The sequence below is a fragment of the Homo sapiens genome, chromosome 5 (assembly GCF_000001405.40).
Source record: "Homo sapiens chromosome 5, GRCh38.p14 Primary Assembly".
In the NCBI taxonomy this organism is placed as follows: domain Eukaryota; kingdom Metazoa; phylum Chordata; class Mammalia; order Primates; family Hominidae; genus Homo; species Homo sapiens.
Window position 1 is genome coordinate 13,584,052 of NC_000005.10, and position 500,124 is coordinate 14,084,175.

At 40.0% G+C, this 500,124-nt stretch overlaps 1 protein-coding gene, 2 long non-coding RNA genes and 1 pseudogene across 17 annotated transcripts, besides 11 other annotated features; 2 read left to right on the forward strand and 2 right to left on the reverse strand.

Moving 5' to 3' along the window:
- Positions 1–21,130: 21,130 nt before the first annotated feature.
- LOC124900942 (uncharacterized) lies at positions 21,131–23,700 on the forward strand. The gene is made up of 2 exons (XR_007058697.1): positions 21,131–21,268; positions 22,694–23,700. It is a non-coding gene; the product is annotated as an uncharacterized LOC124900942 (long non-coding RNA).
- Positions 53,750–54,336, reverse strand: RPL29P13 (ribosomal protein L29 pseudogene 13; annotated as a pseudogene).
- Positions 106,277–427,767, reverse strand: DNAH5 (dynein axonemal heavy chain 5). Of its 15 annotated transcripts, none has more exons than XM_005248262.4 (79): positions 427,597–427,767; positions 347,059–347,193; positions 344,043–344,127; positions 339,229–339,389; positions 338,056–338,277; positions 336,429–336,566; positions 335,125–335,301; positions 333,092–333,205; positions 332,297–332,404; positions 330,469–330,591; positions 329,692–329,907; positions 327,335–327,442; positions 318,002–318,087; positions 317,201–317,522; positions 316,155–316,361; positions 310,599–310,770; positions 306,925–307,070; positions 301,913–302,078; positions 300,938–301,177; positions 298,853–299,043; positions 298,677–298,764; positions 292,633–292,766; positions 287,513–287,714; positions 286,716–286,951; positions 283,723–283,941; positions 282,169–282,231; positions 281,617–281,855; positions 280,346–280,586; positions 278,497–278,696; positions 275,401–275,554; positions 266,601–266,764; positions 260,786–260,942; positions 257,641–257,853; positions 256,855–257,079; positions 255,305–255,477; positions 246,546–246,724; positions 245,975–246,162; positions 245,459–245,653; positions 240,148–240,282; positions 239,212–239,319; positions 236,295–236,448; positions 233,497–233,643; positions 230,554–230,795; positions 227,596–227,772; positions 226,008–226,209; positions 224,993–225,135; positions 223,540–223,674; positions 209,885–210,007; positions 209,464–209,677; positions 207,943–208,166; positions 204,665–204,863; positions 202,128–202,300; positions 196,778–196,908; positions 193,151–193,304; positions 192,388–192,655; positions 186,698–186,929; positions 185,450–185,564; positions 184,909–185,085; positions 181,925–182,128; positions 178,671–178,850; positions 174,795–174,932; positions 170,152–170,287; positions 169,182–169,498; positions 168,083–168,238; positions 167,027–167,209; positions 153,201–153,444; positions 151,767–151,881; positions 151,080–151,270; positions 145,388–145,509; positions 143,456–143,605; positions 136,949–137,194; positions 134,831–135,050; positions 133,264–133,469; positions 132,436–132,639; positions 130,354–130,569; positions 124,072–124,284; positions 117,233–117,385; positions 116,589–116,820; positions 106,277–108,084 (listed from the first exon to the last, which is right to left on the reverse strand). In XM_005248262.4, exons 1-79 carry the CDS (start codon positions 427,759–427,761, stop codon positions 107,933–107,935), a joined length of 13,983 nt encoding a protein of 4,660 aa, XP_005248319.2. In that variant the 5' UTR covers positions 427,762–427,767; the 3' UTR covers positions 106,277–107,932. The 15 variants fall into 15 exon arrangements, 13 of the variants coding, with proteins under 13 accessions (XP_005248319.2, XP_047272842.1, NP_001360.1 ...); XM_047416886.1 differs by lacking the exon at positions 427,597–427,767 and adding an exon at positions 365,366–366,301; NM_001369.3 differs by lacking the exon at positions 427,597–427,767 and adding an exon at positions 360,331–360,637.
- Positions 153,284–157,001: a meiotic recombination region, noted in NCBI's record as "this region was identified as a recombination hotspot within the HapMap YRI population". NCBI's record gives the evidence for it as "EXISTENCE:nucleotide sequencing assay evidence [ECO:0000219][PMID:20981099]".
- Positions 153,284–157,061: a meiotic recombination region, noted in NCBI's record as "this region was identified as a recombination hotspot within the HapMap CEU population". NCBI's record gives the evidence for it as "EXISTENCE:nucleotide sequencing assay evidence [ECO:0000219][PMID:20981099]".
- Positions 153,284–157,874: a biological region, named in NCBI's record as "meiotic recombination hotspot J".
- Positions 153,847–157,874: a meiotic recombination region, noted in NCBI's record as "meiotic double-strand break mapped by DNA meiotic recombinase 1 chromatin immunoprecipitation followed by single-stranded DNA enrichment and sequencing in the germ cells of some male individuals with the PRDM9 A/A, PRDM9 A/B and PRDM9 A/C genotypes". NCBI's record gives the evidence for it as "EXISTENCE:chromatin immunoprecipitation-seq evidence [ECO:0000229][PMID:25395542]".
- Positions 154,026–155,325: a meiotic recombination region, noted in NCBI's record as "hotspot J1 sub-region, crossovers mapped in sperm cells of males of European ancestry". NCBI's record gives the evidence for it as "EXISTENCE:DNA detection assay evidence [ECO:0005519][PMID:18650392]".
- Positions 155,763–157,262: a meiotic recombination region, noted in NCBI's record as "hotspot J2 sub-region crossovers mapped in sperm cells of males of European ancestry". NCBI's record gives the evidence for it as "EXISTENCE:DNA detection assay evidence [ECO:0005519][PMID:18650392]".
- Positions 274,816–276,015: an enhancer, noted in NCBI's record as "MED14-independent group 3 enhancer chr5:13858976-13860175 (GRCh37/hg19 assembly coordinates)". NCBI's record gives its function as "activates an origin of replication core promoter dependent on BRD2, BRD4, P300/CBP and CDK7 cofactors, and independent of MED14, by STARR-seq in HCT116 cells {active_cell/tissue: HCT116}" and the evidence as "EXISTENCE:reporter gene assay evidence [ECO:0000049][PMID:35650434]".
- DNAH5-AS1 (DNAH5 antisense RNA 1) lies at positions 276,388–317,001 on the forward strand. The gene is made up of 3 exons (NR_199035.1): positions 276,388–276,504; positions 312,538–312,694; positions 313,484–317,001. It is a non-coding gene; the product is annotated as a DNAH5 antisense RNA 1 (long non-coding RNA).
- Positions 427,463–427,912: a silencer, noted in NCBI's record as "silent region_15932". NCBI's record gives its function as "represses an Ori minimal core promoter by ATAC-STARR-seq in GM12878 lymphoblastoid cells {active_cell/tissue: GM12878}" and the evidence as "EXISTENCE:reporter gene assay evidence [ECO:0000049][PMID:35858748]".
- Positions 450,805–451,332: an enhancer, noted in NCBI's record as "H3K27ac hESC enhancer chr5:14034965-14035492 (GRCh37/hg19 assembly coordinates)". NCBI's record gives its function as "activates a minimal SCP1, AML or CMV promoter by ChIP-STARR-seq in naive H9 embryonic stem cells {active_cell/tissue: H9 hESC(naive)}" and the evidence as "EXISTENCE:reporter gene assay evidence [ECO:0000049][PMID:30033119]".
- Positions 451,716–452,915: an enhancer, noted in NCBI's record as "P300/CBP strongly-dependent group 1 enhancer chr5:14035876-14037075 (GRCh37/hg19 assembly coordinates)". NCBI's record gives its function as "activates an origin of replication core promoter dependent on BRD2, BRD4, P300/CBP, MED14 and CDK7 cofactors, with strong dependence on P300/CBP, by STARR-seq in HCT116 cells {active_cell/tissue: HCT116}" and the evidence as "EXISTENCE:reporter gene assay evidence [ECO:0000049][PMID:35650434]".
- Positions 471,223–471,723: an enhancer, noted in NCBI's record as "H3K4me1 hESC enhancer chr5:14055383-14055883 (GRCh37/hg19 assembly coordinates)". NCBI's record gives its function as "activates a minimal SCP1, AML or CMV promoter by ChIP-STARR-seq in primed H9 embryonic stem cells {active_cell/tissue: H9 hESC(primed)}" and the evidence as "EXISTENCE:reporter gene assay evidence [ECO:0000049][PMID:30033119]".

The window sequence follows — 500,124 nt, forward strand, 5'->3', positions numbered from 1 at the left end:
TGTTACTGTCGACTTTATTGAAGATCAAGTGGTTGTAAGTGTGAGGCTTTATTTCTGAGTTTTCTGTTCTGTTCCCTTGGTCTATGAGTCTGTTTTTGTACCAGTACCGTGCTGTTTTGGTTACTGTAGCCTTACAGTAGAGTTTAAATTCAGATAATATGATGCCTCTGGCTTTGCTTTTTACTTAGGATTGCTTTGGCTATTCAGGATCTTTATTGGTTCCATGTGAAATTTAGAATTTTTTTTTCTAATTCTGTTAAGAATGGCATTGATAGTTTGATAGGAATAGCTTTGAATCTGTAAATTGCTTTGGGCAGTATAAGCATTTTAATGATACAGATTCCTTCAATCCATGAGCATGGAATGTTTTTCCATTTATTTATGTCATCTCTGATTTCTTTCAGCAGTGTTTTGTAGTTCTCCTTGTAGAGATTTTTCACCCCTGTGGTTAGCTGTATTCTAAGGTGTTTTGTTTTCTTTGTGGGTGACAGGATCTGCACCCCAAACCAGAGCATTATGCAACATTTCCATGTAGCAAACCTGCAAGTGTGCCACCTGTGTGTGTACCTCTGTATCTAAAAGAAAAGTCGAAATCACACAGCTCAAAGTGCTTACCAGTGACTTCCTAATTACTTCTAGCCACTTGTGGAGACAAAAGTGACTCCATCTTGGATGCTAGTCTGCCATGTTGACTTCTGATTAGCCTCAGTCCCTACAATACCTCCTGATTTCTACTTTATTTAGTGTGCGTAGTGTGAGAACATGTACTCCTGTTTTGGATCAAAGCAACCCAACCTTGATATTATTGCACAAACTGTAGGCTATGACACACAGCATTCTTGCCTGTTCTAGAGAGTTGTCTTTAATTGCCTTGTACAGACCATGTACTCCTTTCCCTGTGGTATACAAGCCCTGGGTGTGGTGGGGTTGCTGTGCAGAGATCTGTCCTGCAAATGCCCAAGACCAAGCTTCTGTCTGTAAGTTCCCCAATAAGACATCCTTTACTGATAAAATAAAATAAGGTTGAAAAATTTAAGTATTCCCTAGGTGGCCAGGCACAGTGGCTCACGCCTGTAATCCTAGCACTTTGGGAGGCCAAGGCGGGTGGATCACCTGAGGTCAGTGGTTCAAGACCAGCCTGGCCAACATGGTGAAACCCCATCTCTACTAAAAATACAAAAATTAGCCAGGCCTGGTGGTGCATGCCTGTAATCCCAGCTACCCGGGAGGCTGAGGCAGGAGAATCGCTTGAACCCGGGAGGCGGAGGTTGCAGTGAGCCAAGATCACAGCACTGCACTCCAGCCTCAGTAACAGAGTGAGACTCTGTCTCAAAAAAATAAAAAATAAAATAAAATAAATAAAAAAGTCCCTAGGCTAATGCCAAAGCACAAATGGAGTTTACCCCCAAGGAAGGATAGAGCTCGAGTTCTGACCTTTCCCTGGAGGCAGAACTGCTTGGGGTCAGCTGTGGCTCGTCTACTTGCTAACTTCCTGACTTTGGGCAAGCTACTTAAATTCTGCTTGACTAAAGTTTACTCATCTGATTATGGTTACAGTATTGTTATGACAAGACAGTATACAACATGTTTTCATGTTGGGCAGACTATATAATGTTATAGGGAAAGATGCTCTCATGTTAAATTTAAAAAAATGTTAAACAGATCCCAGATTTACAAAACTGTATATACTGCGTGTGTTTATAAACTTCCTTTAAAATATTTGTTTAAAAAATACCAAAAATTTGTGCGGCTTATGTTGAGGTAGTGGGAGTTGCAAATGAGGGAGAGAGGCATTTAGAGAGGTAGCGGACTTTTCATGTAGGAAGGAGAAATGAGCTGATGAAAAAAAAAGAGAGAGAGAGGAAAACACTGCATAGAAAAGAGAGAAAATCCTAAAGATATAAAAATGACCTTGGCGAGCTGAACTTCAGAGGGTTCGAAGGAACCCTGGAGGAGAAAAAATTAGAAAGTTACTGCAACATTAGGTGAAAATGGGGTAGATAAAGGATGATGGGAATTTCCAAAGTTTTGATGCATTATTTACCGAATGCTATGAATGCATCCTAAGTTACCTCATCTCCACCTAATCTTGTGTTTTGCTTTGCTTTGTTTCCTCCAACAAACATGGTAAAAGTATACATAGTTCCTTAATTGTATGCTGGGTTTCGTCTTTCTTCAAATCAACACCCATCCTAAGTAGTCCTCTGAATAATCCTGATTTTATATAAATCACATACAAAACATTGTATAGAAATTGCATTTTATTTTTTGTATAAGTTGGATTCTACTATACACACATATATTCTTTTAGCTTGATAACAAATGATGGAAATCTTCCCATATCAATAACCCCACAATTACCCCATTGTGTATTTTTTTCTTACTCCATAGTATTCCATAATGTAAGTGGACCAGGATCTATTTACATTGTTTCTATGCTCCCTTTATTACAAGCAACACTCTAGTGAATGTCCTAATAAATGTCTCTCTGAGTTTACATGCAAGTATAATGAAGAGTCTTTATCGATTTCTGGATGTTTGACTGCTGACAGCTTTCAAGCCTCATGCCACCACCCTCTTCCCCTCTTGCCCCACATCTGGGGAAGCTGAAAGAAAAGCCCATGCTTTCTCTTCCCTTGTGCCAGTGGGAAATTCAATTCATGCAAGCCCTGGCCCCACACAAGAACCTGCTAACTACAATTAAATTCCAAGACACTCACTCCTCTTTTTAATTTTAATTTTTATTTTAAGTCCCGGGGTACATGTGTAGAATGTGCAGGTTTGTTACATAGGTAAACGTGTGCCATGGTGGTTTGCCGCACCTGTCAACCCACCACCGAGGTATTAAGCCCAGCATGCATGCATTAGCTACATTTCCTAATGCTCTCCCTCCCTCCACCCCACCCCCTGACAGGCCCCAGCGTGTATTGTTCCCCATTGCCACTCACTCCCCTTTGCTCTCTCAAGCTATGTCACACTGCTTGGGAGCCTGCTCTGCTCTCCTCAAAAAGCTTCATTATGTAATAATTTTTTTTCATATTCTCTTGTCACATGCGTGGCATCTAGATATCTGCACCAAATTTGAGTAGGTACCGATCCCATGCTTCTACAGGGGAACCACAGGACAGCAAGTATTTATGTGGAACTTAGTTCTCAAGGTAGATATTCTTTTATTATTATTATTATTATTATTATTATTATTATTATACTTTAAGTTCTAGGGTACTTAGACGTGCAGGTTTCTTACATATGTATACATGTGCCATGTTGGTTTGCTGCACCCATTAAATGCAAGAAAGGCAGCCAAAGACACCCCCAAAGCTATTTATATAGCCATTTATATTGGCTATATAAATTTATAACACCAACAAACAGTATAATGGCCCGTTTTGCTACAGCATTACCAACTAGATATAATAGTTTTTTTAATAAACTTTTATACCCTGATAAGCCAAAAGGGAGAATAAATATAGAATTCAATTGCCTTAATTTCTAATTCTCTGATTGATAATGTCTGATGTTCTTTTCATTTATTTGCTGGCCATTTGTAATTCTTTCTCTATGCATTTTTGCATATTGTCCTTATTTTTCATATGTAGGAACCCTTGATTTGTCAGTACTGTTGGTCTTCTTTTGTAGTACGTATTGCATATATTTTACTCATTCTAATTTTAGTCTTTTAACTTTGTTTATGGTGTCTTTTTCTATAGGCAAGCATTTAATCTTTATATAATCCAATCATTCAGCTATTTTCATTTTATCTTTTTGGTGTTCAGTCATGCTTAGGAAGGACTTTCACACCCTAAGATTATAAATTTGTCTTCCCATATCTTCTTTTAGAGTGTTTATAATTTCATATAATTTTCTTACAATTATATATTTAATCCATTTGCAATTAATATTGAAATATGTCATTATATAGTCATTGTTTTTTTTCCAGATGAATGCTTAGCTATCTTACTATCACTTATTAAATAATTTGACTTTTCTAGCCTGGCTTGAACTACAAATTTTATCACCTACAAAATTTTCTCATTCCATATATATGGATATATACAGTTGTCATTTGTGTGCATAAGTACATATAATATTTCTGTACTTTGTTTTGTTTCATTGACCTGTGTGACCACTCATTATTTTTAGAAATGAAAGAAATCTATTTTTATAATCATAACCCATTAAAAAACATTACCTCCACTTCAGCAGGAATTTTTTTCAAACTTCCAAATTTTTTGGCTACTGTTTGTAGTAAACTTAAGCATTAATTTGTTCCCTACAAATTTCTTGTCTTTATTTCAACATCATTTTTAGATTAATTTTAAAAAACATGATATCATTATTTTATTTAGTCTTTCCCTCCAGGATATAGCATATTTCTCCATTTCTTTAAGTTTTCTACAATTCCTGAAGTTAATTTACAAGTACTAAGGTTTTAATAAGCACATAGTTACACACGTTACATTTCTGAATGCAGCACTTACATCATAATGTATATGTTCATAGTAGTATTTCTCTTTTTTCAAACTGCCATAATTAACAGCATGTCTATGTAGATAGTATTTTAATGTCAAGAAAATATTGTGCCTTTGCAATAGAAAAACGCAGCATTTCTTAATGTATTTTCTAAATGTAGTTAGATATTTTGGGTACTTTCTGACATTGTTTTGATTATCTTTGACTGTCTTCACAGGAATTAGAGGTTATTTTAATGTAGAAAACTCTACAAAAGAAACAATTTTTGAATTATATTTTTAAATATATTTTGGTAATCAATATTTAAAATATGGAGAATTTTCTTATAATCAAACCATTATTTAGTAATCAGTTTTATAAATTCAGTGTGTATAAATCCCATTTTCTTAAGTAAAAAAATCTCTACTCTTCTGTTAATGTTTTCTATCAACAGTTTGCACACAAATTGATTTGTGTAAATCAATGGACTCATTTGAATGTTATTAACCCTCAATACTGCAATTAGTGGCATTAGTGTGTTAGAAAACAACAACTATTTAAGGAAAGCAGATGCTAAGGCAAGAACTTCAGGGATTTAATGACGAGAACCATCCTCATTAACAATGCTGTTTGTCCCAGATCAATGAGGCCAAAGTAAATAGGAAGCCAAGATTCTATAATTAAGAGCAAATAGTCCAGTCAATACCAATATGTAGTAACAATATTAATCTCTTCATAACCTAGGTTTACCCTGCTGTTTAAAATAAAAATCTCATACGCCTTTTGAAAGTTTCTCTGAATAAATAAATAAAGGGAGGTCCAGCACCTAGGAAGTCGAAATAAAAAGCCTATTATGAAGTATCAGGAAGTTTCTGTACATTACACAGTCCACGAGTAGAAAGGAATTGTGTTAATAGCAATAACCCAGATATCTCAGATTCTTGCCTCACATAAAACACCAACCATTAACAGTTAAACCCTTAAAAGTTCATCCATCTCAGCTGGGCGTGGTAACTCACGCCTGTAATTCCAGCACTTTGGGAGACTGAGGCGGGCGGATAACTTGAGGTCAGGAGTATGAGACCAGCCTGGACAACATGGTGAAACTTCTTCTCTACTAAAAATACAAAAATTAGCCGGGCGTAGTGGCAGGCACCTGTAATCCCAGCTACTTGGGAGGCTGAGGCAGGAGAATTGCATGAACCCGAGAGATGGAGGTTGCAGTGAGCCAAGATTGTGACACTGCACTCCAGCCTGGGTGATAGAGTAAGACTCCATCTCAAAAAAAAAAAAAAAAAAGTTCATCCATCTCTAAGAATGTCTGGAATTTCAAGTCTCACACATAAAGACACGAGTAAATCTACCCAGTTTCATATGATCTCCAAAGTTTCTGACATCTGCTTTTGTGGGATTTTGTCTACCCTCTTCCTCCAGGACTGCCCTAGGTGCACCTGAGTCCCTGAAAACCAAACCTGCATGCCTGAGGCTAAGTTGTGGAGACTATCTTACTCTCTGGTGGGGAGATTATCTTTTCAGGAAGCTGAAGTCTTAGGTGTGAACAAGAATGTATTGTGAGTCCCTCAGTTCCATCTGGAGGCCTCCTCTTCTATAGGACCCAGGCATGAGTTTTATACAATAATTGTCTTCAGTATACACATGTGCCAGGGATTGTGCTAAGAATTGCAGATGCATAAATGCATAAGATATAGGCTGTGACTTCAAAAGGCTCGTGATCTAATAAAGGTGACGCATATTTTAGAAAACAGATAAAATACAGAAATAGACCAAAATTACCTGATTGCTCTTAAAACATGTTTGCAGAACTTCACTTCATTGTTAGTCACTACTGCCTTATATTCTCTTGAAAATGATATTGCTACCCTATCAATAGGTGTACTTTGCACCTTTGGGAGCCTCTACAAACACAGTACAATTCATCTTGAGATGCAAATCTTTACTCTGTTAATGAAGACAGGAAAAGCAAGACCATTCTATTTGTCCAAAACTCACCTCTTTATTGGCTTGCCTAACAGTCGGGAGTTGTCCAGAGAAAAAAATAATCATAGTTTGACAATTCCAATACCCCCATATTCTGATGTATGTTTCTATTCTAAAATAACCCCTTGATTTTCACTCATATCAAATACTGTATAGGAAAACACAGTAATATAATGCAAATGAAGAATGTAGCTTTTTTGTAGTAACTTATTTTCTCTCTTTTATGAATACTGTTGATAATAAAGTAGGGGGAAGAAAAGACAATCTTCTAGCATTCTAACTTTCACAGGTAAGGAGAGTAATAGGGTGGTCTTGGACTCAATTTTTACCACTCTACAAACCAAGTTTAAGTGCGGACACCAAATCTGTTAACATATTCAAAAATCAGGTCTTTAGGGTTTAGGTTCTTAGCATATGGCCTCTTCCACATTCCCTGGAAGTTAATTCCTAATCTACAATGCAGCCACTGAGGAAAAATTGTCAAAGCTTTAAACATATTGGAGAAGAGAGGTTTTCTATCCACTGCCAAAAGAAAAATTAAATACCTATTGAAAGGCATAACAAAATACTTTATCATCAGAGGGCAAAAGTAGCTTTCAGTACTTTATTTAAACTTACATATGTTATTACTGTCTGGCAAGTAAAGTAGCTGAAAAGCTTTCTAGATGTTTCCTTCACTTCATAGAAAAAAAATGATTTGTTAATATTTTCTTTCTTCCACAACAGCACTAGACTATAATTATACAAAATCTCCTTATGCCATAACTAGGAAAAAAGAATGGGGGTGCTTACATGTTTAAGTTAAATTCTTATTTCCCTCAAATTCTGCCACAATTTTTAAAATATGTTTTTTAATTTCATATTCTGAAGTCCCCCATGGCATATGCTACCTATGAATAATATTTTTAAACCCACATACACCAAAATGTTGCTACTGTTCTCACATTATTAGTCAAGTAAAGTTCCTAATTCCACATAACAAAATGTTCCCAACACTTAAAAACACTTACAAAATTTTGCATTTTTCCTGAGTTCCTTTTTACCCTGAAGCTCACAAAATTAATTTTAATTTCCTTGAGAAAACCATGAAACTAAAAGCAGATTTCATAACACCCATTAGGCTTTAAACAATAGCCCAAATTGACAGTTTTTATTTAATCTTCGTTCACCACTGCCTTCAACTTCTATTCTAATAAATAGTTTTGCCTGCTGGCCCCATCTATGTAACATTCAACAGTTTTTAGCCCAACCCATTTAGTCTCTAATATTCAGTTAAAACCACAGAAGCATGACCAGGCAAAGCCAAGATACAGAATAGGAGAAGACTGAATCACTTCCTCTTTCTACTGGGCAGTTTTCCAACATATCACTGCCCTTCCAACCTCTCTCCACCATATTTGAGAAACACTAATGGACAATCTCACCTCTTTCTGGCTCTCAGTTTTTGTTTTCTCATTTCTCCAATTCTATCTTCCTGACTTGCTATTCTATATCATCTTTCCCCTGTTAGCTCAAATCCTCTCTAATTTTCTTCTCTCTTTTGAAATGGAGCCCCCGCCCCGCAACACACACACACACACACACACACACACACACGTAAGAACTAAGAGGGAGAAATTCAAATGTCTGTCCTTGGGCTATCATCTGAATTTTCATTGACTTTTTTTGTTGTTGTTGTTTGAGACAGAGTCTCACTCTGTTGCCCAGGCTGGAGTGCAGTGGCGTGATCTTGGCACCCTGTAACCTCTGCCTACCGCATTCCAGTGATTCTCCTGCCTCAACCTCCCGAGTAGCTGAGATTACAGGTACCCACCGTCACACCAGGCTAATTTTTGTATTTTTGGTAGAGACAGGGTTTCACCATGTTGGCCAGGCTGGTCCACTGACTTTTTCTATTGCACATTTTGTTCCTTATTGTCCTCAAATATCTCCAGGGCTGTTTCCCAACCTATCCCACCCCCACAATCCAGATAGCTAAAACCTGTCATATATTTTACCTGAGGGTCACTCTTCATTCTTTATCTAGCAGATCCATCTATTCTGGTGTATCAGATGTGCTTCAGCAGATAGTTAGCCTTCCTTCAACTTTAAGGTAAATGTGTTTCAATAATGTCCCCTTGCTTTTGTTCTGTATCAAAGGAATTCTTTTATTTTGGGAAATTGAATCCTTTGATGCTGTAGCACATCCTCTGAAGTAACACTGCACATGTATGTTACCTGTACCTAGAGCATTGGGGATTTAGTATCCCTTCTCCCCTCCAGAAGTAAATATTGTATGCAAAAAAGCTAAAGACTCAATAATTCAGAGTATTCATTCATTGTTCAACAATGAATAGTGCGTGGAGCCTTCCATATGCCAGCTGGGGAGCTAGGCCTGGGGGATAAAAAGATAAATAAAAAGCAATCTTTGCCCTCAAACACAGTCCAGTGAGAAAGGCACACAGCACCATGCAGTTAGTTCTGTGACTGTGACTGTCAAATTACGTTGTGTGAATTTGGAGAAAGGTGCCTAACCCAGATTGGATGCATGAGGTCCTGGAACATTTCCAGGTGGAAGTGACACTGTAGCTGAACTGAGTTTTGAAAGACCAAAATCAGATGGTGAGAGGTGAAAACTGAATTGAAAGGGTACCACGAAAATGTGCAACATTTACAAACATCCTGAAATGTGAAAACTGAGTGGATGGGGAGTAAGGAAATGTGAAGAGGTTCAGATGTTGGGAGGTCGACACATGAGTTGAAGAGGAAAAGGGGCCAGATACCGACAGGTTTTTCATGCTAAACTACAAAGTCTGATATTATCTCAAAGATAACAGAGAATTACTGAATAATTTACAGCATAAAAGTAGCATGATCCTGTGTTAAAATATATTAAAGCCAGTGTTACATAAAGTATAAAAACATCATCTTCGAGGACATTCAAGTGCATTCCAGCTCCACTGTTGCTTCCCTGTTGGACGTTAGACAGATGTAAGGGGTCTGAAGTCTACTTTCTTCATTTATAAATGGCAACACAGCCTGTCAGCTTGCTGTTATGAGGATAAATGACAAAGGGACCCTATTTAAAACATCTAATCTATTACCTGTGTGCAGCTTACACTCTGCTTGCCCTCCCCTCCCCCATCTCCCATCCCTTTCTACTCTTTTGTGACCATTCTGTGTCCTAGAAATCTGATTCTTAAATACTGGATTTTTCCTGGCTCCTTGGGTCTCTGCTTCATAGTCAGTGGGAGGACCCAAATTTCCAACTCTGCGACTCCCAGGGTGGATCCACATCCTCTGTTTTTTTTTCCCCTCTATCTTGCTACATCTCTAGAGTTTTCCATTAGAGTCTCTTTAGTTGATAGGTCTGATCTGAGTAGAATTCTTTTTCCCGACAGAACTCCATCTATGCACCCAGCCTATAAACAGCCATTGACCACAAATGTATAGAGACGACTCAAGCACCAAAGAGTGTTACCATGCCAGCACTGTATAATATGGGCTATCCCAAGGGAAAGCAACATTATCATGTATTAATAGCAGTCTTAAATGGAGTACTAATTCTTTTTCATTAGGATTATAAAGAATAAAGAATGGTGAGTTGTTGCTAAGCAGCTGGTATGAGGCTCATTCTTCAAAACCCATTGCTTCTTTAATTTTGAATCCTAGAACTTTCCTCATGAAATAAGTGCTACATGTGGGAGAGGTGAGAGTACATCTGCCATCATAGCTCTTTTTGGTGCCAAAGTCCCTGCTGTGGGAAGACAGCAATCTGTTGTAACTATTAATATTGTAGAAGGAAAATCCACAGTAGAAGAAATTTGCAGAGTCAAACACCCTATAGTCAGAACATTAAAAAGTTAAGAATTCTTTAGCCAGAATGGTGTATCCATATTTTGCTAGTAGCTTAGCAACATACTAGTCTAGACTTAAATTATTTTCACTGGTTTTGACAGGAAAGAAAATTTTTTTGTGGGAAAGGAGGCAAAAAAAAAAACTCTAAATCATTTAAGAGCTTTAAATTCAAGGGAAATTCTCCTTATTTACTGAAATGTGTTTAGCCAGATCTTAGTGTAATAGATAATTTCGTAAACTCAAGTATTCTTGTTAAACGATGGACACAGGAAGCATAAGACCTTCTTCTTGTATATGAAAGCCATCCCATGGGAAAGAATGAACAAGAATGGCAATTAAAAATTCTTCATGGTACTGGAAGATGAAAAAAATGTGGACAATTAGTTAATCATCAAGTAAGCCTGTTAAAGTATAAAAGTATAGCTATAGATCAAGTAGGAGAGTATTTTGTCTGTCATGTCAAGTTTGTATCTTGTAAGTAGAAAACACTCAGTATCAAACAAATATGCCGTGTTAAAAAAAAAAAAAGGATGATCCAGATTGAGCAAAAGATTTTTTAAAAACAATGAAATTTTCTTCCTAATCCAAAGGATTTGCCACTCTCCAGGATGTGCTTTCTAGAATGTGTTTTATTCAGGCATAAAAGTGTTTTCTACATCACTAATCACTTCAGAAATGAGTTTTGGGCTTGAGATGAACGTTGACAGGACAGAAACTGAAAACTGAACTTTTGCAAATTACAAACAATAATAAGAAATTAGAAATAAAATATAACCCTTGGAATTTCATTACAATTTTGGGGAAATAGATTTCAAAACAACACATAGAGAAAATTGTCTGCACAAAGGGAGTCTGATTCAGATATTTTGAAGAAAAAATAGGGAAACTTCCAACTGAAGATAGCCAAGAGATCACATACTTTTGCCTTTTTTGGAAACCAATGTCCCACTGATGTGACCAGAATATAATACAACAGAGGATAAATTACAGCAGAATCAGAAAAGGTCTTCACCAGCAAACAAGATGAAGAGAAATTTCTCAAAGGTATAGAACTGATGGAATCAAACTGATGATAAAGCCCAACAAAGGGAACCCAAAATATAGGCATCAGATTGGACTAAGGCAAAGGATGTTTCTACAGAAAAAACACCATCAGGGTTGAGAGTAAAGGAGGAGTCCGAAGTGCCTGAATTCAAATCCAGACTCCACCACCTCCTACCAGTCTTGGTATCTTTAACCAAGACAGGTAGGTTATTATTATGGGAATAATAATAGTATTAACCTCACAAACTATTGTGAGGATTACAGGAGATAATGGATTTAAAGTGCTTAGCAGAATGCCTGGCTAATGGGCTGTGCTCAGGCACTTAGAAATCAACAAAAATGAGAATAACAAATATTCTGTTATGCTTCCCAACAGAACTGGGTGGGTTTAAAAAAATCTAACCAACCAATGACTAGTAACAATTCAATTGGATTAGGGCACTTCTATTCTACTTAAAAAAGACTCTAAAACCAGAAGATAAGGAGGAAAAATAAGAAAATAAAGACATGTTTGCTCAGTTGTGGAAGAACAAACCAGAAACTGATGTGATTGGTGGGTGAGCAAAAACAAGGTGGAAAGAACAGTGGAATAGAAATGATGTAAAATGGTTCAGTGGGAGAGGTGTTCTCTGAGAATACCGTTTGTTTTATACACCTCTGACTTTCAGAACCATGTTCCTGTTTTTCGTGCTCAAAAATAAAGTAACCCAAATCAGGCAGAATGTGTGTAGGGTGGAGAGAGTCCACAGAGCTCTGTTCTGCAGTCTCAGAGCCCGTGGGAGGGGAGGAACATACGTCTGCTGGCTGCTGTTTACTCTGTAGTGGGGAGAGGCCACAGGGCTCCCTCCCGTAGCATCCCAAGCTGAAGCTGGGGTGGAAGGTGGGGCAAAGGATGTGGTATTTCTTTGGTGTTGTTTGCCTTGAGTAGGGCAGGTAAGATCAGAAAGGTTCTGTCCCACGGGACTTCCTTTACTTGGTCCTCTGGCTGGAGAGAGTAGGCTCTTCTGGGGCTCTTAATGCCTTATTTATTGGCAGTTCTTTTTTCAGGCTGTTTGTATTGGTCTGTTTTCAGGCTACTAATAAAGACATATTGGAGACTGAGCAATTTACAAAAGAAAGAGGTTTAATGGACTTACAGTTCCACGTGACTGGGGAGGCCTCATAATCAATCATGGCAAAAGGCAAGGAGAAGCAAGTCACGTCTTACATGGATGGCAGCAGGCAAAAAGAGAGCTTGTGCAGAGAAACTCCCCCTTATATAACCATCAGATCTTGTGAGACTTATTCACTATCACGAGAACAGCACAGGAAAGACCTGCCCCTATGATTCAATTACCTCCCACTGAGTCCCTCCCACAACACATGGGAATTCAAGATGACATGTGGGTGGGGACAGAGCCAAACCATATTACCGTTCTAGCATCCAGACAGAAATAAATGGTAGGCAAAAAGACAAAAAAGTCAAGGAATTCACTGCTGGGTCATACTTGAGGCCTACAGGTCCTTACTCAGTAGACCCATATTTTCCCAACTTTTGATGTCTTCTGATAGTTGCTTTATGCATTTTAGTCCAGGGTTATTAGTTGTTGCTAGTGAGAGAGAGACGAAGAGATGGGATAAGGTGTGCTTACCACATATTAGCTAGAACCAGAAGTCCAAAATTCCTACACCTGTTCTTCCACAACATCAGGTAGAAACTTTACCCGTTTGGCTTTTATTTGATTCTGTCTGGCTCTTCTATGTCCTCTGAATTAACTTCTCTACTTCTGTTCTTTTCTTTCAATGGAGGCTGCAACGAGTGATATTTAAATTCTGCTATTCCCTTCTCCTATACGAAATGCAATTCTTCTCTAAAAAGACTTCTTTTCCCCAACTATTTGGTTTCCCTGAAATACAATACTTTTAGGAAATGCCAATGAATACTTGATTTGTTCCTTTTATTTACTAACTTGAAGAATAACAAGTTGTTGCCTTAATAACCTCCAACAATGACCAATGAGGCAGTTTTTTTGGAGTCATTCTTTTCTGTGTTCACATTGTTAAACTTCTGACTACTAGATATTTCTTCAAGATGGCTTCTTTATCCTTTTAACAGAGCCCTCAGCAGTCTTTGATACCTCCCTTGCTATATATATATATACATTGCATATTATATATATTTAGAGATGGGGTCTCACTCTGTCAGGCTAGAGTACAGTACAGTGGCGTGATCATAACTCACTGCAGCCTCAACATCCCGGGCTTAATGAGTTCTCCCTCTTCAGCCACCCAATTAGCTAGGATTACAGGCATACCATCATGCCTGGCTAATTTTTTTTTTCTGTTTTGTCAAGACAGGGTCTCAGTATGTTGCCCAGGCTGGTCTTGAACTCCTGGCCTCAAGTGATCCTCCTGCCTTAGCCTCCCAAAGCACTGGAATTACGGGTGTGAACCACCACACCCCATCTTTTGCTTTTTAATGCAATATGATGTTTGAAGCATACCTTGTACATTTCCTGCTCCCAAATTTTCGACTATATATTTTTCTCCCAAGGGGTCTTGATTAATTTTAGTATAAGGTGGTATTTAGAAAACACAATGTAGGCATTAAGAGGTGCTCATTACTATTGGGCTCTTAACAAAATCTATTTCTTTTCTCTAGAAACATACACATTGACAGACATAAATAAATCATGTTTTCATAGGAACCTTTTTAAGATTGTATTCTTTTTACTTATGCTGAAATTATTGGTTGCTAGTGACATTAATATAATTATGTATTTACTTTGTCATTATATACATGTTTCAAAATAACAAGACATTTATTTATTTAAGGGATGGCCTTCTGAATTTTTTTTTAATTTTGGTTTATAATTGCATAAAACATTTTTATGCTCCCAAAGTAAAAACTATTTTTAAAAAGACACATGCAGAGAACTCTAGTTTCCATCAATGTCCTCTTTTCTCCCTATCTTCCAATATGTAACCAGCATCCTTATGGGTTTTTGGTCTATGTGTATGTCTGTCCTCTTCCCCAAAACAAAAGTCAATAAACTCTATATAGTTTGTTATTCATGTAATTTTTTTCTCTGGACTATATATCCTGTAGAGTAGACCATGCCTATCTATGTATGATGATATATGAAGATAGGTATGATGATACATACCTATGTATGATGATATATGACCATACCTATCTATGTATGATGATACATCGTGCATGATACATGTATGATGATACATGAAGATATCACTCATTCTTTCTTATGGCTGCATCACGTTTATTCAGTTACTCCCTTGGTAATAAAGATTTGGATTGTCTTCAGCTTTTGCTCATGAATATTGCTGCAATGAATAGCTTTGTTCAAATGTAAATTTGCATTATTTCCAATAGACCTTTTGAGACACTGAAGTGAAATTTTACAGATTTGAAATTGCTGGGTCAAAGGTTAAGTGCGCTTTTACTAAATATTGACAAATTGCTCTCCATAGATTTTCTATAGTTTTATTCCCACTAGCAATAAAACAGGCATGTGAACATGCCTGTTTCTCACTTGTTCACCAACAGAGGATGTGTCAAACTTGTAGTATTTGGTCAATCTGACAAACGAGAAATGGTTTCACAATGTAGATTTATAATTTTAACCACCTTAAAGTGAGTGAGGTTGATCACATTTTCATGTTTAATGACTATTTGCACATCCTTTTCTGTAAAATGTATGTTCACATTTCTTGCTTATTTTTAAATGGCTGTTAATATTTTCTTCTCAAGTTTTAGAAAGCTTTAGTATGTACTAAGTGATATTAAAACATTTTCTGTGACATAAACCATAGCATTTTTCCCAGTTTTTCAATTGTTCATGGCATTCTTGAATGAAATAAAAGCAAATTGTACAGGTGTGTACAAATATGGTATTCTTTTATATAAGAACATTTGTATGTATAAGCATATTCTATTTATACGTAATATGTCATACAGTATATAACCCATACTGTATACTATGTATAATATAACATATGGTGCATTGTATATTCTGTACCTAGAAGGGTATATACAGAGTTGATATTAGTGATTACCCTGGTAACTGGGAAGGATAGTCATAGGGAACTTCCACTTTTTATCATGTTCGTTCTGTTTGGCTTAAATTTTTTCAATAACGAATATGTCCCTCTTTTCTGTTTTTTAAACAAACAAAAAAATGAGAGTTAACCGTTAGTTTCGAAGTTTTCTTAAAATACTTTTCCAATATCTAGGCTATTTATGTGATTTCAGGAGAGAACTCTGCAAGTGAACTCTCAGCTTCTATAGTCCAAAGTAAAGAGATGATGTAAGAATTTCAAAAGACTAGAGCTTTCTTCTTGACCTTGATTCAATTGCTTGAAGAAATAAGCATTATATTAATTGCTTTCCTGGCACATTTGACTTGTTCCTGTCTCTGCAGCACTTTGTTAGCACCATTTCTTTTCTGTGTATCAGCTCTGATAGTTGCCTTCAGCAGTGAGCTTGGAATAAATTTTAATACAAGAGACCCATTTCCTCCGTGCTAATTTGGTTTCATAAGCCACAGTGGGGACAAGTCATTGTTCTAGTGATTATACGAGGCTATGATGTGTTTTCTCAAATATGTAATTAAAATATTTCCCTTTTATCTCGGTAAACAAGCCAGGCTAACCAATTCAATCCAAAGAATCAGGAATCCTTACATATATTTGAGGAACGCTAACATTAGTATTCTAAGACTTCATTTAGTATCTCTCCATGGAGACATAATAAATGGGAATTACATCATACAATTTAATCTCTTAATGATTTAGAGAGAACTTTCAAGTATTTCAAAACTATAAGAGAATGATGAATATGCAACTTGAGCCATCATATCTAGACAAATGAATTGTCAATTCCTACAGCATTTATTTCAGAGGTTATCAACACTGCCTTCTGTATTTTCTGAGCTGCTTTGCAGAGTCAGAATTGTCTTCGACCACGATTAACAATAATGACCAGGTCTTGATCATATATCAGTTTGCACTACACCACTTTTGAAATCACAAAAACTCTGTGAGAGATTTCCCTAAGTTCTGCCACTTTGGCGGTGTTTGCTGCAATGATGGGAGTATAAAGACACATCAGCACTTCTAGTATTACCTTTATATTAGGATGCTTACATTAAATGGAAGCTCCCTAACCATAGCTGAGAAACTTTTGTTTCTGTAAGCATCCAACTTCCCCCTCACTAATTCACAAAGATCACCTGTGAGTCAGCATTCACTGCAGACAACTATGGGTTCCACACCTGTGTAAATTAAATTAACATCAGCTGCTTTAACTGAGGAACCCAAAATCTCAGTGGCTTAATACAACAGAAATTTATTTCTTGCTCATATATCAGTTCAATTTATGTGTTTGCAGGGGAGTTCCACAGGTTGTTCAGGCACAGACTCTTCCATCCCAACTTTCTGCAAACTAGATGTTGACATCCACGTAGCAGAGGGAAGAACAGAGATAGTGGAGAAGTCATCTCTGCCTTTTAGTCACATGGGCCCCAAAGTGACAAATGACATTTCTGCCCACACTTCATTGACGAGAATAGCTGTATGGCTTCACTTTCATGCAAGGGAAGTTAGTAAATGTAGTCCTTGGCTACTCAGCTGCTCCCAGGAATTGGAACAATGGAAGAAACTACACAAATCTGGTAGCCATGTCTACTACAGGATCACAGAGTCTCACTGCAGAGATCCATGCTTAGTATAACTCAGCTTCCTAGGGCCACATATCTGAGCTGGATGTGTGTACCCTGGAGAATTAAAGAAACAACTCTCTGAGGATGCATACAAACCATGAATCAAACCATGCAGCCCTGAGCTTTACCAGGAAATATGTGTAGTTGACAGAAACACAAAGCTTCCGGCTAGAACTCCAGTTTTGTGAATATGATGAACAAGATACTAGGATGGTTCTGCCTACTGCCCAAAGAATTCTCCACATGACTCATGCATAATGCCTGTGGCTCCGCCACTGTTCATTATTTCCTACAGCTTAGGACATGGTGCAAACACTCCTGGAAAAGAAAACAGGATAGGCACTTATCATCTCTTAAAGATTGGTATGAAACTCTGGCCTAAAGGCAAGGAGTACATGCAGTTGATGCTATTGGTGCTCTGCCCTGACCCCTTTACACTCAGATTGACCTACTGCCCAAGTTACTGACCCCCCAACTCCTTTGAGTGTTGGCTGCTCATGGCCCACAACTGTCCATTCTGCAGACAACTGTCCTCAGCCTAAAGGCATCAGCCTTTCCTGAGAGGTTAGGCAACCTTCACCCCAACCTGGGACAGCCCACAGCCAATCACTGACTGATAAGGGGCACAAAAAGCAAACTCCCATATCTCAAAAAAAGCTGACTCTGTGGTACAGATCATGTGCTCCAGAGCATTCACTGGGACCAGGATGACACTGGTCCCCTGCCAAGACCCCATCCATCAGCATTGCCCCATGTCCTATCCTGCTTCTTCACTCCCCTTCTCCCAAGAGCCCTCCTTCAGTATGTCACATGCATCTGAATCCCTGGCTGTGCTTCTACAAACCCTGACTTAAGATACAGGGGCTAGTTTTGAAGGAAGGAGAATAGAAAGGTACACTCATGGGAACGGGAGACATGACTGACTTACAGAGCTGCCAAACAGCCTGTGCTAACCAGAGGACTATAGAAAGGTACTGAAAGGGTGGACCTTGAAAGATGGTATAGAAGAGGACAAGAACAAAATGCTGCCTGCTTTTCTCTCCAGGGTTCGGCACACACTGATTCATAGGAAGAACCATGTTGTAACAAAAGACATCAACAGCCAAGAAGGTGCAGAGCTATAGATGCTGAGAGGCTTTGCAAATGCTTTCAGGGCAGCAAGGCAGTGATGCACAGTCCAAGCAAGACCAAGTGAATGTCTTTGTCTTTTCATACAAAGCCCAACACATTTTATTTCTATTGGATTTCGAGGCTTTCTCCCCAAACTCATAATTCTGTCTCCCAGGGAAATTGCTTAGTGGCCTTCACCTCCCTAACAAACTCTTTTTTGATGAATTGGCCCCTCTGGGAGCATAGTTACTGTAGAGAAAGTAGATTTGTTGACTTGCCATTCAAATCTGTACTTCTCATAATCCTGAATCTCTTTCATGCTCTCCTGCCCCCACTGTATCTCCAGAGAGAAAAGGACCAGCTAGAGGCCAGGTCCATGATGCAGAGGGATGATAACACACCTGTGGCTTATGACTTATCTATCTCTTTCCTTTGCCTTATTAAGAATATGTCATGAAGGCCAAGAAACAAGGGAAAGGGAAAATTTGAGAAAAACCTGAGTAAAGTGCAATATATAATTAGAGGGAAGGGATGCAGGAAAGGGGGTCTCTGAATTGGGCTCTTTCCCTCGAGAATTTGAGCAGGAGAATTGCTTCACAAAGAGAGCAATAAATGGTTACCCCAAAGGAAATTTTATTTGAAGTAGAATAACTGTAGAATAAGAAAAATAATTTAAGTGTGGTCATCCCAGGGATCCCTTCCTAGGTTTTTCCTCAGGGTTCCTTCTAAAATACTTGCATATATATTACTAACCTGGTTGTATCCAACTTAGAGGAAGGGAGGCAGGAGGTGTTCTAAAAATGTGACTAAATTCTCTTTTGCTACCTGAAAATCATGTGATTCAAATTAGTCAAGAGGAGGAGTTCTTTTACACTGCAAATAATCATTCCATTTTAATTTATATAGGTTTATGTTTCATCTGTTGTTTTGTTTTGTTGTCCAGGTGATGAACACTTGTACATACACTGCTTCCATGAGAAAATTGGAGCAGAGGTATTCTAACTTGGTTCATGTTGACTGGATTTTTTTTATTTCACCTCCCAGCCACACTATCTTTCTTCAGTTCAGATATCACTGAGTGTCTCTGGTACTTAAAAATCTTCCAGTGGCTCCCTAGTGCTCACAGACCAATGATCAGTAGCAGGAAGACAGTTCCCAAATCTTGTTTCCTCTCTAAATCCCTACTTCCCCAAGCCTTACTTATCTAATTCCCCAGACACTAAAGAGCACCAATGTCGAGCCCCTCCTTAAATGTCTCCTTTCCATACCTTCTAAACCTTTTCTAACCACTCCATTGCTTATACCCAGTGGTACTGTTATACCAGCTGACAGACAGCCTTGCGAAGACTTTCTCCTGCACACCAGCCTCTTCTAGACTGCAAGCGCCTTGAAGAGTAAATTGATTTTTGAAAACTTGCACCTATCACAGCATCTGGCATTAGCTAAGTGTACAATCAACTTTTGTAGACTTAATAAATTTCACATTAAGTTTGCAAAGTATCCTCCTGCTTCAGCATATCACCAGTAATACGGGATTAAATTTTATTTAATTAAAAGCAAAATTCAGAGGGCCAGTTTTTCTCCATGTAATTATTACACACTAGAGCCAGAATCAATACATGTTTGTGTCAAATTTTCACACCAAAAAAATGTAAAAACAACATTCTGGAATGATACATTGTTTGATGTTCAATATCTCCCTGGAAAAAACAGAAACAAAAACAAAAACAGAATAGACCTGTAGCACCAAAGCTGCAGTTCTTTAATTCCTAGCAAATCACTGCGTTTCCGTGACTTTGTCTTCATGGCAGTGTTTATCTCATTTAAATTTTATATCATAGTCTTAAAGGTCAATTCTCAAGTGGTTCAAGTTAGAAGAAAATTTGGGCTATTTTGTTGTTAATACCAGGAAACTCCAGGACTTGATATTAGTGTTTCTATCCTATTTTAGGTTCTGTCATGTTTTGTTGTAGGAATTTTGGGTGCATTTAGCTCTCTGGTTTTGGACTCAATAAATATTTATGAAGGATCTGCTGATATGGTTTAGCTGTGTGTCACCACCCAAATCTCATCTCAAATTATAATCCCCATATGTCGAAGGAGGGACCTGTAATCCCTATGCGTTGAGTGAGGGAGGTGACTGGATCATGGGGGAGGTTTCCCCCATGCTGTCCTCACAATAGTGAGTGAGTTCTCATGAGATCTGATGGTTTTATAAGTGTTTGGAATTCCTTCTTTGCTCTTCTCTCTCCTGTCACCTTGTGAGGAAGGTGCCTGCTTCCCCTTCTGCCATAATTGTAAGTTTCCTGAGGCCTCCCTAGCCATGCAGAACTGTGAGTCAATTAAGCCTCTTTCCTTTATAAATTACTCAGTCTCAGGGAAGTTCTTTATAGCAGCATGAAAACAGACTAAGACAATGACATTGTCTGCCTTTGTTGGCTCAATGTAATATATTCTGACAAAAACAGGGACCACGTAAAAAGAAAGCTGGATCATGTGTTAAACCTATTTTCAAGTACTAACATTCATTTCAATATACACCAGGAAATTTGGATGTTAGCAATGTTAAGCATTGCTTTTGAAGATTCTAGAGAGTCGCATATCGGTGGGCCAGCTGCCGAAGATTCATGATACTGATTCTAGCTTGGAGACTTTAAGCAGAAGCCTGTTATTATGTACCTTGGTGTCTGTGGAACCTAAACATGAATTTCCCACCACCTGTGACTGACCTCATATCGGGGTTTTCTAGAGCTTGTGGAAATATAAAAACCCACTTTGTACCATTATCATCAATAACTATGACTTTATGGAGACAAGCGCTCTAGGAATAAGATCAGAATGATGGCAGCTAAGATTTCCCCATCGCTGTACTGAGTGCTTCACAGACTTTATCCCATTTAATCTCCTTGGAAATCCTAGACAGTGGTACTTTTATATGCTGTTTCTTTTTCTTTATTTTTTTGACACAGGGTCTCACTCTGTCACCCAGACTGGAGTGCAATGATGCAATCACAGGTCACTGCAGCCTTGACCTGCTGAACTCAAGCAATCCTCCCATCTCAGCCTCCTGAGTAGCTGGGACTTTAGGCATGCGCCACCACACCCAGGTAATTTTTTTGTATGTTTTGTGAGTGGCCCAGGCTGGTCTCAAACTCCTAGGTTCAAGCAATCCATCTGCCCTGGCTGCCCAAAGTGTTGGAATTACAGGCATGAGCCACTGCCATTTTGAATCCATACCTTACCAATGAGAGAGCAAAGCCACAAAAATAAAAACTAGGAAATCTTACATTTTGGAAAGCTATGTATTTGAGGAAAGAAGAATGAGAGTAAGGAGGGAAACAAAGGCAGGCTTCCCAGTATTCCCTTTGACTGACTCTTGAAAGCTGCTGGTATTCACCTCACTCAATATGAGGTATACACAATCTACTATGGACATCCACCCAGAGGCTGCTGTGTTTCTGGGAGATGCTCAATGTTGGCTGCAAAAAATTCTGAACAGCAATCATGTTCTTGTTTGAGAATCTGCGAAAAGCAATGTGCTCCACTAAGCACTGACAATACAGTAGTAAATACGGTAGGCAAAGTCCCTATTCCCAAGTCACCTGCATTCCAAAGGGGTTAGGCCAGTAGTTGTTCAGATTGTCCAGGTTGTGTGGTCCTCTAGGTAATTCAATTTGGAGAAACTTCTTTCAAATAAGAACACCAGAAGTTATGAATATAAAATTAGGCACAAACGTGAATATTTAAAATAAAAAAATTTTCAACAAATAAATTTGAAACCCAACAAATACCATAAATACCAAACTGCAGAAAAATAACATAACATTTTAATTAATTACCTGCTTAACCCAGCAGTCAGCATGGTTCCTCTCACACATGAGGCACTAATAAATAAGTCTAAAGTGCTGATCGCTAAGATTACCTATGCACTACATTTTTATCCTATGGGTGCATTATAGGAGTCTCTTTCAAGGGCTTGTGATTATGATAAAGACCAGGAAACAAATACTGCCTACCTATATCCTGAAATATCTACAATGACTCATCCCAGACTCCTCTACTGAAGCAGTGACTTAAGCAAACAACTTAAGGCTAATTAAATTCCATTACCATTCATAATATTAAACTGAGTAAAAAGGTGACCAATAAAGAAGCCAACAGCACACCTATAATCCCAGCACTTTGGAGGCCAAGGCAAGAGAATTGTTGAGGCCAGGAGTTCAAGACCAGCCTAGGCAACATAATGAGACCCCTCCCCCCAGCAATATCTACAAAAAAAATTAAAAAATTAAAATTAGCCATACACAGTAGCATGTGCCTGTCAGCTTACTTGGGAGGCTGATGTGGGAGGATCGCTTGAACTTGGAGAGGTCGAGGCTGCAGTGAGCCATGATTGGGCCACTGAGCTCCAGCCTGAGTGAAAAAGCAAGACCACAAAAAAAAAAAAAAAAAAAGAATGGCTTGCAAACTGTAAATTACAGCTCTTACCCATGAATGGTGCCTTTGTGAAATATGGCATCGCTTTTCCACAGGTAAATCATCATGTTACCTCCAGAATTCTACTCCTCCATGCAGCTTCTCTGTGCATAAAATCCTTGGATAGAAGAAATGTCTGCTGGCCTAGAACTGATTTTAACACTGAAAATATTAAGGCCACATAACACAAGGCTGGGCAGGTGCATATCTCACCCAAAGCATCTGCTTTTCTGTAAGTAGCCAACCCATGTTATCAAGGGCCCATACAATCTTTACAGACCACTTTCAGGTAAAAGCATATTGTTTTCAAAGGCTACTTAGAACTGAAACTACTTGGTTCTATTCCAAGGTACAACCTCAGCCAAGTGATTTGCTTAATGGGAATTGCCAAACATAAAAAGATCAAATAACAAATTTCATTAAGTTCAAGAATCTATGACTCCTACAACTCAGTAGTTAAAGAAATAACAAATAATTCAATTTAAAAATGGGTTAAGAAGTTGAATGGACATTTCTCCAAAGAAAACGTACATATGATTAATGGGTAAACATATATATTTTTAAATGGTCAATGTCACTAATCATCAGGGAAACACAAATTGAAATCACAATAAGATATTACATCATACCTGTCAGGATGCCTATTATCAATGGAACCAAAACAACAAGTGTTGATATGGATATAGAGAAACTAAAACCTTTGTACACTGTTAGTGTGGGTGCAAAATGATGCAGCCACTGTATTAAACAGTGTAGAGATTCCTCAAAAAATTGAAACTAGAACTACCATAGGATACAGCAATCACACTTCTGATATTTCTCCAAAGGAATGTAAATCAGGATCTTAAAGAGATATTAGCACTCCCATGTTCACTGTGATACTGTTCACAATAGACAAGATGTGAAGCCAACCTATTGACAGATGAATAAAGAAAATGTGGTATATGCAAACAATGGAATATTATTCAGCCTTTAGAAAGAAGGAAATCCTGCAACATATGACAATATGGATGAACCTGGAGGGCGTGAAACTAACTAAATAAACCAGTCACAGAAAAACAAATACTGTATGACTCCATTTATATGAGCAAATCAAAACTACAATGAGATATCATCTCACCCATTTTGGATAAAATCGCTTTTATCCAAAAGACAGGCAATCATGAATGCTGCCAAGGATGTGGAGAAAATGGCACCCTGTTGGTGGGAATGTAACTTAATACAACCACTGTGAAAAACTGTATGGAGGTCCTCAAAAGACTAAAAATAGAATTCCCATATGATCCAGCAATCCCACTGCTAGGGATATTCCCAAAAGAGAGGAAATCAGCATACTGAGGAGATATCTGCACTCCCATAATTTCATTGCAGCACTATTTACAATAGCCAAGATTTGGAAGCAATCTAGGTGTCCATCAACAGATGAAGGGATAAAGAAAATGTGTTATGTATACACAATGGAGAACTATTCAGCCACAGAAAAGAATGAGAGCCTGTCATTTACCAGTGTGGATGAAACTGGAGATCATTACGTTAAGTGAAATAAGTCAGACACAGAAAGACAACCTTCACAGGTTCTCATCCAATTGTGGGACTTAAAAACTAAAAGAATTGAACTCATGGAGATAGAGAATAGAAGGATGGTTACCAGAGGCTAGGAAGGGTAGTTGGGGCTGAGGTGCAGTGGGAATGGTTAATGAGTACAAAAATATAGTTAGATAGAATACGTAAGATCTAGTATTTGGTAGCACAACAGGGTGACTACAGTCAACAATAATTCAGGACACAGTTTAAAATAACTAAAAGAGTATAATTGGATTGTGTGTAACACAAGGGAAGGATGAATGCTTGAGGCGATAGGTACCTCATTTACCTGGAGTGCATTTTACTCATTGTATGACTGTATCAAAATATTTATTGTACCCCATAAATATATGCACTTACTATGGACCCATAAAATTATTTTTAAAATAAAGAAAAGAAACTTAGAAACTTTAAACATAGAATCAATATCTAAGTTACCTCCCCAAGTTATAATACCTGACTAAAAGAACAGAGGAAATAGAGGAGAAGAAAGTATCAAATGAATTATAAAATTAAGTTTTCCAGTTGAAACAGCACAGCAAATTCCAGCCAAATAAAAGAAAAAGGACTCACCAAGACTCATTCCTATAAGGTCCATAAAACCAAGGATAAAGAAAAGATCCTACAAGGTTCTGAGGGTTAGAGAGGTGGGAGAATAGTTGCAGGAAAAAAAAAAAAATGAAATCAGAATGAAACCTGGAACAGGAGACCTAAAAATTCTAAACAAAGATGACATCCAGCACAAAAGTTTAACTCCTAAATTAATACTGAGATACTAGAAAACACATTTTTAATATGTGAGATCTCAAAAAAGTACCTCCCACATTTTTATCTTCTATAATAAAAAGACAATAGATAATGACTAAAGTGGATAAATCAAGAAACAGCAAGCATATGCAATTTCTTTAGAAATACAGAAATAAATACCAGGGTGAATAAAGCACTACTAATTTGGAAATAGTTGGCTTTTTGGAGTGGAACTGAGGGGTGAGAAAGGGTGAAACAGGAGATAACTGTTTATTATTAAATCCCCTCCAGTACTACTTGACTTGTGAATCTTTGTACTTGTATTATATCAACAAATTTTTTAATTTGAGAAAGAGAACGACAGATATACTTGCTGTATTAGTAATCACCCAAAATGTGCTTTCCTAACAAAGTCAATTCTGACAAACTGCTGATGAAATTAAGTTTTTAATACTGGACTAAAACCACCCAGACACGTTTCACACACAGAACATGACCTGTCCGGCCTGCCTAAGTTCCCGGGTATTTGTACTACAGAAATAAGTCTCTGCTGAGAACTGAGGCAGGGGCCACTCTAAATAAGGCCTCCAGACCAATGTCATTCCAGATTCTGATACAGAGGAGCCTCTGTTATCTTTTTTTGATCCATGGTGACAAGGCTCTGCCCAGCACAGCATGATGGCAAAAATGTCAACTATGTCCCCTGAAATCATGAATGGAAATTCGGCCTCACTGACGACTCCAGAGAATCCTCCTCTATCCAGTGAAATGGACAACAGTTCTGTAACTCCTGAAAATTCTAATGTGGATATTACCCATATTTCTGCACCCAACACAGCTACAATCTCAAAAGAGAACTACTTGCCCATTGTTCACACAGCTCATGGGTTAACAAGAGGTAAGAAGGCATCGGTCGCTACGTTTCGGAAAGAACAGCTTCACTTCATCTGAGTCTCTGTGTTTCTGCACCAGGTGAGGAGGTGGAGGGATGTGAGGAGGGGTACTTGAGTGCTTCAGCATCTATTAATGGCTTTTGTTGAAGATCTGTTGCTTGTTTACTGTCACCCCAATAGCCACCCAAGGAGAAGGTGACAATTTCTAAGACCCTAGTGGGCCAGAATATGCTCTTTCCTTTGATTCTAAGAATCGTCTGAGAAAATGTATAGCTTTCGTGGATATTAAAAATAGAGACCGTTTTGTCAGGAGCTCTCCTGGGAGATGAGCTTTGCCCCACCCTCCCATCTCTTTTGAGAGGGAGAGAGGGAGGAGGTCCTGCTGCTCTGATTGCTGGCTGTGATAATAAGAGAGAAAACGGTCGCACTACCTGCCTGCCCTTGTAGAAAAGCTGCTGTGGATATGCAGAAAGAAACCCTTTCATCAGAATACAGTTGAAGGGTTTTAATATGCTTTTCACTCTAAATTTATTTCTCTTTCAAAATGGTTGTAATCAAATCAAAATTATTATTTTATGAATTCATTTCAAATTAAGATGGTTTTAAAGAAAGATATCATTGATCAAACTCCTACCAAGAGTGAAACATTTTAACATCATTGTTGCTCTGATTCTGCACAAACACGGCATATTTAGAAATGAAGAAATGGACAATGGGAAAAGGATCATTAGTCCACTAAGTCTCTCTAGATAGCACCATCTGAGGATAACTGGGGCAATGGAACTCTACCACTCTAAATAAGGTCCCTAGGTCAATGTCATTCTAGATTCCAGTAAATGGTACAAGCTTGCCTGTGAGATACTCAGAATACAAGTTTATTTTTGTTTCTTCTGTTCCTTGAAATGTACTCAGCTGGATAAAAAGTCAGGCAAACTCAAGACTTTTTTGATCACTATGAGAAAATTAAAGCCTTATGGCCAGTTCATAGTCACAATTTAGAAATTACATCTGATTGCTTCCTCCAGCAAGAAGCACAGAAGGAAATCCTCAGCCTTCTGTTTCCAAGTTGCTATGTCACCTTCTCCTTGACCTACCCTCCCACATCATGGCTGCCTCTAGGTTTCTTCTGGATCAGATATAGAGAAGGAGGAGGCAGAAAGGCACAGAGACTTCCTACCTGCTGTCCTGTGCTGACTACCTATGAAACTGGCTTATGAAAAAGCCAAATCCATCTCTAGTGGGCACCTTCATGAACTCTCTGGCAACAACTCCCAAGGCCAGGAGACGCAGTTTTCCTCTAGGTGTCCCTTGGCCCTCCACCCTGGGTTTCTCATGGTCCATTCCATAGAAACAACCTCTCCACTGGACCTCCAAGGAGGTCCTCTCAGGAAAAATGTAAAATGACTGCAGATCAGCTCTTTCACATGTGGCCCACAGGAAAGACCCGGGAAGGACCCACAACAGCCCTTCTTTGCTACTGTAGCCCTCAGAACACTTTAGCAGCCACCCTGTGGACTGAGAGATTTCTAAAAGATACTGTGCTCCATCGTCAGAACTTCATACTATTTAAGAAGTCCTGTTAAAGCTCAAAGCTATCTCATTAGTAGCTCAGGGAGGAATATGAGACTCACAGAACTCCATAAGCTCTCAAAAAACATCCCACCTTCTTTCAAGTCTTCTCTCTACATTCTTTTTGAATCTTTTAATATCCTCCCTACATGTGATGAACTTGGGAATTTGTGAAATTGATTCCCACGTACTTCCTTTAAAAATCAGCATCTCCATCTGAAAACTTTCTTGTATCTTGATGACTCACTCAATAGTTACAATGAACCTTCTGATACACCGGTAAAGACCAAAACCAAGATTCAAATCCAGGCCTGCTAACTTCAAACCCATCCTCTTTGCTGCAAGACCATACTGATCCCAGGAACGCTACTGCCACTGACAGAACCACAATGACTCCCTGTAACTGGCACAAGATTTACCAGTACAGCCTCTATAGAGATGAGCAACCATTCAAGCTATTTTAGATACAAAGGTCAAAATAAAGTTGACATTTTAAGAAATATGCATTGTTTGTAGACATAGAGATTGATAATCTGTAGGGAAGCCTCTCAAAACGGTAAGACATCAAGACAGCAAACATTCTCAGTAGTGAATATACAAAACACAGCTCATCTAATACAATTGGCTCACCAGTGGGACCTCAGCAATTCTGCTGTGTCACTCCATGAATTATCAGAATTGGAATATCCATGAGAGATCCTCTGTCTGGCACCCTCACCTTCTAATTAGGCAACCAAGGCCCAGAGAAGTGAATGACTAGTCCAACTAGCTAAGGGGGGAACAAGAACAAGGAGTCAGGACTCAGGATACCTTTTTTTTTTTTTTGAGATGGAGTCTCACTCTGTCACCCAGGCTGGAGTGCAGTGGCATGATTCCGGCTCACTGCAACCTCCACTTCCCAGATTCAAGCGATTCTCCTGCCTCAGCCTCCCAAGTAGCTGGGACTACAGGTATGCCACCATGCCCAGCTAATTTTTGTATTTTTAGTAGAGACAGTGTTTTGCCATGTTGGTCAGGCTGGTCTTGAACTCCTGGCCTCAAGTGATCTGCCCACCTCGGCCTCCCAAAGTGGTGGGATTACAGGTGTGAGCCTCTGCGCACAGGCCACTCAGGATACTTATGCCATGTCTTCATCCTTTCACTTGATATTTGGAGTGGTTTCCCAAAAATTTAAAGGAAGAAAAAGCATTAAGAGATAGAAGACATATTTTGAGAAATTACATTCTCAGTGATGAGGCTCAATGAAGTCATAAAATGGCACCTAGATTTCATTTAGTTTTGCCTTATTAACACTGTACCACTTTCTTAAGACTAGGGTACAAAACAAGACCAGAGGTAATGCTTGTTAGATTTTATTCATATGTCATCTCTCCATTTTTATGCAAAAGCATAGCAAACTATGTATTTTGCTGTAAAGATAATTTCCCTAAAGGTACTGAAAAATGAAGCTAAATGAGTCAAAGTATCATTTATGCTCAGCATGACACACCAATATTGCACCTCGCTTATTTAAAAAGTAAAACTCTGTTGCAGATTTTATATTTTGAGCCTCATTTACATATTTGTTTCCAATCGTTGGAATATTTGCCTTATTATCATTGACATTTTCTTATTAGACAACTTATTCTGATAGCTAGACTAAAACATACAGATGGGGTTGGGCACAGTGGCTCATACCTATAATCCCAGCACTATGGGAGGCCAAAGCAAGAGGATCACTTGAGCCCTGGGCAACATAGGGAAACCTCACCTGTATGGAAAGAAAAAAAACAAAACTTAGCTGGACGTGTGATATGCACCTGTGGTCCTAGCTACATGGGAGGCTGAAGTGGGAAGATCGCCTGAACCTGGGAGATCAAGGTTGCAGTGAGCTGTGATCATGCCACTTCACTCCAGCCTAGATGACAGAGGAGACCTTGTCTCAGAAAAAATAAAAAATAAAAAAATTAATAAAACCTATCAGTGGGTCAAAATATGTTTCGAATGATTATTTATAAACAGGTGTCATTTCTAATGAATATGCTGAAATACTTAATATCTTGCTGCCAAACTACTTCAAACTCATTTGATATCTTTATTTCCATAATTGTTAAAGAAGCCACACATAGAAAAATAACTCAAGAAGTATAGTTGAAGATGGCCGAATAGAAACAGCTCCAGTCTGCAGCTCCCAGTGAGACCAATGCAGAAGGCTGGTGATTTCTGCACTTCCAACTGAGGTACCCAGTTCATCTCATCGGGACTGGTTAGGCAGGGCATCTCCGAAGGAAATGCAGCAAACCCAGTCAGGGGCTTACAGATGAAACTCTCTTCTCCCTCAGACTGAGCACCTAGGCGGAGGGACGGCTATGGGCAAAGCTTCAGCGGACTTAATCTTTCCTGCCTGCTGGCTGTGGAGACAGCAGCTGATCCTGACAAGGGGTATTCTTCCAGCACAGCACAGCAGCTCTGCTAAGAGACAGGTTGCCTCCTCAAGTGGGTCCCTGACACCCGTGCCTCCTGACTGGGAGAAACCTCCAAACAGGGGTCGACAGACACCTCATGCAGGAAAGCTCAGGCTGGCATTAGGCCAGTGCCCCTGTGGGACAAAGCTTCCAGAGGAAGGAGCAGGCAGCAATCTTTGCTGTTTTGCAGCCTCCACTGCTGATACCCAGGTAAACAGGATCTGGGATGGACCTCCAGGAAACTACAGCAGATCTGCAGAAGAAAGCCCTGACTACTAGAAGAAAAACTAACAAACAGAAAGCAACAACAACAACATCAACAAAAACTCAAAACCCAAATCCACACAAAAACTCAATCCAAAGGTCGCCATTCTCAAAGATCAAAAGTAGATAAATCCACGAAAGTGAGGAAAAAACAGCACAAAAACCCTGAAAATTCCAAAACCCAGAATGCCTCTTCTCCTCCAAATGATTGCAACTCCTCTCCAGCAAGGGCACAAAACTGGATGGAGAATGAGATTGACAAATTGACAGAAGTAGGCTTCAGAAGGTGGGTAATAACAAACTCCTCTAAGCTAAATAAGCATGTTCTATTCCAATATAAGGAAGTTAAGAACCTTGATAAAAGGTTACAGGAACAGCTAACTAGAATAACCAGTTTAGAGGGGAAAATAAATGACCTGTTGGAGCTGAAAAACATAGCATGAGAACTTCATGAAGCATACACAAGTACCAATAGCCAAATAAATCAAGCAGAAGAAAGGATATCAGAGATTGAAGATTACCTTGCTAAAATAAGGCGTGAAGACAAGATTAGAGAAAAAAGAATGAAAAGGACTGAACAAAGCCTCCAAGAAATATGGGAATATGTGAACAGACCAAACTTATGATTAATTGATGTACCTGAAAGTGATGGGGAGAATGGAACCAAGTTGGAAAACACACTTCAGGATATTATCCAGGAGAACTTCCCCAACCTAGCAAGACAGGCCAGCATTCAAATTCAGGAAATACAGAGAATACCACTAAGATACTCCTCGAGAAGATCAACCCCAAGACACATTATCGTCAGATTCTCCAAGGTTCAAACAAAGGAAAAAGTGTTAAGGGCAGCCAGAGAGAAAGGTCAGATCACCTACAAAGGGAAGCTCATCAGACTAACAGTGAATCTCTCTGCAGAAACCCTCCAAGCCAGAAGAGAGTGAGGGCCAATATTAAACATTTTTAAATAAAAGAATTTTCAACCCAGAATTTCATATGCAGCCAAACTAAGCTTCATAAGTGAAGAAGGAATAAAATCCTTTCCAGACAAGCAAATCTTGAGGGATTTTGTCTACACCAGGCCTGCCTTATAAGAGCTCCTGAAGGAAGCACTAAATATGGGAAAAAAAACAGTACCAGCCACTGCAAAAACACACCAAAATATAAAGACCAATGACACTGTGAAGAAACTGCATCAACTAATGTGCAAAATAACCAGCTAGCATCATGATGACAGGATCATATTCACACATAACAATATTAACCTTAAACATAAATGGGATAAATTCCCCCAGTTAAAAGACACAGACTGGCAAATTGGATAAGGAGTCAAGACTCATCAGTGTGTTGTATTCAGGATACCCATCTCACATGCAAAGACACATATAGGCTCAAAATAAAGGGATGAAGGACTGTTTACCAAACAAATAGAAAGCAAAAAAAGAGAAGGGGTTGCAATCCTAGTCTCTGATAAAACAGATTTTAAACCAAAAAAGATCAAAAAAGACAAAGAGGGCATTACATAATGGTAAAGGGATCAATGCAACAAGAAGAGCTAACTGTCTTAAATATATAAGCACCCAATACAGGAGAACACAGATTCATGTAGAGACATACAAAGAGACTTATACTCCCAAACAATCATAGTGGGAGATGTTAACACACCACTGTCAATATTAGATCAACAAGACAGAAAATTAAAAAGGATATTCAGGATTTGAACTCAACTCTGGATCAAGTGGACCTAGTAGGCAACTACTGAACTCTCCACCCCAAGTCAACAGAACATACATACTTCTCAGCACACCATCACACTGATTCTAAAATTGACCACATAATTGGAAGTAAAACACTCCTCAGCAAATGCAAAAGAACAGAAATCATAACCAACAGCCTCTCAGACCATAGTGCAATCAAATTAGAGCTCAGGATTAAGAAACTCACTCAAAATCATACAACTACATGGAAATTAAACAACACACTCCTGAAGGACTCCTGGGTAGATAATAAAATTAAGGTAGAAATAAAGAAGTTCTTTGAAACCAATGAGAACAAAGAGACAATGTACCAGAATCTCTGGGACACAGCTAAAGTAGTGTTAAGAGGGAAATTTATAGCACTAAATGGCCACATCAGAAAGCTGGAAAGATGTGAAATTGACACCCTAATATCACAATTAAAAGAACCAGAGAAGCAAGAGCAAACAAATTCAAAAGCTAGCAGAATACAAGAAATAACTAAGATCAGAGAACTGAAGGAGATAGTGGCACAAAAAACCCTTCAAAAAGTCAATGAATCCAGGAGCTGTTTTTTTTTTTGAAAAAATTAACAAAACAGATAGATTGCTAGCTAAACTAATAAAAAAGAAAAGAGAGAAGAATCAAATAGACACAATAAAAAATGATAAAGGGGATATCACCACTGATCCCACAGAAATACAAACTACCATCAGAGAATACTATAAACACCTCTATGCAAATAAACGAGAAAATCTAGACAAAATGGATAAATTCCTGGATACATACAACCTCCCAGGAAGAATTAAAATTGCTGAATAGACCAATAACAAGTTCTGAAAGGCAGTAATTAATAGCCTACCAACCAAGAAAAGCCCAGGACCAGATGGATTCACAGCTGAATTCTACCAGAGGTGCAAAGAGAAACTGATATAACTCCATCTGAACATATTCTAAACAATAGAAAAAGAGAGTCTCCTCCCTAACTCATTTTATGAGGCCAGCATCATCCTGATACCAAAACCTGGCAGAGACACAATAAAAAAAGAAAATTTCAGGCCAATATCCCTGATGAAAATTGATGTGAAAATCCTAAATAAAATACTGGTAAATCAAATCCAGCAGCACATCAAAGAGCTTATCCACCATGATCAAGTCGGCTTCATCCCTGGAATGCAAGGCTGGTTCAACATATGCAAATCAGTAAATGTAATCCATCATATTAACAGAACCAATGACAAAAACCACGATTGTCTCAACAGATGCAGAAAAGGCCTTCAATAAAATTCAACATCACTTCATGTTAAAAACTCTCAATAAACTAGGTATTGATGGAACATATCTCAAAATAATAAGAGGTATTTATGGCAAACCCATAGCCAATATCATACTGAATGAGCAAAAGCTGGAAGCATTCTCTTTGAAAACTGGCAAAAGACAAGGATGCCCTCTCTCACCACTCCTATTCAACATAGTATTGGAAGTTCTGGCCAGGGCAATCAGGCAAGAGAAAGAAATAAAGGATAATCAAATAGAAAGAAAGGAAGTCAAATTGTCTCTGTTTGCAAATGACATGATTGTATATTTAGAAAACCTCATCATCTCAGCCCCAAAACTCCTTAAGCTGATAAGCAACTTCAGCAAAGTCTCAGGATACAAAATCAATGTGCAAAAATCACAGGCATTCCTATACACCAATAATAGACAAGCAGAGAACCAAATCATGAGTGGACTCCTATTCACAATTGCTACAAAGAAAATATATTATCTAGGAATACAACTTACAAGGGATGTGAAAAACTTCTTCAAGGAAAACTACAAACCACTGCTTAAGGAAATAAGAGAGGACACATACAAATGGAAAACAATTCCATGCTCACTGATAGGAAGAATCAATATCATGAAAATGACCATACTGCCCAAAGTAATTTATTGATTCAAGGGTATTCCCATAAAGACACCATTGACTTTCTTTGCAGAATTTGAAAGAAGTACTTTAAATTTCATATGGAACCAGAAAAGAGCATGTATAGCCAAGACAATCCTAAGCAAAAAGAACAAAGCTGGAGGCATCATGCTACCTGACTTCACACTAGGCTACAGTAACCAAAACAGCATGGTACTGGTTCCAAAACAGATATATAGACCAATGGAACAGAACAAAACCTGACAAAAATGAGAAATAGGGAAAGGATTCCCTATTTAATAAATGGTGCTTGGAAAACTGGCTAGCCTTATGCAGAAAAAAGAAACTACACCCCTTCCTTACACCTTATACAAAAATTAACTCATGATGGATTAAAGACTTAAATGTAAAACCCAAAACCATAAAAACTCTAGAAGAAAACCTAGGCAATACCATTCAGGACATAGTCATGGGCAAAGACTTCATGACTAAAACACCAGAAGCAATTGCAACAAACGCCAAAATTGACAAATGTGACCTAATTAAACTAAAGAGCTTCTGCACAGCAAAAGAAACTATCATCAGGATGAATAGGCAAGCTACAGAATGGGAGAAAATTTTTGCAATCTATCCATCTGACAAAGGTCTAATATCCAGAATCTAAAAAGAACTTAAATTTACAAGAAAAAAACAAACAACCCCATCAAAAAGTGGGTGAACAATATGAACAGACACTTCTCAAAAGGCGACATTTATGTGGCCAACAAACATATGAAAAAAAGCTCATCATCATTGGTCATTAGAGAAATGCAAATCAAAACCACGATGAGATACCATCTCACACCAGTCAGAATTCTGATTATTAAAAAGTCAGGAAACAACAGATGCTGGTGAGGCTGTGAAGAAATAGGAACGCTTTTACACTGTTGGTGGGTGTGTAAATTAGTTCAACCATTGTGGAAGACAGTGTGGCAGTTCCTGAAGGATCTATAACCAGAAATACCATTTGACCCAGCAATCCCATTACTGGGTATATACCCAAAGGATTATAAATCATTCTACTATAAAGACATGTGCACACATATGTTTATTGCAGCACTATTTACAATAGCAAAGACTTGGAACCAACCCAAATGCCCATCAATGATAGACTGAATAAAGAAAACGTGGCCATATACACCATGGAATAGTATGCATTCATAAAAAAGAATGAGTTCGTGTCCTTTGCAGAGACATGGATGAAGCTGGAAATCATCATTCTCAGCAAACTAACAGAGGAATGAAAAAACAAACTGCATGTTCCCACTCATAAGTGTGAGTTGAACAATGAGAACACATGGACACAGTGAGAAGAACATCACACACTGGGGCCTGTCGGGGGGCGGAGGGCAAGGGGAGGGAGAGCATTAGGACAAATACCTAATGCATCCAATGCTTAAAACCTAGATGATGGGTTGATGGGTGTGCCAAACCACCATGGCACATGTATACCTATGTAATAAACCTGCATGTTCTGCACATGTATACCAGAACTTAAAGTAAATTTTTAAAAAAGTATTAAAAAAAAGAAACCACACATAAAAATGGTCATGGTATTGATAATTATGTAAGATATACATATGTATCACCATCTTATAAATGAGAATAAGAAAGTAACAAAACTAGGGAAGATTTTTTTCCATGAAAGAGATAATGGTCCAGTGCTGGATGCACCCCCTCTGCTTAGCAGGTGTGTGATAACTCTTCTAAGACAAATGACTGATGATGATTGATTATATAAATTAGATTAGGACGCCACTTATTTAACCCAGTAACACTGTTTTACAGATGTGGAAGACAGGATCTGAAGGTATTAAAGAACTTGGTCTAAGGACACACAGTTAGAGCCAACAGTAGTCTTTTTCCTTTAACTTCCACCCTTTATGATTTGGTCCCTGCACACCTTTTATGTTTATTCTAATGTTTCCCACTTCTACCCATTATCCTGTTGTTGTCCACCACATCTCCAGATAAATCAGACTTCTACTTTTTGGAGCCCTGTGATTTCCATACCCATGTCTTCCTAACTGTAGCAGATACCTTCACCTAGAAAACATCTGCCCTCACTTTTCCTTTTGGAAACCTAACCCTGAAGCTGATCAGATCCCAACATCTATGGCTGGTTGGCTGTGGTGCTCAGCTCCTTGCTCTGGTCTCTGTTCGCATTTACCATGGAGGCATTGTCCATGTTTGTGTTTTACCTCCCCCACCAACCTGAGAACAGTTTTTAGGTTAATTCTGGACCTTGTTCTACTCATCTTTGTATTTCAGGCAATTAATGTCAACAGACAATTTACAAAAAACAAATAATAATAACAATGACTAAATACCTCTAAATGCTTATTGACTAGATAAGCACTCTGCTAGTAGAAATCACTCTTCCTATTTGATGATAAAGCTTTCCATGAAATGCAGTTTATGGTCCAAAGCACCTTCCTTTGGCTCCCTGAGTGCCCTTTGGTGCCTCTGTATTACTTTTTTATCCTCCTCCCACCTCTCCTGTCCCAAAGCCCTCTTGGTATTTTTCTTAAACCCCTTTGTCTTCCCTCCCTGTTTTAACTTTTTTTCTTAGCCTCTTCACTTCTCTGTCCTTGTGCTACACAACCACTTAGCAGCACTTAACATTGCTGACCACTCTTTCTTTCTTAGAAACTCTTTGTATTCCTTAGCAATACCAACAGAACAAAATTCTAGGAATTCATCTTAGAGTCTTCTTTTCCCCTTTGTGTTGCACATCCCATCTATCAGGAAGTTTGATCAACTCCAAAAATATATATATCTCATTTTGTCATATCCTATCTATTCTAGCCTAGTCTAGACTAGCTTAGCCAAGACTATTCTCCATACCTGATCCCTTCTTGCCATTTCCACTTCTACCTCTCTGGTGCGATTCTAGTTTATTTCATAGGAGTAACAGGTGGCCTCCATATGGGTTTCCTTCTTTCCCCGAGCGCACCTTAGATTCCATTTTGTACACAGCAAACAGAATTTAATTTTAAAATGGAGATCAGATCACATCATGCCCCTGCTTAACTTCCCCCATTCGGATTTCTGCCTGGCCTCTTCACCCCAGGCCAGGGGTGCTGGTAATATAAACATCAGAAGGGTCTCAAAATCTGACTAACAGAGGAGATCCTATTTCCAAGGACAGCTTGGGACTTGTCAAGACCCATAATCTTGGGGATATCTTGGTGCTAGAACAATAGCCTAGACATGGTTATGTGGCACTGGGACAGAAGGACCTTAGAAGCTTGAATCAAATTATCAAAGAGACATGGAAGCAGTCTAATATTTTTCTTGCATGAAAGAGGGACCTGTGAGCCGGTGGGAGAGTCTTCAGTCAGGAGGAACAGCAGTGACTGATAAGGGCCAATGACAAGAAGGATATTTTAGTGCTTGCCCGTGTGGGTGGATGATGAAGACCAAGAGCCATGACCTCACACTGCACACACTCATGTTTAGCACTGTACAAGTGCTAGATAACACAGACGCAACTCTATGGATTTGGGGAAGTGAGCAAGGCCCAGAATCAGCTTCAATTTAGTTTCTACTGTTGGATACAGTGGGGATTTAACATAGAAATAAGATTTTAGGGCATTACAGGGAAGTTCTGCAATCCTTCATGTTATTTTCAGAACATTATTTTCTACTGCTTTGGATTTTTTTCCATTTCTAATCATTTTTTATTCTTTTTCTGTAAGATGTATATTAAAAACACCATAATTTTTAAAGCCACAAGAAGGGATAAACATACAGTATAAGAAACTATTGATTGACAACATTTCATTTTCCTCAAATTTTCACAATTTAAAAAGTTATACTACTTTTCCAATATTGTGTTTGGTATGCATGGTGCTTTGGTATGCTGAGTGCTTTGAATAAGAGGAAACTGAAAGGCCTCAGAAATAAACCTCGGGACCAAGCTCCCTCTCTGAGCTTCTCCACTCCCTGTCTCTCTTGTCCCCTTTCTTTCCAGAAGTACCAGGAGGGGCTTTCTCTGAAGTTCCCTTATCTGATTAAAGGAAGTTCTTGCAGAAGAATTGCAGTTGTCTTAAAACCCCTCCCTAGGAATCTCATTAAATAACTCACCAGGAATGGTTGATGGAAAGAGACTAAAAGTCGTCACCTCACCCAGATAGACTTTTCATATATTCTTCTCAGGGAAACTCTGGGAGATTGCCAGGGAGACTTTCGGGAGACTTTATCTGCATAATAAGACAAACTTTGTTTACAGTGAAGTTCCACCCCTCACCTTCCCACCACATCTCTTGGAGCTCCAAGGAGCTTTGTTCCAGGCCATTGTTCTTCAGGCTTATTCATTTCATCTGAGAGTCATGTACTACCCCTCACAATTGCCCACATTTCCCCAATCTCCCTTCCCCTCTCTCCTATGAAGAGGATATATAAGCTTCAACCATCTGACTTTTCTTTGAGTCTCATAATGTTACATGGCTACTGTGCTTATACACATTAATAAATTTATATACCTTTTTCTCCTATTAATCTGTCTATTGTCATTCATTTCAGCAAAACTTAAGAGGGAACATAAGAGAAGTTTTCCTTCTGCCCCTACAGTAAATGTAACAGGAATAATTGACAAAAAAATTTTTAATTAAACTTTCCAACTGCTTTTATTTCATATTTTAAAATATTACTTTCTCTCATTAAAAAATGTGATCTCATTACAGAATATGAAGATCAACAACAACAAAAAAGAACACTTATAACCGCAGCCACTCAGAGGCATTTAACAGTGTCTTAAAATCCTAAGGTTTCTACCAAAAATATATATATTTTTACCAGATCACCTGGATCTCTAGCCATTTGTGTTTAATAATGTCAGCAACAATTTGGTCAATTACATGGACATATTATTTTCTGACTTCCTCAATTTATAATTTCATGTCATTTCTGGAAGCACTCACAAGTTCTGATATCTATCCAGAGAGCCTGTTTTCCTAGGATGCACAGCCGCCAGTGGAGCTAACCAGTGCTAGGCTGGCAGGCACGAGTTCATGAACCACACTCTATCTAGGGTTGCTACTATAGTTGCTTTACCTCTAGCAAGTTTTAAACTTTCACTTTACTAGTTATCTGTGCTCTTTATGCAGTTAAAGGTGGTTTCTAATAGCAAAGACTCTTTGGGAGACAAAAAAAAAAAAAAAAGAAAACCAACAACTCATGATTTGTTTTTGTACTGGAGACAAACAAAAGGCATTCTACCATTGATCCAAGAACCAATAATGTAAAAAATGCAGAGGTGGGCAGCTGAAAATATAGCCAGGAATAGAAGCAGAGACAAAGAAAGTAAGGATAAAAAAGGAAATCATCCAATGAATGCCAAACTGTGCTTTGAATAGCATGTACTGACAGAAGACCCTAAGTAATCCCTAGAGACCTTAAGTTCCCTGTAAGGAAAAACACAGCTAGTAAAACTAAAAGAATAGCAAAAACTATCACTAAAGGTGGCTTGTGAAGAAACACTAGTGCATTTTGCAGAACTAAGCTAAAGGCATTGACTTAAAGAGAGTTTTCCAACATTCAAGGCTCTAGGTAAGTTTTAGAACTCCTGATTTTAAGAAATAAATATTAATTAATTATTTACTTATTCATTCATTCATTTACTATAATTTCTATTTTTTCAAATACTTTATGAGACAATTCTGAGAGTACTTATTCCCAATCAAGACAGTGATTTACTATTTTATGATATGACTTTAGCCAAGCAAGTAACAATCAGTGGAGAATCCTCTTAGACCTAAATTAGGTCAATGCAATGTCTGTTAGCAATTGCTATATTGTACAAGCCTGTTCAACTCTAATGATACAAGTCATCTTTATATCATCCACATATTCTCTCCCACACAGGAATATAACCCCTTTAGGGCAAATACCAAGTCCCTGTATCTCCCACAGTTCTTAACAAAGCACCTGCCAAAAAAACAGATCAATATAATAAAAGGAATATCCAATAAAATTAAACTACTTACTCTTTTATGAAGGTTAACAGCCTAGTACAATTTCCAGCTATTCCTTGTTAGAGGTGGCCAAAATCTCCAAGATAAAGCCATGAACTAACCCAGATTGAAACACCCTAACACATTTTTAAATCAGCAAAGCCATCCTATTTTATTTTTCTTTCAAGACAGAGCTTGCAAAGCACTTGCACAATTGAATAGACTTTTATTTATTTGCCTTTTCACGTTGTTGGGTGAAATGTGAATTTCCACTAGTGGATTTCATTGATTTCTGTCAAGCTGGATAACGATTTGGAGAGTTAGTCTGTCCTTTCAGGAAGAAGGGAAAGAAAGATACTATATCAAGCCTTCTCCATTGTCAGCAAAATATTGGGAAAAACTACTCTGCATTGACTTTAAAAATGATAAGATGTACATCTCAGAATTCAAGCCATTTGGCTTAGGCCACTAGTGATATAACTCGTACAAAACAGGAAAATAAAAAGAACACTCATTTATTGGCCATTTCCAAGTAGTTCGGGATGCCAGTGGTCTGGAATGCATGGGCTGTCCACCAACTAGCCCCAGGGAACTGTTCCAGTTCACAAATGATCATTTGGCATTCTAGGTGAGAGATATCTAAAAGCAAACACTGAAGGGCAGCAACAGGTCAGGAACTGACTGGGAGCAGCCACCAAAGGGACATAAGCTGCCCAGCAGAGGACAGGACTCCCAGCCCAACTCCACAGACGCAGGTTTTGATACCACTCCTTTCAGTTAAATAACAGAAGAAGCACAATTCAGAGAAGAGGGCTCAAAGATAATAAACTATTAGAATATGTGTATTATAATGCTTTGGGGATTTAACAAATGTAGTTAAGGATTACTCTTGGGCATTGTGTAAAATTTTTCAAAAAATATTCGGGTAATCCGCAACTGACCTCAAAAGAAGGGTGTTGTAAGGAGTGCCAACTCCTGATTGGTCATATTGAGGACTGGAGTCAACGTCCAAAGCCCTGCATAGGGAAGAGACCTGGACACATGTTTCTAGCCAGAGCTTTGATTACTGATTTCTGGAGGCACATTTAGAACCAGCTGACTTTGCATGCCCTTGGGGAAAATTGTTCATGGTCTGGCTGGGTCCTAAAACATCCATTGAAGGTAAAACATCCTGCAACTCTATTTCCTAACCAAAGAAAAAGTGAAAATCTGAAATGCAATTAGAGCCAGGACATACCTTTCTCTGGAAATAATGCTTCAAGTTCAGCAAAAAACGTCGTCGGAATAATGCTTCTCCATAGGTGAGTCTTATCCCTGGAAAACTGTAGGTCACTAATTTTTCCAGTTTTTTTTTAACATTTATTTTAGCAGAAGGCAGGGGCAAGAAAGCTAGATTCTCTTTAAAAACCATGGGAAAAGGAAAGCAGACCAGAAAGCTTCTTCAGAAGAGTCACTAAGTGTGTCCCATGCAGTCATCCTACAGCAAGAGACAATGCAGACTTCTCCAAGGGTGATACACAGAATCAAGAAAGGATTACGCGAGCATTTTAGCTTTCAATGCTTTTGTTTCTGTTTTCCAGTTCAAAATTCTGTGATGATTTATTCATGGCAACTTGGTCATCTTGATGCAACTTCTGGGCAGAAATATTCTGCTCTCCTTCCCTCTCTGTAAACTTGCCAGGTAACCCTGGAAGAGGAGAATTTGAGTTAACACCTCTATTAGATGCTAATTTTATGCACTTCTTTGGGTTATGTGTGACTCTTTTGCCTCCTGGACCCTGCTTAGGGCAAGAAAATCCCTTGCTCTCAGCTACCACCATGCAGCCTGGCCCATCTGCCATGTGTGTGTGGCCCCTACCTCTGCTACCAGAATTCAAGCAACAGAGCTTAGCCATTGGTGAACTGTAGCTTGTACAAAACAGGGAAATAAAAATAACACTGCCCACACAGAATGGAATTTAACATACTTAATGACCATAAGCAGAGCTAAATGATGTGTATTAGTCAGCGTTCTCCAGAGAGACAGAACCAACAGGATATATGTATGTATGAAAGGGCATTTATTAGGAAGAATTGGCTCACACTATTACAAGAAGTCCCACAATACTCTGTCTGCAGGCTGGGGAAAGAGAGAAGCCAGCAGTGGCTCAGTCCAAGTCCAAAAGCCCAAAAACCACAAAAGCCAACAGTACAGCCTTTGATCTACAGTCAGAGGCCTGAAGGCCCCCAGGTAGCTGCCAATGCAAATCCCAGAGTTCAAAGGCCAAAGAACTGGAGTTTGATGTCCAAGGCCAGGAGGAGCAGAAGCAAGCATCCAGCACAAGAAGAAGAAGAAAGAGGGCCAGAAGACTCATCAAGCAAACTTATCCCACCTTCTGCCACCTACTTTGTTCTAGCTGTGCTGGCAGCTGATTGGATGGTGCCCACCCACACTGAAGATGGGTCTTCCTCTCCCAGTCCATGGACTCAAATATCAATCTCCTGTGGAAACACCCTCACAAACACACCCAGAAACAATACTTCACCAGCCATGTAGGCATCCCTCAAACCAATCAAGTTGACGCGTAAAACTAACCATCACATGATGTGACCTATAAGTATTATACTTCTGCACAGCAAAAGAATCAACAGAGTGAACAGAGAATATGGCAGAATGGGAGGAAATGTTTGCAAACTATGCATCTAACAGGGGACTAATATCCAGAGTCTACAAGGAACTCAAACAACTCAACAAAAACAAAAAACAAATAATCCCATTATAAGTGGACAAAGGACATGAATAGACATTTTCCAAAACAAGAAAAATAAATGGCCAACAGGTATATTTTTTTTAGTGTTCAACATCACTAGTCATCAGAGAAAACATTTTGTAGGTAGAGATTCTCTACTTACCCATTTATACGTCCTTTTGTAGAAAGTTTAACATAAAAGACAATAAAAAACAAATGAGATTTATCCAGGAAAATTAAAATAAAAAGTAAACATAAAGCCACAATGAGATATCATTTTACCCCATGTAAGATGGCTATTATTAAAAAGTCAAAAAATAACAAATGTTCCCAAGGATGTAGAGAAAAGGGAATACTTATGCACTGTTTGTAGGAATGTAAATTATTACAAGCTTTATGGAAAACAGTATGGAGATTTTTCAGAGAACTAAAAATAAAACTACCATTCAAACCAGAAATCCCAGTCCAAGGTATCTACCCAAAGGAAAAAAAATCATATCATGTGTTTATTACAGCACTGTTCAGCATAGAACAGAATAAGCAAAGATACAGAATCAACCTAAGTGAACATCAGTGGAAAATCAGATAAAGAAAAATGTGATATAGATACACAGTCGAATACTATTCCACTATAAAAAAGAATGAAATTATGTCTTTTGCAACAACATAAATAGAACTGGAAGTCTTTATTTTAAGTGAAAGAAGTCAGACACAGAAAGACAAATATCACATGTGGAATTATAAGTGGAAGCTAAATAATGTGCACAATGGATGTAGAGAGTGGAATGATAGGCATCGGAGACTCAGAAGGGTGAGGTAGTAGGAGAGGATGAATGATGAGAAACTACTTAATGGATACACTGTATATTATTCAGGTGAATAAAAACCCAGACTTGACCGCTACTCAATCTATGCATGTAACAAAATTGCCCTTTTACCCCATACATTTGTACCAAAAAAAAAAAGGACTCAGAAGGCTGAGGTGGAAGGATTGCTTGAGGCGAGGAGTTTGACACCAGCCTGGGCAGCATAGCAAGTCCTAATCTCTACAGAAAATAAAATAAACAAAGTAACCAGACATGGTGGTGTGCACCTGTTGTCCTAGCTACTTGGGAAGCTGAGGTGGGAGGATCATTTGAGCCCAGGAGTGTGAGTCTGCAGTGAGCTATTATCATGCCACTGCACTCCAGCCTGGGTGACAGAGGGAGACCCCCACTCTAAAATAAAAAGAAGTGCAGGAGAGTTAACTCCCTGTGAAGCATACTTTGAACAATGGCAACAGGAAGAAGGAGGAAGTCAACCCCTACCACCCACATGGGCTGCTCTGTGGGCACAGCTTTTCCATGCAGGAGTCTTTGTCAGTGCCCTGTGCTGAGGAGGTGCCCCTGTGGGGCCCAGCAGTGTCTTTTCATAGCTCATTGTGATAAAGCAGTGGTTGGGGAATGCATCTCTTCACATCTTTCTTTCTTGGTGCACTTTTTCTTCACTTTTCTGCTGCTGCCTGGGGTTGCATTGCCCAAGTAAAGCATCAATATTTCACATCTTTGCATCAGATTCTGTTTTCTAAGAGACCAAGTCTCAGACTGAATTTATAAAGTTTCACCTAAACTTGATTTTTGAATTATGTCATTCATCCAAATTCTAGAATTGAGACACAACTAAAAGTAAGTTCTAGATCCTTGGTAGAATACTAAGATATATGCAAACTCATCAATTTTAAAATAGAGAAAATCAGCCAGGCACGGTGGCTCATGCCTGTAATCCCAGCACACTGGGAGGCTGAGGCTGGTGGATTACAACATCAAGAGATCAAGACCATCCTGGCCAACATGGTGAAACCCGGTCTCTACTAAAAATACAAAAATTAGCTGGGCGTGGTGGCACATGCCTGTAGTCCCAGCTACTCAGGAGGCTGAGGCAGGAGAATCGCTTGAACCCGGGAGGCAGAGGTTGCAGTGAGCCAAGATCACGCCACTGCACTCCAATCTGGTGACAGGGCGAGACTTCTTTTTGTTTGTTTGTTTGTTTGTTTTAAAAATAGAGAAAATCTAGAAATTTTTATAAGTAAGTACCTTCTTTCAAGTACAGTAAAAATGTTACTGTAAAAAAATAAGGTTACAGTCAAAATCTATAGAACTCTATGATGAACAACAACAAAATAATTATCAAAGATTCTCATTTTTCCTCTTCATCCACATTATAAAAATAAATATGGTATAGGAGACAAGTAAAATTTCCACTGCAATGAACTTCATGCTCTAGACAAATTGATTTCTTGTGGTTCAAAACATGTATATTTCTTGGCTGGGAGCAGTGGCTCATGCCTGTAATCCCAGCACTTTGGAAGGCCGAGGCAGGTGGATCACCTGAGGTCGGGAGTTTGAGACCAGCCTGGCCATCATGGTGAAACCCTGTTTCTACTAAAAATACAAAATTTAGCCAGGTGTGGTGGCACACACCTGTAATCCCTGCTACCTGGGAAGCTGAGGTGGGAGAATTGCCTGAACCGGGGAGGCAGATGTTGCAGTGAGCCATGATCATGCCACTGCACTCCAGCCCGAGTGACAGAGTGAGACTCTATCTCAAAAAAACAAAAACAAACAAAAAATGTGTATTTCTCAAATTGCTGGAATTCATATTCTCAGGCAAGTGAAAATAAAATAGGTATGTCCAACCTCTAAAATAATTAGAAAATGTAAGCAACTGAAGTAAAAACAGTTAAGAAAATAAAAGACACCATGAATTCTCCAAATGTGTAAACAGATGTACACATTGTCATTTTCTTTTGAAGGGTAATCAGGATCTGAGAAGGAAGGGGATAATGAGAATAAGGCGTGCAGTGAGTCAGGCCCTGGGAATTCAGAGATAAATAAGATACAGTCCCTGCTCTTGATGAAGTCACAATCTATAAACTACAGGCAAATAAAAACTTAGCACAAAAAAAAATATGAGAGTACCTTAGTATGCTCAGGCCGATACAAGAAAAAAACATAAACTGGGTGGTTTATAAACAACAGAAAGTTATTTCTCACAGTTTGGAGGCTGGAAGTCCAAGATCAAGGCACTGGCAGGTTTGGTGTCTGGTTAGGGCCTGTCTCCTGGTTCTCATAGATGGCTCCTGGTCACTGTGTCTGCACAGGGCAGGAAAGGATAAGGGCGCTCTCTTGGACCTCTTTTGTAAGGGCGCTAATCTCATTCATTAGACCTCTATCCTCATTACTTAATTATGTCCAAACTGCACCACCTCCACATACCATTGCATTGGTGAGTAGGTTTCAGCATTTGGATTTGGGGGAGAACAAACATTCAGACCATAGCGGAAAGTAATAAATTATATGTCCTGAAAGCACAGATGACAGTTGCTAATTCACCTCGGAGGAGGTCAGAGAGATTAGTAGGTTTTTCTAGTTAATATGCTACTGTTAACTGAGATATGAATTGGTTTAAAGAGAGAAAATAATCGTTTTGGTTTTGAACATGCTGAATTTGAGGTAATACTTGCCCATGAAGGTGATCTGTAGACAACTGAAATGCCAACCTAAAGTTTAGGAGATACTTCCCGTGTAAAAAGAAGGTATGACATTTGAAAGGACATAGGTTATATTGATTTCATAGTATGAGACAGTCCAGGGAACACACATCAGTAAAACGGGAGTGGGCTGGGAGAAGGCAAAAAGCCCAATTTTGGAGTCCTTGAGAACACACATATTTAGAATTAAAAGGGAATTAGAGAAAGAAAAGAAAACAGGCTGAAGAATTAATAATGTTAAAATGTCCATACTACCCAAAGCAATTTGCAGATTCAACTCTATTCCTATCAAACTACCAATGACATTTTTCACAGAATTAGAAAAAAAAATAACTATTTTAAAATTCATATGGAACCAAAAAAGAATCTGAATAGAAAAAGCAATTCTAAGCAAACAGAACAAATCTGGAAGCATCACATTATCTGACTTCAAACTAACCTGCAACTTTACAGTAATCAAAACACAGGGTACTGGTACAAAAACAGACACATAAACCAATGGAATAAAATAGAGCACCCAGAAATAAAGTCACACACCTACAACCATATGATCTTTAAAAAAGTCGACAGAAACAAGCAGTGGGAAAGAACTCCCCATTCAACAAATGGTGCTGGGATAACTGGCTCACCATATGCAGATTGAAACTGGACCCCTTCCTTGTACCATATATGAGAATTAACTCAGGATGGATTAAAGACTTAAATGTAAAACCTAAAACTATAAAATAAAACCTAGGAAATAACATTCCAGAAATAGGCCCTGGCAGATTTCATAATGTAGACACCAAAAGTGATTGCAACAAAAACAAAAATTGACAAAAGGAACCTAATTAAACTAAAAAGCTTTTGCACAGCAAAAGAAACTATCAATGCAGTAAACAACCTACAGAATGGGAGGAAATATTTGCAAACTATGCATCTGACAAAGATGCACTTAGAAAACTTAAACAAAAAACAAACTACCTCATTAAAAAGTGTGCAAAGGACATGAACAGACACTTTTCAAAAAGGAAACATGCACACAGCCAACAAGCATATTTAAATAAAAACTGCTTAACGTCACTGATTGTTACAGAAATGCACAGAAAACCACAATGATACCCCATCTCACACCATTCAGAATGGCTATTCATAAAAAGTAAAAAAAAAAAAAAAAAAAAAAAAAAAAAATCAATAGAAACAATAGTTGCAGAGAAAAGGAAATGCTTATACATTGCTGATGGGAATGTAAATTAGTTCAGCCATTGTGGAAAGCAGTTTGGTGATTTCTCAAGGAACTTAAAATAGAACTACAATTTGACCCAGCAATTTCATTACTGAATATTTACTCAAAGGAATATAAATCATCATTTCATAAAAACACATATAAATTAATCTCTGCACTATTCACAATAGCAAAGACATGGAATCAACCTAAATGCCCATGAACAGTGGACTGGAAAAAGAAAATGTGGTATATATACACCATGGAATACTACACAGCCATTAAAAAATAATGAGGTCATGACCCTGGCAGTAACATGGATGGAGTTGAAGGCCATTATCCTAAGTGAACTAACTCAAGAATAGAAAACCAAAAAATGTGTGTTCTCATTTATAAGTGGAAGCTAAACATTGTGTACACGTGGACACAAACAAGGGAACAGTAGAAACCAGGGTCTACTTGAAGGTAGGGGATTGGAGGAGGAGGTTGTTCCAAAAACTACCCATCATGTACTATGCTTATTACCTAGATGACAAAATAATCTGTACACCAAACCCCTATGACACAAAACTTCCCTTCATAACAGACCTGCACATGTACCCCTGAACCTAAAAATTAAAAATTAAAAACAGAAGAAAGAGCAGTCAAAATTAGGAAGAAAAACAATACAAATATTATCTTAAATGAAGTCTGTAAAGTTTTAAAGAGGAAGAAGGTACTCCACAGTTTTCAATGCTACCAAATAGCCAACTGAAATACCCAAGAAAAGTTACCACTGGATTTGGCAGTCAGTAGGTCATACTAAGAGAACATTTTCAGAGGAGGAATTAACCAAATCAGATTGAAATGATCTAAACACAGAATGATAGGCAAGGAAGTAGAAAAGGTGAAGAGACACCAGCATACAACACAGAAGTTCTATCATTACACTGGGTCGTAAAAACTAAACAGCATAAAACACAATTGTTAGGTACAGTCTGTTGCAGCTCTTTCTTGGGTCTGCACCATCTAACTTCATCTGCTCCCATACACAGTTTGATGTTCTTTGGTGTCATTTGTTGGCTCCAGCTTAAGGATCTTTTGAGGACCCTTCTGGGTTCTGTGGCTAGCTGGGATGTAAATACTTAGTAACTCCCTATGGGGAGTAATTCCTGCTTGGATAAAAAAGGCAGACTCCATATGTCACATGAGCTCGTGCTTGTATAGAAACTGTGCCAGTCATGTGTCTTTTTCTCTTAAATTCATTTTCCGCTCTTCCTTTAAGGAACTACATTTTCAAGGATCCCTTTTCTGGATTCCACATAGCTTTAACCATTGGATAGTACTGGCAGAAGACTGGAGGGCAAGAAGAAAGAAGTCAGATATTGGGAAGGAGTAGGGGCATTTCTCCCTCTTGCTCTGTTTCACACAGCACACCCAGCAGTGGTGTCTTACATGGAACTCTAGATTTCACCACGTCCCTGTCATGATTCTCACTCCCTGAAGGAGACCCTGGTTCCTGTGTTCTGGTAACACCACCAACACCACTGTCTCCCAATGTCTCTCCAGTCTTAAGAGTGAGCATAGCTTCTGGCTGTGTTACTAATCTCTTGAGTATTTCAACCATCCCATTTGGCTTCTCAGCTCTTCCCTTCCCTAAGGACAAATTCCCTGAATGAAGCTGCCTCTGTTGAAAGGCTCAAGTGGTTTCTGTCTTCTGATTGGACCATAACAGAGAAATCACCATAATCAGATATCATAATCAGATCTAGGAAGCACAGTTTTTGGATTATTAGCAAAGACCTGTGTGTGTGTGTGAGTGAGTGTGTCTGTGTGTGTAGTGTGTGTACAATTGTCCCTTGATACATGCAGGGAATTCATCTCAGGGCCATCACAGAAAACAAAATCTGCACACACTCAAGTCCTGTAGTCACCCCTGAGGAACGTGCATGTACAAAAAGTGGGCTCTCCATATTCTCAAGTTTGGCATCCCTCGAATACTGTATTTTCCACTCACATCTGGTTGTGAATGTGGAATTCACCCCTAAGCGGGGACCAACTTTTATTGAAAAAAATCCATATATAAATGGACCCCTGCAGCTCAAAGCCATGCTGCTCAAGGATCATATTCAGCCCTCATCATCACACTCTCCTACCCAACCCTCAACCAAAAGTGATAGAAGTTTAACAATGTCTTTCCTAATAAAAAAATTAAATATGTTAAAAAAGCAGTAAATTATGAATACAAAGAAAAACAATACCCTGAAGAACAGAAATGTTATTGTAAGGGCTCCCAGACAATGTAGGCTGATATCCCTGAAGAGTACATTAGTTGAAGAAAAAGGGAGAATATTGGGGGTTAAGAGGTATTAAAAAGAAAAGGTACACCAAGATAAGATGCATACAAAATGTGCTACACAAAATCTGAAAAACTGGGGTTATTATCCTACTTAGCCAAGTATAGATCTATAGGGTGAGGGGAGGTAGGACTCAAGGGGAGGGGAGAGAGAGGGAAAGAACTGTACTAGAAAACAGGGGAAAAGAAGAGTATTTTTTAATTTAAGAGAAACAAGTATATTAAATATAAGTCTCCACTGAAATAATTGGGCAAATAAAGCCTGTGTAGATATGACTTTTCTCAAGGGCTAAGAACTTAAGAAAGTTTGCCATGTTTCTCATTGGGTTCACCTGGGGTGATTCATTAGAGTCGTTTATGGTGCCTTAAAAATGAAATAAAATAAAAACAAATTCCTGGACCCACCACTCTACAATTATTAAAACAGACTCTCTAGAGGATGATGCTTTCAAATCTTTTTTTAAAGAAAACAATAGAGGAAATTTAGAGCTCTCAAAGTTAGAGAACCCCAGGTGAGAAAAAAACCTGTAAGACTTCCAAGGGAGGACAAATACTAGCAGAGCTGAATGATCTCCTGATATCCAACCTGTAGTAGAGCCAATCTTCATTAAGAAAAATGGGAAAATTTTTATCATTTTAGAGATCTCAAGATCTAGAAGAAACATTTCACAATAAATATTTTGGGATAGTTTGCACACTGAGAGTGGAAAGTTGCTTCCAACAGACCTGGGTAAGCCTTCTGTTTGAGGACTGATATGGTTTGGCTGTGTCCCCACCCAAATCTCATCTCGCATTGTAGCTCTCATAATTCTCACGTGTTGTGGGAGGGACCTGGTGGGAGGTAATTTAATCATGGGTGCAGTTTCTCCCATACTGCTCTCATGGTAGTGAATAAGTCTCACGAGATCTGATGGCTTTATAAGGGGTTTCCCTTTTTGCTTGCTCATTTTCTCTCTTACCTGCCCCCAGGTAAGATGTGCCTTTCACCTTCCACCACGATTGTGAGGCCTCCCTAACCACGTGTAACTGTGAGACCATTAAACCTCTTTTCCTTTAATTTTACCCAGTCTCAGGTATATCATTATCAGCAGTGTGAAAAATGGACTAATACAAGGACCATCTGGGAGGACCCTGTCTCGTACTAGTCCAGAATGAAATTTTTATTTCTATGTATGTTTTATTGTTTAGGATGTAAATGTACATCTGAATTTCCCGCAACCCCTTTTCTTTTTTCTGCATTTGTGGTTTTGTTCTGAATTTTAACCAACTTTATTCACTATAGTAGTTTCTTTTAACTCTCAATTGGAAGGTTCTGGGACATTAAACAAAACAAAACAAAATGAAAAAGTCTCTTTTAAAAATATTATTTTATTGAGCTATTTGCTGCACTTATTTTACACACAGCATGATGATTACTTTCTCAGGCTTTTTTTCTTTCCTTTCTTTCTTTTTTTCTTTTTTGTTTGTTTAGCAATAACTAGATAAGATATCTTTAGGAGACAGGCATAGACACCCAATACTAAATGCCTAGCATGTTTGAGGGAGTTTCCAGACCATTTGTGACACCACATAATAATAAAACGTTTTCAATAACTGGCACAATTTTGAAATGAAAATTGAGATTGGTGTTAAATTTTAAAAGCAATTTTGTTTGGAAATATTAGTTTAGTCTGCAAAGAAACATCAAAACATACAGCTAAAGGGACTAACAGGCTTTGAAGTTTTAGCAATAGACTGTGAACATGTCTCATTCTTTTATTTTTCTTTCCTCCCTTTTCTTTCTTCCTTCCTTTTTTCCTTCCTTCCTTCTTTCATTGCTTCCTTCTGATATATATGAAAGATAGAATAGTTAGCCAAACAGTCATATTCTCTGCCCTCATTGGTCTATAGTCCAATGAGGCAATCAGAGATTAAGCAAATAATTGCACAAATAAATGTAAAATTTTAAAGGAGATATAAATATAAGAGCATCTGACAAGGAATTTGATGTAGTCAGAGGGTCAAATGACAGGTTTCAGTGCCTTTTAGACATCCAAGAAGAAAGGTTACATAGGTGATTGGTTATATGGTTAAAGTCAAAAAATGGGTTGTTGCACATTACTGCTGGGAATGTAAATTGGTAAACCCTTATGAAAAACAGTATGCAGGTTGCTCAAAGAAATAAAAATAGAACAACCATATGATCCAGCAATCCCACTACTAGGTATATATCCAAAGGAAATAAAATCAGTACGACAAAGAGATACCTGCAACCCCATGTTCACTGCAGCATTATTCACAATAACCAAGATGTGGAGCCCACCTAAGTGTGCACCAATGGATGAATGGATCAAGAAGATGTTGTATACCTACAATAGAAAACTATGCCCATTTTATTTTATTTATTTATTTATTTTGCTCAGAGCTTTGTATGTATTGCTCATTTTTTTTTATTTTTTATTATACTTTAAGTTTTAGGGTACATGTGTACAACGTGCAGGTTTGTTACATATGTATACATATGCCATGTTGGTGTGCTGCACCCATTAACTCGTCGTTTAACAGTAGGTGTATCTCCTAATGCTATCCCTCCCCCCTCCCCCCACCCCACAACAGGCCCCGGTGTGTGATATTCCCATTTTAAAAAGAAGGAAATCCTGTCATTTGTGATAATATAGATGAACTTTGGGGACAATATGTTATGTGAAATAAGCCAGGCACAGAAAGACAAATACCACATGATCCCACTTATATGTGGAATTTTTTTAAGTTGAACTTATAAAAGTAAAGTATAATGGTGATTATCGGGGATTTTTCAGAGGGAGGTGAGGGTGTTGGAATGATATTGGTCAAAGCTTACAATATTTTAGTTAGATAAGAATAAGTTCAAGAGGTCTACTGTACAAGATGGTAATTATCATTAATAACAATGCAGTGTATTCTTGAAAATTGCCAAAAGTAAGTATTAGGTGTTCTCATCACAAAAAAAAGTTTATGAAGTAATGCATGTGTTGATAAGCTCAATGTAGCCCCTCCACAAAGTATACATTTTCAAAACATCATGTTTTACATAATAAATACATATAATTTTTATTCATCAATTTAAAATTTTAACTAATTAGTTTTAAAATAGATGAGTTGTAGGTAATGATTGTGGTTAATAGATTGATTACAGCCTAAAACTATTCTGATCGACAGGTGTTTCCTTTAAACTATGAATGTGGATAGCCTGGATGAAGTTCATTCCTTCAAGTAATGATTACTAAGCATGTGGCACTATGGTAGATATATATGTAGTTCTGGGCATTAGAAAAAAATAAAGATAAAAGAAATATCTTTCTCTTGTATTTAATTAGACCAACCTGGTCATTAGTCTAATTGAAAAGGCAAGATAGATATGCTTGGAACAGTTAAGTAGAAAGCCCTACATAATTCAAAGCCAAAATGAGAATTGAGGTAAAAGCTGATGGGAAGTCCAAAGGCAATCAAAGGCTCCACGCAGAGGGTTAGGAATGGAGAAGAGAGAAAGGGAAGAGAAAGAGCTTCCAGTGAGGGAATAGCTATACCAAAGCACATATCTGCATAGAAAGTAGAGAGCCTGGAAAGACAGTGGTAGCTAAGCCAATTCGGTTAGAGAGTTAGTAGAGATGTTGATTGGAGCCAACATCAAAGGGTAGGGTCTGTGTATGCATATAGGTGTCTAGGTGTATGGGCATATACATGTATATGTGTGTATTAGGCTGATTTTTGTGTTAGGCTGTGGTTTTTGCCATACTTTTAATGGCAAAACTGCAATAACCTTTGCACCAACCTAATAAATATATATGTACATCATGTATACGTATTATCTGTTAATTAGTACATAAGACTCCAAATACTTTAAAAATGTAGCCAAGACTGAGACTCATAGGTTGAGAATAGGTAAGAATTTGAGCCAAACTTTATAGAATTTAGAAATTGAGAAGATAAATAAAACTGAATAGCTCACCACACAAACACACCTTCTCTCTTGGTGTTCTCCATCACCCTTTGCCCAGCACTGTGGGTAAAGAGAAGAAAGCTATTGCTTATTATCACTGACTGTCATTCAAGTCACCTCAAAGGCTTAGAAAAAGCTGCCAGTAGTTCGAATGTCCTAATATCTGCTATTTAGTTGTTTTTTGTTGTTGTTTTTTGGTTTGTTTAGTTGGTTTTTTTTTTTCCTGCCTCAGGTTTATTTGTACAAATAGCACAGGAGAATCCCAGCCCCATGCAGACGGTAGCCCGGGGGGGTCACACCAGTCCTTCTGTCCTCACGTTGGCAGACAGAGATCTCTACTCTGAAGCCTTTGTAGGGCCCTGGGCACCTCTGGGAGCCTGAGCTGGAACTGAAGCTGGAGCTGCAGCCAGGGCCTTGGTTTGATCCTTGGCCTTGGCCTTTGGCTGGCATAGCCTGAGCCCCTTGGCAATGCGGGCACGAGCACGCTTCCCAAGCTTGGGGTGGGCAATGTAGGCAAGTCGATCTAGCTTGCAGCTGACACCCTTTGGGGTCTTAGGCTCAACCTCTTTGGGCTTTACGAGGATCTTGATAGCCTCAGCGCGTGCACTCATGGCCTTGGCATTGTTGGCCTGCATCTTCTTTAGGCCCTTCTTGTGCTTCTTGGCAAAGTGCATGTTGCTCAGGAACTTGGGGTCCACCCTCTTAAGAGAGTCATATCTTTGTGATCGGGGTTTCTTGATACCGTTTCTGTGCCATTTTCAGGACTGGTTGTGTGTGGTGTGATTCTTGGTCTCCGCCATGTCTGCACATTTGAGACAGGGTCTTGCTCTGTCGTCCAGGCTGGAGTGCAATGGTGTGATCTGGGCTCACTACAACCTCCACCGTCTGGTTCAAGCAATTCTCCCACCTCAGCCTCCCAAGTAGCTGGCATTACAGGTGCGCCACAACGCCTGGCTAACTTTTGTATTTTTTGGTGGAGATGGGGTTTCACCATGTTGCCCAGGCTGGTCTCGAACTCATGACCTCAAGTGATCTGCCCAACTCAGCCTCCCAAAGTGCTGGGATTACAGGTGTGAGCCACCATGCCAGGACTGCTGTTTAGTTTTAACTTAACCCTATAAAGAAGAGGGAAATCTCATCACTCTCTATGTATGCCTGAATAAACTTGGAAAAAAAATATATGTAGGCAGTACATATGAGCAACACCATCCAGCCACTGCCAAATGAAGAATAAAATCTTGGAAATGCTTCTAGTTGTATTAAAATGCCTTTGTCATCATAGAAATAATCTATCATTAGGGAAAGTCTTTTGATATCATAAGTAGAAAATGAAAATGCATTTGCTTTGTTGATAGCTCTTAAAATATGGGCTTTTTTGTTATTGTATTGCCCGTCACCACCCCTCTCAGGCTATAACCAACTCAAATTATCACAGAAGTAAACAAGGTAGAAGGCTTTTCTTAAACAAATGATTCTTGAAAATACACTTAAGTAATTGTACTTAAGTACAATTTCTTAATTTTTTTTCTTTTTCTTTGTTGCATTAACCAGCCCCTTTCCCTTTGTTTCACAAAAATAGAGCCAACCTTACAAAAAGGAAAAGATGCAAATGCTTAGAAAAAGCAGTATATAATCTCTCTGAGCATGGGCTCTTCCTCTGCAAGACAAGGCAGTGTGTCTTAATACTGGTCCAGTGTCTATCATAACCAGGTGGGGCTCCAAGCATCTCATGTCTAGCACCTCAGTCACCCCTTACCACTATGAAGTGGCCATCCTCCTGTTCCAGTTTGGACCACTGGCCCCCAGTCAGATGGTCCCAAAGCTCCTGAGGACAAAACAAAGGTTCAAAGGCAGGCACTTTGGCACCAGCATCTGTGCTGTTAACCACTATGCTACACTGTCCTATAAAACATGCCAAGCCTAGCTCCTAGGATTCTCCTGCAGACCAAATGGGACAAATTATATAAAGCACTTAATACTTTGTAAGGAGATATAAAAAGTAAGTTAATAATTTGATGATCCCGGGGGAAATGAAACATCCTAGGCTAATATTACTGATGACTTACTATCCCAAGATTTTCACTAAAGTGTTGCCTGATTTGGCACATCAGATAATTGTGCAGAAAACAGGAGGGTTTTGCATGTTTCATGGTACCATAAAATATTATTACTGACCTTGTGTCTCAACATGAGTAAAGTCAAGTCTTGATAATATGCAATACCTTATAGCTGTGGTGTTCTAGTTATAATTACACATAAAAACTATAACTTATTTTGAAATGTTGTCATACAAGCTCAGAATATAAAATTGTTATTTAAAGTCATTCTATATTTTAGGTTAGGTATGTATTATATTTAGTGCACTGTCATTTCCTGAAAAATTCTGAAATATTTTTGAATATAATTCATTTGAAAAACTATACTGTTGGGATTATCAAAACTAATTGTTTAATCTTAAACCTAGGCTTACTCTATCAGTTAAGAAACATAGGCATTCAAATGTGTACTTTTATCATTACTCCTTTCCCAATGTTTTTCCTCATTTGCTTATAAATCACAAGAATATTATAGAATCATATGACAATATAAATGTTAGAAATTGTTCTGTATTAATATAAAGCATCACAATTTTCATTATCACTATTATTAACATAATTATATATAATATATAATTTGATACCCATGAAATTGTCATTCTTGGATTTCAGAAGCTTTTTATTTTTTTCATTTATGTAATGTTTTAGAAAAATATTTTATTTTCTTCTCTTGCTAGAACCTCGTTAAATCCATCAAAGTGACTTGTACTTGGTTAATCATTAGTTTAGTAAGCAAGAACTTTGTGTGAAAAGTTGTGGAATGCCTAATGGTATGCAATCGAAAGGCCACCTCATGCAATGTGGCAACACTGACAAAAATCTTAAAGGTACACTGTCCTAAATCCCCTCCTGGGAGGTTCTTACCTAGGTCCTTTCCCTCCATCAGTGGGTGATCCTTGGGTAATCACAAACATCTAAGAAAATGAATAACCCAAAATTCTAACACACTGATGATTTGAAAGGATATGGTATATCATAATTGTTTCAAGAGTTGAATATTGATATTTATATTTAGATAAATAACATGATAAATATAAATAAATATTGATATGCTAATATTTATTGTATTTAAGATATTTAAAAGGATGAAGTAGTACTTAAAACAAATTGATTAAGTACTAACAATGTGTCAGCTACTCTGCTGAGGGTTTTGTGTACATTACAGTTAGAAAGAAAGGAAACGTATTCAGCTGAACATACAAGGTGTTTATGTGGAGCCAGGGATTAGATGGTGATATCATTTGGATGTGTGCCCCTGCCCAAAACCATGTTAAGCTGTAATCCGCAGTGTGGGAGGTGGGGCCTGGTGGGAGGTAATTGGATCCTAGGGGTGGAGTTCTCCTGAATGATTTAGCGCCATCCCTTCGGTACTGTCCTCGGGTAGAGAGTGAGTTCTCTCAAGATCTAGTTGTTTAAAAGTGTGTGGCACCTCCCTTCTATTCCCCCCAACCCCTGCCCTGCTGTCTCACTCCTGCTCTGGCCATGTAATGTGTCTGCTCCTCCTTCGCCTTCTGCCATGATTGTAAGTTTCCTGAGGCCTCCCCAGAAGCTGAGCAGATGCCAGCATCAAGCTTCCTGTACAGCCTGCAGAACCAGGAGCCAATTAAACCTCTTTTCTCTATAAATTACCCAATCTCAGGTATTTATGTATAGCAGTGTGAGAACAGGTTAATACGGATGTGATATTAGGAACCTGGGTCAAATTTTATAGTATTCAATGATAGTTCATTCTAGGAAGCTAAGAATGCTCTGTTTGGCTTTTCCCCCTGAGGTTAATGATAAGTAATAGGGTAGAAATGGAAGTCACTTTATTAATAGCAGGCCACCATCTGATACACTCCCAGAGTAGAATTCCTGGTGAGGTTGGACAGGAGCCCATAGCTCAGGCTAGAAGTCTAACAAAGCCACAGTTTCCCCCTAGATTTCTGGATTGCTGTAATGACAGGTACAGTAAGGCACAGATATGAAAAAAGGAGAGAGAAGAGAGGGAACAGGCTCCAAGGGAAATAGCCCAGTCACCAGTATCACAGAGTATCAGCCAAAGACACACAGATGAGCCACTCCTACATGAAGCACTAAAGGATAACATTTATAAAAATATAAATGTATGACATATAGTAAAAAAAGGCAAAATTTTCCAGATATCCCTGGTTATTTGCATCTATTCATGACTATATGTAGACAGTGGGATTATGGATATTTTTAATTTTCTTAATTATTTGCTAATCTTCTTATAATGAAATTGTAGTGATTTGAATTGAGAATCAATATTTTTAACCTGAATCTTTTTTTAGAAAGCCATTGAACAATTTAGATGTCTCTTGGAAGTTTATGTTTGTTTTATCTAAATATGCTCTGTGGGAAGCCCTAGGCCAGATATTTAATTCATGTAGTACTCACGATAATTTGTGCTGTTATAATCTTAATTATTAATTTTACCCTGCCTATGTTCACAAGGCACATATCTCATTTACCCCACCTTAGAGGAATGATGGATATATTTTTTTTTGCAGGCTCCATTGAATTCTTATAGTTATCACATTAATACCAACATCATCATCATTATTATCATAAGTAATTAAGTGTACTTATGCACTGATCCCTTTCTAGATATTTTACACAGATCTCATCAATCCTTGAAATAATCCTATGCAGTATGTTCCAGCATCACCCCCATTTCAAAGATAAGAAAATTGAATCGGAGAGAGGTTAAATGCCTTGTTTTTCTAGATCACATAGCTAGAAAATGGTGGAACCGGGATTTGATCCCAGATAGCAGATTTCAGAGCCCAAGTTCCCAACCTCTTTGTTTTGCTTCTCCGAAGCACATGGACAAAAAGGAGAGCTGGGAATAATGCGAGTTAATATGAAGTTCACACACCTAGAACCAAGCAGAAATGAGCAGTGTTTCTCCTCCAGCTGCATGCTAGAATTCTTATTGGATGAGCTGTATGTCTTTCCCGGCATGAGTATCTGAGAGTATGCACCGTAAATCTTGTCCTAGAGGTTTTCTACTGGGTCACATTTATCCATCAGTCCAAATGGCAAATGGGTTAAAGAATACTTTGAGTCCTTGAATATAAACTTTATGTATGGTATAAGAAGAAGTATAATGGAAAGTCCAAATCTACTTTCAGTTGAGGACAGAGGTAGAGTCCACAGTCACTGAGACTTTAGGACATGTCCTGTCTTCACAGCTCAGATTCTATCCTTCTCGGTCTAGCTCCACTTACCTTTCCCAACTTGGATGCCATTTTAACAGTCTACTCAACCACTACCACCCAGACATTCTGCCATGTCTACCTTACTATTTACCAACTGTGGGAAAAGCTGACCACCTGTTCCTGCTAATTTCCCGCTTCTGCCTATGAGCTGCTAATAATTATAAGAAATAAAACCATGACAATTGGCTTGACTATAAATGTTCATTGTCTGTTTCAATTCAGCCTTTCTCTACCACTCAGTAGCAATTTTCATTTAGTTCTGCTTTATTCCTCTTTCCTACAGTGGCGGATATTGCAAAACTTTTCCCCCTCACTCCATCCTTCCATCTCTATTCTTCCCTCACAATCATCAGATTGTCTGCATCTTGATCTTCTTACAAGATTAAGACTGTCAGATTTGAGTTTCCTCCATTTCCACCCCAGATTATGAAAATCTCTCTTATCTTCAATCTCTAGGTATTCTCATTCCTACTCTTAAGAGAAGCATATCTCCACCCTTGACGACAGCAACCCCTTCTCGTTGAGCTCATTGGCCCTCATCTTCCTGCATTTTCTTGCTTCATTCTTTATACTTTTCATCAGGGAAATATGCATTATCTCCTTCTTCACTTATGCATTTGAAATTTGGTCATGATTTCCTGCTATTTAAACAAAATAAGTGTGTTACCAGCTTTCCAGCTTTCCAAATCAGAGTCTCAATATTTTTTTCTCCTCATCTCCCTTGGTCAACCAATTCCTTATCACATTCATTCATTCAACAAATATGTATGTGCAGTCCTAGTATATGGCTCTATCCTAGTAAATGAAATAGGCAAAAATCTCTGTCTCTTGGAGCTTACATTCTGAAGAAAAACAGGCAATAAAATAGATTAAAAAGTAAAATATGCTCAATGTTAGATCATGCAAGAGAGAAAATTAAATTGGGGAAGGGAGATATAAAATGTCAGGGGATAACAAGTTGAAGCAATAGAGAGAGTGAAAGAGAAGTGCAACAGTCTGGAGGACATGAAAGAATTTGCTGAGTAAACATTTGGGGCAATCGTACACCAGGTAGAGGGAACAGCAGGTACAAAATACTGAAGGCTGGATTATACCTGATGTATACCAAGAATACCAAAGAGGCCATGTAGCTGGAATAGAATGTACAAAGGAGAGACCAGCAAGAGATAGTGTCAGAAAGGTATCATGGAATCATATCTAGTAGGGATTTTGTAGGTCACTATACAAACCCACTTCCACTATGAAAATATGTTTCAGTTAGGTTAGAGAATTGATCCAAGATAAGAGTGCATTCTGCAAAATAGGGGATTATTTTTTGTACATATAACATAAAGTTCAAATAAAAGCAGTCCAGAACTGGTATGACCATCATGATCCAAGCTCCATTTAAGTATCTGTTCTGCTTTCATCAGCTTGTGACTTCTATTCTCAAGATTACTTCATAGTAAGAAAATGGATGCTGGAACACCAGTCATATGCCTGCATTCCAGCTGAGTAAACCCCTTTAAAGGGAATTCTTAAAAACCACCACCTAATATATGGTCTTTTATTTTATTGTCTATTCCTGATTATAATAGGGGTTACAAATCATAAATTTTAGCTAAACACATTGCCATCTCCTATTTAGGGAGAGAGGAGGTTGAATGGGCAACTAGCTGCCATAGATAATTAAAATTGTTATAGCTTGTAACCAGAAAACAAAGAAATTGGATACATTTAAAGGTGTAAGTCTAAATTTGGAAGGCACTTTGTCCACAAAAATAAATACTATAAAAATGCTATTAAAAGTAAATAAGTAAACTAACTTTTCAAACTGTTTTAATGAGTATTCCATCAGTGGGAAATTTTTAAGAACACTGGAAAAGCTCTTTTAATTATGATATGTGAATACAGTAAAAACATTACTCTCAAAGAGAATTATAAACAAAGAGACACTCAAGAGAGGCATGGGTCTACTCCATTCTTATTACGGCACAGAAATTCAATTATGATAAACCATTCCACAAATTATCTACCAAATTTATATTCTCTCAGGAAGACTGATTAGGCTTGAGAGTCACTTTACCAACTTTAAATGTTACCCACATATATGTTTGGGAGTGCCATACAGACCTCAGGGGAGAGAGAATAGATACAAAATACACACTAAACAATCATAACATTTAAAAAATATAAAGGCAAAATTAAAAGAAGGGGAAATCATTCAGTATATCTGCTGGCATGTTAAGTAGAGAAAGGAGGGAGATAGATTTGTAATTTTAAATTCTTCTTAAATAAGAAAAATCATAGATTTTAGGCTTTATCCCTAAAATTCTTCTGTGAAGGTCTCAAAATTTATTGAGGTCCTTGACATTCCCATTTCCAGGGATGATTTATTCTACAAAATTATTTCAGACCCTGTAAGGTGGTTTTTCAGCAACCAGATGGTACGATCTTCCAATGCAGAAGTTTCATCTCTACCTTCAGGAAACAGTAACCCAGAGTCATTCTCTATGGGTGCTAAATGAACATTAATTAATGATGAATGGGGGATGCTTTACCATCTGTTGAGTACTGATTCAAAATATACTGTTGTCACTTAATTGGATTATTTTTAGTCTTGTAGTTTCAACTGGGTGAACACTAATGGCTGGAACTGTGAGATGCCTTGGCAAATCATAACTCCCATTTTGAATTCCTTGTCTGGAGGGGTGGCTAATTATTGAATGATAAGTAATCCAAATAGAAATGAAAGGTCCTTTCTAACACTTGGTTTTCTTAAAATGATAAAGCATCCTTCAGTAGAATAATTCAAGTCATGGATAACAAGTGATATCCAGGAAGACTAGGAGTTAATGCAATGAATTACAATAAAAAAATTTTTTTAAAGGGAAAATAAAACAAATGGGATTCACATATATAATAACTAGCACATCATTTTTGTTGTCAGTAAACAAACCCTCAGCACTTCCCAGCACATATCAAAGTTGCTGTGCTCTGCTACTCTCTGGAGAGAGGTACTGTGATATGCTTTGCCAAGTCAGTCATTTCAAATTAATAATATGATAGCCATTTCTTTATAAAGGAGAAATTGAGATGTTTAAAAAATTACTTAAGGCAACAGATTTCTGAGAGGTTACATTAGATTTTTTCAAACTTTCAAATTAGACTTAAAAAATAAGTAGTTGGCTATGGCAGGGAGAGTTGTGGTTCAATTTTAGTATATTTTCTTGAGTCCCTGGATTTCATGCTAGAATGACTTACTGATAGCCCAAATAAAGTGTTGCACTTCATGTGATTTTCCTAGTCTGCTTTCAGCTGCTCCAATACAATGTAACCATTTCAGATATTTGATGACATCAGATTTAAAAGACAATTTAAATCGTGCATTTGAGAAGCATGTTCAGATTAGCGGAGTACACTGCAGAGGCCAATTGCCAACCTTCAAATCCCAATTTCACCACGTACCTGGTGTGTTCACTTGGCACACCTGCTTGGCCTCTACAAACCTCAGTTCTAGAAGAAAGTTAAATATTTTTTAAAAATCTATACCATAAAGTTGTTTTGAATATCACATTAAATAATGCATGTAAGGTGGGATGGTTTGGCTCTGTGTCCCCACTCAAATGTCACCTTGAATTGTAATAATCCTCACATGTCAAGGGTGAGGCCAGGTAGAGATAATTGAATCAGAGGGGCAGTTTCTTCCGTACTGTTCTCATGGCAGTGAATAAATCTCATGAGATCTGATGATTTTATAAATGGGAGTCACCCTGCACACACTCTCTTGCCAGACGCCATGTAAGATGAGCCTTTGCTCCTCCTTTGCCTTCTACCATGATTGAGGCCTCCCTGGCGACATGGAACTTTGAGTCCATTGAACCTCTTTTTCTTTAAAATTACTCAGTCTCGGGTACGTCTTTATCAGCACCATGAGAGCAGACAAATAAATAAGGTTTTTGTATGGACCTGAGTATATTAGGGTTCTCCAGAGAAACAGAACCACTAGGATACATATAGCAAGAGATTTAGTATGAAGGATTGGATCACATGACTATGGAAGTTAAGAAGCCTCACTCTGCTGTCTGCAAGCTGCTGAAGCCCCAGAAAAGCCAATGTTGTGGGTCGTCCAAGTCCAAAGACCTGAGAAACAGAGGAGCCAGTGGTGTAAGTCTCAGTCCAAGTCTGAAAGTTCGAGAACCAGGACAACTGATACCCAAGTACAGGAGAAGATGGATATTCCTGCTCAAAAAGAGAAAGTTAATTTGTCATTTCATTGCCTTTGTGTTTTATTCAGCCCTCAACAAATTGGATGGTGTCCACATACACTGGTGAAGATCATCGTTGATCAGTCTACCCCTGCAAATGCTCTTCTTTCCCAGAAACACCCTCAAGAACACACCCAGAAACCATGCTTTACTAGTTTTCTGTGCATCTCTTAATCCAGTCTAGCTGACACATAACATTAGCCATCACACTAGGACTTGACATATTTTCAATAAATGTACATCGTGTATATTATATAGAAATTTCCAACTATACCACTTGTCCTATGGGAGGCATCCTCCCAAGGGTCACTTGTACATGGTCCCCATGACATGGACCCAGGCCAAGGAGGATTTAACCAGGGGAGAAAGAATGAATGAGGAGAGAACTGGTAGAAGTATGGAATAATTTACCTTCTTTTGACCACAGTGGGGAGGTAGAAATTTGGCTGCACCACAGGCTCTGAAGTCAGATGCCTGGTTTGAATTTCAGTGCCATCACTTATTGGCTTTGTGATGTTGAACCGATTGATCTAGAGTTTCTGTCCTTCAGTTTCTTCATCTATAGATTGGAAATAATTACAATACTAATCCTAACTGATCGAGTTGTTATGCAGAGTTCTCAAACCAGTGTCTGGTATAAGATGAGCACTAAAAACTCTCCATATTAGCTCTTTGAATTATTATGAATTAGAGTTAGATGTCAGTCAGGAAAACAGAGTCACTAAAATACTATGGTAATAAGAGGCTCGCTATAGCAATTAGAGCACAAACAAATGTAGGAAAAGTTGGGGAAGTGAAGGTCTGGAAGATGGAGATGGAGAATCCGAATAAGTCACTAACCATAATGGTCAGAAGGAATGTTATCTAGTGCTTGGTTTTGGCATTGGAGCTGTTTGTTGGTGGGGCCAGGAGTTGGAATCTAGAAGCTGAGGCCTGCTAGGCACAGCTGCATTGGTCTGTCACTATGTTGGCTGACATGGCCTTCTGAGAGTAATGCTTTCTGGTCACTTCCATTTTCCAAATGTCCATCCTAAAATCATACATGGAAGGGGATTCTGGGAAACATAGTTCACAGACTTAGATGGGTTCAGTAACTCCAAGTTGACAATGTGCAATCAAGCAGAGAGGTCTTGTTTTGGCTTGGGTTCCCTTAAAAACAGATCCTCATGTAAGGGTCTGAGTGTGAATAGCTTATTTTAGAAGTGATCCCAGAAGCACTAGTAGAGGAGGAAATAGAGAGACAGGAAGGAAAGGAGGCCAATACAGAGTGTGTGCGTGCAGGCTAAGCCCACTGGCAACTCGAGCTCAACCCTGCTGGGGTCATCTGGGGAGCTATGTAGAGTACATTTGGAAGGGTAAGAAAAGCCACACCCAAATCTAGAAAACTCCCAAGTCCACATTCTTTCTTAAATATCTACATTTTAAACGCTGTGATCTACATTTTAAATATCTACATTTTAAACACTGTGGAGTTCTCTCAAGGCCTGGGGTTGGGAGGAGTAATAAACCGAAGAAAGTTGGAAAATTCTTCCTTCCTTCATGACGCGGTTAGAAGTTAGCTGAATAGTCCCAGAAAATGATGGTCTACTATTCAATAACTGCGATAAACAAATTCAAACATCTCCAAATCCCTATTTCTTCCTGAAACCACTACAGATCCTTCAAACTCTGGTATAAATGACTCCTCACCGAGCACCCCTCCCCTGACAGAACGAATGCCCCTCTCACAATATTCAAAACCTGTATCTATTTTACTACTTACTTTATGTATCACAATTATTTCTATTTCTGGATGTCTCCCCCCCAATCTTGGAGCATCTTGATGGCGGATGTTGTGTCTTAGTCAGTTCTGTATCTTCAGCACCTAGGACAGTGCATTTTGAGCCTAAAGGATGCTTAGGAACTGTTTGTTGAATGAAATGGACAGATGAATAAATGAATGAATGAACAAACAAGTGAACAACTGAAATATTTTATGACCCATCACTATCACTATTGTTACAATAATATAATGTCAGGGATGGAATTCTCCAAGATGGAAATCTTTTCTGCTCAGTTAAAATTAAACAGTCAACAGCTCAAAATATACATTCCAATTTGCATCCTAGAATATGTATAGCTTTAAAAAATAAATAATAGCAGCTTTTATTTACAGAATAAATGTTTACTCTGTGCTAAACACTATGCTATGCTATACCCTTTGGGTACATCATCAGTGTTAATCCTGATAAAAGTGTAAAGAAGTGTAAAGAATATTGTTATTCCCATTTCCATATGTACTGTCACTTAGACTAAACATTATGGAAAAAAATTATGCCATTAGCACATTGCACAGCTAGGATTTAAACCTCAGCCTGCCTGATTCTAAAGTTTATGCTCTTCACCTCTACTCTGTAATACCTTTAAAAATGTTACAAATAAATCAAGGTATGTGGTTATTCATTGTGGAAGAAAATAATAAAACAGCTCCAAAAGCTTATTGTTTTGCTTTAGTTTCTACCTGTATTTGTTCAGGGCTTCAGGATGTATGTAACTTTGATAACTATTTTATTGGGGGACCTTTAAAGTGACTCTATAAAGAAGCCCTTTTATCACTGCAGCATCTAGGTTTGGCAGTGGTTCCAGTTTCTCTGATGAAGCTGTTTCATCTGTGATTTCTTTGCATTTAATGTGCATGTGTGTTTTACACTGTGTCCAACCATTCTGGTGGTAGCATATGGTTAGTTTTGTTAATTGGGCTTTTTGTTATGCTGTGTCTGCAAAGCTCCTTTTAATTTATATTCAAATGTTTGTCATTCTCTAGCAGTCTGTTTTGTGATGTCTGTGTTTGTTTTGTGACCTATGACTATAGCATGTTTTTCAATCTACATTCTGACAGATTATTCAAATATGCCCACCATGTGCTGGCTATATACTACAATATAATTCCTGCTCTATTTCCTTAATTAGGTAACAAAGTTGGAGGAGGATGGTTTTGGCTTCTTCTAGGTAACTACATTGTTAGGAATGATATAGATGGGATGAAAGTTGGTTTCTTTGTCAAAGACAGAATGCTAGATGATTCAGGTAGCATCAAACATTCATAAAAGCCTACTGATATGGTTTGGCTGTTTGTCCCCACCCAAGTCTCATCTTGCATTGTAATTCCCACAATTCCCATGTGTTGTGGGAGAAACCTGGTGGGACGTGATTGAATTATGGGGGTGGGTCTTTCCTGCACTGTTCTCGTGATAGTGAAAGAGTCTCATGAGATCTGATGGTTTAAAAAAAAAATGGGAGTTTGCCTGCACAGTCTCTTTCTTTGTCTGCTGCCATCCACATAAGATGTGATTTGCTTCTGCTTGCCTTCTGCCATGATTGTGAGGCTTCCCCAGCCATGTGGAACTGTAAGTCCAATTAAACCTCTTTCTTTTGTAAATTGCTAAGTCCAGGTATGTCTTTATCAGCAGTGTGAAAATATATTAATACAGTAAATTAGTTCCAGTAGAGTGGGGTGCTGCTGAAAAGATACCCAAAATGGGAACCAGGTAACAGGCAGAAGTTGGAACAGTTTGGAGGGCTCAGAAGACAAGGAAATGTGAGAAAGTTTGGAACTTCCTAGAGACCTGTTGAATGGCTGTGAACAGAAGTCTGATAGTGATATGGACAATAAGGTCCAGGCTGAGGTGGTCTCAAATGGAGATGAGGAACTTGCTGGGAACTGGAACAAATGTGGCTGACTCTCGTTATGTTTTAGCAAAGAGACTGGTGGCAATTTGCCCTGTCCTAGAGATTTGTGCGACTTTAAACTTGAGAGAGATGATTTAGGTTATCTGGCAGAAGAAATTTCTAAGCAGCAAAGCATCCAAGAGGTGACTTGGGTGCTGTTAAAGGCATTCAGTTTTAAAACAGAAGCAGAGCATAAAAATTTGAAAAATTTGCAGCCTGACAACGTGGTAGAAAAGAAAAACCCATTTCCAAGAAGAAATTCAAGCCAGCTGCAGAAATTTGCATAAGTAACAAGGAGCAGAACGTTAATCCCCAAGACAATAGGGAAAATGTCTCCAGGGCATGTCAGAGGCCTTTACAGCAGTCCCACCCATCACAGGCCTGGAGGCCTAGGAGAAAATAGCTTTGTGGGCCAGGTCCATGGTCCCTGTGCTGTGTGCAGCCTAGGGACTTGGTGCCCTGCATTCCAGCTGCTCCAGCCATGGCTGAAAGGGTCCAGTGGAGAGCTTGGGCTGTGGCTTCAGAGGGTGCAAGCCCCAAACCTTGGCAGCTTCCATGTGGTGTTGAACCTGCGAGTGCACAGAAGTCAAGAATTGGGGTTTGGGAATCTCCACCTAGATTTCAGAGGACATATGGAAATGCCTGGATGCTCAGGCAAGTTTGCTGCAGGGGCAGGGCGCTAATGGAGAACCTCTGCTAGGGCAGTGCTGAAGGGAATTGTGGGGTCAGAGCTCCCACACAGAGTCCCTACTGGGGCACTGCCTAGTGGAGCTGTAAGAGGGCCACCACCCTCCAGACCCCAGAATGGTAGATCCACTGACAGCTTGCACTGTTTGATTCGAAAAGCTGCAGACACTCAATGTTAGCCCATGAAAGCTGCCAGGAAGGAGGCTGTACCCTCCAAAGCCACAGGGGTGGAACTTCCCAAGACCATGGGAACCCACCTCTTGCATCAGCATAACCTGGATATGAGATATGAAGCCAAAGGAGATCATTTTGGAGCTTTAAGATTTGCCTGCCCCACTGGACTTTGGACTTGCATGGGGACTGTACCCTCTTTGTTCTGGCAAATTTCTCCCATTTGAAATGGATGTACTTACCCAATGCCTGTGCCCCCATTGTATCTAGGATGTAACTAACTTGCTTTGGATTTTACAGGCTCATAGACAGAAGGGACTTGCCTTGTCCCAGATGAGACTTTGGACTGTGGACTTTTGAGTTAGTGCTGAAATGATTTGAAACTTTGGGGGGTTGTTGGGAAGGCATGATTGGTTTTGAAATGTGAGGACATGATATTTGGGAGGGGCCAGGGATGGAATGATATGGTTTGGCTCTGTGTCCCCACCCAAATCTCATCTTGAATTGTAACTCCCACAATCCCCATGTGTCATGGGAGGAACCCAGTGGGATGTGATTGAATTATAGGGCAGGTCTTCCCTGTGCTGTTCTCTTGATAATGAATGAGTCTCACAAGATCTGATGGTTTTAAAAAAACAGGAGTTGTGCCTTCACAAGCTCTCTCTTTGCCTGCTGCCATCCATGTAAGATGTGACTTGTTCCTCCTTGTCTTTCACCATGATTGTGAGGCTTCCCCAGCCACTTGGAACTGTACCTCCCATTAAGTCTGTTTCTTTTATAAATTGCTCAGTCTCAGGTATGTCTTTATCAGCAACGTGAAAATGGACTAATACACCTACCATTTGAAAGGTACTGTGCAGGATCCAGGATAGTAAAAGGAAATAAGGTTAGATAAGTCACCAGAAATGATACTAAGCCCATATTCTTAAATCTAACTGCCTGGGTTCAAATCCTAGCTCCACTACTCAACAGCTATGTGATCTTGGACAAAATACTTCACCTCTTTGTGCCTAAGTTTTCTTGTCTATATAAGGTGGATGATGATGATAATATCTACCTCATAGGATAGGTGGAAAGATTAATGAGCTAATACCTATAAAGTACTTAGAATAATGGACACAGTAACACTCAATAAATATTAACTACTGTCACTATTATTATTTTATACAGTTGCTAATAAAGGTAGGAATCTGGTTAGCACAGGGAGTGCTACAAGGCAGAAATAAGAAGCCAAAATCAATTTATTTAAACTACATTCTTCAGCAAATTAATAAATTTACAGAAAAAAGGATTTTATGATTGAAAATGGACTGGAGATGCTGAGATGACTGCACACATCACAGAGCCTGCATTAGGCTGATGTGTATTGTGACTTGCTGAAAGAAAAGAGGACATATAGCTCCCAAACTTATTAAATACAGGACTGTTGTCTAGATGAGCAGCTTAAGGGACTAGTTTCCACAGAAAATCCTTTGGGAAGTTCTTGCTTGTGTAAAAGTTCTGGACAATCACAATTAGCAATTAAAGCGCTATAATTAGAGGAAAGTTAAAATTAAGGATATTAGCCATATTTCTAAATGTTTATGGTTGAATTCCTGGAAATATGTAGAAATTACAAGTATGCAATTATGTGATGCCACACACAGCTTATCCACAAAGCAATTTTTGGTGTCAACATCAGAGACCAGATCCTGTGGCATTTTTTGTATTGTGTCCTTTGATGGAATGACAGAACATAGAGAATTTTGTCTCCAATTTTGCTCCTTGCAGAGAATGCAAAAATATATTGGTTTGTTTGTTTGTCCTACAATTTATCACATGATTCTCTAATTGCAGGAGAATTGGGAAATAAAGACAGAGGATTAAGAGGAGACCTACAGGAATGAAATAACAATAGCCAGAAAGTAACAGTGTCTGGGAGACATCACTATAGAAGCATTACCCCTCAGTTCAGGAACTCTTGCATTTGGCTTTTTTTTTAAAAAAAAAAAAAAAAGTTTATGTGGAAATATTTGAGGAGTTTTTATGTACATATAATCCTTAAACATTCTTTCTACACTGTTCTAGATGCTAGGGGGAAATAAGGAGCCTGATAAACACGGTCCTATGGCTGCCTTCACAGGTAATCACACTGTGAATTTTAAGTCATAGCTCTGAGCAGAATTAATTAGGAGCTGTGAGAACATATGGATGAGTCACTTAATTCAAGCTGGCTGGGAGAAAAGGGGGAATTCTTTCTAGAGAAATGGGAGCTAAGATGAGAAGTGAGGATGAATAAAAGTGAGTAAGATCATGGGGTGTGGAAGGAAGAAGCAAGGGTTACAAAAGAGAAAAGCCCCCGTGCAAAAGAAAGAGTAGGGCTGAAAAAAAGATAAATAGGATCACTATGATTTCAGGGAAGAATAAGGAGAGATGGGGCCAGACATGATGGATCACACCTAAAATCCCAGCACTTTGGGAAGCCAAGGGAGTTGGATTACTTGAGGCCAAGAGTTCGAGACCAGTCTGGCCAACATGGCAAAACCCCGTCTATACTAAAAATAAAAAGAAAATTAGCCGGGCATGGTGGCACATGCCTGTAGTCCCAGCTACTTGGGAGGCTGAGGCACAAGAATCATTTGAGCCTGGAAGGCCAAGGTTGCAGTGAGCTGAGATCACAACACTGCACTCCAGCCTGGGTGACAGAGTGAGACTCTGTTTCAAAAGAAAGAAAATGAGAGGAGACAGGACAGAGGGGCAAGCCATGTAAGCCAGATATAGATAAGAAATGGTTTCACAAGTCAAGATAAAGGGCTTACAATTGCTCCTGAGGATTATAAAGCTTTTGGAGTGTTCTAAACATAGCAGGGACATGACCAACTTGCCCTTTAGGACACAAATTTCCAGCTGGTGCAAGAAAATTAGTTTTGGTGGGAACAATATTGGTGGCCAGAAGAACATTTAGGAAGCGTGTTAGTACAGGAGTCTCCACCATACAATGGTGGAGAGGTAGGGAGAAAATTCAGGAGGTAAAATTTGCAACTGGTTTGATTTGGGGGATAAAAGGAAAGAAAAGATTCCAGGATAATTCACAACTTCTTAGATATAGGTGCTACTCACTGATTTAGGGAACAGAGTAAACAGAACAAAGGGTGCAGATAATGAATTTAACTTGGAATATGTGATGTTTGAGGTGTCCTGTCAGATGTCTACATGGAGATATCCAGTGGACAGTTGGACATTTGGGACTGAATCTCAGTTGTGAGTCATAGATGCTGAAGATAGAGACTTGATGGTGTCATCCTGGAGTGAGATGATGCCTATGGAGAGTATGTTGAGAGAGAAGAACTTCTAGGATAGTATCCTGAGAGACCAACTGAAAACAAAAAAACCCAGGAAGACTGAGAAGTCATGGGAAGAACTGGAGAAGAAAAATTGGCAAGAAGAATGAAGGCATGTCCAGCTAAGTCATGAGATGCTGAGAAATGAGGAAGGTGGAGCCTGAGGAACATGCTTTCAATGCAGCACCACTGCTGTTGTCTCAGAAAACTAGCAGCACCCACAGGGGTAGGCTGATCGCATTGAAGACCAAGGGACCATGAGGAATTGGGATGAGATGTGCTCTCCAGAGGCTTAGGCAGGAAATACTTACACATCCAAGTTTATCCCTCTTTCAAACACAACAATACCAAAGAGAAAGCCTCCTTCCATGACCCTGCACCCTCCTTCCATGACCCTACACACACTCCTTCCATGATCCTACACACACTCCTTCCATGACCCTACACACACTCCTTCCATGACCCTACACACACTCCTTCCATGACCCTACACACACTCCTTCCATGACCCTACACACACTCCTTCCATGACCCTACACCCTCCTTCCATGACCCTACACCCTCCTTGCATTATCGTACGCCCTCCTTCCATGACCCTGCACCCTCCTTCCATGACCCTGCACCCTCCTTCCATGACCCTACACACACTCCTTCCATGATCCTACACACACTCCTTCCATGACCCTACACACACTCCTTCCATGACCCTACACACACTCCTTCCATGACCCTACACACACTCCTTCCATGACCCTACACACACTCCTTCTATGACCCTACACACACTCCTTCCATGACCCTACACCCTCCTTCCATGACCCTACACCCTCCTTGCATTATCCTACGCCCTCCTTCCATGACCCTGCACCCTCCTTCCAAGACCCTTTACCCTCCTTCCATGACCCTACACCTTCCTTCCATGACCCTGCACTCTCCTTCCATTAACTTGCACCCTCCTTCCATAACCCTACACCCTCCTTCCATCACCCTGCACCCTCCTTCCATGACCCTACACTCTCCTTCCATGAACCCTGCACCCTTCTTCCATGACACTGCTCCCCATTACCTCACCTCCCCTGCCCTCCAGTGGGAGTGTGCAGGGTCATGGAAGGAGGTTTTGTCATTGGTACTGTTTTGTTTTAAAGAGGGGAGAAACTGGGCCGCTTAAATAATGATGAGAAAAAGTCAGGTGGAAGAAAAATTTTGAAACAGTAGATCAAGTAAGGCCTGAGAAGAGGCAAGGAGGGGTAGAACCCTGAGTTCAATAGTCCTTCATTTTGTACTTATGCAAAACACACACACACACACACACACACACACACAAATAACACACAGATATGTATCTATTCTAATACCTTTCTATGGGCCTTCTAAACCTCTTTTGAAATAGTTGTTTGTAGTGAGCTCCATGTGGGGAGGAATTATGTGTATCTTATTCATTATTGTATTTATCATGCCTATAATATATGCTTAGTAAATGTGCAGTTAGGCATATCAGGTGATTGTAAATATTTACATAATGCACGTCGTAGGAAGGAGAACATAGTACAAGGACTACAGTCTATAGCATGGTATTTCAATGCCCAAATGTGTCTCACACTTAGCAGTCGCTCAACGAAATCCTTTCCAACTCAAACCTTGGGGCTCTATCAAGAGGCAGCATGGTCTAGTGCATAGTCAGTCTACTCTCTCGGACCCAGCAGGCCTGAGTTGAATACCATACACTACCACTTTCTAAGAGCAGTGGGTCTCAACCAGATTGTTCCACTTCTCCAATCCCCAGTTTCCTGATCACAGAAGACAGGAGGAAAATAGGCCTAAGGGAGGGGTGACTCCATGGAGCAAAAAGCCTTCTAAGGGTTGTCAGGAAACAAAAAATTTGAACCATGAGCTGTACATCTTAGCACCCAAAGATTTTCAGAATTCAGGAAAGCAAAATCTAACAGAGCCTTGTCAAATAGAGATTTTTAGAAACCAAGGCAGGTTATATATTATATATTATGTATATATATGAAATGATTTTGGATTAACATTGAAATTGCACATAAACTGTTGTAAAATTTGTTCTCTTAAATGCTTCTCTAATAGACTGATGGTCCCAGCTCCAACTAATATCACACAGCTAGTAAGCAACAAATCTAGGGCTCAAATCCAGATCTAACATTCAAACTAAATCCCAAAGCCTTCCTACAAATCCGCAATTCATCAAAAAAAGTATCTGGGGCCATGCGCGGTGGCTCGAGCCTGTAATCCCAGCACTCTGGGAGGCTGAGGTTGGCAGATCAAGAGGTCAGGAGATAGAGAACATCCTGGTTAACACGGTGAAACCCCGTCTCTACTAAAAAAATACAAAAAGTTAGCCGGGCATGGTGGCACACGCCTGTAGTCCCAGCTACTCTGGAGGCTGAGGCAGGAGAATGCTTGAACCCAGGAGGCAGAGGTTGCAGTGAGCGGAGATCACACCACTGCACTCCAGCCTGGGTGACAGAGCAAGACTCCGTCTCAAAACAGAAAAAAAAAGATATCAATAGGTAACAAATATGTGAAGTGGTGCTCAATATCATTGATTATCAGGAAAATGCAAAGTAAATCCTCAGGAGATACCATCACACCATCACAGAATGGCTAAAACTACTGAAGAAAGTTAGAGAAAATAGGGATCAGCCTGAACTATGAAGAATATATCTAAAAGAATCCTTTGTAGAAATGTAACTCCATTTAGATTATAAGGCATCTCTTTCTCCAAATGATTCACTAATAGCTTGTGAGTAGAATTACCAATCTTTGTTTCTGATGTAAAATTTCTAGTCTGAAGTACTATTTAATTTATCAGAGTTGATTAAGTGAAAAAGCTTCCCTTTTAGAGCTAGTATGCTAAACTTACATCATTCACCAAGCACAGAAAGAATACCTACCCTGGGCTTGCTTTAGATAAGTGGCTGTCAAAGTGTGACCCCTGTACCGGCACATAGATCCTACGCACATAGATCCTACTCAACTCAGTTCATGTTGGGTGTTTCTGAGGCATTAGGAAGCCCAGGGTTGGAGGCCTTTTGAGTATCTAAATCCCTTCTCCATAAGGTAGACTTTCCCATTGTGGTACAGTGCTACTGATCCTGGGACCTCTTTACATCAGTGGTTATGAACCCTATTTGCACATTAGAATTTCCTAGGAGTCACCTAAAAACTAGGAGTCTCTAGCCCCACCCACAAAGATTCTAATTTAATTGCTGTAGGACAGGCCTCAGGCATCTGGAATGTTAATAGGATGAGAGTGATGAAAACTACTGCCTCATACAGTGCTCATGGAAGTATCCATTGGGATAAATACCTCGGAAACTGTTTTCCAGTAACCATGAACTAAACAAATGGAGATCCTATGATTCTACCCCCAGGCACACAACTAAAGTAGTGCATGCATATATGCACAAAAAGTCATGTACAAGAATGTTCAGAGCAGTATTATTTGACCTAGCATCAAATGGAAACAACCCAAATGGCCAACAGTGAATGGCTAAATAAATGGTGGTATATTCATATGCTGGCATACTATACATCAATGAGAATAATGTGCTAATGCTACACACACAAGTTGAGGAATTTCAAAAACATAATACTGAACAAAATAAGACAGACACAAAAAGGTACATGTGTTTGATTTTATTTTTGTAAAAAAAAATCCATAATGATAGAAGTCAGAATACTGGTTATTACAGGGAATGGTAATAACTGCAAGGGGCCAAAAAAGCCTCGGGGGTGCTGGCAATGTTGTTTCTCAATCTGAGTGAGCTTTACACAGGAGCGTTGATGTATGTTGGTGCCTCTGAGTCAGAGATTACCAGGAACACACCTGTAGAGAACAGTTACTTTTCTTACTTGCTGCAGCAAGAGAGATCAACACTATGGTAAATTGTGGTATGTCTCCGAAGAGAAGAATTAGTCAAGCCGTGTTCTTAATGTTTTTGATGTTGAAATTAACCACAGGACAGGACAGGCAGGGAATGGTCTGAATTTGTAAACTGGGGAGTGTCTGGAACAGTCAGGCATCTTATCTTTAGAACACAGGATCCCTTTGGAGTCACTGTTGGGTCAGTTTACCCCATTGTCTTGAAATACACAGATCTGAATAGGCTGCAGTTCAAGGAGTTTGAATCTAGTCTACAACACACCGGATGGTTTGGTTTGGTTTGGTTTGGCCCAACTTTTCTACTTTTGCAAGTTATAGTGTAACCTCTTTTGAAAAGTTGATTTTCTGTTTCAATTCTCCATTCTTCTTCCTTCAGAGTTCTTCTGCCAGTAGGGCAAATTTTATCTTTATTAGTACGTATTTGTAGACTATGTATTAATATATATACATTTTATTGAATTTTACACTTAAGATACATGCACTTTCTTGACCTATATTATACTTGAATTAAAATTCGATAAAACCAAAAAAAGAAATAAATTTCCTCATTTCTACTCTGCTTCTCTTCTCTTTATGTTCCATGGTTGTTAGTCCATCTTCCCCACTGTAATGTAATTCCTTTTCAGTCCTGTGATCAGGCTGGATACTTTCCAAGTCCTCCTTGGGAATGTGGCCGCCTCTGAGCCTACACATCTTTCCTGAGAAACAAGCTCTCCTTTCCTCTCTAAGACCTATTCTCTCCTCTTCCCACAGGACACCCTCTGGTTGTGCTAGGATTTCTCACAACCCCTTACCACGGCCTCTCTCAGAGGAAGGGAAGAAGGAACACACATTCCACCTTAGGTTAGCATTATACTTATCTGTTCTATTTTCCTCTTAAGTTCCATATATTTCAAAATGATGTTGTTAATGTGGCTGTGCTGTTTATTTCAGAAACTTTCCAGCTCAGATTTTACCATCTGGGCTTCTCCGACTATGAGAGATAGATATGCACATACCCAACACCCACATACGTCTTAACACCTTTTCGCAACATCATAATATCTTCTGTGAGTGCTACCCAGGTACACATGATCTCCTGTTTTATTACGATATCCGAAACCAGGAGGCTCTTTCTCTCTATGATATCTCAGAATGCACTTTTTGTTACGTGGGGCCAAAAAAGAAGAGAAGAAAGCAGATTTTTTTTCTATCAGGAAATTTATTTCTTTCTTTCTTCATTCTTTTCTTTAATTGTAGATACACTGATGTAACATATTTCCCGGTAGAAAGAAAAGTTCTTATAATTTACTTAGCAGTGGTTATAAAGCTAATAGGAGAAGCCCCTTGTGAGGATTTGTAAGACTACTTTGCTGACACCTACTGGATAGGCTCTTTTACACGAACTATAAACTGCAAGTAAGGCAACAAAGATTCCCTACTCTAATTGGGATGCACAAAATATTTTTTAAATAATAAAATAAATAAAATTATTTTTATTCTTTGTGTAATCCAAATAGATTGATCTTCTTTTTTTTTGTTTTGTTTTTCTTTTGTTCTTTCTTTCTTTTTTAATTTTTTTCTTGGACAGGAAATGTATAAAGGCCAAAACATTTCACATTTTTCAGCTTGGAAAGAAGTTCCTCTTTTCTTTAATATGGTAATGAATGGAGAAAATCTATTTATACTTAACAGGCTGTACCTAAATTGTCATATTCCTGCTGATAGATCTCCCAGCTTAAAAAAAAAAAGATGAGATTTTAAAAATATTATGTAAATTAAACAGCTGGTTTCTACTGAGAAGTTAATGTGCTCTCTTCAGTCATTAAGTAAGGCCCTTTTATTCCCAACCAGACACTTATGAGCATCAGGAATTCCAAAACAAACAAGAGATTTATTTAACAGTTAACTAGAGCTAACAAAGTTCTAGTTCTTAGAGCTGTAAATTTAAACCCTGTAATACAATTTACAACTACAGTGGAGCTTAAGATTTGCCTGATTCAAAATTTTCATTTTTAAGTTAAGAAATAGAAAGGTCTAAGATGAGAATGACATAAGATGTTAGAGTTAAGCCTGGAACCTAGAACATGAATCTCAGGCCAGTGCTTTTCACACACTTTTTAATATATCATTGGCCCATAAATGCTGACTTATTTATCCCTTTATAGCAAACTTTTGCATACATATGGATTAAGAGAATTTCCTACTTCAACTCATTGGCTTATCAGATGCTAACTAACAACAGGGCATTTGATCTGGTGAAAAATATGGGGGAAAATGTATTAGTTATCTATTGATACATAAGCAAAAACCACAAACTTAGCAGTTTAAAACACCACCTATTTATTATCTAAGGGTTCTGTAGATAGTCCTGTAATTCCTGTGTGTCAGGAGTCTAAACATGGCTTAGCTGAGGCCTCTGCCTTAGGGTCCCAAACAGCTAAAATCAAGGTGTTGCCTGGGTCTGTGTTCTCATCAGAGGCTGAACTGGGTAGGACCTGCTTCAAAGCTCTGTCGGATTGTTGGCAGAGTTCATTCCCTTGTCACTGTGGAAACAAGGGCCTCATTTTCCTGCTGTTTGTAGGACAGGGACTGCCCTCAGCAACTAGTGATTGCCTAGAATTCCTTGCAATGTGAGCTTCCCCAACCAGGCTGCTCAATTCATGGAAGCTTGCTTGTTCAAAGCCAACAAGGAAGAAAGAGATCCCAGCTAACCAGTGCTGAAATTTTATGTAATATATATAATCATAGAACCACATACATAAAAATCACATAGATTTTTTCCATATTCTATTGGCTAGAAGCAAGTTACAGACCACACCCACACTTGAGGGAAGGGGATCACTTGTGAGACTGAACACCAGGAGGTGGGGATCTTAGGAGCCACTCTCAAGTCTGTCTGCACAAAAGAGATCCAAAAATACCAGACTCCCACTCATATTCAGCTTGCATTTAAAAAATATGACAGTGCCCACATATATAATTTTGCTTGGAAAATGCTAACTGGTGTATATTTAATTTAACCCGACAACACCTAAGTGCAGCCGGTGCCCTAACACATGGACACAGGAAGGGGAACATCACACACCGGGGCCTGTTGTGGGGTGGGGGGAGCGGGGAGGGATGGTATTAGGAGATATACCTAATGTTAAATGAAGAGTTAATGGGTGCAGCACACCAACACGGCACATGTATACATATGTAACAAACCTGCACATTGTGCACATGTACCCTAAAACTTAAAGTATAATAAAAAAAAATAAAATTAAAAAAAAAAAGAAATAGCTCCAAGGAAGAGCCCTGAGAATGGAGGCAACCACTGCCCATTCGCCATCACAAACTGCAGGACCCCACACTTCTTTTGGCATGTTCACACACTCCCACCACTCAGAAGAGTGTGCATGCCCTTCAGGAAGAGAAGGGAAATGTGGCAGAGGAAAGCTAGTTTCAAGAAGCTACAAAATAGGTAACATGAATAACATAAGCCCATGTGCATGAGCATTACAGACACATAACTATTTAAAGTTTTAAAACTAATTCTTCCACGGGGAGTATGGCCAGAATATTTACTGCCGATAGTATGCCACATGTTTTGAACACCTATTTCAATTGTCTTGATTACATTTTAAAATAACACCCATTTGAGAAACTTCTACCATGAGCCAGGCAGTTATAATCTTATCAACTTATTTGTCCTCCATTCATTTTTTAAATTCAAGGACCTGGATTTGAATAGCACTATAAATAGTGCTAGAACAGACATAGAGAATACTTTACTAACATGAGCAAGCTATGCTAAACTGTTTCCTATACTGTTTCCTACATTTATAAAGAATTTGGCAATGATGGATACATGAGAGGAATTTTGAGGCTTTGAAGATGAGTTACATCTACTTGAGCATTGACTCATCAATGTGAACACACTGCCAGATTGATAATGATATTCAAGAAGTCTCATTTAATCTTTAAAATAACCTTGCAAGTCACAGTATTACTCTCACTTTGTGGATGAGGAAACTGATGCTTAGAAGTTAGGCAACAAGCCCAAGGTCAAGCAGATTATTATCAAGCAGAATAAATAAGAGTATTCTGACTTGATATCTACTGCTATTTCCATCATGGAATACTTAATTAATGTTCTTATTTTAAATTAATTTCTTATGCCTTAAAATATGTGCAGGAAAGTCTCTGCTCCCATCTTATTTCCTAAAGATGGCCAAGAAAACCTATATACTTGTCGATTTTAAGTTGATTTGAAGTGGGTAAAGAAATGGATATATGTAAAACAAAAAGTTCTTGGTTATCCAAATGCTGCCATGACAGTGGTCTTCAGAGAAGGGCAAGCTAAAGTTGGGCTTATGGCTATTGGGATCCCCTGATACCTTAGGGGCTATAAGAACCCAACTAGGGAGTCACCTAAGATGTTACTAGGCCCCCTTCACACCCCTACAGCTGGCTGCAGCTCCATGCTAGGTGCTCTGCATTTGAGCAGACCATGGCTAGGTCCCCATGCAACCCAGGATCCTGGTGGCCATCCTGGTCCTGGCCATGGCCATGAGCCCCTCAGGCACTGCAGGACCCAGCAATCCACTGTGCTTGCCAAAGAGGACCCTGCGCTCAGCAAGTACAAGAAAGTGAGCAATGACACATAGGACAGCCACACTGCAGGTGGTGCATGCCCACAAGCAGATCACATCTGGGCAAACTACCTTCTGGAAGAGCAGATCAGCCAAACCACATGTGCCAAGTCCATAACCAACCACATCTGAAGAGGAAAGCCCTCTGCCCTTTCCAGATCCACACTGTTTCCTGGGGGTCCACGATCCTCATGTCAAAATCCAGCGGCCAGAATGCAAGAGTACTTTGTGACACAAGGAGCTGCACTGACCACCTCTTACTTGTAGTCCCGCATCCCTGGTAGAGCACCCCTACTCCTTTGGGCATTGGCTTCTAACCCTTAGATCTGTGACCCCCACACCCCCCATTGCTGGAAGTCTCTCCAGTGTGCCGACACGCAGCAACAGATGGAGAAAACTTCTCTGGGCATTTTTTTTTTTTAACAACTAAGTGGCTCTAACCTTGTTCCTTTCTTTTCTTTGCTTTTCAAATACACTCATGTCTATGCCCATGTTCAGCTCCCATTTTACTCAATAGGAAAGTAACATCAGCCAAAATCAAAAACAAAAACAAAACAAGAAGTTTGGGTGGAAGGAAGAAAGGAACTGTGAACTTTCCTGACAGGAAGGGCAGTGTAGCAAATCATGCAAAGACCAGTCCTCTATTGGTTCTGGGTGTGTGTAGGGCAGTTTAACTTAAAAAACAAAAAACAAAAAACAAACTCTTACAATCAGTTGAGAAATTATGAATTATTTAAGAAACCATCTTCAGAAATTGGCCACTTTAAAAAAATGGATTCAAAAGATACCACTACTTAACCCCAGAACAAATTCTTATCACATTAAATATAATTGCAAAAACATAAAAATATTATACACTTGTACTGGGAAAGGGCTTTCTTAGCATAGCCCTTGGGTTAAACACACACGAGTGCATGTGCGCACACACACACACACACACACACACACACACAGATGACAGCTGTAGAAGTACTCCACTGTTCTTTCTTGCCAGCATCCATTCCCCACTTTGTTTGGCAAAAGAATATTTCTGATGCTTCTGTGAACCACCCCTTCCTGTTGCTCATGCCTTGTGACTCACCACGTTTCCCACTCTCCAGATTTACATCATAACCATGTCCTGACCCATCAGAGTCACATCCTTCAGGCCATTTCATATACATTGGATGGGACCTGAGCCAGGCCAAGCAAAGCCCTCCAAGGGCCTTGCTGGGATTCCCAGGAAAAGGACACTCTCCCTTCAGGGTCTTGGAACCTAAGGACCTTGCAAGTCTAAATCTGTTGAAGGTATGAAGAAGGAGGATGAGAAGGAGGGAAGAGTTGGAGAGAGGAAGGAGAATGGGGGAAAGACAAGGAAGGAAATGAAACATGAGGGAGAAAATGGAAAAGAAGACAGTGATTAAGAATACTCCTTCTGCAAGTTATCTTTAAAATAAATTGTTTTAGCTTTAGGATGCTCTTTGAGCCCCAGATTACTTTGAGTTATGGAATGGAAGGGAGTCACCAATTTTCAAGATTTGAATTCCTTTAAATAACTACATTCAATCTTGCTGTTTTGGGAAGTGCCTCAAAATTAAGACAGAAAAAATGATCTACTAATGGGAATGAAACATACTTTCATTAAGAAAGGAAGCCGTGAGTGTGTGTGTTTTCTATTTTGTTGTATTCCATACAGGAATCTAGCTAAGAATGATCTTTGTTTTCCTCTATCACTCTCCAATGAAATTCATGGATTTTAAAGGAACCTAAAGGATAATGAGAAAGATGTGATTTATTATTATTCAGAAAATGTTAATGATCAAAGAAACCAAGAGCTTATGTTAGCATAAAATACTTAATGTCACATTCTGTATTTACCAAAATGAATGCACAATTATGTCAACTAATTTATACTTAATCCATTGTTGGAATAATTTATTTATGAAAATTAACTTGAATAACATTGCAATCAGTGGGAGAACTGGGAAGGAGGAAAGCATAAATAAAATAAATAAATAATGAAGTGAAATAAGTAAGTGAAGAGAGACCATCCTTCACACTTAGAAACAAGTTAGGGCTGTGTGTTCTCTCCCTACATGGAAGATGGGTACAAATAATCTCTGCAAACTGAAATGTGAAATGTGAAATGGGCCAAACTCCTAGGTTTTAGGGAAAGACTTTATGCCAACCGATGACTGCCTTCAAACATGCTCTCTCCAGTGTCTTGTCCCTACTTTTGCCAATATTTCTGGAGAAGTTCATTGTTTTCTTGTCACTTTCAGACTCCAGTTAATTTCAGGTTCTATCACTTTCCAATCACATATTCACTACTCCTTACATATCCAAGTAGAAAATGTCCTTTGGAGGAAGCCCTTGTCTCTCTTCTACCTCCCTCACTACTTCTTGAACAGTTGTTCAACATTGCCTGTAAGTGGATGGGCAAATGAATTCTGGGATAAGGTTTTAGCAGTCATGTGCAATACAACAGAAGCCTCATTCTTCAACCAGCTTTATCTGCAAAGTTAAAACAATGCTGTATCTTCCTCTGTCTAACTTCTGAATCTATCAGTTGATTCAAACAGAAATCAGGCACGAAATATGTATATTAAGTGTTGCCTCCTGGAATCCCAATAATAATTGGGATGCACTGTCAGTCATTAAAGTTATGATCTATTTCTATCTATACTTCAGAACTTTACCCCTGCCTTGATACAGGTCACACCCATCATCCATGTACCTAGAGTAAAGAAAGGAGTGTGGTCCATTCTTCCTCTCTTCCACTCTTCTGTCCCCTATTCACTAGGCAATGACCTCCCTTCCTGACCTCTTGTGATGGCCCTACTCAGCTTTGCTTCCTCACAGCCCAGTGTTCCCTCAACCCAGCAAACTGCTGTCTAGGGTGGGCTCTTCCAAGATGGCCTGATCCCATCCACTCACAGCAAAAGGCAGCATGGCAGCCAGACTCACAGACTCAAACCCTGGGTCTTTTGTTTACCATCTACATGACCTTGAGCAAGTCTCAGGGCCCCATATGTAAAATTGAAAAACCAAAATACCAATATTTTGTGGCTGCTCTAAGGATTAAATAACTTTAGATACATATAAGTGTATCCTATATTGTCTGGCACATAGTAAGTGTCAGGCAAGGAGTAAGATACCAGGATCCCCCTCTGGGAAGTACTCCCAATCTTTCCAGATGGTTCTCTTGGTGCCCCTCACTTTCCTGGGATGAGAAACAGATCCTCACCGCCATCCCTAAGCTGACATCTCCCCTCTATTAGGGACTCTGCCCACGAACTCTCCTTAAGGATCTAGTCTTTTGGTTAAACGGGCTGGATGAAAAATCAGATGAGCTTCAGAGGACCAGCTTAGCTATCTCTTAGCAAGTCCTGGGATGCGGGTGTCTGCCTACTATCTTTTTGATGTGAGATTCTAATTGTCAACTTAAAAACAGCCAGTATTCCAGATAATAGTTAAGCAATTACCTATGGAAAGCTTTTACTATTTCCAGCAGAGTCTAGTTCATTAACTGAATAGCAGGAGGTCTCAATATGAGTCAGTCCTTGTTAAACCACATCTAATTAGGGTGCTAGAATTGGAACTACCAAGTTAACACAGGTAGCAAGTCTCTGTCTGCCTTTCTTGTTTCTCACATCTGCACATCTCTACACTCGTCCCCTCTGCTCTCAGTGAACGATTTGTAATGACTCAAACCTCACCATTTTACACCTTTTGGCCTGGCCTCCCTGTAGTTCCTCTGATTGAGATGCCCTTGCCTCCTTCTCTGAAACTTTGTCTGGGTTACCAGACAGCAAGTGGTCCCCAGAGCCCTTGCACATCCTCCTGTTTCAGCCTTTGCACACAGTCGCCATGGGTTATTCCCATGTCTGTATCCCCTAGAAGACTGAGAGCCTCTCGGATGCAGAAGCCTCTTCCTTTATTGGCTCCAGCATAGTGCCTGGCTCTTCACAGCCATTTAGGATTTGAGAAAATAAGAAATAAAAAATAATGTATCAAGGGATAAATTTTTCTTAATTTGAGGCCTGGATTTCAGAACTAGTCCAGGGAGACAGGAACTGACTTTCTTTACTACACCTCTCAATGGGTCATTTTTGTTTGGAAAGGAGGATTAAGAAGAGTAAAGTGAGATCGATGAATTATTCTGCATTCAAAAAAGCAAGAGTTGTTTAGTATGGGATAGAAAACAAGGAAGGAAAAGAAAAGTGGTTGGGCAAGAGAGAGAATGGCCAGCTGCATGGTGGGAAGCTGAGTAATGAATAAGAGACAAGAAGTAAAAATTAAGTGGGCATGCTGGACTTCTAGAATGGCTGTATGACAGACCCAGTATAGTCTCAGTACCAAAACCACTTAACTGGTTAAAATTTTTTTTTTTAATCATATAAAGTCTCTGGAAGTGTCACAAGCATATGCAGCAAATGGAGGAACACATATTCAATAAAATCTACTGAATCTCAGTAAGAACAGAAAATCTGTGGCATTTGAACCATGATCAGCTTCCACCCCAAGCCCCACTCATTATGGGATCTCTGCATGAGGGAGGTGTAGCCAAGAAGATGGGGCTATCTCCACCCCCAGCTTGCAGTCCAATGCTGTGCTTTCCAGATCAGGCTGCTTCTATCTCTCAACACTCCATTTCTTTATTGTAGACGCTCTCCTCCCAGTGGGAATGGTGGAGGGGACTCAGGTTTCCTTCACCCACCCAATTCCCACTTTGGGGCAGAAGCTGTATTCCAGGAATGGCAAGTCAGGAATATTGAGGACCCATTAACCCCACCCAAACAAGCTAATAGGGCAGAGGATCTATGCTTGAAGAAGGAAAACAAGAAGATCAAAGGCTATCAAAACCTCCCTCTGTCTCCGTCCTGTAGAGCAGGGAGTGTCATTCGGGTTCTGTCCAGAGAGAGGCAGACCAAGAAGGTAGGCCGTAAGGACAAAGAACTCCACAAATCTGCCTGAGAAAACTACCTTTATTTGGAACAGAGTATAGAAAATTGCACACTTAAGCATTAGAAACAATGGCAAATTGGTGAAGATCAATTAAGAGGGGTTGGTAGTTCCATAATACTAGTAGCAACAAATGCAATGGAAAAGCAGAAGTTTCAAAGAGAAAGACAGGTACAGAAACAGCCAAGGAGAACTTTCCAGAGGTCACAGTCAACCCTGGAGGGTGGGAAGACTGACTGTACAAGCTGCAGACTGTGTGCAAGAGCAGGCATTTCACAGCCATTTAGGATTTGTGTAAATAAGCAGTAAATAATAATATATCAAGGGATAAATTTTTGTTAATTTGAGGCCTGGATTTCAGAACTAGTCCTGGGAGAGAGAAACTAACTTTGTTTACCACCTCTCAATGGGTCATTTTTGCACCAAACACTGGTGCAAGAGGCTTGGTAGGCCCATCTGACTACACACTGACTAGAAAATAAGCAATTCTGACCCAGGGGCTGTTCCTAGGAAGCCAGGCTTAAAAATAAAATCACACTCATCCCTACAGGTCTGGAAGACTGCGTGCATGTTCAAAACTGCATCTTTTCAGGGGTGACTAAAAAAGAAACTTCCAAGCCACTAGTCCCTGGTGGAATGTGGAACAAAAGCATAAAATCCCCAAACTATAAAACCAGCCCCTATGCCATACATGTATCCAATGATAAAAGATGAAATGTGCACGGGCTAAGGAGCTAAAGCACAACCTTTTGATGAAAAGTGGCTTTTGCTGACTTGAGACCTACCCCTGCACAGCTGAACTAAATGACAAAAACAAGGGGAAAATAATCTAAGCTGGGACATCAGAGCCTACACTGCCAGGGAAATAGAGTTCACAGAACTAGTTCAGCCGAGTCGCTAAACAAACAGATGAAACAAACAGAGAGCAAAAACAAGCCCCAGTCGGGGGAGAGGGGTAGAGTCAGTACACAGATTAGCTACAATACATTGTCTAAAATCGTCAAGATTTTAACAACAACAAAAAAATACAGAACATGCGGAGACATAGGAAAGATGACCCATATTCAAGGGTTTAAAGAGGAAGCAAAAGAAATTGTCTTTGAGGTGATATAGATGTTAGACTCAGCAGGCAGGCTTCAAAGCAGCTATTATAAATATGTTCGTATAACTAAAGGAAAGCCTGTTTAAAGACTTAAAAGAAAATATAGTTTTAGCTCTTTGAGGAATTGCCACACTGATTTCCACAATGGTTGAACTAACTCACCCTCCTGCCAACAGTGATAAGCACTCCCTTTTCTTGGCAACCTCTCCAGCACCTGTTATTTTTTGACTTTTTAGTAAATGGCCATTCTGAATGGTGCGAGGTGGTATCTCATTGTGGTTTTGATTTGCACTTCTCTAATAATCAATGATATTGATGGTTTTTTCATGTGATTCTTGGTCACATGTATGTCTTTTTTTGAAAAGTGTCTGTTCTCATCCTTTGCCCACATTTTTTTCCTTTTATTTTATTTTATTATTATTATACTTTAAGTTTTAGGGTACATGTGCACAATGTGCAGGTTTGTTACATATGTATACATGTGCCATGTTGGTGTGCTGCACCCTTTAACTCGTCATTTAGCATTAGGTATATCTCCTAATGCTATCCCTCCCCCCTCCCCCCACCCCACAACCATCCCCGGTGTTGTGATGTTCCCCTTCCTGTGTCCATGTGTTCTCATTGTTTAATTCCCACCTATGAGTGAGAACATAATGGGGTTATTTTTTCTTGTAAATTTGTTTAAGTTACTTGTAGATGCTGGATATTAGACCTTCATCAAATGCATAGTTTGCAAATATTTTCTCCCATTCTGGAGATTATGTGTTTAGTCCATTGATAGTTTCTTTTGCTATGCAGAAGCTCTTAAGATGAATTACATCCTGTCAGTTTGTGCTTTTGTTATGATTGCTTTTGGCACCTTTGTTATGAAATCTTTGCTCATTCCTATGTCCAGAATGGTATTGCCCAGATTGTCTTCTAGAGTTTTTATAGTTGTGGGTTTTACACATAAGTCTTTAATCCATCTTGAGTTAATTTTTGTATATGGTGTAAGGAATGTTTCAATCTTCTGCATATGTATAGCCAGTTATCCCAGCACAGTTTATTGAATAGGGAGTCCTTTCCCCATTGTTTGTTTTTGTCAGCTTTGTCGGCAATCAGAGAACACATGGACACAAAAAGGGAAACAACAGACACCTGGGCCTACCTGAGGGTGGAGTGTGGGAGGAGGGAGAGGAGCAGAAAAAAATAAGTATTGGGTACTAGGCTTAGTACCTGGGTGATGAAATAATCTGTACAGCGAACCCCTATGACACAAGTTTGCCTATATAGCAAACCTGCTGCTCATGTACCCCTGAACCTAAAATATAAGTAAAAAAAAAAAAGCAAAAGAAAGTAGGATCATAAAGAGTCATCAAATAGAGAACATTAATAAAAGAAATTATATGAAGAATCACATGAAAATTCTGGAGTTGAAAAGTACAATACTGAAATGGAAAAAAAATCACTAAAGGAATGTGTATTAGTTTGCTAGAGATTTCATAACGAGATATCACAAACTGGCCGGCTTTAACAACAGAAATTTATTTTTGCATAGTGCTGGAGGCTAGAAGTCTTAGATCAAATTGTCCACGGTCTTGTTTCCTTCTAAAGGAGCAATTTGTTCCGTGCCTGTCTCCTAGCTTCTTTTGGTTTGCTGGAAATCTTTGGTGATCCTTCACTTCTCCAGCATCACCTCAATCTCTTCCTTTATCTTTACATGGGATTCTTCTTGTGTGTGTCTCTGGCTCCAAATATCTATATTAGTCAGGGTTCTCTAGAGGGACAGAACTAACTGGATAAATACATATAAAGGGGAGTTTATTAAGTAGTATTAACTCACACAATCACAAGGTCCTACAATAGGCCATCTGCAAGCTGAGGAGCAAGGAGAGCCAGTCCAAGTCCCAAACCTGAAGAACTTGGAGTCCAATGTTTGAGGGCAGGAAGCATCCAGCACAGGAGAAAGATGTAGGCTGGGAGGCTAAGCCAGTCTAGCCTTTTCACATTTTTTTCTGCCTGCTTTATGTTCTGGCCATGCCAGCAGCTGATTAGATGGTGCCCGCCCAGATTAAAGGTGGGTCTGCCTTTCCCAGCCCACTGACTCAAATGTTAATCTCCTTTGGCAACACCCTCACAGGCATATCCAGGAAAAATGCTTTGCATCCTTCAATCCAATCAAGTTGACACTCAGTATGACCATCACAGTTCCCTTTTTATAGAGGCACCAGTCTTTTTAGATTAAGGGCCCACTTTATTCTAGTATGACTTTATATTAACCAATTACACCTGCAACAACCCTATTTCCAAGTAAGGTCACATGCTGTTGTATTAGCGGTTAGGACTTCATTATATAAATCTGGAGGGCCACAGCTCAACCCATAACAGGTGTGAAAGTAGATCTGCATTGACAGAAGAAAGAATCAGCAAACTTGAGGATAGATCAATGGAGATTACAAAATCTGAAGCAACAGATGAAGTGGAAGATAGATCAGTATAGAAGATAGATCATAAAGATAGAAGATAAACTTTGTATGATTCCATTCTCATGCTGCTATGAAGAAATAATCAAGACTGGGTAATTTATAAAGAAAAGAGGTTTAAGTAACTCACAGTTCCTCATGTCTGGGGAGTCCTCAGGAAACTTAATATTACGGTGGATGGTACCTCTTCATTGGGCGGCAGAAGAGGGAATGACTGTCCAGCGAAGAGGGAAGCCCCATAAAAACCATCAGATCTCACGAGAACTCACTCACAATCATGAGAACAGCATGGGGGAAACCACCCCCAAGATTTAATTATCTCCACCTGGTCCCACCCTTGACATATGGGGATTGTTACAACTCAAGGTGAGATTTAGGTGGAGACACAGAGCCAAACCATATCAAACTTGAAGGTAGATCAACAGACATTATGAAATCTGAAGAACAAAAACAAAAATGAATTTTAAAAGATGAACAGAGCCTCAAGAAATGTGGGATATCATTAAGCACAACAACATATGCATAATAGATGGAAAGACCAGAAGAGGAGCAAAAAAATATCTTCGAAGTCATGGATGAAAACCAGCTGCAGTTGGAGAGCTGAGGTAGGGAGCAAGAAAAGAGATCGGAACTAGGAAAATAGGTAGGGTAAAGAAATGACAGAAAACTATTTTATAACAGCATTCTCTGTTCAATTTTACTTTCTATTATTTACTGTGTTTTGTAATCCTATCACCACATTAGCCAACTCTGCAATAAAAAGTCTACTACACACAATGGCCATATGTGATTATTGTTGGAGAAAATTCAGGAAAAGAACCACTGAGGCCAGGCGCAGTGGCTCACGCCTGTAATCCCAGCACTTTGAGAGGCCGAGGCGGGCGGATCACAAGGTCAGGAGATCGAGACCATCCTGGCTAACATGGTGAAACCCCGTCTCTACTAAAAAATACAAAAAAATTAGCCGGGCGTGGTGGTGGGCTCCTGTAGTCCCAGCTACTCGGGAGGCTGAGGTAGGAGGATGGCGTGAACTCGGGAGGCGGAGCTTGCAGTGAGCCGAGATAGCGCCACTGCACTCCAGACTGGGCGACAGAGTGAGACTCTGTCTCAAAAATAAATAAATAAATAAATAAATAAATAAATAAATAAATAAATAAATAAAAGAAACACTGAGATGGAGGAGAAAGCAATGGGCACAAGTAGTAAAATAAAAGAAAGATTGAAAGAGCAAAACCAGAGTGGACTGTATCAGAAGGAGCCAGGAATCCTCTGACAAACTGTAGGAAATGTTGGGCTTCACACTGCACTTAAGACAGGGACTGAACTGAATATCCAGGGACAAGGAAAAACCAGCCAGATTGTGATTTTTATAAAGTGGAGACAACTATTTTTCAGATGATACAGAATGAAGGCTTTATGGAAAAAGAAGAACTTTGTCTTAATTGCTTTTTCCTAAATTGCCACATGGCTTCAAACTAATGTTTAAACAGTGAGCTGCAGAGTATATGAATTCATGTTGCTTCTTCCTTATTTCTCAGATAAATATGTGTGTTCTTCTTTTAGGGACTGTTTAATTCCCATCGCATTTTTGCATACCTAGGAGAATAGGAGTAAGTCAAACTTACAACTGTGAACTCTGCTATGAGATCATTTCCTCATCTTTCAATATCAATCTTCTCACCAGGGGGAAAGAATTGCAAACGTCTTGGCTGCAGGCTCACTTCACACTACATAAAAACCTCAGCTATATCCAAGCAGCAAGCATTCCAAAAGGAACCTGCCATTCTCACCATCTTAAATCTCTTCAAAAATAGCGTACTTATTTTGTTCAAGATGAAGACTTCTTTGTAAAATGTAAAAACTATTTAATAAAGACTCTGTAAATCTTACTCTGAGGTAAACTGTGAATAGTCAATAGGTATGCGAATCCAAAGAGTGAGGTGCACCTGCAGAAGTCTTTCTCTCTTTCTTTGATGAGAATGTCATCATGGGGGCGGTGGGGGGCTTATATTCTCAACTGCACAAACCACTACAGCTGCCCTCTTGTTCTCCGTCACACTGTAAGAACAGCCTTTCTTTTGAATAAGAAATGCTAACTATGATATCATACTTCTCCTTCAAACAGAAAATTATTTTTCACAGAACACACTGTCCCTGAGACCCAGCACAGCGAATGGGCAGTTGAGAAATGAGCAGTACAGGCTCCAGCCCCTGAGTGCACCTGCAGGTCAGAGCATCACTGATAGGGCAGGTGTTTATCTCCAGGCTGAGTTCCAGAGTGTGCTGATAAAGACTAGTTAAGATGAATGTCAGGGATACTGAACTGAATCTTGGGCATTTAAAGGACTGAAAATATGAAAATAAGCACAGCAGCCAGGCACAATATACAACTTACTTGCTCTGTAACCTTGGCCCCTAACCAAATTAATTTTATCAAGCTTTCTCAGATGTAAAATGAAGATAATTTTTACCTCACAAGGTTGTTCTGGGACATAAGTGAGACACTGTGGATATTCCACCTAAGTTGATGAATGTTGGCTCTTTTTCCTACTGTCTGCTCCAGCTTGTAAAATAGATCCAAAATGAAGTCTTTACAGAAAGAGATGAAATATTATATGAATATTATATGAATCTTTACAGAAAGAGATGAAATATTTTACAGAAATATTTTTATAAATATCTCTTTCAAAAAATTTTTTTTTGTTTTTGTTTGTTTTAGATTGGAGGGGTTGATCATTTGTTTGTTTGAGACAGGGTCTCCCTCTGTCACCCACCCAATCTGGAGTGCAGTGGCAGCATAATCATGGCTCACTATAACCTGGGACTCTTGGGCAGTGTTTTTCCACCTCAGACCACTGAATGGTTGGAACTACAGGTATGTACCACCAAGCCTGGTCAATATTTTTCATAATTTTTTTTTTGTAGACACAAGGTTTCACTAGTTGCCCAGAGGGATCTCGAACTCCTGGGCTCAAGCAATCTGCCTGCCTTGGCCTCCCAAGGTGCTGGGATTACAGATGTGAAACATAAAGATATGGTTTGGCTGTGTCCCCATCCAAATCTCATCTTGAATTGCCATGTGTGGTGGGAGGGACTCGGTGGGAAGTAATTTAATGATGGGGGCAGGTCTTTCCTGTGCTGTTCTCCTGAAAGTGAATAAGTCTTACAAGATCTGAGGGTTTTAAAAACGGGAGTTTTCCTGTACAAGTTATCTGTCTCTCTTTGCCTGCTGCCATCCATGTAAGACATGACTTGCTCCTCCTTGCCTTCTGCCATGATTGTGAGGCCTCCCCAGCCATATGGAACTTTAAATCCATTAAACCTCTTTCTTTTGTAAATTGCCCAGTCTTGGGTATATCTTTATCAGCAGCGTGAAAACAGACTAATACACACCGCACCTGGCCTATTTTTGGTTTTCAATAAACACAGTGTGGAGAATTCATGACTATAATTTAGAACAGAAGGAGGTTTGAGCGGAAAACAATTTTCAATGCTCAGATAAAGAAGAGTGATGAGAATACTCATTTCACATACAGACATCACACTTAATATCACTTTCTGAGAAATTATTAATCATAAACATAAAGTCATTATGAGACAGAAAATACCACAGGGCCCTTGTATCCCCTTTTATAGATAGTGAGTAGGGAGCCTGTACATAGAGAAAAGAACCATATCCTACCAATTCCATTAAGCCTGTTGCGTTTCCAGAAATATGCCAGCAGTTGGCAAATGCTCGTTGGTTGATAAACTGATGGACTGGTTCATTATAAAATGACAGACAGTATGTGAGATTGCTACACGGAAAAACATTTCTAACCCTGGCTAAACATTCCTACCCTGAGTAGTGAGTAGTTCTCCACCCTTTTGCAATATAGTGTCTGCTTCTCAGTTTTTGCATCTATGTGGATGAACAGGAGGCAGGTGGCAGGAGTTACACTCATGTTTTGGTTCTAATTGGCACTTTTTAAATTTTCTGCAAAATAAAAGTAATTTTGTTAGCCAACCCTCAAGCAATTGACTAACTGATCCTTTTAGCAAGTTGGCAGAATTTTTCTAGGATGGTTGCAGTTTAGAAATGCTGTTTTTAAGGAGACCCATAGGGCTGATATTGAATGACTGAATAGCTTGGAGAAGCTTAAACTAGAACCTCCTGGGATTTACTAGAGCTGCTGGAAAGTGTATTTCCCTGTGCTTTCTAATGAGTCAACGTCCACTGTTTGCTATGTGAAGAGGCAGGGCATCATAAATGGTTAATAGCACATTCTGGGAAACAACAGATCTGGACTGAATTATGGCATCCAATCCCTGCTAACTAAGTGGCTTTGGGCAAGTTATTCAAACTCTCTGAGTCTTGTGATCCTCATCTATAAAATAGGCATGGACCACAATATTTGTGAGGTTTAAATAAGTTAATACTGCAAAAGAGCTTTCTCAAACTTTAATGTTTAGGCAAATCAGTAGACATCTTGATCAAATGCACTCTGGTTGAATAGGTGTGGTGTGGAACCCAAGAGTCTGTGTTTCTAACAGACTCCCAGGCAATTGCAGTATTGCTGGCCCTCAGACCATCTTTTCGATAGTAAAGCTTTCAGGAAGTCACCTCAGTCCTGGCACATTGGAAATACTCAGTAAATACTAGATGATGATGATGATGATGATTATGACGATGATGATGATGATGATGATGATGGATTGCTTAAATGCCTAGAATAAAAGAACTCTGCAAGCCAGCCTTCCCTTTACCTACAGAATGTCTCAATAACTCTCTACCAACCCTCAAGACCAGTGTTTTTCAAGAGAAGTTTGCGTATAGGAAAAATATGGTAACATTAACGCCATAGACTGAATAATGGCCACTCAAAAATATCATGTTCTAATCCCTGGAACCTGTAAATGTTACTTTACCAGAAAAAAAGAATCTTTGCAGATGTGTTCATGAAGTTTAGAATTTTGAGATAAGATCATCCTGTACTATCTCAGTGGGCCCTAAATGCCATCACAGGTGTCTTTGTAAGAGAGAGAAGGAAACTAGACTCATATATGGAAGATGAAGTGATGAGAAGAGGCAGAGAAGAGTTAGATTACAACAAGCCAAGGAATGCCAGAAGCTTCCAGAAGCTGGAAAAGATCAGAAAGCATCCTCCCCTAGAACTTCCAGAGGGAGGACAGCTCTGCTGACACCTTGATTTTGGACTTCTGGCCTCCAGAACTCTGAGAGAATATGTTTCTATTGTTCTAAGCTACTAAGTTTGTGGAAATTTGTTACAGCATTTATAGGAAAGGAATACAATGGTTTAATTATTTAATAAAACACTTATATGTATACAAGCTAAATTACTAATATCTCAAAGTTGTGCACTTTACAGAGTAAATTATTTCTCTTTATTTAAATAAGGATTCTGACCTTCATGAAAAGCATAAAGATACTAATGGTATACTAACAATGAGATTTTATTTTTAGGAAATTAGAAAAATCATATACAGTCATCCTTTGGTATCCATGGAGGATTGGTTCCAGGACATCCTTCAAATACCAAAATCTTGCAGATGCTCAAGTTTATTATATAAAATGGTGTAGTATTTGTATATAATCTATGCACATCCTGCTGTATGCATAATACTTGGCACACAGCAAAATTCAAGTTTTGCTTTGTGAAACTTTGTGGAATTTTATTTTCTGGCTATTTTTGATTCATAGTTGGTTGAATCCATGGATGTGGAACCCACCAATATGGAAGGCCAATGGTACTATGTTTCTGTGTAAAATGTGGAAGGTGTCAAAGAAAGTTATCCCCCTTCTAACAGGAGAAAAGGTCATATGAACTATGAATTATAACTTAGAGATCTGGAATTGAAGGGAACTTTGTTTTCTATGCTTCACTGGCCTACATTATTCTTTCACACTTCAAGAAACACCCTTGGAATCTTGAAACAAGCATCTTTGCAGTTGGAGTACTGGGGGAGTTTACCCAGAAAATGTCTAATGCCATCCTTGCCCTTGGGTGCTCAGGATTCACCTCTCTGCAAACCCTCACATCTGAGGGTACTTGGTTGCATCAGCAAGCATCCTACCTGCTGTCCCTGAAAGAAACTGGAAACAAAATGAGCACAGTTTGTCTTTTCAAAGGTAACCACATGTTAAAAAGAATTTTAATGAGAAAAACTTACAACCCAGAATTCTATGCCCACCAATTATATCTTGCAAAAAGGAAGAGGTAATAAAGACTTTTCCAGACAACAAATGCTGAAAAATGCCAGCAGAAATGCTCTTCGAGAATGTTCAAAGAAAGTCTTAAAGCAAAAATCAGATGGTAGCAGATGCAAACTTAGATCTACACAAAGTAATGAAGAGTGAAGAAAATGAAAATAGTAAGATAAATATAAAAAACATTTCCCTTATTTTTAATCAGTCTAAAATGTAATTTACTATCACAAAAAGTAGTTTTACTGTATTATGGGGTTTATAATGCATGTAAGAGTGAAATGTATGACAAAAATAGCACAAAGGATGAGAGAGGGGAAATTGTAAGATTCTTATACATGAAGGGATACAATTTGAATGTAGACTGTGATAAGGAAAGATGTATATTGTAAACCTTTGTAAAAGAAAAACTGCACTGGACACTTATTAAAAATGGCAAGGAAGACTTTATTCAAGACTACTGAAATGCGGGGGGGAGGGGGGGAGATTGAACTTAACTCCATTGAAGGATTTTTAAATGCTGGTGTGAGTTAATGGCCTCTACTGGATGACAGTGGAAAAGAGGTTAGTCAATGTGATTAGGGCACTTGTGTTTGCTAATTGTCACTTATCAAAGGGAGGCTCCCTACCCTCCCGTAGATACTGGGAGATAGAGGCTCTATCTATCTTTCTTGATTACATTTCAAAGGGATGGCTCCCAGATTCTTGAGAAAGATTTATATTTTAAAAGGGGAGAGAAAGAATTTACCATTGCAACTTTTCTAGAGTAAATGCCCTTAAGAAAAGAGAATCAAGAGTCTATGGTCAGAAAAAAGACTATCTAAGGTTCAGTCAATCTGAGGGGAACATTAGAGCTGTCTTGGTCACCTTAGGACATCCATCAAAAATAAGTAAAAATAAGTGAGCTGTAATTACTAGGTAAATATTGGAGATAAAATGGAATCATAAACAACATCCAACTCAAAAGCAGGCAGAATAAAATGAACAGAGAAGAGATGGGACAAGTGGAAAACAACTAGTTAGACAGCACATTTAAATCAAACCTTATTTATAATTATATGAAATATAAATGGTCATTAAAAAAACAGAGGTTGTCTGACTTCATTAAAAAGCAAGACCTAACTAACTATATAAGAAACTCACTTTAAATATGAAGGCATGGGTAGTTTAAAACGCTAGAAAATAAAAGGGTACATAGATAGGATCAAAATACATCTGTAGTGGCTATATTAATATCAAACCAAGAAACATCAGAAAAATAAATATTGCCAATGATAAACAGGAATAACATTACATAATAACAAAGAGGTCAAGTCACCATGAAGATGTAATAATTCTTAATTTGTGAATTATCTGGCAGCAGAGCGTCAAAATCCATGAAGAAATATGCAGCATCTTCTCAGCAGCATTTGGACCATCTGGGAGCTTGCTAGAGATGCAGAGTCTCAGGCCCTACCCCTGACCTTAAGGTTAAGGTCAGATGAATTAAGAATCTGCATTTATAACAAGATCTCCACATAATTAAACTGCATCAGAAAATCTAAGAATACTGATATACATTATGCCACATTTCTAATAAAGAACAAACACTCAGGTGGTATGTTTGCATAGCAGTTTAAGAGAATGTGGCAGTTTCATGGTTTCATAGAGTAACAGCATTCAGCATTCAGCAACAATAGTATATAATAGAGATTTGAAAATCGAGGAATACTTAAAAGAGGCTTTATATGAGAAGCATTGCAGTATAACATTCTAAAAAGTAGTTTTCACCACCTCAACTCTCTTTAGTTATAAATTGCTCGAAGGATTTTTAACCACAAATGTGTATTTTCCAGTTGTTTTATTGGTGGGTGTTTTTGTTTTTAATGGTACCAACTAGTTCCAACATTATTCCTGCCTTATCCTTGGGGGATACATTCCAAGACTATCAGTGGATGCCTGAAACCATAGATAGTGTCAAACCCTATATATACTCTGTTTTTTCCTATACACACACACCTGGGATAAAGTTTAGTTTATAAATTACATACAACTGTGATAAAGTTTAGTTTATAAATACACACACACCTGTGATAAAGTATAATTTATAAATTAGGCACAGTAAGAGAGAATAATAACTAATAAGATGGAACAATTAAAACTATATACTGTAATGGAGGTTATGTGAATGTGGTCTCTCACTCTCTGAAAATATTTTATTATACTGTACTCACCTATTTTTGGACCTTGGTTGACTACAAGTAATTGAAACTTTGGAAAGCAAAACAGTGGATAAGAGAGGACTACTGTATTCAAAACAGTGGTTCTCAACCCTGGCCACTTTAACAGGATGCCCTGGCCCCTCCCCCTAGTTATTTTTATTTAGTTAGACTGGGCTATGGCCTTATTATCAACATTTTTACAAATCTCTCTAAGTGATTCTCAAGTACAGCCAAGGTTAAATGCCATTATTTTAATAAATGAAAGGTTTTTATAGTAAACAAAAGCAGTAACTTTGATTGTGACCCAGTATCTGTTTATTTTACATCTCCCTTTTGTCATCTCACATGGATGGTCACTAGTTAGTAAATGAAATACATGACAGGCTTTGTTAGTCTGAACAGGCACAAAGGAAAAAGCAGCATCATTTAATAACTTATGGTGTGAATATCAGCATTAGACATCAGCATTAAATGGCATATTACACAAACAGTGTATTTATGCATATCATGCAGAGAGAAATTGGAGACGTTTTAGGGCTTTACTTTGGAATTGACTCACAAGCATGTTCCCATCAAAACAACAAGAACAAAAGAAACTCCAGGAAATCACTTTGCTTCTAAATTGAAAACAAGGAGAGAATGGCATTGATGGAGATGAAGCTGGGCTTAATACCCTTATGAGGAGGAGTAAAAGGACTGTACCTACCTGTCATAGTCTGTTCAGGCTGCCTTAGCAAAGTACCATACAGTGGGTAGCTTAAGCAATATACACTGATTTCTCACAGCAGTTCTGGAGCTGGGAAATCCAAGACCAAGGCACAGATGGATTCAGTGTCTGGTGAGGGTTCTTTTCCAGTTCATGGATGGTGCCTTCTCTCTGTGTCCTCACATGGCAGAAGAAGCAAAGGGTCTCTCTTGGGCCTCTATTATAAGCCCACTAATCCCATTTATTTAAGGCCCTGCCCATGACCTAACTATCTCCCAAAAGCCCCATCTCCAACTACCATCACACTGGGAATTTCATCATATGAATTTTGGGTGGACCCACATATTCAGACCACAGCACCACTGGTCCTTAAGCATTCCTCCTAAAACATGTTGTCACATCAGGTGGTGGCTGTTCACTGTCTCTCCTCTGTACCTGAATTGACCTGTAACAGGAGAAAGAAACTCACCGTGGGTGAGCCCTCCTTTGTCCTGGGTACTTTCAACTTGTTTGTCTTTATTGTTCATCCCAACAACCTCACAAGGAAGGTACCATATCGTGCACCCATTTTGCAGATAAGGAAACAAGGCCTCAGAAATGCTAACCAACTTTCCAAATAAACCCAGCTAGTAAATGGTGCATACAGGGTTTGAACCAGTCTCAAGTTCCAAATGCCCCTTTTTCCCTGTCACCCTGCCACCTCCCTGGCATGATACTAATCAAGAAAGGATGTGACCAGGAAGCCAGTTGATGAGAAGTATCTCTGAGAGGAGGAAGTTTTCCAGGTGGGACACTCCAAAGCCTAGGGTTACTCACACTCCTATTCCCGTGCGTTCCAGATGATACAAGCCACCACAAGGTGATTTGAGCTAGGCAAGGAGTTGGTAGGCATACTAGAACCCCTAATAGAGCAAGGCAGGAAGTAGGGGCTTGAGATGACAGTGGCGATGGCGGGGGTTGCATATTAGCATCTGAGTCTAGAACTCTGAATCACTTTTTCCCATGGACATTTAATTACAGGGTAGCCTGTGTGCTTATGATGAGTGGCATGATTATTTATAAAGGTGCTCATGGTTAACAGACCCTTTAGTGAGCTAGCTGGGGCCTAAACAATATGACTAAATAGGAGTGACTGATTAGGCCAGGAGATTCCAGGTTTGGGGCATTCCTAAACTTTTTATTTGTGGCAAAATATTATTAATAATAGTTCTATTAGGCCAGGATTAATTTGAACCTGCAGCTTATGACATAGTCTCATGTATGAGATGCAGACCTTTCAACGTGTGGTTAAATTTGAAAGACAATCTGTGGTGCTCTCTAGGTCAACCATTGCCCACATTGCAAAGATAAGCTTCAGTGAAAATGATGGCTGTGTTTTCTGAAGGGCAAAGGAAGAGTCTAGGCCAGCAAAGAATAGCAAGCAAAGATCTCTTTGAGTCCAGCTCTCTATCTAAATACAAGGAGTCCTCCAAGGGGCTCTCATCTTAAACAATTAGCAGTTTAATCTGGGAGGTGTCAAGATTACGGCTGAAGGTGGCAGCAAGGTAGAGGAAAGGGTCTTTTTACAAAGACACAATCTGAGGGTGTTACAACTAGGCAAAGGTCTGTCGCAGTCTGTATAAACTGAAAACAACCTTGGAATTTTTATGAGAGACTGCAGACCTCATTCTGAAGCTCACCACTAGCAGGGACTGCCTGCCACGGACTCTATCCCAGTAGAACCATGAAGACATCATTGCAGCATGATACAGACATACATCATAGGCAACTGTATAAGGCTCTGGTGTAATATTTCTTCTATGAGATGTATTTATATCAATTGTGAAGAGGCTGGCATGAAATTATATTGCTAAGGTCTATTTAATTTCTAGACAATGCTGCATTCTCTTTTATCATTCATCTAAAGACCCACTCATTTTATTAAAGAGATGTAAATTTTCCCAAAATAAGCTAGTTGATTTTGTTCATGCAGAAGCATTGATTTTAGAAGATATTTTCTATTAACAATAATCTACTTACATCTAAATGCAAACAGGCTAGCATCAGAGAACAAAAAAATTAAATTTGCAAAAACTCTATATTTCTAACATTAACTTAGAAAGTTTCTCTCAGTATTCCACACTCAGCTCTAATTTATCAGTGAATTTTTCATCCTTATAAGGTACCAATACGGGTCAAATAATGTGTTCTGCTCTTTTCTGCTGAAGACTATTGATAGACTTTTAGCATGAGAAAAACAGATTAGGGAAACCAACAACAAGCAATACAAACCAAAATAAGCTAAAGCAAATATAGATATATTCATTCAATATAAGCCAAAATAAGCTAAAGCAAATATGGATATATTCTCCAGCCAATGCTCAATTTTCTGATTTCTAATACAACTAAAATATCTAGAAAAAAATTGTTTTTTAGTAATATGGTTCAACTTATAACAATCATCTTTTTAAAAGCCCCTCATTTGTACCATTTATAAATCTTTGTTACCTGGGTTACCAGGTATCAGGGGATATCATATGTGAATTTCAATGTATTATGTCCCAGAAACACTAAAAACATTTTCACTATTGCTAGAATAGCAAAAAGTTTCATTGCTGCATGCAAATGACCACTTTTCAAATGATAAAACACTAAAATGTTTTATAAGCTCTTTTCCTAGAGGTCTCTGGGGATTTGCCTTAAGTATTTGCATAAATAAATTATAAATGGATCCATCACAGCTGACTGCATTGAGTGAGGTGAAACTCAAGAGTGAATTTTAAACTGTGCTCAGCAATAAAGAGGAGTGTTCAATATCAGCTGCAGCACAGGTTTTGATTCATAATCCTTCACAGGTCTCTCCATTCCGTGACTTTCCAGGTAGTCTCTTCGGTGTCCTTCATCACATTTAATCTTTCTCTCTTCTCAACTACTCAGAATGAACACTCTATGTGGTCTTATTAAAATCGACTCCTGCACAAAGTATTGGGGAAAACTTAATTGGCCTTCCAGGGTAGCGTGTTTGTGATTACGTTTGATATGAATTCTGTGCATATTAGCCTAAGTGAAGAAATAAATGAAGAAAGGTATTCCAGTGATCATAAAACATTACTAGAACAGGGGCAAAGCATCACGCTGCACAATGTGTCTTGGCTCTGCCCACAAGATGCACAGCAAGGAGCAATAATGTATTGCCCAATGAAAAATACCATTTGGTATGCAAATTAAAGAGAGGACAAAGCTTCTGATCTTGGCCCTGCATCCACCCAACATAAACGCAGACTTGGAAACAATTAGTATGCCTATTTGCCAATAGAGCCTTGGAAAACTAAATGGAGTCCTAAATCAGAGACAGACACTAAGAAGGCAGAGAAAGAATACTCATTAGCCAGGTCCACACAGTGGTTTTATGGGTGTTCCTAAGAGAAAAGAGCTGATAGGACTTTCAGAAGACCTCAGATAAAATCCTTTAAGCCATTGACATTATAATATTAGATCTAATACTGTTGGCACTTTGCAAGAAAATTCTGAAATCCGGGGGATGAAGAAGCCATTTTTAAAAGGCTCATTTGAGGAGTTTTGAGTTTAATTCATTGTCTTGATCAAGTGTTATTGCTAATAAACAAATTCTAACAGCGTCTGAGGAAAAGAAACATGAGGCCATTTATCCGCCACTGCATCCCACTCTTGATACTTCATTCTTCACTTCAAGTTCCTTCCCTCCCACCTGCTCTCTATATTTTCTTTTTTATGCAAATGAAAGGAGAGAGTAGAATTCTGTCTATAAATACTACTTACCTGGCTGCTCAGATTTATGGTTTTCCAGGCTGAAGACCAGAACCAGAAAAGCCCCTCAGGGTGCAGATCAGACAAGCAACACATTCTATTCTTGCATAGATAACATTAATTTTGTTTAAAGTGCAGCACAGAATAAGTCTCATCATTTAAGACAACTAAGAACATGTTTGTAAATTCAGTTTCTTAGCCAAATCTCATATCTGATTCTAAAACTGACCTTGAATCCTTCTTATCCTCCTTCACGGGGGATATTTACGGAAACTTGATATGCACATGTTGGACGTAGCAGATGCCACTCAATTGACCAGAGCACATAAACCTCAAGAATACCACTAGATTTCCTCCTCGTGTTTTCAAAACCGACTGGTTTATTGGTTTTCCAAAGGATTCAGACTATGGAGAGCCATATTGTGAATATAAGTGTACCACTTGTTTGTCCTTAAGAGGCATTATTTTGATGTGCTGACAGGGGCTACTAATCAAGAGTGATCAGTTGCGTAGTTTTTAAAAATCACTCCTAATACTTGCAAGAGAAAATTATTTAAAATGTAAAAGCAATTATGCATGTCATCAGAGCCATTTTAGGAAAAAAAAGGTGTACTGCAGATTTTGGGGAGAGGATTGTCTTTCAGACAAAATTACTCATACATATGTTTTATTATTTATATCATTACTAAAAATCTTCATACTGAAAAAAATTCAGAAACTATATTATCAGTATGCACTCACATACCTAGGTTTTTTTAAATTTTTGGGGGGTACATAGTAGGTGTATATGTATTTATGGAGTACATGAGATATTTTGATACACGCATACAAGGTGTAATAATCACATCAGGATAAATGGGGTGTCCATCACCTCAAGCATTTATCCTTTGTGTTACAAACAATCCAGTTATACTCTTCTAGTTATTTTAAATGTGCAGTTAAATTATTATTAACTATAGTCATCCTGCTTTGCTATCAAATACTAGATCTTATTGATTCTATTTTTTGTACTCACTAACCATGCCCACTTCCCCTAGTTTCATATAACGCTTCATCTTTGAACAAAAATTTATCACTAATAATGACATTGATGCTGTATATTTTGTCTAAACTATAGAATCCTACAAGCTACTTAAGTATAAAATTTGTGGCTGTCTCATCAGGTCTCTTAATACTGAATTCTTTATAATGAGATTTTTCCATTGCAAATGGTATTTAACAAAAAGTACTCCTCATTCCAATGACTTAGAAACACATGATTTCCATCCACCACTACTCCAAACTGGCAGCCATCATCATAAGGTGTGAAATTTCATTTTAAAAGCAGCCCTCCACATCCCTCCATATCCCTCCACTCCAAGTCAGGCTTTCCTGTCACCCGTCCTGCAGATACTGTGCCCACTTTCTCCCTTTAGGGAGCAAGAGGCCAGTCCCCAGCGCTTGGGGGTCTGAGATGTTTTCCTTTACTCCTTTAAATCTAAATTTAGATGTCACCTTCTCAGAGCTGCTTTTCCTTATGGTCCAATCAAATTAAGTCTCTCCAGGCAAAGAGTATCCTGAGTAGAGATGTTGTTCGAGGACACTGGACCCTGGCTAGGCTTTTTCCACTGATGGTGACATGGCCTCACTAATGCTGAGGTGGTTCAATGTTTGCCAGCATTCCGTTAAAGATGCTCAGAGAAGCCAAGGTATGCTTCTATGGAATGGTGAAATAAGCCCCATACATAAAAAGACAGTTCTTTATGAGACAAGACTTTCCTTTTAGACTCAGTCAATTCTGGAAGGACCTTACCTGCCCAGAGAGGGTCACCAGAAGCTGTGAGTTGCACAAGGGAACAAGGGAGCCAGAAAACCAGAGAAAAGCCAGGCAAGGATGTGCAGCAGCTGCTCTGGCTCCGGGGAGTGCCTCCCTGCTATTGCATGTATGTCCTCCGTAAAAATAAATGTCATCTAGGAAGAAGAGAAGTCTTTGAATGTTCTCACCACAAAGAAATGATAAATGCATGAGATGCTGGATATACACATTACTCTAATTGGATCATTACACAACACAAATATGTATCAAAACATCAAATTTTACTCCATAAATATGTACAATTACAATGTGTCAATTAAAAACATCAATTTAAATTTAAAAAGTAATAAATGTCGAGAGATTATGAATATGTAAATTAGCTTCGTTTAATCACTCCACATTGTATACATATATCAAAACACCACATTTTACTCCATAAATGCAATATGATCAGTTAATCAATTAAAAATATCAATAAAACAGTAAAAATAAATGGTGACATTGTAACATGGCTTCTGCCTGATAGTGGTGACACAACTGATGTGCTGCAGTCTCCTCTGTTATTCTCATTCACGACGTCCAGTATTTTCCTTCATAGCACTTAATGCACAATCTTTATATTATCTTCTAGACACCTAATGTACATCATGTTATATAACCATAAATTTAGATTATAGATAACTACTGATATGGTTTGGGCTCTGTGTCCCCACCCAAATCTCATCTTGAATTGTAATCCCCATGTGTCAAGGGAGAGACCTGGGGGGAGGGATTGAATCCTGGAGACAGTTTCCCCCTTGCTGTTCACAGGATAGTGAGCTCTCACGAGATATGATGGTTTAAAAGTGTGACAGCCCCCACCCCTTCCACCATGTAAGACGTGCCTTGCTTCCCCTTGGCCTTCCACCATGATTGTAAGTTTCCTGAGGCCTCCTAAGCCTTGTGAAACTGTGAGTCAATTAAACCTCTTTTCTTTATCAATTACCCAGTCTCACGTAGTTCATTATAATGTATATATGAACTAATAAAGAAAATTGGTACCAGGAGTTTGGGTCACTGCTGTAAAGATACCTGAAAATGTGGAAGCAACTTTGAAACTGGGTAATGGGCAGAGGTTGGTACAGTTTGGAGAGCTCAGAAGAAGACAGGAAGAGGTGGGAAACTTTGGAACTTCCTAGAAATGTGTTGAATAGTTTTGACCAAAATGCTGATAGTGATGGGGCAATGAAGTCCAGGTTGAGATGCTCTCAGATGGAGATGAACTTATTGGGAACTGGAGCTAAGGTCACTCTTGCTGTGCTTTAGCAAACAGACTAACAGCATTTTTCCCCTGCCTTAGAGATCTGTGAAACTTTGAACTTGAGATGATTTAAGGTATCTGGCAGAAGAAATTTCTAAGCAGCAAAGCATTTAAGATGTGACCTGGGTGCTCTTAACAGCATACGGCCATATGCATTCACAAAGAGATGGTTTGAAATTAAAACTTATGTTTAAAGAGGAAGCAGAGCATAAAAATTTGACCAATTGCAGCCTGACCAAGTGATAGAAGAAAAAAAAATCTATTTTCTGGGGAGAAATTCAAGCTGCCTGCAGAAACTTGCATAAGTAAAGAGATGCCGAATATTAATAGCCAAGATAATGGGGAAAATGTCTCCAGGGCATTTCATAGATCTTCATGGCAGCCCCTCCCATCACAGGTCCGGAGGCCTAGAAGGGAAAAATTGTTTCCTGGGCTGGGCCCAGGGCTCCACTGCTCTGTGCAGCCTTGGGACATGACACCCTGCATCCCAGCTGCTCCAGCTCTAGCCATGGCTAAAAGTGGCCAAGGTACAGCTCAGGACACAGCTTCAGAGGGTACAAGCCCCAAGCCTTGGCAGGTTTCACATGGTGTTGGGCCTACAGGTATGCAGAAAACAAGACTTGAGGTTTCGGAACCTCCACTTAGATTTCAGAGGATGTATGGAAATGCCTGGATGTCCAGGCAGAAGTCTGGTGCAGTAGCAGAGTCCTCATGGAGAACCTCTACTAAGGCAGTGCAGAGGGGAAATGTAGAGTTAGAGCCTCCACACAGAGTCCCCACTGGAGCACTGCCTAGTGGAGCCATGAGAAATGCACCACCATCCTGTAGCTCCCAGAATGGTAGATCCACTGACAGCTTGCACTGTGCACCTGGAAAAGCTGCAGGCAATCAATGCCAGCCCGTGAAAGCAGCCACAGGGGCTGTACCCTATGGAGCTTCAGAGGTAGAGCTGCCCAAGAACTTGGGAGGCCACTTCTTGCATCAATGTGCCCTGGATATGAGATATGGAGTCAAAGGAGATTGTTTTGAAACTTTAAGGTTTAATGATTACCCTCTTGGGTTTTGGACTTGCATGGAGCCTGTAGCCCCTTTGTTTTGGCCAATTTTCCCATTTGGTGCTTTTGATTTTACAGGCTCACAGGTGGAAGGGACTTCTCTTGTCTCAGATGAGACTTTGGACTTGGACTTTTAGGTTAATGCTGGAATGAGTTAAGACTTTTGGGGACTGTTGGGAAGGTATGATTGTGTTTTAAAATATAAGGACATGAGAGTTGGGAAGGGCTGGGGTGGAACAATATGGTTTGGCTCTGTGTCCCCACCCAAATCTCATCTTAAATTGTAATCCCCACATGTCGAGGGAGGAACCTGGTGGTATGTTATTGGATCATGGGGGCAGTTTCCCCTGTGTGGTTCTCATGATAGAGAGTGAGTTCCCACAAGATCTGAAGGTTTAAAAGTGTGTGGCTGTTCCCTTCACGTTCTCTCTCTCCTGCTCCACCATTGTGAAGATATGCCTGGTTCCTCTTCATCTTCCACCATGATTACGTTTCCTGAGGCCTCCCCAGCCATACAGAACTGTGAGTCAATTTTAAACCTCTTCTCTTTATAAATTCACCAGTCTCAGGTAGTTCTTTATAGCAGTGTGAAAACGGACTAATACAACTACATGTGTACCTGAATAATTGCTATATTCTGCATCTATTCTTCTCAGGTGAATTCTATGAGATTAAGCACTGTGACTGTTTTTTTTTCTTTCACCATTGCATCACCAATTCAGCAGAGAGTCTTCATAGGAGGTGCAAAATAAATATTTTTTAGTAAATCAATATTGGGACAGTTGAAAAAGACTGTTATATGATTCTGCAATGGTAGCAAGCCCCTGGCTGTTTTTTCTCCATGTCTAAGACCATCAGAAAGCCTCTCCATTGCAGGAGAGATTCATTCAATCGGTCCTCCCTTGCCTACCTGACTGTGGAATGCCCAGCACCTTTTGGTGGGAGGAGCCCCGGTAGGGGTAGGTGGCTATGCAGAAAGGGGCCTCATTGACTCATCACTGCTTCAGGGGCCAGCCATGTTGAATTAGTTCCTAAAAGTTCTTAGTTGTTTTCATGGTCTTTTTCTACTTTGGGTCTCCAAGACTTATGCATGCATACTAACAGATGTGTATCACAAAATCATATGAATGACACATTTTCAAATTATTTGATAAAAAATCCAGTCTTGAAAGCTTATTTCTAGATACTTAGTGCCAATTACCCCCTTTTCTGATAAACAACAATTATGAATGAGGCATTTAGTAAAAACATTTTATTAATTCCTATGATGTTGACATTTTCATTACTTGCTTTTCAAAATGAAATGATTGTTTCACCACAATTCACACAAATCAACTGATATACTAATCCACACCAAAAGAAAGAACTCACAAGAAAACAGTATCATCTAAGATGGTGGGAGTCACAGGAGCCACTCAGTCCTAACTCTCATGATCATGAGCATGAAATAATGATCCTGGTCCACAGAATGAAGCCCAGTGAGAGGGACCCACACTTGTCTCCCGGTATCCACCTACCAAAAACTGTTTATCCAAAAAAATGCAGTTATACAGATCCAGAGCTAACCAAAAGTTTATAAACCACAATTCTAATTTAGTACTGACTATATTTTCTAGTCAGTAGGTTAGATGAAGAATTATTAATAACATCTAACCAGAATTTAAAGAAAAATACGTGAAAAGTTCCTTTGATAATGTTTCCTAATTAATAAAAGTCCATAGAAAGTCCCTACGCACCGTCTAATATTTCTACCCTTTTTTTATTTTTTCTCCTGATCATCACATTTTTTCAAGCCAACTATAATTCTTGCTATCACATCTGTTCTTATTTTTCTATCTTGCCATCTAATCTTTGTCCACATGCAAATATATTTGCTGTTATAATCACAGTGTGCTCAATATTTTGTAAACTAAATCTTTCACTTAACAGTCTGGGTCTACCATTTCATATTATGGAATCTTCAAAATTGTTTTTTATGGTTGCCAAATATCTCTTAATTTCCTTAACCATAGCCTGACTATTGAATATTTATGATTTTTCCATTTTTTTCTGTTATTAAATGCAATTTTATATAGACTGTTTTCAGTCTTTTAAATTGTTTCCTTGATGTAGAGAAAACAAAGATCCAAGGGTGTGAATATTTTTATGGCTCTTTCTGTATTTAATCATTTTACAAAAAGGTTGGGTTGATTTACATTGCTCCAGCAATTTGTGAGTGGATCAGTTTTACTGAGAGCATGCTATCATTTACTTTTAGCTTTAATTTTTATTATAAGAATTATCAATTAGTATTTCATTATTAATTATAAGTAGGCTTAAGCATTGTTCTACGTTTATTCTCTATGTTTACATAAATTTTCTATTTACATTCTTAATCCATTCTTCTATTTCCTTCTATTTTTTAAAAGGTATTTTTAATTGGCTGCTTGAAACCCTGAAAATAAGTCTCTTAACTTGACCTAAATACGAAAGGCAATAGAAGCAAAATCAGCACAGACTTGCCCTGTTACCTTCAAGAACTTGGCTGTTACCAGGCCACGTTAACAGAAGAATAATTCCTCCCAGAGAAATACTGTCTGCTTACCCTAGTCAGTCTTCGGAGCGAAGTAAGAAGAAAATATACTACTGTGGATTTGAGGGCCACACTTCATTAGGATGCTGTAAATTTACTTTTATATCACTAAATAACATTTTCAACAAACTCAGACATTGGTCACTAATGATGAAACAAGTAAAATATAAGCATCCAATTAAGGAGTGGGGAAAACCTATGCAGCTCATTAATTGCATAAACGACCTAACATACACTGTCCAGCAGTCATACAGAAATAAAGGTTACAATAATTTAGATCTTGCATTTTCCAAAGCATTGGGTGGGGACACTCCCCACATGTTACTTGACATCACACAGAAGGGCAACCCCACGGAGCACCCAGTGTTCAGGGGTCTGGGCTGTCCTGAGATCCACAGCGGCAATGTAGTTCAAGTCCGTTCGAACTGGCTTCTTATAGATGGGACAGGAGTAAAACCGAGGATCTCGTAAAGCTACAAAAAACATAAAAGAAAAGAACTTGGTGAAATTTCCACTTTAGAGCCCAAGGAGAATGCAGAGCCATGCTTCTGCATTCTGTAGGTCATTTCAAAAACAGATGGGTTTGGCTGAATGAGGGACATTCTTTCTGAGGTCAGGCAATTCCTAGATGTGAGGCAGATGCTCCCACATGGTGCCAGCAGATGTGGCAAGACACCCAGACAGCCTCTGGTGGCCTCTGCTGGCCCCTTGCCCTGAACCATGGACAGTAACTCATGCCCACATGCTTCCTCTCTCTCCTTTGCACCTGTCCACTCAACATCCCCTCCACCTGTTCTCCTTCACCTCCTCACCAAACCTTGAGCACACACACATCTACTTTTACTCAGGCATCCAGCACCAGTGGGCATTACTTTATTATTTCAAAATCTTCAACCCTGCAGGCCATAGTCTACATCACATTTTAAATCCCAGGACAGAGGGTGCCTCCCCACCCCCCAGCTAAATCAGGTATTGTGAATTCTCCATATATGTAGAGAAATAAAATTGCTGGGACGCAGAGAGTAATGGCCCAATTCACCTCCCTGAGACTCAGTCTACCTTTCTGGAGTAGAAGAATGGATGCAGTTTCCAAAATGACACTGCAATGAAAGGCAATCTATGTATGTCCATCCTTCAGAGATCCTTTCTAACACATCCATCTCCACCCACATGCTCCCTTTCTCTCCAGCCTTGGAAACCCCATACTCAGAGACAGGTCCAGGTCTGTGGGGACTTAAACTTATACAATTCATGAGGGCCCTCTTTAAGAAAAGGAGTAAAATTTATAAATAAAAAAGTAGGCTTTGGAAGGAGACTCTGCCTGTGAGCAGCCTGGGAGTTTAAGCCTCATTAGCTTCTTATGAAACCCACTCTGCCCACAGTAGTTTATCTGCACATCTCCTAACATGCATCTCAGGAAATAGTATATTATTTAATATTCTCTTCCAGATTATACATTTTTTGAGGACAAGAGTGTGTCTACACCCATCCCTGTACTCTTCCGGGAAGTCAATATTACAAAAAAATTAAAAAACCCTCACTTAACTATTCAGGTGAAATTACATTTAACTAAGAGGATGCTCTGCTTTTGTGAATTAATGTTACAAACATGGGCACTGAAACACATCAGAGTTATTGAATTTATTTCTCAAAACTGACATGCTCAAAAATTTACCTTTTCCAGAAAATTACAAAAGCAAGGCACTATCAGAAACTAAAGTCTCATTATTTGATCCAATAGAACTTGTAACCTGCTGTGCCCTGTGTTTTTACATATCCACTATAAATTTAATTAATTGTATTAGAAGAAGTGAAACGTTTGAATACAATAATGTTACACATAAGTTTCAATATAAAATAAATAATCCTAAAGCCGTGATTCTTAACCAGGGACAATTCTACTTACGGAGGACATTTGCCAATATCTGAAGACATTTTTGGTTAACACAGCCGTAGGCTTGCTGCTGACATCTTCAGGAATAGAGGTCAGGGATAATGCTAACATCCTATGATGCACAGGACAGCTCCCCCAAAACAAAGCGTTACCCAGACCAAATATGTCAATAGTACCAAGAGAATGAGAAACCTTCTTCTAAAACAACAAAGATATTTTATAGTATTTTAAAACCCTGTGTTTCCCTAATCTCATGAAAGTAATCATTAGGAACAACCTAAAACAACGTGATACCTAATTTTTAAGTCTGAGTGTAATTTTTCCAATTTCTATGCATATATCACTAGTGATAATCATTAGGCAAATATATATGAAAAATTCTGAACAAGTAAATGAATGACAATGAATCATGCAATACGGTTAACGCTAACTATACTCACTGATATAGTTAAATCCTTTAATCCTAGGATCTTTAAACATGTAAAACATATAAAAGTCATTCTTCTTGCTGCAGATTTGATTAACCATTTTATAAACCTTGAAGTAAGCCTTTGGTGCCTTACATCTGAATCTCCTGATAATTACAAAAATTACAACTTGAGAAGTATTTGACTACTTGGATTTTAATCCCAACAGAAAAATGGAGGGAAAAAATAGCATTCTCTTCAATAAGCAGGTAAAAATAATTTTCTGAAATATTTATCCAATTCTATTTATTTTTAATTGCTTCAGAGCTGAAGGTGCTCATGCCAAGTCACAGCGTGCAGCAAATTTCTGCGGCAGGATTAGAAGCCACTGAAGATATAATTTCATAGTGAAAACGTTGATAGATGCTAAACAACTACATAAGCAGATGATTCGAAACCATCCCCCTGCTTAGACAAATAACTTTGAAGACAAAAATAGGCATGCTAGGTAGGTAGAACAAATCACCTAAGTATGTTTAAAGCCTTAGGGTTCCAGAAGGAGGAGGAGAGAGAAGAGGTTGTGCAAATTGGCAAGCCATACCCTTTAGGATCTTAAAGGTTTTAACAAAACACCTTGGGGGAATTTCATTTTCTGACTATTTAACTTCCCTATCTTGCATTTTTCATCTACATGTGAGTATACATTCCATATATTCCTTCCAACATCCAAAATAATCGTTACATAGAGAGTCTCTATAGAATCGTTAAGTCATTCCTTTATTTAACCACCCTTTTGCTAACAACATTTAAATTACTAGACAGTTCACTCTTAACATACACTATTTCTTTCAATCCTTTAAAAACCATGTGAGCTAAGCATGTTAATAAAAGTAACAATTGAAAAAAATATTTATTATATGCTTCCTATGTACATAACAGTGTCAGTTTAATTCTCTCAATAATCCTATATGATGGGTACTAATATTTAATCATTTTACAGATTCAAAAACTGGAACAGAAGGAGGTGAGTTGTCCAAGATTAGAGAGCTATAGTGATAACTGAGAATGAAACCTAGTCAGAATGGATCCGTGGCCTCTCCGCTTCATCTCTGCAATACTTTGGAAGCACTATGCATGTATACCTCTGCCTTTGCAGAAAACATGAAAATGAAATGGACAGAACTAGAAACCTGAGTTCAATTTGTGGCATATTTGAGATGCCTCCAAAGCCACGTGACTAATGACTAGGATGATAAAAGCCAGGAGAACAACCCGAGTATCCTGGCCCTCGGCTCACAGTCCTCTACCGGTGAACAGGGGCACGAGCACTTTTCAGCCTGTAGCATGATGGAGGGAGGTATACGGAGGGAGAGCACCATCCGCAGAGGGCTCTCCCTGTGCCCTCCCACTGCCTACAGTCTACCTTAGCAGGTACCTGAGAAAAATTAACTCAGGACTTCGATATTCAAGGGAGCTGTCCTCATTTTGAGTTTAGCTGTCCTCATTTTCAAGTTTCATCCCAGGAACTACGAGGACATGTAAACACAGAATCTCAAGTAGAAGATTAACCATGGGAATTCCCAGAGGTTTGCATATACCTCATGACAAACAAATGTGATTCTCATACCAGCTTTCCCTGTCAGTAGCCAGGAATCATGGGCAAATTACCCAGTGTCTCCAAGCCTTAATTTCTCCATCTGCAAAATGAGGATGACAAATTTGACAGAGTTGTTGTAAAGATTAAATAAGTTAACACATGTATGTGCCTGGTATAGTATGATGCCTGGAATGTAGAAGGTGCCTAAGATAGAGATGTTATTCGACACTTCTTTATCTCTCAGTCTCCACACACACATACACAGGCACACATACATACCCACACATGCACATGCACATACACACACATGCACACGCACATACACACACATGCATCTACTTACGCATGGACCTTTTCACTAAAACAATTTCCCAGACTCATGTTTCCCATGACTTTAACAGACTTCCAGGTTGACAAGCTGACAGTGGATTAAATCCTGTGGGCTCAGGAGCCAGGAGGTCTCTACCCCTGGTCACCACATACGGCTATCCCCACCCCAGGCCCAAATCTGCACAGTCTCAGGTCAGAATGGGTCAGACGGTGTTCTTAGATACACTTTTTCCTTAGCAGGAAATAACCGTTGAGACCCCTCTTGCACCTGCTTAGTGACCAGAGGTATGTAGAAGGCTTGCCTCGTCCCTCGCAAATGTTCCAATCACGGTTTTCCATCACAGCAGCTACAGCTCTGAAGTTCATTGAGAATCATCAATCTGCTCATATAATAAATCTGTGAAGACACATATCTTTCTTCTATCTGTCCTTTTCAGCTTCCTTTGAGAATAGAGGATCTAGACAGTGTGTGTGTGGCTTTACCGTCTTGGTGAATTTAGTACTATTTGAATGACTTTCCCGTGATTTTCTAGCAAGAAACATGATTTCTTTTTCAAGTTTCAGGGTATATCACTCAATTTTTAGAATTAAAATAAATATCTAGATTTCTTCTTGTAGAAAACAAACCAGTCCTATATCTATATTTTAATGATTATTTAAATCAAAAAATTTCCTTCATATTAATGTAAAAACTGTTAACTATAAGAATTCCAATTTTTAAATGCTGCACTTTGGTCATTAATGATGCTACACACCCCTTTAAGTCAATTAGAGCCCTGCTCAATTATCAAAATTGAGTAAAAATTAAATATATCGCATGAAAGGGGTAACAGAATGTTAGTTTTCCATCACTAAAGAAACACCTCTTCAACAACAAAGCTATTTGGCAAACCAAGTTTCCACCAACTCTTACTGAAATCAAAAAAAGAATAAAGAACTAAAGTTTTCTTTTAATACTTTGAAATTAGCCCTTTTTCCTTTGCTTATTTTATTTTCTCCCTTACCTGCTGCTAATGAGCATCACCACTGGGCTAATACCCAGCAGGGTGGGTATAGTTCTTCTATAAAAATCTGTTCTTAAATCATAAAGAATTGCCAGTATTATAAAATTATTACTTTATTACTACCATGCTGAGATGTTCAATGTCAAATTGCCGTGGATTTTTATAGTTTAGTCACAAGAAAAAACAGGAACATGTAACTCAACTGGAAAAAGGTTTTTATTTCATTTTATATGGGAAACATTTTTACAATATGTTGACTAGATGCAATGATATGACAAAGCAATTTTTCTAAAATACTATTTTTGGCTAAAGGAACACTTGATTATTATTTCTATAAAATAATTACTGTCCCAAGATGTCACACTACCCTAAGAACCAGTAAATACAAAGCCATAGGCAGTATGCTTGCCTAAGCCCAGGTAGACACATTTATCATTTTAGATTCAACTAATAAATATTGAACTACACCATGTGCCAAGCAGTGTGCTGAGAACCTTCGTGTTCCTAATCTGATGCTCAACTCTCCCCTTCACAGGCTCTTCTTCCTTCATGTTTTAAACACTGGTCCCCTCCCAAGGTAATCCTTATTCCCTTCAACAAATCACAGCCTCTCTAGCTTGTTGTCCTCAAAGCAGAATCATTTCTCTAGCAAACTTTTGTAAAGACTAAATGAGACATGGTGTGAAATCCACCTTTAAACATTCTCCATAAATATCATTTCTCTCTTCCAACTCCCCCATTTCCACGTCTACCTGAAGAACCTCCTTCATGTGGAAACTTTGTTATCCACCTACACACTGCTAACATCCAGCTAACCTGGACTGGGTCTGTCTTCTAAATCCCAGAACTAAACTCTTCATCAAACCCAGCACATCCATTACCACCTCATGACTTTCCACTCTTGCCTCTGTTCCAGGATATTAGCATAGCCTCTTTCTATCACTTGGATCTCAGCTCAATATTTCTCACAGAACTCCTAAATTATCTTACACTCAAACCATGTGTATGGCTTGAATTTGTCCCCTAAAATTTCATGTGTTGAAAACTTAATCACTGGTGCAACCATATTTGGAGGTAGAGTCTGATAAAAGGTGATTGGGTCAAAAGGGTGAATCCCTTATGAATGAATTAATGTCATCATCATGCCAGTGAGATAGTTATTGCAAGAGTGGGTTGCTATAAACCAAGTCCAGCTCCTGGTGCCCCTCTCTGTCTCACATGCTTACTTCTACCTTCTGTCTGTGACCATGGAATGACCCTCACCAGATGGTGGCATCATGCCCTTGGACTTCCCAGCCTCCAGAACCAGGAGCAAAATAAACTTCTATTGTCTATCACATGCCCAGTCTGTAGTATTTTGTTATAGCAACAGAAAATGGACTAAGACACCATGCATGTGTTTTTTGCAGAGAAACAAGAAGTATCTGAAATCAGTATGTTCATTTCTAGTCAACTCTCATTATACACAGTAGTTATGTCCTATAAAGTCACCATGAATATTGAATTAACAAACGCCAAGCCATTTCTCCTAGGGGAAATACAGGGTTAGTTTCCTGCAAGCCTCCGGTCACAACATTTCCATCAAGCAGTCAATACATAATCTTGCTTTATGTGTGTTTCTGTTTAAGGATATCTTTTTAATATATATGGTTGATTACCATTGCACTGAAGGCCCACAGCACTATAACTAATGCCTGAAGTCAGTTTGTCCAACACATGTGTTTTCTCCATAAGGCACAGCCTTCTTGTGCTCAGAAACAGCAGACTTAAACACTACACTTGGGGGCCATTTTAAATAGGAAAAAGTACCCCCCAAAAATTGAAAAACATAGTACTAAAGAGACAACAAACAGGACACTTAGTTGTAATATGAAAGCTGGAACAAGAAGGCACAGCCTCACCTTGTTTGGCCCCAGCTAGAAATATGTACGTCTGGCAACTCCAATTGTTTGCTGCTTTGCACATATTTGTGAATGACCATAAAAGTGGCATTAGTATTGATTTGGGGGCTACAGAGAAATTTTAGCAGGTAGGCAAATTCACAAATACAAATCTGTGAGTAACAAGGCCCAACTATATTTGTTTCTTTTATGGCTATCACCCCTGTTTGCGACTCAGCTCCACGAGAATGGGAAGCCTGTTTGGTCTTTTCTCAGTGCTGCAACCCCAGCACTAGGGCAGTGTTTGGCAGATGGTCAGTAAGTAGTTACTGAATGACCAAGCAAGCTAATGCTATTTCCCTCTGCCACGAAAAGTCTAACTCCCCATAACTCTCATTCTTGTCCTCCAAAGCACATCTCAAAAGCAATCACCCCTAAACTCCTAGACACCTTTATGTTTTCTTTCTGAGCACCTCTTTTGTAACATGTATCAATTTGTATTTTCATTATTTACTTACTACGGGTCTCCTTCACTAGACTGTGAGTCTCTGGGAGCTGGATCTGGTTCATAATGATCTTTGCATCCCTAGCACCTAAGGTTATGGCTGGTAACTATTAGACATCCAGCAAATGTTTGCTTAAAAAATAAATACTTGGGGCCGGGCATGGTGGCTCACGCCTATAATCCTAGCACTTTGGGAGGCCAAGGCGGGGGCAGATCATGAGGTCAGGAGTTCGAGACCAGCCTAATCAACATGGTGAAGCCCTGTCTCTAGTAAAAATACAAAAATTAGCTGGATGTGGTGGTGCACGCCTGTAATCCCAGCTACTCAGGAGGCTGAGGCAGGAGAATCGCTTGAACTCAGGAGTTGGAGGTTGCAGTGAGCTGAGATTGTGCCACTGCACTCCAGCCTGGGTGACAGAACAAGACTCTGTCTCATATAAATAAATAAATAAATACTTGTAGTTCATAAATTATTTTATCCCTTTACTTGTTAGAATCTTTTGTGCTTCTATCATAAAATCAGTACTTCCTTGGGATCCACTATCATGGCTAGAGTTTATGGTTTATGCTTCTAAGACGAACAGGGAATTCCCTCGTGTGCTGAAATGTGGTTATTGCTGTAGAGATGTTAGCTGAGTGAAAGGTGACAAAAAAAGCCTCCAGAAAACATCAATCCAATAACGGAAAATAGTTTAGGCATTTTTAGACTTGTCAAGTACAGCTTTGATAATTTTGTTTAATTAGAATCACGTGTGTACTTCACAGAAGTGTTATTACATTCAAAGACTGAAGTAAGAACCCAGTATTTTACCATTAGCTACAGGATTAAACCAAATGCCTCTGAATTCAATCTAGAATTCACTGCCTGGTTCAAACCTCCAAGCTGGTAGAACCACAGCCTTCAACTGAGCCCTGTGCAGTCTTATCTAGAAAGTCTCCTTACCACAGCCTACCCCACCACATTGTATATATTCTTCAAAGCTCAGTCCAGGCCCAAATGCTCCTGAGACTCAGGCCCTGCTCACTTCATCCCGCTGTTATCTCACTCTCCTTTCCCATGCCTATTAATTATGCCAAACATTTCTTTCTTATCTCATCAGCTAATATTTCATGAGTATCCACACATGTTAATCTGCTTTATTAGATAAGCAAGTACTATCTAGAACTATTGCCTCCTCAATATACTCAAGAAAGTGCCTAGAAGTCAGTAAGTCCCCATTAAACATGGGTGTGAATGTAAAGCTAATAGATAAGAGAGCAAAATCTCTACTACATGATAACAAAAATAATGAAATCCTGTGTTGATAATGTCATCCAAACGAACAATGCGAGCCCTTACTGAAGGTACAAGACAACTTACTATTGTTTTCTGCATAAATCCTTATGACAGGCATCAACTCAAAGAGCACTTTTGGCTTTGATTCAATGAGTTTCATGTTCCTCTTGTCCCAGCCAGCACCTTCAAGATATAAGCCATAGACATAGACACCCTCTGTGGGAGGGGCAGAAATGTCGTCCTTCATCCATTTGGTGACTTCATTGCAAAGCACCATATTGTCCAGAGCCCAGCCTTTGTTGGCCCGAGTTATTTCCTATTCAGGGCAGCAAAAGATGAATGGAGCGGTTAGAGGTTTGTCTTAATAGAAAGAGCATAACAATAATGAAAGCTTGGCTCCGAATCACTCTAACTCGAAGGACGTACAATAGTATTTAAAGAATTAGCAAGATTCCCTCATTAAAAAAACCACATCCTAATTGAGCTAGGTCTACTTTAAAAAAAAATAGAAAATCAAATCAAATACAAAAATAAGAAATAAATATTTTGAAAGTCGAGCTAGCAGCCTGAGAACAACTGGCTGGGATTTATGTACATGACAATGTAACTGCTAGTACCAAAAAGAGACAGTCATTCTCTGTCTTATTATAGTCTTTAAAACTATAATGATGGAAAATCCTGTGGAGGAAAATTATAATAACGCAACGGGTGCAAATCAGAGCTCTTACCTGTCGCATTGCAGTTAAAAATCCCTGGGGGTTAAAAAAACCCGTCATCCAAAAGCAGTGAGGTCGGCCATTGAAAACCCACGAGGTAAACTGGCTGTTTCTTTCTATAAGTTCAGTAAACCAGAAACCCAGTGTACTAGAAATCCAAGAAGCCTGCAATGAAGACATTAAAACAATTAATTGATGTAAGTTTAATACTGCAGTGTAAACCAGCTATGTTCACTGAAAAAAAAAAAAGATGAAATATCAATTTCACTTTTATAATGAAAAAAGTCCCTAAGTCATGAATTTTCCCTGGATTCTGGCGTAAGTGTTTCAAATTATTCTTTCTCCTTAATAATAGTAATGCTACTAAGATATGATAGAATATACTAGTCATCACATGAACATCTGATAAATTCACAGAGCTGTTCAAGATATCTAACGTCAATTGAATCACTTTCCATGTACCAATATATTCATCACTGACTCTGCTGTAAAGGAATCAAAACAATTTATTGGATTAAATTTAAAGGCTTTCCTCATTTTTCCTTAGGTTACAATTTCAATCTATAACACATAAAAAAGGATTTTTATTCACCTAAATATGCTCATGGCCTTATCAAGATAAATCAACACTTTAAAACAGATCCCATGGATAAGTTGTAGAAGACTTGCTACACTTAATTTTAACGGGGTAAACAACAGTTATTTTCCAGAATGTTTATCCCTTTAGAATACATTTTTATTTCCTCTCTTGAAGGAGCAAAAAATGGAAACCCAAGACTCTTTATCATCCACAAACTATTTGCATTTATTGCTTCTGACTTTCTCCCTGAATTCACCTGTGGAACTTCCATTATGACAACTGGCATGAATATGTCATTAATGTCATCAGCAGCAGCAGTGTAAGGTATCTTCAAATCATAGATTATAACATTTTACTGTAATTGCAATATTTTATGTATGAATAAATGTAGTAATCAACCTGGGTATAACACTTGAATTTCAAATACCTTAAGAATTAATTTGCCTATTTTTCAAGAGTTATTGAGATTCCAAAGTCTGATAATAAGCTGAGAAGAATAAAAACCTGAATAAAATGATCATAATTTAAGAATTAAATCACTCATTGTCTGCTATCTTTATAGGTCTGTTAACTAAAAGAGATGTGTGTTTATACTACGTTCGGTCTGAGGGCAGAGGGAGCCGCTAATGAGAGAGTGCCCCTGACAGGGATTCCTGTTCCAGAGCCTCCTGGGTCCTACCGAGGTGGGTGATCTGGTTTGGTAGGGAAGGAACTCCCAATGGCCACTGATCTGGAAGAATCTCCCTCTGTCCTTGGCAATGAGAGGAGGCAATTCAGATACAAAACTCTCTGGCATGGACAATGGATTTATTAAAGATGAGAAGGAAATAAAGGGGTCTGGTCAAAGCTGATTCTGAGTCTCTCAGCTATGTGATGAGAGGGATGGAGGGTGGTGTCATCAAATAACATGGAGAAGACAAGAAGCAGCAGTCCTACTCACTATATGCTGCCTGCAGAACTCACTGCCTTGTAATCTGCTGAAGCCCGGGATGACATACCTGAGGCTCAGCACCAAACAAGTCCTATCACCTTCCCATTTAGCCAAGTAACCTACAGAGGCCAACCCTCTATCCTCCCACCCACCAACCTCACGTCTGTAGGCTGCCCTCTCTGTGCAGCCCCCAACCTGACGCAATCCCCCTCTGTCCTTGGCAATAAGAAGGGACAAGCCTCCCTCCCAAGCCTTTCCACTCTACCTTCAGCATCTTTAGTGCCATGATCAGAAAACTCTTCTAGATCCTCCACCTCATTCTGGAACATTCTCTCCATCCCTTCTCTTAACTGAAGTCTGCCCCCCACCCCACACCCTCTACCCAGGACAGACTGCTTCCCTCACAGCCTTCTCCAAATGTAGGCTACTGCTTTCCTCATACTCAACAACCCTCAGGGCCAGGAGAAGAGGAGGTGACCTCATGCCAGGCACTGTTCTAAGCACTTCACACACATCAACTCATTTAATCCTCACAATAATGCTAGGAATTATATAATGCTATTATTTCCCTTTTACAGATAAGGAAACTGAGGCACAACAAGGCAACTAGTGTACCCCAAGTTAGCCCATAAGAGACATGATTTGAACCTGGGTATTCTGGCCAAGTAAGTGCATACTCAAAACCCATAGACTACCTTTATTTACTTTCATTAATCATTCTAGGTGAATTCAGCATCCATGTGAATGATGCATTTAACATCTTATTATCTTATCTCATGACCCTCTGCTCTCTAATGACCCTGATGTCCATTCCATTTCATTCCTCTGCTCCCATGCTCTCATGTTAAATTTTGTCATCCTCAAACAGTAGCCTGTTGGGAGGTGCCTTTTTTCCACTCCTATATTTCCTTCTATGGGGAGAGAGCTCCTTTCATATAACATTCCAAGATCCTTGACCCTCTCATTCTCCCCACTCCCAGGAGATAAAGAAATTCATCTGGTTTCTGGCTGTTTCAGAGACACATTCTGCTCATCAGATGTCCCATGTGCCCCCTATACTTCTCAGCCTCACATGCAGTTAGGTTGGGTCCAAGGCTCTAGTTCTGATCTACAGACTGTGAATGAAAGTGGCATGGGTCACTTCCTAATCCAGAAAGTCTAGACCTGGGGTGCCTTGTCCATCTCCCTTCCCTCTGCTGTGATGACTTCAGAGGCCACATGCTCCAGGTGGTACAGCTCCCAGATGACAAGGCCTCCACAATGAGGGTCCCAGAGTAACTGTCTGGACCCAAGGATGCACCCAGCTGGTGAGGGGCATAAGGAAGTAGGGTGCAGCTATAACAGCAGCTCCTGAAGTATGATCAGTGACTTGGCACTAGGGCAGCAGCAGGTTGGAGAAGCCACAGCAGCGGTGGAAAGACAGAGATACAGTTAGGAAGCCCAGCCAGCCAGCCCCTTCTGCTTTTATTACTGGGGGTAGCAGGGGGAAAGGGACCACACACTCTCTTCTGCTCCCACACTCTCTTCTGCTCCCACACTCTCTTGTGCTCCTGCACACTCTCGCTTCACAGGGAAGTCTCTGTAGAGGAAGCTGTCTAGTGTAGTGCTGCTGGTGGGTAAGTCTGTCTGATACCAAATACCGTTTTAAAACCCCAAAACTCACCTTCCAGCAGATGGAAGCCACTTTGTTCAATATCAGCTTTATCAGTAAATGTTCTCTAATCTGCACCACTCCTTTTCTGCCATTTAATTGCTTTGGAATTCAGGCGGAGAAAAGAGCTAGTTATTTAGCCGCCTTAAGAAATCCAACATGCACCACCCCCATTCCACATTCCATTCTTCAACCACAACCTCCACTTCTAGTTCACTTGTTCAAGGACAGTCCTTTGACCTAAGCATAGTATCCGGTTCTTTGGTTCCATGATTTTCACCTCATCCATAAATTTTGTCCCATCTCCATTATGCTAGGTGAAATAAGCCAGGCACAGAAAGGCAAACACTACATCATCTTACCTATATGTGGAGCCTGAAAGAGTTGAACTCATAGAAATAGAGAGTAGAATGGTGGTTACCAGAGACTAGAGGGTGGAGTGAGGAGGGAGGGAATAGGAAGTTGTTGATCAAAGGGTATAAAATTTCAGTTAGATAGGAGAAGTATGTTCAAAAGATCTATTTTACAACAAGGTGACTATAGTTTATACCAATAGACAATTTTTTTTTTTTTTCTGAGAGGGAGTCTCGCTCTGTCACCCAGGCTGGAGGGCAGTGGTGCGACCTTGGCTCACTGCAGGTTCCGCCTCCCAGGTTCACGCCATTCTCCTGCCACAGCCTCCCGAGTAGCTGGGACTACAGATGCATGCTGCCACACCCAGCTAATTTTTTGTAGTTTTTTTAGTAGAGACGGGGTTTCACCGTGCTAGCCAGGATGGTCTTGATCTCCTGACCTTGTGATCCGCCTGCCTTGGCCTCCCAAAGTGCTGGATTACAGGCATGAGCCACTGCGCCCGGCTGCAATGGACTGTATTCTTGAAAATTGCTGAGAGTGGCTTTTAGGCCTGAACCACAAGAAAATGTTAATTAAGTATGTGAGGTAATGCCTATGTTAATTAGCCCAGCTTAGCCATTCTACAGCATACATATCTTTCAAAACAACATGTAGCACACCATAAATATATATAATTTTTGTCAAGTAAAATAAATTTTAAAATAAGTCTTTAACAGTTTTTGTCCCATCTCCTCTCCTCTCGTCTTCACCTTCCATCATTATAATCTCCCTGTTGAGAATGGCTTCCATGACCTAGCTACCTCTCCCACTATGGGTTGAATTGTGTCCCCTCAAAACCATACATTGAAGTCCTAACCCCCAGCACCTAACAACGTGATCTTATGCGGGAACAGGGTCTTTACAGAGGAAATCAAGTGAAAATGAAGGCATAAGCGTGACCCTAATCCAGTATGTTGCTGTCCTTATAAAAGGGAAATTTGGACACAGAGACAGATGTGCATAGAGGGAAGATGATGTGAATGTACACAAGGCAAAGAAAATCATATCTTCACAAGACAAAGGGAGAGACTGGACTAGGACTGCCACAAGCCAAGGAGCTCCTGGGGCCACCAGAAAGTAGAATGAAGCAAAGAAGGATGCTCTTCTAGACACTCTGAAGGGAGCACGGCTGGCCAACAGTTCTATTTTGGACTTGCCACCTCCAGAATTGCAAGAAAACAAACTTCTGTTGCTTAAGCCACCCAGTCGGTGGTACTTTGTTATGGCAGTCAAAAAATCCTACCACACCTGCCACTGCACTCTCCAGGTGGGTGTCCAACACGGAAGCTCCTCAAGTGTCTACCTTCCCAGGCCTACTCCTGGCAATTGAAGCCAGTTGGAGGCGATGCACACCAGTGAAAGCCGGTTTCATTCACATGCATAACTTGAGATCTCAAAGGGGTGAATCCTGTTGCCTTTCCATGCCTGCATTTCTGTCTTGATTTCCCCCTCCTTCCAACCTTTAGGTGTAGCAGGGCAAGTGAATGAGGAAGTGGAGCAGAAGTGAAAATCTAGGGAGCAGGACATTGGGAGTGATCTGTCAGGTCAGCCCTGCTTGGGTTCATGCTGTGGGTGTGGAGTCCCCCAGACAATGGCAGGAGTCAGATGGAAAGGAAGCCATGGGGCAGATCCAGATTTTCCCAAGAAATAGGTTATAGAAGACAGCTACACCTCCCACTCTTTTCCTACGTATTTTTTCACCATAATTAATCTTAGCAAGTTCACTTACATCTCCCCATAACATGGGTGTGCATGCACATCACACACAGACACATGCACACACAAATACAGAACAAAGAGAAGAATACCATTTAGGCTCCATCCCTTCAAATGTCCTCTACTAAAATACACTTATTTTCCTACTTACAAAGACACTCAGGAACTCACTTTACTTTTCCAAGTGAAAAATTATTCCTTAAAACCGTATCTGTCTTTAGCACAATTACTAACAAGTAACCAGTGAGCATGCTGTTAAATTCTTATCCTTTTATTTTGATATATACATACTACATACTGTATTTACAGATATAGTGATACCAGAGCAGGGCAGGGAAGTGCTGGGTAGAGAAGGGCAGGGTCCCTGGCGAAGGCTCCACCCTCAGGCTTATGCCCAAAGACCTACCTAAGTGAGAACAGGCACTCTTGTTTTCGTGCCCAAATGTTGCATTTTCCAAGACCACTCTGGCCCACCATGCCCCGCATCCTGTGCCCATATAAACCCAAGGGACCATAGCGGGCACACACACAAGTGGCTGGATGTTGAGAGGAGTAGAAGCGCAGAAGGGCACACTGACAGACACCAGCATATACTGGCAGGACCAACAGACACCGCTGACAGCGGGACGACGTGGAATTTGCTCAGGCATGGTCAGAGAAGAGTCCGGTCACTGGGCGGCCCAACTCCAGGGGAAGACCACCTTCCCACTCCATCCCCCTTCTGGCTCCCCATCCACCTTGCTGAGAGCAACTTCCACCACTCAATAAAACCTTGCACCCGACCTCTAAGCCCACATGTGAGGCAATTTTTCCAGTACACTAGAGCAAGAACCCAGGAAACAGAAAGCCCTCTGTCCTTGCGATAAAGAGGGTCTAATTGAGCTGATTAACGCGAGCCATCTGCAGATGGCAAAACTGAAAGAGTACACTGTAACACATGCCCATTCGGGAGCTGTAAACACTAACCCTAGACACTGCCATGGGGTTGGAGCCCCAGAACAGTCCCTACAACCTGCCCCTCTGCATGCTCCCCCTAGGGATTTCAGCAGCAGGGCACAGAAAACCCAGCCACACCCCTGTCACACGCCCTGTGAGGGGGATAAGGGAACTCCTCCGATTTCGACAGCATGTAGCAGAAACTTTATTTTTTTTTTCCTTTTGGTGTGACTTTTGATGTTAGGGTGAGGCATGTTTCCTTCTATGAAACCAACATCATGGACTTTGGAGTCCAGGAGCTTGGGTTTAAATTCTGATTCTTGGACTACTTAGATGTGTAATCTGAGAAAAGACTTAACCTGTCCCAAACTTAAGTTTCTCATCTGTAAAATAAGAGCAGTAAAATACAAAATTTAAGTAAAATAACGCATGTAAATGCCCTAGCAGAGAACCTGATTCGTGGGATTTGCTAAAAAAAAACTTCCTTCCCTACCTATGGTCTAAAAATACAGGGCTACAGGGGGCTTCGTCCCTGTGCAAAAGAATCATGTTGAGTAAATTATCCTTTCATGCTTTCCACTTGCCAATTACAACTCTTCACAATCATAAGTGAACAGGCAGAATAACAGCAGGCTTATACGTACTTTTTTCCACCAAGCAGGGATTCTAGCATCAAACATGCAATCCAATGCATCTCGCAGATTTTCGCTCATGATGATGGTGCCATCAATAGCAAGTTTCAGCTCAGTGAGGGTGCTGCGGACAAGGCTGAGTACCCTTTGCATTCTGTCTATTTCCTGCCTGAGGAAAATGTTCATAGGCTGGAATGGCCCCATCTTCTGCAGCCTCTCTTTTACCTGCCATGGAGACATTCAAAGCACATGTTAACAATTAGCTACTAAGGATTTTATAGACCTGGTGCCCTGGGGCCTCTGAACAGGCCCAAATTCTTACTATTCCATAAATAATAAGCTTCTAATTTATTGCATGGCAAAAAGAAAAAAAAAAAGAAAAGAAAACAGAAAAAAGTATCTGTTAGATGACCAGCCCGAATTTTCATGCCATGTGGGAAGGAACAGGCAGCCATGAATTCACAGAAGAATGTAAAATGCATGACCACAACCATGCAGTCTTCCAAACAGCAAATGCACTTATTGGGAAACTCCCTTTCTGAGAATCCGAGCTCTTTCAAACCCACATGTGGACACACACAAGCAAACATGTACACACACACACAACCATTCTGCTGGCTATTTCAAAAAACTAGAATTCTCTTTTAAGAGCTTTCTGTTTTTTCCATCAAAGCATCCATCCATCCCCCCAACCATTCATTATCATCCTACAAGTATTTATTGAGAGTCTTCTATGTATCAGATATTGTGTTAGGCTGAGTTGCTATAACCTAAGGTAGCACTGACAAATTCAGCAAAAGGCTGGAGACTCTTCTAACTCCTGCTACTTACCATGTTTATTTATGTAGTTATCATTCTATTTTTAGACATTTTTATCACTTCCTAACTATTTCAACCCCTGTTAGACACGAATGACGCCTTTCCTGATCCTATAATGAAGAGTGCTTATGAAAGCTGATAACAGTATTGATTTTTCTCCAAGCAAGTGATCAGAGGTTATTCCAGGGACATTATCCCCTTGACTAAAGGTCCTTAAGTTCAGTCTGTAGTATTAGCAGCCAAAATTGCCTGCTTAGTAGAAAACAGTGGGGTACAAAAGACACAAAATGCTACAGGATTCCTCTTGAAAATGAGATACAAAAGGGAAAAATACAAAGAAATAGGGTGGCTCATGTTAGAAGCACCAAATGATTGTCCAGGTCATCTCTTAAAACTATATGGAAAATCAGCTACCTCTTAGTCTTGGTTTAATCAAAGATTTTTATTTTTTTATTTTTTATTTTGTAATTTAAAAAAAAAAATTTGTGAGTGCATATGTAATTGAATTGTTTGTAACTCAAAGGATAATTGAAGATTTAAAAAAATACTATCAGGGTAACTCTTTCCACAATACTCATTAAGATGTTAAAAAAGAAAACACCTGGGGGACAGAGGCAAGACTAGATTGCAGCTTTGACTCGGATGGGCAGAGCAGTGTTCAGAGGCTTGCATTGTGAACATTAGCTCCGGATCTACTCCAAGAACAAAGCAGCAATCCCTAGAGGACCCACAGACTCTGTGAAGGAGGCGGTCTGCTCCTGCAGGACTCAGGAGACACCCCAAATACTGTGAGTGCCCCAACTGCAGAAGTGGGAAAGGGAGAGCCTCCTCTCCTGAACACACACCCCCACTGAAGAAACTGAAGTAGCCACAGCAAGACAAGCCTAAGGAGAGGCTGAGATCAGACACACCTAGCCTTGCCCCTACTTGGTGGTCCTTCCCTACCCACCCTGGTAGTGGAAGACAAACGGCATATAATCTTGGGAGTTCTAGGGCCCTGCCTATTGCCGGTTTCTCTTCATACTACCACAGCTGATGCTCTCTGGAAAGCACCACCTCCTGACAGGAGGTCAACCAGCACAAAAACAGAGCATTAAACCACCAAAGCTAAGAACCCTCACGGAGTCCATTGCACCCCACCGCCAACTCCGCCAGAACAAATGCTGCTATCTGCAGCTGCGAGACCCACAGACAAGGTTCACATCACAAGACTGTGCAGAAAACCCCCAGTACCAGCCCAGAGCCAGGTAGACTTGCTGGGTGGCTAGACCCAGAAGAGAGACAACAATCACTGCAGCTCGGCTCACAGGAAGCCACATCCATAGGAAAAGGGGGAGACTACTACATCAAGGGAACACCCTGTGGGACAAAAGAATCTGAACAACAGCCTTCAGCCTAAGACCTTCTCTCTGACAGAGCCTACTCAAATGAGAAGGAACCAGAAAACCAACTCTGGTAATATGACAAAAATTGACATTCTAATGTCACACCTCAAGGAACTAGAGAAACAAGAAGAAACCAAACTCAAACCCAGCAGAAGAAAGGAAATAACCAAGATCAGAGCAGAACTAAATGAAATTGAAACAAAACAAAGCAATACAAAAGGTAAATGAAACAAAAAGCTGGTTCTTTGAAAAGAAACAAAAAGCTGGTTCTTTGAAAAGATAAATAAAATAGATAGACCATTAGCAAGATTCACCAAGAAAAGAAGAGAGAAAATCCAAATAACCTCACTGAGAAACAAAACAGGCGATATTACAACTGACACCACTGAAATACAAAAGGTCATTCAAGGCTATTATGAACACCTTTACACACATAAACCAGAACACCTAGAAGAGATAGGTAAATTCCTGGAAAAATACAGCCCTCCTAGCTTTTATCAGGAAGAATTAGATAACCCTGAAGAGACCAATAACAGGCAGTGAGATTGAAATGGTAATTTAAAAATTACCAACATAAAAAAATCTAAGACCAGAAGGATTCACAGCAGAATTCTGCTAGACATTCAAAGAAGAATTGGTACCAATCCTTTTGACACTATTCTACAAGATAGAGAAAGAAGAAACCCTCCTTAATTCATTCTATGAAGCCAGCATCACCCTAATACCAAAATCAGGAAAGGACATACCCAAAAATGAAAACTACAGACTGATATCCTCGATGGACATAGATGCTAAAATCCTTAACAAAATACTAGCTAACTGAATCCAACAACATATCAAAAAGATAACCCAGCATGATCAAGTGGCTTTCATACCAGGGATGCAGGGATGGTTTAACATACGCAAGTCAATAAATGTGATACACCACATAAACAGAATTAAAAACAAAAATCACATGATCATCCCAATAGATGCAGAAAAAGCATTCAACAAAATCCAGCATCGCTCTATGATTAAAAGTCTCAACAAAATCGGCATACAAGGGATATACCTCAATGTAATAAAAGCCATCTATGACAAACCCACAACCAACATAATATTGAATGGGGAAAACTTGAAAGCATTCCCTCTGAGAACCAGAACAAGACAAGGATGCCCACTCTCATCACTCCTCTTCAATACAGCACTGGAAGTCCTGGCCAGAGCAATCAGTCAAGAGAAATAAATAAAGAGCATCCAAATCAGTAAAGAGGAAGTCAAACTGTCACTGCTTGCTGACGATATGATCGCTTGCCTTGAAAACCCTAAAGACTCCTCCAGAAAGCTCTTGGAACTGATACAAGAAATCAGCAAAGTTTCTAGATACAAGATTAATGTACACAAATCACAAATCAGTAGCTCTTCTATACCAACAGTGACCAAGTGGAGAATCAAATCAAGAACGCAACCCCTTTTACAATAGCTGCAAAAAAATAAAATACTTAGGAATATATGTAACCAAGAAGTCAAAAGACCTCTACAAGGAAAACTACAAAACAATGCTGAAAGAAATCACAGACAACACAAACAAATGGAAATACATTTCATGGTCATGGATGGGTAGAATCAAAATGACCACACTGCCAAAAGCAATCTACAAATTCAATGCAATCCCTATCAAAATACCACCATCATTCTTCAAAGAATGAGAAACAACAATTCTAAACTTCATATGTAACCAAAAAAGAGCCTGCCTAGCCAAAGCAAGACTAACTACAAAGAACAAATCAGGAGGCATCATACAACATGGTACTGGTATAAAAATAGGCACATAGACCAACTGAATAGAACAGAGAACCCAGAAATAAACCCAAATACTTACAGCCAACTGATTTCGACAAAGCAAACAAAAACCTAAAGTGGGGAAAGGACACCCTTTTCAAAAAATGGTGATGGGATAATTGGCTAACCACATGTATAAGAATAAAACTGGACCCTCATCTCTCACCTTATACAAAAATCAACTCAAGATGGATTAAGGACTTAAATCTAAGACCTGAAACTACAAAAATTCTCGACAATAACATTGGAAAAACCCTTCTAGACATCAGCTTAGGCAAGGATTTCATGACCAAGAACTCAAAAGCAAATGCAATAACAACAAAGATATATAGTTGGGACCTAATTAAACTAAAGAGCCTTTGCATGGCAAAAGGAACAGTCAGCAGAGTGAACAAACAACCCACAGAGTGGGAGAAAAATCTTCACAATCTATACATCTGACAAAGAACTAATATCCAGAATCACAACGAACTCAAACAAATCAGTAAGAAAAAAACAAACAATCCCATCCAAAAGTGGGCTAAGCATATGAATAGGCAATTCTCAAAAGAAGATATACAAGTAGCCAACAAGCATATGAAAAAAATGCTCAACATCACTAATGATCAGGGAAATGCAAATCAAAACCACAACGCGACAACAACTTACTCCTGCAAGAATGGCCATAATCGAAAAATCAAAAAACAGTAGATGTTGGCATGGATGCAGTGATCAAGGAACACTTCCACACTGCTGGTGGGAATGTAAACTAGAACAGCCACTATGGAAAACAGTGTGAAGATTCCTTTAAAAAGTAGAACTACCATTTGATCCAGCAATCCCACTACTGGGTATCTACCCAGAAGAAAATAAGTCATTCTACAAAAAAGATACTTGCACATGCATGTTTACAGCAGCACAATTCACAACTGCAAAATCGTGGAACCAACCCATCAATTAACGAATGTATAAAGAAACTGTGGTGTGTGTGTGTATATATATATATATATACACACACACTGACATATATATACCGACATATATATATACCGACATATATATATATATACGGACATATATATGTATATACCGACATATATATATACCGACATATATATGTATATACCAACATATATATATACCGACATATATATACCGACATATATATACCAACATATATATACCGACATATATATATACCGACATATATATACCGACATATATATATACCGACATATATATACTGACATATATATATACCGACATATATATATACACTGACATATATATATACACCGACATATATATATATACATCGACATATATATATATATATATATATATATATATATACACACACCGATATATATATATATATGATGGAATACTACTCAGCCATAAAAAGGAATGAATTAACAGCATTTGGAGCGATCTGGATGAGATTGAAGACTATTATCCTAAGTGAAGTAACTCAGGAATGGAAAGCCAATCATATGTTCTCACTGATATGTGGGAGCTAAGCTATGAGGACGCAAAGGCATAAGAATGATACAATGGACTTTGGGGACTTGGGGGGAAGAGTGTGAGGGGGGCGAGGAATAAAAGATTACAAATATGGTGCATCGCATACTGCTTAGGTGATGGGTTCACCAATATCTCACAAATCACCACTAAAGAACTTACTCATGTAACCAAATACCACCTGTACCCCAATAACTCATGAAAAAAAACTTTTGAAAATTAATTCAATTTAAAAAGATGTCAAAAAATTAACTTTCATCATCATAAATTTGCTTAGAAACTACTTACATACTAAAAATATCAATTTTCAAAACTAATGAGATGAAGAAGCTGCAGAGGTAATGATATAAATGTAGACTCTCTGAAATAAAGAAGGTCTGAATTTTAAGGTGTGCATTAAACTACATAAAATGTATTTTTGAATAATCAGGTGTTTTAATAATACTTCGCTTTATTTTGAACAAATGGCAATGTAAAGTACCTCAGGGAAGGTTCAGAAAAGCAGTCCTAATCCATCAGTACACACCTGTAAATCAATCATAAGTATTAACATTCTCAACAGGTTTCCTTATGGTTTATATATTGAAAAGATTATGTTACATTCATGGAGGCAAAAACTTCTTTTTCTGGTTCTTTAAGAAGCTGGTTTTTAAAAGAATGTTTTTTAATTTCAGGAAAATCATTTTTTGCCCTCCTTTCTTCTTCCTCACTCTCCCAACCGAAGATATGCAACCCCAGCTGACATTTTGTCAGGATTTCATCAACTCACTTCAAAGGGGACATAGTCTGGGGGCAGCTTCTCCAGCATATCATCAGCCAGCCGGGCCACCACCGCCTCCCGGGTCTCATCCCCTCCACCAGAGGTGTCCTTGGGTTGGATGCCTAGGATGGTGTCCAGCACGTCCTTGGCCAGCTTGCTCTGGTAGGTGATGTCAGCATTGGGGTGCAGCCCAAACACCTCAGGGCTGTCATAGGCAGGCAAACTCTGAACAACAGACACCCCAGATAAGCACAGACTGCCAACATAAGCACCGTCTAAATTACACTATTTTAGGAAACAAAAATGCTTCTATGAGGGTATGCATTTACTTAAGTCTTATTGGTGTCAAGCTACAAACTCAATAATTTCTCCAGAAAAGAATCAAATTTCCTTTAAAAAAACAATTAACATTGAGAAACAGACAGTAGGCTCATGGCTCTTTACAGTCTGCACCTCAAACAAAATTTAATCAAGAGAGACTGTCTTGTTATAAAATATGTGAGATAGAAAGGGAGCTGTGGATTGGTGTTTTGCTTTATGACAGTCTAATAGACTTCAAACCAGTTGTCCAAATCAATGTTGTATAACTAATGGTTATTATGTTTAGAAGATACCAGGAAATGACAGCTTTAGTAATCGTGGTCCAAATAAAGGCAGCACGTGGGAGTCATACCCACCCAGGGAAAAATACAGAGACTAGGAAAAGAGAGAAACTGAGAAAGCAACAGAGTCAGAGAGAAAAACAGAGACAGAGATGGTGTGGGACACAGGCAGAAGCAGGAGAAGCAGGCAAAAAGATCCCCCAACGGTTTGAAAAAAAAGAAAATTTACGGACAATTTGACACATATTTCTATGTATGAATCTTATCCTTAACTTAATTATTTGAGTCATACTCGTATTTCCCTCCCTTCTTCTCCCTCATTTTATTCCCTCTTGCATAATATCTTCTTATGAGCTACCTCAAATAAACTGTGAGATGGGGTATATATAAAAATATATGTACAGGCACCCCCAAATTTATACCTTCATGGCCACTTTTCTTATTCAGTGCTGATGATTTAAAGATACATGCAGTACAGTAAAACAAATATATTTGCTGATTTGAATTAATAAAAGTGCAGAGGCGGTAATATATGATAAACTCATTACATTTGTATATCAAAGCAACATGTAAATATACTGATAAATTTAGCCCTCTGGGGCTGTTATGTTTTAGTTTGTTTACTCTGAGATAAATCTTCGATAGAGACCAAAGAGACTGCTAAATAATGATATAATGAATTTTAGGTATAGAGAAAGGAGACGCAGTCACCTTGAAAATCAGAATTTTTTCCCCACCTATTCCCAAACTGCCTGTAGAAATCTACCTATTCCTTCTTATGTCAGTGCTTCTCAACAAGCGACAATTTTGCCCCCCAGAGGACATTTGGCAATTTCAGGAGACATTTTTGGTTCTTACAATTGGGTATGGGGTTGTTATTGGCATCCCGTGGATAGAGGCCTGGGATGCTGCTCAACAGCACAGGCCAGCCCCCTACAACACAGAGTGATCCAACCCTGAATGTCAATAGTGCCAAGGTTGAGAAACCCTGTCCTAGAGGAGGTTCTTACACAAAGCAGCTTCCTGGACATATCCATAGGCTGTCCATTAGGCCAGGGTTAAGGAACAGATGTCATGGGATTTGTCAAATGGATTGGAAAACAGAACAAATTGGGTCTAGAAGCTGCCTTTGCTCTACTGCTGTGGCAGCCGAAGTTTCACAGACAGAGAACTCCAGGTGATTTGTGTAGGTCTCCTAGTTCTAAATCTGCCTAATCTATCATCTTCCTCAAAGAAAATTCCTCCCTGGGGCATTAAAAAAGAGGGGGGATGGAAACACGATTCACACAAAACACACACTCAGAACAAATATAAACATTTTAATCATCCATTGAGTATAAAAATATGAAGAAAGCCTTCACAGCAAAAGCATTAGTATATATCACCATTAAAATGTATTGTAAAAGCAATATAGACAGTGTAATTAATACCCAAAACTCAAGTGGCTACAGATATTTGCTCTATGCATAAAATTCTGAAGTTGACAAACCTGGATATACTGAAGATAGTTATCCACTGTGCTGCATTTTGGAATATTGTATCCTTGGTAAAAACTGAAATCTGGTCCAAACATATTTTCACTGAACCAAACCTTAGCAAATGTGTTCAACAATCTCTTATCATAGTCGTCAGTGACTCTGCCTCCATATTGAATCTCTCCTATCATGTAGCGGATGGTGGTCCAGGAGACACCCTGGGAAATTTTATAGAATAATTATGTAGAACTGACTACCGTTGCATTATTATTTCCCTGCCAAGTCACACCCATGTATTCACTTTCAACATCATTCAGTCAGTCACTCTTCATCAGTACTGCAAAGAGAAAGTGCAGAAAGAAAAGTAAAAAGGTAAAGAAGAGTAGTTACTCAGTGCTCAGGTCCATGATTTGAAATAGACTTCCTTGATGCATTCGTATGTTTTCATACTTCAATATAAATAGAAAATAGTGTTTGCTTTTTGAGGGTATTGAGGCAGTTCTTTAGAAAGCACACACTTCCAACTGATCTGGACTCCCATTTTCATTTTCCAGGATTTTGAAGAACAAGCTTCCCCACCCACACCCCCTGAGAACAGGCCCCTTGAGGCTGTCTTCTTTGGAATGTCAACTCACTTTTGAGAAATAAAATAATAATCAAAATTTGATCAATTTTTCCTGAAATCAAGAGGCAAGTGTGACCCAAATTGCTATGACTTAAAGATGACTTTGCAAGCACAGCAAATTCTCTTATATAATTTACGCCAAAGCTAGGAGGTCCCGTGAGCTTGATGGCCCAAGCCCACAGCCACTAGAGGCATGAGGCAGCATGCGCGGCAGTACCTTTTTGACATCCATGTCATCCAAGTGGTTTTGGATGAACTGCACAGTGGCATTAAAGTCCGCTTGGTTAAATTCGTAGGGGATATTCCACCCCAGGGCACCGAACTTGCGCCTCTCCTGGACAGTGGAGTGCAGGAAAGCCACTGCGTACAGCATGGGCTTCCACTGGGACCCAGAGCTCACGTCCAGCAGGTCTTGGCTGACACCTGTTGTGGTCAGTTGGGTGAAAAATGTATCATCTCTCAAATGTCTTTATTTTCTACTACTTTTATAAGTAATCATTTTTGTAAATCCCTGATATTAAAATTCACTTACTTTGGATTGTTTTTATGACACTCATGTGACAATAATAATTTAACTTTTGGGTGTCCAGAGGCCATTTCTCTCTGAAAAATCTTCAAAGAGACTTTGGGGAGGGGAGGAGCTTGCTAACATGGGTCAACTTCCTGCCAATCTAACAAGATCATGTGGGGGTAAAATCAAGCTGGAAGGGTAACGACAGTTAAATAAATTCTGCCACTATTACTATAACTACTACTCTATTATTATTACTGTTGTTTTGAGCATATACTTGGGGCATATACTTTTAACTAATTTTATATTAATTAAGATAGTATATATAGAAGCCCTTTGCACCTGAGTACATGCTCCAAATAATAATGATTGATACATATGCATATACTATATTGTATATATAATTAGATTTATTTATTTATTTTTTACTGCCATTATCCTTCCACCTCTCTTTTATCCCCACATTATCTTATAGATTGGCAGGAATTTGGGCCTTGTTAGCAACTCCCCAAAAGTCTCTTTGCAGGTTTTCCAGATTGAAATACAATAATTATATTTATTATGGTTATCAAATACATGATTTTAGTTACAATTTATTTCAATTCTCCTAGAGAGATTCTCTTGTCCCTATTTTATATATGAGAAAATTGAAACTCAGATTGAATGACTCACACCCAAAAGAACAAAGTAATTGTCAACAGCAAGGGCCAGAATCAGGATTTCTGACTGAAAGTTCCATGTTCTTTTCATGACCACAAGCCCCATACATAAAGCTATGAAGCAGAGGAAGCAATGGCCAAGAGAGCGACCTCAGCCCCAGTCATGATGGGGGCATTTGGGCCTGAGTTTGCTGCCACTGGATTTTTAACTTAGCTACCTTCTGACATATGGCCCTAATGAAAGGCAGGCAGGCATGACTTTAATTCAGACTCTCCTCTTGGAAGAGACTACTGTACTACTTTAAGTATGGAGCATAAAGACCATAAATGACAAAATTGTTCATTTTTGATATTAATTATGTCTAGCTGGAGAACAGCATGGGCTTAAATAGGGCAGTACTGGGAAAATAGGAAACTAGAAGGTGGGAATCATGAGCTCTGATTCTTTCACACTGCCGGGACATATTCACAAAAGAGGACCATCACCTCCCCATCAGGTTAAACAGTAGTACTATTTGCTATAACTGTATCCTAGCTAATCCTTTTATAATTTTTTTAGGAAAACAATTTAAGTAAGGAAACTCCTGTAGACTCGCAAGTATTTCTGGACTCACCACTATATGTTCTTTTCAGTCCTGCCCGGAGTCCTTGTGGAGGATCGTTGGCAAATTTAATGGACATCTGAAGGAGTGTAATGGGAAACTGCTTATGAGCCTCGGTGGTCATCCAGAGGCGGAACGCATCATGTACAAGCTCAGTTTCTATGATTATGTCCATCAGCTCATCCATGAAATCAAGTCCCAGATGGCAGTTCTGCAGAAGTGCCCATCCTCCCTGTCAATAGCAGTAAACGGAAATTAGGTAGTTTTGTATTTCACCCAAATTCTAAATTATTACATTCTTTAGAAATTAAGTAATTAAAATTTAATAGGAAAACACTAACCATTTTAAATTAATCCAGGTCAAATCTAAGAAAACAAAAATGTTTAATTGCGATAAGCTATTTTATTTTTAGTCCATGCATTTGTTCCAGTATACACTAGTATGCAATTGTACCAATACTATATGGTCGCAATCATGAATATAATCAAAGTTAAACATAAAAGGACTTCCAAGTAAAGATGGCTGATTGAAAACATCCATTTAACTCAGATCCCTCCCCAAATTCCATTAAAACTACAATGAAGAAAATTTTTAAAGGCATGAACTCTTAAGGACAATGACAGAGAGAGTGAAGGCATTATCATTAACATTTAAAAGAGGTTCAGGAAAGTTGAATCCTAAGCTAGCATTTAGGGAAATCTGAGATGCAACCTGATTTATACCACATAACTCCCCAAATTCTGCCTGCCTTAATGAAAAATGAGAAGTTGATTTTCTACAGAAGGCAAAACAGGGTCTAGATTGGAGGATACCAGCACATTGAGGGAATAGGTACCACACTGAAACCAGGTGAAAGAATGATTGCCTGCTGAATTTTGAGACCTGCTACTTCCTGCCTCCCACTAGTTCTCAGAATCCTGGCAACTGAGCATACACCCTTTAGCATGTGGAAGAACCTTCCCTGGGAATCTGACCACACTAAGAAGAGAAAGAGCCTTAGAAAATAATAAGCCATATATTTTGCCTGAATTATACCATAAGGATAGGAAGGTCTTCGTGTAATGCAACTCAGGCAAAATTGGGGGTCATGTAACAATAATTTCCTCAATATCTAATCTATAAAATATTTTTGCTAAAATCATCTACAAGATCCAGATCATAATCTTGAGGTGTTTTTCTATAACCCATCTTAGATCACTGACTAGAGCTGCATGAGTTGTCTTTCAAAAAGAAAAAACACCAAAAAAAAAAAAAAAACAAGCACTAGATCTAAAGTCTTAGCAGAGTTACACGTAAAACTGATAATTTAGAGATTTCACATTTTCCTTATATTTTCTTCAGAAATTTACAGTACTGCTGAATAAGTTATCTAAACATTACCGTTTGAAAATTTCAACTGACACCGTCCACAATTCAAAACAAAAAGGAAATTCAATATAAAACACAGCAACTACAAAAAGACTTCAGTTCTTCTCTTTTACCCAGCATAGAAGTGAACCCTGACCTGAGTTTCCTTCTTTTGTATTTTGCTTTGTTTTGGTTTTTGAGAAAGTGTCTTGTTCTGTCACCCAGGCTGGACTGCAGTGACTGCAGCCTCTACCTTCCCAGATCAAGTGATCCTCCCACCTCAGACTCCAAAGTAGATGGGCCCACAGGCACAGGCCACCACGTCCAGTTAATTTTTTTTTGTAAAGATGGGGTCTATGTTGCCCAAGCTGGTCTTGAACTCCTGAGCTCAAGCAATCCTTAGCCTCGGCCTCCCAAAGTGCTGAGATTACAGTTGTGAGGCATTGCACCCAGGTGATCTAAACTTCTTAGGTGAGAACTCTGATATTCCATCTTCACCCACAGAATCCCATTTCTTTGGGATTCCATTCTCTGCATTAAATGTTTTGTTTTCATCTAACTGAGTAGACCATCCACTTTGCTATCCTTGGGTAGTTGATTTATTTGCCACATTGCCTCAAAAGTTTCAATGTTAGCTTAAATTTAAAAAAAAAACGCTGTTTAGTAAACAGCAGGCAGCATGTAAATTTAAACTCCTAATGATTTATATTTTTCTTCTGCATTGCTATTCTATAACCTGTAATATGAACAGCATGGCACAAAAGTAGACTATTCAGCCTTACGTTCGCCATGGTCTGCTGCAAGAGCTTCCGAGCATGGACTTCCTGGCCCTGGCCCATGGACACATAACGGGTTTCTATTTTTAATCTCTTCCCCAAGGCAATGATGGAATCTGTGGGGTCTGAGCCCATAGACAGGAGACAGATGAGTGGCGTCCGTGGATCAGATTCCTCCCACGTCTTCTCCAAGTCTAAAATAACACCTTCGGCATATTTTTCTCCCATGGAGTCCACGATGTACTTGCGGGCCTGCCAAAAACAGTATACAAGTCAGTAAAAGTCATTCCAACTCTTTCATGTAGATAATGTAGTGTGGTTTCCAAAATTCATTTTTGTAATTATCTCAGTGATGTCCACAGTAACCCTGTCAGGCAAACAGGGTAGAGACTGTTTTTCATATTTGTTTGTTTATATCTCCATTCTATAGGTGGGAAAACTGTGTTGCTTACCCAGTACAAAATCAGAGTGTCAAAAGAACCAAAGTTGTATGACTCCTGGTTTGAAACCCATTTCAATATACTGCTTGCTTCCTGCTAGACCAGAAAATAAAAATACTGGGAAACTATTGTTTAGGATGCTCTAAGGCAAATATATTTGCATTTAAATAATCAAGTAAGCAACACAATACCTAGAATGTAATGGGTACTGATTAAATAGATAATTATTGAGTGACTATTTTTATGAAATATATTGGATATTTGTTGAATGAATGAATTAGTTTTTAAAGATTTAATCCATAATCTCTCTCCTCATCATTGTCGTCATTCCTTCCCACATTTGGCTCATCCCTTTACTGTTAATTTTGTTTTGAATGAAATCCATACTCGAAATATCACAGATTTTGTCAACTTTATTACAACCATAGAAAAAAATTATGGTAACAACAAAGTCCTTTTTCAAATGAGGTAAAAGAGTTATAATTTATTTTTCAACAAATGGTATTGTGAATATGATCCTTAGTCTATATTCTCCACCTTCTAAATAATTAAATTCCCTCAAAAACATTTTTCCTCCTATTCTGGTGGTCTTCTTCCACCTTAGATGGGTAAAACCCAAGTTTCTCTCCCCAGCAGCATTCTCCACAATAATCATTTTCACATAACTTAGGCGTGGGTGCAACATGACCTGCAACTCTCCCAAGGGCTAGGCAGGTGAGCCTCCCCACTCCAATTCCCGGAGAAACACAAAACAGCTTCAGATGGAGCTTCCCTTGAATCAGACAGATTTCAGATAGACCCGGATCAAAGGGGAGCCAGAGCTGGTTCAGTCATTATCCTTGACTTTAAAACATCAGAGTTTGATTTACAGCCAGTAATCTGGGCTCATCCCTCATCTTCGATATCTTGCTATCCCCTATTCATCCTCAAAATGTACCCCAAGCATCTGAGCTTACAAATTGGTGCGATGTTTCCCACTTGTGTTTGCCCTCTTTTGTGGGTTACAATGAGAGAGAAGTGGCCACCACAGAGGAATCTCCTGGCTTACTACGTCCTCTCATAGCTTGGTAAGAGAGGTACAATGGGTGCCACATGAGTCTAGACTGTTGAACGACTGGCTTGGTCCTACTTTCTGATTCCACCTGGTGTGTGGAGACTTCTCAAACAAGCTTCATCATTCATATAGCCAGGTAAAGAGTGTCTGAAAATTGGTCATCAGGGAACGTCCATCTTCCTCATGAGAGTGCAAAACACAAAAAGAGGAGCATTTACATTCCCTAACTCATACCAGCTAATTCAGAAACAGCTGGACCATTTTACTGTGGATCTCTTCTCCTTCTTCTAAAGTCATAATCCTCCTCATAATGTCCATTCCCCCATACCAATGGCAGATTAAGAGGCATGCCAACTTTGTAGAATACACAGGATTTCTGCCTTGGCAACTATTTCTAGATGGCTTTGGGGAAAGACCTCTACCTGGTTTCCCAAAGGAACAAGAAATGGTGGTCAGGCCCTCTTTGACAGGACTAGGCCACTGGCAATGAAATGACCAAACAGCACCTTGGCCCCTCACTCACAGAGAGGCTCACCCCTTCTGACCTTCCTCTCTATTAGTTCAGTGCCTGGGAAGTTTTGAGGAGGTGAATTTCAGTCCAGTTGAATTTGAGGCACAGGATGCTATTTATTTTCATACCTCTCAATACTTTTTCTAGGTTGGACAGATCCAATATCTAAATCTCTAACTTGCATATAAAAGCCTACATATTTTTCTACAGCCTCTGGCAGGTGTTTAATAAGTTTGCCTGATATGTTCTTTGACTTCCCCAAATGTCTACTCCATGTACACATTCAGTCACAGTCACTGAAGCAGGGAGTCCTGTGATCAGGAAGGACTTCAAAGGCTGGACACTGAGGCATTCCACAGTTGCAGCTGTTTCTCAGCCACATGTTCCGCCATCACTGCATCTCTATAGTGCAACTCATCAAGATTCAAGTACTTTCTACCCCAAGATAGCAAGGGGCTCAACATGGCCAGTTCTGCCATATAACTCAGCATTGACCCAGTTCAGGTATTACCATCCAAGCCATGAGCTAACATGTTAGAATACTATGGGGCCAGATGGTAAATATTTTAGACTTTGGTGGCCAAATCATCTCTATTGCAACTATTCAACTCCGCCATTGTTGCACAAAAGCAGTCATAGGCACACAAATAAAAAGCATGGCTATGTTCCAATAAATTGTTAGAGACACTGAAATGTGAAAGTTATACAATCTTCACTTATCACAAAATATTAGTCTTCTGGTGATTTTTTTCAGGCATTTAAAAATATAATTCTTAAGTCACCAGCTGAGCATAAACAGACAGTTGGCCAAATGTTGTTGGCAGGCCCTAGTTTGCCAACCTCTGGAATAGATAACCACAGGGAAGGCTGCTTCACTTATATCTGGAGAAGGGACCTTTGGTCATAATTCCAGTTCCTGGGCGGGGACATTCTTAAATAGGGTCACAGTCATGGTTCAAATTGGCTCCAAGCCTAAGGGTTGTAATGAGTCTGTGGGGCAAATGTGTAATATGCAAGGATGCTCAGCAATCCCAGGGAAGGCCCCACTGCGGTAGGCATGGATCTGAAACCAGATATGCATGCATTAGAAAGAGTACATTTCTTCATCTTCTTTTCTCCAACTTCAACCCAACACCCTGCATTATCTCACCAGCCAGCAGGACAATAATTCCAGGCATTACTCGGTCTCCCCATCTTCTCAAAGTTTTGGGAGCCCATCCCTTGCACCAGTGTGCCTTGGATGCAGGACACGGGGTCAAAGGAAATTATTTTGGAGATTCAAGATTTAAGGACTGCCCTGCTGTGTTTCAGACTTGCATAGGGCCTACTATTCCTTTCTTTTGGCCAATTTCTCCCTTCTGGAATGGTAATATTTACCCAATGCCTTACTACCATTGTATCTTGGGAGTAAATAATGTGTTTTGATTTTACAGGCTCACAGGTGGGAGGAGATGAGTCTCAGAGAGACTTAGGACTTTGGACTTGATGCTGTAACAAGTTAAGACTTTAGGGGACAGTTAGGAAGAGATGATTGTATTTTGCAATGTAAGAAGGACATGGGATTTGAGGGGCCATGGGAGGAATAATATAGTTTGAATGTTTGCCCCCTTCAAATCTCATGTTGAAATGTAATCCCCAGTGATGAAAGTGGGGCCTGGTGGGAGGTGTTTGGGTCATAGAGGTGAGTCCCTCATGAATGGCTTGGTGCTGTACTCATGAGAGTGAGTGAGTTCTTCCCAGATCTGGTTGTTTAAAAGTATGCAGCATCTCCCCCACTCTCTTGCTCTGGCTCTCGCCATATGACATGCCAGCTCCTCCTTCACCTTCTGCCATGATTGAAAGTTTCCTGAAGCCTCACCAGAAGCTGAGCAGATGCCAGCCCCATGCTTCCTGTACAACCTGCAGAACCATGAGCCAATTAAACCTCTTTTCTTTATAAATTACCCAGTCTCAGATATTTATTTATAGCAACGCACAAACTAACAAACCATGTTAGATAATTCACCTCATGCAACAGATATAAACCTTGGTCCATGACCCTCTCCTCTGTCCCAGGCAGTGCAACAGGTTTTAGGAACAGATCAGTGGACAAATGGCCCAGCCCTTATGAAGCTTGCCCCCCACCTCCATGCCAGGATGAGACATACATTGAGCAAGTAATAGCAAAATAACTAGTTTGAAGGATTTATGACTTGCAGGGTGACATGAAAGTATGAAACTGATTAATCTTGCAGGAATATGTCAGAGAAGGCTCCCTTGTGAAAGAAGCATTTAAGCTGTTGCTTGGATGATGAGTGGGATTTACTGAGGCAAAGAGGACAGCTAAGTGGGTCAGAGCATGTGCATTCTATGCAGAAGAAACATATGCAGAGACCCTGAAGGAGCAAAGAGCAAGTCACTGGCTAGGGACAGGAGGACACCCATAATAACTGATGTAAGAGTTAATTCAGGTGTGGCAAGCCAGGTTTCTGCACAGCCTGCCAGCCTTTAAAGAAAGCCAACACCCCACTGTGGAGTGCTGCATTTTCATACACTGCTCTTCACACAGCTCTGCAGAACTTGTTCATCCCAATATGTGGTCCCAATGCAACAGATTCAGCCTTTCAATGGGGGAGAAAATGAACAAATAACCTGCACACCTGTGCCAACCTCCCTTTGTTGAGTATTTTTTTTTTGAGATGGAGTCTCACCCTGGCACCTAGGCTGGGTGCAGTGGCACGATCTCAGTTCACTGCAAGCTCCACTTTCCAAGTTCAAGCGATTCTCCTGCCTCAGCCTCCCAAGTAGCTGGCATTACAGGTGCCACCACCATGCCTGGCTAATTTTTGCATTTTTAGCAGAAATGCGGTTTCACCATGTTGGCCAGACTGGTCTTGAACCCCTGACCTCGTGATCCACCTGCCTCAGCCTCCCAAAGTGCTGGGATTACAGGTGTGAGCCACCGCGCCTGACCTGTTGAGGATTTTTAAGACACAAATGTGTACCTCTCAGGAGACACACTCGGACAGTGCAGCATTTTTGCAATCAGGCATGCACAGATGTGGACAGTCACACTCAGCCAAAATGCAGAGAATAAGAAATGCATATAGCCTGATGCTGCCTATGGGGAATGGGATTGAATGTATCTACATTGTAGACCTACTAATATGCTTCCCAGAAAGTTGTCAGGTTGAAAATCACAAAAGGATTCTAAAAGGAGAATAAGAACTTGAGAGAACATTTATCCAACAGGCCTTCTAAACCTTGTTTAGGACCTGGGCACTATAAGGGCCATGGGCAGATACTGCAGGACTTGAAAAGCCAATGAATGGCACCATATTTGCATTTCTTCTAGTGTGTGCAGAGTAGACTAGAGTATACAAGAAGAAATGTAAGGAGAACAGGTATGAGGCCATGGCTGTGGTAAGTCCAGGGATCGGAGAAGCTAAAGGGATCGGATGAAGATAAAGTTACAAAAAAGAGTTACTTAAATTTCAGCATTGAAGCAAATATAGCTTTCTATGGAAAAAGATAAGAAAGAGACTACTCAAACATTTCTTTCCACACTGTCCTTAAATAAGGCAACCATTTCACAATTCAGTTGGGCAGGATAAAAGTAATGAAACTGAGAAGAAAAACTGAAAGGAAAGGTGATCTCAGTGCCCCGAACTGTGAAACTCATTTTTCTTTTCTCAATAAATCATTGAATCTGGTTGTTTTCATGATTCCACAGTACCTAAGTGGACTTGGAGGTAGTTACTCCATAAGTTTTTAACACTCCCTCTGGAGAATGAAGGAGAAAATATCTTACATTCTATTATAAACCCAAGGCTATTGCTACTCCACAGCTCATTTGGAAAAGCCCTTAAGGAGTCAACCTGGGCTGAATATCAGCGTTAAACTTTTCATCATAAAGGCAAGACACAAGTCCTTTTAGTGGGTAAAGTCCCATGATACTAAGCCAGCAAATTAAAGGTCTTTAAACAGATGAATCATCTGGAGGCAGGATTCACATTTAAACCATATGTGAAATTCAGTTGTAAGACAACCTTACTGACATCTAGAGCTGTGACATTTTTCTGGGGAAATGACTACGGTTTGGGCACACTGTCCTTCCCCCACTCTATTCACCCTAATGCCTTTATGTTCTTCCTGCTTTCAGAAACACTGTTTTACTACCAGCAAAATGGAGCAGCCATATAATCTTTGATTGAATATAAAATGATATAAAAGAATAACGCATTACCTGTATGTTATACCTATATGCCAACCTTAGAATCATGGTTTTCTCATTTACTCCTATTGTAGCCATAGGTCAGAAAAAGTTACTAAATCACTTAGCCCAAACATATGCCTCAAGACATCTATTTGTTTACTTTTCCATTTTTCACACATATTGCTAGAAAATCACACAGAGGCCTACAAGAAAATTCTCACTGGAATTCACATTTAAAATATTTTTTTTAATTTAAAAGAAAATTCTCTTTAAAAATATTCTCTCATTTTTCTCTTTAATATGGACTTTTTACCTGGGCGATGGTTCTGTCAGGACACCAGGATCTAATAAGGAGAAGACGTCTGAAGCAGTCAAGAGATTTATCATAGGCATTTGGAAGAGGTTCCTCCTCCGGGTTTTCCTTATCAAACCAAATTTTCCACATTTTCTCATTTCTCGATATCTGAAAATACCATGGGATAAAAACTGTGTCATGCCACCCAACAATCTTTCAGTAACAGGTCATAGATATGTTTCATCAAACCTCTGACCTCTCCAGATATGTGTAAATTATATTCCTTGGCTATTTTTTTATTTTATATTATAGAAAGTTTGACAGTGTAAAATCTAATGTCATTTGCTCCAAAGTCAGTCTATACTAACATCAGCCTACAACTACATTTCAAAGTAGGGAGAGTCATGGGATATTTAATTTCTTCTATGCCTTTGTGGTAACAAATTTGTAAAGAATACAACAAAATCAATGGAAATTCATTTTCATTATTTCAACGAAGTCCGATTTGCTCCACAAAATCTTCTCATGTCAGGAACCAAATCTCATTCACTTATGTTTCCTCATTTCCCAGGACCACTCCTGACCCAAAAGAAGACATTTAACACATGTTTATTATTGAATGAACAGCTTTTTGATCAATACTCTATTAATCTAGAGTAATTGGAAATACGCCAGTTAATATCATCAAATGAATGATCAGACACCTGCTACCCTTAGGCAACTGGGAAAGAGTAAAAGGACATAGTACATTATCCTCTGCAGCTTAAAACACCAAAGAGAGGCAGGAATTACATGGTAAGCAGATCAGAAACACTGAACAAACAAATAATGTCTACAGATAAATATCATCTTATGTTATCTGGTATATTCCTTTTCATCAAGGGTTCCAATGTCTTTCTTGGGATATAATCAAAGGCAAATCATTCCAGGTTCATATTTAGAAAGTACCATGTAAGAATAAAAATAATAACTTCTTTCGATCTTGAAAGACTACTTAATATTGAGGGGTTTCGTGCATAAGATATCATCTCCAGAAGGTAGCAACTTCAATATCAATGGTCTAGGCAAGGCCACTGGGGGTAATCCTATTGGGGAATAACCCGAAAGAATGGTTTGTACCCCTAAGTACATGGTAGTAATAATAAACACCACCAGTGATAAGCCAAAACATAAAAGGATAGCAGAACATAAGCAAATGGTCAACTTAAACTGAGGAAGTCAAGAACCAACTTTAAGACATTTCCTCGTCAAAAAAAGCCTTCAACTTATAGCTGGATAAAGCCACCCTGCTGCCAAACTCATTTCTCTATGGTCACCTGATTTTCAATAACCTGTTTCTTGGCTTGTCCCAATTCAATTCTCTACACCCAACTTCCATGATTCCAGAACATGCAAAGTTCATCAGGAGCTGGCTGATTCTAGAAAGATGATAACTTCTAAAGATAAGAGGCCAAGTGTTTACAGGAGATTCATACCCAGGTGCCTAACTAAGTCAAATAATGGGAAGGGCAGGAGAGGAAGAAGAAGAAGAGGGAGAGAAACAAGAGGCAAGAAAGGAAATTTAGCATTTAGAGGCAAGCTGTTCATATGTCTTTTCATTTAACCTCTAGAAAGAAGGAAAAGGCTTTTTAAGTCTATCTAATTATTTAATCTAATTGGATCTATCAGTTTTTCTACTTGTGGACATCCAATTGGTGATACTAACATATGGCCCAGGATGGCACTGGTTAAAGTTCCTGGGCACATTTCTACCTGCAAGATCAGTTAACGATGAGCAGAGAATGCCTTATCAGAGTGTAAGTGTGCTTTCAAGAAGGTCAAGCACATGTAATACCATTTTAAGAGTGACAATATTAAGAACTATCTCTCTTCCACAAATATTGTACCTAGTGATAAATCAGAAAGCTGCTCAACATGACATCAGCTTAAGTTGATTCAAAGCACAGTTACCTGGTCAAGGACATCTGAAAACTGTCTGAGTTTGCTAAGTTCCACCAAATTCAGCCATGTTATGTCCAGGATCCATTTTGATGGTTTTGGAGGACAAGCTTTAAGGTCTAATGAGGCACCTCCTTTAAAATTAAATATTAAATTATCAGATTTCCCTTCCTTCACTATAAAACAATCTATTTAGTAAAATTTGTATTATTTTAATTTCAGTTATTTTACTACTTTCACTTTTTTAAGCACAGAAATATAAATCATAGTGAGAAACATGCAACATTTAATAAATCAATAGATAATTTTAGAAAAAACTCATTTAATCATCAGTAATATAACTTTGGAACCAGGCAGATGCTGGATTCTGTCCTAGCTTCCCCTGGACAAGGTCTGAGACAAGCCATTTCATTTGTCTAGGTCTCTAATTCCAAATTAGTAAAATAAGAATAATTAAACCTGTGTCACAATGTATGCGTGTAAAGCACACAAAACAGGATAGAGGACATGGCAGAGGGTCACTAAATGAGCATCAATTTTCAATATTAAGAATTGCCCAATATTAGCACAAGCTAATATTCAATACACACTTTATCTAGAAATGTTAGTAGTACTAGATGTTTGAAGGATTCTCTTCTATAAATCAGTATATTACTTACATCTACCTTGAACACACCCCAAGGGTTCCATGCTGTGTCACTTATGCCTGTGGTTATACCCTAAGCTAACCACAACAAACATTTCCATTTGGTACTGACCCTTATCTTTTTACTGATGATTTACCAAAGCTCATGTAACCCACGTAACTCTGACAGCAATGTAACAAAAATGACACCTTAAAAATGTTTTTGTTGTCCACTTCAGAACAACTGAATGTGTGAGCAATCGTTATTTTAAGAAAGAGTTAAGAATAAAGGATAAAGTTAAGAATTAAGGATAAAATATACTATTTAATAAATAACATCCATTAAAGAATATCAAGGAAAATATGCTCTATGCATTATTCTTTCTTTCTTTCTTTCTTTTGAGATGGAGTCTCGTTCTGTAGCCCAGGCTGGAGTGCAGTGGCACGATCTCGGTTCACTGCAAGCTCCGCCTCCCAGGTTCATGCCATTCTCCTGCCTCAGCCTCCTGAGTAGCTGGGACTACAGGCACCCGCCACCACGCCCATCTAATTTTTCATATTTTTAGTGAAGACGAGGTTTCACCGTGTTAGCCAGGATGGTATCGATCTCCTGACCTCGTGGTCTGCCCACCTCGGCCTCCCAAAGTGCTGTTATTTTTTTTTTTTTTTGAGATGTAGTTTCACTCTTGTTGCCCAGGCTAGAGTGCAATGGCGTGATCTCGGCTCACAACATCTGCCTCCCAGGTTCAAGCAATTCTCCTGCCTCAGCCTCGTGAGTAGCGGGGATTACAGGCATGCATGACCACGCCTGGCTAATTTTGTATTTTTAGTAGAGGCGGGGTTTCTCCACGTTTGTCAGGCTGGTCTCGAACTCCCGACCCCAGGTGATTTGCCCGCCTCAGCCTCCCTCCCAAAGCACTGGGATTAAAGGCATGAGCCACCGCGCCCGGCCTACGCATTATTCATAAAATGATAAAATCAATCCATTTGGCCACTTTAAAAATCTTTGTTTGAACAGAGTAGGTTATAAACAAATGACAATACTCAAGATATTTATTGAGCTAATCTCTATTTTATCCAGGCACCATGTACACTACTAAATTGTTATTTTTTGCCAAATCCATCAAAATATATTTACAATGAGGTCAGTATGGCCTTGAAGCCAATTTGAAGAAAATATTAGCTCGTAAAATGAAAACAGATTGTTTTAACACCAGTGAGCAAAGACCTAAAGACAATGCATTGTGTTGAATAAAATTTTGCACCTTAGCAACTGTCCATTTTCCAACAAATTGAAAAGAGTAAGACATCCACCAGAGGGTTAGGGAAAGGCTATTCACAGAAAGGAAAGAGTGTTCCTCGCGGGCCAGAGTATTATTCATTGTTTAGTAGCCGGTAACTATGTCATGACTAACCTGCCGGCTCCCAAAGTACACAATTAGGCACAAATAGTGATTGTAACTTGGGGGAGAGGACATATTCCTGAATAATGTGGTAACAAATTAAATAGACCCTTGATGAATAAATAGCTGAAAGGAATAATTCGAAATAAATTGTCCAGATAATTGAGAACTGTGCTGTTCCCTTCTTTCCTCAAACTCTTGCTTTGGAAAAAAAAAGTAAGTTGGAGTTTTTACCGTAATACTTTGTGAAAATGATACATGCTTATAATGAAAGTTTTATACAAGCTATGCCACACAATCATAAATTGTCACAGCTAAGGCAGACTTAGAGAATAATCTAGGCTGAGCCTTTCCCATCTTAGAAATGACTGAAAGACCACCATCCAAATACTGTTGAGGCCAAGAGCAGTGTCCCACATCTGTCATCCCAGGACTTTGGGAGGAAAAGGCAAGAGGACAGCTTAACCCAGAAGTTTGAGACCAGCTGGGGCAACATAATGAGACTTCATCTCTACAAAAAATTTAAAAGTTAGCTGGATGTATTGGCATGAGCTTGTAGTCCTAGCTACTCAGGAGGATCACCTAAGCCCAGGAGTTTGAGGTTACAGTGAGTTGTGATTGCACCACTGCACTCTAGCTTGGGTGACAGAGCAAGACTCTGTCTTCAAAAAAAAAAAAAAAAAATGGAAATCTGTTGTGGCTATTGGGCTTAAAAGCTGCTACAACAGAATATCACATTCTAGGAGGCACTCTGCTTATCAACAACTGAAATTTATTTATCACAGTTCTGGAAGATGGGAATTCCAAGTTCAAGGCACCAGTGATTTGGTGTCTGGTGAGAGCTCACTTCTGGTTCATAGAAGACCATATTCTCACTGCAATTCTCACATAGTGCAGGAGCTGGGGTCTCTCTTGAGCCCCTTTTTTTGTGAGAGGGAGTCTTGCTCTGTCACCCAGGCTGGAGTGCAGTGGCGCAATCTCGGCTCACTGCAACCTCCGCCTCCCAGGTTCAAATGATTCTCCTGCTTCAGTCTCCCAAGTAGCTGGGACTACAGGTGTGAGCCACCACTCCTGGCTAATTTTTTTTGTATTTTAGTAGAGACGGTGTTTCACCATGTTGGCCAGGCTGGTCTTGAACTCCTGACCTCAAGTGATCTGACCACCTCAGCCTTCCAAAGTGCTGGGATTACAGACTTGAGCCACCGCACCTGGGTGGGCCTCTCTTATAAGGGCATCAATCCCTTATCTTGACTCTGCCCCTATGACCTAATCACCTCCCAAAAATCCCTCCATCTCATGCCATAACCTTGGGGTTTAGGTTTTCATCATACGAATTTTAGTCGGATACAAACATTTGCACCATAACACTATCTAAATAACATTTTAAATTATGTTAAATGATTTTAAAGTCCTTACAGAGAGAGTTTATATCACCAGGTAGCTCTCATCAACCTAACCATTGAAGGGCAGATTTGCAACATAATCCTGCTCCAAAGTTTGCTCTGAAACTGTTTCATAAAGCAGTGTTACAAACAGCTGTTGAAAGCCAAAGACCCATGACAACCAGTCCAACCCATACAAGCATCAGACTAATCAAAATATCTAAAGTGATGAAGATAATATGATGGCCATCATTTGCTAAGCATATCCTATGTATCAGGATTTACATAAACTGTGTAAATTCTCAATAATCCTACTATGTAGATTTTACTATCCTTGTATTATAGACAAGGAAACTGGAGTTTGAAAAGGGTAAATGACCTTCTCAAGATCAAGAAAGTGACAAAGCCAACACATATTTTAACTCTCAACTTCCTAACTCTAAATCTTATGTTTGCTATCATGAAGACAAACTGTGAGATGCTTCACAGTATTTCAACAAGAGCTGGACACTCTCTTCAAAGTTATTTCTATGTGGAAATACATTTCATGCCTGAGTTGAGAACGACAGGAACAACAATCCATTGAAAAGCTCTAGAAACGGGGGACTAGAGTCACTGAGGCCAGAAATTAGTAACATATTAAGGGTTCACCAGAGAAGGCAGCTCTTACATCTACACATCTTTCTCTCCAGAGACTCATCTGTCACTTATTCTGATTTAGGAAATTTGGAAAATAAGGTTCAAATATAGCTAAAGAGTAAGTGTTTAATGGTTAGACACAATTAAAGAGAGAGAGATTGTCTATAATTTAATCATTTCTAAGTTCAAATCTAAACAGATGAGTCTTTGTTGCTACTATAAGATATATATATACACACACACATATGCATATGTATATGCATATGAAAATGCATTTGCATATGTATGACTATGGACCTATAACCCCCACCAGGGCACAGCATGTGTATACCTACATTCCTTCCCTACTGTTCCCCTAGGGGTGGTCTTCAAGTTCTCCTACAAACCTACTCTCCATGTTAAGCATGAAAATCTCCTGCTAGATAAAATTATGTCTTATCTCTAAAGACTTGGTTTAGAAAGGTATACTAGATGAATCTATTTAGACCCTGGCATCATTTTCATAGTGTTATGGGATGAATATTGTGTCTCCCCAAAACTCATATGTTGAAACCCTATATCTCAATTCTGACGGTCCTGGGAGGTGAGGCCATTGAGACATAATTATGATTAGATGAGGTCATGAAGGTGGAGCCCTTAGGAATGAGATTAGTGCCCTTATAATAGTCACTAGAGAGCTTGCTTCCTCTTCTCTGCTCCCCAGCATGTGAAGATGCAATGAGAAGACAGTTGTCTACAACCCAGAAGAGGCTCCTCACTAGAATCCACTGTGCTGCACCCTGATCTGGGACTTCCAACTTCTAGAACTGTGAAAAATAAATGTCTGTTGTTTATTAGCCACCCAGTCTATAGTAATTTCTTATAGCATTGAGAACTAAGATACACAGTTACTTCAAATATTTTTTTCAAGACATTCAAGAATGTGATAGTGAATTTATGTTTTCCAGCCTTCCGCTGGGCTGTTTCGTTTGAATGGCCCAGGGGACACGGCTGTGAGCAATGCTTCAGTAGATGCAGAATAAATCATCCACAGGATGAGCTGCACAGGGTCTTCATCCGCTTCACTCATCACCCAGTCACTTTGTTTTATCTACATCACACCAGCCTCACTCCACCAGAGGCCCTGACCTGATGCCATCCCTTCTGCTTCAGCCCTCTTCCCTAAATGTTCCCATGGCCAGCACCTCCTGCTCTTTCAGGTCTTTGCCCACCTACCGATCTCTTAGGAATGCCACCCCATTAAATATCCCATTGAATACCTCACTTAAAGCTTGAAGCTCCTCCCACTTCATAATGCCCTGTAACTTCCCATCCCTCTCATCCTGCTCTGTTTTCCATAGGACTTACCATCTTCCCACTCACTATAAAATTCATTTATTATTTTATTTTTTTTCTGTACCCTCCCTAAATCTATATATGCTTTTCAAGGGTTTTTGTTCACTGACATGCCCCAAATACCTATTCCATGCCCAGGTATACAGTAGGTCCTCAATAGATAGTTATCACTCAAGAAAAGAACAAATAAAATATCTCATCTAAATGCAGTCTTACATAATGCAAGGCAATTGTTATAACCAAAAAATGTACTGCAAAGGGCTTTCACAATAACTCCTCCATCTGCACCTGTGCGCTATAGTCTCTATTCTTATATTGACCTTTAATAAGAGTGAGAAACTCTTCATGCTTGACTCGGTTCCTCTGGATGTCAATCTTTAGGGTAAGCAACAAGGTGAACAGGAATTTGTGCTCCTCGTACAGCCCTCGGGCAGCATACTTATAAACCTCGTAGGTCATGTGCTCGATGATATTAGCAATCCTCTTGCTTGTAATCGGGCTCTTGACAGACCTGGTGAATAGAATATTTAAATCAGGCTTATCCCACTGCCCTTTTCAATTGTCTGTAAAAACAATTGTCTTTAATGGAAAATAAGTAACTTTGGAGGAAGAATTCTTATTTTTACACATCAAGAGAAAGCCTCCTAAATCTAAAATAACAAGAATTCTCTCAACATGAAATAATATAACAGAATCCCGAATGTTGTCTAAATCAATTCTACCTGCAGGGCATCATCACTCACAACGATATCTTGGGAATTTTCTTGTTTAACAGAAACATACGAAGCCAAAGGAATCAAATCAATGGATAAATAGTTGGTAGAGTTTTCTCTGGGCATAAAATGGCAAATCAGAATGATTTGTTAACACATTGGTAATTACACTGATCTGAGATTTAAAAAAGAAAAAGACTCTTACTAACAAAGGAGAAGGAAGTTATAAATGTAATGTCATCATTTTAGTGCACAGATATAGAATTCAGCTTGGCTTCCCGCGTACAGACGTACCTGGCTAAGGAAAGGTCAAATAAGCCCAGAAACTGGCGAAGCGAAGTCTGATACATCTCATTAACCAAGCGCATCTCAGTAATGAGGAAGTAGAGGATGCTGCCCCGCGTAGCCACTGGAAGACAAAGAGCAAGGTTGCATGTGCTACGAGAGAGGAAAATAAATGATCCATGCAAAGAGATCAGCCTAAACTCTAAATGAAAACAACAACTTTTATTTTAGGCAGTGGCTGCCTACCAGATACGGGATACAAAGCGATATTCATTTATTAATATATTTATTATTTACAACATTTTGTAAGTAATCAACTATTTGTATTTATTAAATGGTACTTCTCATTTTAGAATCTCTAGACCCCTCGCAACAATATTTTACTATTTTTACTGCAGGTAGAAAAGACAATCAAAGAAATTTCAAAGGTTGTGTTAGTTTAACACCCAGCAAGCGAGGTAGCCATTAGGGACCTCATCCTTAAGTTCCAGGGAGAAGCCATGCCTAACCTGGGCTTCAAGTCTGCAAAACAAGCCATTGCAAAGATGATGCTTCTGCCTCTCTAACAATAAACGACACTTTAATTATTATTATTATTTTGTTGATACGGAGTTTTGCTCTTGTCCCCCAGGCTGGAGTACAGTGGCGTGATCTCGGCTCACTGCAACCTCCGCCTCCTGGGTTTAAGAGAGTCTCCTGCCTCAGCCTCCTGAGTAGCTGGGATTACAGGCGCCCACCACCATGCCTGGCTAATTTTTTTTTCTCTTATATTTTTAGTAGAAACAGAGTTTCACCATGTTATCCAGGCTGGTCTCATCATGTTGACCAGGCCTGTCTCACACTCCTGACCTCAGATGATCTGCCCACCTCAGCCTCCCAAAGTGCTGGGATTATAGTCATGAGCAACCATGCCCGGCCGATTATTTGTTAAGAGGAATAATAAAATACTAAAAGATAGCCGATCCAACTGAATTATTTAGCAGGTTTCTCTTGTACAAGGCCAATTTGCAAATTGGTGGCTGAGGATAAAAATCTCCCAAGAGACCACAGAACTACCTTCCTAACACAAAAACTATAAACAAAATACCAACATAGTGTTACCAAACGATAAATAACTGGTGCACTAATTCCTCAGATTTCCCTAATTTGTAGTCATCAGATTTTTTAAAATTCTCCTTCTTTACTTTCTAACATCAAAATAAGTTCATGAGAACCTTAAAGGATTTACCAACTAACATGAATGACAAGTACCCAGGAAATTTATACCATTATAAAAAATTTTTGACCTCCATTTTACGGAATATTTCCCAACAGAAATTCCACAAAACACCTCCACTTTGCATAATCATTTGTATAACTCCCTCACATCCTTCCATTTCTCTAATTCTCATTCCTCTCTCATTTCATTTTCCTGTGACATTTGTCTTTCATTACCAAACTCACCAGGTCTGTATTCCTCCCGGGCTGAGTTAATTTGAACTTCTGTCTCAGCAGAAATTTCTAGCTTCTGTGTCACCTCCTCGGCTGTCCTTTTTGTGTTACTCAGCACGACAATGAGACTTTCATCTTCTACCAGGGACCCCTGGGTACTTGTCAGGCGGTAAAGCAAGTTATCTTCTAGTTCCTTCATCCTTCTTTTGTTTGCAGTTACATCTTCCATCAGATGAGTTCTTTCTTTCTCCAATTCCTATTAATTTGCATAAATATATTTTCTACCTCAATTAACAACTCTTGTTGAGTATTCCTTAAGACGTTAACCTACATGGCTGCTTTGAAGCTCCCATACTGTATTTATCATAATCAACTGCAGGAAATATGGACATCAAAAAAGAAGGGCCGGGCGCAGGGGCTCACACCTGTAATCCCAGCACTTTGGGAGGCAGAGGCGGGTGGATCATTTGAAGTCGAAAGTTCGAGACTAGCCTGGTCAACATGGTAAAACCCCATCTCTACTAAAATACAAAAAAAAATAGCTGGGCGTGGTGGCGCATACCTGTAGTCCCAGCACTTTAGGAGGCAGAGGCGGGTGGATCATTTGAGGTCAGGAGTTTGAGACCAGCCTGGCCAACATAGTGAAAACCTGTCTCTACTAAAATACAAAAAAATTATCTGGGCATGGTGGCTCATGCCTGTAGTCCCAGCTGCTTGGGAAGCTGAAGCAGGAGAATCCCTTGAGCCAGGGAGGCAGAGGTTGCAGTGAGCTGAGATCATGCAACTGCACTCCAGCCTGGACAACAGAGTGAGACTCTAACATAAAATAAAATAAAAAATAAAATGTTAAAAAAAAAAAAAAGGAGGAGGAGAAGTAACAGAGGAAGGAAGAATAGGTGCCAAGCAACATGAAACCTGCAAAAAATACTACCAGCATCCCTTTAATCACCCATTTATTTTCTCAAGTCACATCAGTTTCAAGTGATTGCTGTGATTATATTTAATATTATATATATAAAATCTTCTTTTGAAGGGGAAATATATTTGAAGACAAAGATATATATCTCTGATTAAATAGGTTTACTTCTGTCTACTTTCTTAAGAGAGTTCCATTATTGTTTAAATGTGGTTATTTCAAACTTGCTAATTGAAAAAGTATCCAAGTCTGTGAAAAACTACTCTCCGAAATCTTAGGCAAGCAACTGAGCTGCAACTGTGAGCACGTTTAAATTGAAAAGTCTTCTTGGCCTGCTGTTCTCTCCAAAAGCAGAAAAGTTTTGCATCTTTTCTGAGGGAGCTTTGGAGACAGCTGGGAGAGTGAAGCCTTGGAAGACTATTATCCTTATTGGCCTTTTCTTCCTCTTGGCAGCTTGGAGAGGGAGAGACAGAGGAAGAGAAGGACAGAAAAGATGGAGGTGGTGGCAGGGGTGGGAGAAGGAGAAATACGTGTGACACCAAGCAAGCCACAGGAAGAGGAAGCCCAAAGGCAGGGAGACAAAACAGAAATATGCTTCTGGCACCAAGTCAAATTGTACATGGATATCAACTTGCTATATGAGAGACTCTATCTGTGATGCTAAAGAAAAGAATCAAAAATGGAAAGAACAATAAAATGATACGTACAAATTTAAAATGAAACTTATGTATTAGAGAGTTTATTTGAAGAGCTTCCTGGATGTGGAGTCCATTGACAATTTGCCTATGTTTAACTGCGTTTATAATGTACAATTCATTATAAGTAAAATACGGGGAAACCAGGGTTAAGTGCAGGTGACAAACAGCAAAATCACAGGAGCTTTACCTGTGATTTTGACAGTGCGTTTGACAGTTCTGACTGGACTCACGGCAGCTACCTGAACGTATGGTACCAAGCTCACATCTCTAGACCAGCTTCAGAAATCTACATTCTCAATTGGGTACTCTGGATATGACTCAGTAGGTGATATGGTTTGGCTCTGTGCCCCCACTCAAATCTCACCTTGAATTGTAATCCCCACAATCCCCAAGTGTCAAGGGTGGCACCAGGTAAAGGTAATGGGGTCATGAGGGCAGTTTCCCCCATGCTGTTCTCATAACAGTGAGTGAATTCTCACAAGATCTGATGGTTTTATCAGCATCTGGCACTTCCCCTGCTTGTACTCACTCTGTCTTGCCACCCTGTGAAGAAGGTCCCTGCTTCTCCTTTGCCTTCCGCCATGATTGTAAGTTTCCTGAGGCCTCCCCAGCCATGCAGAACTGTGAGTCAATTAAACCTCTTTCCTTTATAAATTACCCAGTCTCGGGTATTTCTTCATACCAGTGAGAGAATGGACTAATACAGTAGGTTTTATAGATTCTACTCCCTATTGAGAGAGCCAGAAATCTAGAGTGAGGCAGTGATGAATCATATGAAACCATATAAAACATAATGGACTATTCACTGATTACATGATTAATTACACAATTTACCTTTGTTATGATCCGGTATGCACACAGACATGGAGGGAAAGGAGAGGCCAGACCCAGCCCAAACCGTCACTGTTAACCATTACGCAAGTTCTTCCCTTTAGTGGCTCTTACAATTATTCATTTTTAGTACTTAGTTTATGCTTACGAGAAACTTATCCCCATACTACTCCATGAATTACATTTTGTTTTAAACAGTATCGCTATGCTGATGACTCCCAAGTTTATATCTCAGCTTCAGATCATACCTCCTTTCAACTCTCCACTTGGACATCTAAGAGACTTCTCCTACTTAGCACCATCAGCAAAACTAAACGTCTGATCCTCCCTTCAAACATGCTCAACCTCACCCTTCCACAGCCCAGCAAATGGCAACACTATTCTTCTAGATGCTCTGGCCAAAACCTTTGAACCCTGCTTGGTCACTTTCTTCTCCTCAAATTCAACAACAAATTCATTGGCAAGTTCTATGACCTCCACTTCAAAATGAGATTCAGAATCTAATCATTTCTCACTCCCTCCACTATCACCACCCTGGTTTAAACTATCATTGTCACCCCCCTCTAAATTAGGAGGTCTAAACAGGTCTCCCTACCCCAGCCTTACCCCCTGGTCTACTCCCAGCCCAGCAGTCAGAATGATGCTACTAAAACATACTTCCTCTCTCAAAACCCTCCAGTGGCCAATCTTTCCACTCAGAGTGAAAGGTAAAGACCTTACCAAGGCCTATAAGGCTCTACCAAGCTGCCCCCTCCTTCATTACTGCTGGGACTTCATTTCCTACTTTTCTCCCCTTTTTCACTTTGCTCTAGCCACGTTTGCTATTTCCTACATCAGTGGTTTTCAAATTTCAGTGCATTAGGATCACCTGGAAGGCTTGTGCTGTAGGCCTGGAACAGCATCTGGGAATTTGCACTTCTAATCCCATGTGATGTGATGCTGCTATTCCAGGAAACATGCTTTGAGACTCACTGTCTTAAACACACAAGGAACTCTCTTGCCTCAGGGCCTCTGCATTAGCTGCTGCTCTGTCAGGTCTGTTCTTCCAAATAACTCACTCTCTTCCCTTATTCAAGTCTTCCTCAAATGTCACATTCTCAGTAAGCCCCACTGTGACCACCCTCTTTAAAATGCTAGCCCACCAGCTGACTCCCCAGCTCTCCCGCTCACCAGTGTCTGTACCTTTTATGGCATTTACCACCTTCTAACATAATACATAAATTATTTATATGTTATGCTCCAGGGATAGTTTGGTCTGTTAGTCTATTTTGTTCATTGATAAATTCCTAAATTAGTGAAACAAAGCCTGGTACGTAGTAGGCACTCCATTAACACTGCAGATTGAATGATTAAATGTTGCATCTCTTTTCAAATTGATAAACTGAAACACACAGTGAACTGGAAAATCTAGTCTTTGTGCCAGAAATGCAGATGTGGAAATGCTCAATCTCTGAAAACCATGACATTAAAAATAAAGGAGGTGTTAACAAAACTGCATGAAGGCAAACAGCAAAGACCCCTGGCCTCTGCTTTATGTTTCAGCCAGTTAATCACCACTGATTGAATGGTTATAGTTGGTAAGACCCCACCAGACTCACAACTCATGCTCTGAGCACAGTGAATCAGGTCTGCGGACATTCGAGGAAAGGAAGAATTCCCTCTTTAAGCAAAACAGAAGTTCAGGTTTTGTGTCAATTCTTAATTCTTTAAGATGTAGCAACTCAAGCAAAACTTGCTCTTATCATCTTTGTTTCCATCTGTTATCTGGTTACAGATGAAAGCTCCCTTAGTGGTTATTTCAATTCATTGATTCACTAGATGAGAATTTCAAATTTCAGAAAATGTAGAAATTAGTACAAACAAGTGACATTTAATGGCTGCTATAAAATTAATTTCCATAAGCAGTTATAATAAAAGCCCTCACATTACGGTTGTACTAGGAAATAAAAGTGATAATGAAAATTCAAACAATTTTTATTGCCATATTTATAAATTTCACACACTATCACTATCATTTCTGAGTTCCAGAGGGTGAGCATTTAAAGGTCTTCACCTGAAGACAGGTAAGGGAAGAAAAGTAAAGCAGTAGAAAGAGTGATGGTTTTGACATCAGGAAGACATATGTTTGAATTACAGCTCTCAAAACCCTTCAGCCACTTGACATTTGCCATGTTTTAAAACTCTGCAAGCCTCAGTATTTTCATCCACAAAATGTATGTAAAAACTGCTCATAGGATTATGGTGAAGATATCACCAGTAATGCAGCTAAAGTAGTGGCTGGATTATGATAACTGCTCAAAATGTCTCTTCCCTTCCATCTTCTCCCTTGATTCATTTCTGGCCAAATTTTCAGAAGCATGATAATGCTTATTGTAAAAATAAGTAGTTTGAAAAATCAAGTTGAAATGTGGCACAAAGTAAATGATAAATGATACTTTGAATTTCACATATTATCATAAAAGTGCATAATAAAGTAGCTGAAAAGGGATAAGAAAGGAGAACTTAGAATGATAAGGACAAATACTTTTGTTTCAACTGGGAATGAGAGCATGGACTATCAAACTCAAAAGCAGAACCAGGTCTTATCAATTCTTGCTGCACAAAAACTTTTACCTTTCTGCCCATTTTTTCAACCACATAACCACTGCCCTACTTGAGAATTTACTTGTCATTCATGGACTACTCTAACAAAACTGGTCTTCCTGCTGACCCTTTTCCACTCACAGTCACTCAGGAGATCTCCCTTACCTATTTTGAAAGGTCCAAAAATTCTCAATATAGTTGGCAAAACCTGTCACAATCTACTTTTCTAATCTTATTTCTACTTGAGAACTATGAATTGGGGTTAAAATCATGCCTCCATGTTGCTTATGAAACAAATATTAATAAAATAAACATAGTAACGATGTATACAATCAGTGGCAAACCATTCAATTCTTGATAAAGCAAAAATAGTAACTAAAAAGATTGAACATTATTGAGATGGCTGTAGTCAATTTAATATCATTGTTAACAAATTTGTCGATTAAAGCAATTGCCTATATTCCCAAAGGATTAAAATAAATCTAAGTACATTTCCCCAAAGTTTGAAACGGATGAAAATAAAATATACTAAGTAAACAGTATAATTGAAAATACTATTTGGAATCCCAAAAGCAATCTGTATATTAAATAGAAACAAGTGGCCAAATACTTGGGCTCTAGAAAGTTATTGGCAAAAGAAAGTTTATCTGAGAAAAAAAAATAGAACAATTGTTGCTTGGTTTTTGTTCAAGGTTAAAAGATTGAAAACCTACTTATGGATATGGTTATAGGCATATTTTCATTTATATGGCTGATTTAAACATTTGTATTAAACAATTACTTTCATTCCACCAATTCATAAGAAGAAGGTAAGACTTTTTCAGATTAATATGATGAGGCAAAATTAATCACAATAATTTTATCCATAAGTCTCCTTCCCACCAAAGGGATTATCTCTTAGCAGGCAGATAGATATATTGATAGATAGGTAGGTAGATAGAGAGATAGATGATAGATAAAAGTAAAGATTTGTGCTAAGTGTTCTATATAAATTCTAAGGCTACAATGTAAAATTCTTATATAAACTGTGATATATTCCAAAGGGAATTTTAAAAGTAAGAAATAGATCAAAGATCTAAAAGTAAGACCTGAAACTATAAAACTACTAGAAGAAAACATAAAGGAAATGCTTCAGGACACTGGTCTGGGAAAAGATTCTATGAATAACACCACAAAAGCACAGGCAACAAACGCCAAAATAAACAAATGGGGTTATACCAAAAAGCTTCTGCACAGCAAAGGAAACAATCAACAGAGTGAAAAGATAACTTATGAAATGGAAGCAGTTACAAACTATTTATCTAAGAGGGGATTAACATCCAGAACATACAAGGAACTCAAACATCTCAACAGAAAAAAAATCAATTAAAAAATGGGCAAATTATCTGAACAGACATGTCTCAAAAGACATAAAAATGGCCAAGAAATATATGAAAAAATTCTCAACATCATTAATGGTCGGGGAAATGCAAATCAAAACCAAAATGACATATCATCTCACCCCAGCTGGGTTGGCGATTATCAAAAAGTCAAAAAATAACAAATGCTGATGAAGATGCAGAGAAAAGGGAACTGTTAAACACTGTGTGTGGGAATGTAAACTAGAACAACCACTATGGAGAACAGTATGGAAGTTCCTCAAAAAAGTACACACATGGATACACACACTGAAACAAATAGAACTACCACATGATCCATCAATCCCACCACTGGGCATTTATTCAAAGGAAAGGAAATCAGTGTATCGAAGGCATGTCTGCATCCCCATGTTTACTGCAGCACTATGCACAATTGACAAGATATGGAATTAACCTAGGTGCCCAACAACAGATGAATGGATGAAGAAAATGTGGTATACATACACAATGGAATACTATTCAGCAATAAAAAAGAATAAAATCCTGTCATTCACAGCACCATGGATGGAACTGGAGGTCATTATGCTAAGTGAAATAAGCTAGGAACAGAAAGTAAAACACTACATATTCTCACTCACATATGTAAGCTAAAAAAAAAATGTTGATCTCATAGAAGTGAAAAGTAGAACAGAGGATACTAGAGGCTGGGAAGGGTAGGGGAAAGGGTGAGAGAGGGAGAGATTTGTTAAGATACAAAATTACAGCTAGATAGGACAAATAAGTTATAGTGTTTTATAGCATTACAGGATGACTGTACTTAATGATTATATTATATAATTTCAAATAGTTCGAAGGAGAATATTGAATGTTCCCAACATACAGAAATGATCAATGTTTGAGATGATGGATATGCTAATTACCCCAATCTGATCACTATACATTATATTATGGAAATATCACTATGTACCCCATAAACATGTACAATTACTATATGTCAATTAAAAATAAAATAAAAATTTACACGTACAGGGTGGTTTGGTAAAATTTCGTGAACATAGCATTTGTTAATTAAATGATTTTTTACTGTAAGTAGCTTAACAAAGAAGCAAATGAAAACTAAACTTATTTGTGTACTTAAACTGCATTTATAACCAAAGTTTTGAAATCAGTAAAAGACAAACGGCAGCCAGAGTTCTCATTCTTAAAGGTATCACACAGCCTCCATTACCAAATATTATTTCTCTTTTGTACTTTACACTAGTAACCAAAATAGAAAGATTAAACAAGAGAACTCAGAAAGAGATTTCTTTTTCCCCCACCACCAGTGAGCTGGTGATAACGATGTCTGTTTAATGTCCTTCTTAAATTACTTCCCATGTCAGTTTCACCAAGTTCAGGTACTTGCACCTCAAAAGGAAATCACACACCTGTTTGTTCATCCAGAATTCTGAACAATGATGATCCCTGAGGCCTTGTATTGTGTGACCAGCAGGAGCTATTGATCAACATTGGCATTTTTCTCCCAATGGAACATAGATTTTTTTTAAGTTTCCATTTTATTCTCTATGATCAAAGTGAGAGTGAGTCTAAGAGATTTGGTTTCTATAAAGGAAGGTTGTTGTAGGCCTACAACATGTTCAAAATGGTCTAGATACATCACCTTCTGGTAATAGCAGCAGAATGTCCAAATCTACTCACAGGTGCATCAGATAAACAATTGGATATAGGCTTGATGTGAATTTGAACAGCACATGCATTTAAAATGACTGTTTTGAAGCACACAGAAAGTATAACTCTGTTAAAATTCATGCTTCCTTGCATCCATACGCTCTAAGGTTTACACGTGTTTCTGAAGCAAACAAACCTGAAGGTCTAGCAGATATACAACTGAACATTCATGAGACCCGATTATGTGTGATAATAAGGTCCCTCATTGCCTCTGTATCCCTAGGACACAGAACAGCTGATGAATTTTTGGAGTCAAAGATTTGTCTTTCCCTTGCATGATCAATTACTGTTCAGAGTCTCCTTTCACAAGACGAATCAACAAACCTATGAAGTCATGACTCATCCCCACTGAAGAGATTCAGCCTCTGTTTCAGCCCCACATTCCTTAGATGGTTTCCAACATCAACTTCCTATTCTGTTTGGGATATCCTATCCCTTCCTGTGTGTAATCTTCCTAACGTCAACAGCTCTCCTTAAATCAATAAAATTTCAAATTGATATTTTATATTTATAATCACCCAAGAAGTGAGATTATAGTCAAAGACACTGCATTGTCACTGAAGTCAAAGGAATAATTTGGACTGTATTTTTTATGATTTCATTTATTTTTTACTTTATTTTCCATTACTTTAAAAAAGATTGAATCTTAATACAATTAACATAATTACTTCTTTGACTTATAAGACAACATAAAAATAGTTTTCATATAACATCAATATTACTGAAAAAACTTAAAGTTTAAAATACCTTATTTCTTTTTATTCTTAGAACACTTTTACTAAGGAAATGAGTCAAACTTCTCTGTTAAAAAGCCACTGAGAGCAATTCTTTCTGTGTGTAATGATGTTTGCAGTTTGGAGAAGCTCTTACTAGGACAATGCTGTGGAGAGAGAGGATGGGTTGAGACAGCTTCCTGGGAGGAGACCTGTGCTCAGTCTCTAATCATGTTCACCTAGAATCCAGAAGCTTCAGGTTGCTGCTTCTATTAACAGGTGAACTCAAATCTATTTGTTAGGTTACTAAATTTGTGGAATTACAGAAGGCCCTGAGTTTATTATACCTAAGGGTGATATCTGAATGCATGAAAGAGGGAGGACAGGCCAACACACGGTTTGCAACTGTGCACTACAGATCCCTGGGCACCTGGCCTGTTAGTAAGAGAAGTCAGAATTTCCACAGGCCTATGAAGCATCATATCTTGGGTGAATAACTAATATGTATCACTATATTTATGGGGTAGTGACTCTTAAACCCTCTTATTTTAAAATTAAGATTTACAACAGGTAGGATATGAAATATGGGAGGCAATTAGTATTAACAGCAAATATTTGATTCAGGTTGAGTTTCTCCCAAGTGAGAGAAAAGATTGGCAGGCAATACGCTCATGACTCTGTTAAGCAAACAGGCTTGATCCATTTTCTTTTACCCTTGGCTCATTTTTTTTCTATAAAATATCAATAATTGTCCTTTGAATAAATTTCTAGCAGAAACAACTTGAGAAAGTTTAAAACTATGTACTATCCTTGTTTTTTTTTAATATATATTTTTATTATACTTTAAGTTCTAGGGTACATGTGCACAACGTGCAGGTTTGTTACATATGTATACATGTGCCATGTTGGTGTGCTGCACCCATTAACTCGTCATTTACATTAGCTATATCTCCTAATGCTATCCCTCCCCTCTCCCCCCACCCCACAACAGGCCCCAGTGTGTGAAGTTCCCCTTCCTGTGTCCAAGTGTTCTCATTGTTCAATTCCCACCTACGAGTGAGAACATGCGGTGTTTGGTTTTTTGTCCTTGCGATAGTTTGCTGAGAATGATGGTTTCCAGCTTCATCCATGTCCCTACAAAGGACATGAACTCATCCTTTTTTACGGCTGCATAGTATTCCATGGTGTATATGTGCCATGTTTTCTTAATCCAGTCTATCATTGTTGGACATTTGGTTTGGTTCCAAGTCTTTGCTATTGTGAATAGTGCCGCAATAAACATACGTGTGCATGTATCTTTATAGCAGCATGATTTATAATCCTTTGGGTATATACCCAGTAATGGGATGGCAGGGTCAAATGGTATTTCTAGTTCTAGATCCCTGAGGAATCGCCACACTGTCTTCCACAATGGTTGAACTAGTTTACAGTCCCACCAACAGTGTAAAAGTATTCCTATTTCTCCACATCCTCTCCAGCATGTTGCTTCCTGACTTTTTAATGATCGCCATTCTAACTGGTGTGAGATGGTATCTCATTGTGGTTTTGATTTGCATTTCTCTGATGGTCAGTGATGATGAGCATTTTTTCATGTGTCTGTTGGCTGCATAAATGTCTTCTTTTGAGAAGTGTCTGTTCATATCCTTCGCCCGCTTGTTGATGGGGTTGTTTTTTTCTTGTAAATTTCTTTGAGTTCTTTGTAGATTCTGGATATTAGCCCTTTGTCAGATGAGTAGATTGCAAAAATGTTCTCCCATTCTGTAGGTTGCCTGTTCACTCTGATGGTAGTTTCTTTTGCTGTGCAGAAGCTCTTTAGTTTTGTCAATTTTGTCAATTTTGGCTTTTGTTGCCATTGCTTTTGGTGTTTTAGTCATGAAGTCCTTGCCCATGCCTATGTCCTGAATGGTATTGCCTAGGTTTTCTTCTAGGGTTTTTATAGTTTTAGGTCTAACATTGAAGTCTTTAATCCATCTTGAATTAATTTTTGTATAAGATGTAAGGAAGGGATCCAGTTTCAGCTTTCTACAGATGGCTAGCCAGTTTTCCCAGCACCATTTGTTAAATAGGGAATCCTTTCCCCATTGCTTGTTTTTCTCAGGTTTGTCAAAGATCAGATAGTTGTAGATGTGTGGTATTATTTCTGAGGGTTCTGTTCTGTTCCATTGGTCTGTATCTCTGTTTTGGTACCAGTACCATGCTGTTTTCGTTACTATAACCTTGTAGTATGTTTGAAGTCAGGTAGCGTGATGCCTCCAGCTTTGTTCTTTTGGCTTAGGATTGTCTTGGCAATGTGGGCTCTTTTTTTGGTTCCATATGAACTTTAAAGTAGTTTTTTCCAATTCTGTGAAGAAAGTCATTGGTAGCTTGATGGGGATGGCATTGAATCTATAAATTACTTTGGGCAGTATGGCCATTTTCACGATATTGATTCTTCCTATCCATGAGCATGGAATGTTCTTCCATTTGTTTGTATCCTCTTTTATTTCGTTTAGCAGTGGTTTGTAGTTCTCCTTGAAGAGGTCCTTCATATCCCTTGTAAGTTGGATTCCCAGGTATTCTATTCTCTTTGAAGCAATTGTGAATGGGAGTTCACTCATGATTTGGCTCTCTGTTTGCCTGTTATTGGTGTATAAGAATGCTTGTGATTTTTGCACATTGCTTTTGTATCCTGAGACTTTGCTTAAGTTGCTTATCAGCTTAAGGAGATTTTGGGCTGAGACAATGGGGTTTTCTAGATATACAATCATGTCATCTGCAAACAGGGACAATTTGACTTCCTCTTTTCCTAATTGAATACCCTTTATTTCTTTCTCCTGCTTGATTGCCCTGGCCAGAACTGATATATCTGTGTTCATAAGGCACACATAAGACTCTTTCCAATTGAGTAACTAGATTGTAGGAAATGACCCAAAAGCAGCAGGGATCAACTCAGACCCATCTGCACCACCCAGACTGAGAAGGTCCAGCAGTGTTAGCAGATTCAGGAATATGCTGGGAAGTGAAGAAGCTGCAAAAGTAAAAGCCTCTTAGAACAAGCATACTGCTGAAAATCCATGAAAATGAAGCCCAGCAGCTCACTTCTTCTATCACAAGACCTCATTTTGGGAACAAAATAAATAAAGGTTAGGCGTTATAATGCTGTTCACATTATAAAAGAAAACGAGTGTCTGTTATTATGAAAGAAAAAAAATGAGTGTCACATTATTCTGGCTGATCATTTTGTAAGAATTATTTACTGTGAGCCCAGAACAGATTCTGATAATGAGATAATATTAAAGGAGTAATTCTCTCAAGACACTCAATTTTCCTAAGAAGTAAGAAAAAGCCTGGTCCTGCATCCATACTGGCTTTTCAGGGCTGCTCCAAGTGTTTTCAAATGAGCTTAACAAGCTCCTTATTTCATCTTAAACCTCTGCTACAGGAATTAAGGCCCAGTGATGGGCTTATTTTTGTTTTTGTTGTTGCTGTTGCTGTTGTTGTGTTTTGCTGCAATCCAAGTCTGTCAGATCAAATTATTTGTTCCAAGGAGACTGTATTCATTCAGTTGAATATAAGAAAACCAAGGACAAGAATATTATTCAAACTGCCATCAGGGCCCCTTATCTCCATGAAGCCAAGGCTACAGGTGGAAGGAGAGTCTCAAATACCAGTGACAGAGGTGGCCCAAAAGACCCTCAGGAACTTCCACTTGCTCCAGGTCACATGCTATTGCTCAAGAATCCCAGTCCCGCCTGAAGTAATTACATGACAATGCTAAATTTCCTTCACCACCTCTATTGAGATTTAACTCGGGACTCAAAAACTAAGCAAGTACATATTTTGAAGGCGGTCATTACCACAACAGCAACCCAGTGGCAGGAACCAGAATCAGTATCTGCCATTCTGAGATCACTCAACCATGCGATTTATGAAGCTGGATTAAATGCTCCTAATGCAGCTTCCAACTTTATGACTCTGTGATTCATGTGCTATAAATTAACAATAATGTTCAGGAAAAGGGAAGGGAGAGAGAAGGGGAGGAAGTGGAGGAGAAAGAGATAGACATGTGGTAGGGCTCAGACGGGCAAGCACCGTACAACACACAGAAAAGGTACAGACAAGGGGAGGGACAGACCCCAAAGACTTTGCTGACTGTATTAACATAAATAATCTTCAGGTCAGCGTAGAAGGTGCCATAAAGTTAACTAAATTCCTCATTATTATCGAACCCAGGAGGAAATCAATAGCAATGTTAAGAGTTCGTGCAGTTTCACCATAACATTCCCATTAAAATCTTCCACGTTTCTTTGCTGAAGCCTCACATACTCCCTAAAGAAAATGCTCACTCGAAAGAAGGAAGTTTACAAATGTGTGCCCATTTTTCATTGAGCATTAAGTTATTCCATAAAACAGAAGTAAAGAAGGCAGACATGGAGTTATGTTTCATTAGCATAATTAAGTCAGTAGCCTTCAAAAGTTACAGAGTGAAACTCAGGTGGCACAAACTTCTGTCTTCTCACATCAGATCCCATCAGGACATACTACAGGGCTCTCTTAGATCACAAATGAGAACTGACAATGTTGTTTGTTATGAGTACAAAGTTCTAATTTTATATTCTAAAAGCATAATAATGAATCAAATGAAAGAAAAACCTAGATGTGTACTAGAAAATTAAAAGTCAACAGATGAGTTGAATTCATAATAGAACACACTTTTCAGAACAATCAAGTAATTTAAGAACAAAGTAATGATGCTGAAAATGAGACTGATTCCTCGTAGTTTCATCATCAGTCTGTATAAAGGCAATCGATGACATACGTAATTTATGAGACATTTGTGAAACATATGAGTAGATGACTGGTTAATAATTTCCTTTAGGAAAAAAAGAAAACACTTGGAGATTAATGGAAAAAAACACAGGGAATAAAAGGAGAGAAACTCAGTCCTATTACAACTGTTATTATCTTATTTTTGTCAATGAAATATGACATTAAAGCAATGCAGAATGGGAGGGAGCCACACTTCACTCACCTGCTTCTCTGTGAGAATGACCCTCCCCAGTAACTGATCTTCTAGACCTTTCATGGTGACAGTGAAGTCAATGATGGAGGTACGGGCACTTATCTCAGGGGTGTAGGCTGGGTTAGGCAATTTGGTGGTAATGTAGAGTCTAAAGCCATCCAACACATCTACTTCCTTGTCACCAACTTTCACCTTTTTTATAAAAAGAAATTTAAAAGTAATAAAATAGAGATATACCTTACTGTGTCTTTTTTGTATCAGATCAAGTATTGTTTTAAATAATTACATAATTGGAGATCATTTGTATACTAAAAAAGAAATGGTCATGAGGCGTCTGCACAGCTTCAGACAACTAGGATGAAAGAAAGGAAGCAAAGAAGGATGGGAGGAAGAAACATATATATACACACATATATATAATGGACTGAATATAGAATTTAACACCAAAATTGTTATGATCACATTGCAGGAGTGAGATGGATCCCTTACCCAAAATTCAGTTCACAGGTTGAGACTGATGATGCTACACATGCACCGAAAGAGTATAAAAAGGTTTATTACTCACTTGATAAGATTTTGGGAGAGATCAGAGCAGGTTCCCAAACAGGTCCCAAAAACCGGCTTGAGAGAGCAGGGAGGGGCAGCTGCTCTAGGGCTTTGTGGTGTTTAGGGGGTAGAGCTGGGGTGAGGGTTCCCATACATAGGTGTGGACAGGGGATTGCATGGTTTGAATTTCAACCTGTGCCAAAGCAGGGGGCACCCAGGTTTTATCAGCTTGCCCAGATGTGGGTGGGGCAGAAGGGGAGAGGGGCATGGAGAGGCTTCAAAGCTGTCAGCATCAAATGCAGTCAGACCCTTTTCACATTACAAAAGTGAAGTCAATACTCCTAAAAGGCTTGCTCCTGGATATTTTAATCCAAAGTCAAGAAGTGTAGAAGAGAAAAACAAACCTTTCCCAAGGACTCAAATTTAAGTTGTTGCCTATTGAGAGAATTCTATCTGTGTCACATTGACCTGGCCTCATGGTAATTGTTCTGCACATTGTCATCCATAGGTTTAACCTACCTTAAAGGTAGACCCAGTTTTAATGAAGTTTCTTTCCAAAACATTATCTAGTGCTGGATCTAGTTCCTCTCCAACATCTTCAATAAGCAAAGGCCTTCCAAGAGAAAGGCTGTCTTCCAGGTGGTTTCTGAAGTACTTGTGATTTAAAGACGTGATCTAGGAACAGGATCACAAGGTTGCTATTGGCAGACATTACCATGAAGCAATGCACAGGGATAACTGTTTTCAAATGAAGCCTAAAGCATTCTACTGCAAGAGACAAATACAAATTGAGCATCCAAAATGTTCCCAAATACAAAACTTGTTGAGAGCCCACATGATGCCCACAGTGGAAAATTCCACACCTGACCCCTATGCTTTCTGATGGTTGAATGTACACAAACTTTGTTTCATGCATAAAATTGTTTAAAATATTGTATAAAATTACCTTCAAATATATGAAGAAGGTGTATATGAAACATAAATGAATTTCGTGTTCTGACTTGGGTCCCATCCTCAAGTTATCTCATTATGTACATGCAAATATTCCAAAATCTAAAATCTGAAACACTTCGGATCCCAAGTATTTAGGATAAGGGGCATTCAACTTTCATATAGATTTTTAGAGATCCTTGGCTTTGAAACCCACACTTGGTGAAATTGTAAAGAAGTGTAACTGTTTCCATTGTTGTTTAACAAACTATCATTTTGTTTTATTGGGAAGCATGTAAAGGCTCTGTGTGGGAACAATGTTTTTTCTTCACCACTACCACTTTTGTGACAAATAATAATGTAATAATTAGGAAGTATTCATGCAAAGTGCTGCACACTTTGTGTGATACAGCTCTGCCGTTCTGTACTTATCAAAGAGAGCCCTGGACCCTGACAGAATAGCCTGAAACCATTGAAAGATGGCATTGGTAGAGATCAACACAAATGCAAATAATGAAAGTTTTAGAAAATATTTTTATATTAGATTTAAGCTTGCATCTGCTACTGCTCTACCTAGGATTACAAAAACATCTCTAGTGTTTTCAAATATTTCTTTACTCTTGGATTTTTGTTTATCTGAGGCAATAAAACTTAACCGGTAGCATAAACATACTAAAACACAAATTACCTGGAGTTCATTTCGGCTTTCTTTATTTTTAATCCAGATCTTGCCTTGAGTCTGTGGATCAATTAACAAAGGGTAACGAGATGCCTTCGTGACAATAATTCCATTTTGAATGGACAAGTCATCATTTGGCAGACCTTGGAGGTTCCATTCACTAATAGTAGGAGCATCAATCAACATCTCACTGAGATTTAGGTTCTTTCCAAATGGAATTTTCCGGGCTTTCATTTCCTTCCGCCAGTCATTTAACAGAAGATCACGAAACTCTTGGTTAAATGGACCAGAATAAGATAGAAAAGCTGTAGCCAACAGTACATCCCCTAAAATAGAAAACAAACACCATTGAAATACTTTACGTTCATCCGTGTGATTGTACAGCATATTAAAAATGAAAAAAATTAAAAAGACAATAATTCTTTTAAACTAAATTCCACAAATCAAACTGGAGGCACAAGTGGCTGTGCTGGTGAATAAGCAGTAGTCTGGTTTATTAGTCAATAAGGTCCAAGTGGCCTACCAAGTGATACCTACTAGCAGTCAAGCACTGGATTATCTTTACTCTCATTAGAAGTGAAAAGATGACCTCTAAGTTTAAGAGAATAAAACCTCATAAGACAGAGCCTTCATTAAATGTGACCTTCATCAATATACCCATGCACTCACAGAATTCTAAAGTGACCTGATAATAAAAGGCATAAAGGTCGTTAACACATCTAATAAGGACAGCATAGATGCCAGAACAATGTCTCTTTCTCTGAAATGGCTGGAGGCACACACACACACACAGGAATTTTTTTTTAATTTTATTATTATTATACTTTAAGTTTTAGGGTACATGCGCACAATGTGCGGGTTTGTTACATATGTATACATGCGCCATGTTGGACACACAAAGGAATTTGATTAAAGTATAAGCTTTCGAATTCCCTATCACAGTCAACACACAATCTCATTAATAAAGAAATTTACATACCTACAAGTCTTTTAGTTTGTGCAGCAAACTCTTGGCTTTGCTCTGTCCATCTTTCTTTTTCACCTGCCAAGCCACTGATGAGCGTGGAAGCTGTCTGCATCTTGTGTCTGCATCGCTCTGCATCTTCAAGCAAGGTCTAACAAAGGTCATAATCACAAGAAAGCTTTTACTGAAATAAACATAGCCACTGGCTCAAAAATATAATTGTAGAACACGCCATATTATCTGCCTTCCTGAGACATGTGAGCCATTACTTCACAAGAAGCATGAGATTCTATTTCCATGTGTCTGTCAGCCCAGTCCTCTCTCCTTTGCCCTGTCCTCTCTCTTATCCCCTGCCCATGGAACTTGGCTGGATAGAGTTTCGCTCTTGTTACCCAGGCTGCAGTGCAATGGCATGACCTTAGCTCACTGCAACCTCTGCCTCCCGGGTTCAAGTGATTCTCCTGCCTCAGCCTCCCAAGTAGCTGGGATTACAAGCATACGCCACCACACCCCGCTAATTTTGTATTTTTAGTAGAGATGGGGTTTCTCCATGTTGGTCAGGCTGGTCTCAAGCTCCCAACCTCAGGTGATCCGCCAACCTAAGCCTCCCAAAGTGCTGGGATTACAGATATGAGCCACCGCACCTGACCAGTGCTTAGTTCTTAAAAACAAATGGTTCCGGTGGCTCACACCTGTAATCTCAGTACTTTGGAAGGCTGCGAGGTGGGCGGATCACTTGAGGTCAGGAGTTCAAGACCAGCCTGACCAACATGGTGAAACCCCATCTCTGCTAAAAATACAAAAATTAGCTGGGCGTGGTGGCAGGAACCTGTAATCCCAGCTACTTGGGAGGCTAAGGCAGGAGAATCACTTGAACCTGGGAGGTGGAGATTGCAGTGAGCCAAGATCGTGCCACTCAAATCCGCTCAAAAAAACACAAAAAGCAAAAAACAAATGGCTCTGTTTCTTAGTGTTTAAGCAACAATTGCTTATTCTACTTGTAAAAATCTAAACTTATGAAATAAAATGGGTATGTACAAAGGTGTAGCTACCTGACAAGTCACTGGGTGTTCAAATATATATACACATGCTAAATGTCTAACAATAGAGGATTATTTAAATAAATTATAGTGTATCCATGAATAAGAATACTCTGAAGCCATAAAAAAATCCTATAAAAATTTTTATGACCAAGAAAGCAGATCACAATATATTGTTAAAAATTCGATTTATAAAATGGCATTTCTAAATTATCAGTTATGTTGAGTTCAAAATGCATCTGAAAGGCATATATTATGATATGAATAATAACAGAATATGATTAATGTTCATCTCCAGGGTTACCTGTATTTTGTATAGAGACATGAATTGCTTTTGTAATAATAACACATTACAGTGTTTTTCAAAAGCAAGATATTTATTCCACTTCGTCCTAATCTATTTTCTTCCTCTGGAGTTAAGGCAAAAAAACTAACAGTCCATCGGAGAGAACCATCCCCCAACTACGGCTACTCACATCTGTTTGTTTCCCTCAAGAGGGAAGGTGCCAGCTGGGAAGGACAATCCTACATTGTTTATTAGAAAAAAAAAACTTTTTATTTGTAACATACTTTTAATATTGATTTGCTTTCTCTAAATTCTGCAATCCCAATTCCATCAGCCAAATCAGAAAATGACCAGTCCTCTCCCTTTCTGGCTTTTGTTTTCTGGAAGCCCAGGCTTCTTTGGGGGATTACAATTTGGGAGAAGAGAAAGGAGTAAATGTTGACAATGCAAGAGAAAGAAAGCCGTAAGTTCCGTGAGTTCCCCCCAGCCTGTTGAGGGGAGCACACGGGACTTACTGGGTTCCCTGAGTAGTACCCCCCTCCTCAGGCCCACTCTCTCATAGGTCCCAGAGAGGTGACTGGCTCTCCAGCAGGCCTAGGCAAGCTGAACCCTAGGCAAAGGCACTGGATTCTGCATGGGGCACAGCCAGGACACACTCTCCTTCAATGGGCCATGCAGGCCTGGGCCATGGTGAACTGCAGATTGGAACCCTTCTGCTTTCTGGGAGGCCCACAAACCCCTGGACTTTCATGGAGTCCTATGGAGGGAGAAGAGCAACAAAAATGACTGAAGATCAAGTTCAGAAGTTGGTTGTAGGTATGCCCAGATTTTTTTTTAATACGGAATTTGACATTTGTTGAAATTCAAGTTTTAGAGTTAGAGCCATGATGTTACAGTTCTTCTGTGGTCCCATGATTATTTACCTAACAAATAGCAGATGCTCAAAAACAATAAAGCTTGCTGAATGAGTTAAGGTAAAAATGTTAAAATGTACACATAATAAAGTGAGAAGGTAAAGTATTTTCACTGTGTTCAGTAGAGCTTCCTGATACAAATGAGCATCCAAAATGGTAGAAATTAACACTCCTTCCAAAGTAGATTCTTTCAGACTGCCATAATGTTTTCCATACATAAGTGAATTTTATGAGGCATAAGTATATAAACCCAGATAAGTGTTACTTCTTTTTTATAATTTCATTTTCATTTTCAGTTCAGGGGTATGTGTACAGGTTTGTTATATAAGTAAACTTGTGTCATGGGGGTTTGTTGTGAAGATTTTTTCATCACCCAGGTATTAAGCCTAGTACTTGTCAGTTATTTTTCCTGATCCTCTCCCTCTTCCCATCCTCCACCCTCCAGTAGGCCCCAGTGTGTGTTGTTTCCGTCTATGTGTCCATGTGTTCTCATCATTTAGCTCCCACTTATAAGTGAAAACATGTGGCATTTGGTTTTTCAGTTCCTGTGTTAGTTTGCTAAGGATAATGGCCTCCAGTTCCATCTAGGTTCCTGAAAGGACACAATCTCATTCTTTTTTATAGCTGCGTGGTATTCCATGGTGTACATGTACCACATTTTCTTTATCCAGTCTACCACTGTTGAACATTTAAGTTGATTCCATGTCTTTGCTATTGTGAACAGGGCAGCAATGAACATATTCACACAGGTGGCTTTATAACAGAACGATTTATATTCCTTTGGGTATATATCAAGTAATGGGATTGCTGGGTCAATGGTATTTCTGTTTTTACGTCTTTGAGGAATTGCCACACTATCTACCAGAATGGTTGAACTAACTTACACTCTGACCAGCAGTGTATAAGCATTCTTTTTCTCCGCAATCTCACCAGCATCTGTTGTTTTTTGACTTTTTAATAATAGCCATTCTGACTGGTGTGAGATGGTAACTGATTGTGGTTTTGATGTGCATTTCTCTAGTGATCAGTGATACTGAGCTTGTTTTCATATGATTGTTGGCCGCATGTATGTCTTTTTTTGAAAAGTGTCTGTTGTAAAGAAAGCAAAAACTGACAAATGGGATCTAATTAAAATAAAAAGCTTCTGCACAGTAAAAGAAACTATCCACAGAGTGAAGAGACAACCTCTAGAATGGGAGAAAATTATTGCAAAATATGGATCTGAAAAAATCTTAATATCCAGGATCTATAAGGAACTTAAAGAAATTCACAATTTAAAAAAAATCTCATTAAAAGTGGGCAAAGGACATGAACAGACATTTTTCAAAAGTGCTACTTCTTTAAAGCTTCCAAAAGCATTTACTTTGCTTGTGGAAGACTTATCTTTAAGACATTATATCATACATTCTGCAGATATTGAAACTGAAATGTTTATCTAAACTCTTTTATTGGGACCCCTACAAAACTAACAAGGCAGGAATTTCAATTCGGCCAAGTAAAGGCTGAGAAGGGGTAGAGGTGAATTTCATAAAATTATCAAGGTAAAACAGAGTGAATCTAGCTATTATTTACCAAATATTGGATTTATCAGAGGCAGATACAGATTTTATTAAGCCAAAAGCTTATATACTCTAGAGAGACCACTTTGTAAAAAAAAAAAATCAGTATGTATTTAAAGTAAAAAAAAAAAAGTGACAAGATCCTGGTTACTTAGAAACTCAGGTACTTTTCCTCTGTGATCTCTTTAGGCATTTGACTTGAATGCTCTAAAGTGAGAACAAAGATAGGTAAGGCACTAGGGTGCCTTGGCTCACACCTGTAATCCCAACCTTTGGGAGGCCGAGGCAGGTGTATCACTTGAGCTCAGGAGTTCGAGACCAGCCTGGGCAATATGGTGAAAACTTGTCTCTACAAAAAATTAGCCAGGCATGGTGGTGCATGTCTGTAGTCCCAGCTACTTGGGAGGCTGAGGTGGAATGATCACTTAACCCCAGGAATTCAAGGCTGCAGTGAGCCATGATCATGCCATTGCACTCCAGCCTGGACGACAGAGCAATACTTTGTCTAAATAAATAAATAAATAAATAAACCCACCCTGCCTACCTTGCAAGTTACTTCAAAGATTAAATGAGATAAAAATGGGAGGACATGATTTGAAAAACATAACAAAAATGCTAGTACACAAGATGCTGTCATCACTACCAACACCACTAACAAAGAAACTCAGAATGGCTATGTTCCAGCACTGACAGCCATCTTGACTGACCATCCTGTTGTCTCATCAAAGACCCTTGGTGTCCATTATGTGCTATGTATGTATTATGTATAAATTCAGTGAAACCCCACAAGAACCCAAACTCTTGGAGAGAGAAGCCGTGTAGATATGTGACAGTCCCTGCCATGACAAAGGGCAGTTACCTGCTTTTCAGTCATGGCCTGTTCATACTCAGCCTGCACCACGTCAAGTTCCGCCTGCTTGTCATCCAACTCGGCCTGGGCTTTCTGCAGATCCTGCATGGCCAGGAGATGGCGATTCTCTTGCACCACCAAGTTGGCCTGCACAGGACACACACAGAGTGAAGAGATGGGCAGCCAACCTCAAAACATCCTGCATTTCAGGGTCTGAGAACTCAGCTAACGTCACATGTTTATACCTTTGCTTTGTTCCCGCTCCAGAATCCTTTCAAATCACATTAAGTCCTGAACAAATCTTAATGTGAACTTGACATAAATGTGTATAAGCAGAAAGTTACACTTCATTAGAAAGGAGGTCAGCAAATATTTTCTTTAAAGTGCCAGATAGTAAATATTTTGGGCCAAGAGGCAAAATCAAAATTATTGTTCATGTACTTATTTTAAAACTATTTAAACATGTAAAACCTACTCTTATTTCACAAGCCATCCAAATATAGGTAGTGGGCTAGATTTGGCCCACAGGCCATAGTCTACCTAGATCAGAACACTGTAATATTAAATGTATATAGGTAAATTATAAAACATGCTAATATTGAGAGTTGTAGAAAAAAACAATATTTAGAACTATCTGCCTAGCAGGACTCATCACTGTTGAGGAGTAATAAAGGATGTAAAATGATTATTTACTGAATATAAATATCTACGTTTTGTGTATCGTGGTGGTCTTGACATTGTTCCTGTCACTTTCATATATTTCTTGCCTTCTGGAAAGCGTATTTGATACCTTGAGCTGTGACTAATTAAAAATGTTTATTTTAAAGAAGCTATTAAGATAGAATCAAAAGACTTAACCAAAAGCAATATTAGCAAAAGATGAGATGTAAAAAAGTAGTTCATGCCTAAGAAATTTAGATCCTTTAAAATCATTTTTGAAACCAAATTTTTCCCTTTTAAATTTATAAAGTGTTAATATTGACTTTCATGGGATGACTAGAAGGCATATTCTTTCTGAAGTATTTGAGAAAAGATTATTTTTAAAACACTTTTGAAATAAATTATTTTCCTATCTCAAAACTTCAGGCTTCCAAATTTTGGCAGAATAAATCTTTAGGGAAAAACTCAAGAGTTCCATAATTGACTAGATCCAGTGATGGGCAAAAGCATCGCTTGTAAGTTACAATTTAAAAAGAACCTGACTGGTGGAACATTTTTTCCTCAGCTCTGCTGTAAGCTGCAACTGTTCCCATGGCTCAAAACATGGAAGGAAAAAGTAAAGTCACCGTGTCAAGCAACTTACAACTTAAAGTCACCTGCTAATGACAAACTTTGCAAACCCAAAGATTTTGAACATTTTCTAGTACTTTACTCACCAATAAATAAATAAATAAAATTTATATTAAATGAAGCTGTCAACAATTGCTAATCAAAATCCTTCAAACCCAATTAATTGCTCAACTTAGGACTTGTAGAACTCTGTGCAGGCTGCTTAAACCCTGTGAGCTTCAGTTTCTTCATTAAAATATTGAAAAACTAACTCCTAGGACTTTTTATGAGGATTAAATAAGATAACATATGTAAAATCCCAAGTCTAGTCCCCGGCACATAACATGAGTTCAATAAATAGTAGATGTTGTTACTGTTATTATCTATGTTCAATATTTAAGTTCTGCTTTTTTATAACATTCTCTTTATATGTACTCATACTGATTTCCATAAAGTTTTCAAGGAGAATCTCATTATAAGGAACTTGAATAGAATCTAAATTGCTATTGCCGCTAATTCATACTTGTTTGAATTTATTCACTACTAGAAGTCACTTAGCCCAACTACAAGGATTGCAAGATGAAAGATAACAGCTCCTCAGTGTGTCCATTACTAATTAGTGTCTAAGAGATTCCACCTGGAATTTAGGGAATGCCCTTGACCTCTCCTCACTTAAGAAGCAGGGGTTTGCCAGTGAAGCCCCTCCAGGAAGAAGGGAAGTTAAAGTCGTAGGTCTGAATTTCTTAATATATTCAACAGAACCACCTGGTGACAATATGCACTCACTGCCTCTTCTACTCCTCCCTACACAGTGAATGCGGGTCTGTGTAACAGCATGTATTTTTCGGACTGACGTAAGAGGAACCTGACAAGCTGAGTGGTCCAAGATGCTAGATACTTGTAAGAATATAAGAGAACAGACTTCTCAGAAAGAAAAGCACAGGTTGTAGGAGTAAATAAAAAGGTTCCCACTACTGATAGTGTTCCCTTCACTTCCTACTGCAGGACCCAGATTGTCTTGAGACAAGCTGAAAGCTGAAATGTGGATGGCATTGAATACAGGGGAAGAGATCTCATTGTTCTTATGCAAGCCTTGTTCAGAATGTCCATGTTTAACAATTTCAGCTATGTACTTAAAATGACAACAATAACAGAAAAAAACTATGCATCATGAACTTAACTGTAGTTCTCTTTAAGACACTATGTGGCCGGGCACAGTGGCTCACGCCTGTAATCACAGCACTTTGGGAGGCCGAGGTGGGCGGATCACGAGGTCAGGAGATCAAGACCATCCTGGCTAACATGGTGAAACCCCATCTCTACTAAAAATACAAAAAATTAGCCAGGCATGGTGGTGGGCGCCTGTAGTCCCAGCTACTCGGGAGGCTGAGGCAGGAGAATGGCGTGAACCTGGGACGCAGAGCTTCCGGTGAGCTGAGATCAAGCCACTGCACTCCAGCCTGGGTGACAGAGAAAGACTCCGTCTCAAAAAAAAAAAAAAGACACTATGCATGGTTACCCACTGGAAAAGTATGCAAAGAATGACTGTACTTTTCACTTGATATAATGGTTCTAATTCAGTCAATATCAGATTGTCCATTTTTGAGCTATGCTGAAGTCTTCAATAGTCACAATATCCATGGTGTCAGACAGCATGACATCAATTATTTGCTCTGAAATTCTCGGACTCAAATGACTCTTTGTCCCTTTAGGTTGTCCTGGGACCTCAAGAGCCTCAATTGCTGAATATATGGTCCTGGTATCACAACAAGTAGAAACAAAATAGAACTTGCAACTCCATGCCTGTCTTCCTGATACTCTTGATTATTTGTATGATGATTGTTAAGTTTCTTGGGTAGTTAACAAGTGTAAGTAGAATGTAGTTGATGATTAAGAGAGATGAGACTCATACAAAAGCAAAATAATCAACCAAGCCATGAGATATGATTTTGAGACATCAGCATTTCATTTTCAAAAAACCCACTCTCCATTGCCTCTCCATTTGCTGAAGACTGACCTTTTAATGGTAGAGGAATATGCAAAAATGAAGCTTAAGGATTCAATTACACAAAGGAAATAAAAAGCATGTCTAAAAAGTCACATTAAATAACAAATATTCAGATATTCAGTTTCTTTCCTGAGAGACAAAACAAAAATGGAAAAGGGAGGAATACATCACGTCTTAAGCCAAGCTAAGACCAGCTTTCAGCATGTTCTGTCTTGACCCTACCTCACTCATAGGATTCTCTGGATAAAGATCTGAAATATCAGCAGAGGATTCTGTGCTACAGTTTGCAGCGTTTTTTGTTTGTTTGTTTTTGTTTTTTTCAAGTTAACATTGTGGAGGAAAAATATCGAGCAGCCCACAATGGACCTGTAGGGAGCATCCTTGTAGAGAGTCTGTCCCTGCTTAGAGGCTCATATGGTTCTGATTAGAACAGGATTACAAAGAAGAAAGAAACATCCCATGCTTGGCCTTTCTATGCTCACTCTCCCCATGGACCTGAGTATCCTAACACCAGAAGCCACAGGCACATGTGCTCCTGTAAAGATAAGACGGGTCGACCTGGAGACTCCGCCCAGCCACCTTCACCCAGGTCTGCCTAGCAGGCTTACCTTCAGAGGCAGTACTTCTTTGTTTATAGAAAAGAAGGAAGCCATAGCTTTCGTCCAGGAACAAAGACCAGCTACATTTCCACATACGCGTTTAGCAGTTTCGATGTTATAGTCAGGCATTTCAAAGTAAGGACTCAAAAATTCTATCACCTCTTCATTGATTGTGTCTTTTGGGAATTGCTATGGAAGAAAAGAGTAAAATAAAGTCGAAACACTTCTTTCCATAAAGTCATACTTGCATCATGCTCTCAATGCCACTGAAACTACTGAACGACCACAAATGAATGAAGGGCATCATATTTTGTCACTATTTTAAGATATGAGGCAAAAGTCCTAAAAGTAAAAATACAGTAAGAAATGACAGCAAAGAAGTCTGTTAGAGTACACTTTGTCTTCTGTAGAAAAGATACCAACCTTAAATAAATATAATGAGATCCAGGGAAAGAGTAAATTATTTAGGTGATGAACACTAATATTGTTATTAGAATTTCCAAAGCAATAAAGATTTTTTGTCATTAATCCTAAATGGATGAATTACAAACCCATAAAATCCACAATGAAAACTAAACACACCTAGGTGTATTCAGTCTGAGGATATACATATTTAGCATTTATCAGCAACTAAACGCTTAATACATTCAGACAGAAGTTTTATTAAACTCACCTAAAATGTGAAGATAATAACTTGGACATTAGGCTTTGAGGGTGATGAATTAATTTTTAATCATAGAACTATCAAGAATATGAGAGAATTATTATCTTCTGGTGGGATAAAAATTTAAAATAGTAGCAGAAATGAATTAAGAATGCCTTTCTGCATCACAAAAAGAAGACTGACCAAACAATGAAATTGGATCTTTTAAAAGTGGTGTTTGATCATTTAAAAGAGGATGATTAAATGTTTTCCAAGCGGAAAGAAATTTAGCAACTAAATAATTTAGTGACACAAACCTTCGCAGAACACATAATGTATAGTAGAACACACTCTCATTCAGACCTCGTTTAATGTAACTCATTTTTATGAGACTTGAAAAATTGTAACCCCAAAAAAAGCCAGATGAATGTCTGGGAGCAACAGAAGGTCAGTGGTGACAATGACAAATGCAAGGGAGAGTCCAAGAGCAGGGGCTTTGCCACCAGGTAAATGTCAGGAACGTGTAATCACTTGTCAGGATTCCATCCAAAGTCCAAGTCTATTGGCAGAGTCTCATATTATAATTATCTGGGACAAGTCTGTTTGGCCCACTAGTTTCATAAGCTACTTATCGTTATAGCTGCTGTGTGCACCTCACCACAGGCCCCAGACATAGCAGTCACTTGAGCAATGCTGAATTGAAAACCAAAAGAAAGATGGTGCTGAATTCACAACTTGGGAAATAGAGGTGGACTGGGTATTCCCAATTAGTTGTTTTGAGATTTGAACATGAAAGAAAAGACAATAAAGCTTCCAGAAGAAAACTAGAAATCTGCCTTGGATGTGGGCAAAGATCTCCTAAACAGAACATAGAAAGCACTATTAGGGAAAATATTAAGAAATTGGACTACATTAAACCTAAGAATTTCTGTTTATCAAAAGACACCATTAATCGAGGGAACAACTAACGCCAGAAAGCAGCAGAAAATATTTGCAAACATATAAATGACAAATTAGTCATATTTTACATATAAGGAAATTCTACAAAGTAATAAAAAAAATTAACTGGACAAGCAACTCCAACAGGCACTTAACAAAAGAATTCCCCAGAGGCTCATAAGCCTATGAAAAGGTTGGGAAATGCAAATTAAGCCAACAATAATAAGACACCACTACAAACTCATCAGAGTAGCTAAAAGAAAATGGTGAAGATGTTGAGCAACTTATACACTGCTGGTAGGTATATATATAGATACATCAGTTTTGAAAACTCTTCAGCACTGCCTACCAAAGCTGATTAAATGTGTATAACCAAAGTCCCAGAAATTCCACTCCTGAGTATGAAACCAACAGGAATGCATACCTAGAGCCACCAAATGACCAATATTCACAGCAGCTTGATTTATAATAGCCATAAATTAATACTAAGCCCAAAATTCATCAAAAGTACAAGGGACAAACAAAATGAAGCATATTATAGTGTTTCACACTGGTGCTGGTTCAAACAGGCTTGTAAAAAATGATTGTTAAATTTCCAAGAATTCTGCAAACTTGTTAGACTCCGCCATTATTAAAAATTAAAATATATAAGCTTACAATTAAATAAATGATATCTCAAACAAAGATTATAGTCAAAGCTCATAACTTGCTAATTCTTAGACTAAATTTGACTACCATCTGTGTTTTTGAGGTCATTTACAAGTATTGTATCTACATGGTGGAAACACTACACAGTGGCTGCTACCATGCACCTCTTCTCAACTCTAGATTCAGCAACATCATTTTGGCAGCTTAAAACAGCCATCATGGGAGTGCTTACACTATGGCAAGACTTCAAATTAGAGCTTTTTTTTTCTTTTTTTTGTTTTCCTTTCTCCCTTAAGAATCAGTTGTTAAACATTTCTCACACACAGTACAGCACATTTATATACTGGCAAACTATATAACAATGAAAAAAGAAAGACTGTCATTTGCAACAATAAGAATGAATTTCACAGACATGTTGAATGAAAGAGGTCAAAACAAAAGTGTTCATACAATATTATTTCACATATGCAAATTTCAAAACAGGCAAAGCTAATTATCTGGATAAAGGTAAGGATATAATTATCTTAAGGAAAGTTATTGACTTGGTTGGGGCACAAGAGAGATTTCTGGGGTCTGAAAATATATATTTTTCTTCCAGTGTTCACAAATAGGTATATACATATGTAAATATTCATCAAGTTATACATTTAAAATTTGTGCATTTATTCATGTTAAGTTCTATCTCATAAAATTAAAAAAGCTGTAAATTAATACTAAAAAATTACTGAGAAATGCAAAATACAAATATTTGTATTCATGTGAATATAATATAAATACATACTTATTGTCTTCTTAAAATGATTTTTTTAACTTTTATTGAAGTATACATAACACTGATGATGCTTTAATACAACTAAAATCTGTCAGGAAAAACTCTAATGCTTATAATGTTTTATATTTGAGACAAAGTTTTACTCTGAAAAAATCATGTATGTAGAGTAAGTTCTTTTTTTAGAAACTTATTCTACGAAAAGGACTCATACACCAGTGAAGAATGAGTTCCCTCTTAGCCCATCACCACTGAACTACCAACCTGTAAGTTCTGTAAAAAGTTCCCTGCAGTCATCAATTTTAAGGATTCCTGCCAGGAGGGCATGGTACAGCTTTTTTCCAGGTCAATTTTCACAGCACTGACTTTCCTTTGAAACAGCAGCAGTACGCAATCCATGATCCGCATGATGAGGTGAGGGGGGCGGCCCAACGTGCGAACAGTGGCGATGTCCGAAGGCCTGATGGTCTGGGGGATGAAAGGAACGATCACCCAACCACAGATAGGAAAGCACAGACAAGCAAACCTTGCATGTCCAAATGCTGCTATTTCAACAGAGGACAGAAAACTGTTTTAAGTTAGATGCAGGCCACAGGGTCTAGATGCATATTTAATCCCAAAGAAACACCATGTCCCAACAAGTTCACATTTCTACTATTCAAACTAGCAGTGACAGGAAAGAAATGTTGGCGAGCAGATAAGGAGCTGTGACTTCTCTAAAAGTGCACAGATGGCTTTGTGCCAGAAAAAAGAAAGGCATAATCTGAAAGAAAAAGAATAGTCAGCACATAAGTAGATTTCGAGGTTCAAAACCAGGAAAATTACAGTATTTGTGGTGCTTTTTTACTTATTAGCTATGTAGGTCAAGAATCTGCCTCTCTCTCTTAAACAATTCAGGCTCGTCACTGTGGACTGACACCAGAGGGTAGCCACAGGGCTGACAGATTGAATAATTAGAGGTTTCTTAGCTAGGAACTGACCTTTAAATGACGGGACTTGAGCAATAAGAATTTTACTAAGCTCTCTCTTAGAAAAGTTCCATTCCATTTCTAGTATGTATACACTTATAGAGTAAATGATTTAATAGTCACATACACCTGTTTTGGTTGATAATAACTGCTCAATCACCTAAAACTCACTATGGAATAAGTATTGAAAAAGTGTTAAATGTAAGAATTGGAAACAATCCTATCTCTAAGACAAATAGTATATATTCCTTCCTTCCAGATCTTCAAAACATCCATCTGGTTTGTATTTGCATCCTTTCTATCAAAAGACAGTAACCAATGACCTTCACATAAAAGTGAATGATTTTTTTCTCCAAGGACTGAGGACAAAGAAAAAACACTAAACTTGGTAAATTAGGAATGTAATTACATACCTTGAAAAGGTTTGTATATATATATAGTTTTGCTTTTGTTTTTTATTTTGAGACCTGAGTCTCACTCTGTCACCCAGGCTGGAGTGCACTGGCGTAATCTCAGCTCACTGCAACCTCCCCCTCCCAGGTTCAAGTGATTCTCGTGCCTCAGCCTCCTGAATAGCTGGGACTACAGGCACACACCACCATGCCGGGCTAATTTTTGTATTTTTAGTAGAGACAGAGTTTCACCATGTTGGCCAGGCTGGTCTCAAACTCCTGACATCAGGTGATCTGCCCACCTCGGCCTCCCAAAGTACTGGAATTACAGGCGTGAGCCAGCATGCCCAGCCTGTTTTAATATATTAATACTAGCAGTTATGAAAGCCAGACAGCTGGAAGTTAGGGTGAATGTGTAGTAGAGAACTGAAAATGGCAAACAGACCTTTATTTGAGGTGCACAGTTATAAAAGAAAAGAGAAAAATAGAACAGCAGCCAGTGAGGAAAGTAGGGTAGGGTCAAATTAAAGTTATATAAAATGTAAGGGCTAGGCATGCTTACTTTACTTTAGCTTTAAAAATAATTTTCAAACAGCATGGTGCTCAGCTGTGTTAGATGCCCAGGTAAAAGAGGTTGGAGAGGGGAACAAAAACTCAACCTGTTTCACCTAAGCATTAAAGTCCTCTCTTTTCTGCAGGCCAAGAAATATGACTGTTATATAATCTCCTATATGCTGTGGCAATAGAACAGTTATCTAACATCTGGAGGTATTTTTTATTTTTGCTCTGAGCTGGTTAAAGTCACATTAATATCAAGATAGGAAGAGACACATTCTTTGCACAAGATTTGTTGTCTTATTTGTTGTATGGATTTATGTAACCTGATGTCAAAATGTTAAGAGTTTGTACATACCTGGAACTTTCTTAGTAAAAGTGAGTCTTCAAAACTGGACCAGCCTTTAAGGTGTGGCCTAGTTCACTAAACTCATTTCATTTTCTCAAAATCCAACCTCTTTTGTAATTTTGCCATTGGTGTATTGCCACATAGTTTGATATGGTTTAGCTCTATGTCCCCACCCAAATCTCATCGCAAACTGTAATCTCCACATGTCAAGGGAGGGACCTGGTGGGAGGTGATTGGATCATGGGGACAGTTTCCCCCATGCTGTTCTCATGATGGTGAGTGAGTTCTCAGGAGATCTGATGGTTTCAAAGTGGCAGTTTCCCCTGATCTCTCTCCCGCCATCTTGTGAAGAAAGTGTCTGCTTCCGTTCACCTTCTGCCATGATCGTAAGTTTCCTGAGGCCTCCCCAGCCATGCGGAACTCTGAGTCAATTAAACGTCTTTTGTTTATAAATTACCCCGTCTCAGGTAACATCTTTATACAGTGTGAACACAGACTAATACACAATTGTACTGTTTAATTGCGTTGGAAGCCTGCTCAAACTCTCTCATTAATGTGCTACATCAGACCAGCAGCTCTCTATTTGGGTAATTCATAGACAGAAAACGTCGTATCTTACAGATCACCTACTCCATTGGCCTCAATGAATGAATGAGAGAATGTTGCCTTAGAAAGTTGATGTAACTTTTCCAACATTACATAGCTTATTGATGACAGAGTTGAAATGAGGACCCAGGACTCTTGGCCACCAGTATATGGCATTGCCCAACATTGATGAGTGAAGAGTGTGAGATGTTAAGCAGAACAGGCAAAACCTATAAAGAGCTAATAAAGTCTCAAGCAGAAAATATTACTTGAAATCACTCAAGTGGATAGAGCTTTCATCTGAACCAGTAGAGCATTTCCTTGCTGTTATTCATCTTTTTAGCATTAGTCTGCCTCTTAAGCCCTAAAGCTGACATCTGTTATATCACATAGATGCACCTGCAATGCAGCTTCTGCCTCTTCTAAAGCTGGTTTTGCTGCTTCCAGTTTTTCTTCAGCAATGGCTTTGTCTTTAGAGATGCTGTCCACAATGGCCTGGGCCCTGTCCTTCACCTTCTGTACCTCAGCCTTGACCTTTTCAGCAGCCTGTGCTTTCATTGTCACTTCTTTTAAGACCTAATTCAATATAAAGCAAGCAATACTTCACCAAACAGTATTAAACATCCAGCTGAAAATGCACATTTTTGCCTTGATTTGTTGATTTTGTTCACTTACCCAGTTTTGTTGTTTTTTTTTTTTTTTTTTGAGATGGAGTCTCGCTCTGTCGCCCAGGCTGGAGTGCAGTAGCGCGATCTTGGCTCACTGCAAGCTCCGCCTCCTGCACTTACCCAGTTTTTTATACATAAAATTAAGAGTATTTTATTCCAATGGAAGTTAATGTATACTTCACTAGTTATAGCCAGTGAATATGCATAGATCATTAACACTTGTGAACTGAGAATTCAAAAGGAATGTGGCACATGTGTAAATGCCCACCCACCATGTCGGCTTTATCGTTGGCCACTTGTAGCTCCTTTTCTTTCGCTTCCAGTTCTTTACTCAAGGCTGCAACAGACTCTGAAGCTTCTTTGAGCTTTTCCAATCCAGTATTCATTCTGGGATTGAAAATCCAAGCAAGCAATGTTAAAATGTGTAGGACTTGGATGCAATTCTCAAGTACTGGTCCAATAATGAGTGGTAATGGTTATATCTGAAGATTGCATGTATGCAAGTAGCAAACCCAAGAGGGCTTAGCAAAAAGGATACAGATCCAGTCTTGACTCTAGACTGATAACATGTATGTTCTTTACAGACCACGTGCAAGAACAGCGAACCTGCTAGAACACACGACATGAAATTAGGAACGACAGTAAGGCTAGAATCTGTATCACGAAGGAAACATACTTAATGACATTAGGCTAAATGACAATAGACTTCAAATGCTTAAAGCTCAGTCATGCAGGAAGGAAAATAATGCCTGTTTTTCAAAAGAGACATATGAAGTCAAAAGAAGAATGATGTGGGCTTAAGAAACCAATTTAAAGCCATCAGAACAGCTGTAGGAAGGAACTAGCTGCCTGCCTGAACCTGAAATAACGTGACCATAGAGATGGGAACCCTCCGAGTCATTTCGTGTAACTGCCCACCCAGGGATTCCTTACTCTGGCTGATTCTAGCCACGCTCAGGAAGATGATCTGATCAGAAAAGCATAGGGCAGAGCAGTGACATTTGGAAGAAACTTCAGGGAAGCAGGGATACTCCTTAGGCAGTGAACATATGCATCAACCTGGCTTTTCCCTCTCAGTCACTCAGAAGGGATGGGAAGAGAAGGGCAAGAAGAGGGAAGAGGGGATGTCTGCATTCGCAACTCCCGTCCAGGTCTATTATTTCTATCCTGATGTCAATCAATATTATAGAACGCAGTAGGCCACATAAAAACCTGGCAATAATTTATCCTACTGGGCAAGGAACAGTCAATAGGCTCTAGAGGAGGGTTTCCCAACCTCAGCACCACGGACATTTGGGGCTGGATAATTCTTTGTTGTGGAGGAAAAGAACTTCAGGAAGTTTAGCAACATCCCTAAGCCTCTACCCACTACATGCCAGCAGTACCCCTTCCCTGCCCTGCCGCCACAGCTATGATACACAAAATGTCTCCGGTCATTGCAAAATAGCCACCAGGGCAAATCTGTCCCTGGTTGAGAGCCACGGCTTTAATATAGCTTTGTATAAGAACATCACACTTACCTGTTGGCCAGGGTCCGCACCTCCACATGCTTTTCTCCATATATGAACTTATAGCCCTGAATAAAGGAGAGGTATGATTTGGGCGTCACGTGGGTAGAACGTCGGAATCTCTGAAAATAATCAACACACTTCTCAGCCACCCCATCCTGGAAGGAGCCCATGCATTGGACCACCTCCTTCTTGATTTCCAAACTGCAGTCAATATCATAGGAAGTGAGGAAGTGTTCAGACACTAGAGAGAATAAAGATGACAGTGTGTGAAATATGTATGTAAGTTACCCTTTTAAAAGTTAACTGTTTATTTCTAAAACTTAGACATTTCTTAGGAATGCAAACCATTTTTGTAGCCCCAGCTAGGTAGATCTGTGTCAGCATTTTTGGCCCCAGGCCTATAACATCAACAATTTTATTTTCTGTTGTATATATAAAACTATAAAAACACTTTAAGCCTATCAACACTCTTTGTTGCCTGGTGCTTGTGCAGAGACATCTCTTCTACACAGCTGCAGGTTCTGGTCAGCAGCCAACCTGTTTTATGGTTTACATCAGGACAAATGGTACAAATAACTCAGAAATCAGTGCCCACCTGGTACTCATATTTAACAATGCCATTTATTTTGTCACTCAGAACCTATCACACCCTTAGTCCACCCTGGCTCTGACTGCATTTGGCATGTGGAAACGCTCATCACTAAATTTTTTTATGCTGGAGTCATCTTGTTCTTAAATGTGGCAGCTGGTCATTTGTGGTCAGTTCTTATTTACAGTATTCTTTTAGAATGTTTGGGTAAAAAGTCTCCTGTTGGAGACCTTTACCTTCCCCACATTGCCAAATGGGGGACCAATTCTAAGACAGCCTTCCCTGCTATGGGAATAGGCTCATCAATCACCATGTACACTGAATGCCTGTTGCGGAGCCACCACTGCGACGGGTGCCATGGAATGAAAGAGGAACGTGAAACTTGGTCTCAACCCCAAGGAATTTACAAGCATCACACAAAATACGGTTAAAATTATCACAACCATTTCTATGTATCTCAGAAGAAACAACCTATGTATATAAGTATTGTAAAGAGAAATATGGTCAATAAAATGGGAGAGAAATGAATCAAGTAAGCAAGGCTTAAAAAGGCAAAGACATACAAATAGTACTTATCACCATCAGTACCCAATCACTAAATTAAGTTCTTAAGGCTGTTATTGTGGGGCTGTATTTACATTTATGTAAATAATAGAGACAATTCATCGGCTTCATTACAAAAACAGTTTACCATATACCAAAAGGCAATAATTAAGTCACATTTTCTCATATAAGTTAGCCAACCAGTACAAAGAACGGTTTAAACTCTAAGAAGTTCAAGTCTAGGTACTGGAACCATAGAACAATTCATACTTATGATACATTTTGTGTAGGTGTTAACCACAATGGCTGCGATGTCTACCATGTGCCAGGCATGATGATCAATGCTTTACTTGGCATTATGGGATATTCTCGGGGAAGTGCCCGCTTTCTGAAATCTTCCTTGTATTTATCATGTAATGATTTTCTTTCTTCTTATCTGAACAAACAGTATCAATAATGGTGACCTTATTCTTTACGTAGCAAATTGTCCTTTTGTCTCTCCAAAAAGTCAAAGAGAATAAAATCAGGATGGATTCTAAGTATATTTTTCCACAGACCCAGGATCTCTGGTGCAGGAAAGGTTACAGAAAGAAGCAGAACACTCCCTCTTAGAGTGACCCGTGCCTGCTGAGATTCAGTCAAGAGGCCAGAAAACCCTTCTGTCATCTTCAATATCCCATCACCAAGGCAGTAATGCCAGTTTTGGGGCTACCTCCAGGGATTTTACAACATAAAGCATATTTTTCTTTAAATGATTCATCAACAGATTCAGTCCATTTAAATTCATACATATAAAAAACTCACTTTTTTTCCAAAGGTATTTAGAAGTTATTAAAATTACTACAAAATCCAGTATCAGCCCTAGGGGCTTCTTTAAATTAGAAAAACACATAATAATGTAATATTTTATTTTATTGGAAATATTTCTTATGATCTAAATGAAATGCTAACACAAACGAATGATATATTTCTTTCTAGATGCAGCTGGAGGTAATAATTTAATTCAGAATCAATATCCTTAAGGCAACTAAAATAACAGTTTTTCTAGAAACCTTGTTGCTAATTTTCTAAAAAGAATAAATAACACTGAAATCCCTAAGTGTCTAAGTACTTCTAATACTCACAGATGGTATTCTTTCAGGATAACACTAGGCAGGTTAGTATTGGGTGTGGAGACATTGATTTTCCCAACAAGATTTTCTATTTATTGAAGAAAGAAACCATGTCTTATGTCTTTTAGTTCTTTTATCCATTACTATGACTAGCATAGTATTAAACATTTATGTAGTATGCAGGCTGTAAATAGACTAAATTGGAGCTATAACCACAAAAATTACTGGTTATCAAAAGATTTAAAACGATTTAAATGTGCAGGTAAATTATGTAAAGCATAAGTGTTATAGATATAGGAGGTCCAAGAAAATGGGAAAATTTCAAATATTCCAAAGAGAACAAAGGAGGATTGAAGGATGTGATGTATCTTGATTAAGCCTTGGAGATTGAATAAATAAAAAAGATGGAGAAGAATATTCTTGGTAGAGGGACTAGTGTGAAAGGATAAGGATGATTAAAGCATGTTCAGAGGGAAAAGAGGTATATCCAAAGTTGAACTAGAGAAAGACTGCAAGTGATCAAGGCCATATTATGGAAAGATGATGAATTTCTACACAGTCTGATCCATTCATTCAACGTCATAAGTATCAAACACCAGTAGCTGCTGAAATTTGAACAAAGGATGTGTAGTTCTTGACCTCATGGGAGTTTTTAGTCTAGTAAGACATTAATTTAGTTTTTAGTCTAGTAAGCATTCATCAAATAATTAACACAATGAGGTACATAAATTACACACTGTGGTTAATCCCAAGAAGAAAAAGCACAGAGTGCTATGGAATGGATAACAGAGGACCTGGCTTGGGGGGAAACGGAGGGAAGCAAAGGAAGATTTTCCTGAAGAGATGACATTTAGCTGAGCCAGCATTATCCAGACAAAGGAGGAGTGGGTGGGGAGAAATAGGAGGAGGAGAGCATTGCATGGAACACAACTGGGGGAAAAAAAAAAGAGCATATTCAAGGATCCAGGAAAACAGAGCAGGAAAGAAAAGGGACCTCAGGAGAGCCTGGGGAGGTAGGTAGGATCAGCTCTTCCCAGCACGAAGGCCTGCTAAAGGTTGTGATTTTTCCTAAGAACAATAGGAAGACATGGAGGTTTTAAGCAGAAATAAATGCAACTGTATTTGTGTTTTTACCGTTTTTCTGTCTGCAATGTGAGATGGATGGGGGACAGGTGAAAGAGTTGAAGAGATCATTAGAAAGCTATTTGGGTTTTCCAGGTGAGCAGCAATGATAGCTTGGCCTAGGATGTCAGTGAAAGGGAGATGACTTGGTGATGGATAAGACTTGAGAGTTGGAGAAAAGGGGAGGTGTTGATGACAAAGGGGTCTCAGGTTGCCTAGTTTGATGAGCGATAATGGCCCTTCCTGAAAGGGGGAGACAATTTGAGTTTCAGACATTTTCAGTTTAAGAAACTTGTGAAGCATCCATAAGAATGGACCAGGCAGGCAGTTGAGTACACAGATTTCAAGCCAGGAGACAGACTAGACCGGAGAAAAAATTGATGGCACGTATTATAAAGGAGGCTGTGGACGAGCTTTCCTGGGGAGAGACTCTGGAGTACAGAATTCAGTCTGTCTTGTGTCTGTTGACAAGTCTGTCTTGTCTTGAGTCTGTCCAATAACATCATGAAGCTCAATATGTACGTTCCGAATAAATGAACAAATAGATTAATGCATGAAGGTTGGGATATTTGCTAGCAACTGAGGATAAAGAAAGGAAAGTTTCTCTGCCCTCCATGTAATCTTGGTTTGTGTTGGTGTGATAAGATTTAAAAGAATGGGACAATGAGAAATTAACAAAGGAGGGATCAATAAGACCTTTGTCTACAAAAGAAGAGATGACTGAAATAGGAACTTAACAAAAAGAGCTTCATATGTAAATCATCTTAATTTGGCATATTATAGTATCTGTCACCTGAAATTGTTATTTCCATTGTTAATACCTTACAGAGCATTTTATGAAGTACTTGCATATTGATAACTGTATTTCATAATAAACTTTAACATAGCTCTGAAATACTCTTGATCTGTGCTCTGCATGTATATCCTACTTGAGTTTTAAAATCTTTTTTTTAAGGTCTTTTGTTCTTTTTATTAATTTCCTTCCTTTCATCAGTGACTTTTTGTATTAAGAGCTACACTCCTTTTTGTTTTTTTTTTTTTTCAAATCTTACCTCCAGTTATATTTACATTTTTATGGGACTTTAAATTTTAAATCACTGGCCTTTTCTCAAACTTCTAAGACAAAAGGCAGAACTGTGCTGTAAATTTATATCACAAACATGTTAAAATATTCTGTGTTTAAAAGCCACAGATTGGAAAACCACTACTGTCAATAGTGAAGCGCTGAGAATAAAACTTCCCCAGTAGGTAAGAATTTGTTTTAAGAATAGGTAATTGATAGATAATCAATAAATAGATGATGGATAGATGGATGGATAGATAATAGACAGATAAAGATAGATGGATAGATAATGGATCGATGGATAGATAATTAATAGATATTTAGATAGATAATAGAGAGAGAAATACAGATAGATAGATAGACAGACAGACAGACAGACAGACAACCTAGGTTTCAGTCTCAGTACTGATCCCACTAACTTTTTCCACCTATGGCAACCCTCAACTTCATGCTCCTCAGTTTCTCCTTCTCTAAAGAGCAAGAGATGGGTTAATCAGTCATTCTCAGATGGGGTACCACAGAGCTGTAGAGGCAATGGTGAGGGCAGTAGAAGTGGGGAGTAAGAGGATGAGACTCCAGAATGCTTCCTCCGGCAACCCCCATCTACTTTTCACTGTTTTATCTACTAGGACTACTTGTAAGGTATTACTGGAAAATAAGGCTCTTCTGCATAAAACATTTTTAAAAATTTGAAAACTACTGTCCTGAATCAGGGTTCTCCTCATGTTCTGATGTAATAGGGATGAGACCTGGGTATCTGTTTCTTTTAAAATATCAACAGACAATTTCTCACCAAAAGCTTTCAAAAAAAAAAAAAAAAAGCTAAATGTACGCTCTCTAACCTCTCCTCTACTACTTTTATGTTCCAATTTCATTTGCAAAGTAAGGAAGCACTAATGGTCCATGGCATGGAAGATCAGAAAGAAGCAGAAGCAGCAAAGGGTCCAGTCAGAGACCATGCTGGTTAACATCTTTTGTCAAGGACAGAAACCAGCAGAGAATTGCTGGATGATGTTTTCCTCTTTGATTCTCAGCATTGCAGCCTTGAGAAGGAAATGTCCAAGAGATACTTGGCTTTAACCACTCTTGGGCTGACAAACCTACTTAAAAAGAACACAAATGCTGTCCATGAGATTAAACCTCTGTGCCTTCCCATGACATCCTGGAGCCTGCCTGGAGATCCAGCTGAGGCAGAGCCTTCAAGCATCCCTGAAAGAACTAGAATCCTTGAACACATGTTATGCCCTGGCATAAACATTTCCATACTAACCAGCAACTAAAGCATCTTTGGGCCATCGGCTGAACCAGTCAATTGTGCATCCTGAAATTAGGGCAGGGAACTTCAAAGCTCTGTTTCGAAATTTCTCCCCCACTGGCGAGAAGCAGAGCACAATATGAAGGTTCTGTCGGACCCGACTCATGAAGTAGTCGTGCAGGTTCTCATTGGTAGGAAGGCACCTGGGGAATTCTTTTTTCATGACTGATGCCAGGTCGCTATTAATTTCATCAATTTCATCTCGAGCAAATAGGTTAGAGACCTTAAAAAGAAGTACAGGCATGCAAATTCAGTACACACATAGGAAAATAGATCAAAATGTAGAGCTTAATACACAGAATGTCTTTTCTCCATTTGTGTTCTTGAACTCACCTACAGAAAATTGAAAGTTTTCAAGATGAAATACACTACGTTTTAAAATAAATAAATGATTCTACTATTAACTGCAAAGTTGTAGCCCCGGAAAGGAGTAAATGGACATGCCAAAAATCTAATTAGCTTTCTTTCTAACTTCGCTCTTCTGTTTTTTTCATTTGTTATTGGAACATTCACTGATGTTTTCAATGCTTAGCTCCAAATTTTGATGGAGAGTTTTATTCTTCAAAAACCCAATAGAAAAACCCATCCTTCATACTGATCACTTAATACCCATCCCCAATAGCACTTATTCACACCACTAATGGAAGAAAACATGTAGAGCTCTAAGCTGGAGGAAATCTGAAGGGATAAAACACATAAAGAATAAATGAGCTCCTACCTCACCTGATGATAAAACATTGTTCATATATTCCAAAAATGACTCATCTTTAATCTCATTGTCTGTGAAAATAAAAGTGATTCCTTTGCCTTGCTGACCAGCTGTTCGATACAAAACCTTCAGATCTTCCATCAGATTTGATGTGTTGTAGGATCTAAAGAAATATTTTCATTTTGTCATTAGCTAAAATATTTTCATGAGAGGGAAAGAACCTTGTAACAACGCATTATGCCATTTAGCTAACAAAAAAATGCTGATTTTGTTCTATCGTATACGTATGTATTCTATATGAATGTTACTGGTTAATTTTTAAAAATCCACATTTCATAAAACATTATAATTAATTAATGTTTCTACATAAAAAACTATACTGAAAAGTCAACCTGGAACAAAAATAGAATTTTTATCACAACCAAATGTCATTACATTTCAAAATGTATCTTTCTCAAAATTTTTTGACAATGATAAAAGTCAAATTCAATTATTGATATTTGATTGGCAATTGGTATTTGAGATGACAACTCATAAATTAAACTAAAATAAATAAATGCAAACTTTGGTTATACAGGGTGAGTGAGATGCCCTGTTATAAACAGTGCCTGCCTCATCCCCCAACACCGTTATCATCATTGCATGTTTGTATTATACATAAATAAACTTGTTTTCTGAGCAATCAGTACACTGTACTAGACTACCTGGAAACGTTGTGAAATATCCCAGTCTGAAGGTTCTCTAATTACCCAAAGCAATCTTTAGGTGGAAGTGAACCTACAATCAGGAAATATTAGAGAGTTCCCACTGTGGAGTGCTACATTATGCCAAAAGTATAAATAAAATTATCCCAATTCTGGAGACTCAGACTTACTAAATTATTATTTGTACTTTAGTCATGAAATAAACTCAGAATTCAGGGTGCAAGAGAAAAGAGCCATCTGATTTTTTAAAAACTAGTGAATATTTAACTCTACCTTTTTCTAACTTCTGTAACCTACACCCTAGAATTGGAAATATCACAACTATGCATCAATACTTCTAGAAGACACCTAAAGAAGTGAGATCCAAGAGATCAGAAAACAAATACTTCTAAAAGACACCTAGAGAAGTGAGATCTGAGAGATCAGAAAACAAATACTTCTAGAAGACACCTAAAGAAGTGAGATCCGAGAGATCAGAAAACAAATACTTCTAGAAGACACCTAGAGAAGTGAGATCCGAGAGATCAGAAAACAATTAGAAGATGCAGCCTCTAGAAAGAACGAAAGAGAGAAGGAAGGAAAGAAGGAAGGAAGGAAGGAAGGGAGGGAGGGAGGGAGGGGAGAGAAAGTGAGAGAGAGAGAGAAGAAAGAAAGAAAGAAAGAAAGAAAGAAAGAAAGAAAGAAAGAAAGAAAGAAAGAAAGAGAGAGAGAAAGAAAAAGAAAGAAAGAAAAGAGGAAAACATCTCACCCAGCTTCTTGTGATATGGGGGAAATTTTCAACCCGATCTCTTGGATCTCAAGGGCCCATTGCCTCAAATAATATGGCCTAAGACACCAACAAATAGTTGTGGTTCCCAAATGAGAGTCTCTTGCATCTCAGCCTTAGCCACATGGCTATACAAAGCCTTTAGAAGTTTGATAACATCTTGAAAGCTATGAAAAGGAAAGAAAGACCCTGGCCCTTCGTCTCATCAGTAATGGATCATTCCCAGTATGACATGCAGAGGAACTAGTCTGCCACAGTGAGAGTGGTGGTTGGGTATACTGGATGTGGCACTGTGGTGCAGTAAAAGTCACACAAGACTAGAAACCAGAAATCCTACAATCAATTCCCAGATAGATCAGAGATGTTGGGCAAGCCATAGCCTCTCTGAGCTTCAGCTGCAAGATGGGCTACTGCTATCTGTCCTACTAACTCACGAGGTTTTTTTGAAGATCAAATTAGCTCATGCATGTAAAAGTGCTTTGAAAACTACAAGGTTTTATACAAATGTTAGGAACAAAAATTTGAGTCCAATCCCTTTCCTGTGCAGGTTGCCTTTTATGTAGCTTGATTTCTAACCAAAAACTAGAAGAATCATATGCAAGGTAACTAGAATTATTTCTCTCTGTCCCAGTACTTGAATAAAACAGTAATCTTTGGATTTATTCTCCAAGAAGAACCCTATAGGTCAGACAAAACACAAAGTGTAACAACAGCTTAAATATTTGAATCTCCAAACCCAATGCTTAGTAACTTTCAGCCTTCATCCTAGCAGGTATCTATGGGCCTCCCTCAATGAGACAGGTCAGCAGCATGTTCTGCTTATCAGTGCCTGACTTCTTGCTCCTACACCTAGAAATTAACGTCAAATGATTTTCAGCCCAACCTAACTTCCCAAACTGGTCTCCTGGTTCTAACCTTATCTTGGTTAATCCTGAAATTCTGTTTCACCTCTCCAAATCACCTCTGTTTATTTCTTCATGTTCACTTTTCATGTGCTAATTATGCTTTCTCCCTGCACTACACCCACATCTGTGGTCAACTCCCCTGGGGTTCCTTGTCTTGATAAGAAGCAGCACCATCTAGATAGTTTCCCAAGCCAGAAACCAGGATGCACCAAGCCCTGAAGCTCCAACTTCCTGATGATCTTTTCCATTTCCACTCTCTATTCTCCATTCTCACTGCTGCCACTCATGACAGCATCATGGCTTGCCCAGACCCCTGAGACAGCCTTATAACTATTCTATTTTAGTTCCTTCTATTTTCTGTACATAAAATGTACCTGACATGTCCTCCCTAGGAGCAACTCATCAATGGTTTCCTATTGCTCTGGGATGAAGTCTGACTTTTTATCATCACTTTAAAGGCCTCCATTTCTCTTCCATTCCCACTTGTCACCCTACACTGTACACTCTGCAGTATTTAACTTCTTCCAGGACTGACTTTACCTGTGCTGATTCTTCTGCCTTGAACACACTTAACTGCTCTTCTGCTCTCAGTCTTCCTCATATTGAGGTTTCAGTTTAATCACTTTCTCCAGGAAGTCTTTTCTAATCATCCCTTAGACTAGGTTAGGAGCTCCTCCCTCAAGCTTCAATAGGATTTGGTCTGCATGTATTTCCTTATCATAGGTGGTGCCTATGAATCACACCTTACTGGGTGAGTTGGGTTGCTTAGTTGTCTGTCCCTTTGAGTTGCTACAAAATCCCTGATGATACGGCTAGATTCACCTTGCTCACCTAGCCACAGCTTGACACATAGGCAGTGTTCAATAACTATTCTGAAATGTTGGAATGAGTAAACCAATATAAAATCTTCATCTATTTTTCCATTGTATTAACATCCTTGAAATCTGAATTAACACTCAACAGGGACAATTGTCTTCTGAAATTCACCAAAAGTAGTGCATGTAATACACTATCATATATAACATAAAAGTAGGGAGGTGGCTACTAAGTGAGAGTTTGAAATATTTCAAAAGCAAATTATGACTGTGAAATGTTTATGATCTATGACAAAGGTTGACAGGGGAAGATGATAAGTCAACATTCAAGAAGGAAAATGACTGTGACTCTTTATATGTAAGAGAAATGCATTTGAACTTCAGGTGGCCTCTGAGCACCTTTTATCAAAATCCATGTTAGGTTTGTTAAAGTAAAAGGTTGTCACCTCGTCAGAGTGATCTGGAAGGAAACGTAGCCAGCAATGAATGAAGCCAACCTCGTCAGGCTCTGCTTTCCTGATCCGCCCACCCCGACCAGGAGGGCATTTCCCTGAGGAGTACGAATGACACGAGAGATCTGTAATATGGAACAGAAAAAGTATGTATCTTTCAACATGTAAATGTTCTATTTTTCCTATTTATTCAATATATGAATAAGGCCTAATTATTATTTTGGAAGATATAGGTGTCTCAAGATCAGACTGGAGACACACTGGTTGAAGGAATGAGGGCATTTCTGAAATAGAACAGTGTTGGGCTGCATCAGACGGGGTGGGAACCGTGGGGTGTGCCTTTAGGAAGTAGGAGGACACCAGGGCAGAAAAGTCAACACACAGCCGAGACCGTGCTTGCTCTGGCTTTTAAAGGAGATATCTATCTAAAGGGGACTTTGAGGATTCCTGTTAGTTGGTCTGACCTAATAGTGTATGACAGGAAGGAGAACAGAAATGTCAGAACAATGTCTACCCTTGGCATACAGGGCATCGTCGTTGATGAGAATATCCTCCACATTTGAAAAGTGTTCAAATTTAAATTGAAGGGAAGAAAAACCCCCAAAATGAGGTGATATGGTTTGGCTGTGTCTCAACTCAAATCTGATCTTGAATTGTACTCCCATAATTCCCACATGTTGTGGTGGGGACCTGGTGGGAGATAATTGAATCAAGGTGGCGGCTTCCCCACAGTGTTCCTGTGGTAGTGACTAAGTCTCATGAGATCTGATGGTTTTATCAGGGGTTTTCGCTTTTGCATCTTCCTCATTTTTTGTCTTGCCGCCGCCATGTAAGAAGTGCCTTTCGCCTCCCACCGTGATTCTGAGGCCTCTTCAGCCATGTGGAACTATAAGTCCAATTAAACCTTTTCCTTCCCAGTCTTGGGTATGTCTTTATCAGCAGCATGAAAACGAACTAATACATATGGTATAGATGTTGGAATTTTAAAAAGAAAGAAAATGAGCATAAACACCCTCCTATTACTTGGCAAAGACAGTGATACCTAAGGTATCTACCAATAAGTGATTATAGATGGGTCAGGGGGGCCACTTCACACTGTTCAATAGCCCAAGACTATTCCACAGCCCCCTTGTGGCAGAAGTCCATGTTTATTTGGCTTTATTGGTGTTGAATGGACTAGTTACACCATCAGTCTTCCAAACCTACCTAGGAGAGATGGGAATAAAATTCCCCTTGATGTTCTTTATACCTTATGCAAGAACTGTTTCTCTTTCCCTCCTAACTGCATTTTGAGCCTAGGGGTATCACTGCGATGTCCATCTTTCTTAGAAGAATGATAGAGGCTGGGCAGGGACTGGAAGGGGTCACTTCTCCACAGCCAGGGAAGCTTCCTGAAGTCACTGGGGCTCTGCATTCTGCCAAGTTTTTGTTAAACATCCTTTCTCAGAATTCCCTCACTAGCTGCAGTGCATTCTATTCCTGTTGAAAATATGCCTGGTTTTGAATTACTTTCCCCAGTTTAGTGTGAACCTGGGGAAAAGGAGAACATATTTTCCATCTCTATGTGGACCTGAGAACCTGCAGGACTGGTAGGTGCATATGCCCTGTTTTTCCAGCCTCCTGCTTGTCCCCTCTATGTGGTTCTCGCCAAAGTCATTGTGGGTGGAGGTGGTCACACATGCCTCTTCAGATCTTCCCCTGACACAGCTTCAAGAGGCACAGACGGTGGGTAAGAAGCTACTGGAAGCCACACTAGAACATTCTGTGTCTTTCCTTGGTTGCCACTTTTCAACCATCATCATTTCCTTTGATGTAGGTGGATATATCAAGATGTTGTTAATTAGGTATTAAGGAATCCTCATCCCAAAACCTTTACTTGGAACTGGGCCAAGGTCTTACATTAAAACACATGGTAAACCCTCAAAACATATCTGACAAAGGAACAGATACATGAACAGAGAAGGCTTGCAAAGCAGACTCAAAACCTCATAATCTAGTTAAATCCAGTGAGACCCTCAAATAGGGCTATTTTGTCCTGTTATATACAGATTGTGAGGTGGAGGTATGCGTTTTTAATTTCATCAGCAAGTACTCAAAAATGAATAATGTCCACCCTGCCCCTCAGGAGCTCACGCTGGAACAGGGGACAGAGGCTGGGGTCATGAGCCATGGTGAGCACTGGCACAGAGACAGGAGTGATGGCAACCAGAGAAAAGAATGCTGGGGAAACATCCCCGCCTGGGTGAGGTATGTCTTAGGTGCAGAGCTGGACTTAGACTTGGATGACTAGAAGTACATCACACAAAGAAGGTGGTATGCCAGGCATGAGCTGAGCTACCTTTAAAGAAGGAGTGAGACACACAGTATCTCAGAATTAGCAAAAGGCCTGAAGTGCCCCCTGGGGTGAGAACTTCAGTATGAGGTATGGAAATATCAGGATATAAGGCAGCAAAGGATTGTTTAGGGCTTATTTGGGGGACTTGATTAAATTCCAGACAATGTATCCAGATTCTCTGTGTGGTTCTCAGCAGTGGTCCATCCTGTCAAGACTGAGGTCACTAAGACGGGAACCCACCCTCCTAGAGCCTAGTCTTCTGATAGGGAGACAAACACACAGATAAACTTTCCACAAGGTAGTATATGGGTGGGGAATACACATGGGGGAGGCGCTCCAGGATCATGATTTGTTTACCCATAAGCAGCCCGTTGTTCTGGATCACACACCAGGCAGAGCATGACTCGGGAGGCTGGCTGGTAAGCAGGAACTAGATCATGCAAAACCATATACACCATGGTTTGAACTTTCACCAAAGAGACAAAAGAGGTATCACACAGATACACTGTACTGAAAGAAAATTGAGTTTCTAACTAAGAAAGGAACTAAGAAATAGGCTTGGTCTCATATCATATCCTGTTTTGCTGCAGTTTTTGTCTGCAGTTCTTACTCTTGGCTTCTATCGTGCCTTGTAACTAGGCCACGTATTTCAAGGCTCACAGCAGCATGACACAGAGCGTGGAAGCGCTGTGCACAGAAAATGAGAGAAGACAGGGCCAGCCGGGAAGTGGAGAGGAATGCAACATTTTAGCTCAAAAACTCTAGTCACGGATTCTTCAGCCAATTCCAGAGCAGACAGACAAGAGGCAGAGAGTGAGAGAAAACACCAGCGAGGCCCCAGCACCGAGGCATTCACACCTCCAACATCACACCCAAAGTGTTTCAAGAAAGCCTCCTCACTCATCATCTGGGCTGCGAATCATGGAGAAAACGGCAGTTCTAGTGAACTTGCTCAAGCACGACACTTAACATAAATAACTGCATCTTCAACTTGAGCTATGAAATCCCAGGTCATTCAGATTCTGTCTCCAGCAGGCAGGCTATTTGTCATGAAATTGCCTTTGGTAATACTCATTTGGAAAATATATTTTCCTTTCCTTTTTCTTCCTTTTAATTATTAAAAATGACAGAATGTTTATTCTTCCTGAAACAACTCTTAATCAACTATAAATTAAGAGCGAATTTCAAAATGTTATTTATAGTTGGCTTTGGAAGAATATTTGAGCTCATAATTCGGTACAGATGCCTCAGATTCTGAGAATCCACAGAGTTGCCAAGCCAAGTGCCCTCGTGCTGGGGAGACCCAACTCCTGAGCAGCCTCTCTGTCTTCCTCCCTCTCTCTGACTTACTCCAGCCTTGCAGAAATGCTTTTCTTTCTTGCAGGGAAAAGGAGCAGGTAATCCCTATTTTCAGAGGAATGGTTGACTAGATAACCTCTAAAACCCCCTCCGTTTGTAGATTCAGTAATTTTTAGAGGTGACAATTTGTAATTGTGCAGTGGTTCCTCACGGTGGAACCTAAATCATGGAAGACAGTGTCGAATCATTTTCTTTCTAACTAAAAGGATGTAGTCCGGAAAAGTAGTTGATATCAACTAAGTGAGAATATCAACAATGGATTTTTACATGGCATTTTCTTGCACTGTAGATAAATTAAGTCACATAAGTTTTCAAATAAAATAATATATTCTACTTCCAACCTTTGAGGATCAACTGTCCTAAAAATGGATACGGTAATGACTCATATCAGCAGTCCCTAACCTTTTTGGCACCAGGGACCAGTATTGTGGAAGACAATTTTTCCACGGATGGGACGGGGCTGAGTGATGGTTTTGGAATGATTCAAGCGCATTACATTTATTGTGCACTTGATTTCTATTATTATTACATTGTAATATACTATGAAATAATTATATAGCTCGCCATAATGTAGAATCAGTGGGTGCCCTGAGCTTGTCTTCCTACAACTAGATGGTCCCATCTGAGGGTGATGGGAGACAGTGACAGATCATCAGGCATTCCATTCTCATAAGGAGCGTGCAACTAGATCCTTCACATGAGCATTCACAACAGGGTTCGGGCTCCTATGAAAATCTAATGCCACTGGAGGCAGAACTTGGCTTTGCATGTTCACCTGCTGCTCACCTCCTGCTGTGCAGCCCTGCTCCTAACAGGCCACAGACACATACTGGTCTGCGGCCCCGGGGCTGGGAACCCCTTCTCATATGACAAACTAGAATAGAAATTATACTTTCATGGTGGATTTCATTCTAACAGAATTTTCATCTCAAAGTCAACTGTTTATACACTATTTTTAAATTATTGTTTCTAATCATGGTAAAATACACATAATCTAAAATTTACCACTGTAACCACTAAGTATATTGTTCAATATCATTAAGTACATTTACATTGTTGTGCAACTATCAGCACCACTGATCTCCACAATGCTTTTCATCTTGCAAAACTAAAACTCTGTACCCATTTAACACTAACTCCCCAATCGTCTCTCCACCCAACCCTGGAATTCTCCATTCTACTTTTTGTCTCTGATTTTGGCTACACTGGGGATTTATATGAGTAGAATTATACAGTATTTACCCTTCTGAGTCTGGCTTACTCCACATAACATAATGTCCTCAAGGCTTATGTACTATTTTTTTATAGGATATTCTTTGCATGATACAAAAAGATGTAGACTTTGCCTGTGCTCTGAACTCAGATGTCAACCATATTCATCCTCCGTGGTGAAAGCACTGAGCTGGAAGCCATATAGAAACACTGAATAAAATTATCACATCACACATTTAAAGTACACAGGCTCTTATTTCAAGTCTATAAGGTGCGACATGTTGCATTCAGCTTAGAAATTAAATTGGAATATAGCATGGAGTCTAATTTTAAACTGAAGATTCTCCTAGGAAATGAAAATAAGAGAGGGAGAGGACCATGGTGTGAAGCCAAATGTCTGTCACCTCCACAAGGCACTACTCAGAGTGGCTACTGTACCTTGACTAAGTGAACCATGGCATCTGCAAAGAACACCATGTCCATGCCGGCGCCACGGATGCTCTCATTATAGAGCTGCAGGAACATATTCAGACGCTCTTTTAGGTGACTAAAAGATTCAATTGGCTCATAAATTTTAGGTGTTTCAGCATCAGCCTCTTCAGATGTTTCACCTTTGGTGGGAAATAAGAATCAGTTAAGTTTCTGCAAATACCTGCATTTTACTTCAATCTAAATTAATACACTCAAAGCTCTACAACCTAACACTGAATAACATTCATTTTAAGCTAAATGCCATAGTGTGTATTTTGCAAAAACAGAAGACAACAATAGAAGCGTTAGGATTTTTGTGATCATATGCAGTCTTTGTTGTTTCCTATCCAGCAAGAGTCAATTTCAAATAATATTATCGTCATTGAATTGAATTTGAACCCACAACTGATTATTGGCATTTCAAAGGTCCTCCCAGATATATTAGCTTAATGGTCAAGTGCTGAATGTCAGAATCAGCAAGGGAGGTCAAGAATTACAAAACTGTTTGATAAGAATAAAAAGAAAAAGGTTATTGCATTTACTCAGGAAATTTTTATAATTCATGAATCTCAGGTCAGTGGTAAAAATAGAAGTGAATTAGAATATGGGGTGGAGGGTTGAGAGAAATAGAAAAATAATTTCCAAAATGAATAAGCATATTCGATTATTTCACTAGGGCAAGATGTATTAAAATCAATATACTTTTTTAAAAAATTAGAAACATATAATATACCAGCTTAACACTTTTCCAGTGTTAACTACAAAGCAGAGGCCAAGGTGGGCAGATCACTTGAGGTCAGGAGTTCAAGACCAGCCTGACCAACATGGTGAAACCCCATCTCTACTAAAATTACAGAAATTAGCTAGGCCTGGTGGTGTATGCCTGTAGTCCCAGCTACTCGGGAGGCTGAGGCAGGAGAATCGTCAGGAGGCCGAGGTTGCCATAAGCCAAGCCTGCATCCAGCCTGGGAAACAGAGCGAGACTCTGTTTCAAAAAAAAAAAAAAGGATAATGCCCAAGAAAAAGCTAAATTGGGCACCTATAAATTCACAATCAATTAACATTAGTAATAGGGAAAAAAGGGACACATTAGTTGAATATACCAATAACGACTTAGAATTTCACTGGGTACGAGAAGAATGAGTGGGTCTTTCTAACCTTATAGTACATAATTATTTTCAATTGACTGTGTCCTAACATAATAGTATGTTAATCTTTTTATAACAAATGAGATTGGTTTAACACAATCATGAAGATTGACCTATCTGCAAAGCTCTCACTAATCAAATTCCAGTAGTCACAATTCTCATAAATGCCCAAATCAAGCTTTGAGAAATAGTGTTTCAATGACACAAAAGGTTATGCATTTGTCTCTAGACCCTCCCCCGGCCCCCAAAATGCAGCAGTTGTGCTTTGGTCCTTGAAAATCATAATCTGATTATTTATCCTTCTGAATTACAGGGAATAAATTACATACATTTTAATTACCTTGTAAGATGCCCTTACTCTTACAGGATTTTTGTATGTGTTTGACCTGATTAAAATAAAATGTGTCAGCTTCTTTCTGCAGAAGGATCATTCCAATTGCATCTCCAGAAATAAACATTATTTTGCAATTGTCACTCAGAAACTTTTGATAGTTCACATTTACAGTTATCAAATCTAGAGAAGCACTGCCTAGTCATTTCCAATCATTTTCAAGATATACTTAGCATGTTTTTAAACATGCTTTTAAAAATCTGCAAATTAACTTAAAATCCATCCTCAGTATTAGAAGAGGTTAAATGAAAGAAAAATATTTTTAACTAAGCCTAGTTACTTCTGAGGGGAAAAAAAGTGGAGCACTGCCTCTTTTCATAAGAAAAGTCATATATCTCAATTTCCCCTGGAACCATAATCACAAAAGCTTGCCCCACATCAGCCATCTCATTCCAATTACATTTAATGACCCTCTCATACAATTGGAAGTTTTCCTTTTTATTTTCAACATTCAGGATGACCTGAATAATAATAAGTATCATTATATTTGCTGCCTTTCATTTAGCAGTGACTACAGGCCATAGACTGCCCAAGCCATTCTACAGATAACATTTCATGGACTCCCCACGGTGCATGTGATGCACATAGTAATACTTTCATTTTTATGAATGAGGTTCAAGAGAGTGCCGAGATGCCCAGCTAACTAATGTGTGGTGGATTCCTTCCTCAAACTCACCTCTGTCTGCCAGACTGCAAGTCCTGTGCACTCTCTCCTACCGAATCCTGCCCCCCAACTCTACTTTAATATCCAAGCGTGATATGCATAAACTAGTTCGTCTTTAAACTCCATGATAATGCATTAATTCACTCATCCTAGTTTTATTGAGCATCTACTGTGTCTCAGGCTTGTATCAATAAAGTTTACTAGAAAGAAACTCAACATCCATAAACTGAATCTTCTGTCTTCAGATTTCCCTTTAGGGAACACCTTTTGGGGAATTCCAAATTCCACTTCAATAGTTTACCTGCAGCTTCAGGTGCATCTCTCAAGAAATCCACAAAATATGTGTCAATTCCACAATCCACCAAGAGTTTTTTCTCTTCACCAAACTCCTCCTCTACCAAACTTACTAAAGCCTTATCAAACCAGGTCACATCACTGGACACTGTGAAACGGTCAGCTATAACACGTTTACACTCATGCTTCCACAGCTTTAACAGATCCTGTTGAAAGTATAATTAAAATGTGTTAGTAATTCCTGTTATGCCGTAATTGGGAATTCAGGTTGACAGTACTGTAGAGTATTATCCTTCCTGATTTAAGATTCAACATTTTAAAAAGTTAGGGTTCAAATATGCTCAACTTCACTTCAAATTGTCCTCATTCAAGTATATTAAATAGAAAGTAGTCTATTTATTTGCAGTCTCTGAAGTAAGAAGAAAAAATCCTCCAACAATAATATTGAAAATTGCTCTGACCAATCAACAAACTAATATTCTACGTAAAAGTCTTCAGTTTGTAATAAATTAGTCTTTTTAATAAGACATCTATATTCATGTGGCCAGAGTATAACATAAGATACAGAATATGAACAACTCTCATGTATACAACTGAAAAATTACAAAGGTGTATTCACTTAACACAAAGTGAATAAAATTTGTGGCAAAAACTGGATTATCTGAACAAAAAAAAGCAAGCACCTAATCCAGATAATCCAAGGTCCAAGGTTAACTGAAAGTTGAGGAAATTAATTGCTCAATACTCCTGTTTATATAGCAAGAATAACAAATGTATGTAAGCAAGAATAACAAATGTATGTGTAAGCTTATTATTTGATATGAAAGACTGGTGGAAATTTCTTAGCTTCGTAACATTTTTCAGGTTACAGATTTTTAAGCCATTGCATTACTAATGATAGAATGCTATCTGGTTGCCTGAATATAAAAGGAGTTGAATGAAGTATATTCAATGATTCAGTTAAGACAAAAGTTTATGATAACATCAATTGCTGGAATTGTTTGTGCTGATTTAAAATAAGCATCAAAAATGGCTATTTCAATAGTAATCTTTGAAAACTGACTTCAACAATTCCATTGACTTGTAAATAACTTTGAGGGAAAAAAATCAAGTTAAAATATTCACGCCGCTAAACTGACTCTCACTTCTCTGCAGGAAGGAAAGTGAGTTTTCCCCAAAATATCATTAACAGACACTTCTCAAAAGAAGACATACATGTGGCCAAGAAACATATGAAAAGAAGCTCAACATCACTCATCATTAGAGAAATGCAAATCAAAACTGCAATGAGATACAATATCACATCAGTCAGAAAGGCTATTATTAAAAAGTCAAAAATAACAGATGCTGGCAAGGTTGCAGAGAAAAGAGAACACATATATGCTATTGGTGGGAGTGTAAATTAGTTCAAGCATTGTGGAATGCACTATGGTGATTCCTCAAAGAGCTAAAAGCAGAACTACCATTTGACCCAGAAATCCCATTACAGGGTATATATACCCAGAGGAATATAAATCATTCTACTATGCACATGCACGTGAATGTTCATTGCAGCACTATTCACAATAGCAAAGACACAGAATCAACCTAAATGCTCATCAGTGGCAGATTGGATAAAGAAAATGTGTGACCTATACACCATGGAATACTATGCAGCCATAAAAAAGAATGAGATCATGTCTTTCATGGGAACATGGATGGAGCTGGAGGCCATTATCCTTAGCAAACTAATGCAGGAATAGAAAACCAAATACTGCATGATATGTCCCCACCCAAATCTCATCTGGAATTGTAATCCTCATAATCCCCACATGTCAAGGGAGAGACCACAAGGAGGTAATTGAATCATAGGGGCTGTTTCCCCCATGGTGTTCTCCTGATAGTGAGTGAGTTCTCACAAGATCTTATGGTTTTATAAGAGGCTCTTCCCCTTTTGCTCCACACTTCTCCTTCTTGCTATCTTGTGAAGAAGGTGCCTTGCTTCCTCTTCGTTTTCCACCATGATTGTTAAGTTTCCTGAGGCCTCCCCAGACATGCTGAACTGTGAGTCAATTAAACCTCTTTTCTTAATAAATTACCCAGTCTCCAGCAGTTTTTATACCAGTATGAAAACGGACTAATACACCACATGTTCTCACTTATAAGTGGGAGCTAAATGATGAGAACTCATGAACACAAAGACAGAAATGGCAGACACTGGGGTCTACCTGAGGGTGGAAGGTGAGAGGAGAGAGAGGAGCAGAAAAGATAACTATTGGGTACTGGGATTAATACCTGGGTGATGAAATAATCTGTACAATAAGCCCCCATGAAACATGTTTACCTATGGAACAAACCTTCACGTGTACCCCCAAACCTAAAATAAAAGTTAAAAATAAATCAACAAATAATTTTTTAAAAAAAAAAGAATCGGCAAGTTTGGTTACCTATATTGCAAGCATCTGGACAGAGGTGAGTTTTTTTAGTAATCAACACTTGTGCTTAATGAACAGTTTTGTTGATAATTTAACTGTCTCTGTGTGTTTATATGGAGAAGTCCCCTAAAACCCATTTGCTTAATTACTTCTTTAGCTCTAGAAAGGCTTAAACAGAGGCCAACCCTGTCTTAGCCTGGGCACATAGGCTACGCTTTGGAACAAAAGCATACTGGATTTTCACATAGCATTCTTAGTTTGAGGGAAATTCTTATAACACTGGGAAATGTCATATTCAAGTGTGTGTACAAATGATCATTTTTCTATTAAATGAACTTCGTAAGCTGCTGCCTCTCCTCAACTTTACCAATGTACGTAAATCTTTTAGTGCATCCAGTTACATGGAAAAGAAAAATCATAGATGATTATCAACAAAATGGGTTTTTTAATTTTGAATATTTATTATAAAGATAATTACTTTTTAAGTTAAAGTGTCAAGCTTAAAATATGAAGACTATTATATAGTAAAATCCATAGCGATTGTTTCCATTATTTAGTATAAGAAACATATCTTCTTCTCATACTAGAACTGGGAAAATAAATCAATTGTTTCTTTTATTCTTTTCATTAAAAAATAATTGTGTATATGATGTTCTTAAAACACAAACCTAATTTAATTGGAATTTATCATTGACTGACATTTTCTGACATAATTTATTTCATTATGTTAGTTTAAAAGCAGTAAAGAATACCCATGCTGAAACATTCCAAAATATGTTCACAGTTCAAGTAAAAAATAAATCAATAAAAATATTTAGAATATATCATTAATAGCAATGTTATTTGTTTTTCTTTCTTCAGTGTCACTTACATTTGGTTCCTTGATGACCTCTGAAGTAGTGTTCAGCATTCCCTGCCAGACCCGAGAAAGATCTCGTAGGTTAAACACATAATGGAATTTTGCAGGGGTAGGAAGCATTTTAATCTTGGTCATCTGCCATAGTCGGCGTGTCAGAGGCACCAATTTTGTCACAGAATCTCTCACTTCTTCTGAGAAACCCCTCTGAGTACAGTAGTGGCCTACCCCAATCACACCTGAAAAGGGGGAAATTACAGCATTTTGATTAGCCATTCAAAGAAATTAAATGAAAATGAAAAGCATTATAGCATAGGGTTTGCAAAAATGTCATTATACATTTTAATAGATAATCACATATAAAAGAAAAGTATGTTAATGTTCTCTTGTTTTTTCAAATACAGTATAACAAAAAATAGATACAAGTTTAAGAAAATAAGTTCAAAACACTGAAAAACTGATTAAGAAATACTGCCGAAGACTCTGGTTGCACCACTTCAATATTATTAAATGGGTAACAATGATAAATGCATGAAGTTACCTTATAATAAGATAAGAAAAAAGTTTTTATAAGTCCTCTAAGGTTTCTAGTTTCTGTCATTGCCTTTCCACGCATTATAAAATACTTTCATTTACTTTTTATGTAAAATTTTCCAGGCAATAAGGAATAATTAAAAATGATAACAGTCATTTTTTTCTGGTCCATGTTTCTTTTCCCAAGCTTAGATAATTCCAATGTCTGTTGGTTTCCAGACCTTGCTCACTGCTGTGACTGAAGGGAGATTACTGCCATACTTCACTAGCCTGGGGCACCCAGATGACATTTTCGTTTGCCAGAAATTAATTAGGGTAATCCTGATGAGCTTTTTCTCAATAGCAGCGTCAGAAATTGTAAACTAAATACTTAACATAAATGTGTTCAAACCTTTATGCTCTTTTCTGCACAAATAAGTCACAAGTGCATAATCATTACTCGGGTAGGCATATATGCTTACTTATTTGGCTAGTGATTGTTCGACTAAATTATCTATGAAATACTACATATTTAATCAATAACTTATTAGAATCCAGTAAATTACTCTGAATTTCAGACCGTGTCCAATCTGCGCTCTGGGTGCCATTATTTCTTTGGCCAAAATCATTCTATGGGTTGGTTAAAGTATAAGCTACATAAACTTTCGACATGGAACATAGCAATCCAGACCTCAAAACTATGTGCCCATGAGGAAACAACCTCATGTATGGGGAAACAATTTCATTTCCATGTTCATTTAATGTTAAACCTCCTTGCTTAAGAAGTTAGAAACAGTTAAAGAAAACCATAAATGGAAAAGCTCTACCAAGTCATCCAAATCAGGAAACACCTAGAATCAATCCCTATAGGAAATGAAATACACTGCTTGAGAGTGATGGAGGCTGTAGACCAAGGAGCCACCCAGTGCTCTTTCTGTGTGGGTCTTGGGTGAAGATTTTCAAAAAGGAACCCAAGCAGGTGTTCTTCCTCACCCTCCCACCCCACATCCTCTTGATCTTTACCAAAGATCTTGTCCACAGAAGCTTCAGAGGGCAACGTGCAATTAAATATAGAGAACTGCCTCTTGAGTCTTTGGGGTATGTCATTGCGTCCACCACCAGGATGGATCATGGCTGCCAAAAACTGGATGTCCACGATGCTGGTGAACTCCCCAGGCTTCTCTAGATTATAGAATCCATTTTGTTCCATCAGCTGTCGCACTATCTCATTCGTAACCTACAAAAGACAACTTTCAGAATTAAAGCATCATTCCTTTCTATCCCCGGAGCCTAACTCCTTGAGTGTTTCCAAAGAAAGAACTTTACTGGAATTCAGAAATTATATCTTGAAAAAGTAAAAACTTAAAAAAAATTTTTAAAAACTCTTCTAAGAATAAATCAATACCAAATTAAAGAAATAAAATGCACAATAGAATGATGATACCTGATCTCCCCACTCATTGATTATTGGCATATTCACATCATCAATAAAAACAGTCATCTTCTTTCCCGCAGGAGGGCCATATGTTGTACCCATTCGTTTATCCACATAGCTCTCTATCGTCCTCTGTGAAAAAAAAATCAACTGAAACATCTGTGAAAATATCCCCTAAAACCTGGTCAATTATTTTAAAAAACAACAAAAACTGGTAACCTTTGAACTGATATGAATTATTTCTAAAAAGCCAAATTTCCCCCTTAATTCTAACAAATTCTAAAGTACCTAAATTATCTTGTATAACATTCACAAAATTTGAAAATCCAGTTTAATTTAGAAGGAAATGAAATTCTAACCAATGTGAATTTGAATGGGATGAGACTCGTCTGTCCATTTCTAAAAATTTACTTTTGTCTTCTTCTGTTGGTGACACTATGTTCCCCATTATTCAAAGTCTTGCTAATAGTTTCCCTATAACCAGCAACAAAGTTAAACAAGGCTACTGTGTGAGAAGCTTCTGAGGTCTGCACTCCGAGCTGCACAGCCCATCATGGTCTGAAGGCTGAAACTGACTGCTGTCACCTGGCACAGCTCATACCCACTCTTTTGGGCAGATGCAGTTACACGGATTCAATTCTCATTCCCTGACACAGAGTGAACAAAGCTCACTTATGTCTTCTCTCTCATTTTTACATTCTGAGCTTAGGCAGTGCAAGAGAAGACCACGCTGCACTCTGTAAAAAACCTTCCTTGAGGCCGGGCACGGTGGCTGATGCCTGTAATCCCAGCACTTTGGGAGGCAGAGGCGGGCAGATCACGAGGTCAGGAGATCGAGACCATCCTGGCTAACACGGTGAAACCCTGTCTCTACTAAAAATACAAAAAAAATTAGCCGGGTGTGGTGGCAGATGCCTGTAGTCCCAGCTATTCGGGAGGCTGAGGCAGGACAATGGTGTGAACCCGGGAGGCAGAGCTTGCAGTGAGCCAAGATAACGCCACTGCACTCCAGCCTGGGCGACAGAGCGAGACTCCGTCTCAAAATAAATAAATAAATAAATAAACCTTCATTGCAGTACACAAAAAGATATTAAAACTGAAAGAACTGGGACACATTTAAAGCAGCGTGTAGAGGGAAATTTATAGCACTAAACACCCACAAGAGAAAGCAGGAAAGATCCAAAATTGACACCCTAACATCACAACTAAAAGAACTAGAAAAGCAAGAGCAAACAAATTCAAAAGCTAGCAGAAGGCAAGAAATAACTAAGATCAGAGCACAACTGAAAGAGACAGACACACAAAAAACCCTTCAGAAATCAATGAATCTAGGAGCTGGTTTTTTGAAAAGATCAACAAAATTGATAGACGGCTAGCAAGATTAATAAAGAAGAAAAGAGAGAAAAATCAAATAGATGCAATAAAAAATGATAAAGGGGATATCACCACCGATCCCACAGAAATAAAAACTACCATCAGAGAATACTATAAACACCTCTACACAAATAAACTAGAAAATCTAGAAGAAATGGATAAATTCCTGGACACATACACCCTCCCAAGACTAAACCAGGAAGAAGCTGAATCTCTGAATAGACCAATAACAGGCTCTGCAATTGAGGCAATAATTAATAGCCTACCAACCAAAAAAAGTCCAGGACCAGACGGATTCACAGCCAAATTCTACCAGAGGTACGAAGAGGAGCTGTTACCATTCTTTCTGAAACTATTCCAATCAATAGAAAAAGAGGGAATCCTCCCTAAGTCATTTTATGAGGCCAGCGTCATCCTGATACCAAAGCCTGGCAGAGTCACAACAAAAAAAGAGAGTTTTAGACCAATATCCCTGATGAACATTGATGCGAAAATCCTCAATAAAATACTGGCAAACTGAATCCAGCAGCACATCAAAAAACTTATCCACCATGATCAAGTTGGCTTCATCCCTGGGATGCAAGGCTGGTTCAACATATGCAATCAATAAATGTAATCCAGCATATAAACAGAACCAACAACAAAAACCACATGATTATCTCAATAGATGCAGAAAAGGCCTTCGACAAAATTCAACAGCTCTTTATGCTAAAAACTCTCAATAAACTAGGTATTGATGGAACGTATCTCAAAATAATAAGAGCTATGTATGACAAACCCACAGCCAATATCATACTGAATGGGCAAAAACTGGAAGCATTCCCTTTGAAAACTGGCACAAGACAGGGATGCCCTCTCTCACCACTCATATTCAACATAGTGTTGGAAGTTCTGGCCAGGGCAATCAGGAAAGAGAAAGAAATAAAGGGTATTCGATTAGGAAATGAGGAAGTCAAATTGTCCCTGTTTGCAGATGACATGGTTGTATATTTAGAAAACACCATTGTCTCAGCCCAAAATCTCCTTAAGCTGATAAGCAACTTCAGCAAAGTCTCAGGATACAAAAGCAATGTGCGAAAATCACAAGCATTCCTATACACCATTAACAGACAAACAGAGAGCCAAATCATGAGTGAACTCCCATTCACAATGGCTACAAAGAGAATAAAATACCTAGGAATCCAACTTACAAGGGATGTGATGGACCTCTTCAAGGAGAACTACAAACCACTGCGCCACGAAATAAAAGAGGACACGAAAAAATGGAAGAATATTCCATGCTCATGGATAGAAGGAATCAATAGCATGAAAATGGCCATACTGCCCAAAGTAATTTATAGATTCAATGCCATCCCCATCAAGCTACCAATGACTTTCTTCACAGAATTGGAAAAAACTACTTTAAATTTCATATGGAACCAAAAAAGAGCCCACATTGCCAAGAAAATCCTAAGCCAAAAGAACAAAGCTGGAGGCATCACACTACCTGACTTCAAACTATACTACAAGGCTACAGTAACCAAAACAGCATGGTACTGGTACCAAAACAGAGAGATAGACCAATGGAACAGAACAGAGGCCTCAGAAATAACACCACACATCTACAACCATCTGATCTTTGACAAACCTGAGAAAAACAAGAAATGAGGAAAGGATTCCCTATTTAATAAATGGTGCTGGGAAAACTGGCTAGCCATACATAGAAAGCTGAAACTGGATCCCTTCCTTACACCTTATACAAAAATTAATTCAAGATGGATTAAAGACTTAAATGTTAGACCTGAAACTATAAAAACCCTAGAGGAAAACTTAGGCAATACCATTCAGGATACAGGCATGGGCAAGGACTTCATGACTAAAACACCAAAAGCAATGGCAACAAAAGCCAAAATAGACAAACGGGATCTAATTAAACTAACAAGCTTCTGCACAGCAAAAGAAACTACTATCAGAGTGAACAGGCAACCTACAGAATGGGAGAAAATTTTTGCAATCTACCCATCTGAAAAAGGGCTAATATCCAGAATCTACAGAGAACTCAAACAAATTTACAAGAAAAAACAAACAAACAACCCCATCAATAGTGGGCAAAGGATATGGATAGACACTTCTCAAAAGAAGACATCTATGCAGCCAACAGGTACATGAAAAAATGCTCATCATCACTGGTCATCAGAGAAATGCAAATCAAAACCACAATGAGATACCATCTCATGCCAATCAGAATGGCAATCATTAAAAAGTCAGGAAACAACAGATGCTGGAAAGGATGTGGAGAAATAGGAACGTTTTTACACTGTTGGTGGGAGTGTAAATTAGTTCAACCATTGTGGAAGACAGTGTGGTGATTCCTCAAGGACCTAGAACTAGAATTACCATTTGACCCAGCAATCCCATTACTGGGCATATACCAAAAGGATTATAAATCATGCTACTATAAAGACACATGCACACGTATGTTTACTGCAGCACTATTCACAATAGCAAAGACTTGGAACCAACCCAAATGTCCATCAATGATAGACTGGATTAAGAAAATGTGGCACATATACACCATGGAATACTATGTAGCCATAAAAAAGGATGAGTTAATGTTCTTTGCAGGGACATGGATGAAGCTGGAAACCACCATTCTCAGCAAACTATCACAAGGACAGAAAACCAAACACTGCATGTTCTCACTCATAGGTGGGAATTGAACAATGAGATCACTTGCACACAGGGCGAGGAACATCACACACTGGGGCCTGTCTGGGGGTGGGGGGCTGGGGGAGGGATAGCATTAGGAGAAATACCTAATGTAAATGATGAGTTGATGGGTGCAGCAAACCAACATGGCACATGTATACCTATGTATCAAACCTGCACACTGTGCACATGTATCCTAGAACAACTTAAAGTATAATAAAATAAATAAATAAATAACTGAAAGAAGGGACACTGGAAGGGGTAGGAAGAGGATCTGAGGAGAGGACTCCAGGCTCTTGACTGGTGTTCTCACGTCCATGGTAGTGCAATGTGGCTTGGGAATCAATTGTCTTTCAAAATGTATGCATGAGTAACCAGAGTCTGGCACTGCAAAGCAAACAGAAAGGGCTTTGAAGTTCTCAAACTCCAGAAGCTTCAAAACTCAAAAGCTCATTTCATTTATATAACTGTAGGAATCCACTAATGCATGATTTTAAATCATGTTAAAGATGTTGTATAAATACAGAAGAAAGTGGAGGTATGTAAAGATAAAATAAATTCTCCTTCTCTTATCCAAAAGATGTTTTATTTCATGACAAAGAACAAACCAGTTAAAAGTGAATTTTATGAACAAGATATAACCACAAAATGAGACAAAATATAAGACAAAAAAAAGCAAAACTCTATACAACTGTCCTTGAGAATCTTCACAGTAATTGCACAGTGTACATTTTCATCATGATTTTATTTATTTTATTTATTTATTTATTTATTTATTTATTTATTTATTTATTTATTTATTTTGAGACAGTGTCTTGCTCTGTTACCCAGGCTGGAGTGCAATGTTGGCTAACTGCAGCCTTTGCCTCCCGGGTTCAAGCGATTCTCCTGCCTCAGCCTCCCAGTAGTTGGGATTACAGGTGCACACCACCACACCCTGCTAATTTTTGTATTTTTAGTAGAGATGGGATTTCACTATGTTGGCCAAGCTAGTCTCAAACTCCTGACCTCAGGTGATCCACCTGCCTCAGCTTCCCAATGTGCTGGGATTACAGGCATGAGCCACTGTGCCTGGCCTCATCATTTTAATGAATAATAGCAAGCAATGTGAAAATTTTTCACTATTTTTAAATAGAATGAGATATAAATATATTACAACTCATTCAATTACAAAACAAATCTCCCATGACATTGTACAATAGCAAAAAGAATTTCATACCCCCCCCCACAAAAATGCAAAATTGTTTGCATTTGCTAAATTTGCTCTTCTTTTCAATGAATTGAAATGCACCTCCTTATGGCCAACTAGGACTTCCAGACATTCCCATGTCTATTAATGAGAACACTTTTTGGCACATGAAGATTTTATGTATTGGGAAGCTTTCTCAAGAGCTAAATGTACTAGGTGGGATAGTCAGAGTAATACAGAGTAATAGCCACACACCTATATTTTCTTCCCCTCCACTGTAACCCTAATTTTTTTGAAATGATAGGAAATCATCCCTATCACCACTAAGCTATACATGTCATAAAAGAGTTAAATTGACAAAAGCACAACAAAATAGGGAGAAAAATTAAGCAACCTGAGAACCTAGAAGTTGAGATTTCTTTCCATTTTTAGAATTGTTGCAGATTCAATAGTTACCTGAGTGTTGAAGTTTGGTAAGACCTCCTGAAGGCCTGAAACACAACACAGGTTGGTTATGCCTTCTCTGAAATGCTTGGAACCAGAAGTGTTTTGTATATTGAATGTTTTCAGATTTGGGAATATTTGCATATACATAATGAGATATCTTGGGGATGGAACCCAAATCTAAACATAAAAGCCATTTGTGTTTCCTATATACACTTTATATATATAACCAGGAAGTAGTTATATATGCTATGTATGTATGTGTGTATTTATTAAAATGTGTATTTATATGTTTACTTACATTTTATTTTAAAATATTTAAAATTAAATATTTCATATTTATACAATTTTGTGCATGAAACAACATTCGTGTATATTGAACAATATATGTTGGACATGCTTGCATGGGGGAATCTGGTAGTGTGCTGAAAAGATATGAAAGCAGGAGGGTGCTGGGAGGGTCTTTCTTCCCTTGGGGATGCTGAATAAACTGTGTGTTGTGCACCTGCATTTTGACTACAACCTGTCACTTGAGGTGAGGTGTGAAATATTTTGAGCTTGCCAATGCTCAAAAAGTTTTGGATTTTGGAGCAACTTGAATTTCAGATTTTCAGATTAGGCATGTTCCTCCTGTATTGCATGCTCTACTCCTTTGGATAGCTATCCATTTGGGGCTGTTCGAAAAAACTGTATACTTGGACATCTGATCTGTCCAAGCTGGAGGTTCCATAACATCACAAAAATAAGCATATTCAAACATAAACTCCACTTCCTTACTCAGCACAAAGTCTGCACCCCTTTGGGGTGCTCAATTCAGAAAGTGGCACCAACTACCTATTGCCCCATCCAAAAATTTCCACATCTAACAACACTGAGTTTTTCTATTATAATTTCAACACCCTTTCTAAAGTATCTCTTCCTACCTAAACAACAGTAGGCCCCCATTCCATTATGTCTTTCTTTCTCACAGGGATTAATGTCATGACCCCTTAAATTGCCTTCCCTGACTGCAGTCAATCCTGGAAACTTCCTTATGACTCATACACAATGGCTATATTGCATGATTTGTAATTTTACCTAGAATTTTTTTGTCTCCCCCAAAGAAATCCGTCTAAAGAATCACGGATCATCTGTGTAGTATTCTGCCACCCACATTCCTTCCAATCTCTTTGATTGGTGTTCCCACCTCATCCACTGTTTTGCTGTTATGAACTGCGGTCCAGTTAATAAAACCAAGTAGATATGTTCGCTTATTAGATTATTGCCTGTCTCCTCCACTAGAAGGTAAGGAGGGAAGGCACCTTGTTTTCCTTACTTTACTCATTATTTCATCCTCAGTGTCTAGAAGGGTGTCTGGTACTATGTGTTTGTTGTTAAATATTTTTTACATAAATAAATACAAGAAACCTGGAGTCATCTTTGACTTTTCTCACTGTCTCCTATGCCTCTCCTCCAACAACCTTGATATGGTTTGGCTCTGTGTCCCCACCCAAATCTCATGTGGAATTGTCATCCCCAATGTTGGAGGTGAGGCCTGGTGGGAGGTGACTGGATCATGGAGGTGGTTTCTAACGGTTTAGCACTATCCCCCCAGTGCTGTCTCATGAGTGAGTTCTCACGAGATCTGGTTGCTTAAAGGTGTGTAGCACCTCCACCTTTGCTCTCTCACTCCTGCTCCGGCCACGTGAGAAGTGTCTACTTCCCCTTCCAACATAACTGAAAGTTTCCTGAGGCCTCCCCAGCCACGTTTCCCGTATAGTCTGTGGAATCATGAGCCAATTAAACCTCTTTTCTTTATAAATTACCCAGTCTCAGGTCATTCTTTATAGTAGTGCAAGAACAGACTAACATAAACCCCTACTCAACCAATCACAAGTTCTGGTAGTTCCACTTCCTAACCAAGGTTGAATGCATCCTTGTTCTGTTTCCTTTCTCATTTTACCATCTTGGTCCAGCCCAACCTCCCTCCTGAGAAATGACTGCGACTGTCTCCTCTCAGGTCTCTCTGAGTGCAGCCATGTCTCTTGCATCTTGTTCTCCACTCTACAGCCAGAATGAGCTTTCTAAAGGGCAATGCAATCCTCCTCAGGACTCCAGGGGGTTCCTCGTCAGTGACTTACAGGGAACTCTATGGTACCCACTACTTACTCCTCCAGTCTCACTTCCAGACAGTCCTTCTCACTGTCTTTGTTCTGGACCCTCAGGGTCTTAGTTCATTTACATACAGTTAAAAAAAAACACATAGACTGTGAAGTGATGTTCACCTTATAGGCTGGCTTACAGTATTCCTTATGGGATCCTTATTTATATATTTCTAGAGTAGCCATTTCTAAGCCAAAAAAAAATCTCTCAGGATTATCATTAGCCAAATTCACATTGTGAAATATTGATTTAGATGAGTGATCTTCTAAAAATGTCACTTCTGTCAATCCAGTTACTGATTTTTAAAAAAAAAAAATTAAGTCTCTAGCAAGGACTTGCACTAAGGACATATACTGTTCTTTGAGAATAGACAATCACTTTACTCTGAAATTGGGGAATCGTAGTCAGCATGACAGCATCTTATGCAATTTATGAAACCTAAACAAGATTCCAATCTCATTGTCTGTCTACACACATAGGATATCATTAACCCAAGCTGTGACAGCAGCATTTTAAGACATGAAAACCAGATGGTCAGAAAACCAGGTAGGCTGAGGAATGGAGCTCCCTTCTGGCTCTTTTCTGAGCTAGAAGCCCTAAACCTAGGGACAATTCAATTACTGAATTAATTTCTCAATAGACAACTCAGCTTTTATAATTCCTAGAAATTAATATAAATAATAAACTCCCCCAAGGAATGATCAACTCTTTCATTATGCTGATTTCTGTAATCCCCTATGGAAACTAATCGGCTCCTCCTCCGGACTCCACAGTACAGCATTGAGATTCTGCCATAAGTAGCACTTATCTTGTCAACTACACTTGGTTATGCACATGTCTGTTTCCCCAACAAGACAAAGGGAGGAAAGCAACATTGGAAGGGGTATTGGAAGGATCATGTGCAGCTGAGGCGACGGTGCATTGCCTAGTTCTTAGGTACAACATTCACGCAATCATCTTTGTGAATGAGACACAGTGCAAAATCTGCACGACCTGCAAGGTCTTACATAACAGCTCTGACTAGGCTGAAAGTCAGGAAAAACGAACTAAACTACTGCTTCTCACATTTATCAACTCTATGATTTCAGGTAAGCCACTTAATATTTCTGGGTATAATACAACCCAGAAATGAGAGTGTGTATAGATACGTAAATCATATGTACGTACATAAATATGCATATGAATATGCATATATGCATTATGCATTAATGATATAATATATATGAAAGCAATTCATGAGCTTGCTACAGAGTATTATGCATTAATGATATATAATATATATGAAAGCAATTCATGAGCTTAATGTAGTATAAAATGTAAAGCTATTTTATTATTTCTATGTGTAGCTCTATACACTAGCACCTAAATCATTTTTCATGCATGTTACATACAATTAAACAGAAATATAAAATATAATTAATTTTAGGTTTTCATATGTGTGCTATTAGCTAAAACATAAAAATGGAGAGTTATGCTCTTTATTAAGAAATCTACTGCCTAATAACATCTTCCCATTTTATTGTAATTCAAACAAAAATAGTCTTACATTAGGAAAGTTTAAAATGCTCAATAGTACATTGTAAAAAGTAAAATATGTCAAAAATCACATGAAAATACAATAATGCATAACTGAAGCTAAAAATAAAACAAGTGCACTAAGTGATAAACCAGCCCTTTAGATATTAATATAGATAAAGAAAGGCCATTGGAAGGAAGCATGTGGGTGCACAGCACAGCAGAGCACATGGACCCTGGTTTCCAGCTGTTTCCAGCTTAGGTTCTGCCACCAACTAAGTGAATTCAGACAATGCTTGAATCTCCTTCCACCCAAGTACATCAGTCTTAACCGTAAAACCTGACATTTTAAGAGAGCTTTATGATACAAATATACTTTCACATATTATCTCTTAGGAAACTAGTCTTCAAACTGTGCTCTGAGGAGCCAAAAGGATTTTCTGCAAACACAGGGATCCCTTGCAGGAAGAAAAGATGAGGCTGGAATGGGCTGCAGGACCCCAGCTCCAATTCCACCAAAGCAAATCCATGGTTACTTATTTTATAGATTAATCTACTGCACAAGATGTCACTTGGAAAAGTGGTTCTGGGTCCAAAAAACACTGTGGAATTTCCTTCCAGGTCTAGGAGTCTTATTTTTTAAAAAATAAAACCTATTGCTATGCAACCATTTGTAAGATGGTAGCTATATTCAAAAAACTTTATAATTATTTTTAGAAATCTTTTCAGAAATTATCTTAATTTTTGCTTTCTTCTTTTCACCTTCTTGTATTGCTTAAATTTCTACTTCTATGTATGAATTACTTTCAAAAATAAAAAAATTAATATTAGTTCGGGGGGAAAAATGAGGAATCTTTCTTAAAAAATGGACTAAATTCCCTTAGCCAAAAAATGGAGTGACTGTATAATTTTTGTCCAAACTTTTGATAGTGGCAAAGGATGCTATTAATTATTAATCTGAGACAATGAAAGTAACCTGGATTGTCCGAGGCAAAAAGTGACAGTCCCCTCTACTGATGAAAGATGTGAAAGTTACATCAAGATGAAAACAACCTGTGAAGTAACAGATACGCGCCCTTCGTTGGACAGTGTGCCATCTTGGTAACAGCTGAGAAATGGACAGTATCTATTTTCTCATCTACAATTTCAGTTTGGTTGGGATCCAGATACGTGGGAGATGCAGAGACAAATGCTCTGCTCCATCAGCCCTGTTTAGCATGAATGACTGAAAATTACAGTGAGAAAGTTAATTACAACAGTTTGGCTAATTGAAAGCTTTCTAAAACTAATGAGTCTTGCTTAATAGAAATCCCTGATGCTCCACAGTCAAAACAGTCTCTGGCACGAAACAGAGTGGATGATCCTGTGATGCTTCTGAACAGAAAAAAGAAATAGTGATGTGTTAACTCCACCTTAACACTGAAGAACAGTGGGGAATCTGGCTAAAGCCATGTGTATCAGATAATGGGAGCCTAAGGAATACTTCACTCTTCTTCTATTTATTATATTTGAATATGGTACCACTTCTAGAAATTTATTATATGGTTTATGAATTTGTATATCAAACAACAGGTTTTCTAGATAACATATGGCTTTTTCCAGGAAACGAGTACATATTTCATGTTAAAGAGACAGAAACCACAGATCTTTAATACCTGGCAGAGATAAATGTCACAGAGTTGGTAACAAAAACGCAATGACAAGGCCTCATTGCATAATAAAAGATTGGACTGGCCTTTGTTCCTGGCTCCTGGGATGGAGTCTTTAAACCCTGGAAATTTCCTGAGTGATAGAAAGGACTCACATGGGCCCCTCATACCACTCATGCCAACCACTCATCACCAGCCATGTGATGAGAAGGTTGAAGTTTTAAGTCACATGATATCAGTTGACCTGGGAGGGGAGCTGATGGAGATTTGAGTTCAGTCTTAAAGATCTTGGCTGGGCACAGTGACTCACGCCTGTAATCCCAGCACTTTGAGAGGCCCAGGAGGGCAGATCATGAGGTCAAGAGATCAAGACCATCCTGGACATCATGGTGAAACCCCATCTCTACTAAAAATACAAAAATTAGCGGGGTGTGGTAGCCCATGCCTATAATCCCAGCTACTCAGAAGGCTGGGGCAGGAGAATTGCTTGAACCCAGGAGGTGGAGGTTGCAGTGAGCCAAGATCACACGACTGCACTCCAGCCTGGTGACAGAGCGAGGCTCCGTTTCAAAAAAAATAAAAAGATCTGAGTCTCGTCCTATGGCCAATGATGTAATCAAGTATGCCTATGTAATAAAACCCCAATAAAAACCCAGGACACCAAGGCTCAGGTGAGTGTCCAGGTTGGTGATATACATGATATGCCTGGAAGGTAGCACATCCTGAGGACAGGGAAGGTTTGCATTTGAGACCCTCCCAAACCTCGCCCTCTTTATCTTTTCTTTTGACTGACACTTACTTGTATCTTTGCAAGAAAGCTGTAATGATAAGCATAGCATTTCTCCGAGTTCTGTAAGTCATTCTAGTGAATTATGGAAACTGAGAGGGCTGAGGGAATGGCCTAATTTGTAGCCACTTGGTCAGAGGTATGGGTCTCTTGAGAACCCCTGAGCTTGTGGCTGGTGTCTGAGTGAGGGCAGTCTTGTGGGGACTCGGCCCTTAACTTCTGAAGTCTGCATTAGCTCTGCCATAGTTACAATCAGAACTACACTGTAGGCCTAAAGAGTTCATACAGTCTCATGAAGTGTGGATCATTAGAAAATCACCCCACATAATGAAAAAATAATCACACTCTGATCTGATTTTTTTAAAACCTTTATCCTCAAATAATGTTATAATTATAACCTTTAAAGAGAATGTCCTCCTAAGGTAAAACTAACAAAAGCTCTTTAATTGTAAAGCGGTATTAAAGGAACACATATAACGTTAGCATCTTGCCAGCCTAGGGTAATTTAATGTGTCCTTTCCCAAACACGAAAATGCCACTGCTAAGTCACTGCAATTTGGGGTTGACCATCCATCCAGATCTGCCCACCCAGACACTATATGAATGGTATTTATTTGATAGAAAGATAGCCCATACTGGAAATCCTGTCTCCTCCAGAAGAGTATAATGAAGCTGACAGTCTTATTTAGAAGTTTAATCAATGATCTTAGTGTATTGGCACTCCGCTGTCACCAATTAAATTAAGTGATAAAAAGTGGTGATTTAACCATGCCTTCAACAAGTTTCATTGCTCTGATATTTTCATTCCAACAGCTAAAGAACAACAAAGTTCATTAAAAGCAAAGTTCTTTGGATTTGTGTTCCCCTAAAAATTTCCCTTCTATTTGCAATTTATGACATGTATCTTCTGGTGATATATTAATGTTCTAATAAAAATATGAGAGATAATTTGCAAATCACTGAAGCATGTACTGACATTTAGGATTTCCTCCTCAGTTTCAATAAGGTCTTGTACAATTTAGGACCAGGAGAAAAAGAACTATTTAAGCCACTGCAAATCTAGGTCATTCCTGGTGGTTTCATTGGGAAAAAAAAATAAACAACGCAAACTTGAGGGGTTTTTTTTCTCTCACACTTCTGTGATACATAGAGCAAAATATTTCATATCTAAGGGTCTAAGATTTTATACCTTGTTGCAATTGAGCATGGGAGCTAGGGTGGAATGTTAAGTCGGGGAACAAGATTAAAGTGGCATTCTAGGAAGTAAGGAGTGGAAGGTATAAAAGCTAGACTGAAAGAGAATTCAACTTGAACCAATCATAGCTGGGGATTCTTCCATGCCAATAACCTGGTACGCAATCATGCAGAAGTGGATTACCTAGAGGTAAACCAGGAGCATGAAGATAAAGAAATAGATGTGAAATGCATTTCTTTTGGTACTGTAACAGCCTTTGAGACCTGAGCAACAGGGACGCATTAAAGATTATTACAAAGTGCCTAGCCTAAAAGAGTATTAGGAACACCTTCAGGCAAGCAGACTCTAGGGAAAGGAAGTAGGTTTAGGTGGGGAATAAATGATTTTCTTTCAGTTTTGGATTTTGCGTGTTCACAGTATTTTCTACATAGATATTTTAAACCGCATTGAGGCCTATAGCACCTTATATAAGCTTTTAATGTTTCCATAATTTAAGATGTTATATTCTAACTAGGGAAACTATTGCAGTTGAATAATTGAAAGAATGGAAGACGTACGTGGGTGATTTATCATGGCTATGAAAATTCAGATGAGATTCAATTGAAGCAGAATAGTAGAGATTTGAGCCTCCAAAGTTTATCACAAAATTGGGCTTACTGAGCCATACCAAAGAGCCAGTACCTGGAACATCAGTGGGGTGGTTGCAGAAGAAAAATTCAGACTCTTGATCATGTGACATTCAGGATCATATTTTGACATAAATCCTTTAATTATTACTGTTTTGGCTGTTCCTTGTTCACCAATTAATAGCACAGCCTAAAATAGAGGGAATTGAAAAAAAAAGAAATGAAATAAATGAGTGTGATGGGCTGAATTTGTCCCCCCAAAATTCATATGCTGAATCTTCAACCCCTAGTACCTTAAAATGTGATTCTATTTGGAGATAAGGTCTTTAAAGAGGTGACTAAGGTAAAATAAAGCTGTTGGATGAGGCTTATTCCACCCTAACTCGTGTCCTTATAAGAAGAAGAAATTTGTGGCCAGGTGTGGTAGCTCACACCTGTAATCCCAGCACTTTGGGAGGCTGAGGTAGGCAGATCACCTGAGGTCAGGAGTTCGAGACCAGCCTGGCCAACATGGTGAAACCCCATCTGTACTAAAAATACAAAAATTAGCCAGGTGTGGTGGTGTGCACCTGTAATCCCAGCTACTTGGGAGGCTGAGGCAGGAGAATTGCTTGAACCCGAGAGGCAGACGTAGCAGTGAGCCCAGATTACACTATTGCACTCTAACCTGGGTGACAGAGACTCCATCTCAAAAAAAAAAAAAAAAAAAAAAAGAGGAAATTTGTATACACAAAGAAACACCATGGGAAGAACACAGTGAGAAGGCAGCCATCTACCAGCCAAGGAGAGGCGCCTCTGAAGAACCCCAGCCTGCCAACACCTTCATCCTGGACTTTCAGCCTCCAGAACAGAGAGAAAAGAAACTGCTGTTGTTTAGGCCACCTAGGCTGCGGTATTTGGTTACAGCAGCCCTAGCAAACTAGCTCAGCGATCAAAGCAGAAGGAATCCTTTGGGGAAAAGCAAGTCAAAATTTACTTTCTGTCAACTCATACATAAGAAATAATTACTGACTTATGAATTAGAACTATTCAACTCATATTTTAGTGGGGAATAATAAAGGAATAGTAGGTTAGGTGACATTTTCGTGTATTCTAAACTGCAACATAAAACATTTTATAATAAATGCAGGATGCTTCATGTTGGCTGGGCACGGTGGCTCACGCCTGTAATCCCAGCACTTTGGGAGGCCGAGGCGGGCGGATCACGAGGTCAGGAGATCGAGACCATGCTGGCTAACATGGTGAAACCCTGTCTCTACTAATAAATACAAAAAATTAGCCAGGCATGGTGGTGGGCACCTGTAGTCCCAGCTACTCAGGAGGCTGAGGCAGGAGAATGGCGTGAACCCGGGAGGTGGAGCCTGCAGTGAGCCGAGATCGCGCCACTGCACTCCAGCCTGGGCGACAGAGTGAGACTCCGTCTCAGTAAATAACTAAATAAATAAATGCAGGATGCTTCATGTCTCCCCTTAAAATATGCTACAGTTAATAAAAATTAAAAGTCATACCTTGCCCTGTTTAGCAATGGTTTGAATTAGAAAGTCAGTCCTCACATTGTCAACATTTGGCACCAGAATAGAACCATACTCTGGGGTGGTATCAGACGGATACAGGTATTCCTGGGTACGCGTGTTCCAGTGCGTCCATGTACCTAAGGTGAGCAGAGGACATTTCCATCTCCATATTAATAATTCAACTCCGAACTGTAATGAGCAGACATCCTTGAAATCTTATGAGGTCACCTTCCAAATTCTCCCCATAAAATGAAGATCATTAAAATTAGAGATCTAAGTACACAAGTATGTGTTAGCTGAGTCAAAACGTCCCAAGGAACAATTTCAAGGTGGTAAACCTAGGAAATACTAGGAAGTATTTTGGAATTTTTTAAAAATATATATTAGTTTTCAATAGCATGAAATATGTATAAAAATACAGAACAGAGTGAGAGTAGTGTGTATCTAAAATCATTAGTCACTTTCGAATGTCTAATCTCACACTTTTCATTAGGCAAAAGATCCTAGGCTGATGCATATGTATATTAAATAGTTAATACATTATTATACACCCACATATATGTACTTCATTTTCTGTATAAATGTACTTTATATATTTATACATACACCAATAACCTTAAAGTATATATACATACAGAGATAAAGATATACAGCTATAGATACACACGTATTTGGCAAAAATATACTTTAAACTTTGTGACTTTTATACAAATTGCTGATTATATTGAATGAGTGACAGAAATGGATCTGATTTGGTTTTTTAAATGTTTCTTAATTCATTGAAAGTTTAGTGCACAAGATATTTAACAAGAGGAAAATGTGCATTTGAAATACAAAGTAGATTTTTTAAAAAGAAACCACTGTTCACTTTCTTCACACACGAACGTTTTCATATCTTACAGCCAATAATTATAAATCTCATTTAGAAAAAATATATATGGTGTAAATATTGGCCATGTAGGAAAGAACGGCCCCCATGGGTTCCGTCTGGACGGGCAGGTGTCCTCACCATCGGGCGCCACATAGTAGTCGAAGGCGGTGTCCCCGGGCCCCGCTGGCGGCGGCAGCTCCAGCGTCCCTGTGGGCCGAGAGCGCAGCCAGAGCTCCAGGCGGCGCCGTCCGTCCAGCTCCAGCGCCGCCCCCGCGCTCCACAGCAGCGCGAACACGAACAGCCGCCCCAGGTGAGCCTGGCTCACCTCCCCGCCTTGCTCCTGAGAAGGAAAGACACTTTTTTTTAATAACTTGATTCTGAAACCCAAACGTTGCTCTAGGGTTTCAATGGGAACAGTAAACATAGAAACAAGACACTAGTTGCCCTCCAAGAACAAGGGAAAGGATGAATACAACTGGAGAACAAATGAAGAACTGATCTCTGAGAATAGCAAGCTGCCTTTAAACATAATAGGGTTGGCCGGGCACGGTGGCTCATGCCTGTACTCCCACCACTTTGGGAGGCCGAGGCGGGCGGATCATGAGGTCAGGAGCTCGAGACCATCCTGGCTAACATGGTGAAACCCCGTCTCTACTAAAAATACAAAAAAAAAAAAAAAAAAAATTAGCCGAGGGTGGTGGCGGGCGCCTGTAGTCCCAGCTACCCGGGAGGCTGAGGCAGGAGAATGGCGTGAACTTGGGAGGCGGAGCTTGCAGTGAGCCAAGATGGCGCTACTGCACTCCAGCCTGGGCGACAGTGCGAGACTCCATGTCAAAAAACAAAACAAACAAACAAAAAAACAGGGTTTATCGCAGCACTGTTCACCACAGTCAAGACTTGGAGACAACCTAAGTGTCCATCAACAGATGAATGGATAAAGAAAAGTGCTACATACACACAAGGGAGTACTATTCAGCCATAAAAAAGAATGAGAGCCTGTCATTTGAACAACATGAATGGAACTGGAGGTTATTATGTTAAGTGAAATAAGCCAGACGCAGAAAGACAAACTTGGTATATTCTCATGCATCTGTGGGAGCTAAAAATTAAAACAATTGAAGTCATGGAGATAGAGTAGAAGGATGGTTACCAGAGGCTAGGAAGGGGAGTGGGGAGGGGTGAGGAAATGGGGATGATGAATGGGTGCAAAAATACACAGTGATTGCAGTCAGCAATAATTTGTTGTGCATTTTAGAGTAACTGAGGGAGTCCAATTGTAATGTTCATAACACAAAGAAATGAAGAATGAGGTGATAGATACCCCATTCACCTTGATGTGGTTATTACACATAGCATACCAGTATCAAAATATCTCATGTACCCCATAAGTATGTATACCTACTATGTACCCACAAAAATTAAAAATTAAAACACACACACAGTAATAATTTTGGGATACCCGTTGCATGACTTTGTTAACCTGCAACTAAATTCCAAATCCATGGTTAGCTGTATTTTTTGTTAAAGGGATATGAAAAAATAAGTATATATGTGGGATCCATGTTTGAAATATTCCCCCTCCCCAACAGCTCTAACCAAATCTAATTTCAAATATAGTACTCTCTGTATAGCATGGCTACATTAATAAGAGAGAAAATATAGTACTCTCTGTGCAGCATGGCTAAGTTGATAAGAGAGAATTTCTCTAGAAAGTTGAGCAATTTACCTTCAGAGGAATCAGGCCTTGAAGCATGTTAATGCTCTGTGTGATGACAAAGGCCTCCAGCACCTCCATCTTGTATTCTAAGTTCTGGATACAGAAGCGATACAAGTCTGGGAAAGACTCGGTGTACAGCTGACGAAGAATTTCTGCTTCTTGAGGTGAGCGTTTCTTAAGAAAACCCTGTCAGTTCACAGACAAGTGTATTCATGAAACTTATTAGCACACTAGGAAAATGGTCATTTGGGGACAAAAATTTTAAAAGTATCTGTTAATAATGATAATATCTAATGATTATACCACACACTATGTTCCAGGCTTTGTTACAAACTCTTCCACGTATTAATTCACTTAATCTTCAAAACAACCCTACAAGGTAAGAACTGTTATTATCCTCCTTTTACACATGAGGAAACAGAGGCCCAGGAAGTGTAGGTAGCCTGCTCAGGAGCCCACTGCAAGCAGGTGGCAAGGGCAGAATTCAGACCCAGAAAGCCTGGGCCTACATGTTCAGCTACTACACTATCCATATGCTCACAGATGGAGAAATAGTCTTCAACTCTTGATTAAAATATGCTGGGAGAAAATGAGAAGGCACATATATGGAAATAACTCAGGGGGGAAAAGTAAAGAATAAAAGATGAACAAAGGAAATCCATACCCAGGTTTTTTTTTCTTTTTTTGAGACAGGATCTTACTCTGTCACTCAGGCTGGAATACAGTGGCATGATCTCAGTTCACTACAACCTCCACCTCCCAGGCTCAGGTGATCCTCTGGCCTCAGCCCCTCAAGCAGCTGGGACCACAAGTGCATGCCACTACACCCAGCTAATTTTTGTAATTTTTGTCGAGACAGGGTTTTGCCATATTGCCCAGGCTAGTCTCAAACTCCTTGCCTCAAGCAATCTGCCTGCCTCGGCCTCCCAAAGCGCTGGGATTACAGGCATGAGCCACTGTGCCTGGCCCCCAGATTTTTTTTTAACAGAAAACAAAGATTTACTACAATTAGTTGTTTCTTTTTATTTCTTCTAATTTAATTAATAAACAATGTAGAAAAATATCAAGGATATTCATGAAAATGGAGAATTTAGTCATTTGAGAAACCTAGTATTAAGAAACTGCATCTCATAAATACCACTTAACACACAGCGTTTCCTTAAGATGAGGCAAGTTCTCTTAAGGTCAAGAGATCAGCTCATTCTTCACCTCAGTATTCCAAGAAACAATTAGAGACTCTGAACAGAAGCAATAAAATGTTGATTCTGAATTATTCATTAGTTCATGAATTTACCATGATTCTACCTCGACAAAAACATAACATAGCACTTTTGAGTTGATGGAACCGAAAGACGACATTCACTAGGGCAGGTAACCAGGTTGGCTCCCTGAAGCTGACAGATTGTCAGCAACACAACTTTTCAATTACTCTGCCCTCTAATAACTCTCAGAGCTGGCCTTCCTGTTCTAAACATTTCCAATCTGATTCTTCTCATGAGTCTTGCTTTTCCTAACAATTTCCAAAAAAGAAAATGCATTATTTAAAACATATAGGATATTATGAGGTGGGTATAGCATTAAAGTAAAGGTCTTATTCAGTCTCAGTATGGACAGACTATAGCAAAAGCTTATTTTATAAATAGCAAACTCATGCATTAGCTAGTACTCCTTAGCTAGTTGTATAAAAGTATTTTTCAAAAACCTTTTTGAAATTGAAGTATTTTGGAAAAATCATATATATACATTTTCACTGGTAGTTTGCTGTACCTGTGGTTTCCAAGCCTGGCTATGTGAAAAAAAAATGTTGTGGCACTTAAAAGAAAAAAAAAAAAAAAACAATCCTGAGTTGCCTCCCAGAGATTCTAATTTGGTAAGATTGAAGTGTAACCCAATCATCTGTATTTTAAAGAATTGTCATTAGTGATTACTTTTGCAAAAACAGGGTTGCAACCCTCTGCTTTTATTCTCCTTAATGGGTGGATAATCTAATTGTGAAATCTGAAAACTTTACAACTATTTTTAGTGACACATTCAACTCTATGTCAACATCATTTTGCTATATGATTCCCTCCTTCTTCCCATCTTCATACCAAATCTAAAGCCTTTTGCAACAGAGTTGAGTAAATTCTGGAAAGACATTAGTAAAAAGTTAGGATATAACCATATAGAAATAAAAGTTTGAAAATGTAATGATATAATGTAAATAAACATCTACTTTATTTAAATTAGGAATTTAAATGTTTTCAATCAAAATCATCTTCGAAAAACTTAGGTGATGAAAATATTCAATATAACCAACTATGTAAAACAAGATTTTTCATGTGGCTTATCTAATAAACATTCTGCCTTACATTATAATATTTATATAGCAAAATATCTAAGTATGCAAGGCATTTATTTATAATATAATTTTGATCAATATATTCTAGGATATATTGCTGGTAATAAAATAATATACCTGATTATGAATTGATGAGATGTTATCTGAAATATTATTGCCAAGTTCAAATTTGGAACTAACGTTATAACTAATGAATCTCATAAAAATTCCTTATATGCAATTTTAATAAACTGACTCCAAGTTAATGTTCTAAGATGGTCCTCCTAAACTTTATGTGAATGTGTACCTTTCAAAAATATCATGAATCCCCAGATTGATCAAATTAAATTTTACTTATTCAGTCCTCAGACACAGTTTGGCAACACTGTTGGTTCATACAGGCCTGGCAATTACTCTACAACCCAGAGGTTGGAAATCCCAGTTCAAAAGTGATTGGAAGAGTAATGAAGAAATATGTTAGGAGCAATCAGGGTTTGAATGTCCCAGTGCATTCAAGTATCTTCCACAAACATTAGCATAAAAATGCAGTTACACTGCCATCTGCAGAAAAATTGGCACACACACTAAAAGAATGCTAAAGGATCTGTTTTCCTTTTTAATTATACAAAAGAAGGATTCAATTATACCTCAAGAATAGGACTCCAATCAAGGATAGAAGAGCTCATGAAAACCATTCCATTTCTTGAGACGGTGGCAGGAGAAGCATTGTCAATGTTATGAGGCTCGAAAATGATCTTGCAGTTTGGAGCCATGGGAATCCGATCACCATTGGCAAGGGTTAGAGTTTTGTTATCATCCAAAACAGAATTCAGATTTTCAATCCAGATGGCATCTACTGGACCATCAAGAATTATCCAGATATGTTCCCCTAGAATACCCCACCAAAGGGAAAAAAAAAATACATACACTCATGCAGTGCATGTACACATAAGTTTAAAATAGCTTGAAGAACTATTATATTAGATGTAATTTTCATTAATTTTTAAATATAGTTTTGCTCCAAATGATTACCTTGTTTTATTACAAAGGATCTTCAAAGATCTTTATATAGTAGTCAAGGCCCATAATTAAATCAAAAAGTAGTTTGTTTATTGGACAAATATTCATTGAGCACCTTGCATATGTCACTGTTCTAGGGGCTGAGGATATTGTGGTAAATGAGACAATGTCCTGCTTTTGCAGAGCTTACATTCTAAGGAGTAGAGATGACAAGCAAACAAATAAAAGTTTAACATACAAAAAAACTAAGTAGAATGAGGGCATGGGGCATGTTTTAGATAAGGTGGTCGATAAGATATTCCAGGAAGAGAATGAAGTGATGTAAAGATCTAGAGGTAGAATATTCCAGACAGCAAGAACAGAAAGTGCTAAGCCCCTGAAGCAGATACAGGCTTAGTGTAATACAATGGACTGAATGTTTGTGTTCCCCTAAAATATCCTCATGAACAAGATTAGTGCCCCTATAAAGAGACCTCAGAGAACTCTCTTGCCCTTCTGCAACATGGGGTACAGCAAGAAATCAGCAGACTGCAACCATGAAGAAAGCCCTCCCCAGAACCCGACCATGCTGGCTCCCTGATCTCAGACTTCCAGCCTCTGGAACTATGAGAAGTGAATGTCTATTGTTTATAAGCCACCCAGTCTCTAGCATCCCAAACTAAGGTGATCACGTTCCAGGAACAGTAAGAAGTTGAACCTGAAGGGCAAAAAGAGGAGGAAGGGGAGAGGTATATGAGGGCAGTGGGAAAGACAGAGCTATGGAACCCATTCTGGTTTGCACCTAAGTCTAAGGCATCCAACAGAGATCCTCGTAGAGTTGCTGAGTTGGGAATTCAGGAGAGAGGTCAGGGCTGGAGATTAAAATGTGAAAGTCACCAGTTCAGAGATGGGATTTAAAGCTGTGGGACTGGGTAAGTTTCTTCTAGATAAGTGTGGAGAGAGAAGAGGGCTGAAGACAGAGGCTCTGTAACCCTTAGGCTTCTGGCATGGTCTCCTGTGTTTGCTCCCCTTTCTTCCAGACTTCTCAAGGAAGCAGAAGTGGAAAAAGAGCTAGCAGGATGAGGAATCCCTGCAGCCCAGAGAAGGAAGGGTTTCAAGAAGGCAGGCGATCAACTGTGCCGAATGCTCCTCAGGGCAGTACCAGACTGAGAACTGGCAATTTGTATTTGACAAGCTGGAGGTCAGGGGTGTCCTTGATACAGCAATTTCAGAGGAACACTGGGCAAAAAACTTGACAGCAGTCATACGAGGAGATACTTGGAGGTAGAGAAAATGACAAACATCAGCAGATTGCTCAACAAGAATGTCATTGTAAATTTAGGTATTTGATTTAATAATAGCATTCCTCTTAATTTCTCAACTACTACCTTCTCTTACTCACCAACACCATGACCTGTCTTGTGGTTCTAAATTTTCTTTGCTATGCAACAACCGTGGGATAGTCTATTTAAAATAAAATGCTTTGAAAATCCTAATCAAGTTCATTCAACTAGCAATTCAAGTAAAATGGTGATCTAATCACCAGAGTCACTTTGAAAGAAAAAGCATATGTTGCCTTTTTTTAATGTGGAAAGGGGAAAAAAAAAACAAAAAAACCTCTGCGCTCTTGTTCTTTTAAGTCACATTTTGTCACTGGGTCTGTGTTTACAGTGGGTTAGTGGAACAAATCAGGAATAAAATTCGATTTATTTCCAGTAGAACAAAAACAATTTCTAATATGAGCACTTTTTTAAATGAAGCATTTTCATTTCTCTTTCGACAATTTATATTAGCGTTATTAAATGCGAGCGTCAATGGTACTACTTTAAACATTTTTCAGAAGGACACTGTTGCCCAAAGGGTAAACCCAGGAAGCCCAAATATCTCCTCCTTCTCCTGCTTCTTTCTCTCTGCAATTGTATTCACTCTGCCTTTGCCTGCTCACTCAGGAGTGAGGAAATCAAATGAGAAGAAAGCTGATGTCACCTCTTCCCACCGAATTTATATTCTGAGAACATTGGGTTCAATTTACAAAGTCCATAAGTGAGGGACTATTCAGACTGAACCGCTAGCCCTTAATGAGTTTGTTTAAACAACTGAACACCAATGTCCATCTACACAGAATAATTTATTAGTTCAATGTAGACTTCATTTTTGCTATATACAATTTTCTCTCCCAAACAACCCATTTTCTCTGTGACTTTATAGAGAAATCAATTCTTTAAAAATAGGCTGTACTTAAATGAGAGCAACACTGGTAAAATATTCAGTGAAAATAGTTATGGTAAAATCACTTTATTCAATATTATCAATTTTCCTTAACAGCTTTTTCCATCTATTTTATTCTAAAATATCACAGGGATACAGACATATTTTTTTAGAAAATATTATTTCCTAAAAGGGAGCATTTTAAATACTGTAATCAATAATTCCATTATTTCAACTTTCACAAATATCACACTGATTTATGACTTCTTAGTCTTGGCTAAGATATTATACAGCAAATACAGTTGTTCTACTAATTCTGTATAGCCTCCAAGGATTCTATCTAGAAGTATAATCAAAAATAATCCTTGTAATTTATCTTCTACCTTTCTTTGCTCTTAATGTTTTCCTCCAAAGCGTAGAAAATATCCCATCAGTCCAGTCATTTGTGGCAACGTCCAGCCGACCAAACATCTGTGGGGCAGTAATCGCTTTGGGATTCATCCTCATTTCCCGATGTGGTTTTCCACAATCTATACCAAGTAAATCCAAATTTTAGACATCTCAGATGGGAAGTGAACCATCATTAAGCAACATTGCACTAATTTGTGGTGTACTGTCAGCAGGTGCTCAAAATATGAAAACTGCAGAACTACATTGAAAATATGTCTTACTGCATTCTAAGTTACCATAATTAGCTTCATTATACTTTATTGACTAAAGCACTTTTTTATCTTCTTTAGAGAAAATTGCATATTGTTTAGGGGTGAAAAAAGATACCATGCTGGAATTTATGAAGGTACTAATATAATCTGGAAGCTCTCTAAATTTCATGGCTCAAAAAAAATCTTTGGTTTAAGCTACACTAGATTAAATCTTCTGCCTGAAATATCACCTAGAAGATGCCTCATTCACTGCATTATCAGCTTTGATTTGTGTTATGTTTTCTTGCTCACCTTGAAAACGATAAGCTAAATGAATTTTGCATGAATCAAGGACTTTCTTTTGTGACCAAGAAATGTATTCAAGAAATGTATTCAAATCTTTCACACCCTAAGCCGACTCTTCAGTGGGCTGGGATTCTGTGCATAAGGGACTGTGGTTAATGAGCAGAAGAGTGAACAATAAGGTTTAAAGTATAAAATTATAAAAATGGGCAGGGCATGGTGGCTCACGCCTGTAATCCCAGCACTTTGGGGGGCCAAGGCGGGCAGATCATGAGGTCAGGAGTTCGAGATCAGCCTGGCCAACACGGTGAAACCCCGTCTCTGCTGAAAATACAAAAATTAGCCAGGCATGGCGGAAGTGCCAAAGCACTTCCTTGCGTATATCATGTTCTCTCCAATCCCTCCTACTGACACAGACTCTTTTTTTCTGCTAAAAACATTTTTTATCAATCTGGTACTCAACCCTCAAGCCTCGGATGAAGTAGCACCTGGTCTGTATGCCTTTCTATAATTCCTTAGAGGATTTTCTCATCACCTTGGCCTCTACTCATGGGATACTTGTCCAAACCTTCCTTATAGCAATTCCCTGTTGAGTTTTAATTATCTCTGTCTATGTCTATGTCCTGCTTCTAATACAGAACCTGACAGATCTTCAAAGTATGCAATATTAAAGACACTTGATGAGATATATGCTGAATCAGGGGACAAATAATATGCATCAGCCCTCCACGTCGTCAGCAGAAGTTAAATTATCTTCTCAACCTTTTGGATTATTAACATTTTCAGTGAGAAACAATGGTTCTTTAAGTAAGATTAATGTTTCCTCTACTACTAAAACCAAAACCAAGTTCATAAACAGCAAATAGTCTAATGATTAATTCTTCTTTGCAAGGAACTTCTCCAGAATCAGTGATGCCATACAGATTACATAATTTAGATATACCATACATAATGTATCTATATTGTTTAATATTTAGTACTCATTTTGTTCGAGTCATTGTACCGTGTGCATTTAAAGTTTATTGTTAACAGAAGGCAGCTTCGTCACTGCAACAAAAATATTATTGAGAAAAATTTGAGAGGAAGAACACAATTATTTAAGAAACATAAAAATCCCAAAACAGAATCTTAACAGCATACATGAAAAACCACGTGATAAGTCCTGCAGGTTGGAGTGGTCCATTTTGGTAGAGGTAGATGTTAGCTGAGAACACACTTTATCTCAGTCTGAGGACTGCCTGGTAGAGTCCTGATAGACAGAATTCACTTCCTCCAATAACTGAGGAAACAAAGACCAAATCCAACACCTGCAGGGTCCCACAGTAAATACTGGCAATCCTCAGCAACCACCAACAATGTACCAGTGTTGCATCAGTAGCAGTGCACTGAGGTTCCGGGAACTGCCTGAAAGCCCACCCAGGTACCTCTTTGCTGGATGGGCTTTCAGTCAGCTCCTAGAACCTCAATGCACTGCTATATATTTTGCATTCCAACCGTCAAGGTTCTGTGACATTTTGGAATGTCTACAGGATGCCAATATTTTTAGAAAGAGAGTCATCCATGTCTGATCAGAACCAGAGAATACAAGAATAATCATGAATGTGGTAATGTCCATTATCCTTAGATGACTTTAGATGTAAGGCTTAGGGACATCTGGAAATGAAATGCATTTATTTAACTTCACTAAAATAAATCTGATTCCAAATGGGAAGGTAATTTATGATTGGGATTGGGATGACTTCGGCATATAGAACATAAGAGTTGGGTTTGGAATTATTTTCTATTTATTGAGAGACAGTGTGTTGTATTTTGTTTTTACTGGGAAATGGCATGGTATGTTGGGAAAACTGGGCTTTTTTTAAGCGCGCCCTGACCTTAACTCTGAGTCCCATCACTTACCATCTTTGTGACCGTGGGCGTTTTTGAATTTGAGCCTTGATTTTTATACAAAATGGGGATAATAATAACCACCTCTCAAGATCATTGTGAAAATCAAATTACATAACATATGTAAAACATACAGTGCAGTGCATAAAGTCACCTAAAAATGTTTTTTTTTCTCTCTGGTTCATTAATGTAATATGTTATCTCTAAAATGTTCCCAATAATTAATAAAGCAGTATTTCCTCCTATAAAAATATATTATTGTATCTGCCTGTGTATCCCTCTTGGGCATTCAAATGGGTCACCACTACTTAAATGGGCCACCCCAGGCATTGACCTTGGCTGCCCTGTACCTGTCATGGCTCTCATCAAGGTGTGGATGCAGGTGGTCTTCCCAGCCCCACTGGGCCCCAGAGTCATCATCCCATGTCGCACTCTCTGCGTTTCGAATAGCTGGATGACCTTCAGTTTCCAAGGAGGATGGTTGATTAAACCAGCTTCTTCAACCTGAAAACATAAGAGAATCCCCACATTGAAACACAACAATGATGGCCGGACACGGTGGCTCACGCCTGTAATCCCAACAATTTGGGAGGCCGAGGCGGGCAGATCACAAGGTCAGGAGTTCAAGACCAGCCAGGCCAACATGGTGAAACCCCGTCTCTACTAAAAAAATACAAAAATTAGCCAGGCATAGTGGTGGGCACCTGTAGTCCCAGCTACTTGGGAGGCTGAGGCAGGAGAATTGCTTGAACCTGGGAGGCAGAGGTTGCAGTAAGCCGAGATTGCACCACTGCACTCCAGCCTGGGCAACAGAGCAATACTCCGTCTCAAAAAAAAAAAAAAAAAAAACACATCAATGACAATCTCAATTTACCATTGTGCCACAAAAAAATACACAGACATAGGGAGGAAGGAGGAGGATTTACTGTTTAATGAGTACAGAGTTTCAATTTGGGATGATAAAAAAGGTTCTGAAGATGGATGGTGGTGATAACAGTTGCTCAACAATGTAAGTGTGCTTAATTCTTCTTAAAAATGATTAAAATGTAAATTTTATGTTGTATTTTTACCATAATAAAAAATATATTGCATGAAAAATACATATTTACATAGACAAAAATCTGGCTGAATGTAATGAAGATGTTATCCTAAACTAATAAGAAATATCTGCATTTATCTTTGGGAACTGAAAACATTTATATAAATATTCGATTGAATGAACCTCTGAGGAGCAACTTAAAAATAAAGACTCAAACAGCAAAATGTATTTTAAATGTTTAATTTAAAAGGTAATACTTACAACTAGAAAAATGGATAGCATACTATGTTGATTGAAATTCCATATAAATTTCAAACTGTCTTTATATGTCCACTGCAGAGTTTCTATCTATCAAGGCATGTATGGAAGTTACTCTGTGCCAAATATTATTCTAAGATCAATCTTTATAATAACATGATGGAAATCTTTATAATAACATGATGGAAGGGATGCTATTAACATCTTCCTTTTACAGATAAGGAACTTGAAGCAGAGTGACTAAGCAATTTGCCCAAGATGATCAGCTTGTGAAACTATGGAATGCAGATTTAAGACCAAGAAGTTCAAATCCATGGTCTATGCACTTAATCATCATGCTATGCTTGAACTCACAGTACGTAATGATTTCAATTTTACTTAAATAATTTTTATAATAATCATGTATCACTTTATGCTATGATTTGCCCTTCAGATTTTTATATGCTACAAATTACTAACGTAAGTCATCATATCAACTACTTAATGCTTAGCTTTTTTATATTTTTATATATTTTTTAGAGATAGAGTCTCATTTCTGTCACCCCATGTTGGAGTGCAGTGGCGTGATCACAGCTCACTGCAGCCTCAAAGTCCCAGGCTCAGGTGATCCTCCTGCCTCAGCTGCATGAGTAGTTGGGACTATAGACATGCACCACTGCACCAGGCTAATTTTTTAATTTATTTGTAGAGACGAGTTCTCGCTATGTTGCTCAGGCTAGCCTCAAGTAATCCCCCAACGTTGGCCTATCAAAGCACTGGGACTATTGGCATGAGTCACCACCCCTGGCCCAATACTTAGCTTTTAGGTAGTGTTAAAATTAGCCAAAAGATGAAGAAACCACTTGCAGACAAATTATCACTCTTACCTCATCAGAAAATTCAGACATTTATATACTAAATTTTTAAAGCAAAATATAAACTAAGTACTGCTACATTTTGATTTCCTTTTTTTTTTTTCATTTGTTTGTTTGTTTTTGAGACAGAGTGTCCCTCTGTCACTCAGGCTGGAGTGCAGTGGTGTAATCACTGCTCACTGCAGCCTCAGCCTCCCAGGCTTAAGTGACCCTCCCACCTCAGCATCCAGAGTAGATGGGACTATAGGCACATGGCACCATGCCCAACTAATTTTTTGGATTTTTGGTAGAGACAGGGTTTCACCATGTTGCCTAGGCTGGTCTCAAACTCCTGGGCTCAAGCGATCCACTCACTTGGCCTCCCAGAGTGCAGGGATTACAGGCATGAGCCACCACACCTGGCCACATTTGATTTTTATTATAAATATTTTCAAGGAATTGAAGTGCAATTTATAAATATGAGCTAATCACCACTTCTATAAAACATTTTTTTCCAAACTCTTCTTCATAGAAAAAGAAATTGAGGCATAAGGTTTACGTAATTAATTTTCATTCCTAGGAAGACTATAAAAAGTTAAAGCTGCACCAAGTACCATGGGAAGTCCAGAGACATCATGATATACATAGTGTGGTGGGTTCCCCCACCCTACCCACCGTATCCCACCCCCAGAGTCTGAGCAAGAAGCCACAAGTACTGAGGAAAGAGAAGCCACATGAGATCACTGCAAATAACACGCAGAGGCAGGCGACACAGCAAACACCAGGGCAGAAACAAGCTAAGCCAAGCTCCAGAGAGGCAGCCAGATGAGCCCCATCCAACCCCTGCTGACCAATCACATTTCATTTCTGCATCTGCTATGGAATGGTTTCCACCAATAATAGGGCTACTCGCACATGACTAGCTGGACATGTGGCTGTGCAATGGTAGGAGACCCAGGGCAAGGGGAGTTTGACTCGTGGTGTGCATTGGCCTCCCTTAAGACAGCAGTGTTAGCCTCACTGTTGTTATTTTTGCTGCTCAGAGTGCATAGGTTGGAGCCACAGCAGCCCCACTTTATTCCCATTAAATTCAGATGAAACAGACACCAGCCCTCGTTGCCCTGTGAAGCATATTACCTGTCTACTAATTGCTGCTTCCAGTTCAGGGTAACCTGCCTTGTCCAGAAGAATATTTGGAAAGAGATCTTCAATCAAACTCAAAAACAAGGGTTCATCCTCATCAATCTAAAAAAAGAAAATGGGAAATCAGACCAATTATTCTGGTATAAACATATCAATATGCAGATAAACTGGAAATGCCCAACACAGTCCGGGTTATTGCAATGTAACCACTAACAAATAACATATCACCTTTATTGAAGTTAAGAAACATTTTCCTCATCTTTCCCATAAATTAAAAAAAATAAAATAAAGAGGAAAAGAACAGGGAGAAAGGAAAGAAATGGAAGGAAGACAATACTGTCTATGTGACAATCTTTCCATAAAATAGTCAGTTTTGGGGGATACCATATAGTCTACAATTTTTAATTTAAACTTAAAAGAATTTTTAAATTAGAAATTAATAGCAGGTTTGTGAATTGGAATTTGGTGTATACTTTTAATTTAAAATAAAAATCTATCATTTTGTGACCCTTTACATAGATCCACGGATAGTGGGCATTGATTATCAGTCTCTATCGTGAAATAATAGTGTGAAACTATCACACACTTGTAGAGTTTACACATTATTTCCTACCAGGCTCTACCAGACTCCAAAGGTGAGATTTGAGTTCTAAAACACAAAAATGATTCAAGGTATTTGGCATCTTAACATGTGTATTTTTTAAAATCCACTGCAATTCTATTGGAATAGGCACATTTTGGAGTGGATAGGAATCATTACCCAAAAAAATGTCTGAAAAAGTATAATTTAAAGTGATGCTCTCCAGCACTTTATCTGACAATTAGGCATTTTAAATGAGCATTTTAAATAAATATTTTGAAGTCTCATGTATGGGCAGTTAGTTTAACTGATATCCAAGTAGGTGGAACACTTCCATCTGTGAGTCTTACCAGTTTAGAAAGATTCATGTCCCGTAGTACACGCATGACAATCGTGGACTCCGTATCCATTGGATTGGCTCTTTTTGCTGCTCCCAAGGTCCGAAGAACTGACAGAATGTTACGCAGGCCAAAGTCATAATGAACCTAGAGAATGTGAGATACATTGGGCTTATTTTCAACATTAAAATACTTGCAGAAGCCATATGAATCTGACAGAAATTATATTCACAATAATGAATAAATGCTGATTTTCCTTCAGAAAATGCATACACACAATGGGGTAAAATATTTCTATATAGATATACGTTTTGAGCAAATAGGGAATATCCCAAAGAGTCCTCCCATGTGCCATCATTAGCTTAAGCCCTTAGATCAGAACTAGCTGCTACAGCTTGGCAGGGAAAAAGGAATAAATTTCTTCTTGGAATACAGACATCCCTTTGAGCTTATTCTTAATCAATCATACATAAGGAAATTTGCTCATATCTCTACAGTTAAAATTCAGAACCAGAATTAAACTGGGACTGCACTCATGACTGTCATATACATAGAGATATATGTGCCTTTTTCGTGATAAGTAAGAAGACAGGAGAATCAGGGAGAAAAAAAGCACCTGCGCTTCAGGATTACCTGAAGGAGGAAGGATAAGGACAAATTAGAAAGCTAAGCCCCCAGCTTTGTCATTCCCTTACTAAATATTTACAAAAGCTCAATTATGTCAAATTTCAGCATATATAAAGTGAATAATCAAAATTTATTTATCCAATTATTGTGAAAAACAGTAAGGTGGTTCCTCAAAAAATTAAAAACGGAACGATATGATCCAGCACTCCCAATTCTGGGTATATAGCCAAAAGAATTGAAAGAATGTGCCAGGCACAATGGCTTACACCCATAATCCCAGCATTTTGGAAGACCAAGTGGGGCAGATCACTTAAGGCCAGGAGTTCGAGACCAGCCTGGCCAACATGATGAAACCCCATCTCTACCAAAAAATTACAAAAATTAACCAAGTGTGGTGGTGTGCACCTGTGATCCCAGCTACTCAGGAGGCTGAGGCATGAGAATCACTTAAACCCAGGAAGCAGAGGTTGCAGTGAGCCGAGATAGCACTTGCACTCCAGCCTGGGCAACAGAGCAAGACTCTGTCTTGCAAAAAATAAATAAATAAATAAATAAATAAATAATAAAAGCATGGTCTCAAAGAGATAGCAGCATATCCATGTTCATAGCAGCACCATTCATGATAGCCAAGAGGTGGAAGCAACCCAAATGTCCATTGACAGACGAATGGATAAACAAAATGTGGTATATACATATAACAATATTATTTAGCCATAAAAAGAAAGGACATCCTGTCACATGCTAAAACATGAATGAACCTTGAGGACATTACACTAAGTAAAATATGGCAGTCACAAAAAATCAAATATTATATGATTTCATTTATATGAACTATTGGCAATAGTCAAATTCATAGAAACAGAAAGTAGAATGATGGTTACCAGGAGCTAAGGGAAGAGAAAAAGAGAAGTTGTTGTTTAGTGGGCACAGAGTTTCAGTTTTTCAAGATGAAAAAGTTACAGAGATCTATTTCACAACATTGTGAATATACTCAACATTATTGAATTGTACACTAAAAATGGTTAAGATAGTAAATTTAATTTTATATGCTTTTACCACAACAAAAAAAATGTATAGGAAAAAACTACAGTCTTCTGCTAAGGTAATTGGGAGCAGTATGCCTCACTTAAGACTAGTCATTTGGAAGATGGAGCACATAAAAAATATTCAAATTGAGTTTCCACCTTCAGGGAATTTAAATTCTAATAAAGATAATAAAATAGAAATGTGAATAAACTTGTATAAAAGTAACAATGACTTAAAAGTGTTGGTGAGTAAACTTAATCATGGGAAACTTCCTATCAGTGTTGGATGCAGTTAAATCTGTGGGCATGAAGGGAAAGTCACAGAATGTTCACCAAGACATCAGTATGAGTCCAACTATTTTGCACACATTGATGTATTACATTTCACTATGATCTTGTGAACATGGGTGGTAGGAGTGAGGGAAGTAGTGAAGTGGTAGTGAAGATAAGAGCAGGAGCCAGTGATGTGGGAAGTTTTCTCCATTCAAGAAACAGCATGGAAAAAATATTTATTTGAAAGATAAGTGATATGGTTTGGCTGTGTCCCCACCCAAATCTCATCCTGAACTGTAGTCCCCATAATCCCCATGTGTCGTGGGAGGGACCAGGTGGAGGTAATGAATCATGGGGGTGGCTACCTCATGCTGTTCTCATAATAGTAAGTGAGTTCTCATAAGATCTGATGGTTTTATAAGGGGCTTTTCCCCCTCTTCACTCAGCACTTCTCCTTCCTGACACCACATGAAGAAGAATGTGTTGCTTCCCCTTCTGCCACAATTGTAAGCTTCCTGAGGCCTTCTCAGCCATGCTGAAGTGTGATTCAATTAAACCTCTTTCCTTTGTAAATTACCCAGTCTCAGGTATGTCTTTATTAGCAACAGGAGAACAGACTAGTAAATTGGTGCCACATAGAGTGGGGTGCTACTATAAAGATACCTGAAAATGTGGAAGCAACTTTGGAACTGGGTAACAGGCAGAGGTTGGAACAGTTTGGATGGCTCAGAAGAAGACTGAAGAAATGTGGGAAAGTTTGGAACTTCCTAGAGACTTAGAGGGCTCAGAAGACAAGAAGACATGAAAACGTTTGCAACTTCCTAGAGACTTGTTGAATGGCTTTGAGCAAAACACTGAGAGTTATATGGACAGTGATTTCCGGCTGAGGTGGTCTCAGATAAAGATGGGGAACTTGTTGGGAACTGGAGTGAAGGTCACTGTTGCTATACAAAGAGACTGGCAGCATTTTGCCCCTGTCCCAGACATCTGTGAAACTTTGAACTTGAGAGAAATAATTTAGGGTATCTGGTGGAAGAAATTTCTAAGCGGCAAAGCTTTCAAGAGGAAGCAGAGCATAAAAGTTTTGAAACTTTGTGCCCAATGATGCAATGGAAAGGAAAACACCATTTTCTGAGGAGAAATTAAGCCAGCTGCATAAATTTGCGTAAGTAATGAGGATTTGAATGTTAATCACCAAGACAATGGAGAAAATGTCTCCAGAGCATGTTAGAGACTTTCATGGCAGCCCCTCCCCATCACAGGCCCAGAGGCCTAAGAGGAAAAATGGTTTCCTGGGCCAGGTCCAGGGTCCCCCTGCTGTGTGTAGGCATGGGACTTGGTGCCCTGCATCCCAGCCGCTCCAGCTGAGGCTAACAATGCCTGTACCCCCATTGTATCTAGGGAGTAACTAACTTGCTTTTGATTTTACAGGCTCATAGGTAGAGGGGACTTGCCTTGTCTCAGATGAGACTTTGGACTTAGACTTTTGAGTTAATGCTGGAATGAGTTAAGACTTTGAGGGACTGTTGGAAGGGCACGACTGTATTATGAATTGTGAGGACATGAGATCTTGAAGGGGCCAGGGGCAAAATGATATGATTCAGCTGTGTTCCCACCCAAATCTCATCCCGAAGTGTAGTTCCATAATCCCCACATGTCACTGGAGGATCCCAGTGGAAGGTAATTTAATCATAGGGGCAGTTACCCTCATGTTGCTCTCATGATAGTGAGTTCTCATGAGATCTGACGGTTTTATAAGGGGCTTTTCCCCCTCTTCACTCAACACTTCTCCTTCCTGCCACCATGTGAAAAGGACGTGTTTGCTTCCCCTTCCACCATGATTGTAAGTTTCCTGAGGCCTTCCCAGCCATGCTGAAGTGTGATTCAATTAAACCTCTTTCCTTTATAAATTAACCAGTCTCAGGTATGTCTTTATTAGCAGCATGAGAACAGACTAATACAATAAGAATGAGTGAGTAAGGGCTCCAATAAGCAGAAGAAACCAAGAATGTTGGGAGACAAAATGTTAGGGTCAGACTAACCAGAAAGGCTCAATGGCCAGAGCCAGAAGAGTCTGTGTGTGTCTGAACACTCATAGGAAAAGAACTTTTTAGTAGGAATGTAATTAGGTTGAACCTGTGGGTATAAAAAGTAATAAAGATTCAAAGAAGTTTGAAATTAAAGCCTAAGTGATAAGATGGAACAAAGATTATATATGTTAGGAAGTGTTATTCATGTTATAGTCTCATGTTTATTGCACTGTGTCATTATTTAGCATATATTTCTAGTAATTTTTACTGATATGTACTAAAAAATTGTGGCATGATGCCCACCTCCTGGTGGTCATGTCCTTATATGATATCACCTTGAGAGTAGGCAGGACCTGTGATTTGCTTCTTCTAACTAATAGAATACAGCAGAGACAACAGGTTGTATGTGATTATGTGTGTGTGATTATGTGGTCACATTAGATTAGACTGTAGCACTCGTTTTGCTGAAACCACTTTCCTTGCTGACTTTGAGAAAGTAAGTGGTCATGTTGGGGAAACCCATATAGCAAGGAACTATGCACAGCCTGTAGGAACTAAAGGTGGCCTCCAGAAAATAGCCAGCAAGAAATCGAAGCCCTCAGTCTTACACCCTCAACTAACAGAATTCTGCTAACAACCTGAGTGAGCTCAGAAGTAGATTGTCCCCATTCGAGCATCAGATGAAACCACAGCCCCAGCCAATACTTTGATTGTAGCCTTGTTAGACACAAACCACAGGACTCATTTCAGCTAACTCCTGACCCACAGACACCATGTAGTAATAAATGTACGTTGTTACAAGACACAAAGTTTGTGGTATGATTGTTAGATGACTATTATGCAGCAATAGATAACTAATGCAGAACTATATGTTTAATTCCATGACTTTTAACTATGAAACCTCATGATGCCTGAACCTGGTACCCTAAACAATCGAGGAAACTAGCAAGAAGGCTGCAACATATAAACAAGACAGTTAGTAAACCTTGGTCAAATACTCAAGTGAGCTTAGAATGAAGAAGAATAAATCATTGGGAGGTTCCTACAAATCATGAAAATACATAACACATATAACAATGAATCTATAAGTGGTATAAACAGCCAATGTTAATATCCATAAGTCTTTGGCTCTTAAACCAGTGCAGATAATATTCACTTCATTTCTATGCTGTAAATATTAATTTATTTAAATGTACTTCTTAAAAAACTATGCATATAAAATTATTTTTGTAGTAATACACCTTTCTACTCAGTGTCAATAAAATCCTTTGTCAACAAGCCCAGTCTAGAATTTCTCAAAATGAGAACATTCTGCTGAATAGAAAAATGAAACATGCCTAAGTGCATAAGACCTCCAGGATGACACACCTGCTTAGAAAGCTGCTCCTCACACAGTTTGTAGAGCGTGAAAAACTTCCTGGCCAAAACAACGTTGTCAATGAAGCCACAACTAGCCAACTTCACCCTTATGATAATCTGACGGTCAGGCACCATCATGGCCACTGAGCGGAAATTAATCTTCAAGTTTTCAGGGAGTTCCTGCCGTCCGGCATAGCCAGGATTCTAAACAGAAAATAAAGCCCAAGGATGAATGATGCAATCAAGCACACATCAGCATCATATTAAAAGATTCATTATGTACACACAACAAATCTGGAATGACAACCAGGGAACTCATTTACGTATCTCAATCTCGTTTTACCTGGACAGGCTAAGTCATGAGCTATTCATATGATCTTTGCTTAACACCAAAAGGTTTTCAAAAGGAGGTAAAGTTACAATCCCAATTTCCATTCAGGAAAACAGATGACATATGACCAGGGAGATGCATGAAAATTGTGATAAGAAGGCTGAAATTCAGTAGCTTTTCTAGCAGCTCCTTACCATGGTTAAGAAAAGCCCAAATTCAGGGTTCATAGTCACATTATCTCCATCAGTAAAGATAAAAGACTTTTTGTGCTCCTTTTTACATGTCAGAATAATGGAAATTTGCTGGGCTGCAACCGAGAGAACTGGTAGATCAATACGGTTAAATTCATCAAAACAACCCCAGGATCCAGACTGTGCCAGTCCTTCGAAAGGAAATTAAATGAAAAATCCAATTAGTATATAATTTTAGAAAACCAAGAAAAAGGATATTATGTAGCTGCTAAAATGAGCCAGATGTAAGTTCATTCAAAAGTAAAGTGCAACAAATAGATCTATGCATCAAGTGACCCAAAACAGCTTACAATTTGGCACTTCACCTGTAAACACCCAAGATAAAGGAATATCAAAAAAAAGTCAGGAGGAAGTAACATTTGGTCCACACAACCTGGCAAGATTGAAGATTTTCCAAAAAATTTTACAAAGTTGAAAATGATTCTAAAATGTGGCCAATTGTTGAAAACAAATTTTAGCAAAATATTCCACCTTGGCTGCAATTTCTCACCAGATTAAAAAATATAACCCATACCCTTAAAAATCCGTCCAAGTCCTCGGAAATCCATCTGGTCTGAACAATTGAAAACCACGACGTATTTCCCGAGGCATCGTCCCATGTCTTTAGTGGTTTCTGTTTTGCCTGTGCCTGCAGGTCCAGCAGGGGCTCCCCCCATGCTCATTCCCAGAGCTTGAGCCAGCGTGATGTAACATCTGCATGGGTAGAAACATCACTAGAACCAGCCCTCAGTCACCTGGAAATACTTCTGAGACATCACAGTGGCATGAAACGCACACAAGATTAAAAAACAAAAGGCCATTGTCCCTACCTAACATTTCGAATACAACATCCTAAAACACACTTATCCTTATCAATGTTAACATATGTTGAGGAAAAGGAGGGGGTAGTCTATGATCAACTAAGTTTAAAAACTCCTTAAAAGGTTAAACAGGTTTCTTTACTGCTGAATTTTTCAGGCTTTCTTATCATAATATGCAGAGAGAATCTCCAGGTATAAAAATAATACATTGCATTTCCAAAATGTATTTGGCAACATTTTCGCAGAAATCTACCCCCATCTAAAATGTATATATTCTGTGAAACAGATCGGGATCCTTTCAAATAGATTAATCCCCTTTTGAATCTAAGAGTTGGCCATTTGATGTAGTTGGGATTTAAAACACACACTGCTAAATAATCACACCTTGAATCTATTTCTGTGAGTATCTACTAACCTTGCACATGCTTTCAATTGCATCTTACTATATGAGATTAACAAATAAAAGATTTGGTGAGAGAATACAAGAATGCCTGCAAAGGAAAATTTTTCACCTGATAACTTGCAGATCAATTACTTGTTTGCCAGCACCACCTGGTGTTACCAAAGGAGACAAATTATAAAGTGGTGCCGTGTAGGGTTTTCTTATGGCCAAACTATAAAGCATTCATCCGGACTTGAAAAAGACTTCCAAGGAAATGAAGTGACTATCCAGCCTGAGCAGTGGAAATGAACACTGAGTGCACCAGCTGGGGGTGGTTCCAGGTTCTCAATGTTACTGGAAACGAGTGCTATAAAGGCAAGTAAATGACTCAGCCCTTAATGTATGCAGAGTCTGGATACAGAGGAAAAGATCTGGTCATGAAATCAGGAGAATGCCTGCTCTCACTTTGACTCTGCCTTTTAACCCAAGGTATTATTTCTCCTGTTGCATTTTTGCCATCCCTTCCAAAGCAGAGTCTGTAACAACAACAGACACCACAGTGTGCTCCACATGCATCATCTCGTTTCATCCCCAGAGAACCCTGGAAGGAAGCTACTGTTCCTTTCCCCCACTGTACAGAGATAAGGAAAAAGGCCACAGAGATTGAGTGACTTTTCTCAGGACTGCGGCAGGACAGCTGAGACAAGCCAAGTCTTCTCACTTTCCAGCTCTGGGACAAGCCCACTCTATCCGGGAAAGAAAAATAACTAATGGGCACTAGGCTTGATACCTGGGCAATGAAATAATCTATATAACAAACCTCTATGACACAAGTTTACCTATGTAACAAACCCGCACATGTACCCCTGAACTTAAAAATTAAAAACTGAAAAAAAAAGATTAAATAAAATACCAAACACAAAAAAGGGAATACATCTCCATCAACTCTGATCACTCGGCTGCTGTGTTATGCAGACCCTCGTTACAACTGAGATCACTGGGTTTATATTTAAACTGAACAAGTAGCAAGTTGCTTCAAACAGATCAATCCTATTTACATGAAAAGCAGGTGGGCATGCCTGGAGACTTCTCCCTGGCTCAGCTAGGTGGGGCTTCAGACCCACTGCTACACTGGTGCCCAAACTGCCTTTCGGTGACAAGCATGGATCTGTCACAGCATCTCCCTGTGTGTCTAGAGAATTCTACATGTGAGTGTATCTCCCTTCTTGCCTCCCTTCTCTGCTTTCCTTTCTAGTCTATCTATTGGCTATTTTCAAAACCGTTTCCATTCATGAACAGGGTTTGAACTTTATGTGTTTTAGTTGCCTGTGGTCAACTCCATTTTAGTTTTCTAACCTTCAGTTAAACTGCTATAAACTCTCTGCGGTCAGGAGCTAGGTTTGGTTCACACTTGTACCCTCAACTACTTGCCTAACCCCTGGCACCTTGTACTATATGAACATTGGTTGAATAAATGGCTTGCGCTGATCCAGTCATTCATTCTTATCTGGTCCCTCCTGTCCCAACAGCTACAGGAATTAGAGATGCAGAATGTGACCCTGATGCCAAATGAAAAGCAACCAACCCCATGACCCCAGGGCTCATTAGCACTCGAACTAACCAAATCTATCACCAGCATTCATCGTAACTATTCATAGCACTGTCAGTGCATTTTGTCACAGGTAAACCAGAAATGGTTTCAACTCCTATTGGTTCTAAACTGCTGAAAAGTTTCCTAAGAAACAATGGTACGTGCATCAGCAGAGTACATTTCTTCCTTGAGAACTTGGTTTAGTTACAGACTCTTTGATTATAGGGCATGTTTAAGGAGAAACCAAAGACAAGGTTGCTAAAGAATGTGTTATCCAAAAAAAAAAAAGAATGTGTTAACATAGGCCAAGCACAGTGGCTCATGCCTGTAATCTCAGCACTTTGGGAGGCCGAGGCGGATGGATCACGAGGTCAGGAGTTCAAGACCAGCCTGGCCAATATGGCAAAATTCCATCTCTACTAAAAATACAAAAATTAGCTGGATGTGGCGGCACACGCCTGTAATCCAAGCTACTCAGGAGGCTGAGGCAGGAGAACCACTTGAACCTGGGAGGCAGAGGTTGCAGTGAGCCGAGATCACGCCACTGCACTCCAGCCTGGGCAACAGAGTGAGTGAGACTCCTTCCCAAAAAAAAAAAAAAAGTGTTATCAGCAATTTTGACAAGCAACAGTGATAGCAAGAATAATAATAATAATAACAAACATTTGCTGTGTCACGCCCTGTGCTGGGTACTTACGTTGCCTCTAGTCCACACAATGATTCCCAAACAAGGGAATGAGGGAGGTTAGGTGTCTTGTCCAACACTACACAGCTGCTAGGGGCAGAGCTGAGCAGTCAGCACTCAGGCAACACTCACAGAAGCTGTGGGAATGTCAGAGAAAGGTACAAGTCCTGTCTACATTTCTTATCAAGCAGATAAGATGCCTCCATCAGCCCTCAATTTCTTCTGCCTTCTGCTTAAGTGACAGCAGTAGTCAGGACAATTCTAGTCTTCATTAAAAACACTACGAGTTTTGGAGAAAAGTGCTGTATGTTATCATATTATAATAGCTATTTTATCATCTGAAATGTCTGCAACTCTGTCCACATGGCATTGAGCTTCCCAGAATCCAGGGAGCTGCCCCAGCTGTTAAATTCACAGGTCAGTCAGTGAAGGGCTGACAACATGTCAGTGCCTCCAGCATTTGACTTTTTAAAAGTACTAATTTCAATGAGGAGTTTTCTCTTGCAAAAGGGAAGCAAATCTTGCAGTGGAATCTCAGTTACTATCGAAAATTAATAACTCACTTCCCACATAATCAAGTTGGTTAAAGAAAAATAAACAAATGGGCATTTAGGGTAAACAGACAAACTTCAGAATCCCTTTACTTACATACTTGAAAATACTTATTTTGCTTTTAAAGTTCTCAGTTTTTTAATATAAAAAAAATACAAGACAATGAACACAGTGGAAGAATCAAATTGCAGAAAAGACTGTAAACTATGATACCTATATGTGAAACTGAAAAAGGATTTTAATGTCTAAGCATCCACAGTTTTCAGAGGGATAGAAAATAAACTGTTGATCATTTTTAAAAATAGAAAAGTTTTCCCTCCCACACATGCTACTTCATGTTCTTCTGTACCATGTAAATTTTTCACCATTAAGATGCAATTTTGGAAATAATCACTTCTTTCATTTATTCAAGAACTATTTATTTAGCATCTGTTATGTGACAGAACAATTCTAGCAAACAAATCACATGAAGCCCACGCACCAAGGATAAGAGGGTTATGAGATTTGGAGATTGCGGGAGGTCGGGAGACCCTCTGAGGTGACTCTCTAGCAGGGGACTAAAGGAAGAAGGAAGCAAGCTATGCCACTATTGAAGGAAGAGGGTGCCAGGCCAAGTGTATAATGAGGGCAAGGGCCCTGTGGCAGGGCTGCGCCACAGCTGTGCAAGGAGCAGGTGGCCTGAGCTGAATGAGGATAGAGAAACAGAGAAGTAGCAGAGGCCAGATTGTACCAGGCCTCACAGGCCCACGTGAGGACGTTGGCTTTTACTTTGCATGAGAAGGAACCATGGGAGAAGTTTTGGGGCAAAGGATCTGACTTACATTCTGGTGTCTGAACTGAGAACAGACTGTACGAGGACAACGACAGAGGCAGGGAAGCCAGTTAAAACATTGTCAGAAGGATGCAGGTCAGGATAAGAGTAGTAATGATTCCTATAATCCCAGCACTTTGGGAGGCTGAGGAGGGCAGATCACCTGAGGTCAAGAGTTCAAGAACACCCTGGCCAACACGGTGAAACCCCGCATCTACTAAAAATACAAAAATTATCCAGGCATGATGGCACGCACCTGTAGTCCCAGCTACTCAGGAGGCTGAGGCAGGAGAATCACTTGAACCTGGGAGGTTGCGGTGAGCGGAGATCGCACCACTGTGATCCAGCCTGGGCGACAGAGTGAGACTTCTTCTCAAAAAAAAAAAATAGTAGTAATGATATAGAAATAACTGTAGGCAGATAGAGAGGGTAAAAGGAGTCCTCGGTAAGGTTTGTTTCTTTTAATAAAAGTAGCTCCCGAAACATTTCTTTTCTAACAGAAAAGCAGCTTAAAGAGCCAGGCCGGCAAGCTTTGATATGCAAATGCTGGTGATTAGAAACTGGGTCCATCCAACAGGGCAATTCCCACCCTCTTCTCCTTGTCACCACGTGCGCCAAGCATCATGGCTGCCTCCAGATAACTCCATGTGTGCAGGACATCATTGCGATCTGCATTTACATATTAAAAGGCTGGGGTTGGAGGGCCAGTTTTTTCGAGGGCTACATGAATGACACACCTGGTCAAACCAAAACCCTAAGCCCTATGCAAATCAGACACCGCCTCCTCCAGCCTCCTAATATAACCTACTGTTTTCCCCTGTTTACGTGGTTTTTCTCTCTCTGCTCGGAGCACCCCTCCCTCTGTCTCTGTACTGGGGAGCTTTTTCCTTCTTTCTTGCCTATTTAACTTTCCACCCCATGAAACGACTCCATGTGTGTCCGTAGCGTTTATCTAATCGGCACAAGGCAAAGGACCCTGCTGTTCCTCCAGTCATCGGAGCCATACCAGTAAGGCAAAGGGGTGAAAATGGTCACATTCTAGAAGGAACCTGAAAGCACTGCTGACCAAATTGAAGGTAGATTATTGGAAAATGAGGTGAGAGAGAAGGAAGGGCTTCAGGGTTACTCCAGGGAGTGTTGGATTGCCCATTTGGAGGTGATGTATTCACAGGCTTCAGGGGTTCGGACATGGACATCTTTTGGGGGCCATTATACTTACTATCACACTTCCCCCCAGCATTCTGATAAAATGGAATGGCCAACTTGCTAAAATGAAGACAACAGCAGGAGGGCACTTTTGTGAGGCTGATCAAACACGCTAAGGTTAAATATACTGTAAGCAACCAACAGACATGTCACATAGGCAAATAGGTATGTGTGTCTGGAGTTTGGGAGAGAAGCCCTGGTTTGAGGCAGAGTTTGGGGTTTTTGAAGCCATGTGGGATCACCTAAAGAATGAGTAGAGGTGGAGAAGAGAAGAGCCTGGCAGTTCTATGTTTAAAGGTCAGAAACATGAAGAGGAACGAGTAGGAGCAGGTACAAAGGGACATCCAGACCACTGGGAGGAACCAGGTGAGTGTGGTGTCCTGGAAGCCATGTGATGAAAGTGTATCAAAAAGGAGAGAATGATCAACTGCTCCCATGCAGCTGATTGCTCAAGAAAGACGAGATCCAGGAAAAAACACTGGATTTAGCAAGAGGTCTGGGTGACTTTCAGGAGAGCTGTTTTATCAGAGTGATGCGGAAAGTATGACAAAATAATGGTCCCCCCAAAATACGTTCTAATCTCTGCAACCTGCAATCTGTAAACATCTTACCTTCCACAGCTAATGGGACTTTGCAGATGTCATTAATGTTAAGGACCTTGAGAAGAGGGAATTATGTTGGATAATAAAGTGGACTCAACCTAATCTCATGAGTCCTTAAAAGCAGAAGAGATAGGTAGAAGAGTGGGTCAGAGACACAAGACAGAAGAAGGAGGGGAGATTCAAAGCACGAAAGGCACCTGACCCACCACTGCTGGCTTTGAAGATGAGGGAAGGAGTCAGGATCAAGGAACGTGGTAGCCTTCAGAGGCTGGAACAGCCCTGAGCTGACCTAAGACAATGGGGACCTGGGTCCTTCAACCAGGAGGAAAGGAATTCTGCCAACAACTTGGAAGAGCGGGAAACAGAACTCAGTCTCTGGGAAGAAACACAGCCCTGCAGACACCTGATTACAATCCCGTGAGACCCACGTCAGACTTCTGATGGACAGAACTACAAAAAGAACACATTTGTGTGGTTCAAGCTTCTAAATTTATGGCAATTTGTTATGGCAGCAATACAAAGTTAGCAGAGAGCCTGAATGAAGTGAGTTGAAGAAAAACAAGGTGGAGAGAAACTGTGCTTTTGAGGGGTTTTGAAGGGAGCATGGAGTGGGAAGGAAACCAGGACAATCACGGTAGGGTTCGCTGGGTAGAAGCAATCTCAGCATATTTGTGTGTTGATGAAAAGGATTCAGTAGAAAGTGAAAATGGATGTTGCTTCCAGAGAGGAAATCCTGGAGTCAGTGGGGGTGTTGGCTTTGGACAGCGAACCTGGAGAGAAAGCAGCTGCATGAGAACAGGCACCCAGGTTAACGCACATGGTGGTGGAGATGAATGCGTCTATCTTCTCAAAAAAAAAAACATGAAATAAGGCCTTCGGTGGAGACAGAGGAAGACAAGGAAGTGCTGGAGACTTGAAAGGCAGAAGACATAAAATAACCACATAAGCATTTTATGAGAAATTCCTATTTGGGAACTCCACTTTTTTTTTTTTTTTTTTTTTTTTTTTTGAGACGGAGTTTTGCTCTGTCACCCAGGCTGGAGTGCGGTGGCATGATCTTGTCTCACTGCAACCTCCGCCTCGGGTTCAAGTGATTCTCCTGCCTCAGCCTCCCGAGTAGCCGGGACTATGGCCACGTGCCACCATGCCTGGCTAATTTTTTGTATTTTTAGTAGACACAAGGTTTCACCGTGTTAGCCTGGATGGTCCCCATCTCCTGACCTTGTGTTCCACCCACTTCGGCCTCCCAAAGCGCTGGGATTACAAGCGTGAGCGAGCCACCATGCCCAGTCCATTTTTTTAATGAACATTATTTCTAATGGGCAAATCGTCATTGTATATTATTGTGGGGCACAATGTGATGTTATGTTATATGAATACAATATGGAATGATTAACGCAAGCCATTTGACAATAATGAGCATTCAGTGCATACCTGAAGCGAAAATATACAATGTAGTTGATATTACAAAGTTCAAATTAGACTAAGCAAATCACAGAATATTAGCCCTGCAAGCACCCTTAGAGACAACATAGCTCAGGGTCCCCAGCCCCCAGGCCACAGACCAGTATTGGAGCTGAATGAGGACAGAGTATTGGTCCATGGTCTGTTAGGAACCGGGCCACACAGCAGGAGGTGGGCGGCGGGCAAGTGAGAGAAGCTTCATCTCTATTTATAGCCACTCCCATGGCTCACATAACCGCCTGAGCTCTGCCTCCTGTCATATCAGCGGCAGTATTCTCATAGGAGCACAACCTTTATTATGAACTGCACGTGAACCCTATCGTGAGCTGTGCATGTGAGGGATCTAGGTTGCCCACTCCTTACAAGAATCTAATGCCTGATGATCTGTCACTGTCTCCCATCACCCCCAGATGGGACTGTCTAGTTGCAGAAAAACACACTCGGGGCTCTCACTGATTCTAAATTATAGTGAATTGTATAATTATCTCATTATCCATTACAATGTAATAATAGAAATAAAGTGCACAATAAATGGAATGAGCTTGAATCAACCCGAAACCATCACCCACCCCCTGGTCTGTAGAAAAATTGTCTTCCACGAGACCAATCCCTGGTGCCAGAAAGGCTGGGGACCACTGGCTTAGCTCATCTTACAAATGAGGGGACTGAATCTAGGGAGGTTGCAGTGGCAGGTGTCACTAACACAACTTGTAAATAGCAGGCCAAGGGAAGAGTTAACACTCTGGAGGCCTTTCCAGTGCCCTCTCCCAACTTTTACCTGCATTGATACTCAATTTCTTTCCTGCTTAAAAAAAAAAAAAAGAAAATCTTAATTGTCTCCCAGTAAGAACAGATACTCAAGCAGCCCCCGCAAGGCCCACTGTGATTTGCACCTGACAACACACAAAAATTAATTCCCTTTCTTGCCCATTCTCTGTCCACACAGTGTTTACACATTTAAACTCTGCCTCTATAAGACTGAAGGCAAAGGAAGCAAGGTCTGTGTCAGTCACAAACCTAAATCCCATGTGAAAAGAAAGCTGATAATAAAGCTAAAAATACTAAATTTCAAAGGTTTTAGTATAAAGAGCCTATAAACCCTAAGAGACTTTAAGCAAAAATCCCCTGAGCAACTCGAGAGAATAAAAATGGTGGGGGTTGGGGAGAAGGGTTCCATCACCTGTCTGTAAGTGGAGTTATTACAAGCCTGTCAGTGCAGCCTAAAAATTCATTCTGGTATATGAACGCCACATCTGTGATGTGAATCATCATCTTGTCAGAATCTTCGTTAAAGTAAAATCTGCACTGTTTCAGCCACTCAAAGTCCATGGGACTCTTGATATGCATATGACACTGAAATTCAAAAGGTATATGTTAGAGCTCTGATGAGAATCACTCATTAAATATACACGTTATTAGCATTCATGTAGATCATAAAGTGAAATAAATGAAACTCACAGACAACCGAACTATTTCACAGGTGTCAACTGTATCACCAGCCAAGCTATTCATTTATTGATCAGTAAAAAAGAAACTAGAAGATATAGGAATAAGAAAACTCAAGTGAAACCCCTAATTATGCCTCTCCAATTTAAGTGCCTTTACGTATTTTAATAATAAGATATTAATTTCTTAAATTTCACCCTGACATGCCTAATGCCATAGTCCTCACCATGAAATATAATCTATGAAAAGCATGTTTTGACACACAAAGACAGCAATAAACAATCTCATTAGGAAAAAGACATCTCTTAAGACTATAACAAAGTACGCTGTTGGGGTTTTTTAATCCAGTAATTATTTTTCCCAAGAATTACATCGGGCCAAAATTTCTAACATCTAAATGACAGGCCATTGCCTGGAAATGCTTTTGTCCAGATTTTTTAACCAAAATTTTAAGCCACTTTCATCATTTTCTTTGACAAAGAAGAAATCTAAAATTAGCCTGAGCCCTTTATTCCTCGGAAAGGTAAGTAGTGTGCTTAACTATTAAGACAGGAGATTAGCACACAATAGCTTTGATGTGCTGCCTTTACTTCCATTATATCAGGACCAATCTTTCATAATCTTTTTTACATAATGGGATGAGACAAATCCAGAAAATTATTATGAGAATAAGAGCTTTTTGCCTCTAATTTATTTTATAGTAGAGGACAAATTTCACTTTTTATTTCCCATTTTCTATAGCTACACAACTCTCTTTTCCCACCTTGTTCTCTATTTAAAAGCAAAAATGTGTAACACCTGAATGTCAGAAGCTCTATTAGGAAAGGCCATTTGCAATCAATGACATAAAATGTAGCAAAACTTGTTAAGAATGTGATTTTTCAAAAGGCTTAAGGGAAGTCCTAAACAGCTCTACTAAGCAATATTACTAATAATTTTCATAGCAAGAAACTGGTGATCTTCAATTAATAGGTAAAAAGCGAAAAAGATGTATGAAGGCTTTTCAGATGCTACATGACAATTTTAACATTAAAAATCATCACGTTAAAACATTTTTGAATAAAGTCTAATTGCCTCAATAACATCTTAGCATAGATCATCAGAATATGACTTACGTTCAGTTAAGACTGAAAAGAAAGCTGATAAGCTCTGATTACAAACATGATTCTTTGCCAGAATTTAATTTTTTCCTTGAATTCAATCAAACTAGTTCTACTGGGTAAATGCAGATAGTGTCTAGAATTTGTTTTTCTCTACATGCCACAGCATTTATAAAGAATTTACCAGGTCATCAAAGATATCCCTTTGGTGCACATGAATAGTAATCAGAGTCTCGTATTTCACTCGTTCCGTGGAACTCAGATCCCTCGTGGTGACGTCTATCAATGTATTGAGTAGCTCCAGGAAAGCCTGATTAGTTTTCTGCATGATTTTTTTATCAAACTTGGCATTTCTAAGGGCTTCTTCTGAATCCCGTGTCCATATCATCTGAATTCCTAATAATCCAACCTTATGGAAATAAAAAAGGCTTCATGAATTTGTATGGCATATTTATGTATTTAAATAGAAATACAATGTGATCAACAGCTGTGATTGTTACACAAGTGTAAAGCCATGATTACATCAACTTTGATACCTTTTTTCATAACCTATGGAAATTCTATTTCTTATCATTTTGAGTCATTTATGTTGAAGTCACGTTTCTCATTGTTTCCTGTATTTTAATGCTGAATCTATTTTTCTTTTTTTAGTAAAGTGTTCAATCAGTACATTTTCATGATTTTTGTACATTGTTACATCAAAAGATTGATTAGGGAAAAAACCGTTTTAAATTAAAGACAATACATCAAATATATCTATAACCCAAATACACATTTAAGTCTATAGATATATGACCATATAATCTGTAGTTAAAATCTGAAAGGTTAAGTATATTTAATGGGTCCTTATGAAAATCTTAATACTGGTCTAGAGTTAAATTATAGCCATTTTTGAAGCTTACAATAGGTAATGTCTGAGACTTAAAATGACTATTTTACAAAACATACTTTCAAATTTCAATACACTGACCTGAGCAGGGAAGGATGAAAGAAATTCAGTTAGTTGGAAACCTGTTTCTTGAATATTTGCGGCTGCCTGGCGAATCACAAGATGCAATGAGGACTGAGATTCTTCCAAAAGAGAATTAAGCCAAACTTCCACATTGCCCTCTGCCATGACAGGTTTATCCAATTCAATCGTCTCACCCTCTTGAGAGGAAATTGACAGAATTCGATCATAGATCTATGTTAGAAACCAAAAAAAAAAAAAAAAAAAGCTATAGTCATATAAAAAGTAAAAACTAATTATTGACTTGTCCTTCCCAAAGAAAGTAAAGCTACAGATTATAAAATACTGTAAAAGCCAAATATAAACTACTTCAAAACAATAAAAAAAAAAGCCATGAAATCTAAAAGGCAATACAAAATCAATTCCAGGCCAGGCACAGTGGCTCACACCTGTAATCCCAGCACTTTGGGAGGCCGCTCTAGGTGGATCACCTGAGGTCTGGAGTTCAAGACCAGCCCGGGCAATATGGTGAAACCCTGTCTCTACTAAAAATACAAAAATTAGCTGGGCATGGTGGTGGGCGCCTATAATCCCAGCTAATTGAGAGGCTGAGGCACGAGAATCACTTGAACACAGGAGGCGGAGGTTGCAGTGAGCCGAGATCATGCCATTGCACTCCAGGCTGGGCAACAAGAGCGAGACTCCGTCTCAAAAAAAGAAAGAAAGAAACAGAGCGAGAAAGAAAAGAAAAGAAAAGAAAGAAAGAAAGAAAGAAAGAAAGAAAGAAAGAAAGAAAGAAAGAAAGAAAGAAAGAGAAAGAAAAGAAAGAAAGAAAGAAAAAGAAAGAAATCAATTCCAAATAAACCATACTGTAAGGGGGGAAACTTATTTTTAAAAGAAATATTTAATACAAATATGATGATTTTTAAAATCTCTAAAGTTTCTCAGATGAAATGAGGCTTCTAAAACCTAAAGTGCTGTACTAAGTCCTCCTTAGCTGTAGACAGACGTGATCTACCAAAAAGCTAATGAGGCTTCAGTTTCAGGGCCCCTCACTTACACAGACCCTTTCCAAGGTCCTGAATATGAATTTGTATTTATAATTTTACAAGATTTAGCACCCACACAACCAAAATCTGCCCCCGATTGTAGAAACCTTATGGCAGGAGCAACAAAAAACAAAAGCAACGCGATCTTAAGAAACAGCTGCTAAGAACAAAGGCTAAAAGTCTGTGGGCATTTAATTCACAAAAGGGAGCTACACAGTAAATAAGATACTGAAAGACACTTAAATTATCTTCCATACAACTTGAGACAGTGAGAAGCTTTGCTCCTGGGCCATGATGTCCTAGTGCCATGGCAGAGGATTTAAGCGAAACATCAGAAAGAATTTTCTGATGAATTTAGTCCCTTCTTTCAACCCACACATCCCATAAAACAACAAGAAACATTGATTTTTGAACCATTAAAATCCATCCTGTTTTCCTTCCTCTCTGTCCCCTCTAACAAAGCCTTGTTACAGCTGTTCAGCCTTTTTTATCCTGATTTTGCAATGGCTTCTTACATTGATTTCCTTGCCCCCTTTCATTCCGCCTCCTACACTGTACCAGAGAATGTTTCTGAAACACAAATCAGGTCACTGCCCTGCTTAAACACCTCCCATGGCTTTTTATCATGTTCAGGATGAAGCTGAATTCCGTAATGTAATGCACCTGGCCTTTGGAATCCTGCCCATCCCCCTTCTCTCTTTGCTCATGGCTCCCTGTTGTGGGTTGAATTGTGTCTCTCAAAAAGATATACTGAAGTCCTAAGCCCTGATACCTGTGAATGTGACATTATTTGGGAATAGCATCTTTGCAGATGTGATCAATTTAAGATGTGGTCACCTCTAGCCTCCAGAACTTTGAGAGAATACATTTCTGTTGTTTTAAGCCACAGCAGCCCTAGGAAACTAATACACTCCCTCACACATCCACGCTGCTGACATCCTGGGCTTCCCACACTTCCGAGCGCCCACACCTCCCTTGCACATGCTCTTCTTCTGACCTGACCATACTTCCCTTCTTCACCTGCAAGGTTATATTCTACTTACCTTCAAAACATCAGTGCAAATTTATATTCTGCAGAAAGCCCTCCCGGACACCCCCATACAACCAGGTTCCCTGATGGGCATTCTCACGTTCTTTGTGCTTAATGAAGCACAATAATAACAATTCAAGTCCAAAATTATCAGCAATTTAATTGTCCAATTTCTCTTGAGTGTAGTACATAAAACTGACTTCAGCGTTGATCATGATACACCCTTCCTGGGAACCCCAGGCCAGCATCATGACTCTCAGACAGCAAGGAGCTTGACCTTAACAAGTGGCTTTTAATTGCTTCGAATGGAATAGCTCTAACACTCCCTAACTGGGCTCTGAAGGCTACTTGTTTACTTCCCTGTCTCCTCCACCACAGCACAAGTTCATGGAAGGTTAGCGTATTCCCAGTGTTAAGCATGACATCTGGAACATGGTAGTTGCTCAATAAATGTAACACCACATGCTAGGATGAAGAAATGGATGTTACTAGGGGTTTGTATGAAGCACCAGAGGGAAACTGAATACAATATCTAACAAGAAGAGTCACTTTCCTAGGGAATTTGGGTGGAGGGATGGATTAGACAATAGATTTCCGCAGCTGTGCAAGTGTAGTCTCCGTCAAGTTAAATGACCTATCGTGAGTCTCATGCAGCTTCATGATTCTGTACACATGGAAGTGTTAAAAAAACAAAAAAAGTTTGAATAAAGTATGCCAAAACCAGATTAAAACAATTACATCATGAGGGCAATTCCGTTTAGTTAAGACGCTATTTTATGAACAGCTGGTTTTTCATCTTGTTGGATTTCTTACTAGTTAACTTGGTGTGTAAAATCATGAATGCTACATAAATGCCTTCTTAATCCTAAACTAGCATTTTTTTTAATTTGAATCTACACTTTGGATAGTAAGAAATTACACAGTTCTGAAGGTAAATTGGGCCCCGAGATTTGTTTTTAGTCACTGGCCAAGAGCTAATGAACAGGGAAGCAACCCTTGTTATAAACCCGTTTTCGAAGAGCTACTTAAAGACAGTTGAGGTTCGAAGGTACGGTGATTGTTGGCCTGCCATTAGAATTAGGCGAACCTTTTCGTGGAACTTGACAGATTTAATGTTGTCAAACACATTCAGCAAATGGGCCTGTATAGTGTGGGAGTCCGACGCCTGCCCCAGAATCTCTAGAAGGGCAGGATCTGAGACGAAGAAAAACCGAGGAAAGCACAGTCGTTTTTTCTCCAAGTACCTACAAGGAGAGGAAAAACATAAACCTTTATAACCACACAAAGCTGGTCGTTCAAGGAATAAATTAACCTGGATGGGAAAAGGGGAGAAGATTGTGTGACTTGTGACAATCTGATTTTCCTACGTGACTTCTCACTGTTTTTAATTTTTCAATTTTTTAAGAATGTTTTCAAATAACATTCCACATTCTGATGGAGAAATAATTTTTTCCCAAAATTGGTGGCAGAATTCCCTCATTTTTCACAACTATAATGTACACATTTTGCACAGTCTGGAAAATCTTGTATATACTAGGTAGAGAGTCAGATAAAAACACTATGTAGAGAGTAAGATAAAAACACTATGTAGAGAGTAAGATAAAAACACACCCAGGCAGGTTTTGGTTTTGGGTTTGGGTTTCCAAGCCCAGCACTGTGCCATCTAAAAGCTCCCTACAATACTTGAAATTGTGACTTAAAAGAGAATCCAATGAATTCGTCATCCAAGCAGAAGCAAAACCCAGCTGTGACGAGCTCCATGGAAAAGCTGTGGCACTCGTCTCTGCTTCCAGGAGTTTCCAAAATCCACTGAATGTTCCCGATCACTGACTTGCTTTCAGCCGAGCTTTCATTTCTATATTTGCTTTCTGTTATGGTCATTCCTGATGTTATGGATATGTGTATTCTGTTGTTTTCTTAACTATAGCTCTCTATCTTCATTTTCTAGCATATTTTGTTATAATTATGATGCTTTTAATTGTACTTCTTTTTTAAACTTTACCAGCTTTTTAATTTTTATTTTTTTTAATTTTTGCTCTTCCCTTATCATTTGTATTAGTATTCATTTTAGCCTTTTTTGACCTTTTTTTTTTTTTTTTTAGACAGAGTCTCAGTCTATCACCAGGGCTGGAGTGCAGTGGCATGACCTTGGCTCACTGCGACCTCCACTTCCCGGGTTCAAGTGTTTCTCCTGCTTCAGCCTCCGAAGTGGCTGGAACTACAGGCCTGTGCCACCACGCCCAGCTAATATTTTTTTTTTTTTTTTTTTAGTAGAGATGGGATTTCACCATGTTAGCCAGGCTAGTCTCTAACTCGTGACCTCAAATGATCCATCTGCCTCAACCTCCCAAAGTGCTGAGATTACAGGCATGAGCCACCACACCTGGCCCCAACTTTTTATTTTAGGTTCAGGGGTTCATGTGCAGGTTTGTTATACAGGTAAACTGCATGTTGGGAGGTTGGTGTACAGATTATTCCACACCCAGGTAATAAGCATAGTACCTGATAGGTAGTTTTCCAATCCTCACCCTCCTGCCACCTCCACCCTCAAGTAGACCCCAGTGTTTGTTGTTCACTTCTTTGTGAACATTGTATTATTTCCTGTGTAAAATTATAAGGAAACATTTCTGTTTCATAACAGCAGAATTCACTTTCTAGGAAAAATCAAGTCTTTACTAGAGGATTACTTGGATCAGAAACCGGAGCCTGATGGCAACCTCCCAGGGCATGCGTGCGGAGTGCTGGACAGTTCACGATTCGTCAACTGCTGGACTCGTTTTGCTGAGTGGGGTGTCCAGGCTGAGGACAAATCTGAGCTACATTCCTCAAGACAAAGGAGGGCACTCATTGAGAAAAAGGCAAAGAAAAGAAGGAGATACAAAGAGAGGGTCATGCTAAGTAAGGAATTTGGGAAAGAAATGGACATGTGTACAGGGATGATCATGGATAAGCCTGGGCATGTGGGTTGAAATCATTCTATCCAGCTCTCACAGGATCCTCAGTAAAACAAGCTCTTGCAGCGATGGGATTTGTTCACTTTGGACATGAGACAGCCTGGAGAGTCTATTTTCTTCTATTCCCCCTCACTTTCTTAAAGTCTTACTTAAATGTTTATAATGTTTACTTTTGTTTTAGCTAAAAAACTAAACTTTTCTCAGTTTAAAACTACTAATTCTGTTATTTCAAATATCCCAATCCTTATTTGAATAACTGTGATGTGTTTGTTATCCTCCTTACAGTAGCCCGGTCTGATTCTGGTGAGGAATTGGGTCATGTTTTCTGTCCCGTTAGACCAGTATGGAAGGAGGCTGTGGTGTGTGACAGCCAAACTCCTGAGACGGTATAGAGAAGATACCTTATCTTCACGGACACAGTCTGATTACCGCAACTCCGATTACGATCTGATCTGTGTGAAGACCCTTCCTGTCCATGCTGATCCTCGACAGCTTGGGAGGGTGTTGTTTTTGTATAAATATGATTTCTCAAATGTCTATACAAGGCTTACATATATTGCTTATAACCTCTTCTGGGTAACAAAATCAAAAGACAGGGAAAGCTCAGTTAAAAAAAAAAGTGTGAACAATTTTAGAGTAGACATTTTCTCTGCAGGGGTTATAAAATAATGCCAAAATGTTGGGTGACAGAATAGAATATGTTCATAGAAAAAAGAAAGAATAAAAAAAAAGAAAAATAGGCCAGGCACAGTGACTCACACCTGTAAGCACTTTGAGAGGCCGAGGAGGGTGGATGACCTGACATCAGGAGTTTGAGACCAGCCTGGCCACCATGGTGAAACCTCGTCTCTACTAAAAAAAATGCCAAAAAATAGCTGGGCATGGTGGCATGCCCCTGTATTCCCAGCTACTCAAGAGGCTAAGGTGGGAGAATCACTTGAACCTGGGAGGCGGAGGCTGCAGTGGGCTGAGATTGCACCACTGCACTCCAGCCTGGGCAAAAGAGTGAGACCTCATCTCAAAAAAAAAAAAAGGAGAAAAAAAAAATAAAGGGGGGATTTCGCATGTGTGTGTGTGTGTCTGTCTGTCTGTCTGTGGTGGTGGGTGGAAGATGAGGAAGGGAGAGAAAAGCAATAAACTCAGCTGTAGGTAGTCCAGTAGACAGTTCCTCGGCAAGTGTTTTAGTGGTAACTGAACCTGCATGATGTCTTAGTGGTCCCTGCCCCTCAGTCCTTCCATGTTGAAGAACCTCCAGAGCAGGGAAACTTTCAGAAACCCTTTTCTCGTTCTCTCTGACCTGATCCTGGTGTTAGGCACAGAGCATTCCTGCTGGGTCTATATCCAAGAACTGTTTAGTGGTGCCTGAACTGCATTTGGTCATGCTAAATAATTATTAGGCTAAATGGAATGGCGCAGCATCAATCATTAGACAACAATCTTTTTGTCCTTCAACAGTTACTTGACTTGATCTAATAATTTTATAAGGGAGATCAACTCATTAATCCCTAAGACTCCATTTTTCTAAATCTTTATGTTAGAAGAATTACTTGCAAATGGTTTTGCTTTAAAGTAAACAAAGGGTGCTTTACTGACGTTGGCGTTGGCTATGGCCATGGTGTTTAAAAAGCCTCCTTAGGTTTATGGTGATACTCTATGGCAGCAGTCCTCAACTTTTTGCCACCAGGGACCAATTTCATGGAAGACCAGTTTTCAATTTTTCCATAGACCAGGGGTGGGAGTAGTTTCAGGATGATTCAAGCGCATTATATTTACTGTGTACTTCACTTCTATTATTATTGTGCACTTATATTTCTATTATTATTACATAATGAAATAATTCTACAACTCACCATAACGTAGAATCAGTGAGAGCCCTCAGCTTGTTTTCCTGCAACTAAATGGTCCCATCTGGAGATGATGGGAAACAGTGACCAATCATCAGGCATTAGATTCTCACAAGGAGTACGCAACCTAGATCCCTCGCATGTGCAGTTCAGAATAGGGTGTATGCGCAGTTCACAATAGGGCTTGCACTACTATGAGACCCTAATGTTGCTGCTGATCTCACAGGAGGCAGAGCTCAGGTGATATTGCGAGTGATGAGGAGCGGCTGTAAATACAAATGAACCTTCGCTCACTCACCTGCTACTCACCTTCTGCTGTGCAGCCCTGTTCCTAACAGGCCACAGACTGGTGCCGAGGTTTGGGGACCCCTGCTCTATAGCATAGGCCTTTGAAACACCCATCACCTAAATTAGAGTAAACTTGCAAATATTTGCTACAGAAAATCTTGGCCCTACCTCTAGCTTCAAGGTAGTGGGGTGGACAACCATGTACGCATGGTTTTGTTTAGACTTTTTTTTATATACTTTAAGTTTTAGGGTACATGTGCACAACGTGCAGGTTAGTTACATACGTTTAGACTCTTCAACTTTCCTAAAAGTCCACAAACTTCCACATCTCCCCAGCTGTATGCTGAAGCCTGTGAATTTGTCCTTAACCAGCAGTGCAGACTCCCTGTCCTCTGCATTCTTGTCAGGGTTTACATCTCTCACGTTTTATGCTGCCCAATACCTTCCACCAACGTGGATATGAAAGTAATATTCATGGAGGATTCATTGAAATGTATGCGGTGATTCCATTCCCTTAGTTCCCTGAATGAAGCCATTCCATTAGAGAGGCTCATGTTTGACTCATGCTGTGATAAGAAAGCAGATGGAGACTCCGCTCTGGGTTCCTTTTAATAGGATACACAATAGAAATTCCTCCAAATTACCAATTTGAGGACAACAAAACGTAATGTCTCCCCAGGTAACTTTTATTCTATGAATCCTATGAACCTATCATATGCCACCCTTTACCTTGGAACCTAGGAAGGATCTTTGCTCTATAAATCTAAGGTCCATTTGTAGTTTTTCTCTGCACCAATTTTACCCTCTGAGCTTATTAGCCCTTTTTGTCCTTTGACCTTAACTTTCTCATGCATTGTTATTTTCCAGCAGCCGTCTCAAATTTTTTTTTGGTTAGCCGAGAATAAATAAGTAATCCACATTGCTTACAAGTACCCTCTTACAGGTCTTTTTTCCATTTTTAGCATAGTCACTTTTTTTGTTCAATTTTAATAAACTCCTCTCTTTATTTCATCGAGATCCTGCCAAAGCACCATTTGAAGCCCAGTATTTAAGCCATCAACTGCATCTATGAGGGCAGCCTGGCTTAGATGACCTGAGTCCCGCAGTGCACAGGACAAGCTGGTTATTCACAGGACACTATTACAGGTCATGAGGCCATCAGGATGTATTCATGGGGAAAGATCAACTGTCTCCCAGAGTGGGCCAAGGAGACATCATTATTTAAGTTAAATGCTCAGGTGCTTGAGTTTAACTTCCTTAAGTGTCAATGTACACTTAGCATATTACTATGTAACATATTTCTACTTACATTATTTTATTGTGATTAACCAAAGGAAAAAAAAACAAACAAAAAAACTTTATGACTCTTGGAATTCACAACGCTTCTGTACACATAAATGTGTGTGTAGATAGATATTAGACACTTTTTAATATAATCCTGACTGCATGTATATACTAAACACTGTTTCATATAATGAGTATAATAAAATATGTTGGTTCTATAAATGTTTATTCAAGAAGAATGTCAGAAAATAGGTGTATTAATTTTTTAAAGCAGGGACTGTATGAGGATGTTTATACAGTCTTATCCCAGTGATGGAAGCAACCTTAAGTCCTATGAGTCCAACATCAGGACAAATCTAGCAAGTCTTTGATGAGAATATAAGGCTTCAAAATATCAGTTTCATCTGTGCAACAGCTTTATATATAAATTCAGCCTTAGCAAAAGAAAACAAATTTGGCTAATGCTATCTAGTCTCCCTGTATCCTTTTGTCTCAAGGATACCGAGAGCTTTCAAAGAGCCAGTGAACTTACCCAGTAAGGGATTTCTGGCATATTTCCAACTGGTCCAGCAAGTGTGGTAACAGCTGCCCCAGGGTCTCATCTCCAACACAGCACTGGACTACACTGGGCACTTCATGTGCCCGAGTCATGATCTTCACCCAAGATTTATCTATGTTAGAAAACCGCTTGGCTTCCTATGAGAACAAGGTAACAAAGCACACTTAGATTTGGACACATCTGTGATCCCAAAGACAGTATCTCACATTCCTCCAGCTGAGGCTAGAGCTTTAACCAGTCCAGATATCCAAGCAATATATGCCTAATGTCACACACATTTTATTGAAGTTCTTATTGGGCTTTCTGTGCCATATCATCCCCTGTATTAAGTAAGCATCCTTAGCTCAACCTTGGTACTCCCATTATGTTAAGTTACAACAAGAAATGAATACAAAAGTAATAATACAATTCAAGGAAATATGAAAAGAAAGTACACACATTTCTTTTCACAGGTTATCTCTAAATGAAGTACATTTCCTATTTTTATATTTTCTCTATTGAGCACTGGATTGTTTATGTAGAAAAAATATTTAAAAATAAAGATACAAAATTAATTCCAGTATAACTGGAATATTGTAAAAAAATTTAATGGAAAATGCACAGATTATCTTGAGAGGGCAGGAATCATATAAATTTTCTTCCTTTTTTAAGACAGGTCTCACTCTGTTGTCCAGGCCAGAGTGCAGGTGCTCGGTCACAGCTCACTGCAGCCTTGATTTCCTGGGCTCAAGTGATTCTCCTACCTCAGCCTCTCCAGCATCTGGGACTACAGGCATGTGCCACCATGCCTAGCTAAATTTTTTTTATTTTTTGTAGAAACTGGGTTTCATCATGTTGCCCAGGCTGGTCTTGAACTCCTGGGCTCAAGCAGTCTTCCCACCTCAGCCTCCCAAAGTGCTGGGATTACAAGCATGAGCCACTGCACCCGGCCCCAAATTTTCATTTTCTTCTTTAAAGCTTTCTGTATGTCACCAATGAGTATATACCATCAAATATGAAAGGAAGAAACAACACCTAGCACCTTAAATATTCTACATGAAAATTTCTAAGTCCAATTTTAGATTCTTCTTCATCCATTAAAAAGAAAAACATGGGAATCCTGGGCAAGATGGCCGAATAGGAATAGTTCCACCCTGCAGCTCCCAGCAAGATCAACACAGAAGGCAGATTATTTCTGCATTTCCAGCTGAGGTACCTGGCTCATCTCATTGGGACTGGTCAGACAGTGGGTGCAGCCCACGGAGGGCAAGTAGAAGCGGGGTGGGGCGTTGCCTCACCTGAGAAGTGAAAAGGTTTGGGGAACTCTCCCCCGAGCCAAGGGAAGCCATGAGGTACCATGCTGTGAGGGACACTGCTATCTGGCCCAGATACTATGCTTTCCCCATCTGCAGACCAGGAGATTCCCTCAGGTGCCTACCCCACAAGGGCCTGGGTTTCAAGCACAAAATTCGGTGGCCGTTTGGGTAGACACTGAGCTAGCTGCAGTTTTTTTTGTTTTTTGTTTCTGTGATGGAGTTTCGCTCTTTTTGCCCAGGCTGGAGTGCAACGGTGTGATCTCAGCTCACTGCAACCTCCGCCTCCCAGGTTCAAGCGATTCTCCTGCCTCAGCCTCCTGAGAAGCTGGGATTACAGGCATGTGCCACCATGCCTGGCTAATTTTGTATTTTTAGTAGAGATGGGGTTTCTCCATGTTGGTCAGGCTGGTCTCGAACTCCCGACCTCAGGTAATCTGCCCACCTCAGCCTCCCAAATTGCTGGGATTACAGGCGTGAGCCACCACGCCCAGCCAGTTTATTTTTTTTTTCGTACCCTAGTGGCACCTGGGATGCCACTGAGGCAGAACCATTCACTCCCCTGGAAAGGGGGCTGAAGCCAGGTAGCCAGGTGGTCTTGCTCAGTGGATCCCATCCCCACAGAACCCAGCAAGCTAAGATCCACTGGCTTGAAATTCTCACTGGCAGCACAGCAGTCTGAAGTCGACCGGGAATGCTCCAGCTTGGTGGGGGGAGGGGGGTCCACCATTACTGAGGCTTGAGTAGGCGGTTTTTCCCTCACAGTGTTAACAAAGCCGCAAAGAAGTTCAGACTGGGCAGAGCCCACTGCAGCACCACAAAGCTGCTGTAGCCAGACTGCCTCTCTAGATTCCTCCTCTCTGTGCAGGGCATCTCTGAAAAAAAGGCAGCAGCCTCAGTCAAGGCTTATAGATAAAACTCTCATCTCCCTGGGACAGAGCGCCTGGGGGAAGGGGCAGCTGTGGGGTACAGCGTCAGAAGACTTAAACATTCCTGCCTGCCAGCTCTGAAGAGAGCAGCAGATCTCCCAGCACAGGGCTCGAGCTCTGCTAAGGGACAGACTGCCTCCTCAAGTGGGTCCCTGACCCCGTGCTTCCTGACAGGGAGACACTTCCCAGCAGGGGCCAACAGACACCTCATACAGGAGAGCTTCAGCTGACATCTGGCAGGTGCCCCTCTCAGACAAAGCTTCCAGAGGAAGGAGCAGGCAGCAATCTTTGCTGTTCTGCAGCCTCCGCTGGTGATACCCAGGCAAACAGGGTCTGGATTGGAACCCCAGCAAACTCCAGAAGACCTGCAGAAGACGGGCCTGTCTGTTAGAGGAACACTAACAAACAGGAAGCAATAGCATCACCATCAACTAAAAGGACGACCACACAAAAACTCCATCCGAAGGTCACCAACAGCAAAGACCAATGGTAGATAAATACACGAAGATGAGGAAAAACCAGCACAAAAAGACTGAAAATTCCAAAAACCAGAATGCCTCTTCTCCTCCAAAGGATAACAACTCCTCGCCAGCAAGGGAACAAAACTGGACAGAGAATGAGTTTGACGAATTGACAGAAGTAGGCTTCAGAAGGTGGGTAATAACAAACTCCTCCAAGCTAAAGGAGCATGTTCTAACCCAATATAAGGAAGCTGAGAACCTTGATAAAAGGTTAGAGAAATTGCTAACTAGAATAACCAATTTAGAGAAGAACATAAATGACCTGATGGAACTGAAAAACACAGCACAAGAATTTCGTGAAGCATACAGAAGTATCAATACCCAAATTGATCAAGCAGAAGAAAGGATATCAGAGATTGAAGATCAATGTAATGAAATAAAGCGTGAAGACAAGATTAGAGAAAAAATAATGAAAAGGAATGAACAAAGCCTCCAAGAAATATGAGACTATGTGAAAAGACCAAACCTACATTTGATCGATGTACCTAAAAGTGATGGGGAGAATGGATCCAAGTTAGAAAACACTCTTCAGGATATTATCCAGGAGAACTTCCCCAACCAAGCAAGACAGGCCAACATTCAAATTCAGGAAATACAGAGAACACCATGAAGATTCTCCTCAAGAAGAGCAACCCCAAAACACATAATCATCAGATTCACCAAGGTTGAAATGAAGGAAAAAATATTAAAGGCAGCCAGAGAGAAATGTCGGGTTACCCACAAAGGGAAGCCCATTAGACTAACAGTGGATCTCTCTGCAGAAACCCTACAAGCCATAAGAGAGTGGGGGCCAATATTCAACATTCTTAAAAGAATTTTCAGCCCAGAATTTCATATCCAGCCAAACTAAGCTTCATAAATGAAGGAGAAATAAAATCCTTTAAAGACAAGCAAGTGATGAGGGACTTTGTCAGCACCAGGCCTGCCTTACAAGAGCTCCTGAAGGAAGCACTAAATACAGAAAGGAAAAACCAGAACCAGCCACTGCAAAAACAAACCAAAATGTAAAGACCATTGATATTATGAAGAAACTGCATCAACTAATGGACAAAATAACCAGCTAGCATCATAATGACAGGATCAAATTCATACATAACAATATTAACCTTAAATGTAAACGGGGTAAATGCCCCAATTAAAAGACACAGACTGGCAAATTTAATAGAGTCAAGATCCATCAGTGTGCTGTATTCAGGAGACCCATCTCACGTGCAAAGACACACATAGGCTCAAAATAAAGGGATAGAGGAATATTTACCAAGCAAATGGAAAGCAAAGAAAAAGCAGGGGTTGCAATCCTACTCTCTGATAAGACAGACTTTAAACCAACAAAGATCAAAAAAGACAAAGAAGGGTATTACATAATGGTAAAGGGATCAACGCAATGAGAAGAGCTAACTATCCTAAATGTATATGCACCCGAAACAGGAGCACCCAGGTTCATAAAGCAAGTTCTTAGAGACCTACAAAGAGACTTAGAATCCCACACAATAATAGTGGGAGACTTTTTTTAACATGTTAAAGAAATGTTTAATTACAAAATTAAGCTTACACATAACCTAAAAATTTTCAAATGTACTGCATTTTATAGCATAAAAGTACAATCAGTAAAATGATTCACTAGTAATTTAATTACATTTAACTTAATTTTAAGTAAAATAAAAAATGCTTCTCTCTCACTATGATGCAGAATATTACTCTGAACACCTACCTCATGCATCACTCAATATGAAAAGTAAACTAACAAGAACCACTCCACATAGATTTTCATCATAAATCTTACATTTTTTTTTTTTTTTTTTTTTTGAGACGGAGTCTCGCTCTGTCGCCCAGGCTGGAGTGCAGTGGCGGGATCTCGGCTCACTGCAAGCTCCGCCTCCCGGGTTCACGCCATTCTCCTGCCTCAGCCTCCCAAGTAGCTGGGACTACAGGCGCCCGCCACTACGCCCGGCTAATTTTTTGTATTTTTAGTAGAGACGGGGTTTCACCGTTTTAGCCGGGATGGTCTCGATCTCCTGACCTCGTGATCCGCCCGCCTCGGCCTCCCAAAGTGCTGGGATTACAGGCGTGAGCCACCGCGCCCGGCCATAAATCTTACATTTTAATGCCCATACTCTTCAATAGTGGGAGACTTTAACACCCCACTCTCAATATTAGTCAGATCAATGTGACAGAAAATTAACAAGGATATTCAGGACTTGAACTCAGCTCTGGACCAAGCGGACCTAACAGACATCTACAGAACTCTCCACCCCAAATCAACAGAATATACAATCTTCTCAGCACCACATCATACTTATTCTAATATCGACCACATAATTGGAAGTAAAACACTCCTCAGCAAATGCAAAAGAATGCAAATCATAAAAAACAGTCTCTCAGACCACAGTGCAATCAAATTAGAACTCAAGATTAAGAAACTCACTCAAAATTGCACAACTACATGGAAACTGAACAACCAGCTCCTGAATGCCTACTGGGTAAATAATGAAATTAAGGCAGAAATAAATAAGTTCTTTGAAACCAATGAGAACAAAGACACAGTATACCAGAATTTCTGGGACACAGCTAAAGCACTGTTTAGAGGGAAATTTATAGCACTAACTGCCCACAGGAGAAAGTGGAAAAGATCTAAAATCAACACTCTAACATCACAATTAAAAGAACTAGAGAATCAAGAGCAAACAAATTCAAAAGCTAGCAGAAGACAAGACATAACTAAGATCAGAGCAGAACCGAAGGAGATAGAGACATGAAAAACCCTTCAAAAAAATCAATGAATCCAGGAGCTGGTTTTTTGAAAAGATCAACAAAACAGATAGACTGCTAGCCAGACTACTAAAGAAGAAAAGAGAGAAGAATCAAATAGATACAATAAAAAATGATAAAGGGGATATCGCCACTGATCCCACAGAAATACAAACTGCCATCAGAGAATACTATAAACACCTCTATACAAATAAACTAGAAAATCTAGAAGAAATGGATAAATTTCTTCTAGAAATTCTACCAGAGGTTCAAAGAGCAGCTGGTACCATTCCTCTTAAAACTATTCCGAACAATAGAAAAAGAGGGACTCCTCCCTAACTCATTTTATGAGGCCAGCATCATCCTCATACCAAAACCTGGCAGAGACACAACAAAAAAAGAAAATTTAGGCCAATATCTCTTATGAACATCAATGCAAAAATCTTCAATAAAATACAAGCAAACCGAATCAAACAGCACATTAAAAAGGTTATCCACCACAATCAAGTCAGCTTCATCCCTGGGATGTAACGCTGGTTCAACATATGCAAATAAACATAATACCTCACATAAACAGAACCAATGAAAAAACCACATGATTATCTCAATAGATGCAGAAAAGGCCTTTGATAAAATTGAACATCCTTTCATGCTAAAAACTCTCAATAAACTAAGTATTGATGAAACACAACTCAAAATAATAAGAGCGATTTATGACAAATCCACAGCCAATATCATACTGAATAGGCAAAAGCTGGAAGCATTCCTTTTGAAAACCGACACAAGACAAGGATGCCCTCTCTCACCACTCCTATCCAACATAGTATTGGTAGTTCTGGCCAGGGCAATCAGGCAAGAGAAAGAAATAAAGGGTATTCAAATAGGAAAAGAGGAAGTCAAATTATCTCTGTTTGCAGATGACATGATTGTATATCTAGAAAACCCCATTGTCTCAGCCCCAAAACTCCTTAAGCTGATAAGCAACTTCAGCAAAGTCTCAGGATACAAAATCAATGTGCAAAAATCACAAGCATTCCTACACACCAATAATAGACAAACAGAGAGCCAAATCGTTAGTGAACTCCCATTCACAATTGCTACAAAGATAATAAAATACCTAGGAATCCAATTTACAAGGGATGTGAAGGACCTCTTCAAGGAGAACTACAAACCACTGCTCAAGGAAATAACAGAGGACACAAACAAATGGAAGAACATTCCATGCTCATGGATAGGAAGAATCAATATCATAAAAATGGCTATACTGCACAAAGTAATTTATAGATTCAATGCTATTCCCATCAAGCTACCATTGACTTTCTTCAAAGAATTAGAAAAAACTACTTTAAATTTCATATGGAAACAAAAAAGAGTCCATATAGCCAAGACAATCCTAAGCAAAAAGAACAGAGCTGGAGGTATCACGCTACCTGATTTCAAACTATACTTCAAGGCTACCGTAACCAAAACAGCATGGTACTGGTACCAAAACAGATATATAGACCAAGGGAACAGAACAGAAGCTTCAGAAATAACACCACACATCTACAAACATCTGATATTCGACAAACCTGACAAAACAAGCAATAGGGAAAGGATTCCCTATTTATTAAATGATGTTGGGAAAACTGGCTAGCCATATGCAGAAAACTGAAACTGGACCCCTTCCTTACACCTTATACAAAAATTAACTCATGGTGGATTAAAGATCTAAACATAAGACGTAAAACCATAAAACCCTAGAAGATAACCTAGGCAATAACATTCAGGACATAGGCATGGGCAAAGACTTAATGACTAAAACACCAAAAGCAATTGCAACAAAAGCCAAAACAGTGTGGTGATTCCTCAAGGAGCTAGAACTAGAAATGCCACTTGACCCAGCAATCCCATTACTGTGTATATACCCAAAGGACTATAAATCAATCTACTATAAAGACATATGCACACGTATGTTTATTGCAACACTGTTCACAAAAGGAAAGACTTGGAACCAACCCAAATGCCCATCAATGTTATACTGGATAAAGAAAATGTAGCACATATACACCATGGAATACTATGCAGCCACAAAAAAGGAGGAATCCATGTCCTTTGCAGGGACATGGATGAAGCTAGAAACCATCATTCTCAGAAAACTAGCACAGGAATGGAAAACCAAACACTGCATGTTCTCACTCATAAGTGGGAGTTGAACAATGAGAACATATGGGCACAGGGAGGGGAACATCACACACTGGGGCCTGTCAGGGGGTGTGGGGCAAGGGGAGGGATAGCATTAGGAGAAATACCTAATGTAGATGACAGGTTGCTGGGTCCAGCAAACCACCATGGCACCTGTATTCCTATGTAACAAACCTGCACATTCTGCACATGTATCCCAGAACTTAAATATAATTTAAAAAAAAAATCCAAACCTCCTACTTAAAACCTTTAAGAAAAGAAGATGAAAAACATGCACAAATACAAATCAAAAATAAAGTAAAATTTTAGTGAGTGAATACATTTCACTATTGCCTCCAAAATAAATGGTCTGCAGTCTGATTTTATCTGTCATCTGTAATTAAACTGAAAACTAACCAAAAAAGAAGTTCAGAAACCTATGTGATGAAAACATTTAAAATAATCATGCTTCTAAAACTGAAATATATTGTTAAAATGTTATAATCTTGCATACGACTTAAGGTAATTGAATAAGAATCCTTGAGAATTGGTTAAAATGTTCATTTAAAAATCTCAAAATATACTCCATATATACCCAGTAAGATGATTACGATTTGATGATAAATATATACTTGACATCTTGAAAAGAAGGTCTTTTTGTTTTGGAGATTTTTTCTGCACATTTCCACCCCTCAATTTTACTGTACAGATATAATTGGGTACATTGTATAGTATGCATTACTTTAAAATGTCTGTAGTAGAAAAACTTAGCCTACCATTGTCAAGATAACTGCACCATAATTCTACACTGTTCCAAATTCTACCTTGAAATTATCTAAAGAAGCATATCAATTATGCGACCACTTATTTTTTGTTTTTTTAACCCTCTATCTCCTATCAAACCTCCACAGTTTTACAGCATTCTTACTCTGATTGTCACCCCTTTCCTTTCCACAATTCCTCACTCCCTTTGAAGAATAACAGCATTAACAGTGACAACAAAAAGATTGAAGGAAGGGGGTTCAATAGAAGTGGAATATTATTGCATTATTTAAGGGGGTAATCGCTCTGAGAGCTTTCTCTGAAAAATCTGATGAAATCATAAAGAAGATTACAAAACCTTGGGCAGCTGCTTGGCAATGTCTCCTCCCACAAAGACAGCTTCTAAATAAATCCACAGGTTTTGCACCGTCATCCAGCTCTCGATGATGTCTGTTGAGTTGGAAAGGTACTGCACCCATTTTTGAATCTGGGCTTTGAATGGCATATTGTACCTAAAATAAGAAATAGGTTTAGGGTTTGGTTTTGTTTTTGTTGTGCTGTTGTTTCAAATTAAAAAGGTTTTTAAAAATCTTAATTTTTAACCGCTTTCTTTACAACCTTAATTATGTTGCTGGCTTTTAAAGTGATGCAACCAAGTGATTAATTCATCCCCACTTACTGTTCATTGTTAGTCTAGCTTTTTCCCTTTTGATCCAGAGCATAGAGAAGGGTGGGAGATTTATAATCTAAGGAGTAGATCAGGCATTAGACTTGATTCCACCAAGCTTCCAGGGTAATATAATTACCCTCAGTGCTGCTATGGCTACGAGAATAATATTTGCCCTACTGAGCTTCTGTGCCTATTTCATGGAGTCTCTGGTTTTTCATATAATATGGAGCTTTTATAGAACCATCAGTGGGGACCAGACAACTAATTCAATCTTCAAATATGATAACACCTGGACTCTCTCCTTAGCCTCCCCTTTTCTGAGTCTCTTTCTAACTTCCCACGCACCTGTGTCCAACCCACTCATGTTTGATGTACATGTGTGCAAGATTACTGCCTCTTCCATAGTTAATCTGTCTTCCCCTTTTCCTCTTTGAGACAGACTGCCTGTGGGTGGCCTCCCAATGTCCTTTTTTCCTTCTGCTTTTCCATGTGGGCTCATAATTACCCAGCTAAATTACTGAATTTCCCAGCTTCCCTTTGCAGTAATGTGCAGTCAGAAGACTAAGTTCCACATCAACAGTGCTTAATTTAGCGGAACACTGGAATGATCTCATAGCTGAACACTGGAATCATCTCGCCAGCATTAAAAATTACTGATGCCTGCCTGGGTCCTACGTACAGAGACTCTGATTCAATGGGTCTGGGAAGTGGCCCTGGCATTGGGATTTTTTTAAGTTCCTTCAGTGTATCTGGTACGTTGCAAAGATTGAGAACAACTCTTCTACATGAAATGTGAGTAGTGGCATTGGATGTAATGGGTAGTATGGGGAATAAGGTCACACCTGGGAAAGACAGATGAGTGAGCCAGACCAAGCTTGGGTCCCTGATGATGTGGTAAAGCCCCCATTCCAACCTGAACCACCTACATTAGGAATTCTTTTATGCGTGAGCAATATAAACATCAGTGTTATATTAGCCATTTTGTATGTGGTGTTTCTGTTATTTACAGACAAACTTAATCCTAAATGATTATACAGCCTACCTTTGTGTCTCTTCTTCTCTTTCTTATCCCTTCATGGTTCTCTCTAGCCCTACATAATATGGACTTGAAGTCGTATTATTGCATAAAAGTTTAATTTCCATATTCTTAATTGTTAACCAAATTGTTTTAATATTCCATGCATCTTTCTGAATATTTGTATGCTCTTCACTAGAAATATAGGTCCATAGAAACAGAGATCTTTCCCTTATTTGTTGTTCTACCCACAGCGCCTAGAAGAGTACATCACACACATAGTAAAGGTTCAATAAATATATATTGAAAAAATACTCCTCCCAATAACTCTATCTGTAGATTAGATGCCATTGAAAAGAAAAGTTTCCCCACCCCAACCAGATAATTTTTACTTAATTTACATGAGTGTCTTTTCTATCTCCCTAGGGTATATTATTGCCTGTCTATCCTTTATTCTGGTTTGGTATGAATAGTAACCAAGTTCATTAAAACTCACTAAATCCTGAGAAGTCCAAACTCAAGATTACTAATGGTCTAACTTTATATCCCAATATTACTTTAGTGTAACAAGTAAACTGAAATAAGAGAAATTTTTTTGAAATAGTATGAAGTACACAGTATTTCCAACATTAAAAGTATTGATACACATATATATGGAGAATTGGGTGATATTTTAAAGCTAGAATAGAACAACAAATTCATATCTCAATGGTATCCACTTTCTGCACAATTACCATATATTTGAGAAGATTCTGGGGAACAAAAACATTATTTCAGAAAGAGCAAATGGAAGCAATGAAACAAGGAAATGTAAATTCATGACTGTGTGGTTTGTATGTCCAAAATGTGAGGGGTGGCCACTATGCATTATATACATGTAATGAAAGTTCACATGTGGACAGGCACAGTGGCTCATGCCTGTAATGCCAGCATTTTGGGAGGCCAAGGCGGGCAGATCACCTGAGACCAGGAGTTTGAGACCAGCCTGGCCAACATGGTGAAACCCTGTCTCTACTAAAAATACAAAAATTAGCCAGGCGTGGTGGCTGTTGCCTGTAATCCCAGTACTCAGGAAGCTGCGGCAGAATCACTTGAGCCAGGGAGGCTGAGGTTTCAGTGAGCTGAGATCACGCCATTGCACTCCAGCCTGGGTGACAAAGCAAGATTCCATCTCAAAAAAAAAAAAAAAAAAAAAAAACAAGTTCAAATGTACCCCATAAATTTGTACAAATATAAAAAATAGAGTATGTAAACAACTAAGAGTTTCTAGTCCACAGATATTGGTAAAAAAGGTTTTTCGAGTAAAATGATTATTCTGAAATTCAAAATAATGTTCCTCCTGGATTCTACAGCCTGTAGAGCTATGAGCTGTGCAGTCAGGCTTGTCAGCAGCAAGCTGAAATGTTCCCAAGAGCCGAGTGGCTAATTATACGTTGCATTATTTTGTCCAGTGGATGGTCTCAGACATACCCCACAAATAGAGGATAATGAAATAAAACCAGAGTTACACATGCTCTAACATGTGCCTGAGGCCAAAATGAAAACAAGAATAATTGAAATATAATCTCTTGATGATGTATATATAAGTGGGTACCTGAGTAAAAATATGTTTTGGATATAAAAATTAATTAATCAATGTAATTAAAACAAGTATTTTCAACATTGAGTAAACTATATGAAGGCTATTATTGTAATGGATTTTTCATTAATTTTAAATGTTTGCTATTACGGTTCTCAAATCTAAGGGAAAAGATAGATGGTTTTCCCACCTGTTGCTCAGTAGGGATCCCAGCAACATCAAGCTGTCCTCCATGTTGGCGATGATTTCCGAGGTACTGTCTCCTCTCAAGAGGAGCTCTCCACGGGTTTTAAAGCTGCCGAAGGTGAATGTTTTATTGTCCCATTCATTAATCACTTGCTTCAGCTTTTGCTCAATGTCTCTCTCTTTCACCGCACTGATACAGATGTCCTATCAAAATGGCAAGCTCTCATGTTATTGCATGAAAGTCACACGTCCTTCCTTAATAGTCTACGTGCAATACCCCATCTTCACTATTTGCTTCATATATATATAAATATATATATAAACTTTTATATTTCCAGACCTAAAATGCAATATAATAAACAGAAGGTGTATACGCAGATACTGATGCATGAAGAGAGATGGAGATAAAGATATGACTGAAAAATAGAACTTTAATTTATAAAATTTCCCAGCAAACTTGCCCAAAAGGAAAGATGACAGAAAATATATGCAAATCACTTTTAAATTTTGAAACTTTAATCACTGATTCAAAATTCAATGTATTTCTGATCTACCTCTAAAGTCAAGTGAATGCAGCATGTGAATGAACACAGGTAGCAGAAACCTGATTCTCCCATGGCTCTGTTGACTTTCCCAGTCTCCTCATGGCCTCAACCTTCTCCTAGACCATTAGTCAAGCCCTTCCTTTACCCTCATTTCTTCCCACCTATGTTCCCCCTCTGGGTGAGCTCATTTACACCCATGACTTCAATCACTTTCATATCTCCAGGCAAGACCCACATCCATTTGCCTACTGAACTTCCCTGCTGAGATGTTTCAAGGAAACCCCAAACACAGTCTGTGAAATATCAGACTCATGTCCCTAATCAAGACCATGATCTTTGCACCTTGTCACCCAATCTGATCACCTTCCCATGTTCCCCATCTCTGTGGTCAGCACCTTCATCCACTTAGGTCTCTCAGCAAGAAATCTAGAGTTCATCTTTAGCCCTCCCCTTCCTTCTCCTACCATGTTCCCTTCATCACCGAATTCTCCTCAAATATCCCTGATCCTTTCTCTCCTCTCCAGCTTTACTACTTCCCCTCTCATCTAACAAGCCATCATTTCTTGCCTGAGCTACTCTTAGAAACTCTCAGTTGGTTTTTCCATCATTCTTCCCTTGTCCTCCTTCAATTATTTCTCCAAAGATCACTACCAGAGTGATCCTTACAAACGGTCAACCTAACCATGTCAGCCCCTGCTGAAAACACACCTCCCAGCTGGTGCCCATTGCTCGATAACATCATGTAGGCCCACTCCACCTCCCTGGCCTCTGCTGTCTCCTCTCTGCCCTGCCTCCACGCCTCAGCCACATGGGCCTTCTTCTGGTTCCTCAAACACACTTCAGATGCTCCATGCATAATGCACCATCTGCCTGGAATGGCCTTCTTTGCACTTTCCAAGCCCCTCACCCCAACCACACAACCACACTCCCTTCACCCAGCCAGTCCTACGCATGCATCCTAGTCCTCCCTAGCTTTATCACCCCCAGGTGAACCAAACTCATCTACCATAGGCTTTCACAGAACAACATACATTTTATTCAATGGTATTTGCCACAGCTTATAACTGTGCCTTTATTTGTAAAATTATTTAATAATCTGTAAATGCAGGACTGCATTGTTATATCCTGATGCAGAATCTGTCCCATCTTAGGCCAAATAAGCATTTGTTGAAGGAACTAGTGGCTGAATGCCAGGAGAAGAGTTTCAATTGTCTGAGTGTAGTTTACTGATCCAATATTCCATAATATAGAAATGTTATCAAATAAATCCCATGAGACCTTGCAATCTTCCATCACATCATACTCTACCTCTATTTCCTCTTTATATTTCAGAAGAGGTGCCTCCATGATATTTCTTAACTTAAAGCTTTCATTCCCCACATCCAGACTGTGCCCGGTGAGGGTGGTTATCCTTTCCCAGTGCCGCTCCATCATGGCTTTACTGGCCATGTATTCCAGCAGCGGGCAACACTCGCTGAAATCATCAATGATCTTCTTCAGGTCCAAAAAAGCCTGCCAGTCCTTCAAGGCCCGGGGAAGCTTTCGACATCTGTGAAGGGACACCAACATGAAAGGCCATTGAAATATGATGGTAGACATCACTGGACCAAGACGGTCTGCTAGTATTTCTATTAAAAACAGTCTCTTTGAATACTTATCCTATTTTAAATCCCATGACTTGCAGGCTGTCTGTTCATATAATATACAGATGACTTTTATATTACAGAAAATTGTCCTCTCCATTAGAAAAGATTTTTTCCAACCCTTCACAACTATTACCTAGTTAGAGGCATTATTTTAGAGCGTAGAGGTGCTGCTCAAGCTAATTCAATTCTACAAACATGTACTGAGAACTTACTAAGCACAAAGCATAGCAAAGTGTATCAGGCTGTGAAGTGAAATATGCAACAAATAGCTCTTTTTTTTTTTTTTTTTTTTTGAGACGGAGTATAGCTCTGTGCAGTGGTGCAATCTCCGCCCACTGCAACCTCCACCTCCTGGGTTCAAGCGATTCTCCTGCCTCAGCCTCCCGAGTAGCTGGGATTACAGGTACGTGCCGCCATGCCCAGCTAATTTTTGTATTTTTAATAGAGATGGGGTTTCACCATGTTGGCCAGGATAGTCTCAATCTCCTGACCTCGTGATCTGCCCACCTCAGCCTCCCAAAGTGCTGGGATTACAGGCATGAGCTACTGCACCCAGCCAGCTCTCCATTTTCTTTAAATTCAAGAGCTACAACAATACAGAAAAATCATGGGCCCCTGCTTTTGTTCCAGATGATAATCTGACATTAACTTCAAATGTTTCATAAGTGTAATATAAATAAAAATCAGCTCCCACCAAGCTGCAGAAAAGCCCCTAACATGACTCATCCTGATAGACAGAATGTGCTTGTCTCATTGTGTACACACAGGAGTAATTAATAAATAGCATTTGACAAGAGTGATGTCAATGGACAAGAACAATGCAGCAAGATGTGCTTTTGAAATAGCTGGGGTGAAAAGAGAACTTGGCTGCCTATCAAAGAGGAAAGCATTTGAAGTTCAATTGCTGGGCATGCTAAACATTTAATTTCTTACCTGTTCTGGAATTCTAAGAGTTCATTGTTAATTTTTTCAATATTCACCTCTGACCAAAGAATATCATAATAGCTATTTACAGTTTCTATGACACTGTTGTACAGAGTATATATTTTCTGTAGAAGATTTAGTTGCTTCTTTATTTCAAGAAGCTGAGGATACTGTGTAGCTGGCAGGCCAAAAAGCTCCTCTCCTCCAGTATATGTGATGTATTTCCGATAGATATTATCAAATTGATTCTAATAAAAACACAAGTGAAAACGCATCAAAATGATTTATACATGATCAACATACAAATGAAAATATAAGATTTGCAAACAAGCAAGCCAGAGATGTATGATCTCTGGGCACATGTAAATAGGAATACTAAGTTGGCATAATTAATTCATAGAAACTACTTCTAATTGTAATCCTACAATATCGTATTTTTAATGCAAGTACATACCATATTCCACAATAGGGCCCTCTATCTTACAAAGAAGAAAACATATGTGTGTTTAAAACACAACAAAGTTTCATTGTTTAGAAAGTCATAGAAACTAAAAAGATTACCTGAAACATGATAAGCCTGTCACTGGCTTCCTGGGGCTTCAAGCCGCTAGCCATTGGACCATTCTGAACAAAAAGTAAAAAAAGAAAAATAGAAGGAAGTGTTTGCATATAAATTTCATGAACTCAATCCATATTTAAATATTAAAGTTAGGTTTCATGCATGATAGGAAACTTCATTTTTATTTGTTAGAAAAAAAGGGCCTCACAAAGTGATTCATTTAGACATATGTTTCTAGTCTAAAAAAGCCAAATTAATGCCAGAACTTCCCTTAGTCAAGAAACTTTTAAGATTAAAAATATGTATTATTCATTTCTTAGGTAACACAGGGAAAGAGGAGTCAATGCCTGTTCTATAAGAAGCACATATAAAGTCTGCTTTTCAGCTAAATGCTAATATCATATAACTCATAGATTTTTATCATTCTAATACCCACTTGTAAAGTGGCCTATAATCTTAACATTCCAATCAGATTTTCCAACATTAGAAAATCTTAAATATGTGGATTTCTGTGCTTCTTCATCCATGGCGTTGGTACATGGGTCCAATCTTCTAACTTGATTAATTTTGTGGTTTATTGTGCTACTAGTTAATGGGTACAAATTTTACCCTAAACTCTATATATTTCCCTTCTCCAGCATATTATAATTGCCTGGAGATGGGTCTCATTACACAACATATTTACATTAGAAGATTCAGTACTTAAACCTATATGGATAATTAAAATATGGACTCCGTGGGGGCAAGGCTTGATCTGTCTTATCCACTACTGTGTAGTCAGCACCAAGGACAGCGCCCGGCAATTGCTGAGCTCTGTGTTATTTGTGTAACCAAGGAACGCTGTGGAAAGGAGGACAATTATAACTGCATGCGAATAGTACTTTTCTACACAAATTTAGAATGCTACCAAACAACTTCAGTAACAGACCAAATTATACACTGTTAGCCCTTTTAAATTTATCATTTTCTGTTGAAATTATTATGTATGAAATCCGATTTGGTTAGGCTTTCCATCCCCACCCAAATCTCATCTTGAATTGTAATCCCCATAATCTCCATAATCCCCACGTCTCAAGGGAGAGACTAGGTGGAGGTAACTGAATCATGGGAGCGGTTTTCCCCATGCTGTTCTCTCAGTAGTGAGTTCTCATGAGATCCGATGGTTTTAAAAGGAGCTCTTCCCTCTTCGCTCAGCATTCTCCTTCCTGTTGCCTTGTGAAGAAGGTGCCTTGCTTCCCCTTTGCCTTCCACCATGATTGTAAGTTTCGTGAGGCCTCCCAAGCCATGCTGAACTGTGAGTCAATTAAACCTCTCTCCTTTCTAAATTACCCAGTCTCGAGCAGTTCTTTATAGCAGTGTGAAAACAGACTAATAGAAACTCTAAGGGGAAAGAATTGTGAAAAAAAATGTTTTTCTCTCATGAAAATAAAATTCCCATTCCCTGGGAATTCCTAGGAAGTTTCACAGAAATTTACCCATAATTTTTAGACAACTACATTTTGCATGTTGTATTCACTCATCCCCGAAAACGCACACAGAGAAAGCCAGAGACATACCAAATCATAGTCCAGATAAAACTGGTGACAATCTTGGAGGAATACCTCCACAGCACTAATAAGCTCTTTCTTGAAACTGGGCTGCAGTGAGACTAATTTATTCTGGACTTCGCCAGCACGTGCCAGCAGCTTCTCCCAAGCATAGTGCAGTGTATCAACTTTGTCTATCTCTTCCCTTGCTATCAGAAGTCCATATCTGTTAAGCAGGGCATAAGATTCCTAAAAAAAAATAGGAAAAACTTAATTTTGGCCAGTCAGATGCATAAATCTACACACAGCCATTTATTAAATGATAAGAATGGAAAATACCAGAATAATAGTGAAACTACCCTGAGAGTTCTAGTTATTCTACTTCAAACCGCAAGAGGTTAACTGTGCAACTGAGCTGTTCAGCTATAGTTTCCTCATCTATAAAATGGGAAAATCTTCTGGCTACTTCACAGGATCTTTGAGACTATTGAAAAATGTCATTTTAAATGCATTTTGAAAACCATAAACCATTAGACAAATAAAAGATATTTTTACTTAGGCCCCCAAATTGTATTTGATCACTACAAAATTCTATCAAGTAAATAAAAAACAAAATAATTTAACTTCTAATATTAGAATAACAAAATCAATCAGGGTTTTAACTCTGTCTTATTTCACGTGATCGATAAGAGGTTCCAATAGTAAGACACAAGGGAGGATTCTTGAATCAGAGCCTGGGCCAAGTCATTCCCTTCAGCATGTAAAATCCTGGATGGCTTTCTTCTCTAAAAGGTTAAAATGAGGCTAAGGTTGGTTTTCATAAGAAAGAATTTTCTCTAAATATCTCTAGTCTCTTCTCCCACCATTACTCCTCCCCATAGAGGTGGAATGAGTGCCTGATTATTAATTTGGGGGAAAACATTGTTGATCTGAGCAAGGATAGCCCAGTGCCTTTCTCTCTCTTCCCTCCCTCTCCGTGGAGGCATGCCTGTGGTCAGCACCTCAGTGCCATAAACTGGATCAGGGTAATACCAAGACCTACAGCTTTCCAACACTGCCTCTGATGGATGAGGAAGTATAATAATCCTGGGATTTAGTGTTCACTAGCTCATAATGTGTGTGTGTGTGTCTGGGGGTATGAAAGGGAGGGGAATAACTGGAGTAATACACTAAGTTATGTCTTCCGAATAACTTCCATCAGGCATAAAGGTGATGTTTTGATCTTGTCTACTTGATTCTACTTTTGTTCTTAATTCCTAGGTGGGAGAAAATAGGATTGTCAGTTACTGTACCTCCTCTTCATACTTGAGGGTATCCCCTGATCCTGCACAAAGAAATGTCTCTTTGCCTTGATGTTTCAACCCAAGGAGAGCAGGTTGGACCATGTGATCCCCCTGGCCCAACACAGCAGAAGTGAAAATGTGTAGTAGTCTGTACCATTCTCATGGTAATGTGAAAATTTTCAAAATTCAAACAGGGATGCAGAAAATGGGAGAATAGAGTCTGATCTCGACCATCAGAGTATAAGCCCAGACATTCCAGTTATAGTGTGATGAAAAGATGATGATTTTACAACTGGAGTTTTTTTTAATGCTACAATTAAACTAGTCTCATTTAAAAATAACAAATATAGTGACCCACTTCTGATAAGACATTTTCATCTGGAGGTTAACAGCACCCCCTGACCCCACGGTGCCTCCATGGCTGAGAAGTGCTTTTCCTTAACGTCTCCACTCTTGGGTCTTTGTCAACAATCACAAGTGGCAAATAAGATTTAAAGACATGCACCAACAATTATGATTATGGAAAGTTATTAATGATATTAATAATTCACACTCTTACTCATTTCTAATGATGATATAAATATTACAAGATGAATAAAAATGGAATTCAAAATTACACACACATACACAGACATTAAAAGGAGCTGGAAAGAAATATACCAACCTCTTGGTATGTACTTGATTGACAATATTATGGTAATTCTGAAGTTTTGTTTTATACAATCGTTTTGTGTTTTCTAATTTTTCTACAATGCTACTTTTTAATTAGGGAAAAAAGAGTTTGTTTGTTTGTTTGTTTGTTTTAAAAAAAAGGCTGTTGCTAAGACTGATTTTGCTGGTGGCCTAACATGAGATTTCTAAGGAGACTCCTTAGAAAGAGATGATGTTTACTCAAGTGAATCTATTCAAGGGTGTCTGCTTGTAATGAAATCAACTGTCTTTTTTGCCATTGCTTAAATTACACTATGTATGTTGATAATATTATAACTAATAAGTAAATAAAAGCAGACTTCACTGCAAAAAAAAGACATTTTCATCTGGAAAAGATAGTATGATATGGTATACAAATAAAAGTGATGTGCAACACTGATCAAATTACATAATTTCTTCGACCCTCAGTTTCCTTATGTGAGGAGTAGGAGCCATAGTAAGGATGAAATGAGTTACTGCATATATGGACACTGTTAACGCCCCATCCAGGTCCCGATTACCAGCTGGTATTCCCATCCCCGACTACTGAGAGTGCTGGCTATAAGGACTGCAGCTGTCCCTTCCCTGGAAGATTTTTCTCAGCTGAATGTGAGCCTTCTCATGGGGAGGTTATAGCCCATTTCCTACTGACTTAGGAGTAGAAAGGGTAGTCTCCTTTGCATGAAGGAGGGCCCAACTCAATTGATGTTGTAGAGTGCCCATGGGATCAGGCTGAAGTTAGTCCATAGCTGATTGACTTCCTTTCCTGATTCCCTCGCCCCTCTTCTTTGGTGAGCACTCACCAATAAATCATTTGCACAGAAATCTTTATCTCAGGCTCTGCTTTGAAGGACCTTAGGCGACATGTGAAGGTGAAAACTGGCCCATGGAAGGCAATGCTATAGGGGTTCGGTATCATCAACAATATTGAAATTATTGTCTTGGTTTAGTAACCATTTAGTAACTTCACTCCAGACCCAGTCAATATTTCAGCTAATAGCATCCAACATGTAGAAATATTTCTATAATGAACAAATGATCATTAGTTACCTCAATAGGTCCTACTTGAAAGTCAATGGAGATTTGCTCCTCCCTTATTTCTTTCAGCGCTGCCATTGCAATCCGAATATCATCTAGGTCCTTAATTGGACGATTTAGTTTCTTATTGAATTCTTCAATAAGCATAAAAATGTTTTCCATCTCACTCCGGTATTTTTTGTTACAGTGGCGTCCAATGACAACCATCCAGGCCTTTGTCTCAGCAGTCAGGGCGAACTTCAAGTCAGCTGTAAAAACCCAAATGTCTACAGTTCAGTTTTAAAAACTCGAATCAGTACGAAAAGTCAAACTGTCGCTGTTCTCCAGTAGTAAATATTTTATAGCTTATTGCCCTCTAACCCACAAAAAATTGAACTGGAAAAAATCATAATTTTTCCTACTCATTATATATTCATTCATTTTTTAAAGTTTGTTTTTACAACAACTCAACACACATTTCAAAATGTTTTTTTAAAAAAGCACATATCAGAACTCTCTGGGATAAGCCTCAAAGGTTTGTTATTGTTATTTATTAAACAAAGGGTAAATTTTAATTCAAAATATAACAGACATCTCCTTTCTCTGACTTAGTCTTTTTTTCAAGGTTTAGCAGCAAAGTGTGCAAAATAGTCCAGAATCAATAATTATGCAGAAGAAAATTTTTTAAAAATCCACAAATTGGTTTTAAAGCTTGAGGCCCATAAAGTCAATCTTTAAGACAGGTAGAACTCTCTGGAATACAAATCTAGGTAAAGAGGCAGAACAATAATGGCTAATTTATATAACTATATGAAAGAAAATGAACCAACCTGTGTACAGAGCAATGGAACCCACACAGACATATTCAGGCTCAGCATTAATTTCCTGCTCTAGGTTTTGGAAATAGAGAATCTGGGACTCAAATTCAGAAAGCAAGGGGCTCTGTGTAATAAATGTCTTAATGGCTTCTTCTTTTCCCTTTTGCCAAATGTGATTGTAGCGTTTGAAGCAATCCATGGATGTAATAACTTCCTGAATGCAAATAACAGATTTATGTTAAGAAGGAAGAATCTGAAAGGCACAATGATATAAGTGAATATTTACCAACTGCTGGTGGTTCCTATGGATTTATTAAAATGTTTAGTGAACTGTGTGATTATCTGGAAATGCCAAAGAACTGGGACTATATACAATAGTGTGGACAGTAGCCCAGGGCTAGTAACAGTTTCACTGTTATCATCCCTAGCTAAATGGGAGAGGAGCAGTTTCTAGAAACTAGATGACAGTTCTTGAAGATCCTGTGGACAGGGCCCTCTTGGTTGGAGCTGGGCCTTAGATCAAAAACCACAGCTCAAGCTCACACTACAGGGAAGGTGCTATGAAAAACATACTCTGAGGTCATTCTCCTCTTTCCCCCCTCCCCTCAGATCTCCTCCAAGATTCTTCATTGACTGAACCCACTGGAAGCCTCAATGGGAATCTACTGACATGTTGCCTAAGGTCAGATAGGTGGAGGGAATGGAGATTAGATCTTAGGGGCATGAAGGACAAACAGAAAATAGCGAGCATCACTTCAATGAGAGATTGCCTGGAATCACATAAAATGTATAATTCATATAACTAGAATTGACATCTGAACAATACTACATCTAACCAACCAGGAACATAGTGCATGTTTCCATATCTTGTCATCTTTTTCAAAAATTCCTTAAGTTTTAGCATAATCTTCATAGAGACCCCAGATACTTCTTATTATACATGTTTCTAGGTATTTTTCAATGCTGTTGTCATTGTAAACAAGATATTTTCCACTATTATTATAACTGGCTATGAATGGCATATACATTTTTTTAAATTTATTTGTAAATCAACAGTCTAGTTTGCTAACCAAGTATGCATCTGTAAAGATGAAATGACTCTCTGGCAATTGGTAAATAGGGGACAGTGCTGACATAATGCAGAGGTCATGTTTTCAAATGCTATTTTTCCCAGCAAAACAAATGCTACTGCTTTGTACCAGCTAAAGCAGCAAGTCACAGAGGAGTACAGTCCTGTGTGCCACTCCCCCTCCATCACTTCTTCCTTTTGGATTGATTTGGCTACCACCTGTCTTAAGAATATCTTTGCATATGGTTCTCACTCATAAGTTAGTGCTAAAAAAAAAAGTGTTTGCATGGACATACAGAGCAGAATGATAGATAATAGAGACTCAGAAGAGTCAGATTTCTCATCAACTTCAGAAGGGAGGGCTATGAGAAATTCACTAACAGATACAATGTACATTATTTGGGTGATGGATACCCTAAAATCCCTGACTTGGCCACTATGCAATCTATACATACAGCACAATTGCACATGTATCCTATAAATTTGTACAAATAAAAATAGATAAATAAATAAATACCAATCAAAGCAGAAAGAACAACAAAGAAAGAATGTTCTTTGTAGAGTTTGGCCTGATTTTTGTAGAGTTTATCTTTGCTTCTATGCCTCCACAATCTCTTCCTTTTCCCACTTCTACCAAGCTTCTTTCATCTTTTATAGTAAAGTTCTGTAATTACTATAGTGTTATTAAATATGTGAATATTTCACTAAGATTGTTACTGTTACTATTTTACTATGATTATTATTGTTTTATTTATTACCCTGGTTACAAATTGCCTAGATTTTGTGTCTGCCTCAATCTTGTTTTTCTCATCATCCCTATTATTTAATATTAAATATGCAACTTCTCAAAACAGGACGATTTTCAGGAACATGTTTATTGTATTCTATGAAAAATTCATATAATTATCTTTCCATTGGTGACTAACTTAACTCTTGTTGGGCCACAATTTCTTTTTTAGATTAGCCTCTTGGATTTACTTGGCAGACAATTGTATCATCTACAAATAATTAAAATTTTGTCTTTTTTTATTTAATTACTATTTATTTATTTATTTATTTTTGTAGAGACGAGATCTCACTGTGTTACCCAAGCTGGTCTCAAACTCCTGGCTTCAAGTGATCCTCTCATCTCGGCCTCCTAAAGTGCTGAGATTACAAACATGAGCCACGGCGCCTAGCCAAAAAATTTGTCTCTTCATTTCTAATTCCTTTGTGAATCAAGTTTTTCCACTGCCTTATATTATGATTTCAGAGTTACATCTGCATGAAAAACAAATTTAGCTGATAAAGAATAAACAGTGCAATTATCTGAAATAACTGAGCATTACAGGATTCTAAATGGTCTGATTATTTTAAGTAAATTGCACCAAGCTGCACCAAACCAAGAAGCAGTTCCACTCCAGCTCCCCACATACAGCTAAAATGTCCCTCCGAGCCTCAGGTTCAATGGATGTTGATACTTCCCATCCATTAAAATGCAGAAAGCTAAACCTATCACTGCCTATCCCAACCACAAATGATTCGTTTGCATGACCTGAAGTGTTGACATGCAGACCAAGAATGCATTGCAATAGCATGTAGACATATTCACATATGTATGATGGTTTGAAGAATTAATTACAGATTATTGAAGATTCCCAGAAATGGATAGAAGTTCCAGAATCCAGAGCTCTCTCACCACCCAAGCTTATAATATTAAGAATATACCCTAACTAAATATGTTGGAGGGTATTCTTTTAAAGTGTCTGTCTTTATTAAATTGGAACTTTTTCACATGAAGGTAACCTAGACCTTGAAAGGAAAATGACCTCAGTAGGAAAATTAGATGAACTACATATGTAGAGTTGTTCTGATTATGTAACCAAGGTTATTTTGATTGTTTGGTCCAGCTCAACGTTTCTATATTTTTTTTTTCGAGACAAAGTCCCGCTCTGTCACCCAGGCTAGAGTGCAGTGGCACCATCTCAGCTCACTGCAACCTCTGCCTTCTAGATTCAGGCAAATCTTATGCCTCAGCCTAATGAGTAGCTGGGATTATAGACATCTGCCACCATGCCTAGCTAATTTTTGTGTTTTTAGTGGAAACATAGTTTTACCATATTGGCTAGGCTGGTCTCAAACTCCCAGCCTCAAGTGATCCCCCACCTTGGCCTCTCAAAGTGCTGACATTACAGACATGGGCCACTACATCCAGCCTCAGCTCATCCTTTTAAGCCAGGTTGTGTTAGAAGTTGATGACCAACCTATGGGCATGCTAAAGGCAGGTCAGGTTTACATTCTAATCCAATCAGCTATAGCAACAGGAAAGGGGCAGGGATCATAGGACTTTCTGTGGTTGAGGCAGAATCATTCAGAAAGGTCTATGGCTGTGGAGGGCTGGCTATATCTAATACTATGACTAAGTGTACATATATTCTCCCAGAAACAATTTGGCTATCCTATAAATCTGGAATAAGTTCTTCAAGTTGTTATAAATGCCAACCTTTTCTACTATTTTAAGGAAAACTAATATCTGAGCATTTCCTTCATATAAAGTAAAAGCAAATGCAATAAAAGTGACACAGAGGCCGGGCACGGTGGCTCACGACTGTAATCCCAGCACTTTGGGAGGCCAAGGCAGGTGGATCACCTGAGGTCAGGAGTTTGAGACCAGCTTGACCAACATGGTAAAACCCTGTCTCTACTAAAAATACAAAATTAGCCCAGTGTGGTGGTGCATGCCTCTAATCCCAGCTACTCAGGAGGCTGAGACAGGAGAATCGCTTGAACCTGGGATGCAGAGGTTGCAGTGAGCCAAGATTGCACCATTGCACTCCAGCCTAGGCAGCAAGAGTGAAACTCCTTCAAAAAAAAAAAAAAAAAAAAAGACACAGAGATAAGTATTTTGTGGCCAGCACTGTATGTTAACTATGATTTCTTCCTCTTAGATTTTCATAATAGTGGTTGATCATACTAGAGAAACTAGTGGATCTTATTGCTGATTTATTTTCTTTTATTTTCTAGGAATACTGAGACACTTGAAAATATTTCTGAATGTTTATTGTTATCATGAAATACTTTGCTTATCATTCAGTATAGAGCTTAATAATCTAAGTACTAGATAAATATTTATTGAGTTACCTGAATACTGTCTCTAGGGGAAAATTAAATACAGGACCTTCAATATATTAAGAAAGGAAAATTAAAAGTCCATAAATGCAAAAGATTTCCAGTTCCCTTGGGAACACATTAAAACTAAACTTAATAATATTTCCTCACATTGTTACAGCAATGGTAGCTTTTCAGAGTGCTTTCAAATGAACGTAACTCATTGTATCAAAACTGAGTAATAGAAAAAATGCACTTACTGAGCAACAACTATTCCTTAAACACTGGGAAACATTATTAACAAGTCAACAAGTCTTACTGGCCATGTGAATTAGAAGAGTTTTTTTAAAAAATAAAAGATGATTTCAGGGTTTTAAATCTTTTTGTCTGTAAAATAGATTTGCATGAACAAAAAAGGGGAAGTTGAGAGGGGAGTATGCTGAAAGAAAAAATTGCCTTGAATGTACATTCATGTCCAGTTCAAGTTTGTATTGATAGTACTAATATCTTCTTTATTCTCAGTTTCATCTAATTTCTATGTGGCAATATAAATAAATTTTTATCTGATATTTTATAACATTTGCCCGACTACTCAAATATGAAAAAATGACTACAAACCTTATTCTATTTCAAATATGTTAGTATCACTGGTTCTTTGAAGGTGAATTATAACAACAGTCTGACTTGTAGTTTGGAACATATTAGATTTTTTAAGTTAGATTCATTTGTATTAAAAGAATATATTAAAAGCATTAAACAAAACACAATATGAGAGTAGGAATAATTTTTTTTCACCTTGCAATCTAGAATGAAAGATCTTCAGTTAGACAAACATTTGCTGAGCACATACAAGATGCTCCCTGAAAGCACAGTGTGTGAGACCCAGGCTACATAAAGGACAACTTTGTGATGTTCACTTTCACACAAGTGCATGTTGCAAAGCAAAAGGTCCGGCTGCCAGACCCTCTTGACATACCTTTTTGGTGGAGTTGATAATTGTGCTAAGCACAGAAACTAATTTTACAATCTCTTTGTTTTCAGAAACATTCTTATAATAGTTCTTGGTTTGCACGGGAATGGGTAAATTTACAGATGCTATCTCCAAGGTATCTAAAAAGAAAAAAAGAAGAGAAAACTTTACACTACTCACACAAGAATGTACTTTCAGGAGATGAGGATATTTCTGTGATAGTAAAGCAAGGACTTCTGAAAATCTTCTCCTTTATAAAAACAATGAAAATAATGGAAAGAGTTGTCAATGTCAACTTTTCAGGACTCTGTAAATTAATCAAAGCTTGCAATAATCCAAAAAGTGTTTATTCAAGAACAATGCTAAATCTTGGTAACAACAGCAAGTTTTGTGGTGTTTTGACTTGCTCTAGTCCCACTGCCGCTCTCTGGCTATAGGGTAGCCTTGAAAAACAGCAGCCTTACAACCATTATAACTGGAGGAAAAAAACCTACCAGTAGCCTAGCAGTCCCTGGAAGGGCCAGCCTGGGCTTGGAGCTCCTTAGGGAGCTCCATAGAATTCTCACTCTTTGAGCTGTCTGGGAGCTCCCTGGAAAAGCCCTGTTCAAACAGTTTATTTTTATTTGACCTGACTCAGAGCTCTCTGAGAAAAAAAGTCCTATCCTCATGGCATTTGTCAAAAGACTATCAGCAACAATTGCTTAACTTCACAGCTACCTGAGGCAATGATATTAGTTGGGGGCAAATAAGAGGTTGGCCAAAAAAGTTAAAACTCTGGGAAAGGAGAAGAATGAAGTCAGCAACATGGCTGAATAAGAATATCCTGGCTCTCCCTCCACCCATGGACACACCCAATACACATCTATTCTCAGATCAATTCCATCTGAGAGAAAGTCAGAGACCAGTGGAGAGACTCCTGCTTATGTTATAACCAAAAACATATCCGCATCAAAGGGCAGGAAAAGTGGAGACACACTTGGACATGGATCCTGCTCCAGGCACTGAACCAGAGAATTGGGAAAGGAATCTGCAACACACAGTTTCTCTCTGTGGAAATGAGGCTTTGGACCTCACATGTATCACCATAACTCTTAAGGTTCCCCATGGCTTGGCTCTTAATTCACCAATTCTGAGAGTGGAGTGGATTAGACACACAAGAGTCTCTCTGGACCACAAGAAAAAAGTGATGGCTTTACACAGGCATGAAGCACTTACAGAGGCTTCATTCTGTGGAAGTTGTGCAGAGACGGGGCTTTAAAACCATGGCCCCTTGTTTCTCTCTCACATCAAGTGCCCCAACATTTACAGCTGCCACCCAAGGGACTACATTCTAAAACTCCTATCTCTGGGAGCAGACGGGACTGGCATTTGTGTGTCTCTCTAGACCACAGGAAGAAGCGGCCATTTAATATGAGCACACAAGCACTTCAACAGGCTTTATCCCCCAGGAGCAGTGCAGAGAAGGGGCTTAAAAAACACAGTCTTCTGTTTCTGTCCAGAAGGGGTTAATGCTATGCACTGAGTGCCCCAACTTCTGCAGCCACCTCCCAAAGGACTCAATCCTAAACCTCTTAGCTACGTGAAGAAAGGGCATTAGGCATATGTGAATTTCCCCAGATCACAAAACAGAAAGGAAGTTTCAATGGACATGGAAACACTACCAGGGGCTACACCCCCTCAGAACAATGCAGAAAAGGATCAAGAATGTGCAGCTTCCATTTTCTTTCTGGGAAGGGGCTTCTGGCACCCCCCCGCCTAGTGTCTACTTGATGGCCTGGCTTCTAAAAACTGTACATCAGAGAGCTAATGAGGCAAACAAACAGGAGCCCTCCAGCAGCTGGAGCCACAGCTGAGCACTTCATGAGTGTTCCCTCTGGCTCCCCTAGTGATAAGCCTAGGCCTAGCCATTCTTTCTGGAAGGAGCTACGACACGCACCAAGTGCCATAACTTCTATAGCTCCTACCCAAAGGACTGTCTCTTTAATGATCTAGCTAGCTCTGGGAGTCAGTGGGTCTTTGCACTTTTGAGTAGCCAGAGACCATGGAAAACAACGAGGTGGATGTACAATGGGCCAACTTCCATCAGTTATCTCGCCAGAATCAGAGGATGCAGCCTGAACATGATGGCAGGCATTTGCCACAGATCCTCTCTCTGGCTTAATGCAGAGAACTGAAGATAAATGCCTGTGCTCAGCTTCACTGTGAAGACAGAAAAAATTGGAGCATGCATTCAACACTCCAACATTTCCAGCTACATCTAGAGAATCTAGCTCCTACCTTACCAGTCTTAGGGGTACTGACAGGACATATCATATCTGAATCTCCAGGGTAGGGGGGACAAAAAATAGAGACAGCAGTCTGGACAAACACTAAGATTAGAGAGGCATCTTGAAATCTCTGGTTAGTCGAAATAGTGAGATCCTCCCACATGAGGTCAGTCTGACAAGACTGAAAGAGGTAGCTGTCTTTTATAATACACAGAAACCAACACAGAGGGTCAAAGAAAATGAACAAAAACAGGGAAATACAGTTCAAATAAAATAACCAAATAAATCTCCAGAAACTGTTCTGAGTGAAGTGGACATATATGATTTATCTGACAGGGAATTCAAAATACAGATGCTCCTTGACCTATGATGAAGTTACATCCCAATAAATCCATCATAAGTCAAAAATATCCTAAGTCAATAATGCACTTAATACCCTAGTAAGCCTATTGTAAAGTTAAAAATCTGTAAGTCAAACTATTCTAAGTACAGATGCTCTTTGACTTACTATAAAGTTACTTCCTGATAACCCCATTATAAAGTCAAAAAAAATGTGAAGCCAAACCATTGTAAGTCAGGGACCATCTGTAATATTCATAAAGATCCTCACCAATATCAAGAGAGAAATGCAAAAACAAACTGAGAACTTCAACAAAGACAGAAAGTATAAAAAAGCACCAAACAGCAAACATAAAACTGAAGAATGATGTAACTGAACACAAAAATTTAATAGTTTCCACAGAAGACTAGATCAAGCAGAAGTAGAAAAAAAAACAGTGGATTCAAAGAGAGGTCACTGAAAATCATCCAATCTGAGGAGCAAAAAATAAAAAGAATGAAAAAGAATGAAGATATCTTAACAGACTTATGGGACACCATCAAGAGGAACAACTTATGCATTATTGGCTTGCCAGAAAGAGAAAAGAAAGACAGAGGAAACATACTCAGAGAAATAATGGCAAAAACTTCCAAGCCTGGGGGAGGAAATAGAAAGCCAGCTCCAGGAAGCCCAAAGGACATTAAATAAGATTAATTCAAAAACACTCACACCAAGACACATTATAATCAAATTGTCAATAGCTAAAGATAAAGAGTGTTGAAAGTAGCAAGGGAAAAGTGTTTCATTGTATGTAAGGGAACACTCATAAGACTATCAGTAGATTTCTTAGCAGAAGCCTTGCAGGTTAGAAAGGAGTGAAGTGATATATTCAAAATACTGAAAGAAAATAACTGCTAAGAATACTATATCAAGCAATTCTAGCTTTCAAAAACAAAGGGATGGTATAAACTTTCTCATACAAACAAAAGCTGAGAGAGTTTATCACCACAAGACCCATCTTGCAGGAAATGCTAAATGGAGATTAAGCTGAAGGAAGAAGATGCTTATTAGTAACATGAAAACATATGAAAATATAATACCTCACTCATAAAAGTAAGTATATTGGCAAATCCAAAACACTCTAATACTGTAATGGTGGTGGGTAAATCATTAATATTTCCAGTAAAAAAGTTAAGAGGCAAAACTACTAAAAACAACTAGAGCTACACAAATTTATTAAGGGATACAAATTATAAAAAGATGTAAAATGTGACACCAAAAACTTAAAATGTATGAGGTGGGGAGTAAAAGTATAGAATTTGTATATGCAATCAAAACTATGTTGTTACCAACTTAAAATAGCCTATAATTAGTATAAGATGTTTTATGTAAGCCTCAGGGTAAACATAAAGCAAAAGGCCATAAGAGATACATAAAAGAAAAAAAAAGATCCAAAATATATCACTAGAGAAAGCTATCAAACCACAAAGGAAGAAATAAACAAAGGGTCTACAAAACAACCAGAAAACAATTAACAAAAAGGCAAGAGTAAGTCTGTACCTATCAACAATTACTTTAAATGTAAATGTATTAAATACTCCAATCAAAAGGCATAGAGTGGCCAAATGAACTAAAAGACCACAAAAAAAGACCCAACTGCATGCTGCTTACAAGAGACTCATTCCACCTTAAAGTTCACTCACAGATTGAAAGTGAAGGGATGAAAAAATAAAGTTCATATAAATGAAAAAACAAAATAGACTTAACATCAAAAAGTGTAAAAAGAGACAAAGATCATCATATAATAAAAAGGGAATAAATTCTTCAAAATTATATTATAATCGTAAATACATATACACCCAACATTGGAGCATATAACTATATAAAGTAAATATTAAGAGATCTGAAGAGAGACACAGACTAGAACACAATAATAGTAGGGGATTTTAGTACCCTACTTTCATCACTGAACAGATCATCTAAACAGAAAATCAATAAAGAAATATTAGACTTGAACTACACTTTAGACCAAATATACCTAACAGACAGAATATTCCATCTAACAGAACAGCATATACATTCTTCTCGAGTGCACACAGAACATTCTCTCTATGGTAGATCATATGTTAGACACAAAATGAGTCTTAACAAACTTAAGATCAAATTACAACAAATTTGATCTTATAACAAATTATAACAAATCTTCCAAACCAAGCGTATGAAACTAGAAATCAGGAAAAAAATCAAACAGGAAAAACCATGCAAATGTTTTAAATATGTGAAAATAAAACAATATGCTTCTGAAAAAAACTTCTCAAATCAGGTCAAAGAAGTAATTAGATGACAAATTTCAAAATATCCTGAGACAAATGAGAATGGAAACATGACATATCAAAATTTATTGGATGCAGCAAAAGCAGTTCTAAGAGGAAACGGTATAGCAAAATAAACAGCTAAGTCAAAAAAGGAGAGAGATCTCAAATACATAACCTAAAATTACAACTCAAAGAACTAGAAAAAGGAGAACAGACAAGCCCAAAGTTAGCAGAAGGGAGGAAATAAAGATCAGAGCATAAACAAATGAAATAGAAACTAGAAAAACAATAGAAAAGATCAACAAAACAAAAAGTTGGTTTTCTGAAAAGCTACACAAAGTTGACAAATCCTTAGCTAGACTAAGTAAAAAAGAGGACTCAAGTAAATAAAATCACAAATGAAAGGAGATATTACTACTGATAACCCAAAAATACAAATTATCATGAGAATGCTAAGAACAATTTTGTGCCAACCTAGAAGAAATGAATAAATTCCTAGAAACATATAATTAACCTACCAAGATGGAATCAAGAAGAAATTGAAAATCTGAACAGACCTATAGTAAGAAAGAAGATCAAATCAGTAATTTAAAGTCTACAATCAAAAAAAGCCTACCACCAGATGGTTGCATAGCTAAATTCTACCAAACATTTAAAGAACTAATACCAATATTTCTCTAGCACTTCAAAAAATTAAAGAGAAGGGAATACTTCCAAACTCATTTTACAAGGCCAGCATTACCCCGATACCAAAGCTAGACACATACACTACAATTTAAAAAAAAAAAAAAACTACAGGCCAATATCACTGGTGGACATAAATGCAAAAATTCTCAACAAAATCCTAGCAAATTATATTCAACAGTGCATTAAAAGATCATTCATCATGATTAAGTGAAATTTATCCCCTGGATGCAAGATTGGTTCAATATATGCAAATCAATAAATGTGATCCACCATAACAGAAGTCAACTAAAATGGTGATATTAAAATACGTGGACCTTGATATTTTGTCAACTTCAAATTGGCTCATAGATTAATATTCTGATGTAAAATAAATTGAGAATTACATGGAGGGGTTAAAAAACATTTAAGCTCAATGAATGTTGATTTACAATGCCTCTTTTAAAAGACTAAAAGAACATTTACCTTGAAGTTCATTTTCTCCCATTTCAACATCAGAATCACTGTCTTCATTACTCTGCAAAGCAGCCATTTTTCTTTCTTGTATCTTTTTCTACAATGTAAAAGGATATTTTTCAGTTCTGTCCTATCTGTAAAAGAAGTGGTTTCCATATGAAACCATTTCTGCACCCCATACCCACCTTGGACAACAGTTCACTGCTCCACTGTCTGACCCCCTTAGGGACACTGATGATGCACTCCACGGCTTTGTTCAGGGTCTGCTGTACATCTTCCAGGGCAGGGGCCATGACGATGTTGGGAATGGCCAGAGTGACGCTTGCCCGGAAAATGGGCAAACTGTTCTGCTTCATGTTAGAGGCACTGTTACTGTCTGAGTTAACCCAAAACAAGGAAGAATTCACATTTTTAATACAAAATAAGATTTGCTTCCTTTGTAACCATAAAAATTAAAACAATACATAATAGGTATAAAATCTAATAAATATTTGTTGAATGAATGAGTCAATTAAAACTAATGGAGGATCTAGTATTGCTCAATATAACAAAGCAGTTCAGGGGAACCCAAGGCATTTTTTGCTGTTTACAGCTTCTTGGAATACTCTCCACAATGAAACCCACTGTGTGGGATCAGGCTAAATTATAAACACTTCTGTAAAATATTAAAGATGATTCTTCCAAATAACAAGATGCCAACAAATTAGCTAAATGTAGCTAAGTAAGCCAGGAATGAAGAACAAGACTATCGGCATAAGCCAAAGTTAGAACAAATAACCACTTTGGAATTTCAGATAAATCATAGGCCTTTCCTACCATGGTGTGTAAAATCCAAATGTGGAGCAGTTAAAAAAATGGAAAAGAAATAAAGTGTAATTCGCCATTCATACTGAAGGAGCTTTTAAGGTTGAACATAGGTATAGGTATGTAGATACAGACATGTATGTATATGTGTCTGTGTATCATGCATAACTTTACGTAGTTGCAAATATCTGTAATAGAAAAGCTGGGAAATAATTGTGATTGAATATTTAGCCTATCAGCCAACATTTATTAAGTTCTAATAATAACGCTGTGCCAAAGAAAAGAACTATTCTCCATCCTGAATGAAGTAAAACATAATAAGCCATGGCACCAAACAAAAAAAAAATCTTTCAGAGTTTCCACTTTTATTTACCCACTTTTAATTAAATATTGAAGATGCTTTCCTTTAAATGTCAATATTCAAAATATATTTAAAAATTTTATTATCCTATTATTTCAGTTTTCATTAATTACTATTATTTGTTTTCTTTTTACCATTTTTAACTTAAAATTTAATTTCAGGATGCCTCTAGATTTGACAGATTTTTGTGGCCCACCTGAGAAATACAACACCTATTTCTGAACTGTGCCGAGGAAAAGATGATGCTATTGAAAATGAGGAAACCACCTGGAAAGTACTAAATTAGCATAAAAATAGTAAAATACATATATATCCTTTGAAGAGTGTGACACTAGTAAGATGTTTCCACTTTGTAAGACTGGCTAACAAACCTAATGATTTAACAATGAAAGAATCGTTTCCATATAACTTCCTTTAAAGTATGTATTTTTTTCTTTCACCAATTAAAATAATTTTATATTTTTTCATCTTATTACAAAAAGATTAAACGTACTACCAATTTTCATGTTATTAACAAAAACTTAAGCAAACTATTTAACCTCCCTGTGCTGTGCTCTAGTTCTCTGATTTAACATGAGAGTAGTAATAGTATCTACTTAATAGAATTGTTGGGATGATCAAAGTTCATAATGTTTAAAATTACGAGAAGGCACTAAATAAACGGTGGATATGGCCAAGTGCGGTGGCTCACGCCTGTAATCCCAACACTTTGGGAGGCCGGGGCGGGCGGATCACCTGAGCTCAGGAGTTCGCCACCAGCGTGCCCAACATAGTGAAACCCTGTCTCTACTAAAATACAAAAAATTAGCCAGGCGTGGCGGCGTGCGCCTATAGTCCCAGCTACTTGGGAGGCTAAGCTGGAGAATCACTTGAACCCAGGAGATGAAGGTTGCAGTGAGCTGAGATCGTGCCGCTACCCTCCAACCTGGTCGACAGGGCGAGACTCCATCTCAAAAAATAAAAATTTAAAAAAAGATGAATATTTTTAATTATTTAAATTTAACAGGAATGTACATGCACGTGCACACGTGCACACACACACACACACACATACCCCAGCAACTATGCCTGATCATCCACTAAGCAAACCACACAAGATTATTACCCCGGAAGTTAATTGTGTGAGAGGAATGAATACGTTTGCGAATGGCCTCTAGTGTATTCCTTGTAACTTTCAGAAGAGCATCCATGTTCTGATGGTTGAAATGAGAGAGTAACTCGCGGGCTTCTTCCCCTAACATCTCAGTTTCTTTCTTTTTCCTCGTGACTGTCGTCAAAAGCAGGGCATTGGCCCTGGCATTAATAGATGATGTCAAGGTGTCAAAATTTCCTTCTTCTCTTTTTGCTGTTACAAGATGAAAGAGATAGAGATAGAGATAAGTTAGATGGATGGATGGATAGATAGACAGATAGATAGACAGATAGATAGAATCATCTGTTGCAATTAAAGGATAAATTACATGCAAGTTTAGTATCACTTAAACATCACACTTCTTAGGAAGTGAGGACATCAAAAAGTAGGAGGAAATCAGGAACCAGAGGGACTGATGGAAGCATCTCCTTCTCAATACAAGAAAACAGCCAACAAGAGAGGCAGGAGCTATGGCTGGAAAAGCTACAGTGGCCCCCAAGGACCTGGGTTCTGGTGCTACCTCCCACCAATAACCCTAAAACTTTGGGGGGATAATTTCCCTTCTTCACATCCACATCTCTCTGTTCTCCTCTGTCCTGCAAAAGGTGCGCTCAGTCTAGAGGCTCTCCAAGGGGAATTCCAGTCAATAATCCATCCAACTCTATTGATAAGGTAAAATAAAACACCCACCCACACATAAATGCAAAGAAAGCTAACCAGGGCCAATGCAAAGTGCATGTTTGCAAAGTTTAACCAAAAATAGTAGGAATTAACAACATAGAGTCACTAAAATATGCTCAGGGCCATAATTTCAGATTTATACATATCATTAGAAAATCGAGAGGATGTTTATAGAAGTATGAAATTAATTGGTATGTAGAAAATGCAGTTTTAGTTTTTAGTAAATGTCATAGAAAAACAAGACCCTTTCATTACCCCATCTCTTACCTGAACTTTCATTTTTGTAATTAACACTATTCTCATTGGATATTTTTTCACTTTCTTCTTCAGATAAAACTTCCACATCCAGCAACATATTTACAAGCTCATTGACTGCCTCCTCCACTAATGAGCTTTTAAAATGTAGTATTTGTGCACCATTTACACAAAGATCCTAACCAAAAAAAAAAAAAAAAAAAGATAGCACAGTGGTATATGGTTTATCTAGCTTTTGAGAGCACAGAAACAGTGGTAGCAATGCTGTGGCTCAGCCTCCAGGTGAGATTTCAGCCCCAGTGATGCTTGGCCACATCCTTCACAATAGCACAGGCCAGGTGTCCTCTAAAGGAATGTGTTTAGGACAAGAGAACCCACTGGATCAGTGTAGATGGACCAAAATTACAGGCACTTCTCCACCAGTAGAGAAAATATCTTCAAAAGCCATCAGCAGCCTCTCTACTCGTCACATTTCCTTCATATCACATAAATCGGATCCAGCCACCCTTCTTTCTCTCCTTGTTTTTGCCAACAAACCATAGTCATCCCCTCATTAATTTCAAAGACACTACCCACCCTTCTAACTATATTGTGCATTTCTCAAGAATGGATTTAATAAATATAAACTAACATGATTTGAGGCATGGTGATCAATTCTGGAGGAGATTAGGTAGACAGATAGTTATAGATGGATGATATAGACAGAATCAGTGATTTACCACCTGGTTGGAAAGTAAGCCCATGAAACAACAGACTGTCAGTTAGGCACAGTGTCCAGCTCCATTCCAAGTTCCAGCATTATACATCTTTAAACTTATACGGCTTGAAAACTAGGATTCAAATCCTTGCTCTGCATGATCCTGAAAATTCTTTTCAGTCTCAATTCCCTCATATGTATAATGGTGATATAGTAGAACTCACTGTAGTTTTTGCAAGTATTCCATAAAATAAATGCAAGTAAAATACTAAGAGCAGTGCCTGGCATAAAGTAAGCACACAAGAAGTGCTTGTTATTATTATTGGTTGGAAAATCACAAACATCCACAGGACCTAAATATTTGCAAAGGTTAGTCAACTCATTCCATGTAAACTAACTCCTCAATTCTCTGAGAGAACACTAATATTTTTTAAAGTCTGAATCTTAAGTCCTCTGACTCTACCTTGGAGAGAAACACACATGTGGTCTCCATTTTCAGGGCCAGCTCTCACAGGGAATCCTCAATTAACTTGCAGCTCTTTCAGTCCTCTCAGTAACACAAGCACATGTTTGAGATCATAAAATTCCTTTGTATTGAGGGTTCTAGAAGATGAGATTGATAACCTCTCAAAGACTAATATAGTTCCAACAACGTTGTTTACATCTCTTAACTCTTTCTCTCTGTGAGAAGGCATAACCATAAAAATGTAAATAGCATAGAAATTAACAAAGCAGAATATAAACGCAATGAGGAAAAAGAAGTAATAAATAGACTCATTAAAATATCCCCCAGGACAAATAAAATAAATGAAAGATGCTGCCTCCACTTATCCTGCTTCATTTCAACAACTAACCTCCATGATGACACCCAAAAGCTGAAACCCACCAAAAGGGCCTTTCTTTCAATCCTGAGTGGTGTCCTCCTTGAATAATCAGCATGGGGCTCCACCATTTCCTCATTCCCATGATGCTTTAGCTTTGGCAAACCAGGAACCTACTAGACGCCATGTCTTCTCAAGGTCTCTTCACCCTTACTCCCTGGTTCATGCCCTCTCCTAACACGATTTCACACTTCAACCATTGTTTTGCTAATATCCTTTACTCCATCACTCTCTCAACCTTCCACTGCCCCACCCAGGAGACGCCCAACCCAAATGAACCAGGTGACCTACCCTCTCCACCGGCACACATAGGTCATGGTGAGGCAGATGCTTGGCACTGGGAATTCATGGTCCCCAAACTCAAACTGGCCCCTAATGCTACTCGGGAATCATTCTACATGACTATAGCCACCTCCCTCTACCAAGCTCCATAATAGCTGTGTCTTCAAATCCCTGTGTCCTCAAATCGTTACACCATCCTTCCTCGTCATACTCAAAGAATGACCTTGATTTCTACAGCACAAAGCAAATGGAGGTCATGACACGGGGACTCAAACAACTCCCACTGCCCTCATGCAGAAGACAAATCGGCCTCCATCATGAGCCCCTTTTCCTCTTGTTTTGGTGAATGCAATCATTCTCCTTTTATTCGAGGTTAACTCCACAACCTGAGTTCTGAATCACAGCTTCTCTGGCTTCCTCAGAAACCAAGCCTACCCCTTTCTTCCTCTCTACTAATTTTCCACCTGAGCATATGAACACCCAATGTACTTCAACTCAACACCTTTCTCCAGCTACAACATGCTTCCACCTCAGGGCCTTTGCACATGCTATTCTCTCTGCCTGGCATGTTCTTCCACTAAAATGTTCACATAGCTTGCACTCTCACTCCCTCCCTTCAAATCTAACCGTAGAAGTCATCAGTGACCATGAACATAAAATCACAACTTTCTGTCAGGTACTCCTTTTCTCCATCATCCTTTTCATTTTTCTCCATAATTGAATTATGAATTCAAATAAACAAACTCAAGAGAAATGATTTACTAATACCTATATTGGTAATCAAAAATGCAAACTCAAATTGGGTTCCACGATTTTGCTACTTAAAGTAAAAGTAGTAAACTATAATAAAACAGTGTTTGTTGGAAGTGAAATTGGTAGTACTGCATTGCTGGTGGCATTGTAAGCTGATAATATCCTTTTGAAAAGCAATTTGGCTACCAATATCAACAGCCATCCAATAAGGCCATACTCTCTGACACAATAATTTTATTTTGGGGAGGGAATAACATTAAAGGAGAAAATACATGATACATGCATATATTCACTGCAGCTCTTGACAAATTAGCAAAACTTTGGAAGCCATCTAAAGGTTCAGCAATAAGAAACTGGTAAGTAAATTACAGTATATCAACTCAACAGAATATTCTGAAGGCACCATTAAAAGGCTGCCTATGAAAGCCATGTAGCAACATGAAGAATATTTTGTGACGAAATGTTAACTGGGAGAAAAAAGTACTATTCAAAACCTGATATATATGGAGTAGAGATCGCCACTTTATTAAAAAGCTTAAAATGCATTAATATTATAATAATGATGGTATAATTGATTAAAAGGCTAGTTTCTTTCCATTTTTAAAATATTCTAAAACTTTCTTTTAAATTTAAATTTAAAACAAGTGTATTTTTATAAAACAATCATCAGAAAAGGGGTAAGACTAAAACCATGGAGGCAAGTGATTTTTCAGAGGAAGAGATAGTTTTTTAAATGATGAGGAAGAACAAGGGGATGGTTAGGTGTACCCACAGTTAGTGAATGTGAGGAGGAGGGACTAGAAATTTCTAACATGTAGACAGTAAGTTTTGCGTATAAAATGACTTAATATAACCTGCCATATATGCAGAAAGGGGTGAACACAGCAGGCCTGAAACTGCTCTCCTTAGAAAGTCCTGCTTGGGAGGTGGTCCCTTGGCCGGCGTCTGGAAGCTTGGATTTTAGGAGGGTTCCCCCTGTTGCCCTGCTGATAAAGATAGTTTGCTGTGCCTAAACTGCTTGTGCAAACAATGTAGTTTATGCTGAACACCTGATTCCTTCTGGGAGTCTGGAATTCTGGTCCATGCTAAGCAGAGTGTGTGACCAGACCCAGTAAGAACCTTGGGCCCTGAGTCTCTAATAGGTTTCCCTGGGCAGAAACATTGCACAGAGGGGACGGTGAGCTCCGGGCAAGCCTCACAGGAGGGAGACAGCATGAAAAAGCCTGGACAGGGACTCCCCAGACACCACCTGTCTTTGTTCCTTATGATCCGGCTGCATCTCTTAACTATGTCAGGGCAGTGCAACTACGTGCTGAGTTCCGTGAGTCCTCCTAGTGGGGGTGGTCTTGGAGACCCCGGCACATCATATTAAAATCATGATCAAGGAGTCCTTATCCTCAAGATGCCCACTGGGAATATTGTAAATGATGCTAACGTGACATGCCTGAAGGGGCACTTCATGGAGCACTGCTCCCAGGAGCTTACTCCTGGCACAGGGAAGAAAGTATCCCATTTGCAAATGTGTTGGAGAAATAATGAGCTACGAAAAGTTAAATGAAGGGCCGGGCGCAGTGGCTCACGCCTGTAATCCCAGTACTTTGGGAGGCCGAGGCAGGCAGGTTGCCTGAGCTCAGGAGTTAGAGACCAGCCTGGGCAACACGATGAAACCCCATCTCTACTAAAATACAAAAAATTAGGCAGGCGTGGCAGCGTGTGCCTGTAGTCCCAGCTACTCGGGAAGCTGAGGCAGGAGAATTGCTTCAACCGGGGAGTCAGAGGTTGTAGTGAGCTGAGATCGCATCACTGCACTCCAGCCTGGGCAACAGAGCAAGACTCCATCTCAAAAAAAAAAAAAAAGGTTAAATGGAGATCTTCTGAGGGCCTTTATCTTAACATGTTAAAGTGTAGCGGATCTGTAAGCACAGTCTTTACCCTAAGCAGTTTGCACTCACTCCCTGCCTCTCTCAGGATTCCCAGCAATGGCTCCAGAATTGTGTGCTATAGAACACCAGTTTGGGAAACCCCCCCTCAACAAAAATGTTTAAAGAAGAAATTTTGTCTAGAAGCTGTTCAAAACAATTGTTTCGTTAATTAACCCTAGCTTATGAGAAGCACTTCTGCAAGATAGCTCTATCCTTCATTAAAAAATGGAAAAATTCCAAGTGTGTTCTATGGCAATTTCTCTCCTACTGATCTGAAATGATGTGTTCCCCATAGCTAAGTGACCGCTTACTTAGATACATTTCTCTTCACTGGCAAATTATTGTCAGAAGATTCCATGTCTGAATCACTTCTATCACAGAGCACTGCAAGTAGAGAAAAAAATCTAACTTATAACTTCAAAAAAGTGACCTTTATAGGAAAATGAATCACCAAAAACCTTAAACAAAAAAAATCAAGGTTTTAATGACCTTTGTCATTTGGAGAAACTCTTCACAGGTTAGTGGCTCCTCCTGGGGAAGCTGACAAAGAGGCGTGCTGCTCATTTCTTCTAGAATGGCATCAATGCGGAACTCAATCAAATCATTGACCCTGTCAAGCAGCAACTCCAGGTCCTCTTTGGGAAAAAATAAAAGTAAATAAAAGAGATTAGGTAAAGCATTTTGTTTTTTAAAAAAATCAACACTTGATTAAATGACAGTAGTAAAATCAGCTTTAAAGATTCTCAGTTACGTATGTTCCCCAGATCCCCACTGATTCACACTTGGTTGTCGCTAATAAAATATCCAAGTTGTTAACTTTCTAATACTAATACTCTGTAGGGAGAATGGAAAATCTATCTTGGTAGCCCCTTCTAATTTGATTATGATCATTCTTATTATAAAGTTTTTATACATTTTATAAATGCCTCCTTAGGGACTTTTAGCCAATTTCCTTTTGTTTTATTTCCTGGGGCCATCGTTCCTTCTCTGTAACCAGTTTCTGAGCTCCTGCCTGCCTAACTCTCACTCATACTTAAAGATCCGGCTCAAGTGCATTTCCCCACAGAGGCCCTGGGTGAATCCATGTGCATTGGAGTGGTCCCTCCTCCTGTAAAACCACAGATGGAGCATCCTTCCGTCTCTGCGGATTGTCTACCCATGTGTCTTATCTTCTTTAGAATTCATATTTTTTATCCTTACATCTTCAATATTTAACCTGGTGCCTATTCCACAAGAAGTATTCAACAAATTTGACTAAAGTGAAAGTTCCCTATTTTTTCTTTCACTGTAAATATCATAGGGTACATTTTTTTAGTTGTGCTGAAGTAATATTGAATGCTAAGTTCAATGGATGCAAAGGCCAACTCTGAAGCAAACTAACAACAACTGCACATCAAAAGTAGGAATGATTACTAATGGATATCCATCTAAGGGTAATACATTTTTCAACAGATACCATACAGTAAAATTTCTCTTTTTCTAATACTCCTTTCTCCTGGGAAATAAAGCTGAAATTGAATACAGGAAAGTCAACGTTACATACCAACGCTGTATCGGAGATGTAAACACCTCCTTAAATAAATACCTTTATTTCCTAAAGAATAAAAGCCTAAAAGTTTTCTATTTTTTCTAAGCTAATTATTAAAGAGGCTACTCAAGATACCAAATAGTTCTGCCTGGTAAATTGATTGAATACTAAAAGAGAGCCAACACTTTCACTTAAGTATGTGTGAGCAATAAAATTCTCTACGCTTTCTAACGGACTGCTTCTTCATCTTTAAGGACATCTGTGTTAAGCTGAAAAAAATAGTCCCCAAGGATGTCCACATCCTAATCTCCTGTGAATGTTACCTTATATGGCAAAAGGGATTTTGCAGATGTGATCAAGTTAGGGATTATGTAATGTGCAGAGTGTCCCAGATTATCTATACTCTCTTAAATGCATGATGCAAATGACCACCTGTAAGTAGGATTGGCTTACTAATCCAATTAAAATCCAGCTGCACTTGAGATTTTACATAGTTTTCTCTCAAAGAAACTTCATCTTTGTTCTATTTTAGTTCCTTAAATTACAAAAAGAAAAACATAATAGAAAACAAGAACAAGAAGTTTCTCTAGAAACTAGTTCCTTGTCTCCAGCTAACAATCTAATAAAACATCCAAATTGTTAATACTTTAATACTAGTGTTCTAAAGGAAGGATATTACTAAAGTCTATCTTGGTCGCCTGTTCTAATTTGATTATGATAACTCATTATCATGTTTTTATACATTTCATAAGTGCCTCCTTAGGAAATTTTAGCCAGTTTCCTCTTGTTTTATTTCCTGGGGAGGCGTATTTTGGAAGAAATATTAATTTAGAGCAAGGAAATCGGGTTCTAAACTCATTATTATTTCTTACATCTATGTAACATTAAAAGCCATTTAGCATCTCTGGCTTGATATTCATTCATATTCAAAAACTCCATTATCATTTGTCTTTGAGTCCAGCTCCCAATCTATAATGCATAACAAAGGTGAGGTATGGGCTGAATCATAATTTCTCACTCTACTCCCCTCCAACCCAGTACTTCTCAAATATTCTTAAATATGAAGTACCTGGCTATTTAAATAGCTGGACCTTCTGAACCCTAAGTTTTTTGGAAAGTGCGGTGAAAATCTACTGATAAGACAAGCTCTTGACAATTTACATTATAAATGGACTAGGTACTATGTTAACAGCCATAAATTCCAGAACAAGAGAGAGACCTGAGGGGCGGAGTTGGGGGAGAGAGAGAGAGAATAAAAGGAGGCATCACGAGAGCTATCTAAAAGGGAAGCCCAGGAAGAGGTATCCAGAAATAAGGTAATGGGCTTGAGGGGTAGGAACAGGGTTACAGTGATAAAGAAATGAAGAGAGACTAAGTATATAAAATTATTGCTATTATGAATCTGCAAGTATATGGATGTCTCCTACACACCCAGCTGAGAATAACACAAAAGAAGTATAAATGTAAACAGCCTGGATTTAATTATTTCACATTGCATTCATAAATCGTAACACCATTTTGTATCCCATCAATTTTTCCCCACGCAACTCCTTCTTCACAGAATCCATAAATCTATACAATTATAAATTATCAATTTACAATAAAAAAAGAAAAAAAATTAAACAGCCTGATATTCAGGTCCTTTGTAGTCTGTTTGAGGAGAAAGATGAAACTGTACTAAACCATTAGAAGACAACCAAAATATCAAGTCTCTGGTCCCAAATATAAATCCAACAGGAGGTCACAGGAGGAAGCGGTCACAGGAGGTAGAGTAATCAGAGTAGCCTTCTAGGGGCAAGACTCACTCTGGGCTATAAGAGTGGGGAGGACTGGGCTATGCAGAGGAGAGGGTGTAAGACACTGGCTAGGAGAGGACAATAGCAATGTCTAAGTCTTTCTGAGAAAAAAAAAAAAAAAACCATTACCACGTTCCAAACTGTGCTACACTGTCTGCCACAGAGGATCTGTAAGGTGTTAATGTGTCCTCCTGGAAGGCAGCCAAGGAATTCTGGGAAATGCCACAAGCAAAAGGCCACTTTTGGAGACCTACTGGGACACTGGCATGTTACAGGCTCTGAAAAGTCGTCCAGCAAAGAAACCTGTCCAACTGCTCCTCTTGGATTTCCCAGACATATTTGAGCCCTTCTTTGCAACATACCCGTACACATTCCAGAAAAGCGCATTTTATGGAATATACTACCTTACATATATTTTAGACTATTATATCTCTTTTTAAGGAAAATTGTGTTTGTTTAAATTTTTCCCATTTATCCTGTTGTTCAGCACTGTACTCTATCCAAATCTCCACATCTTTCAAATCAAGCTCTCAAAATACACTAACCTATTTATATAAAAAGCTGAATAACTCTAAAGATACTTTAAATCCTAATGTCCAAAAATACAAATAAATGAAAATATGTGGTTAATCTCTGGGGATAAAATTAAATAGTGAATATTTATAGTTTCCAGGAAATTACTGAATTCGCATGTTTTGGAACACTTCCTTATGAAACAGCTTAAGAATAACACTCCCCATTTCATTATTTATATCTCCATATTGATAAGAAATTATTCAACAGATGTTAGGAACTCAGCCTTTAGAATTCAGAAATACTAATTATTCAGGCAGACTTACTGATCTTTGCAAAAGTGTTTTCTAAATAAGCCTCAATATTCAGTGATGTCCAGGTCAGTGCAGCCAAGCCAGGTTGGAGAGCTTCATCCACTTTGGCCAAGTGAGGGACAATCAATTGCTCAATGGCAGCAGGTATTTTTGACTTCACTCTCTGATATTCAGCTAGCATCATCTGCAATGAAATTGGGGTTAAGTAATCAATTAATATCTCACTTCTAATGTCTGTTAATATCTCATGTCTTATACAAAATGACTACTTTTATTTAGGGTCAAACTGTAGGGCTCTAATAGCCTGGCAGGTAGAGTAGCCAAAACAATAAAAAGAAAAGAAGACGGCCGGGCGCGGTGGCTCACGCCTGTAATCCCAGCACTTTGGGAGGCCGAGGCGGGCGGATCACGAGGTCAGGAGATCGAGACCATCCCGGCTAAAACGGTGAAACCCCGTCTCTACTAAAAATACAAAAAAATTAGCCGGGCGTAGTGGCGGGCGCCTGTAGTCCCAGCTACTTGGGAGGCTGAGGCAGGAGAATGGCGTGAACCCGGGAGGCGGAGCTTGCAGTGAGCCGAGATCCCGCCACTGCACTCCAGCCTGGGCGACAGAGCGAGACTCCGTCTCAAAAAAAAAGAAGACAAGGACTCTCTCCATAATTACAAATTCCTAATCCAAAAAAATACAACTGAAGATGAACAAGAATTTAAGACTAACAGTGTCTCACCTCCTACACAGCCTAAAAAGGGAGAAAATCTAAGGCCAAGTAATTTTTCTAAACCATGCAGAAACACGGGAATGGCACCTTCACCTGCTCATCACCAGGCTTGTTTGTTCCTCTTTGTACACTGATACGACATGCGTGCTGCTCCTCTGGGGACCTCTTGTAGACTACACCCATCACCCAAAACATGTGGGTCGCCAGAGGTCTACCTCAGCCCTTTGCTAGGATTATAGGCCAAATCTTGTTGCCAAGACCCAAAGCACACCGGGAACCAGTATTGATCTCAACTAGTGTCACGGCTTTGAATTTCATCCAGATGCCAGAAACAAACACATTTACGTCTCCAGCCCAGATCTCACTCCTGAAAGTCTAGATTCACAAATGGCAGCAGCCTCCCAAAGTTTCCACATCAATATATAGCAGACATTTCAAACTTAATAAGTCCCAAACTGAAAGTCTGTTCTTTTCCCAAAACCTCTTCCCAGTGCATCCTCCAACTCAGCTGATAGTGACTTTATCCTTCCAGTCCACAGGTCAAAACCCAGAGTCATCCTTGATTCCTCTTTCACTCACACACATACAGGTAATCCATTAGGATATCTTGTTTGCTGTCTAAACTGTACCTAGACTTATTGGGAGAGTGAGTGGAAGCAGGGAGACAACAGTAGATCATCCCAATAATTTAGGTAGGAGCCAATGATGGCAGTAACTGTAAATGTGGAAAGCAAGTCAGATCCTGCTTCCACTCACCCTCCCAATAAGTCTAGGTACAGTTTAGCAGCAAAAATGATCCTTTCAAAATGAGAATTCAGATCATGTTACTCCTCTGCTCACATGGTTACATAGCCTCCCATTTAATTCAGGGCTACAAACCTTTATACAAAGGACTTGGATAGATGCTTGTTCTAGAAAGATCTACCCGATTTTGTCCCATTACTTCTCTGATCTCATCTCCAACCACTCTTTCCCTCTCTTACCTGCACTTGCCTGACTGTCTTCCTTTCTGGTCCTGAGCCTCAGGGCCTTTGCACCTCCTTCAAATAAGTACTCAAATGATACTTTCTCAATTATACCTGTCCTGACTACCTGTTTAAGATTATAAACCACCACCAAAACCACTCACACATTTTATCCCCCTTTTTTGTCCATAATAACTATCACTTTATTACAATAGACTATATTAATTTACTTACTTACAGTGTTCATTTTCTGTTTTACCCAATTAGACTATAAGTTCTACAAGGACAAGAATTTTGTCTGCTTTGTCCAGTGAGCCTGAACCAGTGCCTGGCACATAGGAGATAATAAATCAATATCTATCTAATTAGTTGTTATCAGAAGGATTTTTCATCTGAAATGGGCATTCTCATCTTTCACTGAAAGGTACATAATGTCAAACTGTGTCAGTATTATTTACATAATGTCAAACTGTCAATATTTTGTTCATATGTAACCATGTCAATATTAATAATCATTAATTATAAGAAACTAACTTTAATGTGCCCCATAAATACAGTTGGTATTAAGGTCATATATGTGCATGTTGGTTTTACCTTGATAATAGATGAATGTTTTCCAAACTGTTTTGCCTAGAGTACTAGGTCCAAAGAGATTCTATAAGAAAAAATGTCCCTTTGATAGATAAATTTTGAAAATGCTGCATACAATATCTCCCCTCTTGGGTGGTCACAGCTAATATTAATGATTCTTAGAAACCTGCTTAAGGAAGTAAGAAGCCTTGCAAGGCTTTGAAAATTTTGTTAAACACAGTATTTCCCAGATGGACCTCATAATCCTTTCCTCATATAATGTTTTTCCACAATTTCTATAAGATTCTTTCAATGTCCATAAAAGCCACTTTAGAAAAGTCTAAATTTTCTGGTTCTATTCGCAGCTACTTACATATTTCCTGAAACTTGTATCCACTGCTTGTTTTTTTTCAATGTCCACCAGTTATTCTATCTGGAAGCAGTTCTTAGAATCTGCTTCTAGCAGGCATTCTACTTCCCACCTTTAATCCCAGAAGGGATTACTCAACTGCTTTGACAAAAGAGAAACCCAGGCTTAGAAGGTGAAGTCATTTACCCAAAGATAATGATTTGAATCCAGATTAAATTGGCTTCAGAACCTATATTTGTAACTATTAGCCTGTACTTGGTCTTCTCTTTCTAGTTAAACTGTCTTCCAAGGAAGAGATGAAGAAACAAATTCTCAGCTACTTTGGCATATCTGCAAAAGCCTGAAAGCTCTGTCAAATATTCAGCACAATAATTCTGCAACACTTCAGATGGTCACCTAAACCTGCCAATAGATCTGCTTTGACCAGCTACTCAGGTTGAGCAGAAACTTTTAACTCTCAACCTCCAAGATAATAAATGTTAATGAGATGATAATTTACTCCCTTGAATTGTCATTTAAAACATTCTTTGATCCTCTTCCCTTCATGGGGGAGGGGGGAACCACATCCCCTTTTTTTGAATCTGGGTAGGTTTACAGTCCAACAGAGTACAACAGAGATGATGCTGTGAGACATCTGAGGCTATTATAAAGACCATGTGACTTCTTTATTGTTCACTGTAGCGCTTGTTCTTGAAACCCTGAGCTGCCATATAAGAAATTCTACTAGCCAGAGGCCTCCATACTGGAAGGCCATGTATAGATGTGCCTGTTCACAGTCCCACTGGAGTGTACCTTCCAGCTTTCCTCAGGAAAGAAACAGAAACTAGAAGAACCCTTCTTGGACCTTACAGATTGAACATCTGCCAGTTGAATACCAATAAACAACCTTTGTCAACAATACATGGAACAGAAGAATCACCTATGCAAGCCCCACTCAAGTTCTTTACCCATAAAGTCATGATATAATGATACGGTTATTGTAAACCCTACAACGTGCTTACAAGTGTTTGTTGCCTGAAACAGACAAGTGAAACAACAACTCTGCAAATACAATTAAATTATCAGTAATTCCATAATCTTATAATTATAGTTTCTTAGTAAAAATATTATTTTCTTTATGAATATGTAAATTGACTAAGTGAGTTTCCTAATGTGAAAGAGTCTAAAAGGGAATCTCAACATGCTGACTGGTATTTTATGAGTCTACATTTGAGGAATGTCTGTCCATTGCCAATACAACTTTTTAATATGACATGAAGTGGTGGGAAGACGATGGACTACAAGTCTGGGTTCTGGTCTTACTTCTGCCACTTTGTAGCTATGAGACCTTTGCTAAATCTTTTAACTTCTCTAAGCCACAGTTTTGTCATCTACGAAATAAAATAATAGTATTCTGTCCTACTTACCTAACGTAGTGGTAGAAAAGATCAGATGAAATAATGAGCATGAAAATGGCTTTAAATGTAAAGTACAGTGCAAGTGCATGGACTTAGTATTGTCACGTGATGTTAACCACTATGAAATTTTAACAATGGTTTCCATGTTGTCAGATTCCATGGCCGCATCTCTGATCTCACCTTCTTCATCCCCTGGGTAGCAGCATTTGCCACTGGTGACCAGTCCCTCTCTCAGTAGCCTTTTCATACCCTTGGCTTCCTTTTTTTGTTGTTTTTTGTTTGTTTGTTTTTTGAGACGGATCTCGCTCTGTCACCCAGGCTGGAGTGCAGTGGTGCAATCTCAGCTCACTGCAACCTCCATCTCTAGGTTCAAGAGATTCTCCTGCCTCGGCCTCCCAAGTAGCTGAGATTACAGGCACATGCCAACATGTTCAGCTAATTTTTGTATTTTTAATAGAGACGGGGTTTCACCACGTTGGCCAGGCTGGTCTCGAACTCCTGACCTCAGGTGATCTGCCAGTCTCAGCCTCCCAAAGTGCTGGGATTACAGGCATGAGCCACCGTGCCCGGCCATCCTTGGTCTCCTTGACACTTGGTTTCTTCCCAGCTCAGAGGTCAGTCCTCTGTTTTATTTGCACACCTGTCTTCTTCTTTCAGATCTGTTAATACTGGAACAACCCAATGCTTGGCCCAGTGGCCCTCCATTCTTCTCTGTCTGTATTCTCTCCCCTAAGAGATCTCATCCAGGACAATGACATTAAATAACAATGATATTCTGATAACTCTCAGAAGCATGCCTCCCACTTTGGCTTCTCCACTGAACTCCAGACTTAAGTATCCAACTGCATGGACAACACTGCCACTTGGCTGTCTAAAAACTATCTTGTACTTAAATGGGAACTACTGATTCCCTCCTGCTGCTCCAAATACACTAGTTTCGGTTTTCGCCATCTCCATAACTTGAACTTACAGTCAGGGCCCCTGCATGGTATTGTGCAAGTTATGAAGAATGCAACCTACACAGCATTCTACGGCACCCCTGCTTTAATTCATGGAACTGCTCACACCAAAACCACAGGTATTATTCCTGAGTTCTCTTATAACCTGACTGTTGACATAACTCTAAATTCTCCAAACAACTCTGCTGCCATCCCAGTTCAAGCTCTCATCTTCATCCTGGGCCAGTGCAACACTTCACAAACAGGCTTCCCGCTGATACCCCTCGTCCCTCTTAACATCCATTTTCCACCCAGCAGTAAGAATAACTTTTATTATAAAAAGAGATCGTGCCTTTTTCAGTGGCTCGAAATCCTCCAATGGTTTCCTGGTACACTCAAAATAAAACCCAAGCTTCTCATCTTGGCCTGCAAGACCTGTAACGGCCTGGCCCCAGCCAACTCTGCAGCTGCACCCCATGGCACTGTCCCCTCAGTCACTCCATTCATCCTGGCCACTTTCTGCTCCTTGAATATGACACATCACCATATTTTTTTATAATACATTCCAGAGCTAGCCAAGAATGGGGGGAAAAAATAAAAGTAGTATACCTTCATGTTACTGAAGTTCCTTTTGTATCTATCTCGTTTCTGGAAGAGGGAAGTTGCCAGTGGAGAGACTTCCAGACCCATCTGGGCCATGCACTCTGTTTCTCTAAATAAGATTAATATCTGAGGGTCAAAGTTTACAAACAATTCCCCTGTGCCTGGAGCCTTCACCAATAATGAAGCCTCAAGACCTACATGAATTTCTTCAATCTGTGGGAAGAAACCAACATCATTACTATCAGAAAGTTCAATTCATGCAGAGTATCTAGCTCAGCTATCTCTAGGAATAAGGATCATTAAATGTTCTTCCATGGATTTGAGCTTCCTAAATTAAGGGCAATAAGATCACTCACTCTTCTCCTAAATCCAGTCTCATACAATAGCCTTCAAGTTCTTGGTGTTGATGTTGGGCAGTCAATTCAATAAAACCTTTCAATGACTCTAACACTGATAAATAAGTGGACACTGCAACAGTGGTGGCGTCTCAAAAGCCATTTAGCTACCTGATACCTTCATGCCTACTCTATTATTCTTCCTAATAAAAGTTTCGTAAGACCTCCTAAACTCAGTTTTTACTTATCTAGAAAAACAATGAACACAGCTATGGAGACATCGCATCCTGACAGCCTACAAAGAAATACATGTATTGGTAGGATATGCTATGATTAACCAGTTGTACAACAAAAGAAAATTTGAAACTTTGTTTAACAGATGTGCTAGTGTTTACTGACATATTTAGGATCTGACTGAATTTTAAAAAGCAAGATATCCTAATAGATTGGGCATAGGAACCAATAAACAAGATCTTCTCACTTTGGAGTTCGTAAATTAAATAAAAATGGGGTTCTGTTACCTGGCTTGTGGTTTCTTTTCAAATCTAATAATTATTTTTCTTTGTGGACATATTACACTCTGAACGCTTAGATTCAACCCATCTGCCTTACAAAACACCTACAAATCCAGCTTTCTAAAGAAATAACACTGTCAAATGCTAGAAGAGGGGTTCCCATGATTCCAACAATGGGAAGAGTATAAATTTAGGGACTCACTTGCCGAAGCCACGCCCTGTGGAAGAGGACCTCAAACTCCAGGAGGACCTTGGCCATCCTGTTGTAACTGCGAATTATAGGTTTGGCTTCTGCCGTGCTTAGCACAGCTGGGTGCTGCTGGAAAAGCTGCATGGGCTGCTGAATCCTATGGAAGAGCTGGCGGGCCCACAAAATCTTTCCAGCGATGGGAGGCTGGTTTCGAGCCAGAGGAGGATCGTATTTCTGCTTTGTATACAGCTTTGAAATCATATCAATGTCAGCCCCATAGTTCTCAAGGATAAGTTGATATTTGTCATCAATACCAAGATTAGGTATATTCAATCTGATTTTTTTAAAAAGTTAAAAGCTTGAATTAATGGAATAAAATAAATAAAATACACAATAAAAATATCTAGTAATCTCATTTATTAATATTTATTTTTTAAAATGCTAATGGAAAAGAATGAGATATTTACATGGAATATTAAAAGAATAAAAATAAAACTCATCCATAAAATGTAGGCAAAACTATTAACTTGGGAAGACATTTTTCAAATTATCTATACATTAGGAAATATTATTATAGGCAGTCACAAGGTACTTCAAAGCTAAGAGTATTCTCTATTTGTAGAAATAAAATAAATCCTGAATCCTTAAAAGGATTAATCCTCTGAAAAACTTAAAAACTATGACCTTGTGACCCAAATTGCCAAGAGAGGTTTTCCTTTCCATCAGAATATGAAATAATAATAATAGGAATAACAACAATAAAAGCTAAACTATCCCAATTTTAGAAAATAGACAATTTCTTGAAAATTTTACCTTTCAAATTTCTTCAACATTCTTAGAGCTTGATTTGTGTTTTGAATCTTTGCAAATGTAACATCCATGAACTTCCGCAACTCGTTCTAAAACAGAATAAAATCTGATGATGAACAATAGAATTGGGAATTTACTGTTTAGCAACAAGATAAAAGAGCTTTCCATTCTGTGCAAACACATATAACATGGAACAAAATGTAACCGAAAATTGAATGAGCTTAAAAGAAAAATAAATGCCCAGAAGCCAGAAACAAAGAGAGACTTGAAAGCCAGATCAGCCATGGGAGTTGGCGCCACGTCAGGTTCCACGGGTACTGGGCCAGACACAGAGCCTGGGGGGTGGCACTGGGGCCTTATCGCAATATGGGGAGATGGGCTATGGGGTCCTAACATTCTCAACAGAGCCTGTGGAAAGCAGGGATCCTTGAAGTGCTGCCCAGTACATGCAAAGGGAATTGATTCACAAGTTGGGAAAGCTGCAAAGAGGCTTGACATCTGCCCAAACCCTTGAATAGGAAAAAAAGTCACCCTACAATAGGGTTCCCATACTTTCTCATCACAGCTACTCACTTCTACCACTGCAATGCCAAAGCACCCATAGACAGTACACAAACAAATGGGCAGGGCACTGTCTGGCTCTTGGACATAGTTTGCTGACCCCTGCCCTAGAGGAACTGAAATCCCACATCGGTGCCACACCTAGATAAGGGGTCCAGGTTTAAACTACACATGAAATGAAAGGGATATAACCCAAGACATTAACATAAAAGCTAGTCTGGGAAAGTAAAACCACTAGGACCACAGAATTCAAGAAAAGCCACTCTACAGAAACACTTCCAAAGCCCAGGGCCAAAAGATTCCTATAGGAAAAAAAATAAATACATAACTTCTAAAGAAGCTCAAAAAGTTTTTGAAAACCCATGAGAAAATCATCTTTGAGAGAGAAGGAGCAGAATGCACAAACAGAATTAGTAACCAAGTACTAAAAATGATAGAGCAGTCTAAAGGAGACTATGAAATAAGTATATTTAAAGTGATTAAAGAGTAAAGAAGAAACAGAAATCATAAAAAGAACAGAACTGAATAAAACAAGAACACTCAGATTTTTAAAAATAAAATTTAGACGTATAAAGGGGAACATAATTACAATTCAAAATACAATAGATGCAAATTATAAACACCTGAAAAGAAAACTGATGAACTACAAGACAGTTTTCAAATAAAATCACCCAAAGTATAGCAGAGAAATAAAGAAATGGAAAAATACAAAAAAAGATGTTAACAAACATGGAAGATAGAAAAATAAGGTGTAACATATGTCTATTGGAAATCTTGGAAGAAGAACCTAAGATATTTAAAATGAGAAAGGCTGAGAATTTTCCACAATTAAAAAAAGACTTAGTCCTCAAATGGAAGAAGCACATCAAATTCTGAACAAGAGAAATATGTTTTAATCACACCCAAAACTCACAGAAAGATGCCAAAGGTAAAGAGAAAAACAATATTAAAAGAAAAATAATAGTAATATTAATATTAAAAGATAGAAATATTAAAATCACAAAAGGGAGAAATCAAATTTATCTATAAAGAAATAACTATTTGATAGCAAATACCTCGTGGAGAACAATAGCCGACAAAAATCAGTGAATAAAGATCTTCTAAGGGCTGACGGAAAATAACACCCAAACTAAAATCACATATAAAACGAGAATAATATTCAAGATTGAGGGCAACTTTATAGGCATTTGGGTGTAAAGACTGGATGAGTTTACCATTAACAGACTCTTGTTAAAATAAAACTAAAGGATATACTTCTTTAAGAATGATAATGAACCCAAAAAGAGGGAGAGATACGATTACTAACAAGATGCAAGAATAAGCAAAGCAAACTGTAAACATGTTGCTAAATTTAAATAACTATTAGTAATAACAAGTTTGAAAAGTTTAGCAGCAAAGGTAAAACTAAAATTCAAGACAACCATAGCATGAATGAGAGGTAGGCTGATAAAACAGTTAAACTCTTTAAAGTCAGGTATATATGCTAAAACCACTAAAAATATAAATACAATATTAAAAATATAAATAGAAGAGGAATAAAGAGAATAACAAAATTTAATCAACAAAATATAAAAAGGAAAAAGTCAAAGAAAAAAAGTTCACCTCACTTAAAATTCAAAATAGATTGTAGAAGTAACTCTATACTAAAAACAACAATCAATGTAAATGGCTTAAACTTGCAATTAAAGGAAAGAGAGTCTCAGCTGTTTTTTATATATACATATATGTTATATAGAGAGATATGGATTATATTTTTATGTAGATTGTACATGGATATTATATATAAATTATAGATATATATATTATAGATATATGGATTTTATATATATGTGGATTATATATGTGCATGTGAATTATATATAAGGATATTATATATAAATTATAGATATATTGATTTTATATATATGGATTCTATGTATGTGGATTATGTGTGTGTGTGTGTTTGTATTATACGTATATAATCCAACCATTGCTCTTTTAAAGAGATATGTTTAAAATATAATAATTAAGAAATAGTAGGCCAAGTACAGTGGCTCACACCTTTAATCCCAGAACATTGGGAGGCCAAGGTTGGCAGATCCCTTGACCCCAGAAGTTTGAAACCAGCCTGGGCAACATGGCAAAACCCTGACTCTTCAAAAAATACAAAAATTAGCTGGGCATGGTGGCATGCACCTGTAGTCTCAACTACTCGGGAGGCTGAGGTGGGATGATCATTTGAGCCCAGCAGATCGAGGCTGCTGTGAGCCAAGATCGCACCACTGCACTCCAGCCTGGGTGACAGAGCAAGACCCTGTTTCAAAAAAGAAAAGAAAATGAAAGAAAGAAAGAAATAGTAGGAAGTAAAAGAACAGAAAAAAATGTTTATTTCAGGTAAATAATAACCAAAAGAAAGTCGAAGTAGCAATATAAATAATTCACAAAATTGATTGTAAGGCAAAGAGCCTCATTGAAGATAAATATGGTCATAATTTAGCATTAAAGGGAACAATTTCTTTGGCAGATATGCCAATTTCGAGTCTGTGTTTAACCAATTGAATCAAAATATATACACAGATTTTTAGAAACCCATGGATCAAGCATGCTATGGTTTAAATGTCCTCTCCAAAACTCCTGTTGAAATTTAATTGCCATTGTGATGATATTAAGAGGTGGCACCACTAAGAGGTTATTAGGCCCTGAGGGTTCTGCTCCCATCGGTGGATTAATGTTATCGCAGGAGTGGGTTGTTATAAAAAACGAGCTCAGCCCTCTCTTGCTTTCTCAAGCTCTCTTGCTCTTCAGCCTTCTGCCATGCAGCAAGAAGGCCCTCATCAGATACCGGCTCCTCAACCTTGGACTTCTCAGTCTCCAGAACTGTAAGAAATAAATTTCTTTTTTTTATAAATCAGCCAGTCTGCAGTTATGTTATAGCAACACAAAAAGAACTCAGACAAAGAAGATCAAAAAACATTCAGTATACCACTACAAATATTAGAATGGTCAAAATCTAGAATGCTGGAAACACCAAATGCTGGTGAGGATGTGGAGCAACAAGAACTCTACTCTAATTCATTGCCAGTGGGAATGCAAAATGGTATGGCCATGTTGGAAGACAGTTTGATGGATTCTTATAAAACTAAAAACACTCATACTATATGATCCAGCAATCATACTTCTTGGTACTCAATCAAAGAAGTTAAAAACTTATATCCACAGAAAAATCTACACACCGATGTTTATAGCAGCTTTATTCATAGTTGTCAAAACTTGGAAGTAACCAAGATATCTTTCAATGTGTGACTGGATAAATTGTGGTACATCACAACTGAATAATGGAATGTTATTCAGTGCTAAAAAGAAATGAGCTATCAAGCCATGAAAAGGCATGAAGAAAATATAAACGCATATCACTAACTAAAAGAAGCCAGTCTAAAAGGGCATATTCTGTATGCTTCCGACTAGATGGAAAAGGCAAAACTACATAGACAGTAAAAAGATAGTAGTTACCGGGAGAGGGAAGGATGAATAGGTGGAGCACAGGGGACTTTTCGGTAGGAAAACACTTTGCCTGATATTACCACGGTCGATGCATATCCTTGTATCTTTGTCCAAACCCATAGAATGTATAACACCAAGAGTGAGCCCTAATGTAAACTGTGGACTTTAGATGGTAATGATGTGTCAATTTAGGCTCATCGATTGTAACAAATGTACCACCCTATCAGGGGATGTTCATAATGGGGGAGGCTATGCATTCTGGGGGAGAGTAGGGGGAATATAGTAAATCTCTGTACTTCCTCTCAATTTTGCTGTGAATCTACAACTTCTCTTTAAAAAGTCATTTTTAAAAAATATTTAATGAGGTGTAAAATATTTGAATAACCCAATTAAAAGTGTGATATAGTGACATCAAAAGACCCCAAATCCAGACAGAAAACACTACTCTTTTCAAGTACACATGGAACATCTACAAATCTTAACTACGAACTAGGCCACGGAGGACATCTCAGTAAATACCAAAATACTGACATAAAGTATTCCATGTTCTCACATCAAAATATAATAATTTAAGCCAAAATAAAATGAGAGCCAATAGAGTACAATAAAAAAGCTAAAAATGCTTTCAAATAATCCATGAGTAAAATAACAAATCATAACAAACATTACGTGATACTTTAAACTCAACAACAACATATGTACTACATATTAAAATTTGTAAGAAACAGCAATAGTGACCCTTCGTGGAAAAGATATAGACTTTCATGCACCTATTTTAAAGAGAAAAAGAAAAGAAATGGAAATTAATGAGCTAAGCTGTCAGTTGAAGAAAGGTAAAAATAACAGAATAAATTCCAAAGAAAGAAGAAAAAAATGTTTTAAAACAAAATGCAATAAAATTAAAAACAAAGAAGTAAGAGACAAGATTAACATCTCCAAAGCTGCTCTTTGGGAAAAATAATAATACAGACTAACCTTTGGCAAAATTAACCAAGGGCAGTGGGGTGAACGCAAGTTCACACCGAGAGCATCTGTCAAATTAGAATCTAGCAGAACGAGGCCAGGCACGGTGGCTCACGACTGTAATCCCAGCACTTTGGGAGGCCAAGGCAGGTGGATCACTTAAGGTCAGGAGTTCGAGACCAGTCTGGCCAACATGCTGAAACCCCATCTGTACTAAAAATACAAAAATTAGCCGGGTGTGGTGGAGCGTGCCTGTAATCCCAGCTACTCAGGAGGCTGAGGCAGGAGAATCGCTTGAACCCGGGAGGCAGAGGTTGCAGTGAGCCGAGATCGTGCCACTGCACTCCAGCCTGGGCAAGAGTGAAACTCTGTCCCCCCGCCACCCCCCAAAAAAAGAACCTGGGGGAGAGAAGGGGGAATATGGTAATGATATTAATCAAAGAATAAAAATTGTTCTAAAAGCATTAAAGGTGAAACGTGTTGTAAAAAGAATGACTTAAATATCAAAGATTTTAAAAATCCTTTTCATGAACCCCTCAAATATGTTTTCCAAAATGGTCTTTATGGGTTCTCCTGAGAACGTCACACATCTTATACTATTATGTAACTATGACCCTCCCCCCAAAAAAATTGCACCAAAAAACTAAGCACAATTTATTCTTTGTGCATCCTAAGCTTTAGTGCAGAGCTATAATTAAAATCTAAATTCAGTTAAACAAAACATAGAAAAATTATTTCCTTATTTTATATTTCATGCTTCAAGACAAAGTGAACAACTTTTTTTCAACTTACCAGTCAGAAGTTTTAATTAAGTCTTTGCAAACTTGAAGAGACATTAATTGATGTAGTATTAAATTGAGGAGACTAGTTTGATATGCGATAAGAATTAGTACCTAAATGGGTTTGATTTCAGATAATGTTAGGTCAGAAGTAATATGGTAAGAAAACCAGTTGGCAATATCCAGACCACCACAGGAGATACGACCTGTGGAGGAGATGGAGCTATTGGCAGGGTGGGGGATGGGTAAGCCGCAAACCTCCTGCCTGATCCAGCAAAGCTCCAAAACTGAAGGAGCTGGAAGCCTATTACAATACTTCCTTGCCCTCAATAGTTTCAGCTACTTCTACTGGAAGTATATGTATTTTTTAAGTGACATTATTTCTCCTGCTAAGTCCACATCCTAGGATGAAAAAATGTTCCTGCATTAAAAAACAGTACAGTTAGCCTACCTAAATAAACATCTACATTTTTTCACTACATAAAAAATCTCTATGTATAAATTATGCAAAACTAGAGCATTTATAACCCTTCCACTGCCTCCCTCTCCTTCAGACACCAGCAAATCTCTACTGAGCCCTAACACTTTTACCTGGTTTTCCTTGCCTTTCTACCCTATGGCTTCGCAAAGGCCTGGGCTGAACTCTCTGTCAACATGTAAGACCTAGACTTTTCTTGTTCTGAGCCTTGGTCCATCCTTACAGTTTGTGGGGTCTGGGTTGTGGAATCTTCATACTCGTCTTCACATTAGTTTTGGGGTCTCAGCTCCTACTCAGTTTTCCTTTAACTCAGCTTGCCACCTCAACACCCATCCTTTACTAAGTAGTGCCTTCTCCATCTGCTGGGATCAGCATGCTTCTAGACTTCCAACAGCCCACTTGGTTCCAACATGCTGCCCTCTTTGACCTGTTAGTACCAGCACGAACCCTAAATCTGGAGAGGATTCCAGGCTCTGATCCCTTTGACACCACCCTGATCCAAATCACTCATGAAGACTTTCACTTGAGATTCCACTGTTGCTGAGTCTCTCCAAGACTCCTGGACGCATCACCGCCCTTACTCCATTCAGAGTCGTGGGAAGGTATTTTTGCCCCAGTTTTATAAAGATGAGGGCTGAATTCATGAGTGGGTGAGTATTTAAAGGACAGACTGCAGAACAATTAGTTAAGAGAAAGAGAATGGACAAAGGAATAAAGAAGTGTAAGTCAAAGAAAAACTCATTGGCAAACCAAAGACAGAAGTGAACAATTTCTGACATGGAAGACAAGATGGATAATAGTGTTGACTTTCTTTTAAGAAGGCTGAGTAGAATGGGAACTAATACAGTAGTCCCCTCTTATCCTCAGGAATATGTTCCAAAATCCCCGGTGGGTGACTGAAACCAAACCTTATATATACTATGTTTTTGCCTGTACATACATACAAACATAATAATGTTTAATTTACAAAATAGGCAGAGTAAGAGATGAGCAGCAATAATAATAAAATAGTACAATTTTTAACAATATACTGTAATAAAAGTTATGTGAATGTGGCCCCTCTCTCTCTCAAAATATTTTATTGTACTATACTCACCTATTTTCAGACCACAGTTGACCCTGGGTAATTGAAACCATGAAAAATATAACCACACAAACATCTTTCTAGCATCAACCACAGCCTCCTCTCTGAAGCCTTTCCTAACCCCAGCCAAGCAGAAGTATCAGATTATCTTTCCCTAGGTTCACATGATCAGATTCTACGTAATGTTTTCCAGGCCTGATCTCCCTATACATTTTTGTAGGCCTTGAGCTATGTCTCTTTATTTTTGAATCCTCACTTTTTCATATAGTATCAGAGTAGTATTCTTTCCTAAGTAGCCATTTTAACTCCATTTGCCCTTTTTTAAATGCTAAATTCATTACTCTGTTCTAATGTATGTGCTTATATTTTCATCATTTCACCATCTGCCTCCTATCTGACTATGAGCTGCGAGGGCATATCTACTTGATTTATTTCTGTATTCATAACCTACAGCATAGAAGTCTAATACATAATTGCTGTATAGCAAACGTTTGTTTCATTGCAATAAATCTACATCTTCTTATTAACATATGGGAATAAAACATGATCCCTGCATTTGAGGTGCTCACCATCTATATTCCACATATAAGCTACAGAAGTACCATGTGGTCAGACACTGCTGAGGAAACACAGGTGAACATCAGAATCTGCCATTACTCATCAATTTCCAACAAAAAGAGACCAACATTCACTGTCCTTATGTCTGAATCTGCCCCCAAAAGAAATCATTGCTTAAATTATTATAGGTACTCTCTCTTCCCATCAAATGAAGCCTGCTGCATGCCACAATGGTTAAAAAAGTTGAATTCCAAAGCCAGACTGCCTGGCTTTCACCCCAACTCCACCCCTTGTTATGCCTGTGACTTTAGGCAAGCCACTTCCCCTCACAGTGAAGTTTCCCAGTTTCCTCCTCTGCAAAATGAGAGTAACAAGAGCACCCACTTTATAGGATTATTACGATTATTAAATGAATTAGCACATACAAAGTGCTTAGAACAGTGCCTGGCACATAGAATGAGCTAGCTTTGTTATGACTCATTCTAACACTGAACTCGCTCCTCCCAAGGTGTCTCAGAGCTCCTTTTACTTTGAAGTGCACAAATTTAATGCAAATCAAAAACCCTGGGAAAGAAGAAATAGAGTGGCTATTTTCCTCTTATAGTCAGAAAGATAGACATTTGCACCTCACTGGGATGAGAAAATGTCCCCATATTCATTATGGTAGATACCTGCTGGGTGTCTTCCCATCTTACCCTCCCTGACTCCCCTTTCCTGATAATAAACATTCCCCGTGACCCAGTGGATCCCATCCCGCCTGTGTCCACCACAGGATCTCACAGTTGAGAGGCCCAGTACTAGGCACCTCACCAGAACTGGCTAGCCCAACCCCTTCCTCGGGAATCTGGAGCTGGCCTGGTCCTGTGAAACAGTCTCAGAAGCTGCTAATGGCATAAACTGCTCATGTGAGCTGCAAGGCAAGATGGCTGGTCTGCAGTGAGCAGGTGAAAGAAGGAAGAGAAAGGGGTTGCAAGTCCAAGCGGGGTCCAGGTGCTGAGTCGGTCCTGGCGCCACCGTTTCTAAGGCCAGTGGCAGCCCTGCCTTGGAATCTGCCAGACATTGCTGACCATTTGCCTGAGCTACCTCTGGTCATAATCATTGCTACACAGTGACAAACGGAAATAAGAGTCTACATTCCAATCGTGCCGCAATGTTCAACAGAAGATGAAAGTTAACTTTCTAAGAACGTCAATGGAAGACATGTGGAAGTCTGATACACATCATTAGCCAAAGCTATATTTATGACCCTTTAATCCATGAAAAACAGCCTTCAATTATTAATCTGAAATCACGAAACACAGGCTGAGGTTGCTATCGGTCACCTCCATGATGAAGATACCTCTGCCTTCTGATTGGGTAATGATTAACGGCATTATACAGAAAGGAAAAAATAAACACACGACTGTCAACAGGAATTTTATTATACAACCTACATGAAGGTCATTAGTCTGCTTGCAAAACTCTTCGTAATCTTGGTCAAAATCCATTTTCCGCTGGTCTAGGAAATTGTATTCCTTTTTCTTTATGGTTGCCACAATGCCCTGAAATATTATGAGATAAATTAGATAATATTTCAATATTCTTATATTACCTAACTAAATATGACCCTTAAATGTAGAGCCTATACAATAATTGCCAGAAAAAAAATAAGTTTAAAGGAAGCCTTATTTTTTTACTCACATTGTTTTGTGCTTATTATTTTACAGGCAGTATAAGGTTGCCCTACTGCATTCAAAGAAATCACTTGGAAAGTATTTTCATGATGTTTTATGTATTTTTGAAAAAATGAAATAAAAACCACACCTGAAAATTGGGAAAGATTTTTTCCACTAAAATTTTATTGTTAATCATATCTGAAATAATTTTTAAAGCCCAGAGTAGAATTTACTAAAATATTCTGTGTTGAATAGTTTAAATCTTCTCAGAAAATAAATAAGGCTTTCACAGAACACAAACAATATAGGAAGAAAATAAATGATGTTATATCTACAGATGAGTTACTACCTTCCAAGCTTCAAACATCTTAAAAATGTCAGACCAGAATCCACCACTTAAAACCTTTCTAAAATTAATTGTTTCCTACTGCCCTGCAAAGCTGCAGCCTGTGACTAGGAAAGTACAAACTAGGAAGTTCATCTCCTTGAAAATACTATTATCAGAAGCTTTGTTTGCTTTCAATAATGAGCTATAATGCTCTGCGATTCTTCTTAACCAGGTACTAAGCCATTCTCAAACTCAGGTGCCCACACTGTTGACAGAAGCATATAATTTTTATGAAGAATATTGGGCCTCCTTCTTCTACAATCTCCTCTTCAAAGTCACTTCCATTTAAACATCAAATCTCTCAATAGACAAAAGTGTATAAACAGCATAACTTCTTGAATCAAGTTTACTAGATAAAACAACCTACTTTTTCATGCTGCATAACTACAAAATTAGTTCTATTTAGAAATTGTGTGTGTATGTATATATATATATACTTTTTTATATAACGTGTGTGTATGCATGGAATGTTATATAAAATATATACACACACACACTATATATATGCATGGAATGATACAATGTCTAGGATTTACAGTGCTGATATCCCTTAAAATCAAAAGAATCAAAAGTATGTGTGTGTATGTATATATACACATATATACATACACATGTAGCTTTTCCATACTTCTTTTAGACATTTTATGTAACACTATATACATATATACACACACATATATAGTGTTATATAAATTGTCTAAAACAAGTATGGAAAAGCTACTACATTTTGATGTAGTAATTTTAAAGATTTGGGAACTTGAGAAAATCCTGCTCTATGACTGGATTTAATGGTCACTTAAGATTATTAAGTTAAATAAAGGAAATGATTAATCGTGACCTTTACATCAACTACTCAAACTCAATCTACTTAATTATTTTCTTGACAGATATTTATTGCACATCTACTATGTGCCAGTAAACTTAAAATGTTTCCTGCTATATAAAGGTATTTTCTTTATCTCTCCCAAAACTTGGTATACTCAGGAAATGAAAAAGATTCCTTATATTGGGCTAAATTGTTAGAGTACAAAAATTAGTGTGTAGTGGTTAATTATATGATCCTTTTCAAATTCAAGTACCAAAAAAAATTTAAGATTTAGTGTCACTGTCCCCCAAAAAAGAAAAAAATTGACTATGTCCATATTAAGAATTTAAAGCAAATTGTTTGTAAATTGTTTTTCTAAAATCTTCGAAATGTTATTAGGTCACTATGCCCACTTTCAAAACTAAAATTAGTCACACAGATACCATGACAAGATAAAGCAGTTAAAAATCAAAATAATTAGGGAAATCACATCTAGAATAAAATCAGGTCCTTTATATTTTTTAATATGGGTCCAAATAAAATGCTTAAATGCAGAGATAATTGAGTGCCACAAAGTACCTGGTGTCAACTAGTGCCTGATACAGTATACTCTTCATTAAATATTTCTTGCAAGAATAAATAAAACAATAAGTTACAATTAAACATTTTTCTTGTGCTACTAATGAAAATGCTTTTTTAATGGTGATTAATTTTAGACTATTGGAAAGTCATTCTTATAACCACACACCTGAAAAGAACATATTAGCACCATTACACAATTCTCAAACAAATCTAATTTCTTTATTGTTAAAAGGCCATGAGATTATTTATATTTTACTTTACAGACTGATGATTTGAATCATTCTAAACACTGTTATTTGCATAAAATATTGAAGTTTAGTTGTGGATTATGTTATAAAATATAGCTTTAAAGTACAATACCTGGTATTTAGTGGCCATGTCTTCCAGCCCTTCAATTGTGGAATCTTGCAGGACTGAATACGTCTTGAGGGTTGTAAAGATGTCTATTATCTTGGCAAGGCGTCGGTGAAAAGTTTCGAATTTTCCAAAAATATACATCTCGCTAAAATCAAATTGTTTTGCATTTGGATTTTGTTTAAGCTTTTGTTTTGTCTTGTGAAAGCAGAGCTGGTATTCCTTAAAATCAAAAGAAAAATATACAACAAAGGGAACAAGAAAGGTATCAACTTTATTTTCTTAAGTGAAGGCGACAGCAAAATTAGGATGGAATTGTAAGCCTTTTCATAGTTTCATGCCTTTGCTTGTACTCACTCATCAGCCTGGAAAATCATCTTTTCACCTCCTCTAATCTAGCAATTCTAGATTCTAATCGGGTTACTCACGATGCAACTCAAAGGTGTGGCTTTCCCATCTTGGTCCCATGGTTTTGGTAATAGCATCCTTCTATGACTCTCTCTCCATTCATCTTAAAGATGCTTAAGGAAAACTACCTCATATTAGCTGTCTTTGTATCTCTAGTACTTACTGTGATATCAGGACATAGTAGGCTCCCAAGGAGGGTACAAAAAGGTGAATAAATTTCCTGGGAAGGTATATTAACATTCCATTTTCTTCATAGTTAAGAATCACTGTTCTTTTTATCAACCAATGATATAATAATTACAAAATGATTTAAGATGGTCTCAACAAAAATAAGATAAAAAGAATAGAACATCTAAATACTAAACTGACCATTACCTGTTTCAGTTTAATCGCAGATAGTATTTTTTCTTCAACAACATCCTGTGGCTGGTTCCAGATGGAAGCGGTTCCATTATTGGTAATATAGGCTTTACATGCAGATATAATCTGATTTGTCACCTGGGATTTTCCAATAAAATGATGTTAAGCACATAAAACAGCCATGGATTGTAAACTGGACTAGAAGGTCCTTAACTCTTCTACTTCTCAGAGTTCACAATCTTCTAACTTGAGCTTGGGTTTATTTTTTTTCCATCACAGTTATAATCCACCAATAACCCTTTGATATTGTCAAAATCATTTGTGAAATCACAGAGTTGGAAGCACCATGGAAAATCGACAATTTAGGCCACCTTGTCTATGCAGGATGAATGTCTTAACAAAACAAGGAAGGATTCATTTCCTTCCCTGAAAACTGATGAGTTTCCCCAAATCTCCTTAGGTAGCCTGCTCTAATATCTAACTCACAGTTTACTAGCACCATGTAAAGTACTGCCGATCCTGATCTTTTCATGTGACCATGATCAGCAATGGAAATGTCAAAAGGAGAAGGCCGCAGAGAGAAGGAAAACTAATGTACAAAACCACTAACATTTTATTCATCTCTCCAAACTTCACAAAAATCCTCAGAAATGTATTAATTTTTTGGATAAAGCATAAGGAAAATTAAATGACTATGCTGTATCCATGGAAAGATATGATGCCCAGGATTTACAGTGCAAGGGGTGGGGGTATAGGTGAAACAAGATCAGCCATGCGTGGATATCTGCTGAATCTAGGTGATATGTACATGGCATTCCAGTATACGATTCTCTCCTTTTGTACCTAATTCAACATTTCCATAATGAAAGGTTTTTTACAATTAGATAAATGGTGGTTTCATTATTTTATGCTAAATCAAGTTTTGCAAATAATATGCATAAAATCTTAATTAATAACACACATTTACTTGTGGGTGTCATTTACCCAGGGAATACTCTCGCAACCCTAACATATAATTTTAACGTATAAGGAAGTTGGGAGGGAATCTTGCAGCCATCCCTCCTGTCTACCTGAACTACCTACATGACAGAAGGAAAACGTTTCCTATTGAGCTCTTAAGGCTGGATGTCTTTATTCCCAGGAAGAATTGTGCTTCCTACTGCGTTAGTATTCAGAACACGAGTCTTGATTCATCAAAAATTCTTCTATTTTAATATAACACTTAAGATTTTTGCTTTGATAATGAAAAAGTCATTTACTTCTTAGAGACTGTTCAAAATGAGAATAGCAACAGTGCTTACCATAAACACTTACGAGTTAGGACATAAGGTTTAAGCATCGTTATGTTTTTTGGCAGAATCATTATAATTGCTTTATAGATTACTAGAACATTGCAAGTGGCTTTTATTACCATGATTACTGTTCTAATAACACCAAGTAAACAACTGTGGCATCAAATAAATTTGGAACAGTGGCATATGAAATATGAAACAGGAGATAGCCAGTTAAATATAGCTTTTCTTAATTAAAATTTACCCAGTAGGAATACATGATGTGCTAAACCACATAGGAAAGAAATTCCAAGAGCAATCTTTTTTCATTTGTATTATATAAATAATAAAATATTTATTATAATAATTACTTTGGGAAATAATGCTTTATGATTTGCTAGAATCAGCCTCTGACATCAATTTAATTCTATCTCTATTGATAGCCTAAGCCTTTTTAAAATTTTAAGATACATACATATTGAACTGAGCCAATGTGGTAATTTTTAATTATCAAAAAATTGATCACTGGCAAAGAAATACAAATGAACATGGACTCTACATCATGCACTTACCTTTACAAACAGAGATGTGATCTTCTCAGAGGTATTATAGTAATGAGAGATACTATAGATCATTTTAATTGCATTTATAAGTGTAGGAATAGCATCCATCATGGATAGCTGAAAGATATCACCAAAGTTTTCAGAAAAAATCATCAAATTCAGCAAAATTCTAATAGACTAACCATTCCATCTGCATTAAAATAAAGTTTAAGAGCTTTCTATTAAAGATTTAAAAATACTATTTAATGCTTTACATGAAAATAATATATTTAATATTAATTTTATTAGTCACATATGGTTAATCAAATTTTATTTCAGTGGAAGAAACATTGACCCACTGTTAATGACAAGCAACAGCAAGTTAACTGTTAACTATTATTAAGGATAAACTGTTAATAACAGTTAATGTTGTACTAAGTAAAAGCAGGCACTTCCGAAAGCTAAAAGATTAAAAAAAAACATCACTAGCTAATGACTTTTCCCACAGTTCTTTGGGGTATATAGTTCAGAATGTCCTTTGCAATATTTAATGGAAAATGTAACATGCAATAAATGTTTTAAAATATAACATCTCATATACATCTTCAATAGATAGGAGGTAGACTGCTTAGAGAAATAGATATAGAAATACAGATATTTGTGCGTCTGCGTGTATATACCTATATATATGTAATTTTCTTGAAAATAAAGTTTCTAAGACCTTTCCAATGAACTGTAATATTGATGAAACAAAATTCAATATTCAATTCAGCTAGTGCAAAAAGGGTTATCTATAGACTGAAAGAGTAGAAATCCTTAACTCACGGGATCACTGCTGTACAAAGGGTCACAACATTTTTCAAGTGTATACAAGTATTTCACATTGTCCTTTGCTTCATTAGTTGCATCAGTGATTCGAATATCCATCTCCCGCCAAGTCTAAGCACAATAGGGAAAAGCAATTTTAATGTAATTATTAATAGAGGAACTTCCAACACAACCACTGCTAAGAGTCACCACAAGTCCATTAGGCGAGACCTTCTGTCCATCTCACAGAAAACTGAATCCAGAGGGGCGAGAGATATTGCTATGCTGGAAAGCAATTTAAAATTTTTGACTCAATGTTTTAAAGCATATCTTCCAGGGCTTCTCATATAAAATCTATGCTATGACTATCACAGAGCACCAGGAGGGCAGCACCGCCCTTTAAACTCACACGTTCTCCCCTGCACTGGTTAGCAGACCCATTTGATACCACACTTCCATATTTTCTATCTTTCCTCTATTCTAACCTGAACTCCCTTCCTATATCCCTATACATTTATCCATTAATGTAGTAATTGTTTATTATCTGCCAACTGTATGCCAGTACTGTGCTATGAGCTAGGAACTTAGAAATGGAAAGATAATCTAAAAGTGAGAGAAGTAAAAGGAAATTATTTAGCACGTCAGTACATTCCATTGACTTCACGGAAGTCTGACTGATAGTATTTCTGAACTGTATTGCAAGGCTCACCTCTGCTATTTCTTTGAGGAATAATAGAAGGTAAATCTATAGCACGTTTATTGCAACAAATTATTACGTATCAAAACATGCAAATAGCTAATAACACCCATGCAAATAGTTAACAAACAGTCTTTCCAGCACCAGTGCCAGGTGAGTTAGGCAGCCTCTATGACGGTCCCCAGTGACCACAGACTCCCTGTATTCAAGCTCTTGTATTCATCCCTTCTCCTTGATCATGGGCTGAATCTAGTGACTTGCTTCTAATAAGGAGAATATGGCTAAAGTGATGGGATGTCACTTCCAGAATTAATTTACATAAAGACTGTGGCTTCTAGGTTGGGGACTCTCTTGCCCTCCTTCACTTGCTCCCTTTAAGGGAAGCCAGCTGCTATGTTCTAAGCTGCTCTACAGAGAGGCCCATGTGGGAAGGAACTGAAGGAAGCCTCTAGCCAACAGCCAGCAAGAAACTGAATCCAGCAACAACCAGATGAGTAAACTCAGAAGCAGATCTTCCCCGCGTTGAGCCCTAAGATGAACCCACATCACAGCTGTAGCCTCATGAGATACCCAGAGTCAGAGGCACCCAGCTAAGCTGCACCCAGATTCCTGGCCCATAGAGTGTGAGATTGAAATATTGGCTGTTTTTGTTTTTTGTTTTTTATTTTGGCAGAGTCTCACTCTGTCACCCAGGCTGGAGCGCAGTGGCACGACCTCGGCTCACTGCAAACCTCCACCTCCCGGGTTCAAGCGATTCTTCTGCCTCAGCCTCCCAAGTAGCTGGGACTACAGGCACACGACACTATGCCCAGCTAATTTTTGTGCTTTTTAAGAGATGGGGTTTCACCATATTGGCCAGGCTGGTCTCAAACTCCTGACCTTGTGATCCACCTGCCTCGGCATCCCAAAGTGCTGGGATTACAGGCGTGAGCCACCACGCCTGGCCTATTGACTGTTTTAAGCTGCTAAGTTTGGAGGTTGTTTTGCAATATAAAACTAATATACAAGGACTAAAAAATAAATACAGATAGGGTGAGTTTTCATTATTATTATTTCTAGCTGGTCTGAAATCATAAAACATAGATATATATATAAACATGCTATCATGTTCTGTCTTAATTACATACAATGCCAATAACACATATACATACACGTACACCAGCTAACAATTGCCTTTCATTCAAAGACTATTTCCGCAGCCTCCAAAGTGATGTGAGGGAAGTATTATGTAATTTTAAATGTTTTTCATCAAGGTATAATAACATTTTTTTGTTCCTAATCACTCTATGCCTTGAAAATATGCATAGAGAACTCTTATTCCCATTTCACAAGGCAAAATGAAATGGCTGACGACCTTCAGCAGTTTCGACTTGGCCGCCGCAAGCACTGCCAGCACAGCCTTCACATCCGGGCTTTTCAATTGTTCCAAAAGGTAGTTAAACTTGGAGAGTCTTTTTTTCCAGTGCTCCAGCTCCGCTCGTGGCCCAACGTCATCCGCTTCCTTCAGCAGCTGATTGTTTTCAGCAAGAACCTGCAAATGCGCGGGGAAAAACACGAGCCATTGCACGGGGCTGGAGACGCTAAAGTTATAAACAAGCAAAAAACAAATAAGGAAATCAATTATCCTATCTGGATCATGATATATGCGTATTCCATGCTTCCAATAACAATCTTTTACTCACTTAGCATGCATCCATTTTTAAAACTTCAACGAAAATCTCTTTGAATTGTTTTAACTGAAAACAACTTATGCTTTCCTCTTTTGAAAATAGTTTATATTTTGGGGGGTTTTTAAAGATTTTTGATTCATACTTTTTTCTTTTATTGATACTTATTTTACATATTTATGGGGTACATGTGAGTATTTGTTATATATGTAGAATGTGTCATGACCAGGTCAGAGTATTTGGGGTATCATCACCTTGAGTACTTATCATTTCTACGTGTGGGTAACATTTCAAGTCCTCTCTTCTAGGTATTAGATTGGTGCAAAAGTAATTAGCCATTGAAAGTAATGGCAAAAACCACAATTACTTTTGCACCAACCTAACAGTTTGAAATATACAGTATACTGTTGCTAACTACGGTCACCCAATCTGCAATCAAAAACTACCTATTTAATGAGCTGTAATGAGCTTCTGAAGGCCATGACCTCAGGAATTTTTCTTGGCTATTCATTTACTCTATAACCTTGGAGGAACATGGCCTTGTTAAATTGCATGGCTCAGGCTAGTGGATTTTAATTGTGCTTACTTTGTAATGTAATGTCCACCTTCATGCCTTCATTGAGGACTTTTCTGAATTTGTGTTTAAGGTGAAGTCTCAAGCTCCCTTTTGGAGGACATACTAAATTAGAAAACTCCTCATGCTTCTACAGGGGTTCTCTCCAAAGTAAATTAGACATTGAGAAAAGAAACTGGCAAAGTGCAGCGTTTGAGTGATATAAGTATATGCAGCCATTTTCTTTCATTTCTTAGAATTCTTACTACCTCTTCTTAATTCATGACAGTAAAGGAAAACCACATTGGACCTCTCACCTCCTCAAGGATTTACAGTAAAACGCTTAACAAATGGAATGTCGTATGTCAATACACCTTCTTCCATTGTCTAGCGCAGTAATGTGGCACCTGAAATTGATGTTTGGTTTCTCAAAATTACCTGTTCTGTCTGTTTGATCCATACTTTCATGCAATCCTCTATTTTTCCCAAAGTCTCAGGGTTATTTGCTAGAGTCAAGTAGTCCGTAGGTTCCTTTAGGGTTTTCAGTTCAAGTATGTCACACTTTCGAAGGTTCACCTAATTAGAATGAAAATTAAATAATCAGATGATGCTTTTGTAAAACACACAGACTGTGGGCCCTGTGTTTTCCACTTTGCTGCACTCTGACAGCGCTCTGGAAAGCCCACCAGGTAGCACATACCTCCTCTCCACTCCCACGTGCCTTTGTCCACGCTGCCCCCAGACTGATGGGACCTTCCAACACTTCCCTGTGATCCTACACAACCTCACAATTCAACCCAAAGCCCACTGCCCTCTCCCACTCAGAAAGAATGCCTCCTCCCACCTGGGGACCCATCCCATTTTGGTAATACTTTTATTGCAATATGAAGTGGACCCATATGAAAAAAACACTGCTTTTTTAGATAGAATGCCAGCAATTTTATTTTTTTAGTAGTAAAAATGTTTGCTTTATTCATGTATACATATGTAACAAACCTGCACGTTGTGCACATGTACCCTAAAACTTAACGTATAATAATAATAAAATTAAAAAAAATTTTCAACATGTAGAATGCCAACAATTTTATTTGGTCCAACCTGCAATTTGGTCTGCCCTCCATCACAGTCAATCACAAATATAATTTGGGTGTTAGCTGGAGTCATCCTGTGTCTGTCTGGATAAAATTTGCTTAACTCCCCCATTCCACATCCTTTGGAAAGCGTAATGCCCCTTCCCCAATCCCAGCAGGATCAGCATTCCTGGGAGAGGAGGGCAGAGTGTCACACTGTCATCATTACCATAGGATCCATTTCCCTACCTGCCCCTACATGCCTGATCTGGGCTCTGTCATCTCTCTTATTACCTTATCTTCTCTCTCTCTCCCTCTCTCTCTGTCTCTCTCTCTCTCTCTCTCTCTTGCTCTATCTCTCTCTCACACACACACACACACACACACACACACACACACACACACACAAGCGTACATCCATCAACCTCTGCCCCAAGTAATCACAAACACAGACTTATTATAAACAGCACAAATCATACAGAAACTAAATGTCACCTTTGCCAAAATTATTCTTAAAGGCCCTTTTGATCATTGGCTGAATCACAGGATCAGACTTGCTCTCTCCAAACATATCAATTCCTCTTTCCTTCTTCTGCTTCTTCAGGATCTCTTCCCACCTCCATCTGCCGCCCACACACACCCCCCCACACACACACACACTTCAGTTCCAAATTCCTTTCATTCTAGGATGCACAGCAGTGCCACAAGCATTTCTGACTCTTGCCTTTGGAGTCACTCATCTGACTGACTGAGTAAAGCCCTACAACACTGCCAACGTTTTTATGGAACCCCTGAATGTGTTGATCATTACAAACTGTAGAAATTTAAATCTAATCACCACCACATCTTGAAGGAGCAATAAAATTGCCTACAAAAATTTTTGAAGAACTGAAACATAGAGGAATTAAGACCATCTAAGAGAAGCATTACACACTTATGTACTGTGCTTGTTGACCACCTGATCATTTTTAAAGGAACAGCTTATTCGTCCTCACCTTCTCCTTCAGACTCTCCTGTGCACCCGACAGGACGTTCACAAAGCCTTCCAGGGAGCTCAAGAACTCCTGGCGAATGTTAGCTGCGTCCTGAAGGCCCTCGAGCTCGCCCCAGCCATGGCTCGTGGCTCTGAGAGCAGGAATGAAGATGTCCGACAGCAAACGTCTCACACTGTTGAGCAGGCCTCCATCTGCCGCATCTAACATGTTAAAACTCACCTCCTGGAAAACAGGCAGGAGATCTTTTATTGTAAAAATCATCCTCAAATGCAACACAACTACTAAGTCATTTCTTAAATGTTGTCACTTTACCAAATACCCAGTAAATTATTAGTTTGTGCCAGGTGTGGTGGCTCACACCTGTAATCCCAGCACTTTGGGAGGCTGAGGTGGGGGGATCACTTGAGGTCAGGTGTTCGAGACCAGCCTGGGCAACATGGTGAAACCCCATCTCTACTAAACATACAAAAATTAGGCTGGTGTGGTGGCAGGCACCTGTAATCCCAGCTACTCAGGAGGCTGAGGCAGGAGAAATCGCTTGAATCCAGGAGGCAGAGGCTGCAGTGAGCCAAGATGGCGCCACTGCACTCCAACCTGGGTGACAGAGCAAGACCCTGTCTCAAAAAAAAAAAAAAAAAAAAATCAGTTTGACAACCTGGTTAAGAAATAAGCTTTACACTATTCTAAATTGTAATCATCAAAATAAAAGCATGAAATAAATAGAATACCAGATGTTTACCAGTTTATTTGCTCCAAGAAGATAGTGCACCTGTCAGAGGGAAGGGGAAAACTTGTACAGATGCATTTTACTTTGCACAAAAAAAAAAAAGTTATATATCCACTTTCAGAAATCTTATCTTAAATGTATAAAATTTGCCATTAAGTAAATTATGCATGGGGAATTCATTAGAAAAAGAAAGCCCTCACTGTTATACACACACCCAGAAGGTTATATCAATTTGTGTTAATAAATTGAATATTAAGTCCTCTTACTCAAAAGATTTAAAGGGAATGTCCTCTTAATTTCTTGCTTTAAATTTTTAAAAAATACTTCTCTGAAAGTAGTTTTAGATACTGTAGTGAATACAATGATTGTCTCCACCAGAGGAATATTTGTGTGCAAGTTGTGTGTTTTTTGGTAATTCAGAGTAAACAATGGCTCTTGCCCCTTACCTGGTGGATGTTGTCAGGGGTGATGGCTTTGGAAGGGTCAGTCCTGATGAAGAACACACATACCCCAGTAAGAGCCACATCGTTTCCCTCGGTCACGAACACCTTAGGTTTTTTAATCTTTCCAGAAACAAGATTTACCCCTCCTAGAGAGCCAAGTTGTCCTACAAAAGCAAAATAATTTTAGTTTCACAAATGCTTTTTGCAGTCCATGTGGTTCCCTTTGGAATGAAGTTTCCTTGTTAAAATATTGCCATTGTTGACTTGTCCATGTGCCTTAGATGGGTCCACCTCTTGAACAATCTCTAGCATGAGCCGTACAGGGATCTTAAAAAATCTGTTTGATTCCAGATCATAGGTTCACTTCAAAACTGTTGTTTCAGGGGCAGTGAAAAGAGGGAAGGAGGACAATGTATCTACTGGCATGTACTGTGTTCCAGACCCTCTGCTAGGTACCCTGTGTACATTATTAAAACTCACAACCCGGCTGGGTGCGGTGGCTCACGCCTATAATCCCAGCACTTTGAGAGGCCGAGGCGGGCAGATCACCTGAGGTCAGGAGTTCGAGACCAGCCTGGTCAACGTGATGAAACCCTGTCTCTACTAAAAAAAAACAAAAATTAGCTGGGCGTGGTCGTGGGCACCTGTAATCCCAGCTACTTGGGAGGCTGAGGCAGGAGAATCACTTGAACCCAGGAGGCGGAGGTTGCAGTGGGCAGAGATCACACCACTGCACTTCAGCCTGGGCAACAGAGCGAAACTCAGTCTGAAAAACAAAAACAACTCTGAGGCAGCTGTGACATGTTCCAAGTCAAACAGCCAATAGGTGGCAGAGCCAAGGTCGAAAACCAGCTCTGACTACAAAACTCGGAACCCCCACTTCCCCATGCTGTCCCTACTCTGTCATAGTCAGCATACCTGGTTATATTTCAAATACTGCTGCAGTCAGGGTCTTGTAGAGGTAGGACCACTTAATGATTAACAATGTGGGCTCTAGAGTCAGATTCTCAGAACTTCAATCTCAGGCTGCACTCCCAGCCACGTGACCTTGGCAAGTTACTTTATCTTTCTGTGCCTCCATTTTCTCATATTCACATCTTAAAAATGAGAATAATATGGCCGGGCGTGGTGGCTCATGCTTGTAATCCCAGCACCTTGGGAGGCCGAGGCGGGTGAATCACCTAAGGTCGGGAGTTCGAGACCAGCCTGATCAACATGGAGAAACCCCGTCTCTACCAAAAATACAAAATTAGCCAGGCGTGGTGGCACATGCCTGTAATCCCAGCTACTCAGGAGGCTGAGGCAGGAGAATCGCTTGAACCCAGGAGATGGAGGTTGTGGTCAGCCAAGATCACACCATTGCACTCTAGGCTGAGCAACAAGAGCAAAACTCCGTCTCAAAAAAAAAAAAAAAAGAATGATACTAGAACTTAGCATCTGAAATTGTTGTGAAAATCAACACACTGTGTAAAGTCCTTAGAAAAGCACATAAGAATACTAGCCTCTGTAAGCATTATTATTATCAGTACTTGAACAGTCATCTTTGATTATCCAAGCATGTGGCTCATTGAGTAGATAATTTAAGTACATAGAATACACTCTGAGCTGTTTCATTGTGTTCTTACCTGCCCAAGAAATGTTTAGATCTCCAAATGGACCGGTAGCTCAATCAGGATCACTGCAGTGGGAGGATGGCGCTAATGGTGGACTTTGGGATGGGGAGTGGACCAGAAGTTGAATCCTAAAATCCTGGGATTGGAACCTCTTGGAGTAATCCTCCCTCAGGGATCTTCCTCCCATGGTGCTAGGCTAGAGACCTTGACTGTGGCTTGGACAGTGAACCCTCATTAAAGGTAACTAGAAGATCAATCTCCCCCTCATTCAAAATTGCATCCCGCTCCTGGCTAATATCACCTGGGTCTCATGAGTAATAAGATGTTAGGCAACAAGTTTCAACCAAGGCACCAACGCATGATAGACATCAGAAAACAGAATTTCAAAGGAAAAAAAAATCTGCAGAAATTTCAAAGCTGTTGTCCTAGAACTGATTAGACATCTTCTCCCTGGCCCCCATCAGAATGCAAAAGGGTCAAGAGCGTGTAGACTAAGGAAGGATTTTGTGAGGACAGTTATGCTAAGTATTAGTCCATTTTCATGCTGCTGATGGAGACATACCTGAGACTGGGCAACTTACAAAAGAAAGAGGTTTGATTGGCCTTACAGTTCCACGTGGCTGGGGAAGCCTCACAATCATAGCAGAAGGCAAGGAGGAGCAAGTCACGTCTTACATGAATGGCAGCAGGCAAAGAGAGGATAAGACCCAAGGAAAACAGATTTCCCCTTATCAAACCATCAGATCTCATGAGACCTATTCACTATCACCAGAACAGCACAGGAAAGACCCGCCTCCATAAGTCAATCACCTCCCACCAGGTTCCTACCAAGACACGTGATAATTGTGGGAGTTACAATTCAAGATGAGATTTGGGTGGCGACACAGAGCCAAACCATATCATGCTATGCAAACGGTGAGGTTATAAAGTGTTCCTACTTTTACCTCAGGTCAAGAATGAGACTGCAACTGTCCCAGCTTGCCCAGGACAGGGGGGTTTGCTGGGATGCAGGACTTTCAGTGCTACAACCAGGACAGTCAGTCACTCCAGTCAATAAACAAGGTCTTCAACCCAACCACCTAAAGAGCTTGATTTATGTCTCCTGGAGTTTAGGAACAAAATGACTGGGATATGACACCTGACCAAGAAATCTAAGCACAGTGCTCAATAAGGCAGATAGAGAGAAACTGGACTGCACGGGGAGCTAACAGCACCACCATGGAGGGCAGGGACCTAGGAACCCAGGTGGGGCCCCTGCTGAAAAGAGCCAGACTGGAGCCACCTTAAATCCTACTCAAAAGGAGCACCTGAGGGAGGATGGGACAGAGTGAGCGAGACTGGTGGCTTAGACTACCAAATTTCAGAGGCCATCATCAGGACAGCCTGTCACCTCGGGAGAAACCACCACCGTGCCCACAAGAGCAAGGTAAGAGTGCAAGGTCAGCAGCTCATGACAGCGCTAGTCCAGTAAAAATTTTCCTGCCCCTCTTCCCTCTTACCTCTGCCCTGCCTCTGGCCTCACACAGTCAGCCACTTTAGTTAAGCTGATGTGGACAAGGGGTAGAAGACGAAGGTAGGGAGAAAAGCACATGGTCCTCCCTCTTCTCCTACTGAGAAGTTCAACCTTCAGAGAAATGGGAGGTTCAAGGATGAGGAGGGAAGAATATTTCGCTTTCCATCAACTGGACAGTTTTGCTTTTTGAGTTAAGGTTGTGTTTGTAATTTGAAATGACTATAGAATTTTTTGTAATCTAAGAACATCCAGGAAAGTCACAGGATTGCTTGCATTCTAATCCAAGTTCAGAAGGACTATCACCAGTGAGAAGATTTAAAGGTTAAACTTGGTTTTATGTTTACATCCTACGAACACTTCTTGGTCCAAGTAAAATTTACGCAGAAGGCCAGTTTCATCCAGTGCTCCGTTCATGGATAAACTTGATCTTTCATTTGAGCTTATGTTTTGCAATCTGGTGTAGAAACCAAACCTTCTATCTCTTGATTTTTCACTTAAAATGTAATAAGCTTTCTAAGCACAAAATATCAAATTGACAGCTTTGAGAAAATGCCAGTTCGAATTTGCATGCATAATTTCTTCAGTTTTTAAACAAAGAAGTATAGTCTTACTATATGCCAAGAGCAATAGCTATTTTCCCTTTTATCAAATGGGTCATAAAAAGGATGTATATAATATTTTAATATATTAAATAATACATTTAATCAGATATTGACTTATCTTCCTACTTAGGCCTTTAAAATTACATTAATCCACTTAAAAGTAGAATAGACTATGCCAGTTGAATCTATAGAAAGATTTGCAAATTTGGGCCAGGCACGGTGGCTCACGCCTATATCCCAGCACTTTGGGAGGCCGAGGTGGGTGGATCACAAGGTCGAGAGATCGAGACCATCCTAGCCAACATGCTGAAACCCCGTCTCTACTGAAAATACAAAAATTAGTTGGGCGTGGTGGCGCGCACCTGTAGTCCCAGCTACAGGCTGGGACTGTACTTTGGGAGGCTGAGGCAGGAGAATTGCTTGAACCCCGGGAGGTAGAGGTTGCGGGGAGCCAAGATTGTGCCACTGCACTCCAGTCTGGTGACAGAGCGAGACTCTGTCTCAAAAAATAATAATAATAAATAACAACAACAAAAAAAAGATTTGCAAATTTTTCATAAATGAGAATGATGAAACCTGTCATCCAATATTATTTATTTAAAGCAGAGTCAGTAGAAAATTAACACAATGTGATAGCTAACTAAAAAGGGGTGTTACACATGCTGGCAATAATTCCTATGTTAAAAAGAAATAATGCCTATATACATGTGAAACAGGTGCCCATTATAAGTTCTAGAACATAAAACACAGAATGAACTAGAATATAAGAAAAGGAAGTCAAACGTAATCTACTTTATTATCTTCATTGCCAGCACAGCCTGAGAAGGAATATGAGACAACTCCAATAAAGTTAGAACAACCAGGCTAAATACCAACTGTAATCTGTCCTCCATCCTTGAGGTGAAACAGAACTTCTTCCACAGGGCCACACCCTACACACTAATGGTTTCCCACATGGACCCACACACGCATCTCCCTCCCGCCCGCAAGGTGAAACAGGTCCGTTCTCACAGTAGCTTTCTTCTTCAAGCTACCCTCAGATAAATCTAATAACACATTTCTGGGTTATGTCACATCAAATTCAGATACCTGTTTCTGCTTCCTCCACATCTTGATAGTAAAACATGAGGTGTCGGAGACCTCCAACAGCAAAAAGTTGATCAATTCTTTCAATCTGGGAAAAAGAAAAAGGCAAGATAATGATTTTCAATCCAAATTAGAAACTGCAATTAAATCAGCATTAATAATATAAAAAAGGAAAATTTACTGTCATCTTTCTTATTCAAACAGGACTGCATCTAATGTATCCTATAAAAAAGGGAGCATTTACATCAAAAGAATAAATGTCTCACCATAGTAAAGACTCTGTTCAAAAAAGTAATTTCATGAATCATAGAAATATTTGCTACTTATGCACATTTGAAAAGCATTGTCCATCTATATTTGCAAATTCCCTAAAGTGTTGAGCTGTTGAAGGGAGATTTAAATAGAGATGAGTGCTTCAGTCAACTGCAGATAAGCAAGAACAAACCTTTCAAAACTTAGTCTAACACTCTAGAGATAATTAATATTAAATTGCAATAATCACCAAAACTGCCATGAGAACATATCTGACTATGAACACACCTTCCAGTAAGCAACCTGGCACTAAGCTGGGACTAAGAGTCCCATCCCTGAGGCTCACTGTAAGTCTACAAGTCTAACAAATGGCCTGCTACCAACAGAAACACTTCTTTTAAATAGTCAATAGCACTGTTTGGAATTCATATGAAAATAAAAAGATAAAATCCACACACCCATTAGGCATTAGGATGGCTACCACCAAAAAACAGAAAACAGCAAGTGCTGGCGAGGATGTGGAGAAACTGGAACCCTTGAGCACTACTGGTGGGAATGTAAATGGTGGAGCCGTTGTGGAAAACAGTATGAAGGCTCCTTAAAAAACTAAAAATAGAATTGCCACATGATCCGGGAACTCCACTTCTGGGTATATATCCCAAAGAATTGAAAGCGGGCTCTCAAAGAGATATTTGTATACCCATGTTCATAGTAGCATTACTCACAATAGCTTCCACAAAAGATGAAAGTGACAGATAAAGCGATAAACAAAATGTGGTATACATATACAAGGGAATATAATCCAGCCTTAACAAGGAGGGGAATCCTGGCACATGCTACAACATGGATGAACCTTGCAAACCTTACACTAAGTGAAATAAGACGATCCCAAAAAGATGAACACTGCATGACTCCACTTGTGTGAGGTACCTATGGAATAGTCCAATTCCTAGAGACAAAAAGTAGAATGCGGGGGTTGCCAGGGGCTGGAGGGAAGGAGGACTGTGGAGTGGTAGTTTAATGGGTACAGCGTTTCTGTTTTTGTAATAAAAAGCATTCTGAAGATTTATTGCACAGTAATGTGAACGTACTTAACACTAATGAACTGTACACTTAAAATGGTTAAGATGGTGAATTTTATGTTATGTGTATTTACTACATCTTAAAATAATGTTTTTAAAGGATAAAATCTAGCCTGAACAATTAAATGTGAAAAATAAGTCCCCTTCAATTTCCACCATGATTGAAGATGCCACAGGGACGAGGAGGAAGGACTCCCCAAGATTCAATTCCAGGCCAAGAATGCAGTGAAGGGCATGCTTCCATCACAGCCAGTATTGAAGCTCCTATCCCTCCCCTCTGTGCTTGAGAGCCTGAGCCAGATGCTTTCTTTAAACCTCCAGGTTCTGACATCCCTGGGTTCTGACCTTGACATAGGAGTTTAACCTGGTATCCCTACAGAGCTGAACTTTTGCCTGCTTCTTCCCCTTGCATATTCCCAAATCCAGATGTCTGAATTGGGAAGCAGGGTGGAGTTAAGCATTTCACCTCTGGAACAATCTCCCCAAGTGGCCCTCTCTGCTTTTATGCCTCCATATTCTGGGAATAATATTATCTACCTCCTGGTATTATGAAGATGGAAATGAAGTCATAGATGAAAGAGACTGAGAACAGGGACCGACACATGGTAAACATTCAATAAGTGTCAGCTATGAGGAGAAGGAGAAAGAGGAGAAGCACATTTCCTCAGCTCCTGCTTGATCCATCCTGTAGTTTACCCATTTTCGTGTTATCCATTCTTAATTGTTCCCCAACTCCTACTAACCCCACCAGAGTAGCCCAGCAGGAAGGAATGAAGCCAGTGGTGTGCCACAGATGGCTCGTACTGGCCCAGGATATCCAATGGATCATAACTCTTTACAACTCAACATTTCGTTAACATGATGATAGTAGTTTGGAACCAGCCATTGTGGGAGTATTTACACCACAGAAATTAGCAGATTTTCAAACTAGTACCTCCCTGCCTACTTCCTCCAACCTTGCCCAAATCCAGTTGTTAAAATTTACAAGACTACCACTGAAAAGAATTCCCAACGGTGTGGCACCCTGTCAGCAAAAAGGGCTTGTCTTCTTTCTTTTTTTTCCTAATGTCTAATTAGTTTCTTTAAAAAATCTTCAGGAATCATCATAGGGCTGCTTATGTGCTTTTCTCACTGCCCAGGAAATTATATCTTCCCATATTTTGGCCTTCCCTAACCAAGGTCAAACACAAAGCAAATCACACCCCCAGTTTTAAAGAAAAATTGTAGCAGAAGATGGGAACAAAAGCAAGCAGGTTAGGAACAAAAGAAAGCAGGTTCAGCTGCCAAACCAAAGTGAAAGCCAGAAAATCATGGCACAAATCCAGTGCCTAGAACAGGGGAAATGCACAAAAGACGAATCGGCAACTTGAAACGAGATTCTGTTCCCCGGCTTTAGTTTCCAAAATGGCATGAGAGCCCAGCTTCACTGGATGTAGAGAGATGCAGACAATGCCATCAGAATCACGGAACTCAAATGACAATTAGAAGTGCCCCTATTCAACATGGAGAGCTGGAGAGCCTTAAGCTCATTCTGCAAGCACCAGTACAGAGTCAGAATGGAGCCCTGTCCACGTTAAGACAGGCACCTCCCTCTGGGCACAGCATGGGATCCTGCCACAGGACTGTGTCAACAGACCATCTGTGCCCTCCATCATCAAGTCAGTGAGAAGTGAAACGCATCCCACCTGATTCCCTTCAAGAATGGCATCCTCCACTTCGGTTTTGTTCAGGTCCAAACAGGAAGCCACAATTGCAAATAAGTAGTTATGCCTCGCATCCAAAAGAGCCCGCTTGGCTTCCTTCTCTCCCTTCAGTCTTTGCTAAAAGAAAAGAATAAAAATGTTACATGGAAACTGCTGTTCTCAAGTGGATTCATTTTGTAATAATTTCATACAATTGTTGTTTTTTCAAGTCTTAGGTATCCAGATAATAGACAGCTTAATGGTACCAATTTTTATGTACTATCTTCTATTTTTAGAAATAATTTATTTCTCTTATGAAAATAAAGCATGCTCATTGTTGTGAAATTGCAGAATACAGAGAAGCCAAGAGAGAAAAATCTGCCATCCAGAAATTATTATTGTTAACATTTTGTTCTAAATCTTTACACACTTATTTCTATGCATATATAAGCATTCAACAGAATATCAAAAAAAGAGATCTCCATTTTTGTAAACATTTTCCTAAGCCATTAAAGTAATATTTTTTCTACAGTATCTCCTATCTTTATTGTTTATCTACAGCTACATATTTGGTCTTGAAATTAACTTCTGAATACCATTGCTTGCTCTTTAACTATCAATTGTTAATTATGAGAATAAGGCATGCTTAATGTAACCAATGTTGGCAGTTTGAAGCATGTCTTTCCTTATACTGTATGATCATACAATCCTATTCAAACATATGCACACACCTATATTTACATCATACTATAAAATGTTTTCATGCATTTCTCCCTTAACAATGCATCACGGACTTCTTTCTAGTTTAATACAGACTATTCCATCCTGTGTAATAGCTGCAAAAATATTCAGTATGAATGTACCATACTTTATTCAACTATTTTGACACTGGTAGACGTTCAGCTTCCAATTCATTCTTGGAATAATACATTACCTTTAATGCCAACCAGTAGCTCCCACTGGGAAGAGGAAAAGTGGCCCCTCTGGATCCCTTCTTTTAATCAACAAACATTTGTTAAACCCCTAATATGTGTCAGCACTGAAGAGACTAACACTACCTGGTAACCTCAAAAAAGCTCATGGCCTGGCTGGCAGGATGTGAGCTGAAAATTTAAATATGACAGATGGCATGGCAGTTGCCACAGAGGCATCAGATTTATGGGTCTCCAAATGCAGGGGCATTTATGGGTCTACAGAGAAGGAGCAAAAAGAAGGGTCTCCCACTCTAGCCTGGAGTTGATAAGGGGTAGGGGTGGGGATGACAGGACAGCTTTCAGGAGGAGGTGGCTGAAGCCTAGCATTGAAGGAGGGTTGGTCATACTCCTAGGACAGTCGCCTTTCTGCATACACAAAGGCTGAGAGGCACACAAAAGCACATTCTGAAAACCACAAGGTAGCCAGGATGTGTGAACTAAAAAGGACTAGGAAAACATAATAGGAAATGAGAAAAAAGTCAGATAATAAATATTTTCTGAACCACATTACAAAGTTTAACTGTTATGTAAAATCCACGGAGAATCACTGATGAGTTTCATATCAAGAGAGATAGGTGTTTAGCTGTCTGTGCAGCACTGAAAAATCCATCATTCTGGCAGCAGTGTGGAAAGTAGGCTGGTGTGATGCATGCCCAGAGGCAGTCAGGTGGGTGATGGTGGCATTCCCAGACACTGGGTTCATCAAGAGGAACAAGTTGAAGCAACACAATCATAAGTTCAGCTTTTGGATGTGTAAGATTTTGAGGTGACTCAATACACAGGTGGACGAGGCAGACAGGCCACTGGAAATGTTCAAGGGGAAACTGCATTGCAGATACAGATAACATGCAGGTTCTCAATTTAGCACGATGACTTTATGAGACAGACCATTCTTGTTGTGAGGAGCAGTCCTGTGCAATGTGAGGTTTTAGCAGCGCCTTTGGTCTCTAACTTCTAGGTCCCAGTAGCCTCCACCACCAACTCCTGAGAATAAAAAACGTCTCCAGACATTGCCAAATGGCCCCTGTGGGACAAAATAACTTCTCCTGTTCAGAACCACTGATATGATACAGACATATATATAGATATAGACATAGGCACATATAGACATAGACATAGAGAAGACGGTCAATATAAAAGCTACAATGTCAAATCAGTGTGAAAACAATGTGGTACCTGTTGGAGTTGTGCAGTACAGAACCTGCAAAAGTACACATCAACAGCTCTTTCAACCAGCAGGTGGTATGTGCATTCAATAAATATTTGTCAAATGAATGAATAAATCAAAGTTTAAACCATGAGTGCAGATATGATTTTCTAACAAACATATTGAAATGAAAACACACTAAAAAAGTGAAGAAAATTGGGGACCACCAGTATCCCAGGAGCAAGGAGAAAAAGAAGTGCAAATAAAGAAAGCTAAGGATGAGGTTGGGCACAGTGGCTCATGCCTGTAATCCCAGCACTTTGGAGGCCAAGGCGGGTGGATCACCTGAGGTCAGGAGTTCAAGACCAGCCTGGCCAACGTGCCAAAACCCTGTCTCTACTAAAATACAAAAATTAGCCAGGCATGGTGGCATGTGCCTGTAATCCCAGCTACTTGGGAGGATGAGGCAGGAGAATCACTTGAACCCAAAAAGCAGAGGTTGCAGTGAGCCGAGATTGCACCATTGCACTCCAGCCTGGATGACAGAGTGAGACTCCACCTCAAAAAAAAAAAAAAAAAAAACTAAGGATGAATGTGCAAAGAGATAGAAAGGAGACCAAGAAACCGTAGTAGCAATAAATCATGGAGAGTGACCAATAGCAACAATGCTACACAGGATTGGTTGGGTTAATTAGGATATCTTTAGGGATTGTGTTTACAGGATGGTTGCAGCTTCTCACAGCTCTTTTGCAGTGTGACTGTGCCACTAACCTGTCAAGAAATAGACTGTATTTCCCCTCCCCTTGAATTTGGCTAGCCCTATGGCCAGTTTTCACCAAAAAAAAAATCTGAGGGTAAATGAGATGGGACTTCCTAAGCTAGTTCTTAAGAGATCTTCACCTTCTGCCTTTGCACTTAGAATGTTGCCTCAGAACTCAGCCATGTAGGGAGACCACATGGAGGAGAACAAAACCTTCTGGTCAGCGGTACCATCTGACCTTCTAGCTGACCCCAGCACCAACTTTCAGCCATTTGAGTAAGCTGTCTTGGATGTTCCAACCTAAGTTTCCCCTACAGATGACAGCAAGCCAGCCAATGGCACCTGCAGAAGAACCACCCAGCAGAGCCCAGTCACTCACAGAATAAAGAGAGATAACAGATGATTGTTTCTGCTTTAGGCCCTTAAGTTTTGGTATGGTTTGTAACGCAAAAATAAATAATAGAGTAATTTTGTTAGAATAATTTCATTGGTTGGACAGAAATAAATATAGACTTGAGAAAAGGATGATTGGGAAAAGAGAAATATAAAAATGCTGAATATAAACTACTTTTTCCAGAAACTTGACTATAAAGGAATAGGGTATGGTAGTAATAGAGAGGAAAATTTAGAGTCAAGAAAGAATTTTTTAAGGTACAAAAGACTTACAGAAAAGTAAAGATGAAAAAGTTGGAGATTTCAGAGCAATTGAAAGGTTATTGCTACACCTATGTAATTGACATACATTTCTCTGAACTTGAAGGACTACCTATCTGAGAGACAACTTTGCTGGGGAGGTGGCAAGAGGCAGGATTCAGGTTTAAAAAATAGATAATCTACCTGTTTTCTCACCATTTCTTTAAAAACAAACATGTTAGTTCATTCCATAGACATCAAATAAAAGTACATTTAAAACTTTTTTCAAATGTCACTAAAGCCAGGAAGATGTCCTGTTGTTTTGAATTGTTTTCTGCCTTCCTGGCAGGGAGAAATAAAAGACTTTTCTCTAAGTGATCACTCTAAGTTTGTGCTAAATATCTTTAGCAGCTTGAGAACTCAGAGGTCAACCAGGGAGCCAGGAATTCAGCAACAACACAAAGAGATGGCAAATGCTTGGTAGCCAAAACTAAAAATAAAAGAAGTAGACAGCCAGAAGATTCAAGATGTAAAGGAACTGAGGGCTTCCAAAGAGCACAGAGATTTAAAAAAGATTCTTCCATGGCAAGGAACTGAGGCGTTCCAAAGAACACAGAGATTTAAATAAGATTCTCCCATGGCAACACATTACTTCATAACCCAATTGTTTCTGATTCCAGAGAAAAAAACATCCTAATGAAAAAGAGGGAAATCACTCCCTAAAATAGAAGACTAATTATTCTATTTTTACTTAAATATCACAGGAGAAAGAAACTTCCAAAGCAGCTTTATTTATATAAAGCTAATTATTGACATATTTTTAAGTAAATGTTTTCAGAAGTTATTTAATATATTTAAAAGCACGTTAAGACTTGAATATATTTTCTTATGTAAACTGATTGTTCTATTGCCTGAAGACAAGTAATATGAAGTCAATCCTAGTGTCATATAGATGAAATGCCACAATGTTTATCAATCTCAACTTTCATTGCATTACACTAAGGTATCCTGGGAATACTGAAATTGCTTTTTAACTACCATAAAAAAGTCAATAATGTCAAACAAATATTTAGCAATTAGAACAGTGCACTGTCAATCCGCAGACCTAACCCTGCAGCTTTCTGGCTGCTAAGGAACTGCAGCAACAAGCAGTCAGGTGACTAGTTCTTTGGGGGTTGGCTTGTCCTGCTGGCCTTTGAAACACCTAGGACACTTGGAAAGTGAAGGCAGAGAGGGATTAAGAAGGCAGGAGGTAAACTATGTCAAGACTTTTCTGGAGTCCTACTAAAATTGTTTTGCATTGCATGAAAAAGCACCAGTGAATAGGGGTGGGGAACATGGCCAGAAATCTATTCAATGTCCAAGGAAATCTAGAGCAGCATTAAAACATTGCGGCAATTTGTGATATGTTATTACTGCCTTAGAATGGGAGAGTGGCTAATGTACTACCTCACAAGAAAGGAGCTCTGCTTCCCAGGTGGCCAATCCTCCACAGACAAAGGAGCACTGATGTCAGAATGAGGTGGTAAGGTTCTAGTCCCAGCTCTGACACTAATTGCAAGACCTCACATCTTTCATTTAACCTCTCCAGGCCACAATTTCCTCAACTACAAAATGAAAGTGTTGGACTAGGTGACAGCCAAGGTTCATTCCTTCTTCAATATGTGGACTACTTCTCATGACTTCAAACGTTTACACAATCTACAGACTCAAAATTTTAAAATACAAATCCTAATGAATACCCCAAAAAGCTCAGTGACTGTCTCAAAAGTAATCTATCCATCTGATGTTTAAAAAATACTAACATTTGCCTTTAACTCTGTAGAACCAAAGTCCAAGTCTGCATGCTTATATACACAAACTGTGTATAAACTACATACATGATCAGTCTTTCATTTTGTCTCTAGGCTTATAATCCTCAACTATATGGGAGACCTTATAGAAATGAAGATAAAAGTAAAATGGAGATAAAAGTCCCAACTTGAAAGAGGTTTGTGAGGGTTAAATTGCATGCAGTTTGGTGATCACACTAAATCAAACAGCACTCGAATTAAAATGGCATGACCAAGGATTTGATCCTGGACATCAAAATTTAAGTGAAACAAAACATTTTCATAATGATTTCTTTTAATTGTACAAATGTTTAAGCTTCCTACACCCTTATGAAGCTCTGCCTTGTTGACAGGTTTGTTCCTGACACAGATCTACTCCACTGACCCCATTGGCAGCCAGCAGAAGTGGATGGAGGATGGGGCTATTGGGTCTGAGAGTTCTTTTGTGCCTAAGCAAGGACATCTTTTCCCAGACCCTCCTGAAGTGTATATTTTGCATTGTTTGCCCTGGTTGCATTGCCAGCTTGGTTCTGTTAGTCATCATTTGCTCACTATGTTTTGGTTTAATTGTCACAAAATCCCTATGAAGAAGACGTTATTATCTCCACACCAGGAAATCAAGACTATGGACCATTAACTGCTTTCCCAAAAGCACACAACTAAGAAAGTGGCAGGGTTGGGAATCAAGCCCTTGCTGTCCACAGGACCAGACCAAGACATAGGATGCCCAAGGGCAACTAAGAATTTTGCATAACTTCAAACTGATATTCCATAAGCACTTTTTAAAAAATATGCGCTTAACAGTTATCTAGTGTGCTCTAGCAGGAGACCCCATACAAGGGTTATACGAGGAGTTGTAGATGGAGACCAGTTAACTAGCACCGATTTCCTGAGTTATATCAGTGGTATTTTAGTGCCAGTGTGGACTGGTACCCAGGTGCTTCCAGCTGGGATTAATGTATTCAGTTCTCACTGCACTCCTGTGTCTCTCAGAAAATGATAACACCCTCACCCCATCTTCTACTCCTGAAAGTGTCTCGGAGGTTAGTTCCTCATTTGGGTAGTCAGTAGGTGATGCTCCAGATTCCCCCTACTCACTGCTGCTTCCATCTGACAGTATCACTGTTATCGACATCATACTGCATATACCAGGTCCTCATACAATACCTTTGCACGGGGAAGTGGGTAGGGAAAGGAATGGGTTCTGCAGCCAAAGAATATTTGGTTGTTAAAGAAAAAAGTTTTTCTAGGTGACATGATTAGCTTTGTTGCACGTCTGAATCTGAGAAAGAGAAAGAGATCTGACTTAAGGAAGTTCAGTTGCACACGTTGAAATGAATATATTTCTATTTGTTTGACTTGAGCATTTTGTTCTTTATATATGTGTATTCATACAGTAATGTAACAAATATAATAGAGAATAATATAGGTTAAAATCCCCATCTGAGATCATTGTAAATAATGTATTCTATGAATTACAGCCATTCTCCTATCCCCATCCAAGGTTTCCGTTTCTATGGTTTCCATTACCTGTGGTCAACCTTGTTCCAAAAATGTTAAATGGATAATTCCAGAAATAAACAATTCATAAGTTTTAAATTTTGTGCCCTTTGGAGTAATGTGATAAAATCTCATGCCGTCCAAATCCATACCACCTGGGATATGAACCATCCCCTCATCCAGCATCTCCACACTGTAGACATTACCCAACCATTAACCATCAACATCATCTGCTCCCGGCACCCAATCATTGACATCATCATAGCTCAATGATCCAGGATCACCCAAAGCACACGGTCCCCCTGCTATACCATCAGATGGTCAGTAGCAGTCAAACACTATATCACAATGCCTACAGCATTCACCTCACTTCATCTCATTATGCAGGCTTCGTGTCACCTCACATCCACACATGAAGGGTAGATACAGTACAATAAGATATTTTGAGAGAGAAAGACCACATTCACACAATTTTTATTACAGTATATAGTTATAATTGTTCTATTTTATTATTATTGTTGTTGTTAATCTTTTACTGCACCTAATTTATAAGTTAAAGTTTGTCATAGGTATATATATGTACATATGTATATATAAAAAATGTAAATATATAAACGTACATATATATACATATATATGAAAAAAACATAGTATATATAGGGTTCAATCCTACCCATGGTTTCTGGCATTCAGTGGGGGTCTTGGAATATATTCCCCCTGGATAAGACAGAACTACTACATGGTTAAAGTTCCTTATCTTAAATAACTAAAGTAAATACATCCATGACTGATTTCCCTTTGGCTGTCAATGTCAACCTCAAGTCCACAGATAATTGATCACTTGATGAGAACACAGTGCTAACGAAACCAAGGACATGGATTTGATCATCTCAGGCCAGCTAACTTCACTTTATTTCATCTTCCCCAACTGTGGATGAATCAGGACAAATTCACGAGCAGAAAAAGAAAATTATTCAACGTGTATGCCTGGCTGAAATACCTGGTTATTGGTAAAATATGTGTTTCTTTTCTTTCTTTAAAGACACCCAAATGGTTTAGTTCTCCTATCTGCCACATATATTACCTGATCCTTCTTATCTCCTGAGCAGTAAAACAAAGTAAATAACAAGAGAATCTCATCATTCCTACAGGAGTACCAGCTTTACAGGGAAGGGATGTTTTCCATTTTGATTTATTCGATAGCAGCAGTGTCAACAACAGGCCCTGGCACACTGAAGATCCTCAATTAATATCTCTAAATAATTTTAAAATTATTTTACAAGTCACTCTCACGTAATTAAGGGCTGGAACAAATTATCCTAGACCAACGTGAGTCCACGATTGCAGAATCAAAATTAAGTCAATAGGATCCATGCTGTTGTGCCTGGAACATAAGTGACTACACAGAATTCTACCCTGGGTAGGATAGTAGCTCCCCCTCAATTTACAGCAAATACAGCTAACCTTGCTTTACCTGCCTCCCGTTTTATTTTGTTGAATTAGAGAAACTGAGGGAAGCAGTTCTCTAACTCATTTACCCTTAGAGCCCTCTACAATCAACCCTGTTTCCCTGTCTTCCCACAGAGAAAAGCCTCCCTCTTTGTCTTCCAGCTTCTCTGTTTCAACCCACAGGGCCCCGTCTCCTTTCCCGGCCTCTCTCAGAGAGAAGAGGCTGCTCTGTGATGCTTCCCAGCCCAGCCTAACCTGCTCTCTAATTGGCTGGGAGAACCACAATTTAGAGACTCTCCACTCCTAACTGTACTTTTCAAGTCTTGCCTTTTCTGACTCCCCTTTCGTTTCATTTATCCCGGTGAAGGGCCACAGCTGCAGAGGAAGCACGGCACCTCCTTCCAGAATTAAGCGCACTTCAGTAAAGTGGTTTCGGGAAAGAAAAGAGATGACACGCTGGCTAATCCCACTCACAGCAGGTGCTTTAGTGAAGCCCTCCTCTATTTAACAAGAGCCACGCTTTCCCTCTATTGCAAAGAGATAGCACTTAAGCGTGTGGTACCATCCATTTTCTTCTGTCCAGGGATAAACTTTGGCATCCTGTCTATTTTTGCTGGAGTTCCCAAGGCCTCTAGCTCTCCCTATTTACTCACTCCCTTACCTATCATTCCTTCCAGGCAAATAAAGAACTCTCTCTTTAGCATTTACGATGTGTGAATTTTCCACCCAGACCAACCCCAAATCTGCTGTAGGCATATCCCGGTGTCCACAGCCTCACCTCCCCCGACATTCCATCATCCAAATTCTAACTTAGAGTCTGTTTTCTGCACACCAAATTTCTGGACCTGAAGTGAGATCTGGTGGACCTTCACATGGCCATATATCCTCTTTCCCTAACCCCACAGTGATTTCACTCCAAAATCAGAAATGCCTCTCATGTAGAATTTCAAGAGGTCTCTCTGGCAGCAGGGACCATATAACTCAAATGGCCCTTACCCATATGCTAAAAATATATATATATAATATGTCACCATTCACGTTATATATGGCACAGGAGTGGAATTCCAAAACTTCCCTTATTCATACAACAAACCACTGTGCTTAAAGCTGGCCACTCATTGGAATCATTGGAGAGCTGTAAAATACTGATGCCTGGGCCTCCCACCCCTGAGAAATCCTGATTTATCTGGTCAGGTGCGGGGCCCAGGCACCGGCATTTCTCCAAAGCTCCCCTGGTGATTCTAATGTACAGCCCAGCCTGACATCACTGTTCTCAAGGAAGTCATTTTACAAATTGATCCTGATGGATTAGTATGACCGAGTTCTCACTTGAGGTAGAAACTTAACAGAGAAAGCCCAAGGACATAAATTTTGGGATCTTCTAACTCTAACTTCTCCTTTTCTCCTTACTAGACTTGTGCAAAAATTGAATGATAGAAAGAACAAGTTCAGCTCTAAATTCCATGGTGTCTAGAAGGGTTTTTCCCTGCCATATCACAGAGCACAGCACTTAGTACAAAGTAGGCATCCAAGAGAGATTTGTGGAATGGATAAGTTTTGCACATACAGTTACATTCCCCCAGGGTCTAGCTATGGCATGATAATGATGGGGCATCTTTTGGCCTTAACTAGTTCAGGCTAGAGAGTGCTCAGTGGGCCTTTACAAGCAGCACTGGCACAATGGCTCATGTCTGTTATCCCAGCACTTTGGGAGGCTGAGGCGGGAGGATTGCTTGAGGCCAGGAGTTTGAGATCAGTCTGTGCAGCATAGCAAGACTCCATCTCTACAAAAATTACAATTAAAAAATTAGCCAGATGCGGGGATGCATGCCTATAGTCCCAGCTACTGAGGAGGCTGAGGTGGAAGGATTGGTTGAGCCCAGGAGTTCTAGGCTGCAGTGAGCTACGATGGCGCCACTGCAGTCCAGCCAGGGTAACAGAGTGAGACTGTCTCTAAAAATGGAAAAAAAATTTTTAAATAGACAGTACCTCTCTCTTCCCAGCTAAACCCTAGATCCATTCACCTTCCAGTGCTCTAAGGAAATGGTTTTGATCTGCTCTATGTGAAATTTGTTGACTTGGCCAAACAGGTCTGGGCCTGATTAACAGCACACTGAAAATGGTTTGGTTAATTTGCCAGAGAATGAGAAAACTGACATCTTTTCAGATTTCAAAAGATAATCTGAGAGCAAAGGTTCTTTCTGTCTTGGCTTCTACTAAGCACCCCACTGGAAACAATGGCTGCCCTCCTGCAGAGCTTCTCGGCGGGAGAGGGAGGTGTGCTCTCTTCCCCCACAGCTTCTACCCACAAGAGATTCACTGTTCAGAGAAAACCTGCAGCAATCTGAAAGTTCATGAGCAACAGCATTCCCTAACAGAAACACATACAGCACAAAACAGGAACAACACACATTCCGCTGCAGTGGGGAGAAGACTTTTCTCCATTTTAAAACCAGCTTTGCAATTAGGTAAATTTGACAGTCTAGAGGACTACCATCTATCTTTCAAGTTGTTCTTTTTTCTGGAAGTCAACAAAGTCAACCAACAAAGTTATAGACTTCAGTTTCATTTTGGGGAAGTAAAGAAAAACAGAATTCAAGTCTGGAATTCATGTCCGTCTTACACCTGTAACTTGGTACTAAGCATTCTTTATCTCTGAGAAAAGCAGAAAAAAGACAGACATCAGATCTGGACCATAATTTTTGCAAATGAGCGAATGAATATATACAGAATAATTTCAAGTTTTTAAATGAAAATAACGTGTGTTTATTATACAAGAGAAAAGATATATGGCTTGACTTTGTTTATGGTACATTTGGTTGTTACTGGCATGATATTTATGGATAAAGTCAATTATTACATTACAGTAGCCTAATTATAACATAGCATCATTGCAATAATAGTTCCAGACCTTAGCGTGGAACTTAGTTAAATATATATGGACTTGTAGTTAAATACATACATACTTATAGTTAGGTAGCTCTGGAATGTTTCCCATTGGTCATTTTCGATCATGAAGTTATAATATAATAAGCTATCTTATCAGTTGACAAACTTTCCTTGCTTGGCCAAACTTTAGTCAGGTTCCTGAATCTTCTCCTAGGCCCATCTGTACACTTCCTTGTAAAATCTAGTTTTAGCAAAGAACTCTGCTAAGTCAGTTAACAAGAACCCCTGTAGAGGGTACTCAATATCTGATCACCGTCAGTCGCTGATTGGGTTCCTCATCCTCCACCATCCCCCACGTGCTGTCTCATCCCCCTGGCCTTTCTTCAGCAAGAATCCTGGTAGGTCGTCAGTTTAGCCAGAATCCCCCTCCCCATTGATGTCTCCTCTAAGCACTTTCCTATCCACTGACCCCTGCCCTGCTCCTTGGCTACAAATCCTCACTTGGCCATGCCATATTCACAGTTGAGCCCAATCTCTCCCATCACTCCCCAGATAGGTCCTTATACCTAACACGACGGTCGTGAATAAAGTCTTACTTTACCATGCTTTACCAAGTGTCACTGAATAATTTTTTTTCTTTAACACAGTGCACTAAGTAGAAACTGTGTAATTATTTACATAATACACTGCAATACTATTAAGGTAATTCTGTTAATATTATACTTCAGTGGAGTGAACCAAACCAGCATCCTAAATATATAATTGAAACCTCCAAAAGACTTGACTTACTCTCAAAACATAGTTCATGTCAAGGAAGAATAATTCATTAATTATACCTGAGATTTTATCATCAATTGTGGTGTTTCAGACTTGGTACTGAAGCACAGGAAAAATGTTCAGACATGTGAAATGTTTAATTCATTCAACTTATTCCACAAGCATATATTAAGGACCAAGCATATACTATGGACCAAGCTCTGTGTTAAAGGAAGATTATTTTAAAATGGAGAGAACTCGCAATCTAGCAAGAGAAAGAGACATGTGGGTAAATGTCATTTCACTACAGTGATGTGACAAGGACTCTATAAGACATCGAAGGAAAGTGCTGACAGGGTACAGGAAGGAAACTCACACCTCCTCCTCAAAGTGTCAGGGGACGCTTCTCAGAGGAGGTAACACTAGCACTTGGTCTTGAAGAATAAGCAGTGCATGGACTGGCTGGAGTCAGCTCTTCCAGAATGGTCTTCTAACTCTAGCAAGCAAGTTCAGGGGCTTGGCTGCAAGACGTTCACCTTGGGAAGGATGCATCAGAATCTTGTGGCTTGGGCAAGTGAGGGGTGGCAGATGGTGGCATACTTAAAAAATTCAGAGGTAGATGCCTGCTCTTTTGTGGTAAAAACAACAGGCTAGGGGGGATCATGTGAGCTTCTGGGGATACACAAAAAGACACAGTGATCAAGCCCAGTAGGAAGCATGGGTTAATGGTTGAGAACTGAGTCCTAGAGAAACCTCCAATTTCTTCTGACGTTAATTGGCAGTGGAAGAGGTTTCCAAATCCCTCTCTATGCATTTGCATAATAAAAAGCTGCTGAGCTGAGCCCTGTGCTAGGGAAGTTCATTCTTCAATGTGATTTCCAAAGGCACAGCCTTGCATCTCACTGTCTGTGACCTCATTTGCAGGCATATAGAACAGGGGAGTGATTTCAAAGCCTAAACCTTGCAGCCTAGAATCTGCCTTAACTATTTCTAATCACCAACTAAAGTTTACAGGTTTGAAAGAATACAAAGTGCCCAAACCACTATGAATGTGTTTTTGACCCCAGGAAAGCATCTTCCCAAAAGATGCAGCATGAATTTCTAGGTGCGTAGTTTAAGCGGCAACGTGCAGAAAAGCCTACAGATGCAAAATTTTTTTTATTTAAAAAATGAATATGTAGCCTATGCACCAGGTGAACATTAGTTAAAAAATGTGTTTCTCGCAAATTCATCAGTGTGTGACTTTGAACCTTTTTCAAGTTTGTTTTTTCCACCCAGGTGTGACAGATGATAATCCAAAACACACATGCAAAGGTACAGACAACAGCACCTTACCGTTAAAACTCGAGTGACGCTATGCTTCCAGAGCTGTCTCCTCCCAATCCTAAACATTGTAGCCGTGCATGGACAGGCTGGAGTCAGCTCTTCCGGAATGGTCTTCTAACTCCTGGCAGACCTGCTCAACATCCAACAGGCTTCCAAATGGAAAGTTTTACTTCCATTTTACTTTCACGTTTCTAATTTGCATGTATTATTCACTACATTCACAGAATAAAAATTAAAACTCCACTTATACCACTCAAGTTTTTCTCCTAGAGTGTCTGCCCTGGGCCTCTCCTCTCTCTCGAAGCCTGGTGTTGTTAGGGTAATATTGTTTATACACTATACAGTTGAACCATGCCTCTTAATCATGTTTATCAAGCAATCAAAGCATTTTAACTGCTCGGTAGCAACACAACTCCTTCTGTTGTTCAATTAATTCTATTCACTGCCCAATAATAAGCATTGAGTCAACAGTGATATCTAAATAGTTTCTTTGAACAATGAGAAACTTTAAACCATATCAGATTAGAAATCCAAGAAGCCACAGCTCTGAATATATTGTCCATGTCGAGAAACTCAGTCTTACTTTGTGTAAACAACTTTGCAAGCACGATGCACTGCCAGCATTGTGACTAATTGTGACTAATTGCCAGATAGGCTAATTGTGACCCATAGGAGCCATTTTCTCCACCACAAAGAACAAGAAGTCTGTTTCATATGCAAATAGCAAACCATGTCCATAAATTACTTGTGCTCACACAGTTGCACATACACTTCAGCCAAGGTAATTTATCCTATGTGGCTAAACATCTTGATCATCTTAACTGTGAAGATGTAATGGGAAAACACTGCCAAATGCTTTGAGAGATCTCTCATGTATGGTTTCTCCCATCGAGTTGAATAAAAGGCAGGACACTTAAGGTTGGTCTTGTTGAATCTAGAATTTAGTCCTTGGAATTCACAGTCCAGCAACTCAAATCCTAAAAGGTCATCCAAGGATAATCAGGAAATTGGGAACTCATCCTGGTAACATCCTGCTAGTCAACCTCTGTGGAGCCTGACTTGGAAGGCAGGGTGCTGACATGGTTTCAGAACATGGAGATTCACTTGGTCCATATCCAATGCTAGGGCACGGACGGCCTCCATATGTCAGGTTAACAGACAACATTTAGACCTCAATATTATTTGGTAAGTAAATAACTAGAACACAGGAAGTTTAAGTTTGTTTGCAGGATTTTTTTTTTCTTTTTTGAGACCTGCAGGTCTCACTCTGTCACACAGGCTGGAGTGCAGTTGCGTGACCACCACTCACCACAGCCTCAACCTCCCAGGCTCAGGTGATCCTCCCACCTCAGCCTTCCTAGTAACTGGGACTACAGGCAAGTGTCACAACACGCGGCTAATTTTTGTATTTTTTGTAGAAACAGGTTTGGCCACATTGCCCAGGCTGGTCTCAAACTCCTGGCCTCAAGCAATTGCCCACCTCGGCCTCCCAAAGTGCTGGGATTATACGCATGAGCCACCAGGCCAGGCCCTGCAGGATATTTGTTGAAGTCAACCTCTGGTTGTTGGTAAGCGGCTGTTGTCCGTTTCTAATAAAAAGTGTTGAAGACAGTATCTAGACTCTGAGTCCCTTCTCTGTGTGGTGCTGAAGACACCAGAAAATAGCAGTAGGATCGGATCCTCCTCACATGGCATCTCCTATCCATCCCAAGAATCCTCTGTCAACACATGACCTCAGGACAAACATGTTACAATTCATTACATCGCCGATTATCTTTCATTAGTTACATTTGAATCGGTGCTTCCCTAATGGTATTTTAGGCACCATCCTCATTGCAGCAGCAGCCCATTTACAACGCATCGCTTGGGGAGAGTTACTTCCTGGGAAGATTTCCACAGATGGCTGATGGCATGCATTTTGTGTTTGGCAGGCATAACCATGACTCCCTTGAGGCTTCACAGCAAACCGGGAAGCCTTCCAGTCTGTGTGGCTGAATTTCAACCCCTCGGGCAAGGTAGATGGCGTCTTAAGGTATCTTCTTGAGCGCTCAGGCTCACTGGAAGTTGTTGAACAACACAAACAAAGCAAGCCAAGGCTGAATTTACAACAGGCCACCTACCCCCGCCAGCCCCTGCCAGAATGAAAGTCAATTTCTGGCATTTGGAGGGAAATGATCAAACATTGTTCGGTAGGAAACTCAGAAAGGCTTGCCTACAAATAGTTTCCACCAGGCAAGAGCTTCAGCTGGCAGGGCTCTATATATAGGACTCACACGAGGGAGGTCTGCAGCCCCGTCTGTGCGGATAGTACACCCTTCCAGGCTGAAAATATTGGTCATACACAAATCCTGTCAGACATAATGGGAAAACAAGAGTAGACAATGGACCTCATGTGGGCGGAAGGCTTCATCCAGAAATCCAAGTACCTGCAGGCAAAGTTTGAAGTTCCACTTTCATTCATTGAACAAAAGCTCGTGAGTGCCTTTTACGCAGCCAGACGCTGCGCTATACACTATGAATAGAACAGCTAATAAAAACAGATGTTTACTCAGACATTTAAAAATATTAATTGTAGAATGCATAATTATCCTATGCAACACTCGGAATGAAAAAATAATGCTGCCTATTCAACATATCCATTTTAAGGTGCATTCTGATTTCACAGATGTTAAAATATGAAAAATGTACATTTCATAATCAATAAAAAATGGTTATTCTTGCCTTTACTGGGGGTAGATATTAAGCAAATATATAAATAAATGTATAATGACAAGTAAAATGTTACAAATTTTGATAAGTGTCATTTTAAAAGAAAATAAGGTATAAGCTTTATGTGGACATATGTTCTGAATTGTTACCTTTACGCTTACATTCCAAAGTGTAAAATTTTCTAAACTCATCTCTAAATTATGGAGTCATCTACCCTGCATCTTGAAGCCTCGTATGTACATCCCGTTCCATATGGCTTAATAGAAAAGTGCAACTTTGGGGTCAGACAGACCTGAACTTAAATCCCAGCTATGTGACATCAGATATTTTGTCTCCTAAATTAGACGTTAGAAATAAAACCACTTACCTAAAACTGGTAATGATTTAAATATATTTAAATCTCCTAGATCCTCATAGGCACCTAATAAATGAAATATATAACCACATTTTTTATCTGCAAAAGAGTTATGACTACCATTTATGGCAATATCAATGGAGAGGACGAATTCCTAAATCTTAACCTAACCCACACATTTCAGTCGAGAGCTGGTTGAAAATTTTGCTCTCAATTTCTGAGTATGTCCTAGCAAAAGAGTGGATCCAAGTTTTATCAGTTACTAGCTACACGTTTTTCATGGATTTCCATCTTTAAGAATGTCTTACTGAGGCCCAACAGGATCAAACACATTCATCAGTTTAATAGCCTTGTAAACAATGATACAAACTACAGCATATAAAAATGGCAAATGAGTTCAGTGGGATGAGAGAGTTCCATATTTCACCCATCAAGCGCTGCACATTTGTCTTCACGCTTTACCATATTGAAATGTGGTCATTCCAAATGCAACATGATATTTCATCTTATATTCAATGCCCTCTTATAATTGCTGTTGGCCAGACAAAAATCATGACATGAGTGTCCTTACCAGAGCTTGTGCACACCCAGCTGTCACCCAAGTGGCACCACAAGGCCACAACAATACCAGGAAGTTACAGCCAACAAACCACAGAAGCTCCATGTGAGGAAGAAATGTGTGTCCCGGTTGTTTTCTAGAAATCTTCACTGTCACCTTCTGGGAAGATCCAGAAAACACCAGCACTGCAACTTGCAGGAAGGATGTTAGTAGATTGGAAGAAAATCCCAGAAGAGTCAGACCCTACATGTGAAGAAGTTTTAGAAGTTTCTTAACTAATTCATTGCACTTATCTTTGTATGGATGCATGGGGGTGATGTTTAAAAGAGCTTCAATTAAAATAAAATTGAAATTCTAAGAAAGCAATGAAGCCTAGTTTAATGGACAGGTGTTTTTCCTTCTTGGTGGTTAATGACACAGTAATGTGTTTCATCTGATAATGGATTAGGTCAGATGAATACAGTTTTGTGAGTTCTAATGATCAAAGGAAACTTTTGGAGAAGGGAGAATTTAAGGCAAGCCCTATAGAAGAATAAGATTCAAATTAGTAGATAGGAAAACTAGAGTGTAACATATGTGAAAAATTATCTTGGAGACTGGAATTCAACAGAGCCCGTCTTGTGCTGCAATTTTAAGTAAAAATGATTGATTAATCTCTGAAAGGTATGTTGAGGCTGAATGGTGGGCGTCAATCTAAGGTAGTGGGCCTTGCAGGCAATTAAGGAGTCACTGAATTAATGAAAGTCTTGTTTAGGAAGGTTATGCTGGTATTATAGCTGCACGCCGGTAAGGATGAAGTAGAGAGAGACTGAAGGCAGTCTCCTGGGCATGAAGAAATAAAGAATTCAATAGAGGGAGGTGGAAACTGTGGTCACCCAAACAACCTAAAAATGAATAAACTCGCAAGCTGAATAAAAGGGGCAAGTCTCCTTGTCTCTGTCCAATATATTGCTGCCCCTAAGCTACTCCTCTAGAGAAATCCTGGTTGAGGAAGGAATGAGAAAGAACAGATAGAACACACCAGAAAGAAAAAAAACACACACAAATAACAATGGAACTTGACAACCGGTAACAGAGAAAAGGACACCATTGTCAGAGAGGATTCCATGTTTCCCAGCTTGGGTAAAGAATCATCATAACTTAAGCAGAAGCAGAGGAATCTAGAAAAAGTACATTTTGGAGACTAGATGACTAAGGAAATGTAAATAAAGCTCTAATTCTTTACTTTTCCTTTTGGTCTTTCCATCTTGAAAACATGAAGGCCAGTATGATTATATGCAAGACAATAAACATCCAGTATCTTTTTCTTTATACAATTGCAATTTTAAAACTCACAATAAAAAGAAAAAACTCATAATAAAAAGGAAATAAAGGAACCAATAATATAGTATTGATGCCATAATCATTTGAGCTATACTCACAAAAGAAGATAGTGATTCTAAGAGCTTCAAATGGAGTGATATGGTTGGTTGATTTTGTCACCATTTTTATGGATTGAAATTATACAGGGTAATCTTGAAAAGATGCACAAGTTTCCTGGGAGACTCATCTGTCAAAATTCAAAAGAGAGGATGGGCAAGAGAGGAGAAACTCCAGAGGAGGACACAGAAAGCTGATGCATTTAGAGTAAACACTAAGAGCATCTAAGTTCTGCCGTTTGGAGGAAGAGAGCGGCTTGGGGCTAAACGCACTTTCCAGATGTTATCTTGCATAGTGCCTTTCATGTAGAAAGTGTAAGAATTAGGAATATTGGGCACTAACGGAGGGATACATTAAAGAAAAGACTGTCTAAGAAGTATCTCTGTCTTCCCTGGTAACACTTCCACATACCTGTAGAAATAATGTTGTCCTGGCTTTAGGACGTTACGCTTCTGATCCTGAATCCTGTACATACTGGTTGCTTAGGTGGCCTCTGATTAACAACGAGCCAGCTACACTGGCCCCATTTTCCCCTAAATTATATGAGATGGGTGGCCCAGTGATCTTGCAGGTAACTTCTGGCTCCAAGAAAAATGCACAACCTAAGTGAAGGATCTCAGATCCCAAGCATACTGCATGCTGAAAGTAACTGCAATGTTATCTTAATATGATTTCTACATGTACTATCTTATAACATGGTACACAAAACATTAGAAAACTTATGAGACCACTTGATCATCTGAGATGAGGCCTATCACTTAAACACTGCAGTACTGTTATGCCTATGGTAATAGTGTTTTCTCCATAAGAGTTTTTTTTCCTTTCCAGATGCCCATATTTTGAACAAATTTTGCTCCCCAAACCATGATACTTGTATTTTTTTTTTGAGATGGGAGTTTTGCTCTTGTCTGGAGTGCAATGGCGTGATCTTGGCTCACTACAACCTTCGCCTCCTGGGTTCAAGCAATTCTCCTGCCTCAGCCTCCCAAGTAGCCGGGATTACAGGCATGCGCCACCACGCCTGGCTAATTTTGTATTTTTAGTAGAGATGGGGTTCCTCCATGTTGGTCAGGCTGGTCTCGAACTCCTGACCTCAGGTGATCCACCCACCTCAGCCTCCCAAAGTGCTGGGATTACAGGCAAGAGCCACCACACCCAGCCGTATTCTTTGTATATAAAGCTGTAGTGCTTTCTGAAATTTTTCTCCCAAACCTACACACACAAAGCTCATGGGTTGTGAATGAAGACATGTAAATTCAATTTTAGGTGCAAATCACCAAGATTATTATAGTAAGTCTTTCTGGCATCCTGCTTTTGGTTCTGCTGCATAGCACAGTTATGTTTCATGTTGAGTCTCTTCAGATAGTATCGCCTAGCTTGGTTATTGCAGTTGTTACTTGCTTAGAACCAAAATTTCAGCATTATGGCATATAGAACCAAGAAAAAAAAAACTTCTTTATTAGAAGCTTGTTTGTAGTTATCATCTAAAGGACAACCAACAGCTTGGGAATAACCCCATGCCTTAATTACTTGTACTTTCAGAAATTCAAAGTCCATACAAATATACAACCACAATTAATTAGAGAGATAGGAAGAGAACCCTTATTAATGTGATGCTTCTTGCTTTATGAAAGCATTAGGAGCTGATGGTCTTCACATTTTGCTACCTTTTAATTGATATTTTTCCACTTCACACACTGGCATTCTAGGGCACCAAATCATGATTATTTTCCTGAATATAAAGTAACAATATTCATATACTCTGTCTCTTTTGTTTTTTTTTTGTTTTTTTCGTTTTTTTTTTTTTTTTTTTTTTTTTTGAAGCAGGGTCTTGCTCTGTCGCCCAGGCTGAAGTGCAGTGATGCAGTCATGGCTCACTGCAGCCTCAACTTCTTGGGCTCCAGCAATCCTCCCACCTCAGCTCCCCAAATAGCTGGAACCACAGGTGTGCACCACCAGATTCAGCTAATTTCTTACTTATTTTTTGTAGAGATGGGGTCTTCCTATGTTGCCCAGACTGGTCTCGAACTCCTGGACTCGAGCAATCCTCCCGCCTCAGCCTCCCGAGGTGCTGTGATTACAGGCGTGAGCCACCATGCCTGGCCCATATTCTCTCTTTTTTTCATTGTGATTGAGTTTATAAGGTATTCATTGAAAAGGAAAATATATTTCATTTCATAAGTCATTACTCATGCCAAGATCTGGTCCCTGGTTTTGAAGACATCAAGCAGCAGTTAACAACGGGGAGAAACTCACCAGCCTGCACCCTCCTGTGCTTGCTCTGTCCCATCAACAGACACACACCACCCTGCAGAAACCAGACAGCTGTGGAAAGGAAAGTGGAGGGCTCCAGTTTCCCTGAGGGATCATTTTGGGGGCTATCTTTGCTGTTATCACAGCTGTGTTAGTTTTCATTAAAAAGAGAAAGTAAAAAGTAGAGTTAGGTTTACCAGCAAACATAAAAATTCTCCTTTAACCCTGCATTTAGGTCCTCTTTGCTTTTCTCTTGTGCTAAGATATCATGAAAATGGTAACTTCAAAATCATGTTGTCTTCCTATAGAAAGATTTAATGAGAAAAGTGAATCAAATGTCATTTAATGTAAAATAAAATCCTGATAATAGGAATTGTTTGTTGACTCAAGAGACATCTTCTAAAAGCAACGAAGAATCACCCCAGCCCAGGGCCTCTAACATCACCCCATCAGAAGCACATTAATTAACTAGAGGGATCTCCCAACTTGGGATAGCTTGACGTTTATCACAAATAAAAATCCGTGAAAATAAGCAAGACATATCCATAAACACTGATGGTTAGCACTCACGCCCACACTAAGGAGTCTGGAACTAAAATGAGATGCATTGATTTGAAAGGCAGAAAACTCCTGATTACAAGAATGTGATCAGAGAGAGCAAATCCATTTTTTTAAAGCACGCAGCAATTTCTGCAAAGAAAGTTCTGTCTCTGAAAAGCTTAAAAATAGGCTCAGGGAGACATCAAAGGAAGATGTTTCTAGCCAGAGAAAGAATGATTTGATCACCCCAGAAAGAGAGCACTTGGTGGCAGATCAGAGTTCAAGGGGAAGCTCAGGGGCTGTGTTTTTGATGACTCCCAACCTCCACCAATATCACCGCAAATTCAGAGGGCAGGGATCAATATGTCTTACCCATGACTGTATTTCTGGGTTTTCCAACTGCTCATTAAACGAAAACCAGCCCATTTATAATCCCATCCAGGACCTAATTATGTCTTTAAATGTCAAACTACCAACAATTACAAATTGTATTAGAGTTACTCCACTATCAAGAAAACAATATTTACATTGCCAAGGAGGACAAAAATAACCCGTTTATTTACCCATTGCTGTTTTCTTCAGGGTTTTTTAAAGAGACGGGGTCTCACTCTGTTGCCCAGGTTGGAGTGCAGTGGTGCAATCATAGCTCACTGCAGCCTGGAATTCCTGGGATCAAGTGATCCTTCCACCCCAGTCTCCCAAGTAGCTGAGACTATCTGTGTGTTCAGTATTTGACCTTTCTTAAACACTGTAACATAACTTGTGATAAACGTCATTGCTACTTAATGCGTTGTCACAAGACAAATCTCTGACACTGTTGTTTCCTTCAAGAGCAAAATTGCTATTAATAAAATATTATTTTAGAGACCAAACATAAACTTCATTTCTCATACACATAAAGAATAAGTTCATCTTATTGCTAAGAAGACTAAATTATAGAAACTCTGTACGGATCAAATGTCCCTTCAGAGTTTTCTTGAGGATGGGTTTCAACACTTCTCACTAAAACCAACATCACAACTTCTTGACGGAGCAGAGGTGAAATGACACCCAATTAAAGTGAATGTGTATATATATATATACATTTCTATCATAAATACATTTGACAATAGCTTTAGAATGTAATACCTTGTTCCTGCTTCCAAAAGAATTGTCAGCTTCCTGATTTTCCATCTATCATGAACTCTTCTACTAGAAACAGTTAACATTGGGCCTTATATTCAAATGTAGCCCCTGGGTGGGTTCAAACATTCAAATGAAATGGCACAATTAACTACATAAATCAACAGTCATTGATTGAAGTAAATTCCAAGTTGGGGACATAAAGGACCTTGCTATGAAAACATAAAGAACAAGATAAGGCAAGAATTTTGAAAATATAGCCCTTACTTGGTGATTCAGCATTTGCAATGGAATTAATCTGAACAATTACTTTCTTTTGATTGTTTTAACTTTCAAATATTATATCATTCAAAATGTGGGATGCTTCTTGTTTTGTTTTATTTTTGGTTTTGTTTTGAGATGGGGTCTTGCTCTGTCACCCAGGCTAGAGTGCAATGGCGCGATCTCGGCTTGATGCAACCTCTGCCTCCCAGGTTCAAGTGATTCTCCTGCCTCAGCCTCCCAAGCAGCTAGGATTACAGGCGCCTGCCACCACGTCCAGCTAATTTTTGTATTTTTGGTAGAGACGAGGTTTCACCATGTTGGTCAGGCTGGTCTTGAACTCCTGACCTCATGTGATCCACCCACCTCGGCCTCCCAAAGTGCTGGGATTACAGGTATGAGCTGCCACGCCCGGCCAGTTCCTGTTTTAATAGAAACAAAAGACAGTAAAGACCCTAAAGGTCAAACCTGGTGGTAAAATATTTTTTCTACATGGTAAGAAAAGTAAGTCCATATTTTAGGTGTGATTTAAGAGGAAATGTTACATATTTTAAGAAAATACTTTAGTGTACTCATTCATCTCACCAAAGGCAATCAAAACATATTTATTAAGCTTCCCTGATATACCCTGCACGATGTTATTCAACTATAAAACACTTCCTTCCCAGAAAGAGCTTATAATCCATTAAAGGAGATAAAACTAACTAAGTGAAATAATAAAGTACTAAATTATAAGACCTTATGAAGGTTGCAGGAATCCAGGGTGCTATACCAAGCTCATGAGTCGACACGTGGAAAATATACCCTTTTATATGCAATAAGGTTTACAGGATAAGGAAAGAACTTTTCATAAAACTCAGTTTTGAAGTTGGTCTAAATCACTTTAGTGAAGGAGGAGCAATTGCATGTCTAAAAATTAGAAGGAAAAATGTAAAAGCTTAAATAAAGTCTGCAAGCTCTTCCTTTTGTAATAGAAGAAAATAAAGGAAAACATGTTCCTGAGAGAGGTGTTCCGAAAGTGAGCGAGAGCAGGCCAGGGAAAGTCATTTCTCTCTGCTTCTCCACTTTCTTCCTCCCCCTTTCCCAAAGTAGAGGGTTAACACTCGAATCTGTTCCAACAGAAAATTCCAGAAGGAAGGCAGTGTTTCCCCGTTGCCCATTAAACTGCCCCAGCGTTGATCTCGCTGCTACTTTTTGAGTGAGGCCTGTTCTGCCTTCCACATTGGGACATCTCTGACTCTTTCTCTTTTAACCTCCCTGGCTGCTTTCTATCTCCCTTCTTTCTGACCCTGAAGCCTAAAGGAAAATCATCTCAGCCAGTTCTCACACGTTCACTCTCACTCATCACCAATTTTCTTGCCATTCTGTGCTTCATTTTGAAACAACTTAGGACCACACAATCAACGCGAAGTCAAAGGCAGACTGATATGGTTTGGCTCTCTGTCCCCACCCAAATCTCATGTGGAACTGTAATCCCCACGTATTGAAGGTGGAGGCTGGTGGGAGGTGACTGGCTCATGGGATAATTTCTAATGGTTTAGCACCGTCCCCCAACTGCTGTCTCGCGATTGAGGTCTCACAAGAACTGGTTGTTTAAAAGTGTGTGGCACTTCCCCCCTCACTCTCTCTCTCTCCTGCCACCACGGTGAGATGTGCTTGCTTCCTCTTTGCCTTCTGCCATGATTGTAAGTTTCCTGAGGCCTCCCCAACCGTGCTTCCTGTTAAGCCTGTGGAAACATGAATCAATTAAACCTCTTTTCTTCATGAATTACCCAGTCTCAGGTATGTCTTTATAGCAATGTGAAAACAGACTAATACACCAAGAGAACTCAGCATCCTCAGTGGGTTTCACTGCCAAACAAAGAATGGAAGAAAACAGGGTGTGTCCAGCTCATTACATAATAATAACAAATGTAAAGAAACAAAAATTGGAGGGGTTAATTCACTGAGTGATGTAGAGCAGTAAGAGAAAATCTATTGCTTTTTTAATCCAGGAAATACACAAAGTTGAAAACAGCAGTCTCCTAGGAGAAAATGTGAGGCAAATATGACTAAAAGAACTAAGGCTGAAGGCAATTTTTCTCCAAACTGTTATCCTCATTTGGGAATTACTTTTTTCTCTTTAAGAAAAAAAAGAAAATTAATAAAATGGAAAACATTTTAAATCACAAAAGTTTGTCCTACGGAAGGTTTTCAAAATAGTAAACAATCTAATTAGAGTTTATATTTCCCTAATTAGTTCTATTTAACTCTGGTAGAGATTAAACCTTTTTAAAATCAGTTCAAAACTCTTATTTCAATATTAAATTTTACTCTAATATACAGGAGAAAAGCAAGACATGAGGGGAGGGAAAGTCCTTGCCAAGAGCGTGCAACAATGAAGAAAAACAGAACAAGAATCTCCTACCTTCCCTGCAAACCACCACCGCTGTCCACGCTCACCAGTGGGGTGGTACATGCTCTTCCCTAAATGCACTTTCATAGGGTCTGACACACACTTCATTCCATCTCTGCTGGTCACTGTCCCATTCACGTGTCAAGAATCTGTTCCCATGGCCCTTCCTCTATAGCATTCTTCCCGAATCTTATGATTCCCTTCTCTGAAATTCTACAGCTCATTCCTTGAATCTAATCATTTTCATACTAAATAATAATTACATTTTAGAAATAAACTTTATGCTGGGATATTTTTTAAAATAAAGACTATGAATACTGTGACTAGCACAATATCTGCCATATAACAGGTGCTCATTAAATATATGTTGAATGGTAATTTTTAAACATCATCTATACTGTGTATAGTCATCAACCAAAACTATTTTCTCTCATTAAGTAATACCTCTATTCTGTTTTTATCCCCTTGAAGGTGTCCTTTTTCATGCCATTGTTGTTCTCATTTTTGTTATTGTCTTTTATCTTTGTTAACTTGTTGCTATAGATAGTGAGTTATTTGAGGATATGCAGTAAAAGAACTCATAAGTAAGTGTAAAAGGCAAATCCCAGCCCCTCCTTTGAGTGTCACTCTGCCCATGCGTGCCCCTAGTTAGACAGAAGAGAGAAACTGCTTATCCTGCACTTCTACGTTCCTCTATTAGCAGAGACCGAAGTGTGAGGTTTACAGCATGATTCAACTGCCACATTTTTTCCTGCATAGCAGGTGCTCTTTTTTATTATCATTTTATTGAGTGATTATCAAATGGGATAGAATTGCACACTGAAATTTCATGAACTGAATTATTCATAAAAGTGAATTTCAGTATACTGAGCATCAACTTACCATGGCTCAGCTAAGGTTCACAAATATTTTCCTTACAGAGAATTGTTGTTGCAATTTTATTTGTAGTGCAGGGATGTCAAATTGGCAAAGTTCTACTATTAGTAATGGATCTACAGTCCATGAAAACAACACTGTACCTCAATCAACAGACAGGTTTATCTAGCTTTTTTCTTTTTAAGAAGAAATCCTCAGATTCTGGTTACAAGATTTACAGCATTTCAATCTCATGCCCTATAAAACCTTATGTTCAGAGGTTAATAAAATGAGATTAATCCAGAGATACTGCATGTTGAATTCTTTTCTCCCTTCAAGCACAATATGCTAAACAAAGCACAGTCTACACTACAGAAGGAGAGACTCTGGAAACAGCTGACTACTAGTGGAGGTTAGCTGCCATCCAGTGGCTGAAAGTATAACTCACCCATTAACCATTAGCTTGAAGAGCTAAGGAAATACAAAACAGACCCATGTCTCATGAGTACATCAAAGGTTATCAATTATTTACACTTATTGTCTCATATTTACAAAGAAGACAGAACAGTGGGAAAGTTACTGAATGCTTTAATGAAAGAGAAGCCAGTCTTCTCTTTTTCAATTCTAACCCACAAGAAACTTGTCTTTATGTTCTGATGATTTCCCTTTCAAAAATTTCCAATTTAGACATTTTCTCTATCTATATCATATGGCCCAAGTTAAATAATAAAATAATTATAAATAATAAAATATATCTTACTGTGTGGAAGATGGTACATTGAAGAGGCAAAAACTTTTATCTCAATCTTTAAAGAGGAAAATATGTAAATATATCCATATAGTAATCCCAATATTGATAGTTACATAGTGAACTCTTTGAGTTGATTTTGATCATTTCCTCTCATTTAAAATGTAACATCATCTTTTCTTTAAGATCATTAACTGCTTTTAAGTAATTCCAATACCTGTATTTTTAAATATACTTTATTATTATGAAAATAATAAAAATTGATTGGAAAATAGAAAAAATCACCATAATATGAACACTATTAACATATATTCTTCTACTCCATGAGCAATAAATATTCTAGCTCCCGTTTTCTTAAAAATAAAATACACACATGTATATGTATATATGTATATATACCTTTATTTTTAGTTTAAAATGTATCATGTACACATTCTCATATTATTGAATATTCTTCAAAATATGATCTAACGATTGCATAGCATATCAATTACATAGGCCTTGATTTATTTAGCCAATTTTTTTTTTACTTTTAGATTGGTTCCAATTTTTCACTATTATAAATAACAGTATAATGGATATCCCTGCATACAAATCCTTGGTATAAATCTCTATTTATTAATTTCAATAAATTATTATAAAATTCATCTCTCCAAAATTATACTCTTTGATTTCCATGAGAAATTTAATGTAATTTTGTTCATCTTTACAAATATGGTAGATGAGAAATGGTAAGTTGCTGTTATCTTCTTGCAAGTTTAATTTGCAAATCTTTGACAAGTGAAGCTGAACATGTTAAAATTATTTACTGGGTATTTGTGTTTTGTTTTGTTTTTATTTTTGTAAATTGCCTGTTCATGTCCCTTCCTATTTTTCTTCTGATAATTTTCTTTCCATTGATTTTATTTTTAAGACTGGATAAAGATAACAGCACACATCCAGAAAAAGGAATAGGTGCCTCAATATTACTCTTACATAGAGTAGAATTAAAGACAAAGGCATTAAAGATTTGGACCAAGACAGCCATTTTATTTTCGTAAAAAGTAAAATTAACTATGAATATATAGTAGCTATGTGCCAAAAACCAGTACTAAAATAAAATAAGCAAAATCTGTTAGAACTACAGGTAACATTAACAAAAACGATAGTTAAAGGATGTTCTAATAGAATGTTTTAACAGGAATATACTAAACCTTAAAATCTCCCCCAAATTATTATCTTACAGTGCCATAGATAGTTAACAAAATTAATCATTAGAACACACAAAACCTTAATGCATTTTAAAGAGAAGTCACACAAATCACAAGCTCCTACAATGTTATGTCAGAAATTAATCATGAAGGAATTTTATGTTTCTCAACAGCCTTTTTGTTGTTGTTGTTGTTGTTGAGATGGAGTCTCCATCTGTCACCCAGGCTGGAGTGCAGTGGTGCGATCTTGGCTCACTGCAACCTCCGCCTCTCAGGTTCAAGCAATTCTCCTGCCTCAGCTAGAATTACAGGCATGTGCCACCACGCCCAGCTAATGTTTGTATTTTTATTAGAGACGGGGTTTCACCATGTTGGTCAGGCTGGTCTCAAACTCCTAACCTCCAGTGGTCAGCCCGCCTCAGCCTCCCAAAATGCTGGGATTATAGGCATGAGCCTCTGTGCCTGGTTCTCAATGGCTTTTAATTTTAGAAAGAGTTGAGTCCTCGCAGAACTCCAAACTGCAGATACAGGCCATTTTGAATATAATGAATCCCACTGAAGACTCAAGAAGACTGATAGAGAGGGAAGAGGCAGACAAGTGTGGATTCTCTCTGTCTTCGAGAATGCCAGGTGGTGAAGGTTGGGGAGAGGTGCCCCTCATCAGGCCAACTTGGCCAAACCAGCCCCAAGTCAGAACCAGGCTTCACATCTTCATGCCATGAGTGCAGGTCCCTTTTCGGACCAGCCCAGCGCCCAGGACAGTGGGGTCCTTGAGAAAAGGATTGGGGCCACCAAGGCAGAGAAAAGGTGGGACCTGGAGGTGGTTTTACCCCCGTGGGTCTCCCTCTTCATTCCTTACCCCAAGTCCTCTCCCTGGAATTCTGTGTGAGTTCTATCAAGATTCCTCAGCTGGGTGTGGTGGCTCACACCTGTAATCCCAGCACTTTGGAAGGCTGAGGCAGGCAGATCACCTGAGGTCAGGAATTTGAGACCAGCCTGACCAACATGGTGAAACCCCGTCTCTACTAAAAATACAAAATTAGCCAGGCGTGGTGACACATGCCTGTGATCCCAGCCACTCGGGAGGCTGAGGCAGGAGATTCTCTTGAACCCGGGAGGGTGGAGGTTGCAGTGAGCCGAGATTGCGCCATTGCACTCCAGCCTGGGCAACAAGAGCTAAACTCCATCTCAAAAAAAAAGATTCCTCATGACTGAGTCCAGGAAAAACACCCCCAGAACTGGACTCACTCCCAGCTACAGTCAAAATGCAAAGACAAGAATAGAAAAGGAGTGTTCTGCTTCCCTACGGCATGAGGGGAACGCTTTTATCTTCAAAAAAAAAAAAAAATCCAAATCTTTAGTTTTTGATTTAGCATGCTGCAAAAGTTCTTTCAATCCCAGGAGATTTAAAAAAAATTGTTGAGTTAGGTTACTCTGGTGGAGCAAATGCAAGAAGCAAGGTGAGGAGAAACGAGGTGGACCGTACTGTGTTACAGTGAATGTGAGGAGGTGCACAGATGAGTGAACCCCAACACTGGAGGGGTGAACACTAGGCACTGATGGGCTCACATCGTCATCATCTTGCTGGGGTATGATTGAAACTAATATCCCTTTTTCAGAATTCCTAACTCTCTGGGTTGGCAAACTATGGCTCATGTGCAAAAACTGGCCCATTGTCTATTTTTGTAAGCAAAATGTGATTGGAACACAGACGTATTTATTCATTTCTGTATTGCCCATGGCTGCGTTCATGCTACAATGGCAGACTTGAGCAGTTACAACTGAGAGCTGCAAAGTCTGTAATATTTATTTATCTGGTCCTGTACAGAAAAATTCGCTGGCCTCTGGTCTAAACCAACATCACACACAACTTGGCTGTGCCTCTCTTCTTACGTCAGCATAGGGGAACCCCTGGCCAAGGCACAGCCCGGCTCCATGCTCACCTCCCTGGGAGTCCCTCAGTATCCCTCCTCCCACACCCACCCTCTCCCCGTGGCTACTCCACACGCACCATGCCTCACTTACTCATCACAACCAGCCTCATGCTCAGCACATAGGTGCCCACGTGTGCCCACTTCCATGGGGTCATCTTTTTGATATCGAGTATTGTGAGATGGGATTGGGCTTAGTTCCACAAGAAGAGAGAAGAACTGGAAAAGGCTGCAATAGCTTCCTATCATTCCCCCTACCTTCTTCAGTATCCTGAAAGCCTCTGAAATCTCCACTCTTTCCCCAACCTCCAAGGGAGGAAAGAAATTGGAATGAGTTTCCCCAGGCCCAGTTCTGCTGTGGGCAGATTTCTTTGAGTCAGGAAAGGCAGGTAAGGAAGAAGCTTCTTTGCTGAATAAGTTTTTCTATACCTCCCTCCCTTGACCACTTTCCAGTTCTTTTCTGTATATATTTAATAATATAAAAATCATCTTTTTAAAATAAAAGAGAGTATTACTATACCCATTTTCCAGATGAGGAAACTGAGAGTGAGAAAGGCAAAGTACGTTTCCAGTATGTGTAATTTTTAACAAAAGTGAGTGTTCCTATTCCCATTTTCCAAATGAGGAAACTCAGAGATGGAAAGGTAAAGCGAGCCGGGCATGGTGGCTCACGCCTGTAATCCCAGCACTTTAGGAGGCTGAGGCGGGCAGATCGCCTGAGGTTAGGAGTTCAAGACCAGCCTGGCCAACATGGTGAAACCCCATCTCTATTAAAAATACAAAAATCAGCTGGGTGTGGTGGCGGGCACCTGTAATCCCAGCTACTCAGGAAGCTGAGGCGGGAGAATCACTTGAACCCGGGAGGCAGAGGTTGCAGTGAGCCAAGATCACATCACTGCGCTCCAGCCCGGGTGACAGAGCAAGACTCCTTCTGAAAAAAAGAAAAAGAAAAAGAAAGAAAGAAAGGTATGGTAAAGTGACTCGTCCAAAGCCCACGGACAAAATGATCCCATCTTCACTACACAGCATTATGAGCCCCTTGGTGAGATGCCTCCCCCATTCCTCCTACTAATCCTTGATGCTCAACTCCCTCCCAACCTGACCCAAAGCTTCCTCCTTCGAGAAGCCTGCCTTGATTGATACTCTCTCCTGATCTGGGTACTCCTCTACATAGAACTCAATCACTAACGCTTTTATTATTTGTTTATATTATTTTAATTGTGTCTGTTTGTGCTTTGCTTTCAATGCAAAGCAGGTGCCAGTACATACATATACTTTTTGAGGTTTTCTTTATTATCAATAGCTTTATTGAAGTATACTTGATATACCAAAAAACTGTACATATTTAACATATACAATTTCATGAGTTTGGATATATGCATATACCCATGAAACCATCACCACAATCAAGGTAAAAATATATCCCTCACCTTCAAAAGCTTCCTCATGCTGCTTTGTGGTTTTTGGTTTTGTTATTATGTTTTTTGTGTGTGGGAAGAACCCTGAACATGATTGATAAGCACCTGACTTATTGTATGTAAATTGAATTTTTTAACCAAATAATATTTTTATTTATATGACATAACGCAAGTTTTTCACAGGAAAGCAATATGACTCTAAGGAATCATGAAAATCATGTTTTGATACCTTAGAAAACAATAAGTTTCTCATAAAACATTCAATATGCTGCAATTTTAGCATTATAGTACACATCTTTGTTTTCTAAAGGTTCTTTTGGATTGCCAGGAACCAAAAAAAACAGTCTCATAAAACCCAGATGTTAAAGAGAAACTGAACCAGACACTTCCTAAAAATTGTAAGACATTTTATTCAAGCTACTGCAGTTAGAGAAGACAGACTTCAGTACTGAGCTTAACTCCAAATACAGCAAAAGCAGCTGGAGATTTTTAGCCAATGGGCAGGCATCAGTAGATGGAAAATTACTAAGAGGAATTTGATGAGATATCAAGTGTGGTGGGAAAGAAGAACTTGATTAGATATAAAGGGGATGGAACGGGTTCTCCCTAAACTGGCTTAGCAAGATTCCTACTAAAACTGGGCTTGGCAGGCCAAGGACAGGGCCAAGAACCCAGCTAGTCAAAAAGAGGGCCCTGACAAAATTTGGTCAGGGAAGGGAGTCCTTGTCACAGGTAATGAGAGTTTAAGACACACAAGCAAAGACAAACTGTCCCGGCAGCTGCTCGGCCAGCCTCACAGGTAAGTGCCACGTCCATGACACCCCACAGCAGCGGTGCATCCACCACAGTCGCCGCGTCCCAAGAGCAGGGAGCATCTCCCTGCCCAAGTGCTCCGCCATTTTGAGAACCAGCCACCTTCTCCCTCTCCCTGTGTTTATACTGTTCCTATCACTGCTTGGATCCGCTAGAGCTCCTGCTTGATGTGAGACAAAGTAACAATCATAAAAAGCCATATTTGCTCATTTCTTCTTGCCAGAATAATTTCACAAAGCCCCTGACTCTGAGATGACATACAACTCTCTAAAAACAAAAAGACAAACAAAACAGAGCATATGGTCCTCCATGCCTCTTGCCTAAATCATTACATTCCTTAAAAAATAAATGACCTGGTCGGAAGCGGTGGCTCACGCCTATAATCCCAGCACTTTGGGAGGCCGAGGCGGGTGGACCACCTGAAGTCAGGAGTTCGAGACCAGCCTGGCCAACGTGGCAAAACCCCATCTCTACTAAAAATACAAAAATTAGCTGGGTGTGGTGGCGTGCACCTGTAATCCCAGCTACTCGGGAGGCTGAGGCAGGAAGAATCGCTTGAACCCGGGAGGCAGAGGTTGCAGTGAGCCAAGATCACACCATTGCACCCAGCCTGGGCAACAAAGCGAGACTCTATCTCAAAATAAATAAATAAATAAATAAATAAATAACCTAGTCTTGTTTTTTCCTACACATAAGATAATGTCTGACAGGATTAGTAATTATACTTCCATAATCTATAACCAGATATACTCTTATACCCGAACATTAATAAAATTGCTCTCCCCACTACCCCCCTCCTCCACAGTGGCACTATCATAGCTCACTACAGCCTGGAACTCCTGGACTCAAATGATCCTCCTGCCTCAGCCTCCTGAGTACATGGGACGACAGGCATGTGCCACCACGCCCAGCTAATTTTTATGTTTTTTTGTAGAGACGTGATCTCTATCCTCCTATCCTCAAGTAATCCTGCCACCTCAGCCTCCCAAAGTGCTGGGATCACAGGCATCCACCCCTGCACACAACCGCAAACTTCAATTCTGCTTCAACATACCTTCTAAACAAGTCTACAGTAATTTTACATGTACCGATCCCTGGCCACCTCTACATAAGCAGTAGGCTAAAACACTGTCCACAGTAGTCTGATAGGACTGTTCCTCAGCTATAGGCCTTGGCCTACAGTCCTCAGTAAAACTGTAAATAAAGCTAACTTTAATTCTTTAAACACTTGACTTTTTTTTTCCTTTAGTTGACAATCATGGCACCCCAGATAGGACTCAGAGCAGACAGCCCAGGGTCACCTAGAACATTGCAAGGACTGAGCACCTTAGTACCAAAACGGGCCTTTTGAGCCCCTCTGGCTCCTCCACGGTTGCAAGTGACTGGGTGAGTCTCTCCTGAGTCTCAGACCTCCCACTTGGTTGATGGTCCTGGAATCAACTCCCAGTGACTGGGTAAATGGCAAGAAAGGAGGTTATTGGAATGTTACTGAAAAGGCACACAGGACAGACAGGAGGATCAGGCTCAGAAACTAGATGGGAACCAAGAGGGGCTAGAGGCAGAGAGATCGCTCAAGGTCACACTGGAGGACGTGGACTCCAGCTGCACTTGACTCTCAGCCCTGCCTCAGTGGTCACCAAAATTGGGCTGCAAGTAGCCTTGACCTTAGATCATTCCCTCCTGATTCCAAGTCCCAGATCAGTGGACCCGAGTAAAGGCCCTGAACCATGGCAGTGGCCATAGGGTTGGAGATGAGACAGAACTGACAGAACCTGGTGGCTGAGCAGAAGTTGGGGATACAAAGATCTGAGGGTGATGCCAACGTGTGTTTAAAGATATATACAGTATCTGAAGTAGGATCAGGAATGAGAAGAGAAAATAGTGCCAATATTGTGAATTAAACAGATAAATGCCTTTGGGCCCCAGGACCCTTTGTCATTTCTCACCCTAAATCTCCTCTCTTTTGTCCCCTTTGTACCAGATAGTAATACCTTCAATGTCCAAAACATACCATGTGTCTCCCAATACTGTGTTCCGTGAAAAATCCCTCCACCTCGTCCACTGGGGAAGCTCCTGTTCTTTGTTTCCAACTTGGTTAGTAATTACTCCTTCAAGGTGCTTTCCCTAATGCCAGTCCCTCCCCTCCATCATCATAGCCTTTCATTCTTACACACGGCACCCTAGAGGGTCAACATGTGTTTCTAGAACTCTCTCCCATTCTACCAGAATGAGCCCCTCAAGTGTTTATTATTGAGAGGGCATTAATAATATTTTAAAACCTGTATGTTAAAAAAAATGATATGTAAGTCAACAGACAAATCCGTTTTTTTAATGTCTTCCCTTTTATTCTCTGGATAAACTGGACATGATTGATAAGCACCTGAATTATTGCATGTAAACTGAGTTCTTCTAAGTAAAATAATATTTTTATTTACATGTCATAATGCAAGTTTTTCACAGGAAACCAATGTGACTCTAAGGAATAATGAAAATCATGTTTTCATACCTTAAAAAACAGTAAGTTTCTCATAAAACATTCAAACTATATATAGAACAACTAACAAAGTCTTGTTTCACATATCATCCCAAAAGACACGCTTTGTTTAAGGCATTATTTGGCAGAGAGAACTGCATCAGTCTCTTCCAACCAATTTCCTCCATTAATCTGACAGTTATTCAGTGGCAAAGTCCTGGAGAATTTCTCTTTAATATCAGTTACATTGTTCATGGGGCTGGATGTTCACCCAGTTCCTCCTGAATTAACAGCAAATATATTCGAAAATGTCCTAGCCCTCCTAATACTAGATTTTTACATATTCAAAATCTTCACTAACAGCTGTAGTGAGCTGAATATTATTATTATTTTATTTTTTATTTCAATAGGTATTTGGAGAACAGGTGGTTCCATGGATATCAAGGATACCAAGGTTCCATGGACACCAACAGGTGTAACCATAGATACCACTGGCTACATGGATAAGTTCTTTAGTGGTGATTTCTGAGATTTTGGTGCACCCATCACCTGAATACTATCCCTCACCCCCCTCCCATCCTTTCCCCCAATCCCTAATGTCCATTGTATCATTCTTATGCCTTTGCATCCTCATAGCTTAGTTCCCGTTTATAAGTGAGAACATACGATGTTTGGTTTTCCATTCCTGAGTTACTTCACTCTACATGAATAATGGTCTCTAATTCCATCCAAGGTTGCTGCAAATGCCATTATTTTGTTTCCTTTTATGGCTGAGTAGTATTCCATGGTGTGTGTGTGTATGTGTGTATGTGTGTATATATATCACATTTTCTTTATCCACTCGTCAATTGATGGGCATTTGGGCTGGTTCCATATTTTTGCAATTGTGAATTGTACCGTTATAAACATCTGTGTGCAAGTATCTTTCTCGTATAATGACTTCTTTTCCTCTGGGTAGATACCCAGTAGTGGAATTACTGGATCAAATGGTAGTTCTACTTTTAGTTCCTTACGGAATCTTCACACACTGTTTTCCATAGTGGTTGTACTAGTTTACATTCCCACCAGCAGTGTAAAAGTGTTCCCCTTTCACCACCTCCCCACCAACATCTATTTTTTGGTTTTTTGATTATGGCCATTCTTGTGGAAGTAAAGTGGTATCACATTGTGGCTTTGATTTGCATTTCCCTGATCATTAGTGATGTTGGGCATTTTTTCATGTTTGTTGGCCATTTGTATATCTTCTTTTGAGAATTGTCTATTCATGTCTTTAGCCCACTTTTTGATGGGATTGTTTGATTTTTTCTTGCCGATTTGTTCGAGTTCCTTGTAGATTCTGGATATTAGTCCTTTGTTGGATGCATAGTTTGTGAAGATATTCTCCCACTGTCTGTTTACTCTGCTGATTATTTCTTTTGCTATGCTAAAGCATTGTTTTTTGTTTTTTGCTTTTTGCTTTTTGTTTTTTGAGACAGTCTTGCTCTGTCGCCCAGGCTGGAGTGCAGTGGTGTGATCTCAGCTCACTGCAACCTGCACCTCCTGGATTCAAGTGATTCTCGTGCCTCAGCCACCCAAGTTGATGGGATTACAGATGTGCACCACCACACCCGGATAATTTTTGTATTTTTAGTAGAGATAGGGTTTTGCCATGTTGGCTAGGCTGGTCTCAAACTCCTCACCTCAAGTGATTCACCTGCCTCAGCCTCCCAAAGTCCTGGAATTACAACCATGAGCCACTGCACCTGGCCTAGAAGCTTTTTGGTTTAATTAAGTCCCATTTATTTATCTTTGTTTTTGTTGCATTTGCTTTTGGATTCTGGATCATGAAGTCTTTGCCTAAGCCAATGTCAAGAAGGGTTTTTCCAATGTTATCTTCTAGAATTTTTATGGCTTCAAGTCTTAGATTTAAGTCTTTGATCCATCTTGAGTTGATTTTTGTGTAAGGTGAGAGTTGAGGATCCAGTTTCATTCTTATATATGTGGCTTGCCAATTATCCCAGCACCATTTGTTGAATAGGGTGCTCTTCCCTGCTTTATGTATTTATTTGCTTTGTAGAAGATCAGCTGGCTGTAAGTATTTGGCTTTATTTCTGGGTTCTCTATTCTGTTCCATTGGTCTATGTGCCTATTTTTACACCAGTACCATGCTGATTTGATGACTATAGCCTTATAGTATAGTTTGAAGTTGGATAATGTGATGCCTCCAGATTTGTTTTTTTGTTTGTTTGTTTGTTTTTTGCTGACTCTTGCTCTGGCTGTATGGGCTCTTTTTTGGTTCTATATGAATTTTACGATTGCTTTTTCCAATTCTGTGAGGAATGATGGTGGTATTTTGATGGGAATTGCATTGAATTTGTAGATTGCTTTTGGCCACACGGTCATTTTCACAATAATGATTCTACATGAATTTTACGATTGCTTTTTCCAATTCTGTGAGGAATGATGGTGGTATTTTGATGGGAATTGCATTGAATTTGTAGATTGCTTTTGGCCACACGGTCATTTTCACAATACTGATTCTACCCATCCATCAGCATGGGATGGGTTTCCATTTGTTTGTGTTGTCTATGATTTCTTTCAGTAGTGTTCTGTAGTTTTCCTTGTAAAGGTCCTTCACCTCCTTGGTTAGGTTTACTCCTAAGTATTTTATTTCATTTTTTGTTGTTGTTGCAGCTATTGTAAAAGGGGTTGAGTTCTTGATTTGATTCTCAGCTTGGTCACTGTTGGTGTATAGCAGTACTACTGATTTGTGTTTTGAAGTTCTGCTGAACTCATTTATCAGTGCTAGGAGCTTTTGGGATGAGTCTTTAGAGTTTTCTGAATATACTATCATATCATCAGAGAACAGTGACAGTTTGACTTCCTTTTTACTGATTTGGATGCCCTTTCTTTCTTTCTCTTGTCTGACTGCTCTGGCTAGGATTTCCAGTACTATGTTGAATAGAAGTGGTGAAAGTGGGCATCCTTGTCTTGTTCTAGTTCTCAGGGGGGAATGCTTTCAACTTTTCCCTGTTCAGTATAATGTTGGCTGTGGGTTTGTCGTAGATGGCTTTTATTACCTTGAGGTATGTTCCTTCTATGTCATTTTTGCTGAGGGTTTTAATCATAAAGGGATGCTAAATTTTGTCCAATGCTTTTTCTGCATCTATTGAGATGATCATGTGATTTTTCTTTTTAATTCTGCTTATGTGGTATATCACATTTATTGACTTGCATATGTTAAACCATCCCTGAATCCCTGGTATAAAACCTAATTGATCATGGTGAATTATCTTTTTGATATACTGATGGATCAGGTTAGGTAGTATTTTGTTACAGATTTTTGCATCTATGTTAATTAGGGATATTGGCCTGTAGTTTTCTTTCTTTGTTATGTCGTGTCCTGGTTTTGGTATTAGGCTGATAGTGGCTTTATAGAATGATTTAGGGAGGATTCCCTCTTTCTCCATCTTTTGAAATAGTGTCGATAGGATTGATATCAATTCTTCTTTGAATGTCTGATAGAATTCAGCTGTGAATGCATCCATCTGGTCCTGGAATTTTTTTGTTGGCAATTTTTTTATTACCATTTCTATCTCACTGCTTGTTATTGGTCTGTTCAGAATTTCTATTTCTTCCTGGTTTAATCTAAAATAGTTGTATATTCCTAGGAATTTATCCATCTCCTCTAGGTTTTCTAGTTTGTGTGCATAAAGGTATTCATAGTAGCCTTGAATGATCTTTTGTATTTCTGTGGTATCAGTTGTAACATCTCCTGTTTCATTTCTAACTTAGCTTATTTGGATCTTCTCTCTTCTCTTCTTAATTAATCTCACTAATGGTTTATCAATTTTGTTTATCTTTTCAAAGAACCAGCTTTTTGTTTCATTTATCTTCTGTAATTTTTTTGTTTCAATTTCATTTAGTTCTGCTCTGATCTTGGTTATTTATTTTCTTCTGTTGAGTTTGGGTTTGGTTTGTTCTTGTTTATCTAGTTCCTTGAGGTGTGATCTTAGATTATCTATTTGTGCTCTCTCAGACCTTCTGCTGTGGGCATTCAATGCTAGGAACTTTCCTTTTGGCACCACTTTTGCTGGATCCCAGAAGTTTTGTCACGATTATCTTTCACTTCAATGAATTTTTTAATTTCCATCTTGATTTTATTGTTGACCCAATGATCATTCAGGAGCAGGTTATTTAATTTCCATGTATTTGCATGGTTTTGAAGATTCCTTTTAGAGTTGATTTCCAATTTCATTCCACTGTGGTCTGAGAGAGTACTTGATATAATTTCAATTTTCTTAAATTTATCAAGACTTGTTTTGTGGCCTGTCACATGGTCTATCTTGGAGAATGTTCAATGTGCTGATGAATAGAATGTATAATCTGTAGTTGTTGGGTAGAATGTTCTGTAAATATCTGTTAAATCTATTTGTTCTAGGGTATAGTTTAAGTCCATTGTTTCTTTGTTGACTTTCTGTCTTGACGACCTGTAACTGGAGTATTAAAGTCCTCCACTATTATTTTGTTGCTATCTCATTACTAATGTCTACTAGTAATTGTTTTATAAATTTGGGAGCTCCAGTGTTAGATGCATATATATTTAAGATTGTGATATTTTCCTGTTGGACTAGTCCTTTTATCATTATATAATATCCCTCTGTCTTTTTTAATGGTTGTTGCTTTCAAGTCTGTTTTGTCTGATATAAGAACAGCTATTCCTGCTCGCTTTTGGTGTTCATTTGCATGGAATATCTTTTTCCACCCCTTTACCTTAAATGTATGTGAGTCCTTATGTGTTGGTGAGTCTCTTGAAGATAAGAGATACTTGGTTGGTGGATTCTTATGCATTCTGCCTTGCTGTATCTTTTAAGTGGAGCATTTATGGCATTTACATTAGTATTGAGAAGTGAGGTACTACTATTCTATTCATCTTGCTAGTTATTGCCTGAATACCTCATTGGTTTTTTTCATTGTGTTATTGTTTCATAGGTCCTGTGAGATTTATGTTTTCTGGAGGTTCTATTTTGGTGTATTTTGAGGATTTGTTTCAAGATTTAGAGCTCCTTTTAGCAGTTCTTGTAGTGCTGGCTTGATAGTGGTGAATTATGAGCATTTGTTTGTCTGAAAAAGACTATCTTTTTCATTTATGAAACTTAGTTTTGCTGAATACAAAATTATTGGCTGATAATTGTTTTGTTTAAGGAGGCTAACAACAGGATCCAATCCCTTCTAGGTTATAGGTTTCTGCTGAGAAATCTGCTGCTACTCTGATAGGTTTTCCTTTATAGGTTACCTGATGCTTTTGCCTCACAGCTCTTAAGATTCTTTCCTTCATCTTGTCTTTAGATAACCTGACGACTATGTGCCTAGGTGATGACCTTTTTGCTATGAATTTCCTGGATGTTCTTTGAGCTTCTTTTATTTGGATGTCTAGCTCTCTAGCAAGACCAGGGAAGTTTACCTCAACTATTCCCCCAAATATGTTTTCCAAACTTTTAGATTTCTCTTCTTCCTTGGGAACATCAATTATTCTTAGGTTTGGCAGTTTAACATAATCCCAAACTTCTCGGAGGCTTTGTTCATTTTTTTTCTTTTTTCTTTGTCTTTGTCTGACTGGGTTAATTTAAAAGCCTTGTTTTCAAGCTCTGAAGTTCTTTCTTCTACTTGTTTTATTCTATTGCTGAGACTTTCCAGTGTATTTTGCATTCCTCTAACTGTGTCCTTCATTTCCAGAAGCTGTGATTGTTTCCTATTTAGGCTATTTCTCTGGAAATTTTTATCCTGTATCATTTTTTTATTTCTTTAAGTTGGTATTCACCTTTTTCTGGTGCCTCCTTGAGTAGCTTTATAATTGATCTTCTGAATTCTTTTTCTGGTAATTCAGTGATTTCTTCTTGGTTTGAATCCATTGCTGATCAGCTAATGTGATCCTTTAGGGGTGTTAAAGAAACTTGTTTTGTCATATTACCAGAATTGTTTTTCTGGTTCCTTCTCATTTGGGTAGACTATTATCAGAGAAAAGATCTGGGGCTCAAGGGCTGCTGTTCAGATTCTTTTGTCCCACCGCGTGCTCCCTGGATGTGGTGTTCTCCCCCTTCCCCTAGGGATAGGGCTTCCTGAGAGCCAAACTGCAGTGATTGTTATTTCTCTTCTGGGTCTAGCCACCCAGTGGACCTACTAGGCTATGGTCTGGTACTGGGGAGTGTCTGCAAAGAGCCCTGTGATGTGATCCATCTTCAGGTCTCTCAGCTGTGGATACCAGCACCTGCTCCAGTGGAGGTAGCAAAGGAGTGAAGTGGATTCTGTGAGGGTCCTTGATGGTAGTTTTGCTTAATGTGCTGGTTTTGTGTTGGTTGGCCTCCAGCTGGGAGGTGATGCTTTCAAGACAGCATCAGTTGTGGTAGTATAGGGAGGATACAAGCTTACTCTAGGGTCACCTGGATATGTATTAGGATTTCTCAGGTGGTGGGCAGGGCCATAGAGCTCCCAAGAGATTATGTCTTTTGTCTTCAGCTACCAAGGTGGGTAGAAAAAGACCATCAGGTGGGGGGCAGTGTTAGGCGTGTCTGAGCTCAGACTCTCCTTGGGCAGGGCTTGCTGTGGCTGCTGTGGAGGATGGGGGTGTGGTTCCCAGGCCAACGGAGTTACATTCCCAGGAGGATTATGGCTGCTTCTCCTGTGTCATACAGGTGGCCAAGGAAGTGGGGAAAAGCCAGCAGTGACAGGCCTCACCCAGCTCCCATGCAGCTCGAAAGCTAGTCTCACTCCTACCGTGGGCCCCCAACAGCAGCAAGTTTATTTCCAGGCAGCCGGTGAGCAGGCTGAGAACTTGCCTCAGGCTACAAGCCTCCCTGTTGAGAAAGCAAGCAGGGCTGTCAGGTTCCATGCCTCCCCACCTGGCGCAGTTTCTATGCTCATAGCTACACTCCCTGTTCACCCCTTCCCCGGGATTCTGTCCAGGAAACCTCACGTTTGGTCAAAATTGTTACAAAGTTCAATTGGAAGTTTCCTTCTCCCTGTGGTCTTTCCCCAATTCCACTGGCAGCTCTCTCCAAGGACCCCTGTGAAACAAAGTCAGGAATGGCTTCCCTGGAGACCAAGAGTGCCCACAGGACTCTTCCCGCTGCTTCCTCTACCTCTGCATTTCACTTGACTCTCTCAGTTCATCTCAGCTCTAGGTAAGGTCAAATCCTTCTCCTGTGATCTGGACCTTCAGGTTCCGCAGTGAGGATGAGTGCTCGGGAGCAGACTTTCCCCCTCTCACACTTTGGGCACTCGGAGTTTCTCAGCTGTCTCATGGGGCCGGCAGCAGCAAGCCGCTTCCTTCAAAGGGTGTGTGGATTCTCTCAGCTTTCCTGGGATGTTCCTGCAGTAGTTCTTGGAGCAAAAGTTCATGATGTGAGTCTCCACATGCTGCTCTGTCCATTCGAGTGGGAGCTGCAAGTTAATCCTGCCTCCTATCTGCTATTTCTTTAGACTCTGAACATTATTATTTTGCCCCCCAAAAAATGCCCGTGTTCCTGGGCAACATAGCAAGACCCCATCTCTAAAAATAAATAAATGTTTTTCAAAATGTCCATTTCTAATCTCGGAAGCCTGTGAATATATTACCTTACGTGACAACAGGGGCTTAGCAGATGTGAATAGATTAAGGATTCAGTGAGGGGGAGATGAGCCTGGATTATCCAGGTGGGCCCAATGTAATCACAAGGATCTCCATAAGTGGAAGACAGGAGAGGCAAGTTCAGAGAAAAGTTGATGTGATAAAAGAAGGGCTGTTGCAGCAATGCCAGAGGGAGGCCAGGAGCCAAGGAATTCAGATGACCTTTAGAAGCTGAAAAAGGGACCAAAACGATTCTCTCCTAGAAGCTCCAGAAGGAATGACTGCCAGCATTTTGATTTTAGCCCGGTAAAACTGACTTTGGACTCCTGCCCTCTAACCACTGTATGAGAATAAATTTGGGCTGCTTTAGGTCACCAAGTTTCTTACAGTAAGAATATGAAATTAATACAACCACTAAGTCTTCGAGAGTGTTCGTTGCCACATCATAATTCATAAGCTCGAACCCATGAGATGGGTGTGTTCAGGGGATGGCCCTGCCAGCTGAGCTGCTCCTCTTCTGCTGTGGCTTCAAGTACTTTCTCTGTGCTTCAGTTTCCTCATTTGTAAAATGGAGAGGAGGAGGATGTTAATTATAGGACCCAAATGAGTTAATCTTCTTTTAGAAAACCCTTGGCACAGAGCAGTGAGATGTGGATATATATAGTCATATAGAGAGATATACATTGTGCAAGTTGTCAGAATCAAAATGGAGTCACTTATGTTAAAAAAAAAAAAAAAACAAAAAACTTGGCAAATAGAACCAAAGAAGGTCATAAACAGAAGGCTCTCGTGTGCGAATGCCCGATGGCAAGAACAACCACGAAAGACTCTGCAAAATCCACAACCTTGCATAAAAGCCATTGCAACCTCAAAATACTTCTGCAAGGACATCTGTCCATCAACTGCCTGTCTGACTTCCGACTGACGTCACTCTTCTTATTGGTACATGTGGCCAAGGATAATTATCTAAAAACAATTATGTGATCATCCTCACTTTTCCTTTTCAAACTTTTGCCTTCCTTTACTTTCCTGAATATGCACTTAGTTTGCTATGCACAGGTATTCCCACTGAGATCCCTATTCCTGAATAAACATCATTTTCTTTTGTCTTTTCTTTATTTTAATTAGTTTTTTCTTTTCTTTTCTTTTTTTTTTTAGACAGGGCCTCACTCTGTCACCAAGGTTGGAGTGCAGTGGTGCGATCTTGGGTTACTGCAACCTCTGCCTCCCAGGCTCAAGCAATCCTCCCATCACAAGTAGCTGGGACTACAGGTGAGTGCCACCACCTGTAATTTTTTGTATTTGTTGTAGAGATGGGGTTTCACTATGTTGCCCAGGCTGGGCTTGAACTCCTGGACTCAAGCAATCTGCCTGCCTTGGCCTCCCAAAATGCTGGGATTACAGGCATGAGCCATCATGCCCAGCAACATCATTTTCTTTTAGAGAATATCCCTCTCTATTATTTGGATTGACAACACATATTCATTAATACCTGTGATAGGATGGCATTTGATGGGTTTTAATGAACTTGTCTCATCTAATCAAGGTAAAGTTCAATAGGGATGGTGAAAAGAGATTTCCTGGCCCAAAACCACCCGCTATAAGTCCCATCCATCCTTCTCTATGTCCTTCATGCCCAGGGAGGCTGAAACATTGAACTGGTGCCTGCATGACACCCTTTGCTACCCACCCTCTTTTCCTGGCTTTCTATATCCAAAGTCCTAAAGAGACTACAATTTCCATGAGTCGGCAGCCACAGCTTCACAGGCCTCAATGAGCATCTTTACCCATTAAGGTTCCACTACTACCACCGCTACTCCCCCACTGCCTCTGAGCCCACCTTGCCAGGAGGAGACACAAGGTGGCTCGGAAGCCATGGAAAGCTGGTATCGGTGGCCAGGAGGCTGGTAAGGCCAGGGCAGCCCTATAGCATGATGTTCCAGGGCTTCTCAAGAGCTGGGGAGTATTGATGAGGCACAGACTGGCCCTCTGGAGTCCACAGGGTGAGGGAGCAAATACCGCGGCAGGCATCCAGGAGGCAGAACTGTAGGGGCGTTGATGAACTTGGGCACTGCATTAGTCTGTTTTCATGCTGCTGATAAAGACATACCTGAGACTGGGCAATTTACAAAAGAAAGAGGTTTATTGGACTTACAGTTCCAGTGGCTGGGGAGCCCTCACAATTATGGCAGAAGGAGAAAGGAATGTCTCACATGGCGGCGGCAAGAAAGAGAATGAGAGCCAAGCAAAACGGGTTTTTCCTAATGTGAGATTTATTCACTACCACAAGAGCAGTGTGGGGGAAACCATCCCCATGATTCAATTATCTCCCACTGGGTCCCTCCCACAACATGTGGGAATTATGGAAGTACAATTCAAGATGAGATTTGCTTGGGGACACAGAGCCAAACCATATCTGGCACCAACAAACAACAGATGCCAGCCCATAGCTCTGTGCCAGGATTAATTTAGTCCTTACATTGCTGGATAATTGAGAAATTTAAAGGATTCCAAGTGAGAAGACAGAATGGACAGGGCGAAAATGGGGCATTTAAGAGTTCTGAGGCAGGGTTTACTTACCATATGGAATGAAAGTATTCAACTTTCCAACAATTAGTATGGCTGTACCAGTACATATCTGATGAATTTCAGCCTTATATAAAATTCTGTTTTGCAGTCTTCAGTGTCTAGTGGATACTGAAGATTGGCTCACTCAACATCCATTCTAATACATTTCTAGTATTTGTGCTCTTTTGTATCATAATAACCTGTAGCTAAAAACTACATTTCCCAGACTCCTGTGCAGCTATCTTGCATTTAGGGTTCCATATATAATTTTGCTCCTCCAGTCAGCTAAACTTGCACAAGATTTTGAATCAGAACTAAATTCTGCCAGGCATGGTGGCTCATGCCTGTAATCCCAGCACTTTGGGAGGCCAAGGCGGGAAGACTGCTTGAGCCTAGGAGTTCAAGTCTGCATTAATCATGCCACTGCACTCCAGCCTGAGAAATAAAACAAGACTCTGCATCTAAAAAAATTTTTTTAAAAAAGAACTAAGTTCTGAGGAGAGAGATACAGTGTGAGACATTGAAGTCCAAGTCCAAGATAATCACAAGCACACTTTGTCCTAGATTTAGTTAAAACTAACATAAGGGAATGCATTAGAATTATGAAAATAATTCTTTGTGCAAGAAATTAAGGGTAAGCCATATGGGCTTTTTATTATTAGATACAGTAGTTCCCCCTTATCTACAGTTTCATTTTCCTCAGTTGCCTGCAGCCAACAGTTGTCCAAAAATATTAAATGGAAAATTCCAGAAATAAACAATCCGTAAGTTTTAAATTGTACACTATACTGAGTAGTGTGCTGAAATCTCACTCACACTCGTGCTGTGTCCCAGCCAGGAGGTGAATCATCCCTTTGTCCAGAGTACCCATGCTGTATACACTACCTGCCCATCTATCACTCAGTAGCTTTCTGGGTTAACATCTTAAACCATCTCAGGAAGGGTAAGCATAACACAATAAGATGTCTTGAAAGAGGGAGGCCACACTTAACTTTTATTACAGTATATTGTTGTAATTGTTCCATTTTATACTAAGTTATTGTTAATCTCTTATTGTATCTAATCTGTAAACTGAACTTTATCATAGGTATGTATGTATAGAAAAAAACAATGTGTGTGTGTGTATATATATATATATATATATACACACACACACATACACACACACACACACACACAGGATTTGGTCCAGGCTGTGGTTTCAGGCATCCACTGAGGGTCTCAGAATACATTCCCGGAGGATAAGGAGGGATTACTGTATTCATGCAATTACAAAGACTTCATACCAACTGATGAAAGTGACTTCATCATCTATGAAAAATAACATTTATAAGTGTCACATAAAATATATTGGTCTGGTTATATAAAACTTCCAGGTATTTTCTGGAGAGTAAAAATATTAAAATTCAAATTTATTTTGTCTCAATTCCCTAACCTTGAACGGTGTGTCACTAAACTATTTTTAGACTTCTCCACAAGGTGGGGCTACTCCCAAGCTATTCTGTTGCTAAGGAGGGACGCAGAGGTGCTCTGGAAATGTTTCATTACAGTGTCACTTCTTTTAGCAGTCTTGGTAGGAAGGCTTATTAACTGCAACTCTAGGAATCACTGGGAGAGGAGCTGTAATCAATATTTCCAGCATCCTTTTAAGAGCTGTAACTTCTCAGCCTCTGCTTGTCCATGCAATGATCACTCAGGTGGAGGCTTGCCCAGGACATCTCCCAGGTTCTCCGGGACCTCACTGGAAAAGCCACTGTGAAGGACGTGGGACGCACATGTCTGTCTCTCCCGTCTCTGTCCCCAGCTCCTTTCTCAGCCCATTCAGGCCACTCTAACACATTACCATAGACCGAAAGGCTTATAAACAACAGAAATTCATTTCTCACCGCTCAGGAGGCTGGGAAGTCCAAGATCCTCTGCTCCCTCATTCTCACATCCCAAGCTGCTCCAAGTCTTGCACACAGACCTTCCTAACTTTCCTCCCTCCCCTCAATTTTCCCCTCCTCCTCCCTCTTTCCTGGCTTTGACTGAATCCTCCCCCTTTCTTGCCTCACTGGTTCACTGCCAGACTAGCAACTCCAATTTCTCCGTCGAAGGCGGAGGAAATTTTCCAAGATCTCACACATCAGCATCCTGGGTCCCAGCCCAGGATGGGATCCAATCCCAAATGGGATCCAACTGTACCTGGACACATCTGGACATGAGAGATGAGCAGGGGAAGTCCTTGGTGGGGGCTGGGAGGGTTCATAAGAGTTGAATTATGGGAGGGTTTTGAGGGATTTTCTTCCCTTTATCTTATTTTGGCCACTGGGAAAGAGTCTCAAACAGGGGAGAATCATGAGAGGGAGAGAAAGAGAGGCGACTCTCTCGGAAAACATTCCAGGCCCTAAACCTGACTCAGGCCTGACTCCTGTGGGAAAAGGCTGTGTATATAAGCTCCATGGGGGACTCTGTGAGAGCTGAGTGGAAGAGCAGGTGCAGCTTTGAGGCCCAAGGGGCCAAGCATCGTCCCTATGGAGGGGAGAATATGGAGCACTTTCATGCACAGACACACTGTGGCTTCAAGCTTGTAACAGCACCTGCCTCCGGCCAAGAGAGAGACCTCGCACCAGAGCCCAGCACCCTTCACCACCACTGCAGTGGTTAATTTCATGTGCCCACTCAGCCAGGCATGGTACCCAGATATTTGGTGAAGCACTACTCTAGATGCTGCTGTGAAGACATTTTTAGATGAGATTAACATTTAGATCAGTAGACTTCCAGTACGGGAGATTACCGTCCAGAATGTGGTTGGACTTCTTCCAGTCAGTTGAAGGCCTTAATAGAATGAAGACAGAGGACTCCATGGAAGAGAGAATTCCACCTCTAGACTGTCTTTGGACTCAGGCTGCAACATCTGCTCTCCGTAGTCTCCAGGCTCTGTGTGTCTATGTGTATATATGTGTGTATATATACAGTCACATACCACATAACGACATTTCAGTCAACGATGGACTGCATACATGACAGTGTCCCATGAGATTATAATGCCATATGTTTACCATGCCTTTTCTATGTTTAGATACACAAATACTTACCATCGTGTTACAGCTGCCCACAGTACTCAGTACAGTAAGCTGCTGTTCAGGTTTGTAGCCTAGGGGCAATAGGCTATGCCATATAGCCTAAGGATATGCAGGCTATAGCATCCAGGTTTGTAAGTACACTCTATGATGTTCACATAATGATGAAATTGTGTAATGGCACATTTATCAGAATGTATCTCCATCATTAAGTGAATATGACTGTGTATGTGAATTTAGACATAAATACACATCCTAGTGATTCTGTTTCTCTAGAGAACCCTGGCTAATACAATGTCTGCCACCTGGTCTCACCACTCTACTCTCACCTGGCCAGCCTCCTCTGCCCTCCATTGGCTCCCAGTTCTACTCTGAGTAAAAGCCAACATCTCCACGAAGGCCTCGAGAACCCCACCCCATTTACACAGACACCCTAGTTCCTTCCCCCTGCTGGTCTCATCTCCTAGTCTCTCCTCGTGACTCCCTCCCACCACCTACACTCCAACCTAGGGCTTTCCGGCTCACTGTTCCCTTTGCAGCAATGGCCTCCCCTATATGTACATATACCCAAAGCCTACATGTCCAGCAAGTCCCTCCTCAAACATCACCTTCATCATGAGGCCTACTCACCCACCTTATTCAAAATTTCAATTCCCCCCACCATACACGCTTGAGGCTCCTTACCTTCTCCTTTCTTTCTTCCTATAGCATGAACCATCTTCCAACATATAAACAAAATGTGTTGGTTTAATGTTATTGTCATCACCCTCAACTGGAATGTAAGCTTCCCCAGCACATGGATTTTTTAGTTCCATTCACAATGTAGCCCAAACTCCTAAAGCCAAGCCTGAAACACAGTAGGTGCTCAACAACTATGTGTGAAATCAATGAACCCCTCCTTGGTCCCACAATACTACCACCACCAGCCCCAGCAGCTCCCTTCTCATCAAAATGCCTCTAAACAATGGTTTCTATGACTTCCATTGCATTCTCCATTCTCTCTTGAATTCACCCCAACCTGGCTTTTGTCCCCTCAGCTACATGGAAACAGCTCATCAAGGCACTAAGAACTTCACGTGGCTAAAGCCTATTGATCTTCATCTTACTGATCAACTGCATTTGGCAAACTTGATCAACTGCATTTGGCAAAGTTTGTTTGGTTTTTTGTTTAGTTTGTTTTACTGATCAACTGCATTTGGCAAAGTTTTTTGGGGTTTTTTTTTTTTTTTTGAGATGGAGTCTTGCTCTGTTGCCCAGGCTGGAGTGCAGTGGAGCAATTTGGCTCACTGCAACCTCCGCCTCCTTGGTTCAAGTGATTCTTCTGCCTCAGCCTCCCGAGCAGCTGGGACTACAGGCATCCACCACCACACCTGGCTAATTTTTGTATTTAAAGTAGAGATAGGGTTTCACCATGTTGGCCAGAATGGTCTTGATCTCTTGACCTTGTGATCTACCTGCCTCAGCCTCCCAAAGTGGTAGGATTACAGGCGTGACCCACCGTGCCCAGCCCATCCCTTCTTCTTGAAATGCCTTCCTCACTCGACCAGGACATTCCTTCTCCTGACCCTGCACTGACCTGCTGGCTTCTCCTTCTCAGTCTCTCACCCCTCAGACCTTTAAGGTTATGTTGGCTCAGAGCCCAGGCTTCAGCCCTTCTCCATTCATTCTAACCCCCCAGGTGACACCAGTGAACCTCCAATTTCTTATCTCCAACCCTGAACGTTCCTCCAACTCCAGACATGGATGTCCAACTCCCTGTTCTCTGTGTGGACATCTCAGATTCGGGCATCGAACTCAGCATCTCCCACATCATGTGCCATTTCCGTCCCAAACCCACTCCTCTCTCGGTCTTCCCCCTCCTTCCATTGCTAAGGCAACCAGCCTTGCGGTCTGCTTTCTCTCATCCCCCTTCACTTCTAACCCACCCTGAAACCCCACCAGCTCTGCTGCAAAATATAGCCCAAATCTGACCACCTCCTAGCTCATCCACCACTACCACTCTGGGCCACACCACCATCATCTCTCACCCAAACTACTGCAGTAGCACCCAAATGGTTCTATCTTTCCCCTTCCACTTTCCCACACAGAGACCAGAATTGTCCTTTGAGAATGGAGGTCAGTTCATGTTTTTCCTGCTAGCCCCCACAATCATCCCAATACCTCTCCTACTCCAACTCCTACCACTTTTCCTCTTTGCTCACTCCCCTCCAGGCACTGGGCCTCCCTCAGCTGTTACATTAAGATGCCAAGCAAGCTTAGGCCACAGGACCTTTGCATGTGATCTTCCCACATCTTGGAACTCCATGTACCAGATAGCCACATGATTCTCTCAAGTCCTTCAGGTCCCTGCTCAAATGCTCCCTTACCAGTGAGCCAACTTCTGATCCCCACTATATAAAGTAGCAAGCCCTGACTCCCACCCACTCTCTGCAACCTTCTCCAGCTCCCTTGCTTCACTTATTTTTGCCCACAGCCTTTGACATAGTACATATTATCCCCACTAGAATGGAAGCTAAGGAGGGAAGGGTCTTGGTCTGTTGTGTCTGCGGCTGTATTCCCAGCACCCAGAATAGCCCCTGGTTCATAGCAGGTGTTCAAAACGTGTGTTGAGTGAAAATCCAGATGATTCAGATGTCAGTGATCTAGGAAACACATTTCTGAAGAAAATGTACTTGATCATGAGCTCTTTAAGGTCACATATGTGTCTTGTTCACACTTGTGCCCCAGCACCCAGCACCGTGCCTGGCTTAGAGTGGAACATTATTAAAGAGACTAAGGAGTGGATGGAGCTGAATGTCAGTTATTCCTCATGCCTCATACTTCCTTGTGGAGGAACTTCAGGTAGACTCACACTCCTGGCCTCTCTCCCCATCCCTTGCCTGTGGGAAGAAGCAAGGTAAGTGGATTTTTTGATGTGGCACTATGAAAGAAGTGGAATGTGCTGGCTCTCTCCCCCATCTTCCAAGCAGTTGCTGTCTGTCTGCTCTCATCGGTGCTACCAGGACAGCCCCTAAGAGGGAGGGTCCATCCATCCAGATGGTGGGGATGTCTGAATGGCTGTAGACTTCTAATCAGCTTTATCAGTAATAACAGATCAATATCTTGATCTCCATCAGTCTGACATCATCTTGATCTCTGAATCCTTCTCGGTCAAGGAGGGGAAAGAAGAGTTACAGAAAAGTAAAACTGGAGGTCACAGTTTAGATGTACCCAAGGCCATCCACCCATAACCATGTGGCCAACACTGAAGTCATCCTGATTTCCTTGAGATGCTAGAAGTGCTGGCTCTAATCATAACTGAAACACAAGGCGTAAGCTTTACATCCTTGTCAGCACGATTCGGTGAAATTAAACCAATAGGCTATAGACAAATCAGCCCTAACAGTTCTACTTGCCCTAAAAAGAATGTTCATGTATAACAACCAATCAAGAAAAAGGTCAAAATACTTCCCTCGTTATGCTTCATAAACACTGTGCTGCCAAACTGCAAGGCGAGCTTCTTACCACCTGGTTTGAAATCTCCCGGATGAAGATCTATACTTTCTCTTATCGTATGACAATAAACTTTCAATTTTTTCCTAATTTCATCTGATTGTATTTTGGTTAAAGGAAATTATTTGTTACACCCTCATGCCCAAGTTAGTTGTCTTTATTTTCTCTATTTGCCTCATCCTACCCCATTGCTCAGCCTTTCAGTATGTGCATACACACGTAGACATACGCATTATTGCATGAGTGAGTAGACATATGCACTATTGCATGAGTGAGTAGACATATGCACTATTGCATGAGTGAGTAGACATATGCACTATTGCATGAGTGAGTAGACATATGCACTATTGCATGAGTGAGTAGACATATGCACTATTGCATGAGTGAGTAGACATATGCATTACTGCATGAGTGAGTAGACATATGCATTATTGCATGAGTGAGTAGACATATGCACTATTGCATGAGTAGACATATGCACTATTGCATGAGTGAGTAGACATATGCACTATTGCATGAATGAGTAGACATATGCACTATTGCATGAGTGAGTAGACATATGCACTATTGCATGAGTGAGTAGACATATGCACTATTGCATGAGTGAGTAGACATATGCACTACTGCATTGCTTTCATCATCATTTTGGTTTCCTTCTGCCTTTTTGCAAGAGGCAGAGAGAAATCAGCAGGTCCCTCACCCTTGGAGCAGGAAGACCATGGCAAGGCCTTGTGGTGAGCTCTGCCTTCACAGCCTCTATTGCTCCCCTTCTGCTTTCTCTTCCTTCCATCTCTTGGTGAACTTAGAATCCCTCCACAACCTTGGTCTCCTGATTTCCCAAAAGGGGCATATCTGGTAGATTAGGCAGCCATTCTTAAACCTGGCAGGCATTTGAACTACCTGGGATGCTTGGGAAAATACTGATTGTCAAGCCTGCTGCAAACCCACTGCATCAGAACCACCGCACAAAAGCCCTAGGAATCTGGATTTTTCTGACTCCTAGTTGATGCTGATGCAATCCCAAGACCAGTCCCAGCAGCAGGGTGGACACAAGTGCCCAGCTGCCTCCATGCTGGATGAAGGTGAGGGCTGAGAACACCTTCCAAATGGAGTTCATTCCTCTTCCACTGAGCTTGTGGGTGAGGGTGACCCTCCAGACAACACCCCACCCTGCTGGTTCCCATCCAAACCTGGAGCCTGAAGTCGTTAAATGGCTGGGGCAGTGGTTCTTGAACTTTTAGTTCTCAGGAACCCCTTACACTCTTAAAAATAATCAAGGACTCCAAAGAACCTTTGTGTGGGGAGGTTATAGCTATTGATATTTACTGTACAAAAATTAAAACTGAGACATGTTTAAAACACAAGAATACACAAACACATTCCATCAGCATCAGTGTGACGATGCTGCCCACATCACAGAGCCCCTGGGAGACAGCTGCACAGGCAAGGTAGGATAAGCACGTGCATAGTTTTGACCTCTAGGACCGTCTGAAAGGATCTGGGGTCCTGGACCATGCTTTAAAAACCTCTAGGCTATGGGAATGAGCAGAGCCCCCCAGGCTTCCTGGAGGACACTGATGGAGGCATGACCAAATTCTGGATGACATCATTTCCTGTTTAACTGGAAGAAAAGAGAGTCCTCAAAAATGGCATCTACAAGGCAATCAGCGAAGGTTTTGTGGAAGCTAAAACGCCAGAACCACTCCAAGCTTGCCTCTTGGCTCAATCACTCAGACAATTTTCAGACGCAAGCGCTGGAACCACAGAAAACAACTGATACAGTCAGCAGACTACTGGCCCCCAAAGACCTCCATGACTTAATCCCCAGAACCTGTGGCATTTTCAGTTACGTTAGGTGGGAGGTGGAAGTAGAGTTGCTAATCAGCTGATTTACAAATGGAGAGATTACCCTGGGTTATCCAGGAGAGCTCGATGTAATCATAAGGGGCTCTTAAATGTGGAAGAGACAAGCAGGAGAGGGGGGCAGAGAAAGACATGACAGGAAGCATGACGGAGACATGCAATGTTGCCAGCTTTGAAGGAGCCTGGAGCCAAGGTATGCAGCCGCCTCTAACTGCTCAAAAAAGCAAAGATTTGTAGTTCTCCTTGAAGAGGTCCTTCACATCCCTTGTAAGTTGGACTCCTAGGTATTTTATTCTCTTTGAAGCAATTGTGAATGGGAGTTCACTCATAATTTGGCTCTCTGTCTGTCTGTTATTGGTGTATAAGAACGCTTGTGATTTATCCACATTGATTTTGAATCCTGAGACTTTGCTGAAGTTGCTTATCAGCTTAAGCAGATTTGGGGCTGAGACGATGGGGTTTTCTAGATATATAATCATGTCATCTGCAAACAGGGACAATTTGACTTCCTCTTTTCTTAATTGAATACCCTTTATTTCTTTCTCCTGCCTGATTGCCCTGGCCAGAACTTCCAACACTATGTTGTATAGGAGTGGTGAGAGAGGGCATCCCTGTCTTGTGCCAGTTTTCAAAGGGAATGCTTCCAGTTTTTGCCCATTCAGTATGATATTGGCTGTGGGTTTGTCATAAATAGCTCTTATTATTTTTAGATATGTTCCATCAATATCTAATTTATTGAGAGTTTTTAGCATGAATGGCTGTTGAATTTTGTCGAAGGCCTTTTCTGCATCTATTGAGATAATCATGTGGTTTTTGTCTTTGGTTCTGTATTTTACACTGTTGGTGGGACTGTAAACTAGTTCAACCATTGTGGAAGACAGTGTGGCAATTCCTCAGGGATCTAGAACTAGAAATACCATTTGACCCAGCCATCCCATTACTGGGTATATACACAAAGGAATATAAATCATGCTGCTATAAAGACACATGCACATGTATGTTTATTGCGGCACTACTCACAATAGCAAAGACTTGGAACCAACCCAGATGTCCAACAATGATAGACTGGATTAAGAAAATGTGGCACAAATACACCATGGAATACTATGCAGCCATAAAAAATGATGAGTTCGTGTCCTTTGTAGGGACATGGTTGAAGCTGCAAACCATCATTCTCAGCAAACTATCGCAAGGACAAAAAACCAAACATTGCATGTTCTCACTCATAGGTGGGAACTGAACAACGAGAACACTTGGACACAGGAAGGGGAACATCACACACCGGGGCCTGTTGTAGGGTGGGGGGAGGGGGGAGTGATAGCATTAGGAGATATACCTAATGTAAATGACGAGTTAATGGGTGCAGCACACCAACATGGCATGTGTATACATATGTAAAAAACCTGCACGTTGTGCACATGTACCCTAGAACTTAAAGTATAATAAAATATATATATATATATATATATATATATATATATATAAAGCAAAGATGCAGATCCTCCCAAGAGCTTCCAGAAAGATGCAGCCATGACTGCATCTGACTGCATTTGACTTGATTTCAGCCCAGAGAGATCCATGCCTGAATTCTAACCAGCAGAACTGTTAGATAACAAATGTGTGTTGTTTTAAGCCAACTAAGCTTGTGATTTGTTACAACAGCCAAAGGAAGCATATACCCCTGGCAAAACTGACCAGCACCTGAACACTGCCCCAACAGAGAACTCACCAGAAGACCCTTGAGTCGGGAATTCCTTCCTGTGGGTAGAACTTGGTATAAACAAGTAAGCCAAGCAAGGAACTTACACCACAGCCCAGTTAACAACAGGATGCCCATGAGAACCCCTGACCCGACTCAGCTCCCTAACCCTGTCCACAAATGGCCCGGGCTCTGTGCCAATGACTAATCTCCAAAGTATTCAGTGAAGCGTCTGCTCCATTCGGGATTTTTTCAGATGGGCATTTTGGTTTCATCAGCCCTGCTTTCTCCCGCTCCGTGACTTTGCATCAGTTGTCATGAGGATGATTAAATAATTTAGCACTTAGCCCCCTGCTGTACTCCTTGGCCTGGATCATGACCACACCGAAGGAGTGCCCACCAGCAAGAGACCTGGAGACATCCCCAGTAAGTGCAAAAGCTGGACACAGTCTTAGGGTCTCCTGCCGGAGGCGGAGGGGATGAGGGGAAATGCATTGCGGCTCCAAGAGGAATCGCTGGGGAGTGAATATTGGAAGGACTGTGTGTGTGCATTCTGAGCTTCCCAGCAGCCCAGGGGTGGAAAATAGTGTGTCAATCACTACATCAGCCTAGAATACAACATCCTCCACTTCCCTGGTAACCTCCCCTCTACTGCCTCTAGACCACTTCAAGTCATTCCAGAAATGGCTGAGCCCTTTCACCCTACAGGGTTGACTGGATCAGAGGAGAACCCCGGGCCAAGCTGGACCAATCAGAGTTTCCATCCCTGAATTTGGAATTGGAGCTAAGCTAGAACCTGTCTCTTTGATGGCAGTAAATGTGAAGCTCAAACACTAGTGATTGGCTTCTCTCTCCAAAAAGACTATGGACACAAACAAAGCCAGTCTTCAGAAAGACAGGAACAAGAATGATGCAGACACATCATGTGTGCAGAGATGAGAGCCCTAGGTTACCTGCATCTGCTTCTTGCACCTTCCTGAGACCTGGCATCATCACTACCCACGCTGTAATTCCCCGAGACAACCCTGGCCCAGGCCCCTTTCACTGCTTTAGTAGGTATACATTTTTTGCAAGCAAAAGAATCCTAACTCAGATATCACTATTGTAAGGGTGGCAAGCATTTGTTAGAAAACAAAGTAAGATCCATAATCGATATTTACTTCGTTCCTCTATAGATTCCTGCAAGCAGAATCTGGGATGAACAGTCTGCATGCCTCTCGCCACCTGTCCCAGGGATTCCCTGTTCCACAAGACACTTGGGATCTGCTTGTCATGCATCATGCGTAACTAATAGTGCAGAGGAATTAATACAGTTAAGTGAAACGTCCGTCAGTGGGAAGCCGGAGCAAGGGAAAATTCTCCTTCCTTTCCCCTCCTCGACTGCCCTGGTTTCATGTGGCCTCATGGCAGAAGCCCGCCAGACTGCTACCTGGATGCAACCAGCTAAATAACCTGCCCTCATATTGATTCTCCCTCCTCCCCTGCTTCTCCACACTTTTCCCTCACTCTTGCCTTCCTGGGATTGGACCCCTCATAAATTTCATAACACAAATCCTTGCCTCAGGCTCTGCTTTTTAGGGAACTCAATCCAAGACATTCTTGGTTAAAATGAGGTCTATGGTACACTCAGACACTGAATATAGTAGAGATGAAAAAGTCTTGGCTAGTTTTCTGATAACTGAAAATGTAATATATACTAAATTAACTGAAGCTGTAAAACAACCGGTACCCCTCCAAGCAGATTACGGTGACAGCTACTTTAGCCACATAACACTAATCAACTGCTCACACCAGAGAATGAAAATAAGATATTAGCAAATAAACCAAGTTTAAGGCCTCACCACCTCTCAAATACAAGAGAATTGAATCTTGTATAAGAATCTAATCTTGCCAGGCACAGTGGCTCACGCCTGTAATCCCAGCACTTTGGGAGGCTGAGGAAGGCAGATCACCTGACGTCAGGAGTTCAAGACCAGCCTGGCCAACATGGTGAAACCCCGTCTCTACTAAAAATACAAAAAATTAGCCAGGCATGGTGGCGCACGCCTATAGTCCCAGCTACTTGGGAGGCTGAGACAGGAGAGTCACTTGAACCCAGGAGGTGGAGATTGCAGCAAGCCAAGATGGCGCCACTGCACTCCAGCCTGGGCAAGTCTCAAAAAAAAAAAAAACAATTTAATCTTGTTTAATCTTAAATAAGATTATTCAATAGGACCCTTCAAATGTCTACTTTTGCCTGTAGAAAAAAAATGAACATAGAGTCAAAAACTAGACAAACCTGTCACATGGAAACCCAAACCAAAATAGGATCAAATTCAAAGAAGCCATTTCATGGGAAGCCGCTAGGTGGTGAGCTTTCACCATCTTTGCCTGTTTAAAGGTTCACTCCCGGGTCGCCTCCGCTCTTATTTTGGTTGATAAGGATTTGCTATTTTGACAAACTGAAATTTACTATGCTATCATCTGAGAATTTAAGAAATCTGAAAATTCAAGCAGTAGAAAATCGTAGTATCATAGATAAAATAAAAGTGGAATGAATGTAAATCGTAGAGAGTTGTTTAAGTTGCCCATCACTATACAAACTTTGATGCCACTGTCCCTTTGGTCTCCCATTCTGGAGAGGGAGGCATTTGTATCACAGGATGTTTGAGGAGGGCTGTGGCTCTGTTGTACTTTAATTGGAAGGAATTGTGCTTGCTGTTTACAGGAGGTGTTATGAAAACCAAAACACCAATTTTTTTTTTTTTTTCTTTGAGACAGAGTCTGGCTCGGGTACCCAGGCTGGAGTGCAGTGGCATGATCTCAGCTCACTGCAACCTCTGCCTCCAGGGTTCAAGTGATTCTCCTGCCTCAGCCTCCAGAGTAGCTGGGATTACAGGTGTGCACCACCATGCTTGGTTAATTTTTATATTTTTAGTACAGATGGGGTTTCACCATATTGGCCAGGCTGGTCTCAAACTCCTGACCTCAAGTGATCCACCTGCCTCGCTCAGCCTCCCAAAGTGCTGGGATTACAGGCATGAGCCACTGCACCCAGCCCAAATCTTTTTTTTTTTTGAGACAGAGTCTTACTCTGTCACCTGGGTTGGAGTGCAGTGGTGTGGTGCGATCTCACCTCACTGCAACCTCTGCCTCCCGGGTTCAAGTGATTCTCCTGCCTCAGCCTCCCAAGTAGCTGGGATTACAGGTGCCTGCCACTATGCCCAGCTAATTTTTTGTATTTTTAGTAGAGACGGGGTTTCACCATGTTGGCCAGGCCTGGTCTCAAACTCCTGACCTTGTGATTCGCCCACCTCGACCTCCCAAAATGCTGGGATTACAGGTGTAAGCCACCGCACCTGGCCCAAAAAGTCTTTTAGAACAGCATTTCTGAAATGCAGCCCGGGGAGAGATGGAGGGTGTGTGGTAAGCAGGGTCACTGGAGATCCAAGAAAAGCAGAAAGAGCCGTGTAGTGGGGAATGGGTTGCTTGCAGAATGGAAGTGAAGTGTAGGGATATTGTGATAACAACAGTGGGTGGAACTATTTCTTTCTAATGATTCATGTGAGGAAATATTCTACAAGAAAAAGTGCAGCTTCACAATAAGAAATCCATAAAATCATTTACTGGAGTGCTATACAATGAAATTCTATGCAGCCATAAAAATGGTTTTGAAGAAGCATTTTAATTAAGTCGAAAGACATTTATGATATGTTGTAAAATGAAAAAAAAAATCCGGTCCCAAAAAAGTATGATCCAATTTTGTAAAAAATAAATTTTTGTAATAAATAAATAACGTGTGCATACATGTAGAGGGAGACTTTTTTTTTTTTTTTTTTTGAGACGGAGTCTCACTCTGTCGCCCAGGCTGGAGTGCAGTGGCGCGATCTCGGCTCACTGCAAGCTCTGCCTCCCGGGTTCACGCCGTTCTCCTGCCTCAGCCTCCGGAGTAGCTGGGACTACAGGCGCCCGCCATCACACCCGGCTAATTTTTTATATTTTTAGTAGAGACGGGGTTTCACCGTATTAGCCAGGATGATCTCGATCTCCTGACCTCGTAATCCAGCCACCTCGGCCTCCCAAAGTGCTCGGATTACAGTCATGAGCCACCACACCCAGCCGAGGGAGACTATTAATAGTGATTAATATTTCTGAGACTTAGAGGTAGGTTTCCAGATTTTTTTAATGTTCTTTTTCCTTGGTTTACTTGTCTTATTTTCAGTCACTAGCATTACTCTATACCAGGCCCTGTTCTAAGCACTTCATAAATACTGACTCACTTAATGTTCACAACAGGGCTGCGAAGTAGGTACTATTACCATCCCCATTTTTATAGATTAAAACATTGAAGCACAGAGAGGTTAAGTGACCTACTCAAGGTCACACAGCTAATGAGTGGTGGAGCCGATTCAGACCCAGGAAGTCCAGCTCCAGCTTCTGTGCACTTAAATAATAAAACATGAGAAAAAGTAAATTAAAAGCATAAAGAAAAAGCAAGGAAGGAAGGATGGAAGGAAAGAAGAGAGGGGGCAGGGATGGGGATAGGGAAGAGACTCACAAGAGAACAACACACAGTTGTTCTAAAAACTTTAAAAAATTGGGGCCCGGCGGCCAGGCACGGTGGCTCATGCCTGTAATCCCAGCACTTTGGGAGGCCGAGGCGGGTGGTTCACGAGGTCAGGAGATAGAGACCATCCTGGCTAACATGGTGAAACCCTGTCTCTTCCAAACACACGAAAAAATTAGCTGGGCGTGGTGGCGGGCGCCTATAGTCCCAGCTACTCGGGAGGCTGAGGCGGAAGAATGGCGTGAACCCGGGAGGCAGAGCTTGCAGCAAGCCGAGATCGCACCACTGCACTCCAGCCTGGGCGACAGAGCGAGACTCCATCTCAAAAAACAAAATGAAGTAAAATAAAAAAATTGGGGCCAGGCGTGGTGGCTCATTCCTATAATCCCAACACTTTGGGAGGCCAAGGCGGGCGGATTGCTTGAGGTCAAGAGTTCGAGACCAGCCTGGCCAACATGGGGAAACCCCATCTCTACTAAAAACACAAAATTAGCCAGGCATGGTGGCGCGTGGCTGTAATCCCAGCTACTTGGGAGGCTGAGGCAAGAGAATCACTTGAACCTGGGAGGCAGAGATTGCAGTGAGCCAAGATTGCACCATTGCACTCCAGCCTGGGCAAAAAGAGTGAAACTCCATCACAAAAAAAGAAGGAAAAGAAAAAGTGTAACCAGAAAAAAGATAACATTGAAATATTTAACCCTAAATAAATTAACTGCACAGAGCCAGAAACATGCAAATAACACCTTTTAAATAAGAGGCAGTTTGAGTTTTTTTCTAAAATCCCTCCTGCGGGCTGCTTCCCCTCTCAGAGCACAGTAGGTGTCGGGGGCTGGATTGACTTCTTGCCAGTTGCAAGTCTTGACTTTGTCTCTCTAGAGCATGCCCCAACCTGACTGGCATGAAAGCTCTAATTTTTCTTTTTAACTAGGTAAAAGAAAACCACATTGTGAAAAGAGGGAAAGGGAAAATGCCTAAGCTAAGAGCAAAGCAAACCTTAAATGTTAGTCTGCACTATTTAAAAACTTTGTCTCCTTCAAGACCAGAGAGCTGAAAGGGAACAAATGAAGTCCATTGAGGTCTACGGCAAAAAAGAAAACAGTTCAGGTGGACTAAGATGGCTGCCCTGCTTAGTACTGGGTTGAGAAAGAAGATATGGGCTGAATCGTTCCCTTTGGACTAAATGCCTGCTTGTCAGACAGACCCAGACCCAAGGAGCCAAGGGTAGGGATTAGGGGGAAGAAAGGAAGGAAAAGTGGAAGGAGGAGGAGGAACAGAAGGAGAAGGAGGAAGAGGAGGGGAGGAGGGGAGGGGAGGGGGAGGAGGAAGAGGAGGAGGAGGAAGAGGAGAAAGAGGAGGAGGAGGGGGAAGAGGAGGAGGAAGGGGAGAGGGAGATTGTATACAAGGATGAGGAAGGAGTCAGGAGGAAAGAGGAGTCATGGAGAAACGAGGGAGGCGTGAAGACAGAACAGAGGTGTGAGGGGGAGCCCTTCATTTTCTTATGACTGAGGTTTACATGTTGAGAAAGGGGATACAAATATATCTTGAAAACCCATGTAGCCTAAAAACGGGAAGAGAACTATTTCTTTTTCTCTGTCCCTCAGCACAGACTTTAGGCAAAAATCTCCATCTGCGAAAGAGATAAATGTGTCTACCCCTTAAAAACAGGGTCAGGATTAAATTCTGTAAAGAACTTTGAGTGTCATCTCTAACAAGCATGAAGCAAATCCTCCAGTACACGAAGCAGAATGAACGGACTTTTAAACAGTAATCTTCAGATAAATAAAACTGGTACTAGACAAGAGATGAAGACAAACACCCAAAGAGCTGCAAAGTAGCTTCACAAACTCACAGGGAATGAATCAAGGTTCCTTTTGCCCATTTGGCTTACAGTTTCCATTGAACAAGTATATTTTAAATAGTCAAGGATTAGATTGTCTTAAAATAATATTATTCATGTCACTGCAAATGCCAAGTCTTGTTCTTCAAAATCTCACTCTTCTGCCTCAATTGACTGATTCTTCCATCTCCTCCACAAGCATCCTAATCCCACCAAGGCCTCAAACCCCAACAAAAAAACCACCATCGCCCCAGATCACTCACAAAATCCCACAAATCACATTTAAGAAATTCAGAAACAGATAGACATAAGAATGAGAAGGAAGGAAAGCCCATGAGCTCTCTTTTCAGAATTTTTGTATCACTTTCTTGTAAAGGTCATTTGTACCTAATTTTGCTTTGACCAAAATGGATGCAAATTTTAACCTGATTTCTTTGCACTTCCTAATTTACTAGTGATGTGCTAGGCCCTGTTTTATTTCACTTTGGTGCCAGTGGCCTAAAAACCTGACTTTAAAAGTCTAGTTTTCAGAAACTCCACTGCAAGAATACATTTTCATATCCAGGGGATTCCCTTGTAATGGAGTTGTACTTACATAACATATTTAATGAACAACTATCGAGTGATCGGTATTCCACTCTCCTCTAATGTCATTATTTCCCAATACTAAAAGGAGATCAAAAAGGTAAAAATACATTATTGGCCATTTTTAAATCTTTATAATAAGATTTAAGTTATTAGTTCACTGGGTGTATATTTCCATACAGTTACCAAGACATAATTAAAAGTCCCAAGGTGAAGCTTAATCAGCCTCTCCCCTCTTAAACCAATCATCACTACAGAGACTGCTAGGCAGTGACCCAGTTACTTCTTCAGATGCCTTAATTAGTCCCAGAAACACCAAAGCTCTTTTTTGAGAAGTGGAAATCTATTTCTGTTATTCATTAACACCCTTAAAGCATATTCTGCGGCTATTAGACATAAGCCAATGAAAGGGCAATGGAAAGTCATAGACACAGAGCATGATTAACATCCTCAATGAAGAGGCAATGGGTGTCCACTTTTTTCCTTAGCGATGCCCGTCTACGCATGCTTAGCTTTCCAATGGAGAATGCAGAATTCTAACATAGATAAAATTAGGATCCAAAGTCATTATGAAGTTAATGAACAAATGTAATCATGATGCAGATGCTCAACACATTCAGAAAGGAGTTAAATACTCTGAGTTTTTATCACTGTCTCTAAATTTTCTCTTTAAGCAGGTGGAACATATTTTAAAGATAAATGGAGTGGCTGGGAGGGATTCTCATTTTTAAGGTTCTAGGTCTAAGCAAGCCTGAGAAAAGGGGACCCAATACCCAAAGATTCTGAGATTAATTTTACCAGCTAACAAAAAAACTCATATATTCTACCCCACTGTACTATTACAAATATCACAAAATATAGATTACATAGAATTTAGTCATGAAAAGATCATACGGTTAATATGTAAGTGTAATTGCCCTATATGCTCAGCATTGACTTAGACATAATCGTAAGTATTTCCTTAAGAGCTTAAGGGCATAAATAACGTGAATCTTATATCCCGTCTTCCAAAAAAGCTTCACATGCATGAGCACAGCTATAAAAAGAGACTGGCTTCGTGGGTGGTTGTGGAATCAGCTTGCCTAATGTACAGACGTGCCCCACGCAATGATAAAGCCAGAAATTGGTTGTAATGTGCTGGCTTCTTGAGATTAATCTGACCCAAACACACAGTCCCCACCCTCCCCAAGACTTCAGCAGATCCCAGACGGCTAAGGGTGCAAGATCACCTCCAGCTGTGACCTTCCTCTGAGGGAACCAGGTATATAATGCAACCCATTGCTCAAATTCCACGAAGTGATAAAGTGGCTTGTGAAGACAGCAGACCTCCTCAGAGGTCGGAAGGAGGAAGGCAATTTCCAGGTGAGCCTCAGGCATGCCTGCTGTCAGGCCGTCCTCTGCTCACCTCTGACCCGGGGGATCTTCCCATGACTCCTGCCCCGCACGCATCCCAGCCTCCGCCTACAGGCTTCCCACTGCACTTCCTCCCGCACGCCTCCACCTCTCTGCCTCTCAGCCACCCACCGGCTGGCCCTAAGATGGTGGCACTGCTATAAATCATTCTCCATGCTCACTCTGCCTTTGACCCCAGGTCTTATCTCCTAACTCTCCTGACCTAACCAGAGTTCCCCGAGCCCCCAACAAGCAAAGACAACTTCCTCCCCAAAAAGGAATTTTGCCGCTGAGATCATGAATTATTTACACTGACCTAGAAGAGTACGATCATCATTCTGTAAAGGCCAATGGTAGATAAATTCAAGAAACATAGACCTTAAAAATTACTACTGTAAGCAACTTACAGTCTTACCATGCAAAATAACCTGACCATGAAGAACAAAGAGTAGAATCCTGTTATAAAATGACTTATTACGCATTTCTGATATGAAAAGATACCTAAACCCTGACACAACTACTTACACTCAAAGCCTGACCTGACACAGAAAATAAGGTTATCTCATTCTTCAGTAGTATTGCTAGAAAGGAGTCACACCATAGGTCAAATAGTCTCTTCTGCTCATAAGCTTAAACGGAAGGGGAACCCACAAGCTGGTTGGAGATGAATGACCTCAATTTGAGAGCTCTTCACCCGCCTCTTCCCCTTGGCTCTGAGCACAGATGCTCAGATTGCTGCTCACCTAATTTGTCTACTGCCATTACCGCATTTGCCTATAAAATTTCTTCTGCCTGCGTGGCTAGCTGTTCGCCTGCTTAGGTTCACTGGGAACAGCTGCTTGTGTTCATTGCCACAATCCGTCTCCAGCAGCATTCATCCATCACACATGAGTTTCAGCAAACAAGAATCCACGCAAGCCAGAAGACCCGTTCCAGGAGTTCAGGGTGGCAAGCTTGTCACAGACAGGACCTGGGGTGGCTGGTAGAGGCCAATTTGAGACTACACACCACATTGACCCTTCCCATGCATTTCATGCCATAATAATCACATGTGTTTTTGTGCTGAGTCAGTTTTCGTTTCTCATTTCATCTGTGTAGGTTTTTCAGCAGTGCTTGGCAAGCTTGTCTTTCCAATGAGGAGGCTGAGAACTAATGCCCTATTTTCAGTTTCTTCTTAAGTCTCCCACATTGCCACATACAGTGCACCACATATACAGTAGCGGGCAATTACAGACAATGCCCTGATGTCCAAACCCCCAAAGTCAGCCCTCAGGATAATTGTGACAAAAGCAAAGTTAATCTTTAGCTCTTTTCTTCCATCCTTGTATCCTCTTTCTCCCTCCTGCTTCCCTCCTTCCATTGCACGAGCTTCCATGTCACCAGGGTAGCAACTGACTTAGGCCTACATGGACTGCATCTCGATTTAGTGGGGCCTGAGGCTTATGCAAACTGAAGGGTCCATATTAAGAAAGAGAATTAGAAAATTATGAACACAAAGCCAGGTATTAAACTGAATATTTACTTAGAAACAAAAAATAAAATATAACAAATTACAACTTTTTTTAAACTGACAACACAAAATCCAGGTTAAAAAAAAAGTAGCAAAATGTTTTAATTAACTTCCTGAAAGACTTCCATATCAAATATACAGATGATATGGACAGATAATACATATAGATGATATAGATATATAGGTGTGTTTTTGGCCACAAACTTTTTGACCCTCTCTTTATTCAACAACTTGGTAATATTTTCCAGAGTGAATACAAAAATAATTTAGTCCTTCCTTCAGCAGAGTTGACTGGAACTTGACTTTTATAATGGAGAGATGGAATGCAAAAAACACACAGCTTCACAGAGAGATGCATGGCTCTTTGCAGTACAGTTTACAGATTTGTACCCTACAAACACAGGAATTCTGATAAAGCCTACTATACAGAATTCCTACCATAAAGGAAGAAAGGTATGGTGTGTTTACAACTGTATCACTGCATTATCAGAAATAGCCTTGACGGTAGAAAATTTCCAGTTTTGGTTGACGAGATTCCAATTGGCCACTCTGGGCACCTCTGATGATTAAAGGTGTTTCCCATACAATGGCTTTCTGGCTTTCTGGCTTTCTGGCTCATGCAGTTCAAAACTATTCTCTCCTCCACAGGGTAGTTTCGCTTCCATGCCCCACCTCCTAATACTATTATTGCACTGGGCATCACATTTCAACAAGAATTTTGGAGGGACACAACACTTAAACCACAGCATTCTCCCGCCACCCCCGACCCCGAATTCATGTCTTTCTCACATACAGAATACATTCATTCCATCCCAATAGTCCCAAAAAACTCTTAACTGGTTCCAGCTTCCACTTTAAAGTCTAAGTCCCAAGTCTCATACCAATAGCATCTAAATCAGATGTGGGTGATATTCAAGGTATGATTCATGTGAACCTATGAAATCAAGGAAGTTATGTGCTTCCAAAATATAATTTTGGGACAGACATAGGATAGACATCCCCCCTCCAAAAAGGAGTAATAGGAAAGAAGAAAGAAGTGACAGGACCTGACCAAGTCCAAAGTTCAACAGGGCAAACAACATTAAACCTTAAGGCTGACTCCATCTCCCACCTTCTGGTCACTCTGGGGCAGACGTTAGACCCCCAAGGTTCTGGACAGCCTGGCCCCATGGCTTTGCTGGGCACAGCCCACGGGGCAGCTCTCACGGTTGGAGTCTTGTGCCTGCAGCCCTCTTAGGCTGGGGTTGCACACTGATGGCTCTATAATTCTGGGATCTCAGGGGCAGCCCCAATCCCACAACTTCACTAGGCATTGCCCTAGTATAGGCTGCCTGTGGTGGTCCCAACCCCACCGTTCTGCCAGGCATTACCTACTGGGGACTCTCTGTGGTGGTCCTGCCCCTGCAGCAGTTCTCTGCCCAGACTCCAACACTCTCCAGGGCATCCTTTGAAATCTAGGTGGAGACAGCCATTCCCCCACAGCTCATGCACTCTGGGTGCCTGCAGAGTTAGCATCATGAGGATACCACCAAGCTTTACCACTTTTTCTTTTGGAGGGGTGGCCCTAGTAGAGCCACATCCATGGTGTTCTCTCCTGAACATGTTTTCTCATTTTTTACAGGCTAAGAATTTTCCAACTTTTTAGGTTCTGCTTCCCTTTTGATTATAAATTCCATTTTTAATTTATTTCTCTCTTTTCATATTTTATTATAAGAGTCAAGAGAAGCCACAACACATCCTCAACATTTGGCTTAGAGGTTTCTTCCACTAAATATTCTGCCTTCCACAAAACACTATGACACAAAAACAATTCAGCCAAATTCTTTGTCACTTTATAATAAGGATGGCCTTTCCTCCAGTTTCCAATAACATATTCCTCATTTCCATCTGAGACCTCATCAAATGACCTTTACTATTCATATGTCTACCAACATTCTGCAGTCAAATCTCTACCCCTGAGCTATACCCCCTCTACCAACATTCTGATCACAACCACTTAAGCAATCTCTAAAAAGATACAGGCTTTCTCTACAGCTCTCCTCTTCTACACCCTCACCAGAATTATCCTTTATTTCCATTCATGGCAATGCAGACTTTTTCTAGCCTGCTCCTCCAAACTCTTCCAGCCTCTGCCCATTTCCCTGTTCTAAAGCTGCTTCCACATTTTCAGGTATTTGTTACAGCAGCACCCCACTTCTGGTACCAATTTCTGTCTTAGTTCATTTGGGCTGCTGTAACAAAATACCTTAGATTGGATAATTTATAAATAATAAAAATATATTTCTCACAATTCTATTTTTTTTTTTTTTGAGACAGAGTCTCATTCTGTCACCCAGGTTGGAGTGCCATGGCGTGATCTCGGCTCACTGCAACCTCCACCTCCCAGGTTCAAGCAATTCTCCTGCCTCAGCCTCCCATGTAGCTGGGACTACAGGCATGTACCACCACGCCCAGCTAATTTTTGTATCTTTAGTAGAGATGGGGTTTCATCATGTTGGCCAGGCTGGTCTTGAACTCCTGACCTCAGGTGATCCATCTGCCTCAGCCTCCCAAAGTGCTGGGATTACAGGCGTGAGCCACCATGCCTGGCCTATTTCTCACAATTCTAGAGGCTGTAAAGTCCAAGATCAAGATGCTGGCAGGTTCAGTGTCTGGCGAGGGCTCACTCTCTGTTCCATCCATGGCACCTTGTTGCTGCACCTCACATAGTGGAAGGGCTGATGGGACTAACAGACTTCCTTAAGCCCTTTATAAGGACATTACTCCCATTTACAAGAGCAGAGCCTTCACGACCTAATAACTTCTTAAAGGCCCCACGTCTTAATACTATTGCAGTGAGGATTAAGTTTCAACATGAATTTGGGAGGGACACAGACATTCAAACAACAGAACTTTACTTTTGCAGATTTTACAAAAACACATGCGCATTGAACACATTGCTTGGCCCTTCCCACGTAAGTGAAGGGCTCTGAAAGCCAAGCTTCAATAGCTCCAGTGTAAACCCAACTCTAGGCTACCTATTCTGAGTTGGGAAAGTGAATAACTTTTATTAAGTACTTTATCTCACCTTGTATTTTACATTTACTGACTCAATTTATTCTAAACATTATCTTATGAGGAAAGTAACAGTTCCATTTTACAAATGAAAATGCCTAGCATATTCTTTCTGAGAGGATGACAAAAAATAGTCCAAAAAACTCTTGAAATGATTGTTTCTAGTGAGGGAGCTAGTGGGCAGGGCTGGGATAAATACATGTTTTGAATTGCACACACATTCATATTGCTTGAGAATTTCTTTTCTTTTTTCCCCATGGCCATTGATTACTTCTTTTTTCTTGAAACGGGGTCTCACTCTGTTACCCAGGCTGGAGTGCAGTGGCTCAATCTCAGCTCACTGCAACCTCCGCCTCCCAGGTTCAAGCAATTCTCCTGCCTCAGCCTCCCGAGTACCTGGGACTACAGGCATGCGCCACCATGCCCAGCTAATTTTTGTACTTTTAGTAGAGACGGGGTTTAGTAATGTTGGCCAGACTGGTCTCAAGCTCCTGACCTTAAGTGATCTGCCCGCCTTGGCCTCCCAAGGTGCTGGGATTACAGGCGTGAGCCACGATGACCGGCCTGCCATTAATTACTTTTTAAAATTTTATTTTACTGTAGTAAGAACATTTAACATGAGATCTACCCTTTCAACAAATTTTCAAGTATACATTATTGCTAACTATAGGTACAACATTGTACAACAGATCTCTAGGGCTTACTCATCCTGTTTAACTGAAACTGCATGCCTCTTAATTAACAATTCCCCACTTTCTGCTCCCCCAGCCTCCTGGCCACCACCATTCCACTCTTTGCATCTATGAATTTGAGTATTTTAGATACCTCATCTAAGTGGAATCATGCGTTAGTTGTCTGTGACTGGCTTATTTTACTTAACATAACCTCTTCAAGGTTGTTGCATATTACAGAATTTCCTTCATTTTAAAACTGAATAGTATTCCACTGTATGTATACAGCACACTTCCTTTATCCATTCATCTGTTGATGGACATTTAGGCTGTTTCCACATCTCAGCTATTGTAAATACTGCTGCAATAAACACGAGAACACTGCTATCTCTTTGGGATCCTGATTTCAGTTCTTTTGGATAAATATCCAGAAATGAGGGGTGCCTGGATCATCTGGTAGTGGTATTTGTTAATTTTTTAAGAACCTCCATACTGTCTTTGGTAGCAACTGCAGCATTCTGCATTTCTACCAACAGCATGCAAGGGCTCCAGGATTTCCCCATCTTTCCAACACTTGCCCTTTGTTGTTGCTGCTGTTTTATGATAGCCATCTTGACAGGTGTGCGGTAACACCTCATTGAGGGTTTGACTTTTACATTAAAAAACAATTTATCATGTGTTTTAAAGGAAAAAAGAATTCACACTAACAGAGAAATTACTGATAATAGGTTCATGCATCATAATACTGTTACGGGTTGAACTGTGTCCCATCACAATATATTTGGAAACCCCAACCACCCCCAAAGTACTTCAAGGTGTAGCCTTCTTTGGAAATAGGGTCTTTGCAGATTTAACCAAGTTAAGATGAGGTCACTAGGGTGGGCTCTATCCAATCTGACTGGCGTCCTTCTGAAAAGAGGGAAGTTGGACAGAGACAAGCACAGAGGAAAGGCAATGTGAGGACACGGGGAGGACACAGCCGTGTGACTGGAGTGATGCAGCTAGGAGCAAAGGAACACCTGGGGCCGCCAGGAGCTGGGAGCAAGGCCCGGAAAAAGCCTTCGGAGTGAGCACGGCCCTTGCCAACACCTGGATTTCAGCTCCCAGCCTCCAAACTGTGAGAGAGTAAGTTTCTGTTGCTCTATGCCACCCAGTTTGTGATAATTTAGTGCTGCGGCCCTAGAAAATGAATATGTTTCTCTCATGATAGTTATATGATGAGCATTTTTTTAATGTTTGTTGGCTGCTTGTATGCCTTCTTTTGAGAAGTGCCTGTTCATGTCCTCTGCCCACATTTTAATGGAGTTACTTGTGAAATACCATCTCATACCCATCAGAATGGCTTTTGTTAAAAAGCCAAAAAAAAAAAATGGATGCTGGCAAGGCTGCGGGGAAAAGGGAATGCTTATTAGAATGGGAATGTAAATTAGGCCAGCCACTGTGGAAAGTAGCCTCGTGATTTCTCAAAGAACTAAGAAGTTAACTATCGTTCAACCCAGCAATCCCGTTACTGAGTACATACCCAAAGGAAAATACATCATTCTACCAAAAAGACACATGCACTGGTATGTTCATTGCAGCACGGATTCACAATAGCAAAGACATGGAATCAACCCAGGTGCCCATCAGTGGTGAAATGGATAAAGAAAATATGGTGCATACACTCCATGGAATACTACATAGCCATTAAAAAGAATGAAATCCGTCCTTTGCAGCAACATGGATACAGCTGGAGGCCATTATCCTAAGCAAACTAACACAGAACAGAAAACCAAATATTGCATGTTCTCACTTATAAGTAAGAGTTAAACACTGGGTACACATGAACGTAGAGATGGGAACAACAGACATGGAGGACTACTCGAGGGGAGAGAGAAGGAGAGGACAAGTGCTGAAAAACTATTTATTGGGTAATATGCTCAGTACCTGGGTGAAGGATTCATTCACACTCCAAGCCTCAGTATCACACAATATACCTCTGTGACAAACCTGCACCTATCCCCTAATTCTAAAATAAAAGTTGGAAAAAAAGAAAAGTAATGCAATTTTCTTCCCTTGAGATACTTAGTGATTTTTTGTTTTTTTTGTTGTTGTTGTTGAGACAGAGTCAGAGTCTCACTCTGTCGTCCAGACTGGAGTGCAGTGGTGTGATCTCGGCTCACTGCCAACTCCGCCTCCTGGGTTCATGCCATTCTCCTGCCTCAGCCTCCTGAGTAGCTGGGACTACAGGCGCCCGCCACCACACCCAGCTAATTTTTTATATTTTTAGTAGAGACAGGGTTTCACTGTGTTAGCCAGAATGGTCTCAATCTCCTGACCTCATGATCTGCCCGCCTCAGCCTCCCAAAGTGCTGGGATTACAGGCATGAGCCACTGTGCCCAGCCTAGTTTTTTTCTTTTCTTTTTTTTTTTTTAAGGATACTTTATAACTGAAAGGGATGACTTTAGTTTGGTAAAATTTGAAGCAAAAGAGAAGCTGAGGCACCAATCATACCCTATACAGACAGCTAAGCACATTGTGTAAGGCAGATGTTGCCCACCACTCAGCCCATTAGAGAGCTCATGCACCATCAAACCCAGAATAAAGCAATAAGCCCAATGGTGATCCAACCCTTTGCTGGTGTTAATTTGTTTTTTTTTTAGACAGCGTCTTGCTCTGTCGCCAGGTGGGAGTGCAGTGGTACAATCTCAGCTCACTGCAACCTCCACCTCCCAAGTTCAAGTGATTATCCTGCCGCAGCCTCCTGAGTAGCTGGGACTACAGGCGCGCACCACCATACCCAGCTAATTTTTGTATTTTTAGTAGAGGTGGGGTTTCACCATGTTAGCCAGGATGGTCTCAATCTCCTGACCTCGTGATCCGCCTGCATCGGCCTCCCAAAGTGCTGGGATTACAGGTTTGAGCCACCATGCCAGGCCATGAATTTTAATATCTTTGGCTATTCATATAATACTGAAAAAAATCAGTTAGAAAAAACAATTCAGATGCATAGTTCTAATGAAGTGCATATGTGTATCTTTTCATGGGTGCACATCTGAAGAGATCATTATGTTTGGGGAGTTTTTCTGGCTATCTGATGTTTTTATGTTTTTTTCTAAGGTTAAAAATTAAACACATAAATGTACTTTTAAAGTTGACAATATCAAAAAATTGGAAAAATTTTGAGGCTGAGTTTACATAATTCTAAAACCGGATCAACTTGACTAAATTTAGTAACTTCAACGAGAAAAAAAAATGAAGTTTATTTATTTGGTTTGTCTGGCAAAACAATATGTGTTTAAATAGTATTCTGTAAACAATGTTTAATCATCAAGATATTACCATTATAAACATAGATCCATATTTTCAAAATACACAGATACATACACACACAGTAGCTTAAAAAAACTACAAGTATTTTTGTTTAGCAGATCAAAAGTTCCCACTAATGCTAGAAATTTGCAGTGTCTAACAGAAGAATTTGAGTTTACTTTTTTAAAAAGATTTTCCTTACTTTAATTAATTTTAGGGTCTACTTCTTGATATAATCTTTCAAATGTACTTACTTTTTATTAATAAATATATATATTTATGTTTGTTCAGAAAAGCCACTTTGGCAGAAATCAAAGAACAACCACAAGTTGTGCTTATAAGAACAAAATCATTTTAAAGAACAAAACACAACTACGATAGTAATTGAAAACTGAGCAATAGATGTCTTTTTTGATAAACAAAAGAATGTACAACTTAAAGTTCCAGTTGATACAGCCCCTGGATGCTTTGAAGCAAAAAGGTTCTGTTTTTAATGACTAGCATTTTTATAGCATTTCTGATAGTCACCTAATAATAGAAATACATCATTCTCATTGTCCTTTTTCATTTTGTCTTAATAGCAGTAAATTAATCTAACTGATCTATTTCTATAAATTATATTCTTGCTATTAACTATAAATCTGAAGAAGAAAACATCAGAGTTACATATAAAATTCTTAAAAATGTTTCCACTTGATAATAAATATTCCCTTACCAAAAAAGTTTGGGCCTGGGAGAATTTCATTTCTTGTTTTTTGATAGTGAAGAAAATGGATGTGCATTTTTCATCCTATATTGATTTGAATAATAGAGATTCACTTATAATGTGAGCAGTACTTTGCCTTCTTTGGTAGGTAAGATCTAATGGCAAATTAAAAGCCACTTAAGAGATTACCTTTAGCCCTGGTCAGAAAGAAGGCAAATTAGTCCTTCCTCCCTCTCACCTCTCTGTCATACTCCATTCATGACTTCTGAGGCAGACAGTGGTTCCAAAGATGGCCACAAAAACATCCCATCCCACATGCTCATCCTTCAGTGTGAGCTTGACATTCTTCCCATTGAGAGGTGGGGTCTCCACTTCTCAATGCAGAGTGGAGGAGAGACTGTCACTGCTTTGACAAATAGATTACAGTGGAAGTGACGTCCAAGGCTGGGTCATAAAAGTGATGCGGCCAAGCCTTGCTCTCTGGAATACTCTCTCTTTGAAGCTTTCAGCCACCATGAAAGCAGCCCACTGCCCTGAGGCCACCCTGCTGGGAGCAGGCCCAAAGTGACCCATGTGAAGACACCACATGGAGCTGTCTGAGATTACACAAAGAGAGAGAGGTGCTGGATCAGCCCCAGCTATTCCAGCCTCCCAAGCCCCATAGGAGAGACCCCCATGCCAGAACCACCCAACTCATCCCTTCCCCAGTTTCCTGACCTATGGAAATCGGAAGAGAAAATACAATGATTGTTGCTATTTCAAGTCACTAACTTTGGGAGTAATCTGCTGTGCAGCAATGACATCAAGAACAAGCTCCAACTTTCTGGAACTTCCTCTTTCACTTGAAAAGAAATGCTTCGAATATTGCTGCTTCGTGTCTGTTTAAGTATCTTTTATTGTGAAACAGGGCCACCAAATCTAGGTCAAGAGTCCCCCTGGCCCAGCTGTTCCTTATCTGAAAGAGAAAAAGAGAGGAGAACCCTGTGAAATATCAGGCCACATGGAGAGCAAAGGGAGAGATCAGTTACAGCCACCTTTCTCTGATGAGCTGCGGGCTAGCTAATTAAAGGCTTTTGCTGCCTATACCAGAGAGGGGAAAGAAGGTAAAAGGCCTGAGTACCAAACAACAGAGTTGTTTTGAAATCCAAGTAATGTGGAGTCAGAAAGGCCCAGGAGTTAAAGAACAAGGAGTCCTTTTCTATTCCCTTTTTCCTATTAATAATGCACCTTGCATTGCAAAAGTTATCAATACCCAATGGCAGCAGCACACTGTGGTGCAAAGATCTGGGTTTCATCACTGCACTTACAAGCTGTTTGACTTTGGGCAAGCCACCTAACTTCTTTGAGCCTCTGCATTTTCATCATTGAAATGAAACCACCACACTTACTCTGTGAGGTGAAAGGAAACTGCACATGTATGTAGCATGCATAGCACAGAGCAGGCCTTCAGAAATTATGACTACTTTTCCATCTTTCTTTTCTAGTATTGGTTATGCTGCTCATTAGCTGTGTGACTTTAGGCAACTGACTTAACCTCTCTGAGCTTTGGTTTAAACTGTGAAATGATGGGTTGATCTCAATAGCCTCTCAATCTCCTTTATTATTTTCTTCCTTAGATTTCTGCGATCACCTCCTAACTTGTCTCTCCTTCTCTTGGCCCATCGTGTCCCAAACCATCCCACGCATGCTTCCAGAGCCACCTTGGTACTCAGCAAGGCAGCTCATATTTCAAGGATAAGTCCCAAAACTCAGCACACGAGCCTCTTCATGGTGGGACTTGAAAGTCCCTCTGCAGCCTCAGCCTCAACATCCTTCTATCACTCTCCCCTGCCCCAGCTGCACCAAACCACTCAGTCCCCCACCAGTGGCAAGCCCTCTATTCCTTTGCCAGCCTCCTCCCCTTTGCCACATTGTTACCTTCCATTTCATCATCTAACCTCAACTCAAGCATCGCCTTCCAGAAAACCCTCTTTGACCCTCCCAGGCAGGAGTCTGTTCTCCAGCTTTCTATGACAAAAACAGTCCAGCGAATGCTTCCAACCTAGAACTTAACATAATCATTGAAATGGCCTCTCTGTTTCTTCCAGCTCAGTTTTAACTTCCCTGAGGGCAGGTACTTGTCCATCTTTCATCTCATTATCCTCAACATCACAGGAACACAAAAATAAAGGTTTGTGGGACACAGAATGCTGAGCCAACAACACACTTAACTGCTGCTGTGCCTGTGGCCAGGAATTCACACCACTTCAGCTCCTTGAGGGGTTAACAGACTCTGGGCGTCCTAACTTGCATCAGCTGATGAGAAAAATCTTCAAAATGCAGCACCTGAATGTGTTCCTTTTAAGTCATCGTTGCACAATCGATAAGTTTTGGTAAAAGACTTTTTGAAAGACCAAAAATATGGTGTTTTATTTTTCTTCCTTATATTCTGGAGTTTGCATTTAAAATTCACATCCAGAATCAGCTTTGTTTCTTAAAGGAGGAAACTCCATGAACAAAAGCACACAGATAATTTTCTAGCATGGAAAAGGCTGAGAATGAGTCTGGAGGGGAAATGGGAAAACAGACAGGGTAGGAGGGAGCATCCCACACCTGAGAGCTGGACAGGGCTGGCAGAATGAAGGAGGCAGCCGGAAGGCAAAACCACCAGGGACAAGGGACTCAGCCTCTTGGGGATCACTCCCAGGGGAGCTTATTCCATTCCTCAAGTCCTGATTCCTGCAGCCCCCTGTTCCAAACCCACCCCCCTTGCAGACCCACACCTTTTGTCTTGCTTCTTTCTCCCACCCAACACCTCCCCACACCCAACCCTGGCGTTGTGTTCCCATCACCCATTATTCAAAAAGATGAAGTGAGCAAGAGTCCAGACCTTCGCTCTGAATGACTTGAGTTTCAGTTCATCCCTGACATATACTTGCTGCGTGCCCTTGAGGCAACCTTGAGCTTTAACCTCTTTGAGCCTCAATTTTCCCACCTGTAAAATCCAGTTGACATACCAGCGCGAGGCTATAACAGGGACTAACTGAGATGAACTAGGCAAACTGCTTAGCATAGCATGGCAGTCAGCTCAGGATGCCGTCACCAAATCCCACAGACTTGGTGCTTAAATACCAGAAATTTGCTTTCTCACAGTTCTGGAAGCCACAAGTCCAAGATTAAGGTTTGGTTTCTTCTGACGCCTCTCTCCTTGGCTTGCAGATGGCTGCCTTCTCACTGGATCTTCACATGGTCACCCCTCGGTCTCTGTGTGTCAGGGTTCTAATCTCTTCTTACAAGGACACCGATCATATCGGATTGGAGCCCACACATATGACCTAATTTGACCTTAACTACCTCTTTAATGGCCCTGTCTCCAAATACATTCCAAGGTACTGGGGATTTAGGAATTCAATGTACAAACCTGGAGAGGGCATAATTTAGCCCATAACACATAGTAAGCACTTATGCTGTGGTACTTATCAAAACCTGCCTTGTCAGTTACAATGCTGATGTCCTTTTACTAAATTCTAAGTGCTGTGGGCTGACTGACAGGAGGGCTTGGTCTTTTTTATTCTTTCTTATTGATGATCACCCAGGCCCTATCTGGTCCTCGGCCCTGGCTGCAGCATCTCCTCCTGCCTCCTGCTGCTGCCTCCACAATGAGCTCCACTCTGAGCCTCCAGTGGCCTTGGGTCTTCTCAGAGGTCACTTCTTCTGGCTGGACAGCTCTGTTCCTCCTCTGGCCTCTCCTGGTCTCTTTCTGGATGTGGACCAGGCCCTCCACGCCCTCTCCATAGCCCTGCAAGGCTGTCAGCTCCACCCAGGCGAGGACTCTTGTCTGTTTCTTCCCTGACATATCCTCAGCCCCAACACAGTTCCTGATACTTAGTTGATCTTCCTTTGGGGAACATTGCTAGAGTCAGCAATGACACCGTTCTCTGAGCTAGGCCTTGCCCAGTTCTTTGTAATGAACAATCAGATGGACATCTCAGGACATCACTGCATCACAAGCTCTTTCATTGTGTAGCCAACAGGCTAAACAGTGTTCAGAAACGATCCACAGAGCTTTCAGCCTTCCAAGAGTATGACTTTGTTTTTTTTTCCAATGTCCAAGCAGTCCAGAAAAGTCACACCCACTCCCTGGGGTGGATACAGAGCTGAGGCCACATCCTCACAGCCAAGCCCTGGTGGCCCAATCTGGAAGCGGCTTCAAAAAAGAAAGATATTCTCATATTCTGACTCTTCATGTTACCTCCTCAGAGCAGAAATGATGACCTATGGGAGTCTGATCATAATTCTATTACCCCATCTGGGATAGGTACAATGGCAGGCTTTCTCTATTAAATAGACATTAAAATAGCATAAGCTTTGGACAGATTCCTCATAAGAATCTGACAACTATCACATGTGCACTCTCCTTTCTCAATACACTGACTCCATCTCCTGGAAGGCAGGCCACTGATCTTGCTGTAAGTTACCCAAAAACAGTGGACAGCGGTCACAATTTGTTCATCTCATTTGGTCCTCACAAAAAAAGAGGGGAAGCATCATTAATTGTGTAATGAATGTTAGGAGAGCTCCAGCGTCCTAAAGGGGAATTTGAAAAAAAGGTCTGTCAGAAAGCATGCAGTATGTAGGCCAGGTGCAGGGGCTCATGCCTGTAATCCCAGCACTTTGGGAGGCCGAGGTGAGCGGATCACCTGAGGTGAGGAGTTCGAGACCAGCCTGGCCAACAGGGCAAAAACCCGTCTCTACTAAAAATACAAAAATTAGCAGGTGTAATGGCACATGCCTATAATCCCAACTACTTGGGAGGCTGAGACAGGAAAATCACTTGAACCCAGGAGGCAGAGGTTGCAGTGAGCCGAGATCGCGCCATTGCATTCCAGCCTGGGCGATAGAGCGAGAATCCGTCTTAGAAAAAAAAAAAAAGAAAGAAAGAAAGAAAAAAGAAAAGAAAAGAAAGCATGCAGTATGTATTTTAGAAGGAAGGAAAGAAGGAAAAAGAGGATGAGGGAGAGGGAAAGAGGAAGAAATGAGGGAGAGAGGGAAGAAGACAGGAATGAAGAAAGAAAGAGGGAGGGTGGCCAGGTGCGGTGGCTCATGCCTGGTAATTCCAGCACTTTGGGAGGCCGAGGCGGGTGGGTTACTTGAGCCCAGGAGTTTGAGACCAGCCTGGGCAACATGGTGAAACCCCATCTCTACTAAAAATACAAAAAAGTAGCAGGGCTTGGTAGCAGGTGCCTGTGATCCCAGCTACTCAGGAAGCTGTGGTATGAGAATCACAGAAGAATCGAGAATTGCTTGAACCCTTGGAGATGGAGGTTGCAGATTGCACTACTGCACTCCAGCCTGGGCAACAGAGCGAGACTCTGTCTCAAAAAAAAAAGAAAAACAAAAACAAAAGAGGGAGGGCAAAGGTGGAGAGGGAAGGAAAAATGGAGGAAGAAAAGAAGAAAGGAAAGGTCATATTCCCCAGAACCTTTCCACAGTACTTTAAACATAGTAGGTACTTAATAAGTATTTATGGAATTGAACTGAACTGCCCAGGTATCTGTAATACCATTTTCTCAACTCCAGCCTCACTTCCTAAGCATTTTCTCTAGAGAGAGGTAAACAGAAAAAGAAAGCGTTCATTCCACCAGTTCTATGCCCTTCACCCCATGCATCGGGCCTGGCCATGGGCCGGGCCTGCCCCTGCAAGGACAGGACAAACTGATCCATGTCCTGTCTCGAAGCTGGTTTCCTGGCAGGACTGTAACTCAACATTCTGGGAAATACAAATATCCCTGGTAGGTAACTCACTCTTGAGTTGAAGCCGTCGGTTTTTATTCATAAACAAAGTAATGAGTGAGCAGTTGCTCAACTCTTTTTTTGTCTGTTTGTTAAAAGAAAGGCCATAAGAAGCAAAGCCAAATGCAAACAGAACAGAGGTATAAATAAACAGCCGCTCTGGTGAGTGCCAGGAAAGAGCTTAGCGTGACTAAAGGAGAAAATGTAACAGGTAAACTTCCTCCTAGCATTTCTTATGCAGCAGGAACCAATTCCTCCAAATAGCCATGCTCACTGTATCCTTTTCCCAATACTGAGGCAAGCCTTGGTCACACCATCACCAGGCACCTGGGGAAAACAAACACAAGGGACCCTGCCTTCCTGCGAGAATTGAACATTCTGTGAAAGTGACATTTCAGGGATGCAACAATTTCTACACCTTCTATTTGCTTGAGTGTCTATTTGCTTCTATCTTTTCTAAATAATATAACCACAAAAATCCATATTTGCAGAATGCATAATCAATTATTAGGGCTACCAAAATCCTTTCCAAATCAATCTTGGACTAGTGGCACTAACCTGCCAATATGAGGGTTAAGAAAATCATGCAGTACAGGAAACAGAGGAGGACTGGGCCATAGGTTTGTTTCACGATTGCTGGTCTTCACTTTGATCTGCATATGCTCATTTACCACCTTCCACCATACTTCCAGCTTAAGTAAAATGGGGATTGCTTACTCAGCTGGGGAGAGCAAGAGTTGTAAAACAGTGTTTACAAAGATGTGCCTGAGTGAACAGAAAACCGAAAATATTTACCAAAGGATGCTCAGTGTGTCTTAGGAGAAGAATGTTGTGCAAACATTTTTGAGGTCACTATTCTTCATAATTTTTTCTAACTATAAATTATGTATGTATAAAATCTGTATATTCATTATAGAAATGTTAAAAATAAAGAAAATTAAAATCCTCTTTAATTCCACTAGCCAGAGATAATCAGTATCAATATTTTGGTGTATGTCCTTTTATTCTGCTTTCTATAGATATTTATATACCGTTTTTATTTTCATAAAATTGGAACCTATTGCTTCAATGATTTACTTTTTTCACTCATTAATTGTAAACATTTTCCCATGTTATTAAATGTTTTCTAGTAACACTTGGAGGGAGGGGAGAGGTCTTTGCAAATTTCATAGATGAAAAGAGGTATGTCAATGTAATTTCCTAGTTTACTATGGAAGTTAAATAAGAGATATTTGATAATTTTCAAATTCTTTAAGTTCAACTCGAACAGACCAAGAGAAAATTAGAGGCAAAGAGCATAGCGCTGAAACCTGAAAGCAAGCATAATTAATAAAATATAACAACCCAGATGAAAGCTAATAGCCATGCTTTATATCCTTAAAGGGGAAAACTTGGTAAATTTATGTAAGATTGTATTATATATGGATTTAAAATTAAGACATAGAAAAAAGTCATTGGTTTATTGGTATTAGAAGTAACAATGTCACCTGTCATTTCAGGGTCCCATTTTCTTTGACAGAAAATGAGAACAGTCACTTGAAATACTAAAAAGAGCTAACGAGTATGTCTTCAATAAACACAAAATATAGTGAAAATTCCAAGTATTTATGACATAAATTATATGAAAATGAGAATATTAATATGTGTCTACCATAAAAGGATACACACAAAAATAAAAGCCAATTTTGAGCAACGTAAATATCTACAGAGAGGAGGAAAACGCTGAAGTATTATTTGCATAATCTAGATACATTGCTCTTAATTCAACAAGTATAAATTTATATCTTTAAAATCATGACAAAGTGCATATTTTATCGATTAGCATAATAGATCCCTACAGTTATATGACTATAGTGTACCTGATGAAAATATATATGAATGCAATCGTCCTTGAAAATAAATGCAAAAACAAGTACTGAACTTGGATTATTCTTCAATCCACAATATTCACTTAAAAAAAAAAAAAGAGCCAGACTAATGAAATGAAAGTTGATGTAAATGTATAGCGTGTGTTTCCAGCTGCACCTGCTCCGATGCGCACCGAGGCAAATGTAAGAGACAGAAAGAACCCACCCAGCGGGGCTTTCTCTGCACACCATACCCCTCCCTCTCTCCAGGGGAACTAAACATTCGCTTCTGTCCAAACCCAAGGGCTAATGAGAGCTGGTAACAGCCAACGAACGACAGACACAAAAGCGACCTTCGCCACACCTGGATATCTCTGATGCTCGCTATGGGACAATGGGTGGATTGGGTCCACGTCGCAGACAACCAATGGCCTTTTCAGCAGCAAGAGGAAGAGGAGGAAGTCCCTGAACTTAGTGCGTTTTGCATTTCGGGGTGCCCTGGTAGGCGTGATTGACAACTACCCCCTGAGGAAAAAAACGTGCGAAATTCCAGAAACAGCAATCCCAGCCCTAAAAGGTCAAGAAAGTGCTTTTGGCCCCCAAACTCTGAAAACCCCGGACCACAAGCCGAGCCCCTCCCTGGTCTCTGCCGCCAACCCCGCGAGCCAGGGAACCCCGGGCCGCTCGGCCGCGCATGCGCCGCGGCGGCCCTGGCTGGGCGTGGGAGCCGCGTGGCCCGAGCGCGCACAGTACCAGTTTGTCCATGGCGCTGTGCTGCGGCGCTCCGCTGGGACTCGTAGCGCTCCCCCGGTGCAGGGAGGACCCCGCCGCAGCCGCCGCGCCCTGCCCTCGTCTGCTCTCCGGAGTCCGCTCAGGCCGCCCGGCTAGCCGGCTGTTTGCTGCTCCTGCCGTTGCCATGGCGACGGGCAATGCTCCGCCTGGGCCTGGCCACCGCCCCCAGCGCGGCGCGGCGCGGCTCGGCTCGGCGCTTCCAGGGCTCCGGCTCCCGAGCTACTTGCATGCTCGGGGCCGGCTCCGGTTCTGGGGAAGCCCAGAGCTTCCGGCCTGCCACTGGGCCCCAGATGCCGTTTCTTGACTATTTTCCATTAGGTTTCTCTTAGCTCTCCCCTGATTGTTTAGCATTTGTTTGAATGTGGAATTTTGAGTGTTTCTAGCTTTAGGAGGAAAAAATAATTCAAAATGAAATTTAGAAGATTTCAACATTAATTCGCACAGTCTTGATTATTAGTCTTAGACTGTAAGTTTTAGATTCTTCTCATAGCTTCCGTGTCTGGTACCTTCACAGCTATTTCTCCAGCTAAGACCTCCATAGAAACGTTTAACTTTGAGTTTTAATCTATAGGTAATAAAGATAACTTTCTAAACACTGTACACCCATCAGAATAATACCTCATTGGCATGTATGAATTCCAAGTAAATTTGCCTTAAAGCACTTTCCAAAAAAATTTGAATAGAAATATTTCGTATCTGCAAAATCTTTCTCATCTGGGCCAGCACTGTCCAATAGAAATATAATGCCTGACACATGTGAAAGTTTATGTTTTTAGGAGCCACATTTTAAAAAGTAAAAGAAGCAGGTGAAATTAATTTTAATAGTATGTTTCAGTTTCTTCATTCATTAATGAAGTCATTACTATGTTTCAGCCAAAATATTATTTCAATATGCTACCAATATAAAAATTATTCATGAGACAGTTTACATTCTTTTATCGTACTAGTCCTCGAAATCTGATGTGTATTTTACACGTACAGCACATCTCAATTTGGACTAGCCACATTTCAAGTGCTCAATGGCCAGTGTGACTGGTGGCTACTATATTGGTCACAGCAGATCCGCTAGGCCAGTGCTTTCCAAACTTTTTGGCACCAGGGATTGGTTTCGTGAAAGACAGTTTTTCCACAGGTGGGGCAGGGGGTGGTTTCCGGATGATTCAAGCACATTACATTTATTGTGCACTTTATTTCTATTATTATTGTATTGTAATATATAATGAAATAATTATACAACTCACCGTAATGTAGAATCAGTGGGAGTCCTGATCTTGTTTTCCTGCAACTAGATGGTCCCATCTGGGGGTGATGGGAGACAGTGACCAATCATCAGGCATTAAGATTCTCCTAGGAGTGTGCAACCTAGATCTCTCCCATGGGCGGTTCACAATAGCATTGGTGTTCCTATAAGACTCTTATGCCCTGGCTGATCTGACAGGAGGTGGAGCTCAGGCAGTAATGTGAGCGATGGGGAGCACCTGTAAATACAGATGAAGCTTCATTGGCTTATCTGCCTCTCACCTCCTACGATGAGGTCTGGTTCCTTAACAGACCACAGACCTGGGTTGGGAGCCCCTGCACTAGACTATGAACTCTAGGAAGACCAGCCCCAGATCTCCATGAGGCGGGGAGGATTTCGTCTCCTTGTCAGGCCTGCTAAAACCTGATTAACTTTTTTTTTTTTTTAGACGGAGTTTAGCTCTTGTTGCCCGGGCTGGAGTGCAATGGCCAAGTCTTGGCTCACTGCAACCTCTGCCTCCAGGTTCAAGCAATTCTCCTGCCTCAGCCTCCCAAGTAGCTGAGATTACAGGCACCTGCCACCACACCCAGCTAATTTTTTTGTATTTTTAGTAGAGATGGGTTTTCACCATGTTGGCCAGGCTGGTCTCGAACTCCTGACGTCAGTTGATCCGCCCTCCTCCACCTCCCAAAGTGCTGGGATTACAGGCGTGAGCCACTGTGCCTGGCCTTTTATTTTTTTTTTTAAATTGAGACAGAGTCTTGCTCTGTCACCCAGGCTGGAGTGCAGTGGCACCCTCTTGGCTTACTGCCACCTTCACCTCCCGTATTCAAGTGATTCTCCTGCTTCAGTCTCCGAAGTAGCTGGGATTACAGGCGCACGCCACAGCACCCGGCTAATTTTTGTATTTTTAGTAGAGACGGGTTTTTGCCGTGTTGGCCAGGCTGGTCTTGAACTCCTGACCTCAGGTGATCCCTCCGCCTCCCAAAGTGCTGGGATTACAGGTGTGAGCAACTGTGCTGGGCCCTAATTAACTCTTGAACAAGTGTTCCCATTCCCACCAGAGGGAGAAACATCCTTAAGTGGCAAAAACACTTTTCAGAAACTGAGAAAAGTAGAAATGACATTCCAGTCGTCTGCTTTTGTAGACAGTTTGTGTAACTTTGCCTGCAAAGGGTATCTTTGCCCCGTGGTACCTCTCTTGTTAGCCTGAAGAGGAAGCCAGCCTGGGACTCAAGGTCGCTGGGCTCCTTGCTGCTGTCAGGGAATGCACAGTGTCATTGTCCTGCCTCCCTCACTAGAATATCATCAGAATTCAGTGTAACCCTCATAATCGCCTTAGAAGGTTTTAGAACCAGGCCCTCAAGAAAACAGTGTTTGTTTTAACAGAGGTAAAAACTCTGCTTGGTCAAAATATGCAGCTTCAAGGGAAAAGTCTGTCCATAGAGGGCAGGTCTAAGAAGGGGACATGCAAGCTAATACTTGTCTAGGTAATTTTATGTATTAACTCATTTTATCTTAAAACATCCTCTAAACTTGGCCATTATCATCAGTGCCCCTACCTATTACAGATGAGACACAGAGAAAGATGAAGTGGCCTCCCCGAGGCTACATAAGTAGAAGAGTAGAAGGAGCTGGGAGCCCTGGTTCCACCTCGTGCCTCTGGACTCTATTGAGATGACAGACAGTATGGAAGGTGGGCGGTGGGGCAGGCGTCGAGGGAGGGGCATCTTCAGGGAAGCTTCTGTGTTGGGCACTTCTGTGCTGACACGAGTCTTTCTGATTTCAGAAAGAGACCGGGGGTAAAGCTGGGCTAATACAATCTTATAGTTCCCTGATCTGTGCCTTTTTAGGCAAAATGTGACCTACACACTTTTATCTTTGATGTTCCCTTCCTGCTGAAAGTCCTTTGCTCCCAGAAAGATGTATGCTGTTTAGGATCCCCAAGCTAGAGTGGAATTCCTTGGGTCTGGCCTGGGTTTCAGAGCTTCCCCAGCCATCCTGGTCTACCATTAATACTGAACAACTCCCTCCCCCGGGCACTACCCCCCATAGGAACCCCTTGTGGCTTTCCTGCTAATATTATAGATTAATTTCTGCTGTGAGAAATTGTTGGTCAGAACAAGATAGCTGGCTCAGGTGGCTCTCACACCCTTCCTACAGCTATACTCGTAAACTTGACCTTCTGGAGATGGAACCAGCTCAGTGATGGGAACCTTGAGTGAGATGACTGGCTGGTGGGGAAGATGCTGGAGGTGAAGGAGCTTGCAGGCTCCTTTGATCTTGCCTGTCCAGACCATGGCCGGAAATGATCCTACCATTGAAGGAATTAGATTAAACTGCCTCAGGAAATAATTCCATTTATTTCTTTTCCTAAAAACAATTTTTTTTAAATGGAATCTTGCTGTGTCGCCCAGGCTGGAGTACAGTGGTGCAATCTCAGTTCACTGCAACCTCTGCCTCCTGAGTTCAAACGATTCTCCTGTCTCAGCCTCCCGAGTAGCTGGGACTACAGGCATGTGCCACCATACCTGGCTAATTTTTGTATTTTTAGTGGAGACAGGGTTTCACCATGTTGGCCAGGCTGGTCTTGAACTCCTCACCTCAAGTGATCTACCCACCTTGGCCTCCCAAAGTGCTGGGATTACAGGCCTGAGCCACCATGCCCAGCCTCCTGAGAAAATTTTAAAGTAAGCCTCAATCTAAAACCTCCACTCAACTGGTCTTTTAACATGAGATTTATCCTTGGTGCCTTCATTGCCTAGCACACAGTAGGTGCTCAGAAACAACTCTTGAATTTTAGAAGACTAAATAATTGGACACATAATGATTTCTTTCTTGTCCACCCACATAGACATGAAGACTAATCACAGAGAAGTACAAAATTTCAGATCTAAGAATAACCAATTGAGATTATGTTTTATTTTATAGAAAAGACTATAACTTTATGCGGCCGGGTGCAGTGGCTCATGCCTGTAATCCCAGCACTTTGGGAGGCTGAGGCAGGTGGACCACGAGGTCAGAAGTTCGAAACCAGCCTGGCCAACATGGGGAAACCATGTCTCTACTAACACAAAAATTAGTCAGGTGTGGTGGCGCATGCCTGTAATCCCAGCTACTCAGGAGACTGAGGCAGGAGAATTGCTTGAACCCAGGAGGTGGAGGTTGCAGTGAGCTGAGATCGTGCCATTGCACTCCAGCCTGAGTGATAGAGCAGGACTCCATCTCAAAAAAAAAAAAAAAAAAAAAAAAAAGAAAAGAAAAAGAGATGATCATTTTATTAAAAAGAAAACAAGGACTGACTCACTGGAGGTCACATAGCTATTTATTGACTGAAACAGGACTAGAAACCAAGTTTTCTTTTTGTGTTGTGTTTTAATACACTTTAATGCTTAAAAATCATACCTTTCATTCTCTAGGTCTGATTTTCAGGATTACAGAGCTTTACAGTGCTCTCTCAGCTCACTAGCGCTCCATGCAAGTCATCATTTTTGCCCATTATTACAGTCATATAATAGTAACCTCTTTCTATTTTGCAGAAGAGAGACAGAGTTTACTAAATAAAATTTTATTGACAGCTTTACTTTCATAATTTTGGGGGAAAACTTTTGTTGCCTGTCATAAACTGTGGGCTAGCAAGTGTCAACATACAATGAAGGAATTAATCAGTTCAAAAATCAATATTAATTCACGTGATAAACTTGGCAGTGGCAGAAGTCACTGTTTGTTGGCTCATCCATCCCTGTTTCAATGTCTTTGCCTGCCTCTAGCAGAGCAACAGGAAACTGTCAATATTTCCCGGCCACCTTCATAGCTATGGGTGGTGCTATGACATGATTCTGGCTTAAATGACAGTCTACTAGGGCGCCTGGGAATCCTTTTGCTTTCCTGATGAAAGAGGCAGACCCAGCTGTCTCTTTCACACCTTCTTCCAGCTGGAACTTGGCCCTGATGCCTGGAACTGTTGCAGTCAGCCGTATTATAACCATGAGGGCATAACCATTCAAATTACAGAAATGATAGCCTTGACATCTCTGAATCTCTGAACCAACAATAACAGGTGCCTCTCCCAAACCCACTTGTTACATGGGGAAACTGAACCCCTGTCTATTTAAAGCATTGTCAATTGTGTTTTCTCTTGCCCAAAACTAAAAGCATTCCTAATCAATACAGCAACTATCAACTATTCTCAGATATTTTTGTGGGTCGATTTTATTTTACAAATCTAAGACTTTTAAGTTGTATAAGCAGAGGTTCATTTCACCACCATCCCAACCTTACTGGAGGAGGGGTGGCATGAGTTAAACAATCAGTGAATGAAATCTCAAATTGGTTTGGCTCAGGTCCACCCAAGGACAGATGCTTGGTGAGTGGCATCTGTTCCCCTCCATGACTGCCCCCAGCAACCTGGGTGTCCAGCATCCCACTCTCTGCTTTGGAGGTAGGGGATAAGATGGCTTACAAGTGTCCTTGGATGTTGAATCAGGAATGTCCACCCCATGTCAATCAGATGAGCTTCCAAAGTCTCCAGGCACAGGCAGGTGTCAGTGCTGTATGAGCAGATGCCCAGGCGTTGGCCCCCCTTGGGATGCTTTTGCCTGATGGTGATGAGTAGGGCTGCAGGCAGGCTCCCCTCCTCATTCATAGATGCTCCTTTAAGGATCTGTGGCTGACGATGGACAGCACTCACTCCTTGCAGGCACCGTTTTCCTGCTGGTCATTGTGGTCCACAAGCCCATGGGTAGCATCTTCAGGTCCCTTTAGCCACTTGGCGGCTCAGTCTGCTCCTCCCGGTCTCTCCCAGTCCTGCTTTCATGCTGATAACAGCTAAGAACTCCATGATGTGTGCCATGGCATCTAGGCTGCTACTGCCATGCTGCCTTCCACAGACGAGTGGTACCAAAAGGCACAGTAGTGGATATTTGTCCTCTTTAGCTGACTGCCATCCAAATCGCCTTCCTGTACTTGGAGAATTTCCTCCCAAGCAGAGCCCTCTATCCCCCATAGAAACTAAAAGTACCAAGTGCTTTCACAGGCACACTTACAACTAGGGCATCATCATGTGACCCAGACGTGACTAATCAAATGCACCCACCTTGGACTTGAATCAGGAGCTGGTTAACCCAAAACACGCGACAGTAGAGAGTATATTCCAACAGAGGTGGCAGTAGCAACAGCGGCATTGAGTTTGCAAGGGCAGCTTGGGCAGCAGTAGCCTCTAAGTCACGTGTCCAGGAGCCAGTATGGCTTGTAGCAATGTCCTCAGCACACTGGTTTCATGGCAGGATGTTTGACTGTGCTCTTGGGTGCAAATGACATATCCACCTGGCCGTTTTCCAAGCCTCGCCATTCAACGTTATCAACTATTCTGAGCTGCCTGATATCCTTTTAATAAATTCTTTTTTTTTTTTTTTTTGCTTCAATCAGTGATGGTCAATCTCTATTGTTTGCAATTAAGAATCCTGATGCATTTGCTTTTGGCAATTTCATTGTAAAATCTTTGTCCATGCCTATGTACTGAATGGTATTACTTAGATTTTCTTCTAGGGTTTTTATGGTTTGGGGTTTTACATTTAAGTCTTTACTCCATCTTGAGTTAATATTTGTATAAGGTGTCAGGAAGAGGTCCAGTTTCAGTTTTCTGCATATGGCTAGTCAGCTTTCCCAGTACCACTCATTAAATAGGAAATTCTTTCCCTATTGCTTGTTTTTGTCAGGTTTGTAGAAGATCAGATGGTTGTAGATATGTGGTCTTATTTCTGAGATCTCTATTCTGTTCCATTGGTATATGTGTCTATTTTGGTACCAGTACCATGCTGTTTTGCTTACTGTAGCCTTGTAGTATAGTTTGAAGTCAGGTAGTGTGATGCCTCCAGCTCTGTTCTTTTTGCTTAGGATTGTCTTGGCTATACAGGCTCTTTTTTTTGGTTCCATATGAATTTTAAATTTGTTTTTTTCTAATTCTGTAAAGAATGTCAATGGTAGTTTGATGGGAATAGTATTGAATCCATAAATTACTTCGGGCAGTATGGCCATTTTCATTATACTGATTCTTCCTATCTAAAAGGATGGAATGTTTTTCCATTTATTTCTGTCCTCTCTTATTTCCTTGAGCAGTGGTTTGTAGTTCTCCTTGAAGAGGTCCTTCACATCCCTTGTTAGCTGTATTCCTAGGTATTTTTAATTTTCTTTGTAGCAATCGTGAATGGGAGTTCATTCATGATTTGGCTCTCTGCTTGTCTATTATTGGTGTGTAGGAATGCTTCTGATTTTTGCACATTGATTTTGTATCCTGAGACTTTGCTGAAGGAACTTCAGCTTAAGGAACTTTTGAGATCATGTTCTTTGCAAGGACATGGATGAAGCTGGAAACCATCATTCTCAGCAAACTAACACAGGAACAGAGAATCAAACACTGGATGTTCTCTCATAACTGGGAGCTGAACAATGAGAACACATGGAAACAGGGAGGGGAACAACACACACCCGAGCCTGTTAGGGGGCAGGGAGGGAGAGCATCAGGATAAATGGCTAACGTATGTGGGGCTTAATGTGCTATATGTGATGGGTTGATGGGTGCAGCAAACCACCATGGCACACGCTTACCTATGTAACAAACCTGCACATTCTGCACCTGTATCCCGGAACTGAAAATAAAATAAAATTTAATTTTTAAAAAAAGAAGAATCCTGATGGATACACCCACACATTTGATACTACAAGACTGTTTGGCAGTATTTGTGTAATGTACTTTATAAAAGTTTGGGAATGCTAATTAACAAAATGAATTATGAAAATAGAGAAGGAGAGATGTAAGGTAGCATAGTATACATAACCTTCTCACAACTGGGGAGCAAATTTTAAAAGTTAAGCTCTTCAAAGGGAGTCTCTTTGTAGGAAGGAGGAAGGTGGTTTCCTAGTTCCTAGCCTTGTTTACCAGTCACAAAGGTGTATTATTATTTAGGGTTCGGCCAGAGAAACAGATTCAGTAAGATGTATATGTATGCATACATGTATGTGGGCATGCACACACACACACACACACACACATACACACACACACACACACACACACCCATATATGCAAACTGTATATATTTTATATGTGAGGAGATCTATTTCAAGGAATTGGCTTACACAATTGTGTGGGTTGGCAAGTTGGAAATCTGTAGAGCAGGCTGGAAACTTGTGCAGGAGCTGAAGCTGCAGCCCACAGGCAATATTGCTGCTTCTTCAGAGAGATTCAGTTTTTATCTTAAAGCCTTTAGACAATGACTACTTGCTGACAGCATTCTGCTACAAAACAAACAGAGATATATTTTAAAGTGCTGTTATTTGCAAAATATTATTAATAAAAATGCTTCTATAATTAAAACTTAGACCCCAGAAAAAAATAAAATCTTATGACATAGAAAGCTAAGCACAGAAGATGAATCCTTTTTTTATCCATCTGAGAAAATATAAAACTGCCACAGAAGGATTAAGCTAAAAAGGACCCTACCAAAAAGAAAACCCAAAGGCTTTTCCACTGGACCTTATATTTGTAGAATCATGGCTTAACAAAATATTTCTATCTAAAATGGAGAAAATACTACCAACAAAAATAGTGTCTGGACCTCAATATCTAATAGTAAAATTCAACAAGCAGTTTTGGGTTTACAATTACACTAAATGCTAACCATGTAATACATATAATAAAATTGCATTTACTTCTGCCAAGGTGCAGTGTTCTACTAAAAATAATAAAGCTGGGTGGGTGGGGTGGCTCACACCCGTAATCCCAGCACTTTTTGAAACCAAAATGGGAAGATTGCCTGAGCCCAGGAGTTCAAGACCAGCCTGGGCAACATAGTAAGACCTTGTCTCTACAAAAAAAAAATTTCTTTTATTATTATACTTTAAGTTTTAGGGTACATGTGCACAACATGCAGGTTAGTTACATATGTATACATGCGCCATGTTGGTGTGCTGCACCCATTAACTCATCATTTAGCATTAGGTATATCTCCTAATGCTATCCCTCCCCCCTCCCCCCACCCCACAACAGTCCCCGGTGTGTGATGATCCCCTTCCTGTGTCCATGTGTTCTCATTGTTCAATTCCCACCTATGAGTGAGAACATGCGGTGTTTGGTTTTTTGTCCTTGCAATAGTTTGCTGAGAATGATAGTTTCCAGCTTCATCCATGTGCCTACAAAGGACATGAACTCATCACTTTTTATGGCTGCATAGTATTCCATGGTGTATATGTGCCACATTTTCTTAATCCAGTCTATCATTGTTGGACATTTGGGTTGGTTCCAAGTCTTTGCTATTGTGAATAGTGCCGCAATAAACATATGTGTGCATGTGTCTTTATAGCAGCATGATTTGTAATCCTTTGGGTATATACCCAGTAATGGGACGGCTGGGTCAAATGGTATTTCTAGTTCTAGATCGCTGAGGAATCGCCACACTGACTTCCACAATGGTTGAACTAGTTTAGAGTCCCACCAACAGTGTAAAAGTGTTCCTATTTCTCCACATCCTCTCCAGCACCTGTTGTTTCCTGACTTTTTAATGATCACCATTCTAACTGGTGTGAGATGGTATCTCATTGTGGTTTTGATTTGCATTTCTCTGATGGCCAGTGATGATGAGCATTTTTTCATGTGTGTTTTGGCTGCATAAATGTCTTCTTTTGAGAAGTGTCTGTTTTTAGCCAGGTGTAGTGTTTCATGCCTGTGGTCTTAGCTACCTGGGAGCCTGAGGTGGGAGGATCACTTGAGCCCAAGAGGTCGAGGCTACAGTGAGCCATGATCACATCCTTCCCCTCCAGCCTGGGCAACAGAGCAAGACCCTGCCTAAAAATAAATACATAAAAACAATAATAATAATAAAGCTTCATAAAGTGGATTTGCTGTTTTATCAAAACAATATTTTCCACCTATATCGGAATGTAGCCAATTCATTTTTAAATGGTTGGAAACAAATAATGGTGAAAAATAATCTGTCCAAGAAATGGCTGCTTTCTGGCACTTGGATGACCTTACTAATACTTTTTAATATTGAAGTGTTAAAGCAATTTCTCAGCCAATTGAAAAAAACGTGTCAAAGTTTTATTCTGAATTCTCCACAGAGAAGAAGCAACCAATTCAAAGATGTCCCTTTTGTTAGACGTCTTAGAAAAAAAGAAAAGAGAAAAAAAAAGAAACAACTAAAGAAACATTTTCCAAACTTGGAAATAAGAAAAAGGAAGCTTTTGTGACTTTTGAGTCTTAGAGTGGAGCATTATTAATTATCCCATCCAAAGATGATTTAATTCTTTAGGGGAATGTACCTTTGAATGAGTATTTATCACTGACTAGGTCACAGACTCTGTGAAGTTATAGGGTAACTCATAGATTTCTGTTCAGTAAACATGAAAATGATGTCTGTCTGGGCGCAAAGATAATCATGGATGTGGTACTCTGTGCCTGTATTGACTCAGGAGGCTGAGGTGGGAAGATCATCTGACCCCAGGAGTTCAAGGCCCACCTAGGCAATATATATGGTGAGATCTCATCTCAAAATATATACACGTTATATATATATATACACATATACATACATACATATATACACACATACATACATATATACATATATACACATACATATATACATATACATATATGTATATGTATGTATGTATGTGTGCATATATGATAATCAAAAGAGTTACTATTTTATTGTCATGGGGGACATTAACCAGTTTGATAGCTATCTTTACACTCTTCACTGATAATAAATACTTCAGAATGTCCTCTAATTCTTAAGCCAGATGGATCTCTCGTTAATGAGTTGAAAAAGCATTGACATATCCTGTTGTATATTTATATGAGAATCATGCTTTAAAATTTTTTAATGATACTTTGTTATGATACGGTATCAACTATGCCTGGTGACATCAGACTTCTCAAAAGGCAGATGGTCAGTTGGGTGGGTAGGTAGATAACTTTCCAAATGGATTATTTAACCTTCTTCAAGTGTGTCAGACTACTGCTCAGAAACGCTAATTTCTTCCCAAAAGGAGTTATAAATTGTGGCAAAAAATTTCTATAGCAGACCTTGTTTGGGACAGTTTTCTTTCTCAGTTGCCATTTTGAATTTGGAAAACATTATATATACGATCTACCACCAATTGACAAAAATAACCATAGAATTACACTCTATCACAGGATTACACTGGGGGAGGAATATCAGAAAGAAAATATGCCAGAGAATTCCTAAAATTGGGCACTTGAAAAATGTTTCCTGCCAATGAAGAGGAGGCCTTGTCACATGCCTCTACATGCTTCCTAATCTATAGTCTCCTTTCTGAGAACACAAGCCAGAAAGGGAAAGTGAATTTCAAAACGCCTCATCTTTGTCAAGCTGCTTTGATGAAAAGTAACAGAAACTCATTCAAATTGTCGGAAGGAAAGAGAATGAGGTACAGGGAAGATGTAGGAAGAATCACAAGTAAGGGTGGGAGGAATAGCATGGCCAGCCAGAAGCATCCAGCCAGCAGCACCTGTCAGTGGCCCCAGTATGACCCCCTCCTAATCTCTGCTTCTCTCTGCATAACTCTCCCTGCAGACCTTGGCTTCGACATGCACACAGCAGAAGCTTGCTACCCCATGACATCCAAGTTTTAAAATCCTTAGTTCAAACACCCACAAGAGACAGACTGGCAAGTGTGTCTTAACCCCAATTCTTGGAGGGAATCTTAGGGCTGCTGTTCACCTTGGTCCAATCAGCCCTGACCAGTGAAGCCAGCAGGACCAAGGAATCCATCCCTGTGAGAGGGAAGAAGCTATCAGAGAAGGAAGGGCATGGAATAAGGTGCTGTCTTGGTCTGCTCAAGCTGCTATAACAAAATACCATAGACTGGGTGGCTTCAACAACAGACATTTATTTTCTCATAGCTTTTCAGGCTGGAAGTCCAAGATCAGGATGCCAGCATGAAAACTTTCTGTTGAGGGCTCACTTCCTGCCTTGCAGACGGCCACCTCCTCACCGTATCTTCACTTGGCCTTTCCTCAGTAAATGTGCATGTAGAGGGATCGATCTCTCTCTCTGTTTCTTCCTCTTCTTAAAATGCCGCCAGTCCTATCAGATGAGGGCCCCATGCTTATGACCTCACTTCACCTGAATTACTTCCTAGAAGCCCTATCTTTAAACACAGTCATGTTGGGGGTATGACTTCAACAGAGAAATTTGGGGGAACCTATTTCATCTCCTAGCAAGTGTCTTCTACAAGCTGAAAGGGACAATTTCAAGAATGCCGAACCTTTCTTCCCACTCTTTCAGCCTCCATCTCATGCCATAATTTTTCATTACTTTCTTTATTCATTCATTCATCAATCAAACAATGCCAGACACTATATTAGGGAAAAAAGATGAATGAGACACCCTCCTTGCCCTTATGGATCTCCCTGGCCAAAGGGAGAGTAAGATCTATAAATGCCAAAGAAAGAGTACAACACTATATGCATTTAGAGGAGGTATGTACAAAGTTTTCTGGGTGCACAGAAGAAGAGAATATGACAGGAACTCAAGGAACTCCTGACCAAGGGGATCTTTGAGTGGCCCTAACACTGAAGAAGACCTACTTCCCACTGTACAATTGTTTAGTCTCTTCAGTACTTTTTTGTTATCATTAGATTTTTTCCTGGGCAAATTGTGAAACCTTTCTCCAGAGTTGCTATAATAGGGATGCTTTCTCTTTGGAATCTATACTCCTTAAAGCCTTTTACTCTCAACAAAGAACATTTGTAGAGCCCACTAGATTCCTTAAACAAGTAAAGAAACTTTTAGTTCGATAAATATGACCATTCTCTTTAATGGTCAAACATACTAGAGCTTCAGATTTCTCTCAAACCAGTTCCTTATTGGATCCATCAAACAATTAAAGTGCCATCACCACATATTTTTATACATACTACCCTTAGATTAAGATCATCAAGGTCAGTCTGGATAGAAACTTTTGTTTTTTTGAGACAGAGTCTCGCTCTGTTGCCCAGGGTAGAGTACAATGTAACACGATTTTGGCTCACTGTAACCTCTGCCTCCCAGGTTCAAGTGATTCTCCTGCCTCAGCCTCCCAAATAGCTGAGATTACAGGCATCCACCACCAAGCCCGGCTAATTTTTGTGGTTTTAGTAAAGACGGGGTTTCACCACGTTGGTCAGGCTGGTCTCGAACTCCTAATCTCAGGTGATCTGCCAACCTCAGCCTCCCAAAGTGCTGGGATTACAGGGTGAGCCACTGCGCCCAGCCAGAAACATTTTTTTAAGTAATTGAATTACAAAGTTAGATGAGATTTAAGATATATGAAGACTTAAATAAAATTAATATTTATTTAATGTGATTTTTAAAATTTAAATGAATCTCAACTTATATCACTTGCCATTACTATTAGTGCGATAATCATTGTTCATTCTCTCAGGTTTTTCTCACCAGGGCAAAAATGGTGTAACAAGATCTTTGGGAAACCGTTTCCTGCTGGGGTGACCCTACAAATCCCCTGTTTTTAGGTAAACTTGTGAATAGACTACCTTAAGATTCTAGATGCACAAAGTCTCATAATTTAGACTCCTCAAAACTGGATGTTTTTGATAACAAAAATAAGAATTGGTCTCCAATGTGTCTTTTTGCTATGTGTAAAGAAGGAGTTTGCTAAGTAAATGGATCGTGTATTCAAAATTTGTTTGAAGGAAAAAAATTTAGCCTGTTGAATCTTCCTATAAGTAATTACATTTTTTAAATATTTGTAGGCACTCCAGAGAACCATGTATTCATAAATCATTAATAAGTTAATTGGAAAGCATTCTTACGCAGTCATCAAATCTGATTCCCTGAGGACTCCTGCTGGCAATGCTTTGCTATCCTAGGCCTAATTGCTGCGTATATTTAAAAGTAATAAACACTGTACTTAAAAAAAAATCTGAAGTTCACTCATTTGTCTGAATTAGTAAGAGATGCAGATATGTGTGTGTGTGTGCATGCAGCATGTGTGTGTGTGTAAATATTTGAAAATCCCTTTCAGTTTTCCTTATCTGAATTGCCCTGCCCTCTCCCTAGCAGTTTGACAGGAGTGAAAGTGGGATGCCCCCCCATAGTTGACCAGGCCAGGTAAGCCCTAGCTTGCCTTTAGGACAGTTTTGAGAAGGTGAAATTCAAGCAGGAAGACCTTATCTGTTCTGCCAGGAGGCTGAATCATGCAGATTGCATTTTCAGGTTAAGCAGCTAGAAGGAGGAACGGGCCTGGCAAACTCAACATAACACATTCAACTCCACCCCAGTTTCACCCTAATGGCATCTTTTCTTGGTAGTATTTGAAAAAGAGTGACTAAAGAAATATTTTCCTTTCTGTTTTATTTATTCTTATCTATTTGATTTTTATTCTTTGATATCATAAGATAGCCCCGTCTAAATTTTCTCCAAACTATCATTTATCGAGTGGCACCAATGTTTGGGAAAATTCATTGCCAGCAATCAAGCATGATGTGCTCTTTTTAGAAATGTTCATTGATTTTCCTCTAAATCATTGCAAGGGTGGATACGTACATTTTACAACATGAATAACCAGAAATGAGAGTCAAACTCCTGGAAAATTCATTGACTTGGTTCAGGTTAAACAGTGGATCCTCCACTTGAACATTCATTATGAAAACACAGTGATGATATTACTCTTTTCAAAACTAGTCTTCATTAAATGGATTTTTAAAGAGTTTTTGGTTCTAAGAAACTTGATTCTGTGTACACCAGTAACTTTTTTTTTTTTTTTTTTTGAGACAGAATTTCACTCTGTCGCCCAGGCTAGAGTGGAGTGGCGTGATCTTGGCTCACTGCAACCTCTGCCTCTCAGTTTCAAGCAATTCTCCTGCCTCAGCCTCCTGAGTAGCTGGGATTACAGGCACCGGCCACCACGCCCCACTAATTTTTGTATTTTTAGTAGAGATGGGGTTTCACTACATTGGCCAGGCTGGTCTCAAACTCCTGACCTCAAGTTATCTGCCCACCTTGGCCTCCCAAAGTGCTGGGATTACAGGCATGAGCCATCATGCCTAGCCACCAATAACAATTTTATTAATATCTTTGTTAATGTCAAATGACACGTGTCCCTTAATACGTGGCAATATCTGTTTTCCAGACTCCACGGGCAGAAGGTACTAGGATGTACGAGAAGGTACTGTGTTCTCAGTGTAATGTAGCATTATTTCAGTTTGCTTAGAGCTGTACCACAATAGGGGATGCCGTGAAGAGGGTTAATGTTCGAGCTACTTTGCGTGTGCATATTTTAACAAGATGTGATTTAAAACTCTGGGAAGCACAGATGGTTGATCAAGTGCAAGAACTGTGATAGATGGAAGATCATATATGAATGCTAAGCCCAATTACAAACAACAAATAGCACCCACAATGTTGTCACTTTGGTCATTCTGCAGCAAGAAGTTAATGGCAGATGACATTACCATTCAACAATATATCAATCAGTTTTGTGAGAGACTCATCCTCTCCACATTCTTTCCTCCTTTTGGCAGAGTTTAAGAGTATAAAGTGTGGGAAGTTCATTAGCCTCTCCCCACTCATTCTAGGGGTACTTTCCAAGACCCTTCCCCATTCAAGTCAAGTATTATGGTCATTAGCCAACTAGGAAAGCCATAGCCAACCCTTGCTGTTGTTGGATTGCCCAGTTACCATCTCTCCTTTCTGGACATCTCACCTCCTTTTTACATTTAGCCTGCTACACCCCCTGCCTGTGGAGCCCCGCTGCAGGACCTGTCCTTTTCCAGACCTTGAAGTCACTAGAAGGAGAATGTATTAGTCTGTTTTTATGCTGCCAATAATGAGACAACATTGGAAAATCATGGAGGACATGATTTTGTCCCCATGCTATGTACATTGAAGTTTCTCCAGAAACCTGTATAGGAGGAGGGAAGGTAAAGAGAGAGGAGAGGAGGCACGAAAAGATGCTCAACATCATTAGTCATTAGTGAAATGCAAATCAGAACCACGAGGAGACAACACTTTACACCCACTAGGACGGCTGAAATAAAAGACAGACAACAAGTGTGGGTAAGGATGTAGAGAAATTAGAACCCTCATTCATTGCCGGTGGAAATGTAAAATGTGTACATCAACTTTGGCAAGCAGTCTAGTAGTTCCCCAAAATGCTAAACATAGAGTTATCATGTGACCTAGCTATTCTACTCTTTTAAGTATAGACCCAAGAGAAATTAAAATAATATGTTCAAACAAAAACTTGGATGTAGTGTTTATAGCAGCATTATTCATAAGGCAAAATGTGGAAATATAATCTAAATTGCTGAATAATATTCCACTGTATGGAAATACCATGTTATCAACCCAACTGATGAATGGAGAAACAAAAAATGATTTGTTCATGCGATGGAATATTACTTGGCAACAAAAAGGAATGAAGTACTGATACATACTACAACATGGATGAACTTTAAAAATACAATGCTGAGTGAAAGAAGCCAGTCACAAAATACCACATATTGTATGATTCAGTTTATGTGGATTCTCCAGGGTAGACAAATCCACAGAAACAGAAAGTACATTAATGGTTTCCTAGGGTAAGGGAGGGGGCAGATAGAGAGTGACTGCTAATGAAAAGAGGTTCCTTTCTGGCGTACTAAAAATATTGTAATATTTGGCCTGGCACGGTGGCTCATGCCTATAATCCCAGCACTTTGGGAGGCTGAGGCAGGAGGATCACTTGAGCCCATAAGTTTGAGACCAGCCTGGGCAGCATGGCAAAACCCTGTCTCTACAAAAAATATGAAAATTAGCCAGATGTGGTGGCGCATCTCAGCTACTTGGGAGTCTGAGGCAGGAGAATCACGTGAGCCCAGGAGGCAGAAGTTGCAGTGAGCCGAAATCATGCCATTGCACTTCCGCCTGGGCGATGGGAGTGAAACCCTGTCTCCAAAAAAAAATTTTTTTCGAAAAATTAGATTGTGGTGACAGCTGCACAATTGTATGAATATACTCAAAAATCCTTGGACTGTGCACTTTACATGGGTATATTGTATCATATTTGAAATATAAGTATCGGTAAAGTTGTAAAAGACAGAGGAGGAAACACATTCCATGTGACTTAAGGTTAAGTTAAACACGTTCTTGAATGTAAACTATCTGGGAAATAACATCCCCCAACAGACATAAATCTAACATGAGTAGCCTTTTCTAGCAGCAACAGGTGACCCAGTTTCTCCCACTGTGGGAATTAAACCTTTGAATTTGATAGATAGGAGGGAGCCACCCCATTCAGAAAATTATCCTTAACAATACTTATAGGTTTGGTCAGAATGACTGAATTCACACCACAGGATGAAAACTAAAGGTAGTTTACAATATGGTTGATTAAACATAATTAGACACCCGAAACGATAATGACACAGAGGAGGAGGAAGTGGACTTAGAGTTAGTAATTTCTGCCTTCTCCACGAGGAACCCTGTGGGGGTAAGATCATGTTTCTGTTCTGGTCCAGCCAGATTTTTCCTTGCCCTGATTCATCCTGGTTCCGCCTGGTGCTGCTCTGCACCCCACAGGGCTCTGGTCTCAGTCTGATCGGTCCTCAGATGTCCCTTTCTTGTTGCAGAGCCCCTATTATTTGCAGAAATTTCTCTTCCTCTGCACGAACCTTACTCATCCTCTGCGACCTGATCAGCAGCATGCCTAAAACAATATGGACCCCAAAAGGATCTGACATTAATTTCTTACTGCCCCTAAAATGGCTTCCATTTCTCTGTAGGCGCTACCTCCTACTCTACCCTTCTACTGGAACCTCAGCTGGCCACAGAGGGCCCTTCTGTCTGTTCTGTCTCCCCCATGCTGGAGCCTGTGATATTTCTCTATTTGGGGCAGGGAGAATGATTTAGCTCAACTTGCCTCCAAATCAGTGACTGGGGGCTCCCTTAGATGTCCCTGGAAAGAACACTGGCACAGCGCTTGACCCTGAATGGTGATTGTATGGCGTGCCCTCTGGTACCTGGCATAGAGAGGACAATTAGGGTGCTGTGTGGGGCTCTTTGTTCTCCTCTGCCCCATCCTCTTTTTCTCCCTGATGGCACTTTGGACCCCTGGTTCTTCAGAATCACCAGGTTTGACCTGGACTCTGCAGATGAGGTCCTAAGTAGGAAATTCACATCGTGACAGCTCAGATTTCTCTTTTGTCTCAAGTCTTTGGGATGGGAGCAGAGAGCTGAACACAGTCTTATTAGTCAGAAGGAAGGGGAAGGAGTCTAGTGGGCCCAAAGAACTAACGGGGCAATCATACCTATCACCCCCAAAGCATAGATAGAGCAAAAAGTTGGGGTCAAGACAACATATTCTGCTTCGTAACTGCCTAAATGCTGATGGCAAGAAATTTTAACTGAGCTGAGTGATTCCACCACAAATTCATGCTTTCCGTCTCACAGCTGGGTTCTGAATGCTTCTTGACAATCATTTTCCTAATCACTCCATGATTTCCTTTCCATTCCTCTCTGCAGCTGTTACAAACCTTCCCACTTGTCTCAGCTCCCCACCTCCACTCCTACCCTGCTCTCTCCTCACCATGGATGTCACCTTCAGTGAGAAGGAGACACTGTGGGCTGCCACTCCAGCAGCAGCCCTTCCTTCAGCCCCAAATCCCTTCCTTCTGCTCTGATTTGGGTCACTTTCTCCTCTGGTCTTTCTTAGTTAAAGGTCCTGAACATCACCAAGAATCAGCCCTCCACCCCTTATAGAATAAACAGGTTTACGCGAAGGTGGAGACTCAAATCCTGGCACCGCCACCACCAGCTTGGGAGCCCTAGGCAAGTGATAACCTCTTAGTTTCACCATCGATAAAATGGGAGTCATAAGAGTACCTACCTCATTGGGTAATTGTAAGGATTTCATTAATTTTTCTGGGTAAAGAATTTAAGACATTGCCTGGCACAATATAAGCCCTATGTAAGTGTTCACAAGTATTATTATGCTGTGTATTTGTTAATGTGCATTACATTATGTGTGTGTGTGTGTATATATATATAGTTTATGTATTTTTTTTAATTTTTGAGACAGAGTGTTGCTCTCTCTCAGCCTCCCAAGTAGCTGAGATTACAGGTGTCCACCACCACGCCCAGCTAATTTTTGTATTTTTAGTAAAGACGGGGTTTCACCACATTGATCAGGCTGGTCTTGAACTACTTACCTCGTGATCCACCTACCTTGGCCTCCCAAAGTGCTGGGATTACAGGTGTGAGCCACCACGCCTGGCCACATTATGTATATTAATTAATGTGCAGTCATTTCTAACATGTGTTAATATAAATAATGGTTATTAGGAGTTGTGAATCTTCAAAAGGGGAATGCCATATCACTGCTGCCAAATACCTGTTACCCAGGAGCACCTACTGACACTTCCCCAGAGCAGTGTTCTACCATACACCTGCCTGAAATCAATGCCTTCTTCCTTGCCTGATCTTCCACCAAACTCCTACCTAGTAGGCTGTCACTGAGCCTCTTGCTCCTGCCCCCATGCTCTCTCCTTACCCCTGTAATCCCAGCACCACTCTCATAACTCTGTGAAGGACACATTCCTTATATGACTCCTAAAGAACAAACCTATGGGACTTGTCTTGCTCCTTTTCCTACCTGACCACCACAGACTTGGCCACATTCATGACCACCTCCTTTCAACTCCTTTTAACCTTGACCCCCGGAACATTACTCTCCTCTCGTTCTTCATCACCCTACGCATATTGTCTCCTTCATCAGCCTCATTATTTCCCTCAACCCTAGAATGCAGCTTCTGCTCAGTGCCTGCTCACCACCCCCCATCCCTCCACCATCACTCCTTGGGTCTCGTAACCTTACAGGCCAGTGTCCTCAGGACAGTCCTAGTCTACACCTGTTGTCCCGCTTTCTCTCCCCAAAGTGTCTCATGTTGTATGACAAATTACAGAGCCACTCTCTCTATGAGAGAGGTCCTCCACCTTTGCAGCTTCAGCAGCACCTCTAGACAGCAGTGATGGTAGCCAAGCAGCTGGGACAGCCCACTTCCGTGCCCCCTCCATTCACAGTGCAGACAATTGACATTTTCTTCATCTCATGTAAGGAGCTATGTAAATGCAGCCCCTTTTCCCTACTTCCAGCCAGATTGCTGCCCTCAAAGCCCTCCTTTATAGATAAACTGGAACTGCCACTGAATACAAAGGACTCCCAATGCATCCGTCCATTCCTTACTTCTACCCTAAGACTCAGACTAGCATATTCAGCTTCCTGATGGACAGTGCCAATCAATATTCCCCAGACACCTAAAATCCAACAAGTGCAAAAGTGAAGTTCATGTCATCCCCCTCCACTTTCCACTTGATTCTCCCCTACTTCCTGTGTCTGCTTACAGCTTATACCAGCTATATTATACCCTCCTCATACCCCCACCAAAGGGAGACGGCCACACCTGCAGCACAGGGATGATTTGTGCCATAGAAGCCCATTTGTCTATTTGCACTCAACTAGAGCACATCAACACATTTTTGGACCCCCAAGCGAGAAACCTCCCCCAAATCTTCTCAACTTTTCTCTCAATGCCACATCTTGGGACCAAGCCCTGCAGTTGGCCTGTGTCCCTTGAATTTGTTTTTATTTGCATTGCCACCACTATTGTCTCTTCTTCCATATCGGTCATTAATTCCTAACCCAATCTGACTTCTGCCCTTTTACTCTACTGAAAAGGTCTTTGCCAACAGCCTTCTGGCTGCTAAACCCCATGGGTTCTTTTCCACCCTTTTCTACTCCACCTCTTGCAGTTTTAATTCCCTTGACCACACTCATAATCCTGAAATAGTTTCTTCAACTTCCAAGCCTCCATATTCCTCTGAGACAGGAGGAAGAGCCGTGTTGAGGGTAAGATATTCGTTGTGAGCACGTTGAGTGTGAGTGGTGTATCAGACATCCAAGAGGATGCGTCCTAGATGGTTGGTATATGGATCAGAATCTGTGCTGTCCAATATAGTAGCTACCAGTTACATGTTGCTATTTAAATGTAAATCAATTAAAATGAAATAAAATGTAAAATGCAGTCCTCTCTACCAAGTTTCACAACTCGAAAGTGTAGATGGCCTCCTTAGCTCCCCTGCTCCCTTAGGCCCCCACACGCAGTGAGTCACCAAGTCTGGCTCCCTTAAATATCTTTATTATTAGATTCATGCCACTTAATGTGGCCAGTGACGCCCTTCCTGAGCTGGCCTCAGCTCATTCCTCCCTCTCCTCCCCAGCCACACCCCACTTGATCTCTATGCCCAGTGACAAGCTCTCTTTTGCTGTTCCTCCCCTCACCCAACCTCTTGTCCTGGTTAAATTCTAGTCATATTTTAAGGCTCATCTTCTCCTCTAGCGAGTTTTCATTGTAACCTCAAAATTAGATTATGTGCCCCTTTTTGTGCCCTTATAGTGCCCAAAGTGTCCTATCACGGGAGAGTTCACAGTGCACTGAAATAAACTCTTTTATTTTCTGTCTCCCCAGGACCAGCTGTATCTACAGTACCTAGAACCATGCCTGGCATACAGTAGGCACCCAATACATATTTGATGGATGAATTAAGGAATGAATGAATGAATGAATGAATGAAAAGTAAATTAATGAACGAAAAAACTAAACAGTAGGTGTTATCAGGGAAAACTGTTAACGTCATTACTAATTATGGATCCTAGAAAAAATAACAAAAGATAGAATGAATTACAAATTTGCTTTGGTGGCACCCAAGTGATACTAATTACAGTTATTTACATTACATTAAATCTTACTTTTTATGCCAAATGACCATGCAGTAAAAGTAAGGATATCATTAAATATGTATATCATTAAATGTGTCAGATCAACATGGTTGAGTTTTATTTTGTTATAATAGTGAAGTATGCACATATGCTTAGACTACATCAATTATTGCTGATGTCTGTTGTCTGTTCTCACCCTTGAACAAGTTTATTTTCTCTGTTCCTCATTCCATAGCATCTCCAACATTGAGAGCATTGTGAAAATAAGCAACAGGCAGAGAAATGGATGATCACTTCTGACCGTGTAGAATACAAAGCAATTATGAGCCGATTGTAATTCTGATGCTGTTGATTTGTTATTCATCATTATAATGCACCTGACAGCAACATAGGCTTTCACAGGCGCCATTTTATTTAGTCATCTCTTCAGCTCTGAAAGTAATTATGGTTCTCAGAGAGAGTTTTAGCGATTTGTTCTAGATTTGTTCTAATAAATGGCAATGGCAGGTAAAGAGCCCATATTAAGACAGGTTGGGCAGAAACAGTACATGAAGTCAATTATATTTGAAATTACACTTACTAATGCCTGTAAAATGTGTTTGTCATACATATCTCATTCAATCAATAATGATTTGGGTATTTTAACCCATTTTTGCAGATAAGGCAACTGTATTAGCCCGTTTTCACACTGCCGATAAAGACATACCCGAGACTGGGCGATTTACAAAGGAAGAAGTTTATTGGACTTACAGTTCCACGTGGCTGGGGAGGCCTCACAATCATGGTGGAAGGTGAAAGGTACGTCTCACATGGCGGCAGACAAGAGAAGAGAACTATTGCAGGGAAATTTACGTTTTTAAAACCATCAGGTCTCGTGAGACTTATTCACTATCATGAGAACAGCACAGGAGAGACCTGCCCCCATGATTCAAGTACCTCCCACCGGGTCCCTCCCACAACATATGGGAATTCAAGATGAGATTTGGGTGGGGACACAGCCAGACCATATCAGCAACTAAGGCTTAGAGCGGTTGGGTAATTTGCTCAAGGTCTCAAGGACGATAAATGATGACTTTTGAACATGGGTCCTTTGGCTCAAGAACCCATGTGGTTTTTGTTTTCTTCTATTTCACTTGGTTTATGCCTAATGGCCCATGTTTTATCAGGAAGGTGTGAATAAAGACATGTCCTAGCCAGGAGGTGCTAGGGCTGAAGGTTTGAGGGAAAGTAGTAGAAAAGGTTTCAAACAGCTGCTTTGAGTGCCTGCTAATGGCAGATTATGGAAGCCCAATGTTGAGGGTCTAGTAAGGGTAGGTTATGGAAGCCTGACACGGGTGTCTTGGAGCTCTCTCCCTGGGACTCCTGTGCTTGTGGTGCTGTAGAACCAAGTGTTGGCACACAGTCAGCAATCCCAGCTGAGCCTTGCCTTGCAGCCATCCCCACTGAGGTGCTAGACTTACAAGGGAAGCTGTCCTGGACCCTCCAGACCAGTCCATCTGCCAGCCGAATACAACACCACCACCTCAGCCAGCACTACATGGAACAGAACAATGGAGCAGCTGAGCCCTGCCCAAACTCCTCACCCACAAAAGCACAAAGAGTAAAAATGGCTGTTGTTTTAAGCCGGTCAGTTTTGGGGTAATTTGACACATGGCAACAGATAACCAGAATATACCACAAGTTCATTTTGTAGCTTCCTTCTCTTCATGGTGCCAGACAAATCATAGCCAATGGCCAGGCTAACAACCAGTCACAAGAAAACAAACTCTCCCCTCTTGCACATGGCAATTCACACACAAAAACAATTACAGTGATTTTGCATTTCTTACAAATAGCCTATCCATGGGCCGATTCGAAATGTTGCCCATAAAACCATTTTTCCTTTGCAGGTTATAAACACTGATAAAAAGGAAACATGTCCTCTCCGTGCAGACTGAGCCGACAGGACGGACATTCTTTTGATCATTTTACCATTTTCATGTTTGACACACAACAGCTTTTTCACTGTTCAACCCAAATTTGAAGAGGAAACAAGATAACATCTGTTTCCTTCACCATCCTTCCATGCATTTCATAGCACCCAGATATATAGGTGCTTTGCTCACAGGGATCACGCTATTCAAGTTCACCTTCTGATGATTCTGAGATGAAAATGGCATTTGCTATAGATCCCTCTCACAGGGTAGGCCGGGAATGCAGACTAGCTAAGTAGGGAGTGGGAGGCAATTACTCTAACCTCAGTGGACAAAACAGTTCCCCAAACTGCAGAATTAGCAGAGCACAAACGCTGCAGCTGTTTGCAAAGGCACCCGCGGTATTTCTGACATGGCAAATCATGCTGGTGATGTCAGACTCTTTTCTTAAACAAAAGTGAAATGTGAGAAGGTGAAAATACGTGACTGCTGGAAGATGTTTTTCCTTGTTTGGGGACTGCATTCGCAAATGACTCTTGTCCAGGACCCTGGGTTTTCCCCAGGTCTTTTAAAGGTCTACATTCCTTTAGAATCCTTCACTAAACCTACCAGTTGGCTCCCTAACTTCCCGGTTATCTCACCGCTCTGTCATGCAAGTCACTGAGCAGGGAAAGTGACTCATAGGCTCTAAAGAAAACCTAATTCATTGAATTAAACATTGGAAAGAATCTAAGTGAGTCACTGTATCCTTCGCTTGGTCTTTAGGCAGCACCACACCTTGATCATTCCAGCCAGAAGGGAGGTAATCATATTTTTAAAAAGCTGCTTGGAGAAGGATTATTTACAACGATAATAAATCCCATTTCTATATATACCTATATTCCGAAAACAACAGCAAAGGCACTGCAAAATTAAACCCCAAAATACAAACTGAAGAGCAGAAATATGCAAAGCCTTGAGCCTAGCTCACACCGCTTCTGTGCAAATTAGAAAAAGGTGGCCCCCCAGGTTGAAGGAATTAGGAAAAAGCACCCACTTGGGGCAGCAGCTGCTGACAGCCATGTTTGGGGGCCTGGTGAGTAAGCAAATGGGCTGGATCTCCACTCACCCCCCTGCCCTGCCCTCCAGCCCTTCCCCTAACCACCTCCACCCCTGCTTTTGTGCAGAGAACAAATTCCAGGACCTTGTGCAGTGGCGTGAGAAGAAGGACATGGAACTTTTTATGACTCCCCCTCCCCATTTTCCTGGTAAAATCTTTTTTTCCCTACTTTTGACCCTGTTGTTCCTTATTGCTAACACTTGGAAACACTGATTTTTTTTTTAATTTGTCACGCTGTACTAACAGTTGCAGGCTGGCAGTTCATGTGTTTTTATCCAACCAGGTACCCAGCAGGTGCTCGAGAACCATTACAAAAAGAACGAATAACTCTCTCAGAGGGAATGAGCACAGCCTCCAGTTCTAACGTCTAATGCTGTCCTTGCTTTAAACTGAAAGGAAGAGTGTGATCTCACCTCTCCTGGGGAAAAACAACAGACCTGTAGACAAGTTGCTCTGCAGAGCAAAATTCCAGGCAGAAAAGGGGCATCCTTGAGCACACGGGTTTCTGCAGCCATGAGATCTGGGCCCCGCGCTGGCGCTATCACCCTTGCACTTGCCTCTTGTTTAGGTGCCTTTCCAGAGCGTTCTCCCTCACCTAGTAGCACATTAGAGGGACCATCAAGAAGGGGAGCATCATTTCTTACCCCTCAGAGCCCTCTCACAGACAAGGAAGGGGCTGCCCTTCCAGGGCTGGGGGCACAGCCCCATTTCCTCTTAGGGAGAAGATCAGATTCACAGCACAGCCACCAAAACCACTTCCCCAGGGCAGACTTTCCCAGCCTGGCCCCAGCCTGGCCCTAACCTGGCATTCTCGGCATCCCAACAAGCCAGAGACAGCTGCCCTGTGAACCCCATCACTGATAGGAGAGGCCAAGCAGGAGGTCAGAAACAGAAAGTCCGGGGGCCAGTTCACTCAGTCCACATGGTGTCTTTTGTTGTTGTTAGCTGTTAATATTTAATGGCCTGATCCCATTTATATGAAATATCCAGAACAGGTAAATCCATAGAAACAGGCAAATTGGCAGCTACCATGCCTGGGGTTTAGAGAGAATAGGAAGTGGCCGATGTAATGGGAATGGGGCTTCCTTTTGCAGTGAAGAAAATGTTTGGAACTAGATAGTGGTGGCAGTTGTACAAACTTGTTGGTGTACCAGATGCCAGTGAATCATTCACTTTAAAACGATTACTTTTAGGCTGGGCTCGGTGGCTCATGCCTGTAATCCCAGCACTTTGGGAGGCCGAGGCAGGCAGATCACTTGAGGTCAGGAGTTCGAGACCAGCCTGGCCAACATAGTGAAGCCCCATCTCTACTAAATATACAAAAATTAGCCGAGCGTGGTGGCAGACACCTGTAATCCCAGATACTCAGGAGGCCGAGGCAGGAGAATTCCTTGAACCCAGGAGGCGGAGGTTGCAGTGAGCTGAGACCAGCCAGTGCATTCCAGCCTGGGCAACAGAGTGAGACTCCATCTCAAAAAAAAAAAAAGTTAACTAATTTCATCCTATGTTAATTTCAGCTCAATTTTTTTAAGTAAATGAAAAACAACAAAAAAAGAGTCAGACATTTTTCCTATTAGATTTCTAGCTTCTCTTGAGAAAGTAGAAGATCTGGCCATGTCCACCTAATCCCCGCGATGCAGCAGCTGCCTGTGAGGAAGGGACATTTGCTGTCTGGGTTGCCCCTCACCCACGTCCTCATCTCAGCTTGTGACCCCTGCTCCTACCCACAAGGAAGCTGCTTACTTTCCCCAGAGAGTAAACAGAGTCCCCACTGAGCTACCATCTTCAGATGAGTGGGAGGCGAGAGCATGACTCAGGGTCTAAGCACACAGCCGGGGTGGAACAAATATGAAGAGGCCATGAGGCAGGGGTCAGGGGAGTCAGAGGCAGGATGAGGACCCAGGTGTTCCTAATTACGCTGCATCTCCTTCCCCGCCAGCCCGCTCCGACCTCTAACCTACCTCGTTTTCCTTCCCAGCTTTTACTGCTGACTTACTGTGTGTGTAAGTTTCCTGGGGCTTTTATCACAAATTCTGACAAACTGGGCAGCAGAGACAACAGAACTGTATTGTCTCACAGCTCTGCAGACTGGAAATCCAAGATCAAGGTGTCAGCAGGGCTGTGATCCCTCCAAGGGCCCCAGGGGAGAAACCTTCCTGGCCCCTCCAGGCTTTTGGTGATCCAAGTGTTCCTAGACTTGAGGCAGTATCACCCCAATCTCTGCCTCCCCCTTCTCCCATCTGTCTCTGTCTCAAACCTCCCTCTCTATTCTCTTTTAAGGACATCAGTCATTGGATATAGGGCCCACCCTAAAACCAGGATGTTCTTATCTTGAGATCTTTAACTTAATACATCTGCAAAGACCCTATCTCCAAATAAGATATACTCACGGTTATCTAACCAGGGGTTAGAACTTGGACATATTTTGGGGAGACACCATTCAACCTATTACACTCTGTATCGATTTGCTTACTGTGTGACTCATGTCATGTGTCATGAGAGTAGAGACTTTGCCCGTTTTTTTCCATGTCGGAAACCCATAGCCTAGAACAATGCCTGGCACGTAGGCTCGCAGTAAATGAAAAGAAGAAATGAGGAAGCATGTGTGTGGGATGATGTTTGGCTCAAGCCAAGTCAGCAATCACAGGAAGGTACAACAAAACCAATCCAGCACATGAAAGGCAGGGACAGCTATCCGATGAACCCAAGGATGAGGGTCACCAGATACACAAGGAGGCACCAGGTTAAGAGGAGAAGTGGTCCCACTTGAGTAAGAAGTTTGACATTGAAACCGCAGCACCTGAGCTGTTGGAGGTTCTTGGCATGACTGCTCAAGACGGTGGAACTGGTCTGCAGTGGTGTTGGACTCTGCACCAAGTAGGGGCTGGACAAGTAAACTTCAGGAAGGGTTAAGCCTACCTTCTACTCCTGCTGGGGCTGCCGCTGTGTTTGTCACAGTCCCAGCCTGGGTTTTTAACTCACTGGAGGAGTGATATCCAAGGTATGGGCCAAGTGACTGCTTCAGAGTCACCTGGGGGATGTGAGTTAAAAATACATCCTCTTGGGCCTCAGCCCAGACCTTCTGAATCAGAATCCCAGGGATTCTGAGAACACTGAAGTTTGAGAACCAATAAAATGCAGTATTTAAATGATGACCACAATTGCAGGGAACATCCCACATTCTTTGCTACTTGCTCTGGTCACTGTCTTCAGCTCAGGTAGCTAATTGGTGAGCCTGCCCAGTTTCTTGCCTCTCTATTTTTCCTACTGTCACCAGAGTTCGAACACATCAGGGATGGCACTATTTCTGTCCTCTAAAGCCTTGAGGGGTTTCTCCATTGTCTGGAGAATAGACACTGTTGGTTGTGCACACAACAGCTGTTCCTCCTTTATTTGGTACTAACAGAACCCCAGTTTCATTCAGGCCTCGAGGAGAAATATGATCACGGAAAGGGGCTCTACCCCTACACGGGGAACTGTGATGAGTTCCATTCAGTCACGCTAATGCCCTTGTCATTTGCCAGCGATGGGTTCCGAGGTAGGCAGGTGACCCAGATCTGTCCAATGGGACATGAGAGGCACCTGCTGGGGGCTTCTGGGAAAGATTCTCCAACCCTGATAAAAAGAGACACAAGAACAGAAAAAATCCCCCAACATCCCCCCTTGCAGGAGATGCCTGTAGTTCCCGGCATCAAATCCCTTAGCCCACCTTAATTTCAGCTGCAGTGGTGATGGACATTCTGAGTCACAGTGATTTTTATTCCTTCCGTGACACCCCACTGGTGAGGGAGAGAGTCCCACCACAGGGTAATGGGGATAGCTAAGCACTCAACTCCCAACACCCAACACTGGACAGATGCGCTGCCAGCAGTTTATCAATCACACATACTCACAGCCTGTGGAAGAGAACACAGCACACTCCACACTAAGCGGGGCCCAGGGAACAGAGGGCACTTGGGAACAGAGTGAATAAGCAGGGGCTGTGGGAAGCCGTTTTTGTAGCATCAAGAGGATGAGGCGCCCCCTGAGTCCCATGGGAGGATGCGCTTGGCTTATTTGAATAATTCCCTGGTCTGGCAGGGAACTGAATCCTATACTCAGGATAAGAATAAGGAGGAACTGTGGCTGGTCACAGTGATAAGGAGGATTGTTTGGCTAGGGAACCTTATCTGTAGGAGCAGAGTGGAGGGGAGCTTACCCTCCTACTGTCAGGTATTGAGGCAGCACGTAGTACTGAACCTTCACTTCAGACCACCATAATGGAGAGCATCTTCACGAGCTCCGACTCACCTTGAGCCAGCAGTGCACCACCCCAAGCCCACATTGAGCACCTTGACTTTTTGCCTTTGAGTTTTCTCCTGCACTGCCCCACTGCCATGCCAAACACCTGCATTCAAAACCCTCCAAGCCGCTGGGGAACAGGGGCACTGGAAGAAGTCTCCAGGAGCATCATCTTCAGGTGAACAAATTCTGACCATGTTCTGCGTGATTCCCAGAGACCACGGCACCTGCCTCCACAGTGAGCCCTTACGCTGCCTTTTCCTCCCTTCCTGCCTCATGGTCCCCAGTTGCTCACTCCCACTTCTGGACCAGTTGCCAAATTATATATCAGGCTCTGCTTTTAGGGGAACCCAAAATAAGACACTCTTCCTGTATTTGGGCACAATTTTATGAGAAAACGACGTCTTGTGGATTTGAGAGGCTGAAGCTGAGGATGAAAGTCAATGTGCTGGGGATGGTGGAATGGAAGCATGGGAAGAGCTAGGAGGCCTTGGTGACATCCCTAAGAGGCTGGATTCCCCTCACCTGCTGGTTCCTTCCTCTGTGCTTGTTGGGACAGCAGGGAGAGAGATGACAGACCCCATGCCATCATCTAGGGCACCTTCCCTGGAGCACCCTAAGTGATCACAGTGGTGTTTGTTCCACAGCCTCCATGCCAGTAGGAGGCAAAAGAAACGTTTTCATGTTAGGCCAGTGAGCAATGCCAGGAGTCTCAGCTGGATGTGTCAGCTGTCATGATCATTCCAATCTCGCTGGAATCCTGCAGGAGGAGGGGAGAACACCGAAGTCCTCATGTGCCATCCTATGCCAAGACCGATCCCAAATTTCATATGTGGTGAATGCAAGTATTTGTCACATCTCAGGCCGTTCTCCTTCCATCTTCTTGTCTTCAACTGCCACCTGAATTTCACTAGCATCATTCCAGCCACAGCATTGTGGGGGAAGTTCTTTGTCATAGTTGCACAAGCACAGTTATAGTCATTAGCGATGGAGTTTCTCATGACAACAGCCTCTAAAAATAAGCCACGTCCAAGCATGTCAGCAGCGTGTCAGCAACTGCCATGCAACTGACCTGAGATTTCGCATGAAATATGTAAAATGTGGAGTAAGACATGGGTTCTGAAAGCCCAGCTCCCCGGTCCTCTCTGTGCTCAGCAAGAATGTGAGCGATTAAAGATCTATTTTTACTCTTTGGAAGACACTAATTAGCATTAAGTTTGATTTACCACAGTTAGGCAAAATCATTGTTTAATGAGCCACCTTCACAAGTTAGACGGCTCATGTTACCCTCTGATACGGTTTGTCTCTGTGTCCCCACCCAAATCTCACTTTGAATTGTAATCCCCATAGTCCCCATGTATCAAGGGCAGAACCCCAGTGGAGGTAATTGGATCATGAAGGTGGTTTCCTCCGTGCTGTTCTCATGATAATGAGTCTCATGCCATCTGATGGTTTTATAAGCATCTGGCATTTCCCCTGCTTGCATTTCTTTCTGCCACCCTGTGAAGAAAGTGCCTGCTTCCTCTTCATCTTCCACCACGATTGTAAGTTTCCTGAAGCCTCCCCAGCCATGCTGAACTATGAGTCAATTAAACCTCTTTATTTACAAATTACCCAGTCTTGGGTATGTCTTTATTAGCAGCGTGAGAACGGACTAATACACCCACCCAGAGGAATGAACAAACATGCCCCACAAAGCCTGGCGGGGGAGTCGGGAGAAGGATCTCCTGCATGTTTGCAGTGATTTACTCGCATGAACTATTTGTGCATGTTGTCGGGTTTTACCTTGCTCTCTCTTGTGCTGCAACAACAGCTACAAAAGTTCTAGACACTTCTTGACACGTGCTGGATTGTCCCGATTTGCTGTCCTATAGAATTCACTGAGCATCTACCCTGAGCTGAACTCAGGGTACAACGACCAATAAGGCTCACCTTCAGCATCCAAGCTGTCTGGCCTTGAGTAAGACATAGCTCCTCTGTGTCTCAGTCTCCTCCTGTGATAAAAGAGGACATAACACCCAGCTTCACGGCATCTGACTCGTGCCATCTTGCAGGGCCCACACTGCAAAGCTGCAAAGTGCCATGTGCTTGGTTCAATGCTCTTCTGTTGCCATCTTGAAATTCTTAATAATTTGAACAAGGGGTCCAACATTTTCCTTTTTTCACTGGGCCCCACAAATTGCATAACCTAGACAGAGTTTTATAAGGATTAGGTAGGGGAACGTACTTAAACACAAAAGTAACGCAAAGCTTCACACAGAATAAGGACTTTAAACTGGCATAACCGGCTGGGTGCAGTGGCTCATGCCTATAATCCCAGCACTTTGGGAGGCCAAGGCAAGCAGATCTCTTGAGCCCAGGAGTTTGAGACAAGCCTGGGCAACATGGCGAAACCCCATCTCTACAAAAAATTTAAAAATTAGCCGGATGTGGTGGCACATGTCTGTAGTCCCAGCTACTTGGGAGGCTGAGGTGGGAGGATTGCTTGAGCCTGGGAGGTTGGGGCTACAATGAGCCTTGATTACACCACTGCACTCCAGCCTTGGTGACAGAGCAAGACCCTGTTTCAAAAATTAAATAAATAAAATATAAATAAATAAATACAATGGTATAATCACCCTGATTAGGTAGTTAAATCTAAACAAATGTATTTTCTTACCCATCTAATCTAAATACCATAACTTAAATTCTGCCTCTTGCCCACCTAATCTAAATACCATAACTTAAATTCTGCTTAACTTTCTTTAATGAATGTTATGCATCCATCTCGGACCTCAACTTTGAATCTTAATTTCCAAATAGTTGACATGATTTGCTTTATTTTCTCCCTATCACTTTTGTCAAAAGTTGATCCTTTCCACAACAGCTCCTGTTGACTTGAGAACTGTATGCATAAAGTCCTTTGGTCATACTAATAAATATTCAATCTGTTGTTCCAATTTACCTTTCTTCCAAGAATTGACCAATTTTTATCAAAAGGCTGATAGAAATAAACCATACACAAGGGGAAAATATTGGGTTACAAATATAAATTTTTTTCTTATCTCCCCAAACTGATAACCTTTGGTATATGTCCACAATCCCTTATCCACAATTCTGTCACTTATAAAGCCCTAAAAATTTGGAAATAAACTTGCAGCAAATATATTTAGTGACAAAACCAAACCTAAAATTGATATGGGGAGATTTGTAGTCGTTTATAATCATGCTGTGCATATTACATCACATCCCTCGTATATACTGAGTTATCTTTCTAAAATTAAAAACAATTCTGGGCTGGGCATGTTAGCTTACACCTGTAATCCCAGCACATTGGGAGGCCAAGGCAGGAGGATCACTTGAGGCCAGAAGTTCAATACCAGCCTGAGCAACATAGTGAGACTCCATCTCCACAAAAAAATGTAAAAATTAGCCAAGCATGGTGGCACGTGTCTGTTGTCCCAGCCATTCCAGGGGTTGAGGCAGGAGGATGACTTAAGCCCAGGATGTGCAGGCTGCAGTGAGCCATCGTCATGCCACTGCACTCCAGCCCGGGCAACAAAGTGAAACCCTGTTGAAAGAATGAAAGAAAGAAAGAAAGAAAGAAAGAAAGAAAGAAAGAAAGAAAGAAAGAAAGAAAGAAAGAAAGAAGGAAGGAAGGAAGGAAGGAAGGAAGGAAGGAAGGAAGGAAGGAAAGAAAGAAAGAAAGAAAGAAAGAAAGAAGGAAGGAAGGAAGGAAGGAAGGAAGGAAGGAAAAGGAAGGAAGGAAGGAAGGAAGAAAGAAAGAAAGAAAGAAAGAAAGAAAGAAAGAAAGAAAGAAAGAAAGAAAGAAAGAAAGAAAGAAAGATTCTGAATTTTGGAACACTTCCAATGGCAAGTTTTGGATAAGGGACTGTGGTCCTATGTCAGGCCCACACTACCCCTTTCAGAGCTCACTCCCCAACTAGTGAAGCAAAGCATTAAAGACACGCCCTGGGCCAGGCACAGTGTCTCACACCCATAATCCCAGCACTTTGGGAGGCCGAGGCTGGCGGATCACCTGAAGTCAGGAGTTCGAGACCATACTGGCCAACATGGTAAAACCCCCGTCTCTACTAAAAATACAAAAAAAAATTAGCCGGGCATGGTGACAGGCACCTGTAATTCCAGCTTCTTAGGAGGCTGTGGTAGGAAAATAGCTTGAACCTGGGAGGCAGAGGTTGCAGTGAGCCAAGACCGGGCCATTGCACTCCAGCTTGGGCAACAAGAACAAACTCCAACTCAAAAAAAGAAAAAAGGAAAGAAAAAGGCCCTGGAACTCAAACAGATATGTGTGCACCATGTTCACAGCAGCATTATTCACAACAGCCAAAAGGTGGAAACAATCCACGTCATCAACACATGAATGTATGTATATACACAAAATGTTGTATACACATGTACAATTGAATATTATTCAGCCTTAAAAAGTAATGAAATTCTGACACATGCTACCCGTGGATAACCTTGAAGACATTGTGCTTAGTGAAATAAGCCATTCACAAAATACAAATACTGTATGAATCACTCTATGAGGTCCCTAGAGAGGTCAAATTCATAGAGATAAAAAGTAGCATGGGGGTTTCTAGGGAAAGTGGGGAAATGGGGAATTCGTGCTCAATGGGCACAGAGTTTCAGTTTGAAAAGAGGAAAATGTTCTGGAGATAAATGGAGGTGAAGGTTACACAGCAATGTGAATACACTTCATGCCACTGAACTGTTCACTTTACAGCACCTAAAATGATCAATTTTATGTTATGTGTAACTTACCATATTTTTCTTTTTCTTTTTTTTTTTTGAGGCAGAATCTCTCTCTGTTGCCTCGCTTGGAGTGCAGGGGCACAATCTAGGCTCACTGCCACCTCTGCCTCCCGGGTTCAAGCGATTCTCCTGCCTCAGCCTCCTGAGTAGCTGGGATTACAAGCGCATGCTACCACACCTGGCTAATTTTTTTGTATTTTTAGGAGAGACAGGGTTTCACCATGTTGGCCACAATGGTCTCCATCTTCTGACCTCGTGATCTGCCCACCTCGGCCTCCCAAAGTGCTAGGATTACAGGCATGAGCCACTGCGCCCGGCCCCACATTTTTCCTAATGGCAGGCCCTAGAATATCTGTCCTCGGAGTACTGAATTCCCCTCTCCACCTGCCCTACTTCTCTGTCCCTGGCCACCCTGAACTGATCATCACTCTCCATCACCACCAGCAACTGCCCCCACTGACGCCCTCCAGACAGAGACATCAGTTCACCCCTCTCCTGGCTTAGTATTCACCTGGCTTCACTTCCTAGAGTCTCAGATTGATAAACTGGCAACAAACCCATTTCTAGCAAGGCACTAAAGCACACCCAGGTGTCCTATCCCTGCAGGCGTCCCAAACCCAGGGCCACCTGCACCACAGGCTGGTCTCCAGCTTCCAGTCACCTCCCTTACACCAGTGGGAGGTGTTAACATGAAGGAACAAGGAGCTAGATCCTCATCTAGTTGATCTGCGTCCCCTGTGCATTAGCTTCTTATGGCTGCTGTATCCAGTTACCACAGATTTCATGGCTTAGCACAACATAAATATATTCTCCTACAGTCCAAAATCAATTTCACTGGAGTAAAATTAAGGTGTTGGCAGTTCTGTGTTCTTTCTGGAGGCTCTAGACAAGAATCTCTTTCCTTTTCCTTCTGGCTCCTATAGGACACTTGTATTCCTTGACTTGTGGCCCTGTCCTCCGTCTTCAAAGCACCTCACTTCCACCTCTGTTTCCATCATCGCACGGCCTTCTGTCTCCCACTCTGACTCCTCCTGCATCCATCTGTCTTGCAAAGACCCTTGTGATGACATCAATCTCACCAAATAATCCAGGATAATCTCCCCATATCAAGACTCTTAGCTTAATCACATCCGCAAAGTCCCTTTGCCATGAAAAGGAACACAGTGACAGGTTCCAGGGATTTCACAGGTTCCAGGGACGTCTTGGGGGAGGAGGGGATTTATTCAGCCTGCTACACCGTAATTGGCAGGCTAGAGCCTCACATGCAAAATATGAGTTCTTTTTTTTTTTTTTTTGAGATGGAGTCTTGCTCTGTCACCCAGGCTGGAGTGCAGTGGTGTGATCTCAGCTCACTGTAAGCTCTACCTCCCAGATTCACACCATTCTCCTGCCTCAGCCTCCCGAGTAGCTGGACTACAGGCTCCCGCCACCATGCCCGGCTAATTTTTTGTTTTGTTTTGTTTTGTTTTGTTTGTATTTTTAGTAGAGACGAAGTTTCACCGTGTTAGCCAGGATGGTCTCGATCTCCTGACCTCGTGATCCACCCCACTCGGCCTCTCAAAGTGCTGGGATTACAGGCGTGAGCCATCGCACCCGGCCAAGGTGACAAAATATTTCTTGCTGTTAGTTGCAGGAGAGAGAAAAGATGAATACTGATCCACGTCTGAGAGAGAGACAAAAATTCAAGTTGGAGAATGGTCCAGATACATCACCAAAGCAAGGAGGACTGTAAGTGGATATCAGAACCTGAGTGCAGAGACAAGAGACAGATCTCTGTTTCTGAAAACATGGCAAGGAAAATAACCTAAATATCCTCTCACTATCAAGCATTAGAAATGTTGAATAAAATATGACAAATATCTTTTTAATTCATAGCCAACCTCCTAAGCAAGGAAGGGATAGCCCCAGGGCCAAAACCAATAAGGGAACAGAAAGCCAACATGGTAAATATGACCTGATGCTGGGGTTGGTCTGTGGGAATTGGAGAGGTGGCAAGTTTTTGTAACCAGGGAATTTATGTTTTCATTGCCACACATGAACAGTAGAGAAGGTTTTGGGTGTGTCCCAGGTGAGGAATTGGAACTGAGGTCCCTAGGGTAGTACAGGAAAAAGAAATACCCATTAGCCTGTGGAGATGATAAGGAAATGTCTTGTTTTTGCCTGAACTTGAAAAAGAGTATTAATAATTTCCCTAAAATTTTTAAATTACGGTCTCATCCTCATGACTTGAGGTTCTAATTTTGCACTATTTGTGTGGCCCCAGAAACTCAAAACCCAAGAAATCAATTAATGTTAAAAGTGGTATTTTCTTTCTCTAAAAGTATTCTTGTTGCTCTACCATTCTTCCTCCTCAGATCAGTATCATCTTTTGCTTTGGGGAGAAAAAGTGGATGTCGCATAAAATAATAAAATGTAAAAGTGTTACAATATGTAAATGTCCCAAGACACAGTAGACACAATTTTCTGTGAATAAAACACTTTTAATTGGAAAGAAACAGATTTCTTATAGAAAAGTAATTTTGCTCTGAATTCCAAAAGAACTTTCCTTGGAAACATGTTTACAAACATTAGCCACAGAGCTTAAGGAAGACATTAAAAACCCTACTGGCTGGGAGGAAGGCACTTGGACAGAGAGAGGAAGCAGACAATAAGGGAACTATAACCAAAGGCCCACAAAGGGAATTAAAACCTTGGGAGATAAGAGGCATGGGTGGTAGACACATTCACCATGACCACCATTCCACAGATAGATCTGAGGCAGTGTTTGCAATAAGAACTGTTGGTATTTAAGTCTTCTAGCATATCATTCTTTGTGTAAAGGACAAAATACCCAGGAATAGTTTTGTTTTGAGGTATAATTATGCTATTTCAGATGACTCAGCTGGAATCACCAGCTTTATTCCAATTTCTTAGTTCTCTCTTATGTCTGCCCTTTATTTACCTTCCTACCTCAACCCAGGCACCCTACATACAAGAACCCCACCACTCTTCTTCACCACTAAGCTCAGGCAAACTGCTATCACTTCCCATTTTCATTGGCTACTCCTTAAAAAAGGTTGTAGTCTACTAAAACATAAAGTAATTACAAAAATTTAACAGATATTAATTCCATGACAAAAACTACAGAATATGGCTAAGATACATTAAAGAATATCTAAATAGATTAAGAGGTATACCATGTTCATGAATTGAAAGATTCAATATTGTTAAGATGTTCATTCACCTCAAATTGATTTACAGATTCAACACAATCCCAGTGAAAATCTAAAAAGCCTTTTTTTGAAATTAGAGATTGATGTAAAACTTATTATAAGTTTTACATGGAAATCCAAATGACTTAGAACAGGTAAGAAACTGTATTAGTGCGAGACCCTCCAAAAACAGATGTCAACAGATTGATGCACAAGAGATGTATTGAAAGAACTGCCTGTGAAAGATAAAAGGAGGCCAGGCACAGTGACTCATGCCTGTAATCCCAACACTTTGGTTGGCCAAGGCGGGTGGATCACCTGAAGTCAGGAGTTCAAGACCAGCCTGGCCAACATGGTGAAACCCCGTCTCTACTAAAAATACAAACATTAGCCAGGCATGGTGGTACACACCTGTAATCCCAGCTACTTGGGAGGTTGAGGCAGGAGAATTGCTTGAACCTGGGAGGCAGAGGGTGCAGTAAGCCAAGATCACACCATTGCACTCCAGACTGGGCAACAAGAGTGAAACTCCATCTCAAAAAAAAAAAATTTTTTTTAATAAATTAATTAATTAAAGGAGAGGCAGCAGGAGCAGCCAGGGAGAGAATTTAGACCGTGATACAGGTCTGACACCTGTGAAAGGAGAAAGTGAAGGAAGGACTGACTAGAAAGAGCCTGATACAAAAGTATCCTGCCTTGGGCAAGATGGCCCGTTTAAAATAACCCCACCATAATCAGCCATTGGCTGGGAGCAGACTGGAGAAGAGTGGCCTGGTATGAATGCCCTGGTGGATGTACAGTTAGCTTCTGGAGGCTGTCAATCAGCCATGCTCTCCATGGCAGATTCCCTTGAAGGAGAGAGTCTGAGTAGGGTATCTCCATGGCTGCCAAAACAATTTTTATAAAGAAGAACAAAGTTGAAGGACTTAGGCTACCTAGTTCATGACTTACTATAAAGCCACACTAATCAAAGAGAGTGTGGTATTCACATAAAAGCAGAAAAATAAATGAAATAGGAGAGAGACCACTTATAGGGTCAAATGGTTTTTGACAAGGGTTCCAAGGTAATTCAATGAAGAAAGGACAGTCTTTTCAACAAACACCACAGGAACAACTAAACACAGTATCCAAGTGAGAAAAAAATGTACACTCTCCATCTTGTACCACATCTAAAGTGGGGGTACACCTGGAAAGTTACAAAAATTGATTCATACATCTAAAACTAAAAGCTAAGGCTTTTAGTTTTCCATAATATTTGGAGAAAATATTATGACTTTTGTGCAGGCAAGGATTCGTTAGGCAAGTAATAGAAAGCACTAACTATGGTGAAACCCCGTCTCTACTAAAAATACAAAAAGTTAGCCAGGCGTGGTGGCGGGCACCTATAGTCCCAGCTACTCGGGAGGCTGAGGCAGGAGAATGGCATGAACCCGGGAGGCAGAGCTTGCAGTGAGCCGAGATTGCACCACCGCACTCCAGCCTGGGCAACGAGTGAGACTCCAACTCAAAAAAAAAAAAAAAAAAAAAGATAACTGTGCTTTATTAAAATTTAAAACTTCCACTTTTTGAAAAATGCCACTACAAAAATGAAAAGTCAAACCACTGGGTGAAAATATTCATAACATATACAGCTGACAAATATTTTGCATTGAAAAAATGCAAACAACTCTTACAACTATTAAAAAATATTAAGAAAACAAGGCAACTAGAAAATAGGCAAAAGATTTAAACAGACACATCACCAATGAATATATACAAATTGTCAATAAGCACATGAAAATATGTTCAATATCACTAGTCACCAGAAAAATGTAAATTAAATCCACAGTGAAGTGCTACTACACACGAGAATGACTAAAATTAAAAGACTGGTTGATAATACCAAGTGCTAGCATGGGTGCAGAGCAGCTGAAACTCTTGTACATTGCTGGTGGAAGTGTAAAACGTCACGGTCACTTTGAAAAGCAGTTTATTATGAAGTTAAACATATTATACTTATGTACGATCAAACTCCTAGGTATTTACTTAAGAAAAAGGAAAACATATGTCCACAAAATGACTTATACATAAACATTCATAGCAACTTTACTCATAATAACCAAAAACTGGAAACAACTGTCCCTCAAAAGATGAATGGATAAACAAATAGTGGTATATTTGTGCAATAGAATACAATAAAAATAAGCAAATATGCCCAACCACATGTACAGATCTCAGAAACGTTATATTAAACAAAATGATCCAGACTCCAAGGAATATATACTGTATGGTTTCGTTTATGAATTTCCACAACAGGAAAAACTAACATAGAGATCAGTGGTTTAGTTGGGTGAGAGGGAGGAATGATTAGCTGCATAGACAAAAAGGGACAGTTCTGGGTTATGAAATTGATTGATTATCTGATTAAAATGGTGATTACTAGAGTGGATACATTTGTTAAAATTCATCAAACTAGATACTTCTTGTGCATTTTTATTATATATAAATTACTTCTCAATAAAGTTGATTATATTTTTATTTTTAACAAAAGAGTGAAGGCCAGGCATGGTGTCTCATGCCTGTAGTCCCAGCTGCTTGGAAGGCTGAGGTGGGAAGATCACTTGAGCTCGGGAGGTTGAGGCTGCAGTGAGCCATGATCACTCCACTGCTTTCAGCCTGGGTGACACAGTGAGACTGTGTCTCAAAAAAAGGGTGGAGCTCTCCATCCAAAGTGCACAGTTCTAAGTGCTGGAATCTGAGTCTGCAGCAGAGGGAAGGAGCTGCCCAAGAGTGTCCTTCCCAGAGTTCCACTTGGAAGAGGGAGCAGCTGTCTACTGGCTGATGTGGAAGAAGCCACAGAGCTTGTAGCTTCTCGTTTGTATTACAGTAGCATCCGTGTTTAACCCTTGTATTTTCCCTTTTTTTTTTTTTTTTTTGAGACGGAGTTTCGCTCTTGTTGCTGAGGCTGGAGTGCTGTGGCATGATCACGGCTCACTACAACCTCCGCCTTCTGGTTTCAAGTGATTCTCCTGCCTCAGCCTCCTGAGTAACTGGGATTACAGGCACCCACCACCATGCCCGGCTAATTTTTTTGTATTTTTAGTAGAGACGAGGTTTCACCATGTTGGCCAGGCTGGTCTCAAACTCCTGACCTCGTGATCTGCCCACCTCAGCCTCCCAAAGTGCTGGGATTACAGGCATAAGCCACACCTGGCCAACCACTGTATTTTCTAATATTACATCTTTATTTGATATTTTGTACTCTGATTGTAATTTTTTTTTTTGAAATTTACTAAATATTAGTTTTACCAACTTTCTAAAAATGAACACGTTCATTCAACAAATATTAGTTGAGTATCTATTATATGCCAGTCTCCATTGTAAGCGCTAGGAATACAGCAATGGGGAAAGAAGGAAAGTAATAATTATTAAAATGCTCTCCATAATGCATTAGATGATATTAAATACTAAGGAGAAAAACAAATCAGGGAAGAATAACAAGGAAGTAGGGAGGAGGAGGCAGGGGAGGAGTCTCAAATTCATACAGGGTGCTGAGAAGTGACGCCTGACGAAAGACCTGCAGGAGATGAGAAGTTGATCCAAGCAGATAACAGAGGGAAGAGCATTCAAGGCCAAGGGAACAGCAAGGGCAAAGGCCCTGAGGCGGGGGTACACCTGGAGAGTTCAAGGACAGCAAAGGGGTCTGTGTAACTATAGGCCAGTGAACAAGGCAGAGTTGTGGAAGACGAGGTCAGATATGAAGAGGAGGGCTAGAGGGTCATGACAGAGATTTGACATTTACTCTGAGGTGAGCTAGAGAGCTGTTAAAGGGTTTGGAGCAGAGGAGGGACATGACCCAACCAGCCCATTAACAAGAGCACAGGCTGATGTGTTAGGACTGAACTGGAGAAGACAGGTGGAAGCGGCGAGCCCAGTCAGAAGACTATGCAGTCATCTAGGAGAAGCTGGTGCCTCGGGTCAGGATGGGAGCAGTGGGCGTGGGGAGAAGTGGTTGGATTCTGAATATATATGAAGATAGAACCGATGATATTTGCCGGTGGGTCACACGCTGGGTAGGAGAGAAAAATGTGACCTCAAGAATGACTTGGAAAGGTGCGATGGTTCGTGCCTGTAATCCTGGCACTTTGGGAGGCCAAGGTGGGCAGATCACCTGAGGTCAGGAGTTCGAGATCAGCCTGGTCAACATGGCGAAACCCCGTTTCTACTAAAAATACAAAAATTAGCTGGGCATGGTGGTGCACGCCTATAATCCCACCTACTAAGGAGGCTGAAGCAGGAGAATCACTTGAACTCAGGAGGTGGAGGTTGCAGTGAGCCAAGATCATGCCACTCCACTCCAGCCTGGGTAACAGAGCAAGAAAGAGCAAGACTCATCTCAAAAAAAAAAAAAAAAAAAAAGAAAAGAAAAAGAAATACTCCAAGATTTTTTTATTTCAGTAACTAGAAGGATGGAGTTGCAGGAACGAGAAGGATGGAGACTGAGATGAGGAAGACTACAAGAAGAGCAGATATAGAGGGAAGATTAGGACCTCAGTTTTGAACAGGTTACATTTGAGACAACTATTTGACTTCCAAATGGAGACAGTGAGTAGGCAGTAGGACATTGTTATCACAGGAGAGGACAGCTCTGTGCATGTTACTACCCCTGAAGACCTTCCAGTGGGACAATATCATCAACAGTGACCTTGGTGATCCTGACCCTGTGTGGGCCTAGGCTAATGTGTGTATTTGTGACTTCGTTTTTAACAAAAAAGTTTAAAAAGTAAAAAAATTTGGCCAGGCACGGTGGCTCACACCTGTAATCCCAGTCCTTTGGGAGGCCGAGGCAGGCAGATCACCTGAGGTCAAGAGTTTGAGACCAGCCTGGCCAACATGGTGAAACCCTGTCTCTACTAAAAATACAAAAATTAGCCGGGTGTGGTGGCGGGTGCCTGTAATCCCAGCTACTCGGGAGGCTGATGCAGGAGAATCGCTTGAAACCAGAAGCCAGAGGTTGGCAGTGAGCCGAGATTGTGCCACTGCACTCCAGCCTGGGCAAAATGGCGAAACTCCATCTCAAAAAAAAAAAAGTTAAAAAGTTAAAAATTGTAAAAATAGAAAAACTCTTCTAAAATAAGGATATAAAGAAAAAATATTTTTGGACAGCTGTACAATCTGCTTAAAGCTAAGTAGGTATTACAAATAAGTCTAAAAGTTCATAAATTTAAAAAGTTACAGTAAGCTAACGTTAATTTATTATTGAAGAAAGAAAATCTTTTATAACTTTGGTGTAGCCTAAGTGTACAATGTTTATAAAGTCTACAGTCATGTACAGCAATGTCCTAGGCCTTCACATTCATTCCTCACTCACTCACCGACTCAGCCAGCACAGCTTCCAGTTCTGCAAGCTCCATTCATGTTCTGTATATGTGAACCATTTTTCATCTTTTATACTGCATTTTTACCGTACCTTTTCTGTGTTTAGATGTGTTTAGATACACAAATTCTTACTATTGTGTTACAATTGCCTATGGTATTCAGTACAGTAACATGCTGTACAGGTTTGTAGCCTAAGGAGCAATACGCTATACCACATAGCCTAGGTGTATAGTAAGTTATTCCATCTAGGTTTGTGTAAGTACATTCCGTGATGTTCGCATAACAATGAAATTGCCTAACGACACATTTCCCATAATAGTATCCCCATGATTAAGCAACCCATCACTGTATATATATTCTATTGGTTCTGTTTAAACTGAGGACCCTGACTAATGCATCAAGCAAGTGCAATGAAGTGAGAGAGAAGGGACAGAGATGTTTACAACCAACTGAAGGTGCAATTTCAGCAGGATAAGGAGGGATGTGAACACCCAAGAGCGACAGGGTAAATTCCTGGGGGTAAGCTCAGTGGATTGTGATCCCGTGGGCTTGAAGGATTGCTGGAGGGGGGCATTATAGGGAGTTACAAAGTCAATTCTAAACACTTTCCAATTAACATTACACAACATAAATACTGAAACAGCTGTTTCCATTTTTCTCCAGACTTGCAAAGGTAAGACTGCTGCTACAAAGGCCCGGCAGACAGTGCCACTCTTCCCTCCTGGAGCCCAGGCAGAAGGCAGCCTCAGAAGGTTGGGGTGGGAGGTGGGAAGGAAATGGGCTGCCTTCAGCAATAGTGCAGATGTGGAGTAAGAAGGGCCCAGGAGAGCCACTCACACCCCACCAAGCATCGTGGAGATCCAGGGACTTTCCCATAGCCCTGCAAGGGCCAAGTAGTAACTGAGAATTCCCTCAGGGTGCCTGCTGGGGGTCACCTGTACTGGAGCAGAGGAGCACATTGGCCAGGGGTGACAGCTCAGGGATGGGAGCCAGAAGGACGTTGTGGCTGGGTGACCAGGCAGCAGGGCAGGGGCGCAAGCTCCCTGGGAGTACCCAGTATGCAGAGAAAGTAAGACGAGGTTCCACCCAAAGAAGAGACCAAGTATGAGGACACATAGCTCCTCCCAGGCCAGCTCAGAGGACCAGCTGCCTGAGGACAATGCCTCAATGTTCCAGAAACTTCTCCCTGCCCCAGGGACTTCTCTGGGTGGAGAAGGATTACTCAGGGACTTCTGATGAGAGGAGAAATCATGAAGGTGAGAAACTTTCATAAGAACTTCAAACTTTGAAATGAGTGAGAAATTTACTCAAAAGAGGCTTTCGTCTTTAAACAGAAAATACAGAATTACCTTGAGTGGCAAGATTGCTTTTCCGAGTGAAAACAGAGAATGACTGTTACGGAGATTTTTTTCCACTGAAAGGAAAAGGCTCATATAACAAATTCCAGAAATCTGGTTACCCTTCTGCATATCTGAGTGGTGACTCTCAATTCTCATTGCTCTACATGCAAATGAAGCCATGCTATATAAAACAGCTCTTCATGTTGACAGAATTATAAAATAATATTGGAATAGGAAGAGGCCTCAGGTCATCTAATTTAATGGTTCTCAACTGAGAGCGATTTTGCCCCCCAGGGAACATTTGACCCCACCTGGAGACATTTTTCATTGTCACAACTTGAGAGGTGCTGCTGGTATCTAGTGAGTGGAGGCCAGGGATGCGGCTAAACATCACCCGATGCATAGGACGGCCCCCCTGAACAAAGAATTCTGTGTTCCCCAGTGTCAGTAGTGCCAAGGTTGAGAGATCCCAGTCAAATCCAAAATTCTACCTAGGCATGCAGTTCTTCAGAGAACTCCCTCCTGGCTCAGTCAGCCTCGGCTTCAGAATTTCCAAGGTAATATGGAATACTATGCAGCCATAAAAAAGAATGAAACCATGTCCTTTGCCAAAACACGTGTGCAGCTGGAGGCCATTATGATAAGTGAATTAATACAGAAACAGAAAATAAAATACCACTTCTCACTTATAAGTGGGAACTAAAGAGTGGGTGCATATGGACATAAAGATGAAAACAATAGACACTGGACTACAGAAGTGGGGAGGAAAGAAGGGGGAGGAGGGTTGAAAACCTACCTGTTGGGGATGATGTTCACTATTTGGCTGATGGGGTCAATAGAAGCCCAAACCCTAGCATTACACAATATACTCATGTAACAAACCTGCACATGTACCCCTGAATATAAAATAATTGAAGGAAAAAAATAATTTCCAAGGTAATTTGCCCACTGATTAAGTCATGGAGGCAAGATTTTTTCCCAGCTCTGCCTGAGCCCAGAGTCTGTGCTTCTTAAACCACTCTGTCATATGCCAAGGTCAGTCAAAACAGGGACATACGCCTGTAATCCCAGCACTTTGGGAGGCCAAGGCGGGCGGATCACGAGGTCAGGAGATCGAGACCATCCTGGCTAACACGGTGAAACCCCGTCTCTACTAAAAATACAAAAAATTAGTCGGGCGTGGTAGCGGGCGCCTGTAGTCCCCTCTACTCGGGAAGCTGAGGCAGGAGAATGGTGTGAACCCAGGAAGCGGAGCTTGCAGTGAGCCGAGATCACGCCACTGCACTCCAGCCTGGGCAACAGAGTGAGACTCCGTCTTAAAAAAAAAAAACAAAAAAAAAAAACAGGGACGTTGCACTTGTGGTATTCTGAATGCCCAGATGGTGGGATGTAAAGAGTTGTCCTGAAAGATCCCCTTCCCAAAACTCTCTCTCCCACTAACCTGCCACAGTACCTGGACTCCGTCACTATGAATCCACCCCTGTGGATGATGGCTTCCTCGCTTGAGGAGCATCCTATGACAATGCAGGCACTCCACACAGATTTGAAAAAAATTACTCTACGTACAGTCTAAGACTGACACTGTCTGTTGACCTTGGGCAAGGTACTCGACCTCCCTGTGCCTCACTGTTCTCATCTGTAAAACAGGAATAATAATTATACCTACCTCGTGAAGGTATGAAGATTCAATGAATGATTATATGTAAAACACCAAGAATACTGCCTGACACACAGTAGGTACAATTCGTGGTTGTTGTTAACTGCGTTTTCAGGCAATCATAGGGGAAATCTGTACGGGCCCTTTAAAAAGCCTGGCAGAAAGCCAAGCTTTAAAAAAAATTAGTGACTACAAAAGTGCAGCTTCTGCAGTTTCTTTTCAAGTCAGACAAACTGTTCAAAATTGAACAAGCATTAATAAGAAGTTGAAGAGTGGAAGGCAGTGAGTGATGGACTATTAACTTGGTGGCCAAAGAAACTCCAGGTTAGAGAAAAAGATTGTCGTGGAGGTTGATGCGGACTCAGAAAGTAGCCCACGGAACTTCTGTGCTTTTCCCTTAGCCACAAGAGGAAACTAAGCAAAGAGGTGAACAGGAGTTTGAGAACTAACCCATGTGTTTGGGAGAAAGCCTCATGTTTCAGCAGAAAGCCTGCTTCTCTCTGACAGTGCTTGGCAAGTCTAATGAGGACAGCCAAGAAGATAAAGTAGACATTGCCCTGATCAGCAGCAAACACACCCTCAGTTCCAGAAGAAGTGGAAAGCGACATACCTGGCGGAGGTTATCCGTGGGCCTTTGGATGCCTAAGTGTAAAGTGGGAGAGAAATAAATATTTCTCCTAAGAAGAAGAAAGAAAAAGAGTGTAGGATGAGCCGTAAGAAAGGGCTGTGTGAGTACCTAGATGTTGATATTTCTGGAAAATTTCTTGCCTATCATCTTACAGATTTGTTCTGGATTTTTTTGTCATGGTAAAACACACATAACATAAAATTTACCATTTTAAAGCATGCAACTCAATGGCATTATTGCATTCAAAGTCTTGTGCAACCATCATCACTCTCTAATTCCAGAACACGTTCATCACCCCGCAAAGAAGCCCCATTAGCAGTCACTCTCCACTCCCTAGTTCCCTAACTACCATTAATCTATTTTCCGTCTCTACAGATTCGCCTCTTCTGCATATTTCATATAAATGTGATCAAACAATACGTGGCGTGAGTCTGACTTCTTTCACTCAGCGTGTTTTCCAGGTTCCTCCATGTTGTAACCTGCATTAGAACTTTAGCCTTTTTATGGCCAGATAATATTCCATTGTATGGATATATCACATTTTCTTTTCCATTCAGCTGTTGATGAACATTTGGGTTATTTCCACCTTTTGGCTATTGTAAATAATGCTGCCATAAATATTTTGTACAAGTTTTTGTTTGAACACCTCATTTTGATTCTTTTGTATACCTGGACTGGAATTGCTGAAGCATATGGTGACTCCATTTAACTTATTGAGGAACTACAATCTATTTTCCACAGCAGCTGCAACATTTGAATTGTTATGGATTTTTGCCAACTGAATTAGGAAGAAATAGGAAAACTTGGAGCTATAGGGAAACATTGCCATTGGCCCCTTTGCAAAGCAATCTGGCAGTGTGAGGAACAGTGTAGCTTCATAGAAAAAGGATGGAACTCAAATCCAATATACCTGGGGTCCAATATCTAGCTCTGCCGACTACTAGTTGGCAAAACAATTAACCTTCCCTAACCTCAGTTTCTTCTTCTGTAAATGGGGTTCTTCTTCTGCTTCATAGTATTATGGTAAAGATTAAAGAGCTTTGTCAAAATACCTGGCACCTGATAGGCACCCTCTAAGTTCTAGCTATTGTTATTATAATGTATACTGTTTTAGAAAGTATAAAGAGACTGAAAAGTCCTGTTATTTAACTGGAAAATTCCGCCCTTGAAAACCTATGTGAAGAAAATCAAGTCTACCATTTCTACTAAGGAAAAAAATCCTTCAAAATATATGCCATATTATAGATAAGCCAGTAGTACCATTCTTAAGCAAGAAGGAAATGAAGAAAACCAATTCTTCAGCACCAGCTGTGCCCTGGGTTCTGGGTTAACTTCTTGACATATTCATACATTAAACATGCATTTATTGAGCCTGTATTACTTACTACTTAATGAACTAGGCCCTGGTGATACAGCAGTGAACAACAGAGACACAGTTGTGAAAGAAAAATAAATTTAGGAGCCCCCAAATCACTAAGTTAAAGAGAAAAGTCAGGCTGGGAACTTCTTAGGGCCAAACTGCCTCCCATTCTACTCAGTCACCCCTCTGCTCACTGAGATAAATGCATATCTGATTGCCTCCTTTGAAGAGGCTCATCAGAAACTCCACAGAATGCAACCATGCAACCATTTGTCTATTAGCTACCTACTTCCTGGAAGTCCTCTCCCCTGCTTCAAGTCTTCCTGCCTTTCCTTCAAGTTGTCCTGCCTTTCCAGACTGAACCAGTGTTCATCTTGCATATGTCGATCAATGTCTTATATCTCCCTAGGATGTATAAAACCAAACCATACTCTGATCACGTTGAGCACACGTTGTCAGGACCTCCTGAGGCTGTGCCACGGGCGCACGTCCTCAAACTTGGCAAAATAAACATTCTAAATTAACTGAGACCTGTCTCAGATTTTCAGGGTTCACACAGTCCCTGCCCTCAGGAAGCTTATATTCTAGCAGGAAAGAAAGCCATAAAACAATTAATAGTAACAGCTAACATATACTGAGCACATGCTTTGTGCCAAGACTATTCTAAGTCAGGTGTTGGCAAACTATGAGCCATGAGCCAAATCTGGCCCACCTCCTGTTTTTATAAATAAAATAATATTGGAGTACCGCCATATCCACTCATTTATGTATTATCGTCCATGTTTGCTTTTGCACTATGGCAGCAGAGCTGAGTAACTGAGACAGAGACCACAAGGCCCACAAAACTTAAAGTATTTACCATTTGGTCCTTTACAGGAAAAGCATACTAAACCTCTGCTCTAAGCACAACAGGAGTTGTCCTTAGACATAGGTACAGTACTCTTATTATGCTCATTTTGCACATGAAGAGACAGGCACAGGCAGACAAAGTCACTTGTTCCAAGTCACACATGTAGAAAATGAAACAAATCTATAGTTTAGTCTGGCTATAAAACTCATGCTTTACAATCTATACTATTCTGCCTACCCAAACAAATACACGGTCATTTCATAACAACTGTAAAAAGTGTTGTGCAACAGAAGAGTATGTGGCGCCTCACTGAATTGTACAACCGAGGCTAAGATTTAGGATTTAAAGGGTCAGGAAGAGTTGGAGTGGAAATGGGACACATTCCAGGTGTAGGGAACAGTGAATGAAGGACTTGAGATGGGAAAGGGCTGGCCCATTCTAGGAACAGTGTAGCTGGAGACAGATGGGCCTATGGGAGAGGCAGGAGGTAGATGATGTGAGGTCGGGTGGGCCAGGTTGAAGATTTTGAACCTTACTCTAAGACCAGTAATGAGCCATTGAAGGGTCTTATTCAAGAACATGCTAATATTAGATTTGCCTTATTTCAAAGGTGGCTCTGGACAGCGTGGAGACAAGCTTGGGATATGGGAACTAAAAGCAGGAGAGACTCATTAGAAATGATCGCCAAAATCCAGATGAGAGACAGTGGTGGTTTGACCAGGGCTAGGATGGGAGAGGGAAGAGACAGATTCAGAAGGGGAATGGAGCAGAATCAGTAAGACTTGGCGCCTGACTGGCTATGATGGTGAGAGGGAAAGGGGTCATGGTTAGGCATCCAAGTTTCTGGCTTGGGTATTTAGTATGTATTGCTTCTGGCATATTGGTCTGGGTTTTGAACTGTAACAATGGAATCTGCTGTAGCTAGTTTGGAAAAAAAGAGGGTTATAAAGGGGTATGGAGAATCTTTGTTAGAAAGAGTAGATCAAGGTCTAGGCTGAGTTTCCAGGAACGACTCCCTGGTGAAAACAGCAAGGAGACTCCAGAACAGGGCTGCCTCTGCTCACACCTGTGTCAACAAGATGGAGATGCCCGGTCCTACCCTTTCCAGCTCCACTGAGAAGCAAAGGCCCTGGTGCATCTGATCGGTTGGATTGGTGGATTCTAGGTCACATGACTGCATCCTAGCAGCAAGGGAGGCTGGGAAATGCAGTCCACTTTTCTTTTGTGTTTTGGTTTGCATGTTGGGGGAAAAATCAAATGTGGAGAAGATGTTCTAGAGATTCTGAGCTGCTTCAGGGCTGGGTGCAGTGCCTCACGCATGTAATCCCAGCACTTTGGGAGGCCAAGGCGGGCCAATCACTTGAGGCCAGGAGTTGGAGACCAGCCTGGCCAACATGGCAAAACCCTGCCTCTACTAAAAATACAAAAATTAGCTGGGCGTGGCAGGGCACGCCTGTAATCCCAGCTACTCAGGAGGCTGAGGCTTGAGAATCTCTTGAACCCGGGAGGCAGAGGTTGCAGTGAGCCGAGATAGCGCCACTGCACTCCAGCCTGGCCGACAGAGCAAGAAGACTCTGTCTCAAAAAAAAAGATTCTGGGCTGCTTCAAAGGGCACATACCTGCTATAGCAGATAGCAGGGAATTAGGGTGAGGGTTAGGTGTTAGAGTTAGCTGAGATCACAGCTGACATCACTTAGAAGGAAAACACCAAAGGTGGAGCTGGTTTGAGAAGGGAAATAGGGGTTTATTTCTGGACCCATTGAATGAGCAGTGCCCATGATATCCAGGAGGCAGCTGGAGAGATCTCGTTTAATCCTCAAAGCAAACTATGAAATCTACGTTAAAATCCACTTGCTCTAATGTCACATAAGAAGAATGTGGAAAAAATAGGACATGAATCCACGATATTTTGGCTCCAATAGCCACAGTTTTTTCGTATCTCATAAACACTGTCTTCCAACTTCATTATCGTCCTTTTAACCTCTGCCTGTCTTTAGTTAATATAATTAATACTTTTAATTCTATTTTTATTCTATTTTTATTACTCCCAATTTGACAAACACCTTGGAAATTTCACCATTTGTCCCTGTCAAACACAAAGTCACCACTGCTCTCCATAAGTCATGCTGAGATCACAGGTTTTGCACTCTATCCTTTCTGCTCAACTGGACTAGGGCAATGTGCCCCGTGAGAAGATGCATCTGAATTGTGGTTTTCAGAACAAAGCTGAAGTGGGCAATGTTTCTCTTGGCACTACCCTTTAAATCACCACCAAAATTGACTCAGCCTTCCAGAGGATTGGCCTAACGGCCTCATTCATGCTCAAGAAAGAGTCTATCATATTCCAACAGGCTTTTCTGTAGAAATGTCATGTTGATTCTACAGTTTATATAAAAATGCAAAGGACTTAATTTAAACCAAAACAATTTTGGGGAAAAAAGAACAAAATTGGAGGACTTATATTACCTGGATTGCAAGACTTACTATAAAGCTACAGTAATCTACACAGTGTAGTATTGGCAAAGGATAATCATAAGATGAATGGAAAAGAAGAAAACCCAGAAATAGATGCACACATATATGATCAATTAATATTCAACAAAGGTGCCAACGTGATTGTCTTTTCAACAAATGCTGCTTAACCAGCTGATATCCATAAAGAAAAAAGAGAACCTCCACATTTAGCTCACACCATACACAAAAGCTAACTCCACAAAGGATCTTAAGCCACAATGTAGGAGCTAAAACTATAAAACATCTAGGAAAAAACAGAAGAAATTCTTTGTGACCTTAGAAATTAACAAAAAATTATTAGGATACAGAAAAGCATGGACAATGAAAGAAAATATTAATGAAATGGACTTCATCAAATTGAAAGCTCTTGTTCTCTGAAAGATACTGTTAAGACCATAAAAAGACAAACAATACACCAGGAACAAATTATTTTAAAAACCTAGTGGTTTTTCTTCTTATGGTTGAGTTGTAAACTATAGTAGATACATATACATCTGACAATGGACTTATATTAAGAACGTATAGATATGTTTACAACTCAATCATAAGACAAACCACTTGATTTTTTTTCAATTTGCAAAAGACTTCAACCAGCTTCACTAGAGAGGATACACAAATGGCCCACAAGCACATGAAGGGATTCTCAACATAATTAGTCATCAGGAAAATGCAAATTAAAAGCACAATGATCTAGCATCGCACACCCACTAGAATGGCTAAAATTAAAGAAACAGGCAGTACCATGTTGGCAAAAAAGTGGAGCAACTGGGGTTGTAAAATTGTGCTTTGGAAAATAGTTTGGCGTTTTCTTTAAAAGTGAAACATACACTTAACATATGACCCAGAAATTCTGCTTCTATACATCTACGCAAGAAAAATGAAAACATATGTACTCAAAAGATTTGTATATAAATGCTCAAGCGGCTTTCTTTAGAAAAAAATGTGTTATATCCATGTACTAAAATATATCCCCAGAAATATAAAGAAATGATATACTGGCACATGCAATAACATAGATGAGCTGTGAAAATGTTATTACTAGTGTTTCAATCTTTTTTTCATGATGCCCCTAAACCAAACAAAATACATAAAAGTTCAATTTATTAACTCATTAGGCCCAAACAACATCAAAATAGTGGTTCCTATGGCATCCAACAGATCTGTGTTTCCCTCAAAAATTTAAAACATCCATGATACACCATGAATTTGCTGTAGCATCCCAGAGTACCCTGGCAGAGTCTGAGAACCATGGGGCTAAATTAATCTAGTGACTGACCGAAGAACAATGGTTGCCTGGAGCTGGGGGAAAGGAATATTAGGGAACTTTCTGGGATGATGGAATTTCTCTAAAGTTTGATTGTGGTGCCAGTTACATTCTTGCATACATTTGTCAAAACTCATCAAAGTGTTTTGCTAAAATGGATGCATTTTATTAGATGTTAGACGTAGATACCTCAACAAAGTTGACTTAAAGGCCAGCATTTCGAGAGACTGAGGCAGGAGGATAGTTTCAGCCCAAAACTTGGAGACCAGCCTGGGCAACATAGGGAGAACGCCGTCTCTATCAAAATAAAAATAAAAAGGTAGCCAGGCATGGTGGTGCACACCTGTAGTCCCAGCTACTCAGGAGGCTGAGCTGGGAGGATCACTTGAGCCCAGGAGTTCAAGGCTGCAGTGAGCTATGATTGCACCACTGCACTCCAGCCTTGGCAAAACAGAGAGACCCAGGCCGGACGCGGTGGCCTAAGCCTGTAATCTCAGGACTTTGGGAGCCTGAGGCGGGTGGATCACCTGAGGTCAGGAGTTCGAGACCAACCTAACCAACATGGAGAAACCCCATCTCTACTAAAAATACAAAATTAGCCAGGCATGGTGGCACATGCCTGTAATCCCAGCTACTCAAGAGGCTGAGGCAGGAGAATCACTTGAACCTGGGTGGCAGGGGTCGTGGAGAGCTGAGATCGTGCCATTGCACTCTATCCTGGGCAACAAGAGTGAAACTCTGTCTCAAGAAAAAAAAAAAAAAGAATGAGACCCCGTCTCGAAAAATAAATAAAAGTAAATTTAAAAATAAAAGTAAATAACACTCAAAGATATCTATTCTGGGTATGAAAACATATCTCATGTATGCTCACGTATCCCCTCACATACACAGTCAGGCCCACTCCTTTTTCTGCTTGTTCATAGAATTGCTGCACTATATTTTGTGATTGGCCCCACTAGCTGACTCTTAGACTTGATTGTTACCTCCTTCCTTTCCCTGTCTCTTCTCCACCCCTGACAATTGAAGATGCTTTCATCATTTATTTCCCCTGTCCCCCACCCCTCCCCAACATTCAGATATGAGGGAATGCTGTGAATCCAAGTTGAACAGCAAGAAAGAAGCCACAAGAATTTCAAAGGCACTTGTAGGCATGAACCACGATTACAAATGAAGGATGTGGTGTCTGGGTATACAATAGCTTGCATAGAGTACATGCTTGTTAAGTGTGTGTTCACCTGGGTTTACTGAATTTGCTGAGACTTGAAGGTTTCTCAGATACACTATCATTATTATTGTAATAACTTGAAACTACCTCCTGTATAGCCTATGTGACTACCATTTATTAAGCATCTGCTTTTCTGATAGACACTACAATTAGCGCTTTCAGTTTTCTGTCATGAAATCACCCCAACTCTGTGAGATAGATATTATTATCTTCATTTACAGATCAGGAAACTGAGGCTCACAGCTGTTAAGTAAATGGATCTGTTGCACAGGTACTAAGTGAAGGTGCTGTGATTTCTATTCCCGTCTGTCTACTCAAACAGCTCATTGTCGTTACTATGCCTCGCTAGCTAACCACGTGCCTCTGATCTGAGTGTTATAAAAGAGTAGAACCTTATTATGGGAATCTGAACCTCATGATATGTCAGACTAAAATATAAGGAGTGATGTAGTTTATTTAAAAAAAAAATACATGCGAGAAAAAGCTGCTGGGAAGATTCTTTCTCATAGTTTTTCATAGTAAACTCTAGGAAAATGAAATATAAGAATCATTTCTCTCTACAGTACCAATAATCATCAAAATTTATGTTGGGTGATTTTCCCCCCTTATTTTCCTCAAGGTTTGTGCTTTAACCTTTAACAAATGTTTGCAATAAATTTTCTCTAGCTAAACATTGTTTCATCGTTGGAACATTTCCTACAAGCAATAGTTTTGTCTTATCTTGGGAACTAGAGCTGGAAGGGGCTCAGACATCTGCAACTTTACCTTCCTTCCTTGCAGCAGGTAATTCTTTGCCTGGATGAACTGAATTTATGCTGCTTTTAAAGTCCCCAGAAGGCACTAGCACACTAGGCTCAGAAATGCTTTCTCAGAGCCAGGGAGCTCTTCTTGGGTCTGACATCAGTCTCACATTTTGCAGTTTTAGCTTGCCTCCACTTTTTTGTACCTCCACGGTTGATCCAAGTCTCCTTCATCCTGGATTAAATCGCAGGTACTCTGCCTAGGTGCCCCTTGATGCCTCGTCAATGCCTTTGTTCAGGTGTCTTTCATCTCTTGAGATGCCCACTGGCTACCCAGGGCTACCTGATGACTCTCACAACAACCTTGGTATTCAAGGTCATGGCCTGAGCCTCCTCTGATGGGAGTCCTTTTATAACATCTGTCCTGTCTGCTGGTCCAGTGCTGGTGGATGCCTGTTGTCCACACAATTATTAAGAGTGCTCCCTTTCTTTCACCCTCAACAGTGTCTTGGTTTGCTTAATAAATTATACAATCCCCTTATTTGTAAGTTATCAAGAATCAGGGTGATTTCCCTGAACCTTCCAGCTTTAGGTGCTCCACATGAATGATCAGAGACTAGAGAGAGTGATTCAGTGCAGAGTGCTCAAAAGCTGCACTGGGCAATGTGGTCATCAATAACCACATGCAGCTACTGAGCACTTGATGTACAGCTAGTCCTGATTGAGATGAGCTGAATGTGTAAAATGCACTCCAGATTTTAAATACTTAGTACAAAAAATAGATAAAATGGCTTGTTAATAATTTTTGTATTGATTAGCTGGGCATGGTGGTGCACACCTGTGGTCCCAGCTGCTTGGGAGGCTGAGACAGGAGGATCATTTGAGCCCAGGAGGTCAGGGCTGTAGTGAGCTGTGATCGAGCCACTGCACTCCAGCCTTGGCAACAGAGCATGACCCTGTCTCAAAATAATAATAATAACAATATTTATTTTGAAATAACATTTTTGGTGTGTCTGAGTAAATATTATACATTTACTTTTTTTTTAAATTGAGATGGAGCCTTGCGCTATCACCCAGGCTGGAGTGCAGTGGCACTATCTCAGCTCACTGCAACCTCTCCCTCCTGGGTTCAAGCGATCCTCTGGTCTCAGCATCCCAAGTTGCTGAGATTACAATTGTGTGCCACCACTCCTGGCTAATTTTTGTGTTTTTAGTAGAGACGGGGTTTCGCCATGTTGGCCAGGCTGATCTCAAGCTCCTGACCTCAATGATCCACCCGCCTCAGCCTCCCAAAGTGCTGGGATTACAGGCGTGAGCCACTGTGCCCATCTTATTTATTTTTGAGACAGGGTCTCACTCTGCCACCCAGGCTGGAGTGCAGTGGTGCAATCTCAGCTTACTGCAGCCTCAACCTCCCGTGCTCAAATGATCTTCCCACCTAAGCCTCCCAAGTAGCTGGGACTATTGGAAAGTGCCACCACACTTGGCTAATTTTTTAATTTTTTTTTTTTTTTAGAGACAAAGTCTCGCTATATTGCCCAGGCTGATCTTGAACTTCTGGGCTCAAGGGATCCTCCTGCCTTAGCCTCCCAAAGTGTTGAGATTACAGGCAAGAGGCATTTCCTGTGCCTAATATATTTATTAAGATGTAAATGTAATTAAAATTAAAAATCTATTATTAAAATTATTTTACTTCTTTAAATATGGCTACTAGAAGATGTGAAGTTACACATGTGGCCTGCATTCTGTTTCTGTTGGGTGGTGCTGCTCCAGATCCAATAATTCATTCCCAGGAGTGGTCCCACTACTGACTTTCCCTTTCCTTCCACAAACTAACATTGGGCTGCCAAAGAGCAGATAGTAACACTTTCAAATATTGCTCCTCCTGGGCCAGGCACAGTGGCTCACACCTGTAATCCCAGTACTTTGAGAGGCCGAGGCGGGCGGATCACGAGGTCAGGAGTTCGAGACCAGCCTGACCAACATGGTGAAATCCTGACTCTACTGAAAATACAAAAATTAGCCAGGCGTGGTAGCCCATGACTGTAATCCCAGCTACTCATGAGGCTGAGACAGAAGAATTGCTTGAACCCAGGAGGCGGAGGTTGCAGTGAGCCTAGATCATGCCACTGCACTCCAGCCTGGGTGACAGAGCAAAACTCCGTCTCAAAAAAATAAATAAATAAAATAAAAGTGAAAATAAATAGAGGGAGAAATGGAGAAAAGAGAGGATGGGAAAGAGAAGGAAAGAGACAGAAAGAGAAGAGAGGTACAGAGGAAGAGAGCGTGCAGGTCCTGGGAACACATGAGGAGTGAGTGGCTTGGGTCAATCCCCGTCAACTGCTTTAATGTGTAAGAATGTGCAGCCACAGTCTCCAACAATCATACTGTCTTATCAAGAGCCAGGGCTCTCTTACAACAGTTGCAATCTGGAATGCACAGTAAATGACTGGGTCTTCAGGAGAGTTTTGGGTTTATGATCAAAGCCAGATGTCACCTAACTCCATCTAGCCTGTGAGGACAGGCTGCCTAGCGTCCCACTCCAAGGGAAATTCCTCTCCATTCCTTGGTGGTAATAGTGTTATAGCTTCCTTGGCATCATAGCGTTTCTATCTTCCCACTTTTCTAAGAACCTGAGAAGGGCATAGAGGTTTGAGTGAGAGGTCTCCCTCTGAAAAGGGATGCCACATTTCCTCCAAGAATTTTATCTTAGCATCTGAGACAAATGGTAAATGAAAATGTAACCCCAAAGCAGAACTGCTCCCCATCAAATAGTTGGATCTCATTTTTCAGACTGGACGGGGCTTGGATTTGCCATGTAATCTACAATGGGGCAGGTTGTTGGTGCAGCTCACTCCCTTGAACCCCACAAAGCCAATATGTGGCCTCACAGTTTAGACTTCCAGAGAGGGTGAGATCATCCCTGCCACACAAGTTAGCACATTCTCTTTGATGCCCTTGCAAACCCGGCATCCCCCCTCAAGACACTCTATGCCTGTCCGAAAATAAAACCCTTTGATCCAGCCCCTTCGTGTGTCCTACAAACCCTCAGAGTCTTCTTCATTAGTTCTCACTCTGCTGGCTCTGCAGAGAGAGGGCACAGACCCTGGCACATGCGTTACCCAGAATGGGAGCTCAAACAGTGGGTTTGGGTTCAGCTCTGCCCTTTCTCCTCTCTCTGCCTTCCCCGGCAGTGCTGGGGGCAGATTTCTCCTAAGGTAGCTGAAAGCAAACATAATTTGCCAGCACAAAGTCAGTTTTCTTTGGAGGACCTCCCAGACTAATCCACGTGAAAATCATCACCTCCTTCTATCATGATGGCCTTGGCCCCACTTCCACGGTAAGTGACGCATTTCCCGTGCCCTGGCTCTGCTCCAGCACATTGGCTTCTCTCTTGGTTGGCTTTCCACTTATAGAGGGTCTCCCATGTTAATAGACAGTGCTCCTTCCGTGTTCCCAAACTTCCAACACGTACTAATCTTTGGGATTCAAGATTGAAAAATAAGAATTCTTAGGAATCTTCAGGCATTCTTAAATGCATAAGCTATTAAATAACTTTTCTTTTTTTATTGTTTGAGAAAGAGTCTCACTCTGTCACTCAGGTTGGAGTACACTGGCACAATTATGGCTCACTGTGGCCTCTACCTCCTGAGCTCAAGCAATCCTCCTGCCTCAGCCTCCCAAGGTACTGGGATTATAGGCATGAGCCACCACACCCAGTCTATTACATAATTTTCATAACATTTTGTTGGTGTGTTTTAAAATCACAATGAGTGACTACAATAAAAGCAAAGTTCAACGTAATTTTTTTTTTTTTTTTGAGAGTGGGTCTCGCTCTATTACCCAAGCTGGAGTGCAGTGGTGCAGTCTCGGCTCACTGCCACCTCCACCTCCCGGGTCCAAGCGATTCTCATGCCTCAGTCTCTCAAGTAGCTGGGATCACAGGCGGTGCCACCATGCCTGGCTAATTTTTGTATTTTTAGTAGAGACGGGGTTTCACCATGTTGGCCAGGAAGGTCTTGAACTCCTGATCTCAACTGATCCACCTGCCTCAGCCTCCCAAAGTGCTGGGATTACAGGCATGAGCCACCATGCCCAGCCAGCTCATTTATTTTTTTAATGATGAAAATACATGGTCAGTTTCACAAAGAATTGTAACCTGCAGCAATATTCAATCACTGAAAGACACCAGCAAACACTATTGGAAGGTGTTTGAATAATATTACATTCAGATCTACTAGCAAGGTTTACAACACCACTCTCAGGTGTCAAAATTGCAGTGTAAGGGTGAATTTTGTTTCAAAGTTAATTTTTCTTGTAACCCACTCATAGCATTTATATAAAGTACACTATGCATATGAACTTATTAGTATTTATTTTAGTTGCAAAAATGACTTGCTGTTTTCAGGAGACAGGACCATGAACACACACATGACAGCTACAAGCAACACTGACTGATTAAATTGTGACCACTTCTCTCCTAAACTAGGACTTTTGTCCTAGTTTCTGGAAATGTCAACCCTTTTAGCTCATTTTGTGCTGCTATAACAAAATACTAGCAATGCAGTAATTTATAATGAACAGAAGTTGATTGGCTTGTGGTTCTGAAGGTTGGGAAGTCCAAGATCAAGGGACTGACATATGATGAGGGCCTTCATGCTGCATCATCACACAGTAGAAGGCAGAAGGGCAAAGAAAGAAAAACAGAGAGTAAAAGGTTCTGAACTGGTCCTTTTATAAGGAACCCACTCCAAAAACAACAAATCCACTCCCACAATAATGGCATTAATCCATTCTTGAGGGCAGAGTCCTCATGATCTAAACACATCTAAAAGGTCCTTCTCTCCAACACCTCCAAATTGGAGATCAAGTTTCCAACACATCAACTTTGGGAGATACATTCAAACCATAGAGTCCACCCTACTCTTCAAGCCAACTTGTCAGTTCTTCCTGCTCTGACTTTTGACTTGATGTCAGTGGATTTCTTTTAAACAGTAATGTCTCCATGTTGATTAAGCTTTCATTCTCACTTGAGAATTATCATCACTTTTCTCATTTTCTCAATTTTTGTCTGATTTTATCATCAAGATTTGGAATTTTTAAAAATTATACAAATTTTTCAAGAAATTCTGGGAAGGAATTCCTTCATGGAAATGACTTTTTCCTGAGCCATCCAGAGGGAATACTACTGTGGCCCACATAGTCTCTTTCTAACGGCCAAGTTTCTCAGCTGAGGAAGCAATTTAAGTCTTCCCACTACATTAAACAAACTACAAATTTTATTTGCTTTTCAGACTGTGTCTCTGAGAAGCTGTCCATTGACTTGTTTAAGCAACTCATTGATTGTCTACTGTGTCAGGCACAGCACTGGGGACGTGAAGATGAGGAGACACAGTCCCCACCCACTACCCCAAACCTGAAGTATGGAGACAGGTGATCGGCTCAGGATTACAGGCAATGATGACTAGCTCATGGACATCAGGGGTCTCAGGGAACTCACAGAAGCCGATGCCAATCCCACCTGAAGATGTCTGAGAAAGTTCTACACAGGAAGTGACAATTTGGTTGATTTTAGAAGGGAACGGACACATTTTCCAGACAGAAAGAAAAGATAAAGAAAATCACACACGGAGCCCAGCAAATGCGGGGTCATGAAATGCAAGATCCTATATGCCACACTGGGGAGTTTCCCTCTATCCCCTGGTGAGTGAGACGCCTTTGAGGCATGTAGTCAGGGGAGCAATGTGATCAGACCTGTGGGTTAGAACAATTTGTTAGGAAAACTCCCCCCCCACACACTCATGCATGGATATCTCTTGGCAGAACTCCAGAGACTCAGAGCTCATTTATCCAAAATCAAGTTCAATAGCCGGCTGTTCCCATTGGAACATTTAGGTGATAGTGGTTTTCTTTTTTTTTTTTTTTTCATCAATTGATCTAGGTGAACACCTGAGCTTTAGTCTGAAAACAGGGGATGTCAGTGCCCAAAGACACTTCACAGGAGAATCTCCCACCTCAGTCCAGAGCTGATTAGTGAGCACCATTCACTTCCTACTGGAAAATCCTATCCTCCTTAAAGACCCAGCCATAACCACCTGTTCCAGGCTGAGAGATGTCTCCTGTCCTGAATCCATTTCCACATGTTGAGTTCAGTGAAAGACATTCTGTTGACCTGGTAAAAGGCACCACCCTTCCCAGATCATCACCTGGCAGCAAATGTGTGGTTCTGTCTTTTTTGTTTTGTTTTTGTCTTGTTTTGTTTTGTTTACCATGTCATTTGCTCCTGGTCACCTGTGACTTGAGAAGCAAAACTATGCATACCAATGCAAAAAGCTGAAGTGATGTTGGGGGCAGCATCACCCACTCAAACACACTGGACTGGATTTTTCTCCAACCAGCCTGGAGACCCAGGAGCACCAAGCAACAGCATCAGAGAACTGACTTGTCTCAAAGCAAAATCAGATGGTTCACAGTCGGCAAGCCTTTTGATCACAAGTTGCATCCTTCCCCATCTTCTATCTCCATTTTCACCCTAAAGGGTCTGGTGGCTAAAAGGAGCCCAATCAATAACCTCATCAGGGTGAGAATGGGACCACAAAATAAACTTGCACTTGCTAGCATGTTTTGTTTTCATTATTAAGAATCTGATCTGTAATTAGGGAAATGTAAGTATAAACCACACTATAATTCAATGTCATATCCATTAGATATGAAACAGGAAAAATCTAAAAGTTTAACAATACAAAGTGTTGGCAAAGATAGGGGTAAAGAGGAATTGCTGATGTGTAGGTAAATTAGGACATGCACTTTAGAAAACACAATCTAGTGCCATAGGTGAGTTTCCTGAAACAGACTCTGAGCCAGACCTTGGCATGTAGAAAGTTGACTGGGGAGGCTGGGCATGGTGGCTCACGCATGTAATCCCAGCACTTTGGGAGGCCAAGGCGGGCAGATCACCTGAGGTCAGGAGATCAAGACCAGCCTGGCCAAGATGGTGAAACCCCGTCTCTACTAAAAATACAAAAATTAGCCAGGCATGGTGGTAGGCACCTGTAATCCTAGCTACTCAGAAGGCTGAGACAAGAGAATCACTTGAACCCAGGAGGCGGAGGTTGCAGTGAATTGAGATTGTGTCACTGCACTCCAGCCTGGGTGACAGAGCAAGAGTCTGTCTCAAAAAAAAAAAAGAAACTTGATTGGGATATTTTGGGGGAGCAACACCTATAAGGTGTAAAGAAAGCAAGAGCAGACAGAATTGTTGATCTGCAATGCAGTTACCAGCAGAGATTTCAGCCAGTCCAGGGGAGTTATGGAGCTGGAATGACATTTCAAGATTGTTCTAAATTGAAACAATAAGGCCAAGCCTTTGTATTCCTTTCCATCTCCCCACCATGGCCTACAGGCTGTACCCAACAAGTGTAACCTTGGGTAAGTCAGCTCCCTTTGGCCGAAATCTGTGAGCTCAGCAGCTGGAGAAATGAGGGCTCTGTTTATAAAGTTGAAAATGTATGTGTTTAATCACCAGGCAATTCAGCATCCGGGAATATGCCTTAGAGAAACTCTCCAGCACCTATACAAGGGAGCGTGCACTAGGATACCCAGAGTAGCAGTGACAGTAAAAGTGAAAACAACCTGAAATATTCATCACTAGGAAAACAGATAAACAAACTGTGACACATCAAGGGATGCAATGCATGCTTTCCAGGAGTTGCAAGGTTGGACTAAATTCATACATATCGATGTGGATATGTCTCAAATATAAAATTGCTGAGTTTTTTGGGTTTTTTAAAAAAGTAAGTTTTAGGAAGGTATACAACATATTAGATCATTTTAAACACAAGGTAAAACTACATATTTATGTAAGTGGAAGAACACAAATTTAGGAAAGTGGTGACTTTGGATCAGGGACAGGCCCAGGGAACTGTGCAGGGGAACAAATGGAAACTTCAACATTATCCACAATGATCTGTCTCTTATTTTTTAAAAAATACAAAGCCAAATCAACAATGTCAGCATGTGTTAATTCTGGATGTATCGTGTGTACACTGATTTAAGTTTCTAATCTGTACTTTTCTGCATATTTTTAATTCTTCAACAGTTTTTAAGAAATAAGAGAATAATCCAATCTGAATTCTTGGACTGTTGTCTGACTGGTATCTTAAGAAAAGTAATGACAGACCTCTGGCCTGCAGAATCCCTTAGTGACCCCCGAAAATGGTCATACACACACACACACATGCACACACACAACACGGGCACAAGCAGGGCACAAGGGATCTTTCAGTCACTTGTTGAGCCCAGGTAAGTATACATGGAACTTAAGATCTCAGAGCTCCACCAGGCCTTCCTAAAGGAAACCAACTTCATAAAGTGTTCACAATGCAGGGACTGACCACTGCTGTGAATCCCCATCTCAGGGGAGGCCAAGGCATGTCCTGGGCATCATAGAGGGCAAATGGACAAGGGAAGATCTCAGACCTCACTGGACAGGGCTCCCCGGACATTCTTAGAGCCAGACTAGCAAAAGTTCCCCTTAGAATTAATTTCATGAAAGCGTTTAATCTCATTCTATGAATTAAACATTATGCTAGAAACTTGAGATATGTTCAATAAAAATAAAAGGTACTATCCTTGGCCCCACTTTCTAGCACGGTATGTACACACAGACGTGTGTACGGATCCTGACATGTGTCACTGGTAACTATTAACTTAGGTAGAAATGTAGATAATATGTTACAAGAACAAGGGACAGTGAGAAAGGCTTCTTGGAGAAAGTGATTCTTGAGGTGGGCTTTAACGGGATGTGATTTCTCCTGATAAAAGAAGGGAAGAGGCCAGGTGCAGTAGCTTGAGCATGTAATCCTAGCAGTTTGGGAGACCAAGGCAGGAGGATTGCTTGATGCTAGAAGTTCAAAACCAGCCTAGGCAGCATAGCAAGACCCCGTCCCTACAAAAAGTTAAAAAAAAAAAAAAAAATAGCCAGGCATGGCGGCATATACCTGTAATCCCAGCTACTTGGGAGACTGAAGCAGGAGGATCACTAGAGCCCAGGAGTTCAAGGTAACAGTGAACTATGATTGCACCACTATACTCCAACTGGGATAAGAAAGCAAGATCTTATCCCTTAAAAAAAAATTTAAGAGAAGAGAGAACATTCTAGACAGAAAGACAAACCCACAACAAATCTCAGAGGCATAAAGTATATCACTTGAGAGCAGGGTAGCAAAAAAATGCTGAAAAGGTGGGCAGGGCCAACATCTGAGTGTACTTACTACTGTTTCCATCAGGATGGGCTAGAGTGTGCTGCAATGACAACAAAGTTCTTAGAGTTCTGTGACTTAGCCCGGTAAAGGTTTATTTCTCACTCACAAAAAGTCTAAGACCGCAGGCTGTCTCCTCCCTCCATAGCCTCTAGGTAGGATCTTTTCTTGCCTCATCTGGTTTCTGGTGGCCCCAGCTGTTCCTTGACTTTCAGCATCATGCCAATCTCTGCCTCCGTCTTCACACAACCTTCTCTCCTCTGTATCTATCTGTGTCCAGATTTTTCTCTTCATATAACGACATCAGTCACAGTAGATTTAGAGCCCACCCTAATGTCCTCATTTTGACTTGATGATATCTGCGAAGACTATTTCCAAATAAGGCCACACTCACAGGTGTGAGGAATTAGGATTTCAACATAGCTTTTAAGGAGACACACACATATAGCCTACAAGGTCACCACAGCAGGACAGGAAAGAGCTCAGGGAAAACACAGGATGTTTTAAGGGCCAAGCGTGGAAGTGACTTCCACCACTTTTGCCTCTCTCCTATTGGCCAGAACTTGGTCAGTTGGTCTCGGTCTAATGCGAGAGAAGGGGAGTGCAGAGGAGCATGTGAAGTCTAGTGAGTATCCACAGTGTTCTCTGTGACTTCCATGTTCAGGAGGCTTCAGCTTTGTCCCTCAGGCAACAGGATGCCAAAAGTGTGGGGAGGGAGAGGGGAGGAGCGGGTAAAGTGAGCAGCATTCGGTTGTGGCCGATGGGTTAGACAGGAGCAGTCCAGGAGATCAGATGGGTGAAGACGCCATCGAAGTGACACAGAGGGAGGGTGATGAAGACCTGCAACAGGGCTGGATTAGTGAGAAGAGAGCAGGTGAAATCGCTTTTGGATTAGTGAGAAGAGAGTGGGTGCAATCGCTTTTGGATTAGTGAGAAGAGAGCAGGTGAAATCACTTTCGGATCAGTGAGAAAAGAGCGGGTGAAATCGCTTTTGGATTAGTGAGAAGAGAGCGGGTGAAATCGCTTTTGGATTAGTGAAAAGAGAGCAGGCGAAATCACTTTTGGATCAGTGAGAAAAGAGCAGGTGAAATCGCTTTTGGATTAGTTAGAAGAGAGAGGGTGAAATCACTTTGAGGAAATTTTCAGAGAACCAGACAAAGAGAAAAGAGAAGGAATCATTTATCTGTCTTAACAATCCATTCACATCAAAATATTAGAGTTTGAGCTGAAGGAATGCATTCAGCTTTGGAGAAACTCTTCCAAATAGTTCGCAAAGTTTCGCAAACGTCCAAAACCAGATCATTTTGCTAAAATTATCTATATAGTAGACACCACTGAAGTAAGTGCAGAGTTGCACATAATGAAACCTGGAGAGGAGATGAAGGGGCAAAGTCAAACCAGAAATCTCTTTGAGGACTTTCCTTCTTTTGCAAGGGGATCACAGAGAAAAGAACACGTTTTGGAAAAATACCCTGGAGGTTTCATGTTTCCACTTTGATGCCACTTCTGCAAGATGATGCCAAAAGTTCAGCACTACTCCTAGGGGAGTAAAAGGAACAAGCACCAGGGATGACCACGTCCACATCAGATGTGAGCTAGAGGGGGCGGCTTCCCACGGACACGTTTGAGTTCTGTGTTCTCAGGGATAACTTCCCCCAGGACGCCCATGCCCTGCAAGACAAACAGCTCTCCAGGAGGAGGGTGTCCTGCCTTTCATGCACCCTGGCCACGTCCCTTCCTGGGGAACATGTGCATTGAAGGAATCTTTTGGCTTCCCTGGGCCACATTGGAAGAAAAAGAACTGTCTTGGGTCACACATAAAATACACTAACACGGCTGGGCCTGGTGGCTCACATCTGTAGTCCCAACACTTTGAGAGGCCCAGGCAGGTGGATCACCTGAGGTCAGGAGTTTGAGACCAGCCAGGCCAACATGGTGAAACCCCGTCTCTACGAAAAACACAAAAATTAGCCGGGCATGGCAACATGTGCCTGCAATCCCAGCTCCTTGGGAGGCTGAGGCAGGAAAATCGCTTGAACCTGGGAGGCAGAGGTTGCAGCAAGCCGAGATCAGGCCCTGCACTTCAGCCTGGGCAAGAAAGTGAGACTTTGCCTCAAAAAAAACAAAAACAAAAACAAACAAACAACAACAACAAAAAAAACACTAACAGTAACAATAGCTGATGAGCTTTAAAAAAAAAAATCGCAAGAAAGCCCCATAATGTTTTAAAAAAGCTTACAAATTTGTGTTGGGCCACGTTCAAAGCCATCCTGGGCATCATGCAGACAGCAGGCCACAGGCTGGACAAGCTTCATGTACATGTATTTGCTTCCCATTCTATTATGTGTTCAAAAGGAATCAACCTGTACTTTATTCCTATAAGGAGTTTTGAAACACAAGGCTGAAAGGGATCGATTTGTTCAAGAGGAGTCCCCTAGCCCCCTGAAGGGAGGCAAGGCTGAGGATCCCTTCCAGGTAGAAAGCTTTCCAGGCAATAGGCAGGACATGGTTGTGCCGCAGAGGCCTGAGGGCTCTGTTTGTGTGGCAGGGAATTCAGCTCTGCACGTAGTGGGTTCACGCTGGGATGCACATTCTTTGTCGCTCAGTCGAGCTGTAACCCAGAAAGTTAGCATTTGCTTCAGTGTGACACGGACCATATGACAACCATTCCTTCTCTTTTCCTGCTGCTGCATGGAGGAACTGCAGCAGGCTGACCTCCACTTAGGGAGACAAGCGCTCACATCCTCCACTCATCTCATGAAACACCGTGTTCTAAACTCGCAAGCCATCCCCCAGTCAGAGCAGCCGGCCAAGTTTGGGAACTTGAACAATGTACTCTTTGTACATTGGAAATGCTGTTTAGAAGCTGGGTGGCTCACGCCTGTAATCCCAACACTTTGGGAGGCCAAGGTGGAAGGATTGCTTGAGGCCAAGAGTTCAAGACCAGCCTGGGCAACATAGTTAGACTCCATCTCTACATAACAATCTTGTAAAAAAATTAGTTAAGTGTGGTGGTGCATGCCTGTAGTCCCAGCTGGTCAGGAGGCTGAGGTGGGAGGATCACTTTAGCCCAGGAGATCAAGGCTGCAGTGAGCTGTGATTGCAGCCTGGGTGACAGAATGAGACCCTGTCTCTAAAAAAATTAAATGATGTTTCAGCTAGAGTGCCTTGCTCTTTTTTCTTCTCTTTTTCCTCCCCACTTCTCCCATTTAAATCTTCCTTCTCACTCTCCTTTGGCTCAAGTGGATCCCACTGTCCAGAACAAAGTGTAAGGTCAGGAACAATTTTAAAGAATATTTGGTGGGCAAGGTGGCTCACGCCTGTAATCCCAGCACTTTGGGAGGCCAAGGTGGGGGATTACCTGAGGTCAGGAGTTCAAGACCAGCCTGGTCAACATGGTGAAACCTCATCTCTACTAAAAATACAAAAATTAGCCTGGCGTGGTAGTAGGCACCTGTAATCCCCACTGCTCAGGAGGCTGAGGCAAGAGAATCACTTGAACCCGGGAGGCAGAGGTCACAGTGAGCTGAGATTGCGCCAATGCACTCCAGCCTGGGCGACAGAGCGAGACTCCATCTCAACAACAAAAAAAGAAAGTTGATTAGGGTATTTTGAGGGAGCAACACCTATAAGGTGTAAAGAAAGCAAAGCTAGTGATTGCACCACCGCACTCCAGCCTGGAGAAAAAGAGCGAAAGTGCCACTCTTTATTTATTTATTTAAATAATATTTAAATAAAAATATTTAAATAAATTTAAATATTATAAATAACTATTTAAATACTTAACATAAATTTTAAAATATTTAAATATTTAAATAAATATTATTTCTTTATAAATAAATAATATAAGTGGGAGCTAAACAATGTGTACTCACGGACACAGAGTGTAGAATCATATACACTGGAGACCCAGGAGGACATCAGGCAGGTGAGGGATGAGAAATTTCTTACTTGGTGTAATGTACATTATTTGGGTGATGGTTTCACTAAAAGCCCAGACATCACCACTAGTCAATAGATCCATGTAACAAAACTGCACTTGTACCCTTACATTTATACAATTTTTTTTTAAGATGGAGTCTTGCTCTGTCGCCCAGGCTGGAGTGCAGTGGCGTGATCTCGGCTCACTGCAACTTTCACCTCCTGGGTTCACACCATTCTCCTGCCTCAGCCTCCTTTAGTAGCTGGGACTACAGGCACCCGCCACCACGCCGACTAATTTTTTGTATTTTTAGTAGAGACAGGATTTTACCGTGTTAGCCAGGATGATCTCCATCTCCTGACCTCGTGACCTGCCCACCTCAGCCTCCCAAAGTGCTGAAATTACAGGCGTGAGCCACCGTGCCGGCAATTTATACAATTTTTTTTAAAAGAATACAGTATTATCAGGTCAAAGGCAAATGAGAAGGAAAGTAGGATGGTAATCATTCCCCTCTAGAAAGCAAATTCTACTCTCCCTTCTTAGACCCTGGACTTTTCAAGGGTAAGGACTTTGATGTCCATTGGCTCAGGCACCACAATGTACCTTGTGAGTATTTTTTACGTGGCTTGTGACTAACTGAATGCTTTCTGTACACCTCAGTGATTTGCACACAGTTAACTGAAGACCAACAAAGGCAAGCTCATGTATCATGGAGCCCCACCTCTGTGTGATCTGCTGGAAAGCGCGGTTGTATAGGTGTTTTTCTGTCTAGCAGGGATTGTTGGAACAGATTGGAAATGCCCCACTGGGATCTGCTAGACTTCCCTAGCTGCAGAAGTTATTAACATATTTTAATCACCCACATAAACACATATGCAAGGTTAATGATCTTTATGATCTCCTTCGACTTAAAACTCACCTTCTTAAAACTTCTCAGGGGCTCCTGATTTCGTTCCTGAGAATATCCAAAATCCTGAAATCTTCAAAGTTTTACATCAGCAGTTCTCAAACATTCTAATCTCAGAACTTGTTTAGACTCATCAAAGATATTTAAGACCTCAAAGGGTTTTTGTGTATGTGAGTTATATCTATCAACATCTACCATATTAGAAATTTAAACTGAGAACGTTTTCTTTCTAATTATGAATTCATTTTTAAATAACAATAATAAAACAATTTTTTTTGACAGGGTCTCACTCTGTCACCCAGGCTGGAGTGCACCATGGTTCCCTGCAACCTCGACCTCCTGGGCTCAAGCGATCCTCCTGCCTCAACCACCTGAAGTGCTGTGATTACAGTCATGAGCCACCACGCCCGGACATCAAACAATTTTTGGGTGATTTTTTGAGACAGGATCTTGCTCTGTCACCCAGGCTAGAGTGCAGTGGCACAATCATGGCTCACTGTAGCCTCGACCTCCAAAATTCAAGCCCAAGGGATCCTCCCGCCTAATCCCCACCCCACACCCTCAAGTAGCTTGGACTACAGATGCACACCACCACACCCGGCTAATTTTTGTATTTTTTTGTAGAAACGGGGTTTCACCACATTGCCCAGGCTGGTCTTGAACTCCCTGGCTCAAGTAATCCGCCTACCTTGGCCTCCCAAAATGCAGGGATTACAGACATAAGCCACTGCACCTGACCATAAAACAGTTTTTAATTTAGTAATGTTTATTGTTTAAAAACAATAATAAAACTTTTGTTAATATAATTAACATAAATATAATTAACATCTATAACAAATATAAAATATATAACAAATATAATTAACATAAATAATATAAACATATTATTTTGTTAACATAATTAACATAAATATAATTAACATAGATATTATTGATGCAAATAACCCATTTATGAAACCTAACTCTATGTTTCAAAGCACACAATTTTTAGTGAAAAAACTGGCATTATTTTACATTTTTGCAAATCTCTTCATGTCTGACTTAACCGAAAACAACCGGATTCTCATGTCTACACTTAAACTGCTGTGATAAATTATGTCAGCACATCTAGAGAAAACCTGGCTTCTCACAGATACACAGTTAGAAAAGAGAAGAATACTTAATAGGCATTTCAGATAATGGTGAATATTCCTTTTTTATATGACACCAAATCTCAGCACATAGTCATTTATCAAAGGTTAGTTGCAATGTGAAATCTGAAACCATATCAGTAACGTTTTCAGACTCAATTATATTAAAATCCATGAAATTATATTGTCCTTTGAATGGGTCTGTCACGCATACATGATTTTCTATCATCATGTCATTTGGAAAATATTGGATCTCTGAGTTAAGCAGATCTTCCAAATGTTGTCACAGTACACTTTTACATTCTTTTTTTTTTTTTCTTAAGACGGAGTTTCACTCTTGTTGCCCAGGCTGGAGTGCAATGGCACAATCTTGGCTCACAGCAACCTCTGCCTCCCGGGTTCAAGCCGTTCTCCTGTCTCAGCCTCCAGAGTAGCTGGGATTAGAGGCATGCACCACCACGCCCGGCTAATTTTGTATTTTTAGTAGAGACGGGGTTTCTCCATGTTGGTCAGGCTGGTCTCGAACTCCGGACCTCAGGTGATCGCCCGCCTTGGCCTCCCAAAGTGCTGGGATTACAGGCGTGAGCCACCGCGCCCAGCCAACATTATCAAAACGATAAAATCACATTCATTAAATCACCCCCATCTCATCAGAAAAGTCTTCAAGTATTAGAGAACTATGCAAGTTAAGCATGACAGATACAAGTTTTCCAAAATTCTAGTTTTCATTTGAAAACTCAAATTGTATTATTGGCTACAAATAATGACTACTGTATTTCTTGAAGAGACAGGCTCCCTTTGTTCATTTTTTGAGAAAATACCTGGCAGGTATCCAAGTCTGAATAGTCATAGTTCAATTGTCTGCCATCACTCTTTCAAGGAAAGCTGGTATTCCATGAAGAAAGGGCTAGTGAGGCTTGCAACTCAATCGCAACTCAACTGCTTTTCCCTGAGAAAACTGCTGGAGTTTGGTATGCAGCCAAGCACTCAATGCATCCAAATTTTTTAAAGTATACTCAAGACAAGAGATTTAATAAATGAGTAATTGTTTTACAACTTCATCAACATCCTTAAATGAAACTGGATTTTTTTTTTCTGCAAATGCAGGTGGTAAAGAATACAATGACACCTGGTACAGCCTTGGTGTGGGCTAAAGCCCCATCATTTTTACTTCCGTTTTGCATTTTGACAGTGAAATGTCAAAGTGATATAAAAAGCAAGTACCATCTTAGTAGTATTATGAAAAACATATTTGACTTCTCATGCTCCCTGAAAGAGTCTCAGGAGACACTAGGGTTCCCTGGTCTATGCTTTGAGAACTGCAGCCCTCCATGCTCTGACTTCTGCCTGCCTGTTGGCCCCATCCTCATTCAGTGATTTAACTTGGGCTCCCGTAGAAGCAGACCAGGGGACAAGGATTCAAAAGCAAGTAGTTGATTTGCTAAGTGACCCCAGGAAGTACTGGGAGGGGACTGTGAGAGTGGCATGAAGAAGAGAAGGAAACCAATGCATGATGTGTTTGTTCATGAGCGGTTTACCCCTGCAGGCAACTGGAGCTCAGTCCTGCGGGAGATGAAGTAGGATGGCCACAAGATTATGTGACTCAAGGGGAGAGGGAGCTGGGGCATTTATCCTCCCACACTCACTGCCACTGGCTAGGGGCTGCTTGTGGAGACCTCCCCTATCCCTTATTCACTGTGACTTGCTTCCCACATGCTATTTGGTCTACTTAGAACCATCTTGTGCCTAACTCGTTGCCCGGCCAATGCCCACTCATTCTTTAGGTCTCAGGACAAGTGTCACCTGTAGAGAGACTGCCTTTTATCCCCACAATTCTAAAACAGATTCCCCTGGCACAGTCATTGAAAGCACACACAGTTTTTCTTCTCAGAGAGTCCTCCTGCAGTTTGTAATTCTTATATTTTTGTTATTCTTTATTTACTGCCTTTCTTCCCACTAACCCAGCATCTCTGTAGCATAAGGATGGGGACTGTGTCCATGATTTGTTTTCCACTCTTGCATCTCCAGCACCTAGAACATGCCTGGCACACAGTGGACACTCAACCAACACTTGTCAAGAGGATGGATGGGTGATAAGTACGAAAGTACATAAAAGGCACATAGCTAGAATTTCCAGTGGTGATTCAAAGCAAGTAATTCAGGTAATCATTCTGGAAAATTCAAGCACTCTGTTGACTATCCTCTTCAATAGCTGAGTATTGGTTCAAAGTGCCTGAAGGAATCACAGCCTTGGCCTGTGTGGGGTCGCAGCTGGATGGCAGAGTGTCATGGCTCAATTGCAGCCCCCTATTGCCTCCCTCTGCCCCTGGCACACTGCAGGTCCTATTTCCCCTATGAGGACACTGATCCCACAAGCACATGGGCATGTGAACATATGATACTAGAATGACAAGGAAAGGAAATACCAGAGAAAGATGTTCAATGTGTCCTTCCAAATTCTGACACGCACCATCATAAGCCATGAAACTGTGCCTCTCATGGAAGCAACAGTAAAATCCAAATGAAGAATGAATGAATGAGTGATGCATAAGAACAAGCATAGGACAGTGGAAGGAACTTTCCTCTCTAGATTTCATGCATATTGGATTTTATTTTTCTACAGCAAGCCACTGTCTAAGACTTTTGTTTGTTTGTTTGTTTGTTTCTGGTACTGCTTATTTGCAATGCCAGACAAACAGAAAAACCCAAAAGAGAAACTTAACAGAAACCTTACAAATCATCTCATAACACATGATTAGGGTTTTTTGTCTATTATAATTTTCAAATACATTGTCAGTAGAGTAGAATTTTTATAATAAAATCTAATTCCCTGATGTGACATTTTAAAAGAACCGAGCTCCATGATGGACAGTAGGGTTGGCAAAGCCTTCTCTAGGGTTATTAAGTCTACTGCTGGGAAAATGCTAATTCGCCAAAACCTTTTTCAAGCTCAGGCCTATAGGAGACTCCATGCCAAATTTATATGCCCAGGTGCATGATTTCATATGTGCTTTGAATAATGGTATCTGTGCTCAGAAAATCAAACAGAATTAGGAAAAGCAATTGCCTGC

What these genes read in the sequence shown, in the direction of transcription:
- DNAH5 (XM_005248262.4), bottom strand. Translation starts at nt 427,761, where the DNA reads ATGGCAACGGCAGGAGCAGCAAACAGCCGGCTAGCCGGGCGGCCTGAG. An exon ending in TTACAAAAATGAAAGTTCAG is followed by an intron (nt 301,178 to 301,912) that starts GTAAGAGATGGG and finishes ATCTTGTAACAG; the next exon opens with CAAAAAGAGAAGAAGGAAAT. An exon ending in GGGATATCTTTGATGACCTG is followed by an intron (nt 255,478 to 256,854) that starts GTAAATTCTTTA and finishes TTTGAATTTCAG; the next exon opens with TGTCATATGCATATCAAGAG.